This window comes from Gopherus flavomarginatus, chromosome 1, assembly GCF_025201925.1.
Source record: "Gopherus flavomarginatus isolate rGopFla2 chromosome 1, rGopFla2.mat.asm, whole genome shotgun sequence".
Lineage (NCBI taxonomy): Eukaryota > Metazoa > Chordata > Testudines > Testudinidae > Gopherus > Gopherus flavomarginatus.
The window spans coordinates 103,094,836-103,634,297 of NC_066617.1; the positions used below are offsets into that span (position 1 = coordinate 103,094,836).

Genomic DNA, 539,462 nt, shown 5'->3' on the forward strand with positions numbered 1-539,462 from the left:
TGTTGAGTCCGGTGCCTGACAGCTCCCCGGCACGCACCGTGGTTGAGCTTATTGTTCCCTCCACGCCAGAGACATTCTCTATAGCAAGGGAGCTGATTGCCCTGACAGAGCCTGCGCTGCCTCAACCCCCGGCACCGCCGGTGCGGGTTATCCAATCAATAGGCAAGCCTGCCCTGCTGAGACCATACTCGGCTGGCACCACCGAAAGGCACCCGTCGCGATCGAGGTCCCGCCGGCATTCTCGGTCCTGTCACCGATCCCAGTCCTGATGCCGCTCGCAGTCCCGGTACCGCTCTCCATCTCGGTACCAGTTGTACTTGCAGCACCGTTCGAGATCCCGCTCGCCAACCCAATACTCTCGACATCAATTCAGCTCCCGGCACCGTTCACAGCACCGCACCTCTCACAGCCGCTCTCGACGTCAAGTTTTGAGGTCCCAGTCGACCTCCCGGCACCGGTCCAGTTGCAGGTCCAGGTCTCATTCCCGGTACCAGTACGGCGCCTGGTACTGTTCTGCGGTGCCATGTGGAGACGGATCAACCTGACACAGAGACCCTTCCCAAGTGGTTTCAGCTCCTCCGTGGCCATCTCGCCATACATCTGTGTCATCACACGCGGACAGTGCTTCCTATGCACAGGACCGTGATTCGGATACACACAGCCGAGTCTTCCAAGAGACCCATGGCCCAGACCAGGGACCTCATCAGTGGTCCTTCTGGACACCTTGGGCATATCACCAAGCCCAAGGTGGACCCGCAGTGACATCACACTCCGTTCCATCGGAACACCGGGTGCCAGAGGCCACTGTCAGCCGCCCCCCTCCTGCAGATATGGAGGAAGCTTCCATCCACGCACAGAACCCTCAGGTCCCACCGATCCCTGATGTCCCCCATGATCAGGAGACCATACAGGACCCACTCGTCCCGGGCCTTTCGTCTTCTTCTTCCCCGAATGAAGTGGTAGAGGGGACATCCTCATCGGGCCCCCCTCCAATTGACCTCAGGGCACACCAGGACCTCCTGAGGTGCGTCACCCTGAATATAAACCTGCAGGTGGAGGAGGTTCCAGAGGTTGAGGACCCGGTGGTAGATATATTGTTGGCGGATGCACCGACTCGAGTGGCCTTACCGTTCATTCAATCGATTCAAGCTAACGCAGATACCATGTGGCAATCCCCGGCATCTATTCCGCCCACGGCCAGATGAGTTGAACAGAAGTACATGGTGCCCTCTAAGGGGTACGAGTACTTATACGTGCACCCTGCTCACTGGTCGTACAGTCCATAAATGAATGGGAGCACCATGGCCAGCAAGCCCCTGCTCCAAAATCTAAGGAGGCTAGGCGCATGGATTTGTTGGCCCGTAAAATCTACTCCACGGGGAGCCTCCAACTCAGGGTGGTGAACCAGCAAGCCCTACTTAGCAGGTATAATTACAACACCTGGGAGGCGGTAGGGAAATTCACAGAGGTGGTCCTGCAAGACTTCCGCCAAGAATTTAAGGCACTATTGGAGGAAGGAAAGAAGGTGGCGAGAACTTCTCTCCAGGCCTTGCTGGATGCTGCCAATTCGGCAGCCAGAACTGTGGCCTCTGGAATCACCGTGAGGCATATATCATGGCTTCAGGTGTCAGGCCTGCCACCTGAACTTCAGCACACTATCCAAGACTTGATATTCGATGGCCAGGGTCTATTCTCCGAGAAGATGGACCCTAGGCTACAGAGTCTGAAAGATAATCGGGTGATTATGCATTCGCTTGGGATGCATACACCACAGACTCAATGAAGATCCTTCCGCACTCAACCTCAACACCCTTACCCCCCGCCTAGACCAAGACAGGACTTTGGCAGGAGGCGAGGTCGAGGCAACCGCAGACAACAGTCTGGACCTCAAGGGGGTCAGAATAACAGTCCCTCCAAGCCAACGACGGGACACAAACTGAACTTTTGAAGGTGTGGCAGAGCAGTGTACCAGTTGTCTCCCAGGATCCCTTTCAGTTTTACAACCGCCTTTCCCCTTTCCTCCCTGCGTGGACCCAATTAACCTCAGATCGTTGGGTCCTACACACAGTAGAATTCGGATACCACCTCCAGTTTATTTCACTCACTCCCTCCCAACCCCCCTCGTCGTCCCTCTTCAGGGACCCCTCTCACGAGCAATTCATCTTGCAAGAGGTATGGACGCTCCTTGCCATGGGAGCTATAGAGGAGGTACCGAAGGACCTAAGGGGCAAGGGGTTCTATTCCCGATATTTCCTAATCCCCAAGGCGAAAGGAGGCCTCAGGCCTATCCTAGACCTGCGAGGACTGAACAAGTTCATGAAAAAGTTGAAGTTCCGCATGGTATCCCTGGGGACCATCATCCCATCCTTGGATCCCAGAGACTGGTATGCCGTCCTCGACATGAAGGACGCATATTTCCACATTGCCATTTACCCTCCGCACAGACGGTACCTCTGGTTTGTGGTCAACCATCAGCATTTTCAGTTTACGGTCCTTCCGTTTGGCCTCTCTGCAGCCCCTCGGGTATTCACGAAGTGCATGGCTGTAGTCGCTGCCTCCCTCCGTCGTCAAATACATGTCTTTCTGTACCTCGACGATTGGCTCATTCGGGGGACCTCCGAGGCCCAAGTCACCAGTCATGTGGGCATCGTCAAGGACCTCTTCATGCGACTAGGCCTGATGATCAACCTAGAGAAATCTACTCTAGTGCCCACACAAAGAATAGAGTTCATTGGGGCCATCCTGGACTCCAATCTCGCAAGGGCCAGTTTACCACGACTCTGATTTTAGGCAATAGTATCAATTATACAAAGCCTTCAAAACTTTCCGACAACTTCGGCTCGCACTTGTCTCGGCCTCCTCGGTCACATGGCTGCCTGCACATTCGTGACCAAGCACGCCAGACTACATCTGCGTCCCCTTCAAACTTGGCTCGCCTCGGTTTACCGCCCAGACAGGGACACCATAAACATGGTAGTCACCATTCCCCCAAGCATCCTAGGCTCCTTCAACTGGTGGCTGACGCCCTCCCTGGTGTGTGCAGGACTGCCGTTCCATCCACCACAGCCCTCCATGTCTCTGACAACGGATGCATCATCTCTTGGCTGGGGTGCTCACCTCGGACATCTTCGCACTCAAGGCCTTTGGTCGTCTCAGGAGCTGGCTTTACACTTAAATGTCCGAGAACTAAAAGCAGTCCGCCTGATGTGCCAGGCGTTCCAGCAACATCTACAGGGCCATTGTGTTTCAGTGTTTACAGACAACACAACGGCCATGTACTACATAAACAAGCAGAGAAGGACACGATCCTCCCCCCTTTGTCGGGAGGCAATCCAACTATGGGACTTTTGCATAGCCCACTCAATAGACCTGGTAGCGTCCTTTCTCCCAGGAGTTCGGAACACTCTGGCAGATCAACTCAGCAGATCCTTCCTGTCTCACGAGTGGTCAGTTCGTCCAGACATTATACATTCTGTTTTCCGGAAGTAGGGATTTTCCCACATAGACCTCTTCGCTTCCCGCGAGAACAGGAAATGCCAGAGGTACTGCTCCTTCCAAGGTCTCTCCCCGGGTTCGATCTCAGACGCCTTCCTGATTCCATGGAAGAGCCAACTACTTGACGCCTTTCCACCATTCCCGTTGGTTCACAAGGTCCTACTAAAGCTCTGCAGGGACAGAGCTCGCCTGATCATGATCGCCCCTGCATGGCCCAGGCAACACTGGTACACCATGTTGCTTGACCTGTCAATAGCCAACCCAATCATCCTGCCTCTTGGTCCAAACCTCATAACTCAGGACCACGGTAGACTTCACCACCCAGACCTGTAGTCCTTCCACCTCACAGCATGGCTGCTGCGTGGTTAACCCAGTCAGAGTTACGTTGCTCTGCCCCAGTGCAACAAGTACTCCTGCGTAGCAGAAAACCTTCCATTTGGTCTATGTATCTGGCCAAGTGGAAGCGTTTCTCCTGCTGGTGCGAAATGCAAAATGTTACTCCCAGTGAGGTCTCGATCCCCACCATCCTGGACTACCTCTGGTCTCTCAAACAGCAGGGCCTAGCGGCATCATCATTGAGGGTACACTTGGCAGCCATTTCTACCTTCCACCCAGGAGAGAGTGGCCACTCCGTGTTTTCACACCCTATGGTTTCCAGGTTCCTCAAGGGCTTGGAGCTCCTATACCCCCAAGTACGCCGCCCTGCCCCTACCTGGGACCTCAACCTAGACTTAATCAGACTTATGTCTCCACCATTTGAGCCGTTGGCAACTTGCTCACTGCTATACCTGTCCTGGAAGACAGTTTTCCTCGTAGCCATTACATTGGCCAGACGAGTCTCCGAGCTTCGGGCGCTCACGGTGGACCCACCGTTTACTGTGTTTCACAAGGACAAGGTGCAGTTGCGACCATACCCAGCGTTCCTCCCTAAAGTGGTATCGGCCTTCCATACCAATCAGGACGTCTTCCTTCTGGTCTTCTTCCCGAAGCCGCACTCATCACGATGGGAACAATAATTGCACTCCCTAGATGTCTGTAGGGCACTCGCATTTTATATTGAACAGACGAAGCCCTTTCGTAAATTGCCCCAACTCTTCATTGCAGTGGCGGACTGAATGAAGGGCCTACCTGTCTCCTCCCAGAGGATCTCCTCTTGGGTTACGGCGTGCATCCGCACTTGCTATGGCTTGGGCTTATGTTCTCTTGAGCCATCTCACCGCACATTCTACCAGGGCTCAGGCTTCATCGGCTGCCATCCTGGCCCATGTTCCAATCCAGGAAATATGTCGCGCAGCTACCTGGTCCTCGGTCCACACCTTTGCTTCGCATTATGCTCTGGTTCAACAGTCTAGAGATGATGCAGCCTTTGGCTCAGCAATCTTGCATTCTGCCACATCTCACTCAGACCCCACCGCCCAGGTAAGACTTGGGAATCACCTAACTGGAATGGATATGAGCAATCACTCGAAGAAGAAAAGACGGTTACTCACCTTTGTAACTGTTGTTCTTCGAGATGTGTTGCTCATATCCATTCCAAACCTGCCCCCCTTCCCCACTATCAGAGTAGCCAGCAAGAAGAAACTGAGGGGCGGTTGGGTCGGCAGGGGTATATATCCGACGCCATGGCGGCGCCACTCCAGGGGGCGTCCAGCCGACCCACCAAGTGTTGCTAGGGTAAAAATCTTCCGACAAACGTGCACGCGGCGCACGCACACCTAACTGGAATGGATATGAGCAACACATCTTGAAGAACAACCGTTACAAAGGTGAGTAACCGTCTTTTTCAGTGTAAAACTTTTTTTCTTAGTTTCCTGTAACTTCAAGGGGAGAATTTGAGTCCAAAAGGAGAGAAGGAATATACTGGAAAACAGTAAAAACTATATTGTATTTATTACAGCAAATGTAAATAAATACATGGAAACATGAAACTGTCAATCTCAGATAAAGGAAGAAAAGGACCAGGAATGTACACATAGGATTTTCAGAAGCACTCAGTGTTGACCTTGTGATGGGTTGGATCACAGAAACACCCTAGGACCTGCCACCTGATGTGCCAAGACTACTTCTACCTCTGCTTTCCCTGCCAGCTTGGGACCCCAGCACCCTGTCTCACGGAGCCAGACACTCCTGTCTGCTCCAACAAAGACCCAGGGTCTGAATTACTTGCCCCAAAGCTGAAGTTTTACCTGAAAGCAGCTCTCAGAAGTGTTCCTGCCTTTAACACTCAGATGCCCAACTCCCAATGGGGTTTAAACCCAAATAAATCCATTTTACTCTATATAAAGCTTATACAGGATAAACTCATAAATTGTCAGCACTCTATAACACTGATAGAGAGAGATGCACAACTGTTTGCTCCCCCAGGTATTAATTACTTACTCTGGGTTAATTAATAAGCAAAAGTGATTTTATTAAACAACATGCAAGTCTAAGCCTAATACATTTAAGAAACTGAATACAGGTAAATCTCACCCTCAGAGATCAATAAGCTTCTTTCACAGACTAGACTTCTTTCTAGTCTGGGCCCAATCCTTTCCCCTGTTACAGTTCTTGTTAGCTCCAGCTCAGGTGGTGACTAAGGGATTTCTCAAGACTAAACCCTCCTTTGTTCTGTTCCACTCCCTTATATAGCTTTGGCGCAAGGTGGGAATCTTTTGTCTCTGTGTCCCCGCCCCTCTTCTAAATGGAAAAGCACCAGATTTAGGATGGCTTCCAGTACCAGGTGAAATGGTCACATGTTCTGTGAGACCTCAAAGCCTTCATTCTTCCTGGCCTGACTCACAGGAATGCTTGCAAGTCAACAGAGCCATTTACAACCAATTGTCCTAGTTGATGGGCAGCATCAAGATTCCAAACCACCATTAGTGGCCCACACTTTTGCATAATTACAATAGGACCTCAGAGTTATATTTCATATTTCTATTTTCAAATACAAGAATGATACATTTATACAAATAGGATGACCACACTCAGTAGATTATAAGATTTGTAATGAAACCTTACAAGAGACCTTTTGCATGAAGCATATTCAAGGTTACGTTATATTCACACTTATTTGCATATTTTCATAAAATCATATGGAGCGCAACATCACACCTATCTTCTTTCACATGCTTTTAAAGACTTTTTGCTAAGCTTTCACAGACTATGCAATAAACAGGATGGAGATTGTAACCAGTTTCTTATCTTGGTTTGACCACAGCATTTCAAAAGTCAGCACAACTTTAGAGACATCCTGCACCCGCTATAGATTGGTACAGAGGGCATGTTAGCTAAGGGTTAATATGATGTTTGTCTTGTCCTGTGCCTGTGGAATGTCTTTACCTGGCACTGAAATTGCAACATTTCACATCCCCCCTCCATTAGACACCTTAACATAAGTAAAAAGCATTCTAAATATAATGTACTATACTTATTCACTGTTAGCTACTTTCATATTCTAGTTACATAACATCTTAATGACACTTCTAGCTACACAATCAAACAGATTACATTATCTGATTAATACCTTGTGAGAGCTGAATGCATCTATTTTCTGGTAGTTAGCAACAAGCAATTTACCTTCCTGGTAAAGAAGTCTATTTGTGAGAGCTGTTTCCCCCAATATATTCTGTTTTCAAGAGTGAGTTAGTTGCACAAACCTGGATAAAGTGCATTCCTTATCTGAGACTTGTCCCTACAGCATCTAGCAATGTATGTGACTTAAAATGTTGCTTGCTGGGTTTTTCCATTTCACCGTAGGCCTGGCTGTAAAGCACCATGGAGCCTTGGCTTAATTTGGTAAATAGGGGTCAGCCACCTCTTCACCCTCAACAACCCTTCCTCCTGGGCCCTTTAAAGATGCTCTATGGCACACACATAGCAGCATTCAAGCTATTAGCTAACACAGTGTTTCCCAAGCTTGGGACACCGCTTGTTTAGGGAAGCCCCTGGCGGGCCAGGCTGGTTTGTATACCTGCTGCATTCACAGGTCCAGCTGATCATGGCTCCCACTAGGCTCTCTGCAGACATCACTTCTTTGATTACATTGGGTTTTCACTTTTAAGATTACTTTTGCAAACATAAGGGCTAGAGGGTTTCTTTTAAAAGTCTAAATTCTGGGTCAAAATATGGCAGCCACCAGGGAAAAGTACCAGCCTTCTCACCAGTGCAAATTGCTTCAATTCAACCTCTGTTTTAACACATACTAACTCATTTTAGATCTGACTTTTTCTCCTTCCTAGGCCTCACAGGAAGTCATCATGAAGTAACTGCACTGTTGTCATCCTTCCTACAGCAAGTCCTTGGTTTCTTCTTTCAAAGAGGTGCTCACAAATATTTCTTCTTGAGAACTGCCTTATCATGGTACCTTCCACCTACTGCCCACCAGCTGCACCTTCTGTTGTCCTTGGTGGTGGTCTCACAATGCACACTAACTAGAGCAATACAAGCCCTTATTCCCTTCCCACTGGATGAGATACTATTACAAACAAGAATCTTAATGAGATAGGGTGGAGTTGGAGAAAACAAGCAACTTTTGTTCCTCTATTCAGCTCCAAGGATTTGGATGGCAGGAGAGAAATCTCTTGAGCCAACATCATGGTATAGTACTCAAGACGAGAGCTGTTTTCATGCCACAGCTGACTGATTGTAAAATACTTCAGCGAATATATGTAAAAGTTAGAGAGTCTATAGCGGTAGCCTATATAAACCATGGAGAAGGCATAAGAAACTTAGAAATGTCCAGAATATCAGACTGTAAACATTTAAGCCAGCAAGGGCTTCACACATCTGTAAAGTACACAGAACACTGTTGGCATTTTATAGATATATACATATGACAGTGGTAATGCAACAGGTTTAATCTTTGCTAACTACTTCTCTGCTTAAGATAGCATTTCCGAAAGTAAGGCGTGCAGCCCCTGGTGTGAATGGATAAGCTGTGGGGCCAGAGCAAACGTATCAATTCAGATGGTTAGGTTTTCAACAATCCATGACAGGATTGTGTGTGTATACACACACACAGCAGGGTGAGGTGGGAAGTGGGTAATAGGTTTTCATTTTCCTCTGCATGAGCTCAGCTAGTTTGAGACATAAATCCTGCCCCTTCCTCCATGCGTGTGGATGCTACCCACACAGTGGAAAAGGTGTGGTTCTGCTACACAAAAGAATATTGAGGCACTACACAATAATAGGGGAAGGGTGGAGATGGGATGGGTTCAGGACTAGAGGATTCTATAGAGCCTACCTGCAGCAAGAGGGCTGCATTCCGGTGTGTTATGTTCACACACACAGAGAAATTAGATAAAAATATAAACACTCTTGCTGGGAGGTTGTAACAAACCACTACTTTATTTCTTAGAATTGCAAATAAAATTCAATTCACAAGAACCAAACAAAACAAAAACAAAAACAGAGAGGAAACAAGCTACACCCTTAAAACAGCTGCACAACAACCCCCTGCCTTACTTTAGCTGTCTGCAAAACTGACCACATGAATTACTCCTGAGGGCATTCTGCAGCAAAAAATTAAAAATTCTGCATACAATATTTTAAAATTCTGCAAGTTTTATTTGTTAATAAGTACAGAGGCTCCAGCATGTGAGTGGGGAGCACAGGCTACTGGTTGTGCAAAGGTGGAAGATCACCCTGAGGATTCCCCACCCCATGGACCCATTCCTGACACAGCACAAGCCTGGGTCTAACCTAGAGACATCCTGGGGCCTTGCCTCTCTCTGCCAGTGCACCAGGTTTGGGGTAGGCATGCTCAACCAGGCAGAATCCAAGTGTGGAGGGGCTCAGAGTGTGGGGATCCAGGCATAGGTTAGAGGATTCTGTGTGGGACAAACTGAATTCAGGCAGCTTAGTGGGGGGGTCTAGGTGTAGGGGGGTCTGGATGCACAGAGGCCCATTGTGGGGGCTCTGGGTGTAAGGGCAATGGGCCTCTGCAGAGGCATCCAGGTTGAAAGTGGTTTGGGGCTCAGCAGAGGGGACTGGGTGCTGGGAAAGTGGGGCTTGGTGAGGTGGGGGTCCAGGTGCAGCTAGATAGGGGTCAGTGGCATAGGGGCCTGAATGTGGGGGCTCAGGGTGGTGCAGGAGCATGGGGCTTGTCAAGGTCTGGGGTTGAGGACAGGGAGCTCAGTGGAGGGTGGTCTGGATACAGGGGTGGGGATCTGGAGGCATGGAGTCTGGGTGCAGGGACTGAGGTTCAGTGGGGTGGGGTTTGAGTATGGAGGGCTAGGGGCATACTGGGTGTACAGGGTGAGGCTTGGCAGGGATGTCTGGGTATGGGAGGTCCAGATGCACAGAGGTTGGGCAGATGGGGGAGCAGCTCCCCATACAGCTGAGAAACAAGCAGGACAGGAAGCAGGAGAGGATGCTGAGCTTCCTGCAACTTGGGGAGGTTATGACACAGCCCCAGCCACTCCTTGCAGGGGAAGAGGAAATCCTGTCCTCCCCTGCCTGCAGCCTAGCTGGGATTAGCAGCTGATCCTGGCTCAAGGTAGGAGCCACTGGCTGGGGTGTCCCCCCCCCCCCCCCGTGGTGATTTCTGTCTCCACCAGCTGCTCTGAGTGCCTGAAATGTTGTACCTGTGCAGCTAGGGAGTGGTGTATAACTGCTCTTGCAGCTTCCCTTTGCTTCCACAGCAGAAAGTCATTTTTCTGCAGGGAAGCAAAGAAATCTGCAGGGGACATGAATTCTGTGCACACATGGTGGTGCAAAATTCCCCCAGCAGTAATTAATGCACACTTCCTACAGAGCCCCCTAGCCCAGGAACAGGAACCCCCACACTAACACTTAAGGAGAGAACTTGCAATTCACTTCAGCTATTGTGCTGACCTAGCTTCTGCAGTCTTGGGAGAAGGCATCCTTCCCTCCCTTTCCCTTGCACATGCACCTAGCTGCTTGAGCTGGGCAGTGGGTAGAGTATTTGACCCTATATGCAGAGCTTTGGCTGTAACACTGAACCAAAAGTCAAGATAGTTTAGTCAAAAGAAGTCTCACTTTAGGAACCAACTTCAGACCAATTTCATTTCATTTGTCAGACTTAGGGTTTCTCATTGCAGACCATAGGCCCCAGAAGCATTTTCAAAACTCAAAGCCAGCCAAATAGCATATGTCTTTATTAGTTTTCCCTTGTTCCAGCATTAAGGAGATCTCTAGAAACTTCAGTGTTGCGGAATATAGCTCCTAAAGATATCACACATAACTCACGAAGTTTCATTCTTTAGTTCCCATAAAGCTGGCTGCATTCAGTTTTAAACAGACATCTTCAGAAGCTTTCACTAGCAAACTGAATCCTCAGAGGGAGAGCTCTTAACTAAAAGAGAGCAAATGATAGGTACTATCTGCAAATGTTTATCACTCAGCTTGGTTCCCACGTGACTTTAATCAAGGAGTAGCATTTCCACACAGCGGGCCAGTGCCCAGCTGCATCTAACACAGATTGCACTCCAGGGCTAGAAATGCCATTGCAGAATAAACAGCTTCCCCTTTTAAAAATCTCTGTCCATTCTCATGCCCAAAATTAGACCGTCCATTCCTCCGTGAAGATTGAATCTTATTTTAATGTCGCTTTTAGCAGGTGTCTTTATATTTTTCCATTATGAGGTGGCTTTACAAATAGCTGTTGAAGCCAGAAGAATCTGCAAACAACAAACCTCATTATGCACTTTAAATAACTAGGCAGGGAAAAACTCATTGGGGCAAATTCATCCCTGCTGTGATTAATGTGTTTGTCCTCACAGACCTGAATGTAGCACTTTGTACCTGTTGTGTTGTGGTGCAAGCAGGGGGGCACAAAGGCTCATACTGGTTCAGTGAGGGGCAGTGCTTTTTTAACAATAATTCAAAAGGGATCAGCAGAATCAGCAGTGTTACTTGGGTGCAGTGAGACCCCTCCCCCAGCTGTTATCTCATTGAGTGGCTACCTGCACCTTGTTGTCAGCTGCCCACTTTCCAGTGTGGAGAGAGAACTTTCAGGTAAGGGCTGCCCAGTGGTATTTGAAACACAGTTTCTGTTTTATCAGACTCTCTTCAGAGGTAATTCAGCCCTGTGTCAGTACTGAGGCCAGTACAAGGACAGATGGGAGGGAGCTTGCACACTTACATACACTCATCCTGATACTGCTAAGGGCTGGTTTGCAGGCTCCCTGGCTGTATCGACCCTCCACCCCATAGGCCTTGTGGCAGCTGCAGAATAATCATGGAATAAGACCAGACCAGCCACCTCCCTCCCTCCCCAAATCCATACCAGAAACCTATCTCTACTTAGGCTCCTGCATGTAGGAGTATAGGCCCAGCTCTGTGCCCTTCCTCTTCCCCCCACCCCCAGGTATTCTGATGGAGGCATGTGGCTTCTTTGTGATCTGGACCCAATGCAATTGTGGACTAGGGTCCCTTGTGTTGAATTGTCTGCTTAGGGATTGTCTCTCTCTGTATGTTCTACTTAGTCTTGGCTATGTTTAATTTCTGAGCCCTTCAGGAGAAAGATTTATTTTGACAGTAACTCAGACCATCACATATGTTGTTTCAGAAAAATCCACTGCACAGATTATAAATTTTAGGTGTGCCAAAATAATAATAAAGTCATGTCTGTGTTACAGGGTTTTCTGGCACTGCTTTGACTTGTTTGCCAGATCCCACTCCCCTGCCCCAGCTAGGCCCTGAATTGCAGGGATTGTCCTTCATCTGGTGAGACTGAATGGAATTTCCTGTAGAACCAAACCAAACCAAACCAAACCAACCCCTCTGCCCGTAAGCTCCTCTCATTTGGGAGGCTTGCAAGGCAACACCAAGCTCCTGATTCTCCTCTCACACCTCCAGGAATTCAGTGGTGTTACTCCTGAGTTACATCACTAGAAGTGAGTCGAGAATTAGGTGCAAGGAGCTGACTCCTCAAGATCCCAGGAAGGGAGAGAGCATTTCTAGATTGTGTAACAGCCTCTGTTTCCCCAGGAGAGAGCAAATGAGTCCATCCCCAACTGCGTTTGTAAACTAGCCAGTACATATGTGTGCTGTTGCTGCCCTCTGCTGGCTAACGTTTCAGACTTGCTCAAGTGTGCGTGAGCGTGTAGGCAATAGATACTAGGGCAGTGCTTCAATGCCTTTTTTGGCTGGAACCACCCCCCTCCCACACTTCGATAGATTTAGCTGAACTGGGGGTATGCGGGGAAGGCATGGCAGCCTATTCTCCTGTGTCCCTTGGTGGTAGCTGGGCCAAGGGATGAGGAGAGCTCGCCTTTCTCTCTATCACCTATCTCTCTTCTGGAGTTTGAAATTTTGTTTTAAATATATTTTCCCCTCATTTGTGTATTTTAACATTTTTTTTTTGGTGTGTGTGTGTGTATATATATATATATATTTGTATTTTATTAGCAACTCCAGGGTCACCAGGTGCTAGACACTGTACAGATGCAGTCTGTGCAGAGGCGATGCATGTGGGTTCATGTCCCCGTCCCCCCGATTTGCTGCTTTGCTTGTACTGAGCATGGTCACGTGGCCGAGCATTCTCAGTAACGCTGCTGAAGCTGATGGCCCTCACTCTGCCCCTCCCCCACTATTGACAGGCGTGGGTTGTCTCTGAGCCTGTCCACACTAGGGTAAGACATATGTGAACTAACATGTTTTAACCAATGCATTTTAGAACCTGAATGTAGACGGGAAGCTGTATTCCCTGTGAGGATGCAGCATGACTAACTAATGTGTTAACATACAACTTGCCTTGCAAGAGACAGCCTCTGCTGTAAAACGTTTGTAATTTGAATACACAAACCAGATGAATGGAAGAAAGAATTAACCCACCTATAGAGTTGGGAAACTGAGGCAGGGAGGCTAACTGACCTGCCCAGGCTCACACAGGAAATCTGTGGCAGAATCAGGAAATGCACAGACCTGGGCCTCAAGAGATCTAGGTTTTTTAGTGCAGGACTACATGGTTTGTCCTGCGTGTGATTTGTTTGAATTTTTCTTTTGCGATTTTTCCCCCCCTCAGAAGGTGTTGTGCTGTGTCAGCACAAGGTTGCATGTGATCCTCTGACTGAGCTGAAGCCTGAGCAAGAAGAGGGAAGGGAAGTGTACAGCCTGCAGCCCTGTATACATGAGCTACATTATAGGCGGACCTCAACTCCCCCTGCTACTGTTTCCGTTGTCTTAGTTTATTTCCAAGCTGTTACCATTGAAACATTTCAGACATCTGTGGCTGGAGAACTAACTAGCCACCAGAGGGAGATGATAGTAGCTATAAACACAGCTCTCATTAGATCCAACCATTATTTATTTATTCTACTTTAGTCACAGTGCTCATCTCCTAACACAGTATGTGGGACACTGTACAAAAGAACGTAAAAGCAAAATTTAAACCCAAGCTGGCATATCCTCCATCCCCATTTATTTACAATTAGGCAATAAAACTAGATAAAAAAGAGAAAATCCAGAAGGAAGAACTAGGGCTGAAAGGAAGATAAAAATTATCCAAGATTTCTAGTCAAATATCTTCCTCCAAACTCTAAACACAGAGCCAGCAAGGGAATCTGAGGGACACCTAGAGGAGGGAGTTACAATACACAGGGTCCCTGAGCTGAGATCGACACGCACACAATACAAAACAACTCAGGATAGTTAAATCCTGTTCAACATATTCATAAATGATCTGGAAAAAGGGATAAACAGTGATAAAATTTGCAGATGATACAAAATTGCTCAACATAGTTAAGTCCCAGGCAGACCGCCAGAGTTACAAAGGGATCTCACAAAACTGGGTTTCCGGTGGCAAAATGGCAGATGAAATTCAATGTTGATAAATGCAAAGTAATACACATTGGAAAACATCCCAACTACACATACAAAATGGGGTCTAGATTAGCTATTACCACTCAAGAAAGAGATCTTGGAGTCACTCTGGATAGTTCCCTGAAAGCAGCCTCTCAGTGTGCAGCAGCAGTCAAAAAAAGCTAACAACATTAGGAAAGGGATAGATAGAAAATAGAATGCCACTATATAAAGCCATGGTAAGCCCAGACTTGGAATGCTGCATGCAGTTCTGGTCCTCCCATCTCAAAAAATGATCTATTAGAACTGGTAAAGGTGCACACAAGGGGTATGGAATGGCTTCCATATAAGGGGAGGCTAAAAAGACTGTTCATCTTAGAAAGGAGACAACTAAGCGGGGTTGTGGTAGAGATCTATAAAATCATGAAGGGTGTGGAGACAGTGAATAGGGAAGAATACTTTACCCCTTCACAGAACACAAGAACAAGGGATCACCTGATGTAATTAATAATCAGCAGGTTTAAAACAAAAAAGAAGAAATACTTCTTCACACAATGCAGTCAACCTGTGACACTTCTTGCCAGGGGATGTTGTGAAGGCCAAAAGTATAACTGGGTTCAAAACAGAACTAGCTAAGTTCATGGTGGGTAAGTCCATCAATGGCAATTAGCCAAGATGGTTAGGGATACAACTCCATGCTCTCGGTGTCCCTAAACCTCTGACCACCAGAAGCTGGGACTGGAAGACTAATGATGGATCACTTGATAAATTGTCCGATTCTTTCATTCTTTCTAAAGTATCTGGCACTGGCCGCTGTCAGAGACAGGATATTGGGCTAAATGGACCATTGGCATGGCTGAGTGGCCGTTCTTATGTTCTGCATGATAAATTTAGCCAATCCCATTGTATTAAAAGAGAGGCATTGGAATGAGAGCAGTAACGTTTCTTTTTAGGGGTAGGAACAGTGGGACATGTTCTTTGTTGATGTAACTCCACTGAAGAAGATGAAGTTATGCCAACAGAGAATATGGCCCCAGATGTTTAGGGGAAGGATCATTTGATCCTACCCCTGAGGTTTTGTCTCAGGTTGACTGAAGCAGAAAGAAAACCATCTACCAACAATCCTTTATTAAATGACATAGTGTCACAATTGGTACATAGATTATTGGTGTACCCCATATTCCATAGATTGTGTAGGGTTTATTTTATTTTTATTAGTACTGAAGCACCACCTGAATCCTTTAGTTAAGGCATGTGATAGAAAAAATGTACCTCTAGGGCATTTTGTGATCCTACGGCTCATCTTTTGCAATACCACCCCTTGGCACTTCTTTTCCCATAATCTTCAGGCATTGGGTTATTCTTCGGTCACTTACTGATGTCAAGTATTTCTTAACTCTAAGGCCTAATGAGGCTAAGCAAACAACTTGCAGGCCTCAGCCTGTAAGGCTGTGTTTCAGCCCTACTCACTTAGATACCTAATACATACTTGTCCCTTCTATAATCCTACATTTGGTTAGCAGTTAGAAGTGTAACAGCACACAATAAATGAACGATAAAACAAAGTAATTGGCCACAAAGTATTTCCTTTTATTTCTTTTAAACATGCTGACTATTAAATACATCAGGTGATCCCTCATTCTTGTCCTGTGAAGGAGTAAATAACACTTCCCTATTCACTCTCTCCACACAAGTCATGATTTTATAGACCTCTATCATATCCCCCCTTAGTTGTTTCTTTTCTAAACTGAACAGTCCCAGTCTTTTTAATGTCTCCTCATATGGCAGCTGTTCCATACCCCTAATCCTTTTCTTATCTGTACCTTTTTCCAATTCTAATAGATTTTTTTTTGAGATGGGACAACTGGCACTGCACACAGTATTCCAGATGTGAGTGTACCATGGATTTATACAGTGGTATTATGATATTTTCTGTCTTATTATCTACCTCTTTTGTTATGGTTCCTAAGGTCTCCCTTATTAATAATGTTGCACTGGAGCCAGCAGCCTGCTCATTGTGATTTAACAGCCATACAGGACCATTAGCTGCACAGGTCCAGCATACAAAAAAAACCCCGCAAGAAGGTAAATCATGTAGATCTTGAGAGGCTGATGTCCAAATACCATACCCTGAATGGTCACTGACATAGTGATGGTAATATATTTTGAAAACAGATGTTCCCTCAGGATAAGAAAGCACTTCTGCTATGGAAATAATTGCTACAGTGATTTTTATATTTTAAGTCTGAAACTTTGTCTGCCTCCTCTTTGCTGCTGGGTTACTGAGTTCTGGGCAATGGAAAGTACTACCCACTTCAGATTTTTGTCTTCTGTATTGTGTGAGAGAGAAAGATAAAAAACACTTATGATTAATTACAGGGTTTTTGTGCTCTGCCATCAGAAAATGTCAGTCACTCTCCTGGATCCCTGATAGCAGTTGCCAGTGCTTTAAAAATCCAAAACACAGTGAAAGTCTAGGTCAGATGGAGAAAATCTCTGAGGATGCCTCAGAAACTTTGGGAGAGTAAAAGGTCAGACTCTCTGTCATTGTGATATGGTTGACCTAGAGACTTTTGTCACAAGAAGGGCTTGGGTCTTAATGAAGAGGCCAAGGACTGATGGCTTGTGGTGCTCATAAAGTTGTGGGCCTACATTCTCAAATGAACTAGTGATTTTTGGTGCCCAAATTGGAGCATGAAATCCATAGTTTTGGTTTTTTAGGGCCAGAAGGGACCCTGAGATTATACAGCAGGTCAAACTAGATAACACAGGCCATAAAATTTCACCCAGTTATCCCTACATTGAGCCCAAAGGAACATGATTGTCAGAGAGTAGGAGCTCAGCACTTTCTGAAAATCAGGTTCCTTTAAAGATGTCTCAAGTTGGGCCCTCAAAATCACTAGTCACCCTTGAAAATGTATGCCCTAAGCATCTCACATTAGGGAAATAATATGGCAACTATTCACCACAGAGGGAACCAGGTTGTCACAAGACCCATTAACCTCAATGAGAAAGAACAATATGTAGCACTAGATAAGGAACTTTGATACCTTTTTTTATTGAAGTCACCAGGTGCGTTTGTCAAACCAGATTCTATCCTTCAGTCCCATGAACTTTCATCACGTCAGGGAATCAAAAGGAAATTGTTTTAGGACACTATGTTCCTCACTCTATGCTATAGTTGAGTTACAATGTTTCTAAAAGTGACATTCAGCCAAATTAGTGCAAGGGTTCTCAAACTGGGTGTCGGGACCCCTCAGGCGGTCACGAAGTTATTACACAGGGGGTCGCAAGCTGTCAGCCTCCACCCCAAGTCCCACTTTGCCTCCAGCATTTATAATAGTGTTAAATATATTTAAAAGTGTTTTTAATTTATAAGGGGGGTTGCACTCAGAGGCATGGTATGTGAAAGGGGTCACCAGTACAAAAGTGTGAGAACCACTGTGTTAGTGGATTGTATGGGCCCATTTCAGAGAAGCTGATCTGCTAAAATCTATCTTTGTACCCTTAGCCTCCGATCCTAGCATTGCCCTTTCAAAATGTTAGCTGCATCAGTTTGGATTCTTAGTATACTTTGAATTTTGTTATATGAGTCCTGCAAATGTAACTCTTGTCCTTTAATGAAAAACTCTTGCTCAAGCAAACAACTTTAAAATACGAGACAATTCTTATCTCTTTTACAGTGGTGTTACACCATTGAAACTAAAGGAGTTATTCTGGATTTACACCAGCTTTGCTGAAATCACAGTACGCACACATTTATGGGATACTATTGTTAACCCACTCCCCCTGATCATAATGTTATTTTCCCTTCAGTATTTCTCGCTGTGTTTACTAGCTCCTAATACTGTTTGTGTTTCAAATGGTATTTTCTTCCCTGGGAGGCCAGCTGCTGCTGGTTAAGCCTGTGCAGAAATCACAATGGCTGTATTGCAACAGTAGAATCCAGTGGTGAGCTGGAGCCAGTTCCCACAGGTTCCCAAGACCCGGTTGCTAAAATTAGACCTCCATGGAGAACTGGTTGTTAAAGGGCCAGGGGGTGGGCAAAGAACTCCGGTCCGTGGGCCGGACCATCCCATTGCTCCCAGGATTCCCAGCTGGGGAGGCTGAGGCTCCCCTGGCCCTTCCCCCCAGCTGCAGCATGGCCAGCCGCTGGCACCAACTGGGCAGCTCAGCTGAGCTTCAGAGTCGTCCTGCTGCTGCTTTTTGAGCAGCCCTGCAAGGTGTGTGTGGGGGGGTCCTCCTGCAAGCTCCAGGGCTGGCCAGAGGGGAGGGGGCAAGTGGGGCAATTGGCCCAGGTCCTGCAGGGGCCCCTGACCCCATGAGGATGTCTCCCCTGGGCCCTCCCCAGCTACCCCCACCCCAAAGAGCCACAGCATGGCCAGCAGCTGGGCAGCTCAGCTGAGCTCTGGGCTGTCGGTAAGGTAAGTGGGCTGCAAAGCTCCAGGGCTGGGAAGGCGGAAGTGGGGCAATTTGCCCCAGGCCCTTGGCCCACGAGAATGTCTCTCCCAGCCCCCACCCGCCGCAGAGCTGCAGCATGGCCAGCAGCTGGACAGCTCAGCTGAGCTCCTGAGTTGTCCTGCTGCTTTGAGCTGCCGGCTAGGTAAGGGGGGAGGGGGGCTGCAAGCTCTAGGGTTGCTGCGGGGGGGGAATTGGGGCAATGTGCCCCAGGTCCTGCAGGGGCCCCCAGCCCCACGGGTATGTCTCCCCCAGCCCCTCCCCTGCTCCCCCCCTTAAATCAGAACTTTTTATAGGGAACCAGTTGTTAAGATTTGGCAGCTCATCACTGGTAGAATCCCTTCATGGCCACTCACTGTGACATCAGTTTGATTATGATTTCACTGAAAGGTGGAGCAGAAAACATCTGGAAGCAAGTGAGAGACCCCAGAACATGTCTCTTCAGCAACAGCCCTCAAAGTCCCGGTTCCGCCTTTTTCCTCCAAGGAGAAGCAGAAAGTGAGAGAAATGCTGGTCAGCTTAGCTCCTCAAAGCATGAGCAGCTAAGAGCCGTACAGACTTCCTAACTGCACTGATTGAGGAAGGGACCCTAAAGATCACACAGAGGGAGCACCACAGGCTCATGAGAAAGTTGTTGCTCATCGTGCTGGAGTCTGAGAAATTTGAGAAACCCTGTCATGTGTTGTCACTGATGAGCTGCGTGTTGGGTTCTCTCTCTTACTTCCCATTTCTTTTCATCTCCATCTACAGTGAAATCCTAATGAAAGTGATACCAGCCTGTTACAATGGGAGTGATTTATTGCCAGAGAACCTTGCTTTCTCTCAAGGAGGAGGCCAGAACTTGACCTAAGGGGACAGAGCTAGGGAAGGAAAAAGGGGGGTTTGGGGATGGGCAGGAGTGAAGCGGGCTGTTGGGACAGTAGAGTAAGATGTGGGAGATGAGGGGTGGAGATTAAAATGAATGGGGGACACAAGAAGGTGGGAGATTGGGGTGTAGGGGGGACATGGAGGAAAGATCATAAAGCCAAGGGGGAAGAAGAATGAGAGGGGACAGAGGGAGAGAGAACAAAAGAACACAGATGTTGGAAGTCAGTAAGAGAAGCAAGATGTAGAAGAAGAAAAGAGAGGAGGGTGAAAGAATGGAGAGAAGCAGCAGCAGTATAATTTAAAAAAAATGTAATTGAAAGACCAGATGTTACCAATAATTGTACATAATATTGGTGCAGGTGCACAGATGGTGTTTTCCACTTGTGTCTCAGGATTGAGCAGGATGGGTACTGCTAGACCAGGGGTGGGCAGACTATGGCCCAGGGGCCACATCTGGGCCTTCAGATGTTTTAATCCGGCCCTTGAGCTCCCACCAAGGTGTGGGGTCCATGGCTTGCCCCCCTCTGCACAGCTCCCAGAAGTAGTGGCATGTCCCCTCTCCAGCTCCTATGTGTAGGGGCAGCCAAGCGGCTCTGCACACTGCCCCCTGCCCCAAGCTCCCATTAGCCAGGAACCACAACCAATGGGAGCTACAGGGGTGGCGCCTGCGGATGGAGAAGCATGCAGAGCTGTGTAGCCACGCCTCCACATAGGATCCCGGGGGGGCATGCTACTACTTTTGGGAGCCGCTTGAGGTAAGCGCTGCCCGGAGCCTGCACCCTGACCCCCTCCTGTGCCCCAAACCTGATCCCCCTCCCATCCCCTGAACTCAGCCCAGAGCACCCTCCTGTACCCCCAATCCCTCATCCCCATCCCCATCCCAGAGCCATCACCCCCAGCCAGAGCCCTCATGCCCCCCACACTCAAGCCCCCAATTTTGTGAGCATTCATGGCCTAACATACAATTTCCATACCCAGATGTGGCCTTTGGGCCAAAAAGTTTGCCCATCTCTGTGCTAGAGTTTACTTTTATCCGCTGGCATCTCTAAAGAGTAATTTAATTTTTTTTAACAACTTTTGAAATACACCAGTTAGGGGTGGGGTTTTTTACGTTTGTGCCACCTGAACCCTTTAGAAAGGATTTATTCTCCTCTGAAAAGCTTATTCTTGGTATCTAATGAAAAGAGATTGCCCAGATTTCTTTGCAGCTGCCGTGTGCCTGAAATCAAGCCCTGCCAGAATCTGAGCCTTCACATCAGCACCAGCAAAGACAGAAGGGGATCATATTTTGATTAAAATTAATATGTTTGTTTAACAGGAAAGTTTTGCAATTTCCCCCCTCAATATTTTTAAGGAACGTGTGATGGGGCTTAACCCCCATCACCTGCAAGGCAAGGGAAAGAACTCCAGTTAGTCACACTCTGCACCTGGGGGATGATTAACTAATTGCCTCCTGGTCAGAGGAGATGGAGCTAGGCCTTATAAGAAGGCAGCAAGAACTCACTCAGGAGAGGTTAGGTCTGTGTCTAACAGATAGAAAATGATGGTGGAAGATCACTGTAGGGGTAGATTAGATTAGATTCTGCAGAGTAAGTCCTGAGGTAGAGCCAACCAGAGAGTCTGAGAGGGGTGGAAGGGATATTTAGTTTAAAGATTTGTTTGGACTTTTATTTGGACTTGTTCATTCTACTCTGGAATGGGTTTAGACTTTTATGTGAGCCACAGAATACCCTGAGGGGGAAGCTGGGAGAAGATGCATGCTTAGAAAGTCCAAGGGACACCCAAGTGAAAGTGTGGTAGTGTGTGCTAGACATGAGGACCCCTCTGTAAGACTGCAACCAGAGAAGAGGGGGTACCCACAAGGTGAGGATGTGCTTATGGGACCCCTAGTCAAGGAATTTGAGTGCATCCGGCACAAAGAGCACAGTAAAATATTGGTCCTGGCCAAGTCAGTTCTTTATATTATTACATCCAAAAAAAAAACCCTACATTAAAACTCCGCTAAGTTGCAAAGTCAAAGACTAAAAAGTTGGGAGATGCCAGAATTAAAGTTGCTCATGAAACCTTAATTCCATACCCTTAGGTGTATGCATTACGATGCAGTCTTTAATTACATGATCACCTACTGGTTTTTTTTTTCCCAAATGACCTTGGCCTCATTCAATGAATGGGTAACTTTTCAAGATTTCTTTTTATCATCCTCATTCAGTGTATGGTCCCAGGCTTGTTTCCCATACACTATTCAAACCCTGTGTTGAAAACAAAACTATATTAATTTCCTGATGGGTGTTTCTATGGTACTCTCATCACAGCATCTGAGTGCTTCATAAACAATGAATTCACATTCACAACACCCCTGTAAGGAGGTATCCCCATTGTACAGATGGAGAACTGAGGCTGTCATAAACAGATAGTTAAGGGTTAATGCCTCTTTTTCCTGTTAAGGGTTAAGAAGCTCAGTAAACCTAGCTGACACCTGACCAGAGGACCAATAAGGGGACAAGATACTTTCAAATCTTGGCTGGGGGAAGTCTTTGTTTGTGCTCTTTGTTTGGGGGTTGTTCGCTCTTGGGACTAAGAGAAACCAGACATCAATCCAGGCTCTCCAAATCTTTCTGAACCAGTCTCTCATGTTTCAAACTTGTAAGTAACAGCCAGGCAAGGCATGTTAGTCTTATTTTTGTTTTCTCAACTTGTAAATGTCCCTTTTTGCTGAGAGGATTTTACCTCTGTTTGCTGTAACGTTGAACCTAAGGCTAGAGGGGGTTCCTCTGAGCTATATGAATCTGATTACCCTATAAAGTATTTTCCATCCTGATTTTACAGAGATGATTTTTACCTTTCTTCTCTTTAATTAAAAGCCTTTTTTTCTTAATACCTGATTGATTTTTCCTTGTTTTAAAATCCAAGGGGATTGGATCTGGACTCTCTAGGGATTGGTGGGAGGAAAGGATGGGGGATGGTTAATTTCTCCTTGTTTTAAGATCCAAGGGGTTTGGATCTGTGTTCACCAGGGAATTGGTGAAGTCCCTCAAGGCTACCCAGGGAGGGGAAAGTTTTGGGGGACAGGGAGTGCTCCAGACACTGAAAATTCTGGATGGTGGCAATCATATCAGATCTAAGCTAGTAATTAAGCTTAGAAGTGTCCATGCAGGTCCCCACATCTGTACCCTAAAGTTCAGAGTGGGGAAGGAACCTTGACAGAGGTACAGAAAGATAAGCCAAAAATTGCAAAAAAGGTCTATGAATTTTGGACACCAAACTTGAAACATTTAGTCCCTGCTTTTCCAGAGTATTTGAGCATTTTATACCATTTTATAAGTTCATAGCAGAACTCCCATGCACTTTGTTTATGGTAGTGAGTGCTCAGCACTTCTGCAAATCTGGCCCCAGGGGTCTCACGCTGGGTACCCAGAAAATGAGGAACATACAACTAGTGGCCAACTGTGAACATTTTGGTAGAACTGACTTGTCCAGCATCACGTAGGAACTCAGTGGTAGAGGCAGGGATAGAATCCAGTTCTCCAAGGCAGCATTCAGCTGGGACAACACTGAGACAATCTTTTTTTCTTCCTGTAGTTCCCTGCCTCATTCACTACACACCTTTCAGCTTCTGCAACAGATGAAGCAGGGATCCTACAGGCAACAGTCTCATTACTGCATAAGTCTGTTTCATCCAAGACCACTATCCATCCTGTGCATTAAATGAGGCCGGGGTCCTATTGAAAAAATAGTATGTTGTTGTATAATTAAAGACTGTCTCATAATTAGGGCCCTGTGTAAATAACTGTTTGTTTATTTTAGAAAATTCATGACTGTAAATGGCAAAGTATTTTATGGCATTTACATAGAATGAATTTTACAAGTAAAATTAGTCAGTTTCAAGGATTGAATGACGTTTTACAAGTGACCTTCCTTGTAATATTAATTCTGTCCTTGAAATTAACTAGCTACAGTATTTTTTTTTTAAAATTAAAGGCTTGGTGTAGATATTTTACTTTTTTAAAACAAAGTACCAGATCACAGTTTGGGGGCAGTTTCATGATTTCAGTGCCCAATGTGAAATTGTGACTTACACTTTTAAGGCATATGGGACAGGAAACAGGAGCAACCTTAATTCTGGCATTTCCTAACTTTTGAGCACTTGACTTTGCAACATTAACTTTCTTTTTAATGTGGGTGTTTTCCTCTAATTATAAATAATACTTTGCATTTCTGTAATGTCTTGTATCCAAGAACCTGAAAGTGCTTTATAAACATTAAGGAATTAAGACTGTCAACAACCTTGTGAAGTAGATAAGTATTATCCTTCCTTCAATTTTTTAAAAAAGCTGAGATAGTGCATGCTTTATTCTAGGTCACACACGATGTCAGGAGCAGAGCAGGAATCAGAACTCAGAATTCAGGCTAAGAGCATTCTGCCTCCACATTTGCTTCAGGGTGAAAGGGGAAAGTCTCTCTTTAAGGTCCCAATCCTATATGTGTGGCATTCCTGTTGAAGTCAAACTGAGTTCCCAGCATGCATAGTTTGCAGGATCGGGCCCTATTTTCTTCTTTAGTAAATTCTGATCATTGCTTTCATTAAAAAACAGTAGCATGCGATCTGCACAGTATTAAGAGAAAGGCCAATGAAAAAGTGTTCAGAATAATAAAGCTTGAATGGTGCATTTGGGGAAATAGGAGTGAGGAGATAAGGTTGGAAGAAGCTTTTTCAGGGACTTATAGGTGGAGCACCTAAGAATATACAATTAAACATATTTTACCTCAGAGACCCTGACTAAGTTAAATCTTCCGACAATGGGTTCTTACATGTCCAGCATCAAGTATCATCCATGCTCGTCCCCCTCACTGTGCCTCAGTTTCTCTTGTGTTAGAGTCATCCTGGTCTGTCAGTACTGTAATTATTTGTGCTTCAGTTTCGTGTCTTGTGAGTGGGTGCCCACATGTCAGGGGGATAATTCATTTTTCAGTGTCCCTCTGGTAGAGTAGGTTGGCCCTTTAGCCAAACCATAAAGTCCTCCCCTTCCATGACAGCTGAAAGAGAGTCCAGATCAAAACAAAATAGTCCTTCACCCTGCACAGGCTAAACAGTCTCTTACTGTGCCAGTCTAATCTAATTTTTTTTTAATCCTCCTTGGGCTCAATAGTCCTTCCCCAGGGTCCAACCTCATCCTACCCTCACTGGGGTGGGACTTGGAAAGTAGGTTGGTGGGTAGGCATATTTTGGGAGAAAAAGGGACACTCCCCCCCACCCAAACTGCAAGTCTCAGGTAGGTGCAGAATTTGCCCCCACACATGTGGGGCCCCATCGGCCTGACTGGAGTTCCCCTGCCCCAAATATAGAAGTCAAACTACTTCTATGGTTAAGGGGGGCTTCTACCTCCCTGGAAGCTCCAGCCTTGGGCCCCTAAAACAAAGATGTTATTGCCAGGCCTCAAGGGCTCACATTGCTATCGTGACCTCAAGTTTTCACTTCACTTGCTTCCCCCTTCTCCAGGTTCTTGTAGGACTCCTCTTAGTCCCTTTCCCACAGCCCTTCCATGTTACTTCTTCAGCTGTCTTCATGGAGTGATGCCTCCAGGACTTGCCTCACCCCTGGTTTCCCACTTCTCTCAAGAAAAAGCCACAACAATCTGGTCTCTCACCCATCTGGGCTACCAGCCACTTTTTATTTTTTTAACTTGGTCATCACATGATCCTTCTGGCACACAATCTGAGAGAAAATCCAGGGACAGTAGGGTAGGGAGGACTGGGCCTGATCTCCCCTTAGAGGCTCAGCTCACCCATGACACCCCTAAACCCAAGATTTAGCAAAGAAATTTTCCTGTTACCCTAACTTCCCTTTTCTGAATAAATCCCAATGCAGTCTCTCATTCCATCTGGATAAATAGGGTTGTGCTAGGGAGTGTGTTCCTTTCACCCCCATGAGTTTGACGAACTTGAATAATATGAACATATCCCTTCAAGCCTCAGCTGTCAGCAGCCCTGCTGCACTTCTATGAACTGCTGTACGAAAACACTCCTCCTTGGTACCTCTTTGGGATTGGGCATTTCTTTGCTTTCCATCTGTTTGCTCTCACATTTGTCCTGTCATGTGAATCAGACTGACTGACAGCCAAGCAGCTTTTGCTGAAATAGGGGGCAGACTGAGGGGTAAAACTTGGAGTAGAGAGCATATTTCTACTCATGGGCTTTGGAGTTGTGAATTTCCTCCACTGAGTGATGAATGGCAAGAGAGAGAGAAGGCCCTGTCCTTTCCATAAGGGGGAAATAGAGTTTAGTGTGCAGTAAATTTCTCATATTTCCAAGTCATTTTGGAGCACATTTGCCAAAATTTTAAGACTTATGGACTCATAATTCAAATACCTCACAAAATAAGTGCCATTATTTTCCCATTTTTCACATGAGCTTGTAAGTAGGTCTCATATATCTTCAGCTCACTCTGCAGTGCTGCTTTTTTCCATGTTCACTTCTGTTCCTTTCTGTCAATTAGACTCCAGTGGGGTTGTGATTTATGAATTCATTTCATCAAAATAATCATGCCAAGCACTGGAAAATGGCAAGCCAACAACCACCTTGGGATGCACGTCAACAGATGCAAAATGCCAGGAGCAGGATCAAAACTTTTCCTGATCTCATCCAGTGTCAGTTCCTAGCCGGGATAGCTGCATTTCAACTTTATAATCTACTTTAGGTGTTTATACTCCCCCTTTACCATTGCAGCCAAGCTCTTCATTGTTTTTAATGTATTGATCATCCCAACAGCCCATGGAGGTAGGGCAGGACAATTGTCCCTATTACAGATGGGGAAGTGAGGTACAGAGAGGCTAAGTGTCTTGCCCGTGGTCTCACAGGAGAGTCTGTGGCAGAGCAGGGAATGTATCTATCTCCCCAAAATCCTAGACTAGTGCCCTAACAACTGGACCATTGCCATCTAATTGGTCCTTTTTCTTTGATTTTATTTTTGGAGAAAATGGAAATGAGCAGCATTTCCCTGTGATAATGACAGCCATTTGCTTTTCCTTAGGTTAGATTAAATGTCATAGCCCAGCATGTGGTCTCATCTGTGACTCTTCTTCAGATTGCTGGTGGGGTGGTTTGTTTTGTATTTGAACTATTATGACTGACAGGGGAAATTCCTATCTTGACTGGATGATTTATTCTTTCTAATTCCACCTAGTGTTACAGGGTCTAAAAGAGAAGGTTCAGAGATGCACATTTGTGCAGTGAAATATTTGAAATGCACATTGACTTTTTACGAATGTCCACACTGAATATTAACCAAATTCCTGAAATTCTGAGTGCCATTACCCAAAATCAGTGCCACCTTTCGTATTATGTGCAGTGATTTTTTTTAATGTCTTTTGGCTGGGGTTAGGGTTCCTATGGGTAAGAGACTTGTGGCTAGGGTTAGGATCCAGGCCCTAGGGTTAGGGTTCCTATGGGTAGGGTTCCCATGGGTAGGGCTGTTGGGGTTAGGGTTCCCATGGGTAGGGTTCCTGGGGCTAGGGTTAAGGTTCCTATGGGTAGGGCTCCCCACCTTACTGTTATCCTAATCCTAGCCCCAACTCCCCTACCTGTAGGACCCATAAACCTAAGGCAAGGGCCATACCCATAGGAACCTTAGCACTAGGGTGTGGAGCGCTACCCGAAGGAACCATAACTGTAGGCTCAAGTTCCCTATCCATAGGAACTCTAATCCTAGGGTATTTGAGCCCTACCATTAGGAAGAGTAACCCTAGGCCCATCTCTGCTCCCCCTAGGAACTCTAAACATAGGGTGTGGAGCCCTATTTGTAGGAATCCTAACGTAAATCTCAAGTCCCTTTCCCACCGGCATTGTACACATAGCCCCAACTCCTCTACCCCAAGGAACCCTAATGCTTGTCTGAACTGCCCTACCCAGAAGAATCAGAACCTTAGGAAGGGGAGCTCTACCAGTCAGAACCCTAACACTAGCCCCAACTCCCCTATCCCTGGGAATCCTAACCCTAGGGTGAGGATCCCTACCTGTCAGAACCGTGACTCTAGGGAGGGGAGCTCCACCTGTTGGAACCCTAGCCCAGTCTCCGCTACTGTAGGAATAATAGGCCCTGACTCAACCCTTCTATCTGTGGGAAACCTAATTCTAAGGTTTGGTGCCCTAGTCTTAGGAACTGTAACAGTAGGTCAGGGAGCCAAATCTTTGTAACTCTAACCCCAGGGCAGGGATCCCTACCCGTAGGAAATCTAAACTTAGTGCCAACTCTCCTACCCATAGGAATCCTAACCGCAGGGCAATGATCTCTATGCGTAGAAACTCTAACCTTAGGATGGAGAGCTCTACCCATAGGAATCCTATATGCAGCCCCAATTCCCCTAACCCTAGGGTGGGGCTCCATCTCCTTAGGAACTCTAATTCTAGCCTCAACTTTCCTACCGGTAGGAACCCTAAACCTAGCTTAACTTTTCTACCTGTGGGAACTCTATCTCTAGCCCCAATTCCCCCACCCATGGGAATGCTCAGCCTAGCCTCAAATTCCCTACATGTAGAAACCCGAACCCCAGGGTGGGAAGCCTTACCCCTAAGAACTCTAACCCTAGCATGAGTAGCCCTATCCTTAGGAACCCTAACCTTAGGGCGAGGAGCCATACCTGTAGCTACCCTAATTCTAGCCCCAACTCACCTAGCTGTAGGAAACCTAACCCAAGCTCCACCTCCTTTACCTGTAGGAACCCTAATCATAGCATCACCTCCCTAAACCATAGGAACCCTGACCCCAACGCCCTTACCTGCAGTTACCCTAGACCCATCTCCCCTACTCATAAGAACCCTAACCCTATGGCTGGGAGCCCTATCCATTGGAACCCGAACCTTAGCCCCAACTTCCCTATCCTAGGAACCCTAACTTTAGCCCCAGCTCCCTTTTGGAATCCTAACCCTAGGGCAGTGAGTCCTACTTGAGGGAATCCTAATCTTAGCCCCAACTCTCCTACCTACCTAGGAACTTTAACCCTAGGATGAGGAGATCTACCTGTAGGAACTGTAACCCCAGCCCCATCTCTCTGCCCATATGAACCCTAACACTAGTGTGGGGAGTCCTACCCATAGGTATACTAATCTTAGGGTTGGGAGCCCTACACATAGGATCCCTAACTCGTTCCCCAACTTCTGTACATGTAACAACTATAACCATAGCTCCAAGTCCCTTACCTCTTCTAACCCTGACCCTAGTGTGGGGAGCTGTTACCACAGCAACCCTAAACCTTGGGCTGGGAGTCCCTACCCATGGGAACCTTAATTCTAGTCTGGGAGTCCCTATCCATAGCAACCCTAATTCTAGTCTGGGAGCCTCTACTCATCAGAACCCAAACCCTAGCGCAGAGAGCCCTACCCTTACCAACCCTAATTCTAGTCTGCACACCCCTACCCATAGCAATCCTAATTCTAGGGTGGTGAGCATTACCCATGACAAACCTACATCTAGGTCCAACTCCCCTATCCATAAGAAGCCTTACCCTAGTGCAGAGAGCCCTACCCATTGTAACCCTAATTCTCATCTGGATCCCCTACCCAATGCAACCCTAGCCCCAAGTCCCCTACCCATAGGAATCGAAACCCTAGGGATAGGACCCCTACCCATAGAAATGGTAACACATGGGTTGGGGGGTCCAACCAGCACATATACTAACCATAGGGCAGGGAGTCCTACACATAGGGAACTTGTAGCTAGGTTTACAGTTCCTATCTGTAGGAACCCTAACCTTAGCCTAAACTCAATTACCCATAGGAACCTTAACTCTAGGACTGGTAGGCTTAATTATAGGAACCCTAATCCTTGCCCCAGATCCCCAACCCATAGAAACCCTAACCCTAATGCAGGGAGCCCTACTCATAGGAACCCTAACTCTAACCATAGCCCCTGCTGTCCTACCTACTGTAACCCTTACTCTGGGCTGGGGAACCGTTCTCATAGTTACCCTAGTCCTAGGGTAGGAAGCCCTACTTGCAAGGAACTCTAACCCTAGCCCCAACTCCTTTACCTATAGTTACCCTAACCTTAGAGTGGGAAGCCCTCAGGATAGGAACTCGAAACCGAGCTCCAAGTACCGTACCCATAGGTAACCTCATGCTAGCTCCAAGTACCCTACCTAGATGTACCCTGACCTTACAATGGGGAGCCCTACCCATAGAATCCCTAAGCCTAGCTCTAAAAACTGTATGCATAGGAACTCTTACCATAGCTCCAAGTATCCTACCTCCCCTAACCATAGGTCAGGGAGCACTAACAATAGGAATGCTGACCCCAGCTCCAGGTACCCTACCCATAGGAACCCTAGCTCTGGCCCCAGGGAGCCACTACCCTTATTAACCCTATGCCTAGCCCTAAGTCCCCTAACTGTACGTACCCTAATACTACGATGGGGAGCCCTAGCCATAGGTACCCTAACCCTAGGGCAGGACCCCAACTCCTATATCTATAGTATGCCTAACCTTAGGATGAGGAGTCTTCTGCATAGGTATGCTAACCATTTCTCCAAGTACCTTACCCACAGGTACCCTAACCCTTGGATAGGGACCCCTATGCATAGGTACCCTAACCTTACGATAGGGAGCCCTACCTGTAGAATCTCTATGCCTAGCTCCAAGAACCCTAAACATAGGAACCTTTACAGTAGCTCCAAGTACCCTACCTGTAGGAACCCTAACCCTAGTGACAAGTGCTGTACCATAGGAGGCCTAAGTCTAGATCCAAATACACTACCCATAGGAACCCTAACCCTAACTTCATGTACGCTACCCACGGTAATCGTAACCCTAGCTCCAACTGCCATACCATAGGAACCCTAGCCCTAGCTCCAAATACACTACCTACAGGAACCCTAACCCTAAGTCAGGGAGTCCTACCCATAGGAAGCCTAAACCTCGGTCATAGATCCCTATCCACAAGAACCCTTACCTAGCTCCAAATCCCCTTCCCCTGGGTGCCTTAACCCATGGTCAGGGTGAGAGCCCTACCAAGGATCCCTGATCGTAACTCTAAGTACCCTAATCATAGAATCCCTGACCCTAGCTCCAAATGCCCTAGCCATAGCAACTCCAACTCTCGCTTCATGTAACCAACACATAGGAACTGTAACCCTAGGTAGGGCACCCTATTGAGAGGAACCATAACAGTTTCTCCAAGTACTCTACCCATAGCAACCCGAAACCTAGGTCGGGGTGCCATACCCATAAGAACCATAATCTTAGCTCCAAGCACTCTACCCATAGGAACCCTAACCTTAGGTGTGGAGCCCTATCCATAGGAATTCTAACCCTAGCTCCAAGTACCCTACTGATAGAAACCCTAAACCTAGGTCGGAGATCCATACCCATAGGAAAGCTAACTTTAGTTCCAAATACCCTATGCACTGGAACCCTAATCCTAGTCCGGGAAGCCCTATCTTTAGTAACCTCATTCTACCCATGGAATTCCTACTGACACCAAGCATAGCCATAAAGAAAAGATACCTATCCTTAGTAACCCTAAGTCTAGCCCAGGGAGCCAAACTGACCCCAATCCTAAACCTAGAGTAGGGAAACCTACCCTTAGTAATGTTAACCCAAGCCTGGAGAACCCTATGCTTGGTAACCCTATCCTGAGCCTGGGGAGATCTTCTGATCCCAAGTGTTACGCTAGCGGGAGAGCCCTGCCTTTGTAACCCTAACAGTTACCGGGAAGCCCTACACTTTGGAACCCTAATTCTAATGCAGGGAGCCTGACTCTTGGTAACTTTAACCATAGCCTTGGGAGCTCAATCCTTGGTAACTCATCCCTAGCCAAAGGAGCCCAACCCTTGGTAAACTGAGCCCTACCCCTGGTAGCCCTAGCCCCATCCTGGGGAGCCCTACTAACCCCAAGCCTAACCCTAATCCAGGGAGCCCTGCCCTTGGTAACCCTAGCCTGAGGAGCCCTACCCTGGGGAGCTCTAGTACCAGATCACACTAGCCCCAGCCCGGGGAGCCCTACTGACCCAAAATGTAACTCAAGGCCTAGCCAAAGGACCCATATTGGGGCCGCAAGCGTAATTCTAGCCTGGGGAGCTGTATACGTGGTAACTCTAGCCTGGGAAGATCTACTGACCCCAAGCATTGCCCTAGCCCAGGAAGCCCTAACCTTTGGTAAGCCTAACGTTAACCAGAGGAGCCCTACCATTAGTAACTCTCACCCTAGCCTGGGAAGCCTGATCATTTGTAAACCTAACCCTAGGTTGAGAAGCCTTCCTGACCCCCATGAGAACCATAGCCCAGGGATTCCTATACTTTGTAAATCTAACCCTTGCTGGTGAGCCCTACCGACACAAGCACAGCCATAGCCCGGGGACCCCTACCCTTAGTAATCCTCATACTAGCTCAGGGACTCATCCTCTCTGTGACCCTCACCCTTTCTTGGTGAGCTCCACTGACCCCAAGCATATCCCTAGCTCGGGGAGCCCTATCCTTAGTAACCCTAACCCTTGCCATGGCTTCCCTACCAATTCCAAGCCTAACCCTAACTGGGGGATCCAGGCCTGTAGAAACCTTAATCCTAGCATGGGAAATCCTACTGACCCCAAGCAAAACCCTAGCCCATGGTGCCCTGCCTTTAGTAGCCCTAACCCTAGGCTGGGGTGAGCTGCACTTAGTAATCTTAACCCTTGCCGGGGGGTCCCTTGGGTCAAGCTCTGTCTTTCTCCCCAGCTGATTTCTTTGATCAGATGCTAGGTGAGAGCCCTGACTCTTTCTAGTAACCAGCTCTTATCCCCCGACCTCAGATCTTCCCACTTCTTTTTCCTGTAGCTGGGGAATGATGCTTATCCTCCCTGTTGAATGGGAGAGAAATTCCAGTCCCTCTGGTTGGTTGTTATGTGTCAATGTCTGGGCAGTTGAATTTGCCATTTTCTTTCCAAGCCCCAGACAGCTAGGCCACACTCGCACCTATGTCTCCTAACTTGCCCTGAAAGCAAACAGTCCATTTCCACCCACTTGGTAACAATGCAGCACATGGGGGAAACTGGGCCACAACAGAACTCATAAAATATTACAAAAATATTCCCATTTCATAACACAGATGCATTATGAGACAGTCTCTAATCACATGATCACCTGTTTTTCCACAGGACCCCTGTCTCATTTAGTGCCCAGGATAGACTGTGCTCGCTTAAGCATGGTCTATGCTACATGCTTCCTTCGGTGTAACTACGTCTCTCGGGGTGTGAAAAACCCACCCTTCTAAGCAACGCAGTTATACTGACCTTAGCCCCCCGTGTAGACAGTGCTATGTTGGTGGGAGAGCATCTGTCGCCAACATAACTACTGCCTCTCGCAGAGGTGGAGTTATGAAGCCGATGGGTGAGCTCTCTCCCATAGGCTTGAGCATCTTCACCAGATGCGCTACAGCGGCACAACTGCATCAGTGCAGCTGCACCTAAGGAAATTTGTAGCGTAGATTTGACCTTAGTGAGCAGCTATTCAATATTTTGTTTTCTCCTTGTTGTCCAGGGTGTGGCCCGAAGCATTATTTACTGCATGCTGTTCAAACCCAGCTCTGAAACCAGAATTATGAATTTCCTCATAGGCTTTTTCTACGGTGCCCATCACTATAGTATCTACGTGCTTCACAAACATTATTTTCACACCACCCCGGGGGGGTGAGAAAGTCTTATCTTCATTTTATAGATGGGGGACCTGAGGCACAGAGAGTTTAAGGTTAAATGTGTCCACTAATTTTAAATGCCCAATTAGAGACATCCAGAAGCTGATTTTTCAAAATACTTAGCAATACATAGCACTTCATATACAATATATTTTCAGTGTATATGTGTTCAATGCAAAGCTCCTATTGACTTCAATTGCAGCTGTAAGTGATCAGCACTTCTGCAAACCAGGCCCATGGATGTTATGTCAGGCACTCGGAAAATAAGGGAAAACATAGGGAACAGCTGTAAAAGTTTTGGTTTAAGTGACTTGCCCAGAATCATACAGGAACTCTGTGGCAGAGACAGGAATAGACTCCAGTTATTCAGGGCAGTGTTCAATTACCTTAAATATGAGAACAAACTTTCTCTTCCTATAAGCCTCTGCCTCATGCACTACACACCTTCCTACTTCTGCACAAATGAGGCAAAGGTCCTACAGCTTTGTTCCATACACAACCCTGTTTCATCGCCACAACACTGCCCATCCTGTGCACTGAATGAGGCAGAGGTCCTGTGGAAAAAATAATATATGATCACGTAATTTAGGACTGTGTAATAATGCATGTATGCACACAATGGGTCCAAATTAATATTGCAGAGGCCCATCATTCTGGCATTTCTTAACTTTTGAGTGCTTGACTTTGCAGCCTTATCATGTAATTCGTTGTGTGTAATTTCCTATGTTTTTAAAAAGGAACACTGAAAAAAATACAGAAGTTCTATCATGTGGCAACATATTGATACCCACAGGTTGGACACTTTAAATCCACCACACAGAGCTCTGCCACTTGAGCTAATGGAGTAACTGATAGCAGTAGCAGGTTATTACCCTTTGTGTGGACCAACACGAAAGGAGGATTAGACGCTTTGCTAGAGGGGTTCACATATATTTGCTGAAAGGAGAGGAATTGTGAGTCAGAAATCTTTGGTTCCATTCCATCCTTTGGTGGGAGTGTGCTGTAGTGCGCACAGACTCTTCTACCCATTTGACCTTTTCTGCCCCCTTCTCCTCCAACTTGTCCCAGTCCCAGTTTCCTTGCCCAGCCAGTCCTAGTCTTCCTCTACTGAGTCCCCATCCCAGTCTCTCCCCACAATTCTAAATCCTACTCTCTTTGCCCGTCCAGTCCCATTTCTCACATTATCTGGCTCTTTGTCCCCAGCCAGACCCAATCTCATTCTCTTAGCTTCTCATCCAATCTCTCTCCCCACACCCCTACAGTTTACAGTAACCCCCCCCCATGCCCATGTTCCCCATCTCCACTGACTCCCACTCTCCCTCCCAGAGCTCTCATTGGGACCAGCCCCCCTAGCTTCTCTTCCCAGTATCTTTGTTCGGCTATCCCAGTTCTCCTCCCCCATCTTTGCTTCTCATCAGATATGTCTCCCTCACAGTCTCTTTCCCTGCCTTACTGGTTCCTAGGCCCAATGTCCCCCTTTGTGGTCTACATCTGTTCTTGGCCCCCCCACCAATTTCTTTGCCAGTTCCCAGTCTCCCTCACAACACCCAGTCCCAGTTTCCCTCTTGCCCTCCCCCCCCTGCTAGCCTCCAGTCTCAGTCTTTCCCTCATGTTCCTTGCCCAAATCTACTTTCCTCTGTCCCAACTCCTAGTTCCAGCTCTTGTCCCCTCTGCCTTCATGTCAGTCAGCTTCCTCCTCCACATTGCTTGGGTGGCAATGAGGTGGCATTGAGAGATCAGGAGAGGAACAGGGTGCCTGTTGTCAATTCCAGGTATCTAGTCCACAGCAGCTGGGAACTGCAACTGTGAGAAAAGTCCTGCTCAGTGTGGATGGTGTGATGGATTTGGTCACAGAGACCCCCTTGGGACGGTCACCTGATGTACTCAGATTACCTCTGAGCCCGTTTTCCCTGCCAGCCTGGGACTCCAGAACCCTGCCTTGCTGAGCCAGACACACAAGCCTGCTGCAACATAGACTCAGGGTCTGAACTACACCCCTAAAGCTGCAGGTTTTAACTGAAAACCACTTAGCAGGTTACCTATCTCCAGCACTCAGACACCCAGCTCCCTATGGGATCCAAAACCCAAATAAAATCCATTTTACTCTGTATAAAAGCTTATACAGGGTAAACTTATAAATTGTTCGCCCTCTTTAACACTGATAGAGAGAGATGCACAACTGTTTGCTCCACCAGGTATTAATCACTTACTCTGGGTTTACTAATAAACAAAAGTGATTTTATTAAGTATAAAAAGTCAGATTTAAGAGGCGTTAAGGTTCAAAGTAATAACAGACAGAACAAAGTAAATCATCCAGCAAAATAAAGCAAAAACACACAAGTCTAAGCCTAATACATTAAAAAACTTATTACAGGTAAATCTCACCCTTAGAGATGTTCCAATAAGCTTCTTCCACAGACTAGACTCCTTCCTTGTCTGGGTCCAATCCTTTCCCCTGGTACAGTCCTCGTTAGTTCCAGCAGGAATCTTAGGTGAAAGGCAAGGGCTTTCTCATGACTGGGAGCCTCTTTGTTCTCTTCCACCACCTTTTATATCTTTGGCACAAGGCGGGAATATTTTGTCTCTCTGGATTCCCACCCCTCCTTCTAAATGGAAAAGCACTGAGTTTAAGATGGATTCCAGTATCAGGTGACATGTTCGCATGTCCTTTGAGACCCCCTCCACTCTTCCATGGCTGGTCTGCACCTATACTGGAACGCTTGCAGGTAAGTAAACTATTTACAACCAATCATCCTAGTCAATGGGAGCCATCAAGATTCTAAACCACCATTAATGGCCCACACTTTGCATAATTACAATAGAATCTCAGAGGTATACTTCATATTCCTAGTTTCAGATACAAGAATGATACATTCATACAAATAGAATGAACACATTCAGTAGATTATAAGCTCTGTAATTATACCTTACAAGAGACCTTTTGCATAAAGCATATTTCAGTTACATCATATTCACACTTATAAACATATTTTTATAAAGCATATGGAGTGCAACGTCACAGATGGAATCTTTTGGGAATTTAGCTGTGGAGTTCTAGGAAGTGTCTACTGAGCATGTGTGAACTGCAAATTTTCAAAGCCTTATAATGGGCTAAATTTGGGCAGATTTTCAAAGGGATGCCAACAGGAACATGCCTGAAACAAAGGGCATTCGCTTGCCAAATATCAAGACCTTGCTCCAAAGTATGGAGGCATTTGAGATTCTCAAAAAAAAAAAAAAAAAAAAAAGGCACCAGAGTTTTTTTTAACACAGGCAAAATGTATTTTCCCTTCTACTCATTCTCAGAGTCAGCTAAAGTGTTTTGGCTGACATTTTCCAAAAACATTGAGTGAGAGTCAGACACCTGGCATAGAAATTTTCAGCCCAAACTATTAAAGTTTGGGAAAGTTATAAACAACAGAAAACTGCGTCTTATAATGGGAAGTGTAGGGCAACCATAATAGTAGGCAGTGCTACCCTATTATAGCAGCATCTGTTATTATGGTATCAGACCCTGACAAAACCTCCTGCCCACCTCACCCTACCTCACCTGGGTATACTTTCCTCATCTCTTAAATTCTGACACAATGGTGAGGCTAATTGAGAAGTTCTGTAGAAATTTAAATTTCAAATATCAAGTAACCCAAAAAGTAGCTTGTGTGTGTCGCTCCATTACTCTCCTGGTTCACTTCTAACCAGATCTTGTCACCCTTTTCCAGCTTAAGGACTGTACTCCCTGACATATTTTCATAAGAGTTTAGGGTGGTCTGATATGATCCTATCACTGCCTGGCTGTTTTTCATTAGCTGAATGATCGTGGTGCTCCGGTACAACTCCACATTGTAGCCAAAGTAATAAACTCCAGGTATTTGGCAAGTGAAAATTCCTGTGGCCTTATCAAAATGTTGCTGATCATTGTATAAAATTTGATGAAATATAATGGGCTGTTTAGGAGCTGGATAGTTTTTGGCGAGTTTCATGGCAAAGGCAGATTTCTGACGCGGTGAGCATTCTCCCGGGCTTCCTTGTGGGCCAGTGGGACCTGGTGGTCCGCTTTCACCCTTTGGTCCCATTGGACCTAGTTTTCCTGGAGGGCCCTGTGGCCCACGCGTTCCTGTGGAACCTGAAAAGGATTACAAAAGAATGAGCTAGAAGCAGATACTTTTCCATTTGTTCTCATCCTGCTCAAATGTGACTCATTTAAAATCCCCAAAAACTTCTTTATTGACAATGTCTGCAGTGGGTCAGTTAGAGACACTGCCCACCAAGGTGGGATAAACTACAATTTAAAGCATTGCAAACTCCCTAAAGTAAGAGAAATATTCATTCTATACCCATAAACTCTGCTCGAAATAAAACACTTCAGCTTTAACTCCAGAGAAAACACTCTACTCTTAATTATTGTCCTCTAGAGTGAAAATGTTTGACTGACACACACTCCTTGTGGTTTATTCCTAATGCTCTGGTGTGTGCCTAAGTGTTTAGGCTCATGAAGCATTCTTAGGTGGGATGTACGTAAACAGGTGTGTGTATGGATGAAGAGTGAGGAGAGCTCTGTCTTTAACACTTCTGCAGGTAGATGTTGTCCTCTCTCTGCTGTCTCAGAGCAAGGAGGCAATCATTTATCCTAAAACAATGGAATTCATCCAGTGCTGAATATAAGGCAGGATCAAAGGGGAGGTGATTTGCACAGCCCCTATGCTGGAGCTGCTGGGGGCTGGATTGCCCTCCTGAACAGTTTATATTAGCTCAAGAGTTTCCCTAATAGAGCTGGTCAAAAAAATATCATTTTTTTCTCTCCCGATAGAATTTTTTTTTGACAAAATAAACTTTCAACAACAAAACAAATTATTATTTTTTTGGAGGGGGAGGGGGAAAATCGTAAACTTTGAAGAAAAATTTCACAGGGGAAATTTCCCCCCCAATCAGTTCTATTCCCTGTTTTGTGCCCCCTTACAGCTTCTATGGCATTGCAAAAGTGAGGAATCACCGGAGGACAGCAATACCCTGGCTCCATCCTTAATATGACCCCTTATCTCCTCAGAACTGCCTGAAACATGTATGCGTGGGCACCCAACGCCCCCACCACTACCGCCTGAGAATGCTTCATGAGCCTAAACACTAAGACTAACCCAGAGCATTAGGCATAAACAAACCACCAATAGAGTGTGGCAAACATTTTCACTCCCTTGGGAGGCCATTAAGGTGGGTTGAGAAGTGAGTTGGTTTTTTTTACTTGCCAAAAACCCAGTTCAGGATTCTGTATTTCACTGCAAGGCCTCTCCATGATGAAACCATTCCTAGCTGGTGTTATCCAAATGTCTCTTACTGCATTTCTCAGCTGTACATCTGGTGTCTAATATATACACATACCATATTCCTACCTTCAGAAAGGGCAAATCTCTGATGTTAGGATCATAATTCTATCACTAAGTAACTGTTGCTATGAAATGTTTCTGGTTGTTCCAAATATGCAATGTACTGAATTCTGAATAAGAAACTGGTGAAATGGTGCTATCAAAAGTTGGTATAGCGTGAAATGATTCATTTAAATATGACTTACCTGGTTCCCCTCTGAGTCCCTTCTCCCCTTTCTCCCCATTGAGCCCATTGTGCCCATTATGACCAGGAACTCCATTGTTCCCAGGAGGACCTTGGGGTCCTGGGAGACATGGAGCAAGAGGGTTTTTTTCCTGTACTGCCACAGTGACAGAAACAGCTAAAATCCAGACCCCTGGGAGCAGGAGAAAAGGGAAAGCCATTCATTAGAGTTTGCTAACAGTGGTTTTCTACAAGCAAAATACAAAAACAGCCGTATAGATTGGGGTTCCTGGATGTGAACTGCACAGTACTTCTCAGCCTACCACTACTCAAATCATCATTAATCACGTTTATTATGGTAGTACCTAAGGGACACCCAAGATCAGGGCCCTATTGTGCTAGGCATTCTACAAACACAGGGCAATAGGCCCCAGAGATCTTACAAATGTGGGACAAAGTCTTAAAATAAGGGTGCTCTTGTATCTCAGTACAAAGGATCTGGGGAGAGAGAAAGGAGGGGGGAGAGGCAGAGCAGAAGAAAGTTATATAACGGTAGCACTAGCATCTCTAGGCTCCCTAAAAGGTTTGGGTGCCCCCTTTCCACACTGGAGGTGTGAACTCCTGGCCCCACTGAAGTCAGTGGCAGAAATCCAATTGACTGTGTTGCGGCTGGGATTTCACCCCAGATGTCTGACCTAACACAGTTGTACAGCGAGGAACAAACGTTGCACCCTTTCAAAGAATATTGCAGTTGCTACTGAGCTGTTCATGATCTCAGAGCCACTGTTGCTGCCTCAGGACTGAAGCCTGCAGAATGCCTTTGGAGCCTGCTTTGGTGCAGTGCACAGCCTTCCCCACGCAAAGCCACCCTTTCCAGTGCTGGGATGTTAACAGCCACGATTAAGCCCACTGTATTAATTAGGAGTGTAAGGCCTGATTGCCCTCTCTAGTCTAATTATACACTGGGAGAGCTCCGCTGATGCCCAGAGTTACTCCTGATTTTTCCCCAGCATGAGAGGAGAATCAAGCCATGTATCTCCACAAGAACGAAACCCACCTGATAAAAACATGCTGTGAGGTTTCTTTTCTTTCCCGTGACGTCCAGGCAGCTGGGAAACAAACTCCTTCGAGAACCTGTTTCCTGAATCACTGTATTCTGCTCCTCACCCTTCTGCTTTGGACCCTCAAAGACACAGCTATGACTAAACCGCTTCCCTTATCGCTGCTTTGTACACAGATGACCTGCTGTGACCCTGCCTGTTCTAGTACTGACACTCCTCCAACCAACAGGATACATTCCCTGCTTGCTTTCTGTTTTTTCATTGTGATCTCGGGATGTACTGTTGTAAGTCTGCTCTGTTCCACTCTCCTAGTTGCTGTATCTTTTGAAATAACAGTAATGAAAAATAACAGGCTATATCTAACACGAACATTACTGACTACTCTAATTGCTGTATTTGGGTACTGAGCCAAATTCAACCCTGCTATAATTCCACTGCTGTTAAGACAGTTAAACTAAGGGTCAATTTGGCTCATTTCCTTATTTGTTCTGCCAACTATCGCTGTGGGACATACTCTGGCAGGCTGAATGTGGAACAAAGAGACTATAAGGAAAAAAACAGGTTGGTTTAGCCAACTAGAGAATAGACTATTGTTTAGGAATGCAGAGGCCTGGGTTTACATCAGTATACAGGCCTGTTTGACCAGTTGCAGGGGGAATAGTTATGTATAAGAAAAAGTGTTGTTGAGACTTCGGGCAAATCTACATTGCAATCGGAGCTGTGACCGAGGATTGTGTCAAGATACTCAAGCTAGCTTTGATCTAGTTAGCAAGAGCAGAAAAGCTGTGGCAGCATGAGCTGCAGCTTGGGTTAGCTGCTCAAGTACAAGCCTACCAGCGAACGCAAGAATGTGCTTGGGTGGCTAGCCCGCATGTTGCTGTGGCTTTGCTATTATTGTTACTTGAGCTAGTTAGATTAAAACTCTCTATGGTAGGGCCACACCTACTGCAGTTGCACCTCTGATTGCATCCGTTGCCCTGTCACAAAGCACTCCTATGGATTTCCTTAATGGTGCTCAGCTTTTATTAATGCTTCGGAAACACCACATGTAAATATTGGCCAAACCTACAGGAAGCATCCTTTAATACTACGACTACTTAACTCTTATATAGAGGATTGAGCAGTAGATACAAGTATGTGGGAGGTAGCTCAGAGATCAGAAAGGCATCTTCCACTCAGACCTGCATATACACCCACACATTCTGTGTAGTCAGTGAGCTGAAGGCTGCAGCTCAACGAGTTCAATTTTACATAATTGGAGACAGCGGGTACCAGCCTAACTTATGACAGGGGAATTAACCTGTGTAACTGACCCAGAACAAGTGACTGAGGCCAGAAAATGAAGTCCCAGTGTCTTACCAACACACCAGAGTGTCACGCATCTATTATAATGCTGTGGTGTTGTTATTGTTAACCTACTGGGACTGGTCAATTTCTTTGCGCTTGGGGAGGCCACTAAGGGACAGTATTGGATTGAAGAGAGCAGCAATTCCCAAATGGTGTTACTTCCCCCTGCAGAAAACCCCCTTCCTCCTACTGTGCCACATTGACCTTGGGAGACCCCAGTGCCAACCAGCAGAGGACTCCCCATACTGTAACTCCCATCAGGCCTGACACAGTCATTGCCACAACACACTGTTCTCATAATATGTATCTCAAAGGCATCATGTAAAGTATCATAGATAAACTGGTGACACACTGATCCCGCAAATCATTGTATGATGTACATACGGATGGTGTACAAACAGTTATAGATGTGTGCTGGAAATATGTTTTTAAAATGTGTTCAGCCTGTCCTAGACAAAGGAATGTGTATTTACTAGGGCGGTCAAGTGATTAAAAAAATTAATTGTGCTATTAAACAATACCATTTCTTTAAATATTTTGGATGTTTTTTACATTTTCAAATATATTGATTTCAATTAAAATACAGAATACAAAGTGTACAGTGCTCACTTTATATTATTATTTTTATTACACATGTGAGCTGTAAAAATGATAAATAAAAGAAATATTTTTCAATTCACGTCTTACAACAGGTATGCATTTTTAGGGAGCCTACTTGTGTAGGGAGGAGATGGGCTGGCAAAGAAAAGATGCCAGCCTTTTGAGACAGAAGCCTTTTTTAGTTCCCATTGTGGAGTGGGAGGGAGCCTCATTAGCGAGACAGAAGGGAGCAGGAACTGTCAGAGTGGTGAGTTCCTGCTGATGTTACAGCCAAAGGAGAGACACCAGATCTAAGCTGACTCAGCTCTTGCCCCTCAGGTTGAGTATGCTTTTTAACTGACAGGCTTTGGCTGCTTGAGCTTTCTGAAGGAAAAACCAGTGCTACATAGACTTCCTCTCAATAAACCTATCAAGGCATATTCTTGATGTATCATCCGTATTTTGTGCATAAGATACTGTCAAGGGTGTTAAAATAGGTTGCCAATATGATCAGGAAGTCTATCCCACACATCCAGGTGACAAGCATTACTGTGTAAGCTTAAGTAAATGTTCTGACTACCACTGATAATATAATGCAAGAAACTCTGACTTTGGAAACAAATTCCCTGAAATAGGTTCTTGGACCTCTACTGGCTGAACTAAGAATTTGGATTGTGGGTCATCAGCTCAGGGCTTTTTAGGTCTTGGCTTGTTGCATCCTGGATTTCACAATCTGGGACACTGTTTTCTGAACTTGGGACCCAGTTCTCAGAGCCAAGATTTAAAAAATCAGTTGTCAGGATGCAGAACCTAGAGTTCCAAACTTGAGACTTGGAACTTGGTTTTGAGATTTGGAATTTGGCTTTGGAGATTAGAATATGGAGCTCAGATTTCAGAACTATTCCTGAAGAACATGGGTTTTAGTTCTTGGCAGTCGGCTTTGGCAAGCCAGCACCTAGATTTTGGATCATAAGATTTTGTGTTTGGGATTCAACTCAATTTTCACACCTTTTAAAAAAAAATCAGACCATGCAGCGCTATTTTTCAATTTCAGGGTCCATAACCCTAGTTTGAGAATGTTTGCTTTTGAATCTTGCCGTTTGGAATTTGGCCCTCAAATTGGTTTTCACAATTAGTTTTTCTGCAGTCATAACTATGGCTCAGATTCTCAGAGGTATTTAGGTTCCTAACTTCCATTGCTTTCAATGGTAGTCACATATCTAAATACCATTGAAGATCTGGGTAGGTGCTATCAAAACTCAGAAGCCAGGTTTTGGATCTTCTATTTTGGGTTACAGATATCCTGAGTTTCTAATCTCATATTTGATTTTTGAGACTTGTTTTTCAGGATTTTCTTTTGGAACTGGGGACCTAGTTATTACAGCTCATTTTATGAGACTTAACAAATTCAGCCTGCTTTTTAGAACTAGGAAACTAGATTATGATTTACAGAACCTAGTGTTCACAACCATGAGCTCTGCCTTTTACATCTCAAATTTTGTATTTTGGAACTCTGCTTTGAAAACTTGGCATTCAGAATTCTGCATTCAGAATGTGGTTGTGGCAACCTAGATTTTGGAACTGGAAACTCCATTTTTGATTATGGGAACCCAGATTTCCAGACCCATATTATGGTATTTGGAACTCTGATTCTGAAACTGTTTATTGACTAATATCTACTAAATACAGTTGAATCCTTTTGTTCAGTTAGCATTGCTGCTGTTTTTGGAGAATGTCTGAGCTTCACATGACTTTTCCGTTACCTCGGTAGAAATTGCTCTGAGATGTATGCTAGGTTTTACCATCTGCCAGCTGGGCCCTAAGCAGTGTTCATCTACTCCCTTGCAAAGATCAACAGTTATTGGCTTGGATTTTTAGCTAGCATGAACTACTGGAGCTCCATTGCTATCAATGGAGCAATGCGAATTTATGCCAGCTGAGAATCTGGTTCAGGGCCACCTATTTAGTACTTTGTAAAATAGATCTCTTTTTTCAGAGAAGGAATTGACCTTCATGGTTTTTTTTTGGAATGGCTGCCTTTCTGTAAACCATGAAAACTATCACTATTGTAAAGTGTAATCCTCCCTGGCATCACTAGATGGTGTGTGCAGATCATTTATTCTAGGGCAGTGGTTCTCAAACTTTTTCTCCTCAGACCACTTGAAAATTGCTGAGGGTCTCGATTGACCACTTAATGATCGTTCCAAATGTTGTTTGTACCATTAGCTAACTATTGTAATGTGATTTGGATAAAAGCGCCATGTAAAACAAAACTTTAATAATAAACATTTTTTGTTCTACAAAAACACCACACAACTCACATTTTAATATCAGTAGTCTTACCTTTCTAATGAAATGGATGTGCCCTCTCTCCCCTACAACAACCACCCCAAAACTGGGGCTGGGAAGGAGGGGAGAGTCTTTCTCTCTCTGCCCTGCCATGGCAACCCTCAAGCTGGGCTGGGAAGGAAGGCCATCTCTCCCCAGCAGCTGCAGTCCTGGAGCTGGGGAATGTTGCTTTTTTTCTCTGGCTGCTGCAGCCCTGAACGTCCCAAATTCTCCCCACTCACTCTTCTCATCCCCACTGCCCCCTTCAACCTACTCCCTATTCCCCCCAAGGCCACCACCTCACCTTACATGTGTGTCTTCTCCAGGATCCAGGCACCTAATTAGTGGAGCCATACGAGTGGCCCTTCATTCTCTCATGTGCAGTCACCCAGGTGCGCACCTTAGAGGGAACTATCCGTGAACCACTTGAATGGAGCTCGTGGACCACTGGTGGCCCATGGATCACAGTTTGAGAACCACTGTTCTAGGGAGATTAAAACCAAAGAGAAAGGGTAAAGGAACTGTAGTTCCAGAAAACAAATGTACTGTGTCCTTGCACAGTCATGTTTGTTCCAAGGACATGCACATATGAGTTTAGTGCATTCATAGCTCTGAACTCACCCACTCTTTTAACCTCACAATGCTATTCTGTCGACTGTGAAACTTCATTAAAAGTGTACTAAAATGGTTAAGTAGGACAACATTTTCCTACCAAGTAAGGTTTTCAGATTTCTAATTTGTTTTATTTTGATGGATTTAATAGTCACATTTTGAATGCCCTGCTGTGGCAGGATTTAAAAAAATACTGAAAAATGTTATGGCCATTTAAAATATTGAGAGCTGTGCTATGTTAGGATAATCATGAAGTTAATCAAATTTCATGCTTCATGGACCTGAGAGAGAGTGTGTATGCTTAAAGTAGGAACCCTGCAGCATGAACTACAATCTTATATTTAGTTTGAGTTACTTGTGCTAATAAAAGCTAAGTCATGGGAAGCAAGGAGTAACATTTGATCTTCTACAAAATGTGCGTAACTCCTTGTTGGTGCACAATAGGAAATCCATTATCTTATACCTCTGATAAACATAGTTATCTAGGCAGGTTGCAAGTGGAGATGTGCTCCTTGACTATTGAGGGCCTTGAAAATTAGGACCCAGTGATGATCAGGAAGGATCCTGACTTCTTTATCCCCTTATATCACACTGATCTAAAACCATTTACATGCTAAGTGCAGTGTGTGAGGGAAGGAAGGAAATGGGGTTCACCTAATTCTGGAACAGCAATATTGCTAATTCCAAGCATTGAAAAATCAGGACTCCAGGCCCCCAAATCATTCAATTGGCTATAAAACATGGTGGTTTTAGTTTTTTGAAATATATTTTGGATCCTTTGCCTTTTTGGTTTCTGGGCCTTTAGGTTTCACTCAGGTGGCGTTTTCAAGCTTTTCTCCTCAGCCATGACAACTAGACATTTACTTTTCTGTAAAAAGTGAAAGCTGAGTTTCTCAAGTATTCTCATGAATCCAGGAGCTGGGTTTACATCCCATATCATGAGACTCATGATTTGGCAGTACTGCATCATGTACACTACATACTGCCAAAGGCACAATCTCAAAGCAGACAAACTAATAGGTTGAGCCATTGTGGAAAATCCCGTATTTCCCCAGAACAGGCATTCTTCTCAAACACTTAGGGACAGTTTCTGAGCAAATCCTCATAACTTTAAATCAGTGAGTTTATTCTGGAGTTGCACTGGAGGTGCAAATGAAATTGTACTCTTGCCTCCTTGATATTTAGAATATACATACATTAAACACAAAGTATGAAAAGCAGCAAAGAATCCTGTGGCACCTTATAGACTAACAGACGTTTTGGAGCATGAGCTTTCGTGGGTGAATACCCACTTCTTCAGATGCATGTGGCGGAAATAATAACTCTAGCTCAGGAACCAATCCATGCAACAAACCTCGATGCCAACTCTGCCCACATATCTACACCAGCGACACCATTACAGAACCTAACCAGATCAGCCACACCATCACTGGTTCATTCACCTGCACATCCACCAATGTAATATACGCCATCATATGCCAGCAATGCCCCTCTGCTATGTACATCGGCCAAACTGGACAGTCTCTATGGAAAAGGATAAATGGACACAAATCAGACATTAGAAATGGCAATATACAAAAACCTGTAGGAGAGCACTTCAACCTCCCTGGCCACACTATAGCAGACCTTAAGGTAGCCATCCTGCGGCAAAAAAACTTCAGGACCAGACTTCAAAGAGAAACTGCTGAGCTTCAGTTCATCTGCAAATTTGACACCATCAGCTCAGGATTGAACAAAGACTGTGAATGGCTTGCCAACTACAGAACCAGTTTCTCCTCTCTTGGTTTTCACACCTCAACTGCTAGAACAGGGCCTCATCCTCCCTGATTGAACTGACCTCGTTATCTCTAGCTTGCTTGCTAGCATATATATACCTGCCCCTGGATATTTCCACCACATGCATCTGAAGAAGTGGGTATTCACCCATGAAAGCTCATGCTCCAAAACGTCTGTTAGTCTATAAGGTGCCACAGGATTCTTTGCTGCTTTTACAGATCCAGACTAACACGGCTACCCCTCTGATACTATGAAAAGCAGATATTATTTGGAATAGACAACTTTCACCATACTAGGGTACAGCCTCTCTCTCAGCTTGGATTGTCTCCCATTCTTAGCCTCATTTTCATCAGTCCCTTCTATTGTAAGTAGGCTGTGAAGAATAAATGAGCTTTGTGTTCAAGTGGTGAATGCTTTCACTCCCAGCAGTGTAAGGGGATGGCAGAAATCTCCTGTTGGCCCCACACTGTTAGCAGGTGTTAGAACTTTGGAGCTCTGCATAGAGCTGCCAGTTAGTTAGTGCTGACTCCCTGGGGCAGATGTGGCTTGTTAAACTCCACCCTGAATACAGGAGGTGGGAGAGCCCCCTTCTAAGGGAGGAGTTAGTGGTAAGAACTTAATGACATGACCAAAAGTTTGTTTAGTGAGAATTACTTCTGGTATTAAAAGCCATAAGCCAGGAAATGGGTAGCTTTTGATCTTACACAAAGTGAGTGCAGCCTTTAGCAGGAGTAGGATTGGGAATCTGCTAGTTTATGTCCCTGATGAGCATGGTTTTCAAGGTAGGTTGCAGATAGAAAAGTTGTCACTGCGTCAGTGTGGTCTCAGACTGTGAAGGGCCTTTGAAGATTTGGTTTCAGTGATGAGCTGAGAGTGGTGCTGTGCTGTACTCCTGGTGTCTAGGCCTGCTCAAGAGATGAGCTGCTGTATGCTGTGTAAACAGAAGCTTCTCACTAGTCCTGACTCCTGAGACAAACTTCTTGCAATACACCCAATCCAGCCCTCTTACTACTTAAAGGTCCTTCTGGGCTGTAGAAGATTTAGCAAAATTTGGAATAAGCTGGGAAGAAAGTATCAGAGGGGTAGCCGTGTTAGTCTGGATCTGTAAAAGCAGCAAAGAATCCTGTGGCACCTTATAGACTAACAGACGTTTTGGAGCATGAGCTTTCGTGGGTGAATACCCACTTCCTCAGATGCATGAAGAAAGGATGTCCTACGACAAACAGAAGATCTACTAAAAACAACCAACCAACCAACCAAAAAAAACCCTTGTATGGGATGTGAGATTTACAAGCTTTGACTTTAGATGTACTTTTCTCTCCATGTGGATTCTGCCATTTATTTCACTTTATTTCTCCTTCCTCAAAGGCTCTGCATCAAAGTGACTCCTGACCACAGAGAGCTGCTTGAAAATTCTTTCACAAGCCATCAGTGTCTTCTTGAGCACTGGAATATCACTGGACTTACAAAGTAAGGAACTTCTTCCCTACTAAACATTTAATGTGTTACTTTCACAGTATTCTTAGCTTTTGTAAGCTTCATTTGGGCTTGAGACCAAACCTGGCTGCCTTCTGCAGACTCCTGAGACCAATGTATTAAGATATATTTTATAAGTTATGGGTGGAGTTTTGAAGTTGCCTGGCCAGATACCCATAATACTATGCCCCCCCCCACCACCACAACAACAACAAAACAGAAAAAAATCAAGCAGCAGGCTCGAAATATTCCAAAAGCATCTAACTATTAATGAGATTAGAAATAGTTATACCCCCAAAACCATGGCTTCTCTGTAGTACGAGGAGACTGAAATTACTAGTAGATGTAAAGTGGTTTGTAAATATCTATATTAAGGCTGTCAATTAATCCCAGTTAATTCACACGATAAACTAAAAAAATTAATCACAATTAAAAAAATTAATCATGATTACTCGCACTGTTAAAAAATAGAATACCAACTGAAATTTATTAAATATTTTTGAATGTTTTTCTACATTTTGAAATATATTGATTTCTATTACTACAGTGTACAGTGCCCACTTTATTTATTTTGATTACAAATATTTGCACTGTAAAAATGATAAATAGTATTTTTCAATTCACTTCATACAAATACTGTAGTGCAATCTCTTTATTGTGAAAGTGTATCTTACAAATGTAGATTTTTTTTTGCTACATAACTGCACTCAAAAACAAAACAATGTAAAACTTTAGAGCCTAAATGTCCACTCAGTCCTACTTCTTGTTCAGCCAATTGCTAAGACAAACAAGTTTGTTTACATTTACGGGAGACAATGCTACCTGCTTCTTATTTACAATGTCATCTGAAAGTGAGAAGAGGCATTTGCCTGGCACTTTTGTAGCCAGTGTTGCAAGGTATTTACGTGCCAGATATGCTAAACCTTCATGCTTCGGCCACCATTCCAGAGGATATGCTTCCATGGTGGTGATGTTAATTTAAAAAAATAATGTGTTAATTAAATTTATGACTGAACGCTTTGGGGAAGAATTGTATGTCCCATGCTCTGTTTTACTCTCATTCTGCCAAATATTTCATGTTCTAGCAGTCTTGGATGATGACTCAGCACATGTTCGTTTTAAGAACAGTTTGACAGCAGATTGGTACCTTCTTTGTGTTTTGTCAAATGTGAGATTTCTGAAAATAGCTACAGCACTCAACCCAAGGTTTAAGAATCTGAAGTGCTGTCCAAAATCTGAGAGGGACAAGGTGTGGAACATGCTTTCAAAAGTCTTAAAAGAGCAACACTCAGATGTGGAAACTACAGAACTTGAACCACCAAAAAAGAAAATCAACCCTCTGCTGGTGGCATCTGACTCAGTTGATGAAAATGAACGTGAGTCGGTCCACTCTGCTTTGGATCGTTATCAAGCAGAACCCATCATCAGCGTGGATGCATGTTCTGTCCTCTGGAATGGCAGTTGAAGCATGCAGAGATATATGAATCTTTAGCGTATCTGGCAAGTAAATATCTTGCAACGCTGGCTACAACAGTGTCATGTGAATGCTTGTTCTCACTTTCAGGTAACATTGTAAACAAGAAGTGTCAGCATTATCTCCTGCAAATGTAAATGAACGTGTTTGTCTGAGCGATTGGCTGAACAATAAGTAGGACTGAGTGGACTTGTAGGCTCTAAAGTTTTACATTGTTTTGTTGTTAATGCACTGTTTTTGGTACATAATTCTACATTTGTAAGTTCAACTTTCATGATAAAGAGATTGCACTGCAGTGCTTGTGTAAGCAGAGTCAGGATGAGCTCTACCCTAACATTTGGTGGTGAATTATGGGGCGTGTGGAAAGGAATCCCAGATATATGAATTGGCACACCCACCCCAGCTAGCATAAGCCCACGGCAGCCTGGGATGGTTATTTTGACAGCTTTGGGATCCCCAATTTCTTTGTTATTGGGGCAGGAGAAAAAAAAAGTGCTGTCACCTTAATTATGTGAATGAGGAACTATGAGAGTGCTTTATGACAGAAATGACTCAACCTAAATTAAGTAGTACTTGCTAGACAAGGGACATGGGTTCCAAAACCCAGTGAATAGAGAGAGGTTGGGAACTGGTGTGTGTACCTGATGGTATGGGCCCCTTTTGAGGGCCTGGAACACCAATTGCACATTCTCCTCTCTCCACTGTTAAAGAGTAGAGCTAATTTTGATTCCATTAGGAGTCCATCTAGAGGCTGCTGAGCTGAATTCATGTTGAGCCAATGGTGCACCAGCACCAGAGCTCCCCTACTAAGAGCTGAAATCACTAAAAGAACTGAGCTGAGATCACTGAGTGCTGTGTTAACTAGTGGGGGAGCCTGAAGACCTATCACTAAGCAGCTGGCAGAGCGGAGCAGTTTGCAGCATGTTGAAGCAGCCCATGGAACAGTGAGCTGAGTGGAGCGGAGCGGTTTGCAGGGACGGCTGGAGTGGCTCATGGGTCGGCTGGTGGAGTGGCACAACTGGTGTAGTGGAGCTGGTCATGGTGAAGGCTGCAGCAGAACTCCATGGAGAGGTGGAGCAGTTGGCCCTGGCCCATGTAACGTGTCCCTTAACACCCTGTGGGGGCTTCCCCTCCCCCCATTTCCACCCAGGCAGGGGGAGGTAAAACTCTGCAGATAAACTTTTGAACTGTGGGGTGGCACTGACCAGAGACTTCTGGGTTGTTGGAATTTGGGGTGATTGGACTTAAGACCCTAAGGGGGAAAGGACATTGCCAGATGTACTTGGAGGTGGGTTCTTTGCTTATGGTTTGTGTTATAATCCTGTTTGTGGTATTTCTCCAATGTGATGCCACATTGTTTTCCTCCTTTATTAAAAGGATTTTGCTACACTCGGACTCCGTGCTTGCGAGTGGGGAAGTATTGCCTCCTAGAGGCGCCCAGGGGGGGTGGTATGTAAGTGTCCCAGGTCACTGGGTGGGGGCTCCAGCCGGTTATGCATTGTGTTATTGAAACGGAACCCCTGGATACTGAACCCAGCCCTTGTTGCTGCCAACTCAGAGGGGCAGAAGGGTTACACTTGTATTAGGTGAATTGAAAAATACTATTGTTTTTACAATGCAAACATTTGTAATAAATAAACATAAAGTGAGCACTGTACACTTCGTATTCTGTGTTGTAATTGAAATCAATGTATTTAAAAATGTAGAAAAACATCCAAAATATTTAAATAGTATTCTATTATTGTTTAACTGCGTGATTATTCGCACTTTTAAAAATTGCGTGATTATTCGCCATTAATTTTTTTAATCGCTTGACAGCTCTAATCTATATCCATGCCTGTTGACACCCAAAGTGGTTGATGAATTGATGCAAGATGCTCAAGTACCTGGCAATACTTCAAAAAGGATATTGGAAAAGCTGGAAAGGGTTCCGAAAAGAGCTACTAGAATGATCTGAGATCTGGAAAATATGCTTTAAACTAAACAAATTGAACTTCTTAAATCTCTCAATATGTTTAAAAGAAGGTTAGGAAGTGACTTGATCATCACCTAGAAGAACCTACATGAGGAAGAAATTGTTGAAAGTAAGATGGCTCTCTAGTCTAGCAAAAAAAAATCATAATGTGATCCAACAGTTGGATGCTGAAGCTAGACAAATTCAGACTAGAAATAAGCGACTAGACTAGAAATAACTGGGAGTAATCAACCACTGGAATAATTTACTTAGGATTGTTATGGATTCTCTGTCACCTGAAGTCTTGATTTGAAGACTAGGTATCTTTCTAAAAGAGAAACTACAGTTTGGCTTGATTTTAGAAATTACTGTGGGATGGTCTATGGCTTCTTGTTATGCAAGAAGTCAGACTAGATGATTATAATAGTTTCTGGTGGTGTTAATGTCTATGAATTTTTTAAAAAAGCAGTTAGAAATAGCAAAAGACAAGACTTTCAATTTAGTAACAGACCCAGCACTGTAACTCCACTCACTTCCTTGGCTTCTTAATAAAAGCCCATCCCGACTATTATGTGAACTGAAAAAGTTTGACCAAACAACTGAGCCTTACACGTAGATATTGACTATATTGTAGCTCGTGCACGTGGCTATTTGTCATAGATGGGGAGTGTGTGAGAGGCTAGGTAAAATATCTGTTCGATTATATGCTTTAGATTGTATTCTCTTATTAACCATGCTTTTGCCACTAGATGTCCACCTAGGATATGCTACAGGATTTACTTTGATTTTGCAAGCCCCTTTAAGAGTTAACTATACCCAAAGAGTAAAATACTAGGGGGATTCGGCAAAAAATATAGTTTTGAATGTACAGTTTTCTCCTTGTATCTTCCTCTTTGGCTGTAATACATTAGTAAGCCTAGGACTGTGACGTTGCTGGCTCTTTAGCTCCTCTAGAGTAGAGGTTTTCAAACTGTGAGGCGTGCCCCCAAGCGGGGGCACAGAGGAACATTTAGGGGGCCAGCCGCACCTGCTGGGGCTCAGGAAGTGGATGTGGCGCTCCCTTCCTGACTCATCTTGGTGGGCTACCCAGCCTGTGGGTCAGTGTCAACATCTGCCATGGCCACTCCAATTTCCGTTCCCAGCAGTCTCTGCACCTGGCGATGGCTCCACCCCCAGAGACTGTCGCATGTGCCTTCCCCTACCCTGAAAACCTGAGGGGGAAGGGGCTGGTATTGTCTATTTTTGTCTGGGCTATGGGGGGCCATAACCAAAAATTGTAACTCAAAGAGGTGGGGGCGCTCAGCTCAAAAAGTCTGAGAACTGGTACTCCACAGTATTCAACTCATCTGTGGAAGTGGGAGAGGTAAGAGGATTTTATTTTGTTATTCTGTGCAGTCTTGCAAATATTAGTACACTCTATTGTATCTGCTTTTCAATATAAATTCCCCACAATTTAAGGAATGCTCTGTGGCACCTTATTGCATCAATATAGTCAGCAGTGTGTTTGCACTATCACTCAGTAGTAGGAGTGTCATAGTATAATTCCCAGATCTGAACTTTAGCGTCCAAAATATGGGTACTAGCATGAATTTCCCTAAGCTTAATTACCAGCTTAGATCTGATATGCTGCCACCACTCAGGACTTAGGTAGAGCGCCTGATAGACTCTGGTCTCCCCCAAAACCTTCCCTGGGGACCCCAAGACCCAGATTCCCTGAGTCTCACAACAAAGGGGAATAAACCATTTCCCTTTCCCCTCCTTTCTTCCTCCCAGCTCTTCCCGCCCTGGGTTCACTAGGAGAGATAGACAGATTCAAGCTCCGTGAATCTAAACAAAGGGATTCTCCCTTCACCCTTCCTCCTTCCCCTCACCCAGGGGCAATACAGATTCAAGCTCCTTGAATCTAACACAAAGAGGAAATTTATCCTTCCCTTCTCCCCACCAATTCTCTGGTGAGTACAGACTCAATTCCCTTGAGCCTCAACTGGGGAAAAAATCAAACATGTCTTAAAAAGCAAAACTTTTAATAAAAAGAAGGAAAAAAAGTACAAGTTATCTTTGTAATTTAGATGGTAAATATTACAGGGTCTTTCAGCTTATAGACAATAGAAAGAAAGCTTTCTCCAGCAGAAATACAATTTAAAATACTTTCACTCAAATACACATTAAAACTCTACCAGCCAGATACACAGTTGCAAATACAGAAAAACAATTAAAAAGACTAAACTGTCTTTCTACTTTTGTACTTACAAAATTGGAACAGAAGATTAGAGAGCCTGTAGGTATGTGTGGTCACTCTCAGAGCCTAGAGAGAACAAAGCAAAACCCAAAACTACAAACAAAGGCTTCCCTCCACCGAGATTTGAAAGTATCTTGTTTCCTGATTGGTCCTCTGGTCAGGTGTTTTTTTTGGTTCCCTGTTTGTTTACCCTTTACAGGTAAAAGAGACATTAACCCTTAAAAGCAGCAAAGAATCCTGTGGCACCTTATAGACTAACAGACGTGCCACAGGATTCTTTGCTGCTTTTACAGATCCAGACTAACACGGCTACCCTCTGATAATTAACCCTTAACTATCTGTTTATGACAAGGAGTGAGTTCAAAGCCCCTTGGTTATCCCAGTGAAAGGAAGAGTCCTGTTGGAATTACTACCAACTGTTATGCTTTGTCGGAGTACAAAGAATTGTGTCTACCTCTCCCATGAGTGTACACCACATATCCACAGGGCTGAATTGCTATACCTGTGAGTATTCATAGCATATTCATAGTCCAATTCATACCCTTGTGGTTAAAGGATTACATGGCCTGGTGAGGATGCTATGTTTTACAAACACCATATATATTTTAGTGGTAAAGCTGTTTTCTAAAGCTGTGGTGTTATGCAGAGACTTCAAATGTGTGCAGCACATTGTGAGGCTCCTACAGAGCTGTCACTTCCACCTGATAATGTAGCTGGAGTGAAAGGGCACATTACTTCTATGCTACTCCGGGGGATGCCCCTGCCTCTGATGGCCCTACGATAACTGTCAGAGTTTAAGGCCAGAAGGGGCCTTCAGATTATGTAATCTGACCTCCTGTATATCACAGGCCACCAACAGTGATCCACACAGTAAACCCAACAACCTCATTGAGATCAAAATATTACAGCTCATGGGAATCTAGACTATTATGTGCCACAGGCAGAGGATAGGAGGGACCAAGGTGCCCCAGTGCCTGAGGCCCCTGCAGTGCCAGAAAAATGTTTGAGAGAGCCAGAAAATCCCGGAAAATGACCTGCACCCCTATGCTAAAGAGAATAGCAGTGACCTTGGGGATTTTTTTTGCCTATCTGACCTCGGGGGGAATTTTTTCTGACCTCACATATGGCAATCAGTTAGACCCTGAACATGTGAGCAAGAACCAGCCAGCCAAGAACCTGAAAGAGAGAAAATACTTGATGCCACCTTAGAGCCCTGGTCCTTCTCATCCAATGTCCCATGTCCAGTCGTGGCCATACATGATCTTTCAGAGAAAGATTTAAAAAAAAATAATCTCAGAATATGGTGGGGGCAGGAGAAAAATCATTTTTAGCTCAGTTGGCAGCCTTCTTTTTTTCAGGACAGTGCTCCTTTAACCCCTGGTACAGAGTCCCTATTCCATTTCTTCCAAAGAACTTGTGCTAGAGCAGGAGCATTTCCTCCAGTGCACTGGCAGTTGCTAAAAAAGCTAAATGCAATAGCAAAATGCATATCAATGGCTCTGCATTTGCATGCACTTAGGATACTAAATGCAGGAAACCCGTACCGTTCCAAGAACAGGGGGGAAAAGGGGACAGTGGAAGAACTGGCTTAAAAGGAGCAATTCATACCCTTTCACAGAAAATGACCCAACTGTGGCCACTACATAGAATCATAGAATATCAGGGTTGGAAGAGACTTCAGGAGGTCATCTAGTCCAACCCCCTGCTCAAAGCAGGACCAATCCCCAACTGAATCATCCCAGCCAGGGCTTCGTCAAACCTGACCTTAAAAACCTCTAAGGAAGGAAATTCCACCACCTTCCTAGGTAACCAATTCCAGTGCTTCACCACCCTCCTAGTGAACATTTTTTTCCTAATATCCAACCTAGACCTCCCCCACTGCAACTTGAGACCATTACTCCTTGTTCATGCCAGGGCCGCCCAGAGGATTCAGGGGGCCTGGGGCAAAGCAATTTCGGGGGCCGCTTCCATAAAAAAAGTTGCAATACTATAGAATACTATATTCTTCTGGGGGCCTGGGGCAAACTGCCCCACTTGCGCCCCCCCCGGTGGCCCTGGTTCATGCTCATGTCAGTTACGTTCCATGTGAATTCTCACCAGACTCACACTGCTCCTTATTGAAGTTATAAACATGGATCCTAGAAATCCAGTTTCTGACTGAAAAACGTGGAATTTGTGTTGTTTCTATTTTACAGAGAATCTTTAGTTTTTATGTTTCGTGAAAAAATAAACACAGATTAACTAAATTTTATTGAAAGTACTAGAGTCACTTATTCAATGCACACAACTTCTCCCTCTTTTGTGGTTGATTTTTTGAATGCACTTTAAATTTACAGTGGAACCCCATTTAGTCAATCTAATAGGGACCAGGATCAGACTGGATAATCAAAAATTGGGATAATGAGGAGAATTGGCAAAGAGCTTTCTCTCCCACGTTTTAAGATGGCGGTGGGAGCTTGGTCCATCAGCCTCATGTGCCATGGCTCAGGCAGCTGGTGGTTCAGTTAATATGGAGGGCTGGATAACGGAGGCTCGGATTAACAGGGCTCTACTGTATACCAATACAACATTGTGTTCAACTGATACTTATATATAGTGTGACTAGAGAAACTAAAGTTCAGCATTTCATTTTAATCGCAGAAAAATGTGGATTTTTTAAATCAGAGAATTTTGGGGGGGTTATCTTAGAAAACTAGGTTTCCTTGTTATAAACAAGAAACATAACCAGAAAGCCCAGTAGTATCAGTTTATGATATGGTCCCCATTTCCAAAATGGCCTCTAATTTTAGGCACTTCAAAATTTGGATGCATGACTTGAGTCACCTTGAACCTTTTCCAGAGCGCTGAGCAGCCACTGGCTCCCACTGATATCAGGAAGGGTTGGTGGCCAAAATTAGGGACCACTTCTAGAAAATGTGGGTCTAAGAGTTCCAGAGAAGTAGCTTGAGAGATGCAGGCCTCTGAAGAGGAGCTGAGGCTTATTTGGAATCCTTGACTCAGTGACGACTAGGGGAAAGGAAGACCTCTAGGCACCCCAGTTTGAAGAGATGTGGGCAAATAAAAACGTATGTCATCAAGCAGATGCTGCACTGCGTGGATTCTCTCTGAATGAACAAACAAATATTGGCAATAATAATAAACCCTAGTGAACAGGCTCTGAGATGCAACTTTGACTCCTCCCCTGTTCACTTAGACCTGAAAATAAGGTGGGGAAACAAGATGGAGAATATACAAAGCTATTGCACAGGTGTCGGCACTAGCTATAAGAAACACTTCACAATGATTTATTTTTCTTATTTCTTCCCCTCTCTTCATTCAGCTTGTGAACAAGCTTGGCTACAGTGCCATTTGCAGGTTCCATCCATCCACAGAAATGTCTCTTTGCAGAGACTCTACTGGCTCTAGGGTATGAATAATGCAGGAGAAGTGCTCTGTTGAAACTGGCTTCATTGTCACTTTAAGTTGAACATGAATAATTGAGCAACTTTTCTTTTCAGGGACAAGAACAGCTGTCATCTGAGCCACTTAACCCCATTTGGCTTGCTTCTCTCTGCACCTTCTGAAGCTTCTACATGTGGTCTAGCCCTGTATTAACATATCACATTCAATTTTGGAGTGTGCATTTTTTGGCCAGGGTGTCACTGATGTCTGTTACATTTGTTAAATTGGCCCAGCTGAGTGCTGTCTATGGAACATACATGTCATTTAATCTCAGATTTTTAACCCTTTTGTTCCTGTGCCGCTGGGTGACCTGGTGTGACTCAATGGCCTAACATTCCATTGCTTTGAGCAGGGCCGTCTCTAGCAATTTCGCAGCCCCAAGCACGGCGGCACGCCGTAGGGGGTGCTTTGCTGCTTGCCGGTCCCATGGCTCCGGTGGACCTCCCACAGGCGTTTCTGTGGACGGTCAGCTGGTCCCGCGGCTCCGGTGGACCTGCCGCAGGTGTTTCTGCGGAGGGTCCAATGTTCCTGCGGCTCTGGTGGAGCTGCCGCAGGCGTGTCTGCAGGAGGTCCTTGGGAGCAGCGGACTGTCCGCAGCCACGCCTGTAGCAGCTCCACTGGAGCCGCCTGCCGCCCTCCCAGCAACCGGCAGAGCGCCCCCTGCAGCATGCCACCCCAAGCATGCGCTTGGCGCGCTGTGGCCTGGAGCCGGCCCTGGCTTTGAGTGACTTAAAGCTAATCTTCGGTGAATAGTGTGAGAAGAGATAGATGAGTGATATATGTAAATAGGGGCTCTGTAGATTACAGAGTTAATAGTTTGTAGATTTAACTGGTAGCAGAGGTGGCTCCAGGCCCCAGCACGCCAAGCGCGTGCTTGGGGCGGCAAGCTGCGGGGGGCGCTCTGCCGGCGCTGGGAGGGCGGCAGGCAGGCTACCTTCGGCGGCTTGCCTGCGGAGGGTCCGCTGGTCCTGCGGCTTCGGTGGACCTTGGTGGGCCTGCGAGAGGTCCACCAAAGCCGCGGAACCCGCGGACCCTCCGCAGGCAAACCGCCGGAGGCAGCCTGCCTGCCGTGCTTGGGGCGGCAAAATCCCTAGAGCCGCCCCTGACTGGTAGGCTATATATGTGATCTTTCCATGGAGTTTGAGAATTTCATTCCAATCAGGGCAACTTCCCTCTCCAGTTCAGTACTACGTGACCTGTGCCACTGTTGTATCCTGTGAGCTGTTCTGGAAAACAACTTGTTTGTTCAGTGATAGATGCACTGTCTACTGTAATTTCTGTGTGCACTGGCAACAGCTTATGCAGAAAAGTTGTGTTTAGTCAGTGTTCTAGTCATCAGGTTTTTAACCCAAGGATGTTGTGGAAGTGCTGATTCAAATCCAGATAAGGTAGATTCAGCTCTCCATCTTTCTGAGCAGATAAATTGAGGCAGCTTACTGTGGGGGTGTCCTTCAGCTGCAAATGTTAGTGATTCACATCCTGTGCATTCCTCCTGATCACTGTGTCTCATGAGCCTCTAACAGTCCAACTTCGCCACACTATCCTTTGCTAAAACATCCCTTTCTCTCTCTTGTGCAGCTGGCTACTGCCCTCCACCCCTGAGGTGGCTGTGTTTGAGTGCTGCTGTGGCTTGTAAAATGCTTGAGGATCTTCTGTGTGTAAGACGCTACATAAATGTAAAACAGTTACTGCTCCAAAAAAGGTTAGTTTTAAGGAGCTGCAAACCTTGTCATCACACAACACATACTATCCAGTCGATTGGAGGGGGAAGTACTGATTACAGTACCACTGCCCATTTGCAAGGGTGAAATGAAGCCCACCATTATCACTCCTTTTCAGAACTGCCAACGATGGCTGACCCACTGGATTTAAATACCCGTCCCCTGACATAGGCAGAAGGTGAAAATATTCTTGGGGTAAGGGGATTGAGCGATCAAGCTCCCAGGTCTATGGGGAAGAGCTCTCTAGGTGCAGGGCCCACTCTTTACCTGGATGCACAGGTGGGAGGAGCTCGCTTTCTTGAGTGTGTGGGGGGGGGGTGGTTAGGCACCAGTCTCTGGTATGTGTGGGGGGAAGCGGAAGGGAGGATTGCTGTGAAGTTTCCATCCTGGCCTAGTGTGGAGGGAAGTAACTGGAAGGGAGAAGAGCAAGCCTGCCTCCCCCTCCCCCTGGGCAACAGAGGTTCGTGAACCACGGGGCTGCAGCCAGCTTTCCACTATGGCCCATTGGCTTTCCCTGCTAAGATAAGGCAGCCCCCCCGAAGGCAACAGAACTATGTTAGTTTGACAATGTTGCCCGTAGTTTTTGCCTCCAAGAGTTTACAATGGCTTCAGAGGAGTGGGAGAAGGAGATTTAAAATATGGGATGGATTGTTTTAGAGAGAGCTAACATGATGTGTGAGTACTAGAACAACTTCAAAATCCAGAGCTGGTCATTATTCTGGTTGGTATAAGATCCAGATTCAAATCTAGGTCCCAGTCTTTTACCTCCAGGTTGGGAAGCACCAGATGAAAAATGGCTTGATCCAGACATGCTTTTAAACTTGATCAGCAGAAGTAGGTAAGGGCTCCAGCAGCCAACGTGAGAGCACAAAGAAAGGGTTCAAATCTCTAGTAACGAATGGGGATGGAGGAGTTGCTCTGAATGCTGTCCTGTGTTGCTAATTATTTGTCTGGATGGAGACAGGTGCCTGTCGGGTGCATCAGATGATACATCTCACAGCAGTTGGGTTGCTCAAATGAAACACTGGCAAATGATAATGAAAGTGATTTATTTGCAGTTTAAGACAATATTTACCATCTTAACTCCTGGAAGTGCTGTAGAAATGCTATTAATTCTCACAGCACTTCTGCGAGATAAGCTAGAGCTCTTAGCAGAGCTGGTGGGGGAAAATGCCAATTATCTCTTTACAGGAAATGTGGAGGAAAAAACAGCTTTTCTAAATTTCCCACGAGAACAGTTTCCTTTGTCAACAACCAAAAAGGGGGTTGGGGTGGGGGAAGCCTATGAAAAATACCCGAGTATAAAACATTTTGGTGATTTTTGGTAACTGAAGGTATTTCTGTTTTTTTCCCATTGAAAAGCAAGAAAATATTGATCAAAATGAGGATTTTATACAAATGTAATTTTGGTCCAAGAGCATTCTTTGTTGGAAAAATGTTCTGACCAAAAAAGAGGGGAAAAAAAAACAATTAACCCATTTGATAGATGTGGAGAGAGACAGGTGAAGGCTCTTGCCTGAGGCTATGCTGCAAATCAGTGGACAGAAATAAAATCAGAACATGGGGGTTCCAGACCTGTGTTCACTGTTCTAGCTCTCACGGCCTCCCTGATTAACTGACCAGATGGAGACAGACAAAGCAGGAATTCAGTTGAGGATGTGTAATAGATATCAGAAAATGGCTCTGGGTGGTTTAAGAGTTCAACAGAAGCCTAAAAGTGAATTACAGGAATTGAACTGCCTCCTTCACCCATTGCTGAAAGTAAGAATAGGCAAAAATATTTCACTAACAGCCTTTGTGAAGAAACAGCTTGGTTCTGCTTTCTCAATACCAAGTAGGTGGCATGTGGGCAGAACTGCTTTATCATCACAATATGAATACAAAAAAGATTGGGTCACCTGGCATTCGGGGGATGTTCAAAGTGCCACATGGCTGAATACAAAGAGAGTACTTTGTTTGCTTTACCTGAATCTATGCTGTTTCCGTACAATATAGTTAACTAAAGACTTCATCTTGCAGTGGTATTAACAGAGTAAACTCAGCTGTGACAAAACACCTCCTCTGAGAAGTGATGCTTTACTCTTCAGATAGATACTTCCTTGGACTACGGGCAGTACAGCGTGAATGACACTAGACTGTTACCTATGATACATGTCCATTTGCAGACCTGCTACAGTTTAGCATGATCACTGTTTGTGACATGTTCAGCAGGAGCTGCTTTCATGCATGAAAATCCTAATTTGTGTTGGGGAGAAATAGAAATGTGACATGCATTATGACAACTGGAGATGTTGCAATGTGACTGTCACATTTCTTTTATGCCACAGGATACACTTCCAAAGGGGAAATTAATGCAGAGTAGCTAAAATCACCAGAAAACAAAGTGTGGGAGGGAGGTATAACTAATTGTAAGGATATATATTTCTTCACTACCTTGAATAAATTCGGATATGTAGTAGTCTTTTTAGCAAACTGGGTAGGAGAGAATATATAAAATAAGATTCCAGGATTGTCACTCTGATATCCAGAATGTCTGTTGAGGGAATGTCTGTCAGAGGGAAGCAATGGAAACTGCTCCAGGCACTGCTGAAAGCTCTTTGTTAAGAATATCACCAGCCTCACTCATCACTGGGATTCATGAGCTGTTACAGTCCAATTTTTAAGTTCTCATTCATTTTGACTTCACAAATTACAATCATGCAGTGTACAGCTACAGTGAAGCACAGGGGTGCTGGAACAATTTGCCTAGTTGGTGTACTGAGAGCCATTGAATCACACTGTAAACCCTGGATATGATGGAAACCACTTCAAGCGAGGGGGTGCTGCAGCACGCTCTGCACCCCTAGTTCCAGCACCTATGTTGAAGCATGTATCTGTATCCTAGACCATGGTGACATCAGAGTTAACTCAATCAATTACCCCCTTACTCTACTGCTAATTTGCCTGAATCGGTTTCATCAGCTGTATGAGGGAGATTGCACAGATGGTGCATTACATGGTCCAATTGCCACACCCGTGAAATTGCTTGATTTTCAACTACTAGTAGTCTTATAACAGCAAAACTGAAAACTCACAAAATTCCCCTACCACAAAACTCATTTGCTTCTGCAGCCCTGCTCACGTGCTATGCCTGTGACTAGGGGCTTGGCTACACTTGAGAGCTGCAGTGCTGGTAGTGCCTTTACAGTGCTGCAACTCACTCACCGTCCACACTGGCAAGGCACGTACAGTGCTGTATCTCCCTGGCTACAGCGCTGGTTGTACTCCACCTCAACAAGAGGAATAAAGACTATAGCGCTGCTGATACAGCGCTGCCCCACCAGTGTGGCCACCAAAAGCACTGTTATTGGCCTGCAGAAGTATTCGGAGGTATCCCAGAATGCCTATTCTAGCCATTCTGCTCATCAGTTCGAACTCTACTGCCCTGGCCTCAGGTGACCAACCATCAGACTGGCCCTTTAAATTCCTCGGGAATTTTAAAAATCCCCTTCCTGTTTGCTCAGACAGGTGTGGAGTGCAATCAGTGAATCTTTCCAGGTGACCATGCCTCCACGCGGCAAACGAGCCCCAGAATGGAGCAATGGCGAGTTGCTGGACCTCATCAGTGTTTGGGGGGAGGAAGCTGTGCAGTCCAAGCTGCACTCCAGCCATAGGAATTACGATACCTTTGGGCAGGTATCAAGGACCATGATGGAAAGGGGCCATGACTGGGACGCACTGCAGTGCAAGGTTAAAGTGAAGGAGCTGTGGAATGCCTACTGCAAAGCGCCACTCCGGTGCTGCCCTCATGACCTGTCATTTCTACAAAGAGCTGGACACGATACTTGGGAGTGACCCCAGCTCTACTCCGAGGACCACCATGGACACTTCAGAGCGGAAGGAGGAGGAAAGCGAGAGTGAGGGTACTGGGGTGGTGCGAGACACCCCGGAGTCCCTGGAGGCATGCAGCCAGGAGCTCATCTCAGCCAGGAGGAAGGTAGCCAGTCGCAGCAGCTGGTACTTGGTGGAGGACAAACAGAGGAGCAGGTTCCTGATAAGCAGCTTTTATTTTCAGGATGGAAATTTTTCAGGAGAGGAGGGAGGGTTAGGGCTGCATGTATGCATGCCTAGATGCGGAATAGCACATTGATGTGGTCTATCACATCATGGTAATTGGCCTCGGTAATCTCTTCAGAAGTCTCATCCAGAGCGTGGGCAATGCACTTGTGCAGGTTTATTGGGAGAGCCACTGTGGTCCTTGTCCCAGTCAGGCTAACGCGTCCACGCCACTGTGCCGTGAAGGGTGAGAGACCATTGCTGCACACAGGCAAGCTGCATAGGGGCCAGGGTGGAATCCATATTGCAGTAGAAGACCCTCTCGCGCTTCCCAGGTGACCCGCAGCAGTGAGATATCTTCCAGGATAAACTCCTGTGGAAAATGTTGGGATAGTATTCAGTGTAGGTGCCCCCTTGTAGCTGTTTGCTCTCCCCAACGCACAGAAACCCAGAGGACAGTACAGCCCTGAAACAATCGGTCCCCCTTACTCACCATTTCGGGGCTCCTGTGGGTTATGTGCGCTCTCTTTGGGATGGGAAAATTATGCTATTGTGAAGACTGTATGTGCCCTCCTTAAGTGCAGGGAAATTACTCTATCTGGTATAAACAGTGCTGCCTCTGTTAAGTGTTGCATTTTGCCTTTACAGATGCAACCTCGAGATCTCAGCTGTCCATGTTATCACCAGCTAAGAGACTACAAAACCTCTGGAAGAGACCGCGAAAAAGCAAAGATGACATGTTGCACGAAGTGATGCACCAATCTCTCCCACAGAGAATCAAAAAGCACAGGAGTGGAGGGAGAGGGAAAGCAGGATCTGCAAGGAAAACGCAGTGCACAGGAAGCAAAGCATGGAGCGGCTGATAAGCATCCTGGAGCGCCAAGCGGACTCCATCCAGGTGCTTGTAGCCATGCAGGCGGAGCACTACCACCCCCGCTCCGCCCCCCCCCCCACACCTCTTGTCCCAAAGCTCTTTGCCTTGTGCCCCCATGTCAGCTCCAAACCCCCTTCCCCAACATCTGGATTCTTACCACCACCAGCTGCCTCCAACACCTGTATGTTCACCAACCAGCCCTGAGAACTATGACCCTTACCCTCTGCACTCAACCCCCATCACCATGCAGTAAAGCCATCCTGAAGTGCAGCAGTCATTGCACAGCACTCCAGACAGGGCATATGCAAATCTGTGATAGTACAGTTCCTCACCCCACCCCCTTGCCCTTTCAGATTCCAAAAAAGTTGTGTGTCTTTCAATACAGTAATTTTATTTTCAATAAATGAATTTTTGGCTTTGAAAACAGTCTTTATTATTGCATAAAGTTAAAGATACCTTAGCCCATGAAAGAAACAGGCACTGCAAATCAGCTTAGCAAACACAGATTCCTACTAACATTGTAATCACTGCACTTCACTCCCGTGCAAGGCACCAAATGTTTCTGTTGGTTTTCAGCCTCAAATTCCTCCCTCAAGGCATCCCTAATCCTTGCAGCCCTGTGCTGGGCCTCTCTAGTAGGCCTGTTCTCTGGCTATGCAAATTCAGCCTCCAGGAGTTGAACTTTGGCGGTCCACCCCTGACTAAATCTTTCACCCTTCCCTTCACAAATATTATGGAGGGTACAGCACGCGGATATAACCGCAGGGATGCTGCTTTCCACCAAATCCAGCTTCCCATACAGAGATCGCCAGTGGCCCTTTAAACGGCCAAAAGCACACTCCACAGTCATTCGGCACCGGCTCAGCCTGTAGTTGAACCATTCCTTGCTGCTGTCATGGCTCCCTGTGTAGGGTTTCATGAGCCAAGGCATTAACGGGTAAGCGGGGTCTCCAAGGATCACAATGGGTATTTTGACATCCCCTACTGTGATCTTCTGCTCTGGGAAAAAAGTCCCAGCCTGCAGCTTCCTGAACAGGCCAGTGTTCTGAAAGATGTATGCATCATGCACCTTTCCAGGCCAGCCTGCGTTAATGTCAATGAAATGCCCACGATGATCCACAAGCGCCTAGAGAACCATAGAGAAATACCCCTTCCGATCAACATACTTGGATGCTAGGTGGGGTGGTGCCAGAATAGGAATATGCGTCCCATCTATCGCCGCTCCACAGTTAGGGAAACCCATTTGTGCAAAGCCATCCAGAATGTCCTGCACGTTTCCCAGAGTCACGGTTCTTCTTAGCAGGATGCGATTAATGGCCCTGCAAACTTGCATCAAGATGATTCCAACGGTTGACTTTCCCACTCCAAACTGGTTCATGACCAATCGGTAGCTGTCTGGAGTTGCCAGCTTCCAGATTGCAATAGCCACCCGCTTCTCCACCGGCAGGGCAGCTCTCAATCTTGTATCCTTGCGCCACAGGGTAGGGGCAAGCTCAGCACACATTCCCATGAAAATGGCTTTTCTCATCTGAAAGTTCTGCAGCTGCTGCTCGTCATCCCATACTTCCATGACGATGTGATCCCACCACTCAGTGCTTGTTTCCCGAGCCCAAAAGTGGCATTCCATGGTGTTGAGCATGTCTGTGAATGCCACAAGCAATTTCATGTTGTATGCATTACGCGACTCGCTATCATCGTCGGACTCCTCACTGTCACTTTGGATCTTAAGGAATAGCTCAACTGCCAAACGTGATGTGCTGGTGAGACTTGTCAGCATACTCCTCAGCAGTTCGGGCTCCATTTCCAGCAGACTGAAACAGAACACAGAATTGCACTGCACAGAAACCATGGAAAGTTGGCGCCAAATGTGGACGGAAACACAGGGATTGCTGGGATGTGAAGCGATGCATCATGGGGCGTTGGGATAGGAACCAGAATGACCCACACCCTCCGCCCCCTTCCCAGAACCCACGGCGCCAGAATGGGAAGAGGTGCTCTGTGGGATAGCTGCCCATAATGCACCACTCCCAACACAGCTACAAGTGTGGCCACACTACAGCGCTGGTAGCTGTCAGTGTGGCCACACTGCAGTGCTTTCCCTACACAGCTGTATGAAGACAGGTTTAACTCCCAGCGCTATACAGCTGTAAGTGTAGCCAAACACTAGGTCTGGTCTATGCTCCAGTAGAGGGCACGGTTACAAGCTGGTACAATACTTGTGGGTGAAAGCAAAATTCACATTTATTTGATGCAAATCCACTTTATGCAAAAGAATGTCCTACCTGAAATCATGAATGAAACAGAATAAATGAATTCATAAGATCCTTATTTATCTTTCGAGCAAGAAGCTCTGAGAGGTAGCGAAAAAGCAGTAAGGTGAGACTGAAAGAAACCAAAAAGAGTGCTGACTGGAAGACCTCTTCTTGTTCCTAGAACTTCTTTTGAGGTTGTAGGTTTGGGTGTGTTTTGAAGGGGAAGTAAAGTGAGTGTTAGTGAGAGGTTCCAGACCGAGTTTCCTGTACGCTGAGGTACTCTATTTACAGCACAGGAAGAGAAATGTAATATTCTACATGTTGCCCTATTAATAAATCTGCACCCTGACATACAGATCACCTCCAGGGTAGTTCAATCCTTAGTCTCTGCTGAGGCTGCCAGCAAGGAGATGGCTGGTGATAGTACTCATGGTCTATGGTATGTACGATTGTCCAATTGGAATTCCGATTCAAAGAATTCAAGACCTAAAGGAACCATTAGATCTAGTCTGACCTCCTGCATCTTACAGGCCTGAGAATTCCATATGGCTAAACTGAGACTTTAACTGATTTCATATGAACCACCAAGCAGCCATCCGATAACTGATTCAAACGTCTCAGGTAGTTACCTAGAAGTAAAAGGAACTTTATCCCATCCCAGGGCTATCCAGGCCCAGCCTCTCTGCTGTGCTTTTCATGACAGAAGTTGTACCAGCAACTGACAGTGCATGTGCTCTTAGCCTGCAGGAGGTTGCGTGGGTGCTGCTAGGAACAAGCAGTATTCAAGGTCTCACTGCCACCTCATTCAACAACAGCATCAACTGATTGACTCTGACAGCCTGCCAACCATTTTTGTTCAAGCCCACATCCTTGGAGTCCTTTTGCATGTATTTGTTTTCAGTTTGCCTAGGTTTCTTGGCTTGGGGGAAAAAGAAAATATGATGCATGACTGGCTGTATTTCCTTAATGATGAAGCTTCTGACTTCAAAATAGAAAGCTGGGGCATTATATCAGACCAGTGAGAGATTGGAATTAAATCTGGGGTTTAAAGATGTTACTTCAGAGGTTACAAGGTAATGTAACAATATATTGTTTAGAGACCAGAGTTCTCCAGCCATATCCCTAAAGTGCAAAATGCTCCAAGCATGTTTACAAGAGCTATTCTGTGTCAAATTATAGATTTGCTCTCAATCTTCTCACTATCTTTAAGATAAGAAAGGTGGTGGTGGCCAGAAAAGGGACTCTGTGTGTGTTTTCCATCTATAATACAGGGTGAGAGAGAGAAACCTAAATTTGTATCCTGGGGTGGTATCATCAAGTGCCAATAGCAGAGCAGCAGAACTGCAACAATCACAAAAGGCCATGTCACTGTGATGATTCTGATAGTTCTCAGGACTGAGAGTCACCTTGTTAGCCCCTGCCACCAGCGTGAGGGAGTCTTGCTTATGCTTAATTGCATGTCTGCTCCCTGACACCGCCACCCTGTTACCCACCTGAGCATTCTCCTCTGGGCTGTGTCGGTCCTTACTTTGCCTTGCAGGTTCACACAAGGTGTACCCAGTCCCTGAGTCCCTTGGAAGCATTCATTTGTATGGTCCAGACCCTTTTCTTCTGAACACTCATGGAAATACCAAGTCTGCTGTCCCAAAAGGAACAGTCACCACGCCAGCTGGTCAGATTCTGCTCAAGGCTAGCACTTTGCTTAACATCACAGCACTGAGATATGTTCACAGTGAAAACAAGAATAAGTGTATTATCAAAGAATAGAGATTCAGGAGATAGTGAGAGAGTATATTGGAAACAACTGGTTACATATAAAACAAAATCATAACATACTTTCTAGAGACTAAACTTAACTTTGATTGAGATAAAACTTCTGTAGATGGGAGGTTAACCCGATAGTTTGCTTCAGTCTTTTCAAACGAGATTGACTGAGATCCTGTTTTCATAAATGGAAATGCTCTGTCCACTTACTTGCTAGACTCAGGATGAGGGGAGGGGTCTCTTCTATGCCTTCTACATATACCTACAAAGTTCATTGTCTGTACTCAAAGACAGGATAAACACTTATGGCTTATTTTTCCAGTGTGCTGCTTCCCTGTTGGCTTCATATCTCTTCATTAGCATTTGGTTTTGTATGTAAACGGGCATCCACTGTGTTAGCTTACAATGTTTCATTTATATCCTGACAGAGAGAGAGACACATTTCTTACCCTGTCTGGAGGAAAACCTGTTTTTCACTTCTGCTGGTGAGCAATACCTTATACAGATGAAAACCCCATATTTTCAGTATGCATACATAGCTTCTCACATAGTATCTGTACATATTTTTCACAAGTATATTAATGACCATTGTGACCCTGGCTTTCATTTAAGACCTCACATGATATTCTTTGGTTAACCAGAATCTGGATATTCCTTTAACTATCTTGCCAGCTGGCATTAAGGGGTTCTTGGGTCACAGTTGCCCTGTACCTACCATGAGCAGGAATTTGGGTTTGGAGAAAGGCTACCTCCTTGGAGAAGAATGTCCTTCCTTTCCATGGCCCCAGGGCAGCCTCTCAGTGTCTGCTCCAGGAGGCTTGTGTTCTTCAGGGCTGGGGAAACAGCTGTTTTTCCTCCAACCATTGTTCCCTCCTCCTGCTACTTAACAGGGAAGTTAGACCCTGATCCAGCAACGCATTTCAGCATGTGCTTAACTTAAAGCAGGTGAGTAATTTCACTGAGTTCAGCAGGACTACTCACCTGCTTGAAGTTAAACATGTGCATTAGTGCTTTGTTGCTTGTGGGTTTTCAGGCTGACCTTATTTTAATACACTTGCTTGCCCCTCCCATCAGGTTTCAGCAAGTTGAGAGAAATGCAAAAATTATATAAACTGCATCAAAGGCAACACGTAAACTAGGCTGAAACGGGAATATAAATGGACAGCATTTATATTAATAACAGAGGTAAAGAAATTAGTTTTAAAAATTATTTAATGTGACAGCTTTCCATTAATGAGCAAATGACTTGTTGAAGTAAATGCCGATGTTTTCATAATAAATAGTGGCCCCTCCTAAGAGCAGTGACAAGCACTGATTACTGAGCTGGGAGAAAGGGAGCACGTCGTGAGGCAGTGTGGCTCCCCTCCACCCTGGAGGAGGAAGAGCCCAGCCGGAGGCCAGAATGGGCAGAGCTAGGGAGCTCTGAGCCCACCCCTCAAAGGGTCAGGAAGCGACCCGGAACTATAAAGACCGGCCCTCAGAGCTCAGTAGGGCCCCAGCCGCTGAAGAGAACAGACGTCCCTAGGGGAGCTCGAGAGTGGGAAGCTCCCGCGACCCAAGGCAGCCCCCCAGACTGGCCGGAGCTACCCCGCCCCCGCTACCCGGAGGAGTTGCCGGACCTGCCAACCAGCCCCGGTCACGACGAACCCATGCTCCTGGACCCTGCATAGGCTGACGTCAGAACCCAGGTAGGGCCCGAGGGGGAGTACGGAAGTAGCCTGGGGGCAGCCGACCCCAGTCTGGCTGCAGCATTACCGGAGCCTATGTCAGTGTGTTGCGGCCAGGATCCCCAATGACTAAGCAGAGATCGTCAGCCGCTGCTAGGGCCCCGGGCTGGGATGCAGTGGAGTGGGAAGGCCTGCGTCCCTCCTGCTACCTCATTCCTGGATGGCAGACTCCCCTCTCCCTGGCCTGAGGAAGCCGAAGCCTGTTACTGTTGCTCAGCCCTGCCTGAGGGCCTGAGCCTCCTGACTCAGTGGTTGCTGCCCGCCCTGATCTAGGGCCGGGCTTAAACTATCCTTACCGCTCAGCCCTGCCTGAGGGCCTGAGCACTCTGACTCAGTGTTTATTGCCCCACCCGGACCTAGGGCCAGGGCTTATAACTGTTGTTATGGCTCAGCCCTGCCTGAGGGCCTGAGCCTCCTGACCCAGTGGTTGTTGCCCCGCCAGAGCCGGGGCCAGACATAATCACAGTGCAGTCGACTACCGCAAGGGCTACCGAGGGAGACCCCCGGCTGGACTATTTCCCCGGACCCATCAGTGTGTAGTGAGCTGGCGTGGCTCCCCTCCACCCTGGAGAGGGTCGAGCCTCGGTGAACTCTTGTACAGAGCAGCTCTGTGAAATCCACTCAGTGTTCAGTTAATGCAGTGCAGCTCGTCATCGTGGTACAGACCGTCAATCTAAGTCCAGAATCACAGGGAAGGGAAAAGAATTCCCCAAAGACAAACTGAAAGATTTCAGCTCCAACAAGGGCTCACTTCTAGCTGGGAGATAATTGTTCCTAATGGGCTCCATAGAGACACAGGCACCAAAACAATGAATGTACCTGTCAGTTCTCTGACACATCTGTCAGTAACCACATTTCCATTGCAAACACGGGAGACTGAGAAGCTGGAACTCTCACAGTCCTCCCTACCCCTTCTTCTGGTGAAGCATGGCCACAAGGTCTGGTACTGAGCGGAAAATGGAGCTATTTTCTTCTGCTCTGATTGGTTGCAGTGGTGATGAAGAAGACTCCCAGGAGATGAAAGAAAGATGGGAATAGAAAATCTTTAAATTTTTGGTGAATATGGTGTATAAGAAGAAGCCATATTGATTAGCTGTTGGTGGGCAATGTACATGCTTTCATCACATAGCTCTTCCCACCAGTTAACCATCCGACCTGACCTGCAATATCCTCTGTTATATTAATCTCCCCTACTTCAGAAGCTCTTTCCAGGCAATTCAGTCCTGACCTGAAGTACCCCATGCCAAAATGGGCCTTGACTCTTCCCTTTTTGCCAGTGCCTTATAACAGGTGTTAGTTCAGGCCCTAGTCCTGCAAACTCTTATACACATGCTTAAGCACGAGTCCCATTGACTTTCAATGGAGATTTTGTTCCTAACTCACTTAGGACATCTTATCCCCTGGCATTTCTTTGCATTTATTTTGTATCCTGAGAGAGACCAAAGTTGGTCAGTACTTTTTGTAAATAGAAGAAAGAGAAGTATCTCTTCCTTGGTCCCTTAGTATACAACTGCTCCAGAATGTTACTAAAAGACTTCATAACCAATACAAAAAGCAGAGGAGATGCTGGCTACTACTGAAATTCAGTAGCCCCCTTTGAAAGAGAAATCACGAGATAATATTTACCGCTGGAGAGAGCTTCAGTTCGTGGAGCACAGTATAGCATATTAATCTGATTTATAAAGTTAAGACCAAGGAGAAAACCAACCAGAATCTCAAAAAGAAGTTTTCATGGGAGTCAAAAGCTTTATTCCACTTCGAGTGAAAAGACAGGCAGGGACTTTGTATGCATATAACAAACCATATTAAAATTTTATGTATTGGCCACAGCTTCTCCCTTCAACCAAATCAGACTGATCTGAATATGTACTATAATGGGAATCACCACTTCCAGTCTCATCTGAAGCTGTTTTTCAATGGGTACATAGGTTTAATGTTGATATTGTTGAAGGGCCCTCACTCTGCTGTATCTTTGTGTATTTTAAGAGTAAGTTCATAGATCATTTAGGACAGATGATCCATAGGGTAGGATTTTTAAAATGTCTAAGGGAGTTTGAGCCTAGATCCTCAGAAGGTACCTAACTCACAGTGGGAGTTAAGTACCTAAATACTTTTTGAGGATCTGGACCTAGATCCCTAGGTCCTATTTTATTAGGCACTTTGAAAATCCCACCCTATGTGGAGAAAGGAATTTTTTAATTATTCCCAGTACTGGGGTCAAGCAGGGACTACATTTTTGTAAAACTCTGCTGGATACCCATTTATGCGTAGTGACGTCCCAGAGTGCAACAGTTTAGGGCTTTCGTCTACTTCTCTCCTCACTAATAACAGTATTGGTCATATATCTCTGTATGCTTATGTCCTATATCATCTCTCAGGCTGGCGACAGAAGATTATATTTGTCTTTGGGGTTGTTTTATAGTTTATATTTTTTAGCATATTGCTAAAATATTCTCAGTCTCAACTCTGTGGGCATAATTCTGTCTCATCTGCTGAATTGATTTTTCTACTTTGGAAGTTTGAAGTACAGCCAACTTCCCTCAGGCTGTCTGCAATTTATGTTCTGCCCCTTTTGTGCATGTTTTATGGGCTGTGTACTATTTACAAATTGCTGCATAAGATCATGTTGATCTCCATGTTTAACTCTCTTCAGATGTATCAGAGGGGTAGCCATGTTAGTCTGGATCTGTAAAAGCAGCAAAGAGTCCAATGGCACCTTATAGATTAACAGATGTATTGGAGCATGAGCTTTCGTGGTGAATACCCACTTTGTCAGATGCATGATGCATGATGCAGATAGGATGTGAATGAAATGCATTCTGCCCTGTTAGCTGCTTTAAGGGTTTCCTATCTAAGAGACTGTGCATATTCCTTATTGGGATAGAAAGAAAAAGGAGAGAACTGATCCAAGTCTTGAAGTTATTACTACAAGAGAATATGTTCCATACTTTTACCGCTACACAAAGGTATTGTCTACATTTGGGAATATTCCTGACTCAGAAAATGGCATCCTAATTTAATGCACTTCAAAATGGGAAGATACCAATTCTGATTCTGAAGCACAGACAAAGGCAAGCTAAGGGTTTGCACTGATTTAGCTCAGTTGATGCCAATCCTAGGTTGCCTTTGTCTCTACACTGAAGGGTCAAGAGTGGTGCAGCTACATGGACTGCTGGTGACCAGTTGCTGAATTAAGGCTATTATTTCTAAAAGTCAATTAAGCCTAGGGCTTCTTAAATTAGTTGCTGTGCTGTATATGGTTCCCTCTGCAGAGGGAACATAATGTCATCTAAGCAACTTCAATAGTAGAAGGTGGTTGCTTCATCTGAAGAGGATTTGGAGGACTTTTATATCCACATGGAGAGTAACTGGGTGATTTGAGCTGAATTGGAACAGAAAGCTTCCTGGGGGTAAGATTTTCAAAAGAGCCCGAGTCCCATTTTTTAAAAGTGGAAAGTAAAGTTAGATGTTTTGAAACTTTGATTCCCTCTTGTTAGACCTACATTTGATGTCAAATTTCTATAGCTTTTATCTGCAACATCATACAGTCTTCTAATGTACAGGCTTCTAGAAATGCCTAGCTAAGTGACTTTATTAAAAACTATCCAGAATTATCCATTCATGTAAGTAGGGGGCAAGGGCTGCACTGGGATCATCTAATAAATCAGTGTGAGTCTTTTGAGGGGCATGCACATTCACAAGCACTAATTAAGACTTTTATTCATCATGTTCTAAGCAAAGTAAGCATCTTCACTAACTGCATTCCCTGCAATGGATTTATCTGATCTTCAGGCACCATTTTGGAGAATGCATGTGCTGGTTGTGCCAGTGAGAGCCAAATATTCACTCTAGAGTTTAGCCAAGTATTAAGTTATCAATATTTCTTGTCAAGGGACAAAATAAATTACCATGGAATTCGTGACCCTGCTGTTTTCTGACCCTATCTTCCCATTTGCTTAATGAGTATAGCTGTATTATATTATCTTGCTAATTAATAAAAAAGCTTTGTAGTTTGTGAGCGGCTTTCCAGAAAATCAGTTGGACCTGTGGGAAGCACTTGTTACTGCCCTACTTCAAGTTGCAGGCAGATTTGTTACAGTAAAAGTTGTATTGATGTTGCACATTGTGGCATGTTGTGACATACTGCAGGGAGACTTTGGTGTTCATAATTTTTGCCAACTATTGTGTGACTACATTTTGGCCTATGGATAACTCATGAACTGCTTGCTGTGGATATTCCTCTCAGTTTACGATTCAGTATTTGTGCTGTGATATTAATCACCTAAATTATTTTTGGTTTTGTCTTATGACTGCGTGACCTATCTTTTATACACAGGGGGGACTGATTAACTCTTTGAGGCTTTCGATTCTCTTGGCGAGAGAGAGGGGAGTAGTTCAGAGGAAAAGGGACAGCAGGAGACAAGTAGACCCAGGGAATTCTGGAATATTTTAACACATTCCTTACCTGTTTAAGTACCTGGCTTCCTTCTTGATTTTAGCCGAGAGGAAAAGGGAAGTCCAGTTTACTAGTTGTTTAGCAAACGTTATATTCAATTCTCTTTTTGTAGTCTCACAAAGTAAATTTGGCTGCATGTACAAATGAGACCTTTGAGGGGTGCATTATGGCTTGTCTCCTCTAATTGTTTTGGTGCTAGTTATGTGGCCAGGAAGGGGTTGGGAACTGCTGTGTATTGCTAAATGACCCCTCCTAATCTCATATGTAAAATACTTTGTCTCTACTAAGTGCATTGATTGAACTCACTGGCCTTCCTTTTGTGTCATGCTGTTGTCATTCACTGCAGTAATGACTGAGTCAAATGTGTTTTTAGTCCTAGATGCAATGTAGGATTACACATCTCAGTTTCTTGATTGACTACGTTAGTGCAGAGTCTGGGATTTTGGGAACAACGCAGTCCCTTTTGTGCTATGGTGGCTAAGCACTCTTCCTCTCTCATATATAACACACTTATGACATTTTCCAGTCTCCATTTTCTGGCACTTACCACCACAGTCAGTGTCACAGATAATTTAATAGGAATTCATGCTTCATCCCATTTCCTCTCCATACTCACTCCCTGCCATCTTCATTACTACTGGAAAAACTCCTGTAGGTTACAGTGGGGTTAGGATTTGTCCCTAGGTTGCTTACCCCATATTCTCAAGTACACACATCACCCAGCTCAGCTCTTCCCCACATTCTTAGTTTGTCATGTCAAACAACACAAGATACATTGTGTCAGTGAGTTCCACCATTAATCATTGAGGCCAAGAACCTAGCAGCATTCAGAAGAGATAAGACATTTACATTGAAAATGAAATCTTCCACAGGTACACTAGACAGAACAAAACAATTTTGAGTAAGATATATACTAGTTCATACGTTGGGGCATAAACTAACCATTAACTGAGGGACAGTAGGAAGAAACTTCCCCTATGGGGAGTATATTCTATAATTGGCTATGACATCTAATTCTGGCAGGACACAGGGCTTGATTTAGTATGGAAATTGCTAAATTCCTGTGGACGTGTTGTGGCAGATAAATCCACCAATACAGCTAGTGCTGTTTCCATAATGTACGCAAGCTAAAAACCAGGTTTGCAGGGGTCAAAGGGGCCTGAGGAATGCAGATACTGCTGGACTTATTTCATGGATTCATTGAATTTTTAGGGCCAGGAAGGACCCTTAGATCATGTAGTTTGACTTTCTGCATATCATAGGTGATTAAATTTCACTCAGTTTGACTAAAGCATAAGTTCAGAAAGGCATCAGGTCTTGATCTGAAGACATTGAGAGATGGCGAATCCTCCACTTCTGTTAATAGTTTGTTCCAATGGTTAATCCCACTCGCCGTTAAAAATGTGTGTCTAATTTCTAAGCTGAATTTGTCAGCTTTGAGCTATTGGTTCTTGGTGTGGCTTTCAATGCTACATTAAAGAGCCGTTTAATACCCAGTATTTTCTCCCCTATGAATGTACTTGTACATTTTACTCATGCCACCTCTCAAACTTCTTTTTGGTAAACTAAACACAACCTTCTTCATAATCTACTTCCCACAAACTTAATACTTTATGCATCTTGTATGTAGGAAGGTTGTCATTCTCTAAGACCATAGTTTGATGAAATTGAGCACCTTGGACAGTGAAACTACAGTAAGTTGGAAGCTGCAGTATGGAAAGTAACAGGGAGTATGTCTATACTGCAATTAAATTCTTACAGCTGGTCTGTGTCAGCTGAGCTGGGCTCGCAGGGCTCAGGCTAAAGGGCTGTTTAATTGTGGTGTAGATGCTCACACTTGAGCTGGAGCCTGGGCTCTAGGACCCTGCAAGGTGGGAGGTCCCAGAGCTTGGGCTGCAGCCTGAGCCCAAACATCTACACTGCAGTTAAACAGCCCCTTTGCCTGAGAGTCCAAGTCAGCCAACATGGGCCAGCTGTAGGTGTCTAACTGCAGTGCAGATATGCCCTTGAGGATTTAGGGTCCAGAGTGTGACTCCATCTCCCTTTATGATGGCCTGGAATTTTCCTGAAGTACACTGGCATTGATGCCACCTGTGTAAACTGGGATATAACACATCGGAGAGAACATTACCAGAAGAACCCACAAAGAACCTATGCTGAGGTGTACATGAATAGCTCTGGTGTGCTTGGCATAGCAGGCACTGCCAGGAATTTAAGAGCAAGACTCTAAGTAGCAGAATAAGTTGATGTTGCTTCAGCATGCAGCCCATTAAACAAAACCATTGAGAGCTATAGTTAATTTTACTAGTTGCTGCTGCTCAGGGGCCTAATTAGAACTAATGCTGCTCATTTTGTAGTATCTTTTAACTAAAAGCATTTGTGTGCAAGGTGTCCCTCCTCTCACTTATTCTCTTGCCAATTTAAATGGAGTAAGCATGTAACAAAGAGGGGGACAAAGACAAACACCTGTTTCATACAAGCTTTCAGCAAACTATCTCCTGTTCAGGCGTAAGAACAGAATGTGAAAGGTGCCTACTGTGTTTCCATCCTGCAATCTGGAGACCTTACGTTCAAATTTAAGATCTTTGTTATTCACGCAGAACAGAATTTTATGAAGTGAGTTCCTCCATTAATCCTTATAATAGTCAAAGCGGCATTAGTTTAGTATGGAAGTTGTGGTTTTTAAACAATCTTTGAAGTATGGGCTTCCCCCACAATACTAATGTTGCAAGTAATCATTTAACAGGATGGCCAGTCCAGCTTCTAGGCTCAGAGCTGCCAATTGTAGTTAATAGTTTCTTCAAATCTGTTTCCTAAGATATTCCTGTCGATGAGTACTTGTTACCTTGTGAGCTTTCTGATTGCTAGGATGAGCAAAATAAAATGGGATTTTTCTTTAGAAGAACCACATCTTCTAGGCTTCAAAACAGGTTGTGTCTGATGTGTGAAACACACAACACTTTTCTTACAGAGTGATCAGAAAATGAGGTAGGGATTTTGGCAGAAAATTTTAATTAAAATGGAAGAAAATTTTCAGCTGAAAACTGAAGGCTTCCACTGGGAGAATTAAAATGACATAGATCATGTTTGGTGGACCCAAATGAAAACATTTTGGCTTGTTGTTGTTTTTGTTTTATTTATTTATTTTTTGTTTTAGGACAGTTCAGTGTTAAATATGTCCACCTGAGCTGTTGCAGTGCCTTGTGAGACTTGTAAGTTTGATGCCTCATGTCCCCATTCTCTCATATGGGCTGGTCTCCCTGGTCAAACTATATCTCCCATGATGTACCACAGTCTCACCTGTTGCTGACCATTGTGGTGCATCACGGGAGATGTAGTGTGGCTGGGACCTTGGCCCACAGAGAACAGGGCATGAGGCATCCAAACTATGACTCCCATAAACCATCATGGTAATTCAGGTGGACACCATTTAATGTCAAATCAAACCAAGTTGAAAGATTGCAAAATATTTTGTTTTGATCAAAAATTTCAAAACAAAATATTTCAGCACTTCCAAAGGGAAATGTTTCTGGTTTTGGTTGAACATTTTCTGGTTTTAGCCAAAACCACAAAACTTTTTCAGTCTACAACGAAAAGTTGAATTTTTTTGCAGGAAGTGACATTCTTTGCAAAAAACAATTTGTTAAATTCAATTTTCCATTGGAAAACAATTTTTTTGATGGAAAATTTTCAACCAACCTTCCATCCTGGTTTATTTTGTTTTATTGCAGTACATGCTGTGCTGTGTGATAGTACTGCCCATTGATGAAGAGGTGCTACAGGGAACCTCTCTGTGATGATTCACAGAAGATATGAGTTGTTACAGCCCCTGGCTATAGAGCTTTGGCTCTTCAGCTTGTGCTTTTAACTTTGGAGGTCCCTGGTTTTAAACCCTTGTGTCAGCCAAGGTGGTGGCCATCAGAGTAGCACTCCCTGGGAAGGAATATTATGGGGCTAGGGCCAACAAGCAAATGCCACTTTAGAGTGGAATCCTGAAAAACAAATCTATCTTAAACTGGTCAGGATTATTTTTGTCAGGAAATGAGGAAGGAGGTAGAGTCTCTCCATCAACTCACTTGCTTGAGGCTGTCTCTGATCCATGATAAAGTGTGAGATGTCTAATGTTAAAGCTAACAATGCAAACCTTGTCATCTTGCATAATATCGGGCTGCAGAACTATGTACCTGAATAGCATAGATCAAAAAGGAATCATTATCGAACATAGCTATGTGATTTTAATGACAAATGAGGGACAACAGCCAAAATGTGCAGTATACTCATTCTTTTCCTCTCCCCTGCATACTGCAGTGTGGAAGACGGGTGTTGATTCTTTGTTTTCCCAGCCAAACCAGCTTGGACTGTATAATTAGGGCTGCATCACATCTCTCATGCCAACTTTATGCCGCACTAATGTAATTTACCATCCATGTAATGTTAGGGAAGGATGACATAATCTAGAAGAATACCAGCTTCTTTTTAATTCCTGCATCTGAAACACTATTTCTTTCAAAATGAAATTAAAAGCCATTTAGATGTGTTGCTTTGAGCAATAAGAAACTTAATGCAGTGGGAGGTAGTCACCTAGCAGGAATACCCTTCCCTTGTAGTAGATATGATAATGGTGCCTCAAGGTGACAGAGATGCTATGTGGAGCACAATATTGAGGCAGCACAAGATCTATTTTTTTTAATGGGCACATTTGCAGCAGGAGCCAAATAATTCTCTGTGGTTGGCTGGAGTTCTACCATGTAGCATATTGACCACTGGATATGTTCACTGCTCCCCTCTGTAAGAGAGGTAGTGTGTGCCATCCAGCACATAGTAACATAAGAACTCCTACACTGGAATAGATAAATGGTCCATCTTATGCAGTTGCTAGAGCTTGATGCTTCAGAGGAAGGTATAAAACATCCATAATGTATCTAATTGTGCAGTATTCTACTGAGGGGTCATCTACCTAACCTCGCTAATGATCGCTTTCTAACTTAAAGAAGAAGGAACGATAGGCCCTTCATTTTTCTTCTAGCTAATGTAACTGAAGTTGCTGTTCTTATTCATTATGGGGGTGTGATACAAAGCTCATTCGAGTTCATGGAAAGTCCCTTGTCTATTTGTCTACTGGTCTTTGGAACAGGCTTTAAATGTTCATCCTTTTTTTGTAATTTACTAAGTTTTTTGTCTCAATATTGTCTTGCAGCAGTAAGTTCCACAGGTTAATAAAACATATGTTAAATGGAAATAGGAGTTGCTACCGTCTGACCAGTAAGATCTTGTTTCAAGTGCCAGTCTTGGCACATATTCCAGACTTTCTCATATGACACATAAAATTCAAACAGCACACACAGGAGTCTGCTTATTAGCTATGTCTGGCCACCAGCTGGCACCACAGCACCTTCTAGTAGACCATTAGGGACTTTGTGTGTGTGTTGCCATCTCTTTAAAAAGTTTGGTGTATTCAGATGGCCCTGAACTGTGGGAGGCAGCCACATGAAGACTTTGAGCAGAGCAGATTAGGAGGAGTAAGTATATGAACACGAGTCCACATGCCAATAGTGAGCAAGAGCATGAGTGTCAAGAAATAGTTTTTCTGTGGGATATTTCCTATCTAAAGGGAGAGGGGCATTAACTACCAGTGGACCCTATATCTCTCTCTCTGATTTCAGTAGCCAGTAAAGGCACGGGTCCAGGGCAGTGGGTAACTCTACCCCCTTCCACTCTTCCGTCACTTCTGTTCAGTTTAATAATTCAAGCATGGGAGACTGGAAAGCTTGGGAAATAGGATTTAAAGCTTGTTACTTTGAGACAAACTGGGTTCAGTTCCATCACAGGTAGATAGTAACAAAAGCCATTGTCCGTATCATACCAGAACTGTTCACTGACCTGCAATGAGATTCTGTCCAGTTTCTAGGAGATAAGTGTCCACATCGCACAAAGCACCATCACTGTTGGCACTAAAGCACTCCTCAGCAGTCTGAAGAGAGAGGTCTTGGGCTAAATGGGCATGGAGACTAAACTCCTCTCTCCTCGCAGTGGTGTCATCTCCAAGTGAGATTGAGCCAATTATGATGGTCATAAAACAAGCCATTTTCACTGCTGCTCCAGCTGTTCGGGAGAGTGTTCTTCATTTTTATAGTCAATCTGGCCCATTTCCCCACCTCCATGTTTATTTAAAAATGTTAAAAAGGTGATTCAGAAAATGTGTAGAATTTAATCTTTGAGGCTGATTTCAAACTTCCATTATGAGGGGGGTGCATGTATACAATATACACACACTCTTTAAAAAAAACTATTTAAATGAGCAAATATTGTTTGATAGATGCTTTATCCTCTTTAAAGCCTTGTTAGAAAAGGCAAGTGGAAAAATACCAGCATATTAAGCACATGCCAACTGGTAATTCCAGTCTCTCTACAGTGAAGAAGGCATTTGGTCTCCAGTAAAAAAGGGTCCATGAATGCCATGTCAAAATGAAGGCTGCCTGGCAGGCTGCTATAATGTCTGGGAAGATTACCAACTGTTCTGCTCCAGTAACATGAAAAATACATCCTTTCAATTTTAGCAGCAATAAACTAGAGCTGCTGTGATGTCAGGCAGGTTCTGAGTCAAAAGAGCTCATGGTACAGCAGAACTGATAGCTGTGGCAACTGTCAAGTTATCTGTCATTTCTGGTGTAAAATAAACTCTTTGTCTGATGTCAGACAGCTTAATATGATGCAGTATATTGTGTACTCGGGGTTAAGTGACCTAATAATGGAACTGAGTTCATTCCAGTTTCTGTCTCTTTATGAGAATAAGTGGTTTCAGCTCTCTTTCATAGAGTCATAGAAAATTAGGGTTGGAAGTGACCTCAGGAGGTCATCTAATCCAATTCCCTACTCAAAGCAGGATCAACCCCAACTAAATCATCCCAGCCAGGGCTTTGTCAAGCCTGCCCGTAAAAACCTCTAAGATTGGACATTCCACCACCACCCTAGGTAACCCATTCCAGTGCTTCACCACCCTCCTAGTGAAATAGCTTTTCCTAATATCCAACCTAGACCTCCCCCACTGCAACTTGAGACCATTGCTCCTTGTTCTGTCATCTGCCACCACTGAGATCAGCCAAGCTCAATCCTCTTTGGAACCCCAGTTCAGGTAGTTGAAGGCTGCTATCAAATCCCCCCTCACTCTTCTCTTCTGTACACTAAATAAGCCCAGTTCCCTCAGCCTCTCCTCATAAGTCATGTGCCCCAGCCCTCTAATCATTTTCATTGCCCTCTGCTGGACTCTCTCCAATTTGTCCACATCCTTTCTCTAGTGGGGAGCCCAAAACTGGATACAATACTCCAGATGTGGCCTCACCAGTACTGAATAGAGGGGAATAATCACTTCCCTCGATCTGCTGGCAATGCTCCTACTAATGCAGCCCAATATGCCGTTAGCCTTCTTGGCAACAAGGGCACACTGCTGACTCATATCCAGCTTCTTGTCCACTGTAATTCCCCAGGTCCTTTTCTGCAGAACTGCTGCATAGTCAGTTAGTCCCCAGCCTGTAGCAGTGCATGGGATTCTTCCATCCTAAGTGCAGGACTTTGCCCTTGTCCTTGTTGAACCTCATTCGATTTCTTTCAACCCAATCTTCCAATTTGTTTAGGTCACTCTGGACCCTATCCCTACCCTCCAGTGTACCTACCTCTGCCCCCAGCTTAGTGTCATCTGCAAACTTGCTGAGGGTGCAGTCCATCCCATCATCCAGTTCATTAATGAAGATGTTGGACAAAACCGGCCCCAAGACAGACCCCTGGGGCACTCTGCTTGATACCAGCTGCCAACTACATATTGAGCTGTTAATCACTACAAATTGAGCCCAGCGATTTAGCCAGCTTTCTATCCACCTTATAGTCCATTCATCCAATCCATACTGTTTTAACTTGCTGGCAAGAATACCCTGGGAGGCTGTACCAAAAGCTTTGGTAAAGTCAAGATATATCACATCCACCGCTTTTCCCATATCCACAGAACCAGTTATCTCATCATAGAAGGCAATCAGGTTGGTCAGGCATGACTTGCCCTTGGTGAATCCATGTTGACTGTTCCTGATTACCTTCCTCTCCTCCAAGTACTTCAAAATGAATTCTTTGAGGACCTGATCCATGATTTTTCCAGGGACTGAGGTGAGGCTGATCAACTTGTAGTTTCCCAGATTCTCCTTCTTCCCTTTTTTTAAAAATGAACTCTATATTTGCCTTTTTCCAGTCATCTGGGATCTCCCTCGATTGCTGTGAGTTTTCAAAGATAATGGCCAATGGCTCTACAATCACATCAGCCAACTCCCTCAGCATCCTCAGATGCATTAGATCTGTCCCCATGGGCTTGTGCATGTCCAGCTTTTCTAAATAGTCCTTAACCTGTTCTTTCACCACTGAGGGCTGCCCACCTCCTCCCCATACTGTGCTGTCCAGTGCAGCAGTGTGAGAGCTGACCTTGTCTGTGAAGACAGAGGCAAAAAAAAGCATTGAGTATTTCAGCTTTTTCCAAATCATCTGTCACTAAGTTGCCTCCCCTATTCGGTAAGGGTCCCTCACTTTCCCTGACCTTTTTGTTGCTAACATACCTGTAGAAACCCTTCTTGTTACCCTTCACATCCCTTGCTAGCTGCAACTTCAATTGTGCTTTGGCCTTCCTGATTACTCCCCTGCATGCTCGAGCAATATTTTTATACTTCTCCCTAGTCATCTGTCCAAGTTTCCACTTCTTGTAAGCTTCCTTTTTGTGTTTAAGCTCACAGAAGATTTCTTTGTTAAGCCAAGCTGGTCGCCTGCCATATTTGCTATTTTTTCCACACATTGGGATGGTTTGTTCCTTCACCCTCAAGGCTTCGTTAAAATACAGCCCACTCTCCAGGACCCCTTTCCCCCTCATATTAGCCTCCCAGGGGATCCTGCCCATCAGTTCCCTGAGGTAGTCAAAGTCTGCTTTTCTGAAGTCCAGTGTCTGTGTTCTGCTGCTCTCCTTTCTTCCTTTTGTCCTAAACTCGACCATCTCATGGTCACTGCTGCCCAGGTTGCTACCCATTTCTACTTCCCTTACTAATTGCTCCCTATTTGTGAGCAGCAGGTCAAGAGGAGCACAGGTTGGTTCCTCCAGCACTTGCACTAGGAAGTTGTCCCCAACACTCTCCAAAAACTTCCTGGATTGTCTGTGCACTGCTGTATTGATCTCCCAGCTGATGGTCAGGATGATTAAAGTCCCCCATGAGAACCAGGCCCTGTATTCTGGAAGCTTCTGTTAGCTGTCCAAAGAAAGCCTCGTCTACCTCATCCTCCTGGTCTGGTGGTCTATAGTAGATGCCAACCACGACATTACCCTTGTTGTTCTCGCCTCTAAACTTAACCCAAAGACTCTCAACAGGCCTTTCTCCAGTTTCATACTGGAGCGCTGAGCAATCATAGTACTCTCTTATATACAGTGCAGCTCCTCCAACTTTTCTCCCCCTCCTGTCCTTCCTGAACAGTTTATACCCATCCATGACAGTGCTCCAGTCATGTGAGTTACCCCACCAAGTCTCTGTTATTCCAATCACATCATAGTTCCTTGACTGTGCTAGGACTTCCTATTCTTCCTGTTTGTTTCCCAGGCTTCTTGCATTCATGTACAGGCACCTAAGATAACTAGCCAATTGTCCTACTTTCTCAGTATGAACCAGGAGGCCTCCCCTGTTGCACCCTTCTTGTGTTTCCTCCTGGTATCCAGGGCCACCCAGAGGGGGGAGCAAGTGGGCAATTTGCCCCGGGCTCCGCAGAGGTTCCCATGAGAATGGATGAGGCTCCCTCCCCGGCCCCACCCAACCCCGTCTCTGCCCCTCTCCTGGAGCCTCAGCCCATCCAACAGCATTCCGGACAGCTGCAATGTGGCTCCGGCGGGGCCCCTGAGCTCAGCCCCACTCAGAGCTGCATGGTCAGGGGGCGGGGCTGCGAGCTCCAGGCTGAGCTGAGCTGCCTCTGCTCAGCGTGGAGCTCAGAGCCCCGGCCCCTGACCATGTGACACTGAGTGGGGCGGAGCTCAGGAGCCCAGATGAGCCACAGGACGAGCCACGCTGCAGCTGTTGAGCGAAGCTCCTGGATATGCTGAGGCTCCAGGTGAATGGGGAGCCAAGAGTAAGGGGCCGGGAGTCCCAGGGACAGTCAGGGCACAGAGAGGGGGCAGAGGTTGGGGGTGGTGGTCGGGGGACAGGGAATGGGGGGGTTGGATTGTGGGCATTCTGGTGGTCTGTCAGGACTCAGCAGGGGGGTGAACAGGGGTTGGGGCAGTCAGGGGACAGGGAGCAAGGGTCGGGTCCCGGGGTGGTAATTGGGGATGGGGTCTCTAGGGGATGGTGAGGGGACAAGGAGCAGGATGGGTCGGGGATTCTGAGGTGGGGGAGGGCAGTCAGGGGTCAGGAAGTGGGTGGGGGTTGGATAGGGAACAGGGCCAGGCTGTTAGGGAGGCACAGCCTTCCCCTACCCTAAAGCTCATTCAGCAGTTTGAGGCTTGCAGAAAAGTCAAGCTGTTAGCTTTTCCATTAGGGCTACCATTCCTTTCACTTCTAAAATGCCAATTTACAGTCTATATTTAATTTCAGTGCCATAGGGAGATTCATGTCAGGGGAGGGTAGCTTCATTTAAAATTAGCCACTGGGGGAGGAATCACATGAGAAGAGCAATATCCTTCCAAGGATAATTTACCCTACCAAGGAAGACCCCCCCCCTACAATCCCTGAGGCTCCAGAGGGGTTAATACAGTGGTTCTCAAACTTTCATATTGGTGACCCCTTTTACATAGCAAACCTCTGAGTGCGGACCCCTCCTTATAAATTAAACACACTTTTCAATATATTTAACATTATTATAAATGCTGGAGGCAAAGCGGGGTTTGAGGTGGAGGCTGACAGCTCATGACCCCCAGTAATAACCTTGTGACCCCCTGTTGGGTCCTGACCCCCAGTTTGAGAACTCCTGGGTTAATTTAATTTTAGCACTCTGTGTCCATTAACATGCATGTGCTATTTTGAGCATTTAAGTTTTCACAACATAGGCTTACTCCAGATTCTGGAACAAGCTCAAATGCTCGGTTCATGGAGTATGTACATAGTCTATACTAAAGATAAACTCACAGTAACTGTTTCCAGTTTGTGAGGGACCCCATAGAGCCAGTCTCTAGGAAACAGATAAATGCATGGAGGTTAAGTCCATTAATGGCTATTAGCCAGGATGGGTAAGGAATGGTGTCCCTAGCCTCTGTGTGTCAGAGGGTGGAGATGGATGGCAGGAGAGAGATCACTTGATCATTACCTGTTAGGTTTACTCCCTCTGGGGCACTTGGCATTGGCCATTGTCAGTAGACAGGATACTGAGCTGGATGAACCTTTGGTTTGACCCAGTATGGCTGTCCTTATGGTCTAACCTAAATGAACCCAAAGTTATGGAGACAGATATGAGTCAAGGAAGCCAGCAGAGTATCAAACCTGGAAAAATCTCTGACTGGATGGGCTCAGGCGTTTGGTCACAAGCTGAGTTGGTTCAAAAGTTTTGGATTTTTTTAAGCAGTTTTTTTTATTGTTTCTTTAAAAAATCAAACACAGCAAGCAGCAAATATTTGGTCACACACTTCTGAAACCTCAAACCTTATTCAGGTTTTGGCAGACTAATTTCAGCTTTTCAATTAAAATAAACACAACAAATTTTGAAGGAAAGCAGACATTGTCCATGATTTTCTTCTGCATTTTAAAAACCCCTAATTTTCAATCCAGAAAAAGTTTTGACGGAAAATATTTGTCCAACCCTTTTAATGAGCTTTACTGTCTTTTAGCACTAGCTGATGCTGAGAACCAGTGATATCTTGTAAAGAAGTTTTCTCAAAACTGGGTTTGTCCCGAGATGCAGGAGGTTTATTTTTCCCAGGACTGCCCGGGGCGGTGGGAGAGAAGCAAGTGGGGCAATTTGCGCCAATCCCCGCAGGGGCCCCCACAAGAATATAGTATTGTATAGTATTGCAATTTTTTTAATGGAAGGGTTGCCCGAAATTGCTCTGCCCCAGGCCCCCTGAATCCACTGGGCAGCCCTGCTGGTAACCCACTTCCCTCAGGACTTACTTCTCCAACTACCAGCAAACCTAGTTTAAAGCTCTCCTCACTAGGTTAGCAAGCCAGCCTGCCTGCGAAGATGCTCTTCTCTCTCTTCGGTAGGTAGATCCCATCTCTTCATAGCAATCCTTCTTCCTAGAACAACATCCCATGGCCGAAGAATCCAAAGCCCTGTCTCCAACACCACCTGCACAACCATGCATTTACCTCCACAATTCGATGGTCCCTTCCTGTGCTTTTTCCTTCGAGAGGGAGGATGGACAAGAACGTGACTTTTGCCTCAAACTCCTTTATTCTTCTTCCCAGAGCCATGTAGTCTGCAGTGACCCGCTCCAAGCATATGTGCAAGGCGGCATACAGAGTACTCAGGAGTGCCCGTCTGGAAAGAGAATTTTCATCTCCCAAGGAATTTCAACATTATGAATCAGAACAGAAAGTCTGAGGTAGCAAAAAACTTTGCAGGAAGATTTCCAACATGGTTTCTAACAAAAAGTATTGACATTTTTGATTGAATGGGTTCGTTTTTTTATTTAATGTCCAAAAATGACAATTTTCATTTCAAATAGTCAATTTGAAACAATTTTTTCATTTTGAATTTTGTGATTAGAAAATTGAAAAAATGTTCTCAAATTCAAAATTTCCTCAGGAAAATTTTAGTTTTTGGCAACCACATTTTGTGATAGAAATGTTTTTACTCTAAAATGTAGGTCAACTGTATTACTCAGTTATTCCTTGTAATTTGTGGTGAGACAGATCTGTAAACCAAGGCTGAAGTTATAAATGGAAGCAAAGGGGAAGTTTGGTTGGTTGGTAGGTAGGTTCTAGCCCTTGTACTGTCTGTGTAAAACAGAGAACTTCCGTTCCCAATGCTTGAGTGCTAATCATCTTTTTCAGCAGGAGGCTGCAATGGGTTGGCGTGTTTACATTCCAGACCAGAGTTCTAACACACATTAAGTTCTAGAGGAAATGATGTTTCATTTCAACCTGTTCTCTCCACCCTCACTTCTCTATTGTGCCAAACCACCACCCCCTTCAGCACAGCTGGTATTATTCCAGGCTCAGGAAAAGCTGTGGACTGAAATACTGGGGGAAGGGATTTCTGTTCAGGACTGAAGTGAATTGATTAAGTTGTAGGTGTCCCAGAATTGGAACAGCAGCAATAAGCTGCAAATTGACAGTGAAGTTCATTAAAAGAAATTGTACTCATATAAAAATAAATAAGACACAGCTCCCTTTCCAGAATGAGGCAGAAAGTGTTCACTTGGGGGACCAGATTCTGTGCAGTGCATTTCTGAAGGTGCAGCAAAAGAGGATCCCAGCAAGTAAGTGTAGAGCACATTGGTGCTTGCACCTTTCAGATTCTGGGTGGTTCTGGGGGTTCTGGCCCCCCAGCATTAGTAAAAGAGAGAAGCCCTCCACATCTGCCTTTGCCCCTGCATTGGGGGTTCTGTCAGGGAAGAGTGGCATAAGGTTGCCTATGCTAACTCTTTGCTGTTCCTGTGCCATGGTCATTCCTCAGGGGCTGTTACACTGGCTTTGCGACCCCCTTTACCGTGAACCAGACCTTTTGTCTAAAAACTTCTGTACGTAAGGAAGTGAGGTTGTCTTATAGCTTGGTCTGCCCGGCTCAGTCTGTTTCATTCCCACCAACATGTTTCCTTGTTATTGTAATGTTATCAGCAGTGTGACTTTCACAGCTTGACAAGTTTCTGTACAAAGGCTCTGATCCACCAAATAGAAGCAACTCATGACCCACAATAGACCTTTAATTTCACCACATGCCTGCTTGTTCCCATATTATGAGAGAAGGTAAAATAGAAGGCTAATTAATTTTCACTGTGCAGTTCAGTTGCTGAATGGCATCAAGAGATTCCACTGTAGGAATCATGAAAGGGAGAGCTTTTAATAAAACAGAAAAACGAGCATTATGTGCAGTTCTCCCTAACTTAACCCTGACTGTGTCTGAGCTAGAAAGCCTGTTTTCAATGAAAGTTTGAGGGTAGTAAATTTGAAATACTGGTACTGTTGTGTGGAATCTCTGGAGTCAGAGAGAAAAATTTGGATTATTCAGACACATGAGAGACAGGCCTAGGAAGACAGACAGATTTGGAAAGCGGACAGGAACTGCTTGGATAGACAGGACTGAATTGGTGCATGACTGATGACCTCTCCCGTCCATTAGCCAATAATGAGATTTCCAAAGTCTTGATGGAAAGGAGCTATTATTGCTATGATCCATAACAAATGGCCAGAATTGATCACCTTTGGTAACCTGGAAACTATTAATGTTGATTGGAACAATGGCTGGAAATTGATCAGGCTTTTCTGTGTTTACTAAGTTGTCATCTCCTCTGTTCGTTAACTTGATGCCTTTGTTTACTATACATGTAAATGTACTGCATTGTCCTCAGGCAAATCCATGTTCCTTTGGCTAGGCTTTGCCAGGGTTGGTGTATGCATTGCCTCCCAAACACATTTTAAGAACACATTTCCAGCGCACGCGCGCACACACAGCTTTATACACAACCCATACATATCATGTAATGATTTTTGGGACCACCGTGTCACCAGTTTACATATGATACCTTACATTCTGCCTTTTAGATATATATTATGACAACTGTGTGTTGGAGTTAGTGAGTGTGTCGAGCCTGATATGAGTTACAGTATGGTGGGTCCTCTGCCAGTTTTCTTTGAAGGCTTCCCATGGTTACTGCCCACCTTTTAACTTTATCACAGTATTAGTGCATTCAGCCAGGATGTGGGAGTCCCCAGGTTCACTTTCTCCCTCTGACATAGGTGGGGAGAGGATTTGAACAGGGCTGTCCCACCTCTTAGGAGAGTGTCTAACCACTGAGCTATGGGATATTCTGATTAAGGTAGGGGTATTCCCTCAATCTCTCCTGTTGAAGCTGTTGCACTGTGGATAACTATGAGAGTGACTGGAGCAGGGGGAATAGCCCCTAGGTCTCCTACCTCCCAGATGGGTTCCCTCACCACTGGACTACAGTCATTCCCATTCTTCATTGTCCCAATGACTATTTAAGTATTTATCCAGAGTGGAACAGTCAATGGACAAGACAGAGAAAGAGTGAAACAGTGTGGGAATGACTCTGTAGTGGTTAGGGCATCTCCTGGGAGCTGAGTGACTCTGGGTCTGGTCTACCACTCCAATCACTCATTCATTATTTATCTACAGAGGAATAGCTTCAACAGGAGAGACTGAGGGAGTCCCACACCAGAATATCCCAGAGCTCAATAGTTAGGTGGGAGGTAAGCATCTGGACACTTACATTGAGGCAGCAGAATGCCTGCTCAGAGGTAGAACTTTTAGATTCATAGGCTTTAAGGTCAGAAGGGACCATCATGATCATTTAGTCTGACCTGCACATTGCAGGGCACAAAATCTTGCCCACCCACTCCTATAATAGACCCCTAACCTCTGGCTGAGTTACTGAAGTCCTCAAATCATGATTTAAAGACTTCAAGTTACAGAGAATCCACCATTTACACTAATGTAAACCTGCAAGTGACCAAGGCCCCATACTGCAGAGGAAGGACAAACCCCCCGAGGGGTTTACTCTGAAAAGCTTAGGTACCCAGTAAATTTAGGCATCTAGAGGGTTCAGTGGGAGTTTCATGGATCCCTCCCTTCGTCTCTCTATGCCTTAGTCCCCAGTCTGTAAAAGGGAGATAATAGCACTGCCCTGCCTCACAGTGAGGGTGTTGTGAAGATAAATGTATTGAAGATTGAAGTGCTCAAATAATATTATGATGGGATGAGGACCATGAACGCACCTAAGATATCTAGATATGGTGTAACTTCTTAGGAAAATGATGATTCTAAAAGAGAATAAGTTAAGGGCAAAATTCAGAGAGTGTCACTTGCTGAGAGCTATACGCTTGGAGTCAATGGGCCAAATTCATCCTGCTAGTAGAGTTACACTAGGGATAAGTTTGACTCAGTGTGTGTGTGTCTGGCTCATTGTGCTCTGCAACAGACATTGAGACTGGGAAGCTGTGTTGAGACATTTCCCCTCATGCACATCATGGAAGAATCAATATGGCCTTAGCTCAGAAAAATTATAATGACTTGGTGGTGGCGGGGGACCCTGTCACCGAGTCAGCAACATATTAGGGGTGGGAGAGATCAAAGATATAAATAGTAGTGTGAAGAGATGGAGCACCACTCGAGATGGAGTTTTAGAATTTTGGGGGTTGCCTATAGAACTGTCTTCTTTGCAGCCTGCCTCCAGGCAACAAAATATGCCACGTATAGTAGTGGCAGGCCTGGACTTTGTGAAAGGGTGAATGAATTCTTTAAGAAAATGATTCATAAAATGGCACTGTCCAGCACTGCAACTTTGCACAGCATCATTCACATCTCTCACTCACACAAAAGCTGCTCTCTCTGTATGAGGGAAGTATGGGCAAATGGGGATTCTGATGGAAAGATCTTCAGTCTTCTTGTCTTGGGCTGAGAAGTATGCGTGACCTCAAATGATACAGGTCATTGTGAAATCAAATGTGAGTTATTGGAGAATAATCAGTGTTCTATATACACAGCACACAGCCATGGATTGCTTTCAGTGGTATCACTGAACGATCTGCTGATATTGTAAGTCACAAACCCTAATAGAATTGGAGACCTTGACTTGCATACTTGGCGGATGAGCTTGGGCACTGCAGAAATACCATAGATTGATTGAATTTTTACTCACTCCAGGGCCCTGTATTGTCAGAAAATATAAGCGGTTCAAAAAAGCCCATGCTATTGCTCTCTGGAGGCTGTTTATACCGAGTTATATGTCTATGTATTACAGTAAATACCCCTTGCCTTCTGCTGTTCCCTAGTTCCAGAAATAGTTCCTTGCTTATTTCATGATCACTTCATTAAGGCCCCAGTTCATCAAAATACTTAATCTTGTGCTTAAATGCTTTACTGCTTCAGGGCCATGTGGATGGGAGAGTTGCGGGGGTGGGAGGTTAGAGTACAAAGTGGACCCCACCATGCACAAATAGCACTAAGAGATACAGCAATAATGGATCAAAGGCTGACTGAACTGAGTCCAAGTTCCATTGTCATCCCTATGGCAATGATTGGGTTGGCTTTTCTTTCCACTCCCTTTCTAAAGGTTCCATTACTCTCACAAGAAGAGAAGGGGTCAACCCACTTGCAGAAGATTTATTGCACAGCTCAGTGGCAAAAACCCACCTCTTGGTTAAAAATGTCATGAACCCAATCAGGGAGAAGTTTGCTAGCTGGCACATGTCCGTATTACATTTTCACATGCACAACTGATCCAGGAAGAGGGTAAGTGCAACAATATGGGAGAGATGGGAGTTCACAACACAATGAATATAGGAGGGAATTGGGAACTCTCCTTTGTTAATTATAGATTTTTATGCAGACTATCATATCTTTTATTAGGGATGCATTTAATTGAAATCAGTATTACCAACCCCAAGTGTTCAAAAAATCATGAGTTAGGCTCATCAAAAATCATGAGATTATGTAAAAATAATAGATATAGTGTTATTTTTATTTGTCTTCTGCTTTTTGAGCCTTTAGGGTGCACTGGGGTCACATTTTTGAAGTTTTCTTCACAGCCATAAGGGCTAGAAACTTACTTTTTCTTTAGAAATGCAAGCTGAAATCATCTCATATTCACTTGACTCCAGGAGCTGGGACTTTAAGGAAAACAATACTTATGAGATTCATGACAAAAATCATTAGAGTTGCCAACACTGTGAAATTAAAGTTCTTGAGTTTCTTATCTCTTTGGCATCTTCACAGCCCGGCACTAGTGGTAATGAATGGAAACCAACAATTAAATCACCTCTGATGCCCAATGAATAACTTAAAAACCCATTGTGTCATTTTTTTTGTCATTTTTGCTCTCTGAGAAGTAGCCAGAGGAATTTGCCTTGAAAACTTGGACCACTGCTTCATGGGAGTTCATCAGCTCCTGCTGATCATTCCCCAGCTGTAACATTTAAATGGAGCTCATGCTTTAAATGGTCCGAACTTCAGGGACCTGATTCTCTTCTCTTTTCACACCAGCTTTTCCTTACTGCAACTCTACTGACATACAGTGGAGTTACTTCTGATTTGCACTGTGTGAGAGGAGTCCCTGAAACCACATGTTCAGAATCTGTCTGACTCATCCATTCTTCCAAGATAGCCAATTTGAGTGGCATACTGTTTATTCTGTGTGGGCCTTTCAGATGAGGCCTTATTCAACCTTAATAAAATTTCAGAAAACCCTGCCCTCTCAGCCTAGCTATTAAAAACTCTGTTGACTAATATATGCTGGCTAGCATATATACATAGCATATTAATATGTATTATCCATACCATATATACATTAGCATGTAGTAACCAAAACTGCATTAAGCACAAATGTTATAGAAGTTATATAACCTAAATTTGTCTGTGATTTTTATGTAACCCCATGTAATTAAAAGCACCTGGAATTCACACCCTATACACCATTGTAATCTTTGTAAAAATATGCCTTATGAGGTATCATTTGAAAATGAATAACTTGTTGGTTGGTATGGTATATCCACTCCCTGTCCCCCTTTGGGGTGGGGCAGGGTGGTCATATCACCATGGTTGATCTCCCTGGCGGCCCTCGGGGCAACCACAGTACAGGCCAGAGGCCAGGGTTACAGCCTAATGATCAGAGTCAATATGCAGGGAAAGGTGGGGGCTGCCACCGGAGGAGTGACAGCCCGGGTAGGGGGTCCAGGCCCACCCAACTACACTGGGCCCCGACCGAGGCCTTAACAGCGACAGAACAGTCCATCACTGGGTCTGCACGGAATCCCACCGAAACACACTGACCTCACTTGGGTGGGAGATACCACTCGGTCACCCTTCCTGAGTCACTTCCTACCTTAATTCCAGACACTGCTGTGCATGGGGCATCAGGGCCTCCGAGTTTCTCAGCGTGGGTGGTCCTCCAGCGCTCCTTGGGCTCCAGGCTTCCAATCTGGCTCGGAGGGTCTCTGGCTCATGCAGGCAAGGGCTGTGGTAGCTCTTCAGCTGGAGTTTTAGCCAAAGGTCCTTCCCCTCTGGCAATCAGCCCAGAATGAGATTGGTTACTCCCTTTTATACTGAGGCAGCAGTTGGAACATGCCCAGCATGGTCCGGGGAGGTGGGACTTCTGCTGCCCATAGTGTGGGGTTAACTCTTTCTTCTCCAATGCGGGGTATGCGCACCCTGTCACATTGGTCAATGATATTATGGTGAAATGTATGGAGCAACGTTATATGTAAAGTTATGAAATCCCCCTGTATGATATTAGCACGTGTTCAAAACCACACAGCTCTACCTAGGCAAAGGTTGTTAAAACTGGTCTTTCCTAACCAAAGGAGTGGGTGTTTACCTCCATTTACATTTAAACTGAGTCCTCGAAGGGGGAGGAAATGTCAGGAGACCAAAGCAAAATTTGCATGTCAGCAGACACAGTGTGGAAGAAAGAACATGGACACTCCTTCACCACCAGACTCCTTGTTACCGCCTTTACTGTTTGAATAAACTTTGCTTTGAGGGGTAACCCTCAGAAGAATTGACTTCACTTGATTGAAAAAGAAAGGGGCAGAGAACCCCAAACATCTTTTTCTCCCCCTCCCACCCTCTGAAGACAAAGATACCAGCACCTTTGGGCCCCAGGAGAGATCCTGACTGAGGAAAGGATCATTCACCATCTTGCAGAAAGACACTGGGTGAGAGAGGCCATCTTAAACAAAGGCTTGAACCAAAACTTGCTAGATTGAGCTTTAGACTTTTAGATGCATGTTTTCACTTTTGATGGTGCATAACTATTTCTAACTTTATTTACTTTACTTTACTCCTGTATTTGAATTCACTTTCAAATCTGGTCTTCTTATTTTGTTAAACTTGTTTTATTTTTTAATCTAAACCAATTCAGTGCTGTGTTTAAATTGAACTGTTTGGTAGCTCCAGTTAAAGTAAAAAACTGTCCACGAGAGGGCTGAACAGTGCAGGACACATGTTTTGGAAAAAAATTGGGCTGGGGAGTGTGATGAGGGTCACCGTGCAAGTAGTAGCCAAGGCTGGTTGAAGCCAGCATGTGATTGGAGTGCTGCTGTCAGGTTGCTGAGGTCAGAGTTGCTGGACCAGGACTGTAGCTATACACAGTCGCTCAGGGTGTGACGTGCAGGCTGTTGCGCTGTTTGTGAGCCCAAGCTGGGAGTACAACAGCAAAATATTATAAGGCACCCAAGGTTGTAGGGAAGATGGTGACACAACCCCTCAACAAGTCTGGATTGCACCTCAGAATGTGACACCCTGATCGCATATGCTAAGAATCCCAAAACTTCTAGTATTCACAGTTTTGACTTGAGCACAGAGGCGGCTCCAGGCATCAGCACGTCAAGCACGTGCTTGGGGTGGCAAGCTGTGAGGGGCGTTTTGCTGGTCGCCGCTAGGGCAGCAGGCAGGCTGCCTTCAGTGTCATGCCTGCGGAGGGTCTGCTGGTCCCGTGGCTTCGGCGGACCTCCTGCAGGCTGCTGCCGAATTCGCGGGACCGGGGACCTCCCACAGGCGAGCCGCCGAAGGCAGCCTGCCTGCCATGCTTGGGGCAGCAAAATGCCTAGAGCTGTCCCTGCTTGAGCAAATAGGAAAGCTGTCAAAATCAGGATCAATGGCTGATTTTACCATAGCAACAGAAAGGAAGTTACTCTCACAGGCCTGTACTGTAGTGTCCCAAAGGAAGAGGAAAAATATTGGATTGTTTTACCCTTGTACAAATCTAGGAGGTGGCTTCATGCCCTTTAGTACCTTTGTTCAGAACAAAGAGATAAGGGGTACACCATTGTACCAGGAAAAATCAAGTAGAAAGCTGGTTGGTTAAATCTAGTTTCAGATGATGTATATGGTACCTGTTTACTTATGAACAGGTAGGGTATAAAAAGATGTCTTTATGGATGTCACTTTTGGATCATACCTTCTGCATAAGGTGAATGTAACATCACTGCACAAGACTGCTTCCCAGAAACTGGTAGTGTATAGAACCATTTCCCTACCATATTTTTATTGGCTTATAGCAATAAACCTGACTGACATTGATTATTTGGTCTCTTGAATATATTTCATAATGAACCAAAGTGTGGTCAAGCAACTGACTATATAATTTATCAACAACCTCACTGCTCTTTCAATAAGTGTAGGGCTTGCCACAATGTCATTGAACAAACTTTTCCCTCCCTGTGATGCATTTTATGTGCCAGTTGGTTGCCACCATCCTCTAGACTTGCTTCATTTCAGTGATGTTACACAGCCTGTAAGCATCTTTTAGAAAGAAAAATGCTAACTAAGACATCAGTGTTGTTCCTTAATCCTGATGTCACAGCTGGTAACTTCGGCAGCGATTGTGGTGGATATTAATTCCTTAAATGGAGCTCGACACGTGGGAAAATTAACGTGACTATTGTGTCACATTGTTTGGAAAACAGTTGCTCTGGTCATAGTTGTGTCATGTTTGTGTTTGCTCCTCTGTTTGGGTGATCAGATTTCACTAGCATGACTGTTCAGAATGCTAATTTCAAAGTCTCATGCGCAAGTGAATTGGAACTTTAAATGTGCATGTGTGAGCATTCACACTGGGAGTATTTGCACACTCATCCACTCAAGGCGTATGACTGTCTTGTCTCATCACACCTAAGTAAAACATTGTGGCTATTGAATACTTGCAGAGAACTGTTCACATACAAGCTGCGGAGTTGACAATATTCACTCAAACATTTTTGAATCAATGAACGACTATTTCTTGAGCCAAAAAAGCTAAATCCATTTTCTAAATGAGATGCTGTGATTTATTCACTCAGTGTTATTAATATTATAAAACAGGAGGAGATACAGGCATTACATATTATAACTGGCGCAAAGTCACACTGAGAACTGAACAGTGTTGCCCAAAATATGTTCAACTTGAGCAGAAGAACAAAGGATAGGGGAAGCCAGGACTCAATCTCTGGAATATCACTCCTTCTTCTATAGTGAGTATTATGCCCCCTCTTTGTATTTCAAAACTGTGTCTGTGTAAGCTAGCATGCACAGAGTGAGCAAATCCAATCCTCCTGCCGTCTGCTTTCCTGCACAAATAATTAGCAGAGGAAGCAATCTCAGCTCAGAGAGACAAGCTGAAGGAGGGCTCTAGAAGCAAAAACTCCTAACAAAATAAGTGGCAGGGAAGAGTGGGCAAGAATTATCCACCCACCCAGGAAACTACAGCAGATCAGTGAGACTGCTTGACTCACTGGGCTAAGGTGGGGAGGGGTTGTGTGGAGAGCATAAAATGCAGATTCCAATTACAGCTGTCCCAGCAAATGGACGTGGCCAAAAAGTTCCATAAGGACTAGCCTAATTGGTTGAAAAGATATTTTTTTAGGGGATTGTGCCAACCCCTGGGTTTTATGTGACACCTAGAGATGCTCTAAAACCAAAAAGTTCCCTTTTGGTTGTGGCTCTTAGGATTTCCTTTGACATTAAATTTCTCTAGGAGAGCCCTGTTCCTCCACTGTGAGGTGTTACTTCACTCATTCCCAGGCCCCACTCCTAGTCAGTTCATCCTCTACTGCAATTATGAACTATCAAGTTATCTCTCAGAGAGAGGCTTCCACACTCTGGGACATCAGGAACCATATACTCGAGCCAGGCTTGCTAAAACATGCTTCCCCTCTCTAATATCAGCCCATTCATACAGCCGGAAATGTTAGAAGCACTGAAGGAGACTGAGTCACCCCTGCAACTCAGGTTCATGTACTTCTTGGCTAGTGGAAAAGTTTAGAGAGCACCTGGGACTCCTATGAACTGTGACATCATTGTTGTCATCATCTCCTTCAAGAAGAAAAATCTACCTCCCAGCCTAGAGAACACCATTAGCTTCCAAATCCTTAAACCATCACTCAGCATAACTGACCTCTTTATCTAGCACCTGCTATCTAATCTATGACAGAGCCAGCTAAATGATAAGTTGACCAGAGTTAATTTCAAATTCCACCTAGATCCAATATCCTGGATTCTTCCCAGACAGACTTCAAGACAGGACATGGAAGAGAAATGGCACTGATTTGTCTCATGCATCCACACTCATTTCATCTCATCTGCAGCATGGGAGACAGAGTGGGTGAAGTAGTATCCCACCTTGTCTCTCTAGTATCCTGGGACTGGCATGGCTACAACTGCACTGCTTACAACACTGGAGACCACTGACTATGGAATACTGTCCTGTGGCTTCACATGTGGAAGGGGATAGTAGATGCAAGGCAGTGAAAAATCAGGCCTTCTGTCCATAAGGTCAGTGGCAATGGAGGGTTACTTTCTAGCCACCAGACTGCAGGAGGCGGAAGAACAACAAGGAGCTGAATACCCATCCCCACCTGATGCAGTCACCAGCTGCTTTCCCTTGACATGGGGAGTGACAGAGTGGCTGCGCTGCTTCCATCCCAGCTGTGCAGACATGCACGCACAAATTTTATAACTTTTTTTTTTCAAATCAAACTTTTTTTCTATTTTCTTTTCATCCCAGCAGCAAAGATGAAAGGACTCCTTAGCCCTGTCATTCATGGTTTCCACAGCTATTTCCCATTAAACTTTTCCCCTTCAGAGCATGGAAATAGAAATCTTACCCCAGGGAAAACAGCTTCATATTTTTATCCTTTTAGCAAAATCTTCTCCCACCTCTCTAGTTGTACTTCAGTTGTGAGACATGCATGTACTCCAGCACAAGTCCCACTATTCTGAGTATAGACCTCTCCATGAGTGTAAATATAGTCATTGCTTTATTTTGCCCTTCCTTTTTACCTACTATCACTGAGTGAGTGGGATTTGGAGTTATTTATTCTGAGGAAAGGTCTCCATAAATTACTCGTCCTCCCCTGAGATCTATCCCCTTCCATGTATCATAGAACCATAGGGTTTGAAGAGACCCCAAGGGTCCTCTAGTCTATCCCTCTGCCAAGATGCGGGATTTGTTATATCTAAACCATCCAAGACTGACAGTGATCGAGCCTCCTTTTGAAAACCACTTCCCAAGTCAGTCTATTCCATTGTCCTATTGTTCTTACAGTTAGGAAGCTTTTCCTGAGATTTAATGTAAATCTGCTATGCTAAAGTGTGAACCCATTGCTTCTTGTCCTGCCCTCTGCTGCAAAAGAGAGCAATTTTTCTCCATCTTTTTAATGGTAGCCTTTCAAGTAGCTGAAGACTGTTATCATGTCCTCCCTTAATCTCCTCTTTTCCAAACTAAACATACCTAGTTCCCTCAGCCTTTGCTCATGTGGCTTGCATTCCATCCCTTTGATCATCTTTGGTTTCTTGCCTCTGGCTGCTTTCCAGTTTCTCTATATTCTTTCTATACATAGGTGACCAAAATTGGACACAGTACTCCAGCTGAGGCCTGACCAGCACCAGGTAGACCAGTACTATCACCTCCCATGGCTTTCATGTGTTGCCTCAGTTAGTGCAACCTAAATTGCATTTGCTTTTTTTCCTCCCGCAACAGCATTGCATTGCCGACTCATATTGAGGTTGTGATCTACCACATATTTGGTTTTTCTTCCCTAAGTGTAGGACCTTATTTGTCTTTGTTGAATTTCATTTTGTTGTCTGTAGCCCAGTTCTCCAATTTATCAAGATCCCCCTGAATTTTAGTTCTATTCTCCAAAGAATTCCACCCCCCCGCAGCTTTGTCATCTGTAAACTTGATCGGTAGGCTCTCTATGCCTACATCCAGGTCATTAATAAAGATGTTAAACAACACCGACCCAGAACAGATCCCCGTGGTACTCCACTTGAGACCTCCTACCAATCCAACATCATTCCATTAATAGTTACGCTTTGTTTGTTTTTAGTTGTTTAACCAATTATGTATGCACTTAATGGTAGTTCTGTTGAGCCTGCAGTTCTTCAGCTTACTTATCAGATTGTCATGTCAAAAGCCTTGCTGAAGTTCAGACTGTCTGGATATGTGGACTCTCTACTCAGACCCTATGCCACCAGCACTCCCAGCTATCTCTGTGACACCATTGATTTCCTGAGGAAACTACAATGCATTGGTGACCTTCCAGAAAACACCATCCTAGCCACCATGGACTTAGAGGCTCTCCACACGAACATCCCACACACAGATGAAATACAAGCTGTCAGGAACAGTATCCCTGATGATGCCACAGCACAACTGGCTGCTGAGCTCTGTGCCTTTATCCTCACACACAACTATTTCAAATGTGATGACAATATATAACTCCAGATCAGTAGCACCGCTATGGGCACCTGCATGGCCCCACAATATGCCAATATTTTTATGGCCGACCTGGAACAACGCTTCCTCAGCTCTCGTCCACTCACGCCCCTTCTCTACCTATGCTACATTGATGACATCTTCATCATCTGGACCCATGGGAAGGAGACTCTGGAAAAATTCCACCACGATTTCAACAGCTTCCACTCCACCATCAACCTCAGCCTGGACCAATCTACACGGGAGGTCCACTTCCTAGACACCACGGTGCAAATAAGTGATGGTCACATTAACACCACCCTATACCGAAAACCTACCAACCGCTATGCCTACCTTCATGCCTCCAGCTTCCATCCCGGGCACATCACACGATCCATTGTCTACAGCTAAGCACTAAGGTACAACCGCATCTGCTCTAACCCCTCAGACAGAGACCAACACCTACAAAATCTCCACCAAGCATTCTCAAAACTACAATACCCGCATGAGGAAATAAGGAAACAGATCAACAGAGCCAGACGTGTACCCAGAAGCCTCCTACTGCAAGACAAACCCAAGAAAGAAACCAACAGGACTCCACTGGCCATCACATACAGTCCCCAGCTAAAACCTCTCCAACGCATCATCAGGGATCTACAACCCATCCTGGACAATGATCCCACACTTTCACAGGTCTTGGGTGGCAGGCCAGTCCTCGCCCACAGGCAACCTGCCAACCTGAAACATATTCTCACCAGTAACTGCACACCGCACCATAGTAACTCTAGCTCAGGAACCAATCCATGCAACAAACCTCGATGCCAACTCTGCCCACATATCTACACCAGCGACACCATCACAGGACCTAACCAGATCAGCCACACCATCACTGGTTCATTCACCTGCACGTCCACCAATGTAATATACGCCATCATATGCCAGCAATGCCCCTCTGCTATGTACATCGGCCAAACTGGACAGTCGCTACGGAAAAGGATAAAGGAAACACAAATCAGATATTAGGAATGGCAATATACAAAAACCTGTAGGAGAACACTTCAACCTCCCTGGCCACACTATAGCAGACCTTAAGGTGGCCATCCTGCAGCAAACAAACTTCATGACCAGACTTCAAAGAGAAACTGCTGAGCTTCAGTTCATCTGCAAATTTGACACCATCAGCTCAGGATTAAACAAAGACTGTGAATGGCTTGCCAATTACAAAACCAGTTTCTCCTCCCTTGGTTTTCACACCTCAACTGCTAGAACAGGGCCTCATCCTCCCTGATTGAACTACCTCATTATCTCTAGCTTGCCTGCATATATATATACCTGTCCCTGGAAATTTCCACTACATGCATCTGACGAAGTGGGTATTCACCCACGAAAGCTCATGCTCCAAAACGTTTGTTAGTCTATAAGGTGCCACAGGATTCTTTGCTGCTTTGATGTTCAAAGAGGTTCTGCATCTGTCAGATTTCACACATCGCTGTAAGAGGATCTTTAAATACTGTAAACAAACATGAGTCCTCCATCCAAACAAAACAAAAGGTAACACAGCAGAGTGGTATAATTCTGCTCCTGTGCAGCTGTCCCTTCTGGCAGGTGAGTTGGAGAAACTGTGTTCTGGAGATGACATTGCTGACTTCCTGTTCTGTTGCCACGTTCTGATTAAGATGTGCATCTGTAAGCCTAGAGTATCACCTCTGGATAAGTGCTGTCTCCGATGCTCTGCCTACATCCCTTGGGATTTGTTTGTCCACTTCATGTAGACTCCAAACTAAAGACTTATTTTCCTTCATTCCCTGGAGCTGAAAGTTTTTTCCCTTCCACAAGCGAGGGCCCATCTAAGGGACACAGCCTAGGACAGCTTCTCTCTCTCCAGTGACCAGCAATGAACTTCCTTTTACTACAATCACTTGGAAGTTTAGAGGGCTTGCTAGCATGTCTCCAGTCATTAAATGTCGAGGATTTATCCCCCACAGTGCTTCCTGCCGTTCTTTTAGCTTTCACTTCCTATACTTTCAGTAAGGAAACCTTAGGTTTCTTCCTTCCTTCCTTAATTAATACAAAAGGACAGGGTTTCTCAGCAAGGTTCTACGTCAGTTGGATTTCACACACTGCTTAATCTGTGTAAACCGATCCACTAAAAAAATATATGGAGAAGCCCCAGTCCAAATATTTCATTGCAGTTTTTGTAAAAAACTTACTGATTGTCTGTGCTGGGCACAAGGCTGGAAAATGTGGACTCTTTCTAACTTTGTGACCTTAATTAATGAAGGGCCTATATTGTTTCTTATCTTTGAGAGCTACAAGGGGAGAGATTGGTGCAACAATGTTCACAGTAAGAGGAGCAGGTGTTATTGTCTGACCCATAGTCTCAGAATTCTGGTCCTCCTCTATTAGGTGGTGGCCTGTTCCTCTCAGGAGGTTTAGGTTTCCTGTTTAGAAAGTGTGAGGCAATGAACTTCAAAGATCCACGTGGAACCAGAGAAAGGGAAACTGACGTGGGGGGAACTGCATTTAAGAGAAGTGCTTGTGGGCTTCTGAGCAGGCTACAGAAGACCTGAATCCTGTAGTTATGGGCTGGAGAGGAAGAGACATACATAAGAGATGAGGGAACCTAGAGAGAAAAGGAAAGGGAGAGAGAAAGAGTCCATCCCATCAAACAGTATTTTGTCAGTCAGCCTGTAGCTGCTGCCTTCAGAAGAGCTGATTCAAGCAGTGGAACATGTTGGAGCAATAGCAAAGAGACAAAGCACCTGACTTCAGGTAGAAAAATAAATACAGATTCAAATATAACCAAAAAGGGAGCTTTCTCCCTGAAACTTGTGGGTCGGACCAAACTTTCACGTGTTTTTGAGGGGATCATGACATTGCATCATACTATACTGTGATACACATTATCTTAAGATGCAGCATGATGTGATTATTTATTTTTTCCTCAATCATAACAAATAGGTGGAAATCCATCACGTTTGTTTGAATGTCAGGTGCATCTGAAATTCAAAATCTGAAGGAGGGAGTTTGGATGGCTGAGAGAAGTTCTAGTGAAATCTTTGTCACTAGCTGGAATTCAGCCTGCGTCAGTGGTGGCCAACAGTGCTAGTTACAATTGACTGATTGCTCAGTGACCTCTGTGAAATGAATTGGAATAATAGAAATAGATCTGCTAGATCATCTAGCCCATCCTTGTGACCAGTGTTCCCTCTGTTCTATTTTCTGGTGCTTTGTTCAGTCAGTATACTCCTAAAATTCTAAGCGTCCACGCCTTCCTTTCAAAAGCCATTACAAAATTCAGTAGAAATTACCTATATTTTCCTCTCTGAATTTCATCTCATTACTTCTAATGATACATCCCACTCCTGAACCACAATAAATCATTCCTTTTCCTCTTTTGTGTTTATACCATTCAAATATTATCACATCCCCTGTCAGTTACCACCCAGCAAAATGATATGTTTAATTATTTTAATCCTTCCCCAAAGCTAGTTAGCCCTGTACATAATTTTGGTGCTCTTCCATGAACTCCTTTCAATTTAAAAATGTTCTGGTATTGAGGTGCCCAGAACTTACTACAGTATTCCAGGTATGAAATCAGTCCAGGTCCCATCTACATGGCGTAAGCTGCTGCCACAGATGGCACTTATTGGCAGCCTTGGCAAAGGCCAAGGTTTCAATGGGCTATAGATACAGACCTACCCTCTCCTTGCCCAGGGTGTTTCCTTTGGAGATGTGTTGAAGCACATTTGTGGGGCAATGTGAAAGAAATTGTCCCTGCGATTGCCTGAGCCGTGCCTGCTCTCTAGGTATTATAAAGGGACAGTGTAAGTCTTCAAAGCTGTACATCTCATAACTTTTTTGTCTGCACCATTCTCACTAAAAACAGATTTGCAGTGTTATAGGAAGGTAAGAAATGTTAGGAACATGAAAAGGCCATCCAGTCCTATATACTTTTTTGGGGTTGCCTAAATACCAGTGTTTTCTCCAGAAATAAATTAAATGGACCTGTTCCTCCATTGCACTATGCCTTGTGCAGTTGTTTACAACATTACAAAGCAGGTGCTAAACACCATCGAATGGGAATGTTTTAACAGCCACAGTGCACTCACTTTGTACTGGTGACTCCATATGCACATGGTGGCAGAGAATTAGGCCCTTTATCTCTTGAATTCATTTATGCTCTTTGCTTTGAGAAAGGCTTTTAGCCAAAATGTTAGTGAGTGTTTTGGCTCTTACCAGTCAATGAGTATTTCTTAATTAAAACATGACTTTGCTGTTTATACTTTTTGTGGTTTGTTTTACTGTCTTATGAATGGTTTTGATCCCTATACTCTTGGGTATTTGCATACAGTAGTTATTCACTCTCTGCAGACTATTTAGAAAGCTTCTGCAGAGTTAGGATAGATACACTCTTGAAATAATTCCTTTCACCTTTGGAAACCAGAGGTCTAATCCAAGCAAATGAAGTGTATCTGGTGGTCACACACATGGTGCTCTACACATACTGTGGTGGGTGTGTCTGTTTCCTAACACTCCCCCTGTGGAGCCAGGCATAGTAGTTGAAGAGGACTACATTAATGTGACCTTGGGACCTTTAAATTTGCATCCACATGGGAGAGTTACATTGTGCAGCACTTTGGTGTACTGCTATTTATACCCCTGTAAATTGATTTGTGGACCAGTGTAGACATGCCCTAAGTCTTGGTGGCAGACTGGTCTGAGTGGGTTTTCCTTGAGGAGGAGGTGTCAAAGCACTGACACCTCCAGTAGGAGGCAGAAAAGACCTGATAGACCGTGTGTTGCACATGCTTATACCATGGTACTCATTTTGACTTGTGCTATCTCTTACTAATCCAGTACCTTGTTCCTGCTCTGCAGCATCCCTTGCTATTACAGATTCAGACTGCCAATTGTACCAGAGTGTCCTGCAATCTTGCGATGCAATCAAACCTATAGTAGAGGGTGTCTCTGGACAACAGTTGTCTAAAGTTCTGATTGGCTGGTTGGGCCTTTTTGGTGATGTCACAAACTTTGATCAGTTCTTAACTGTACAGTCAGCGCCTCCTCACCACACGGAAAAGTATATCTCTATCTATTGTCTCATTTTGGGAAAAAAAGGAAATAGGCAACACTTTTATATCTTTCTCTCATTTTCTAGTTTTTAAAACAATTTTCTAAAGCTGGAAGAGGGATGTTAACATGTCATTAGCTTTAGCTACCAAAGTCCATAATCCCAATCCTACCCTTCAAAGTCCCACTGCAGTGATGGCACTAACAATAGGATAAAAAAGTATAGCCACTTATCCAGCTCAGACACTGCACATGGCTGCACTGGAGAAGTAGCTGCACTGTTCTGTAATGGCTCCTGACTTTAGGGAACCGATGTAAGAGATATGTCGAGGCTTCTATTTCACTTTATTGATCTCAGATTCCAAGATTAAGAGAAGGCTGAGACAAGGAGATGGCAGCAACAAAAGCAGGGAAAGTCACTACACAAGTCCAGCTGTCCTTTTTCAGCCACTTTCAGCTTCCATTTTCTACGACAAGAAGTATACTGGGATTATTAAGTGACCGTAGTTATGTTTCCCATTTAGATTTTGTAACTGTATATGGAAGATGAATACCCTTATTTGATCTTTGGACCATAAATTTCAGCAAAAACGGCAGCCAGACTGTGATTTGGAAAGACCACAGGGGGGCCAGGGAACTGAGAGGAGACAAAGTTGCTCAACTACATTAAACTGCTGGAGCAGAACAGAACCTAAGCAGAAACTCTCAGCCTATGGCTGATTAAGGTAGGACATTTGAAATTTGGACCCAGAAGTCTGAATGAGGCTGTGGCAAAGAGGACCCGTCCTTTCAGGCCTTCGAAGAGGAACCTCATGGTCATGAAACATTCCATTGCCAACAAGGGGAAAGTATCAGAGGGGTAGCCGTGTTAGTCTGGATCTGCTGCTTTTAACAAGGGGAAAGTTCATTGAACCGAGCAGCGATACAGAAGGAAGCAGAGGAGTGCTTCCTCTCAGCTCAGGGAGGCAACTGGTCCCTTTTGAGGCTGTGTCATAAACAGATAGTTAAGGGTTAATGTCTCTTTTACCTGTAAAGGGTTAAGAAGCTTAGTAAACCTGGCTGACACCTGACCAGAGGACCAATAGGGGGACAAGATACTTTCAAATCTTGGTGGGGGGGAAGTCTTTGTTTGTGCTCTTTGTTTTGCGGGTTGTTCGCTCTTGGGACTGAAGAGACCAGAAGTCAATCCAGGCTCTCCAAATCTTTCTGAATCAGTCTCTCATGTTTCAAACTTGTAAGTAATAGCCAGGCAAGGCATGGTAGTCTTATTTTTGTTTTCTCAACTTTTAAATGTTCCTTTTTTGCTGAGAGGATTTTACCTCTGTTTGCTGTAACTTTGAACGTAAGGCTAAAGGGGGTTCCTCTGGGCTATATGAATCTGATTACCCTGTAAAGTATTTTCCATTCTGATTTTATATAGATGAGTTTTACTTTTCTTTCTTTAATTAAAAGCTCTCTTTTTAAGAACCTGATTGATTTTTCCTTGTTTTAAAATCCAAGGGGATTGTATCTGGTCTCACCAGGGATTGGTGGGGGGAAAGGAGAGGGGCTGGTTAATTTCTCCTTGTTTTAAGATCGAAGGGATTTGGATCTGTGTTCACCAGGGAATTGGTGAAGTTCCTCAAGGCAACCCAGGGAGGGGAAAGTTTTAGGGGGACAGAGAGTGCTCCAGACACTGGAATTCTGGATGGTGGCAGTGTACCAGATCTAAGCTAGTAATTACGCTTAGATGTGTCCATGCAGGTCCCCACATCTGTACCCTAAAGTTCAGAGTGGGGAAGGAACCTTGACAGGCTGGGTTACTTACCTCACTGCAATTTATTTGTAATCAAGGGGGTTTTAAGGAAAGGGCAAACCTTCCCTCAAAGAGGAAAGAACTAGGGAAATAATTGGGCTAGGGGGGAAAATTAGCCCTAAAGTCCTGGGGGACTTGGGGTAGGTAGCTAGACTGCATTTTTGGGAAGTCTCAGTTCTAAACTATATGTTTGTGTTTGTTATTTAGCCTATGGAATCCAGGTTGTCTCAGGGTACAGGACACTAACTGTTTTAACTTTAAGTTGAACCTTAGACCAAAAATAAATAAATAAAATAAGGCAGCTACTTGGCAAGGGTGTGCTGTTCTGCAGATAACTCACTGGCATGATTGTGCAAGACCAAAACCAGGCCTTATCAATGGGAACCAATGCAGCAGTAAGTCAATGGGAAAACATCTGTCTAGAAAGCTGAAAGACCAAGGAGTCCACTATGTGTCTGAGAAAGAGAGAGGGATATTAGTGTGGGAAGATCAAGACATGCAGTTGGCCTGATTTTTTTTTTAAAGGTGCACTGGGATTCTGTTAAATCCAGGCCCATTTAGGCTTAAACATTTAGGCATGATTTGAAAAGAAGTTCATAGGTGTGTACGTTGACCTACAGATATTTGGAGATCTACTTCACTGCCTATGTTTTGTGGATGCCACCAATTTTTAGGCTGTATTGTGTTTTCAAATGAACTTTTCCCCACAAAACTGATGATTCTCTCTTAAAGCCCCATTTTCCTTTTCTTACTTTTACTCTTGGTGCCTATATCACAGTAGAATTCCCTCAAGATGAGAACAGTGGGCAGGACAGACCATTCCCTGAGCTGGCTAGAAGACTCCATAAAGAGCAATGCAAAGCATTCTGTTTTTCACTTCTTTGAAGCTGAGCCTGCTGCCCTGACCCACTAGAGAACCTTTGTGTCTGTCTAAAAGCAAGATCTAAATGGTGGTCCCTGTGCGTATTGCAAACAACGAACTGCTCCTACATGCTAAATTCAGACATAATGCTGGGGCTGACGTGAGAAGTACATCATGCTGATGATCATCAAGGCTGCTAAATTGTCAGGGCTGGTTCTTCCCAGTCCCCTTCAAACCTAGATAGGAGAAGCAACAGTGGAGGGGCAAGTAGAAACCATGTCCATGCAGTCCCTGCCAGGCTACCCCTTCCTTGTGGTGCTGGGTTAGCTTTTGGGGTGGAGTATGCCCCTGTAATAGTGGCACATGCATGCTAGCATTACAATCTATGGGATCAACACAGCTCCAGCCTGATCCTCCCTGCACCTCCCCTTCAGTCAGGGCTGAGAGGCAGTGGCTAAGACTGAGAGACATACTGATGCCCACATCTGGACCCCCAAGGCAGTCCCAGCCCAGCTATCTTTCTCATTCTCCTCATAGTCTCTACAACTTTGGGGTGAGTCAAGCTTGTCTGGCACCAGCCCTGTATAACAGTCCTTAAGCCAACACTGTTTGGTTAGCACCAGGATCATATAGCTGTGATCAGCTGCTGCCTTCTCTGGTGCTATGAATAGGACTACATCATGACAGGCATGAGGGGAGGGGGAGAGGAAGGATAACTCAGTAGTTTGAGCATCAGCGTGCTAAACTCTGGGTTGTAAATTCAGGCCCTGAAGGGGCCATTTGAGGCAAAAATCTGTCTGGGGATTGGTCCTGCTTTGAGCAGGGGGTTGGACTAGGTGACCTCCTGAGGTCCCTTCCAACCCCAATATTCTATACAGAGTGGGTATTCTGCATTATGCTGTGGTAAAGTTTGGGGGATAGTTGGTATTTCACAGTTCTCCCTCTTGAAATTACCGATTTGCTGCTTCCTTAACTGACTCAGGACAGCTGAGCCTCTTGCAAGCCAGGAGCAGGTTCGGTGTCTGTGGGAGACACTGTCTATGTACCATCTTAATTGCTGCCGTTGTAAAACAATGATTCACTGAGAGATGGCCCCTTCCAGCCCAAGGCCACTTTATTCCTGTGTTTTTAAAGGAGGAGAAGAAAACAGAAACCCAAGCAATGTACTACTTGGCTGATTCCTCTCTCATACACTAGGGCTTTTTGTAGTTGCCAGGCAACCAGTTGAGGGAGGAAGTGTCAACGATTGTGTAGAGGGACCTGAAGAACTGATGGAACATGCCAGCAGCAGTGTCTGAGTAGATTCTTTGTAGCAAGTCAGTTGACTTAATCCATATTGTTTTTGCCTCTTTCACAGCATTCAGTCTGGGCAGTACCACTGAGCTGCAGTGTCCTTGTCTAGATGTCAGCCCTGTACTGTTGTTTATTATTTGTGTTACCATGTTGCCTGGGAACTCCAGTCATGGACCAGGACCCCATTGTGTTAGATGCTGTACAAACGAGGTGAGGAGCCTCATTATTTTTTAATGTACGATGTTTTGATGCCAATGCAATTCCACTGACTTCTATGGAGTCATCCCCAAGTCTGACGGGTATCAGTGAGCTACGAATCAGGTCCAGTACGTGCATAGGGCCCTTTTATAGCTTCTGATGTGCTCCATCAAAATTGAGTGATGCCCCTGTGATTCAAACAAGCCAAACCAGAGTTCAGCTCAGCATGTCCATTCTTAAGTCTTGATGTTTGGCAGGCACCAAACGGGTTCCAGCAGGGGTCAGCAAGCACAGTAAATGCACTAACGTACCAAATACACGTTCCAATAAAAAGCAGCATGCTTTTCCCAGGACAGTGCTTGTCTACCTACCAGTGCCTAGAGCATGATACCAGTGCTAAAGTTGCCACTTGTCCTAAAAACCTAACCTTGGATGGATGAACATACTCAATATATCTGATATTCTGGTGAATGGAGATAACTTTATGAGCCTCTTCTCACAAGTCAATTTAAATTGCCTGCAACAAAACCATCACAGAAGCTGCTCCAGCAACTGGCACTAGTTGGCTCAGGACTAATAATTGCTAGTTATTGAGTGCTGATAGTCCGTGTAGTGGTAAGCAAAATAGAAAGATCTGGTTCTGCTAAGTGTTTATAAATTGAAGTGGAGAGACTAGTCAGTCATAATAAAGCTCAGTCACAAAATATGCCAAGTGACCAGATGAAGGAGCAGAAGTAATATATATGTGATTCTATGGTGGATTATCATTGAAAAGCTTCATGGAATTGTGGGGGTGTGGGTTCTTTTTTCCCCAGAAAAGGCTTGAATGAAGACAGTGAGATTGGTCCTTGTGTAAAGGGTGTTGTGTTAAAATCTACTTGCTTTAAGATCCTATATTGCTAAGATAGCTGAGAGATGACAAAAAGCCATTTCAATTTGCAAACTGGTTATGGGAAGATGTTATTGAAATGTACACCCAGTAGCCTCAAAAAAGCGTGAATGGACTCTCCCTAGATTGAAAATGTGATAGTTAGATGGTATCCAAGGACTTTTATGAGGTCACATGTTGCTATGGTAATGGAATGGAAGTTTCTGGAGCACTGTGCAGGAACATAATAGGTGTTAACCCATTTGGGAGACAAGAGGCCATTCCCTTCCTGCTATGCCCTGGATGACACCATGACCTGAACAGGCCAAGTGAGTCAACTCATCCCAAGGCACTTCATGCGTGAAAATGGTGTCTTAGATCCCTGCAAAATATTCTTCCTCACTTCCTTCCTTTCTTTTGAACCCCTCACTCTGTCTTCTATTTCTCAATTTTACTACTTCTGGACTTATCACTTTAGTGTTGTTACTGCTCTCCAGAAGGGGATGTGTGTGTTTGTGTGGCATTGGCAGCTGTGAGAGAGGAATCCACAAAGATCTCAATATGAGAAGAGTCCACTTGTTCCAGTGACCTGATCCCATCCTATCCCATCTTCTGTGTTCCCTCACTTGCACACTCATGCCTTTCTCTTTAACTTCACACTCTCCTCCGGTCCTTCCCCTCCCTATGCTTACATGCATTAGTCTCTCCCATCTTAACTGCCCCGCCCGTCCCCCTCAAAATCACACCCTTAACAGCCACTGCCTCATCTCTCCTTTGTGTCTAAGCTCATTGAACCGTCAACAATCATTGCCTGGAGTTCCTCTCCTCCAATCTGGCTTCTTGGAACTCCACTGAATGACTCTTATCAAAATTTCTAATGACTGGAGCTGGTTGGAAACTGTTTTTCTGTGGATAATTTCAATGAAAAACAAAGAACCCCCAGACACTGCTTTCAATGAAATTGTTCACAGAAATTTTAGTCTTTTTGGCTAAAAACTAGAAAGCCAAAAGATTTCAGCTGAAAACCAAAACATTCCTCTGCTGGAAAGTTTTTCAGCAAAAAACTGAACCTGTTTGCAGAAAGCAGACTATTGTCACAAAAGTTATTTGAAAACCTAGTTTTCCACTGAAAAACAGTTTTGACAGAAAACTTTCCTACTAATGATCTCTTCCTGGCCAAAGCTCAGAAACAGTATTCCATCCTCCTCCTCAACCTGTCAGCTGCTCTTGACTGCACTGACTATGCTTTTCTTGTTCTCCTCTTACCTTAATCACTCCTTCAACATCCTCCTCCTCCACATCTCCTCTCCAATTTTCTGTGGGGGTTCCTTTGCTCCTTTTTCTTCTCCCTCTGTGTCTTGCAATCTCGTTCACAAACACTAATTGAACTGCCATCTCAACGCTGATGACTCACAAATCTACCTCTTCTTCAGGCCGGTCCTCCTGTGCAAACTGGACTCTTGACCTGTCCTTCTGACATCTCCTTGTGGCTGTCCAGCTGGCAGCTTAAGATCAACATGGCTAAATCATAGTTCCTAATCTTCCCTCCTCCTATCATCCCCCTCCCACCATTTTTTGATCACCCTGCACAAACAGCCTCATCCTCCTGGTCACTTAGGACTTTAATCTTCATCTTGACCTTTCCTTAGGTCCTAACATGCAGGCTGAGTCTGAATCTAGTTACCAGTCCTTGTGTGGCATCTCTAAGATGCAGCCTTTCCTGTCCATTCACACAGCCTGTCCACCCACAAAGGCTCTCATCATCTCATGTCTTGATTACTGCATCATCATCCTCTCTAGCCTTAATAAATGCAATGTTGCCCTACTGGTATTCATTCAGAATGCAGCTGCAAAGATCATTCTCCTAGCTTGTCACTTTGCCAGTGTCACCACTGTCTTTGCACCATCAACTGGCTCCTCCTTTCTCTATCACATCAAGCATAAACTACTTGTCTTAACTATCAAGGCCCTTCAAAGCCTGTCTCCACTTTGCCTACCTTCTCTCTCATTCTATCAGGATGTCAGATCCCACCTCCAATCAGCCAATGATGGCAGCCTCCATCACCCCCTTGTAACATTTTCAAACAAGCACCTTGGTGCTTTCTCCCAGGCTGCCACTCATACACAGGAGAGGTTCCCCATAAATATCTGCGAAACTTACTCATTATCCTCCTTCAAATCCCTCCTTACAACTCTCCTTTACAGTGATGCCTACAAAGAACCTGACGGTGGTTAGGCAACTGGTGTGGTGAGGCTGCTCCCTATCTTGCTGACCCCTATTGTCTCACTGTTGGCTTGTGCCTCTTGCTCTGTCTGTCCATCCCCTCCTGTTGTCTCTTGTTTTATACTCCGGTTGTAAACTCTTTGGGGCAGGGACCATCACTTCATCCTATGTTTGTACAGCACCTAGCACAGTGGGGTCCTGGTCCATGACTGGGACTCCTAGGTGCTACCATAATACAAATGATAATGATTGGCAGCTTTTGGAGGTGTGGTGGAGCTACAGAATGATAACATTATTATAGCGTTTTGTGAATCACTTTAGAGAATTTAAGAATTATAGTCCAATATAAAAAAATGGATAGAATGTCATAGATAAGTATATCAAGTCAGCTTTTAGAGTAAGTCTATAGAGCTCTGTTCATGCTGTATAGAACCCTCTTGATTTAATCATTATTCGTTTGTTTAGGACTCTTTTTCATGAGGGAGGAATGCAGTGCCAGTAGGAACTGCAAATTGTGTATTGCTGGAGATATCCCTAGGTGCTGACCTAAGACACAACCTTGAACCACAGCCCACATTTATGGCCTTGATACAGAAATTACTGGGTACAGTTCTAGGGCCTGTGCTGTGCTGGAGATCAAACTAGGTGCTCGTAATGGACTCTTCTAGGCTTAAAACCTATGAACCCTGCAGTGAGCTCTGTGTAGCTAGATCCTTTCATCCCCACAGTGCTCTGAAGAAGAGATTGGGGCTCCACATGGATGCAGATATCGGTGTGAGTGGAGCAGCTTGCAGGATCAACGCCCTAGTTGGGAAAGATTAGGCCATTCTCCAGTTCCAAAATCCTGAGCCTGCTGTGTCTAAAGCCAATCAGAAAGAGTTCTTCTTTTCTGTTTCCTACTTTCCCTGACCCCTTTCTGTCGCCGTCTAATGTCTTTGTATTATTGCTTGTGATGTTGCTGTAAAATCTTCAAAAGAGGGACTACTTTCTCTGGAGGGTTTTTACCACTGTGCTTAGCATAATGGAGCCATGACTGCAGCCTTGGGGCTCCACTGTAGTTGCACATTAAATAACCGTAATGATAGACAGAAAGTTAATCATGACTAGGGGCTCAGTGTCTGTAATGGAGGCTGTGGAAGTAATGGATTCCGTGAATTTCCATGACTTCTGCAGCAGCCAGTGTGACAGAGCCAAGAACCAGCTGCTCAGGCAGCTCCAGGGATAGCCACACCGGCCGCTGCTGGAGCGGCTCTGCAGGTAGCCATTCGGGCTGCCCTGCAGCCAGCCGCACTGGCTGTGGCTAGGGTAGCCCTGCAGGCCACTGGCCCTAGGAACCTCCCCAGCTGTGGCTGGTGCAGCTGGCCCTGAGGACTGCTCGAGCATCAGCGACACCGCTGCGCCCGCCCCCCAATTTAGTCAGAGGTATTTATAGTATGTCATGTACAGCTCATGGGCCATGAAATTTACTAAAAATACCCTTGACTAAATTGTAGCCTGAATCATGTCCCTTTACTCAGAAAGGAAAGAGCTTACAGCAAAACGGTTTCTGGGGTGTTCTCCCTAAAGAGACTTTATCTGATTACAAAAGGGGAATATGGAATCTCTTTAGAATGAATGTTAATTTAATTTCTGATCTTTTAAGTATTTTAGCCTTTTGTTTTTCTTCTCTGGTTGCTCCTCAGGAAGCAGGGCAGAGTCCTTTGGCAAGAAGCCAGGTACCTTAACTGAAATTTATCACATATTTATCACATATTTCATAGAATATCAGAGTTGGAAGGGACCTCAAGAGATCTGTCTAATGTGAAAAGACACATCCATCACCATGATGTTTCAAAGTGTAACTATTCCAGCCAGTCTGAAAAGGGGTTTAAACCTCTTGTCAAAAAACAGGAAAACTATGGCAGGAGGTTGGCTTTCTGATGAAAATCAATTTTATTTTTTTTTGTTTTGTTTTGAGGAAAGTTGAGACTTTCTATGGGACAAAAGGTTTTGTAGAAAATCTAATATTCTGTCAGAAAAAATGTTTTGATGTAAAACTTTTGTCCAGCCCTACTAATCTTTACCTAGGGACAGCATACAGAAGGCACAAAGACCAGAGTTTTGAAAGATTCTTGCATTCACAGGTGAGGCCTGATTTTTCAGAATTGCTCAGCATGCTGGTTATTGAGCTCCTCTATAAATCTACCTCTCCAGCTATGTCTACACTGCAAAGCCCAATAGGTATGTCTTCACTGCAAGCAGGGGTGTTAATTTGCAGCCTTAATCTAGCTAGCTCAGGTACCAGTTATGGTGAGGAAGCAGCAGCGTGGGCTGTTTAAGTCCCCCCCGCCCCCGTCCACCTTCCCACTCCTGCACTCCTTCGGGTTTGTACTGGCATTCCTAGACAATGTTGAAGCCAGCACCGCTCCATCTTCAGCACTATGTTTAGAGAGCTAGCTAGATGAAAGCTAGTGCAGGTAGGCTTATCCAGGCTACAAATTACACCTCCAGTTGCAGTGTGATGTAGCCTTTTTTTTTTTAGGTCCCTAAATGAGAGTTGAACTCTTCTGAAAATTTGACCTCACTTGTCAGTGCTGAGCACTGGAAAATCAAGCCCTGAAGCCTTCTGGAAGCTTGGTCTTGCAATGAGAGCACGACAAGATGTGGGAAAGGGCGTGACTAACAGGGAGGCGTGGATGGAGTGAGGGAGTAGGATGAAATGAGAGTAGATGTAACAGGGTTGTACAATGGCGAGTGGTGAGTGGGCAGGTCATTCTAAAGGCCCCAGTCCTACTCCAGCATAAATCAGTGACAAAACTACCCTTGACTTCAGTGGGGCAGCAACAAGCCCCCCAAAGACGTGATCTCTTCAAGGCAGGGTTAAGACACATGGCAGGGAACAGCAGAAACAGAAATTTTGCACTGCGGCTGCCTGTCGTGTGCTTGTTCAGTGACTAAAGAGAGCCTTTCACCCTTCCTGGCTGCCAGTCCAGCACCTTTCTCCAGGACTAAATTCACATCAGAAGTAGAGGAGCCTGCTTATACTCTTCCTAACCAAAGCCCTACTCCTAATTATTAAACACTTCATCAGGGAGGCTTTGATACTGGGGATTAACTTGAAAGGGATTTAATAACCAAGGGCCATAAGCATCCCTGAGCCCTCAGCAGAGCTCCCCATTGAAGTGCTTCCCCCTATGAGCATCTCCTGAATTTTGAGCAGATTTCTCCAGTAGCCATGGCAACAGCCTAAATCTAACTCCCTTTTTGTGATTTTGGCAAGCATTATTTAAAATCTCTTAAATAAATGATCTAAAATATCCTGAGTTTTGCCAGCAACATTGGGCAGCTCGCCATGTGGGTTAATTTAATCGCTCTACAGCTCCCACTAAGTACATAATTCAAGATCTCCACTTTAGAAAAAAGTCTTTGAAATCTCTGAAGGGGGTAAAGAAGAGAGGAATTTTCTTGGCACAAATCCTCTGAGCGAATCGTTTCTGGGGAGGGAAGAGTGGATTCTCTTTTGTCAAAAAACCCAAAAAGTTAAAAACAAAGCAAACCCTTTAAAATTTGTGTAAGACTTCCAATCTTGCAGCCCTCAGAGCTCATTGATGTTAGTGGCAGCCATTCTGGAGACTTAAGGGCCCTGCTCTGCTGTGTTAAGAATTGTGACTTTCCTTCCTCAGTTGGGTCTCTTATCTTAGGGCAGGGATTGCTGTGTAGGTACTGTGCACAGCGCCTAAGTGGTGGCAAATGCCTTATGTCACTCAGCGGTCCCATCTAGCTTTCCTTCACCAGAAGGGAAGTGGCAGTGATGGGGGTCACTGAGAGAGAGAGAGAGAGAGAGAGACCGCTTTCCGGGAAACATCCTCTGTGGTAGGGATGCTGGAACAATTTTTATAGTGGGGGTGCTGATGATCAAGCCAGCCAGTGGTCCCTCTAGTTCAGTGGGTCTAAAACTTTTTTACTGGCAGCCCCTTTCACATCGCAAGCCTCCATGTGCGGCCCCCTCCCAATAAATTAAACACATGGTTTACTATATTTAACGCCATTAGAAATGCTGGAAGCAAAGCGGGATTTGGGGTGGAGGTTGACAGCTCACAACTCCCCGTGTAATAACCTTGTGGCCCTCTGAGGGGTCCCAACCCCCAGTTGAGAACCCCTGCGTGAGTTCCAGCAGCACTGCTCTGTGGAGTAAATATTAATGCCTATTGGGGGAACAGAGTCAAAAGGGGCATTCCTAGGGCCTGTAGTTAGTGATCTCACAGAACAGGGGAAAAAAAGGGCTTCCTTATTTCACCTGTTTGGTTTTTAAGCAAATCACAGCACAAAGGTGGTATTGTTTATATGCAGGACCTACAGTATAGTGTAGTAGTAATTATTTGTTTTCTCCCCTCCCCCCCCAAATTACCCCTGTGTTGCTGTGATCACTTATGAAAGGAAAAACCTGGATGGCCTAATAGCATGTGGGGGGTGGGGGGCTCCTACTGCTTAACAATTTGCAGGTTCTGCAATGTATAGCTTTTCAAATGAGTGGGGCTTGAGGTTCGAGCAAGTTGGCTGTCACCCTTTAGGGGCCATTGCACTGCTCCATAGCTTTGCAACTGCAGCCTTGTCAATCACAAAGGCAGAGGGGTAATGCTCAGTCATGCCCAAACTGCTTCCTCATGAGGGGGAGTGAGGGGGTGAGGGATGTGGCGGGGAGAGAAATGGTTTTAGTTCTTGCCCTAAATCACTGGCAAAAATGAAATGATTGCTTTTGCAGGGAGACAGCTCATTTCACCAAAGGCAAACTTCCATCTGGGGTTCAGTAATGAGAATTCACAATTTTGCATGTTCATTAATGAGATGTCCAGCCCCACGTATCTCTGTGGAGGGGGGCATTCCCACCTCAATACTGTACTGTCAGGCTGTCACTCATATGAGAGGCAAATCCTGCTGTTCTCTCTCTCTCTGTTTCTAGTAGGGCTGAATTCTGTGCAGACATTTACTTTTCTGAACGATCTTGTCTGCCTTCACAGGTGTAAATAAATATCACAAGACCCCAGCACATCCCTCAAACGTCTGAAATGGCAGGACGTTGGGGTGTGACTGTTTGAATAGAAGAGCTCGCAGTGTAAAGCAATTTCTCTATTGCCGTGTGTTCTGCCCCTTCTGCAGAACAGTTCTATTTTTCATAACATATTTGTATCAAGGGACGACGGGGAGCATTTGATATTTTGCTATATTGATTTATCTGGACAGAAATTGACTTTAGTGCTTCACTTCTCCCCATGCAGTGCGAGGGTATGGCCAGTATGGAGGGGAATATTATGTTTTGGGTTAGGGAGGGTTGCACAAAAAGAATAGTGGAGATCACCAGGGTGTGGGGAAGTGAGGGGGTTTACAAGTGAAGAATCCATGGTTCCCTTTCCTCTGTGTATACTGGAGGCTTTTGACTAAGAGAGTGACAAGTCTGGGGGGTTAGCCCTCCCCTTTCTCAGTGAGAGGCGTAAGGGAAAAGCCTGCCAGTGGAGCCAGAAATCTCTGACATCCGAGCCTGCACATCAGTTGTTTTACTAAATTATTCATCCTGCTCCTGTGATAATATAGTTATAAGGAGGAGCCTAATTAAATTTACTAGCTGGCTTCAGCCAATAGGGTGGTAAGGATCCAGGACTATGAGATGACGATGAATCCTGCCAGTGTGCTGTGAATGCGAAGCAGAAGAAGGGACTTGCAATTTGTGTGCAGGAGGGGAAGAGAACAAGTCAAGGGCCTCTGGATTAGCAGACTGAGGAAAGGTAAGGAAGTGAGTGGAAATGGGATTCACCTGTATAATACAGGGCCTGTCTGTGAGCTTTTTTAAAAAATATAACCTTTGTGGACTATTTTCCTGGGGAGTTTGGGAGAGAGAAGGAATTGTGTGTGTGTGTGTGTGTGTGTGTGTACACATTCACACAAGACATGTAGTGGTTGTCTTTGTCTATATATACACATTGCATATGTGTTCATGTATAATATATACACACGCACACACAATGCCCATGTGCTTGTATTTGGAGGTGTTTGCGTTATATATGAATGCAGCAGTGATCTATAAAGTGTGTATATTATAAATGTAATTAGAAAAGGTAAGATACAGAAACAGCCTGATGAGCTAAAGAAATCTGGGTAAACCTAGTAGTGTACATAGCTGATTTGAGGAAAATGGGACTGCACGGGTTGCCAGTCAGATATTTGAAATTAAACAGAGCAGGGATGAGAAAACTGGTGTGTGTTAATCTACGAAACCTGCAATGAGATGTGGGAATGGGAAAGGAGAAGGCAAATTAGAGCATTTGTCACAGCAGGTGGAGATAAACAGCAAACAGTCTATCACTGGATTCTCTAACATGGGAAAGAAAGTGTGAATGACTAGAAAAGGCAATTATTTCTATCTGCTGCTGATCTACCTGAACCTATGGGGGGTGGGGGGAGTAGAGAAATCAGGAGCGCCTAGATAGCTGATTAGAAAGTATCAACTGATTAGACCTTCTCATAAACCTGTCGCCTAAATAACATTCTACTGAGGTGTATCCACAGACTTTAATTCTCTCTTCTAATTACATGGGATGGGGTGGGCAGCTCTCAGAGGGTGAGACTTTGAACTGGAACCCACAGATTCATGTTGTTTGGAATAGCAAGAGTATGCAAATTAACACAGGAAATTAGGATCGGCACCACCTTTATGTACCATCCCCTTTCCCCTGTTAATGGAAGACTACCTAGGTTGGGTGGTGGTAGTTCTGTCAAGAATGGGTTTCTTTAGGATGACCGTCACTAGGTAATGTAGCGCTGAGACATAGAGGGGTGTTTATGGTGATGATGCTAAGATGCCAATTTTGTAACGTACAACATCCTTTCAACTAGTTAACAGAGGGTTGTCCCATTGTCTAAAGCCTAAATCCATTTCATTTAATGAGTTAGTCCTATATCCCAATATATGGAACCCAAGGCCTTATCCCTCATTCTGTTTTTATTCCCCTCACCTCACCTTCTCTGTTTCTGGGCTCCAAGAGGAAAGCATTTTTCCTCCCCTGCTCTCTGTAAACTTGCAGGCCAGATGGAACAATATATCTCACTGACCATGTTTTACATCAGTTGGAACTTTATAGACCCTTCCAATGAGTTCCAGGGAAAACAGAATCTCTGCTCAGAGACCATCAGATACTGACTCTGGGGGACATCAAGTCTTCCTACAAAGAGAGCAGGCAGACAGACATAAAAGGAGACGTGTATGGAATGACTGCCTCAGAACCTGGATTGATCACACTGGTTCAATTAAAGTAAGAACTGATCTGATTCCTTGGCATTCCCTGATACCAAACCTTTTATAAGTTTAGTTCACTCGCCTCCACTCCGAAATATCTCCCCCTCTCCTGGCTTCCTCTTGGGGCCAGGAGATGGGGGAAGTCTGAACATGGCTGATATTCCATCCATAATATACCAATTCCCTTGCTTATCTTTACATTATTCTTGTAATATGGCCTGGCTGTTCTAGAAGTCTCTGGTGGGATCTGATATTGGGGGGATAATCTAAAGTCTCATTCTCCGCTGCCTTACAGCATTTACACCTGTGCACCCTGAGAACCACAGTGGCTGTAAAACCACTCCCATGCTGATCTGGGAGCACCCACTTTTCATAGGTGTAAATGACTTCACGTTAGATGATACAATGTTGAATTGGGCCCCTTGTGTGATTTGAAGCACCCTGCACTGTGTATAATGTTTGTATTCAGTGACGCAGGACCAGCAAAGAAACTGCCGAAGATAATAAGCTATAGCCCCTATTTAGGACTGAATAGCACTGTCTTCACTTCATCTGAAAAAGCTAGGCTGACTCGAGTGGGTGTTTAATGTAGGGTGTATTTTTGTCACTAGCTGTTCTCTTGCATGTGCATTTTGCTCCTTTTTTGTGACCCCAGGTAGAACAAAGCCACAATTATATCTGAGTTTGAGTCCAACTTTCAAAATATCCACAACAGCTAAGTGAGCTGAGATTGAAGCAAAACAAGTTTGTCCATCCCTAAATAAAACCCTCTTCAACTTGGGGACCAGAGATGCCACTGCTATAGCCTGAGCAGGAATAATTGAGTCTCCTACATATTCACATAATGAAATTGTCAGCCTCCATGCAAAGAGAGCTCACAGTTTAAAAAAGGATGCTCTACCTAGGCAGCTCATCCTTGTGTTTTAAAGGAGGCTCTCTCTGCCTATTGTTGCTGGACTGTTGTGTGCTGCTCCTGGAGAGTGGCACATAGGGAATTCAGTGAGGGGGGGTGAGGGAAGCGTTTCTGGTGACACCACAGCAGTTGTAGGCTGGGATTCAGTTGCAGCATTTATCCCTGGTTGGGTGAATACATTGTTTGCTTCTGCCTCCGTATCAGCAGTGTGGTTCAGAGGTGGGCAAAATGCCAGATTCTTCCCAAGGAAGCTAACGTCATTGTCAGTTCACTGGTGGCAGAGACCATGCTTTGAAATCTGAGGTCACCCTCCCTGTTAATTGTTGAGATGATTAATTAATGCAATGTTATCATTTTCCTGGGCTGAGGTTATGCATTGTAATAATGAGGGGCATGGAGGGATACAAGACTTTTGCTCATTTTAATGTTGTTAGAATTATTACTGTGCTAGCTACTCCTCCTCCAAACAGTGGCCTCCTGTCCCTTTGATGATACTGGCCCGGCCGCCTTGTCAACTCTCCCCCTTGCCAAAATGGGCTCTAGTGTAATGCAGGCCAGATGCGCCCTGGGGGACTGCAGTCTGAATGTGGATTATGAGTGAGGGGCCCTAACCTGGCCACGCTAGTTATGGGAACAATGAGTTCTAATCCATATTTCAGATTATATGTGAAACAGAGTGTCTACTGGGTACATTTCCTTAATCTGGGTGTCCAGGCCAAATTGTGTTCTGCCTCCCTAAAATTCCCCTTTCACTTTCATCTGGATGAAATAATTCTCCTCCTCCTTTTAAAAAAAAAAAAAGGTGAAAACTGGGTGTGTTGCACGACTGCTGCGTTCCACACCAGAGGTGGTTGCATTTCAGAGGCTGATGAATGACCAATATTTACTCTATCTATAATCCCTCAGGAGTAAAGGTGCTGTAAAAAGGTCAGTTGTTGATATAGAAGTATAGTAAGGGTGCGATCTGTGTCTGAGGTAATAACTATACCCTAGGCTGAATATCTCCGTTTCTCTCTCCTGTTGTCCTAGTATCTAAGCAAATAAACTCAGCAGCTGAAAGACAAGGTGATTATAGTAAATAAACTCTTTTTGGTTTTGAGCTTTCGAGTTTGTTAGCCCTGGGCATGATTAGTAGCCAATAAATTAGAGTTGTCCTGAAGATATTGCAATACTGAAATTCTTAATTGAAAATGTAAATAAAAGTGAACAGAAACCATACAGAGGGCTGTCAAACTGCTCCTCCTTGCTCATTCCACATTTTTCCTGCTCCCCTCTGCCATCTCCTTTTTCACTGACATCCCTCCCCGATGGTCCGCAAGCCTCTTGTCTTATGTTTTCAAAACTGAATAGGTGGGGAGGGGGAGAGATCCTTCCAATTTAAAGACAAATGTTGGGGCAAAATGGGTTGCTTTCCATTTAAGCAGTGCCGCAGCTTGGCTTTCTCTTCATCTTAGAGTACCCCACCCCGCCACCTGCTCTTGATGTTAAAGTTGCCATTTTCCTGCTTTGCTTTATGGGAGTGAGAAGCCAAGGTGACGTTTTTGTTGCTGACAAACAATTAGAAAACTCTGATTGCCATGAATCCTCTTTGACAATTGGCTTCTTATTCAATCAGGGTAGAGGTTTGCATATTTACAATACAGTTATCAAGGAATAACCATGTGGTGATTACGCAGATCCCTACACTGTGTCTAATAATACTAGGAGCCAGTTTGCAGAGAATTGCATATTGTATAGTTAGTGAGAAATAACCACACAATGATTGTGCAGCTCAGAGTGCAGTATAACATTGCTACTATTAATAACAGGTTGACAGTGGCCAGGAGGAGGGTGAAATATCCCCAGAAGCTGTACTTATAATTTAAACCCTGCTTAAAGGGAACAAACAAAAGGGAGGCCCTTGTAAATGATGTATTACTGTGAGATGACCTGCAGGCTGGGTATGGCTTGTATCCCAAATAAACTGCTCTGCATACACCTGCTGATAAGGTCTAGATTCTCCATTGTTGAGAGTGAGAAGGCGGGGGTGGTTTGGGAGGCTTTCCACTTACTAGGGTCCTCTCTAGTCTGGCTGTGGGGTACTTCAGGTGGAGATATGCTGAAACAAAAGCAGCAAGGATAGGTGACACTTCTCCAGGTGACACTTCTCCAGGAAAGTGGGAGTGTTGCCTCTAAATGAACTCTGAAGGAAATGGCCTGTTGTTTAACAGGATTGTTTTATTTTCACCAGTAACTCTTATTATTTCTCTATTCCACTGTCAGGTTTCATTGAATAGGCCTTTTCCCTTAGCAGAGTCCTCCTTAGAAGGTGCTCAGATAGTACAGCGATGGGGGACATCTGAGTGCCCAGCTCAATTTAAAATCGATTGACTGACTGTACGTTAAGTGCTGCAGTAAACAGAAGAAGCATTTACTTTATTTTTAAATGTGTCTACCAACGCTCTTGGATTGCACCCCTTCTCTAGGGCTGTTTAAAATACCTGGCTAACGGTACTGCGAGACACTCTTAAAAATGTCACTTCTGAAAGTTATCCAGCTATTTTAAGTACGTATGACCTCACCATCACCACTGCCTCACAATCTTTAATGTGTTTATTCTCACAGCACTCCTGTGAGGTGGGGAAGTGCTATTATCCCCAATGTACAGATGGGAATTGAGGCACACAGAGACTCGTGGATATGCAAACATACCCAAACTAGTTTTAATCTAGGTAGCTGAGGTCCATGGAGCAGTGATGGTGCAGCAGCATGGGCTGGCCCCGCAAGTAAAGTTACCCAGGGTTCCAGGTGCGCTTGCAGCTTTAATGCCCAAGCTAGCTAGAATACAGCTATGTATGTGTCACACCTCATGTATTCTAAGCAATGTGCGCTAGTGAGTCTGACAGAGCAGAGACTAGAACCCATGTCTCTCCAGCCTCAGGCTAACCCTAGCCCCCAGACCGTTCTTCCTCGCTGACTGATTTTTTTTAGGTCAAAAAGTAATTAGAATTAAGTAATTTACTTATTTTGGCAATTTTGTCCTGACTGTGAATGCTAGTGTCATGTTACCTATTGAGACTTACAGACTCCCTGTCCAATTCAGAAGCACTGTGAAGAACTATGGATTAGTTCAGATTATTTTATGATATGAACAGCAGCCTACTCAGTAATATCACTTCTTCGTAGGTTCAGTAACTGGGAAGAGATTGCTGTTTCATTGTAACAGCCTTACACATACATGGCTAAACTGGGAAGGCTGGAGGAGTATCATAGCCCATCCGAATTGCTTTTCATCACTCTGTCCCTGTAATAAATGGCTTCCTTCCTTGCAAAATGAAGTATTTTGCTGCCAATTTGCATACCGCTTTCACGCAATTTTCAGGTAACCATGAAGTTATTCCTGTGGATCTTTATTCCAACTAATTTACTAATATATGGTTTTAAAAAAAAATGAAGGCCAAACTTAGGGGCGATTCAAAGGTGGTATGTAAGTTGGATGCTTGGGAGACCAAGATGGTGCAACTTACACCATTGTACACCTTCTGGCTTCTCCATGGATAAGGTGGAATAGGACATAGGCTACTTTTAATGGATATGTTCTTCCACACTCTTGTTTATTGCTTTTCTTGCTACATTTCTCTTGTCTGGCCCTTCAGCCTGTGAGTTACCACCATTTAAATTAAATTTGATGGGCTTTGGGATAGTTTGGCTAGTTGGGAGTCATGGTGTGGACAGGAAAATTCCAATGGCAAACAGAAGAAATAATTATAAATATGGGTTTGCTGCAACCAAGCAGATTAGAGCATGGGTAAAATGGGCAATTACTAGTATTAAGTATCAGAGGGGTAGCCGTGTTAGTCTGGATCTGTAAAAGCAGCAAAGAATCCTGTGGCACCTTATAGACTAACAGATGTTTTGGAGCATGAGCTTTCGTGGGTGAATACCCACTTCGTCGGATGCACGTAGTGGAAATTTCCAGGGGCAGGTATATATATGCAAGCAAGCTAGAGATAATGAGGTTAGTTCAATCAGGGAGGATGAGGCCCTGTTCTAGCAGTTGAGGTGTGAAAACCAAGGGAGGAGAAACTGGTTTTATAGTTGGCAAGCCATTCACAGTTTTTGTTTAATCCTGAGCTGATGGTGTCAAATTTGCAGATGAACTGAAGCTCAGCAGTTTCTCTTTGAAGTCTGGTCCTGAAGTTTTTTTGCTGCAGGATGGCCACCTTAAGATCTGCTATTGGAATTAGGAATGGCAATATACAAAAACCTGTAGGAGAACACTTCAACCTCCCTGGCAACACAATAGCAGATCTTAAGGTGGCCATCCTGCAGCAAAAAAACTTCAGGACCAGACTTCAAAGAAAAACTGCTGAACTTCAGTTCATCTGCAAATTTGACACCATCAGCTCAGGATTAAACAAAAACTGTGAATGGCTTGCCAACTACAAAACTAGTTTCTCCTCCCTTGGTTTTCACACCTCAACTGCTAGAACAGGGCCTCATCCTCCTTGATTGAACTAACCTCGTTATCTCTAGCTTGCTTGCATATATATACTTGCCCCTGGAAATTTCCACTACATGCATCCGACAAAGTGGGTATTCACCCACGAAAGCTCGTGCTCCAAAACGTCTGTTAATCTGTAAGGTGCCACAGGATTCTTTGCTGCTTTTATATGTAGTATTAGTCCATTCTAATGAACGCCTGTAGGTTTGGGCAATAGTATCTTCCTACAGGGAGGGACAAAGAATTCAGAGATTGCGTGTGAGAAACAGAAACTGGGAGCTCTAAGCAGGTAGATGCAGCAGCCAGAGAACTTTTTTAAGGCGTTAGAAGCTTCACCTTCGAAAAATATGTGCTTTGCAGAGCAAGTGTTTTACTTCTTACTCTGAGCTTTACTAAAATGGAATGGTTGGCAGGCACTTATCCACTGTGTGTTTGACCTGGAAAGCATTCATTGGTTCTCCTGGCTGGAGTGATTTTTCTTCAACAGTTCTTCTTAAACCATTGCAAACCATTGTCTTTTGCCAGGTCTTCATGGTTGAAAATAGCTGTGTTTAGGTTTAGGTCCCTGATGTTTAAAGAGTCTGATTATATTTTAAAAACTAACCTGCTACCTGAATATAATCCCCAAATGCCTTGAAATATCCTTTTTAGTGGTGAGTGAAATAGCATAGAAACTGGACAGAGTTTTTGTGGATTTTTTTTTAAATGACTGATTCTGGGCCTCCAAAAACACCCAGTTTTGAAATAAAATTTCAAATAATGGAGGTAAACAAGCAAAAAGAAACACTCTGATAAGTGTGGAAGGTTAAGCAATCTTCTGAATTTATAGTGGAAATAACAAAACTTGCTACTGACTTCTGTGGTGTCTGGATTTCATCTTGTGAAGAGGGAATTCTCCGAATTTGGCTAAAAGAAAAGCTTATGCTATACCTGCCATTAATCCAGGATCTTTCACCAGTGCTAAATTCATTTTACAAGCAAACAAAAATGTATTTACTCAGAACTATTCATAAAGGGACATACAGACTGTCTATTTGTTCTGTGCTTGTACAGTGCCTAGCACAATGAGGTCCTCCTGGCCCTTGAGAAGGGCTCTGGGCACTGCAGCCATACAGATAATAATAGTACAATTAAGCAAGGCTCATCTCCCAAATGCTTCTGGCCTTTAAAACCTGCTTTTAAAAGCATAGTAACAATCTTATTTTTTCAGATTTCTCAGCACTGGGTTGTTTGCCTTTTCCTATACCAGGTGCGTCCATTCTAATAACACATTTTCCCCTGCGCCCTGTAACTTGCAGGACTTTGCTAGGTAAGGAACAAGGATGAATGACCTGATAGTAAATTCTAGGCCAGCACCGTGTCAAGAAGTGGATTGGTTATAATACAGCTTTACTTTGCTCTGCAAAATGAACTGATAACACAACAGAAGATGTTGGAGGGCAGGGACTGTTCAAACAAAGAAGAGTAAATTAGGGGCTTTTGGATTAAGCTTAATAACAGCTCCAGACTCCATCACTGATTCATGGCCTGACCTTGTGCAAATCACTCTAACTGTGACACCGGACACATCAAGAATAGCTCCAAGAGATTACATGGAAACAAAAGACAGGTGAGAAAACACATCAAGCATCTGCTCGATTCGAAAATGGGCTTGATGAAAGAAAGGAATGTGAGTGGCCAATGAGCCTTCTCCTGAGCAGTGCAGCTCTCCTGCATACGTACCTAGAGCTGAGACTCATTAATAGCATCTTCCTTCTGCTTGCTAAAACAAAGCACAAATGCTCTTTAGCAGGGCCGCCCAGAGGATTCAGGGGGCCTGGGACAAAGCAGGGAAGCTGCTGTGCTTGTACTCATCTGGCAGCAGTCTGGGTCTTCGGCAGCATTTTTGCGGCGGGGTGCCCTTCAGTCGCTCCGCGTCTTTGGCAGCACTGAAGGGCCCGCCGCTGCCGAAATGCCGCCGAAGACCCAGACTGCTGCCAGGCCAGGGCTCGCAGGGCCCCTGTGAGGCCCAGGGCCTGGGGCAAATTGCCCCACTTGTCCCCCTTCCTCCCGGGAGGCCCTGTTCTTCAGCAAGTGGGGTTAGAGAGAAATAACAGACTCGTCCATGGCGGAAGACATGAAGGATTCACCCTTATGCATGTACCTGAAGAATATACATTTTGTTATTAACTTTGCAGGCAAGGCAGTCTTAAGCAGCTGTGTGAAGTTTCTCTGAATGGGAGGCTGGAGGGTAGTTTCTGTTATAAACAAAATGTAAGCGATCCCAAGAGATTAACAGAGTTACTCTGGTTTACCCTCAACAAGCTTAATAACTCAATAGAACCTTTCGAATCATAGCATAGCCCTGCTGCTCCCTGCAGGGTCCGTTTAGTGTATAAAAATTCCTGAGTTGACTAAATAGGATGGCTCTTGAGAGACAAGGGCTGTGGAATCAGACAAGCCTTTGTCTGTCAAGGGCTGCATCTGACTACTCCAGTTAATGGGCACCTGGGCTTTCCCCATGAGGTCCCCTGGATGTCTCCAACTGCCGGTCACATGTTACATGCCACCGGCCTCACATATTGTGCATTTGTAACCACAAAAAGTACCTTCCATTTTGCTCAGCTTTGCAGTCAAACTCCTTGACACAAAAAGCATTTCTCCCCAGGAATTAACCAAAAATATGAGTTGTTTTTAATGACAACAGACATTTTCTGACCTTTCTTGTGGCACTAGCCTGCATCTCATTGAAAAGTGACACTGGCAGTGTGAAAGCCCAACAGCAGACTGCAAAAGCTGTTATCCTTCTTTCATACCTATTTCACAATCGGAAGGAAAACTCTACTATTTCAACCAGACCCGGACAATTGACATATTGACTTGGGGTTTAATGGTGTCTTTAAGGCACAACCCTTCATTGGGAGTGGGGTGGCATCACCCCAACCCAGTGGGAGCACATCTGCTGCTACACCCCTTGCTAGGTTGCAGCATACTACGTAGCCCTTTTGTACTATAGCCCTTCCTTTCAACATCCCTCTGCCTCCTTTGCAGGACACTGTGCTCAGGGGAGCAGTCCTGGGGCTCACCTGGTCCAAGTACTCAGTTTATGGTTGGCAATAATTCACAGTGTGGGTGTGGTTGTGGTGGGAAATTCCATCCATTCTGCCCCCTCCCTACCTGCTGCCTGCCACATAAGGGCCAGCACAGTCTGGCCTCTCAGGATCATAAAAGGAGGCTGGAACTTTTTTTACATCAGATTGTCACACAACCAGAGTCAGAAATGATGCTGCTTTTCAATCAGATGGCTACTGGTGACAAGAAGCTCGGAAATGCCAACTACACCTAAAAACTTTGGGACAAACCTTGAAGTCACTATACTATGCTATCCTTATTTGGGCCAGGACCCCAGCAGGCCAATGGGAGTTTTGACTAGGAAAATAGGACTTAACATTTTGAGTCATTGTCCAGTTTATTCTTAATGAGAAGAGAATTTTTGATTATAAACTTTGATTGCTAGGCTGAGCAAAATGAGTGGAGTTTGGTGGTTGATCCAGTAGTAAATGGGCACTGACAAGAGATGTTTTTTTTCTACTGTTTCTGCTGCATTGGGTTGAACCTTTGGGGCAAAGAAGTCTGTGGACAGTTTTGGTTGCATGGAAGAAATGAAGCCTTCCAAGGGCAGTGGTTTGTGATGTGCAAAGTGAGCTCTACCTGGAGGTCCCTAACATCGCTGTAACAAATGTTAGAGCTGGTTGGACATTTTCTGCTGGAACATTTCTTGGTCAGAAAATGCCAGTTTTTCAAAAGAGAAATGTTGTGCAGAAATATGTCACCTTCAAAAACTGATTTCCTAAGAAAAATGGGGGAAACAGATTTGATAAGATCAAAACATGCTTCAGAATGAAACATTTCAAATTTCTATTTTGCAATGAATTTTTGTTCTTTTTTTTTATTTTATAATCTATAACTTCATGGCAAAATTTGTTTTCATTCAGTTTGAGAAGGAAAGAAATTTCAAAATCTCTAACACTTCCTCTTTCCCCCTGCACCCTGGAAATGAAAAATCCAGTTCCCACACAACTCTACTAAATACAGAGATTTCTAAGAGGGACAACCTCAACAGAACTTCATATGCCTGGCCAACAGGGGGCATCCCTTTCTCTCATCTGGCAGAGCTACTGCTGAAGGGGTCTCCAGAACTGAGCAATGTATGCTTTGGATCCTGGTTATATCAGGCACTGCCTTAGTAGCTGTGTTCAGTTGAAGCACTTGTGCTGACAGCCGTCTGATATGAATAAGAAGAGGCTGGTGGCAAGATGTTTTCCTTGACTCTGAAACTTTCCCTTCCCTCCCCCCCTCCGCACCCTCCCTGGTAACTTAGTCTAACAGAGTCTGCACTTAATCAGCTTCAGAATACACTGTAAAACTAATCTGCTTTTCCAGTGTATGGTCAGGAGGGTGATGGAGTGGGGAGCAGAGAAGTTTAGTTGGATGGGCTTGGAGATCTCTTGATGTTTCTGGTTGTTTTTCTTAATTAGTTGTACTGTACAACTTATAACAGCATCTGGAGCCAAGATCAGGTCTGGTCCTTTTTAAATGTAAAAATAACAGGATTTATTTTAAAGAGGAAAATGAACAGGCAGGCTGCACAAATAACAAGCCCATGGAGTAGCCAGTTGGACATTTATATGAGGGCGTAATCAAAGAGGGACAAAATTGGGAGGGGTCCTCAATCAGGATTGCTGCTCAAACTAAAAACTCCCTTCCCCCTAATGAAGCTTGGGTGCTGCAACCATTCTTAGATAGCAGTTTAATAGCTCTTTGCTAGCAGAGGAAGTGCTAGCCCATTGGGGAACCCTAAGCAGGAATGGTTTCCGCCTCCCCCCAACACATAATAAAAAGTGAAGGGTGGGGGAGTGGAGGGGAGTGGAGCGGAGCTACTCAGGGCCCTAAACAATTGTTTGGTTTGTGTATGCCTCGTGCTGACTCTTTTTGCTAGTAAGTGGCAACCATTATATCACTGAGCAGGAATATAATTTAAAACAGATTTCAGAGGTAGCTGTGTTAGTCTGTATCAGCAAAAAAAATGAGGAGTCCTTGGTGCCACAAGGACTCTTCATTTTTATTTAAAACGAAGTTACTCACTAGGCTTCACAGTATTTTTCCTGCCAGAGTTTCACTGCTGCTTTAGCACTCCGTGTTCTAGATGTTCAGGCAGGTGCCAAGGTGGTTGCAGCAAGATACCAGTTCGGCCTGTCGATTTACCAGAGGTCTGCAGTGTTACAGCTCCTTGTTAGTGAGGAGCTCTCAGGAGGCTATGGCTGCCAGTGACCTCAAGGGATAGAGTCTGAAATGAAGCATTGTAACAAAAGCGAATAGCAAGGACAAGCCAGCTGCCTCTACAGTATGACAGTTATAGTGCAGCATGGCAACATTCAATATTCTGCCTTCAACAGAATTAAAATCAAGTCCTGATTTATATCAGCAAATCTGTTAGGATTCCTTCCAGGTAACCAATTAGCCAATAGACAATGCCTGGCAAGGACTTCTGTGCAGTCATGATCTGAGATCCATTTTTTTTAAGAAACTAGTGTCTTCCATATGTTCTGTAGCAACATCTGATGTCTACTGGGGTGCTTGAAACTTGCTCCCATGTATCCTCCTCTTCCAGCCTGAGTCTAATGAGCTTCACAGCTTGGTAAAAGGCTATTTTCTTCAGTCAGGCTTCTGGGTGACTATTCCTTTGTTTTTGTTTTCTATTCCATTTTTATGTTCTGGTTAGAAGACTGTCTTGGACCAGATAGGGTGGGTGTTGATAAAAGGCCAGACTGCTTGTTTGAGTTAGTTTTGAACCAGAAGTTATGTACTTGCTCCAGGAATCACTGAGTGAGGGTCTATAGATTGTGTTATGCAGGAGGTCCTTTCTGGCCTTATAGAATGAATAGTGTTTAGGTTCTTTATAACTGCTGTCAAGTGCTTTTGTGATAGTTGAAGCTGCCTAGGAACAATCTTCATCTTGTACAATTGCGTTTTTAATGGGGACAGCTGCTTCAGTGGGAATGACAGGCTATCCACAAGGATGCCTCTAGGGATTTTTCTGTATCCAGTACACAGCAATATATATTGAATGCCATACTGTGTATAGGTTCCAGTCCTACAATGGTCTACATGTGGAATGCCGTTTAAGAGACCTCAACCACAGTTGTTCCAATGGCTCTGGGGAGCACATGCTGGTGTGACAGTTCTTTCACCTTCTTATGTGATATAGTGGGTGCACCCACATGGCAGCTCACCTTTGTATGGCTGGTGTGGAGAAGGTTATGCACACACAACTGGGAGTTCATCATCTGCGCTGAGCTTTCACAGTCCATGCACTCCTTGAGCTCCACTTCCAAATGTGGTAGTACTTCCACTGATGCTCAAGGGGGAAGGAGCCCTGCTCCATCCCCAGCCTTGTCACCCACACAGGGTTAACCATAATCTGTCCTAAAGAAATTAATCCTGTACATACAGAAGGGATGATTGCATAGATCAGCTACGAAGCCAGACTCTGTATGCATTGACTAATTTGTCATTTGAGTTGGGCACACAGGTTATTACGTATTCTTTTGTTTTCAGAACAATACCATTTTTTGGTTTCAAATATCTTCTGGTTATTGTATACTAAACTTATCTTCCTCATTGTTTTGAAATACATTACATACTTATTGCATATAGTGGAATAATTCTGGGTTTGTTTGTTTTTTACATTTATTTATCTAGGTTTTTCTATCAAGTTCATCTCCATAATAATTAATAAACCTTAATGAATTTAGCCTCACACAACCCTTTTTAAGGTACAAAAGCATTATTATTCACATTTACAGATGGAGAAAGTGAGGCACAGAGAGGTTAAATGACATACCCAAGGTCACACAGGACGTCTGTAACAAAGCAGGGAATTTTCAGGCTCATGCCTTAACCTCAAGATCATCCTTCCAAAAATATAATTCTGAATTATATATGAATGTATTATACTCTGCAAAATGTTCACTGCCGTACCACAACATGTAATAGGATAAATACTGCTCTCTATAGCACTCGTAGAAACCTATGGAATTTGATGTGACTGCATAAGTGTAACTGAGGGCAGAATTTGGCCCTTTGTTTATAGCGAAAGGTCAGATTCTTTCAACAGATAAAAACAGGAGAGTGCCTATAGCTGGAGTTAATTGCTAAATAGAATTTGATTGGTCTTAGTTAATTCTCCATTGTCCCATGCCACCCTTTTAGAGACTTGAAAAAACAAATTACATTTATGTTGGTATCTCTTCTGTACTTTTCTGCTTGGGAATGAAAGCAAGGGTCTGAGAATATAATGCAGATTGTTAAAAGCTGGCCAGCTCCAGCATGCACAGTGTTAGTGCACTAACCTTTTCAATTCTGGAGGCTTGGGTTTAAATTCTGGAGGAGAGATGAAAACAAAGTCAGTGAAGGAAGATGGAATAGCTAGTTTTAGCTCATCAGCCAGTTTTTTTTAAGGAGCTCTTTCTATTTGCAGTTATACACATCTCTTTCCTCCAAAAGAAACTCTCAAACTGAATACAAGTGGCAGTTAGCAGGTATGCCTTTAGGCCCCTTGAGCTGCTCTGTTCACCTCTGACCAAATGATAATAGTCCCTTATAGTACTAAGAATGCCTAGCACTTATTAGTAATGTAATCATAACCTGTGCAGAATTAACTACTGTGTTAGTTTTCTGATAATATATCAGCCCTGTTGGCCAGCCAGGGAAGTGGAAAGGATTGTCTCTTCATCTCAGTGTCATACGGGTAACCCTATTTCTACATTCCTAAGATCTGTAACATTAGCGTTCTGAATCTCATGCTATTTGTGATTGGCTATGCATACACTATTTGTGCATATACCCAGCAAGAATCAGTTGTAACACATGTGGCTGGAATCCCTCCAACAGTAGCCTGCTCTGACAGACTGATTGCAGAATAGAGTTTTTTCATGCTTTCATTTCCTTTTACCTGCCCCTTTCTCTTCTTCCCAGCCCTGGGAGAAAAGATGTGAATGTGTACTTGGGAGGGTGGATAGTGACATAGCTTTACTTGTGGCTCAAGACTTTGCAGTTAAATTGGTTTCTGGCTCAAATGTCTGAGTTTTTCCTCTCCATCAGAACATAAGAACGGCCATACTGGGTCAGAACAAAGGTCCATCTAGCCCAGTATTCTGTTTCCCGACGGTGGCCAACTCCAGGTGCTTCAGAATGAATGAACAGAACAGATAATCATCAAGTGAACTATCCCATGTCTCCCATTCCCAGCTTCTGGCAAACAGAGACTAGGGACACTATCCCTGCCCATCCTGGTGAATAACCATTGAAGGACCTATCCTCCATGAATTTATCTAGTTCTTTTTTGAACCCTCTTATAGTCTTAGCCTTCACAACATCCTCTGGCAAGGAGTTCCACAGGTTGACTGTGTACTATGTGAAGAAATACTTCATTTTGTTTGTTTTAAACCTGCTGCCTATTAATGTCATTTGGTGACTCCTAGTTCTTGTGTTATCAGAAGGAGTAAATAACACTTCCTTATTTAATTGCTCTGCATCCAGCATGATTTTATAGACCTCTCTATCATATTGCTCCTTAGTTGTCTCTTTTCCAAGCTGAAAAGTCCCAGTCTTTTAAATCTCTTAATATATATTCCCTAAGGTGGCTAGATGTTTACTATTCCCCAAAAGTCTCTGTGGTTGGGCTTTAAAAAGGACTGGGTAATTTTGTGACTCTTAATGAACTAAGCCTAGATTTCATGCTTGAGGGGATCAGATGATTGATGATAATTCTAAGCACTTGTAAGTGCTATATGCTGCAGCACTTTGGATGTTCCAAGTGCTGCAGCTGTACAAACATTAACTAATCCGTATAATACCCCTATCCATTAGGTAGAGTGTTATTTTCCTCATATCTAAATGGAGAAATTGAAACACAGAGGTTAATTGACCTTTTCTAAAGCCATACGTTAGAACTCAGGAGTTCCTGGCTTCCAGCTCTGTGCTTAGTCCACTACCTCTTGTGATTGCCTGTGTGTCAAGTTTTTCCTCCCTTCCTGATGCACGCAGTTGATTAGGTACATTGTATTTTCAATGCTTTTAGTCTATTGGTAGCTTCTAGATGTCAGAGATGATTCCACAGAACACCTCCACTGTCCAAGGTGGATGCAGTAATAGAATACAGAACAGAAGCCATGAAGGAAAAGAATTTGGTACAGAGCATTAACTCTTCACAGTTAGAGGCATAATTTACCTTTATGTTTTCAAAGCATACTGCCAGATTTGCACAGCAAAATCTGGCAATATTACCCCTTTGTGAATACAAGTCTCCTAACAATTGACCAGGGCTCAAGAGTCGCCTGACTTCTTAAATAGCTTTCACGCATAGCTGACTGTCCTGTATATGCTGCTGGTGGCTGATTCTTTTGGTTTGGGCTTCCAACCTGAATTGTGATGTAGCAGCATCTTGCTGGCACTTGCAGAGTTGCATTTGAAAGGCAGCCTAAGGCTTTGTGGCACAAAGACATCTGGCAGTATCTCAGAATTAAAAGTCTGTGTGTGCAACTGATGGGTTGACGTGATTTTAACCCCTTCCGTGTAACAAACAGAAGAGGCTGATATAAGATCTGAGGATACAGCTGCTGGATTTGACTTCTCTCTCTCTCACTGTCCCCTAACAATATCTGTCACATGGAGTTCTTTCCAGATCCAAGAGAGGGGACTGTCAGCTCTAGGGTCTGGAAATGAAACCAAAGCATATTTGTGCATGCATCTGTATGCGTACATCCATTTACATGAAAGGATATAATGGCTAGCAGAGCAGGGCTTTCATGTGCAGGACCACACAAGACTTTATGTATGTACATGCAATTGACAGGAATCTCCCTAAAAAATAAAGTCAGATGCAAAAAACTTTGCACAAAATTTGGGCTGGTTACTGTGAAAGGGTGGTCCACCAACAAGGACAGGAAGTGCCTCATAGTCAGCCCACCCTGCCACCTGGCACAGTCCTTTAAGGCAGTGGTTCTCAACCAGGGGCATGGATATCCCTAGGGGTACACAGAGATCTTCCTGCGGGTACATCAACTCATTTAGCTATTTGCCTAGTTTTACAACAGGCTATATAGAAGGCACTGGCAAAGTCAGTACAAACTAAAATTTCATACAGACAATGACTTGTTTATATTGCTCTATGTACTATATATACACTGAAATGTAAGTACAATATTTATATTCCAATCGATTTATTTTATACTTATACAGTAAACAATTTTTTAGTAATAGTGGCCATTACACTTATGTATTTTTATGTCTGATTTGGTAAGCAAGTAGTTTTTAAGTGAGGTGGAATTTGGGGTATGCAAGACAAATCATACTCCTCAAAGGGGTACAGAAGTCTGGAAAGGTTGAGAGCCACTGACCTACAGGGTTCAGAAGGCTACAGCAGATAAATATAGAAACCTTAAAGCAGAGTTTCTCAAACAAGGGTCGTTGCTTGTGCAGGGAAAGCCCCTGGCGGGCCGGGCTGGTGTGTTTACCTGCCCCGTCCGCAGGTCCAGCCGATCGCAGCTCCCATTGGCCCGGGCAGTGGGAGCTGTGATCGGCCGGACCTGCAGACGCGGCAGGTAAACGCCCGAGTCCAGCCCACCAGGGGCTTTCCCTAAGCAAGCAGCCACTCCTGTTTGAGAAACCCTGCCTTAAAGTCTTGAAAATGAATGGTGCTTAGGGAAGGAAACTGGACACTGCACCTTTAAGGGCCTGAAACCTTGCAGACAAGGCAGAACGAGGTCCCCTCTCACCCAACCAACTGGGAAGGAGCTGGGAGCAGCATAAAGGATGTCTCCTTCCTCAGAGCAGATAGGAACTGGCAGGAGAAGGCTGCCTGCACCAGTTGACCCCTCCAGAGTCGAAGGCTAATTGGGAAGGATGTTCAGCTGAAGGGAATTGGTAAAAGCCTTGCACCTGACTTGAATCACAACCCTAGCCCCAGGAAAAGGGCCAGGGAGGGAACTACTGCTTGAAGGAGGGGAAGAGGCCTGGGTAATAACCTGGCTCCAAACGGAGGGCAGAAGGGGAGCTTCTGATTCATGGAAAGTAAGACCAGTTAACCTGAGCCAGAGAGGCCTGAGGCATAACCCTAGCTCCTGAGACAGGGTTAAATGGGAAAGTCTTTCTCAGAGGGGAGAAAGACTGACTAGTCCCATGCAGGAGATGGAGGAGTTATTTGCACCACCTCGCTGCCGTGAGCAGCTAAGAGGGAGTTCTGCTGTAGCTGCCTAATAAGTGATGAGGAACCATAGATTTCAGGCAGGGCTAGTAAAATACAAGACCTGGGGAAAGATGTTGAGAAGCCAAGTAAAAGGTAGGCGCAACCTTTTGTGTAGTCGCAGCATAGCACTGGGAGAGAGCTCTCCCAGCACTCTAAAAAGCCCACCCCCACGCAGCTCCCAGCGCTGGTGCACTGTCTACACTGGCACGTTACAGTTCTGAAACTTTCGGCGCTCAGGGGTGTGTTTTTTTTGCACCCCTGAGTGAGACTGTTGCAGCGCTGTAAAGTGCCAGTGTATACAAGCCCTAAGTGTGCTCAGATTCCAGAGGCCTGTTCGTCTCTTGATATGTAGCATCAGTTAATGCTAATGGGAGCTATGTCCCCATGTGTATGCTGGAATTAGCAGATGCCTGCATCACAGCACATGGAGGAAAACTTTTTTCCAGACATTTGTCATAGGTTGCATATTAGGTATGTAAAGGGGCAGTCCTCCTTCCCTAGGCTTGACAAGCGTAGAAACCTAGGATAGTCAGGAGTCAGGAATGGTGAAAGAGTGAAGAGGGCAAGATTAGCAGGTGTCAAATGAGTTGTCTGTGATAACAGAATGTGTGGAATGTAAGATCCCAGAAAAGCAAAGGAGGTCTATATCAACTGGAGTTGAGACTTATAGAAGACTATTAAACCCTTCAGATAGTAAAATCCTTGGGAAACTGACTTTATTTTTGTTTTTTGGTCTTGTACATGCCTATTCCTTAAGTGAATTAGGAAAACAAAGACTCAATGCATGAATTATGGGCTGAAATTCTAAGGCCTGTTATCCAGGAGGTCCGATTCAATGATCATAATGATCCCTACTGGTCTTAAAAATGTATCAGAATTAATGGATTTGAGCTCCTAAATCACATAGGTCAGGGGTGGCCAACCTGTGGCTCCTTGCGTAGGTGCTGACTCCCGGGCTGGAGCTACAGGTGCCAACTTTCCACTGCTCAACCCCAGACCCTGCCCCTACCCCACCCCTTACCCCAAGGCCCTCGGCCCTTCCCGCCCCCTCCCCTGAGCCTACTGCACCCTTGCTCCTCCGCCCTCCATCCCAGAGCCTCCTGTACTCTGCGAAACAGCTGATTGCTGCAGGCAGAAGGCATGGGGAGGGCAGGGGAGGTGCTGATTGTCAGGGCTGCTGGTGAACAGAAGGTGCTGGGGGTGAGGAGCGCTGATGGGAGGCTGCTGACATATTACTGTGGCTCTTTGGCAATGTACATTGGTAAATTCTGGCTCATTCTCAGGCTCAGGTTGGCCACCCCTGACATAGGTGCTGATCAAAATCCCACCCAGGGTCCTTGATTCACAGATAATTTAATCTATCGGTACTTGGGGTACTCTTAGTGAATTGTTAGTTAAGTTCAGTGTAATGTCTGAAACTAACCTGAGAGACTGTTTTAGCTCAATAGCAAGAAAATAATCCAGTTTCCCCCGCTTTTAAATAATTGACGTATCGTGACTAATGTAAAATACATGTGAAGTGTGGAAATGGCATGGGGATAGAAAAAAATATTTTATGTATCCATCAGGGAAGAACAGCAATGTGGCTGGAAAGGCCTCTGCTGATTCCTGTGAGAACCAATGAGTTGTCAGTCCCACGGGCATTTTTATCTGGATGAGCCCTAATGCACATTGTCAGGCTCTACATATTAAATACATCCAGCGTTTTGATTTTATTCAGATCAATGCACTTCAAAGCCGTAGCTCTCTCAGGGAAGGAAGTCCCTGCTTTATTAATGCCAAGCCTGGTATCACTTTCATTCCTGTCACCATGAAATCAAGGTTTATACAGTTTCTGCAGGAGACTAAAAGACCAACAGATTGTCTGAGGTGCCATCAAATCCAAGCCTGGATTGAGGGGCGAAAAAAAAAAACAACCTGGGGCTTTTAAACACTGCTGGGTCCCTTTTACAGCTCTGCCTATTAAATTTATGGAATGCTTATTTGCATAAACTTCCCAGTTTGCACTGCTGCCGCCTGCTTTCCTTTGATCTGATGTGGGGGAGTGCCCTCAGCATACATACAAGTATTAGTCTTAATGGGAGCATTAGTGTCAATATTGCAAAGCAAGCCTTGAGTTTGCAAAGGCCCCTTTTACTGTAGGGAGATAAAGAATAGAGACAGTCTGCTAGTTCCACAGACTCTTAATATGGAGATGTCTCTGTACTTTCCAAGGATTAACACTGGATTTCTTTGCCCAGCATTGCTTGCTCTCATCGAGCTGTCTCTGGCTTTGCTGATAAGGAGGTTATGATGTGGAAAACAGCAGTGCCTCAGAAGGCCTTCCTAACTAATGGACTATAGAGCTCCCAGTGATGCCACCTCTCGCAATTTTATTACAAGTCTCATGATCTTCTGTGCATGTTCTTAAAGCCTCAGCTCCTGTAACTGAACGATTACATGACAACCTGATTTCATTTTTAAAAAAAGTTTCTAGTCTTCATGGCTGAGGAGAGAATCTTAAAAATGTGACCCACTGTGACCGCAAAGGGCTCCAAAACCCGAAGGCAATTAAGAAATAACTTTGGATTCTTTGTCTTAACAATTAGGCATTTTAAAAAAAATCTCATGATTGTGATTTTGAGCCCTGACTCATGATTTTTGAAACTCAGGGTTGGTAATACTAGTCACCTGATAGTAATTGCTGGATTCCCAAAAGTGTCTTTCTCTATTCCTTCGGAAAGTGGAAAGGCCACATTCTGTGCTTTTGCAGCAGTGTAATTCCACGGAAATTCACTCCTGGTTTGTACCAGTATTATAGAGAACAGAACTGGGCCCATTTGGCTGTTTAAAATGTGAATCTATGTTCAAAGATCTGGTATCATCAGGGTTGCCAAAGAAAGAGCACCACCCCCTTGTGGCAGACCTATGCAAGTGACTCGCTTGATCCCAGATGCAGAAGGGTGAGATCCATTGTTTGCTGATTTGAACATTGCTCACTTGAAGTCATTAGGAGCAGGGTCCTGGATACAGTCTGACATGGGTCCGTCAGTTCAATGCCTCCTGCTGGCATACATAAAAGGATCAGGGGAAACCTTAACGCACTTAGCAGGATTCAGCCAACCCGCTTCTGTTTCCTCTGGGCTCCAGCTCACCCATAGGGATAGTAAGTGGTTTAAGTGAACATGTGTCTGGGTTGGCTTTTTTTAACACATGTCAAAGATTAAAGATGGCTTGGATTTTTACTGCTAAATTATGGAGAACTAGCCTGAGGCAGTTCAGCGCCCAACCCCCTCTGAAATTCTCTGGGAGTTGGTTGCTTAATTCCCTTAGTATTCTTTGTAAAAACTAGCCAGAACATTTAACTAAATAATAAAGATAATCTGCATCTTTGCATCATGTTCTAATTTCATTAGTCCCTTTCTACTATAATCTTCAATGTAAACACATGCAGTTGTTCCTGTTGCCTCATTTTTTTTGTTTCCTTCTCTGTCTCTGTATGTCAGGGTTCCCTCCCCACTCTAAACTGTGGGGTACAGATGTGGGGACCCACATGAAAGTCCCTCTAAGCTTATTTCTACCAGTTTAGGTTAAAAACTTCCCCAAGACACAAATTCCGTCCTTGCCCTTGGTATTGCTGCCACCACCAAATGATTTAAACAAATATTCAGGGAGGGGCACTTGGAGCCCTACCTCCCCAAAAATATCCCCCCCAAGCCCCTACACCCCCTTTCCTGGGAAGGCTTGAGAATAATATCCTAACCAATTGGTTACAAAGTGAGCATAGATCAACCGCCCCCTAGGTCTTTAGGACACTGGAAAACCATCAGGTTCTTAAAAGAAGTTTATTTTAAAAAGATAAAAGAATCACTTCTGTAAAATCAGGATGGAAGATAATTTTACAGGGTAACCAAAAGATTCAAAACACAGCCAATTCCCCTCTAGGCAAAAATGTAAAGTTTCAGAAGAAAAACCACGGGAATAAACCTCCCTCTTAATCTAGGGAAAATTCACAAGCTAAAACAAAAGATAATCTAACGCATTCCCTTGCTATTACGTACTATTTCTGTAATATTAGATGTATCATTTCAGAGGAGCTGGATTACTTGTTTGGTCTCTTTGTCTCAGAGAGAACAACAACACAGAGCACAAAGCAAAAACCTTCCCTCACAGATTTGAAAGTATCTTCTCCCCTGATTGGTCCTTTTGGAAAGGTGCCAACCAGGTTATTTGAGCTTCTTAACCCCTTACAGGTAAAGGAGGGATTTTATGCTACCCTTAGCTGTATGTTCATGACACTGTATATGTCTGGGTTTTCATGGGTTCTCTTGCTGTCTTTTGGTTTGTCTGATTTCCCCCCCGTCTTCTGATTTCTTACTCTTTCTCTTTGTCCTTCATTTTTCACTTTCTTTCCCAGAGGACAAAATTATTCCTGTGTGGGAGGCAGGGTGGTTTTTGTTTGTTTTTTCAATCTTGTAACTTTCATTCATTTATTTGTAGTGGTTCTCTGCATTTTCCCCTGTAACTTTTGCCCTCAAAGGCCCTGAATTGCAGACGCTCTCTTACCAACTGAGGAAACACAGTTCTTGACACAGTTCTGTTTTGAACACCAGTGAGAGGGGGGGTTGGTCAAGAATGACCTGAAGATCTCCCTAAACCCTTCTTTCTCTGTCAGCTCCAGAGCCCCTTGCATTTCCACTAGGCTCCAGCTGTTCAGCTGCTCCAGTTTTATGAGTTGTTTGGGGCTTGTCTTTGCTAACACGCTACATCAGCGCAGCTGTGCCAATGTAGGACATCTGGGGAAAATGCGCTATGTCGACGGGAGAGCACTCTAATTCATGTCTGTAAAGCATTTTGGGACCTGCAGATGGAAGTCTGTCCAGAACTGAGTTTTGAATCTTTGCCGTTCCAACCTCTGGACTTCGATAGAGCATTCTCTGTGTCAAACTTGTCCTAGCCATAATTGGCAAGCTTTTTGCAGTTCCATACCCTAACCCTGCCACTGTTTGGAGGAATGGGTGTTGACCATAAGCTTAAATTTATGGTTTTATGCAAATTATTTGCAAATACGAAAATAATCTCACTGAATATTTTACATAATATGACCAACACATTACTTGGCAGTTGTGGGGTGGACCCTGACTGTTTAGCTCATAGAATATTTGGACTCTGGATATTGTTTCCCTCCTGCTGAATGCAATCAGTGGAGTTATGCAAAGACCAAATGGGGCTTGTGAGCTCTTCGTGGATGTTGCACGTTGACTTCAGCTGAAGTTGTGGCTAGGAGCTGCAGGATGTGAGGGCCCAGTGAAAATGAAGCCCTGTTCTGATGTACTCGTCTGTAGAGCTAAAGAACAAAGGCAAGTATGTACAGTGTGAGTGTAATGCAGAATAGATTGTTTTTGATGTTTTCCGGTAAGCAGGGTGCTTGTTGGCCTTTTACTTATGTATGCAATTACTGATCTTTCTTTCATCTTAGATAAAACCTTCTCTGTAGCTGGGCTAATGGTAATCAATATATTGATATGGCAGAGCTACAATTACCTTTATTTAAAAAAATGGATTTCAATTACTTCATTAATTATGCTAATCTCAGGCTGATGAAAACATCCCCTCAAGGTACACTCTTTTCCTAATGGTTTTATAAAGAAATGAGCACACCTCTTGTCATTTTCCCACACACACTTTTACAGATGGAGTTGGAGGTCAAATCCTTCCTGAATTTCTAGACCCTTGGTCGGCAACCTTCCTGACACAGTGGAATTGTCTTCCTTTGGAATGTATCAACAATACATTGATTTTGGAGGGTTCAGTTAGTGGCACAGAGACAGCCCCAGAGCACTGTCTCCACAGAACTCCAAGCCCACGCCAGTCCAAGGAGAAGGAGACCAGTAAATGAGGCCAATCTATGTCTTCCATGTGGCAGCGCAGAATAACTAATTTCTTTTTCCTTGTTTCAGGGTGCCAGTAAGCACCACTGCATCTCCATTACTGGATGACAAGCATTCTGTAGTGTAGGATACTTTTATTTATTATTTTAAATTCTTTCACTCTGTTTTGTTATTTCCTGTTGTTGTTGATCCATGCAGATTAGTTAATATTACTTTGTCCTTTGCTTAGAAGATGTCAGGCTTGTAGAGGAGATAAGAGCTATACAAGGACCAAGTAGTTGGTAAAATTTTCAAACATGGAGCTGCAAGTTTCGTGGGACTTTGGTTCCTAAGTCACTTAGGTGCGTTCAAAAATTTTACCCATCATGATTATTATCGATAGCCACAGGCTTCCTCTAATGGCTGATAGCAGTAATGGCAGGAAATGAATGCTTTAGCAGTGGAACAGGGGACAATGCCCCAAAAAGCTGCAAAGATATAAAATGGTATATTACACTGTTGATATTGAAATTAGATTTCTGCTGACCCTCCACTGTCTGCCATCTGATGCCAAATACTCCAAGCAAACGTACCAAATTATGCAGTTTTCCATATGTTGTAATTGGGCTCTGTACATATGTGAACTGCACATTACCATAACCAACACTAAACTTGGACCTTGGTGTTCTGCAGACAGCAACTCTGCTCAAATGTCCTTCATACTAGAATGTGGGTAGACTGTGTCATGTAGAGTAGTTATGTATTCATTCCAGTTCTCTTTCTGTATTATGCAGAGAAATGACACATGCACCTCCGCCCAAGAGAGGCCCATGCAATGTCCTTCTATTAAGCTACCTGTACTCTTCAAGAAAGCCTTCTCTCACCATTCTGCCACTGTGGTTACCACCTGGGATAACATCTTTCCTAACACAGAGATTTGTTGTTACTATTGTGGTAGGATAGTGGCAGTCAGAAGCTTAAGTCTGAACTGTGGGGTGGAATGGTTCCATTTTACTAGATATGAAAGCTGTGGGGATGATCTGTAATAATTTAAGCATAGTGTATGTAACCTGATTGTGGTGTGTGAGTGTGTAGCTATATTAAATGACTGGAATATTTACCATATGCATATGTTGATTTAGTTCTATAGCAGGGCAGTTAGGAAATTAGCAGGAAGGCAAGACAATGTTTCTAGACAAGTAACCTCCTAGTAAAGAAGGCAGGGGTCATTGAGGAGCAATACTTGAACTCTTAGCTGGAAGCTCCTTCCGGTCACCAGTAAAGATACAAGGCTTATTTTGTCAAGGTTGGGAACCAGAATATCAAGAGTAGGGTGACCAGATGTTAAGCGGAAAATATCGGGACCGCCTCAGGATGGGGTTTTTTTTTGTTTTTTTCTTTACACCACCCATCCGGGAGTTTGGTGGCAATTCGGCGGCGAGTCCTTCAGTCGTGGACAATCTTCAGCGGTATTTCGGCGGCAGGTAATAAACCTTGCCACCAAAGACAGAAGCACCTGCTGCCAAAATACTGCCGAAGACCATCCACAACTGAAGGACTCTCCGCCAAATTGCCACTGAAGATCAGGAAACAAAATATCGGGACAAATAGCGTCCCAACCGTACTCTGGCCAGGACGCGGGACAAACACTTCAAAATTTGGACAGTCCCAATTTTATTGGGATGTCTGGTCACCCTCATCAAGAGGCCACTAATTGGCTAAAAAATCACCCTCAAGAGAAAGGGAGAGGCAGTTGTCAGAGGCTGTTTGAGAGGAAGAGGCTTATACAGACACAGGGCCTACAGAAGGGGTCTGAAGCAGCTGGGCCTTTGTAACCTTTCAGGGGACGGTAAACCTTAGTAAGATAGATGTGTACAGACTGTTCTGTTTTGAAATCCTTTCTCGGACGCGATGTTCCTACTATTAAGATTAAACAATACTTACCTTTAAGAATGCTATCTGGCCACTGTATTAACCACTGGTCAAATCTCCCAAAAGGAAGACTTGCAGCTGCCAAGCCCAATTGGACCTGTCGGGAAATCACAGTTGGTACATGAACGGGGGGAGGAGAGTAGCCTGAGGCCTGGTCTAAGAGTTAGAGAATTGCAGGATTCCAGGGAAATAAAGGCTTGAGGCCAAAGACTTGAGGGGTGCACGCAGAAAGACTTGAGAGGAGTCCAAAGTGCTGCTATTCCTGCAACTGTGACACAAGGAATGGCCTCCACTGATTTAAGAGGCAGCCATCACGTTCACTGCTCCAGACATCTGCTATAATAAATTCCCTTGTGTTACTTGTTACTGGTATCCAAGACATAAACATGATTGACTACCATTATGTTGCTGTTGTATCATTTTTGGTTCTCCACTCATTCCCTACTATGCCTAGACAAGACCCAAAGATGTATGCTGTGTTAGCAGAGAAGGGGGCCTTGCAAAGTCCCTGTGGAAATCCTATTCCCTGGCCCCAGTGTCTCCAGTTGTGAAATAGTGAAGTGATGTCACTAACTCATGTGGCATTAGTTTGCTCTGAAATATTGGATGCATTTTCCGTAAATAACAAGATAGTTTAGTGGCTCAGGAAAAAATCCAGGTGTTTAAATTTCTCCTTGTTCATTACCTGATTGGAAAAGATCAGCAGAGTAATACACTTTATTCCTAAAAGAAGCATTTAAAACTAGAGGACCAAGTTTGCAAAACAGCCTCAATCTGGCCTTTTTAAAAATTGTGCTTCCAAATTTGTGTATGCCCCTGAAACCAACTAGCAAATTCGATAACATGATAATATCTCTAGTAACTACCTAATATTAATGATGCTCAAAATCTAGATATGAGGGACACAAAATTGCACATACAGAGCCAAGTACAGAATGAAGCTTCTTTTGAAAACTGGCCCTGGAGTGTCACATGAGCCTTGCTCCAGGATTTTTTTCCCACTAATCGTTGTGTTTAGAACGTTTGCTTCTCAAAATTCAGAGTCCCTTTAACAAGCCAGCAGCAAATTGTTGTTTTTTTTCAGTCAATCCGTTTGCTGAAATTCCAACATATCCAATATTTGTCTCATTTCTCTTGCCTCAGAATAGACTCAGATTGCTAGCTGGAGTGAAAAAAAATTTTCTTCTCCATGGTGAACAGTGTTGTAGAAATAGCCAAATGTATTATGGAACTCTTTTTTTCCCCTCAACTTCCTCTGAAACACTAACTACTGGGACACCAAATCAATAGACACATAGCTATTTTTAGAGCCCTGTACAGATGCAAAATTTGTATCCACATCCGATCCACAGATATAAAGCAGATATCTGCAGATTTGCAGAGCTCTAGCTATTTTAATCTTTCTATTGTGACTGGAGGAGGAGCTGTGTGCAGTTCAGTGACACTTGGGGGCAGGAAAAGGCCACGAAGCCTACCTACTTCTACCCACTTGGCCTATGTGCCTTGCTAGCAAGTTGGTGTAGGATATCCTGCATATAAAGTAATGACCCTTCTCCACTTAAAGGCTCAGTGAGTTGTTCTAATATGAAACAATTTATCTGCATCTCACACAAGTGTCTCTTGTTCTTCCACAGGAAAAAAGGTCTATTCCTACTTCTTCCGCAAACATAATTTCAGGGGTGACAACATCTCTCTCTGGACTAAGCTATAGTGACTCCAAAAGCCCCTCTGGACTGTGGGATATAGTTATTTTGTCTTGCTCGCATTGTGGAGAAATTCTCCATCCTGAGCTTCAGCAATGAATTTCCTCCGAAGGCGCCTCTCGGATAGTAGCTTTGTGGCCAACTTGCCCAACGGCTATATGATGGATCTGCAGCGTCCTGATAACTCCACTAGCTCTCCAGGTTCTCCAGCAACTGAGAGGAAGCAACAGCAGCAGCCATCTCAGCCATCACCCTCTTCTTCTTCTGGAACCAGTATCTTCAGTTCCATCTCCAGTGCCATGAAGCAGACCACACAAGCAGCTGCAGGACTGATGGAGCACTCGGCAAGCCCTGCTCCTGTAGCTCAGAAACCCAAGATCCTTTTGGTGATTGATGATGCTCACACGGATTGGTAAGCACACATATGTCTACTGACTGCTGTAATGACAGCAGTATTACTGGGGTGTAAGGGACTGCATGACTCGGGAGATCAGCAATAGGATATAGATAAATTTGTGTCTAAGTCACCCGTCCATGTCAGTGGTGACCAAGGTCTGGTTGTTTGGTGGTCTGCACAACGTAAATGTGGTGATCTCTTCAGTTCTCAGTGTTGTCAGATGTTCGGCTGCATATGTGTGTGTTCTCTCTGTGTGCTGTCCCAGCTCTGCGCAGACAGCTGGCACAGCAGACCTCGAGCCAAACGCCCAGTAACCACAAGATCCATTAAGGTAAGACGGCATCCAGCCAGGTTTATTGCCAACAAAGCACGGCCCTAACTCTCTGGATCAATGTCTACACTTACACTAGCACATGTATGCCCGTGACAACGGATGCAGCCCTGTTAGTGGTGGGGCTTTACACTGCCCCCTTGGCTGGCCAAAGACACTCCCTCTGAGATACATCTTTATACACCAACACAAACAAGTTACGTATTGCCTTTGACGTCTCAGGGTGCCACCCATTGTCTTGTACATGTTGGTTTGATCAAAACATCTCTATCCATCGTGCTGTCATCCTGACCTTCTCTTTAGGATGGGTCAGTGTGTTCCTGTTATCTTTGGGGAATGTGCTGGTATCAAGGCATTCTGGTACCACCCTATTGGAATGTGTTTGTATATATATTCTTGTACCTAGCACTACTTAGGAATGTATGTTTCTGCAGTATTATCCCTGTTCTTGCCAGTCTATGTGGGTAGGGCCAGCCTCTTGCTCAAAACTTAACTTTGCTTTATATCAGCAAAGGTTGAGGCCTGAGGCCTCATACCAGGCCTCTAATACATGGGTTTATGTTTCAGGCCCTCTTCCTACTATACTTAGCGCAAAATGTCCATTGGCACTAATTAGCAGACTTGTTAACAGTCTCAAAAGAGAGGGCTGTGCTGAACAGACTGAATTCCTCCTTTGCCCCTAGACCTAGTCCCTGAAGGCACATTGTATAAAGGTATAAATGCAAATTGTGGTGTGGTTTGGCGGGCATGCACAACACCATTGTGTTTGCTACACCTGTTCTATGAATAAAGAGAAGACATCTGTCTCTAGGGCTGTCAGTGCAGTGCCTTTCACAACATCTACATTCACCAAAAGGTAATTAAAATAGTAAAAACAGACAGACAACAAGTGATCATCCCCTCCTTGCTAATCGTGATAGCAAACAGCAAAATGTTCAGAGGTTTAGCTAAGCCTCGAAAGGATATGCTTATGCAAACATCATTTGCTGGAAACGTTATTAGAAAGGGCTTTTTCTGTGAGATTTGCCAAGGCAACACTTTTTCAAGAAGTCTTGGAAGACACCTGAATCCTTCTAAATGCAAGGGAGCTGGCCTATTTGATTGGAGGACATTTCCTTGAAAATTGGCTGATCTGAAAAGCCTGCCAGCACCCATTTTCACTGTTCTGTTCTATAAAGACTTTTTACCACATTCATCACCATAATATCTGAGCACCATCCAGTAGTGCATTAAGCTATATGACTACACATTTGTCCCAAGGCTCTGAGAAGCTGAGCTTTTATCCCTCTCTCAGTGCCTGTATGCCTTCGCAAGCTGGCCAGGAGATCCAGAGAGTGGCCTGCTTCTTGGTACTAGCCTTCAGGAAGTTATCAAACATCGGCCACTGCCAGCCAGCTTCGGCAGCTGCCAGGGAGCTCTTCACTGCCCTCTGGTTTTGAAGACCCTCTTACAGGAGTGGAGAATATAACCCTGGGGAACATGAGAGTATTTAGGATATCCAGATTTCGGTTTTATGGGATTGCATTGTACTAGTTCACTTCAGCCCTCATAGGGAAAGTTGTAAATGGCCTTTCCTCCAGGATTTCATCCTCTCCCCCGTAACCTCTGCCCTTTAGTTCCCAGCTGAAACCTGGAAGTGATGGTCAAGGATTAAATTGCTTTTGCCTTCTTGTTCTTTGCCTTTTAAATGCCAGAGATAAAGATTACACAAAGTTCCTTCAAGATCATTTTACTTTCAACTCCAGTTAAAGGAATATCTCATTACCTACATTCCATCTAAATGACTTCTGATAAAGGGCTTATCTCTAAAACAGGAGTGGGCAAAACTTTTGGCCTGAGAGCCACATCTGGGTATGGAAATTGTATGAATGCTCGTGAAACTGGGGGTTGGGGCACAGCAAGGGGTGAGGGCTCCAACTGGGGGTATGGGCTCTGGGATGGGGCTGGGGGTGAGGGATTTGGAGTGGAGGGTGCTCCGGGCTGGACTGAGGGGTTCGGAAGGTGGGAGGTGGATCAGGGCTGGGGCAGGGGATTGGGATTCAGGAGAAGGGCAGGGGTGCAGGCTCCAGGCAGAGCTTACCTCAAGCAGTCCCAGAAGCAGCGGCATATCCTCTCTAAGGCTCCTATGCAGAGGCACGGCCAGAGGGCTCTGCACACTGCCCCATCCACAGGCACAACCCCTGCAGTTCCTGGCCAATGGGAACTGCAGAGCTGGTGCTTGGGGCAGGGGCAGCATGCAGTGTGGAGCCCCCTGGCTGATCCTCTGCGTAGGAGCCAAAGGGAGGACATGCCACTGCTTCCAGGAGCCACAGCATGCGCGGAGTAGGGCAAACCCCCAACCCCGTTCTCCAGCTGGCATGCCGGAGCGGGGTAAGCCCCTGACCCTGCTCCCCGGTGGGAGCTCGAGGAACTGATTAAAAGGTCTGATGGGCCAGACGCAGCCCACAGGCCATAGTTTGCCCACCCATGCTCTTGAACTAGGTTTCTCTAACAGCAACAGTCTCTTTGAGTGAAATGTGTCTTTGCTTCCTAGAACCTGTCAGATTTCAGTTGTCATGTTTCATTGACAGGTGACCGATTCAAGATTTTCCCTTAAAGTCCAGTCAAAATACACATTGTTTGCAGTGTTGTTGTAGACATGTTGGTCCAAGGATGTTAGAGACGCAAGGTGGCTGAGCTAGTATCTTTTATTGGACCAACTTCTATTCATGAGGGAGACAAGCTTTTGAGCTTACACAGATTTGGGGACCTGAAGAAGAGCTTCTGTGTAAGCTCAAAAGCTTCTCTCTTTCACCAGCAAAATATAGATTAGTTGTTATTGAATCATCCTCTGGTCAAAAGTTAGAGAACTACATTCCGTTTACAATTCCCTTTTTTCCCGTTACACAATACATAATGATTTTCATTTAAAATGCCCCCCTTGTGAGAGGAGATCTCCCTTCCTTTAATTGGTATTTCCCCCATCTATACCATCCTTGAAAGCAGAGAGGAAACCTTGCCCAGTGGCTAAAGAACACATCTGGGAGCTGAGGCACATTGACTTACATTCTTGGCTGTGCCACAGACTTGCTGTGTTAACTCACCCAAGGTACATGACTTCACTTCACTGTGCCTCATTTTCCTTAGCTGTAAAATGGGAATAAAAATATTGAGCTGGTTGAAGCAGAGCATGGTGCAGCTGGGCTGATGGAGAGGAGGAGGCATCTGTGGCTAAGTCGCCTTTCAGTTTCTCAGATCCTGGAGCCATCTATCTAAGGACTGTGCTAACCTGTAAGGACACTGTGGTCCAGCCCTGCTTCCCATTGTGCACCTTTGGCACCAAAAGAAGCAGATAGTGAGGAGGTTGCTCTGGCCCCACTTCTGCAACATCCTCTGTGCTGCATTGTTTGGGGAAGCGGGTGCCAAGAAGCCAATCACACTGACTTTCCCCTTGTGTCATGGGAATCCCTAGTTGCCCTTCAAGGGGCAGCTTTTTGGCTGCTTTGTGATGTTCCTAAATAGCATCAACAACCTTTTCTATTTTAGGTACTTCTATGGCTCCTATTACTGTGTGTGGGAGACCCACAACTGCCCTCTGAGATGGAGCAGGACTATTATCCCCATTATGCAGATAGAGGACTGTAGCACAGAGAGGCTGTGACTTGCCCAAAGTCACACAGGAAATCTGTAGCAAAGCCCAGGTCTGCTGAGTCCTAGAGTAGCACCCTATCCACGGGACCATTCCTGAAGGGCTCAAATGCTGGCTTTACCTCTGGTCCCCTTGTTATAAATGTAAACCAAGATCTTAGGTGTAATGGCCTTCATTAGTCTCCACTTGTTTCCCAGCAGACACAAGTGCATTACAGACCCATCATTAACAGCATGGCTTGTTTTTGTCTCAAAGGGGGGGATTCATTACAAAGCAAGGACTGCCCTCCTCTCCCATCCTCTATCCTCCCCTTTCCCCGAGTAATGGGCTTGGATTTTGCATCAAGGTGGAGGTGTAACAGCTGAGACCAGTAACTAATACAGGATTCTTCATCCAACCTGAAAAGAGAGTGAAAATGAGTGGAATTTTCCCCCTGGAAACTGGCCTTTTAACATAGTAGGAAAGTTTCTGGTCGGATGGTAATTGCATCTAGTGTTCCTGCGAATCTAGCAAAAACAGGGCTTTGCTGGCTACCATTTCTATAAGAAGTGATTTCCTTCCCTCCCGCCCCCCCCCAGGTCCACTTGGCACTGCTGCCTTCTGTTGTCACTGGTATTTTCTTACTTATTTGCCACCTCGATGCACCTGCTGCTTTTTCTCAAGTGTAACAATATGCTCAATAGTTGAGTCACTGGCTTGTGCTAAACTTCCCTGCAATATCAAGGAACCACCACCAGGGGGTAGTCCATTACCACAGCATTCATGTAACTCCCTGTTGGACCCGTTAACATGTCTGACACACAGTACTAGCACCTGGGGCCTAGGGGGCAGTCTGCTGTTTAGCCCAAACCATGTAATCAAAGAGGAAGATGTGGCACTAGGCCCCACATTCTTCATAGAAATATTGTTATGATATGAATATGGCATAGCTAAGATAAGTTTTATGCAAGCTGGGTCATGTGAGAGATCATTGGAAAGGTAATGGTTTACTGAATGTGATTGTCCTATTTGTATGCATGTATCATTTCTGCATCTGAAGTTAGGAATATTGATTATGTATCAATTGCAAAAGTGTTTGCACCTGGGAACGCCCACCAGACAAAATGCAATCAGTCTGGCTGGTCAGTCAATAAACCATTAGGGAGAAAAATAGGTCTTTGAAGATGCTAATCTCCCACCTTTCTGAGAAGCTTCCTGGGGTGCTGCTTTGACACTTCAGGGTCACCTGGTACTGGACACCATCTTGGACTGCTGGTATTTTTCCACTAGTAGGGGATGGGAATCAAACTGAGAAACAACGGATTCTCGCCATATGTAAATCCTATTTAAGGCTGGGGAGTGAGTTAATCAGGGTTGGTTCTTCTGTGGATAAACCCACGCCCCAAGATGACTGCTCAAAACACCTAAAACAGAACTGAGGAAGAGTTGGACCCAGGCTAGAAGGTGTCTGGCCTGTGAAGAGAATATCTGGAATTCTAAGCTGCAAGCAAAAGAAGTTTCCACAATATTCCACAAATGTTCGTGGGTTTTTATAAAATATAGTAAGATCTGTGCCTTTCCTGGAAGCATTTACAGTAAGAGGGCTAGTTTCTGATCTTATTCATGTGGGTCACTCAGGATTTACACTAGTATAACTGAGATCAGAATCTGGTCCAATGACCATAACACTGAAAGACAATGTTGATTAGGCTCGATTCTGATCTCAGTTATACTGCTGTCCATTCTGAGTAACCTATTTCTTCTTCCTAGTATCAATATGCATGAAATACCAGCTCAGCCTGCCCCACCTGAGCCCTTTGGCAGCAGTGTTTTCCTTGAGAAAAGATGACTGTCTGGGGATTTTGGCTGACCACTCTGGTTGCCTCACACATGGAACTATTCCCAGAATCTTCAGCGTGAACAATAACCTATTGTTACCACTGTTTTGTTCATTTCATTTTTGAAGAGGTATCAAATTTAAAACCTTTTCAACTCCTTTTTGCCTGCCAAAATATCTGACTCTGTAGCATTTTTGGTTGATAAATGGTCCTTTCCTTCCTCCTCCCTCGTGCTGGAAGAGTTAACTGGACCAGAAAAGAGTCACTAGAAATAAGTAACAACAAGCAAAGAGCTATCAATATTTTGACATGGAACCACCACAAAACTTTCCCCCATAACCTGGACAAACCCCATGTAATGAGGCCTCATCGTTCTCAGATAGGAAGGGTGGGAGACTGGGGAATCTGTCCACTGATTTCCCTTTTTAAAAACAAAAACACTTTCTTGTAACCCAAGAAGGTGGCAACATGGCTGGATAGGCAACTTATTTGTATTGCAGAGCACCTAGGAGCCCCAGTCATGGACCCGGGTCACATTGTGTTAGGCACTATGCAAACACAGAACAAAAACAGTTCCTGCTGCAAATTGCTTATAGTCTAAGTATGTTAAGTGCACTTAATTGGAAAAGAGTATCATTTGTTTCTTTAAAACTCTGCTAAGTCTATTCATACTACAGCACAGCCCTGAACTTCTTTATCTTGTAGTGATGGCCTGGAGGGTGTAAAGACCCGTTATGGGAATCCACAGCTATCTTCATCTGCAAACTTTTGCTAATACCTGACGCTTGGCGTACCCTGGCATGTTTCAAAGGCTAAATATTTGCTCTTGAAATATTTTTGAGTCCTACATAACTCAATCCACTCTAGCAGGGATACGGTAGCTGTAGCAAAAGAAGGGTGGATTCCATCAGAGGCAGGAAAATGACCCAACTCTCCCTTTGATATGGTGGCAAAAATTTGCACAAGAGCTTCTATTTTTCTCCAAGATGCCCTTCCAGCACCTCCCAAAGAAGTGTATCTTTACTCTGCTTAGTGCAGGGATGGGGCATGACACTAGTTGTGTTGCTCTGTTTTTTGACAAACTAGCCATCTGCAACAATGAGTCTGCCAATGGCTCTCCATCCACAGCAGAGAAAATGCCATTCTTTTTTCTCACTGAGGGTCCCTGTCCCAGCCATACACCCCACAGGATTAGAGCTGGGCAAGCAATCTGTTTGGAAGCATCTGCTGCCCTGGAAGAGATGCATTTTTAGAGATCCTGCAAACCTATATTTGCTGCCAGGGAATGGGAATTCGTTCTCTCTCTCTCTCTCTCACACACACACACAGACACGCGCACACACACACACACACACTTGAGGAAATGGAGTGGCAGAACTCCATGTTACTACAAATCAGCCAAATCCAGGACCATGACCTCATCCAGGAGGAAAGTGTCCCACCTCCGGCAACTTCCTTGCCCAGATCAGTGTTAAGTCAAATCACCCTCTTGCTGGAGTGGTTTTTTCCAAAGCTGAAACAAGATTTGACCTGTGAATCGTTAACCCCCATTGTCTGTGAAGTTTTACTCACTTCCCCACCCTCATGCTTTGTTTAAACAGCTTATTTTGGAAATGCATGTGCATACCTCATTGGTGCATTAATAAAGTACCATGAAAACGTTGCTTTTTGTGCCAGCTGTAGTAACAAGGTCCCTGCTCACTTCTATTTGCTAACTATCCCATGTCACTTTTCAGAACAATAGATGTGTTTTGTCCCCATTTCAAGCTAGTCCAATACTATCAAAATTACATTCTTTCTTGCTTAAAATCCTTCCACCTCATCAAGAGTTTGTGCCATATTTCACAGGACAAAGCCAGTAAGGACAGTGTGAGTGTTACAAAATTGAATTGTTGTTTTTCATTTCCCTCCATCTCTAAAGCCAGGCTGTCTTAACGTAATGGCGCCAAACTCCTGGACTCAGAAGAGAAGAGAAATCATGATTTATTCATAACTGAACCCTCTTCCAAACTATCTAAAATAACACATTTTTGCAAAATAAGGCTTGCAGGGCTTGTCAGAGCTTGGAATAAAGTGCTGGATCACATTAGGAAGAGGAAATTACCAGCTGCAGTTTACTGGGCTACAAAAATCCATTTCTAGTCCTGGTCCATGGGATATTGAACCTTAAATATGTTACTAGTCCAGGACTACCAGTGGTCAAATAATGTTAATCAAATATTGAATTTGGTAAATCCAATCACTTTGCAAACTAGTTCCTTTCTTTTTGCAAATACATTTACTATTTGGAAACATTCTGTGAATGTCATATGTAAGGTTGCGTGTCTGTCACAGAGGTCACGGAAGTCACGGATTTGGTGATTTTTCCGTGACACTCTTGATTTCTGCAGCAGCCGGTATGGCTGGCTCTGGGGCTGACCAAGCACATCAGGCAGCCCCTGACCCAGCTGTACCTGCCACTGCTGGGGCAGTTTGGGTGTGGGAGATGGCTCAGGGCAGGGGCAGGGGTTTGGGGAAGTGGCCAACATGTCCCTAGGTGGAGGGACCAGGGGGCTCTTCACACTGCCCCCGCCCACAGATGCCACACCCACAGCTCCCATTGGCTGCGGTTCCCAGCCAATGGGAGCAGTGGAGCCGGAACTCATGGCGGGGGCAGTGCGCGGAGCCTCCCTTGCCTTCCCTCTCCCTAGGAGCTGCAGGGACATGAGGAACCGGGTAGGGAGCCTGCCAGCCCCACCAACCCTTATTTGGAGACAAAATTCCACTTTTGGGGGGAATAGGTATAATATATGTGATAAATTATATGATATCAATAAAGAGTAGCTATTTCAATATTGCATAGAGGCTTTGAATAGTAGTGATCCCAGAGGTAATGGAATAATGGGCAGAGTGCGGGTGAGGCTGTCAAATGTACATGATACATTTCAAAACACCTATTTTTCTGGCAAGTGACATGGGATAGTTAGCAAATACAAGTGAGCAGGGACCTTGTTATCACATCTGACCCAAAAAGCAATGCAGCTTCTTATTTATATCACCATCATGTGTCTGTATTTCTATATTGCATATATAAAGAAATGTGGGATCCAGTGCTTCTGGTTGGAAGGTGATACAGAAATGTAAAGGATAAGTAGTATTACAAAAATAGACACTAGGAATCTGGCAAATATTCCCTACCAGGTTACAAACATGCTAATGCAAGTCAAATTTGGGGCCTTAATGACTTACCAGAGTCCTTTTAAATATATAGTATTTAACCTCAGAGTGTCTTGCCTAGACCTCGGCGAACCTGAGAAATTCAGCCAGGTTTCTCAAGGTTTGTGAGCCTTTTAGTGACCTGCAAATGAACCCAGGCTTTTATATTATTTGTGCCTAAAACACAGCAGCTTTGGCTGAGTTTTGCTTTTGAGTTATTTTGGTTCCCTTGTTCCTAACACTCAAAGGTGCTGTAGATGCACTTCACTTCAAAGCAAAAGTGGAATAGAGTATTGCATGAACCCTTACAAAATGATACCCCTCCAAACAGCTCCAGGCTCTGCCATCTAGATTTAGCAAGAAGGAAACTTGCTAGCAATGTACAATTTTAAATCGTACATAAAATAAACTTGCTGCCTCATGTGTCACAGCAGCACCTAAGCTGATTTAAGCAGCAGCTCGGAAGGAGGCCCATCCAGTTTTCTGTGACTTGAAGGAATATGGCTATGATGCTGGCCCTTGGGGGCAGGACAGGGGGAAAAGACTGGGGAGCATCAGACCTAGAGCAAGGCACCCTTCATATATTTACAACCTTGGAAAAATGCAAAGATCAAGATCAAGTGTAGTATTAGTTAATGACTGACCCAGTTTCTCTTGAAGAATTCTATTGTCTCTAGTTAGCCCTGTTTCATCAGCAATAAGTGATGCAGGAGGCAGACAGAGTTGCAGGAATCTTAATTTATCAGGGTGGGGGAGTGGTTGGAAGTGCTTAGATACTACAGGGATGGGCACTATACAAACTCCTTAATTAGAGAGACTGTTCTGCTATTCCAAAGGGCAGGGATGATCCAGTGTGGATGGAGATCCATTGGCAGACTCATTTTTTTCAGGGGACAATGATGGCTAGTTTGTGGTTATAAGGCTCTAGTGTTTTTGTGTAGCAGCAGCCTGGGCCCATCTTGTGTTGCTGAACTGCTGATGATCACTATGAACCCTGAAGACAAAAATGCCAAAGGGATTATTTTACAATATGCAGGAAAGAATGGTCTTGTGGATAAAATGCAAGCCTGGGACATGGGAAATCTCTTCCCACCTCTCCCACTGACTCCCTGTCTGACCTTGGACAGGTCACTTAATCTTTCTGTGCCTCCATTCCCCATCTGTAAAATGGGGATAATAATTCACCCTTTCTCCCATTCAGTCTTATCTATTTAAATTATCAGCTCCTCTCTTCTTATGTGTTTGTACAGCACCTAGGACAGGTGCACCCTGATCTCAGTAGGGGCCTCTAGGTCTTACTGCACAGTGAATATTAAACAATAACGTATCCCTTCTATGTCTGAGCAATACATAAAGGTCTCTAGATTGCAGCAGGTGTGTAGAATAGACCTGATTGTCCCAAGGCACTCAACTCCTGGGGTAACCATTTCCTCCCTCTTGCACAAGGCTTTGGGTGATCAATAATTGACCAAACTTGGAAATCCGTATCGTTTGTAGATGGAAATTTCTAATCTGGGAGAAGTGGGGAGCTGGGCCAGAGAGGGGAAAGCCATGCTCATTTTTATCCATTAAAAAAGCAAACCGACAGAAATGCTCTACTGACTCCCTTTGTATTGTCATAGGGGCTGGAGGGGTATCTGGGCATTCCGCAGCCTGCTTGCTAGTATCTTGGTAACTGTCTCCTTTTTCCCAGTCCCAGTCCCTTTTACATAGGAGACAATGCAGACATACAGTGAGGGCCTTGTGCATCACCCAGGCCTCCAGGCCCTTTGACACAGGGAATTCTTTGAGTGGCTAACCTCACTCCGTGAGGTCCACCCTCATCCAATCAAGAGGGTTGTTGTAACCTGGCATTTTCCAGGTTTGATCTTGGAGGAAATTACATGCTTTGACTCCCAAAAGACTCAAGAGATATCTTTGTTTGTATTTGGATGTCAAAGAAAGGAATTGGAAGATTCCATAATTTAATCCTTTTTGTCTTCTATTGGATTCACTCGCCTCGTTCCTCCTCCTGCTCCTCTTTCTTCCTCCATTTTTACTTTCCCCCTCTTTCCATTTTTCTCACACCGTGGTTCTTGCATCACAGTTTTTGTTCAGGCCCCCAGTGCAGGCTAGGAGTGTGGGGCAGGAAATGCATCCTGAAGCTAATGTGAGAAGAAACAGGCAGCCAGTAAAGCTAATCTTAGTTTGTTGGTTTGGATGCTGTTCGAGGCTGATCCAAAACTCATTGAAGTTAATGGAAAGACTCCCAGGAATTTGCTTATAAAACATGGCGACACTCCGTCCTCTATCCTTTATGAATTCTTTTGCTTGGAGCTGTTAAACCTCCCACCCTGTTTGACTTGAAACATAGTTCCACTTCCAGGGAAGGAAGATCCTCAAACAACTCTCATAGGCTAAGCATACATCTAAAACAGGTAGGCAACCTATGGCATGTGTGCCGAAGGTGGTGCGCGAGCTGATTTTCAGTGGCACTCACACTGCTTGGGTCCTGGCCACTGGTCTGGGGGGCTCTGCATTTTAATTTAATTTTAAATGAAGCTTCTTAAACATTTTAAAAACCTTATTTACTTTACATACAACAATAGTTTAGTTATATATTATAGACTTATAGAAAGAGACCTTCTAAAAATGTTACAATGTATTACTGGCACATGAAATCTTAAATCAGCGTGAATAAACGATGACTCGGCACAGCACTGCTGAAAGGTTGCCAACCCCTGATCTAACACAATGGTGCCACGCGTGCATGAATTCATGCAGATAGGTATGGGATTCAGACTCTGGACTTAGTGCTCCTCTTCCTCCTCGCTGGCCTCTTATCTGGTCACTTGAAGGAGCAACACCACTAACTCATCCAGGATATGGTAGGAAAATGTAACCAACACGGACTTTATTTCATGATAAAAATCGCACTGGGGCAAGCAAGCAAAGTCAGATCAATAGTTTGGGATTCTCTCTCTGCTTTTTAGTTCAGAGGTAATATTTGTTTTGAATTAAATGAAAAGGCAACACTAGGAATGTCTCAGGCTGTCTTGCAAGGATATCCTGCCAGATAACGAACCTGCTCCACCCACATGGGCTGCTGCCACATCAAATCTTTTAGCCTTCAACCCAAAATGTAGCCAGCAATGATTCTGTTGACTCCAGCTGCCATGGGAGTGTGGCTTCTCCACAGGTGGCATGCTGAGATGATAGGTGCTGAGTGCTGAGTTACTTCCAGAAATTGCAAGAGATCACAGGGACATTTCTTACGGTAACTCCAGTGAGGTCTCTTGCAAGACAACTTGAGGCACATTTCCTTGATCTCTTCTTGTCCTTGTAAATTATTTAATGCAGTAGCCATTCTGTGAAATAAGCTGATGAAGCCCCATAAAATACATTTAACACAAAATACTGTGCTTCTAACAGGCCGCAAAATGGGACATAACCCCACTCATTCAGCCAGCTGACATTTTGAAACAGCTTCAGGTTTTCTAATTGCCGCTCCCCTCTTCCCCCTGCAACACTCTGACTCATGCTATCTCAACCTTCGTAAGTAGAAAATGGGATACTTCCATCCATGTCCAGAACATTTTCAAGACAGGTAACAAACCTGGCATTTGGCCATGTATGTTACGTTCAGGTATCCTGCCCGCTGAGACTGTACGTGAACAAGAGCTCCTTTGGGATTCTCTGCATGATCCTGTATACCCAGGCATGTCAAGTGGATCTCAACCTTTTCGTGGAGTGCTCTACAACCTGTCAAGAAAATGGGAAGTTCTCTGCAGCATCCCTTTCCATCTGCATACACCACAAATCCTATGGCTACCACTGCAGTGCTCACTGAAGTGGTTCTTATAAGCACTTTCTCTCCAGGACATAAAAGCAACAAGGAAGAAAAAACTTAAGGAAGAAACAAGCCTTGGGGGTAAAGGCTCGTCCAGGATTCCAATTTTGAGCATATTGACTGGTTGATGAAGTGAACACCAACTGCTCCTATGGAATTGTTTTAATATAAAAACAAAAGTAATCAGGTAAAGCGAAATGTGTATGGGAGTAAGGAAATACCTAACTATAATTCACTTTCAGAGGGTTAACCATAAAGTCCTATAGATTCCTAGGAAAAAATGACCCCTATGAATTTTGACCTTTTTCTACTGATCTTGGAAGTCTCCACTATACATCTGGTGGCTGAGTTCAAGGTTGCCCCATGGCTCCTCTTGATTCAGATATGGATTCTCCAAGGCCAGCACAAAGGGGCTGCTGGACAAGAATAACCTTCAACCTCCAGGGAATTCCCCAGCACCACCTCCATTGGAGCCCTGGCAAAGGGGGCCTATCCAGATGGTAGGGTGACCAGATGTCCGATTTTTGACCAGACAGTCCAGTCAAAAAGGGGACCTGATGGTGTCCGGTCAGATCTACTCACTGGACACCCGAAGTCCAGTTATTGCGGGCGAGGGAGGTGGGGAGGGGCAGAGTCATCATCTATGCCAGCTCTTATTCAGTCAGGGCCGCCACCTACCTACATCAGACGGATGCAGCTCCCAGCCCCGGCTCTGCAGGTGAGTCCCACCCGACCCACACAGGGAGAGGGGAGAGGGCAAAAGCAGCGAGCAATGGAGGGAGGGGGAAAGAGGAGTGAACAGGGAGTGGGGCCTCAGGGGGAAGAGGTGGGGCAGGGCAGGTTCTGGGACTCTTGCTGGAATGTCCGGTTTTTAAATATTACAAAATTGACAACCGTCCCAGGTGGCCAATAGAACAGGAACACAATTTAAGTCAGCACTGGGGGCCATATGAGCTCCTGAAGCCCCTGAATGAGGCAAGGCGCAAGCTGCCTCCCTTCAGTGTCTGTACTACCACAGGGATGAACTGAGCCCTTGATGTTTAGCAGGCTGAGAGGTGCTTATACCACTGTGTGAGCAGGCTCCTTTGAGGCAACTTTTGTAGCCTTACTCTGATAAAAGCTTCACAAGAACATGGGGACACAAGTACTACATGCCGGCTTCTCACGAAATGCTCTTTACACATATAAACGGACCAGAGAGCTGATGCTTTTCAAAACCAGTCCTTTTCTTCTGGTCCCCATAAAGGATGTGCTGTGTATGTAGCAGACTGGGAATGGAGCACTTGCTTCCGCAAACCACAGTCACGGAGAGGGGAGGATGCTCAGATTCTCTGAAAAGCGAGCTTTTAATCTTTCTAAACAAATTTGTGAGAGGAGGCATCTGAAGTTTCTACCATTACGGGGCTGAAGGTGAGATTTCAGTCTCATTGGGGCTGGAGCAGAAAGCAGAGGGCTTTTTTAATGTATTTCTAATGCCCTTTTATCCAGGAAATGTATTGCGTCCCAAAAGTGTGCAGCTCACTAACCACAGAGAAAGATGCACTAAGGGGAACTTCTTTTAAAAGCAGAGGGCATCTACTGAGCTATTATTATAGCACTTCCTTTCCCCCCCTGCATGAGCTGCAGCATTCAAATGTTTCTTAGCATTGTAAATCCTCCCTAGGGTTTGTTCTGCTAGCATGGACCTACAAGTCTTTCCATCCAAAATATCTGTTTACATGCTAATTTCCTGAGATCAGAAACCAAACCACCCAACCTACACCCTGCATAGCCTAATTATAATGCAGCAATCTGACTCTGTCAGCATCCTGCATACTTTATAATAAAGTGCTGGCCACTTAGACCAGTGGTCAGTAATCCATGCTGACATGGGACGGGGGGGAGGCAGGATGACTTAGGTGATTCCTGTTTTGATCTCTCAAGCCAGTAGGCTGGGAACACTGAGGCAGCCCACGCAGCCTCTAGGGTAACGAAAGATTCCTTGCATTGTTCATAAGTGACTTCATTGGATAGACAAGAGTGGAATTGCTGAGGCACAAAAGGAAGCCCTGTGATGGATCCTATGGTTAGGACATGGTATTGGGGCTCAAGATCTAGGTTCAAATCCAGGTGTGACCCTTAGCAAATCACTTGTATGGCCAGATTTGCAAAGGAGGGGGCAAGACTTAGCAGCTCTCAACAGGACCTGCTTGGTCATGATTGCTTTTGAAAATCTGGCCCTTAATCTCTCACTCTCTAGTTCCCCCTTTGTCAAAGGAGGTATAACCTCCTTTCTCCCACCTTTGTCTGTTGTATGTTCTTTGGGACAGGACCTGTTTCATGCTGTGTGTTGATGCGTTGTCTAGTGCAATGGGGCTGTGACCATGAACGTGGCCTACAGGTACTTCCATAGTGTAAATAATTTCTGCTTGGTTGAAACTTCAGGGGCTCCAGGGTGAGACTAATATCTCTTCCCCACTCAGTGTGGTGGCCTCTACTTCCCAAAGGCTCAGAAACACGAAGTGTAAATTAAAAGCATTATTGAATCTGTATCTGAGCGTATTTTGCAGCAGGTGTTTCAGTCTTCCCCTGTGCGGTGTCAGAATAGAGCACAGAGCAATGCATTTATCTCTGATTTATTTAGCACCTATAGTCTTCAGAGACCCCTACAGCAGCTTAGCACTGAGTTTGCCTTGAAAGAAAATATATCCTTTCATTTAAAAAATGTGAGCTGTGTCATTGGAATGAGCCAGGCCATGTGGAAAATGGGGTCCAGAAACAAAGGTCTTACTGTGTCTTAATCAAGATGCCTTGTACTTATACCCTGGGTCCACATGATGGTGGTGCCCCATACATGACTATTTGGGAACAGAGTCTGTATTGTAGCAGTAGGGAGAGGGTTTTATAATTTTTACTGTGAAGGCTAATTTCCTGGACTAAGCAGTAGAAGTCTCATTGCTTCATCTGTAATGGATGAAAGAGTGTGGATGATCAGCCTTCACTGTGAGTGAGTAGGACCGAAGCGACACCAATGAGTTAGGAACCAGCAGGTCAGCAGAGTGGAGGGGTCATCAGAGGGAGGAAGTTTGTTTCATAAATGTGAGTGATGCATATACACTGTGATGATCTTCTGTTTCAAAGAAAAAATATGCGTGTATCACTGAATGCCATGCCTCAGACTTCAAACCAGTTCCTGTGGGCACACTAAGTTTATCTTGGCTTTTGAGACTGCTGGTTATAGCGATAATTCTCTACATGTAAAAATGGGAAATACCGTTAGACCCAGTTATAGCTCTAGAACCAGGATGAACTTAGGTGCACTCGCTGTAACTCTTGTTGCCAAAGCGGTGGCATTGTGTCTGACTTTTTTTTCATCCAACTCTCATGACTTCAAGGAGGCTTAGGGATAGCTAAAGTCCTGCATTTTCCTTTTTTTGGATTTGTAAGAGCCTGTTGGAGTAGTCACACCTGGCTAATGTACTGTCCCTACCTAACTTCAATTCATAGTTAGGGTAAACTTTGTGCTGATGAATAGCCTTTTTGACAGCGGGACCTTTTGATGGGAATTTTTTAAACAAAATGAAAACTTTCATTTTGTTTAAAATCACGTTTCAAAATAAACTTTTGTTTAGACTTCAAATGTCAGTTTGGTTCTTTAAATTTGGACAACTTTGTGGGTTGTTTTTAAACTTTTTTCCCACACCTCCCATTTCTTCCCCCACCCCACTCCAACAACACGAAAGGGAATGAAATAAAATGTGTGGGAAAGGGCTTTTTTAAAACATTGAAAAGGTATAGGGAAAAACCGGCTCTTCCCCCTCTCCCTAACTTTGCTTCATTATCTTTTTCTGTCCAAAGTTTTGTCACTTGAATAACAAAGTGTTGGAAGTGTTACTTCTTCTCATAAAGAAACAAACTCTTCTTCTTCGAGTGATTGCTCACATCCATTCCAGTTAGGTGTGCGCGCCGCGCGTGCACGTTCGTCAGAAACTTTTTACCCTAGCAACTCCAGTGGGCCGGCAGGTCGCCCCCTAGAGTGGAGCCGCCATGGCACCTGATATATACCCCTGCCGGCCCACCCGCTCCTCAGTTCCTTCTTACCGCCGTGTCGGTCGTTGGAACTGTGGAGCGCGGCATAGCTGTCCTCCACGTCCCTAGCTCTCCTTGTTCTACGGTTGATAGTTGTAATTAGTAGTTAAGTGTAGTTAGTTATATAGTTAATAGTGTAAATAATATTGTAGATATTTGTTAGCCGGTTTGGGCCGTAGCCCTTCCCGGCACCCGGCACCGGGCTCATGCCTGGTTCGCTGGGCTTCAAGCAATGTGCTGCCTGTAAGAAGCCGATGCCGACCAGCGACCCTCACGACGCGTGTCTAAAGTGCCTGGGGGAATCGCACAGATCGGACAAGTGCCGCATTTGTAAGGCTTTTAAGCCTAGAACAAAGAAGGAGAGAGACCAGAGACTTAGGACTCTCCTCATGGAAGCGGCACTCAACCCGGCAGCTTCGCAGACCGTCATCTCGACACCGGCACCGGATCGCGCCGGCACCGGAAAGACTCCCCGGCACCGGGTGCAGAAGCAAGACCCTCGAGGTCTGCAGCTCCATCCAGGCAGACTCGAGTGGAGCGCCCGGCACCGACATCTGCCGCGGCGCTACCGGCACCGTCGACTCCGGGCCCGGAGGGTCAGTCGAGTCCAGTCCCGCCGAGCTCCCCCATAAGATCTGGGGTTGAGCTATTGGTCCCATCGATGCCGGACACCTTCGCCTCGGCACGGGACCTCATTGCCCTGACTGAGTCAACTCAGCCTCCACCCCCGGTACCTCCGGTGCGGGTAGCGTCCAGGGGCAAACCTATGATGACAGCGCCGTCTCGGGACTCACGCTCGCTGTCGAGGTCCCGACACCATGGTCGCTCAAGATCCCGCCACCGCTCGCAGTCCCGGCACCGCTCCCCTCGGCGGTACCGGTCGTACTCGCGGCACCGATCGGCCTCCAGACGGTCACGGTCTGGTTCCAGCCACCGATACCGGCACCGGGACTCTAGGAGCCAGTCCCACCGTCGATCAGTGCACCGGTCGACCTCCCGGCACCGAGCTGGTGGCAGGTCCCGGTCCCGGTCGACCTCCCGACACCGCGTCGGTGGCAGGTCCCGGTCCCGATCCCGGCACCGAGTCAGTGGCCGGTACCGGTCCCGATCCCGGCACCGAGTCCAAGACAGACCCCGGTCCCGATCCCGGCACCGGTATGACTCCCGGTACCGCTCCCCGGCACCGAGAACATCTTCGGCGCCAGGACACGGAGACTCTTACCAGCCGCGGTCGGCCCCTCCATGGCCTTCCAGACAGCCGTCGGTGTCATCGCAGGCGGACAGTGTATATGCGCTGGGCACTGACAGACAAGCGGCCCTTTTTCAAGACCCTCCGCAACAGGACCAGGGTCCGCAGCAGTGGGGGTTCTGGACACCCTGGGCATACCATCAAGCCCAGGGCCCCCAACAGCTTCCTCCTAGGCCTGCAACGGCAGAGCACAGGGCGCCGGAGGCGTCGTTGTCTCGCCCGCCTCCCTCCCCGGACGGGGAGGATGGGTCAAAGCAACAGGACCCTGATCTTCCTCCTGAGCCAGAGGCGAGGGCTGAGGCGGACCCCCCGCTGGACACTCTCTTGCCGGGGGTCTCCTCATCGTCTTCTCCCGATGAGGTGGTGGCTGGCACTTCCTCTAATAGCCCTCCTCCGCTAGATCTCAGGGCACATCAGGACCTCCTCAGGCGCGTAGCACAGAATCAGAGCCTGCAAGCTGAGGAGGTCTCTGAGATCGAGGACCTCGTCGTCAGCATCCTCTCCTCCGATGCTCCCACCAGGGTCGCCCTGCCCTTCATTCGGACGATCCAGGCCAACGCCAATACGATCTGGCAATCGCCGGCCTCCATCCCCCCTACTGCATGGGGCGTCGAAAGGAAGTACATGGCCCCCTCCAAGGGCTATGAGTACCTCCATATCCACCCGACACCATGCTCCCTGGTGGTACAGTCGGTGAACGAGAGGGAGCGTCATGGGCAGGAAGCCCCAGCCCCCAAATCCAAGGAGGCCAGGCGTATGGACCTCCTCGGCCGCAAGGTTTATTCGGCTGGGGCCCTTCAGCTCAGGGTTTCCAATCAGCAAGCCCTTCTTAGCCGCTATGCATTTAACTCTTGGGTGGCAGCGGATAAGTTCAAAGAGCTGCTGCCACAGGAGGCGCGTCAAGAATTTGCGGCGATTCTTGACGAGGGCAAGAAGGTTGCACGAACCTCGTTGCAGGCCTCCTTGGACGCTGCAGACTCGGCTGCCCGTACCCTCGCCTCGGGGGTGACGATGCGCCGCATCTCCTGGCTTCAGGTTTCTGGCCTTCCACCGGAGCTCCAATACACCATCCAGGACCTCCCGTTCGAAGGCCAGGGCCTGTTCTCGGAGAAGAAAGACCCCAGACTGAAAAGTCTTAAGGACAACCGGGTCATTATGCGCTCCCTTGGTATGCACACGCCTGGGACGCAACGCAGACCCGTCCGGCCACAGCAACAGCAGCAGCGTCGGCCGTACCCCCAGTTCCGCCAGCGGCAGGACCTTAATAGGCGCTGCGGCAGAAATGGCAGGCGCAGGCCGTCGGGCAATCAAGGGGGGCAAAACAAAAGCTCCTCTAAAGCCCCACCTGGACCCAAACCTTCATTTTGAAGGTGCACCCGAGGGTGTAATACCAGTATCCCCCATGGATCCTTCCCCCCCGTTTTCCAACCGCCTTTCGTTTTTCCTCCAGGAGTGGTCCCGGATAACATCCGACCGCTGGGTCTTACGCACGGTGCAGACGGGATACCGTCTGCAGTTTGTATCTTTTCCTCCCTCCCGCCCCCCACCCTCGTCCCTCTTCAGGGACCCCTCTCACGAGCAATTCCTCCGCCAGGAGGTACAGACGCTCCTCGACAAAGGAGCTATAGAGGCGGTTCCGGAGAACGAGAGAGGCAAGGGGTTTTATTCCCGCTACTTTCTGATCCCCAAGGCCAAGGGAGGCCTCAGGCCTATCCTCGACCTGCGAGAGCTCAACAAATATCTAGTAAAGTTGAAGTTCCGCATGGTATCCCTGGGGACCATTATCCCATCCCTGGATCCTGGAGACTGGTATGCCGCCCTCGACATGCAGGACGCTTATTTTCATATTGCCATATGGCCACACCACAGACGTTTCCTTCTGTTCGTGGTCGACCGCCATCACTACCAATTTGCGGTCCTCCCATTTGGCCTTTCTACGGCTCCGAGGGTATTCACAAAATGCATGGCTGTCGTTGTGGCACATCTTCGGCACAGTCGCATTCACGTGTTCCCTTACCTCGACGATTGGTTAATTCGGGGCACGTCGGAGCTGCAGGTCCGGAGCCACGTTCGCAGGATCACCGGCCTGTTTGCTACCTTGGGCCTCATGATCAATGTGGACAAGTCCACCCTGCTCCCCTCGCAGAGGGTGGAGTTCATTGGGGCCGTCCTGGACTCCACCGTGGCCAGGGCCCTTCTGCCGTTGCCCAGGTTCCAGTCGTTGTCGGCGATCGTTCAGCGCTTGCGGGCAGCCCCCCTGACATCGATACGGACATGCCTAACCCTGTTAGGCCATATGGCAGCCTGCACGTTTGTGACCGGGTATGCACGGCTCCGCATGAGGCCCCTCCAGTCTTGGCTCATCGCACATTACCGGCCGGCAAGGCAGTCACTAGACATGCTGATCACAATCCCCTAGGGGGTGTTGGATTCTCTCAGTTGGTGGCTAGACCAGTTCGTCATGTGTGCGGGGCTCCCATTCCACCCACCCCAGCCCTCGGTGTCCCTAACGACGGATGCCTCAGATCTCGGCTGGGGGGCCCACCTGGGAACCCTGAGGACACAGGGCCTGTGGTCCCCACAGGAGGTGGAGCTACATATCAACATGCGGGAGTTGAGAGCGGTCCGCCTTGCTTGTCAAACATTCTGTCACCAGCTTCGGGGTTGTTGTGTCGCAGTATTTACTGACAACACGACGACCATGTACTATATCAACAAGCAGGGTGGAACCAGATCCTCTCCCCTATGTCATGAGGCGATGCGACTCTGGGACTTTTGTATAGCCCACTCCATTCACCTCACGGCTTCCTTCCTCCCCGGAGTACAGAACACGCTGGTGGACCGCCTGAGCAGATCCTTCCTCGCGCACGAGTGGTCCCTCCGCCCGGACGTCACCCTCTCGATTTTCCAGAGGTGGGGTTGTCCCCGCGTGGACCTCTTCGCGTCCAGGAGGAACAGGAAATGCCAGGCGTTCTGCTCCTTTCAGGGCCGGGAACCCGGGTCTATAGCGGACGCCTTCCTTATTCCGTGGACGACCCACTTGTTCTATGCGTTCCCCCCGTTCCCGCTGGTCCACAAGGTCCTTCTGAAGGTGCGCAGGGACAGGGCCCGCGTGATCATGGTAGCCCCGGCGTGGCCCAGGCAACATTGGTACCCCATGTTGCTGGACCTGGCCATAGCCGACCCAGTTCCCCTGCCCCTTCACCCGGACCTGATCACCCAGGACCACGGAACTCTCTGTCACCCGGACCTCCAGTCGCTGCACCTAGCAGCATGGCTCCTGCGTGGCTGACCAGTTCCGAGTTGCGCTGCTCCACCCTGGTACGTGAGGTACTCTTGGGCAGCAGGAAGCCTTCCACTAGAGCGACGTACTCGGCCAAGTGGAAGCGTTTCTCCTGTTGGTGTGTGGAGAAGGGTCTCCTCCCGATGGAAGTTTCGGTGGCCAATATTTTGGACTATATTTGGTCCCTTAAGCAACAGGGCCTGGCGATATCGTCCCTGCGGGTCCACTGGCGGCTATCTCCACCTTTCACCCGGGTGGGGATGGCCACTCCGTTTTCTCTCACCCGACGGTGTCTAGATTCCTTAAGGGGCTGGAACGTCTATACCCTAATGTCCGACCCCCTGCCCCTACCTGGGATCTTAACCTGGTGTTGTCTCGGCTCATGGGGCCCCCCTTTGAGCCGTTAGCTACGTGCTCCCTGCTCTATCTTTCTTGGAAGACTGCCTTTTTAGTAGCTATTACCTCAGCTAGACGGGTGTCGGAACTCCGGGCTCTCATGGTAGATCCCCCGTATACAGTCTTCCATAAAGATAAGGTGCAGCTGAGACCGCACCCTGCCTTTCACCCCAAGGTGGTCTCAGCCTTTCACGTCAACCAGGAGATCTTCCTCCCAGTTTTTTTCCCAAAACCTCATTCTTCACGCAGGGAGCAACAACTCCACTCGCTAGATGTCCGTCGGGCTCTCGCGTTTTATGTGGAGAGGACCAAACCGTTCCGCAAATCCCCCCAGCTTTTCGTGGCAGTAGTGGACCGCATTAAGGGGCTTCCCATTTCCTCGCAGAGGTTATCCTCGTGGGTAACGTCCTGTATCAGGACCTGCTATTACTTGGCTCATGTTCCTACGGGCCGTGTGACTGCGCACTCTACCGGGGCGCAGGCGTCATCGCTGGCTTTCCTCGCCCATGTGCCCATCCAGGAAATCTGTCGGGCAGCGACCTGGTCATCGGTCCACACCTTTGCTTCCCACTACGCCCTGGTCCAGCAGTCCAGAGGGGACGCAGCCTTCGGATGTGCAGTGCTCCATGCCGCTACTTCTCACTCCGACCCCACCGCCTAGGTATGGCTTGGGATTCACCTAACTGGAATGGATGTGAGCAATCACTCGAAGAAGAAAAGACGGTTACTCACCTTTGTAACTGTTGTTCTTCGAGATGTGTTGCTCACATCCATTCCACACCCGCCCTCCTTCCCCACTGTCGGAGTAGCCGGCAAGAAGGAACTGAGGAGTGGGTGGGCCGGCAGGGGTATATATCAGGTGCCATGGCGGCGCCACTCTAGGGGGCGACCTGCCGGCCCACTGGAGTTGCTAGGGTAAAAAGTTTCCGACGAACGTGCACGCGCGGCGCGCACACCTAACTGGAATGGATGTGAGCAACACATCTCGAAGAACAACAGTTACAAAGGTGAGTAACCGTCTTTTCCAATATTTAACTGTTTCCTGCACTTTGTTGCTGTTTTCCAACTGGCAAAAATTGGGAAATAGTAATACAATGGCAGGGGGAGCTCCCCCCACTTGTTCTGAAATGAAAACAAATCAATATTTCGGGGTAGTGAGGGTCCTGAAATTTTCTATTTAGGAAATTTTTGAAAATACTAAGAAGTAGTCATCTAAGTCAATAGTTTTTGAGAAAAAATGTTGATGTTGATGAAACCCTATTTTCTGATTGGAAAATAACTTCTGTTAGAAATTTCCTGATCAGCTCTGTATAGAAGAGAATGGCTTAAAAAGCATATACTTGCCCTATAGCTGGTTCTCATTGCACTATCAGTCCCTCCATTTGAGCAGTAACATCCATCTATTTTACCCTGTTGTATATTCAATGGCTGTGGCTTTTAGCAGAGTTGAGAGGAAGTATATGAGAGAGACTTTTTTTTCAGTGACTCTGATGCAAATCTGGTTTCACAATTTTGAAGAAATTTATCCTTATTTACATTTTGAGGATATATATACTGTTTCTTTAAATCAGTTGCATGAAGCTGACCAGATAGGGCTGGGAAATTGTCTAACACAAGCTCTACAGTGAAGCAGAGAGAGAGAAAGACAGGCTTAATATGGCTTTCATTATGCTGATTAAGTTCCTTGTTCAGTGTTGGAAGAAAATTGACTCTGATTCTTTGTCACATGATAGATTTAGCCTCCCTCTGTCATAGCCTCCGTCCCCAGGATAGAGAATACATACAAACTGGTCTTGTCATTGATTATTACTGTTGTTCTGTAAGGTGCAGGGAGATAATTATTTTCTCAGTCTAAAAAAAAACCCTCCCAAGCCTTCAAGGAAATTTCCAGTGTGATTTTTCATCTGGTTTGGCAGATTCCTCTTGGAGAACAGAAAGTCAAGGGAAAATGGGAATTAGTAAAACATGTTGTGAACCATCTGGAAATCCTTCAACAAAAAGGGAAAACAGCAGCAAAACAGTAGCTAACAAATAAATAAGTAATCATGAACTGCAGCCTTTTTAACCAAGTCCCTCTCTCTCTTTCTCCCCCTCCCTCTCTCCCTCCTCAGGGCCAAGTATTTCCAGGGGAAGAAGGTGAATGGGGAATTTGAGATCCGAGTGGAACAGGTCAGTGATCATTGAAATCCTCTGTAGCAAGGGTTCAGGTAGGTGATTGAAACCCCACCTGCACGTGTCTGTGGGCATCAGCCAGGAGGAGAAGGGTGCTAAGGAGGAATTTTAAGGCTTGTCTGTTTCACAGAATTAAAGAAGCCAGAGATGAAAATAACTTTTGGGTCATCCAGTTCTGCCTTTTCAGGTTTGTTCCCTATTGTATCTTTTCTAGTGCTGCTTTGAGTGTCCCTATGGATATGTCTATACTGCAATTAAACCCCACATTGGCCCATGGCAGCTAACTAAGGCTCATGGGACTCAGGCAAAGGGACTGTTTAATTGCAGTGTAGACATTCAGGCTTGGGCTGCAGCCAAAGCTCTGGGACCCTTCCACCTTGCAGGGTCCTAGAGCCCAGGGCCCAGATTACCGCTTATGCCAGGGAAGGCAGAACCAGAGTCAAGGGGGCTAGTGCCCCTGTGTAAACTCTCACATGCCTGTGGGGGAGGGAGCAGCGGTGAGAGGGGGATCCAGAGAGGTTGGAGCAGCCACCACAGCTCTCAGGAGCTTGCAGGGGAGCAGGGAGTGGGACCCAGAGGGTCTGGAACAGACCTGGAAGCAGGTAGGAACCCCCAGAACTCTCTTCCCACTCTGGAGCCAGCTGTCTCTCCTCCCCTGCTAAGTCTCAGTACCTCCCTTCCTGTCCCTCCGCCCCTTCCATTTGCAGGGAGTATCTGCCTCTCCACTGCGGGCCCCCGCAATCATTCCATAATCTCCTTTTTCTCCTCTCCCAAATACCCCAAACCAGGGTAGTCACATATTTTTTGTCAAAGTCCAGAATTTTTGGTCAAGGTATAGTCAAGGTCTAGACTCCAGAGAAGATAATAAAGTTAATAATAAATAATAATAATAATAATTAATAAGTAAATAAAAAGAAGTTGGAGTCCATTCAGAAGCATCTGGTGGTCTGGTTTGGGCCCACAGTCCGCCTACTGACTACCCCTGTAATGGAGCCTCTGCACTGCTGTTTCCCTGATTGGATAGATCAGGAGCAGTGCCTACCATGGGGCTTGTAACAATTCCCAGGAACTCCTGTGAGCCTCATCCAGCCCATCAGCCAAGACTCGTTACTTAGGTGGCATGCTTAGGTTTGGGCATGGGACCCAAGGAGGCTAAAGAGTGCAAGTAATAATCAAGTGTGTATGTGGCGAAAAACATGCCTTCATTGCAATGGCTATCAGGGCTTCCACTGCTAGGAACTGTTGCCTGCTAGTGCTACTGAGAGTTACCTCAGTGAAGCTCCCTTCTAATAATAAATGTAACAACTGCAGCGTTACTCCAGAAAATGAATTATTTAATTCAGAGGAAGGTTGGACAACAGTGAACAGAAAGCAGGCTGCTTCCTCCCCACCCCCCATATATGGAAATTAAGCCTAAGAGTAACAGACCATGAGTTGCGCCCTGCTGCATTGGACCTTGAATGCAGAAGTGATCATCAGTTCTATCATTGTCTAACATGGGAAATACAGAAGTTGTATTCTTGTGGGCAGTCCCTGAATGTGGCCTCAGGCCCATGTGCATATCAATCAGGCCAAGAGAGGGGTGCTTATCTGTATAGACGCCAACTCTTTGGGCTTCAGCTTTTACTCATCCTTTCTGATATTCAATTTTTTTCCCCTACTTCTTTTTTTCATTCTTCATGTCCTTCCCCCCTCCTCTCTGCCTTACTTATGACCCTCTGGCCTAAACCATCATGAAACACTTCACTTTGTCTTTTCTGATACTGAACACAAAAAAGTTCTGGAGCCTAAAAAAGAGAGAACACTCTTCCACAGTCCTGGCCTAGGAAGCACACAGAAAAGAACTCTGTGTGCGTATGACCTTGTCCCAGACCTCAGACAACAGCAGTACTACAAAACCCCCGAGGATTCTGGGTACAGTTGAGCACATCAGGCATCCCATGTTACCATGCTGTAATGATCTTTAACCGGGTGAAGCAAGGGTCCACAGCTGGTCTGAGTAAACTCTACATTGATCAAAAGCTAAGTGTTGTGGCTCTTCTGAAGTTGCTTGGGCTGTGTGGTATGCTTGTTCACGTGTAATTATCCAGAAGGGGTTTTGCTCCCAGCTCACTGTTGGATCACACTGTAAATTTCCACACAGTATGTGCCCTGGGCAATAACTTAGCTTTTCTGAAGAAAAAAATTTCTGTTTTTATAGCGAAACTAGATTTTACCTGTAACAATAAAATAGCCTGTCTTTTTTTAACAGTGGAAAGTGTTGAAGTGAAACATCCAAATGTTTAACACATTTGCAAAACAGTGTCAGGAATGAGACACTTCAATGGTTTTGATGGCAGTGCTCATTTCTGTGGCATGAGACGCAGTTACATTCATTCTTCTGGGATGCCCAGAAATGGGATTTGAATCTGAGGCATTTGCCTTACTGCTTTTTCTCTCTCTGATTGCTGCCTATATTACATCTTCATTCTCTGTTAACAAGCCCCATTGGCTGCTTTTGGGGGAAGCAGAGAGGGAACACTGATTTTTTTATCTTGGTAAGTCATGACCTCATTTATTTATATTGTGGTGGGAGTAATAAAAACAGAACGGTATCTCTCTCAGCTGCTGGTTGTGAGCTATCAAGTCTGGTCATACCCCACTACCGGCTCTGAGAGTTTCCTCTCCTTCTTGGCTGTAGTGCTTGAGCTTACCCTTGCATGGAAACAGGTCAGGTTCTCAGGTTATTTACTATGGAAATGAACTATGTGACCTCCATGCCCTCCCGCCTTCTCTTCCCTCAAGCACTCCCTTCAGCTAATTTTATCCCCACATGCATTAAGAAGACAGATACTCCATTCATTGCCTGGTGCTGATGAATATGAGAAAAGCATGGTAAGCTGTACTGAGCTGGGTGTACACTCTCCAGTCCTGTTCCCTGGCTTCCATCCTCTCAAATCATTAATTAATTCAACCACAAGGATCCTCTTTATTTCCTTCTTAGTTTCCTTTTTGCACGCTCTTCAATTTAAACCCCGACACTGATTTATTGAGTGATCTATTAGGATGTCTAAAGTGTGCTGTATTATCCATATAATGGATAATACATGTATGCTATTTATTTAAGCCTACCCATGAGATTGCTTTGTCTTACCTTATTGCCTTTAGTGACTGAGTAACCTAAGTGCCAAGATCCTGGAAACAGAGAGAGAGAGTGTGGTGGGAGAAAATTGATAAGGTCCTGGAAGCAGAAAGGAGAAAAGAAAGAGAGCTGGAACAGTGAAAGAGCCAGGACCAAAGATCATCAGCGACAGTGAGGATTCCAAACCTGACCCAAAGCAGGGCAGTGATACAGAAGAACTGTTATTATGTGAGGACTGGGGGCATTTATGTTCCAAGTGCATCTGGAAAAGTTCAGCATTGCCAGAAACTTCTCCCCGTGCATGCAGTTCCATTACCCAAATGTAATGCTCTCTTACTAGTAATATTTAGGAATTTTAGCTCTTCCAATGTAACATCTGTTTCTAAAGACTCCTTTCTCTTCTTGGATGTTGGAGCAATCAGTGAGGGAATTAAGCCAGAGCACTGGAAGCCACAGTTTTTATCTCTGTATTTGAATCTCTAAAGCTTCTTTCATCCAAGGGTACATTAAATCTTTTTCTTTAGCATTTTTAGTGAATTTAGTGTTGGCCAAAGGGGCCAGATTGACAGCCATAGAGTCTTAAATTGTCTCTTTAGCCAAAAACCAGGCACAACACAGACAGCAGTTTTGCAAGCTTCCCAACATTGCTCCATCAATGTACCTCAAGCCTAATCCTGAAAGACCTCACCTAACACAGTGAGAGTAATTCAGTCTCCATGTTCATTTAGGCCTCCATTCAGTAAAGCACTTAAGCACGTGCTTATCTGTAAGTACATGAGTATTCCCATCTCTATTCAGCAAAGTAATTAAATTGGCTTCAGTGAGACTTAAGCATGTGCTTAAAGTGTAGCTCGTCCTTAAGTGCTTTGCTGAACTGGGGACTTAATCCTTGTCCTTTCTGCCAACAAGGGAGTCAATTATGGTTGTGCTTTATGTTATGTGGATATTTTTCTCCCAAGAGTCCTTTTGTGACAATGTCATTCAGTCACTATCAAGCTGAATCGCACTTGGAAGCACTTACCAACAGGTGGAAGTCTTGGTTTATCATATTTCCAGGGCCCTAAACCATCTAATCTCTGAGAATTTATCTATCTAAAAATTCAAGACCTCAGATTCAGTATTGCCAATTCCAAGCACTTGAAAATCATGAGTCGGTCTCCAAAACAAATGAGATTTTTTGTTGGGTTCCTTTGATTTGCCTTCTGTTCTTGAGCCCTTAGGGTGTGCATTCTCACGGAGTTCTAGAAAAAAATCTTTTATAAATAACAAAAAGCTGGGTGCTCCTTCCCCCCTGAAGGAAGCTAGGCTAGAACTGCCATGAAGGAGTCCCCAAATGGATTATAATATCTCGCTCTCTTTCATCTCAATCCAGCAGGTGCTTGAACACTGTGGAGCTCAGCCTCATGGGGAAGATGTGGCATATCATATTATTTTGGGTTTCTGTGAATTGTATAGCTACTGATCATCCTAATCCTTGGGACATAGAAATGCAAAGGAGAATCTGTTTTGTTTTTGTTTTTGTTTTGTTTTTTAAGTTTCTATCTGTGATGAGTTCCCCGGGGTGCAATCTGGAACTGGGGTACCACTCAGCCCTCTGTCTTACCAGCCTGAGCTCCCTCTCAGACTGTGATGCTATGACAAGCAAACCCCTCCAGGTCCTGCATTCACACGGCCATCCACAGACAGGGACTCACCCATATGAGTTACAAGAATGCTTTCACCAGCCACTCATGAACCAACAATTCCCTTCCCCCCGCCCCCAGCCTAGGACCCCAGAGCTGTACCGTCTTGACCTGGTCAGAAGCCTGACCAGTGTAAGTTTATGACCCAGTCCGCCCCTCCCTCAATGTGGAGAGGACATGCACCAGCCTTTGTTCCTGAGCAGATTTCTCTTACACTTCAAAACACACTGTTTTAGGTAAAAAAATATACAACAGATTTATTAACTACAGAAAGATAGGTTTTAAATGATTATAAGTAGTAAGCATACAGATAAAAGGTGGTTACCTAACAAGTAATATCACAATCTGAATTCAATGAACTAGACAGGATTTAAATTGAGCAATATCTCACCCTGATGGTATAGCTCCTTAATACACAAGCAGGAATTCTCCTTTTCAGCCTGTAACCACCTCCCAAGTTCAGTCTTTGTTCACTAGACACGTTTCCAGGTGTGGAGTTGTGGGAGGAGTGAGGCCAAATGATGATGTCACTTCCCCTTTTTATAGCTTCTTCCAGCTTGCTGGAAAGATCCTTTGCTATGACATGAGTCAAGCAGCCTCCATTGAGTATGTGCTGTCTGAGAGGTTTCTATTGTATACAGTTCCTTGGGTAATCCTCCTGTGTGTGTGTATATTCCCCTTAATGGGCCATCATCACTTTCTGGCTGTGCCATTGTTGCTCTTGAAAGACTGGTTGTGAGCATTTCTGACTTCACAACGTATTTCAGTAACACACACAGCAAAACCTCATAACTTCACATACAACGATAGCACATACAACTTAAGAGGATATTAATGTTCAAAAGATTAAGACTTTTAAAATGATATCTTACAAGGTATATTTTGTACAAAACATAATATGATTATATGACAGTGGCGAGTATGGGGGTGCCAGGGTGTTGCTTTGGGGTAAAGAGTGTCACACTATCCTTTTTCCTTTCTGAGAGCTTTGAGAATATAACCATTGTAGATGGAGGCAAACTAAACACTATAGTTAAAAGCTAGTACACTTCTATCTTGATATAACACAACCTGATATAACACGAATTCGGACATAACATGGTAAAGCAGCGCTCCAGGGGGGATGGGACTGTGTGCTCCAGCGGATCAAAGCAAGTTTGATATAATACAGTTTCACCAATAATGCAGTAAGATTTTTTCACCCCCAAGGACAGCGTTATATTGGGTAGAAGTGTAGCTGCTTTTTCTTAAAGGTCACAGGTTATTCAGGCTTCTCCACCTTCCTCCATTACACCCATCTAGAGTTAGCCTTTTGGGCCCATGAAATCCAATGGCCACAAGTCCTTTTTAATCTTGTTTTTAGGAAGGATCTCAGACCTGATCTTAGCTGTGGGAGAGGCTCTGCTGCCTGGGCTGGTGCTGATGGCACTAGGGCCCAGTTACAGAAAGCTGCCTCCAGCTGAGCATGCTCCTCTGCTCAAGAACTAGTGTGACCTGTGGCCACAAGGGAATGAAGCTGGATACAGTAGCGGGTACAGCATAGCCTGTGTCTAGACACAGGACTGAGAATAAAGGACTTCTGGATATTTTCAGGGGATGGAGAAAATATTGAAGTGGATAAAACTGGTAAGATGCAGTGGGGCCCCTGTTAGAAGTCCCTGTTATCTAAAGTCACTGAACCTGGCCCAGATAATTCTGTCCTTTTTGATTATTACTTATCACTTTTTCCTGAGGAATGTGTAGGGTGACCAGATGTCCTGATTTTATAGGGACAGTCCTAATTTTTGGTTCTTTTTCTTATATAGGCTCCTATTACCCCCCACCCCCGTCCCAATTTTTCACATTTGCTGTCTGGTCACCCTAGGAATGTGTGATCTGGAAACTTGGTGATTTCTAGAAAAGTCCCCTCCTCTCAATAGCATGGTGCAGCATGTGCACCACACCACTTCAGAGAATAACACAGAGGATTAGCAGCAGAGATAGTGCAGTTTTTCTCTTGCAGAATCTGCTGCCTTTTGGGTAGTTTTTCTTCAGGTTTCCTAGAGCATCCTTCTTCAGCCCTTATGTCAGCTAATGACTCTATGCAGGGACAGAAAGGGTTAAGGAGAGAACTGCTCAGGCCAGAAGGCTCATGTAAATTAATAAAGGTCAGTCCTGTTGCTCTCCCATCTCCTCTCTTTCCCATCATTTCTTTCTTTATCTCTCTCTCTAACACTCATTCTTCTTTTGCAGCTCATTCACTCGTTCCCATGGCATGGTTTATTTTCAGGGTATCATTATTCAATGAACTCCTTTATATATGCTTCTGGAAATCTCTTGTAGAATAGGGTTATGACTGTGCTGGTAATGTTGACAAGAATTGCTCATGAATTATCTAGACAAAAGAGAGTTATAATACAGAAGATCTCTCCAGTTTTATTGTACTTAAATTCCTAAACTGGTATTTTAATTAGCGGCATAGAGCGGGCATTCTGAGAGGAAGAATCTGATAGGCCAAAGAAGTGTAGTCACATGGACAATCCTTTCTAGCCACATGGATTAAGCACTCATTAAACAACCATGTAGTTATTTGTTTTGTTTCTTGTCTGGGTTTTTTTTTAAGGAACTCAAAATGTTTATGAAAGAAAGCATTTCAAGAAGAGCAGTTCTTGAATAAGGATACCTACAGTTAGGTGGCGGTTGTCACAGTATTGCTAAATCTATTATTCAGAAATCATGACAATAGGCCTCCAGAAAACTGAGACTGATCTAAAAATAATGAAGTTTTTAAAACAATGAAACTGTTCTTTATTTGCCTTCTGCTCTTTAGAGCCATTAGGTTTCATGTTTTTGAGCTATTTGCTGTGACAACAGGCCTAGAAATGTTCTTTTTTTTTTTTTAATTGAATCTGAAATTTTAATATAGTGGCATGACTGAGCTGAGGCTTAAAAAAAAACAACAAATATCGCAAGACTGGCAATAAAAGCCCGACAGCTGACAACACTGAATGGCACTTCACCTTTAGCACAGGCACCAAGTGGCATGTGGCTACCTGGTCTCAGCGTTCCCTGTAGGCTGCATGCATTCACACTGACTCAGTGCCATTAAACAGCATGCATAAGACCTCTCATTGGACACACAGTGTCCCACTCCCCATCTGCACCTTCTTCACCTTCCTTCCTTCCCTGAAGGACAACCCATACATCAAACACACATCCCATTCCCACTCTCTGTACTCATGCACACATCCTGTTCGCCCTTCTTCCTGCCCAGGAACTATGGACTGCAGTGTCATTAAAATCCTGTAACTCTGTAAATGTCAGTATTAGCACAGTGCAAATCAATATTTACAAAGTGCTGGCTTTGTCACCTACAAAAATTGGAAATTATCAACCAGAACTGTTGGAAATGTCAGTGCAAAATGATTGAGATCCCATTTACTGGGTTAAAAATTAGGCCTCCACCCCCTAAGAGAGACCATACTACTTTAGCATGATGACAACTGGCTCATTCCGGAAGCAAGGCTGGGAAGGGCAAAGTGTCCTAGCCAGAGGTGGGTCCTTGCAACATAAGGGCTTAAAGAGGAGAAAAAGTGGGGAATTAATGGGTATCCTTAGGAAGATGGAGAGGCATCTCGGGGGAAGTGATAGGCTGTAAAGATGGACAGGCCTCTCAGGGGAAGGGATAGGCAGTAAAGAGAAAAGCAAATAGAAAGGATGAAAATCCTCTTCTACTTCTTCTAAATACTGCCTAAAACTTAATATACCCAGCATCAGCCTCTCAGGGTGTCAAGTGGTTCATATAGAGTATTCGTCGGTTGCGAAGATCAAAACATGTGGAGTGAAAAACCAGCCGAAGAGAAGAGGAATTAGAAAGGTCTGCTACGGAATTTCTGGATTCTGTTCAAAGATCTGTGTGAGTGCATGTATGTTTGTATGCAGATACAGTACAGGGGTGTCCTGTCAACGCCAGAATTAAGATGGCATTGAAATTTGCAGTTATAGCAATATAAAAATGTGTGTGTGTGTACTCATACAAAAATCTAATGTAACCTTGTCTTTTATTTTAAATAGGAACCAACAAAAGGAGCTTTTAGTTAGATTAAAAGCAGATGAGGGCTTAGAAAGTTCAGTAGCTCAAAAACCAAGAACACAGGGAGTGCTGGGAATTGTGTGGACATGCTAAGCCTGCTAGCTTTAAAAAAAAAAATCACAATCCTCTCCACTGCCATGCAGGAGATTAAACTAGAGTCAAATGTATCTGATTAGGGAACAGAATGGAATCTCTTTTCTGGGCTTTCTTTTTTTCGTATTGCCATTGTTTGTTCACTGGCTGGTTCTGCAAGATGGAATAAGTGATGCTGATTTGGGGAAAGAAATCACTTTACTCCTCTCTATCTGGCGGCCAATTTCTTTTGGCAGAGTGTCCTGTGTAGTGCCTGCTTCCCTGTCAGAGACCTGAGAATTTTCTTCTGCCCTTTATCTTCCCCCACCCCACCGCCCCACCCTGCCCCTTTATACCTTTGCATCACCACCATCAACTTTCTGACCAATGGCTGGTGAGCAGGACTCCTTTTGCAGCCAATCACAGCCACAGTATGAGATATACATTCCCCCTCTACTCTTCAGGGGCTGAACATGCTGCTTCCGAAGTGCTCCTTAGCTCCCTTCTAGCTCAAGGAGCGAGAGATTTGGACAGGGATTTTAACACAAGTTGTACTGCTTTAAACCTCCAAGTGTGGACAGTTATATTGGCATAAATATGCTTCTATTACCATAGCTTGTTCTCATACAAAAAGGGGAATAAGCTATATCGGTATAAGCACCTTTGTACTGGACTAGCTGTGCCCACATTAGGGGTTATATAGATGTCACTGTTTTGGTTTTTTAAAAATCATGCCCCTAACCAAAATAGTTGTGCCAGTGCAAAAACTGTGTTTGTTTTCCAGGCCTATGCCCAAGTCTCCAACATCACAGTATCAAGAATTGGTATTGGCAAAAACTAATTAATTTACATTTACAATTCATTTTATGCTTTTAAATTATGAGTAATTTTCTGCTTTGTTCTGTGGCAAATATATAAACAATGCCTCAACCCCTCAAAAATATTTAATCAAAATGTTTCTTTGGCACCTAAAACTTAGTCAAGTTTTTGGCAGCATTCAGAGCAAAGATTGGGATGGAAAGAATCCAGAGAAGTTGGAGGTTTCATAAAAAGTTCTGAAGTTTGAGGAAGGTTTGGGAAGTTTGGTGGGGGGTGGGCCGAGGGAGGAGTTAAAACACTTAAATACTTTTTGTGAAAAATGTCTTTCGTCATTTAACCTCAAAATGTAAATGTGAGTCTGCTAAATTCTGGGACCCCCAGAGTTACAAAGGGTGTGGCTATGCGATCAATGGGAGCCAGCCTTCCAGCATGGGTTGACACACTTGGGGCTAGCAAGGCTCCCTCAAGTATTCTTTAAAAAAGGAGTGTAGGGTACACTTTGAAGTGGGGGCTCAGGCTCTGAAGCCTAGGGAGGGGATAGGCTTCAGAGTCCGAGCTCCAGCCTGAGCTGTAACTTCAAAGCACTGTTCTGCAGCTGTTTTAGACAGAGCACTAGTTCAAGTTCTGCTGTCCCAAGTCTATTGATATGGCTGGGAGCTCACTGGACCTGGACCTGATTCTATGTTAACTAGAAGTGCAAAGTGAGTGTAAAACATCACCAGATTAGAATGGTATCATCTACATCCACTTAGCACAGGTATAAATGACTACATGATGTGTCAAGGAAAGGACCATCAGACCCTTCCCCTCTGATGCACAGTTATCTATCAGTCTCCCTCTCTCTCTCTCTCTGCACTGACTGCTTTCAAAGACTGCTTTTGTCTGCAAGGTGAGCACAGGTTCATAAAGGCATCAAACCATGAGCTTCCAGCCAAGGAAGTTGTCAGGCCTAAAAAAGCCACAGAGCAAAAAAATACAGGGCCTGATGAGAAATCAACAGGGAAACAATTCTTGCTGAAGGTTCAGCCTTCTTCCAAATGTTAGCCTGTCTGATAGCACAAACTACCTAGGTGAAAGAGGCAATGGCTGTTAACTTAGCAGAGTAAGGCAGAAAACTGATGCCAGAAAAAGGTGATAAAGTGAGAATGCATGCTTGGATAGGTCAGTGTTGGGCACTCTAAAAATACCTTATATGGATAGGGCTATTTACACACATCAGGGAGTTTTGGTGACATCATATGGTCCAATTCTACATTTTCTCACTCAGGCAAAATTTCCATGAAAGTTGAAGGTCTGAGTAAAAACTGCATGAGTGAGAGTAGGATAGCCTCCAGAGTGACACATAGTCCATAGGATATGTTCAGACTGTGCAGGATATAAGCACTTTTTAAAAGTAAGTCTCTGGCCCACTAATGGTTGCCAAGTTAACCCTCCAAATGTAAGCTGTGTCTAACTGATGCAGCAATGTCTGACAGAGTCTGCAATAACATGAAACAATGACTCTGGGAGGGGTGAACTCTCTTGCTTTAGTCAACTCAATAGAGATAGACAAACTTAGATCTTATACAGATCAGAACACTGGCTTGGTGATGGGTAGGTAAAACTGTGATATTGGAGAGAACATGACCAATCATCAAACAGCTGTCAGTAGTTCATTTGTGCATTTGTGGTCCCATTTGAACTCCTTGGCACAAAGAGTTCCTTTTGGACTGTGGGGAATTTCTGTTATGGGAGGATTCCAATGAAAAAGTTGTTTAAGGGACTTCCTTACAATGTTTGAAGAGTAGATGTGATGTTACAGGCACTACATGTAGCCGGCCAATTGCTTTATCAGTATGGCTAATCCCAAGCATTCAAAGCTCACAAGTCAGACTCAGGCCTAAAAAATGGTGAGATTATTTTTTTAAGTGTGGGCATGATGAGGTGTATAAACCCCACATTAGAACTGAAGGGGATAAGGAGCAGTGCTGGACCCAGGTGACTCTGCCCCCTACAGCTACAGAGCCTGCTCCAACTGGAGCAGGAACTTAAAAAGGAGCCAGACTGCCCCCAGCTGAGTTGACAGGGTACAGGGACAGACCTGGTCTGACAGCTCCTGAGCAAAGCTGCTATAGATGCCATCGCTGCAAGGAAGGGGCTAGCACTGAGCCCAGCTATTCTGAAAGTTTTGTTATTCTTTTTTGTTGTTGTTACTATGTTATGTTAGACTTTGAGATGTTGGAAGGAGGCCAGGGGCCCAGGGAAGCAGCCTGAAAGCACTCCAGTGTGCTTGATATTGTTGCCTCTCTTCCATCCCTTGTCTCTGCTGTCAGGAAGGGATAGTGAAGTGGAGAGCCTCCGGACAAGGGCGAGCCATCTGCAGGAGAGGGCTGAAGACCTTCCCTTTGTGAAGACATGGGACCCTATATATTCCAATGGACTCTGCTTTCCTGGAAGGGGATGATTATTAATCAGTGACCCGGCCACCAATTCGCAGTGCTATAGTCGCAGGCAAGAAGCACTGCAGCTGGCTGGGAGGAATATTGAGGCCCGGCATCCTAACCACTAGGAAAAATCACCAATAAGCCCAGGGCCTGACTCCATCATAGTGGGGTTATTCTAATTTGCCTTCAGGTTTCTGAACATTTAGGGTGCACTCAACTTCTTATTTTCAAGCTTTTCTGTGCAACTATGAGAGTTTGAAACACTTTTTAAAATGAAATTTGACATATTGATGATTTAGTTGGGGATTGGTCCTGCTTTGAGCAGGGGGTTGGTCTAGATGACCTCCTGAGGTCACTTCCAACCCTGATATTCTATGATTCTCTGATTCTCATACAATCTCTTGATTTCAGTTACTGGGCCTTTAAGAAAAACACTAATTTATTGTATGACTCATGATGAAATGGTGAGAGTTGGCAACACTGCATAGCTATGAAATTAGATAGAAGCCAGTCTGAACTAGTTAGAGAACTAGTTAAAGGACAATATTGCCCAATTGCTTTTTAAAAAATCTGTAATGAAAAGCCACATCTGAAATTAAAAGATGTGGCCCCTTTTTCCCTTGTAATGATTCAAGTGAGAAGATCAATTTTCCACATCCAAATGTAGGCCTTGTTACTGCAGTGAGATACAGAATGAGAGAGACTCCTGCATCCCCATGGCACCCTGTTGATTTAATAGGGCTTTATATGGGTATAGAGGTTTACCTGCATGTATCTTGTTGCAGAATCAGGACTTTGAAAGCTATGGTAACAGGCACTTTAGACAGACATACTATGCCTCACTACAGTTTATTCATCAAACTGTAATTAGGGAAGATCTTTAGAAATTTTGAATATCCTGACTGGCTAATATTGATATCCTACTTCCGCTTATAATGCTAAATACATCTGCAAGTCTAATTTGCACTCCTTTCTTCATTATATTTCACATTGGCAACCAGGCCCTCAATCAAATGCATTTCTAGGGGATTATTACATATATGAGACTGTTGAAGTCCTTGGGATCCACCTGAGACATGCAGCAGGCGTAGTCACCTGGAACTCACCTTTTACCTCTAATTGCTTAATTATTCTTTGCTAACCTTTTCAGGAGTGTGCGTTATGCTTTATAAAGAGAACGCACTGAATTGTTTTAATAATTAAACATTAACTTAGTAACCTACCCAACTCCACTAAACATGTAAATAGTTAAACATTTAATAGCTAAGCCACTTCAGCTAGATTCCCCTGTTTGTCACCTTCCTGCAGCATAATGAGGTTTTTGGCTGTTCAAGGAGGCATAAATCTCTTGCATTAGGTTTATAGCTGGCCAGTGCCATGACAGCGGATTCAGACATAATTCCAAATGAATGTTTCCAAGTGGGAATTTGAGTCATATTCAAATGACTTTACCTCTGTTTTTGTTTTTTGGCCTGATGATTCTTAATTCCTTTAGTATTTATTATTGCAATAAACCTAATCCCGAGTAGTCATGCAGCATTAGTGTTGGAGCAATAAATACTTCTCCAGTGTTTCCATTGCAAATCAGCAGTAATTGGATCTGCAGTTGCCTCATGGAAAACTTTTGAAAGAAACATTCCATGTGAAGACAGTTTTGCATTTCTGTCAATTTATTCTTTGTGTTTTCTGTCATCACATAACGCTCTGTTCTCTCACTTCACTGCAGGCTGAGTTTTCAGAGCTGAACCTGGCTGCTTACGTTACTGGTGGCTGCATGGTGGACATGCAGGTCATGAGGAATGGCACCAAGGTAGTAAGGTGAGAAACGCTGACTTTCCTTTCATTTTTTTTTTTTTCAGAGAGATGTGGGAGTAAGTGGGATGGGTTGGGTACCTGGCCACAGCCCACTGAGGTCAATGGACAGGCCCCCATTGACTTTGATGGGCTTTGGATCAGGCCCCAAATGTACATTATTTCCTAGGTTTGTTTTCTAGCCTCATTTTTCCCCACCCATTTAATTTAGGCAGAAATGTCTCATTCTCATAATATTTTGAACCTCAGGCCTGATGGTACTGCCAATAGGCAATGGTCTTCATTTCACCTTTCATTCTCGTATTCTCCTGTTGACTTACTTTGACTGTAAATACTGCCTTGCATGCACCACCAGCCCCGTATGTGTTCCACTTTGGCTGGGACAGTCTGCTTGAATATCTGCAGGTCTAGTGGCTGCCAAAAACTTCCATATACTTCATCTACCAACCTGCCTGCTCCTCAGCACCACCTTCCTTAGAGAAGATTTTCCTCTTCAACATTGCCTTCTGCATTACCTCAGGGGAGGATGCCATATCTCAGTCTGTTGGATAGTACTGTAGTTGTTAGCATTTCAGCATAACCACCTTGCATCAACCACAGTCTACTGTGGCAAAGGCACATCCAGCAGTGCTGCTCTCTCTTCATCCTTGCCATCTATCCATTTCATTAGTCAGACAGCATTAGTCCACTTCTTTCTGGTACTGAGGTGCCCAGAATATCAATATGGTATGTTAGGTGTAATGTAATCTATGTCATATATAGAGCAATGATCACTTCTCTATTCGATGATGGGAATGATACTGTATATGCAGCCCCCAAATCAATTTTTTTTCCAAGTTCACTTCTTAGTTTATTCTGTCATTACCATTTTTCAAATTTATTTTGTTTTCTTTATCCAGATGTAATAGCTTACATTTGTTCAGGTTGGAAACGTAATCTTCTTCTCTACCTATTTTTCTAACCACTGTAAGTTCACTTTGTATTATTTCTCGATACTCAGTGAGTTATCTTACAGACCTAAATACAGTATCTTAACTAGCATGCTCTCTACATATTCTTCTAGAGCAGAGGTGGGCAAACTACGGCCCGCGAGCCACATCCGGCCTGCGGGACCGTCCTGCCCGGCCCCTGAGCTCCTAGCCGGGGAGGCTAGCCCCCAGCCTCTCCCCCACTATCCACCATCCCCCACAGCCTCAGCGTGCCATGCCACCCGTGCTCTGGCCCGCCACTCCTGCCGGGCAGCACAGGCGGCATGGCTGGCTCTGGCTGGGCAGTGGGACTGTGAGCTTCTGCTACTCTGAGCAGAATGATAAGGGGGCAGGGAGTTGGATAAGGGGCAAGGAATCCCGGGGGGCAGTCAGGGGACAGGGCGCAGGGGGAAGTTGGATGGGGCAGAAGTTCTGGGGGGAGCACTCAGGGGACAGGGATCAGGGGGTGTTGGATAAGCGTGGGCATCCCAGGGGGGCTGGCAGGGGGTAGGGGTGTGGATAGGGGGCAGGGGTGTGGATAAGGGGTGAAGCAGTCAGGGAACAGGGAGCAGGGGAGGTTGGATGGGGAGGATCCCGGGGGGTGGTTGGGGCAGAGGTCCGAGGAAGGGGCAGTCAGGGCACAAGTAGCTGGGGAGAGTTGGATGGGTCGGGGGTTCTGAGAGGGACAGTCGGGGGTGGGAAGTGGGAGGGGGCGAGGGCCAGGCTGTTTGGGGAGGCACGATCTTCCCTACCCAGCCCTCCATACAGTTTCACAATGCCAATGTGGCCCAAGGGCCAAAAAGTTTGCCCACTCCTGTTCTAGAGCATTAATATAGATCGGGGTAGGCAACCTATGGCACATGTGCCGAAGATGGCATGACAGCTGATTTTCAGTGGCACTCACACTGCCTGGGTCCTGGCCACCGGTTCAGGGGACTCTGCATTTTAATTTAATTTTAAATGAAGCTTCTTTAACATTTAAAAAACCTTATTTACTTTACATACAACAATAGTTTAGTTATATATTATAGACTTCTAGAAAGAGACCTTCTAAAAACGTTAAAATGTATTACTGGTATGCGAAACGTTAAATTAGGGTGAATAAATGAAGATTCAGCACACCACCTCTGAAAGGTTGCTGACCCCTGATATAGATGTTAGAATTGATCAGATCTCACATTGATCACTGGGACATCCCACTAGACCAGAGACTGGCAATTTTTGGCATGCAGCCCACCAGGGTAAGGCCCCTGGTTAGCTGGGCTGGTTTGTTTACCTGCCACATCCACAGGTTCGGCTGATCGTGGCTCCCACTGGCTGCTGTTCGCCGCTCCAGGCCAATGGGGGCTGCAGGAAGCATCTTGGGCTGAGAGATATGCTGACCACCACTTCCCGCCACCGCCATTGGCCTGGGACAGTGAACCAAGGCCAGTGGGAGCCGTAACTGGCCAAACCTGCTGCAGGTAAACAAACCAGCCTGGCTCGCCAGGGGACTTACCCTGGTGGGCCATGTGCCAAAGGTTGCCATTCCCTGCACTAAATATATCCCACAAACTTGATGCTGTTGAGCTTTGTTTATAGTTCTCTGGCAATTTTTCCGTGATCGTGGCTGTGCTTGTTTCTATGCAAATTTCCAGTGATTTTTCCATGTAAGATTTCATAAGTCTGTGTTAAATATTTAAAATTCAGATCTATGAAATCTGTTGTGTTCACTTGTCCCACTAATTTTTGCCTCCCAGTGTACAAATTATTTCCATGCTATGTGCATCCATCAGCTGGTGGTCAGTGCCAGTCTACTCCTTTGTTCATTCACACACAAAACTGGAAAGCTATCCAAGAAGATCACCTGTGTTGATCCCATTTTCTTTTCTCTTCCCATGCCCTTAGAGTTATTCATGAGTCTATCAAAATTTCCCTTCATTTATTAAACTGTTACTGATGATAAAGTTTTATGTCTGAAAAAGAGGGTGTTTTCTGTTTATGATGAGTGAGTTGTCTGTATTATAGGGTGTGTGTCTGCATGGGTATTTATATATGAGAAAGAGTATGTGTATCTGGCTGTGGCAGTGGTGTGTATGCATCTTTGTGTTTGTCCGTGTGTGCTTGTAGATGTGAATGTTTGTATGGTGGGGTGACCGGGTGGGTATCTGTTTGGGTGCCTGGCATATGTGGATCTGGTCATGTGTTCTATCAATTTGAAGGTATCTCCGCTTTGACATACTACTGCACTCTAACCCTTGTGCCTACCAAAAGTCAAGCGAAGAGAAGAGGAGAAAACACTGGACAATGTTCTGTCTTATTTTTCTGGATGACACATACATCTGTCATACTGCACTCATTCACTCCACAACTGCCTCTCCTACCTTCCTTCCCATCCTCTTCCCCTCAGTCCTGTCCTCCTCACCCCACTCCCTCCCTTTGTCTTTCCATTTAGCTAATACCTTACTCGTGACAACCCCCCCCCCAAATTAAAATCAATAATATTGTGGCACTAACATGACATTTGCCACCATCATGCTGTTCACTTTGCATGTGTGTTATGCTCTATCCCCTTACCTTTTTGTCTGTCATGATGGTTTAGATTGTAAACTGTTCAGGGCAGGGATTGTCTCCTACTCTGTGCTTATACAGTGCCTAGCACAATGGGGCCCTGTTCTTGCTTGGTCCTTAGGCATTCCCACAATAACCTCATAATTCAGACTGCTCATAAACGTGAAAATATACATACATGCCAGTTGTGCGTATGCGCACACACTGTACAGCCATGGATACAGACACAGGTATGCACACACTTTAGTTTCCTGACACACATGCAACTTGTCTCTCATGCACGTGCAACTCACCTTCTCCTCCCTCATGGACATGTTTCTCCTAGCCACAAGAGCACATACGTTCAATACCCATAAATCCACCCATGCCACAGACAGGCTCACTCAGGCATGCTCCTCATGCACATGTACACACAGATCCCTAATGAAGATAATTTGATACTCATTGTGGTTGAGTTATTCTAGTCACAGCAGGAGAAAACCCCTAAAGAAGATGGGAAGGATTGACAGATCTGTAATATTGTGGGAATAAATTAGAGAGGTTCTAAATTAATGCTCTCTGCAAATACTGAGAATTCCTCAGAAGAAACATGAGTAATTTCTACTTCTAAAATACCCAAACCACAGTACAGCAAGCTTCTGCGTAACCAATTGCTTATACTCACTCAAGGAATGGAAGGTCTGATGTGGCCCAGGGAAACTGGAAACTACAGGAGAACCTGAAGAGAGTTACAAGTTCAAGGGCACAGAATGCAGAAAATGTTGACTGAACAAAAACAAAGCAACAGATTATTTTTTTCTGGGCAAGGGGATCGTTTGGGCCTTAGTTCAGGTGAACTATTTAAGCCTCAGGTAGGGTGACCAGATAGCAAATGTGAATAACCGGGATGCCTGGAAAAATCGTGAATGCCTGGAAATACCCTTAATATGACAGAGGGTGGAATGGTGCCTCATTAATATACACATTTAGGATCCCTCGCCCCCCAAAAAGCAATAGCCTCTGCACACTCTTCAAAGGAATGGTAACTGAGTGGCTGCAGTAAGGGTTTGAATTACTAATTTAATACAGTAAATGCACCATAAAGTATGTACTAGTAGATTATGAATAAATAAAGCTAACCTACACTACGTATTAACATTTTCTGGTATATTATCTTCACATTTTAAATTGCGTTAATTGAATTATTCCCTAGTTAGCAAAATTCAGTTATTTGCAATGGGTCATTCATATGGAATGGACAGGGTCTATTGCATGCTTAATTCAAAGCACTTTTTTGATTGTTCTGGGAGCCTAGGGTTTAGGACATTCTATTAGTCCCTATGCCAGTTGATTAAAACTGCCCAAGTAAATAACTGTGGCTCTCTTTTCTGAAAAAGAAGCCCTGGTTAACGGGAAGGTATGTCGTGGAAATGACCACCACCGTGTTGAGTTGATCAGACAGCCTGAGGCTCTTTTTTATTGATTAATCAGAGATACATGTGTACACACGGAGAGACGACAAATCCCCTAGCAAGGGGTAAGTCGCTCTCCCGTACAGCAGTGATACCTGTGCTTATAAAGCTTAAAACCGCAAATTATTATATGAACTTATACATTCGTCATTACCTTATTTGGCTAATACATGACATCTTCTGAAAACAATTGCTATTAATATTTTTATATATTATAAGTGAGCTAAAAATTGCAAGCCTGTTCTTTTCTACTTCCTCATGGAAAGTTCTTGTAATTGTCAGGACATTGACACCTCGGTTTTCCCTTACTTGCAGTTAAGCTGTTACACGTCGCTAAGCTTTTTGAGGAACTTGTGTCCAAAAATACATATTGTTTGTACCTTTGGCCAAATTATCATGAGTTATATTTTATGCTTACACGAGCAACTTAATGAACTATAATGAACTAGAAGCTGTTAGTATATTCCAGCAGTGATGGATTGTTTATTTAAGGGACTTTATGTCAGTTTTAACCCCTTTTAGCAGCATTATTCATGGTTTGTGTATAATAAAATCAGAGAGTTAGCCTCAGGTGTGTTAGTAATAATTATTCATGATTATTTTCTTACTTTCTATATGTTAGTATGATTGAGGCCTATGGCCTTGATTTAATTATTAGCTTAATGAAGACCTGGCTCCGGGGCCTGGGGTTTATTTTTTTAATCAGGTACAATATTACTTAAAGCTCTCGCCCTATTCCTTCCCTCAGACAAAATTAAATACATAATTTTGTAGGCGGTGTTTGTCAGCTGGGGAGAGCGGGGAGTGGCTGTAAATGGACCTTAATGCCATTTTGGATTCTGCCACTAGCTTGTGACACCTTGGGCAAGTCACTTCAGCCAAAAAATGTTAAACTTGGGCAGCTGGAGTATGGTATTTACTTAGTGGCCTGATTTTTAGAGACCTGGGGCTCCCACAAACAACAGGCAGTTCAATGAGGACTAGGGGCATGTCTGCACTACGTCTGGGAGTGAGCCTCACAGCTCATGTCCACACACTCACTAGTGTGCTCTAGACATAGCTGTGCAGACATTGCTTTGATGTTGCAGGTCAGGCTCTTGAGCCCACATCCCTCACCCTCTCCTCAGGCTTCAGGGCCTGAATTCCAGGCCAAGCCTCCACGTCCACACAGGTATTTATAGAGCACTAGCACGAGCCTTGATAACACAAGTCTGTGGACCTGGGCTGGGTGGCTTGCTCCCAGAAGCAATGGAGACAGGCCCAAAGGATTCTCAGTACCTCTAAAAATCTGGTCACTTAGCAAGTGACCTGAATATGGATTCAGATGCCTAACTATTGAGTTACCGACATTTGAAAATGTTTGCTTTAATTTCTCTATGCCTCTGTTTCTCCATCTAATGTTCACTCTGAGAGCTCTTCCTTGCACGTCTCCAAAAATTTAGAAGGAAAGAAAGTAGCCATATGATGCCTTATGTAGTCTCTAGTGAATACTTTGTTACCAAATTGCCATACTTATTGCAACACTCTGGATGCCTCTGTTCAGTAGGACCAGCAACAGAACAAGTGGATGTGATGTGAGTCATTAGCATAATGCCTTGTCAGAGCAGCATGAGGAGATTCTGCGGTGCACCTGCCCCGCCAGCATAACAGTTGCAGGCTTGTGATGATATGCAGCACCAAAACTTTCCCAGTTACATGTTAAAACAATAATATTGTGCAATTTGATGAGAGGCCCTATAGCTATAGAGGATCTTTCATTCCAAAAGATCTCTAACCACCTTGGAAACAGGAATTGTTTCACCAGTGAAATGCAGCCACCTCTGGGTGGAGTGTGACAGATCAGAGGTGCAATATCCATGCATAGGACCTTGGTTATCAAGGTGATGTCTGAAAGACCCACACACAGCAAATTGTCTAGGACTTAATTTGTCAGTCTCAGAAGGATGAAGGGCTGAGTCAACCCTGTTGGGATTAGACCTAATGGGTCTGATTTTTATTTCCACTGAGGCCCCTGTACACTGCACTCTGGCAGCCTAAAGGGATCATAAATTGGTAGTGTAACACCCACTTTGAGCCCCTTTACACTGCCAGAACAGGGTGAAAGGGCCTCCATGGAAAAGAGAATCAGGCCCAGGGAGCCTACTGTATGTTTCTAACTTGATGCTTAAGACTCCTAAGCCTGCCCTCTCTCTCTACACCAGATAAAATGCAGGGCTGTGTTTGCCACCCAGGCAAGGCAGGCCTTATCATGAGGTGAACTGAGGTGGTTGCCAGACTGGGGGAGGGGCAGGGTGCCACTAGGTCCCAGAGTGTAGAAAATTGTGTCTGCTGCTGGTGCATATGTATTCTCTCTGCTCTAGATGCACAGAGATGGTGGAGTGCTGTGCTGGAGGAGGGAGGGCACAAGAGACATAACAGGCAGACAGGAGAAAAGGTAAGAGGAGATAACAGAAAGCAGCAGGAGCTTCAGGGAGAGAGAGGAGGAGGAGCCTCTTATGTACCTCTCTAGCACCCCCAGGAGCCTGGACTGATTAACCCAGCTTCTCAGGGAGCTTCCTGTTTCCTGCTGCTTCCCTGAACCCACTTGAGGAGAACAGGCAGTCAACTGAAGTAGTAGGAGGCAGTTATGCCCTTAAGACACTGATATCTTCCCTCACTCAGGCCCTGCTACCAGCCTGCTTATTTGTCCCCTTCAACTGAGTGTTGAGAGCTACTATAGCTGGCACAAACCAGCAGTCATGAGTGAAAGAAGAAAACGCCCCTCTGGGGCAGCATTCAGAAAAAGAAAGAAAGCAGAGGAAGCTTTTCTATCTAAGCAGGAAGGAGCTCTCCTGAGATACATAGACACAAATATTCACGGTGAGACTTCCGGCTCCAGTGAGGATGTGAGCAGTGAGGAGATAGTCAGAGAGCAGGTGACCTGGCAGCTAATGCAGCATTCATATCTGCATCTCAAATGGATGTAACCATGCACATTCCTGAAGAAAAGTGTAGATCAGAGAAGAGTGTGGTGGAGGCGCAAGCAACAGCTGCTGCTGAGTTTAGTTCCTTAAGTCTGGATGATCCAGGGCTGTGGTCCCACTTGAGCAGTAGCCTGAGGGACTTCCTTGTACTGCGTGGGCCACAGCAAGTGGAAAAACTTCATGTTCCCCAAAGACAATGAAAATAGAAGTTTCCATCCAACACATTATCGGCATGAAATCCCCAATGGTGACAAACTGGAGAGGTCATGGCTTATGTACTCAAAACCCCAGAATGCTGCATACTGTTTTTGTTGCAAACTTTTCCAGTCTAATATTCCAGCCACATTGGGTTCTACAGGAACAAAGGACTGGAAAAAATCTGGCTAGAAATCTGGCATGCCATGAGAAGGCAGCAAATCACCAGAGAGCATTCCATAGGTCAGTGGTCCCCAACGTGGTGCCCGCCAGGGCATTTATGTGCATCTGCCTAGTGCCGAGCTGGGGACAGAGAACTCCGGGGTTGCAGGCTGTGGGCGCCAGTGTTCTCTGTCCTCCCGGCTTCTCTTTGCACTGCCCAGAACTGGCGTCAAAAAAAACCAAAACACAAAAACAAAACAAGACAAAACAAAAAATACCACTCTGACAGAATGCCGCCCCACAGCATGTGCTGCCCGAGGCACATGCTTGCTCCACTGGTGCCTGGAGCTGGCCCCGTATGTGAGTAATAGTTGGCGCCCGCCACACTCTTCTGAAAACATGAATGTGCTACTGGCCACAAAAAGGTTGGGGACCGCTGCCATAGATGGAAAGAGCTTGAGATGAGACTAAGGTTAAAGGCCACCAAAGAGGATCAGCATCAAGAGAAGATTGCATCAGAGTCTCTTTCCTGGCAAAATGTTCTGTAAAGTTTGCTACCCAAAACCTAGCACTGTGTGGCACTTTAGATCAGCTGTATGTGCAAAACAATGGAAACTTCCTTAAAATTATGGAGCTGATGGCTGAGTTTGCTGTACTCCAGGAACATCTAAGAGGAGTCACCATCCAAGAAGTGTGCACACACCACTACCTTGGAAAAACAATTTGAAATGAAATCGTACAGTTACTGGCAACAAAAGTCAAACGGAAGATTGTGGCAGATCTGAAGTCAGAAAGATATTACTCTGTTATTCTGGACTGCACACCTGACATCGGCCATACGAAACAAATGACTTTAATGGTGTATTTTGTAACTGTAAGCAGAGTCAGGATGAGCTCTACCCTGACATCTGGTGGTGAATTATGGCGAATGTGGAAAAGAATTTCAGGGGCTGATCTTGTTTGCATAGACACACCCACCCTGCCTAGCATAGCCCACGGCAGCCTAAAATGGTCACTTTGACAGCTGTGGGATCCTCAATTTCTCTGTTATTGGGGCAGAAGGAATAAAGTGTTGTTACCCTGAATATGTGAATGAGAGACTATGAACCTGTTTTATGACAGAGAATCTCACCATCAACTAAGTAGCACTCGCTAGACAAGGGACATGGGTTCCAAAACCCAGTAGATTGAGAGAGGTTGGGGACTGGTGTGATAGTATTGGCCCCTTTTGAGGGTCTGGAACACCAATTGCACCTTCTTCTCTCCACTGTTGAAGAGCAGAGCTAATTTTGATTCCATTAGGAATCCATCTAGAGACTGCTGGGCTGAATTCACTTTGGGCCAATGGTGTACCAGCACTGGGGCTCCCCTACTACAAGCTGAAATCACTAAAAGAGCTAAACTTACTGAGCTGAGTGCTGTGTTAACTAGTGGGGGAGCCTGAAGATCTATCGCAAAGCAGCTAGCAGAGCGGAGCAGTTTGCAGCACGGTTGGAGCAGCCCACGGAACAATGATTGGAGTGGAGCTGAGCAGTTTGTGGGATGGTTGGAGTGGCCCACGGAACAGCAAGCAAGCAGAGGGAGCAGTTTGTGGGGATGGCTGGAGAGGCTCACAGGTCGGCCAGAGGAGTGGCGCAGCTGGTGGAGTGGAGCTTGTCATGGTGAAGGCTGCAGCAGAACTCCACGGAGAGGAGGGGCAGGTGGCCCCAGCCCACATTAGGTGCCCCTTAACACCCTGTGTCCCCCCCATTTCCACCCAGGCTGGGGGGGGGAGTAAAACTCTGCAGATAAACTTTTGAACCCAGGGACAGAGACTTTTGGGTTGTTGGACTTTGGGCTGATTGGACTTAAGACCCTAAGGGGAAAAGGACACTGTCAAAACTTACTTGGTGGGTCTTTTGCGCATGGTTTATGTTATGAATCCTGTTTGTGGTGTTTCCCCAGTATGATGCCACATTGCTTCCCTCCTATATTAAAAGGATTTTGCTACCCTCCGACTCTGTGCTTGCGAGAGGGGAAGTATTGCCTCCTAGAGGCACCTGAGGGGGTGGTATGTAATTGTCCCAGGTCACCAGGTGGGAGCTCGAGCAGGTTTTGCATTGTGTTATTGAAAAGGAACCCCTGGATACTGAACCCAGCCCTTTTTGCTGCCAACTTGTAGGGGCAGACATGTTACATAACAACAACAGAACCTAATGAAAATGTCCCTGCAATGGTGACTGTCAAAGAGCATTTTCTAGAATTTATTGACATTGATGATACTACAGGAGCTGGTAAGACAAATGTGCTTCTTAAAAAGCTGGAAGATATGGAAATTGCAATAGCTGACATGAGAGATCAGGGCTACTATAATGGTACCAACATGAGAGGAAAGAACAAAGGACTTCAGACACAGATCCGAGAGTTAAACCCTTGAGCTTTTTTTGTCCCATGCAGTTCTCATTCATTGAACTTGGTGGTCAGTGATGCAGCATCAGCTTCTAGTGAGGCTGCTGAATTTTTTGATGTAATTCAAAACATCTATGTATTTTTCTCTGCAGCAATTCATGGATGGCAAATTTTGAAGCAACATATGGGAAACTATGGGAAAGTCAAGTGGAGGCTCAATATGCTTCTTAAACCACTGAGTGCCACACAGTGGGGAAGTCAAGTGAAGGCGATAAAGCCTATCAAACACCATATTATGAAGATAGATGATGCCATAGTTGCCATTATGGAGGATAATGCTATGACAGGAACTGTCCATGGGAGAACAGTGGCAGAGGGAAATGGAATCACCAAAAACATACATAACTTCAAATTTTGGTGTGGCTTACTGTTGTGGCATGACATACTGTTTGAAATAAATGTTGTAAGAGACTCCAAAGTGTTGACCTTGATATATCTGGAGCAATGGAACAACTGGACAAAGCGAAGACATACCTACAGCCTTACCGGCCAGATGAGGGATTTCAAAATGTTCTGAAGGGTGCACCGAAGTTGGCAGAAGAACTTCACACGGCAGCTATTTTCCCAGCCATTCAAGATTACAAGTCACCAAAGAAGAAGACATTTTGATTACAAGGAATGGGTTAATCCCATAAGAGACCCCAAACAACAATTCAAAGTTGAATTCTTTAACTAGGTTCTAGATTGTGCAATACAATCAGTTGAAGAACATTTCATGCAGCTCAAGGAACCCAGCAGTATATTTGAGATGTTGTATGATATTCCAAAACTCCTCATTATACCTGAATAAGACCTACACCAGCAATGCAGGGCACTAGAGACAGTGTTGACACATGATGATATGCACGATATTGATGCGAATGATTTAGGTGATGAACTGAAAGCCCTTTCAAGATACATTTCAGCAGGATCAACTCCAAAGGCTGTTCTGGAATATATGTGCACAAAAAAGATGACCACCCTCTTTCCAAATGCTTTTGTTGCTCTGCGCATACTGCTAACACTTCCTGTCACAGTTGCCAGTGGAGAACTCAGCTTTTCCATGCTGAAGTTAATAAAAACACATCTACGCTCCACAATGACACAGGAGAGGCTGGTCGGCCTTGCAACCATCTCAGTAGAGCATGAGCTGGCCCAGACTGTGGACCTTCAGGAAGCAGTTCAAATCTTCGCAACCAAGAAGGCACAGAAAGCACCACTTTGATTATTCAAACAGATAAAAATGCCAGTGTTTACTATGCTGACAAGAAAAGTTACATTTGCTGTTCAGGCATTTGAAAGTTAAGTGTTACTTAAAATTTTTGAACAAAACATTTTAAGTTGTTAGTTCTCCTTTATTGGGGTAGGTAGCAGAGCAGTACCATGAGAGGAGTAGAACAGAAAGAAGGCAGAATTGAGACCTTTCAAAGTTTTGGCCCAAGCGAGGGGACATGGGGGAATCATTTGAGCTCCCCGCCTCAGATGTCAAAATGTTGTGGACCGGCCCTGCATCCAGGCTTAGCGTGTCTGTCGTTGTTATCTCTGGTAGATGTGGAGGAGAAAGCAGAGGCACATTGAAATCTAGAAGTGTTTTCTTTGACAGGGAAAAGCAGCTTCTGTGGGAGTGTTTCAGAATTTTAAAGATATGAATTAAATATGTATCAGATTGCTCCCCTCTTGTTGCCTCCCTGGTGGGCTCCTTCAGTTAGAGGCTCCTTGTTTGGCACTCTAGTTCTTCTGCCACCAGTTAGTGATACGAACATCAAGGACAAGGACCATCTCTTTGTGTGTTTGTATGGTGCCCTCCACAATAGCGTCTTGGTCTGTGAGTTGGGCCCCTGAGGCACTACTATAATACAAATAATAAATGACTAACTGTGAGAGGTTTAGGTACTGCACTGAAGAGAGTCATATGTACCTAAATAGATTGATACAAACAGACCATGCTTGAGAAAAGGAGTGGGTTTGTTCCGTTGGATCAAAATGAGACAGAATTGGCCACTGGCAAAGAGAGAGACTGAAAGTGAAGAGAAGTGGAACCCGCCATGCTTAAAAAAACTGGCTGTTGGGAAGGAAATCCTACAGGGTGAGCAAAGGTCTCTTGCAGGGCTAGGGATTAGTACTACAGATTTTGCCTGCAATTCAGCCTGTTTGTGTAACAATGTGCATGCTTCACTCTGCTAGCTGGCTGAAATGCCCCTGTCAGTCACAACTGTGGAGAGGTCAATGAATGTTCTGTGTCCTCAGTACAAGCCCATTTGTCTCTTTAATTAATTATGACTGTTCTGTTGATTCCAGCTGATTTAGCATTTGCATGTGTTCTAATGACATGTCGGGAGCCTGTTGCATCACAATCCTAAATCCATCATGCCCTAAAAATGCGTTTCTCCACTACATGCTTTTGCACTGTGATCCATTATATGATCTCATGGAATGGGAAACTGCCACTTCCACATGCAACTCGCCATGCTGGGGGCAGGTCCTTTCCTGCTGTTCAGTCTCTGCCCACTCCAGGAGGCAAGTATATTCCTGCTCTATATGAGTTGCCAGCTCTGGGATGTGAATGTTTTAATTCCACATATGGATGATCCCGTCTCAAGTGGATGTTTTTCTGTCACATAGGCCCCCTCCTCCCCAAGAAGTGGATATTCTACCACACAGAGGCTGTCCTCTGCAAGAGGTGGTTGGTTTCTTGTCCTATACAGGTATTTTCTTGCCACACATTAGCTGCTCACTGCTAGGCGATCAGTATTTTTTGTCACCCAGGGACTGCTCACTGCTAGGGGGTGGGTTCTTTCCGTCACTGTTCTGCAAAGGATACATGAAAGTAGCTTGAGAGAGCTAGTAGGTATGTGTGGATCCAAGAAGTTCTCTAATGGGAAACTCAGTGTTCACCTCTGACATCTTCCAGAAATCATGTTTCATAGAAGAACCCTAATTGGTGCCTCTTCATCATTTGGGTAAATTCCACGCACATTTTAGGAAAATGTCCTGTCTTATTTAAAGCCGAACTGGGAATCCCTGCAAAGGAAGGAAAGTTTAGGAGGATGAAGAAACTGATCTGTAGAATGTAGTGTCCCAAAAGCCAGATGGAAAAATAATATGATTAGCGTATAGTTTTTCCATGATCTACTGAATGTACTGTATTGTAGCAGTCCAATATGTACCATATATTTAACACAAAGTGTACAGAAGAATAAATGTATTTTAAATGAAAAAAATTTGGCTGATTATTTTAAATAGATGTCATACTGGTATATTTCAAACAGAATGTAACTTTTAAAATATGTATTTAAAGAAAAACCAACTCACCATCTCCCCCAGCAAACTGCTACCCTCACCTAAGCACTCAGCAACCCAGGGAAGTCAGTGGGTTAGACCAAGATGTAAATCAGGGTAGAATTTAGCAGCTTGTATTTCATATGTAACAATCTAGCACATGCAACACCCTTTTTATAAACTCTAGTAACTATTCCCACAAGAGAGATGATTGCCTTATTCTTCCACCATCATCTCCCTCTCCCTCCCCCACTTTTTTTAGCAGAAGCACAATGGGGAGGTTAGGGTTTTCTTTGGTTGCATCCATTCCAGTTGCTGCTGTTAAACAGCTGCTTGAAGGGACTGTTTCTCTCATCGGGGTTTAGTTATATCCCAGATGAATAATGTCCCTCTTCACCTCTCCAGCAGCTGGCGTCCAGCCAACATGTGAGTGGGATGCTGACAGCTATGGGGAAAACATTTGGAGTGGAGGCAGCTGCCAGAAAGCAGAAGTCACTGTTACCAGACAAGGGTGGGGAACAATTTAGAGATTAAAACCCCTCCCTGGCCCGTTCACATTTACGCATATTCCTTCTGCTAAGAAACGTGCAGCCAAGGTCTGAGTTATCATTCATTAGCTAAATAGTGAAGTGAATGCAAAAGCTAGTTAAAGTATTTAAGTTTTGTCACTTTTTTGCTCCTATTCATCTCTTTTCTTCATGGGTTTCTGTTAGTGATGTTTCAGAGGAAAAATGAATGTTGGAAAGGAGGGGGCAAAGTCTGCTTTGTTCTACAGGTATAGTTGTGAAAAGAGTAGATTTTTATCAGTAAATGTTGCTAAACATTGATTTCACTGTGCACACACAAAGCAACAAAAAATATTTCCATCAATAATCAACAAAACCTACAGATAGGTAAAGTAAGAAAAATGCTGCTTAAGAACTCAGAGTTCATTTAAGGATATTTACTGTGTGTATTTGGACATGTGTTGTTGACAATTTGTGCTTGTAATGGTTATAAATAGGGCCCTATCAAATTCACTGTCCATTTTAGTTAATTTCCTGGTCATAGGATTTTAAAAATCATAAATTTCATGATTTCAGGTATTTAAATCTGAAATTTCACCGTGTTGTAACTCTAGGAGCCCTGACCCAAAATGGAGTTCTAGGGGAGGTTGCAAGATTATTGTAGGGAGGTCACAGTATTGCCATCCTCACTTCTGTGCTGCTACTGCTGCTGCTGGCAGTGGTGCTGCTTTCAGAGCTGGGCCCTCGGCCAGCAGCCGACACTCTCTGGCCGTCCAGGTCTGAAGGCAGCAGCACATGAGTAAGAGTGGCTTGGTATGGTATTACTACCCTTACTTCAGCACTGCTATTGATGGAGCGCTGCCTTCAGAGCTGGGCATCTGGACAGCATCCACCGCTCTTTGGCCACCCAGCATAGAAGTAAGTGTGGCAATACTGTGACTCCCCTACAATAGCCTTCTGTCCCTTATGCAGCTCCCTTTTGAGTCGGGATCCTAAGTTTGAGAAACCCTGGTCTCCCCCATGAAATCCTAAAATCTGTATAGCATAGGGTAAAATTGCACAAAAGACCAGATTTCACAGGGGAGCCCAGATTTCATGGTCTGGGACGTATTTTTCACAGCAGTGAATTTGGTAGGGCCCTAGTTATAAAGCTTTAACATTTTGAACTCAATGTCTGCCATTAAATAATTGTCTGACACCCTCTCATAATTTTCCACCGCTGTGAACATTTAAAAGCTTAAAACCCATTATTTTTGTACAACTATGTGAAAATTAAAATGGCTAAACATAAAAAAATGCTTGAAAATGAACTTCACTATTATCAATTGAAATGTTAAAATAATAAAAATTTAACTGTGCCAAACCTACACATGTACAACCCCATTGGCTTCTGCCATTGTTGTAACATGGACTGTTAAAATCTTCAATCTCTTTCCTGATAACTTCTTGATCTCTACCACTTTTCCTAAAGTGTGGTTCTGTTCTGAAATGTGATTGCAAAAAATGGCTATATGAGGTTCCATGTTTATTGTTCATCACTGAGTTTCATGACAAATTTGTTCAGTTTACAAGTAAAAAATATAGGAATGGATTTTGGAGACTGCTCTTGTATGGCTTGAGGAGCATGTAACCCAGCTTTATGAATTCCTGGTCCTTGGGCCAATAAATGTAAGTCCATTCTGAAGAAGCAATTTAGAGCAACCTTGAGGTCGCTCTAAGTTGTGGCTGCAGTGGCTCCCGGTACTCTCCATAATCCCCTTCTCTTGGCCACTGGACCCCACTCTGCCACCTGTGGATTTCTCTGTGCCAGAATCAGAATAGCAGCCGTGTTAGTCTGTATCTGCAAAAAGAGCAGGAGTTCTTGTGGCACCACTAACCAATTTATTTGAGCATAAGCTTTTGTGGGCTACAGCCCACTTCATCGGATGCATGCAGTGGAAAATACAGTAGGAAGATATATATATATATATCTGTATGGTAACACCCATTGTTTCATGTTGTGTGTGCGTATATTATATATATATATATATATATATATATATACACACATATATACACACACACACAGAGAGAGAGAGAGAGAGAGAGAGAGAGAGAGAACATGAAACAATGGGTGTTACCATACACACTCTAATGAGAGTGATCAGTTAAGGTGAGCTATTACCAGCAGGAGAGAAAAAAACTTTTTGTAGTGATAATCAAAATGGTCCATTTGCAGCAGTTGACAAGAAGGTGTGAGGAACAGTGTGTGTGTGTAGGCAATAAACATGGGGAAATAGTTTTACTTTGTGTAATGACGCATCCACTCCCAGTCTTTATTCAAGCCTAATTTAATGGTGTCCATTTTGCAAATTAATTCCAATTCAGCAGTCTCTCTGTTATAACCTTAGTCCCAGATTTGGACCTTAGCGTCCAAAATATGGGGGTTAGCATGAAAACCTCCAAGCTTAGCCACCAGCCTGGACCTGGTACCTGCTGCCACCACCCAAAAAATTAGAGTGTTTTGGGGCACTCTGGTCCCTCTGAAAAACCTTCCCTGGGGACCCCAAGACCCAAATCCCTTGAGTCTCACAACAAAGGGAAATAATCCTTTTTCCCTTCCCCCCTCCAGGTGCTCCTGGAGAGATACACAGACACAAGCTCTGTGAAACTACACAGAGAGACTCCCCCTCTCTGTTCCCAATCCTGAAAACAAAAAGTACTTTCCTATTCCCCCAGAGGGAATGCAAAATCAGGCTAGCAATCCAACCCACAGATCTCCCCTTGACTTCTTCCTCCCACCAATTCCCTGGTGAGTACAGACTCAATTTCCCTGAAGTAAAGAAAAACTCCAACAGGTCTTAAAAGAAAGCTTTATATAAAAAGAAAGAAAAATACATCCAAATGTCTCTCTGTATTAAGATGATACAATACAGGGTCAATTGCTTAAAAGAATATTGAATAAACAGCCTTATTCAAAAAGAATACAAATCAAAGCACTCCAGCACTTATATTCATGCAAATACCAAAGAAAAGAAACCATAGAACTTACTATCTGATCTCTTTGTCCTTACACTTAGAAACAGAAGACTAGAAAGTAGAAAGTACTTCTCCAAAGCTCAGAGAAAGCAGGCAGACTCACAAAAGACTTAGACACTCAATTCCCTCCACCCAAAGTTGAAAAAATCCGGTTTCCTGATTGGTCCTCTGGTCAGGTGCTTCAGGTGAAAGAGACATTAACCCTTAGCTATCTGTTTATGACACTCTCATTGGAGTCTGGTTTTGAAGGTTTTTTTGTTGTAATATTGTGACTTTTAGGTCTGTAATTGAGTGGCCAGGGAGATTGAAGTGTTCTCTGACTGGCTTTTGAATGTTATAATTCTTGACCTCTGATTTGTGTCCATTTATTCTTTTACATAGAGACTGTCCGGTTTGGTCAATGTACATGGCAGAGGGGCATTGCTGGCACATATCACATTGGTAGACGTGCAAGTGAACGAGCCTCTGATAGAGTGGCTGATGTGATTAGGTCCTATGATGGTGTCCCTTGAATAGATATGTGGACAGAGTTAGCAACGGGCTTTGTTGCAAGGATAGGTTCCTGGGTTAGTGTTTTTGATAGAATGATAGAATCAGGGCTGGAAGGGACCTCAGGAGGTCATCTAGTCCAACCCCCTGCTCAAAGCAGGACCAATCCCCAGACAGATTTTTGCCCCAGATCCCTAAATGGCCTCCTCAAGGACTGAACTCACAACCCTGGGTTTAGCAGGCCAATGCTCAAACCACTGAGCTATCCCTCCCTCCCTTTTGTTGTGTGGTCTGTGGTTGCTGGTGAGTATTTGCTTCAGATTGAGGAGTTGTCTGTAAGCAAGGACTGGCCTGTCTCCCAAGATCTGTGAGAGTGATGGATTGTCCTTCAGGATAGGTTGTAGATCCTCGATGATGCGCTGGAGAGGTTTCAGTTGGGGTCTGAAGGTGACGGCTAGTGGCATTCTGTTACTTTCTTTGTTGGGCCCGTCCTGTAGTAGGTGACTTCTGGCTCTGTCAATCTGTTTCTTCACTTCAGCAGGTGAGTATTGTAGTTGTAAGAATACTTGATAAAGAACTTGTAGGTTTTTGTCTCTGTCTGAGGGGTTGGAGCAAATGCAATTGTATCGTAGAGCTTGGCTGTAGACAATGGATCATGTGGTGTGGTCTGGATGAAAGCTGGAGGCATGTAGGTAAGTATAGCAGTCAGTAGGTTTCCAGTATAGGGTGGTGTTTATGTGACCATCGCTTATTAGCACTGTAGTGTCCAGGAAGTGGATCTCTTGTGTGGACTAGTCCAGGCTGAGGTTGATGATCAGAGGCTCATTCACCTGCACATCTACCAATGTAATATATGCCATCATGTGCCAGCAATGCCCCTCTGCCATGTACATTGAATCCCCAACTGTCTGTTTAAAACAGCTACTCCTCTTCTTTACACTGTCAAATAATGCTTTCCAAAGGTCAAATCCCAGTCACATTACTCACATGATTAGTCCCATTGAGTTCAGTGGGATTCTTTGCATGAGTAAGGGAGGAAGGATTTGCCCCTTTCTGTAGAAAATTAAGACGTGAGGGTTTGGTTGAAAGGGAAGATTTTCTATTTTACGATGCTATTTAAATTAATATAATGAGAAATCTGGGAACATACAGTAATTCTAACATTGTGAAATATATAATAATGGATGTAAAACCAAAAGTAGCCAAGCTCTGTAATTGATTGTCAGTGATGTCAGAACTATATCACTAACACCCAGGTAATGCACAGACAGGATTTGTTCATATTTCATAAATGCCATTTCATATTAGCTCAGACATACCTGAGGTAGTGCATACTTGGGCGATTATTGCACTGTTTAGGTAGTTGAAATCACTCAAGTTTTGGCCTTGTGCCTCAGAACATTGCCTGTAGACTCCATTAATCCCCTGGCAACACATAGCCTTTTGTATCTTATTGCTTAATTATACACTTTCCTTCCCTTTCTTTGAGTACTGAAAAGATAAGAGAGGTTCTGTAAGAGAATTTAGGTAAAACAGGTTGATCACTCAGAAAACTTAAAATACTTTAGTTCAGTCTTTGGTATCCAAGATGCCTTCTTGTGTGAACATGAGAAACAGAGTGCCCTGTGAGACTGAAAGAGATACAACCCTCCTCCTATGGAATGGTCAAAGAGCTCCATAAGCTTATCATAGTGCAAAGGGAAAAAGATGTCACAGTAGTGCAACCTTCTGTTCTTGGAGTGACCTAGATGGTTAGTGCTGAAATGAATAGAAGAGATGGCCAGCTGCCCTCCTGTGTGATTCCTTCACAGTCACAAAAGAAATCTAATGACGCAGAAGTAAAGTGCTAGGTCAAAAAGACCTTATTTGTGGAAGTAGACGTAATTTTTGACTGTCTGTGGGTGACTTGTTGATGGGAGGGAGAAGGGATTTTAAAAGGTGTTTTGACAGCATAACATAGTCCTGAATTTTATTTTTCTAATAATGCTCATGAAGGTCTTTGGAGTTCTCTATGAACAACTGAAGGACCAAGGAAACAAGCCAGAGTTAAGTCTATAATCAGAACTAGGAAATGACACCTTCCAGCAGGATTTTCTGGTGTCATTTGCTGTGTTCCAGTCCACAATGGCTGGAGAACCTAACCACTGCAGTGAAATGTTACTGATGATCTTTTCAGATCTGATTCTCGTCTGCTTCTTAGAGCATTTTCCGCTGTCAGAGCCCTTGCTACTGCTCCTGGAGTGTTTAACTATGGCCACGTCCAGACTAGGAATTAAAATCGATTTTAGATACGCAACTTCAGCTACGGGAATAACGTAGCTGAAGTCGAATTTCTAAAATCGAGATACTCACCAGTCTGGACGGGGCGCCATCGATGTCCGCGGCTCTCCGCGTCGATTCCGGAACTCCGTTCGGATTGATGGAGTTCCGGAATCGATGTAAGCGCGCTCGGGGATCGATACACCGCGTCCAGACTAGACGCGATATATCGATCCCCGAGCAATCGATTTTAACCCGCCGATGCCGCGGGTTAGTCTGGACGAGGGCTATGAGAACAACAGGAAAAGAATTCCCTTGAATTGTCCTTCAAATGCTTATTTACTAATTTCCATCACACCTGTTGCCAAGACAGCTAAATGGTGCAATAGCAAACACTGAAGCACAAATTTAGGTATAGTTGAGCATGAGCCAAGAAGTTAGGATCTGGATTCAGATCTTAATTTTCCCTAAAGCCATGGGTCTTTGGATCCATGTCTCTGAGTTGGGTCCATTGCTAAAATTAGGTTTACCCAGGGCCAGCTCCAGGCCACAGCTCGCCAAGCGCATGCTTGGGGCGGCACGCCGCGGGGGACGCTCTGCCGGTTGTTGGGAGGGCGGCAGGTGGCTCCGGTGGAGCTGCCACAGGCGTGGCTGGGGACGGTCCACTGCTCCCGCGGCTCCGATGGACCTCCCACAGCACGCCTGCAGCAGGTCCACTGTAGCCACGGGACCAGCTGACCGTCCGCAGAAACGCCTGCAGGAGGTCCACTGGAGCCGCGGGACCGACGAGCGGCAGAGCACCCCCGCGGCATGCCGCCGTGCTTGGGGTGGTGAAATTGCTAGAGCCAGCCCTGGTTTTACCATTTAGAAAACTGAACTAAAACACATTGGAGCAAAACAAAAAGCAGTCACTCAAATACAAACCAAAATAAATGCCTTGCATGGTGGCCTCATAGTCAAGATGCTTCCAGCTTCCAAAGGCAGAAGACTTTCAACTGTGATCCACTGCTGCCACTTTTGGGGTGCTTAACTTTGGAAACGGACAACAATAGCCTTCCAATCTGAACGGTCATGATGAGCTCTAGGGTGAGAGGCAGCCACTCACTTTGAATAGCATCTGGGACAAGTGGAAAGTTACATCAGACGAGGAGAGAACTGCAAGTTCTTGTGCTTGTGGTGAATTGCGCCTCTCAGGAGGTGGCCAGCTATACTGTGCACTGTTTGGAGCTTCTGGAGGTTCTAGGTAACCCTAAGTAGAGAATATTACCACAGTCCAAGCCTAGAGATGACAAAGCCATGCATGCGCATTCCAAGGTCGGCATTAGAGAAGAATAAACCTAAAATATGTTTTAAAATATAATATTGCAAATCAGTTTAATCTGAAAATGAAATTTTTGTGAGAGTGTTTAAATGGCAAAGGGTCTGATTCTCATTTACACGACAGTCCTGCGTGCCATTCTAGTTTACAGCTACCCCTATTTGAAAGCTCTTTTACAGGGCCAAAGTGGTATGTAGTGTAAATGACAATTGAACTTGCATCTTTAGATTCTGCTGAGTATGGGAAAGGGCTTTTGGGGAGGCTGGGACGAGGAAGGGCTCTCCCTTCTGCCTAAAGCTGAAGCCATCTGGTCATAGTAGGGAAGAGAGAGTGTGCATTCAGGAAGCCTACTTCTGCCTGGAAAGGTAGGGCACCTGCGTGAAGCATACAAGGCACAGCTGCAAGTTATTGCTGGTATGTTCTGAGCTGCTGTTCTGGATTTTCACATTTCACATTTATCCATAACATTTTACTTTCCACTATATTTCTGAGGTAGCTTCTTCCTCTGCCTGTCTGCTTTCGAGCAACCTTTGTTTTGGCTAAGGAGGTCTAGAGATGGTTCTACGCAAACAAGGCCCATCAGTGCTATTCCAAAACCTGGGTTGAAGGGTTCGGTCAAGAGCTGAGCCTGCATACCATTTCCACACTCCTAGCCCCATCAGATGAGGGTACTTGGGACTTCAATGCATAGATGCTACAGACCCTGCCAGGCCCAATTATTTTAATGTCATTTGAAAAGGAAGTCTTCTCTCAAGCCTTTCTCTTTTACATGACTTGTCAACTTTCTGTTTAGGCTGTCATTCTTGTTGTGTGGATAAGTGGAGCTGGGAAAGGAAACTGTAATACTGTTAGCCATTCTAAAATTCAAGGGCTCATTGTATTAGAACATAATTTACCTCTCTGAATGAATAATTGTTTCAAAAATGACCTACTCTCCTAAGAAAACTAAATGTACATCATTGAGAGAAATCCCCTTCTGTGTGGGAACCAAGCCTCTTTCTTCCCAGGTACAAGGCCACACAGCTAGCTGTTTGCTATTCATATCATTGCCCTTATGAGTTGCTGGCTCGCCAGCTTCCCCGAAGGATGATGCCCTTTGTTTTCCTTTTGATCTCTCTTCTTGCAATTTCTATCGTTCAGCCTCTCATTTTCCCACTAGGTTCAGTTTCTCTTTTATAGATGCCTAGAAGACTCCTCTTCGTCACACTTGCTGCTTTTACCTTAGTGGTTGCAGAACCTGCACTCATTCCTCTTGTTTCTTATTGTTCAAGATACTTTGGGACCTGGCTATTCCCCACATCTCCAAAGAGAGATCCACTTCTCAGCTGTGGCTTGTGAGAGATCCGTAGCCCGGAGCAGTGGTAGGACAGAATCATACTATTGTATATGGTTATTGGCACCCTCTTTCCTCTCCCACTGTTTGTTTTCAGTGGAGGGGTTCAGACCAATGAAACTGATCCTATTCTCATACAAGATATAGAGTTTAGATAGCAGGGCTCCATCATTTACTCTGCATTATCATTGCCATCTGTTATAGTGGGATCTCCTGCTTCCTTGGTATCTAAAAGTCCATAGTTTTCTCTAAACTTCAAGCAGGCTGAAGTCTTTCAACCCAGAGTTTCAGCTGGTAACAGCTTTTTTTAGAGTGTGATTCTTGATCTTACCCTTGAATGTTCGCTATCGGCTGGTGGGGGGGAAAGGTGTGCATGTCAATATAGCAGGTTCATGTGCGGGCACAAAAGCTAGTACCAGGACTGCATGAATAAAATACATTCCAGTGCGGTAAGGACCAGTTCCAAAACCGGTTGCAAGGAAGGGTTTGGGTGGTTTTTAATAGTTTTGTACTGCTGTGCCAACCTCTCTTCTTGAACCTGAGGGAAATTAAGATGCACCTAGAGCATCTGGTTGCTTAGACCCTAGAATGTTTAACAGCCCACTGGGGGGCACTGAATCCTGAACGTTTGGCATCCAGAGAGTTAATTTATTTTCTGGGGATGTTTGGCTGCCCAGTGGGTGCTTTCTACATGGAATGTCAGCAGAAGTCAAGCAGTTAAACTGCCAAGATTTGTATTCTCTCGCTGTTTCCGAGCATGGGGTCGCCACTTGCCTCACCTTAGGAAGATCCATACATCAGCTGCACATGCAATAAACAACAAGAGGGCTGTACTATTGAACCTTGCACTGATTGAGAAACATGCCACCTTTGGTACTCACTGCATTAAAGAGTCTGTGTGGGTTAGAAATACTACAGGGGAGGGTGTCTGATGTTTCAAAACCTCTGCCTCTTGCCTCATAACAAGGGCAAAGCATGCTTCTTGCCATGTCTAGATTAATAACAAAAGTCCAAGGCCAACAAATAAAACAAAATTTAAAACCACAAGTAGTTCTGAGTTTTATTATCAATACTCTTTGCCACAATCTGGCCCAGTTGCCATCTCAGATTTCCCAGCCAGAGTGACAGAAATATAAGTTGGGGCTATAAAACCAAAATAGTTCCAGTTCATACATCCTAAAGATTGAAATTATAGTCTCATAGCAAGGAAAATGTTCAAAGTCAGTGAGGTAATGGGTCCTGGGGACAGAACTAATTTCTTTTAAGAACTTTAATGCAATATGGAAGTTTTTTCTATGCCCTTGATGCAAACCTTGTTTAAATGTAAAATAGTCCCCATAGTCAGTGGAAAAGTCCCTCCAGTGCATTCAAGGTACAAGCTGCTGAACTCTGTTTTGGCCAACCTTTCCAATTGCTGTTTCCAAATGCTTTGAATTGGCCCTAAGATACAGTATGCAAAGGGATTATTTCCATCTGGTTGATACCTAAGCTATCTCCTACTGCCTCACCCTGGAGGGCCTCCAGTTTGGTTAGAGAGTTGCTGCATTTGGAATCCTAAGGATCCCATGGTGAGTCTTGGCTAGGATAATGAGCTGATTGCTCACGCAGTAAGTCCCATCACTGGATGGGCAATCTGAAGATGTGCTAATTATGTTGCAGTGTATGATCCCTAGGTGTAGATGTTCTAGCCGTCTGCATCCAATATGCACTGCGATCTGTGAGTAAAAGGAAATGTGTGTGGATGCCTGGATGTGTGAGATATCTTTGGAAATCTGTGCATGATCTTCCCACCCAGTGGGCTTCATTTCAATATCCAGTCCCATCATTAGAAAACAATCTTTTCCTCCATCATCTGTGCAGCACATTGCAACAAGTGTCACCAAATATGGCCAAGATTTTCAAAAAAAGAATTATTGGGATTACTAGGGAGAATTTCCCCCACCGCACCAGAGAAATTATGATCTTTGGCTTCTGTTATAGGTTGTTCCTGTGTGAGCCTGTCTGAAATGGAAACTCTGGCAAATCTATCTGGAGAGTTTCTAAGCCCTTGTGCTCGTAGTTATGTAGGATTTTTTTTTTTTATAACTAGGTTTTTCTTTGTAGTATAATTGATACAATACTGTAGCCTGAGAAGGTTCCGTCTATTTGAAGGAGAGCAAAAGGGGGAAGGATGGAGGCAAAAGAGAGAAAGGAGCCTTGCTGATTATTTTTTTTTTAAAATCACTCTAATTGTGTCTTCTAGGTCCTTTAAGCCTGACTTTGTTCTGATTCGACAACATGCCTACAGCATGGCACTGGGAGAGGACTTTCGCAGCCTCATCATCGGCCTGCAGTATGGCGGAGTCCATAGTGTCAACTCCCTTTACTCCATCTATAACTTCTGCAGCAAGCCCTGGGTGGTAGGTGACAATCCAGGTTTATTACATTAGCACTGAGCCAGAAAAATGATGGCGCGCCAAAGTCAGACTCCAGTTTTTCTAATGAGAGCCCTTCCCTTCCCATTGCAGCCACCGCTCCACTAGCCTTAGCAAGCTGCTTTGGGACTCCTTTGGGAGCCTGCCAACATTGCTTCTTTATCAGCCTATCCAACTTGCTTCTGACTAACAACATTGCCCTAACTATAAGGCATCTTCAGCAGTCCCAGATTCTGTCACTTGGCTGCATGGGAGGCAAGAGCTGCAGTTAAATCTAGATCTCTTTTGTGGCAGTACAGATCAATACTGCTTGGTCACTGGGCTGGCTCACGCATTTTTTCTTAACTTGTTAAACCACCAGCATACCCTGTTCTAGCGGATATGTAGACAGTGATTCATAAAAGGGATTACATGATTCTATTATTATCATTTATATTATGGTAACGCCTAGAGACCCTAGCTAAAATCAGTGCCCCATTGTGCCAGGCATTGTACAGACATTGAACAAGGCACCAAAAAGCCTACAATTTAAATAGACAAGGGGGCAGGATAGCTCAGTGGTTTGAGCATTGGCCTGCTAAACCCAGGGTTGAGTTCAATCCTTGAGGGGGCCACTCAGGGATCTGGGGCAAAAATTGGTCCTGCTAGTGAAGGCAGGGGCTGGACTAGATGACCTTTCAAGGTCCCTTCCAGTTCTAGGAGATTGGTATATCTCCAATTTATTTTTTTTATTAAGATCAAGGATTGTGGGTAAGGGATATTACATATGAGCAGAGTGAACAACACAGTGATTTGCAAACATCATGTTGGTGCCAGGGGGTGTTATTTTTGTTGTTGTTCTTGTGTTTCGTTTCTAATTTTGGGGGTGAGGTTTTGTTGGAAGGGGATTAACCGAGAAAAGAGAGAGAAAAGGTAGGGGGCCCATGAAAGGGAGGAGATTAGAGTAATGGGAAGAAGGGGAGTGTGGAAGACAGGTGGAGTGAGGCTGAGGTAAATATGTGAGATAACAAACAGCCAGTCAGCACAGGGGAAAGACTATCCTGAGTAAAAGCTGTAAAAAGCCAGCTTATGGCCTCTTTAGAGTCTGTAGGTTCATAGAATATCAGGGTTGGAAGGAACTTCAGGAGGTTATCTAGTCCAATCGCCTGCTCAAAGCAGGGCCAAACCCCAGACAGATTTTTGCCCCAGATCCCTAAATGGCCACCTTAAGGATTGAACTCACAATCCTGGGTTTAGCAGGCCAATGCTCAAACCACTGAGCTATCCCACCTCATACAGGTTCCTGCTGCAGCTGCTTATCTCTGATTCTCTGTGTTAGCTTCTCTTCCCCTAGCTTATATAGCTGTGGGGAAGGGGTCGGGCCTCATGGATGGAATTCTCCCCTGCACAGTTCTGGATCTGAGGGCCATTGAAACTGTGGACTTCAGTTTCCACCATTTGTGTATGGAACTGTGGAAAGAGGGACTTTCCAATGTCCGCTCTAGAGCAGTGGCTCTCAAACTTTCCAGACTACTTGTACCCCTTTCAGGAGGCTGATTTGTCTTACATACCCCCAAGTTTCACCTCATTTAAAAACTGCTTGCTTACAAAATCAGACATAAAAATACAAAAGTGTCATAGCACGCTAGTATTGAAAAATGGCTCAGTCTAATTTTTACCGAATAATTATTAAATAAATCAATTGGAATATAAATATTGTACTTACATTTCAGTGTATAGTATACAGAGCAGTATAAACAAATCATTGTATGAAATTTTAGTTTGTACTGACTTCACTAGTGCTTTTTATGTAGCCTATTGTAAAACTATGCAAATAGCTAAATGAGTGGATGTACCCCCTGAAAGACCTCTGCATACCCCCATGGGTATGTGTACCCCTGGTTGAGAACCACTCTTCTAGAGGATCGCTGCTGATGCAACTCTAGGAAATCTCCTATATAATTGCACAGGTATCACAAAATATGGACAGAGAAGACGGTAACAAGGAACCAACCATCCTCATTATTTAACCATAGATTTTGCAAATTCAGCTGAGGTCAGTAATGATTGAAAAGACTTATCCTGTGACTACCCTGTTTGGCATTGGTGCTTTCAGTTCATTTCCTATTAAAAAGGTGTCTGTGTTACAAAACCAATCTTCACAATTTGCACCCTTTTTGACAGTCAGTGTCAGTGGCCAGGACCTGGATGGTCATGTCTAGGATTGGAGCAGGTATCAGGCCTAGGGGTTGGAGCAGGCCTCAGAGGCCATACCCAAGGGTCAGAACTAGAGTCAGAAGTCAAGAATTGCAGACGAGGGTCAGAACCGGGTTCCTGAGAGTGAGACAAGGCAAGAACAGAACTGGAACTATGAAGGAACAAGGCTGGGAACAAGTGAGAGCTGTAGGCAAATGCTTTGAGTGGCCACTGAACTGCTGCTGGGCTTAAGAGCCAGTTTGCTTACTCTTCCACCCAATCAGATGGTGTAGCTAAGTAGGCAGCCTATTACAGGCCCACTGCGCTCATGAGGTTGCATGGAGATCTGGCTCTTTTGCAGTCCCTGTTTCCTGACAGTCAGGGTATGTCTATACTACCCGCCGGATTGGCAGATAGTGTTCGATGTATCAGGGATCGATGTATCACATCTCATCTGGACATGATAAATCCATCTGCTAATCAATGCCCGTACTCCACCTCGGTAGGAGGAGTAAGCAGAGTCAAACGGGGGCACCGCGGCAGTTGACTCGCTGCCATGAAGACGGCCAGGTAAGTCAAACTCAGATACTTCAACTTCACCTACATGGATAACATAGCTGAAGTTGCGTATCTTAGTTCGAATCCCCCTGCTAGCGTAGCCCAGACCTGAGTCTCATCACTAAGACCAAGGATAAAATAATGCATGAAGGCCAAAGGTTTACAAAAATAGGAGCCTAAACTTAGGCTCCTAAATCCATATTTAGGCATTTAAGTAAGTGCCTGCAGGAGGTCCACCGGAGCCGTGGGACCAGTGAACTCTCCGCAGGCATGCCGCCGAAGGCAGCCTGCCTGCTGCCTCCCGGCGACCAGCAAAGCGCCTCCCACAGCATGCTTCCCCAAGCGCGCACTTGGCGTGCTGGGGCCTGGAGCCGCCCCTGCTTGCGGGGCATTTCGGCAGCAGGGGGCCTTTCAGTCTCTCTGCGTCTTTGGCAGCACTGAAGGGCCCCCACCACCGAAATGCTGCCGAAGACCTGGACCACCTCCGGGCCAGGGCCCCTGCAGGGCCTGGGGCAGATTGCCCCATTTGCCCCCTCTATGGTCGGCCCAGGGGGAGGGGGGAGGGAAATGACATGATAGGGCTCTAGACGGACAGAGGGAGCTTCCTGGGAGCAGCCAACTTGCTGATCTACTTAAGAAGGCAGTGTACTTAGAGTCAGGTCGGCGTACTTAAAGGGGCAGTGCGCATCTCTCTCACACAGGGTGAGAGTCTGTTTCTGTCTGCATGCTGTCTCCCCTCCCTCCATTCGTGCTGACTTGTAGAGTGTGAGGCTACATTAACAACAATGTGTTAACCCTTGAGGGCTCAGCCAAAAGCTAGTTCATCATTTAGCAGCAAGGCATTCCCTGGGAAATATCTCACCCTCTTCCATCCTCTGACTTCACCACCTCAACCAAGTTACACAATCATCATCGCTGTATATCAGTATTAAATTGTTTGTTTAAAACTTACAGTGTGTGCAGGGGGAGGTTTGAAAAAAAATGTCCCTGGAACCTAACTCCCCCTATTTACATTAATTCTTATGGGGAAATTGGATTTGCTTAACATCGTTTTGCTTAAAATCGCATTTATCAGGAACATAAATACAACATTAAGCGAGGAGTTACTGTACTCTTAAAGCCTGTTTAGCTGGGTCTACACTGCAAAGGTAGGCCGACCTAAGTTGCCTTGTTTCAACTTTTTTTTGCATACATCTACACCTAAGCTTGTCTGCTGTCGATGCAGGCACCCTGTTACATCAACACAATAACCACCCCCCCCAACGATGCAGAGCCAAAATCAACCTACTTCCATCAACGTAGTGCTAGCGTAGACACTGAATTCCTTGCTCAACCCTAATAGTCCTCCAGCAGCTGTCCTATCATGTCCCTTTCCCCTGCAATAGTGGCCACTGATCACAGCTTTAACTCTACTGGCAGGGGTCACAGAGACTGGAAGTCTACTCCCTCTTTAAAAACCTCTGTGTGTCTTTGAAATGCCTGGTTGCCGTCCTTGGTGATCACATCAACTAGTCGGCCTTTGTGAGTGTCTGGCCATCCTGGCTCAGCACAAAGAGCTACACCTAGATGTGTTCCTGCCTGGACCAGGGCAGACATCCTGGATCTCCCCAGACTATGGGGAGAAGAGGTTGTGCAAATCCAGTTAAGGACCAACCAAAGCAATATAGACATCTGTGTGCTGATCGCACAGAGCATCAGAAACCCAAGGCATGACAGGGATGAGCATCAATTTTGGGTGAAAGCAAAGGAACTTCAAGGCATATCAGAAGGTGAGAGAGAGCAACAGCACTGGGGCCATCCTGCAAACCTGTCATTTCTACAACAAATTGCTTGCCATACTTGGTGGGAGCCTCATCAGCACCCTGAATGTGACTGTGGACACATCATGAGAACAGGGAGTGGAAACCCCTGAAGAGGAGGAAGTGGGGGTCACACACCATGTGGTGAGCCAGGAGCTCTTCAAAACTCTACTGGAATTGAGCCAGTCCTGCCAGGTGAGCACGGATGAGCCCAGTAATGAAGGCGAAAGGAGCTCAGGTTAGTGTATAGATGCATTATTCTATATAAGCATGTTTGTTTCTCTTTTCAGTGACCAAAGCCTTCCCTCCCTCTTCCCTTCTGCCTTGCTTACAAATGGCATTCATTCCATCTGCACATTTAGATAACAAAGGCATTAACTTTTGATTCCTTGCATGGGGTATCCAATTAAAGTTCATGCTTTGGAATGCATACATAGTTGCCACTTCAATCAACTACTACATTAGGAAATGAATTCCAACAGATGAGCATAGCAGTCAGAATTACACAGTCCACAATAAACTACTGTCTTGTGCTCAGATAGAGGTAGAGGCAGTGTTTAATCTGAACAGGGATGTCCCTTTTTCCCTCTGTAACAGATTCAAATTAAATTTCATGGAGATAGTCTGCAACCCTCTCAGCTACTGGCCAGGGTGTCTTTGGGACGCCAGTTGCAGCAGCATTCTCTGTGCCTCTGTCACCCTCAGTAGTGAAATATCAGCCAAAATCACCACTGCCTGTGAAAATATTGGCAACATTCGCTGCACTTTTCCTATATTCATACCCTGGCGCACCCAGCATCTAAACCTTTCATGCCACAGTTTCCCCTCTCTCACCTGCTGGTTCAAACTCACCATGTCTTGAGCTGCAGAGTGGTGCCAAAACAAGGCACTTTGAAGCTAATGTTCACATTATTTATGAACGGTCTTTATGGGAATAAAGTAAGGGAGTTTTGAGACTTATCATTCCCTTTCTCTTACAAGTGTAAATCTAATCATATATCTGTTTCTAACAGCAGCCTCTGCTATGGTGGCCTTGAGAGATGTCCCCTCCCTGCTGAACATCTGACTCAGATCTGGTGAAGAAAGAAGTGGACCAGCTAGGATATGTTTAGTGAGATCCTCCAATCTTCTACAGTTGCAGCCTATGAAAACAGGGATTGGAGGGGCCGAACGGCCAAGAGCCAGGTGAAGGACCAGGCAGAGAGAGATCAGATGCTGGAGGAGAGGCAAAGGGATAGAGATGTGCATCGGGAAGTGCATCAGGACATTATGGCTTTGTTCAGGCAACACACACCGATGTTGCAGAACATTATTGAGGTAAATGCCCAAAGACCCTGCATGCAGCAGGCTTTCCATTCCATAGAAAAACCCTGGTTGCTGCTTTCTGTACCCCCCAGCAAAACAGGTGGAAGACTGGTATGAACCCTTGCCCTACTCCTGCATGCCAGGGGAGAATGAGGAGAACCACATACTTACACTGACCAGTGATAACTACAGGATCAGCCAGCAAGCACAGTGCATTACTTGTTTTTACCATCAATGAAACATTGTAATATGTAAACATGTATGTTCATTGTTTTACTTGTTTGTCATAAATATGGGTCACCTCACAGTGATGCTAAAATGTTTTTAACTTGTTTATTTACACTTTAACTTTGTTTCCTGTGTATATGTGCACAATAAAGATTTACTTTTTGAAAATCAGAGTATATTTATTAGTTTGCACCAAGCAGTCATTACACAATTCGTAACAGGAATCATTAAACACTCACACTTCAGGTCTGTGCACGTGAAGGAACACAAGTTCCCAAAAGCATGACACAATGCTACTGTGACTGACGGTTAAAATGATCCTTTAAGGCCTCTCTACCGCATAGCTCCATGATTGGCAATTCTAATTGTGCCTGGCTGTTCAAATTGAGCAGACAGCTGGTCCATCTCACCCCTCCACCTTGCCAGTAGCCTTTCCCCTTCACTTCACAACATATTGTGTAATACACAACATGCAGCAATACCATTTGGAATGTTTGCCTTGCTAAGGGGCAGTCTAGTCATTAAACATCAGTGAGTTTTGAGTTGACCAAATACTCATTCAGTCATCCTGCACCTGCTTAGCCGGCAGTTGAATCTTGCCTCAGTGCTATCAAGGTGGCCAGTTTACGGCTTCATGAACCAGGTGAGCATGGGGTAGGCCTGGTCCCCCAGCATCACTGTTGGCATTTCAACCTCACTAATGTGAATGCACCAGTCAGGGAAGAATGTCCCAGCTTGCAGCTTTTGGAAGAGTCCTGCTGCACCTTCCCTGACCAGCTAACACTGATATCAGTGAAGTGCCCCCATTGATCTACTGGTGCTTGCATAACCATGGAAGAGTACCCCTTTTGGTTTATGTACTCATTGGCACAATGGGGTGATGCAGAACAAGGATATGCCTGCTATCTATTGTCCCAGAGCAGTTCAGGAGCACTATTGCTTCAAATCCATCTACTATTCCCTACACCAGTGGTTCTCAAACTAGGCCCGCCACTTGTTCAGGGAAAGCCCCTGGAGGGCTGAGACGGTTTGTTTACCTGCTGTGTCCACAGGTTCGGCCGACTGCAGCTCCCAGTGGCTGCGGTTTGCCGCTCCAGGCCAGTGGGGGCAGCAGGAAGCAGCAGCCAGTATGTCCCTTGGCCCGTGCCGCTTCTTGCGGCTCCCACTGGCCTGGAGCAGTGAACGCAGCCACTGGGAGCTGTGATTGGCCGAACCTGCGGATGTGGCAGGTAAACAAACTGACCCAGCCCTCCAGGGGCTTTCCCTGAGCAAGCAGCTGCCCTAGTTTGAGAACCACTGCCCTACACATTACTAAGAGAGACAGTTCTGTGAGGCATGAGATGCTTAATGGCCTTGCATACTTGGATGACCATGGCCCCTCCTTTGGGTTTTCCAGCTCTGAACTGATTCCCCACCAACCAATAGCAATTTGGTGTTGCAGGCTTCCAGAGCACCACAGCCACTCACTTTTGCACTGTCAGCACTGCTATTCTAGTGTCCCTGCGCTGGAAGGCTCGGGCGAGAGTTCGGCACGCAGATCCAGCAATGTGGTTTTTTATATCGGAAAGTTCGGCAACCTCTGGTTGTCATCCCATATCTGCTTTACAATGCAATCACTGCTCATTTCTCAGGCCCAGAAGTACCTACTCACCATGTGGAGCTGCTTCGTAAATCCCAGCAACAACCTGACGTTTTTATTTGCTGTGTCCATCATCCATTCATCGTCCTTGAACAGCTCATCTTCATCACCACAATGCTGGTTGTTGTAGTAGTTCCTGAAGTTTGGCAAATACAGAACGACTGTGCATCCTGTATTAGCAGTGGTCATGAGAATTGTGCTGAGCTGTGCAGGATACAGGTTTCTGTCACAGAGAAGGTGGAGACTGAAAATCAGTATGTGCACCTCTGGGAATTTTTAAAAAGGTGTCAAAATTATGGGTTGGAATAAGCAGTATGGGATGGAGAAAGTGAAATTGTGGGAATTTAACTCCTAGTTCCCACAAATCCCTGGGTGAATTGCTGGTATCCCCCCAAGCACTGTGAAAGTGTCCCACAAGGCATTGCATCAGACTGTGGTGCAAGGCACACAGGGACACCTACCGTGGTGCACTGCATTTTCTATTGACACAACTGCATGCGGTGAGGATGTGCAGCACTGATGCAAACAGCCAAGTGTGCATGCGCCACCCAAATGACTTACAAAAGTCATCAGCTGAAAGCCAGCGTAACTTAAATTAACCAAACTTTGTAATATAGACGCTCCTTAGACATGCCTGGTGCAGAGTGTACAGTAATGGCCTTCTTGCTTAGCAGTGTCAACCCCAGTAAATTGATACAAATGATCAGTAAATAACACTAGCTTCCTGTTCTCTTCAAGCTGCAATTCAAGGGGCTGATACTGATCTATGAAGCTCTATATAATCTATGTCCTCCCTCCCAGAGAAATCACCTCCCTAGTCTTGAATACTTAGGGCTCCTGAGAAGGCATTTTCAATACAAAGCCCTTGACTTTGAAGCTGGCTTCCACTATTGGTCTGACAGAGTCTGAGATTGTTGACTTTTGGAGCCTGGTGAAAAGCCCATTTGTTGACATTGGCTTTTGCTGGGGAAAGTGATGGTGTGACATATTTGTGCCTTCAGTTTGAGTCGAGGATTGAGACTGGGTAAGTTTAGTTGACATATGTCAACTCATTTTCGTAATTTTGTGTGTGCTAGTATGCAAGAGCCTAGAGATATGCGATGCACATATTTTTAGAAATCTAAAAGAAAAGAAACAAGTCAGTGCCTGTAACGTTGTGCGGCCGGGGCTCGACCCTCCCTGAGGGTGGAGGGGAGCCACACCGGCCTGCTACACGTAGTCAGGTCCTGCCCTATTCTTCAGGGCTGAGCGACACTGCACAGTCGCTTGGGGGCTCTGGCCTTCTGCTGCAAGGCGGAGCACCGACACACTGAGTTAGTAAGGGGCTCAGACCCTCCGCTGCAAGGCGGAGCAATAATACAAGTCAGTTAGGGGCTCAGGCCCTTTGTCTCAGGGCTGAGCAAACACAAAGTTCAGGGGAGCTCAGGCCCTCTGCTGCAGGGCTGAGCAATAATACAAGTCAGTTAGGAGCTCAGCCCTCCGTTGGGGCAGGGCACCAAACACAGACTAATCTGGGCAGCCTCTTCAGGCCTGGGGGAGGAGGAGTCTACCACCCTTGGAAGGGTGGCAGGGGGAATGCAGGCCCTCCCACTCCACTGTGTTCCAGCCCGGGGCCCTAGTGGCAGCTATCACCGCTGATGGTCAGTGGGGTTCCTGACCACAACACACTGACATTGGTTCAGGTACATCTGCAGCCTGACTGGGGTCGGCTGCCCCCAGGCTACTTCCAATTTCCCCCTCCAGGCCTACCTGGTCTGTGGTGCCAGCTCCCGGGAGGTCCAGTAACATGGGCTCCTCCCGGCCGGGGCTGGGCAGTAGGTCCAGCAGCATATCCAGGAAGCCTGGCCAGGCTTGCTCCAGGGGTTCCTCGGGGTAACAGCAGGGACGGGGTGGCTCCAGCAGCTCCTCCTCATAGCAGGCGCCGGGAAGCTCCAGGGCTTCCTCCCAGTAACAGGTGTGGGGAAGCTCCAGCCAGTCAAGGCAACTGCCCTGGGCCCCAGCAGCTTCCCAGTCACAAGCTCCCTCTAGCATGTCTGCTCCCAACGGCAGCTAGGCTCCAACTGAGCTCTGATGGCCGGCTTTTATACTTCCGGGTCGCCGCCAGACTCTTTGAGGGGCGGGCTCATGGCTCTGTAGCCCCTCCCCCTTAGGTGTCCGACAGGGCTCGACCCTCCCTGAAGGGGAGGGGAGCCACACCGCCTCACTACAGTGCCTTACAAAATGAAGCTGGCTGCCAGAAGTATGTAGGAGAATTGGCTCTGCCATTGCCTCTGCTGTAGCTAATCTGGGCATGATTCTGCCTTGCTTTACCCCTGGTAAATATTGTCTCCTACAACCCTAGCAGTCCCAGGAAAATCAAGGAAACCACTTAAACACTTTTTTGAAATACCTTGCTTTCCCCACCACCTACTATGATAGGGTGGACTAGGCCCCCGAGGCCCCTGACTGGAGGCCACATGGCCCTGCCACATCCCACCCCAGAAAAGGACAGTAGAGAGGTCCTCCAAGCTGCCTAGAGTGGCTGTGTGGGAAGCAGCCAATCAGGGCCCAGCGGGCTAGTATAAGAAGAGCTGCAGGAACTGAAGTCAGTTCTTTGCTGGACTTGGAGAAGAGTGGAGGATGTCTTTGGTTGGCTGAGGAAGCTACAGTACCTTAGACATAGCAGTGCTGGCAGAGGCTGAAGGGAACACAAATTAGCTCTGAGTTGGCTGCTGGGAATCCACTAGGCCCAGGCCTTGATGTAAGGGTGAAGAATGTGCTGGAGCCATGGAGAGGTGGCCCAGGGAATTCTAGCAGCAATGCAGTTTATTTAAAGAGATGTGGTGGATGGCTGCTATTTATAGGGTCCCTGTGTTGGGACCCAGAGTATAGGGCGGGCCAGGTTCCCTCCACCAGCCACTGGGAAAGTGGCATGGACTTTGAGGCACTTCAGAAGGGGCACTGACCTGTAGTAGCCCAGCTGAAGAAAGGCCCTGAGAGGGTGGAGACATTGCCTCCAGGGTAGGAGCTCTGGGGCACTGTTCTATTCCAGACAACTTGAGAGAGATGTTACAGAGGGCACTGAGAGAGGCCCCTGTTGGACTTGTACTGCAGAAGCGGCTTGCTTTGCTTTTGTCGCATAGACTGTGTGTGACTTGGCTGGAGGGCTGAGTCAGTGAAGACCCACCACAAACACAGTGTGTGTGTGCAGGCACATGCACTCAGCCAAGGGGTGCTTGCAAGCAGGGATGGATTAACTTTCCTGTGGGCCCAGGGCTATTAGATTTTGTGGGGTCCCTTGGAGTTTGGAGTATGGGAATGGGCTGGAGTGTGTGGGGGGATGCAGCTCCAGCTGAGGGGGTTGTGGTGTGGCAGGAGGTTTGGGGTGTGGGCTCTGGGAGGGAGTTTGGGTGCAGGAGGGGGCTCTGGGCAGGGTGAGGGTGCAGGCTCTGGCTGGGAGGCACTTACCTCAGGCAGCTCCTGGTCAGTGGCACTGCAGGGCTAAGGCAGGATCCCTGGCTCTGTGCTGTTCTGCTCCCTGAGGTGGTCGTCATGTCCAGCCCCTAGGCAGAGGGGCCAGGTCGCTCTGTGTGGTGCACACTGCCCGTGCCCGCAGACACTGTCCCTGTAGCTCCCATTGGCAACAGTTCCTGGCCAATGGAAGCTGCGGAGCTGGTGCTGGGGGTGGGGGCAGCACGCAAAGATTGCCTGAACGCTCCTTGCCTAGGGGTGGCAGGGGCATGCCGGTGGGCCAGATGAAAAGAAGTAGCAGGCCATATGTGATCTGTGGGCCTGCAGGGCCCCCCGAGGCCCTGGGCTGCATCCTCTAAAGCCCCTGCATTAATTCAGCCCTGCTTGGGAGAGGCGAGTACACCCTGTTACACACAAAAAAAACAACCCTAAATCCACAAAGCAATTTACTTAATCTAAGATCTCAAACTGGCATTTGGCACAGCTAGTGGCTTTATCTGGTTGGAGCTGGCTCAGGTATGCGTTTCTGTCATTCCTTTGCTTATTGAGAGCTTCTCTGGCAGTAAGATCAAAAGATTTTATGATAGCTAGAAACAAGAGACAGAGACACAAACAGCTTTTCTTGGGGACAGATGATATTTTTTCCTTTTTGCATTTTGATTGCAAAATAGGCATCCTGAAAGGAGGAATCTGTTTGACAAAGTTTATTGGAAACTTACTGGACAGACATAACTGTAGGGGGGTGTGAAAAATGAAATTAGGTAAAGTTAGGGAATGAGGGGTTTTTCACATTTGGTTTTGTATTTTCAAACATGATCCAATTTCATGAGGAACTTTCACAATTTTGTGGGGGGTTTTCCTTCAACGGTCTGTAATGATTCCTCCACAACTGTTGAGTGAATTGAGGCTCAAAAGTACGGTCATATTTTTGAATGATAAGTGTGAATTTTTCAGTATTTCAAAACAATTTTTTTGGAGGGATGGAAAATTAATTTGCGTTGACAACATGCACAATTTGAACTGTTTGGGGTGTTTTTAAGTGAAAATAGCTATTTCACAGAAGCTAAACAAAAAAATAAATTTTCAGGATCTCAGAATTATGTAAAAGTTTTGCTATAACCACACCAGTCCAGATGCATTGGCCAATTGTAACAATCACTGTGTTATAAAAGCTACAGTACAAAACACTGCAGGATTTCATACAGGGTAATGATGTGCAATAATACCCACAATTTTATAAGAAGAGAGCTTACACCTCTTCACGGGGTGGGGGAGATTGGAAGACTCGGAGTAAAAGATTCCGAATCACTTAGCAGCCTAAGTGCAATTGACTTTCAGTGGGATTTAGGCTCCTGGGTAACTCAGGGAATGTCTACACAGCAAAGAAAAAACCCAACAGCCGGCTCAAGCTCAAGCTCAAGCTCAGGCTGTGGGGCTGTTTGACTGCTGTGTAGGCTTCAGGGATTGGGTTGAAGCCTAATCTCTGGAACCCCCTCCCACCTCGTAGACTCCTAGAGCCCAGGCTCTAGTCTGAGCCCAGAAGCCTACACAGCAATGAAACAGCCCTGCAGCCCAAGCTCAAATCAGCTAGCAGGAGCTAGCCGCAGGTGTCTAGTTGCTGTGTAGACGTACTCTTAGCCATGTTAGAATATTTTACCCTCAGCCTTAAGATGCACTTGTCCTTTTTCTTTTAAACTCTTCCTACTGCAGTAACTTTTGACATAGAAGAGCCCAGCAAGCCTAGGCATGCCACACTACTGCACATGCATGATTGTGTAGGGATAGTAAGGGCCCAGATTGTGCCACCCATGTTTACACTGAGTAGTCCTAAGCTCTGTATGTGGTCTCATTGAAATCCATGGGGATACTTATGGACTGAGATACTACTGACCATGAGTATGGGTGGGCCCTTAGATGAAAGGAATAAGCTAGCTGAACAGCTGACAATAACATTCCTCTCAATTTAGGACACACATACAAGGAGGATACTTGACATATACTCCTTGTCAAGGTGTCAGGTATCTGGTGTGAAGAAAGTAAATAGTAAGTGTTGTTTACTCTTCTCATAACACAAGAACTAGGAGTCACCAAATGAAATTAATAGGCAGCAGGTTTAAAACAAAAAGGGGTATTTCTTCATGCAGCAGTCAACCCGTGGAATTCCTTGCCAGAGGACGTTGTGAAGGCCAAGACTATAACAAGGTAAAAAAAGAACTAGATAAGTTCATGGAGGATAGGTCCATCAATGGCTATTAGCCAGGATGGGGAGGGATGGTGTCCCTAGTCTCTGTTTGCCAGAAGCTGGGAATGAGTGACGGGATAGATCATTTGATGATTACCTGTTCTGTTCATTCCCTCTGAAATGCCTGGCTTTGGCCACTGTCAGAGACAGGATACTGGGCTAGATGCACCATTGGTCTGACCCAGTGCAGCCATTCTTATGTTCTTATCTAAACAAGAAGATAAGAGTTGCTGTACTGCATTAATCTATCGGTGTCTCTTGTACAGTATTGTGCCTATCTCACACAACATTCGTTACTGAGGTCAATATGGAAGATATAATTTTTTTCCAATTCTGCCTCATCTTATAATGGTGAGGGTGGGCAAAAAATAGTTCAGTCCTTTACCAGCACACGTTTATCACACCCATTACTACAGCAGTGCCCGAAACCTAATGCTTCAAAAAGAAGGCAAACTAACAAGCAAATACGCCATATGTCAGCAGGGCTACCCAAAGGATTCAGGGGGCCTGGGGGCCTCGGTGGCGGGGGACCCCCACTTCGGTGGTAATTCGGCGGTGGGGGGTCCTTGTGCTCCGGGACCTGCCGCTGGATTGCCCTGAAGACCCAGCTCTTTGACAGCAGGTCTCAGGGTGGAAGGCCCCCCCCGCTGCCGAATTGCCACCTAAGACCCAGAGCAGAAGAAGTGAGTGAAGGACCCCACTCCAGGGACCCCCAAAAACTCTCATGAGGGCCCCTGCGGGGCCCTGGGCAAATTACCCCACTTGCCCCTCCCCCCCCCCCCCCCGGGCGGCCCTATATGTCAGCCCAACAATTATTCAGTAGTTTTAGTTATTTTCCTAGAGTAACATATATACAGCATCTATGTGTCTGTCTGTAGATCTGCATGTGCTGTGTGTGCATGCATTGTGACATGTCTCTCTTGCCGGTGTGTTGATCTTTCTCTCTGTCTCCATCTCACTCTGTGTAACTTTTAAGTTCTGTTTTCTCACTCTGCTAGTCAAAACAGTGTTTTGTTTTGTTTCTATGGGATGTGCAGGGGTAGTCCAAGTAGTTAAGAGATGCAATCTGTCCTCTTTCCTCTAGTCCAGATCAACACCCTTGTTGCCAACAAAAATTATTCTAGCCGTGAAATTTTTCCTCTTATCTGCTGATGTGTGCAAGGGGGTGGTGGTACTAGTGATGTGATTATGCCACCAATGGAAGATTTCTGGATTTTCTCAAACACTGAATTTCATCCCACGCAATTTAGAAAAGGAAATCTTTGTGTTTGTCTGCAAATCTAAGGGCAGCTGCCATTTCAGTATGTGGCCTGTGTCTGGCACATGCCCTTCAGACTGTTTTTTACAAACTGGCATCATTTTTCATACAGGAATTATCATTTAATTTCCAAAATGCTCTCTCTTCACCAGGAAGTGCAAGACTAAATTTAGTAAACAGAAATGTGTTTGCTAAGGTGGCCCAGTGATTGCAATGTTGCGAAGGGGACCCAAATGAAAGTACTTAATAGGCTTGCACAAAATACTTTCATCAAACCTCACATTATCTTGAACAGAGCCTTGGAATTGCAACTTGAGGCATTTATGAACCTCAGACAATTCTCCTGAAAATTCAGCAAACATAGGCTGAGGTGGCTCACACTGCTGGGAAGCTAAAGGACTTTCCTCTTCCAAGGCTCTGGGTCCATTATTCCTTGAACAGCTATCCTCTTCCCCAAAACTAGTCCTGGAACTCCCTTGAAAATAGCTCCTTCAAGATGAGGGAGTCTCAAGGTTTGTTGGGAAATTGTTGGGGTGCAGTTGCAATGAGAACCTTACACAACTGAACTTTCCCATACGAGAGGGTTAAGCTAACTGAACTTTCTCTAAAAGAACCTATGGGAGTTAACTTACTTTCAAGCCCTGTGCATTGAACTTTGGGGTTCAGTTTGTGAATCTTTGCAAATAGAACTCTGCACATTCTCATGAGCCTTAGCTCTGTTTGATTACATATTATTTGTCTTGGATTAGATTTTTATTGGTAAACGTTCATAAACATCGATTTGGCCTACATGAACAAACTGAAGAAAAAATATTTTAATGGATAATAATAGAAATGTACAGGTAGGCAAAGTAAGAAAAATTCTGCTTGAGGACTTATTAAAGTTTGATTTAAGGGCATTTCCTTTGTATACTTTGACACGTGATGTTGACAGTTTTGTGTTTAATGGTTATAAACTTTAACTTTTAGAATCTGTGTGTGCTGTCATTAAAAAATTGTCTGACCTCCCCATAGCCTGCCCCCATAATTTCCTGTAACTGTGAAAATTTAAATCGATAAAAATTGAAAAGGTGCTTGAAAAGAAACACTGATATTCTCCATCAAAACTATTAAAAAAATTGAATTCTGCCAAGCCCACGTTACATGTGTCAGCAGTAGCTAGAATTATTGAGATGTTTGCTCCCAGCTGCAGCAGGCCCCAACAAGTAAATTCTCTAAATACCCATGAAAATTGATATCTGAGAGATTCATCTCAACTCAGAAATCACTGAATAAAGAGAAGTAAGCAGTCCTATTTCTGCAACATCCCTCGTCCTGATTGTCAATAACAGCACTGCTGCCAAGCTGAAAAGGAGCTTGCCTATTATAATGGTACGCTTAGCACCTAGTGAGATGCTTTAGGCATACCGCAAGGTGGCTACATACATGAATCTCAGTCACAAGGAATATTGATCATCCAGAAGATCCTTCCATAAGCAATTTCAATGATGTTTCGCCTGTTACTGTCTCCTTTCATCTCCAAGTCATACTGACATATTGTCCTCCATAAAATCTGTCTTTCATGCCTCAAGAACTTACACATATTAACTCTTTGAGTGCCACAGCCTTGCATACCCACCTTTCAAATATTAGATTTTTTGTTTTACCAATGAAAGATAAAGGAGTGTGGCATACATGCAACTTACACCAGGCAATAGACTGTACGTGTAATAGAGTGTAGATATTTGCAGTTTGTCAAATAGAAGTTGAAATTCCTTGTGATACAAACAAATTATTATAAGGTGGTATAAGGTGGATAGAAATCAAGACTCTGCTCTCTTGGAATAGCTCTGTTATCCCACTGTCAGATTATCACATTATGGGAAACTTTGTCTAGCTGTGTGTGACCCTTGATGATAAACAGTTAATTATATTGTGTTATCCTGGCTTACCATGTTAGCTCTTGTGCATGAAGTACTTGCTGAGGACTCTGCTTTCCAGCAAAGATTTTGCACACTGCTTTCCTCAAATAACTCGCTTAGGATGATGTCCCCTTTGACCCCCAAGATAAATGGGGAAGTAAGAGGTGAACCGTTCTCTATTTCATTCTGTGTGCATCATGCTACATGCATGTGAGACTGGTGACAGACTCTTTCAGGTGAACCTAGTCACAAGAGATGTTTATATGATAGACATCAGGTTCATGCTTTCTTTGCCCAGCACTTAAATTGGATGGTGTAGAACAGTGGTTTTCAACCAGGGTATGTGTACCCCTGGAAGTATGCAGAGTTCTTCCAGGGGGTACATCAGCTCATCTAGGTATTTGCCTAGTTTTATGTGAAAAGCACTAGCAAAGTCAGTACAAACTAAAATTTCATACAGACAATGACTTGTTTATACTGCTGTATATACTATGCACTGAAATGAATGTACAATATTTATATTCCAATTGATTTATTTTATAATTATATGGGTAAAAATGAGAAAGTGAGCCATTTTTCAGTAATAGTGTCCTGTGACACCTTTTTTTGTTGTTGTATTTTTATGTCTGATTTTGTAAGCAAGTAGATTTTAAGTTGGGTGAAACTTGGGGTTACTTAAGACAAATCAGCTTCCTGAAATGGGTACAGTAGACTGGAAAGGTTGAGAGCCACTACTGTAGAAGACTCTCTCTTTCTAGTGAGCGTCTCTTTTGATTATTCAGACCTTTTAAGAAACATCACCAATCCTTTATTTGGCTGCATAGGGGAGAGAGCGCTATTTTGTTTTGTTGCTATACATGAGTGGTACTACTTATTTCTGTCCCAAGCACACGTGTGTGTGTCTTAAGCCCTTTCCTCCAGACTGTCAAGATGAGCTGCTCTCTCTTTACTCTCAGCCCTTCTATACTGTGAAAGCTAAGCCTGTTTATAGTGGACCTGTAATTGAACGCAAGCTGGTCCACTTCCAGCCTCTTCACTTAACTCCTTCCCTTCTCTCAAGATGCCTGGGTGTTATGCACCCAGTGAGAGAGAGTGATAGCTTAGCATGCTATACCCATATTTTTCACCTTTGTCAATTGCAGAAAGGTGGGTGGGAGAAGATAATGTGATTCCCTTGCCCCCCGCCACCCTTCATAGCAGCACTTTTTAAAAGCACTGGTTTATTGTCTAATAAACAGCAGATTCTCTCTTGCTCTCTCTCTCTTTAGTTCTCTCAGCTAATTAAAATCTTCAGCTCGCTGGGTCCTGAGAAGTTCCCCCTTGTGGAGCAAACATTCTTCCCAAGCCATAAGCAGATGGTAAGTATCCTTTGTTTATTTTAATGATGATCTAGTTGGGGAAGATGCAGCGAATCTGTGGTTGGAAGTGGAAGGAGTCACTCACGCTGGGAGCCTTAAAACAATAGCTGTGTCTTTACAGACAATAAATTCCTAGCAGAAAAATAGCAGGCATAGAACACTGCCCTGGGTGCCTCTTTGTTTTTCCCTCAGTTCTTGGAAGTACACAGATGATGAAAGAGTGAGAAATAAATTGCTGACCCTGGTTGTCATAGGTGGGGAAAAGGTCTGTTTGGATGTGACTGAGCTGGTCTTTGCACTCTTCCTAATGAATAGAAGAGCAGGAAGATCAGAGGTGTGGGATGCCGAAGGAGTTTCTTTTAAGAGAATGCTGTGCTGCTCTTGATTTGTCTCATCTGTGACATCTATTAGACATACTTACCAGCTTTTGGATTGTTAAATGAAGTGGTTTTGAGTTTTTGAAGATTAGCTTTTATTCTATTTGGTTTGTGAAATTTGCTGTAGCATAATTGCTCTTGGTGTTTATTCATCCTATCTGTGAACTAGAACATACTGTACCTTAGACCTGCACAATAATTAAGCAATCCATGGGCTCCTTAAAGGCAGCAACTTGCTAAAAGTGCTGGGTAGTTGTCTCCTTTTGAACCTGGGGAAGGAGCAGAAGTGGGAGTATTTAAACAACTCAGCTGTATTTCTTTTATTTTTCCCTTATAAGTGACCCTAGGCAGAGGCATGACTACTCTTAGCCTGGCCCTTTGAGAAACTCGATGGTCAACATGCATCCATGAACCTATGACTCCTTCTGCCTCCCTCAAAAATCTCAAGAGTCTTTTTTGTCTATGAGCCCTGACCCCATGTCTGAATTATCACCTGCCTTTTAGTTTATATAGCTGGGTTCTTTTTTAATTCAGATGCAAGGCTGGTGGGATTCGCACATAGACAATTTAAGGGCAATTTAAGGGCAGCCCTACTTTTGAGATGAAAATTGGTGTCCTCCCTCAATTACTCATATGACACTCCTAATACAATATCTCCTGACTTAAATCCCTCTTATAGGCCAGTACACAGCCCTGCAATTGAGAGGTCATAAGGCTAGAAGGCCTGCTCCAGCTAAGTATCAGAGGGGTAACCATGTTAGTCTGGATCTGTAAAAGCAGCAAAGAATCCTGTGGCACCTTATAGACTAACAGACGTTTTGGAGCATGAGCTTTCGTGGGTGAATACCCACTTCGTCAGATGCCTCTGACATGCATCTGACGAAGTGGGTATTCACCCACGAAAGCTCATGCTCCAAAACATCTGTTAGTCTATAAGGTGCCACAGGATTCTTTGCTGCTTACTCCAGCTAAGTAGATCAGGGCTGTACATGCATAAGACAAGTGGAACAGTATTCAGATAGGGCCCTCCACCATTTTTTGTCTGTTTAATTTTTGTTAATAAGACCAGTGCTACCAACTTCCCTAGTCCAACCTGTTGGGTTCTTCCTTAATCTTCATTGGTAGGATTAGTGGTGATATAAGGGTTGGGTACTGTAGATAATCTTTTAAATGAATGGACATCCAATAACGGCAGTTATCAAACTTCTATTTTGGGATTTTTTTATATGTTTTTGTTAAATGCAAATGATCAGAAAATGCATCTTTGCATGTCAAAACTTTTCCCAATGCTAATAGGCTCATATTTAGAAAAGGGTATGGATGAGGACTAGTCAGAAAGCAGGTCAGAAAATGGTGTGTGTGGAAGGAGGGTGCTGTGATGGAAACTTTTGACACCCACCACCTCCCCCTCAAAAAATGTTGTCAAAATTTTCCATGGAAAAATTCTACTTTTTGCCAGAAAACCAAATATTTCTGATAAAAACTCAAAATTGTGAGGGAAAATTGGCACTCCTCTGTGAAAATATTAACGTAGTTGAACATCCAACTTTCTGTCCAAAAAAAAAAAGCTTTGATCGAAAATTTTCGACTATCTGTAACTACTCACGTTAAAGAGAGATTACAAGGGTTGAGATTTTCACAATGGAAAGGATTTGATTGAGTAACCTCCACCTTCTCTCATTATGGGCAGTAAGTCAATGAAAACAGTGGTATATTGGATAAAATGTGCTTCAAACTAGCCTCTGTGGAGCAGCCTGTTTTAATAGCAACTGTACCCTGTGCTGCGCACACAACCAGTGCAAATATTCCTCCTCAGGAGCAGTCAGTGTTTGTTAAACGTTCAGCCATAGTGGCTGCTTTGCTCTGTAGTGATCCCATCTGGCCAGCTAAAAAGAGGAGCTCACAGGCTCCAAAAGGGGTTTTCTTCCATCTTGGGCCTGGTGACCCCAACAGCAGAACCTCAGGAGAGTGTTTGCTTTAAAAAGAGAGAGGGATTGTTGAGGGAGTCCTTAGGAGTAGAACAATTGACAGGGGCTTAATTTTCACATCAGATCCAATGAAAAAGCAATATTTGTGTATGTTAAAGTATATGGTACCAGTTGTATATGGTTAAAGTAACAGAGACTGACTAACATAAGCGAGGCAGAGACAGAATACCTGTGATAGAAATAAAACCACTTTACTGCTCAGAAGAAAAAGACACTATAAAAATTGAACATTATGCAGTATTACCTTAAAGACAATATACATTCATTGAGTATAAAATTTATAAATAACATGGAGGGAAAACCATAAACAGTGTTACAGAATTTAGCAACAAATATATTTCTTTGGGAGAAAATTTTCTCCCAGGCTTCGTTTCCTTTCCCAAATTTCTCTGACTACCAGGAACAGCAGAGGGGCTCAGTGAAGAAAAGGGAGTGACCAAGATACTGATAAAGCCGCTACAACAAAAGCAGCGACATAGGCTTAGTGGATTTTTATTTTTGTAAGGATTTTGTCAAGATTTGGTGGACAGAAAACTTTGACTTGCATTAAAAAAAAAAAGTTTGCACCATCCTTTGAAATTTGTCCCTCCCTCCCAAAATACAAAGGATTCATAGACTTAAAATTTATTTTGAAAAATGTTGAAGAAATATACCTGGAAAGTCCTGTGAAACAATGGGAACTCTTTCTTCCTTGTGCCTTCACTTTAGAGTTCCTATAAAGTGGTGTGTTCGTGGGCACCCTGAAGTAGCATTTTGCCCCACTGGTGAGTGTGGAAGATCTGCGTTGATGAGTCAGACATTAAGGGTGTGTCTACACTTTGACCTGAGGTTGCAAGTACTAATATGCTAATAACAGAGTGTAGCCGGAGTAGCAGGAGGGGCTAGCTGACAAGTAGCATCCCTTTATGACGCTAGACATGTACTAGGAGTGACTAATCTGTCCCTCCACTGGCGCTGCTGATCGGAGCTAGAGTGGGTTTGTCTACTAGAGTGGGGAATTACACCCCAGCTCAAAGTGTAGATGGGGGTTATGTTTGGCACACCAAAATTAGGCCCTGATCCTGCACTTTACACTGTGTTGGTGGACTGCTCTGTCTGCACAGAGCCCTATTAATTTCAGTGGGACTCTGCACAGGAAATTCCACATACATATAATCCCTCTCCACCCTTTCCCTAAAGAGAAAAGGGAAAAAAACACCCTACTCCAAATTGTAAAAGGAAACCATTTTTCAAGAAACAAAGAGTCCCCAGGCAGAGTTGACAGTCCAAACATTCCGGTACTGTGCTTGTGATGAGAACTGGAAAGTGAAATTGGATTTGAAAGTGAAACTGACATATCTGTTGTACAAGCTCAGAGAAGAGGCAACAAAACTAAATGGACATAAGGAAACTGCAAAAATAGTCTAGAAAAGTGAGCTGGGTTTGTAAAAATGTAGTTTTAATAATATTGATTTATTTAAAACCTAGCAAAAGTGTATTTGTTTAAAAACTAAGGCCCTGATCATGCAGACACTGATGTAAGTAGTCCCATTGACAGCATCTCTTTCAGCACAGAGCATGGTTGATGGGGATGTTAGAGGCCACATTTCAACCTTCGCAACAAAGAGGAAGCAGCAAGATATTGGTGCAACGGCAATGGCAACCCCCGCTCATCTGGGAAAACACCACCCTGACGGAGTTTTCACTGCTGTCCTCCAGACAGAATGCCTACATCCTGCAGGGCCTGTTGTAATCCAGAAGGAGGGTGTTGTACCTTGGCAGGTTGGAGTGATCTTCAGTGAAGGAAAGGAAGAGTAGATAGAGAGGCAGAAATTTAGGCACTTGACCCCAAAGCCCATTTAAGTCCATGGAAAGACATCCATTGATTCCAAGGCAAGCTTAGTCCATAAAATATCTGTTCCTGATAGTATTCTTTTTAAAAAACCTGGAAGCCTCACAAAAGAAATGTATTTTGTGCTGGTTTCTTCCCCCACTCTTTCCCTCTATTCGATTCCACATTTTAAAAAGCCTCTACGGCTGCATCTTTATTTGGCAAAGGAGAGGGTTGCTTTCCAAGCCCCTGCCTTTACCAGTCTAGCTGTCTGCATGTCAAATATATTTTTACCCTCTGTAAATATAAAATGGAAATATGAGTAGGAAAATAACACTGCTGGTAGCAGGGTTGGGGGAGTTGTTTGTTTGTTTACAAAGCACATAGATATATTACAGCCTACTTAGGAACACACATCTTCGTAGCAACAAAAAGATTTTCACAATAATGTGATTGCAATACTAAAATGTTTCAGCTATTTATATGATTTTAAATTATACAGTCAGTGAGCAGGTAAAATACAGAGCCACAGTTTAATGGAAATCCAAATCAACATCTGACAACTCATTGCATGACAAGCTTCATCTCGCCTTCCAAAACTCGGAGAAATGGCTGTGCTCAATTATTTGATGATCACTAAAGCACCTTTGATCAAATGGTAGTTGGGTCAGGCCTTGATTAGCTCTAGTGATGATCACTCCACAAGTTGTGAAGTGCACTGGTGGAATTATCATTGCCAGAGATGCAGGGGTAAGTTCTGCTTTCAGTGACAACTGTGACTGCACTGCAGTTGCATAGAGGAAACAGAGCAGAAATTGGTCCCCTGTGCTCATGGCCCAACTTGATGATGCCCAGCTCAAAAGGGAAGCAGCCTGATGTAGCACTTGACCCTAAAAAGCAACCTAATCTCCCTCTTTGATGATTAGGTCCATGACTTAGGGGTAGGGACAAGGGGTGGCATTTTTAAGTGTGCCTTGGCACAAGTCCCATTGACTTTCAGTGTGCTGTATGCTTCTAAACCACTTAGGCATTGTTGAATATTCCACCCAAGGTCCCTTCTAATCAAACAATTCTATGAAAATGCCAATCACATGCATTCTGCTGTAAGAGTCTTCTATTAAATGGGCCAGATCCTCAACTGGTGTAAATCAGCATAGCTCCACTGAAGTCAAAGCCCCAAAACGATTGATGCATCAATCCCAACACTAGAATACACTCTTCCCCCTCTCATAATGGCGAAGAAGCCCCAAACAAATTGAAAAGATCACTGCATAGAGAATGCTATATTGTCCCTGTCTAGCATGACTGCAATGCCTTTTCTTGCTGACAGCAGCTCTGCTTCCTAAGTGGAATGAACTGAAGATACATGGCTATGTAAGATAAATAATTATAATAATAAAAAACAAAAACAAATAATGTTGTTACGTGTTGTCCTCCTCCCCCATACACTCAGTAAAATATACAGTCACCCATTTTGTCAGTAACCCCTCCTCCTCAACATTAAATCTTAAAATATTTTTATTTAATAAGAAAATTTATATTATAGTTTTCTTAATAAAAACAAAACAGAACGAAAAAATCCTCCAGTCAACAGTGAAGCCAGGACCATCCCTTCCCCCATGTCACCTCAGGAATAAGAATGTGCCCACAGCTACGTTAACAACAGCTTGGGGGAAACAGAGCACTTGATCCACTTGGAATCCCCTGGACAACTGAAATGTAAAGTTCTAGGAAGTGCCTGTCAGGATGTTGCTTTTCCTTGCCTCCCTCCACCAGCTTTTGCTTTCATTACATATCCAACCGCAGCCAGTGTAGCTGTAGGAGGTAAGTCATGGTAGTTGAAGGCGGGGCACAAAACAGTGATTCTAACCTCTACTGCAGGTACACTGGAGTTTCAATATCTTTTACCAAAAATAAATCACTGACTCGGAATGTCAAGATTTCTGTTTTAAAACACAATCAAAGCATTCATTGTTTATAACACCAAATAATTCCACGTCCTGTCAAAAATAGCTTATGTCATTACGTGTATATACATCTTACTTCAGCTAAACACTATTTTGGCAATAGATTTCTTATAGCAATAAACCCTAGTGAGTATCCCTTTCCCCCTCGCCGTGGGATTGACTGATTTATTTTTAGTGTTGATAATTTTCATTTGTTTGGTTTAAGATGGTCACAACGGAATTTTCTGTGGGAGCCAAACTGCAAAAATTTCAAGAGCAACCCTGTTTAAAAGAGAGAGACTCAGCATTTCACCTGCTTCGTTGTACTTACTTAAGTGAATTACCTCCCTGAATGCAGGTTTTATTTCAAAAACCTCACGATAATAATAAACCTCTCTTTGTGTTCTGTGGAACCCCCAGACTTCCAGTGTGCTCTATCCTTCATACTGTGACTGAATGAGCCAGGAAGACATTCAGTCCCTGGTGCTTTAACCAGACAATGCAGTGTCTTAACACCGAGTTCTCCCACTTCTGAAGTCAATCACACTTCCAACTCCCCATCTGAAGAAGGGTTTGTTTGTTTTTTTGCTTTATTTACTGATCTAGTTAATTGAACCAGTTTCCCCTTCAAATAGTTTCAATCTGCATAATTTGTGCAGTGTGTACACGAAGAGGGCTTGGGGAAGCCAAGGCAAGGAAGAAGGATATAGTGCCCAACTGGGATAGTTTTTATATTTTTGTTTTCCTAAAAAAATATAGATTATATTGCTATAGATAATGATACATAGAGAGAGCAAGGGCTCCATAATTTTTTTACGGTGTGCAAACGAAAGTTCCCAGACAAATATAATCTGACTGAAATGGGTGATCTCAGAATCAAAAAAGGTGATTAAAAACAAATTCAGTATGACAGTATAGACTCTCTTTTTTAAGCGTTCGAAGTGCTAAAATTTGCAAGAAAAACAGGCACTAATTTCATTGTCATCATCATGATCTGGTAGGAGTTATTGTCCAAGAGAAGCTCAGCCACAAGGGAGGGAGGAAAGGAAATGGGGAAGGAACTGTGCTCAGGGATCTGTGGCATTGATGATAGTTTTATCAGGAGGCGCCCATCCTCTGTACCAGCTGCAGTATCCTTCCTTCTGTCGGATGCAGGCATAGTGCTTTGATTGGGACCCTGAATGACCGATGCTGGAGAGCATGTCTGTCCAAAGACACTCGTTCTTGGAGGTCACGAAGCAGGGCAGGTAGTAGCAGGGCTTAATCTGCAATTATAATCAGCAAGTGGAATGGGGTAAATTGAAGGCACATTTTATAGGACTTTGGTTTTAAATCAGAAACTGGTGTTTTTGAAATTCTTTTTAAGCACTAACGTGCTAACTAAAAAATTAAGCCCCGATCTTGCAAACACCTAAACATGTTCTTAACTTGCCCACACAAGCAGTGCCATTAATGTCAATGGCACTGTTCATGTGCTTAGAACACTGGTGCGCAAATGTTTCCAGTAATGCCCACCTTACCATTCCTGGGATTTGTCGCTCTCCCTCCCCCACCAGGACTTGTAATCCACAGATTCCCAAACTTTTGTTTGCTGAGCCCCACTTCAGAGATTCATGTCCCATGCCCATACCCCTCTTTTTAGCAGGTTTAGGGGAAGGAGTACCCTGTACCCATGGGGGCCAGGGGTGGGGGGCACTAGCTATGTGGCAGTTCAGGAAACCTTCTGCTCCCTGCAGCAGTCAGGTAGTTTTGCCAGCTGGGACCCTGCTCATCTTGCTCCCTGCCTGTGCAGGGCAGCACTGAAGGGCCAGGGTCAGGACCGAAGTGGAAAGATGCACCCATGGGTACTGGACCCCTGTTGGACAGGGTCCCCTACTGACTCCAGCCTTTGAGTGGGGCCCTGTCTGCGGTTTCCTTGCGCAGGCTCTGTCTGCCCAGGCAAGTGAATGGGACTGTGCCCTGGAGCTGTGCTGAAGGGCCAGGGTCAGGAAGGGGCTCTCTCTGGCAGGTAGGTCAGTACTCCCAGGGTATAGCCTTTCATTCTCCACTCGCAGAGTCTCTGCTAACTTCCCCAGCAGAGGAGCATAACTGCTGGGTTGTGACTGCTGCAGTGGTGAGGAAGCAAGGCAGGCAGGGAGCCTGATCCTGGCAATCAAGACCACCTGCACAGTGCCCTGTCCACTTCCCCTGCCGGACAGAGTCCCCTCTTAACTCCAGCCTTTCAGAGTGGCTCCATCAGGTCTTTCTGCTCCCCTGATAACCTTATCGCTGTGTTCCAGTTTGGGAGCCTCTGGCTTAGAAACAAGCATGTGCCTGAGTATTTGCAGGATGAGAGCTGAGTGCAAAGGGATAAGTTCTGAACTTTTAACCACTCAAAATGTTTTGAGGGGAAAAGAAGCTTAACATATTTTCCCAGCAGCTCTGCACACAATTTCACTAATTTGCAAAATAGTGTTTGAATTTTTCAGAGATTTTCTCCCACCCCGCCAAATTATACCAAAAAGTTCATAGGAAAGGCGCAGGCAGAAAACTTTAACTTGTTCATTATGTTGTGAAACCAGGGAGGAGGCAAAATTTATCTTGTTTTGCCTTCTGTAAAAAACCTCTAGCGCTGTGATTCCTTCCCTGATAGTTCACCTACATTATTGCTATCAGCTGCAATGAGCACAGTTCTAGGATTAGGCTTTAATGACATCTCACTGGAGGCAATACACACCTTGCAGCCACAACCAAGGTGGTAACGATGATTTAGTCCTTTGCGCTGGGACAGAGTCAGTCGGTCCCATTTCTCATACAAGTTACACAGGCCAGTATAAACCTTTCCTTCATACACACGGCCTGGAAAACACAGAAAGGGACACAAATTAGTTGTTCTCAGTTCAGTCCATCAGTTTCCTGAGCCGGCTAATGTTCTCAATCCCAGGTATATGCATTTAGTCACAGTTCAGCAAATCAATTTATTTTCTTCTATTAGCTATGAGGTTAGTGAGTGAGACTACGGCACTTCCACAAGTTGGAATCTTTGTACCAGCTGTCAGAATCCCCAGCACAACCATCACATTCCCCTCTGCAACAGGGCAAGGTGTAAGTGTGCTGGCACCTTAACAGAGAAACAGGACTTGGCATGTGCTCTGTCCCAATTCTCCTTGCATCCTCATCTTAACAACTCACTTGGTCCAAACAGGCTTTTCTATTTCTAGCTCAGCAGAGCGGTGCCTTGCTGTTTCTAATCTCACTGGCCTGTACTGCAGTTATGCATTAATAACCACTTATTGTCACAAAAAATGTTCAACACTGGCTATGTGGTTTGTAAACTGGAGAGATTTAAGGGGTGGGGGGAAGAGTAGAGGAATGTTACTGATGGAGAGACAATCCATGGAGATTGGAATGCTACTGACTGATTGTCACTGCATTCTACGTTTTATGTGATATTTCAGCACAGGGAAGCAGACATGCACTGTCTTTAAGAGCCTGCTTATAGAGCTGACCTACCTGCCCCCATTCCGTGTGAGTGTTTGGCAAGTACAGATACAGACAGAAAAGAGGTTCTGATCACAGAAAACCCCAGTAGTCCCTTACCTGTAATCAGATACTGGTACTTGTTGACCTCTAGCTTGACCCCACAAAGACTCTCTGAGGCTTCTGTGTAGATATACTGAACTTGTGGCATCTTGTCAAAGCCCCTGTACATCTGAAGGAATAAATAAAGACATGTTAGACTCTAAGGAGGACAGTTTTTCAGCATGCTGCTGGAATTTCCTTTGGATCTCTTAATGGTATCAGCAGGCTGTGATTCTGGGCAGTGAACTGTAGTACTCTTGAAAGTGAGAAACAGATGCTACTAACTGGCCTCTGGCATACTGTAGGTAATGCGATTTGCAAGCCTCCCCACACAAGTCGGCCAATACATTAGCATCTTCACCTACAACAACCCATTACTATCCAGCACTAGCACACCACCTTTCCCATTTCACCTCACTTCTGATTAGAAGCGGCCACATCTCCTGGGCCTCCAAGGTTCACAAATGTCCCAAGCTATTTCTGGGGGAAGCTTCACAATTACTTTGAGTTTATGAATCTGGTTTCCTGTAATTTAAACAATTTCTTTCTAAATAAGGCCCAAATTTTCCAGTCTCCATTATTTTGGATGTTTCTGTTTGGGTGCCCAGTTTGAAGCACCTGCCACAAGGCCTGATTTTTGGATATGTTAAGCACTCACAGCTCCCCATGACTTCAGCTGGGGCTTAATATTTCTCTAGCTAAAGAAACGCTTATGCTATGTATTAAGAAAACAGCCCTCTCCCCAAACTAGTACAAATGGGTTCCATATTGGTGATATTAGCATCTAGATTCTTTACTGTTCCTGTAGAATTTCTCTATCATCTGCTCTGCTCCCTGCCCCCACATCCTCTCGTAAGTGGAAGCCCCGTTATGTTTAAGTTTGATAGAACTTTTGAACCTACAAGTGTTCAAGTGGATTTGAAATTAGGTAGAAATTAGTTTGACCTTCCCCAGTTTGGATCAGCAGCACTCTTGAAAGAAAACTACCTATCGTGCTGAAGTGTGTGGGGTCATGTGGATAAAATAACCGCAACAATGAAGATTAAGATTGGTCAATATTTTTTATTTATTTATTTTTATTTTGAGGGGGAAATTTCAATGACTGTTTTCCTGAACATGTCCACAACAAAAAGTATTAGACTAAATTTTCATGACACTTTTCTGCTGGGGTTTTTGTTTTTTGTTTTTGACTAGCTATACAGGTGGCCAAAATTGAGACAGAAACACTGGAGGATGAGGGGAATCACAATTTCATGAAGTTTCTCCCCCTAACTGCCCAAGCCCACAAAACTCACTTGAGATCAAATCCTCACTGGAACTTAGGTTCATAAGAAGTAGATGCTCAATGCATTGAACCTCACTGTCTCCTACAGATCTGCCACTATCCTTTTCCCACTATCTTTCTACTGCATCATCATTAAGACCAGTTTTGCTAGCTTGAAGTTTCTCTCCCCCTTTTATAACTGGACATATCTAAGCAAATCAAACCCCAAAAGCTATGAATTCTTGTCATTGTGTCAACTGGGAAGTGTCCTGCACACCTTTTCCCATGCTGCACCCTATTACTGGAACCCCCTATGATCCCAATATCCATGTCTACATTCATAGTTCATTCACATACCTCCTTAACTAAGTTCTTTCTTAAAACTCACCAAATGCCACCTTTTCTTCATTGAGGGCCTAAACCAAAGCCCATTGACTTCAGCAGACTTTGGCCCAGGCCCGACCACTGCTTCCACACTCCCATTTAAAAACACATTTTAAAAAAAGTCTTGCTATGCTGAGATAAAACCATTTGTCTTACCTCTCCATATTTATATTGCACCTATCACTGCGGTGATCTAGCAGTACTGTCACTGTGTAACAGCAATATTATATAAAGCAAAATTCATTCCAAAGAGCTTGTATTCTCCAGTCTTACTTCTAATTATGCCTGACAACTATGTGAGGAAAGGATTTTTTAAAGTTAATCATTCCATACCAGTAGAAGTGCAAGCATCATGCTTGGAATATGCAAGCGTATACTTAACTGAGCATAAGCCTCACATTAAATAGTTGATCCTTGCATGGTTTGCCTCATCCGTGTGGTGTTGTCCTTGCAATTTTGTTGGTCTCCAGGGGATATACACTTAGATTTCCTGATTTATGCTGTATGTCTGTAAATGGCGCAGTAGTTAGGACACTAACCTAGGACTTGGGAGAGCTGGATTTAATTGCATGCTCCTCCATAGACTTCCTGTGACTTTGCACAAGTCACTTTGTCTCCCTGTGCCTCGCTTTCTCATCTGTAAAATGGGGATAACATCTCTACCTCACAGGGGTACTATAAAAATAAATTAAAGACTGTGAGGCACTCAGATACTACAGTAATGGGGGCCACACTTTAGATGGTATAAACTATAACAACAGAGACTGTCCTTTTGGATAACATCAAGCACATCATAGGTGTTTAACAGGTAACAAGTGATACTGCACTACCAAATGAGGCTCAGGTTCAATTCCTGCGTTCTCTTGTTCAATAAATCAACAGGGGCGGGAAGCGCTGCAAAAGGCAGCATGCTCAGTCTCTGGAGAAGTACTTCGCCTCACACTGCAGTGACTCCTCCAGCTGATTCTAGGAGCTGTACTGATGGGCTCTAGAGAGAGTCCCATCCAATCCCCTTCAAATGAAGGACAGTCACTGTGACATGGAGACTTTGGGGAGGGAGTGCAAACTTGTGGGAAAATATGGGAGAGGGAAGTTTTCTACAGAGGACTCTTTCCCTAATAATAAATCAATAAATCCCAAGCATTGTTTCTGGATACATAAAATACCCTGCAAGTGCCATTAGATTAGTAGAAGAAAGTCAGCCATAAGCCAGCCTCTCTCTTAACTGCTACCCTCAGAGTCATCCTGTCATCACAGCTGTGTATTTTAGGAAATCTAATGACAGGGAGCAAAGTATTAACGAGCACTGCATGGCAGTGCCTGCTACTGCGGCACAAGTTCTGGTTGTGTCAGCATTCCCATTAACAAACCCCATTCTTGGGGATTAGGTGGACCTCTACCACAGAAAAGCACATGCAAATCATCTGGTTCCTCTTATTTCATGATGAATTTAGTACTGTGATGTCCTGTGAGAGGATTATTTTCCTCTGTGAACTTTAACTGAGGGCAAATTAGACACTAACTCTTTCTTCTTGTGACTACCACTGTTTCACCTCCTCACCTCACATTAAAGGTGAGCTGCAAGCTAAAGAAACAAGCCATTTTCTTTAAGCAACACTTTAGGTCAATGCTCCTGCTTAGCCAGCCTACAATGGGATTGAGCAAACATGCAGCGTACTAAAATCTGATCCATATTTCCTTTTCAGGTCCTTGAAGTCATTCTGGATAGTTCCTAGAATGCACTGTGATATCACAGCTTACAATACCAAGAAGTTACACTGGTGAATAGAGCCAAGTCCCATCAGCTCAGTGAAGATTTTTAGCATGCAGTTTTGAAAGATGCTTGAAGTATTTTAGATTCCAATAGGGAATGAAATAATTACAAGATTTTCAAAACTACAAACCTCTGTGCTAAAAAATCTTTCACCGTCCTGCATCTATGGGCTGCTTCTATGCTCTCCATCCAGGTCCCTTGGGAGTCTACCTTTAATGTCACATGATGAATTGTGGGGCATCACAGAAGTGTGGCCCAAATGAATTCAGGGGACCAAAGAAGAAAAACAAAAATAGATTGTTATTACTTTTCGTGCTCAATGCCACTCTCAGCCTGGTTAGCCAGACAATTCAGCACATGCTGCTGAAGTAAATGGCTTGTTTGTTTTTCATTTGCAGGTGCAGGAGGGCTTAAAGGTGGCCAGCAAACACTGACATGGTAGCTTTATCATCAGTGCTGTTAACAGGCAGCTGTGCAGTCAGATGCCTAGTTAGCTTTTCTTTCCAGCAGTACAGTAGGACTTCACTGGGGTGAGAGCAGGAAAGATGTGCTACATCAGTTTCTGCTCCCCCACAGCATCAGCTGAATTCCTGTCTACTGAGCACTCTAAGTGCAGACAGACAGACAGAAGGGTTTAAAAGAAGATGCTCAGATTGTGTTTTGAAAGTTATGTCTACAGGATGTTCCAGTTAAGCTGAATAGTTTGATTGCTACGGGTTCCTTTCTGTCCAAGGTCAAGTTAAAACATGTGAGACAATGTATCACCCCCACAGTACAGCACAGCGTGCCAACAGACCCATACTGGCCAACACATGCAATCACTTAATGAAAATAAAACCTCACAGGCTTTTCTCGGGGATGCGGTTTCCTAACAAAATATTTTGGATCAACTTCTGCAAAGACAATTGTCCTCTTGCAGTCTTGGCATAGATACACGTGAATTAGTGCGATATCTGCTGTAAAGACCTCCCGCCTCCATATAGCAGCACAATCTAATGCAAACAGAACAGGAAAACTTCCTACAATTTGGTTTCCCTAACTGAAAGGCTTTGGAGTACAGCTGGGTGACTTTTCACAATAGAGCGCAAATGTGGGAAATGCAAAGCCAGACAAGGTGCAAGAATTGAGCAGGGATCTTTTCCTACTCAACTCTCTCACCTTGTCTAGGTTTGCATTTCCCATGTCTGCAGGCAGATTTATGACCAATATCAGGGAGCTTGCTAGAGTCTACTTCAAGATGACTGCCCTAAATCCCAGTCAGAATCACATATCACTGTCACAGAGGACACTGTCATAAGGAGCCCTTTGCTGACAGTGTGGTAGAACGTGTGTTATTCTAGACACAGGGAGTTCTCTCCTCTCTCTGAGAGTGGCCCAGACTCATGGAAACCTCTGCTTGTCTTGAACTAGCATCGGCTACATTATTCCCAGATTGGAATGCCTTCCCCCTCTGACAGCAGGACAGACACTGCTGTTGCCAAATTGAGGGACTCCTCAGATTCCCTTGTTGCTAAACCAAGGGAGTCCTAAGCACTTGACGGCTGTCATGAAACTGCCAAGCCATATTTGATTCCCCTCTCCCTCTGGCAATATTTTTGAATCACTGTTGTGGATCTCAGCGAGAACCATCTGACCCTCTTCATATCAGACATGGGACAAACGGTGCTGTGGTGACCTTGCTATCAGTAGTTAGTAGAGAAGGCAGAAGTTAACTGCCCTTACCATGTCTGGTGGGGAAGTTATTGTTCACTTACTCTATGATTCCAAGATCAGGCACTTGATACCTGAAATCTGTCTGTGCGCCTGAAGACGGAGAGCGCAGTGAAGGACTAGAATAGCAGGAGATGCTGTTCGGGAGGAGAATGAGGGTTATGGGCTACAGCACGCAGATGCTGAATAGCGCTGGCAGTGAGGTACACAGGTAGAGCTGAGGGATGGCAAAGCAGGGCTGGCACAGCACAGAGGGCTGCTGGTGAGGACTGAGGTGCTTGCCAAAGGGAGGGGTGTGGCTGCACTGTCTCGCGCTAGCCAATGTTGTCAGTCATTTCTTTTCATGCGCACAAAATTCACAGACATTTTTCAAAGCAAAGCTTAAGCAAATACATAAGCCCAGCACTTCACACCCTCTTACGTGAAGTGCAAAAATTCCACTCCAGGGAAAAAGCCCTGCTAAGGCTGACTTTGGCAACTTGTGAGGCTTTGTGATAGCTTATGAAACAGGCTTTATGTCTCCTCCTTGCAGCTTTGTTGCTTAGCTATAAACTGCCTTATAAAGAGAGTTACTGTTACAAGGCAGGCACATTTTCCTGAACCTTTACTTTGTCTAATATGTTTCAGATTTCTGCAACAGCTGCCAAGGCCTTTTCGTTCCTTTTCTTTTATAAAAAAGACATAAACCAGTCTTATGACTGGAATGCTGCAGCCAAGAAAAACAAACTAGGGCTGATTTTTTAACATTACATAACAAGGGGTCAGCTGGCCAAAAAAAAAAAAAAAAAGTCAAAAGCAACAGGTTAAGTTAAATCTGTCTGGGCTATAAGTAGGACTGCAGGTTCATCATGGTGCAGAAAAGGTTATGGGTACCATTTCTGTTTGTTTGTGACTTCCTGCAGTGAGGCTCTAGGTGGGTCACCTTCTTGGTGCAGAGGGAAGGCTCTAGGGGGTGAGTCTGCCTTTGACTTGCCCCACAGTGTTGGCTCCTGTGTCCCACAGGGCTAAGCCCAGCTCCCTGCTTTGGGTGTTACAACATGGCATCTGGAGTCACAGCACCACTTACTCAAATGTGATCCAATCACCCAAGCCTCCCCAAATTGTGGCAGCGGGGCAGCATGGCCCAATCTGAGGGAGTGGTGCTTTGGCCCCATGCACTAGGTCACAGCACCTGCACTGGGGAACTGGTGGTCCTGCCTTGGGGTACACAGAAGCTGCCCGTGGCAAGTGCGTGGTGGGCTTACTCTTCAGGACCCTGCTCTCCTCCTGAGGCCTTATGCTCTGGGTGTCGGGGCAGAGGCTGTTGCTGTAAGAAGTCAGTGCCCCCTCCTTTGTCAAGGCATTTTTAATTAAAAAAAAAATCAATCCATCCCAGAGCAGTCACTAAACCTATAAGTTTGACTAAAATTTCCTATTAGGCTTGATAAACAATGCCGTGATAAATCTGCAGTTATAGTTATATAGCTTGGCACAGGGGGAAGTGTGCATGGATGGGCTACAATTGGAAGCCTCGGGACTGGTAATGAAATGTACCTCTCGTCACCCATTTAAATCTAGCCCAGGCTGAAAGTGTCTGAAAGCTACTCTCCCTAAGGTGCTGAGTGGTCTTTGTGAAGCATGTTTGCTTTCTCAGTCTGGCTCATACTGGACAAGTATCCATATGATAACTGCCACCATTCTAACTGACATGTTTGTTGGCGGTCTCAGCAGAGAAGCCAAGACAAGAAGAGGCTGAATGACCTATCCCCAGACAAGTAGTCCCTCTAGAACAGAGCTGAAGCTTATTGGTAGGGCCACACAGAGAAGCCTGCACTTCCACTGCCTACATTGTATCTCTGGGGATAAACAGGACTTCAGTATCCAGAGCTGTCACTCCGGCATCTTTACCACCATAAGTGTTAAGAATAAAGGAAAACCCTATATACTCAGCATTCTGTGGTAGGCATGGCCTTCAGACAGACAGACAGTCAGTCTCTCATATTGTGTAAATTGTTGACCACACTCCACTCCCATTAATCACGATGGATGTTGAAGGTGCTCAGTAACTAGCAGGACTGGACCCTAAAAGCAGCCAGTGTTAGTGATCAGCAGTTAACTAGAATTGCCTTGGAAGCTAAACCTAGCATGAGGTGCCCACACACACACACCCCTACCTTCATCTGCTTGACGGTGTAGCGCATCGTTCCAAAAGGTCCATCTTTCATGAGCTTCTTCCCCACCACTTTGGCTCGGATGACTGTAATGAGAGAAGAAAACAACATGGATATTGGGACAATAACATTTCATGGACTCTAATCCAGATTTTAGATTAGACACTTCAATTCAGCAAAGGCACATGGGTGGATGATACTATAAAATAAAAATATGATAAATCCCAGGACAAATAAACTCCAGATTTATTTTGTATCCGATACACAAATACTTGCTTTTACCCTGCACATATGCACATTAAGAAATGTCTTTTTGATTCACAAGGGTTCAGCTGAGTTACCAAAGGCCATGGGTGCCTTCTGACTATTAATGAAATACTTTCCCTCCAAAGAAAGGATCCAGACCCCTGTTAGGAGACATAGAACCACTGAGCTAAACTGAGCCTGGTGCCTATGCCACTGGCAAGAACCTGGTGCAGAAGTTCTACCATGAGAGGTTTCAGCAGCACAAAGTGGCCTTAACTACTCCTCTGCCACTGTACAGGGACCAGCACAGCCTAGAAAGTCAGTGCATGGGCCAGGGAGGGGGCCATGCACCAGGGAATGTCTTGATTTGGCACATCCCCTCAGCAGCCTTCACTGGTGGGGTTTATATTGAGGCCTGGCTGCAAACAAAAGAGAACAGTCCTCCTTTGGGATCAATACCCACTCAAGGTGTAGTTTAGAACTGCTAGCACTCATAAATCTGGCCCAGTAATTATATCATGTCCAATTCAAATCATTTGCTGATGGGGGCTTCTCACAAAATAAACTTGGATATGAAAGTGCTTTGGCTACTTGCAAGAAATCCTAGCTATAGATACTCAGGCCCTACAGTCAGTCATTCAGGGGACCATATTTTGTGATGTCAACAACGGTGGTGTCATTTAATGAGGGAAAATCATCCTCATGCAGAGGGGAAAAACAAAGCCTACATACACTATAAAGTCCACTTAAATCCTTAAAATAGGAATAAAGTCAGACCTAAGGGCTGCACAATCTTTGCACAGAGCCCACCGGAGTGAATTTCACTCTGAATGTCTCAAGGAGGAAGGGGCAGAAAGGCATTCAACAAATAACTGTCCGTTTTTTCAAATTAATTTATTTCTGGTCCTTAATACTGCTCTTGGAGCTCCCAGTCGCTGTGAAGCCACAGCACACAGGTTTGTGATGTTAAATATACCAGGGACTCCACTGGAGCTGCAAGAAACTGGGCACTCCCAAGTCACCCTGTTTTTAATGTGTATTAAAAATAACATTAATCTGCACCCCCAGCGGTATCTCCATCACTCCAGTGAAGTTCCTTTTGTTTGGAATATCTCAGAACAATGCATACTGGGTATCTATAGTGATTGAGAGCAACCTCAGAACCTTGAAATCAGTTTTGTAAGTTTTCAAATTAGTTTACAGTCAATTATTAGCAGAATGTCCTCCTGCGCTTTGATATTTGGGGCATTCAGCAAATAACTGCCATTATCTTTTTTAGAAAAAAGTTTGCAGGTCACCTTCAAGTTTCGGCAAGACACCAAAGATTAGAGAGCAAGAGAAAGGCCAGAAGGTATTATTCATCTAATGCTCACTGCCCTAGAACAATTGTATCATGTCATCCAAGCCGCAGAAGTGGTTTAATTTTTACCATGGCAGAAAAAATGAGCTCAGAGATGCCCAGTCCTGGGAAGGCTAAAGATTATCACTTGTCTTCTCCACTCCCCAAAGAGACCATTGAGTTTTTTAAAAACTGACCACAATCAATAATATTTTCAGTACTAAAATGAGATCTGAAAAAAACCTACGAAAAAATCTTATTTTTAGTATATTAAGCCTTTCATTATGAAGAACCATTCAAACTACTTCAGCAATCCCTAAATAATCCAAAAGACAATACATTCTCATCAAGGCAGTAGTATAGTGAAGTATTTTCTGAAATAAAGTTTTGGATTTTTGTTATTCTATAGCGTTTGGGAAAAAGACATTGGGGCCAGATCTGCAGCTACTGTGTACCAGCATAAGTCCATTGAAGACAAGCTGAAGAGCTGGCCCAACAACGTTGTCAACTTCTGATATTCCAGCAACCAAAAAGCACTGTATATATATTCCATTTCCTTTGACCTTGGTAAAGTTCTGATAGTGACTCCTTGGACTGGGAGGAGGGTCTACTTCTTTCAGAGAAATTCAGTACAACCTTTATGTACTGGTAAATGAATGCACGCCATGGGAAATGCTTCATTTAAACAGGGAAACTGTTACTTTGCTAAAAGGAAAAATCCTGCTGACCAACCTGGTGATTTAAAGGCCTGATAAGTTTTGAGTGATGGAGGATTTCAATGGAATTTTGAAATGCAAGCTGTTTTTTAACACATCCTAACAGCTTCTAGATCTGTTAAGTTTTTAAGTAACATGTTTTAAAGAAGAACAGGCTCACAGTTGTAAGCAATTTTTCCTCATTTTTAAAAAAAAATTTTGTATTACAGTAACACATAGAAACAGCAATCAGAATCAAGGCCCCATTGTGCTAGATGCTTCATGAACATAGAGCAAAAGATGGCCCTGCCTGGAAGAGCGTACAGTCTAATTCAGATAAGTAGTAACAAGTTGGTGTAATAACCAACTAGAAGGAATGGGGAAGTGATGCAATAAAAGCAAGTGTTTACTGTATTGCCAATGACCAGAGCAAACAGAAGTCTCTACTAGCCATCTACCTAGCTATTATCAGTTGGCAGCTCCCTTAGGTTTCAGGACAGAAGTATTTTGAAGAGGAACATGAAGGAAGAGAAAGTAGTGGCTTTATGGACTAGTTCACAGAGGGCGTTCTGTGCAGAAGATATGGAATGGAAGAAAGCTTGTGGATTTTATTTCTATTATGGCAGTACCTAAGAACCCCCAGTCAAGTATCAGGCCCTCATTATGCCAGGGATTCTACATACAAATGACAAAGAAGAGAGAACCCCTCTGAGGAAAAGACAACAGATGGATGAGAAAAACAGAGACGAGGGTTAGGACTATAAAAGAAACAAGGTATATCATAGGAGAAATGGGAACACAAGTGATGGAGACCAGCAGAAGCATAGTGGTGCGGGGGACAAAACTTACAACTCCCTTTTCTGCAGGGAGAACCACGTTTTCAAGGCTTTAAAGGTAAGCACTAGAAACTTGTAATGGAATGCACTGGACAAAGAGAAGCCTGTGGATGGAGTCAGAAAATGGGGTGATAGGATTAGAATAACAAGCCAGGCAAATGGATGATTTAGGAAGCAACATTCTGAATGGGCCTGAGAGGAGTGTCAAGAAGACCAGAACTCTGGTGAGAGCTATTTCACAGAAAGCATGAGACAGAGTAGAGGGGACCAAAGATGGAGTTGGAGGCAATGGCTGTAGATTGCACATATAATGAGTTTAAAGGGAGAAGGAAGATGGGACAGTAGTTGCAGAGGGTCAAAGGTATGGGCTTTGTTTTATTTTTAGGATTGGGGAATCCACAGAGTTTTTTAGGTTTATGACTAAGTTTCCCTTCAAAAGTCCAGGAGACAGAGTGGTGAAAACTGGTCCAAAAAAAGTTCACCTGTTCAATGTCTGACTTTTGATTCTAAGTCTTTCCCCATCAGTAAGAGCAGGATCTGGCTTGGTCTTTGCCAGTTACGAACTGCCCCCACCCAAAAGAGTTAAGCAAAATAGCATCATCCTAACAAACCAAATGAAAAATGCAATAATTTCCAGTACAGACACTAAACCCCTGGGGGCCCAATTCTGCACTGGTTTTGAGCCCCAGGCAATCACATTGATTTCAATGAGGTTGTCTGGGGCATTAGTCAGTGCAAAATTTGGCCATGGTCTTCAAAGAGTTTCTCTTTGAGATCGTGCATGTGTGCATGCAGACAGTGTAAATCTAAAGGCATGGCCTAGTATTTACAAGTGTTGTGCTCTTTGTCTCTTGTGTGATGTCAGGGCTGCGCTCCAATATTGGAAACAGGATGAAAGTCAAAGAGAAAGAGGTCAATTTATCTGACAGATGAACACAAATAGTCTTTTCTTGTATCAGAGGGGTAGCCGTGTTAATCTGGATCTGTACAAAGCAACAAAGAGTCCTGTGGCACCTTATAGACTAACAGACGTATTGGAGCATAAGCTTTCGTGGGTGAATACTCACTTCATAAGATGCATGACATTTGGGGCTTCTCTCTCTCTCCTCTACTTCAAAGAACTTTTTGTTGATATCAGGGCTACTACAGCCAGTCTTTTCAAATACATTCTATAGAAGATAAGAAGGTTCCAGTAGTACCAATTCAAAATACCAGTGACTTATTTGTGAACTTATTTGTGAACTCTTTTGCAAATGTGTTTTTATTTTCTTGTATTGCCAGAAATAGATGAACTCATAGCAAAAAAAAGAAAAAAAAATCAGCAAAACAGTAGTTCATACTTAGATCTGACTCTCTTGAAAGTGATACAGATTTAGTGATGAATGCCCTTGAGAATTTTAAATATCTTTAAGAAGTTGGGTGGTTTTCCAACTTCCACCATTTTTTCTGTGAACCCTTAAAAATCAGAATGAGAACTTCTTGGGCATCAGAAGTTAACAAGAATGAGCACAAATTCCTGCAGGGTTGTGTGAATTCCATCAGGTATCATTGACAGAGCTAGCATACAATGAAGGAAGTAAACGAGAGGGCCACGTTGAATTCTGCTGCATATTAAGATATTGTGAATAGGGAGAAGAAATGAGTGTTTGCTAATAAAGGATAAAAATAGTAGTGAAACCTCATATTACTGAAGGGACTTGAGCACAATGAAAAGGCAGGGGGAGGGAAGTTAAACACTATTTAAGATTCCAAATCAAGAACATGTTTATACTTAGGTGACAGACAAATCCAGGTTTTGACGAAACAGAAGAAAATCAGTTCATTCTTCCCGAACCTCAGTTTCCTTAGCAACAGTTTAACCGGAAGCACTTAACGTAGTGCAAAGACTTCATAAAAAAGGCTGGCTTTGATTTAGGCACCAGTCAACAAATTTACCAAAGAATTAGAGAATCCAGAACTATGGTCTTTCTAAGTACAAGTATGTCTCCCCTTACAGTTGGTATGTGTAATTCCCACCTTGGGTAGATGTACACACACACACACTGCTTCTACTCAAGCTAGCATGTAAAAACAGCAGTGTGGTTGCAGTGGTGTGGGCTAGATGCCAGAGTCCATGCCCACCTGATCCCTGGGAATGTACTTGGTCAGCTAACTCAAACTACTGCCCATCCTGCCATGGCCACATTGTTATTTTTAGGTGACAGCTCAAGCACAGCTACTGTGTGTATGTCTATTCTAGTTGGGGATGATCCCTCCTAGCTGCTGTGTAGATGTAGCCTAAGTGAAAGAGGGTCCCACTTTCAATTAATGCAATCGTGATGAACAATCAGAGTGATTCACTAGCTCGATTAATGGTCCTTTGTGCCTTCCCTCCCTGCTCTTAAGGCTTTTATTCCACAGTGGGGTCAGACAGCAGTAATTCCAACTAACTCATCTTGATCAAAACCATGACAAACAAAATACACTAGTCTGGGCTCCAGTGAATGGGTAGAGTCCTCCTTACTCCAAGGCAGCCAGCCTCGTGTCTCCCAAGCAGCAACCCTTATATAGTTTCCTTGTTTCTCTGCCAGAGAACCTAATTGGCCTGCAGCCTCAGACTCCATCTCATTATCTTCCACTGAGCACCTGTGCAGGCCAAAGGAAAAGTCATGCTCTTTGCCAAGGACCAGATAATGTTCTGAGTCTACCCCTATCTTCTCTGGTACTAAAATCCTGCTCTCAGAGACCAGACTGCTGTATCTGCTGAGTAACTGCATGAGGGCTGGTATGGGAGGGAATCCTCCTATCCAGGCTGCTGAATGGGAGTGGAACTGCTCTGCAGTTGTGGCTCCAGCTGAATGGTCTCATCTGTGTGGATCCTCCAGACCTAGCCTGTCCCGATACCCTCCTTCTGAGAGCATGTTGTGAGTCTCCCCAGAGTTGGGCTCTGTGCTATGGATTTGTAGCCCTTTCCAGCTTCACCAAATCCTGCCCTTTCCCCACACTCTGAGAATCTCCACTAGCTTTATTGGCAGAAAACCCCTTCCCACCTGGGCAGAGGGTACAGAATGTGTCCCTTACTGATTCAGGACCTTAAAAATAAGCTAAACATTGTCTGTTTTCCCTACTAATTTTTAAAGTATTATGCTCTATAAAGCACCTGAAGTCGACAGTATTTCTGTAGTAAATTAAATCCAAGATATCTAAAGAAGCATATTTACTTGTGGAGACTCCTCTTTTAATCAACAAAATGCATGCTAACCAGCAAAAGGTGCAGTGAGCACTCCCCCTGAACTCTCCCTTTCTCCCTGGAGTCCTATTACAATCCTTCTATTGCCGATGGGAAACTTTATCCCACACAAGTGGTCACCAAAATAGCTGCATATTTTTAAACCACAGACCCTTTGAAATGGGGCCTATAAAAATACTCCAATCCAAGATGAATGTTTCTCAGTACTTTGGGGTTTCAGGTTGGGTCACTTTGTGGGATTTGGGCGGTTGGCAAAGTCTCATGAGTGTTTCATAATTATTTATGTGAAGCTAAATTAGATGGGGATATAAATCTTTGTTAAGATAAGCATGGCAGCCACACTGATTCAAAAAGAACCCAATGGACTGACTCTCAAATCTGATGTTCATTTCCTTTAAAATGTATTTGAGGGTGGGGGGAGAGAAGTATTTAGTTGTGGGTCTGAACAAATAATTTTTACAAATCCTACTCTTCACGTGGGCTCGGGAGATTTATATAGTATGCATGCCAAAGAAGGACAAGAGTATATTTATATCTTTTTTGCTTTGGTGTGTGTGTTTTAAAAAATGGGTAAATTTAGTGCTTAGGAAAGCACAGAACTGATAGCAGCATAACACTATGCAGGCATCCCCCTCCTTTCTATTCCCAAAGCATCCACAATGTGGTAGGCACTGCCTGCCCAAACATACCCTGCTATATGGGACTGATCCAAACCTTTCCCTTGACTTCAGTAGACACCAGGGCCGCCGAGAGCGGGTTCGGGCCCTGGTGAAAAAAAATTTTCAGGCCCCCTCCAGCAAGGGTGGACCGGCTAAACAGGGCCGACGAAGCTGAGCCCCGGGCCCCCTTCTGGACCGCTGGGCCCTGGTAATTTGTACCGGCTCCCCCCACCCTCGTCGGCCCTGGTAGATACTGGATTAGGCCCTAAGAAAGTAAGCACATAGGAAGGGCATAAGGGAAGTGAGAGAATCCAGACAGGTTTGGTTTATTTGGTCATGTAAATATGCATCAGTTCTAGCCAACCACTCCTTGACCTATCCATTATTAGTTAACCAGTTCCTTGAAGGAGTCACAGAAGCACTGGGTCTTCAGGTGAGATTTGAGGTAGGAGAGGACAGTGGCCTCACAAGTCAGATCATGAAGGGCAGCATGGAAGACCAGGCACAGACAGTTGTGAGAGAACTGGACAATTGGTAGATGAAAGCTGGCATCATTTGCAGAGCTGAGGCGGTGATGTGACACAAGAGGACTTGTAATTATTCTATGGTGACATGCATACACACACCAGCTAAACCACACACATATGGCATGGGTAAGAGAACTCTTACTCCTATCTGAAAAACAAAGGCCTCTACTGCTTTTGCTAAAGTGGAGTTTCCATTAGCTGTCAATAATATTATGGTCTGTATCCTTTCTTGTAGGCCAGCAACTAGATGGTAACATCATAAGTGTAACATTACATTAATCAGTGGACAGTGGTGCTTACTATCCAGTGCATTGGAAGCTCTATCAATGTTAATCTGCAGAACTCACTGCCATCTGAGTCCCAGAGTCTTCTCACCAGAGAGTACTAGTTGTCACAAAGGTGTAGGGTTTTTTCTTTTACATGGGGGCAGACCCTTTTAGGGACAGGGATTAATCCCAAACCCATTTCACTTGTGACCCAGTAATCAAAGACTGATCAAGATAGAAACTCCGAGGCTTTTCATTTCGGTTCCAAGGATTTCATTTATCAGTGTGTCATTTTGGCAACTTTTAAGTGGATCTGGTTCAGATACAAAATCCGCAGTGCATTTAAATAATTGAGGGCATAAGAAGATTTATGTATGCAGTAATGGGAACAGAGGTGACAAGATGTTTTCCAAGTTGCCATGATGTACAGATTGCACAATGCCCTGTAGTCAGCTGAGTGAGTAGAATGGATTAGAAGCAGAATCTGGCTAACAATGGAACAGCCTCTAGGAAATGCCATGGGACAACAGAGACTGAGCCACAGGCTGGGGATAATGAACCAAGATCTGAGAGGAAACGCACACAATTCTGGACGCATTCATGTGGGATAACAAGGGATGCATGGGGAAGAGAGTGTCTAATTGTTAATCCACAGGCAAAAGCAGTCAAAGCAAAAGATGTGGGATCAGCAATGGGGCAAAGAAATTATACCCCAACAAGATCACCGACTGGATCAGAGCCTAGCCAAGCAAAAATGTATTTGCCTTCAAGAGCAGGATAGACTTGAAGGGGCAGCTTTTACTCATTCTGTATTTACCTTTTACTGAAACAGAGGCTTTCTACCAAGGGTATTTGTACCTTCCTTTTCTGCCACCCATTCTTGCTCAGATGTGCGTGAGAGGGTTTGTGGGGAACTGACCAAAGGCTGCATCCTGCAAGGCCTAAGGAGCTGAAGAGTCTACAGCTCATGGCACATGTCACATGCTACCAAGAATCTGAGAAGTTTAATGTACAATAGCAGTCACAAGGACCTCCTTGGGTGGGAGTCACTCACGCTGCTTTCTAGGGCTGAGTAAACGCTGATGATCATCCTGCAACAGACTTGCTCTGTCTCATGGGCTGCATTCTTTTCCACACCCCTCAGGCTGATCTGTTAGTAACTACACCAGCGGGGCTGACTTCCTGCATCACTGAGGAGCACAACTATGGGCCAACCATGACTCTTTCACAAGATGCTCTTGCCCAGTTTTATTTAGGCTCTTGGGAGGCTTCACTAAACTGCATGAGGGCTATGTGAGACATAAGTGGGTGGGGTGGGGTGGAGGATTCCTTTGCAGGAGAGAAAAGTCGTAGTAACCTACTACTTCCCCAGTAAAGCCAAAGGTGGGGTTAAATATAGTGAGGACTCCAGCAAGAGATGGGAAAATAATGTTTACTCTCCCCTTGGTTTTTTTGCCTTAATTTGCATGTACCAGAGTAAGAGCCACCTCCTCGTATCATCACTTCAATAAGTGAATTAAAATGAGAGGGTTCTTCACAAATTTGTATGGGGGGGGAGGGTGAAGTGGCGGGCATGAGAGAATATTGAAGAAGGAAACTCCTTTTTTATCTATCCCCTCCAACCAAAGCCACTACAGTTCACCAACCGAGCCTTCCCGTTCCCCTGGAACTAGCCATTGCCAGAAGAGCTGCTACACAGCACCATGAAGAGGGGAAGTGGGGAGACAAGGAGTATAAGCACACTTCCTCCACGCTGCTGCCAGGGAATGGGAGACCTACATGTTGCTCTCTTGCCCCTTCAACCACCCATATCTGAGCACCTGCCATCTAAAAAAGCTGGCATCTCATGTGAGGCACCCAAAACCACCAGTCACTTTTGAAAATATAAGACTTTCTTGTAATGATTAGAATGGACGTTGTACCTTCATTCACTGAGCATAGAGAAGAGATTATATTTTGTAACTAGCTATCATGACTCCATCTCTGTTAATGCCATGTCTCCCATATACCTGTTCAGGTGTTACAGAAGAATAATAGTAAGGACAGAGGTGTGGCATTTGTGTGAGCACTTTATGCCTTGCTGTAACCTAAGGTGTGCTCCTGCTGTAGATTTAAGTCAGACGGATGTAGTGCAAGCATTGCAGTTTACGATTTACAGTAGTTCAGCAAACTGGCTGCATACTAAGGAACTCCACAGATTAGACCAGGGGTTCTCAAACTGGGAGTCGTAACCTTTTTATGTGAGGGTTTGCGGGCTGCAGCCTCCATCCCAAACCCCACTTCACCTTCAGCTTTTAGAATAATGTTAAATATTTTAAGTGTTTTAATTTATAAGGGGGGGTTGCCCTCAGAGGCTTACTGTGTGAAAGGAGTCATCAGTACAGAAGTTTGAGAATCACTGGATTAGACACGTTGACTGTATTAAAGGAGGCACTGGACCAGATATTGCTGCCAAACCTACAGACAGAAGAGGGTGCCTGGCTCACTGGGATTCCATCCTCCAGGTTGGAACGAGTGAGATATTTGCCACTCATGTCCTAATATCACCAGGTGTGGGGCAAAAGTTGCTTCATGCTGACAGAGATCTCTGAGGAGAACTTGAGTCTGCCTGGGGACAAATGCAGACACCACTCCTGGACACATTCCTCTAGAGCTGGATGGAAAATTTTGACAAAACTATGCAAGTTTGAGGGGGAAAAGAAAAATAATTAAAAAAAAGTCCATCCCGTCCAACAACCCATCCCAGTCTTCCAGCCAGATCTAACACATTCTCTAATGGTCGTCACCCTGTGGTTTTAAATCCTAGCCCCATCTGGTATGTGTCAAGGCTATTTGAGGTAGCTTGAAAGAGAGACAGTCATGCACTGTATCTCTGGGGGAAGGGGGCGCCCAATTAAACAGCTTCATATGGGGGCCCTCATCTGTTTGCTATCGACTGCAGTTGGCCAGGTCTGGTTCAGATCTCTTACTGCTAAATATTAACCAGGTTTGTCATGTCTTTTTATTCTGCAAATTTCCCCTCTGCTAGAATTCATTTGTTCCAATGGGCTATAATGTCCTGGCTTCCTACAATGAGGAAGAGAATAGGGCAATGCACTTCTTTCCGGAGAGACTATAATAGCTCCAGGCACCATGTGGCTTCAACTAGTTATAAAGCACAACCAGGGGACACATTGCAGGACCAAGAATTTAAGAAACAAAATTGCAGACAGCAACTGGAGTAAACATGGTTGTGTTGGGGTCCCCCATCTAGGTTAATGAATGGAAGAGTATATTATTTGTATTGTGTGGTAGCACATGGGAGGCCCAATTGTCCCTCATCACAGAGGCCACATGACATCTGATGGTCTCACATATATCATTAGCTGTCTGTATTGGAAATATGAGTGGAGAAAATGTTTTATTAAATTAGTAGGAAACCATTTTTAAGGTTCCTGCACTAGTAACAGTTTTACATCCCTCGTGTTGTTTCTCACCCTAGATCCCACATGGGCCTCTACACTTTGAAACATTAGCAGTGGAAATGGAGAAAGAGGCAAGAACTTTGCTGGAAAATATTGAGCAGCCTCTGATCTAGACGTACTGTTCAGGTCCCCATAAACAATTTTAAAAACTCCTAAATTCCCCATAATAGTCCTCTCTGCCTAATTCCTAACATCCATCTTCACTCCTGTGTTTCCCATCACCCAGAGCTACTTTAAATAAATAAATATTTGTAATTATTTGTAACTTGAATCTTTAAAGCACTTTACGTAGATGGTTTGCTTTGTGTCAAAAGACTGGTCAGGGACATTTGCAGGAAACACCTTGCAGAATGCACACAGCAAAGCAAAAGGAAGAAAAAAAAGCCCTGGAAAAACATGCAAGGTCCATTGTTACCCACTCTTACATCAGCCAAAGCGTTCTTAGCTAAAGAGAGGGCAGGCAGGATGGAGACAATCATTGGCAATGGCACATGAAGCAGTTGTTTGAATCCTAAGAATTCTACACATCATTAGTGATTCCCAGCTTGTGTCAGCAAAGCATTCTGGGCTGACCATAGATTTAATTAGATTGGCATGTGGGCTGCAGGGTAAGTGTGCCTACAGCTTGGAGAGGCCCTTAGCAGAGGGAAGCACTGAAGGCACCTCTTCCATCTAGCTTTTGGGGGCAGGGGAGAGTACATAACGGGAGGGGGGTGGCAGGAAGCACATTTTCACCTAAAATAATTTGCGGACTAGGCTGCTTTGCAGTAAAGCTCAGTGGGGTGGGACAAGCCACAGAGTTAAAAGCAAGGAATGAAAAGGGGGTGTATGGAGGGGAGCGCCTTGGGAACAGAATGGGAAGGTGCCCTCACTTCTCCAAAGGATGAACTCAGCAGAGTGCCTATTGACTCATCTTGTCTGGCTAGCAATTGCCAAAGAGGGAAGATTTGCCTTCAGTGGAGGCTAGTGATATTGGAAGATGGGTTGGCAAAACCAACACAAAAAAGCATTTCCAGGGTCAATTTACAGTCATGCCTAAAAATAACTAGTGTGTGACTCAAAATTGGTCCAGCAGGGCATCCTCTTGAGGCACTTCCACAGCTTGCTTTTGGGCCACATGGGTTCTGAGTTTAAGGGTTATTAACCCCTCCCCCAATTCTGGAAGCAGTGGCAGGATGTAGGGCAGCACATGCCGAATTTGAGAAGTTAAGTCTTTGACAGACAAGCTGTCCTTTCTTACAGCTCCTCTGAATGGTTAGGAGGGAGCCAGGGCTCTAAGTGTTCAATTTGCGGAGTATGGCAGAGCCGTGCAGAGACCCATTAGGGGCAAACTGAAACCATGTGTGGTTTTAATGAAATGAGGAGCTGGTGCGCAGGGCTGATTGCAGCAGGAACATTTATTGCCTGGCTGGAATGTGCATCTGGCATTGATCGTCTCCCCAGCCATGAAGTGAGCAGTAATGTGGAAAGCAAATTGGAGCTTATAAAGAAAGATGAATTTTCTTATAAAGTGCAATTTGGGCAACAGCCTTTGTAAGGAGAAAACCATGTTTTTGTTCATTATTTTAGTAAAAAGTTATGGGCGACACTGATTTTGTATCTCTGGCGACCACAGCCTGGAGGCTGAATTTCATGAAAGACTGGCATGGCAGCTAAAAGAGACAGGGCAATAATCTGGAGGGCCTGCAACCACGATGGGCCCCATTCCACCATCCTAACTCACCCTTAGTAACTTAGTCCCTGTGATTTCAAGGGAGTATTTGCAGTATTATTGAACCTGAGTAAGTGGAGCAGAATTAGTCCCCAAGATATAAGAATGCACACCAGCTCACACTGCACATTTGAAGCACAGCCTCTTGGATAATACTGAGCCAAACAGAGGATCAGCTGTTCTGCTGGCAGCTGGCCCCCTTGCTATTTACCATAGAGGATGTGAATGAGTAAGCCATTATCTTGCAATTGGTGTCTGGCTTTCAGCAGAAGCGTGGTAGAGAAGCCCCTATTACCTATTTTCTGGGGCATGTGTAGGTAGGTATGTAGAGGCTGCTCACAGATATCTGTGTAAGAGCCATGACAATTTTACCTCCTGCTCTGCCACAGTGCCACATTCACACAGATCCTGGAATCTTAGGCCTCTAATATGGAGGATGCTGGTTCATGTCTTGCTCTTAACACTGAGAAATTAAAACTGTGATTGGGAAAGGCAAATCTAGATGAGGTGAACAGACTGGCAGGAACTTGTTCATGAGTTACTGCATCTCCTTTCTGGCATATGTGGTGTTAGTAAATACAACTACACACCTTTAATTATATTTTTCGAACAGCTAATAAAAAAACTCCTGAGCAAAATCTGCCCTTTTCCTATTTCCCCTTAATTTACAGTGCAATCTCCAAACATACTGGGTGCTGAAATCTAAATGGCCCAACAACACGCACAGGAAGGAGGAGAGAGTCTGGCTTGGAAATGTCTGGGGAAATGTTTCTACTGGACAGAAGAATTACAGGTTTCAGAGTAGCAGCCGTGTTAGTCTGTATCCGCAAAAAGAACAGGAGTACTTGTGGAACCTTAGAGACTAACACATTTATTTCAGCATAAGCTTTCGTGAGCTACAGCTCACTTCTTCGGATGCATAGAATGGAACACACAGATAGGAGATATTTATACATACAGAGAACATGAAAACTGGAAGAGTCTAATCAATTGAGATGAGCTATCATCAGCAGGAGAAAAAAAACTTTTGAAGTGATAATTAAGATGACCCATAGAAGGTGTGAGGAGAACTTAACATAGGGAAATAGATTCAATTAGTGTAATGACCCAACCATTCCCAGTCTCTGTTTAAGCCTGAGTTAATTGTATCTAATTCGAGTTCAGCAGTCTCTCTTTGGAGTCTGTTTTGAAGTTTTTTTGTTGCAAAATTGCTACCTTCAGGTCTGTCACTGAGTGGCTAGAGAGGCTGAAGTGTTCCCCCACTGGTTTTTGAATGTTATGATTCCTGATGTCAGATTTGTGTCCATTTACTTAGAAGAATTACAGCAGCCCTAATGATCTATAAGACTTTACAAAAAGGGAGAGTCGAAAGCTCCATGCTTTGGACGCTGCTTATTCACTGACATGTAAGAGGACTCTCCTTTCTCAAGCACCTCGCCCAACTGGGACAGGTGCCAGCATTTTATGACAAGATGGGCCTCTACTGATCACATGTTTTACACACATTTTTGCACGTAGGAGCTAGAGCGTAAGAGCTGTTTGGAAACATGTATAGATTTCAAGGGTACTGGGTGGGCCTACAAATTCCTTCCTGCATTAGAAAACCTGCTTAAGCTGATAGACTAAGCAGCTGTCCAAGCCAAAAGGGACATACATATTTAACCAGGTCCCAAACTACATGTGCTGTTCTGCTTTTTATATTTGCACTGGACCTGAGAATAACCTACTATCAGGCCTGCTTTTTAGGGAAGCTGAAATTGTATGCAGACATGCCTTCTTGGGAGAAGCCTGTGTCTTTTCTTTTACCTATCATATTTTGCTGTGAGCTATTCAAGTGCTGGCAATTATGTGTTGGAGGAAGCAGCGTATCTATAAACATAATCGTGTCCATGACACATTTTACACTGATGGCGAGCTTCGAGAAATGTATTAATTTGGCATATTATTTATGAATGTGTCAATACTCAAATTTCAGTTAGCCAGTCCATGTTTGTCCTCGAAAAGGTATGAAATGGAGAGTGGGACTGGGATGTCCATGACAGAGTTAATCAAAACACATCAAGTGTCTAAGAAGATATGCCCACCCCTGGTTATTTGTTTATGTAGTAGAGAGAAATATTGTCCAATCTAGCTTTGGACACAGGACTTTCAGACTAGAAAACTACTGAAGCAAAGGGGATGAAGATAGGCAGGGATACAGCAGCTTTGTTTTGTGAACAGGTTCTGGTGGGAGATGCAATACTGAAAGTCCTGAGGAAGGACTGGCCAAAGAGGCCTTAACAATATTTTCAACCCTTTAGAAATACATCCTGGATAGAGAAACTGAAGCTCTTTCGCTTGTGATGTTTCATGCAAATATTTAATCAAAATTTCAAATCTGTGAAAATTTCAACTAGCTTTAATAAGAATGTATTTCTGTAAGTTATTTGTCACTATTGTGGTATGCTCATACACATGCACATCCAAATATTACTAATACAGTATTGTTGAGAGGGTTCTTTGCTACACTTGTATTACATCAGTGAGCACAGCAAACCCACCTTCCGCAGACTGTATTGACTTGCTCTATACAATAACAGTTTAGAAATCCAAGTCTAAACCACAGGATTTTCTTCCCACTCCATGTGGTCAATCTATCTCTTCATACAAAGCCTCCCTCCTCAGGCCAAACAGATCCAGCTGAGATTTGCTCAGTGACCTACCTACCAGTCAAAAAGGACCCCTATGCTAAAGAAATTGACAAGCTCTTTGAGTAACTCTTGACATAAACTTCCACTGGGCTCTGACTTTGTCGAGAAGAGTCTACCTTCTAGTACCAGCTGCCTATGTCCCTTATTCATCCCCTTAACACACATGGTAAGTCAGCGCAGCAGTAGCTATTACTGAAACTCAGTGGCTGAGGTTACATGTTGTGAGGTCCATTAATTTTCTGGGCACTGTGTTTCTGAATGTTTACAGGCCAGGGTAATAATTTGTAGGGAGCAGATCAAGCCTGACTGTTTCCTTCTTGTCCAAGTCTCCCGAAGCGTGACACAAGACCACTTGGGCAAAATAATGAACACAAACCTCCTCCCAGAGCCAGGGTTTCATGGCCTCAGTACATATTGCACCTGGTTCACAGGTGACTAGAAGCTTAAACATTGAAAGAGAGAGCTAATGGAAACATATGAGGAAATACCTCGTCTCAGTCGACTGGTGTCAGCACAGAGACAGTTGTTTGTTCACTAATGGAGCAAAACCAAGGTGAAGTGCCCATTGCCAAGGACTAGAAACAAATGAGGATGTTTGGGGAAGGATATTTGTATTATACAAGATTCTCAGCCTTCAGAGAGACTAAGCTATATATCTCAGGGGGATGATATTCTAGAATTTCTCATGACATATGAGACAGCAGGTAACCTGTTCAGAGTTAGCTGGCTTCCAGAACAGGAGGCTATTCTTGTTAGACCCTAAAAAGTAAAATCAGTAGAAGCGTTTCCTAACAAAACTTATCCTCTTAGAAAATCTGGACAAAAATCACATTTTCTAAGGAAAAGAATCTATTTCTGAAAAAAAAATTAATTGATTGTCCATTGAGAAAATTGAAACAAGAATTTTCATTTTGCATCTGCATTTCCACATAAAATGTCATTTGAAGTGTAAATGGTGGTTTGAAACTAAATGTTTGTTTCAAATTAACTCTTCACTTCAAATCCACATTTTGAAATGTTTCATTTCAACATTTCTGATTGACTTTTTCAGAACGTTTTGTTCTTCAAACAACATCAATAAAGAGAATCAGGCCCACTTTTCCCCCTGATTTTTTACTGGTGATGAGAACCCACAAGTCATATTTAAATCAATGGGATCCGCAGGTGCCCAGCATCTTTGAATATCAGACAGCTAGTGGCTTCTATAGGTAATAACTACCCTGAGTTTGCCAAACTCATTGCCCCTTGTGATCCAAGTAGGATTTGAACTAAAGTGTCTCAGAATGAAACCACTAATCCTTTAATTTAGTGCATCACTGAGGTTGTAAGCAAGTCACCTCTGTGACAAATTTCTTCCCACTCTCTTTTTGCGGCGTAACCAATCCCAAGATCTTGAAAGACAGAGAGTTCTGCTTTATTGCAGGTGGTAAAGGGCCTATTCAAACTCTAATGAAGTCAACGGAGCTCTTTCCATTAACTTTAATTGGGGTGGGATCAGCCCCAAGTAAGTAGTGGTCGAATCTCAAGACATGAGGCCACAGCAGCTGCCTCCAACCTTCCAGAAGAAAATAGGGAAGGTTACTCTGCAGTTGTGTCCCCTAAGTGGCCTCTCTCCAAAGACTTATTACAAGTAGGGGGCAGGGAGAGGCGGAATTTTAATGAACCAGTTTTTTTTAAAAAGGCATGTGGGCCACTGCGCAGCAGTTCTTTCAGTCCTGCTCAGCCAGGGGTCATGGCTGTGATGCTTGGACACCCTGAGGGCACGGGAAAAGTCTTCTGGTTGTTTTCACATCTCGTTCACAGCATGAGAGAAAACAGCTTTTGGGTTAATTAACACTGCGAACAGACAGTGAGACAGACACTATTGTCATCACCAGTTCAAGAAGTCATCTGGGTCATCAGTGAGCTGTGACATTAAGGCGCATGCACACGAGGCACACTTCCAACCTAGGATTCTCTACAGTCCAGTGCTGAGCACTTTCCATTGCCTCAGGGGAAGTTTCTCAAGGTCATGACTGCTGAACCACTGAGGGGCTGCAAGTAGGACAAGGAGCTAAGGGTATTCACTCTAACTAGTGTTTGTACACCCGCTTTGGAACTAGTTAATTTTACACTTCATGCATTTCCTCAGATAAGCAGCATGGTCTATTTCCCTAAAGTATGCCACAATCTGGTGGGTCAAGTTCTAATCCTGGCTCTGCTACTGATGAACTACATGACTTTAGGCCTTGTCTACACTATGGGGGACAGGGGGAGATCGATCTAAGTTACCAACTTCAGCTATGTGAATAACATAGCTGAAGTCGACATACTTGGATCTACTTACCACGGGGTCAACACTATGCGATGTCAACTGGAGACATTTTCCTGTCAACTCCCCTTGCGCTTCTCGTTCAGGTGGAGTACAGGAGTCGACGGGCGAGCAATCAATGGTTGATTTAGCAGTCTAAGACCCGCTAAATCAGCCACTGATGCATTGATCACCACACATCAAACCCCCGGTTAGTGTAGACAAGGCCTAAAGTCATGCAATGCATCAGTAGCAGAGAAACTGTACCTCAGTTTCTAAAATGGGGTTAATGCTGCACACTATTACCCCCTACAATTACACCTGGAAGGAAATGCAAAACACATTGACGAAAAGAAAGAAAAGAAAAGAAAAGAAAAGTAAAGAAAAGAAAGGATATTCACATAATTTAAAAATCCACCTTTTCCACGTGACCCTCTGAAGCCCACGATATTGCAGTCATAAGGGACATGAGTCTAGGACAAACATCAGTCTAGAATATGGGCCAACCCCACTACCCCCCACCACGCACACACACACAAAGTAGTTCACAAAAAGAGTCTCCAATACAGATTATGGTTTCCTAAATGCTGCAGTGCTCAGTAACTCTCTTATTGGAGTTCTGTGAAGATGCACCAAAAGGAAGTAAGAAGCGTGGTGAGAATTGGTTAATGTTTACAAAGCCCTTTGAAAATGTAAAGCACTATGGAAGAATTACTGTTTCTACAATAAGGAGACTGATATCGTCCTTTTCCTGCCAAATGCAGTGACTGTTTTTAAGTTTTAAAGCCAAAATGGGAATGAGGGCTGCCTTATAGGGGGATCACATCAAAATACAGTTCTTCTTTACTGAAGTAGAAATACACACACACACCCACTCACTCTTGCTGTGCCAGAGGCAGGTGCAGTGCATGCAGCTCATGAATGCAGGTTTTCGTTTAAGCGTCTGTTCTTTGCCAGGAGAAATAACCCCAGGAATGCAGAGATCTGATTTGATTTTCATACTGTGAAAGCACTGCAGATCCCTGCATTCAGTGTCTGGAGACACCACTGAATTTGACTGTGTTCACGCCAATACAGCAGTTGATTAGGACGGTACTCATTTTAAAAAATAATGCTACGGCCCAGCCTGGTGATTCAGAAATGACACAGTGTATATTAGAGTTTGGATCCTGCGCTGAATCCAAACCTACTTGGTCATAGTAAGAATGGTCACTTTGAGCTAGGCCTGAGGTTGGTGGTGGAGAAAAGCAAACAGAGGGAGCAAGGAAATAGGCAGATAATGGAGGTTTAGTTCCATACAGGAGCCTGCATTGAGTTATCTGTAATAAATGTATTGCCCAAGGAAAGCCTAAATGGGCTGAGTGTAACCCTGTAGGAAACTTTGCTGACCTGTCATTCTCCCACCTGAGAGCTAGGCAATAGTTTTTGGGGGCAGGGACTATCATTGTGTATATGTTTGTACATTGTCTAGCACACTGGGATTCTGGCCTGGTTGTCCTCTAAGCACTGCAGCAATATAAACATTTGCTAATAACTGTAGTCAAACTCTTATTGCTAGGCAGTGTATATAGGTGAGGAGGTGGTTCCCTGGGAGGAATCCTGTTAGGTATTGACTTTATTCAGGGTTGAAGAATGGATTTTTAACCTGTGCAAGGATATAGTCCTATCAGGTATCCCCAGCCCCACCGCCCCTCATGTGATCCCTTCCTGTTTACTATCCTGTACGTCCATGACATAGCCAGCCTAGGTCAAGATGTATGTAATTGCTGTTGCCAAGATTAGAGAAGAAGAGCTCAGAAGGGAACAAAGCTTGCGTCAGTAGCCCCAAACTGCCAGACTTCACAGAGGACAAACAGGAAAATGTCCCTGTGCGGTTATGGAGGGATGAAGGAAGGGGAGAGCCAACGCTTCCCCAAGCAGTACCACTCTGAACAAACATCACTGCTGGAGGAAATCAATGTCAGTGGAGAGAGCAAACATAGGAAGGAACTTATTGATCTGAACACTTTCCGACAACAGCAAGATAAGCACACAGGCTTTGGCTGATACCTGCTGTACTACTGCATTTCAAATGAGTCATGAAATAGGATGGATTGAAAGGGTGGGAACTGGCCAATAAGGGCCGCTACACAGTTTGTTATGCCATTTGCCGTCCAACGTGCAGAAAAGAGCAGTCTGTTGGTATGGGCAAGGTCTGTAACCTACTAGAACCTAGGCTCAGACCCTCCAAAGAATTTAAGCTCTGAATGTCCACTGATTTCAATGGAAGTTAGGAGCCGAAATACCTCTGAGGAGCTGGGCCCTAGTCCATAAAGACAGATACAGCTCTGTCTGGAATACAACGCTTCCCTTCTTGCATATAGGTTGAGATTAGGTGGTTTGATTTTTCATCCCAGCCATATCAAGCCATGTGTCCTAGAAAGGCATCCGCAAGTTTTCATAACACTGGGAGCGATAATCTAATGACCTTACAGCTGGGGGGAGGAAGGAGAACATCGGAGAACTTATAACATCACAATGAGCCATTCATCTGCCATGGTGCAGTCAGGTACATCCCAGGAGGCACAGAAGCTTGTGTCTCAGTGGTTGTTAATCATGCAATTGAAATACTCAGTATGCAATGCCACTTCGGAAGACTCTTGCTCAACCTAATTCAGCATGTTCTATGAATACTATCCCTCACCCAAAAGCCTTACAATCTAAAAGAAAGAGCAGACCACAGTGCTCTGGGTAAATTCAGATGACAAAAGTGTGTGTGTGTGCGCGCGTGTGTGCGCACCCAGTGATAAAACAGTCAGTGTGGGGAAGGAGAAATATTGAAAGGAACGTAGAAACTCATGCTCCAATGCTTAAACCAATCTCTGTTTGTGATTAGGATGAGAATTTTAAGGGGGATAGGGCAGATTATTCCACCTCTAACCTTTTGTGGGGGTACTGTTGCTGGCCACTGTCAGATAGGACTTGATGAGATGGACCATTTATCTGATCCTATCTGGTATTTCCTATCGTCTGTGTATGTTAAGCTGAAGTTGTAAGTGGTAGTATACTGATATGAGTTATCATTTGTTAGTCTCTTAGCTAATCTAGCTTCTATCCCAGTTTATAATATTCCATTAAAAAAAAACACCCTACATTAAAAGAATACTGTCAAGATTTCCAATTCAAGCACTCGGAATTAGGAAACGCCTGCATTTAAAGTTGCCCATATTAACTAAGTTCTGCCCCTTGTTCATATAGATTGATATCTTTAGTTACTTGATCAGATACTATTTTTTCCCACATGACCCTTTCTAGAGTGCCTTCTAGTTGAAGATGTCAACGTGCTTTACAAGCATTAATGAATTTGCCTTGTAAGGGAAGCAAATATTATTCCCATTTTACGGATAACAAAACTGAGGCATAGAAGTTATTCCAGAGCCTTGTTCTCCAGCAAATCACAGGTCTGCCCATAAAATGTAACATCATGGTCTCACCCACCTCTCCAAACTGCTACAGAACTTAGAGAAGGAAAAAGCCTTATTATTAATAAGTTATTAGGTTGTCTTACCCATTCCCCTCTTTCTGATCAAGATAACCACCTACTTGGTTAAAAACCTGGAAATAAGAGAGGTAAAGAGATCAAATAAAATCTCCTTTTTATCTTAATCCACCAAGAAAATACCCTAGGAAGACCTTAATCCCCTATCTCCTCAAAAAAACAAAAACTGGTGCTGTACTTTAAGTTTACGAAAGTAAAATATGGAGCTTAAAAAACTAGTCCTTTCCTTAAATTCAGCAGCCTTCTGCAAGGCAACGGCTCTAGCACAGGTACAGCTGCCTCTGACTTTCCTCACTGCTGTTGGTTTGTGATTTGGCCTTTGGGATTTTAAATTAACACGCTGTCTTTGGTGGTTATTAGAGTTCTGTGTCTTTCCCTCCCTACCCTATGGATTCCCCAGCTATTCAGAGATGCAAGAGTCCAGACCCTAGCAGAAGGCCCAAGCAGAGCACCTGCTTATCAGATCAGACCTTATACTAGCTGCAGCTCTGTTCCCATCTCACTTACCAGGACTCCCTCTGTTCTTGATCCCCTCACACAAGGTCAATATTACAAGCACAGCTCTGGAGACCTTTTGCCCATACTGCAGCCCTAAGGAACCACCTACTTATTTCCTCTTCCTTTGGGCTGCTTTTCTTCACTACCCCGATTAAAAGTTATCATTACCACAGCTCTTGTACTTTTCCAGGCAGCGTGACCCTTGACTATCCTTTCTCCTTTCTTCCTGAGCCCCCTGCCTTCCCCCACCCCCATGTGGTTTAACCAGCTTTCAGCCAAAGCCACAAGGCATGCTCTTTGTTATTACTCATTTATTCAAGAGAGTTGTTTACCCAGGAACAGGTCCAAAGGCACGTACAATGAATAAAGAGGCCACGTCAGTCTCATAGAATTCTCTCCATTCTGTCACCTTCTGCATGGAAATTTAAAGCAGGGGACCCAATGACCTCACGGTTCACAAGACCTGGCCTAGATGCTGTTTTATCCTGTCGACTTAGTCCCCTTTAATCTGAAATGTGCATATCTCCAGGCCTCTGGCACAGAGAGAGGGTATTTATAGCAGTGTCAGAAGAGGAGGCAGGAAGTAGGAAATTGGGATGGGAGCTTGGAAAGGGTATAAAGGGCTAAGCCACGCCACCTGCCTGGAATTCATTCCTTGAGGGGAAGGTAAAGTTAAGGAGAAATGTCACAGGAAACGGGTGGTTTAACCCAGATATCCGCTGGCTCTCTAGCCCTCTACCTCCTGTCTTTCAAAACCCCAGTCACTTCCTCTCTTCCAAAGTCAGGTGTAAGTTTTTTTTCCCCCATCCCATGGTTTTCCTGTCCTGCCACAGGCCAGTCTGCTTCTCCCTGCTGTTTTAACCGTTTATACGCTATCACTGAAATCTGCTAAGTAAAGGGAAAACTATGCTAGTTACACCAGACCCAGCAAGTTAGACAGGCCCAAAGATTAAATCTACATCAATGGAGTGGGATTCTTGTTAGTTTCCAAAGCTCATGTCATTCATTGTGCATGGGGGATTGTATCTGATTTCAGAACAGCTGCTCCAGTGCTCATTTATTCAGAATTAACATAGATAATGCCAACAGCCTCTCCCCAGCAGGCAACACTACAACTACATCCAATAGCAGGGAATGAACTGGTAAAGAGAAACAGATGTGGCTGTCCCAGCAGTCAAACCATAGGGCAATGTGTGGGAGTCAAAGTTCAGGTCCTTCACTCCGAGCCAGCAGGACCCTGAGGCACTTGGGGAAAGGAGACACCCTTCTGTCCTATACAATACTGTAGGAGTTTTGGCATAGCCAGAGAAAGGGATGTAACAACATGGCACCTTTGTGCAGCTGCACCTTGTTGTGGTAATTTACACCTGCGCAAAGAGAGTGTAAAATGCTACTTGCAACTGTACAAGGCATTAGAAAATTGGGCTTTTCGGTGGTGGGGAGGAAAGAATAAAAAAGGGAAAATTTGATAGGAGGAGGTGGGGCACCCTGCTCTTTTTTCCCCCAAAATAATCTGGTTTCAAACTCCTTACTATCTCACTCAAGACAGTTAAGTCCAAATCAGACTGCGAAGAGTTGCAAAGGGATCTCGCAAAACTGGTTAACAAAATGGCAGATGAAATTCAGTGTTGATAAATGCAAAGTAATGCACATCAGAAAACATAATTCTAGCTATATATATCAAATGAGAGGATCTAAATTAGCTGTTACCACTCAAGAAAGAGATCTTGGAGTCACTGTGGATAGTTCTCTGAAAACATCTGCGCAATGTGCAGCAGCAGTCAAAAAAGCTACCAAATGTTAGGATCCATTAGAAAAGGGATAGATAGTAAAACAGTAAATATCATAATGCCACTATATAAATCTGTGTTATGCCACATCTGGAATAACAGGTGCAGATCTGGTTCCCTCACATCTCAAAAAAGATATATTCAAATCGGAAAAGGTGCCAAGAAGGGCAACAAACATGATTAAGTATCAGAGGTGTAGCCGTGTTAGTCTGGATCTGTAAAAGCAGCAATCTGATGAAGTGGGTATTCACCCATGAAAGCTCATGCTCCAAAACGTCTGTTAGTCTATAAGGTGAAACATGATTAAGGGTATGGAACAGCTTCTGTATGAGCAGAGATTAAAAAGACTGGAACTTTTCACCTTGGAAAAGAGATGATGGGGCGATATGATAGAGGTCTATAAAATCATGAATGGTGTGGAAAAAGTGAATAGGGAAGTGTTATTTATTCTTCCACATAACACAAGAACCAGAGGTCACCCAATAAAATTAATAGGTAGCAGATTTAAAACAAACAAAAGGAAGTTCTTCACACAAAACTCCAACGTTGCAGGAGATGTTGTGAAGGCCAAAAGTACAAGTGGATTCAAAAAAGAATTAGAGAAGTTCATGGAGGTTAGGTCCATATGGTTATTAACCAAGATGGTCAGGGATGCAACCTCATGTTCTGGGTGTTCCTAGCCTCTGACTGCTAGAAGCTGGTTGTGGAAGACAGGGGGTGGATAACTCAATAATTGCCCTATTCTATTCATTCCCTCTGAAGCATCTGGCATTAGCCACTGTTAGAAGACAGGATACTGGGCTAGATGAACCTTTGGTGTGACCCAGTATGGCCATTCTTATGTTCTTAAGGACTAATAAGAATTAAAGGAGTAATGGGAGACCCCTTCACAGATTGCTTTACAGTGAACTGATTATTAAAGAAAAGCAATTAACATTATCTAGAATTAACATTTTTGACCAGATCCACATCCAGGAGCCTGCTGGGCAAGGAGATTTCTACTTGTTGCACTCATTCCAGTATTTCCTGGCTGCAATTTTTTATCCCTTGAATACTTCTAAACAGCATGTTAGTTCTTTCAGTCCAGTGCACCTATGATTCAGTCAGTACTATTTTCAAACGGGACGATCCAGCTGGAAAAACAAAATTAAGTTCTTTCCCTCCCCCAGCATTTCTTAAAGGATTATTCAGAAGAACTTAATGCTCAAAGAGATGGAAGAATAGCACTGGCTAGAATCCAAATATGATAATAGAGGTAGGCACTGTGCAATCTTGGGCCACACAGAGCCCTGCTACTCCAAGTCCTAAACTGAGAGAGACTGCCAATTATGAAGAGATATGAGGCAGATACATAGGATCTAGATAGAGATCCAGCCCTCTCTCTCACCCCCAGTGGGCATAGCAGGGGCAAAGGGATCAAAATGTGCCTCTGTACAGGCAAGCCTGTCAGTTTGCCACTTAGTCCTTGTCTGCACTAGAGAGATCAATCTGTGGTATAGCAATGAATTGTTTTGCACTGGTCAGCCCACCACCTATTGAGTTCATCCATATTACCCACCCTGAATCAGTGAAAGATTTGACCCTGCATCCACACTAGGGCTGCCTAGTGGGGTACCAGTTCTGGTGGGGTGGCTGTCTTCTCTCACAGCTGATGAGCCTTCTTATGTAGTCCCAACAGGCCTTCTTCAGCAATGTATCTATCCCCAGAAATCCCTCCTGCCACAGTATCCCTCCCCAGAAATCCACTCACAGCCATGGTCCCCTCTGAAATGCTCCCTACTGCTCCCATTTTGCAGCTCCTAAACCAGCAAGCCAGCTGTGGACTGCCTGCTGAGAATATAATCTTTTCACCCTGTTGTGTTCCCCCCGACAATGCCAAAGATGATCGGTGTTAGAGTTGAATGCATGGACTGTGGAAGTATGTTGCATCCACACTGGCATGCAGGCAATAGAGGCTTTTCCCCTTCAACTTACCAGGGTGATTTCAATTGATTATAGCTTCTCTATCACTCAACTGCACTTCTCCCCTCACCTGTTTATCTACGCACTCCCCATCCATGGCCCCACAAAATCACGGGATCTCCTTATCAACCTCCTCTTGGCCCTGGCCAAACTGACCATCTACAAAACTAGGGAGAGGAGGTTGGCCAACGGGATTTCCTGTGACTGTGGAGCCTATTTCCGTTCCTCCATCTGTTCACGCATCCGGGCAGAGTTCCTCTGGGCGGCGTCCGCTGGCTCCCTTGAAGCCTTCGAGGAGCAGTGGGCGCTGTCCGGGATTCTCTGCTTGGTGTCCCTATCAGGTTCCCTTCGTTTAACCCTACGACCTCACCCCCGATCCTGTTTTTTTCATTGGTTGTCCCACGCAATTATTTGGTATCACAGATCTGTGGATCCTCCCCTTAGGCTGGGGGAGGTCCTTTAGCAGTGGGCGGGCTTTGCCTGTCCACTTCCTGGATACCAACAGGATCACTCAACTGAAGCACTTGTGTCCATGGATGCAAGGTGCATTACAATTGCTTGAGCTCTCTCATGCAGACAAGGCCTTGAAAAAGCAAGATCAAGTCCAATATGCAGTGTGTATTAATCCAGATCTTTGCTGGGTTTAGTTGATAATTTTTGCATCAGCTTCTCAGTGCTATTTAATTTGTATTTAACTCTCTGCACACTTTTTCCAGGGGCTGAAGTTGCCCTTTGAAAAAGGTCCTGTGTAAACACCACCAGGAATTTGGATTATTCGTGATCAACATTTATTTTACCAGCACAGAACTCAAGAGACTTCTCTCTCATTTCCAAGAGTGTCCAGGAATCTCTTCTGGCTGGCAGAAATACTGAATAAATAAAATCATCAGGGCTGTGTAAAACTACTTGCATTTTTATGTTATTAGACACTGTCAGTGCACTAAATCTTCACTCTGGGAGCTCAAGGGAGCCACTTCACTTTACAGGGAAAGTTAATGGCTTTTAATAACAATTTTAAACACTCTCCAGTGTATGTGACATTCCTCTTAGAAACCTCAAAACATAAGTAAAATCCATCTCTGATACAAGCTGGCACAACATCACTGACGTGAATGGCACTGCAGCTGCTTACAGCAGTCATTAAGTTGGCCCAACCCTGTTTTTATTGCTTTCATCTCTCCTTCAGAGGACAAACATGTCAACCCCACCTTCTGGACCAAATTCAGACCTGGCATAAGAGGGTGAAACTCCACTTCAGTCAATTTTGTTGCACCTGATTACATGAGATCTGAATTTGTCCCAAGAGTTCCAAGGAGCAGAAAGTCATTGTGGCTGCCTTTTGCATACTCCTTTTTTTCTGTGCACCAGCAAAATGGATGAAGTCAGCACAGGTCTCAGTAAAGTGGGCCAAATTCTGCTCTCACTTAAACCGGTGTGAATCCAGTTTAACTCTGGGCTATGAATAGAATCTGGCCCACTTTTCTGTTGGCAAGTTAACAACTGCAGCTGAGTCAGCAGGGGCCACTCTGATGTTTTTTGTGTGCTCCTTAAGTCAGACGTTTAAGAACAGCGCTTACCTACAGTGCATGAGTCTGGGTCTGTATGTGGCCACAGGTATTGCCAACTTCACCTCCCCCAAATTTGAGACTGATCATATTAGTCTACACGTTGAACTATAGGCCCACTCTTCGTGGCTATTGCTCTGCACCTCAAAATTATGTGGCTATTTCAGTTTTAGAAATACCTCCCAGGTGTGCTAAGCTGCTAACGGTGGCATTATGCCAACATAAAGTGGTCATAAAATAGCTGGATCTGTCCGCTGGGGAATTCTCCTGGTTATAAGAGGAGAGCCTGGCAGGAGCGTAGCAGGTGTTGTCAGTCCTACACTGCCCCTTGAGGGAGCTCTGCTGCAGAGGGCATTTGTGGGACGGTGAGTGGGTATGGGTAAGCACTCCTACACCTTAGATATTCCTAAACTGTCCCTCTGGGAACCCCAGCGTAAGGAAGACACAAAGCTACCTTCTTTCTCCATCCAGGCCCCAATCCTGAGTTCAGCATCACCACAGCAATAAATCCAGCCCCAGTGTTTAAGATATAACTCGTATTTTTGACCTAGATATTTTACTGGTAGCCACTCATTTCCAGAGTAGAATATGTTTCTAAACCAGAGCTGGCAAAAGCCAATGAGTCTGCACTGATTTTTTGCATGTGCAAACTATTTGATAAAATGCTCCGTCTACAGATTGGTTGTTTTTGTTCATTAATTGTTTCACCCGCCTTGAATGGGAACTGCAAGCACTTTGATTAATAGATGGAAAAATGGACTAGCTCCATTGAAGGTTTTGGAAGTGCCTTTGAATCCCTCATTGAAATGTATGCTCTTTAGTAACTGCCTAGAGCAATACATCTCTGTGACTCAGCACTGCTACTTCCTACCACCACAGTACACGTTTTTTAAGCTCTCTCAAATGGAAGAGTGCACCAATGTCAGACATAGCCAAGCTATATCTAGACTTTATTTCTCTCACTGTTACTAATAAGCCCTGCACTTAAAGTGCAAATCTAAAAATGACCAGTGTCGCTCACTCTAACTATACCAGCAAAGCCTAATAAGTAAACAACAGGGGTGACCAACCTGTGGCTCTGGAGCCACATGCAGCTCCTCAGAAGTTAATATGTTGTTCCTTGTATAGACACCAACTCCGGGGCTGGAGCTACAGATGCCAACTTTCTAATGTGCCGGCGGTGCTCACTGCTCAATCCCTGGCTCTGCCACAAACCCCACCCCCTCCTCTGCACCTCCTGTGCCCTCGCTCCTCCCCCTCCCCCCCCCGCCCTGTGCCTCCTGCATGCCCTGAAACAGCTGATCCAGAGGTGCAGAGAGAGAGGGGGGATGTGTTGATCAGTGGGTGGGAAGTGCTGGGAGCTGACGTGGGGGCTGCTGATGTATTACTGTGGCTCTTTGGCAATGTACATTGGTAAATTCTGGCTTCTTCTCAGGCTCAGGTTGGCCACTCCTTGAATAGAGAATAAGGAGACCTGCAGCAGGTCCAAGTTTATGCTGCTGCTTTGATCAACTCTGCTGCCAATGCACAGGGAGAGAAAATAGCTCATGTTTTTATTTTTAATATTGTGGCATATGTACTACAGTGACATATACAGCGACGGTGGTACATGTACCACTGTTGGCACACAGGCCATAATCAGCCAGTAGGTGGATTGGTTTAGTGTCATACGAAGAATCCATTGTAGCTGAACTGGTTAGTTACAAGGTAGCATACAGAGCTTTAGATGAGCTACAATAGGTCTTAAGTTTGAGAACAAGGGTTTCTACTTCACTGATTTCAGCATGAAGGCCTGATTCTCCTGTGACTTACCCCAGGATAAAATTGATCCACTCCACTGACATCAGCAGAGGTACTCCTCATTTACAATTTGGCATGGAAGAAGAGAATTGGACCCTGGAGCGATATGCAGCACACACGAGAAAGATGCCTCTTCAGTCTAAGCAGGAACTCTTGTCATTAAAAGTAAACTTCAACATACTCTCCAGCCGTTAGAGGACTGACATCACACCTCAGAGCTCAGTTGGGTTGCAAGCTGGAAGGCATCATGTGCACATCCCTGCTTGCTATCTAAAACCAACCTGTGGTAAGGTCTCCTCTCAGATTTACTGGCCTTTAAGAATTTTTGGAAAGCATACTGTTTCATTTAATGATGACACCTTCTCCACAGACTAACAAGGCTTCTTTCCCAAAAGAAACACGCTGGATCAATCTACATCAAAGTACCGTATGGAGGTGGAAAGGGGAGGGGAAAAAGTACAGTGTCAGCCAAACAGACAAACAACATTTAGGTTTTCATTTCAAGTGTGTGTGTGTGTAATCTCCACAAGCATCCCAGGCCAATTTCATAGGAGAGAAAATGGCAAACATTTTTATGTGGTGCAAAAATAAAGATTTGCTTAAGAATTTTGCTCTCAAGATCATTCCATGATGCCAACAAGAAAGGAGTTAACCTCCCCACCAGCTTATTCCCTCCACTGTGCATCTTCATGCATCCCATCTTCTGATCCTGCATCAGGATCTGCTAGAACGGACTCTTGTACTCATGTGGAGTCTTGTTGACTTCAGGAAGATTCTTTACTCCTGCATGACTACACATTATTGGATTTAGGAGCATTACGTAGGAGACTCTTCAAGTCAGGGACTGTCTTTGTGTCTTGCAAAGTATCAAGCACACTAATGGAGTTTTTCTTATTAAACAACAATTCCCTTATTTTTTTTGTGCTGCAGAAAACTGCTGATGGAAATAGCCAGATTTGCTGAACTTAAAGTACACATACACTCCTCTGTTGGTAGATGAAAAAGTTTGCAAAGCGAAAGGCAAGTGTTTTCTCCTAGCACAGCACATTGCTGTACATAATTACACTCTTGCCTCCCTATTTTGTTCCCAGAAACAACTGCCAGGTGGAAGGTTCTCAAGAGCAGGTGGGAAATACTGAAAGGAAGAAATTTCTGCTTAAAGTAAGGAACACTGGGACTGTGGGTTAGAACATCTGGCTCTCTGGTGGTGCAGAGGTCTTTGTGGGGTTACTTCCTGCAGGAAATCTGGAGTAAGCATGTGCACTAGTTACTAGATACTAAGGAAACCCTTCAGAATTGCATTATTGAATGTTCTGCATCACTTCCTGGGGACAATAATTTCCATCACATTTTTGGAACAAAGCCATTTGGAGGAGTGACATATTCCAGGCCAGATTCTACAAAATGCTAAATGCGCTCAACTCCTGCATTATTGGGCTCTAAATAACCAACACCACAAATACACAAAAAATTAGTTCTTTTTTGGTTCTTTCCAAATCTGAAGGAATGCAACATTCAGCAACCAATCTGAAAAGTTCCTGCTGCTCCTGCAGAAAGAAGAGTACAAACAAGCCCCTTTCATGTCAGCCACATCCAGCTGGAATTGTCACAGCTTTGACAAAAAGAGGACAAAGCGCCTGTGGTCTTTGTTCCCTCCAAAGGCCTAGCAACAAAAATAACTAATAAAAAATTCACATTCTTGGAAAGCAAGGGAGGCAAAGTTTCTTTATCAAACCTTAACAGTTTGCCCTGAGTTTGCCACTTGGCCAACCCTAGAGCTATCCATGCTGGCTCTTATATAGGAAGTCACAAATCAGTTAAAAAGAAAGAAAAACCAAGAGTTAGAGCACCAGTTTGGCTGTGGATCAACCTCGGAGATTCTGCCTTGTCCCTCCCCTAATTTGAGCAACAAGACGCAAGCACCACTCCACTTACTGTGACTGCATTTGTCACTCTGGCACATCCAGGGTGAGTGAAGAGGCCCCAAGTGACAGCTAGGTCTCCTGGTTAGCAATACTGTTTTTCAAAAGTATGACTGCGTATAGAGTCTAGGCTTCCTCCCGAAGCCACAACCTCTGCTTTGGTATTGAAAGAATCTGTCTGTTTAAAAAACTGACCTCTCACTGGGTTTGCTTGAGCATCTGTTTCTGAAAAGTTGCTTAAAGGGCTGCATAAGATTCCAGGGTTGGAACCCTGCCACAGAGCTGAGCCCAAGGCATTCAAAATGAAACTCTAGTGCCATATCCCCCATTAGGGCAGGACAGACTAAATAAAAGATGGTCCCGTAAGCCCTACTGTAACAGGGTTCACAACCCACCCGTCTTCCTGGGGCCTGCTTGCTGCCCCAATAAGGCTCGGAGAGGCTTCAGGATTGTGCAATACCTGTGTCTTTATTTACCTACAGTTATCCCACCACCAGTGTCTGTCTATTTACAAGCTTTACAGGATTATTGAACCTCTTCTACAGGCAGAGTCAGCCTTCAGCTAAGAGGCCACCAGTTCCCTCCCTGACTGACTTCTCTCTGGCTACTCCTCACCTTCTGGCTCCCTCCTAGCCTTTATAGCCCTTGGCTTGTCCAACGAGCAGGTGTTGCCAATCCTCAGGCCAGCATCAGGCCTTTTCCATCAGCCCCAATCTGCTTCCTCTGACTGGGCAGGGACTAATTAGATGTTTTTGCACCAGCACCCTGCTACACCTACCCACTGAATTCCAACAACAGGCACTTGCATTACATTTTCAAAGCAGAAGCTTTCAGTGCCTTCAAAAGCCACACTGTGCTGGCATGTTTTTGGAAGGTAACAAACACTTGCCAGGTTGTCACCTAGCATGTTAATATCTTGCATTCTTGTCAGAGCTGTTTTAGCAGCTCTGTTCTTCCAGCCCTGTCTTGATTCCCAGCCCTTACTGCACTGATTCCTTCCTTTGGAACCGGTATTTTGTCAGGAGTCTCAAGAACCGATAAAAACGTGCTGCCAAGTCTCTTTCTTCCCCACAATGTGTATTATAACCCGGCATGTAGTTTAGTCTGTCTAAACACTGCACTAGTACACTGCCATCAGTTTCCATGGAGACAGTTAACTCCTCAGTGGCCAGAAGTCTGGATATAACTCTTGTTCTTTTGGCTCATGAAAAGAATGGCAATGCTGGCGGAAGACAGCCAGGCAGGGATACTGCTTTAAAGAAGAGTTTGGAGCTTCATAGACCTAGCTCCAGTTTTTCAGTCCGATCACCGAAATGACATGTTTCATTAAGATCAGTCCATAGTAACTTCACAATATGGGGGAACTCTCTTTCCCTTTTGCTTCCTCCCCCTTTGTATTATGCACCCCCTTACAGCCCAAGAGCAAAACCCCAGTTATACCCACACTTGATATCTCAGACCAAGGCAAGGCAAAAATTATGAGCCATAACAAATAACAGCAGGTCACTCAAGAATAAAATGAGATCAGCACCTTGACATTGAACTCAGTCAGAAATCCACCAATCAGAGAAATCTTGCAAACAATGTGAGCTGTACAGGGCTGTTCTGGAAGGGATGCTACACAGGGCTTCACTGCTTGTCCTACTTTTAATGTTTTGTGTTTCTAGAGAAGATGTAAGTTATCAGAAAGTGTAATTAACAAGGTGTATTTAACTCCTTAGTCAAAGCATTAAAAGGGAGTAGCAGATGACTGAATTCTCACAGATTTCAGCATATGAAAGGCACATGTGGCAGCTCCAGCAATTGATGCAGGCACATCGGCTTCTCAAACACCATTGTTTTCAGAAAAGGCAAAAATCGCCTTGGCAGCTGCCTCTCAGCTGACACACTTACCGCTAGTGCAAAGTAAAGAAAGTGTCAACAATAAAAATCTTCAAGTGAACTTTCAATAGTATGGCTTCCTAGAAGGATCCTCGGCTATAAAATTCTTCATAATGTTTTCCAGGCTATCAGGTCTAAAGCAAATGTTACCTTTCCTAGGCCTTTGAACATGTATGTAATGTTTTTCTTGGCTTTCAGAGGCAAATGCCTTACAGAAACTACACACAAATAACTAGGCATCTCAACAGGTTTTTATAGAGGAGGGTTATTAAGACAAGAGAGGAAAAGTTTTGTCATCAGGTTCAGCTAATTTAAAATGCTACTGATGAGATTCCATGTTAGTGAATCAAGTCAACATTGCACTGAAAAGTTAGTATATTTTTGCCCCTATTTAATTTATTTTTCATAGAAGCTGCCAAGTGGACTGCTTTGCAGTCTGCTTTCTCAGTTTGTCTACAGAGTAGTCACAGTACTGGTATCGGCAATGCAAGCTTCCCCAAACCACTTGCGTATCTCTCAACCCTGAGCTACAGAGACAATCTCTAGGGGCAAGAGTAGGACTTCAGTCACCATGTCTATTCAACCATTCCCCTCTCTGCAAAGACTGACACCTAGGCTGACAGCTGGAGCCCATTGTTATGCAAACATCTGTATACTAGGAACTAGACAGAGACCACTCACTCGTTTATTATACAGTAGGCCATGGAACAGCATCAAACAGCAACCATATTTCGTCATTTAATGCCAACCTGGGCCATATGCAAACCAGGTAACTAGAGTGAGTCTCCATTATCCCATTCCCTTGAGCCACCCAGTTATTCCTCCCACCCCTCATTTATGAATATTGCTCACATGCCAAAGATTGGAGCAGGAGAACATTAAGAAGGTCCTAGTGAAAATGTGGTTTTGCTTTCAAAGTTTTTGTTTTTTTTAAATCCTATATATTGTAGTTTTCCTGGCCCCAGTGTCACACTATTTCAACTTATTTTATGTCAGAAAACACACACACACACAAAAACCCTGCAAGGATCAGAGCATATTGTGGAAAATCCTTGGGAAACTTGTTACATACCTCCCTAACTTCTGTGAAGGGTTATGACTCTACAGAGCCCATTCCTTCTGTTGCCACTAATTGGTGTGAATTACATCATTCCAAGTTGCCAAGGGCAGTTCCCTAGCTTGTGAGAATTTGTCCTGACTTTGATTGTTGTTAAGTATTATTATTTGCTTGGCAGCAGGTCATGAAGGAAATTTTGGCTGCCCACACCTTCAATTTTGTTTTTGTCTGTGTCAGGAAACCTGTCACTTTTACAATTACTGATTTCTAGAAAGTCTGCAAAGCTTGTTTTTCTTGGAGAGGTGGTAGTCTTGGAAAAGCTGCTGCGCAGAGTTTAAATTTTTAAAACAACTCCCATTCTCCATTTTTCCTTAAGGGGAAAAAAATCACTTAAAAAATAGAGATACATAAGGCAACTCCAAAAAGCTATATAGGGTCAGGTCATCTTTCACAACTTTTATCCTGCCCCCATTTTAACTTCATTACTTAAAATTGTAATGATAAAGCCTTAATTGTTTTTTTGGAAGTGGGGGAGAAAGACAAGGAGGGAGCTGTAATTTGGAAGTAGTTCTCTAGCCCTTCAACTTCTCATAAATGGGTCTGATTAAGCCTAAATACGGTTTTCCATATTTCGTATGCTGGTTACTTTTCAAAGTTTTAGCAAAAGAGTCCCTCCTCCTTCCCAGCCCCCCACAGCGAACTTTCTAGATGTAAGGGAACATAATATCAGTGTGGAAGAAAAGTGCCACTTTTCTCTGCGTGCAATGCGGCGCGGCGAGGGGGTGGGAACATTTAAACTTCTCTCCTTTGCAAAGCACTCTGACATCGCTGCAAGCGGGAAACGTTGCTCGCAAACCGCAAGCTCGCCAAACCGTAGCGCTATCTCCCCCCCCCCCCCCCCCCCCGCAACACGACCATGCATCTGTGGAACCACAAGGTGCATCTCCCTCCAGGGGAGGGCGGGGCATTCGTTCCTCCCCGAGGCTGGGACCGTGGAGGAGGTTAGCAGCGAGCAGAAGTGCCAGGCGCGGGCTAGGGAAGGAAGGGGACACTCACCAATGTCAGAGTTGCAGAAAGCATCCTGGGGGTGGATGGGGAGGCAGGTACAAGCCTCCGCCACCAAGTCGCTCAGGCTCCAGCTGCAGAGGAGCACGAGGAGGAAGCTAAGCCACACAGACATGATGCTGGTGCAGCTGCTGGCCCAAAGTTGCTCTCCACTTAGGAGGGGAGGGCTGGCTTGTGCGGGGGGGAAGGTTCTTTTTTAGGCTTCTTTTTAAAGGGTCTTTGAGCCTCTTCTCCTTGCGCTGCCCCCCTCTCAGTGCAGTCGCTGCTGGGAAGCGCGGCTGTGTGGCAGCTTTGCCTGGGCTCCCCCTGCACGCGGACTTCGAAGCTCTCGGCGCCTTTGCTGCTCTCTAGGCTGGCGGCTGCAGTTATAGCCGGGATAGCGCCCTCTCGGGCTCTTGGGGTGCGCCCCCGCCCCGACCAATCGGAGCCCCGCATTACCTCATCTCCCAGGCAAAGGGGGAGAGGCTAGGGGCGGGGTTGGAGCGAGGGATTCAGTGCCTTATAGGGAATAATGTGGCTGTGGGAGTGTGGTGGGGCTGGGAGAGGGATCACAGCAAAGCTGCTTGTTGCCTGCAGCATGGGCCCCTCTGGAGCAGAGAGAGGGACAGCTGGAGGAAAGGGGTTAATAAGGGTTGCTACCTGTTTCAAAGCCCAACCAAAAGTTCCTTGTTCAGGGCCGCCGCTCTGCTTTCCCATCCCACAGCATGATGCTGGAGGCAGATGCTGTTGCAAACAGGTTGCATTATTCTCGGATCACAGGGCGTGCAAGTGGGAACGCAGCGCAGAGCAGATCACCAGCTGCTGCAAACTGCCATAGCTTCGTCATTACTTCAGTGATGGAGCTATGATCATTTACACAAGTTTTGACAATGTGCCTCACACTCGAGCACATATTTTGGTGGCAGAATCCAATATGGGAATGGGATTGAAAGAAAAAAAAGGAGGGCAAGTCCTATTTGGGCTCTAAACCAGGATTTGATGTTTGTGTTTTTTAATCCTATCCAAAGCCTTCCCCCCACAAGATCCCCAAGCAGCAAGGGGTGATAAAGCAAATTGTTAAAACTGAGCTGGAAAAAAAAGACCTGTCATATCTACCCAGGCACTCCCAACCCTTAGTCTTGCTGTATATTTTAGCAGTGATGCTTTAGTGCAATGTATAGTGAAGTCCTGTTTGGTTTGGTTTCCCTTATCCTTGTTTGGAACTATACATTTCTCTCAGATGCAGACATGTAACTGTTACAGTAGAGCTGGACTTTGAGGAAGAAAGATTGCCAGATGCACAATACAGAGGTCTTAGTATCCTGCAAAGGGGCTGAGAAGTGATTAATGAAAGTATCAAACCACTGCACTTAATATCAGAGTATTTTCCATGGGATTTATAAACCTTAAGCATTTCTAGTTGTACATTATGCCAGTGTTAAAGTCCAGAGACCAGCTGTCATAAATTTCTAAACAGTAGGCTAAATCTTCAAATGTACAGTTCAGTTACATCTGGGTAAAAGATTGCCTACTGTACCTTGTTTTTAATTGTACAGCCTATAGAAAACAAATTAAGAACTCCAGTCCCTTGGAAGGATAGACTTCGTTTTGGGTATTACTATTAGACCACTACAGTATGGATGGTTATATTAGAGAGGAAGGATTGTCTAGAGGTTAAGGTAGTACTAGTTTGGGACTTGGGAGACCTGGGTTCAAGCTGTGCCACCCGTGACTGGTGTGACCACTTAGGGTACATCTACACTGCAAAAAGAAAAAAGCCACAGCATCGAGTCTCAGAGTCTGGGTCTACAAACTCAGGCTTGTGCTGTGGTGCTAAAAATAGCCGTGTAGATGTTCCAATTCCGTCTGGAACTCTGACTCTGAGACTCACCCCACTCCCCCTCCCCCCGGGTTTCACAGCCCGAGCTCCAGCCCGTGTAGGAACATGTACATGGCTATATTTACCACTGTGGTGTGAGCCCCACAAGCCTGAATCTGTAGATCCAGGCTCTGAGCTTCAGAGCTGGGGGGTTGGAGGGTTGTTGTTTTGTTTTTTTTCCAATGTAAACATACTCTTTCTCTCTGTGTGCCTCAGGTCCTCGTCTGTAAAATGAGGATGATAGCAGTTCTACCTCATAGGGAAGTTGTGTGGTTAAATACATTAAAAACTGTGTGGTGCTCACACAATGTACATATATAACTATAAGTACATGAGAGTGAGAGACAATTCTCTGAAGCTGATTACTTTAATGTCTAACTGTGCATAGTTTTGTGGCCCATCTTTGCAACCTGAGAAAACCCAGGCAAAAATATGTTGGGTATTTGGAATCTGTAGTTGAGTGCATATGAGAAAATCTAAATCCCTGGGACTAGATTCTGATTTCAGTTTTACTGGTGTAAATCAGGAGTAGCTCCACTGAAATCAGCAGAGATACGCTGGTTGAAACCCATATTAATAAGATCAGAATCTTGCCCTGCACTTTTTTCACTATCTAAAAGTATGGGTCTGAAATCGACATCATCAGCATCATGATAGAACTAACGAATCAGCAAACAGTACCACAACACAATATTTGAGAGAGGAAGGATATTCTAAAAATGAAAGCGTTTGGCCCACAAACTCCAAATTTTGATCCCACTGACTCCCTCTGTCACTTTGACCAGGTCACTCTCTGAGTCAGTTTTCTCATTTCTAAAATGGAAATAGTAATGCTTCCCTACCTCACTAAGGTGTTATGAGAGTTAATGAGTTGAAGTTTGTAAAATGCTGTGAAGATGTTACATGCTAAGAATTGGTCTTATACTCAGACAAAAGACATAATCAGAAGAAACTGAAAGGGGCAGAGGAACAAACTCCTGAGTTCCTTTCCCCTCTGGTTCTGAAATGGGGTTCAGGCCAGGAGTTCCTGACATTATAAGAGTCTCCTAAATGCTTGGGGCTCCAAACAGTCGCTTATGTTTTAGATGGGTCCTGACCAGGATTGTTAAAGTTACCAATACAGCTGCTAGTTCATTTTTTCCAGTGTAACCTGGAGATGTAACCTGCAATTACTTTTCAGGATGAAAAGGGACACAGATTGCTTTCAGTTGCCCTGGCTGGTCATCCTCTCCTGACTGTGAGTGAGTGTTCTCGCTGTGCTACCCTTCTTCAGTCTGAACCTTCTGGACTCGTGTATAAGCAGTTGTTGGACTAACGATAGCTGTATTTGGTCATTTAGGGTACAGCTGAGCTTTTGACACTGTTTGCCACCAATGCATTCTTTGTCAAAGAGGTGGATTTTCTATTGTGCTATATTGGTTTTTCTATATTTCTCCCTGTACTGAATGCTGAACAATAGTAACAATAATACATAGCTTGCATAGGATGTTTTTCAATTGCAGACCTCAAAGGGCTCGGGAGACCTACGTTCTAGTTCCAGCTCTGTCACGGATCTGCTGGGTGACTTTGGGCAAGTCACGGCCCATCTCTGTGCCTCAGTTTCCCTACCTGTAATATTGGAATAATGATACTGATGAGAAGAGCTTTTTATTGTTGTTATTATGGGGAAAGTGTGACACAGAGAGGTGAAGTGATTTGCTGAAGGTCATGCAGCAGGGCAGAGCTGGTATTACAACCTAGATCTGGCTCCCCATCTAATGCCCTAGCCTCTGGGCCACAATGTCTTTTGGAGGGAAAACTAAAGGAGGAAAAACCAGTATTCAACTCTTCTTCTTGAAGAAAACTTTAAGCCTTTTGTGACCATTTTCAAAAAAATACTTTGATCTACTAGGATCCCACAAGCTAAGTATGACTGTGCTAGGTCAATACTTGGTGTGAAAATTCCAAGGATAACCCATGTAACATCTATAGGTGTTGGTAACTCAGTACGTGGCATCCTTTCCTGCGAGTCAGTCCTGAGTTAATGTCTCAACATTGTGCTAGGGGGCACTGCGCTGCAAGATATAGGTTGGGTTTTGTTTCAGTGTGGAGTGAAGCAGGGGTTCAGACCACTTGTGATAACCAAAGAATCCATGGTGCTTTTTGCCAGAGTAGGGTGGTTAACCCTTATGTCCTGGTTGAATTCCAGCAACAGTAACTACTTTCTGCTTCCATGAGTTTCCACTATGATTTAAATTGGATATGTCACTCTTCTCTTCCCCCTCTTCAAATCCTGTTGCATACTGACAACAGGCAGGGAATGTCTGAGGTGTTCCATCTGTGGTTGAAGTAGCCCCCGTACACAAGGTGTAAATCACTCTGGGATCCTTCTTCAGGACAAAGAGTTCTATGTAAATGTAAGCTACTACTGTAAAGTAATGGAAATGGTATTCTCCTCCTTTTTGGCTATCTCTGAAAGTGAAATTTTATGGGGCCTAGGTACTGCAAGAAAACTGCTTCTGAACTGACAAGAACTTCTGAATGTAATTAGTACAAAAAGACGTTTCATGAAACTAGGAGAACTGTGCTGATTAAAAGTACCAAAATTAAGTGCAAAGCAGTGCCAGAACTGCTCCCGCTAACCAAGGAGCACCCAGGGTCACACCCACAACTGGCATAAAGGCGAAGAGACCCACTGCAGTCAATAGACTCCTGTCTGCAAGTTAGTCAGCCCGGTCACTTCCATGAACAATAGGTTAACTTAAAGCACTGTACATCTTTTTTACAAATTCTAACTTCTCCACAGAAAGTCGACTCAGTCCGTTAACATGGAGTCATGGGCCATTACATAAAGTAAAACTATTTCCCCACGGTTATTTCCCCCTCCCCCCCAGTTCCTTACATTTCCTTGTCAATTGCTGGAAATGGGCCATTTTCATTACCACTACAAACCGTTCTTTTTCTCTCCTGCTGATAATAGCTCACCTTAACTGATCACTCTCCTTATAGTGTGTATGGTAACACCCATTGTTTCATGTTCTCTGTGTGTGTGTGTGTGTGTGTGTGTGTGTGTGTGTGTGTGTGTGTGTGTGTATATATATATCTCCTACTGTATTTTCCACTACATGCATCCGATGAAGTGGGCTGTAGCCCAAGAAAGCTTATGCTCAAATAAATTTGTTAGTCTCTAAGGTGCCACAAGTACTCCTGTTCAAATCAGACTGACTGTTATTTTCCTCAGTCAGAGGTGGACATTAAAGAATAAAATGTTTTATTACCAGCCTATAAAGCTGAAACAGAGGGCTAGATCATGTATGGGTGCTAATCATTCTGGCCCTGATACAGCAAAGCACTTAGGCACGTACTTAAGTCCCACTGAAGACAAAGAGACTGCTTGTATGCATAGAGTTAAGCAAGTGCTCAAGTGCATGGCTGGATCAGTCAGAGCCAAAGGGCTCAGCCTCTTGAAGGATCGTTGAGCCCTCTAAGTTGGGGATGGAGTTTGTGGTTAGGTGCTCCAACAAAGCTGTGTGTGTGTGTGTATGTGTGTTTGTGTTTCTAGTCAAGGTTATTGGAACCTTACTTTTGCAAGCAATGACTTTACTTCATTTTTGTTTAAAATAAGGATTTCCACATCTCTTTGCTTTGCTTTCATACTAGTGGGACCATTTCCAAATGGAAGTACTTCGAAAACTGAACTCTAAACTGCATCAATTGTTTTAAATGACTGAACAAAGAGATTTCAAATAGATGAAGTGCTTCAAATGCTAAAAAGAACTGGAGTTCCCAGAGCTTTGGAGCCTGGCACTGAGCAGGGGAGAGAATGAGAGCGACTGAAAAACACTTTTCTGTTATTTCTTTATATGAACTGGTTTCGGGCTTATGCAATGCACAGTAATTAAAATAACTAGAATGCTTCACATTTTTCAGGGAGCTTTAAAGCAGCTTGGTGGTATTAATGCCACACACTGGTTGAATTTGGGCTCATGACTGCAATTGAGGCTGGAAGTGTCTTTCAGCATATCCTGAAGGAGATACTGGCTGTCTGTGATGGTGGGGAGAAAGGAGTATGTATGCTGTCTGGTGAGCAGCAATAGCAGCTGCTCTCTGGGGATCAGCTGTGTCAGGGTTCCTTCCCCACTCTGAACTCTGGGGTACAGATGTGGGGACCTGCATGAAAGACCCCCTAAGCTTATTTTTACCAGCTTAGGTTAAAAACTTTTCCAAGGCACAAATTCCACCTCGTCCTTAAACAGTATGCTGCCACCACCAAGTAATTTAGACAAAGCCCACGTCCAGACTAACCCGCGGCATCAGCGGGTTAAAATCGATTGCTCGGGGATCGATATATCGCGTCTAGTCTGGACGCAACGTATCGATCCCCGAGCGCGCTTACATCGATTCCGGAACTCCATCAACCCGAACGGAGTTCCGGAATCGACACGGAGAGCCGCGGACATCGATGCCGCACCGTCTGGACAGGTGAGTACCTCGATTTTAGAAATTCGACTTCAGCTACGTTATTCACGTAGCTGAAGTTGCGTATCTAAAATCGATTTTAATACCCTAGTCTGGACGTGGCCAAAGAATCAGGGAAAGGACCATTTGGAGGCATATTCCCCCAAGCCCTACATCCCCTTTCCTGGGGAAGGCTTGAGAATAATGTCCACACCAATTGGTACAGGTGAACACAGACCCAAACCCTTGGATCTTAAGAACAATGAAAAATCAATCAGGGTCTTAAAAGAAGAATGTATTTAAAGATAAAAGAATCACCTCTGTAAAATCAAGATGGAAGATAACTTTACAGAGTAACAAAAGATTCAAAACACAGAGGTTTTCCCTCTAGCAAAACTTTAAAGTTACTAAAAAAAAACCCCAAACAGGAATAAACCTTCCTCTTAGCACAGGGAAAATTCACAAGCTAAAACAAAAGATACTCTAATGTATTTCTTTGCTATTACTTACTATTTCTGTAATATTAGATGTATCATTTCAGTGGGAGCTGGATTACTTGCTTGGTCTCTCCCTTTGTCTCTGGAGAGAACACCCACAGCACAAAACAAAGCCGCCTCCCCCCCCCCCCCCGCCCCTCACCCTGATTTGAAAGTATCTTCTTTCCCCACTGGTCCTTCTGGTCAGGTGCCAACCAGGTTATCTGAGTTTTTTAACCCTTTACAGGTAAGGACGGATTTTATGCTACCCTTCGCTGTATGTTTATGACAAGCTGTATGGGGCATCTCGTAGGTGAGAGGTTTTGTGACTAGCTATCACTTGGGAGAGACGTAAACTGAAAGTCCTGATACTGTGTGCTCGTTAAAGAGCTCATTGCTTGATTTCACAAAAGCAGGGGTATTAGCCTGGGTGTCCTGCCCAAATTCAAGTTTGGGTAATTACAGTCATACTCCCTGACTCCCTGCTGAAATATGTTACCCTCCTTTACTTGTGCCTTGTTCAGCCATTGCACCGTCCCATCCCAGAAGTGCTGCATTTCAGTGGTGTTTGCAGTGGTAGCTGGATTTATTTACTTAGGTCCCAATACAGCATTTGGAGTTCATTGGGCAGAGAGCCTGGCCACAATTCTGTAGCCTGGCCAGGCATCTGACTCACCACATGCTAGTCGCACCCTGAGGGGGCTCGGTCCCCTTGGCAGTGGCAGCAGAGATGTTCTGCAGCTACTCAGTCCAGCCCCCTTGGCAGGCTCTAGGATTGCACTCTCTTCACTGACTCTGTTTACCAACAAGAGTCAGGGGAGTGTTATGGCAGGGAGAGGTGCTGCCTCACTCAACCTCCTTGCATGGGAAGACTAACAGTCAGGATGCTCAGCCTGAGAAACAGGAAGAGAGGGCTGAGTCAGAACTGTCATCTGGGAACAGTAGCTGATTGGCCTGAAGACTTCTCCCCTTCTGTGAGCAATGGAACAGGAGGGTAGCACAGGTCTTCTCCTGTCTTGCCCCGCTACCTAGTATTTTGAGGGCTCTGACTGAGCGTGGCCCACCATCACCAGTCCCCTCACTCCCTTCCCCATAGGTCACTCTGCATGGCCCCACGGCCTCCACAATCTTTGTATGAGAGTTGAGGAGGGAGAAGCGCATCAGAAGGAAGAACCAGTGCAGGGGACAATCACTTTGTTTCCTCTCCTGCACTGGCCTGACCATCTTGAAGATCAGGCAGGCCAGCATATACCTCTGCTAGAGTAATAAACCTGTCAGCCCCTGGAACTTGGCCCATTGTAAAGACCTTTGGGATCGTTGGAGATGAAAAGCAGTTTCAAAATGTTCAAATTATTACAATTATCAAAGGCAGAAAGTGAAGGAACATCAAGAGATGTAGACAGCTGAAGGTGCTGCTTGTTTCTTTCAAGTGACATGGGAGCTGGTGAAAGCTGTCAGACTGAAGACACTAGAGACAAACATCCTCTCTTTAGCCATTGAACAGGTGCAGTATGGACAGCAGCAGGATGAGCTTCCCCACACTGTCCCACCAATGAACCTCTTCCGTGCTTTGCAGAAACCTGTAGGAGTGAGAAAGTGTCTTAGCCTGTGTGGCCCACCTGATTTGCTGAAACTGCTAACTAGAGTACTGTTGTGATCGTGTTACTTTATGATGTGGCCACTTGTCCGCTAATGAGCTGACTGACTGATTTTGCACAGGCCACCAAACAGATGTCAAAGAAACGTGGGGTTTAAAAATCTAAAGACAGTTCTGGTGTGTGCAAACCACAGTTGTGGTTTTTGATGTTGTTTTTAAAATCCAAACTGGGTTTTCACTCAAAAGACAGCCATAAGCCTCAGCAACAGAAGAACACTCTCCCCCTGCAACGATCCAGAGTCCCATCTGTTGGGATTCCCTCTGAGACCTCTTTCCACTCAGCTTCCCAAGAACTCACTTTGACTCCAGGTTTCATCACTTTAGTATCTTTATATTGCATACAGCAAAGCTACATTGAGTTCATAGACTCGTAGTAGACTTTAAGGTCAGAAGGGATCATAGTGATCATCTAGTCTGACCTCCTGCAGGCTACAGAACCTCGCCCACTACTGAAATAAACCCCTAACCTCTGGCTGAGTTACTGAAGTCATCAAATCATGGTTTAAAGACTTCAATCCACCATTTACACTAGATTAAACCTGCAAGTGACCTGTGCCCCACGCTGCAGAGGAGGGCGAAACCCCCCCAAGGTCTCTGCCAATCTGACCCGGGGAAAATTCCTTCCCGACTCTAAATATGGTGATCGGTTAGACCCTGAGTATGTGGGCAAGACCCTCCAGACAGATACCTGGGAAAGAATTCTCTGTAGTAACTCAGAGTCCTATCCCTCTAATGCCCCGTTGAGTTGATCAGATTCAAGCGTAGGGAGTTTACATAGGGCATATTACACATCCAAAGTTACATAGAAAACCTCTTCCTTTATATACCTTTACATATTACATTGTATTTACTACACTTTGTATCATACATTTTGGAACTGGCTTGGTTACTTTGTAGGAACCAATCCCTGTACAGAATGCTCTGTCCATGCACTGTTTGTGCATAATCTGACCTCTATTTTATCTTACATTTTGGCTTGTTTACTAGTATGTTTCCATTGATCTTAGCTAGCCATTCTGATTCCAACATACTGCTTGTTATGACAACATAACCTTCCACTCACTTTCCCAATCATACCCACTAAAAATAAAGCAAGTTTCTTATGTCAAGCCAGGCCTACGCTGCCCAGCAGAGTTTGGGGGATTTTCGGCATTGCTCTTATGAAGATTTCAAGGCAAAAGGTCTTATCTGGAGCAAAAGACAGAACTTCCGTTTCCTCACTGTTCTGGAATTTTGGTCCATAAATCTTTGAATGCCGTATGAGACAGAAGATGAGGGAATGGTAGATATACAGCCTAGAATAAGGATTGTGTTACTTGTTTATTTCCTTGCTCTTCATGTATTAAGAATAATAAATTCATGAAAAGAAAATGGAAAATCTTTCCCAGGTCTGCATGTTAAGTTCCACACCTACTGTCGTAATGTCAGAAGTGAAAAAATTGGTGCTAGATTTAGCACAGATGTGTGAAAATGGTGTTCTTTTACAGCTGAAAAAAGAGCAAAAAAAGACCTTTAATCAGAGGTACAGAGATATCTGTTAGCTGTGATTCCCTATGTATTGTTGAAGGAAGTTTCATCAGAGGATGCAAAGGCATTGAAAGAATTCACAGTAAAATTACAGTTAATTTATCAAATGGCTGTGGTTTCCGTTTCATGGCAGGTGATAATAACTACTGTGCCAAGAGAGTTAATATGTAACTAGAGTATTGTAATAAATACAACATTTCTCCAGGTGGAACCATGGAAGAGAAATGTGGCAAAGCTGTTTTCCTTTACATTGAATGAAAGTATCTTTAACAGATGCTGCAGGAATAGGTCTGTGAGTCCATACTTTACAATCAGGACCCTAAAAACACAGCCTCCTCTATTAACAGAGTTCAGGTCCCTTGTTTTACTCTTAACATCTATGCTACCAAATCTCTTCCAAGGCTGTTCCTTGAAATTAGATTTTAATTTAAATTTAAGCATAAATTTTTCCGTGCCGGATAGTGTCTTTCTGTGTGATTGCACAGCACCGAGCACAGTGGGGCCCACATCCTGACTAGTCTTTAGGTGCTACCCCAATATAAATAATAATTATAATTATTAATAATAGTAGTTATTGGCATGTCCCTTGATCCCCAGGCTCACAGCAGCCAACAGTTCTGTGAGCTCAAGCTCAGGGCACATCAGTTTGTGGAGCACTGTTTTGGAGAGACATGCGAGAGGGCAATGACAGAGCCACAGCAGTGAAGGAAGCCAGTTATGCAGAGAGACCCTAAGGCACAGATGACCGACAAGCACATATTTAGCAACTGCAGCTGTTCCAGCCAGGCTATGGGAAGACCTGCAGCTGCATGTTGGCCATGCACAGAGGAGAAGCAGTTTGCTGGCCAGGAGGAGGGAGAGAGGGGAAGATGAAGACATTTGCATAGGGTGAGGAAGCAGGAAAGAGGAGAGTGAGCTGAAGAGGAAGAGCTACAGATCTGGTCAAAAAGAGCCACCTCTGTGAAAAGAAAGTTTTGTTCTGCAGTAGGAGTCTTGGAGCTGGTCCATTTGAGCAGCACATCAAAACGAAAAAGGGTTCTGAAGACAGAATTGTGCAGAACATGTTAGGTTCTAATAATTCTTGTTGAATGATTGCAGCCCCAGCCTCAGAACTCTGGCACAGTACTAAAAACACAAATCTGACTCTCAAGTGCTTCCGTTCCCAAACCTGGGTAATTTTGTCACTGACTTGTAGCTGTTATATGGGATAACATCCACATTCCACTCTTCCCATCTTCCTGGCTGTGATTTTGTGTAGTGGTTAACACAGATTGAAACAGGAGAGGGAACTCTTGCTGCACCAGCCCAGGAAAAAGGGTGGCTCTCCCTAGACTTTTAACGGGATGGGTGGAGAAAGAGAGCTATGAGCCACCTTGCTTTAATCTGTGATTTTTATGGCAAAAGTTAGGAGCAAGGCCCTGAAAGCTTCTGTCATATTGGGGAGGAATCAATAGCATAACCCATATGCTGACTCAGAGAAAGGTGGGGAGACTTTAAACAACTCCAAGTCACCAAAAAAGAAGGGTCCAAACAATATCTGTAGCTTCCATTAGAGAAGTAGCTTTCCAGCAGCCTTTTCCCCGTCTTCTGATGGTACAAAAATCATCTGTACAAACTGAAGTCAAGTGGTTCTAGGATAGAGGCAGGCAAACTTTTTGGCCTGAGGGTCACATCGGGTTTCTGAAATTGTATGGAGGGCTGGTTAGGGGAGGCTGTGGCTTCCCAAACAGCCAGGTGTGGCCCAGCCCCTGCCCCATATCTGACCCCCCTGCCTCTCACCCCCTGACAGTCCCCCGGAACCCCTGCCCCATCCACCCCTGCCTGTCCCTGACCACCCCCAGACCTCCCCACCCCTGACTGCCCCCTGCTACCACATCCAACCCCTCCTCTCATTCCTGACTGCCCCCCTGGAACTCCTGCCCTCATTCAACCTCCCTGTTCCCTGCCCTCTGACCACCCCGACCCCTATCCACACCTCTACCACCTGACCACCACCCCGAACTCCCCTGCCCTCTATCCAACCCCCCCGACCACACTGCCTGGAGCAGTGGTGGCTGGCAGCGCTACAGCCGTGCTGCCCAGAGCACTAGGATAGGCAACCATGCTGCCCGGCTGGAGTCAGCCATGCCACAGCACAGGACAGAGCACCGGGTCAGGCCGTGGCTCTGCAGCTGCGCTGCCTGGCAAGAGCTTGCAGCCCTGCTGCCCAGAACATTGTGCTGGCAGCTGCAGGAGAGGGGAAACAGCGGGGGAGGGGCCAGGGGCTAGCCTCCCGGGCCAGGAGTTCAGGGGCTGAGCAGGAGGGTCCCATGGGCCAGATATGGTCTGCAGGCCTTAGTTTGCCTACCTCTGTTCTAGGACAATGCTGCAAATAAGGAGCCTTCTAATGCAACTAGAACCCCCTCGGGGGCAGCATATAAACCCTTATAAAAATCATCCTTTGTTTTTCTTGATTTCAACTGAAAATTAGTTTTTAAAAACATCCAAATCCTGCTCCTTCTCCTTCCTGTCAAGTGCAATGGTACACCCTACAGAATGCACCTACTGCAGGCCCACCCCAAGCACTGTTGGAATGGAATGACCCTGTTTTGCCCCCAACCCTGCAGTGTAGTTACAACTGAACAGTGCATAGCTACACACTATTCCCCCTCCCTAACTAGTTCAAGTGGAACAGTCCATTGCTCGGGAAGTTCTTCTTCTTCCTGTAGTTTCAACGCAGAATCATCCTGTGTTTCAGGAATCCACTCTGCTGCAGGTCGTAGACTCACCCAACTGATGCACACACACCACGGCTCCACTTGAAGTAAGGAAGGGTGGGGTAGGAAGGGAGATTGTTTCACTTGACCTTGGTCTCCAACTTGTGATCAAATTCAGCATAAACAATCATCATATATCACATACCATGACAGCTTTGCCCAAGGGGGGCTAATGTAACCTTAGTTATATAGTGCTATAAAGAGATGCACCACAAATGGTTGGCTTGAGGAGTCATGCAAGGAAGTCCTTATTGCCACATGAATGCCATCCCTTCCATCTACAGACCACTGTAGAACCAAAGCAACTTCCCAGCTAAAACTCTTTGCCTTACTCACATTGGTTGTTGCCACATAAATCAATGGGACTACTCTAAGCAAGCAGGATTTGGCTCTGAAACGAATGTCTCCAGCAGGGACCCCCTGCCTCCAGTCTTAGCCTGGAAAGAGACAGTGGTCGGAGGGGAGGTGCTATAAAAGTATTTATTCCATCAGATACTTCCAGAAAACGACAGGTCAGCCTTTAAAACCTTGCCAATAGCTGTACGTTAGGAATAGTTCTCAGTGGATTCCCTTAATTAGATTTTAGTGGAAATTGGCTGTTTGCCTTCACTCCATGTCTTTTGATTCTAAGGCCATGTACTCAGATTACACAGGGGTTTACAATCCCAAATTTACTGGTCTCTGAGAATCTATAAGAATTATTCAAGAAAATTTGATCTGTGATAACTGAGGCTCCACCCAGATCTGCTTTCAAAAGATTGCCTCTGATATGATATAGGAACCCTTTAAGGCCTTGTAAATCCTTTTGGGGGGGGGCTGCAGATTGTTACCATATGTCAGATGCATCCTAGCCATGCTTGGATGTAATGTGCAGGTTATCATAGAGGCTGAGCTCTGAATTATGTCCTGTCTTTCCTGTTTTCAATTAGAAATCTGCCACAGTATCAGGAATTCCAGGCCACATTGTTCTGCAGTTCCAAAAGAGGAAAATGACACGTAAAGGGAAATTCCTTTTGACTAGCTTTGTGTATCTTAAGATATACTAGGAGGGGGCGAGGTCCGCAGAGACCTCAGTGGGAGCAGAATGAGTGGGAGTTTACCAAAAAATGTTTTGTTCTCTTTCGTTAGATGGCATTCCTCAGAGACTTCAGCATTCCTATTCTCAGGGCTAATGGTCTGTTCTTAGTGTCACTCTCTTTCCCTCTTACCTCTCATGTACACTGAACCAAATGAGCACAGGGATATACTCTCTGGGGACTGGTAGGTAATGTGGTAACCCTTCTCTGTACTTTCACAATCACGAGACCAGATATCAGAAATGAAATGGGATCAGGAAGCTGGAGGCATGACTTGCTTCTTCCAAGTAAGGGAAATCTGTTTATATTACAAGTCCTTAACTTCCCAAGATGCAATCAGAATGCATCTTTTTAAAATACATGATGGGGAATGATTTGTTCATTAAAATTCACTGTCAAGGGGGCACAAGTTCAAATCTGGCCCAGGATGGTAACCACCAAAGATCACCACTGTATGGTGGTTGTTGGGTATCCTGTGCAAAATGCAGAAAAGATACTGTTGTTATTTATTTGCATTGCAGTAGTGCGTAGAAGGCACTGCCCCATTGTCCTGGGTACTGTACAACACATAACAGAGACATGGTCGCCAATCCAAAAAACTTACAGTACAAGTTGGGAAAAGGTCAAAACAAACAGTTGAAAATAAAGCTCTGATGCCTTGAGTAGATTTCTTCACAGCAGATTGGGTTCAGGTTCTAGCACAAAATTCATTGGCATCTGAACTCAACCTTCCTTGTATTCATGCACTGAGGTGCTACCAGTGTGGCCATGACTGATGATGGGGCCCATTGAGCATCAGAGCAAGTGAAGAGGTACAGGGTCTCTGTGTGGATGGCCCTGGCCTCCCACAGCTTCCTTAGGATCAGCATGGATCCCTGAGAATCTTTGAGGTTTGCGGGCAGGCTGTGCAGGGGTTGGGGTGTTAAATCCTGTCCCACCCAATGAATGATTGATGAGACATTTCCCCCCTACATGTGCTTTTACAATGACACCCACATATGGATGTGATCATGTGAATCCTTAGAATTCTATCCTCCATGGAGCAAAGGGCTTGGTATAGTGGACTTGGCTGGTTGGATACATAAGTGACCTTCACAGAGGAATTCGTACAGTTCAGAAATCTGAATATCAACAAAATCCTTTTGGTTATGGGGACTTCCAACCCTGCCTGAGCCAGCTGTAAATTCCTGAGAGATCGAGCTAAGAAAACTGGAATTTTGGGAGGACTCTGGAACAGTCCCAAACCCAGTTCCACTGCGATTGTCCAAGAATGTTGTTTTTCTCTGCCCCAAAAGTGAGCCCCCTAGCTGTAAGGGACCAGGACATAGGTGGTCTGGCTTAGCAGTGACAGCTGGGCTGAGGTCTGCCCACCCAGGAACTGTAGTTGCCAAGCAGGATTTGGAGGAATCACAAGAGCCAGGCCCCATAAGCAAGAGTCAGGATCAGAGTCAGGCTGGAATCAGAGACAAGAGATCAGAGGCAGTATCAGGCATAGGTGCTGACTCCATTGGTGCTCTGGGGCTGGAGCACCCCCAGGGAAAAAATAATGTGTGCTGACCACCCACCGGCAGCCCCCTCATCAGCACCTCCCCCTTTCCCCCAGTGCCTCCTGCCCACAGGTAAGCTCTGCCAATCAGTGCCTCCTCTTCCCTCCCTGCACCTTCCACCCACTACGAACAGCTGAGACCAGGCTAACTTAGTAAGGAGGGCTTTAAACTAGGTTCGACGGGGACAGGTGAGCAAACCCCACAGGTAAGTGGGGAACAAGACTGGGAGATGGGTTGGAAACAGGAGGGAGCACGGGCTATAATGGCAGAGAGAAAGGAGGGTCAGGGCAAAGCTGGGAGGCAAGATCAAACCAGTATCTTAGATGCCTATATACAAATGCAAGAAGTATGAGTAATAAGCAGGAAGAACTGGAAGTGCTAATAAATAAATACAACTATGACATTGTTGGCATTACTGAAACTTGGTGGGATAATACACACGACTGGAATGTTGGTGTGGATGGGTATAATTTGCTCAGGAAGGATAGACGGGGGAAAAGGGAGGAGGTGTTGCCTTATATATTAAAAATGTACACACTTGGACTGAGGTGGAGATGGACATAGGAGATGGAAGTGTTGAGAGTCTCTGGGTTAGGCTAAAAGGGGTAAAAAACACGGGTGATGTCGTGCTGGGAGTCTACTACAGGCTACCTAATCAGGTGGAAGAGGTGGACGAGGCTTTTTTCAAACAACTAACAAAATCATCCAAAGCCCAGGATTTGGTGGTGATGGGGGACTTCAACTATCCAGATATATGTTGGGAAAATAACACCGCGGGGCACAGACTATCCAATAAGTTCCTGGACTGCACTGCAGACAACTTTTTATTTCAGAAAGTTGAAAAAGCTACTAGGGGGGAAGCTGTTCTAGACTTGATTTTAACAAATAGGGAGAAACTTGTTGAGAATTTGAAAGTAGAAGGAAGCTTGGGTGAAAGTGATCATGAAATCGTAGAGTTTGCAATTCTAAGGAAGGGTAGAAGGGAGTACAGCAAAATAGAGACAATGGATTTCAGGAAGGCTGATTTTGGTAAGCTCAGAGAGCTGATAGGTAAGGTCCCATGGGAATCAAGACTGAGGGGAAAAACAACTGAGGAGAGTTGGCAGTTTTCAAAGGGACACTATTAAGGGCCCAAAAGCAAGCTATTCCGATGGTTAGGAAAGATAGAAAATGTGGCAAAAGACTACCTTGGCTTAACCACGAGATCTTGCGTGACCTACAAAATAAAAAGGCATCATATAAAAAATGAAAACTAGGTCCGATCACAAAGGACGAATATAGGCAAATAACACAGGAATGCAGAGGCAAGATTAGAAAGGCAAAGGCACAAAATGAGCTCAAACTAGCTATGGGAATAAAGGGAAACAAGAAGATTTTTATCAATACATTAGAAGCAAGAGGAAGACCAAGGACAGGATAGCCCCACTGCTCAGTGAGGAGGGGGAAACAGTAACGGGAGACTTGGAAATGGCAGAGATGCTTAATGACTTCTTTGTTTCGGTCTTCACAGAGAAGTCTGAAGGAATGTCTAATATAGTGAATGCTTACGGGAAGAGGGTAGGTTTAGAAGATAAAATAAAAAAAAGAGCAAGTAAAAAAACACTTAGAAAAGTTAGATGCCTGCAAGTCACCAGGGCCTGATGAAATGCATCCTAGAATACTCAAGGAGTTAATAGAGGAGGTATCTGAGCCTCTAGCTATTATGTTTGGGAAATCATGGGAGACGGGGGAGATTCCAGAAGACTGGAAGGGGGCAAAAATAGTGCCCATCTATAAAAAGGGAAATAAAAACAACCCAGGAAACTACAGATCAGTTAGTTTAACTTCTGTGCCAGGGAAGATAATGGAGCAGGTAATTAAAGAAATCATCTGCAAACACTTGGAAGGTGGTAAGGAGATAGGAATAGCCAGCATGGATTTGTAAAGAACTAATCGTGTCAAACTAATCTAATAGCATTCTTTGATAGGATAACGAGCCTTGTGGATAAGGGAGAAGCGGTGGATGTGATATACCTAGACTTTAGTAAGGCATTTGATACAGTCTCACATGATATTCTTATAAATAAACTAGGAAAGTACAATTTAGATGGGGCTACTATAAGGTGGGTGCATAACTGGCTGGATAACCGTACTCAGAGAGTAGTTATTAATGGCTCCCAATCCTGCTGGAAAGGTATAACAAGTGGGGTTCCGCAGGGGTCTGTTTTGGGACTGGCTCTGTTCAATATCTTCATCAACGATTTAGATGTTGGCATAGAAAGTACGCTTATTAAGTTTGCGGACGATACCAAACTGGGAGGGATTGCAACTGCTTTGGAGGACAGGGTCAAAATTCAAAATGATCTGGACAAATTGGAGAAATGGTCTGAGGTAAACAGGATGAAGTTCAATAAAGATTAATGCAAAGTGCTCCACTTAGGAAGGAACAATCAGTTTCACACATACAGAATGGGAAGAGACTGTCTAGGAAGGAGTATGGCAGAAAGAGATCTAGGGATCATAGTAGACCACAAGCTTAATATGAGTCAACAGTGTGATACTGTTGCAAAAAAAGCAAACGTGATTCTGGGATGCATTAACAGGTGTGTTGTAAACAAGACACGAGAAGTCATTCTTCCGCTTTACTCTGCACTGGTTAGGCCTCAACTGGAGTATTGTGTCCAGTTCTGGGCACCGCATTTCAAGAAAGATGTGGAGAAATTGGAGAGGGTCCAGAGAAGAGCAACAAGAATGATTAAAGGTCTTGAGAACATGACCTATGAAGGAAGGCTGAAGGAATTGGGTTTGTTTAGTATGGAAAAGAGAAGACTGAGAGGGGACATGATAGCAGTTTTCAGGTATCTAAAAGGGTGTCATCAGGAGGAGGGAGAAAACTTGTTCACCTTAGTCTCCAATGATAGAACAAGAAGCAATGGGCTTAAACTGCAGCAAGGGAGATTTAGGTTGGACATTAGGAAAAAGTTCCTAACTGTCAGGGTAGTTAAACACTGGAACAGATTGCCTAGGGAAGTTGTGGAATCTCCATCTCTGGAGATATTTAAGAGTAGGTTAGATAAATGTCTATTAGGGATGGTCTAGACAGTATTTGGTCCTGCCATGAGGGCAGAGGACTGGACTCGATGACCTTTCGAGGTCCCTTCCAGTCCTAGAGTCTATGAGTCTATGAGTCTATCATGCAAAGTCTGGTGTTGCAAAAGGCCAAAATTTGTGTGGTTACCCAGATAACTTCTTGGGGCAACCCCTGAGGTTAAACAGGACTTTGGCCAATCAGAGGGCTGCAGATACTATCACTCTGGCTCTCCTGGGCAGTATTTCCTGTGGTGCCTACTCTCCTCTGTGTTCCCTGGCTGTACTCTGCATGGCCTCTTGGTGGCACTGTGGGAATATCAGTTGCCCCAGGTTCTGCAAACCCTGGTTTCAGTTCCCAGATCCTTACATCACCCCCTTCTTCAGGGACACCACAGTGGCCAGGCCAGGTTTATCTGAGTGGTCTTGATGAAAACTTTCTACCAGATCAGGGGCATGGACATGGGCAGCAGGTTTCCAGGAGCATTCTTCAGGATCATAGCCCTCCCTGTTAATTATTTAGTACAGTCTCCCTCTTTGCTGTTTAGAGTTGAGGATGGTATGGACTATATATTCCTGGGACACGGATTGGTGGGGGCAACTGTTGGGACCAATCGGGAAAGGGGTCTTCTAGGTAAGGCTTCAGGAGGGATACATGGAAAACAGGATGTACCTTAAGAGATTGAGGGAGCTGTAATTTGAAGGTGATGGGGTTGATTTGCTGACAGATCCAAAAGGGTCCAAGGAACTGGTGGTCTATCTTGTGGAATGGGCTGTTCATACGGAGGTGCTTTGGGAAAAGCCAGACCTTTTGACCTACCATGAGAGCTGGACCTTCCTGTATCAATGGTCTGTGTACTGCTTATAGTTCTTTATCACATTTTTGAGGTGGTTCTTAGGCTTCTTCTGGATATGGTTAATTCCAAGGCTGCTGGCTAGGCCAGGGGTGCTGGAAACGAGGATGGGAACCATACTTGGCAAAAAAAGGGACTCTGCCCCATGGAGAAGAATTGTTGTATGAGAACTCAGCATACAGGAGGGAGAACCAGATGTCTTGAAGGCAGCTGACAAAGCACCTCATCTATAGTACTTGGTTCACCCTCTCCGACTGCCCATCTGTCTGGGGATGGTACGCGAATGAGGTAAAAGCACAAACGTCCATTAGTGGAGCACTTCATGCCAAAAGCATGAGACAAATTATGGGCTTCGGTCCGAGATGATACAGTTCAGAAGCCCATGAAGGTGGACTACATGAATTACCAGGGGTCAAGCCGTTGTTTCAGCAGAGGACAGGCTGTTACAGGGAATGAAATAACCCATTTGGTCAGTTGGTTTACAACAGTCAAGGCCACTGTGTGGCCATCAGCCAGGGAGTTCCATTATGAAGTCTGGGGTGATCAAGGGCCAGAGTCTTGACAGGGTCTTCAGGGGCACTAGGGTGCTGAGGGGCCTAGCACATGGAATCTTGGTGCATGCATGCAGGTCACATGAGTTAACATAATCCTAGACTTCAGCTCAGATACAGGGACACCAGAAGAAATGGGAAGCCATTCAGAAAATCTGAAGGTACCCAAAGTGGCCTGCCAATGGAGTGTCATAGCAGAGATGGAGCACTTCTAGCCAGGGGCTCCCTGGTGGAATGTATATGCGCCCGGTGAGATAGGCAATCCCATCCCGTGTGTAGCATTGCATCTTGGTTCTGGCTTTTGTTTGCTCAGGCTGTTCCATCACCTCCTGAGCTAAAGGATAGCCCCGTGAAGGAGAGTGGATTAGATCAAGTAGGTCTTGGTGTATTGTGGCACTGGGGAACTTGCAAGGTTTTAAGAGACAGGGTAATTCTTGGCTAAGCTCCTCACTCTCTTGGTAGTACACCTCAACCCCGATATAACACAACGCGATATAACGAATTCAGATATAATCCGGTAAAGCAGCGCTCCGGGGGGGGTGGGGGGGCGAGGCTGCGCACTCCGGCGGATCAAACCAAGTTCAATATAACATGGTTTCACTTATAACGCAGTAAGAATTTTTAGCTCCCGGGGACTGCATTATATCGAGGTAGAGGTGTATTCCTCCATTCAGAATAAGGCATCAGCTTTCCCAGTCCTGGTTCCTGGGTGATAGGTGATGATGATATCATCAAACCGAGAGAAGAATAACTTCCACCTGAGCTGTCTTTGGTTCAAGGCTCAAGTCCTCTGCAGATATTCAAAGTTCTTGTGGTCCAAAAAGTCTTGTACTGGCTGTCAGGCTCCCTCAAGGTGATGGCACCGTTCTTCAAGGGCCAATTTAATTTCAAATAGTTCTTTATCCAGTATTTCATAATTCTGTTCAGCAAGGGTAAGTTTTTTGGAATAGTGGGCATAGGGGTGCAAGACTTGCTATGAGCAATGGCTCTAGGAAAGTGTTGTCCTTATGGCTACATTGGAGGTATCAGCTTCCACTATGACTGCCTATGCCAAATCCAGTTCTGTTAGAATGGGAACAGTGGTGAAAGCAATTTTGAGTTGTTCGAAAGCATGGTGAGCTTTGGGAGACCAAACTTGGCATCCTTGCAGAGGAGGTTGGTCATGGAGGTTATTTGCCCTGAAAAGCCTGGAATGAATTGTCTATAAAAGTTTGCAAAGCCCATGAAGCACAGTAACTCCTAGTGGGACTTGGGCACAGTCCAGCTACAGATGGCCTCCACATTCTGGGGAGGTCCATCTTAACACTCTCTGGGAAGAGGCTGTAACCCAAGAATTCTGCAGAGGACTAGTGAAAGGTACATTTTTCCAACTTTGTGAACAGGCCCGGCTTTTGTAGACTTTCTCGGATGGAATGAACATGGTAACAATGCTGCTCAAGATTGTCTGAAAACACAAGTATGTCATCAAGATAGATGACTTCATATTGTTCAAGGATGTCTCTAAATATGACAGTCACAAAGTGTTGAAAAATAGCAGGAGCATGGGGCAGCCCAAATGACATTACTAAATATGCAACGTGCCCATAGCGGGTTCAAAAAGTGGTCTTGCATTCATCCCATGACCTGATGCAAACTAGGTTGTAAGTATTCCGGAGATCCAGTTTGGTGAAGTGTCTGGCAGACCACACATGATCTAGTAACTCTGAGATCAGGGGAAGAGGATACCAGTTTGAGGCCATTACCAGGTTTAGGGCCCAATAGTCTCACAGAGGCATAGCATTCAGTCCTTTTACTTGGCTAAAAGGACTACAGCCCCTGTTGGAGAAGTGAAGCACTGGATAAAGCCCTTGGCCAGCTTTTCCTGGATGTATTCACAAAGGGCTGCCTGTTCAAGCTTGGACATCACATAGATTTGTCCATAAAGGACCTTCGTCCTGGGTTGCAGATCTATAGGGCAGTCATAGACTCGGTGCAGAGGTAGCATGTCCACATTCTTCTTTTCAAAAACATCCATGTATTTCCAATATTTTTATGGGGATGGGGTCATAGGCTTGAGAGTGATTCCTTCTGGTTAGCCACTGCCACCTGGAGTTCCCCTGCTGTTGCTTCTGTTCAGCTGCAGGATGCCAGGACCAGAAGATTGGGGCTGACTGCACACAGGCAGACCTTTCAGAAGTTTTCAGAGGGAAAGCTGATCCTCTTTTCTCTCCAGGAGATGCAAAGGTCATGCTGCTCCAGCCAGGTGATGCCAATAATTAGGGGGAAATCTGGGGAATGCATCACATTGAACAGTAGCACTTCCCAATGGCCATGGATTAAGGCCTCTAGGGGTACTGTTTCCTGAGTCACTGACCCCGAGGACAGGAGAGACATATCTATTGTTTCTACAAGAACTGATGTAGACTTTAAACAGAAGGGGATTCATTCATAGATCTTGAGCAGCTTTAGCATCTATGAAGTTATCGATAGTCCCAGAATCGATCAAGACCCACTGGGAGGCAGTCAGCTTGGCCCCGTCCATGGTATTTAACTATCCATACTTGGAAGTGTGGGGAGGACCCATGTGTCCTCGATCGGGTTTCTCTCAAGGGCTGGGGAGTAGTTCTGGAGCACAGCACCCGGATGGTGCCCAGGCCAGCTCCCCCTATATGGGCTGGGCTCACTCATTTCCTGACTCCTTGCAGGATGAGATTCGCAATGGGCACAAGGCAAGGTTGCATCCTGGTGGTCCGCATGGGGTCAGGACCTCTGCAGACTTGGGTTCTAGTGCCCAATCTTTACACTAACACTGACAAAGCTGGTGTGTCTTGTATCTTGTGTTAGATTGTAAGCACTTTTGGGGCTTTTTGTTCTCTGTTTGTACAGCACCTAGCACAATGGGGTTTGGGACTGGGGCTCCTAGACACTACTGCAATATAAACAAATAATAATTTAATAAATAAATAATGTCCTTCCTTACACTCTGCCCACCACTTTCTTACTGAATTGCCCTTGCTAACATGTAGTAGATTATGATGAAGCATCCCAGATAATACACCAGAGCTGATAGCATGTTAGCTGGTCTGTTGCAATAAGGGAGTGACCATCACAGAAAGGGGAGGGGAGGAAATGGGTAGTGCAGTTGGGCCTACACTGCCATAGTTGAGCCCAACAGAAGAAGAGAGTGGGTGTGGGGAGGCTGGGCAAGGGCCAGGGAAATGATAACTAGATAGATAAGCAACCACTTGGCCCGTTCCAGTGAAACTGGGAATAAACTTCATTGCCTAAAACCAAGACATCTGAACATCCTAACTATGGGATCTGTCAGCTGCTGCCCCAGTTGTCAGAGCTCATGTTGTTGTGGCCCTTTCACCACCATCTGTCACTCCTTTTATGGGTGTGGTGCACACCAATCGTCACCTTCTACTGCTTGCTATAGTCAGGTCAGTAAGATGAATTCTGCCTGCTCTCCATTGTGGGGACGTTTCTCAGCAATTGTATTTATTTATTTATTGGTGCCGTCTTGCTCTGCAGAGTTTCTCTTCTGAATACTTCCAGACTTCCACTCCTTAAAGCAAAGACCCTGGAAGGACAAACATACCTTTGCACTGATTGCATCACAGGGGTTCTTCCTCAGAGCAGTGTATGACTTTACTCAGGAGGTTACAGCCTTTTCCTTTTGTGGCCCCCTTTTGTCACCTCTCCTGTCTGAGGAAGATGAATTAATCCAGCCTCATCTCCCCTGCTGAAGATGCCCCTGTAATGGGAGTGTGTCCAGCGGGCATACCGTCAGAATAGCCAACTCCTACATCACCCTTCAGCAACCCTTGCTGAAGAGGGGGCGTGTCAGAGGTGGGAAGAGTGGCTAAATCACATTGTGCTCTGCCATGTTCAGCTGGCAGAGAGTCCGTTAAGGGCTGTTGCCAGTTGGTACAAGTTAGAACAGCTCCCAGGCTGCTGGGGTCCATGCTAAGACAGAGTCAGGGACATGTAACTGCATGCTCCATGCTGTGGTCAGCAAAAAGTGAGCACAGCAGAGAATCTGGCCCCAAATTACCAGGTTTATGTGTTAACTCCTTTCCCTCCTTCTCTCCTGTTACAGTAACTTCCTTTGTATTTCAGTGGAATCTTCCCTTCATGGCTAGAAGAGAGGCAAGTAAAATTCTATGTAGTGTGATGTGTCCCTTTCCTTTCTCCCTTCCTAGGCAAGCTTCACAGACTGACATTACCTTATTCCAGTTGCCCTTACACATATACGAGGGAGGCAGTTAGGAAAGGTGTGGTATCAGGACAGATGCCTGTTCCAAAAGTAACAATCCCCTTAATAGGACATGAAAGATTTATTTTTTTAATTGAGCGAGTGATGGACAACACCCCCCAATCCCTCCGCCCGCAAACATCTGTTTTGCTAAGGGGTGCGTAAGCAGTTTCTCAGACATGCTGACTGAGGGTGGAGCAGCTTTAAGGGGAGAAAAGCAGTGATTTCATTTTACATTAAGTAACAGCAGAGCAGGGTGTGTGGCACTATGTAAAACAAGACAGTGGGAGTAGGGGAAGAGAGTTTTTTCAGGATCTTTCACACAGAGCCTTTCCCAGAATAGGCCACGCCACTAAGGAATTCTGGAAGACAGAAGATGTGGCATCTGTTTCCTTCTGCTCTCCCTTGGGAAAGGGAAAACAGTTTCATGGATTTCTCCTCCCCATCCCCAATTAGAGAGTGGATCCAAAGAGAATGCTAGAGCCCAACCACCCCCAAACTTGGAGGATGTTCAGCCCCTGCTGAAAACTGGCTATCTCAGGTTTAGAGATATAATGGTCCTAGGAACAATAAACCCAAACACCTCTGAATTTTAGGGATGTTCTCATTCAGATCTGAATTCAAATCCAAATATCACAATTTGGGCTCAGCTCAAAATAGCCTCAGGTTCTTCCCCTTTCCTTAGTTCCTGGGCTGGGCTGGGCAGACTTCTGCTTACCATTGTGTGTACGTTTATCAGCACATTTTTTGTGCTGTCTTGCTCTGCAGAGTTTCTCTTCTGAATATTTCCAGACATCCACTCCTAAAAGCAAAGACCCTGGAGGGACACCATACCCTTGCAGTGAGTGTACCACAGTGATCCGAGGGGAATTTTGATAGAATGGAGTTGAAAGGAAGGTCAGGTGAAATGGCTTAGCTAATCAGCCTGCAAGTGTGATGTCTGTTAGGAAAGCTCTGAAGTCTAGCAAAGGATTCATGATATCCCCTCCTCCATTTCCAGCTCCCTCCTGCCCTGAAAATCATCTCCCTCAGAAATGGTATTAGTGTGCAATAAATTTAAGTGTGAAATATAAAGAAAGAAGGATATGAGAGAGGAGCCTGCAAGATAGATAAACTAAAGTTAAACTGTGTTGTGACGCTTTGGGGGTTTACCCAGAACAGTCAGGGGTTCTGTCACTATGTACCCTATAATCCTGGGTGCCTCTGTGCTGTGCACATCTGGCTCAGAGCCCTGACCCCAGCAGTGTGCCCACTGCATAAAGTTCTCACCCTGGCTTTCATCAGCCAAGTTACTCGTGCAGGGTGACACCAACAACCCTTTCAATCCAGAGTCTCTCCAAAACCATCTCCCCTGCAGTGCTGGACACTTGCAGAGGCAACATCGAGTTCACTGCCTCCAAACAGCCAGTACATACAACAGCTTGTTAGCTCAGCAGGGTTTATACCCGCCACCTTAATACACAGCTCTGAGACGGTCTGTAGTAAAACTAAGGTTATTAACAAAGAACATAGGTTTAAGTGATTTCCAGGAAGAGTGAAAGAGGTATGAAAGGACTACGAACAAAACAAAATAACATGCCTTCTAGTGTCTAAAACTTAATTCTAGCAACACGTAGCTTTGCCTAACACTTCTTCTTACTCACGCCAAATTGTCAGCATTCTCCAGCCTCTTTTAGCCGGAGGACCCATCTTTCATAGATACAAAGTGGTGGCTTCTTTGTTCTCGCAGGTGAGAAATCCCAAAATGGCTTTTTGCTTCTACTCATATTCCCCAAAACTCATTGTTCTGTCCTCCAAGTCAGGATGACTGGCTGTTCTTCCCTTCCTGTTGACTTCCCATCCCCCTGCTGATTTGTATGTATATGGCATCTCCATTGTTTTGATTCCATAATGCTTAAATTACATTGGAGATGGGTAGATAGCTACCTTCCCTCCTGTCTGAGAGAAAACCTGATTCTTTCTTTCTTTGGGCACAGGCTTTAAATCATATCAGTAAGTATCCATAATTCCTTATGTAGTGTTAATATACATATTTCCCAAAGATGTCAATCATCAGTGTGTACCAGCTTTCATAAAATACCTTACTTAGTACACTTATATACAGCAACATTTTATGTAGTGGATTCAGTTGCTTATTCTTTGGGATTCAGACCTATGGGTCTACCGCTAGGATATCTGGACCCTGATTGTCATATATGTATATATCTACACTTCAGGCTTGCCGCACGTCCCGAACCATTTTTTAGCCCAAGACCACACACACACAAACCGTGACTGCTAAGCACTTGCCAATGACTTCCTGCTCATAGAGTTAACTTTGCTGTGGCCTCTTCACTATGGGCTCTTATTCATCACACGAACAAATTCCCTCAAAAAGTATTCACTCTGAACCAAGAGTCCAAAGTGGAAATCACTTCGTACTTGCCAAATGAATGCACCAACTCCATCTGAATAAAAGAGGGTGAAACAGTGGGCTAGATTCTCTTCTGTTCCCAACCTCCATCCAGTGCAAGGCAGGAGAGCCTTAAGGAGCAGATTACAGTTCTCTTATCCTGGAAGCCAGTTGGCACTGGTTCCAGGACCAGCTTAACTTTGAACAGCCATGGGGCTTGTCTGCCTTATGCCACTGGCTTAGGATTTCTAAGGGACTGCATGCTAGTGGAGGGTCAGTGTAGGGGAGCTCCACTGTGTCCCCTCTCTGCTGCCAGCATACTACCTACCCCATGGATGGGGCAGCTCCCCTGGCTTCTATGCCAGTGGACAGTTCCTTTCTGCCAGGAGAATTCTCTGCTTGCCAATTGTTTCCAGAATCTGTCCCCTTTGCACTAACTGCTTGAGCCGCACAAAGAGGCCAGCTCGTAAGGGAAAATCTGGCACAGTGATTCCACTGTAAAAAAATACCAACTAGAATAATCATACACTAGTAGAAGGCATCTTTCGTAGCAAAGGCCTGAGGTTTAAGGTGTTCCCACTCTACTGTAGGTATTCCAATAAATGTCTGACAACTCCAGAATTGTACAGTGAGGGCCTGATTCTCTGGGCTGCTATGGTCCCTTTCATCTGCTCTGCTGATGCACTGGGGCCATAAAGAGAGTGGAACTGGCCACCTAGGAATTTCTCCTGGAGGTCAGGGGGAGGGATAGCTCAGTGGCTTGAGCATTGGCTTGCTAAACCTAGGGTTGAAAGTTCAGTCCTTGAGGGGGCCATTTAGGGGTCTGGGGCAAAAATCTGTCTGGGGATTGGTCCTGCTTTGAGCAGGGGGTTGGACTAGATGACCTCCTGAGGTCCCTTCCAACCCTTATAGTCTATGATTCAGCATAGGAGCAATGGCTGACTGGCATAGCTGTGTTAGATTACCAACCCCTGGGCAGGGGGGCCATGGTTAGAGTGCACCTGCATTTCTGGCTGCTAGAACAGTCCCTTAGGCTTGTGGCAGTCAGGCATAAGTTACAGAAGTCTTCATGCTGCTTTAACTTACCTCAGGGACCAAACCAGTCCCCAGCTAGCCCTAGAATCTAGAGAGCACAAAGGTACCACACAGGTACTTTTCTCACCCCACCAACCTGCACAAAGGGAAACTCAGATGCAGCTCAGATTGTGGGCCACTTAGCACAGGTGTAAATGAATACAAGGCAGTGGCAAGGCAGTTCTTTGTGCCTTTTCCATGCTGTCCCCATGCCTGGAATGACCACCCAGTCTCAGTGCACCAAGCCTACAATCCACTCTCACTCAAATTCTCCCTAAAGACTCCCCTATTCTTCAAAGAAGACAAACTCAAACTAACTTCCTCACTCCTGCTTAATACATGAGAAAAGAGAGAGGATAGGAAGAGAGGGAAAGGTGGGAAAGAAGGAAGAGAAATGTAGCTGTCGAAGTTAACTCTATGTGTCTTGTGTTTCCCTTAGCATATGACTGGGCTTTAACAAATAATAATAGTAACCATTCATTACTTAAGCCTTGGACCACTCCCCTGATGCAAGTAACCACTAGCATACCGGATGGATGAACTAATGGACAGAAAGTTTAAGTGACTTTAGTGAGTCAGTGACAGATCCTGAAATGTAGCCCCAGCCCCTTGTCACCCTTTGCCCTTTGCCTTGTCACCCTTTAGGTGACACTCCCTGCACCAACTCATGGACTGGGAATTAGTGACACTCAGTGGCTAGATGCATCACTCCTACCTGCTGAGTATGATTCATAAAGACAACATGGATCCAGCTGCTGAGAAAAACAGTATCCTGTGCTCTTTTAGTTACTTTTTTTGGCAATCTGTCATTCTGGTCTTGAACATGGGCAGTAATGTCATGGTCACGGGCTGGATGTGCAAGTCACGTACATAACATAAAAGTGATCTACAAGCCACCAATAATGTATTACTCTCTGTGTGTGTGTGTGTGTGTGTGTGTGTTTACTCACAGTACTCATTTAGCATTTAGCAAGAATACCTCTTATTTCCTTCAGGCCAGCTCTGGACAGGTTGTGCTTGACTCAGTGCCTAGCACTACAATTTAGTTGAGACCACAGTTTTAAAGACAAAAGTTTGGAATGTGGAATTGGGCAGTCAGGAATGCTACTGAAAAATGGCTTACATTTTTCACACAATTATCCATTGATTTAAGGTGGAGTTTTTTTAGGAGGGATAGGCGACATGGAAAAGCTTCAACACTATAAATTCAGTTGTTCCCAGACATTTGTAAGAGAAAATAGCTTTGAAACTTTGCACTGGTGTTTGAGCAAAGACCTTTCTGTGCTCAGCATATGAGTAGAGAGAGGGGTATTTTCCTTTTTTAAAATGTATTATGTGAAACACAGTGGCTTGTGCAAGGTCTTGGCCCAACAGCCCTGGAGACTGAAGTCATCTCTTAACCACAGAAGAGATGGTGGCGGTACAGATTTACCCATTCTGTCATAGAATCAGAATCATAGAAGATTACAGTTGGAAGAGACCTCAGGAGGTCATCTAGTCCAACGCCCTGCTCAAAGTAGGATCAACCCCAACTAAATCATCCTGTCCTATCAACATGTCTTGGTTCTGCCCTAAAAGTACCACCCAGATGAACCATGTTGGGTAGCTCAGTCTCCAGGGCCCATTCAATACTTGGTGCCTCTGCAGAGGCTACTTACCAGGGTGCCTTTGACCACTCTCTGGCCACTACCAGTCAGGGATGGATTCGAACTGTTGACTCAGAGATGGGGAAAGGCTCTGAGTCACTTTGGCCTGGTCTACACTACACGTTTATACCGATTTTCGCAGCATTAAACCGATTTAACATTGCACCCATCCACACAACGAGGCCCTTTATATCGATATAAAGGGCTCTTTAAACCGGTTTCTGTACTCCTCCCTGACAAGAGGAGTAGTGCTGAAATCGGTATTACCATATCTGATTAAGGTTAGTGTGGCTGCAAATCGACGGTATTGGCCTCCGGGCGGTATCCCACAGTGCACCATTGTGACTGCTCTGGACAGCAATCTGAACTCGGAGGCACTGGCCAGGTAGACAGGAAAAGCCCCTCGAACTTTTGAATTTCATTTCCTGTTTGCCCAGCATGGAGCTCTGATCAGCACGAGTGGCCATGCACTCCCAAATCCAAAAAGAGCTCCAGCGTGGGCCGTACGGGAGATCCTGGATCTGATCGCTGTATGGGGAGGCAAATCTGTTCTATCAGAGCTCCGTTCCAGAAGACAAAATGCCAAAGCATTTGAAAAAAATCTCCAGACAGAGGCCTCAGTAGGGACTCAGCATAGTGCTGCATGACAAGCGTAACGGAAAGCCAAAGAATCAAATGGACACTCATGGAGGGAGGGCGGGGGTACTGAGGACTCCAGCTATCCCACAGTCCCCACAGTCTCCGAAAAGCATTTGCATTATTGGCTGAGCTGCAAATGCCTGCAGGGTCAAACACATTGTCCGGGGTGGTTCAGGGTATAGCTCGTCAATTTACCCCCCCTCTTCCCTCCGTGAAAGAAAAGGGAAAAAAATTGTTTCTTGACTTTTTTATATGTCACCCTATGTCTACTGCATGCTGCTAGTAGACGCGATGCTGCAGCACTGAACAGCAGCACCCCCTCCCCTCCCCTCCCCTCCAGCAGACGGTACAATATGACTGCTATCCATCAGCAGCAGCAGCCCATGAGTGCTCCTGGCTGGCCTCAGGTGAGGTCAGCTGGGGGCACCTGGGTAAAAATAGGAATAACTCCCGGTCATTCCCAGTAGATGGTACAGAACGGCTGGTAACCGTCTTCATCATAGCTACTGGGGGCTGAGCTCCATCAGCCCCCTCCTTTCATGTCTAAAGAAAAGATTCTGTACTGCCTGGACTATCATAGCAGCGGGATGCTGGGCTCCTCTCCCCCGCACAGTTTAATGTCCTGCCTGGACTATCATAGCAGTTGGAGGCTGCCTCCTCCTCATTTTATCTCACTAACAAGTCACTGTTTCTTATTCCTGCATTCTTTATTACTTCATCACACAAATGTGGGGGACACTGCAACGGTAGCCCAGGAGGGTTGGGGGAGCAGGGAAGCAATGGGTGGGGTTGTTGCAGGGGCACCCCCTAGAATGGCATGCAGCTCATCATTTCTGCAGGATCTGACACGGAGTGGCTGTGCTCTCTAGTACACTGGTTCTCTAGTATACTTGCCCCATATTCTAGGCAGGACTGACTCTATTTTTAGACACAACATAAAGGAGGGAATGACCTGGGGGGTCATTCCCATTTTTGTGTTTGCACCCCCAGCTGACCTCAGCCAGGGACACTCATGACAGCAACAGATGGTACAGAATGACTGATAACCGTCATCTCATTGCCAATTTACAATAGCATGGCAGACGGTACAGAACAACTAATAACCAGCTCTGCTATCTTGCAAAGGCAAATGATGCTGCTGTGTAGCGCTGCAGTACCACCTCTGTCAGCGGCATCCAGTACACATACGGTGACAGTGACAAAAGGCAAAACGGGCTCCATGGTTGCCATGCTATGGCGTCTGCCAGACCAATCCAGGGGAAAAGGGCGCGAAATGATTTTCTGCCGTTGTTTTCACGGAGGAAGGAATGAGTGATGACATTTACCCAGAATCACCCACGACACTATTTTTGCACCATCATGCATTGGGATCTCAACCCAGAATTCCAATGGGCGGGGAGACTGCGGGAACTATGGGATAGCTACGGGATAGCTACCCACAGTGCAACGCTCCAGAAATCGATGCTAGCCTCGGTACATGGACACACACCACCGAATTATTGTGCTTAGTGTGGCCGCGTGCACTCGACTTTATACAATCTGTTTACAAAACCGGTTTATGTAAAATCGGAATAATCCCGTAGTGTAGACATACCCTTTATCTCCAATATCAGTTAACACTTTCATTTTGCTTATGTGCAGCGGATGACTTGCATGCTGTCCATCAATTTGCCAAGAACTGATTTCTTTTGATGCTAGCCTGCCTCTAAGGTGCCGGCTGGTGATATCTAAGATAAGGCTGAATGCCAATGAATTTGAGAACACACCCACAACTAGGGGCATGGCCACAATTTGGAAGCTGGAGGTGACGACAGTTTCTATCCTTGCAATAATTGCCTTGAAGGGCTATGAAAATACTTTCTAAAGTCTTGGGAATTTAGGGAGGAGAGCAACCAATGGGAAAATCCTCAGCTGGCATAAATCAGCTAAATTACATTGAATGCAGTGGAGTTGTTCTGGTTTATACTGGCTGAAGATCTAACCCACAATCTTTCAGGAGGTCTTAGTCTTCCAACTATTACCAGCACACTCTATTATACCCTGGTATTAAAGAAGTGCGTCAGTGAGCCCTAATACTATTATGACATGAAATTTATGCCTAAAAATAAGGGAAACAGCCAGGCTAGGGACATTTATAACCTTGGAAATGGCACCACAGATGGCCACACTGAGAGGAATGGTTGTACCCTGTATTTGCTGTCTCTTACTGTGTTGCGAGGCTGCCTGCAGCTACCTGTGATGACTAGGTCAGCATGGCCCCTTTTGTCATTTGCTTAGTAAAATCAAGACTCCTTAGTCTAGGGAAAGAAATGAAGCCCTCAGAATTTATACCATTACATCTTAGCACGGGGGAGAAAGTGAGCATGTGTGGAGGCTTGTTACTGAGCTGAGAACCTACGCATTCTTGTAATAGTTTCCCAATGTGGAGCACCAATGGGACAGTCGCACATTTTGCTTTGTGTTTTCCAAAAGGGTCAGAGCGTTTATCTCCTGGACAGACTCAGCTTGGATCTTTGCCCAGTTGCCTTGGTTACCATTTTTTGCCCTTCAGAGTCCTATGGCTATGGAGTGGGTAGTGGATCGGTGGAAGCCAGTGCAAAGCTGCCTGTCCGATTAAATTTGTTGTTTTGCAAAAGGGGTTAGTTCCATTCCTACGTCTTTATCCTGTGCTCAACCGTTTTGGGGATGAAAGAACCTGATTCCTTGCCTGCTGAGCTATAAACAAGGAGCACAGACTTGGAACAATGTGTGGAAAACAAGAAAAGACTTTTTTTTAATTCCATTCTCTATCCCCTCTAATCATATCTATAAAAATTTTCCTTGTGCTCCAAGGCTGCCTGCCATCCTGCAACCATCTCGAAACCGTCAGTTGCATTAACCTTTGAAAAAGGCTGATAATGATGTTCTATGGACTGTCAGCTAGCCTCCCCAAACATATTCTTTCTAACTCTCCCAAAATGCCCATTACAGTCTGGCATGAGAGGAGCTATAGAGCCCATCCTCGAGGTGTTGCTGTATACAAAATGTTACCTGGGGAGAAGTGTCTGAGACTCAATCTGTATTGCTCATTCCTTAATCCTGTAAAAAAAACAGATTAAGCCAAACCAAAATAAATCACTCTTAAACCAAAATAGGAGTGTCTACACATAAACTCACACAGGTTTAATTAGATCAGTGTAAACACAGTAGGCTAAACCAGTACAAGATTATGGCCTGGTCTACACTACGGTGTTAGCTCAAATTTAGCCATGGTAGGTCGATTTAAAAATGAATGTGTCCACACAACCAACCTCATTCCATCGACCTTAAAATTGACTTCTGTACTCCTCCCTGGCAAGGGGAGTAGCGCAAAAATCGACTTTGCTGGGTCAAATTTGGGGCAGTGCGGACACAAATCGACCGTATTGGCCTCCGGGAGCTATCCCAGAGTGCTCCATTGTGACTGCTCTGGACAGCACTTTGAACTCTGGAGCACTAGCCAGGTACATAGGAAAAGCCCCAGGAACTTTTGAATTTCATTTCCTGTTTGTTCAGTGTGGAGAACTCAGCAGCACAGGTGACCATGCAATGCCCCCAGAATCATAGAGCGTAGAATGTTTCTTCACTCCCCCTATCATCTCCGTCCCTGAGGTTATCGCAGATTAGAAGGCACTTGCGATGACATGTTTTCCAAGCTCATGCAGTCCTCCCACACTGATAGGGCACAGCTTAATGCATGGAGGCATTCAGTGGCAGAGGCCAGGAAAGAATTAAGTGAGTGAGAAGAGCAGAGGCAGGACGTGATGCTGAGGCTAATGGGGAGCAAATGGACATGATGAAGCATCTGTTGGGGAGGCAAATGGATATGAGGAAGCATCTGTTGGAGCTGCAGGAAAGCCAACAAGAGCACAGACCCCTGCTGCATCCACTATATAACCGCCTATCCTCCTCCCCATGTTCCATAGCCTCCTCACCAACACACCCAAGAACGAGGGTGGGGGAGGCTCTGGGCACCCAGCCACTCCACTGCAGAAAATGGCCCAAGCAACGTAAGGTTGTCATTCAAACAGTTTGATTTTTAGTGTGGCTACAATAAGCAATGTGGCCTTGTCCTTCCCTCCTCCCTAACTCCACTCAGGCTACCATATCCATTAGCTCTTTTTTTTTAATTAATAACAAGAGAATGCATGGTTTCAAAACAATAGTTACTTTATTTCGAAGGGGGGAGGGTGGTTGGCTTACAGAGAACTAAAATAAAAAAAGGGGGCGGGTTTACATCAAGGAGAAACACACACAACTGTCACACTGAAGCCTGGCCAGTCATGAAACTGGTTTTCAAAGCCTCTCTGATGCTCAGCGTGCCTTGCTGTGCTCTTCTAATTACCCTGGTGTCTGGCATAAAATGATTGTCTGCCATTGCTTTCAAGGAGGGAGAGGTGACTGACGACATGTACCCAAAACCACCACAACAATGTTTTTGCCCCATCCAGGCATTGGGAGCTTAACCCAGAATTCCAATGGGCAGCAGAGACTGAGGGAACTGTGGGATAGCTACCCACAGTGCACTGCTCAATAAGTCGATGCTAGCCATGGTAGTGAGGACGCACTCCGCTGTCTTAATGCGCTTAGCGTGGACATACGCAATCGACTGTATAAAATTGATTTCTAAAAGTCGAATTCTATAAAATCAACCTAATTTCATAGTGTAGACATACCCTATGTGTAGGCAAGGTCTTAGGCTGGAAGGGACTGGGAACACTACAGGGGAAGATATCTTCCATGTATATGTGTGTTACACACAAAAAACTATGTTAAAGAACATTATTACTTAAGTTACACAGTCAAGCACTCAAAAGTTAAGCAGTGGTAGAATTAAGGTCGCCTGTGTGTTTGCATTATGATTCAGGCTTTAACTGCATTATCATGTCCTTTTTCCCCAGGACCCCTGCCTTATTCAGTTCACAGGATGGATAGTATTCACTGAAGGAGCAGCTATTCAATATTTTTTTCTCTTCATTGGTCAGTGTGTGGCCCCAGACTTTATTTACTGCACACTGTTCAAACCCTACACTGAGGACAGAATTGTTAATTTCTGCATGGGCTTATCGATGGTGCTCATCACTATAGTATCTGATTGCTTCACAAACATTGATTAATTTATATTCACAACACCCCTCGGAGCTGAGGGAATGGTATTATACCCATTTTACAGATGGGGAAGTGAGGCAAAGAGATGAAGGTCAAAAGTTTCAATTAATTTTGGAGGCCCACTTTAAGAAATCAAGACCCTGATCTTTCAAAGTATTTAGGATTATACAGCACTTTATATTACTCCTGGGGGAATTCTGTGCCAAAAAATTATAAATTCCGCACACAATATTTTAAAATTCTGCAAAATTCTACATATTTTATTTTCAAAATAACACTGTATCATCATGCCAATTTCAATTATTTTGGTAATTTTTTCAAAATACCTGTCAGCAACTATGTCTGTAACAATACAGACAACAACAAAATTCCCCAAGGAATAGACAGTTAAAGAAACCCCTATGACAAAATTCCCCCAGGAGTAGACAGTTAAAGAAACTGCTCCAAAGCATGTGAGCACTAGAGCTATTGGAAAAAAAAATCACCAGAACCTTTTAAAATAGGCAAAACAGTGTATTTTTCCCTAGTGTCATGTGCAGAAATGGCTGAACTGCTTTGATAGAATTTTCCAAAATATATGCAGCCTGAAACAGGCACCAAGCATGGAAACCTTTCAGCCTAAACGGTTAAAGTTTGGCAAATTGAAAATAGGGTCTTATGAAGGCAAGTTTCAGGCACCTTAATAATAGGTGGTCTTACCAGCCCCACCTACAATACAAAAAAACCCTCTCTCTACTCATTGGTACAATCGTCCAAAATAATCAAGTGTCACTGATATAAAAAACAGTATAAAAATGTATCAGAAATGTTTTGGACCATTACTACTCTTATATGTTTTGTAAAGTCTGAGAGATAGGTAGTGGGAGAAGTCAACTTATGGGACTATGTATGACACTCAGGAATGGTGTTGTCTGATTCTGGAGAGATCCATGTCCGGTCTTAGCTGAAAGGAAAGTTAATCGTAGGCAAGTTTCAAAGTGGTGTGAAGTCAATGGAAAAAGGATCAAGAGAAATGTTAAGCCTTTCATATCAGGAACTGGATTCTCTTGGTGTGAGATCCATTGTGTCTTGACACCGTTAGCATCAAGGAGTTATAGGATTCAACAGCAGAGGAGAGCAGAAGTCCTAAATGGCTCAGGGCTGTGATGCATGTCAAGGGGTTCAAATGCAATTTAAATTGGCAGTAAGTGAAATGTATTATCTGGCGATCATTTGATGGCATGTGTGAAGTTACTTTGGCATTCTCAGCCCAAAGCAGCATCCAGTGATAGATATCTACACTACAGCTGCCAACTAGAGCTGGCCAGGAATTTTTCAACCAAACATATTTTCATCAGAAAATGTCTATTTATCAAAACTGACACTTTCTGTGGGAACTTATCGGTTTCGATTAAACTTTTGTCCGGAAGGCTTCTCAGATCCAGGAGGAATTTCTGGTCAAAACAAAACAGAAAGAGAGATCCACTGCAGAATAGCCAATAGCCTGATGGTCACCTGACTCAGGCAGGGCTGGAACTTAAATCTGAGTCTCTCACATCCCAGGTGAATGCCTGCACCACCAGGCTGTTGGCTGTTCTGGGGTGGGTTGCTTTCAGTCTCTCTCCCTTTCTGTCGTTTTTTGTTAAAAAATTTCAGAGGATCTCAGTTTTGTTCCAGCATGGAACATTTTGAAAATCTCAAAAATGTTCATGCTCTCCTGCCACCTTTGTTAGACTCAGTAGAGAGAACAAGGATAACGTGGGAAGCTGATGAGGGAAGATAGCTGTTGTAGGTTTGTGATCCACTGTGTTTGATCTTGTTCCACTAACAGACTCTCCTGAAAAGGAGGAGGTGTGGAGAGAAAAAGACGCAGCAGAAATGCTTGCCTGGCTGGGTGATGCCAAGGCTTGGAGCAAATGTTGTGATTTCTTTTAATGTTTATTCTGGATTAAAAAACACTGGAGCTAGTGCCAGGAAAAATTCCCAGGCCTCAGAGTCCTTGCTCTTGTTTTTTGCAGAGTTGAGCCTGCTACAAATTACTTAAATAAAATACTTATCCCTGCAAAAGGAGATTTTGTATTGAAATCCAGATGACTCAAAGTGTGACCCATCCCAAAGCTCAGCTCGGCTGTGGTCTGTGTTGGGTCGGGGAGAGGGCATGTCTATGCATTTTGTTCTACTTCATGTGAGTGAAAACATTCCCTCCTCCCCCACCCCCAATTATTATTTGTTGATTTTTCTGGGCAGAAAATTCCATCCACATCTCTTTCCTTACCTAGAGAAGAAGATGACAGTCCTGTAGGGGACAAAAGTTACTGAGCCTATGTAAGTGTTTCTAGCTCTAAGGCCCTGATCCTAGGCTGTATCCAAGTTTCACTCTCTACAGCACTTAGTGGTGAGTGAGTGGACATAAGCCATCTTTCTCAGCTCTTTAACTCAGAAACCTGTCCCAGGCATAAGCTAGAGCAGCCTCACAGCTATTCTGGAGGCTGTGGATGAATGAGGCAAAGGTGCCATTCTGGACATGTCACTTTCCCCAGCCATGCCATTGCACCAGGGGCTAGGAGACCCATGATGTAGGAGCCACTGTGCTGCCAACTACTACCCAGATATTCCTCCATGCAGAGGAATTCTTCATCAGCTGATTATGCTGTCATTACCACAGCTTTGTGCCATCAGAGTGGCACATAGGAACCAAATCAAGAGCCAGTATGGCCCTTAAATAAAATACAAGAAATGAAGAGGTCCCAGTGGAACTCAGGCAGGGTCACCCCTAATAAAATCCCTTTTTCTGTCTTGCGCTCCTTTTCTGCGTGGGATTCAAGCTCCTTGTTTTCATCTTTTAGGTTCTGAATAGCTCTGCACCCTTCTTCCTCACGATCTCTCCTATTCTCATAAACTCTCTCTGTGCTTTGTATTCCTCTCCCATTGATGTGCCCTTTTCCCCTCTCCCACTCTGGATTCCATGGTCCAGATTCAGCTCTAGTCTACAGCGATTGCTAAGGTGAAGGATCCTCAGTGGTAGAAAGTTACTCAGGGAGAGGTTACGGTGGTGAACGGTAGGAGCAGCTGCTGCTCTAGAAAGAACCTGTAACTAGCCCCAAAAGTGCCAGCCAGGAGATGAAAGACAAGGCCAGCTTGGGAACGTACTACTCCTGTCTGTGCTGATCCTATCCAGCTTCCTGTTGAGCACTAAACACCTTGCTATCTGACTGAGCATAAGTGACTTCCCTGAGAAGAATGCCCATTGAGATGCAGCTGCATTGTCAAGGATGTATCAAGCCCTGTGATTTTTTTTCACACTACTCCCTCCATGCTACCGGGAACAGCATCTCAATTGCTTTGCACTAAGCAACTTCCTCCTTCTCCTTCAAGTTGCTTTTTAAATCCCACCCCGGCTAACACCTACCTTCGCATCAGTGATGGGCTCAACTGTGCCTGCTCCCACACTTCATTTTTTTGCATTGTACCCATCCATACAGTCTGCAAGCTACTGTAAGGTAGGGGCTATGATTAGGTTCCTTGTAATGTGCTGTGCACACGTATAGTTCTCCGTCAATAATAATAATGAACAGCAATAATGTGAGTGATAAGTATACTTCTCACATCAGCCAGAAATCTGAAAGGGATCCAGCATCATCCTGTCTGCAGCCCTGGTGAACTCGGCAGCACTCTGCCTTGCAGGATGAAAGGAGCTGAGGAATGTGCTGGCTGGAACTGAGTCCCTGTCCTGTCAGTTTGTTAATGGGTTTCCTGCTCCTGTAGGATCAAAGAGCAATTACAGTCTCCAGCAAAAGTACAGCAAATGGAAAACAGATTCCCTGGCTCTCACTGAAATGCCAAGAGAGCAAGTAACAAAAAAGACCTAGGATATTAATTCACCTCATTATTGCCATTTATTCCTTCCCTTCACCTCTGAGACTGCAGGAAGCTCTCAAAGCAGGGGGAATTGAGTGACAAAACTCTTTTCACATTCTTCTCTCCTAGGTTTTATGGGTGAAAACAAACTGACCCTTGGGTCCGATTTCTTTACTCTCCTGCAGGCTGGCAGGATTCAGGCTAAGGGGCTGTTTAATTGCAGGTAGACACTTGGGCTCAAGCTGGAGCCTGGGCTCTGGGACACAAGGTGGGAGATCTTCTTTACACAGGCCAGCTGTGGGTGTTTAATTGCAGTATAAACATACTCTCACTGGCCAGTCTTCGAGCACTGACTGCATACACCATGCCTTAGATGGAGGAAGAATGCCACAATCACAGCTGTCTGAAGAGCATCTATGGGATATGAAGGAAGTAAAATGGATTAATACACTCCAAACACTGTCTGGACTAGATCTGGTTAGACCCAGCTGGAAAAAAATTAAAAGAAGGTGCTGGATTTGAGTAACACAGTGGGTTAGTGCTCAGATATTTCTCTTATAGAGACCTGTGGTCATGAATGACACAAGCATGATGCATCTCACACTAATCCTTTGGGAAAATCTGTCCATGCACCACAAAGTGGACACACAATTCAGCAAAATAGATCATAGTGCTTGCTCCGGGAAGTCCCAGGACTGTACTAGCTTGTGGTGCTGCTGCAGGTCAGTGCTGAGACGCACTGGTAGAGCTGTGCTGGATTCAAGATGAGAATAACAGGGGTTTTGCAGTTTGGGGCAGAGGTGTGGGACTGAGTCTGTGTGGCTTGGGATTAGAATAACAGGCTGTGGTGCAGCTCAGCCATGGTTTGTCCCTCGGCCCGGGGCCCTAGCAACAGCAGAAACTCGCTGCTGTCAGTGGGGATCCTGGCCACAACACACTGACATTGGTTCTGGCAGTGCTGCAGCCGGACTGGGGTCGGCTGCCCCTGGGCTACTTCCACTCTCCCCCTCGTCAGGTACCTGAGTCGTTGAGGCGTCACCAGTGGTCTCAAACACCATCGGCTCCTCTGGGTAAGTGTGCGAGGGTGGGTTCAGCGGCTCCTCGGGGTAGCTGGCCAGAGGCAGGCTAGGCTCTTCCTCGGGGTAGCGGGCAAGAGGCAGGCTCGGCCCTTCCTCGGGGTAGCTGGTGCGGGGCAGGCTCGGCCAGTCCTTCTCAGGGTAGCAGGCGCTAGGCAGGCTTGGCCAGTTGTCCTTGGGGTAGCGGGCGCGAGGCAGGCTCGGCCAGTCATCCTCGGGGTAGCAAGCCTGAGGCAGGCTCGGCTGGCCGGGTGTGAGCTCCAGCCAGCAGCAGCGGCAGACATCTGGTCCCGGTGGTGGCTGGGCCCCTACTGAGCTCTGCAGGTCAGCTTTTATACTTCCGGGTCTGCGCCGTGACCTCTGAAAGACGGGTGCAGGACCCGGCGGCTCCACCCACAGCGGGGTTGGGGGAGGTTTGTCCCTCAGGGTGGGGTATCCCACTGCCTTACTACACACCGCCCCCCTCAAGACTGGCTCCCGTCCATCGGGGTCAGACCCATCCACTTCCCCCAGGTGGGACAAGAAGTCCGCGTTAGCATGGTCCTTACCGGCCCTGTGGCGGACAGTAAAAGCATACGGCTGTAGCGCCAGATACCACCGCATGAGCTGCATATTATTATTTTTCACTGAGCTAACCAGCGAAGCGCGGCGTGGTTGTGACGAGTATGAAGGAGGCCCCCAGGAGGTAATACCGCAGGACATCACAGGCCCACTTTACCGCGAAGGCCTCCTTCTCGATCACGGCGTAGTGTCGTTCTCGCGGAAACAATTTCCAGCTAAGATATATGACGGGATGTTCCTCACCATCCACTTCCTGGGACAGGACCGTTCCTAATCCCACTTCCGAGGCTCATCTACCCGTGGCATCGGGTATGCATTGAACTTCAAGATGGAATTGATCCGGCGGAAATCGATGCAGAAGCACTGGGTGCCATCTGGTTTGGGCACCAGGACTACGGGACTGCTCCATTCGCTCTGCGACAGTTCGATAATGCCCAGCTCTAGCATTGCCCGAACTTCCTCCTCGATGACCTGCTGCATCTGATATGGTGAGAGTCTAGTTGACTGTCGGATCACTACCCCAGCTCAGTATGGATGGTATGGTACTCAAGGGTCGTGTAGCCTGGCTGGGCGGTGAACATCCAATGGAAGGCCTGCAGGAGGCATCCGGTCTGCTTTCATTACTCCTCGGTTAGTGATTCCCTGAGCTGCTATGTTGCTGGGTCCTCGGAGGGGTAACCCGGGGTCCTAACTCAGGTTCTGGTGGACAAGGATTGATCAGGAGGCCTTCTCGTTCTCGCCAGGGCTTCAAGAGGTTGATATGGTACCTCTGGGTTTTCCTCCGGCAGTTGGGCTGGTTAATCTCATAGGTGACCGACCCTCCGAACCACCAGGCCAGTAGCTTGGATTCGTTGGAGGGCAAAAGGAGCAGCACCCGGTCTCCGGGTTGGAACTCGTGAGCCCGGGCCTCTTGGTTATAGACCTGAACCTGAGCTTCCTGCGCCGCCTTCAAATTCTCTCAAGCGAGCGTTCTGGCTCGGGTGAGATGGCCCTGAAGCTGGAGGACATAGTGTAGAAGGCCTTGAGCGGGTGATGGGGTCTGTTCCCAGGTCTCCCTCATGAGATCCAGAAGCCCCCTCGGACGCCGGCCGTACAACATCTCAAAGGGGAAGAATTTGGTGGAGGCTTGGGGTACCTCCCAGATGGCCAGGAGCAACGGTGGGATCAATTCGTCCCATTGGCGCAGGTCCTCGGGAGAGAACTTGCGCAGCATGTCCTTCAGGGTGCGGTTGAACAGCTCCACCAGGCCGTCGGTTTGCGGGTGGTACACTGAGGTGTGCAGCTGCTTAATCCCGAGGAGTTCACAGATCTGCCGCAACAATCGAGAGGTAAAGTTGGTACCCTGGTCAATAAGGATTTCCCAGGGTAGGCCCTCGCGAGCAAAGACCTTGACCAGTTCATCAGCAATGGTCCTCGCTGTGATGCTTCGGAGCGGGACAGCCTCGGGGAACCAGGTGGCATAGTCCACAATGACCAGGATGTAGAGAAACCCGGCCCGGCTTCTCCGGAGGTGTCGCACCAAGTCCATCGCCACCTGCTCAAACGGCATCTCTACGATGGGCATGGATATTAGGGGGGCCGGGGCCATCCGTGAGGGAGCGGCCAGCTGGCACTCCAGACAGGATTACAATAGTTCCGCACCTCCTGGTGCACCCCGGGCCAGAAAAACCGGGCCAGAATCCGGACGAGGGTCTTTTCCTGGCCTGTGTCCGGCTGCTGGGACATTGTGGGCAAGCCTCATTACCGCTCGTCGGTGGCACCGAGGCACCAACAGTTGGATCTGGACCTCTCCGGTGCGGGAATCTCGATCTACCCGATAGAGGCGGTCGCGACGTAGCTCGAAATGGGGCCAGCTCTTCGCCCGGTCTGGATCAATCAGGGCGCAGTCAACTGCCACGAGCTGGTCATACGCCTGGCCCAGGGTGGGGTCCTCCCTCTGGTCCTGGCAGAAATCTGTGTCGATCGTGGGATCGTCAGTGGGCGTCAGCAGGAGGTCCTCCGATGCACTGTCCTGGCTCTCAGGCCCCGCCTCTTCAGCCTCCTCTGTCGGATCCTCAGAGCAGTCCCCTTCCAAGGCGGGGGTGACCTCCGGGCTTTCCTACGTGTGGGCCCTCAAAACGCCCGGAAACTCAGGCCAGTCCCGCCCCAAGACCACAGGATAGGCGAGTCGTGGGGCCAGGCCAACCACGATGGTTCGCGTGACCCCATCCACGGTAAGAGGGACTCGGGCGCTGGCGTAAGGTCGAACGTCACCATGAATACACTGTAACCGGATAGTTCCCAGACGGGGATCTTCGCGGAAGCCAAGGCTTTGGCAGACTAGTGTCCGCCCACAGCCAGAGTCAACTAGAGCCCGTGTCTGGCAGTCCCTGACAACTACGGGCACGGTGACTTTGGCAGCCTGCGGCAGTTGGGCACAGCTTTCACCGGCGCAGACGTGTCCAAAGCTGCAATCCATCTCCATGCAGTCCCGTTGGAGGTGCCTATGCTTCCCACAGGCGAAACAGGGCCCAATTTCAGATAATCCGGGTCGGGTCGAACCGCCCTTCTGGCTCGTAGCAGGACTCCGCGGGACGCGGCCAGTCCCGGTCTCAGGGCCTGTAGGAGTTTGTCAAGGGGGACCCTCGGGACGCCTAGACCTGGGTTCCTGACTCCGCGGGGGAGTCCGTGGTTCGACCCAGGTGCTCACTCGTCTTTCGGGGTTGGGGCGCTTGAGCCCTGGAGGGTGACCCCGCATACCCGGCCCGACTGGGGTTTCCGCCGCAAGGAAGTTCTCCATGAGGGTGACGGCGGCCGCTACCAACGGGGGCCGGTGCCGGAGGACCCAAGCCCTTCCCTGCGACCGGAGGATGTGGAGGAACTGCTCCAAAACAATTTGTTCCATGAGCTCTTCGGGGTTCCAGCTGTCAGGCTGTAGCCACCGCCTACATAGGTCTCTCAGCTCCTGAGCCACCAACCGGGGGCGGGCGCCTGTGTTGTAGGCTAGACTCTGGAACCGCTGCCGGAAGGTTTCCAGGCTGACGTCTAAGGCGTCTGTAGGGGACTGCGGAAGACTGTGTCACGGCCTAGCTAGGGTATCTCCGCTTTCTCAGCGGCCTTGTGGAAAGCCCCTGCTTGCTAAGTGGCCGGTCATTGTAGGACACGGCATGCCAGTTATAACTTGCTTTTAACTGGTTGAAACCAGTTTGTATGGCCTTAGGCCAAAGGGCGGGCATAGCTTGTGGGAATTCCCTTTTTGCATATGTATGAGTTGCTTTTGCATTGTGTATATATAGCTGTATGCTCCCGGTCCCGCTTTTGGACTTCGACCCAGGCCAAGCTGAGCTTCGGTGCTGGGTTCCCCGCCAAAGTGACAGCAACGCCCAGGGTCCCTGTTGCAAATGTGTCACTTTACCTTCATTAAAGCCAAATAACTCACAGTGTGTGTGGGCCTCGTTCTTGCAGAGCATCCAAGCACGTTACAGCATCCAAAATCTCTGCCTTTACTCCAGTATAGTCCCTGGCATCCTCCGTGGATAAACCCCGGTACGCTGTTTGCGCCATCCCTGTCAAATATGGGGCCAGAAGGCTGGTCCACTGGTCAGGGGCCCACCCGGTAACCTGAGCCACCCTTTCGAAAGTCACCAAAAAGGCCTCGGGGTCATCCAGTGGGCCCATCTTTGTCAGTCTTACAGGTGGGGTTGGCCGAGGGGTCCCGTCCGTGCCTCCCGGCTGGAGGTCCTGAGGCCAGGGCATGCCGTCGCAAGCTGCTGCAGACATTGTCGCTGGAACTCTTGGTTCTGGACTGTCAGGTCCTGGATCAGCTGCTGTTGCTGTGCTCCCAGCTGCTCAACAAACTGTTGTTGCTGCTGGAGCTGGGCGGCCTGTTGCTGCTGCTGCTGCTGCTGCAGCTGGGCCACCTGCTGTCACTCCCGGCTCTCCATCAGGAAGGTGAAGAGCTTGGCCAAATCCATATCCCCTGTGGGGGATCGCTCTCCCCCAGACCCTTTCTCACAGGGATCAAGGGCTCGTGCCTGCATTCTGGGCAGAGTCCCCACTTCTGGTACCACGTGTGGTGCGGCTCAGCCGCGGTTTGTCCCTCAGCGGGGCTGTGGGGGATCCCACCACCTCGCTACCAATAGTCTTAAGCCCGGCTCTAGGTCAGGACAGGGCAACAAACACTGAGTCTGTAGGCTCAGGCCCTCAGGCAGGGCTGAGCGGCAATAGTCTTAAGCCCAGCCCTAAGTCAGGGCAGCGCAACAAACACAGAGTTAGTACGCTCAGGCACTCAGGCAGAGCTGAGCAACAATAGTCTTATCCCCAGCCCTAGGGCAGGGCGGGGCAGCAAACATGGAATTAGTATGCTCAGGTCCTCAAGCAGGACTGAGCAGCTATAGCAGGTTTCGGCCTCCTCAGGCCAGGGAAAGGGGGAGTCTGCCACCCTTGGAAGGGTGGCAGGGGGGATGCAGGCCCTCCCACTCCACTGCGTCCCAGCCCGGGGCCCTAGCAGCAGCAGAAACTCGCTGCTATCAGTGGGGATCCTGGCCGCAATACATTGACCTTGGATCTGGCAGTGCTGCAGCCAGACTGGGGTCGGCTGCCCCCGGGCTACTTCCACTCTCCCCCTCTTCAGGTACCTGAGTCGTCGAGGCTTCACCAGTGGTCTCAAACACATCGGCTCCTCTGGGTAAGTGTGTGAGGGTGGGTTCAGCGGCTCCTTGGGGTAGCTGGCCAGAGGCAGGCTAGGCTCTTCCTCGGGGTAGCGGGCGCGGGGCAGGCTTGGTTGGCCAGATGTGAGCTCCAGCCGGCAGCGGCCGCAGACATATGGTCCCAGTGGTGGCTGGGCCCCTACTGAGCTCTGCAGGTCAGCTTTTATACTTCTGGGTCTGCGCCGTGACCTCTGAGGGGCGGGTGCAAGACCCGGCGGCTCCGCCCACAGGGAGGTTGGGGGAGGTTTGACCCTCAGCGGGGATGTAGGGTGTCCCACCGCCTTGCTACACTGGCCCATTGACAGTTTGGTAAGGGACGCTTCTACCAGGTGTATCCACCCTATATCAGGTGCTAGCAAGTGCTAACAGCCCCTCATATTCCTGTGCTCCAGTAACATCCACATTAATAAAAACGAAAGCGCCGTGTTGTGGCACTGAGGGAGGATTCACATCTGTCTGCAAGCAGAAGAGTTAGTTTGCAAATAGATTTCCAATTTGGTATCCTAGGCTTTAGATCTTTCAGGGAAATGGAACAAGCCTGTCAGAAAAGTAAAAAGCCCTTTCAGTTGCAAAGGCTTTCCATCATGTTGCATTCTAACCTTGGGTTACATGGGATTAGATGCCACCTGATGCCAGAGTAGAAATAACTAAGCATAATACAATACACCAGTAATAGTACGAAGTCTGTACTCAGCCAGGGACACCCAATATTCATAAAATTAGTTTCCCTCTTGCTCTATTGCTGGTTAGCAATAAGAGGAACATATCTGTTAGAACTCTCAACAGGTTGAGGTACTGTTAAATCATAAGACAAAGATTTTCATCAGGATGGGAGGCAGTTTGTTACCACAGTTTCTCAGGTGTAGCAAGTGAACTATACAGTACATTCATAATTCCACCACTGTAATGTATAAATGCTAAGGATTTCCTTGGTCAGAAGGAGACAGAATAGCATTATAAATTGGCACGTCCCCTAGTTGCTGTCATCATATCTCCAAGAAAAAGGGGTCCATTCTCTTCTCCCTTTATGAATGTGTAATTCCCCTGAAACTAACAGGAACCAAGAGGAAATTGGACCCCAAAGAGGAGAAGAGAGGAAGTTGAGAGTGAATAAAAGTTCCCTTTATAAAAGCTCTGATCTGGGGGGTGTGGGAAGCAATATCATCCTGTTTTTTATCTGGGAGCTCTCACTGGTAGAAATGGACTGGAGCAATGAAGTTTGGATCCACCATGTCCAGATCCAGAGCTAGACCTGACTAAACTTGGGGGGCATTTTGGTTCAGTCCCATCTCTGCTCACCAGCGAAAAGCAAAACCAGGGAAAATCTGCTTTGTTTGTCTTGTTCACCTTTTCAAAAGCCTCCAAACCCCAGGAGGGCCCATTGTAATTAGGTGGGATGGAGGTAGGTAGGAGGATGCCAGACATTTTTCTAGAAAAGGACTTTTTCCATTTTCTTAGCTTAAGACAAGTCTGGGCAGCACATGATCAGAGAGTGTCTTTTCCTGCTTCAGGTTAGTGGGTGCTCCAGCCACTGGCTGTTAACAGCATCTGTACTTCAGAGAAATAATTGCCAATCTCTTCCCCTCAGGTCCCTTCTTCTTAAACTGCACACACGCACACACACACACGCACACACACACACGGAAATTCCTCATCTAGTGGAGGAGAAGGAAAAACAATAGCTCCTGATGCACTCCAGTAGAACTATCTTCCTCTATTGCACATCTACCTCATTCCTGTTTGAAAATTCTTCCACCCTTCTCCTCAGCCCTGCCTCATCCCAGTCCTGTCTTACCTTCACAGCAGCCTTTGGCCATATCCACCTTGAAGAATGTTAAGAAATGATTCAGCCAAACCAGTGTGAGCAATGGTGGGAGTTCTAGTGCAAACTCATGTCCCGTGGCTTCTGGTATTTTTACCACTATGACAGCTAAACCTGCTGAGCCCCATGTACTTAAATGATCAGTAATTATCTTACCTGATAAAAGAATTTTTCAGAGATTCACTCTATATGACTTCTTGGAGAATAGTGCCATTTAACGGCCCAGCGAGTTCCTCTTTGCCCAAAGATAGAGCAATCTGCTTGATCCCCTTAACTCTTATTCCCAGCTCTCCGAAGCCAAAAGCTACTTCTAGAGACACTCATAGAGGAAGAGCAGGGCTTGGCTCCCTTCAAGAGTATGACAACCAAATTGCCCAAGGGCAAAATGCTTTCAATTCATATTTTTTATTTAAAATATGTTTCATGCACTCACCTTGTATCCCAGAGCTCTGTGCCCCACCCACTAGAATCAAGGTGCATCCATTCACGTGATCTGCATTCTAGAATCATTCTCCTTTCTAGGGAAGACAAAGATCTTAAATCTATGCCCTCTTCTACCAATCTATTTCTTTCATTAACATCACGTCAAGATTCTGACCAGGTTCCTGGCTCCATACCTACCAAAAATACGCAGCAGTCTCCTATCTCCATATCAGAGGTGCTTCATTAGTGACCAAGTCTGTCAGTGGTGTTAGCAGAGTCAATTATATAATGACAGAGATGGCTGATTGATAACAAAAGATTTCAGAATATTTTCACAAGAAGTGGCAAATGTACGCCTACTGTTGGTCATGGAGTCATATTACTTATTGCTTGCAAGTATTCACACAACCACCTCTTCATTTGTGACAATATTAGTGATTTAGAAAAGATGGATGGTGTTGTGATTAAAACACTTGACTCAGACTCAGGATGTCAAGTCCTGGCTGTGCCACAGAACTTCTGGGTGAACAATGGCTGGTCACTTAGGCCAAAGGTATTTCAGCTCCATTGTGATCCACAAAACCACCGCTTGTCTGCTTCCTAACCCTGTAGGTGCCTACATTTTCAGGGTAAAAGTTCCCTAAGTGCTTAGTTTTCATCCTTTGAAAGCAAACACAGGCTGCCTCACTCATGCCTGGATGCCTGTCTCCCATCTAAGCCCCAGTGTGATCCACAAATGGGGAATGGTAGGCACAGGAGCACCTGTCTTGCCTGTGAGGCCTGATCTGGTAAGTGTACTCTGAGCATACTTACCAGATCAGAACCCATTCAAAATCCAGCAGGAGGAGGAAGAGGATGTGGTGGTGCTGTGCCCATCTTTTAACTCTTAGTCCAGTGGTTAGAGCACTCACCCAGGATGTGGGAGACCCATATTCAGTTCTCCCCTCTGCGTGAGGGGAAGAAAGGATTTGGACAAAGGTTTCCTCAATGTTTCAGGAGTGTGCTCTAATGAGTGGGCTGGAGGATATTCTGATAGGATCTCGCTCACTCTGTCCTGTTGAATCTCTTCCACAGTGTATAAATACTTAAAGAGTTATTGGGCCAGAGAGAGAAAGTGAGAATGAATCTAACTGGGAGATGGGAGACCACAGGTCCTGTCCCCCTGCTCCAATGACTCTTTACTTATTTATACAACAGCTTCAAAAGGAGAGATTGAGGGTGATAATATCAGAATATCCCATAGCCCAGTAGTTAGAGTGCTCTTCTGAGCAATGTGTGAGTCCCCTTGTTCAAATCCTGTCACCCCTTCAGGTGGAGAAGGAAATTGAACCTGAGTTTCTCACAACCCTGCAATAGCTCTAACCACTGAGCTAAAAGTTATAAGGTAGGTACCACCACCATCACTTCTTCCTTCAGCCATTTTGTGGGGAAGGAGGCAGGTGCCCAAATCATTTTTGCAAGAAACAACTTAAGCACCTAAACCATCTGACTGCAGGAGACAGGTTCCCAGCAGAGATCGGCACCTCCCTGCAGCCTGGACTTAGGACAGGTCTACGCTACAGCCAGAATTGACACTCTGAGATTGATCCACTGGTGGTCGATTTAGCAGGTCTAGTGAAGACCCACCAAATCAACAGCAGATCTTTCTCCAGTCGACCCTTGTACTCTACCCCCGACAAGAAGTGTAAGGTAAGACAATGGGAGAGTGTCTCCTGTCGACCCCCTGTGGTGTAGACCCCACGGTAACTCGACCTAAGGTACGTTGACTCCAGCTACGTTGTTCACGTAGCTGGAGTTGCATAGCATAGGTTGACTTACCGTGGTAGTGTAGGCATACCCCCAGGAATCTGAGGGGAGGCTTAGGACACACCTCTCTCATCAGAATCTTCCATTGTCTAGTTTAGACATCTCCCCACCTAGCATGCTGGTTTTTGTGGATCCCTATCTAAAGCATCTATCTCTCCCCATTCATAGGGAGCCTAAGCACCTAATTCAGGTTCTGTGGATCCCATTGTTTCAGTGATTTTCTAGACACTTAAAAGGTAGGCATGGCAACGCTGTGTTACAGTGCTGAGTCCCTTTGTGGATCCAGGTCTTAACCCCTCTGAGCCTCATTTGGGACCTCGAAGCAATGTAGATTCTGCTACTAATAATAATAATAATCCTGACAGTTTTTCAGATTTTAGCTTGAGAGATTATTTACTAAAAAAAGGTTTATCAGAAGTTTATTATTTGCTATTTGCCTTTCATCATTTGTTGGCCTCCCATCTAAAAAGTTTCTGTCATTTATTTATGGAGCAGAGACAATACCGCATGAGTTGTGTGACCAATCACACCCTGAATTGTGAACTGAGTGAACAGTTTGTAAACAACCTATGAAATTTGTTTGCCTAAACTAACCAGTGAATAATGAACACATTTGTAGGAATTAGGTTCAGTATGCAAACAGAAAAAAAAAAGCTAAATTAATTGGAAATCATTGATAAATAATAATTCTACCAATTGCCAACAGGGAATAATATGAACACCTTTTCACCTTCATAGACACAACTAATTATTTTGGGTGATTCTACATTAAGAAAATAAGTATTTGTTTTTCAGTAAAAATGCACCTTCACCATCGCTACCAAATAGTGTGAAATCATGTAGATACAGCACAGGTCTTTTTACCATCATTTCATGCAAACTAGTTATGAACAATGGTAAGAATATCTATACTACCACTTACACCTTTGGCAGCAATGAAGCAGCTACATTGTTGCTGAAAAAATGAGTACTGTACAGTACTAGCCTTCCTGGACTTTGAAAGAATGAGCTTGGACTTTATGTATGAAATTTTAACTTGTTTTTACATTGGATGCAGCCAAATGACCAGCACGTAGGCTTCAGAGGGGAGGAATCTCCAGGCTAGACCTTTGAAAATAGCTTTAAAATCTGTCTTACCACCAGTAATTTGGCTCCTACCTTGGCTGCAATTTACAAAGAATCTTTTGAAATATCAAGAAAGAAAAAAAAACAAATGTGCACCTCATCTCTCTTTTGTGCCAAGACTTCAAAGGAGATTCCTTGGCACCTATATGTCTGTACAGAATGTTAAACCAAATTGGATAATATCCAAGAAATGTTATATCTGGGTGGTGCATTAGTCCCTAAATGTGAAAAGATTGCGTCACTAATTTGGGACCTAGAGGCTTTTCTAGCAACAGGCCTCCACACCCCTGTGGACAAGATCCATGTGGAAAACTCTCAAAGAAAATAATGTATTAGTATGCAATGGGAACTTAATTAAGTAAATAATACAATACTCAGGGACATGAATAAGGAACTAGAAAGAAAAGGTGCAGCTGGGTGTCTAGAAAACAGGATACAAAGATTGTGAAACTAAACTTGGAAGAAGATCTGGTATGAGACAAAAAGGCTTTTCAGATTCTCTTTAGAAGTCCAGTAAGTGAATGGGCCTTGATACCATTAGTCCAAGCGTCAGTAATGACAGAGACAGTATGAGAAGGCATCATAGGAGTCATTAGCTCTTGGGAGGCACACATGAAGGGCATAGGATTTCTTTTCTCCCCTTATGTTAAACCCAGCAGTCCAATTTGATGGCCAGACTTTCCCGCACTGAAAAAATCTTTTGTACAAGATGGAGCAGAGGCCTTCATTCTAAAACAAGCAAAACGATAGGTTGTAGCTAATGGGGAAATAGTGTCTGTTAAGGGAAACTGAATCAGTTGAAAATCTTTTGGCCAAAGTACAACAGTACAGCAAGACCAAAGAACCTAGTGGAGCTTTGCTGAAGATGATAATGACTGAATAGAGAATTGTTGCATATGCACTAGCCTGGACTGAAACACTGGGAAAAATACTGTGGTCTGCATTTGTAATAATACCAGGCATAGGCCTGGTCTACACTACACGTTTATACTGATTTTAGCAGAGTTAAACTGATTTAACGCTGCACCCAGCCACACAACGAGACCCTTTATATCGATATAAAGGGCTTTTAAAACCAGTTTCTGTACTCTTCCCCGACAAGAGGAGTAGCGCTGAAATCAGTATTACCATATCGGATTAGGGTTAGCGTGGCTGCAAATCGACGGTATTGGCCTCCAGGCGGTATCCCACAGTGCAGCAATGTGACCGCTCTGGACAGCAATCTGAACTCGGATGCACTGGCTAGGTAGACAGGAAAAGCCCCTCGAACTTTTGAATTTCATTTCCTGTTTGGCCAGCGTGGAGAGCTCACCAGCACAGGTGACCACGCAGAGCTCATCAGCACAGGTAACAATGCAGTCTTCTGAGAATCGAAAAAGAGCTCCAGCATGGACTGCATGGGAGATACTGGATCTGTTCGCTATATGCGGAGAGGATTCTGTGCTAACAGAACTCCTTTCCAAAAGACGAAATGAAAAAACATTTGAAAAAATTTCCAAGGCCATGATGGAGAAAGGCCACACCAGGGACTCAGTGCAGTGCAGAGTGAAAGTTAAGGAGCTCAGACAAGCCTACCAGAAAACCAAAGAAGCAAACGGAAGGTCCAGGACAGGGCCGAAAACATGCCGCTTCTATGCTGAGCTGCATGCAATTCTAGGGGGGTCCGCCACCACTACCCCCCCCCCGTCCCTGGATTCCGAGGTGGGGGTGGTAATCTCAGCCATGGCTGAAGATTCTGCAGATGGGAAAGATGAGGAGGAGGAAGAGGAGGACGAGCTTGCACAGAGCACACAGCACTCCATTCTCCCCAACAGCCAGGAGCTTTTTCTCACCCAGACGGAATTACCCTCCCAGCCCTCCCAAACCAGTAGCCCAAACAATGAAGCCATGGAAGCGACCTCTGGTGAGTGTACCTTTGTAAATATAAAACATGGTTTAAAAGCAAGTGTTTTTTAATGATTGATTTGCCCTGAGGACTTGGGATGCATTCGCGGCCAGTACAGTTATTGGAAAAGTTTGTTAACATGTCTGGGGATGGAGCGGAAATCCTCCAGGGACATCTCCATGAAGCTCTCCTGGAGGTACTCCAAAAGCCTTTGCAGAAGGTTTCTGGGCAAGGCAGCCTTATTCCATCCACCATGGTAGGACACTTGACTACGCCATGCATGTAGCAAGTAATCTGGTATCATTGCATGACAAAGCCTAGCTGCGTATGGTCCCGGTGATTGCTGGCATTCAAGCAACATCCATTTTTTATCTTGCTGTGTTATCCTCAGGAGAGTGATATCGTTCATGGTAACCTGGCTGAAATTCAGTAATTTAATTAAGGGGACAGAGATGGCCATTCCTACTGGGCTGTTTCCCTGTTGCTTAAAAGAAATCCTTCCTTGCAAGTAGCCAAGCAGGGGAAGGGGATGGGGGGGTAATGGCACTGAGCTTTTTCGCGTTTGGCTATCAGGGATCTTCCCTGCTACCAGCCACGCGGTGGGGGGAGGGGTAAAGCGATCATCCCAGAGAATTGGATGGAGGGATGGTTTCTGCTGCTGCACGTTAACAGGAAAAAAGCAGCACTGAACAGGCTTTGCTTGGTATTTGGGAAAGGAGGGCACTGTGTATATGAAGGCTGCAGAAACCAAAAGACAATGGCTTACCATGGCCGCATGCAAGTTGAATTCTGATGCCCGAACCTGCGTCTGTGAGATCTGTAACACCAGAGCCGCAGGTTCTCAATATTAAGATGCAAAATGCGACCTTGTAGTGAAATCACATGTGCTATTTAAGGTGAATAGTGTTGTTCACTGTGAAAGAGTATAACCATTGTTCTATAAAATGTATCTTTTTAAATACTTCTCTCCCTTTTTTACCTCCCTCATGCAGCTGCAAATTTTTCAAGCCTCCCTACTCCATCCCGAAGGCTATCTCAGATAAGGCGGAGGAAAAAAAAGACGCGAGACGAAACGTTCTCGGAAATCATGGAAGTTACCCGCAATGAAAGAGCTCATCTGAATGAGTGGAAGGACATGGTATCAAATTACAGGAAAGATGCCAGTGAACGTGAGGACAGGAGGGACCAACGTGAGGAGAGGAGAGACGCTTGAGATGAGAGGTGGCGGCAGGAAGATCACAGGTGTAGGCAGGAAGATCAGCAGTGGCGGGATGCAATGCTGGGGCTGCTGCATGATCAAACTGACATCCTCCGACATCCGGTGGAGCTTCAGGAAGAGCAGTGGGGTCACAGAGTGCTGCTGCAGCCCCTGTGTAACCACCCTCACCACTCACCATGTTCCATATCTTCCTCACCCAGACATGTAAGAATGTGTGGGGAAAGGCTTCATGCACCCGCCCACTCCACCCCCGTGGACAGCCCAACCAAAAGGCTGTCATTACTTTGAAATATTTTTAGTGGCCTTTTCCTTCCCTCCTATCCTTCTCCCAAACCACACCCGGGATACCTTGTCAGATCTCTCCCTCTTTTTATAATGACTTTTTAATAAAGAATACATGATTTTTAAACGATAGTGACTTTATTTCCTTAAGCAAGCTGTAATCGAAGCGGGAGGGTGGGTTGCTTACAGGGAATGAGTCAATCAAGGTGGGGGTTCATCAAGGGGAAACAAACACAACAGTCACACCGTACCCTGGCCCGTGATGAAACTCATTTTCAAAGCTTCTCTGATGCACACCGCTTCGTGGTGTGCTCTTCTAATTGCCCTGGTGTCTGGTTGCGCGTAATCAGCGGCGAGGTGATTTGCTTCAACCTTCCACCCCACCATAAAGATCTCCCCCTTACTCTCACAGAGATTGTGGAGCACACAGCAAGCAGCAATAACAATGGGGACATTGGTTTGGCTGAGGTCTGAGCGAGTCAGTAATGTGCACCAGTGCGCCTTTAAACGGCCAAATGCACATTCTACCACCATTCTGCACTTGCTCAGCCTGTAGTTGAACAGCTCCTGACTACTGTCCAGGTTGCCTGTGTATAGCTTCATGGTCCCCCAGGATAACTAAAGGCATTTCAACATCCTCAACTGTTATTTTCTGGTCTAGGAAGTAGTTCACTTGCTGCAGCCGTTTAAACAGAGTAGTGTTCCTGAAGACGAGAGCGTCATGAACCCTTCCTGGCCATCCCACGTGGATGTTGTGATCGTCCCTTGTGATCCACCAGAGCTTACAGCACCATTGAAAAGTACCCCTTGCGGTTTACATACTGGGTGCCCTGGTGCTCCAGTGCCAAGATAGGAATATGGGTTCCATCTATCACCCCCCCACAGTTAGGGAATCCCATTGCAGCAAAGCCATCCACTATGACCTGCACGTTTCCCAGAGTCACAACCTTTTGTAGCAGCAGTTTAATGATTGCTTTGGCTACTTGCATCACAGCAGCCCCCACAGTAGATTTTCCCACTCCAAATTGATTCCCGACTGACCGGTAGCTGTCTGGCATTGCAAGCTTCCAGAGGGCTATTGCCACTCACTTCTCAACTGTGAGGGCTGCTCTCATCTTGGTATTATGGCATTTCAGGGCAGGGGAAAGCAAGTCACAAAGTTCCATGAAAGTGCCCTTACGCATGCAAAAGTTTCGCAGCCACTAGGAATCGTCCCAAACCTGCAACACTATGCGGTCCCACTAGTCTGTGCTTGTTTCCCAGGCCCAAAATCAGCGTTCAATGGCTAGAACCTGCTCCATTACCAGCAGGATCTCCAAAGTGCAGGGGCCCGCGGTTTGAGAGAATTCTGTGTCCATGTCCTCATCACTCTCGTCGCCGCTCTGCCGTAGCAGCCTCCTCCTCGCCTTGCTTTTCAGGTCCCGGTTCAGCATAGACAGCACAAGAATGCGCGAGGTGTTTACAACGTCCACAGTTGCGGTCTTGATCTGAGCAGGGTCCATGCTTGCTGTGCTATGGTGTTTGCACAGTTCACTCAGGAAAAAAGGCGTGAAACGGTTGTCTGCTGCTTTCACGGAGGGAGAGGTGAGGCCGTACCCAGAACCACCCGCGACAATGCTTTTTGCCCCATCAGGCACTGGGATCTCAACCCAGAATTCCAAGGGGCAGAGGAGACTGTGGGAACTATGGGATAGCTACAGAATAGCTACCCACAGTGCAACGCTCTGGAAATCGACGCTAGCCTCGGTACATGGACGCACACCACCGAATTAATGTGCTTTGTGTGGCCGCGTGCACTCGACTTTATACAATCTGTTTTACAAAACCGGTTTATGTAAAATCAGAATAATCCCGTAGTGTAGACATACCCATAGTGTTGGAAAAACTGTAGTTCTTGGTTATGTTTGATTCTGCACCTAGAACTAGTGACTTTGATGAGAGTTCAGAACCAAGTTTCGTGTTTAGCTACCTCTTTGTCAAAAGTAAGATAGACAAAAGCTACCTAAGACATCAAGGAGGGTTGAGGACTCTCCTCAGTGAATCTCCTAAAACTTGCGGCCGGAGGGCAGGCCCATAATTAGCTGCCTAAGACTTGCTGCAGGGGGTGCAGAGGCACTAATCTCTTAAGTTAACGGAGTGGTTGGGAGGGCACCTTAAGGCTTGCCAAAGCTGGGAGTTCTAGGGGCCCACACAATAAGCCTCATAAGAGATTGGATGCACTTATTCAGGGCCCTCTATAAGTCCATTGCAGTAAGGCTCCCTTCCTGCACATCTTAGGAGATGCATAGGAGTGGGATTCCCTTCCTCCAGGCATCAGGAAGTCAGTTGGAAGAGGGTGAATGTTCCTTGAAAGCCCTCTTTTCTCCCCAGCCTCATGGAAAGACTATTAAGAAACAAAGGAGTTTCCCAGACCAAATATCTCAGGTGAGGCTGAAAGTCCATCAGTCACTAAAGGCTGGCATGGTTTTTGTCATAATTCTGTACAACTTCTAAAATTAATGCAAAGTTTTCCTTAAAACGCCAACAAGGAAAATAATGACCAAGGTTTTCATGAGGTGACAGTTTCCTTTGGGAACTATACAGAGGACCTCAACTCATTTTACAAAGGTCACTGTGCAACCATTGCCTACTAACAACTTTCAGTCACGACTGATCAGAGCTGGATTCAAACTAGTGATCTTGCACTGCGTTTCACTCCTAAACCTCTGGCCATTTAGTCCCAAAAAAGATTTTTTTTTCTCCTCATGGTTTTAAATCTAAGTCCTCAGATTTCAAATCATTGTCTTAAATGGATCAAAGAGAGTAAGGGACCATGTACAAATCGCCTTGCCCGGATAAAGACTGGCTACAAACTATTGCCTGACTCTGTCAAAAAAATATTGTTTCAAGCTAGACTCCAAAGTACACAGGGTGGTAGCCTGGTCAGGGGGAGGTCATCATCTTGCCCTGAATGTAAATATGCAGCAGACTCCTTTTACTGCATGTTTTGGGAAGTATCAAAAGTGCCTGGAAAGGACTAGGCACAGAGACAACTAAGACTGCTTGCAGATTCCATGAGCTGATGTCATCTCTCAGCCTAAATAGAAATCTGGGCACACACATTCAACTGCCAGGTACCAAACTTTTGTTTTGATTGAGAAAATCAAATTAGCTATTTTTGGCTGGAGATCTCTCGCTTTCCTTCGCTCCTGCTACAATTCCGTTCTTGCTCCAACTGACTAAACAAACTCTCCCTTTGGGATACCTGACATTCAAATTCCAAGATAAATCATAAGTTCCATATAGTCTACAATCATTTTGTATTTACTTATCGTCACCTTCCAGATGCAGGGTTGTTATCCACAGAGTAATTGACATCTCCCCATCAGCCTAGTCTGTTTGTCATCTAATCACTCCTCCCTCACACTTCCCTGGGATAAATTCTCTCGGATGTGTGCAGGGAGCTCCCATTGACTTCACTCTCCACCATTCAGAGGTGGTGTAGGTCTTTTTCTGGGACACATATTAGACTTTTATACGCTCAGAAGTAAGCCGCTGGTTTGTGTTACTGAAACAAGTTTATCCCAGGTGTAGGTCTGTTGCAATCAAAGTTACAACAGGGATGAATTTTATCCATCATATTGTTATTCACTGTATTATAACTTGTGTTGTATGACTAATTCTGCATATATCAATATTACATACACAAAAAGAACATTGTTAAAGTTGCAAAGTCAAATGCTCAAAAGTTAGGAAATGCCAGAATGAAGGTTACTTGTGCAGCATTAGTACAGGCCTCTTGTGCATATGCATTATGATAAGTCTTTAATTACATACTATTTTTTCCACAGAAGCCCTGCCTCATTCAGTGCACAGGATGGACTGTGCTTACTTATGGATCAGGGTTCAATATTTTGTTCTTGCCTTGTGACAGAGTGTGAGTAGCCTAAGGGTTGGTCTACACTTGAAAATTTGATCAGCCCTGCTACATCACTCAGGGATGTGAAAAATCCACAGCTCTGAGAGATGTAGTTAAGCCAACCTAACTCTCAACATAGACAGTGCTCGGTCAGCGGAAGAATTCTTCCATCAACCTGCTGGGAGGTAGATTAACTACAGCGATGGAAGAAACTCTCCTGTTGCTGTAGTGAGTGTCTACACTGAAGTGCTACAGCTGTGCAGCTAGTGTACATATAGCCTTAGGCCTGGTCTACACCAGAAAATTAGGTCGGTTGAACTACATCAGTCAGGGATATGAAAAATCCATATTCCTGAGTGATGGTGTTAAGCCAAGCTAGGTCCCCATGCAGGCAGCACTAGGTAATTTTTTCTGTCGACCTAGCTACTGCATCTTAGGGAGATAAATTACCTATGCTGAAAACCTCTCCTGTCAGCGTAGGTAGTTTCTTCACTGAAGCCCTACAGCAGTGCAGCTGTGCCACTGTAGCATCTTAAGTGTAGATAAGAACTTCGGCCAGGAGTGGTCAAATCCAGACCACCAGATGCTTTGGAACGGACAGCAAAATCTTTTTATTTATTATTATCATTATTGTTATTGGAGTGTGAAAAATGTTTCTCTGGAGTCTGGACCTGGACTATACCTTGACCAAGAAATCTGGATCTTGACAAAAAATCATTGATTACCCCTAACTGACCCAGCACTCTGCGCAGCTGGCAAGCTTCCCCAAGTAGGCCAAACTGAGGAGATAATTGGCTAAGGACTGAATGATTAACCCATTAACAAGGTGATTCAGCTCATCAGCTGAGGACAGTTAAAAGAGAGATGGGAAGAGGAAGAGGAAGGAGAGGAATAGCAAAAGCAAGAAGGAAGGGCCAGAGAAGCCTAGGATCTCAGGGAGGTGAGTTCTCTTGCCCCTCTCTCCCTGTGTCTGGGGAGAAGGTAAAAGCCTTAATGTATGGTCCACTATAAATCCCAGAACCTTTTCAACAGTATTTTCGCCTAGACAATGATTCCCCATTTTGTAGTTGTATGTTTGATTTTTCCATTCTAAGTGTAGTACTTAGAGGGGAGGGATAGCTCAGTGGTTTGAGCATTGGCCTGTTAAACGTAGGGTTATGAGTTCAATCCTTGAGGGGCTATTTAAGGATCAGGGCAAAAATCTGTCTGGGGATTAGGCCCTCTTTGAGGAGGGGGTTGGACTAGCTGAGGTCCCTTCCAACCCAGTATTCTGATACTTCTCTTTATTGAATTTCATCTTGCTGACTTCAGAACAATCCTCTAATTTGTCAAAGTCATTTTGAATTCTAATCCTGCCCTCCACTTGTAGATTTAACAGTCAGCAAGGACCAGGCCAGACCTGGTCTGCCCACCCCACCCAGTCTGCCCCTCCCATCTGCCAGTGGCAGAGGAACAAAAAGATGGACCCCGGTGCAGGTTTCTGTTGTGAGCCCCCTATGTGCCATCACATGTCCCACACTCAAATAAACTCTCACTTCCCTCACCCCCTCCACTCATCCCATCCTCTGCACCCCCACACACCCAGCTACATGCTGTGCCATCTGCTCCCTCTGGCCCAAGCCCTGCACCAGTGCTGCTGCTGCTAGAACCATCACCACTGCTCCTGCCAAAGCTAGAACTGCAGTCACGGGAGCCAGAGCAGTGCATCTCTGCTGCTGCTGCTGCTGCTGCCGCCACAACTGGAATCAGAGCCTCTAGGAAGAACAGGGCACCAGTTCCTGCTGTCTGCATTTGAATTTGCCCAAGCAGTCGGAGGAGAGGAGGGGGCCTCCAACCAAAATGGAAGCTCTGCCATTGGCAGTCCCACTGATCAGAATTCAAGGCAGAGCCACCATTTTGGATGCCTCCTCCCTGGGCAAATTCCAATGTGGGCAGTGGAGAGCAGTGAATTGCTCTCCCTAGAGGTTTCAGCAGGCCACAGATAATGTCAGCAGTCTGCACTGGGCATATGTGGAGTGCCTGAGCAGCTCTGAGCCTGCTGGGTCCCTCCAAGTGAATGACCCCCTCAGCAGCACCAGCTATTCCTCTGCCATGTGTGCCCCCCTTCCGCTCTATTCTGAGGCTGCACCCTCACAAGTGACTGAGTGAGTCACCATGGCAAGGAGTCCCCTCACTGATGCAATTAGATGGGTTGCTGAATGCAGGAGAAATGAGGACATACATCAAGCAAAAAGCAACTTGTTTTGGATAGATTGAATGTTCTAGGTCAATCTGTTCTGGTGCCATAGGATCTTATCATGGCTGCAGCCTCTGGAATCCTTCAGTCAAAGAAAATTGACCTGTTCCAAGTCCTCCGTACATTTGGGAGCACAAGTCAATGAGTTCAGCAAACTCAGATCTGGAGAAAAAAGTTATAAAAGAATCTCAGAACAGGTGGGAAGCAATGGGTTTTGAAAATGCAAACTATTCAAGCCACAGGAAGAGACTATATGATCTGGGAACTAAAATCTCGATGGAAGGGGTTTCAAGAGGTAGCTACTCTATTTGGTTTCCTCAATCCCAGGTGACTTCAAAATATAATTTTAGAAGAGTCAAAGGAGGAAGTTCTTAAACTCAGGGGAAAATACTCATATTTTTCTTTAGACTTGGTTCACGGGATTGTCTTTTATGATATATTATTTTACAAAGGATACAGAGGCTTTCAGCTTGTCACCTGGAGTCCAAGATTACTTGAATTTCTTAGCGCCATGTTCTCTTGATGGTGTTTTACCAGAAATTGAAATGTTGTGTCGATTCTTTCTCACCATACCAATTAGAGTGGCTAGGGCTGAATGCGCAATGAACACATTAAGACATGTCAAAAACTACATGCGTTCAACACTGTCACAGACATGGCTGCGTGACATTGCTCTCCTTGCAACTGAGAAAGACAAGACAGCCAGGTTGGATCTGGGCAGCATCGTAGAACAATTTGCCAAGGAAAAGTGTTGCCGTGGCGCAAGGTTCCAGTAATTGGAAATATGCAAGCCAGCACAATTTGGACGAGATTCCACTTTTGTTCAGGCCTACAGTTTTTGTTTTATGGTTTGTTTGTTTAACTTTTTATGTTTTAAAAAAACCTGAGATGACGTGACCACTGGGCCCCATGTTGCATGTTTGCTGACCGGGCTCTGACCCTTAAATCTTGCAACCCATTCCAGCGTGGTAGCATACACAAATTTTATAAGCTTATTCTCCACGTCATTAATGACAATATTGAATCATACCAAACCCAGGACAGACCCCGTGGGAACCGACTAGATACTTTGTCCCAGTTTGACAGCAAACCATTGATAACTATACTTTGAGTACAGTCTTTCAGCCAGTTGTGCACCCACCTCATTGTACCCCTGCTGATGACCCTTGTGGGTGTTAATATGGTGTGCCACAGGATGGAATTTCTGTTCTTTTAAATTACACACAAAAATACTATGTTAAAAGAACGCTATTAGGGTTGAAAATATCAAGCTGTGGAGGGGAATGTGCTCTAGTGGGCACAGACTCTTCTAGTCTCCCCATCCAGTCTCCCAGTCCCAGTCTCCTTGTCCAGCCAATCCCAGTTCGCCCCAGCTCTTCATCCAGTCTGACTCTTCCCCACACATTTTCCTTTTCAGTTGGCATCCAGTCCCAATCTCCCTGCCAAGGGTCCTTGTCCAATTTCAGTGCCTTCCTTTGCCCCAGTCTCTTTGCCCAGCCAGTTCCAGTTCTTGCCCCACACCCTAGATCCTCAACAGACCTGTCTCCTCCCACCCCACTGGTTCTCCATGCCGTTCTCCTATCCCAACCATTCTCAGTCTTCCCGCAAGGCTCCTCATCTGATCTCAGATTCACCCCCACTCACATTTACCACCACAGCTCCCTATCATAGATGCCCAAACTGTCCCAGTCTCCTCCTCAGGTATCAATCCCAGTCTCCTTGCACAGTTCCAGTCAGTTCCCAGTTTCTCACCCACCCTCAGTCTCCAGTCCCAGTCTCTCTGCCCAGTTCTCCCCAGGCTCCATATCCAAGTCTAATCCCTCACCCCTTGTCTGGCTTCCCTCCAGCAAGCAGGCATTGAGAGCACAGGAGAAACAGTTTCCTTATTTTCTAATCCAGTCCTGGCCATGGCCCACATCAGCCCAGTGCTGAAATTTCAGGGAAAGTCCGAGTCAGCCCCCTGCAGCCCTGGGCTGGAATATGCTCAGTGAGGATGGAATTGTTGGAGTTTTTAAGTGTGAAGCTCTAGCAAGTCTGCACTGAGCAAGTGCAAACTGCAATTTTTCAAAAGCTTTTCACAGGGAAGCCAAAGGCACATCACTAACACAATGGCTACCCACTGCCAAATGTCAAGCCCCTCTTCCACAGCATGAGGGTGCAAGAGCTTCTTAAAGAAAAGATTGCCAGAATCTTTCAACATGGACAAAACACCATATTTTTCCATAGCCTTGTTCTTGGAAGTGGCTGAACTGTTTTGGTTGAATTTTTCGAAAAATGTTCAGTCTGAGGCAAACCCCAAGCATGAAAAATTTCTCCCAGAACAGTTAAAATCCTGGCAAAGTTTAAGCAACTGAAAACATTGTCTTATAATGGGGGGTGTCAGCATGGGCAGTGTGTGAACTGCCCATTCGAGGAGGCTAAGCCCTGGTCCCACCCCTTTGACCCAAGGCCCCATCTCTTCTGCCTGAGGCTCCCCTGCCAGAGACCCCCACCATGGTCAGATGAGCCCTGCCCCAGCCACTCTCCGTCCTGGCTCAGCAGTCGGCCCCAGCAGCTGACCCCCCACACTCCAGCCCTCCCTTGCCTATCCACCTGAGCGCTTCCAGCCCTGGAGCATTGGGTGGACAGCCCCAGCACTCCCACTCCTGGAGCACTGGACAGTCCCAGCACCAGCACCAGCCACCCTGAGTTCCGGGCCCCCAGCTGGCCTGCTCTAGCCCCAGTTCCTGCCTACTTTGGGGGAAAGGAGCAGCCTTGGCTGGGACCATGGGGGAAGAGTGGGAAGCAGGAGGGGGCCTCGGGGCACAGCATGGGCGGGGCCATGCCTGGCTGTTTGGGGAGGCTTATCTTCCCCTGGCCTGCGATACACACTGCCCATGAGTGTCGGGCAATCTTTCTAATAGGCAGTGCTACCAGCCTCACCTATAATGAGGCGCACCATCATACAACACTGAAGTGTTACCGATCCATACTATCAGTCCTATAATTAAGACAGTTTGTCTGTATGAAACATATCCTTGAAAGATATTATCTCATATAGGTAGATCTCAAAATACGCATAGCTGCATATAAACCTGCATCAATTCATTCAGTTCCAGTCTGGCATAACAGAAATGCAGGCATACCCAAACCCATACAATCTCCACCATACTAAACAAAACCATGCCTGTGTTAATGAATATGCAACAGCTGTCCTGTTTCCACACATGCACATGGGCACACAAACCTGCACTCTCCCTCCTAGTCCTGACATGCTGATTTGAGGCTCTGATGGGAAGCACGTTTCTTGGCAGTCTGCTATTGCACAATTCTTAGAAAAAGAGTCCTGACATTCTATAGGTCTCCAGACAATTCCCCTATTGATGTCTTGTGAGTCATTGCAAACAGTCCAGGGTATGTTTCTGAATCACTTCCTGATCTTGAGGGGTTCCTCCACTTATGTCAGGGACTTTATGCTAAGGAGGAATGCAGTGGGCTGAAACCCTGGGGACTGGCTGCAAACACTTTCCACTTTCCCTCTGCTTTTTTTACTTTTACTGAGTGACTCAGAGAGGTGATGATACCTTGGACCAGTGTCACCATTCTCATGCCAAGATAGCAGAATCATAGGGAACCCAACCAGGGAGGCCAGAAGAAAAGTTTCTTTTTTATATTTTATTTTAAGGAGACTCTGTTTTTTAAAAAAAATAAGCCCTACTTCGGCACCAAGAGGTGGAATCAGGGAAGCTATTTCAGCTGTCTTCAGTACTGCCATGTATTGCTTTGAATTTTCTCCTTGCCACTCAAGCATTTTAACACACTTTCCACCTGCTTAGCCCCATAAGAGCCTGCCTGCAGGTCCCTGGGAGAATCAGATGTTCTTCTATGAAGTAAATTTAGTGCTGGTGAAAGGTGCTACTTGGCAGCCCTAGAGACTGAAATCCTAGCAAGGATATCAACTAGAGCTGTGCCATATTCACAATTTCAAACCCTCAGATTTTACTTCATTTGTATTTTTGACCAAATGTTTATTTTCCCATCAAAAAGTAGTGACATCATGTGTATTTTCATGTGTGTTCAATGTAAACACCATCTCCATTTAAAGAAAATAAAAGCCCCATTTACTCTTGGAAAGGGACCTGATTTTGCTTGGCAAATGGCCCATTTTCATTTGAAAATATTGTATTTTGATGAAATTTTCTACAAAAATAAGCCCATTTTTGAGTTCATAATGAAATGCAGAAATCTTGAATTTCAAGTCGATTTGCATTTTGTTTTTCCAAAGTTGGACTGAGCTGGTACATGGTATTATGCCAAATCAGGATTGCAATGAAAGTATCATTAGTTTCTGAATAGTTGCAAAATTATTCTGTTTGCAGAGATAACCATCCTGAATGTGACTTATTACAGAGCTGTCAGACTAAATCTTTGGATAGCCTTAAACAATAGTACTAAGAGAATTGAAAACAGCCCGAATGCATCCAAATGGCCTGTTAACACTAAAGCCTGATTATGTTAATTTAAACATTAATATTAAGTACCATGTAATTTCTCTACTGCAATCTGTGAGCCTTTCATCTTTTAGGCTATCTCTATACTATAGACTTTACAGTGGCACAGCTGTACTACTGTAAGGGCTCCAGTGTAGCTGCTTTATGCCGACGGGAGAGAGCTCTCCCGCCGGCATAATAAATCCATCCCATCAGAGCAGTCAGAGCAATGTACACCAGAGAGCATCTCCCACCAACATAGCACTGTTCACACCAGCCCTTTTGTCAGTGGCAATTCACACCCCTGGCCGACAAAAGTTTTACCAACAAAAATGCTAGTGTAGACAAAGCCTAAGTGAAAGCTTCTGTTTGTATGATGGTTGTCTACCCAATATTCAATCCTTTAATCAGAGAAGCAAGAGGGATGGGACAGGAATAGTTTTTCAGGGGAGATCTCAGCTAGAATGTGGCTAAATATCTAGATTTTATTTTACCAACTGTTTGTGTAAAAACTGAATCTTATTCAGAACCTTTTGGTGTGGCAGATTTGATTGTCACATTCCTGACATTTTTTGCATACAGGAAAAATTTATAAAACCACACCAATGAAAAGAGCAGTGTGTGTATGAGAAAGAGAGAGAATGAAAGCCAGAGATCTGCCAAGTTTGCCAGTTTCATTTACTTGTGAAAAAGAACCTTACAACAGTGGAGGAAAGAGTTATGGAAGGAAGCGTCCTGTATATAGTCAGAGCTGGTCTGCCTACAAAATGTGAACCAGTTTAGCTGAAATCAGTTTTGAAATTGATTTAGATAAGCAGAGCAAGCCTCTATGTGGACGTACACAGATCAATCTACAACTGGCTTATACTGATTTAATTTAATTTGGTGCAAGACAAGACTTCATTATGTCTAAATCAGTTCCTCTCTTTCTAAATCATATTTCCTTTCATGAGTGGACTTCCTAGGATCAGTGTATATCCATTCCATTGCCATTGGCTTAATTTTAGGCAGAAATGTTCGACACACAGTCTGGGAATGGAATTTGGGGCTTGGCTCTGTTAGCATTAAAGACCAGCTGGATTTGTGGTTTACCTTAAAAGACAAATTCTCCTTGTCCAGGATTTGCTATTGTCTATCAGTTACTTATCTTCCCCTTCTTCAAATAGGAAATCTCAGATGCTTTCCAGAGAGTCTCCTTCTTTGGGAGATTTCAGATGTGTAAATTAGTTGCTAGCAAGAAAAAGGTTTGTCTTTTGCCAGCTAAGAGTCCCTATGCAGACTCTGACCAAGATGGTATTTGCCGGGGTATCTGCTTAGAGAAACTGTCATTTTGTTTCTTGGTTTATACAAAGACTTTGGCACTCAGATAGTACAGAAGATTGTTTTTTGCTTGTGGTAGACCAGTAGACATAGGAGAGAGTTTTGTGCTTTCTCCATTCACTTTGCATCAACTTCAGTCCTCTTCATCATAAAGGAGAACTTTTACACCAATGGAAAAAGCACCAAACATTTTCTGTGTGCCACTTATTTTTCTGACCAACATACGTGTTTGTTCATTTTTACATTATAAAATGTGGTTAAAAATAAAAGTGTAGCCGCGTCTGCATGAGCAGCAGGACAGACTAGCTGCTCCAAGTACTTCCTAAGGTTTCAGACAGATTGTACTCAGGAAGGACAGCTAGTCCATCCTGCCACCCAGGCAGCCACAACTACATTGCTATTTTTAGTGTGCGTGCTTGATCCATGCTAACCACGACTATCAGTCTACCTGAGCTGGAAATTACACCTCCAGCTCCAGTGTAGCTGCCCCCACAGAGTGTCAGCTTTTGAGACTGTGTGACTCTTTCATTGCATTCTGAAGCTTTGTCTATGCCAAGGTGCCCAACCTACACCCTGCGGGCAGTTCCTGGCCCACCAGAGCATTTCATAAGGCCCGCCGTGCCTGCTTTAATGCAAAACACAAAGGACTGATTCATTAGGGTTTTGTGTTCTTGACTGGTTTTTTTCCTCTGTTCTATAATTCTGATGCACATTTTATGCACAGATTTCTTTGTTTTTAAATAAACAATACTGTACCTAGAAACATCTAAATATGTATGAAACACGCTGAACTTAAAATTTAAATCAATACAGGTGCCTTTAAATCTTATGAAAATATATAGAATCTGTTTGGCCCACACAAGGTTGTGCTTAGGTTCACGTGACCCTCCAGTGTAATAAGGTTGGACACCACTGGCCTATGCTGAGGAGTTTGTGAAATTTTCCCATTGTTGCTTTACCACTGGAGCAGCTCTCCCAGCTCTAGAAATGATGGGTGCACTAGTACAGACTAGGGCATAGCATTTGGGCTTGGAGAGAAAGAAGCTCTAACTTACACCCAGTCAGATAGAGTGACGGGGAAAAGCCTGAGAACTATGTGGATGGCTGATGGTTTAAATATGATTATTTCCCCTATTCTCCGCAGAGTGGAGTTCTTCTTTAAAGTCTGTCTCCATTAGTCATTATCCAAATGGACCTCATCTGGAAAATAGTGTCTAGTCCTGGTTGGGCTAGTGACCACTTGGCAATATGGAGACCACTGGTATGACTATTTAATGCATACACATTTGCATCAGTTATAACCTTCTCCCCACACCTGCACATCCCTTCACTTCTGTTTATCTTTTTATTTGCCTAAATCTTAGGTTGTGGTCTCTCCAGGACAGGGAGTATCTTCATGTTACTTATTTGCACAGGGCCTATTACAATGCAGCCCTGATCCCTAACTGGGGCCTTCAGATGCTACTGCAATCAAAATAATGGGAGAAAATGTTTTCATTGTAAACATACCACGCTTTGGATGATTTGCTTTCTCCTACCTTCCAGTTCCTACCCCCACAAAAACTAATCATCACATCCCCCAATCTGGGAACTCAGGGATATCTCTGGGAGTACTTTCCCTTTAGAGTAGCCATAATGAGATCTTTCTGATCTTCACTCACCAGCCCCTAAGGGAGAGAGAAGGAGACTGAGCTGGAGGCAATGTATGATGGGATGCCCCCTTCTCCCAATTTACTACTTCTACAACAGAAGATGAGAGACAGAGCAGGAGGCCAGGTGGATATTAGGCTTGTCTCTCTCCCCCTCATATCTGTAGCAGAGCAGTATTAGAACAAGGTCAGGACAATACTCAGAACATTTGCCACAATTGTAATGTCTATTAGGGGTGTGATTTTTAATGGAATTTTTATACCCAGCAAAAGCCCTAGTATAGACGCAGTCATATAGCATAAAAGTGCTTTAGCTGTGTAACAGTACGGGACTCAGCCGTGCAGTGCCTCCTGCTGGCGTCCTGGGAATTAGCTCTTTTTCCAGCCTTGGAGCCCCCTCTGCAGGCCAACATCTCACTGCCACTGGGCCCCCGTGTTCCTCCCGGACCTTGGTGCCCTGTTATCTGGGGTGCTGCCCCCTGGCAGTAACCCCTCACTCTCGGGTCTCCCCTCCCCAGGGACCTCAATCCCACCTTGCCTCAGCCAATGGCTACTGCCAGTCAGCAATGAGCCCCCACTCCCTGGGGCAGACTGCAGTATAAGAGCCAGTCACCACAGACAAGTGGGTAGGACCTGCTGTCTTCATCTACCACCCAGTACCTCAGGGGTGGGCCTAGGACCAGGACCTGCAGCCTGGGGGGTCACCAGGCTGGAGCTCCCCTGCCCTTTTCCCAGCCCTGCTTCACTCCCAGTACCCTTTCTCTAGGCAGCCAGGCCCTGCTCCCTCCAAGACTGGAAAGGGAGACTGTCTAGTGCCTTTTATACGGACCTGCTGTGCTCTATTTGGGGTGTGGCCCCAGCTGTGCCTGCTTTCCTAATCAGCCTGGGCTTTTCCTTACAGCCCCAGCCCTCTCCCAGGGCTGGCCTTAACCCTGTCAAGAACGGAGCGGGTAACCACCCCACTACAAGCTGGTAGAGCTTATATCATTGGGAAAGCTAATATAAGCCGTGTCTATACTAAGAGGGATTGCTGGTATAGCTACAAGAACAATCCTTTCCTAGTGTAGACTAGGCCCAATATGGACCCTCTTCACAGCATCATTTTAAACATTTAATACACATATTCAATCTACCTTGCTAGCACGGCCTGCTCCAGGCATCAGTGAAGGAAGCAGGTGCTTGGGGTGGCCAATACAAAGGGGCAGCACCTCAGGGTCTCCAGCGGGAATTCGGCATCAGGTCTTTCAGTCCCTCTCTTCCTCTTTGAGCTGCCGCCAATCGGCTTTTTGTTTTGTTTTGGTTTTTTGCCACTTGGGGCAGCAGAAAAGCTGGAGCTGGCCCTGCTTGCTAGTCACAGCATAGATTTGTCCTAGGGTGGTGTAAATTACATAATATGGTTCATTCTGCACACTAAGATGTGTAATAATATCATCATTCAAAATACATCTCTTTTGCCCACTATCCCTTAGAGGAAAGCTTCTGCCACCAGCTGAAACTCCCTGGACAGATCAGGATAATGAGCATGAAATGGAGGTCACTGCAGTTCAGCACTGCACCTGGGCATTTAATTCTTCAAGTCTCTGATTCCCATCAATAAACTGCAAGTAGAGGAGAGTAGATCAGGAAATGGTAATAGTGATAGCCAAGGAGCAGGGGGGTTGTGTTCATCTACCTTCTGCAGCATTCGTGCTGCAATAAAGCAAATGCTCCACTCACCCCATGTAGTCACCTTGGCTGAAATCTGCTCTCATACCATAGACGATATTGACATTTTCTCTTTAATTACCTCTCCCAGATTCACGAAAAAATTCTCTCTCACACACTTTGCATAAACTCAGAAACCTGTCTGCTGTGAATATTGTGACAGACGCAAGTTGGTTGTTAGCTCTGTCAGTGAAATGTCAGCTTTGAAATCCCACTGTCAAGTTAGCCCACCCTGGAATACCACTCCCTATATGTTTTCGCTTCGCTTCTCCCTGTAATTTGTTTGCTGTTCATAATACTTAGGACTTGTATGTTTGCAGTGTTGTTGTAGCCATGTTGGTTTCCGGATATTAGAGAGACACTGTGGGTGAGGTAAATATCTTTTACTGGATCAAATTCTGTTGGTGAAAGACAAGCTTTCAAGCTTACACAGAGCTCTTCTTCAGATCTGGGAAAGGTACTGGGAAAGGTGTCACAGCTAAATACAAGGTGAAAGAGATTGTATTTAATACATATTTTAAGAAACCATTCAAAGTGAAATAGCCAGTTAACACCTCTGTAGTGGGGGAGGAGGGGGAGAATAAAGGAGGAGGGGGTAGTAGATTACAGATTGTTATATTAAGCCGTAAATGCAGTGTCTTTATTAAGTCCATGATTTTTAGTTATGCATCTATTATGTGCCCATTCACCAAAGAAGAAACCAGCTGCTGAATAAACGAGCAAATAGTATTACTTAGGTAGGGAACATTATAGAACATTTCAGTATCAAACTGATCCCATGTCCTGTCCCAAGAAGAGATGGTGCTGGAGTTTGGAGACTTTGACCATAAGGGTTTTCATTTTCTCATTCCTTTCAGAATAAAGCAGGGAATATGGGAACTAGTTCTAAATTACCCATGCATGAGAGTGACAGGAGAAAGATAGAAACTGATAAAGACAAACAGCTGGAAATACTGTGAGGCAATGAAGCAATTACATTGTGGCACAGAAGAATGAAATCACTTGTATAAATAATGATCGGGGGAGCTCTCTTTCCTAGTGTTACCTTAGTAATGCAGAAACATATGGCCAAGTGATGCTATTGGGGCCTGGCGTAGCATGGAGCTGTATCACCCTAGAAGGAGCTCTGGGAAGGATTGCACTCCTTTAATGGCCCACTGTGCACACATAATGCAACCTGCACCACATCAATGCATCAGCCCCACCCCACTGACCAGTGCAGAGAAAAAGCAAGGCTGGATGCATTGATAGGGTGCATGAGCAGCAGATATGACAGGCCAGGGAAGGCTGAGACTCCCCAGACAGCCAGATGTGGCCCTGCCCATGCTCCGCCCCCAGTCCCCCCTCCCCCAAATCAGCCACACTGGCGTTCCGAGGCTGGGGGCACTGGGGCCGGGGGTGCTGGGGCCTCCTGCCCAGTGTTCTGGGACTTGGGGCACTCGGAGGGGGGGGTCTGGATCAGGGCGAGGAGGCTGGCGACCATGGGGGGGGGGGCTCTGGGCTCCTGCGAGGTAAGGGGAGGTGGAGGAGGGGGCTCAGGAAGAAGGGGCAGGGCTGGGCCTAGTCTCCTCGAACAGCCAGTTCACGCACCACCCATGAGCTTTGCATAAGGCTATGGGGGAAGCTCCTTGTACACCAAACATGCACCTGCACATAGGCTGGCTCAGCTACCTGTTTGAAAGACAACGACCCTTCCAAGGTCCATGCCAGTATATAACTATAAAAGCTGGCCAATAACTCCTGAGGTTGAAAAGTCTGCTTAATGAAATGGATTCCGAAATCTCTCTGATTAAATGATCATTCTCTCAATTTGTTAATAGTCTTCCCTGGAATTGGAGCCACCTGAGTGATGGCCCACAGCAGCTACATTCCACAAGGGTGGAACTGTTGGCCACAGGGCTGGGTTAGCTCAGGGCACAGAGCTGGCCTCCGATGGTGCAACTCACTCCCAGAACACATTGGCTTTTGGCACAAAGTCCAAAACTCACTTAATCAGTTTAGCTTTTGCACTGTAAAGCAATGAGCCTGCAAAACACCCTGTGTGGGAGAGAAACTTCCAATATGCAATACTTGTAAACCCCCCGAGGTGAAATCCTGGTGCCACTGAAATGAATGACAGAACTCCCATTAACTCCCAATGGGGTCAGGGTTTCACCCTGTATGTATAAGGTTCTCAGCTGCCACAGTGAGGAGCACAGGATAAAAACTAGATAGGTGGATGTAACCAGGTTCCCTGGCTCAGTTATAGTTTTACTCTACATGGGGCCTTAGTTTAATCAGAATATTGCACACACAATATTAAAATGCCTTCACTGGATTTTTAAATAAGAAGTAGGATTTCTCACAGATGGGACCCAGGCCATCGCTCCTAACAACTGCTGAGCTGATTAATCCTTTGGTGGGGATCACACGCAGTCCATCACAAACTCACTACCTGAGGGCTTAGAAATGCAGGGTGATGTTTTCAAAAGCCCGCAGTGTCAGCCTTACTCTGCTCCCATTGAAGCTAATGGGAACTTTACTGTTGACTTCAATGGAAGCAGTGTTAGGGCAATGCTGAATGCTTTTGAACCACTCCCCACAAAGGGTTACATGGGAAGCAGCACCAGCTTAAAGATTTAGGGGTGTCTTCAGTTGCAGCCATTTGTGGAAACCCCCTGCCACTGTCCCCATGTACATTCTCTCATTCTGAGAATCTACAGGCATCATCATTAAAGAACAGCCTCCGAGGAGCCCACATCCATATGGGGTATAGAGTTTACTTCCATGCACATTTCTAAAACAGTGTCCCTGAGGTACAAGCCATAGGTTTCCTGAGAACCAAGGATTTTCCCTCCTTGCACTCTGTTTTTCTGTGTATGCTGTAAAACCTCATGAGTCAAAGTCAGGGGACGGTCAGGAGACGGGAGGTTTGGAGGCTGTGGTTTCTCCCAGATGGCTAAAGCCCAGCACTAATGAGAAAGTTAAAAACAAAATCATGTCTGCAACACTGTTATGGTTAGAGACCCAAACGCAGTGTGTCACTGCTTTGTTTTTCTGAGGCAGATGAGCTAAGTTAGCCAGTTGGGACTGGGACGTCACTGTCTAGAGTGGCTATGAAATTGTACCCTGGCCTCAAGGTGCCGTGTCAGGGAGGTTTGCTAAGCAAAGCCGCTTGCTGAATGTGGGAGTCTTTCAGTTTCAGCCTCTGCATGGGAAGTTTGTAGGAGCTGCTTCAGCATCCAATGAAAAACCAGATGATATCAATTGAGAAGAGGTCTGAGGGGGTAAACTCTGTGGCAGATGTTTACAAGAAACGTTCTTTATATTCACGAATGAAAAAAAATTAGAACTTGAGAGGGGAGTAGACAGAGCAGTGGAATTCTTTTGGAAATGAGGGTTAATGGACTCCCCCCCTCAGAGGCCCTAACCGGCTGTTTTGGGTTATAACCAGGCAGAGGTTCTGTGCAGCTCCTCTCAAAGCATGGGGATTTTTCATGTTTAAAGGGAGATTTTTCCCCACACCCCCGCAGCGGTGTTTGTGAGTTTGGAGAGTGATCAGACCAGCGTCCATTCTTTGTGTAGTGAAGAAGCTGAGTGCACAAAGGACGCACCTCATGCATGGAATTTCTAAGGTCCTGTCAACCTCCTGGTAGAGAGTAAGAATGAGAACCACAAGCTGTTGTTGCGGCTGGATCAGGCACTGGTGGGGAGGTCAGGTGAATATTTTAACCACAGAAAGATAGACCAGGAGAAAAGGGGTAGCAGTCTAACCAGCCTCTGAAATGATTCTGGTTTTTGTTTGTGAGTGAATGCAAGGCTCATACAATGAGAGCACATCCAAGGACAAAATATGGCACAAGTAACTGCTGTGCTCGCTCCCATCATACAGGTCTGCCAATGCACTTCACTTCTGACCTGCAGCACCTCCCCACGCCACTGTTTCAGTCCTGAGCCCCTACAGCCAGTCAATACACCTCAGTCCTGGCTCCCTGATACTCCAGTCCTGAGCCCCTACTGCAGTACCAATGCACCTCCGTTCTGAACTGCAGCACTTCCTGCTATTCCAGCACAGGGGCAGCCCCAGGATTACCATATTTCAAATTCCCAAATAGAGGACACTGCCAGGAGGACAGGAGCTGGAGAGGGGTTACCGCTGGGGGGTGCTGGAGGAGGTATTTGGGAGGAGTGGGGGTGAAGGGTGTGTGTGTACTGGGAGGGGTATTTGGGAGCTGCTGGAAGGGTGTGTGTACTGGCAGGGGGTATTTGGGGCTGCTGGAGGGGATATTTGGGAGGTACTGGAGGGGTGTGTGTACTGGCAGGAGGTACATGGAAGTGCTACAGGGGTGTGTGTGTACTGGGAGGAGCATTGGGAGGGTGCTGGAGGAGCTATTTGGGAGTTCTGTGTGGGGGAGGGGGTATCTGTGACCTCACTCTTGAGGTGGGGGGCAATTTTGTGCTCCCTGTCACAGTGGCCGAGTGGCTAGCCTCCCTGTGGGCCTCTCCTCCTCCCAGAGACAGCCCAGCCAAGAGACGCTTGGCAGCTCCACTTACCTGGAGGGCTAGGCCTGGCCAGGGTGGTTGGATCCCGTAGCTGTGGATGCAGGGGAGGGACCGATTGGGGCATGGAGGTGGCTCTTTCTGAGCTGCAATGTCTGCTCTGCAAAAATCCCAGACACTTCCTCTTATTTGAAAAATCCTCCCAGACGGGGGGGACGAAGGATCAAAAAAGAGGTTATGTCTGATGAAAACTAGGACCTATGGTAACCCTGGCCATTCCTCTGCTGTCATTTTATGCCCCTGATGGTTGCTGCGCTTGTTACACATTCTTACATCTGTCTGATGAAAACCTAAGCAATAAGCCTAGCTGAGAAACAAATACCCAGTGTTGGGTCTGCAGTGGCTCACTCACATTTGTCTCGTTTAACCAAGTGAGGTGGGGATATTGCCTCACAGATAAAATCAACCCACGTCCCCACCTCCTTTTCCCGTAAAGGGCGAACCCTTTTCTCTGTAAACAGAGAAGAGCTGACTGAATGGGCTTTACCAGACCACAGCCTCCACGCAGCCTCAGGCATGCCCAGTGAAAAGAAGAGGGTCTATGTGTTATTCCCAGTGGAATTTGTCTACTTCCTGCTGCTTGCAATTCCTAGCCACTGTAGTCTCTGCTACACAAATGTATGTGTTTAGGAGGGAAAAGAATGCCCCTGGTTGAGATGGTGGTTACAAGATGAAAAAAGATTGATCCCCACAGTGGTTTCCTCTGTTTCCATGTGCTTGAAGAGCCCCTTTCTCCTTAGGGCTGGAAAGGGTTAGGATGGAAACAGGATGTAAATTGAAGCCAGTTCCAGTTGAAAATGACTGAGCATATGTCCTCTGTGAATTGTATTTAACTCACCTGGTAGAACTGCCACCACTTCCAGCCCACGAGGGCAAGCCTGGTTCGCAGGTCAAGGCTAAAGCACACATATATAACAACCATCTGCTTGGGTCATTGGCAGGAGCTTGACTGCTGACAGCCTGAGCCATTCCCACTTCAGCAGAAGCACAAACTGCTGTAGTAGGCTTGTGGCACCTTATAGACTAACAGACATTTTGGAGCATGAGCTTTCATGGGTGAATACGCACTTCGTCGGATGCATCTGACGAAGTGGGTATTCACCCACAAAAGTTCATGCTCCAAAATGTCTGTTAGTCTATAAAGTGCCACAGGACTCTGCTGCTTTTGCAGATCCAGACTAACACGGCTACCCCTCTGATACTTGTAGTAGGCTTGTAGCTACCACATGAACCAACCACAAGAGGGCGACAAAGACCCACTCTGTGCTTTTGTGGGCTACATACGCACTAGAGCTGGGGGGGAAACAGTTTTCCCATTCCATGAGAGTCTCCAGGTTTAAAAAAAAAAAGTTCCCATCCCAAATGGAGATGAAAATTTGAAATAACAAAAATTTACACACACAGAGAATCTGAAAAAAAAATCGGATCAGATCTATCAAAACATTTTATTCAATTTTGACCTGTTAAATTTTCAACTGTAATTTGACTAAAATTTCAAAACAAAAGATCATTTCAAACTGAAAAAGAAGCTTTTCTGTCTTGCAAAGGTTAAAATGGGACACTGACCATTTCAAACAAAGTTTTCAAAACATTTCTGAATTAGGAAATTTGTTGTAACCAGCCCTTCCCCACAAACAGTTCTGGTTTCAATGAATCCATCAAAAAAGCATTTTTCCCTAAAATTCCTGACCAGCTGTAATATGCACACAGCGAGGCCAGTCCCATGGAAGAAGACTGCCATTACATCCCCTAAATTCCACTGAACCAAAGGCAAAATCTAGCCTAGATAAACCTAGATTTTCCACTGCCTGGCAAGAGGTATCAGACTCTGCAACATAGCAATGGGGAAAAAAGGACAAAGAGCTTAAAATTAGAGCTGATGGAAAAGCAGGATATATTAGGACACCAGAGGAGAGGTGAGAATGTGATATGAGTCCCGACTTTCTGAGTAAGTGGATGAGCATGAGGGTGAAGAAAATATATGTGAAAGTTTGTGAACAATGTAGCCAACATGACTTGTGTCGTGTTGACATGACAAAATCTAGCAGTCTTAATCCATTGCATATGTGTTAGCCTGTGAGTGTGCGGACAAAAATCCCATGTGTCAATATGCATAAATGTGAAACTGTATTGTATGGCATCATATGATATGACAGAAAGACACGAGGACATACACTTACTTCTACACCTTATGACATAGACAGAGACTATCTGCAGTGTGGCAACTCCTGGCTGTTTCCCTAATTCTTGTAAAAGCCCTCTGAACACTGAAAAATTAATTCTCATTGCTGGTTTTACTAGTCCTGTGCCTTTAAAAAATTTAAAGTCAAGCTTTTCCAAAAGTCAAGTGGTGAGTGCCCTGATGTTTTGGTTTCTATCTCTGCCAGTAATTCCACTGCTCTGAGCGCTTCTGGCACAACAGAAGAACGCAAAGCAAAAAAAGAAAGGGTGACCCACTGCTGAGCAGCTGCTGGAAACCCAAAGGGTATGTCAAACCTACCAGTGACCTGTAGTATCCTGTACCCTTTGCCAAGCAGTGAACCGTGAAGATACTGCCTTGTTCCACTGCCCACCTCGTCCTGCCAAGCATCTGACAGCTGGCATCTTGGCCAAGGGTGAACTAGAACACTAGCACTATGCCTGTATTTACAACTACCTTGGGATATTTGGGGATGTTACGGATTACTGTTAGTGCCATACTTTGCTTTGCCTTGCTTTCCTAATATACACAAGGCCTGAATCTGACCTCGTTGCCTTTAAATGAGTTCCATTGGTGTGAGATTAGAACCAAGCCCTGTAGTAAGGTTTGAGTATCCATTGCCCAGTGTGTAGCTGTGCCTGTGTAAAGTTGGCAAGAAGTGGGCAGAAGCCTTCCAGCTAGTGAACTGCCCTCACTGTATACTTCTGAGGTGATCCTCGTCTTGTGAAAAGTATGTGTAGCTGTAGCTCCATTGGCTGGCTCTATGCACTAAAGTGCAAGCACCAAAAGGGGCATGGCTGAGCTCCTGAAGGGCATGGTTACCAAAAATCTGCACTGCAGTTTTCACACTGGCTCAAGGAAGTTTGGTTCCCATCAAGAAGCCGTGCCTGGCACCCAGTGAACTTGATGAGCACAGGATCTGGCCCAAAGACAGTGGGAGAAGCACTCAAAGACTTCTGGGTGCATTATGGCCATTGCTGACAGACAAGGAAAATAAACAGTTTTGGAAGCTCTGGGGCCACAAATAGGAGATCCAGATTCAGAGGGAATTGAAGATAGGAGGCAAACCCGTTGGAAGGAGGACAGTGTGGAGGAGAGAGGGTAAACTTTTTTGCCCTCAGATGTGTTGCAGGAGCAGGATTCTGGGGTTCCTGGAAGATGGTTTGGGGTGCTATAGTTAATTCAGCCTCATGTATAGTTTTCTTCCTTCTGATGTTGCCTTCCTGAATCCCTTCCCACAGCTTTAGAATTTATTTCCCAAATGCTCCAATTCCTAGATGGTTCCCTTCCTTCCTTGAGAGTAACTTCCTCCCTCCCTTGTGTAACATGTTTATTTTGAGAGGGTAGTATGTGACATTGCGCTTCATATGTTTCTGGAAATATGCTTATAGGTGTAAATATAATGTAACTGGAATATGCTTCGTGCAAAAGGTCTCTTGTAAGGTCTCATTACAAAGCTTATAATCTACTGAGGGTGTTCATCCTATTTGTATGAGTGTATAATTTGTGTATCTGAAACTAGAAATATGAAGTGTTACTCTGAGCTCCTATTGGAACTATGCAAAGTGTGGGCCATTAATGGTGGCTTGGAATCTTGATGGCTCCCATCAACCAGGACAATTAGTGAATGTTTACTTGCAAGCCTCCACTGCATACCTGCGGGCCAGTCCTAGAGGAATGGACGGGGGGGCTCACAGAACATGTGACCATGTCACCTGGTACTGGAATCCATCTTTAACCAGCTGCTTTTCCATTTAGAAGAAGGAGTGGGATCCCAGAGAGAGACAAAGGATTCCTGCCTTGTGCCAAAGCTATAAAAGAGGGTGGAACAGAACAAAGGGGGCTGCAGTCATGAGAAATCCCCTAGCTACCACCTGAACTGGAACAAGGACTGTACCAGGGAAAAGGATTGGGCCCAGACTAGAAAGGATTGTAGTCTATGAAAGAAGCTTATTGGAGGGTGAGGGTGAGATTTTTATCTGTAATCAGTTTCTTAATATATCAGGCTTAGACTTGCGTGTTTTGTTTTATTTTGCTTGGTGACTGACTTTGTTCTGTCTGTTATTACTTGGAACCACTTAAATCCTACTTTTTATGCTTAATAAAATCACTTTTGCTTATTAATTGACCCAGAGTAAGTAATTAATATCTGGGGGAGCAAACAGCTGTGCATATCTCTCTATCAGTGTTATAGAAGGTGGACAATTTAGGAGTTTACTATGTATAAGCTTTGTACAGAGTAAAATGGATTTATTTGGGGTTTGGATCCCATTGGGAGCTGGGTGTCTGGGGCTAGAGACAGGAGCACTTCTTAAGCTGTTTTCAGTTAAGTCTGCAGCTTTGGGGCACATGGTTCAGACTCTGGGTCGGTGTTGGAGCAGACTGGCCGTGTCTGGCTTGACAAGGAAGGGTTCTGGAGGCCCAAACTGGCAGAGAAAATGGGCTCAGAAGTAGTCTCAGCACATCAGGTGACAGTCCGAAGGGAGTCTCTGAGACTGAACCCGTCACAGAGTGCTCTAATTTGTGAATGAAAATAGGGCAGAAAGAAACCCAAACAATGTCAGAGAGAGAGGAAAAATCCAGCTTCTCTTTGTCTCACTACTGCACCCAGCAAAAAAATAAATAAATAAAATAAAATTAAACACACTCTGGAGGGCTCACTGTCCTCAGAAAGAGGGGAAATACCTGAAGGCTTCCTTAAAGGCAAACACACTTGGAGAACACAAGCCCTACAAAGTGAACTCCGTACGTTAAGAAATGAAACATTTCTATGCACTCAATGTGCCCTTTAAAAGTCTTTCCCATACTTGGACAGGTGGTGCTAGGGATTTATTGGCCAAAACTATCCGTCGCATATGGATAGCCCCCACTGAATCCATTTCTTTGCTGTGCATCCGCTTGCCTGGATTTGTTTTTACAATTCTCTCACGCTTGAAACCCCAGCAAAATGAAGAGAACTTAAAATTCTTGCACTCCTGTGTTCCCAAATGCTCAGCACACCAGAGTGATCCTGAACGGCAGCCTCCTGGAGCACCGAGACAGGAAATTAAAGTCACATTAAATGTGGGATTAATGACAAAAGTTAGGCAGGTCTGAGTCAATACAAAAAGCTGTGCTCTGGCCTTAACCCTTTCAACCCACTTGGATGGGATGTTCTAACCACAGCACATGTTACAACCATAGCACATTGGTCTGTGGTTAGTTTCATAACAGGATGTGGGACTTAACTTATATGGCCATTTGGGTTTTTTTAAATGTAATGGAGGAATAACCGATTGCACAGAGCAGATATTTACCTATCCTGAACTCTGTATTGCCTTAAGCCGGGGTAGTCAATAGGTGGGCCACGGACCAAATCTTGACCACCAGATGCTTTTGAATGGCTGGGTCAAACCAGTGGTCCATCTAGACCAGTATCCTGTCTTCTGACAGTAGTCAGTGCCAGATGCCTCAGAGGGAAAGAACAAAACAGGGCAATGTCAAGTGATCCATCGCTAATTATCCAGTCCCAGCTTCTGGCAGTTGGAGACTTAGGGACACTCAAAGCATGGGGTTGCATATATTATGATTATAATATTCTTTCTCTCACACACACACACACACACACACACACACACACACACACACACACACACACACACACACACACACACACATTTTAAAAGACTCCATAACAATATGGGTTTGTCTGTAACAAAGCATATATTCAGCTGTTACCACCCTCCTCCTTCCCATATCCTCTCCTTTTTGCTTGTCATCTTTCTCTGCTACATCTAGACTGTCATCTTCAGAGGGGGCAGGGACTTCTCTCTGTATTCATCTGTAAATCACCAGGCACATCTGTGGAGCCGTAGAAATAATAAAGAGGAACATGGTATTGTCCACTGAGTCAACAATTCTGCACAGAGTTGCTGTCAGCTCATGAGCTAATAAGTTAAAGTCAGGCACACACCCACCACCCATTCCACATTCCGCTGGAGATTCCTGACTTTCACATGTCTACCCCGCATTTGGCAAAGTCAGCTTGCAGGGTGCAGTAAATCCTGAACTTAGTTCAGACAGAAAAAAGATTGCACTGTATATGTCATGGCACTGCATCACAAAATGATTTCTTTCATGTCTGGATTGAATCAGCTCGTTGTATTCTATGGGAAATCCAAAGCTCTTCTCTACTCCCTTGCTCCTCCTGTTGGTTCCCCTCTGAATCTGCACAGGAAAAATGCTGCACCCTTCACATTCCACAATATCAGGAGCTTTTGACTTTTAAGCATATGATTAACATCCATTATTCTCCCACACGGAGAAGACATCCACATCACCCAGGCAAATACAACTAAATAAACAGAGATCTTGTCCTTTGAAATAAAGCATTAGAACTTAATCTTCCTTCAAAGAGTGAACAGATATTGTACAGCTCCAAGCACAATGGGGCCTCAATCCTGAATGAGGATTTCAGACACAACTGTAATACACATTATTATAAAATAACAACGTCAAATAGCAACAGAACTGGTAATGACACATGGGATGGATTCGAACTGGCATCTTGGAGGTGAGAGGCATGGAAAGTTAATGTAACATGTGCTCCTAAGTCACTTAGTTGCTTTTGAAAATCCCAACTATGGAGCCTTTCACTTCTGAGTTACCAGTTCAAATCCATTCTCTGGTGGTAGTTACTGAAATCCAGCCCCTGCCAATGACTGGTGGCCTACATAGCCTGAGAAGTGAATGGGTAACACCAGACCAGTTCCTGCTAAGCAGAGATGAGACTCTGTGCTGCACGTCTAAGAAGCATTTTTGTTTACCCCCATGTGGTATAACATTTCTGTTTACCATCCCTGTTCCCCAGAGCCTTCTTCAGATCATCCATCATGTTGCTACAAAGTTCACTGTGCAATATAGCAGTGGAATGTAATTGTGTATGTTGTGTGGTAGTTTGTAAGCAGTCCTAACGCCCTTCGTTTGTTTCCTCCACCAAGCTGCCCCTGTCCATGGGGTACTCTTCCAACTCTCAGTCTGTCATCCTTTCCTCCATCCCTCCCATGGACCAGCTTCTTCCTTGAAGCCCACTGCTGAGTAAAACAAGGCAAATGTTACAGTAAGGAGGCACTCAGGCATCATCTAAGGGCTTGTCGGCATGGGATGTTACTGCATGGCAAGCCAGAGTCTGACTATACAGTGAACTAGCTTGCTGTGCAGTAATGTCCCATGCGGACACGGCTACATTGCATCAAAATTCCTAGCATGCACTTTGACTTACTACACTGTACAAGCAGTAAAGTGCACTCCGGGACCTTTGGTGTGCTGTAATAATGTCCACACAGGGTGTTATGGCATGGCAAGCTAGTGCCCTGTAGATTCATACCATGACTGGCCACACAGTAACATCCCATGTAGACAAGCCCTAAGGTAATTCCCTCCCTTGGTGCTCCTGGTTTACATTGTTCTGTTTTATTCAAGGCAAGGCCTCCAAGGGAAGATCTCTGATAATGGTGTCCATCTCAGGGCTGAGAACACTGTTAGAGTCTAATTAATAATCAATGTTAAGAATATTTCTGTATTTAATGAATACGTCCAAAATCCCAGTGGTAGTTAGTGGATGGAGGGTGGGGAGAGTGTCATAGTTTACAGCCATGTATTTTCAAAGGGGGCTTTATCCAGCCTCTGATTTTGCATGCACATAATTTTACATGCACAGTCATTTACACACAAGTACCACAACATCCATTATGTCCCAAAATGCTGTTAGTAGGTGCAAAGTCCTTGTAACAGGGTAGCTTGCCTGGGGCCAGCCAAGCCTAGTTACTAAGAAGACACAACTGAGCAGGGATCAGCTGATTCCCCTCTAACGAGCAAAAGGAGGCAGAGAGAGGGATGTTCAGGGCAGGGCCCCCCAGATGTGGCGAGGGGAGAGAGGCAGTTTACTGGTGTCGTGGCCAAATTTGAGTGAGTGGTATTGCAAGTGGGCACATCAGTTCGCAGCACCACTCAGGTTTGGCTTGGCTGCCCCTCCATCATGCTGCATCAGGCCTAAGGCGCCCCACAGGTCTGAGAGCCTGGAGGTAAGTGCTGGGCCAGGAGTCTAGGATACCACTCCATGGGCGGTGAGGCTACAGCACAGGGAGAGCCGGGACTGGAAGTGGCCCCCTGGCCCACATAAGGCAGAGCCCTCCATCCCCTTGAGGAGGGCTATAACCCCACAGGCCGTGGCCCTTCTGGCCCTCCATCCCCTCCCCTCTTTTTAAACTCTTTCATCTCCATGGTAATTTTTTTGGAAGGGTGGGGGCCTCCGTTTCAGATTTTGCCCTAGGCTCCCAAAAGCCTCTGTGTGGCCCTGGCTCAGGAAGACCAGAGTAACATACATTGGCTGCTGGTAGTGAGCTGGCCCTAGCAGAGGTACCTGGAACTGAGAAGTGAGGCTACAGTCAGGAAAGGCCCGGGAGTGACCTGATAAGAGGGTAAGTGGATGGGCTTGAAACTTTATTTTGCATGCTGTTAATTTAATAAACTAGAACCTGAAAGATTTGTGCATTATTGAAGAAGTCCCTTGAAAGGGGAAACTGAGACAGGGGCTGCTTGCAGGACTGCCCTGAGGCCACAAGAGGGCATGCGGGAATCAGCCACCCTATGACATTGGCATAGCTGGCAGGATCCAAGACCTTCCTTCCAAGAAGGAGGGCATTTTGGTGGTCAAAAAGGAGAGAAAATAGAGGATGTGGTGTGTCTTCTGGCTGAGCAGCAACGGTGGGATTCAAGCATTCCTTCTGCAAGCTCCTGTAGAGTCAGAAGGCAACCTAGGTGGTGCAGCTCATGGCACAGCAGCCACAGCAGGGAGATCACTGTTACCAGCCGATGAGGAAGATCCTGCTGTGTTTGAGATGTGAGAAGCCAGGACACAAAAGAGTAGAGTGTCCCAGGTGGCAGTGGGAGCGCTCGGACTGTGCTCAAGGAAGAGACACTCCAAGTGTGGTCTAGAAGTGGAAGGTCCCGTCCAAATGTTTCGTGTTGAGAGGTAGGGCACATCAGGAGGGTCTGCCCCTTTAAGAATTGTAAAATGTGAAAGGAAAAGAAGAGAAGCAACAGACCAAGTTGGGAGCACCCCCTAAGACATGTCCAACTAAGGCAAGGGAGAAGACACTCCCCCACCCCCACCAGGTGTTTCAGGTGTGGAGCAGGAGAGCATATGGTAAAAGGGGAAAAGAAAGATGGGTTCTATGAGACGGGGAAAACCGGGCAGTCCTAGTGAAACAGTCCCCAGACCTGTGGATTACCACAGGGAGTACTGTACTGGTTGTTAGCAGAACCAGATCAGCTCCAGGGGCCCAAACTGGAAAAGGAGGAAAGACGGGCCCTTTCCTAGCGTAAGAACGTGAAGGAAGGGTCAGAAGGGATGACCAGTAAACTGAAGAGATGGTGAGGGGGACAGAAATACCTTGGGGGCCCCATCTGTCCCTACCTCTATCATACAGGACGGTGCAGCATGTCAGTAAGGGATTTCCCCCACCCACCAATGTATTTGGAGGCAATTTTTAATCTTCTTCTTCTGAAGCATCAGGGATGAGAGGTTGGATGGTGCGGGTCAGGGCTCTGCTGTGGCACCAAGTATCCTATCTCTCAGGTCTTGGCTGACTAGTTCTTGCTCATGTGTTTAGGGTCTAAGTGATTGTTCTATGTGCGGTCAAGAAGGAACTTACCCCCAAGTCAGATTGGCAGTGAGTGACCTTTCGGAAGAGAGGTGTTCCCTTCATCTGCAGAGTGTGGGTGAGACCCTAATAGCATCCCAATGCAATAGGGCAAGAGCTCACTGATATCTGGTAGTGAATTCCAGCTGGCCTGACCAGTTCAGTGTGCCCCAACTCACTAATGTCAAAACCTGTATCTAAAAGGGGTCATGTCAGATATCCATAGAAAGCTAATAACATACTGATCATTAATTTTCTTTCTTGGTATACGTAGGGGGCACAAATTCAAAATTACAAACATATTGGAAATTAAGTTATCAAAGTGTGTCTGCCAGGCAGGGCTAAAGTTACTTCACCCTAGACAAAGGAATGTGGTTCTGGCACGTGGAAGGTACATTAAGAGACAATAGGAATGCAAATTACATAGAAGGTAAACAGGACCATCAAAACAACAGGGGGAGGAAATCGCAGGAAACAGATCAATTTGCATATTAGCGAACACCCATGGGAAAAGAAACCAGCACAGAATTTCTTTCACCAAACTCCATGTCGCCTTCCACACAGCTTAAATTATCTTTACTATGGTGGGGGGCAGGGAGTGGGGCAAACTGTCAGAACAATCCATTTCAAAGGTTCACTGGACTGTATAGAAAGGGGCAGAGAACTCCAAGTTATCTTTCACCTAAGAAGACAATGGATTTTAGGATCCTGACTAGAGGGTGGGTAGCCCATCTTGCTGGAAGCTAGATTGGTACGGAAATGACCTGGAACAAAGGCTGTTGCTTGTTTTATTACGTTTTAGCCTCTAGAGAATGTCATTTTCTTGTAACCATTTCTAACTATCTTTTATGCTGGAACTCACTTAAAATCCTATCTCCTTTGTTAATAAACTTGTCTTACTTTTAATCTAAACCAACCCCATGCTGTGTTGGATTTAAAGTGAATGTTAACTCCAGTTAATGTGGCAAGCTGTTGGGTATTGGATCTATAAAGGAACAAACAAACCTTAATATCTCTCTGAATGGTCTGGGACAGGGCTGAACATTGCAGAGCCACGGCTTGGGGAAAATTGGGACAGGGAATTTGGGATCATCTTGCCAGGTGTAACCAGAGTGTGGCTGGAGTGTCACAAGCAGGCTGCTGGAATCAGAATTGCTGAGTCCGAGCTGTGTAACACACAGACATTCAGTGCAGAATTGTGTGCAGGCTGGGAGCATCCGAACAAAGGGTGCTACAGCAGCAGAGCATTTTGAGGAAGTTATGAGTACAGGGCAGGCAGTGACACAGCCCCTCACTGGTCTGGATTGCACCCCATAGCATGTGTGAGGGGGGTAAATCACTTGCCAGGATTATCTATATCTCACTTAATCAGTTCTCTCCCATTGCACCATGGTTCCGCTGGTGCACATATTAATCTAGTCTCCTGTGGGCTGTAATACTTTGGGCTTATTTTGGTTGCTGGGTTTGGTGTGCAGCTGCTGGGTGGCGTTGGTGGCCTGTGATTTACAGGGGGTCAAACTGGATGATCTGATGGTCCATTCTGGCCTTAAACTATGATTCCATGAAAATAGAGCTGTTGTAGGCTCAAATAAAGGATATTAAGTCAGAGAGAGGATCAGTTCTGGAGATGCATGACCAGGGTGTGGAAATGCCTGAGGGGTGGCAAGATAAGGCTTCTGGGTGTGAACAGGGCATGACTGTGATGCTTCCGGAGAGTCCATTAACAGTTTGCTTTCCTCCAAGGAGAGGTATGGAAAGGAATTGGCAACTTTGGAAGAAGCCAGACAGCTGGCCTGATAGAAAGGGACAAGCTAACCACAGATAAGCGGGGCTTGGAGTGACAAATTAAAATACTGGTGGACAAAAGAGATGGGATTCCTCTCCAGATAGCGAAGATGGAGACAGTTTGGGAGAGAGAGCAATTTCTCTCTGAAAGTCATCAGATGAAAGGAGAGCTGGGTAGAACTTGTGTTGTGGTGGGCAAGGGTCTAAGTGGGGTAGGAAGATGTAACAAAATGACCTGTCCCTTCAGGGCTTGAGGCCTGGGGCCAGCCATCTCTAGTTACTGAGGAGGCACACATGGGCAGGGATCAGTTGATTCTCCTGTAAAGAGCAGGATACTGCAGAGACCAGAGTGGAGTGTAGGGGCTGGTGGGAGCATGTAGGCTCCAGCAGAGAAATCTGGAACCTAGAAGTGAGACTACAGACAAGTGAGACTACAGGCAGGAAAGGCCTGGGAGTGGCCTGATAAGAGAGTAAATGGGTGGACTTGAAGGGGGAACTTGAGAACTTTATTTTGAATGTTAATTTAATAAATTGGAACCCGAGAAGGGGTGTAAATGGGCAAACCGGTTGTGCATTATTGAAGAAGCCCCTTGAACAGGGGAACTGAAGCAGAGGCTGCTTGCAAGGCTCCCTAAGGTCACAAGAGGGCATGCTGGAGGTGGCCACACTATGACAGTCACCAATCACATGTGCAAATGATAATACACACAGAGCTATACAACTTTGCAAATTTGGCCCATGTTGCCATCAATGCATTGTTGCATCAGAATGTGGCTTTGTTGAGACCCAGTTCAGCAAGGTACTTAAACATATGCCTAATTTTAAACCAGGGGTCCCTAAACTGTGGTGCATGCCCCCTGGGGGGGGTGCAGAGGAATGTTTGGGGGGTACACAGCAAGGCCCAAGCCAACCACCCCAGGGAGTAGGGAGGGAGTGTCACCAAACCCCACTCTGCTCTCATACCAGCTCTGACCCAAGCCCCAGTTCCACTACACCTCCTGCTCTGCCCTCAGCCCAGCTCCAGCCCCAGCCCTCATTCCCTCTCCACCCCTAGCCCAGCTCCACTTCTAGTCCCAACTCCTCTCCTAGTTCCAGTTCTGCCCCCAGCTCCACCTTCAGCCCAAGCTCTGCTGCTGAACCATTTGTGCCGGAATGGAGGGGGACCATGGACAGGTTCCATTACTGATAAGGAGGGGAGCCAACAGGAAAAATTTGGGTACCACTGCTTTAAACACACAGTATTCTCCTGGAAGTCAGCAGGACCACTCACATGGTTAAAGTTAGGCTTACCTTTAAATCTTACTCTGTCAAAGGCTGAGTGTAAGAAAACCCTACAATATATTTTATAGCATTTTAATGAAAAACATTGTTATGCAAATGAATTAACATCAGTTGTATGATGACTGGCCAAGTTATGTCTGATGTCACAATCCCATCCCATAACCCACAGACATTCTGTACCCAATGTTCCTTCTAATGAATTTTGTTATGTGCACCAACATGGAGGTGCTGTGTGGTGGGCGTGGATCCAAGGGGTTTGGAGTACTGGAGGGGGCTCAGGGTTGGGGCAGAGGGTTGGGGTGTGGGGGAGTGAGAGCTCCAGCTTGGGGTGTGGGATCTGGGGTGGGGCTGGGATGAGGGGTTTGGGGTGCGGCCTCTGGAGCGGGGCCTGGGATGAGGGGTTCAGAGTGCAGGAGAGGGCTCAGGGCTAGGGCAGAGGGTTGGGCTGCGAGGGAGGGTGAGGGCTCCGTCTAGGGGTATGGGCTCTGGGGTGGGGCTGAGGATGAGGAGTTTGGGGGTGGGATCTGGGGCAGGGCCAGGGATGAGGGGTTCAGGATGAGGGAGGGGGCTGAGGACTGGGGCAGAGGGTTTGGGTGTGGGGGGTGAGGGCTCCAGCTGGGGGTGCAGGCTCTGGAGTGGGACTGGGGATGAGGAATTTGGGGTGCAGGCTGACCTGGGGCTGCAGTGGGAAGAGAGGACTCCCCCTAGCCCTCTCTTGCTGCAGCAGCCTGGGGCCAGGGGCACGGCGCCTCTCCAGTCCAGGCCCCTGTGGCTGCACGTCTGCACAGCCCTTGATAGCCTGCAGTGTGGCTGCGCAGCTTAGAGGGAACTTAGTCTGTACCGCAAGCTTTTCAACAACTATGCAAATTTTAAACACCATCCAAAGTTATTTTTCCTGTCTGTGCGCAAAAGAGACTGTAAAAATTAAACACATTGAAGGGCATTGGTTTATTTTGTGCATGATTTCAGTACAAATATGCTTTTGTTGTAAAACTCTTGTGTTGTCATTTGATTGTGTAACACACCACCCTGGAGAACAGTGACTAAGGCTGTGTAATATACAGCTCAGGGTTCTCATTATTCCAGTTCTGCTCTTGTGATGTCATCTGAACTTCTTGGGCTCTGTGTGTGTATAGCCTTATAACTACCGGTGTTATACTTTCTCTACCCCTCTAATCAATCCATCTACCTATGGTGGCCAGTTTGCTAGCCTTCTATCTAGATCAGAGGTGGGCAAACTACGGCCCCCAGGCCACATCCGCCCCCGGCCCTTCCCCTGCTGTCCCCTGCCCCGGAGCCTCAGCTCGCTCATTCCACCACCGGTACAATGCTCTGGGCGGCAGGGCTGTGAGCTCCTGGGGCAGTGCAGCTGCAGAGCCCAGCCTGACCCGGTGCTCTGTGCTGCACGGTGGCAGCGGCATGGCCCGGCTGCAGCCGGGTGGCCCAGCTGTAGTGCCGCCAGCCACTGGTGCTCCAGGCAGCACGGTAAGGGATCAGGGAGTGTGGGGGGTTGGATAGAGGGCAGGGGAGTTCAGGGTGGTAGTCAGGGGATAGGGATGTGGAGAGGGGTCGGGGTGGGGGTTGAATGGGGGTAGGGGTTCCGGGGGGGCAGTCAGAAAGGAGAGGGGGTTGGATGAGGCGGCAGGGGGCAGTCAGGGGCAGGGGATCCAGGGGAAGTCAGGGGACAGGGAGAGGGGTGGTTGGATGGGGCAGTGGTCCCGGGGGGGGCCATCAGGAATGAGAGGAGGGGTTGGATGGGGCAGCGGAGGTCTGGGGGCGGTCAGGGGACAGGGAGTGGGGGTGTGTGGATGGGGCAGGGGTCCCAGAGGAGCCGTCAGGGAACAAGGGGGGTTGGATGGGGCAGGAATCCCAGGGGGCAGATAGGAGGTGGGGGCTGGGTCACGACCCCCTCCCCTAACCGCCCTCCATACAATTTACGAAACCCAATGCAGCCCTCAGGCCAAAAAGTTTGCCCGTCCCTGATCTAGATAGATATGTAGAGGAGATTTTGGGGTCAGGACCAGATCCTTATCTCATGTAAATTGGCATAACTCCATTGACTTCAGCAGAGCCTGGCCAGTTTACACCACTTGATGATCTGGCCCATATATACAATACAGAGTGATTACAGGCTCTTGTTGCTTTAACAGGCTTGGTCCTTACAACTCCAAGTGACTTCAGCGGTACTCCATCGTCACCAGGAACTCTTAATAAAAATACAGTTTCATAATGCAAAAAAAAGTAAAATTGTCTCTCTCTTTCATTGATCCTTCCTTGACACGGAAACTACCCTCAACCACTCATCACACAATGTCACAGATGAAGACAATACTCAATTCTATATTTAGGGCCTAGCAGGTTCCTGTCCATACAGACAATTGGTAACTAGCACAAGAACAATTTATTTATCTATTTTCCAACTTAAGCAAATAGGAAAGCCATTTATCTGTTCAACTTCAACTCACTGCCACCATCAAATCTTCAGGGTAACTGTTTAATGAATCCAAATCATGCTTCATGCATTTAAATAAAGACAAAATTCTCTAAATCCTATTAAATTGGGCAAATGTACAATAAATACACAGTGTAGTGTACGGCAATGGTGGAGCATTCAGCCAACTTAAATGCACTAGTACATGATAAGGTGCAGGATGGTAGTATCACAGCGAGATGCAAGAGTGCACCCTATGGTATGGAGTTTAAGTGTGATGTCCACAAACTTCAGGAAGAGCAACATGAAACAGGGTTTGGTGTTATAGTGTCATACATGGTACATATCTTAGGCCCTTCACAATCATGTGAAAAAACAGATCCAAAACACTACACGTTTTAAGGCCCCAATCTTGTCAGCTAATCTGTGTAGGTGCACACCTCCACCTGCATGGAGCCCTACTGAGGGATGCTTATGCCTTGACGGCAGCCCTGATGAAGTCAGTGTAGCCCCATAGTGGTATGGCTGCCTGGATCAGCTTGCAGGCTCAACACACAGACAAGAGGCAGTGAGACAGAAGGGACACAATGTGAGTGTTTGTATAATATTATTTAATCCCTGCCCTCACTCATTCTTTTATTCCCCCTCCCTCCCCCCCATATGATATTGTGAATTCGGAGGAGAGAAAGTGAGACAAGACACCATGGGCGGCATGTAAACCTCCAGCTCGGGAACGCTAGCCACCAGCCCTGCCCCTTCTGCCTGAGGCCCCACCCCTTCCACTCCCTCCACCCCCTGCTGGAGCCCAGAGGCCCCCCACCCCAGGCTGCCCCAGCCCCGGAGTGCCGGACGGGCAGGCAGTGTGGCACCAGTGCCCCCAACCCCAGAGTGCTGAGCCACGGCATGGGGAACAACAAGAGTCACAGAGAGGGAAGCAGGAGGGGACCTGGGGGCAGAGGCCAGGCAGGGCCACACCTGACTGTTTGGGAAGGCTCAGCCTCTTCCAGCCTATGATACCTGCCCATGAAAGACACCGCAAGAAAGTTGTACTAGCGTATTGTCTTTGTGAGTTTGACCCAAAAGTTGGCATCTATTCCCTTCCGCTTTCCCCCTACACACACATCACCACCACTGCCAGGGGAAAGGGGATGCAGATGGGGAATGAGAACTGTTGGGAGTTGGGAAGGGGTTTGTGAAAATAACTCAGATTCTCATTTCACCCTTGAAACGCTGTGTTACCCCCAGTGAAAACTGCAGGTGCAGGTTGAATATATAGGGAGAGAGTGGGGACAGTGACAGAAAAAGTAAGGGACCAAAATAAAGGCGAAAGACTGGGAAAGACCCAAAGCAGAAGAAGTGCAGGTGGAGTGTTTGAAGTTGCTGCTTTTGAGGCGGGTTGACTCTGAGGAACTCTTCTTAGCCTCCATATCAGAATCATTTGGAGACCTGTGAAAAAAATATCGTTCACTGTTTTCCCACAGGACCATCCTTCTTTGACCATGACATGGTGATTCAGCTTCCCAGCAAGAATGTAGCTGGGTGATAAGAACTGCCACAGAGATACTAATGGGGTTCTTTCTTCTGTCTTTCAGCTCACAACCCCAAATTTCCCTGTCGTGGTCAAGCTGGGACATGCTCATGCTGGAATGGGGAAGGTAAGGAAAAGCCTGCCACAACTCACCCATTTTATATGTATATATAGACATGTAAACTTACAGATATTTATTGTGTATCCTCACTGTGACAGGGGTATGTACCCTGCAACCAGCTGGGTAGGGAAGAGGTTAAGTTAGAGAGCTTCTGCCATAGCTAGTCCAAGCTGCATTAACTGTCAGTGTGGGAGGAAAGCACGGGAGGAAGCACGAGCAGGAGAGTGCAAGAGGGGAGGACTCCTGTCTCAGACCGAGAAAGCTGGACAATCAGCAAGTTATCTTAAGTGCCTATACACAAATGCAAGAAGCATGGGAAACAAGTAGGGAGAACTGGAAGTCCTGGCACAGTCAAGGAACTATGATGTGATTGGAATAACAGAGACTTGGTGGGATAACTCACATGACTGGAGTTCTGTCATGGATGGATATAAACTGTTCAGGAAAGACAGGCAGGGCAGAAAAGGTGGGGGAGTTGCACTGTATGTAAGAGAGCAGTATGACTGCTCAGAGCTCCAGTATGAAACTGCAGAAAAACCTGAGAGTCTCTGGATTAAATTTAGAAGTGCGAGCAACAAGGATGATGTCATGGTGGGAATCTGCTATAGACCGCTAGACCAGGGGAATGAGGTGGACGAGGCTTTCTTCTGGCAACTAGCAGAAGTTACTAGATCGCAGGGCCTGGTTCTCATGGGAGAGTTTAATCATCCTGATATCTGCTGGGAGAGCAATACAGCGGTGCACAGACAATCCAGGAAGTTTTTGAAAAGTGTGGGAGACAATTTCCTGGTCTAAGTGCTGGAGGAACCAACTAGGGGCAGAGCTCTTCTTGACCTGCTGCTCACAAACAGAGAAGAGTAGTAGGGGAAGCAAAAGTGGATGGGAACCTGGGAGGCAGTGACCACAAGATGGTCGAGTTCAGGATCCTGACACAAGGAAGAAAGGAGAACAGCAGAATACAGACCCTGGACTTCAGAAAAGCAGACTTTGACTCTCTCAGGGAGCTGATGGGCAGGATCCCCTGGGAAAATAACATGAGGAGGAAAGGAGTCCAGGAGAGCTGGCTGTATTTTAAAGAATCCTTATTGAGGTTGCAGGAAAAAAACACCCCAATGTGTAGGAAGAATAGTAAATATGGCAGGCGACCATCTTGGCTTAACAGTGTAATCCTTACCCATCTTAAACACAGAAAAGAAGCTTACAAGAAGTGGAAGCTTGGACAAATGACCAGGGAGGAGTATAAAAATATTGCTCAGGCATGCAGGACTGAAATCAGGAAGGTCAAATCACACTTGGAGTTGCAGATAGCAAGAGATGTTAAGAGTAACAAGAAGGGTTTCTTCAGGTATGTTAGCAACAAGAAAGTGTGGGCCCATTACTGAATGAGGGTGGCAACCTAGTGACAGATGATATGGAAAAAGCTAATGTACTCAATGCTTTTTTTGCCTCTGTCTTCACAAATAAGGTCAGCTCCCAGACTGCTGCACTGGGCAGCACAGTATGGGGAGAAGGTGACCAGCCCTCTGTGGAGAAAGAAGTGGTTCGGGACTATTTAGAAAAACTAGACGAGCACAAGTCCATGGGGCTGGATGCTCTGCATCCGAGGGTGCTAAAGGAGTTGGCGGATGTGATTGCAGAGCCATTGGCCATTATCTTTGAAAACTCATGGTGAACAGGGGAGGTCCCGGATGACTGGAAAAAGGCTAATGTAGTGCCCCTCTTTAAAAAAGGGAAAAAGGAGGATCCGGGGAACTACAGGCCAGTCAGCCTCACCTCAGTCCCTGGAAAAAATCATGGAGCAGGTCCTCAAGGAATCAATTCTGAAACACTTAGAGGAGAGGAAAGTGATCAGGAACAGTCAGCATGGATTCACCAAGTGCAAGTCATGCCTGACTAACCTAATTGCCTTCTATGATATGAGAACTGGCTCTGTGGACGAGGGGAAAGCAGTGGATGTGTTATTCCTTGACTTTAGCAAAGCTTTTGACATGGTATCCCACAGTATTCTTGCCAGCAAGTTAAAGAAGTATGGGCTCGATGATTGGACTATAAGGTGGATAGAAAGCTGGCTAGATCCTCAGGCTTGACGGGCAGTGATCAATGGCTCCACGTCTAGCTGGCAGCCGGTTTCAAGTGGAGTGCCCAAGGGTCGGTCCTGGGGCCAGTTTGTTCAATATCATCATTAATGATCTGGAGGATGGCGTGGACTACACTCTCAGCAAGTTTGCAGATGACACTAAATTGGAGGAGGAGTAGATACGCTGAAGGGTAGGGATAGGATACAGAGGGACCTAGACAAATTAGAGGACTGGGCCAAGAGAAATCTGATGAGGTTCAACAAGGACAAGTGCAGAGTCCTGCACTTAGGAAGGAAGAATCCCATGCACTGTTACAAACTAGGGACCGAATGGCTAGGAAACAGTTCTGCAGAAAAGGATCTGGGGATTACAGTGGACGAGAAGCTGGATATGAGTCAACAGTGTGCCCTTGTTGCCAAGAAGGCTAATGGCATTTTGGACTGTATAAGTAGGGGCATTGCCAGCAGATCGAGGGATGTGATCATTCCCCTCTATTCAACATTGGTGAGGCCTCATCTGGAGTACTGTGTCCAGTTTTGGGCCCCACACTACAAGAAGGATGTGGAAAAATTGGAAAGAGTCCAGCAGAGAGCAACAAAAATGATTGGGGGCTGGAGCACATGACATATGAGGAGAGGCTGAAGGAACTGGGATTGTTTAGTTTGCAGAAGAGAAGGATGAGGGGGGATTTGATAGCTGCTTTCAACTACCTGAAAGGGGGTTCCAAAGAGGATGGATCTAGACTGTTCTCAGTGGTAGCAGATGACAGAATAAAGAGTAATGGTCTCAAGTTGCAGTGGGGGAGGTTTAGGTTGGATATTAGGAAAAAACTTTTTCACTCAGAGAGTGTTGAAGCACTGGAATGGGTTACCTAGGGAGGTGGTGGAATCTCCTTCCTTAGAGGGTTTTAAGGTCAGGCTTAACAAAGCCCTGGCTGGGATGATTTATATGGGAATTGGTCCTGCTTTGAGCAGGGGGTTGGACTAGATGACCTCCTGAGGTCCCTTCCAACCCTGATATTCTATGATTCTATGAAAGGACCTTCAGCTGTGGCTCATTAAGAGGCAGGCCTATATAGAGTGTGTGCCCAGGTGCTTTTGGGTTGGAGACTGTTATGGGTGGAGGTGGTGTGTATGTGCTGGTTAGAGAGGTGTCTGAGTTAGTTGGCCTGTAGCCATCAGATTGGTCAGTTTTGTGCTTTCTGAAAGGAGAAATATTCTTTACTGAGCACCTGCAAAGTGCCCTTAGCCTGGGAGCTCACAATCTCCCATTGTTTCCTTGTAAAAGTGGGAGAAGCAGCACTGATCTTCTTGACCCTGTTATTATTATTTGACTCTATCAAATGGAAGCCCTTCAGTTATTTTCTTTCCCCACTAGAAGGAACCGGGACAGTTTGGCTGGCCCTTACAAAGGAGGAAGGCAGACTGCCTAGTTGCCTGCCAAGAGAGGAATCCTGAAAAACTCTTCCCTGCACAAAAGAACCTGTTTGTTTTTCCCAGGCTCCCTGGGGTCCTTTAGTGAATTAGCAACCTCTGTTCTTTGAGAGGGGGAGGGTGGCAGCAACCCTTTTAGTCAAACACACTTACACTGCATGTTGTATCTTCCATAGTCACCTCCATCATATATACCCTTATATCAAGGCATCTTATTTGTGTCCAGAATGTGGTTTATTCTGATTTGGAGGAGTTATCATCTCTCCTGGTTTTTCTTTGAATCCCAATAAAAGCTGAAGAAGAATCACTAGAAATACCCTAGCTTAAGTTTTTCACTAGAAAAAGAATTGCTTTTTCCCCCTAAGTTTCACCTTTTTTTTTGCCTAAACAGAAAACTATGCAAGACTCAGGTTTAGTACAGCCTGTAGGCCTGGGCCCTGGAAACAAAATTATTCTCCAGGTTCCTGTCTTTCATATAGAAGCTCCTTATAATTTTCCAGTGGTTTGTGTGCTCCATACGTGGTTGCCAAAGAGGAAGCTGACTACAGTCCCAAGCAACTGCTAGAGTGGTCTTGGGCATCAAAGAACAAGTATTTAAATAAACAGGAAAACTAAATGAAATTAGTTTGTCTGTATTTTAAACCAACACAGCTGTTAGGTTGTACCATACTGTAATGCAATAACCATAGCACTAGCTGTAGGTGGAACCACTGAATGTGCACTTGTGAGCTATTTGGCCAGGGAAATCCAATCAGAACAACCCAGAAGATAGATGTACATACTACTTTTCACCTAAGCAAAGGTTTCCAGCTCCCTTGGGCAGAGTGGGTATCTCAGGTGAACCGCACCCTCATTGCTGTTCTATCACATATGTAATGTGGGTCATAAATGTGTCGCACTTATGCTGAAAGAAACCCAAATTGGCAGTTGAGATGGCTGAAGAATCATTTGGAAGCTGCCCTGTGAGTTCATATGGATGGCGTGTCTCAAATTACTACTGTATTCTCAGCAGGAAGTTGAGCATGTCTCACCTGTACCAGACTTCAGATCTTTGTTTACTCCTTATTCTTTACTGAGATTTTTGTGCCATGGCTGGTTATAATAGAAGAGGTTGACCAAATAACACATCAGGGCAAAAGCATATGCAATAGCACAGGGGGTTACATAAAAATTAGTTACAACTGGAGATAGTCTCAGTAGAGGTGAGGTGATATGAAACATCCCAAAGCTAGGGGGCTGTTCAGAGCCCAAGATTTAGCTTAGCCCATTATGAAGTTAGGGACCACTTGCAACTGATTTTGAGTACCACCCAAGTTCTGGGGTATTTGAACCTTGGGTTCTGTTTGGGGCCCTTCTCCAGCTAGAAGCATCCTGAAGGGAAATTCAAATTCATTTAATCAGCTTTATTCAAGTCACAGAATTTCCAGGAAAAAAAAAAGGAAGAGAGAAAGTGAAGAGAAAATAGAAACCTAGCATGTTTAAATGGCAAAGGTTTTGACGAAAAAGTTGTCCTTTAAAGTTATGGTAATATAGCCCAGGTGAGGCTGCCAGAAAGGAACTACAGAAATGGAGATTAACAGAGCTAAGGAGATAGTTGAAGAACATGTTATAATAATCAAACATTCTTACAAGTAACGCAGAAGCAGGACGCTTGCAGGATAGTCAATGGATCATTTTGACAACCATAGTGTAAATTTAAAGAAGCAATCAGAGAGGATAAGGAGATTACAGGGAGCTAAATTATTTCTGCCCATTGGTCTTCACCACAGAAGACAATACAGCAAGATAACAGCCCTGAGGATGCTCCTTAGCAGTGAAATGTAGGCACTGTCAGAGTCAGAGCTTTGGTTTTGTTTTGAAAAAGGTTTTTGAACAGCTCAAGAAATTAATGTTCACCTGGTGGCTGGTATTTGTGCAAAAGTGCTGGAGAAACTAAAGGCCCAAGTAATTAAACTACTGACAAACGTACATATTTCCATAGTCCCTGGGAGTCCCATCATGTATAAGACCTCATTATGCTTGCATCAAAAACACTAACTAAAGTAGAGGGCTTCAGTATACCCATATTTTTAACAAGTGCTAACAGTGATCCTTCTCGCTAAGAGAGAGAGTTGAGAAAATCATTACGTTTGAAAAGCATTAAAATATCATCGGTAATGGAAGACACTGTGATGTAAAGAAATGAGCAAAGGGGTGAGGGTCAGTCCAGAGTTTTTGCTTTTGTTGCTTTTTTGTATTGCAGTAGGGGGGTAGGAGCCTTAGTTATGCACCAGGGCCCGTTGTGCTAGCTGCTGTACAAACACAGAACAAAAAGCTGGTCCCTGCTCGAGAGAGCTCAGCCACTGATTCACAATGTGGCCTTAAGCAAGTCATTTTGCTTCTCTTGTCCAATTTCTCCATCTGTTGAAAAAAAAAAGGAATAACAATACTTCCTGGACATTGATGTAGTGAGGGTTAATTGGCTTGTATTTGTAAATTCTCTGAACATATAAAGGGCTGTATACATTCTAAATGTTTATTATTTTATTATAAAACAGTGGAATGAGCATTATATAATAACCAGCCCTTCACATTCATGTGTCCTTCATTTTCATGAGCCTTAAATTCCCTCACAACATTTTTAAGCAAAGGGGGAGGGAGCTATCTCCAAAATTTAAATAAAAAATAACTAAACTAGGACTTATGAGGAATGAGCTCTGTTGGCAACTCTGACTCTGAAGGAGCAGCCGTCAAGCATTCATGATGAAAAGGGAAGACTTCATAATTTCAGTGATAGTGAGGCTCTCCAAGAAGTGACGCGCTGCGTGTAAGGTCAGAGTGGAGAGGAAGGATTGTAATAAAACATTGTTTGAAATTTCCATTAACAAATCCGAGAACAAGAGACTCCCAAATGGCTCAGGCAGAGAAGGGGAGCGTTCTGCCCGAAGAGAAACACCATGACCCCAGTCAAACCCACCACCTACGATACAGACATGTGCATGCACCCATCACCATCAATGCCTCACAAGCCTCTTCCAAAAATCAGATCGCCACCTTAACCTCATGAGCAGCTGCCTGCCCCTCGCGCCCAGCTGGTGCACTAAGCTTGCACCCAGTGGTTCTATGTGCTGCTTGTGCAACTGCTGTGTCAAAAATATTAATTAGGCAATATCTAAGGTTTTCAATTGAATTATTGTAGAGGAACTTCCTTCGTGCTCCATTTAGATGGACAAGGGATCAACAATAACAGAGGACTCTACCAACAGCCATGGATGGACTCTCCCTAACAGGAGGGCTCTTCCCAAGAACAGAACTGAGCCAGTGAGCACTCAGTTAAAAATGGAGACATCTGCCAAATCAGGGTATGATGCCATCTGAGACAATTGCAGCCCCACCCTGATATGGACAGGGATCACTCCTGAGAAGTGAGGGAAGGTGAGAAGAGGCATCCCTTCTTTCTTTCTCCAGCTGACTCTGTCCCTGAGCCTGTTGGGAAGAGGAAAGCACTGAGTGTGTGAATATCTCCCCAGGTGTGTGATACCAGCACCCTGAAATGCCCTCTGAATAGAGCCCAGTACTGCAAATTCACTCAGAAAGCTTCTACACCTCTCCCTGAACAGACCATGGGAAGGAAACAACTGTCAAATCTATCTGTACACAGGAGAAACAGCAAATATTTGTGGGACATTCATTCATATATATAAAATAAGAGCAACTTTCTATATAGCTACTCTGATTTTATTTTTAGACCTCTCTAATTAGGCCAGTTTAAGAGCCACTTCAGATCCACACCAACCTGTAATTATGAAAACATCTTCCCAATACTGATCCCAGCTCAGATGAATTTATTGCATCACAGAAGAAAAACTTGTTGTTCATAATAATGTGGTCAGAGTTATTTTTCTCTCACGGAACAGAAGGATTTCTTTTTTTATTTAAATATAGCACTAACTAAACAGAGCCACTATGTCGTGTAAAAATACCAGGAGGCTTTTATCAGGAAGGTTGACTCGTCACCTTGTCTCTCCTAGGACTGGAAATAGAATGTTCTAAAAATGAGAGCTTTGAAAATCCAGTGTATTAAGAGGAAGCAAAAAGAGCAAAAGTCACCTTGGTTTGTCAAGGGACAAATATTTTCCTAAATGGGGGACAAACAATGATTTAACATGTAACAGCATAGTCCAGTCATCGCAGTCTCTCTGACTCATGAGTCAGGAGATACCACCCACCTTGAAAATAGCAGGAGTATCCCACTTTTTGAACGTGGGTCTGGTACCTTTTGCTGGACACGGAGTGCTGTGTCCGATCCAGGACACACAGCCTGCATTTGGGACTGCTGAAACCTGCAGCTAAGGCTGGCCTTTAACTAGAGGTGCTGTGAGGAAAGCTGTGAAGGGAAAATTCAGAATAATTTTATCAATTATTATTATTATTATTTATTATGAGGTGACCCCCGCAATGTGCAAGACAGTTCCAAATTTAATGTGAGGGTTAAATCCACTGGTGTCTGAAGAGTGGAGGGGATTTGTGGAGAGAGGAGTCTGAGCAAATTTTATGAGAACAGCCATTCTTGTGAGTCAGTTGCAATATGGCACTAACCTTTTAAGAACAAGTAAGCTTGTGAGATGTTTGCCATTTGAGATGGAGGAAAGATCACAAACTCTGTTGATGCTATGTGACTTCCACCATTTGGGGTGGAAATCTCATGAGAACAGCTCATAAGATTTTTATCATATCTGTTTGTCTGTTTATTACAAGCCCACTGCTGCACATCTGAGTGCTATCAAACTCAAATCCTACCCAGTTCAACCTTGAACTGATACCTTGTATCTCAACCCTTGTCGGAACCCAATATAGTCACAGATAACTGCCTCATCAACCCATCTATAATAGAAAGTGGGTTTAAGGTGTGGAACAGAGTAATGTGTGGGTCACATACAGAGAGAAAGCTAATGCACTCTTCTCTCTGTAAAGGTCTATTATAATAATATGTACCTGACTGACAGATTCTTTGCTTGTGTGGCCCCATGACTAGTGAAAGTGAAAGAGGAATACGACTGGGTGTCTGAAGTGATCAGATTGGAGACAAAAGAGGATGTGATGACCCTGAGACTCTGGAGTCCATGAACACTTAGGAAATATAAGCATGGAAATGGGAGTAATGGAACACAACACCTAGAAATCGGAGCTGGGGAGACCAGAATTTCCTGTCAATGCCCCCTCGTTGCAAGGACCATGTGTTCTGACTCTTTGATGCCATAAAGTGGTTGGGTGTCCAAACTGTGACTGAAATACACAGTGCTGATTTTTTAGGCTCCCAAGATAATTTGAAATCCAGCCTTGCAGGAAGGTTATATTCACATTTCTCTGTTGACAGATGGGACGTAGCATTGCAGGGTATGTCTACACTGCAATTAAAAACCCGTGACTGGCCCATGCCTGCTGACTTGGGCTAAGGGGTGTTTAATTGTGGTGTAGACATTTGGGCTCAGGCTGGACCTCAGGCTCTGGGACCCTGCAAGGATACATTACAATTAAACTGCTTCTTAGCCCAAGCCCCTCAAGCTCCAATCAAATGGCACAGGCCAGTTGTGGGTGTCTCATTGCAGTGTAGATATACCCTTAGAAGAGAGGTCTGGGTTTCAGGATGGCACAGGATCTTTTTCTCCAGTTCACTGTGGAAGAGAATTAACTGAATTAAGGCCCCTTTAATTTTGAATGAGAGTATCCACCCAGGGGTTTAATGAAGTTTAACTAAGCTACTTCAAATGTTCTGCTTTCAGGGCTGGTCTTACCATGAGGCGAACTGAGGTGGCCGCCTCAGGTGCCAGACTGTGAAGGGGGCACCACTAGGACCCAGAGTGTAGAAAATTGTGTCTGATGCTGGTGCATATGTATTCTCTCTGCTCCAGATGCACAGAGATGGTGGAGTGCCGTGCTGGAGGAAGGAGGGCACAAGAGACATAACAGGCAGGCAGGAGAAAAGGTGAGAGGGAATAACAGAAAGCAGCAGGAGCTGCAGGGAGAGAGATGAGGAGGAGCCTCTTATGTACCTCTCTGGCACCCCCATTAGCCCAGGCTGATTAACACCAGCTTCTCAGGGAGCTTCCTGTTTCCTGCTGCTTCCCTGAACCCACTTGAGGAGAACAGGCAGTCAACTGAAGTAGTAGGAGCCTGTTAGGCCCTTAAGACACTGATATCTTCCCTCACTCAGGCCCTGCTACCAGCCTGCTTATTTGTCCCCTTCAGTTGAGTGTTGAGAGCTACTATTGCTGGCACAGAGCAGAAGTCATGAGTGAAAGAAGAAAACAACCCTCTGGGGCAGCATTCAGAAAAAGAAAGAAAACAAAGGAAGCTTTTTCTATCTAAGCAGGAAGGAGCTCTCCTGAGATACATAGACACAAATGTTCACGGTGAGCCTTCCGGCCCCAGTGAGGATGTGAGTGGTGAGGAGATGCTTGATCTTCCAGTTAGAGTGCAGGTGACCTGGCAGCTACTGCAGCATCCATATCTCCATCTCAAATGGATGTAACTATGCACATTCCTGAAGAAAAGTGTAGATCAGAGAAGAGTGTGGTGAAGGCGCAAGAAACAGCTGCTGCTGAGTTTAGTTCCTTAAATCTAGATAATCCAGGACTGTGGACCCACTTGAGCAGCCTCCTGAGGGACTTCCTTGTACTTCATGGGCCACAGCAAGAGAAAAACTTCATGTTCCCCAAAGACAATGAAAACAGAAGTTTCCATCCAACACATTACTGGTGTGAAATCCGCAATGGTGACAAAGTGGAGAGGCCGTGGCTTATGCACCCAAAAACCCAGAATGCTGCATACTGTTTTTGTTACAAACTCTTCTAGTCTAATGTTCCAGATACATTGGGTTCTACAGGAACAAAGGACTGGAAAAATCTGGCTAGAAATCTGGCATGCCATGAGAAGGCAGCAAATCACCAGAGAGCATTCCATAGGTGGAAAGAGCTTGAGATGAGACTAAGGCCTCGTCTACACTGGGGGAGAGGGGATGTCATTGTAAGATACGCAATTTCAGCTACAAGAATACCGTAGCTGAAGTCAAAATATCTGATTTCGACTTACCTTCTGTCCTCATGGAGTGGGATTGACAGCCGTGGCTCCCCCGTAGATTCCGCTACCACAGCTCACCCTGGTGGAGTTCTGGAGTCGACGAGGAGTGCATTCGGGGATCGATATATCACGTCTAGATGAGACGTGGTATATTGATCCCCAATAAATCAATCGTTACCCGCTGATCCAGTGGATAGTCTGGACATACCCTAAGGTTAAAGGCCACCATAGATGATCAGCATCAAGCGAAGATTGCATCAGAGTCTCTTTACTGGCAAAATGTTCTGAAAAGGCTTATTGCCATTGTGAGAATGCTTGCTACCCAAAACCTAGCACTGCGTGGCATTTCAGATCAGCTGTATGTGCCAAACAATGGAAACATCCTTAAAATTGTGGAGCTGATGGCTGAGTTTGATGCTGTACTCCAGCAGCATCTAAGAAGAGCCACCACCAAAAGATATGTACACACACCACTACCTTGGAAAAACAATTTAAAATGAGATCATACAGTTACTGGCAACAAAAGTCAAACAGAAGATTGTGGCAGATCTGAAGTCAGAAAGATATTACTCTGTTATTCTGGACTGCACACCTGACATCAGCAATACGGAACAAATGACTTTAATGGTGAGTTTTGTAACAACAACAGAACCTAATGAAAATGTCCCTGCAATGGTGATAATCAGAGAACATTTTCTAGAATTTATTGACATTGATGATACTACAGGAGCTGGTACGACAAATGTGCTTCTTAAAAAGCTGGAAGGTACAGAAATTGCGATAGCTGACATGAGAGGTCAGGGCTACAATAATGGGGCCAACATGAGAGGAAAGAACAGAGGAATGCAGACATGGATCCGAGAGTTAGACCCGCAAGCTTTTTTTGTCCCGTGCAGTTCTCATTCCTTGAACTTGGTGGTCAGTGATGCAGCATTAGTTTCTAGTGAGACTGCTGAATTTTTTAATGTAATTCAGAGCATCTATGTATTTTTCTCTGCATCAACATGATGGCATGCGCGATATTGATGCGCATGGTTTAGGTGATGAACTGAAAGCCCTTTCAAGATACATTTCAGCAGGATCAACTCCAAAGGCTGTTCTGGAATATATATGCACAAAAAAGACGATCACCCTCTTTCCAAATGCTTTTGTTGCTCTGTGCATACTTTTAACACTTCCTGTTACAGTTGGCAGTGGAGAACGCAGTTTCTCCAAGCTGAAGTTAATAAAAACACATCTACGCTCCACAATGACGCAGGAGAGGCTGGTCGGCCTTGCAACCATCTCAGTAGAGCATAAGCTGGCCCAGACTATGGACCTTCAGGAAGCAGTTCAAATCTTTGCAACCAGGAAGGCACGGAAAGCACCACTTTGATTATTCAAACAGATAAAAATGCCAGTGTTTACTATGCAGACAAGAAAAGTTACATTTGCTGTTCAGGCATTTGAAAGTTAAGCGTTAAGTTAAAATTTTTGATCAAGGCATTTTAAGTTGTTAGTTCTCCTTTATTGGGGTAGGTAGCAGAGCAGTAGCATGAGAGGAGTAGAACAGGAAGAAGCAGAATTGAGACAGGGGGCATGGGGCATCATTTGAGCTCCCCGCCTCAGGTGCCAAAGTGTTGTGGGCCGGCCCTGACTCCTTTAGTTAATTCGGATTAATTTTACTGAGTGTCCGCATGTAGACAAGCCCTCAGTATCTATCAGGGAGGGAATACTAGCCTTAGGTCAGGTTGCAGTAGCCAGTAAAAGAGTTTCATTAATGGGCTATGAAGATGTAGTCCCTGACCAAAGGAATTGTGGCTGCTATGGGTGTATATCTTCAAATCTCCCTCTGAGCTCCCCAGTTCACTATAGGAATAATAACAGCATCACTACTAAGATATACAAGTGCCAAAGAAGGATCTGATTCAGGGAATCCTCAGACCTCAGCAGGGAGCCTTCTCACTCAGAAAAGACATTTGTCAACACCCTGGCCAGATCTCTTCACAACAGGCCAGCAAAACTCTATAGCAAACAGCAGTTGATGGCTTTAGAATGAATCTATTACTGATCAAACAGCCAGGACAGCTTAGCAAATAGATTAATATTGGGAGATTGTGTCTGCACACTTTTACACAACTAATGGGACACTGGGTTTATCCATACTAGGATGCAGAAGAGAATAAATGGTTCCTGTTAATTTTTTCTAGCTTCCTTTGCCTCTTTTTCACATTTTTTTCAACTCATAACATTTTAAAAGCTACAATTACCCACCAGCTAAGTGGAATGTCAAATATTCCTCCTGAGTGTGTTTGGCTCATTAGTGAGACATTCCTACACCATCACCCCTGTGTCACAATGCATCCAGACTGGCTGAACTAGGATCCGAACTTTCTCTCTTTGAAACAATGGATATTTGATTGAGATTTAATAGTGACATGTAAAAAAAAGTTACAAGAGGAGAAGAAACAAATATAAAATATGTAAAAGAAGGAACTTAATAAAGTAGCAGGACTGATAAATAAGACAGGAAAATCAGTCTAATTAGACTGTAACTGTTTACCTGTTTTCAAGGTAATAATTGTACCTGTACTAAACAAACTTTATCCTGAGCCATGGTACCCTACTGAGATTACCTTGGCTGGATCAGACAATAGACAGAATAAGTTTTTTCCTTGTTTGGGGATGATTTTGGTTTTGTGCCTGTTGGGAAAGAAGGCACAGAGCCTCTGAATAGGGGAATCCTGGGAGTTCTCTTATCTATAAAAGCCCTGAGAATTCCACAGGAAGGTTAATTGAATCCAAGGGTTGGCTCAGGAAGTACAGACATCTAGGGAGATGTCACCCTAAGTCACTCATGTGCTGGGAGGATAGCAAACCTGTCCTTGTGTAGCATTGTTAGAGAATTCTTCTTTGGCTTTTGTTGCTTTCATTTATTAATTTGGGTTCCTGTTAAAAACCCCACATATTTTTTTGTTAAACCAACAAGCTGAATGAATAGCCTCTGGTCCTTTGGAATATCACCTTCTGGAGTCATGTGCTTCTGTCTTCCACAACGTGGAAGATATTCCAGACCCTTTCTGCTGCATCCCAGATTTTTGAGCAAGAGTCCAGGTGGTTGGGAGAAGTGACAGGCACATGGCCTGAATCTAGCTGTCAAAGGAAGCAATGCCCTCTTTTCCACCTCTGTGGCAAACATTACTTTGTTGTAAATGCAGTCATTTCTGCTTGGGCACAGAGAGACCCTGTACCGTCAAGCACACTTTGTTTCAGAGCCCACAAGAGTCCCTGCTCCAAATAGGTCATTATATAATGGCCTTTTTCTATTGCCTATTTCCTATTGGTATTTTCCTATTGCCAACGGGTCCAGGAGAATACTGTATGTTGTAATTTAGTGCATTGTTTGCCCAATGTAGTCGCTCTCAGACGCATCTCATCAGAGTGGGACTAACTCATCTCACTCAATTTGTCCAGGTTCTAGTATTATCTGTGTAAAAATACTGAACACTAACAAACTGGCCTCTAGTTTCCCTGAGGGGCTGTGACCATTTCTCAAAACGGAGTTCTACTGCTGTATAATCAGAGTACTCTCCTCTCCAGACCATACACCTCTCTAAGCATCTGCATCACAACCTCACCCGTTTTCCAGAGCTGCCGGGAGCAGCTGAGAAATTTGCTCAGCACAGCTCAAATTTAAAGTTGAACTGCAAGACACAAAGCAAGCCTATCCCTTCTCTATGATGGAGAAAGAGTATTGGGTGCATTTTTATTTTTAATTCTGCCTGATTATTGTGTCCTCCCTTCACTCTCTTTCTCTGGAGGACATAAATAATGATGTCACAAAATTGCATTTCTCCTCCACCCAGCAGAGAACAAAGAAGCTTATCAGCATTCAGCAAAGCAATGGAAGTTAGGAGCTAGCATCCTTGGGACAGTTTTTAAAATAATTTATATAGAAACAGTCAAGGGCAAAACCAGTTTTGCACTCCACCTTCACCTCGGCTCTTCTAGTACTCGAAAATTCACTAGATCTGTATCTCACCTAGGTAAGAGAGATTTCAGAGTAGCAGCCGTGTTAGTCTGTATCTACAAAAAGAACAGGAGTATTTGTGGCACCCTAGAGACTAAAAAATTTATTTGAGCATAAGCTTTCATGGGCTACAGCCCACTTCATCAGATCATAGAATGGAACATATAGTGAGGAGATATATATACACATACAGCGAACATAAAAAGGTGGTAGGACAAATCCCACTGTTTCATGTTCTTTGTTTGTGTGTATATATATATATATATATCTCCTCACTATATGTTCCATTCTACGCATCTGATGAAGTGGGCTGTAGCCCACAAAAGCTTATGCTCAAATAAATTTGTTAGTCTCTAGGTAAGAGAGAATTTCTAAGCCAGAATGTGATTGCATTTTTGTTTTCTGTTTGGAACTTACAAACTCTAATATAAATGAAAAAACACACCCATTGCAGGTTAGCAACAAATTTATCATTATTATTCTACTTACATGCTCAGGGTGGCAGCTGCCTTCCCATGATTTTAGGTAGACATTTAGAATAGCTCATTCATTCTTTACAAAGAGACACCAACCACCAATGCATATATTTCCTTCAGACTGGTTTACATAGACCCGTGGCTCTTTCCAGCCCCTTTCCACGCATATATGGATTTAGTTTGTAAACTCTGGAGGTTAGGGACCACCTTTTAATTCAATGTTTGTAGAGTGCCTAGCACAATGGGGTCCCAATCCTTGAGTGAGGCCTCTGGATGCTGCCACAATACAGATAATAAATAATAATGCATGATGAAAATTACATAATTCCCGGATCTTATACTATAGACCTGCTTAAATTAACCCACCCAACTTCACACACTATCATTTGGGGGCATTGTAGTTGGCCAGGCTTCGCTGATACACCAGAGTAGATTATTGCTAGTGCACATTCCTAAAGGCTGTGTTTGGTGACATGAAGATAGTAACATTGTCTGGGGTGTGTTGGTTGATTGGTTTTTTGCAGTATTGGGAGAGGAGACATAACTTTTTTTTCTTTACCCTTTTTAGTAGCTCTTGGCAGAGAGCTGATTATCCTCTATACTTTGTGATTCCTTTTTCCAGCATTTCTTTTTTGAAAGTTCCAATGTATTTCCAATAAATAAATATAACACTGTGAAAAGCTTAGTTTCCCAGAAAATTTGCAGCCCTTTGGGTATAGACCTCAAACCCCTGAGCATTGCGCCATCCCGTTCCTTCTACACCTCTAGCCAACCTCCCCCGCACACACTCCCATGACCTCCAGCTTGCACTGCCTGCAGTACGTGGTGTCCCCTAGGAAAATCATCCTCATGGGGCTCGTGTTGTGTATGCTTCCAGCCTGGAGTCCTGTGCCAGGCCTTCGCGTGAAACTAGATAAGGGCAATATGAAGTGCTAGGGATCTGGAGACCAGGAGCGGCAAAAAAAAAAAAAAATCTCCCTTCTTTGTGTCTGGTATAAATAACTATTTCCTGATCACTCCTGATTTTCTTTTCTCGTCAGACGTTTAGTGGTAAATAATAGGGTAAGAGTAATTTACATGCTTGGAGTTAAGTTATGCCACAAATCTATAACGAATGCTTTTTCGGAGCATTTCAGCTGTGTAACTCCCATTAAGTCTTATGAGGAAAGCCCCATGGGACCCTTTAATCATAGGTATGTGTTCTCATTACTGATCCCCCAGGGCTTGTACATCAAGGAGGGAGACATGCCAGTTAGCTAGGTATGTGTAAGGTTTGCCTGGATGAAGCATCCTTCTACTTACTGTTGTTCCCGCTTCAATCGCTCTCTCTTTATTCTTTAACTGTCATTTTGCTCTGCTATTCATCCACTGAGATGACCCCTCCTCACAGATATTCCTGTCCCCTTTGTGCTCACCGCTCTTTGGCTGGATTTTGGCAATTGCAGGTAAAAGTCGAGAACCAGTATGACTTCCAGGACATGGCCAGCATGGTTGCCATGGCAAAAACCTACGCCACCACCGAGGCGTTCATCGACTCCAAGTACGACATCCGAATCCAGAAAATCGGCAGCAATTACAAAGCTTACATGTGAGTGTGTGCTCTCATGGCTGGGCTGGGGCCGGGGTGGTGGGGCGAAGGCTGTAATTGGAAAGAGACTTTTTTATGAATGTGGTTTAATTAGTGTCTGCTTTGGTCAGGAATAGGTGGGTTATTTAAGTTCTTTGAAGAATAGCCCTGGTGTGCTTTCACCTCTTCCCCATGCTGATCCCTCTGCCCACAGATAGCTGCTCGCCATCAGTGCCTTGTTCCCAGGCTGTAAATCTATCTGTACCTGTCTTCAAGCTCAGCCTTGGACAGGTACCAGGAGATAAGCTTTATTCCCCTATCATTGCAGTAACTTGCTTTCTAAAAGGTCCCATCTCTTCTGACCATATATAGACAAATCCTCAATCTCTCAGCACCCTCTAGTGGGAACAGTCACCACAATCTTTCCATTTCAAGTGAAATATTAAAAATAAAGGGGTGGCCTACGTTACCTCATTGCATGCCCCACTTTGGCATGAGTCAGAGCCAATCCATGGAGTTTTACAGTGTGACTGACCCACAGCTACCCTCCTTCAGCCCCCTGACCCAGGAAATTACTTATGCTGCTGCCATGAGGTAACACCATCACAGTAAGAAACTGCCACTGAAAGGGTGTGGTGCTAGATTATTAGTATTTTGTCATTTCTTATTAGTTATTATTATTTGTATTGCGGTAACGCCCAGGAACCCTAGTCATATGGACCCCGTCGTACTAGGCACTGTATAAACACAGAACAAAAAGAGAATCTCTGCCCCTGAGAACTTACTATCTAAGTATAAGACAAGAGACGCAAGTGGGACAGACAGACTGATGGAGGAGTAGACTGGATGCAGTGAGCAACACTGGTCAGTCAGCATGGTAGGCAGTGATCTCAGCGCACCAGCTGCCTAACCAGGCTCAAGTTTTTGTAGAGATTCTGGCAAAGGAGAGTTTGGAGGAGGAATTTAGAGGTGGATAATGTATTAGTTTTGCAGGTGTTTACGGGGAGCACCTCCCATGTGTGTGGGACAGCATGGGAAAAAGCACAAAGGTGCTTGTTTGAACAGTTAGCAAGTGGGCAAAGAAGGCTGGCATCCTGGAGCAATCAGAGGTGGGAGCTGACGTCTCTAATTAGAGGGGTTAATATGGGCATACAGCATAAAGGGTAGGTGAGGACTGCGGGGGCTGCATAGATCAACACAGAACATTACATGCTGGAAGTATAGTCTCCCCAGCGGCAACTCCAGAATGAAGAGAGGCACCACTGAGTTCCATTCCATTTCTGGCCCCCTTCCCAACTAAGACCGTGTACATACCTCACAATTGCTAATTTGTTTGTCACTATGACTGTAGGAATAGTGATAAGGGTCAGAAAAGTGGCAGCTAGTAAATTCACTGTATGCTCCTGGCAGAAATTAAAAAAGCACCTATCCCAAGCTCTAGTAAAGTTTGACGTCAATTAAAAATAAAGTCATATAAGTAAATAAAACAGTTCATTTCTCCTCACCCCAAACCAACTGACCAAGAAAAGGCAAATAATCTGGCTAATCCAGAAGTACCAGCCCTTCTCAAACTGCAGAATTCTAGATAAGTATTTGGGTCTGGCAGCATGCGCTTAAGGGCATCAGATAGATGAAACATTGTCATACACTACTTAGCACCAGAATTATTGTTAATCTAGGATTTGTGTTCCCAAAACCCCAGGCTGGAGCCCCAGTGCTAACACAGTTACATGAGACAGACAATTGTATGTGCCAATTTACTTTGCAACTAGAACTGCTCAATATCCCTGACCAGAATCCTAGCAGAGAGGCAATTAAATAAATCAGAGAGAGATCTGGCCACTCTTTTCATGTCTGGGACTTCATGGAACACACAATTACTTAGTGGGAAGACAATGAGAAAAAATTAGTTTTAAATCTGACCCAGTCTATAATATTGCAATCACCTAATTTTTCTAGCAGTGATGTCTCAGGAAAAGCCTGAGTCAAATGACTCAGAAAAGAGGTTTAAAATGTTCTTTAAAATTCCCTACCACACTGACCTACCTTATGTAATCAGGGAGCAGAAACAATACCGTGACAAATGTGAACAATCACATTAATAGCCCATCCCACACGGGAGCAAATTTGCAAGCAATTGTTTGCTAAATAAAATTGTTTCCCATGAAACATTTGTCGAACAGTTACAAATAGGGAAGAAATCAGTGAAAATCAAAGCCAGTTCATGAAGAGAGAAAAAGGCCAAATTCATTGAATGGATTGTTTGCTACAAAAGTTCCTTTGTCCTATTCATGGAGCCACTACTGGAAACGAGTTTGGGATATCTGCACAGCCAGTCTCTGTTACTGATTGTTCCCTATGAAAGGTATCTGGTAATGGAGTTTATCCCAGTGCCAGACTGAAAATAGACTTTTTCTATGGGATAAACAAGCCCATTGTATGTCATATGAGAGAGGTGAAGGCATCCAGCCACTGACAATCGTGGCCCTTGAAAGTATTTCAAGTTGGGCTCTCAAAAATGAAGGCATCCAAAATCACTGGGCTCTCTGGAACATCTTGGCCTTTAAGTTTGAGAATACCAGTGTCTGCTGTAATGTCAGTCAGAAAGAGGACTCTCTTGGTCTGAGTGCAATGGAATCAGTCCCCGTGTTTTCATACTGCCTCCCACACATGCAAAAACTCAAAAGCTCACTTCCTCCTGACTGAGGATTGTGTACACAGTTCTCTCTGGAATTTGTCTACTCTTCTCCCTCTGTCAAACCCTGGATGCATACCACAGGGTGACTAGCTCATCCCTCCACAGCTCAGATGCAAGTATACTTCCAATCCATGACTGAGAGACTGAGTTCAGATTCCCATTGACTTCGGTGGGGTTACTCCAGATTTACACGGACGGTGAACACCTGTTTAGCCTATAACTAAAGCCATGCTGAAAACAAGAGATAAATAGCCAAGTGGCACATGTCTATAATTCCACTGAATGGGTTTGGGTGACCCCATAATGGTGGTGAACCAGATAAAACTCAAATGATAATTGTGCATCAGGGAAAACAACTGAAAGAAGTGGCAAAGTGGGGTGGGATGTTTACCGTGTTTTTTAAGGCTTGCAACCTGAGGTTCGCATTGGACTGCGAGCTGCTTCTGAGTATCCCAGGTTGGTAGGAGCAGTTGCCAAGAATACACCTTGCCCTCTGCACTTAACAAGAGGGTTGTACCCTTTTCTGTTAGACCTCACGCCTGATGTTCATGCTCTTGTCCTCTTGCAGTTGAATGGCTGCCATGGAGCCAGAAGCTGAGCTACAGTAGAATGGAATGGCCCAGTTATGAAGTGGTGGTTCACACAGTGAGCATATTACACCAGTGCTTCATGATTCACATTGTCTAGTAGTTCATTTGCAGGTTAAATTTAAGGTGTTGCCCTTGACCTATAAAGCCCTACATGCTCTGGGTCCCTTTTATTCGAGAGGCCACTTTTATTTGTTTGACCGCCATGGCAGTTAGGGCCATTGGAGGCATTCAAGCCAAGAGCCTCTGGTATAAACAGTAGAGGTCTGGTGGCAGGGCCTTCTCAACGAGGAGCCCTTGGTTCTCAAATTCACTTTCTACCTTGGTTTGCCAAAGCCTTAATTTGGTGCCATGCTGCAAGACTGACCTGCTCTCCCATGCTGGGAAGGGAGTGGATTTCATGAAGGTGTGGTGGAGCTTATGTTAATGGTCAGGACGGCTTTTGAGAAAATCTCTTTTTAAGATGGTTTGGATATATTTTATATTTAACTGAAACTTTTACTATGTTCTACATGAAGCATCTGGACTAGAACATCAGATTGGGTCAAACAAACAAATAGATCAACCAACCACTGCAGCAAAGCTGCACTCTCTGGAGCTCCCCCACATGGAATTTCCATGTATTACACCATAGTATAGCTGCTTTTTTGATGGGGTATCTGTTTACATATTCCAATTACTTCTTTTCAATGCTGATATTCCATCGTGTTACTAATCTGAATCTGGGAGTTCTCATCACTGATGAGATTTTGGATGTCATCAATCACTACAGGGCAATTTTCTGAACCCACGTATTACAAATAAAGAGCCATTCCTACTGAAAAGCTGGGAAACACAACCCCAGAAAGGAGCATAACTTAGGGAGACAGAAGGAAAGAGAGGCTGAGAGTTGAACACTGTCCTTTGGTAATGGAAAAGGCTCAGAAACCTCAAAGAGGGAGGATTCTGTTGCTTAAAGAAAAGGTCAGGAAGGTGAATGGTTTTGATAATAGGACAGGAGGGTTTGTGTTTGTGATTACCAGTAGTACAGCATGTGATAATATCTTACAAATAATACAGCACTTTCCTCCCCAGATACTAGTCTAAACCATACTCAGGAATCACTTCACCCCTTTCTGAGATGGATCCGAGGAGCCATTTAACAGTTTGCAGCACCAGTACATATTAGGTTAGAGCAGAAAAGGAAGAAGGAGGCCACATCTATTTGAAACGTTTCTCAGGAAATTTTAGGTGGGCAAAATGTAATGACCCAACTTTGAATTTAGCCTGGACACCAGATTTAACACCTCTGCTCTTGTGAAAAGTGACCTGTGATCTTTAATGACCAAAAATGATCAGGACTTTTCTACATTTCATTGAAAAGATTATGTCAGCAGCGATCAGCATCTCCCAGCACCGTGCTGCTACATTGGCTCATGACTGGTGCAGAAAAAAGAGTGCCACTCACTGAATCACCAAGCATGCTTTCTACAGCATAGGAGTGTTTCATAGGTGTATCAAACACACTGATGGGATAATATCTTACAGCTAATACAGCATTTCCTCCCCAGATACTAGTCGAACCCATACTCAGGAATCCTGTTAGATCTGGCAGAACTACAGCACTAGGCGGTCATTGCAGGCTGTGTAAAGTCTGCCTTCTTCCTAAGTGCAAAGAAATGAACTAGCCCGGCACTTGACAGACGAGTACAGAGCTCAGAATTTGCCAGCAGCAGCATCTTCTGTTGAAATTCACAGCCAGTTACAAGGAAGGAGATTTGGAGCATTTTACAACTCTAAAAAACCTTTGGGAGAAGTTGGCGGGTGGATCCTAGAGCAGGTGGGCCCTTGAGATTAAAAAAGAGGGCACAGACAGTCAGACTTTCCAGGCCACCACTACAATAGAAGCCAACCTCAGAGATAAGTTCATATCTGACTTCTATGGATCTTTTCAGTCACATCTTTGCCAGGAGAATTACATATGCTTAGACTCTACAACGCAGAGCATAAGGTTAATTATCCCAGAGGTGTTTTACAGTCATCTCGGCTTTTCAGGACTGATGTCTAAAAGGAGAAAAGTGTTCACAAGGCCACTACACATCACCCACCCAGCTGCAGACAAAAGATGCATTGAGGTTCTTAGTTCCTTGCTCCTAGTTTGAGTCTTTCATTTACTGGATGATCAGAATTTGTTGGGAGCACTGGGGACTGTGGGACTGGAAAGGACACCCTGCTGAATCACCCATGTTCCCCACACACACTGAGTAGGGTGTGAAAACTGCCTCTTTGGAGGGGTTAGTTTGTCATCCTGTGATTGGTTTGTTTTCCCAGGAGGACATCCATCTCTGGGAACTGGAAGGCAAATACAGGTTCTGCCATGCTGGAGCAGATCGCAATGACAGAGAGGTAAGAAAGAGAAGGGGCTTTCAAAAAAGAAAGAACAACGCTGATACTGAAGCTGCAGCATGACTTAAGCACATGCTTAAAGTTAAGTGTGCTTAAGTGTTTTGCTGAATAGGGGTGAACGTAAGCACATGCTTAAATACTTTGCTGAATTGGGGCAAAAATAAGGGGTTGACAGTGCTGGCTAAATCCAGGTATTATGGTGACAAATCGAATGCAAATTTAACTCCCCTACAAACACATGCATAAGTATATACAGGTTGGCCACTGTGCTTATTTCTAACCTACAGCACCTCTGCTATTCCTATCCCGATTGTTCCTGTGCATCTGAGTGCTCACCAGGAACAGCCTCTGCTATTCCACCTCTGGGCATCTGAAAATTCTGCCGCTCAGAAGAAAAGGTGGTTGATATGGACAAATGTCCATTAATAAACTTGGTGAGACCACCAGCCCCATTTCATTTGTGTCTTAGCCTGGATTTTGAACTCAGACACCCTCAAGCCTCCCTCCAGAATATACATGGCTCCCAAGAAGCTGCCCTGTGGTACACGACCAGCATCCAGTTGCTGCTGCACATGAGTGGGCCTTGCAGCGCTTAGTGCATTAGCATGGGCATCCTGCTTGATTCACAGAGTTAATCCCCAGTGTAAACAGTACATTCCTGCTGCCTTCCTCCTCCATACCAACCCAGGGTGGGAAAGAGCCTGCAGACTGGAGTGAATTTATTGTGCCTTTACAAGTTTCATAACTGTACAGATGATGGGGGCTGAAATAGCCTCCTATTCCAGAGAAGAGCAACAAAACTTATTAGAAGGTCTAGATAATATGACCTACGAGAGAAGACTGAAAAAACTGGGTTTGTTTAGTGTGGGGAAGAGAAGTCTGAGAGGGGACATGATAACAGGTTTCAAGTAAAAGTAATAAGTTGTTACAAGGAGAAGAGAGAAAAATTGTTCTTCTTAACCTCTGAGGATAGGACAAGAAGCAATGGGCTTAAATTGCAGCAAGGGAGATTTAGGTTGGACATTAGGAAAATCTTTCTAACTGTCAGAGTGGTTAAGCATTAAAATAAATTGCCTAGGGAGGTTGTAGAATCTCCATTATTGGAGATTTTTAAGAGCAGGTTAGACAAACATGTCAGGGATGGTCTGGATAATACTTAGTGTTGCCATGAATGCAGGGGACTGGACTAGATAACCTCTTGAGGTCCCTTCCAGTTCTATGATTCTATGATTACCTCCTCAGATGGGGGGGGGTGTCTGCGCTTTGTCGCCTCATTGTGGCAAGGAGTGACAAGGAAGGATTTATTAGTTGTATATACCATTTTCTTGCCCCACTCTTATATGGCCTTGTGTTCTTGTAAGTTCATCATTAGATCATGAAGATCAAACTATAGGTGCTCTGGTTGCCTTCAAGATCATAGGCTCTTTTCCCCTTCTCCATTAGGTCTGCATAGGTAGCTCTGAGATCCTCAGTGTTCTCCTGTTTCAATTTCCACCCAGTGTGAGAGTCCTGCTTGCAGATCTTCTGCTTTGAGATTTTTTGTATTGAAATGGTCAGGACCACCGCACAGCTGCACAGAAAGAAAACAAGCAAAACTCATTCCCTCTCCTGTTCCAATGTAGGGACAGCTGAGGGAGCATAGTCGCATCATAATACATCTCTTGTCATTCCCTCTCCTCTTCCAGTGCAGAGACAGCTGAGGGGGCACCCCATCGTACATGGCCTCTTGCTCCTGCCAGCTCATGTTCCCATGCTAGGACAGCTGGAAGCAGGGGCTCCCATTATATAGCTCCTCCTACTCTCACTTGGACACAGCAGCATATATTCAACAGAAGGGAAATACTTGGAAAGCAGTAATATTAAATGGATATTGGAGTGATTGGGAACAGCTTGCAGGGTGGTGATGTAGAGGAAACAAATGAAAAAACCTGTGCAGTTTGGGGCTATATATTCAGAGACATCATGTCACAGAACAGAGAAGTAATAGCCACTCACTATAGAGCTCCACTCTGGCTCTCCACACCTACAACATGCCAACTGCCAGGCATCTCAGCGTCAGAAAGTTGTCAATGAGGTGGGGGGTGGGGGAATTCAGGGAAGAGCAATAAAAAATTCAGGGACTTTCTTCTGAGGAAAGATAAAATGAACTAAACATTTACAGCTTGGCTAAGTGATACATAAGTGGGGGAGATTTGAGTTGTGTGAATACCAGTGAGAGAGAGAAATGATTTCAGGTGGTTCGAGGGGATAAGTAGGAGTAGGGAGTTGATATGCAATGAAGGAAAATGTAGGCGTTCATCATGCAAGTTCTCCTATTTCCTCCATCGCCTGTAGAATAGAGGGAAGGGAAGTCTCATCATCGTAATTCTGAGTTTCTGTGAAGAGCGTTCTATGCAATTCCAGAGGCAGAGGGTCATCATCATCATCATCATGTTCCCATTATGCCTCTGGCATGTAGGGCAGTGACAAAGTTCCTCGGCTTCTGTCTGTTTCTGGCAAGTCTTTCAATGGTTCCCCAGCTGTGCCTCAGGTTTTTCAGCTCATCTTCTGCAGCTCTTCACCATGTTATTTTCAGGTGGCCTCATTTTTGCTTGCCTTCAGGTGTCCATCTTATTGCTACTCTGGTGATGGAATCTGTTTCCATGTGAAGCACATGGCCAATCCGTCTCCAACACCTCCTGGCAATGATGGTGCTCAGATCCTCTTGGCTACAGTGGGTCAATAGATCTTGGTTTGAGATTGTTCTGCGCCACAGGATACAAAGGATTTTTCTGAGGCAGGTTGTATGGAATGAAGACAGTTTGGACATGTCGTACGTTGTCATTCCCCTGCATTCTGCACTATAAAGTAGCGTTGAAAGTACGCAGCTCTGATAAATCCTGAGTTTGGTTTTGGTGTTGTATTTTGATGATTTCCAGACTGTATTTAAGCTCCTGAAGGTGTTCCTGGCTTTACTGATTTTGTTCGGGATGTCCTTGCTTGTTCCACCATCCTGGATGATGGTGCTGCCCAAGTGTATGAATGTTTCTACATTGGTGAGAAGATAATCCTCTATCCGTACTGGTGATGGTGAGGCAATATTAAAGGTCACGATATCTGTCTTAATGCGATTGAATAAGGCAGAGGGTGGGGAGGTCTATATTTGGTGGGAGGCTGAGAAAGTTGGCACCCTACTAGCATGGAGACCTTCTTTTAATCCTTGAGCAGCCAGATAATTCCCAGCCATGTGTCTGTATGGATTCTGCAGGTACAGACTCTGGGCAGACTCCTGCGCCGAGATGTTTGGAGGCCTCGATATTTGTGCTGTCAAAGCTGTCCACAGCAAAGACGGGAAGGACTATATCATTGAGGTGAGAGCTTGACTGACTGAGTTCTCGTCTCCTTCATCCGAGTACGTCCACAAACACAAACCCTCCCTTGCATGCTGACATGCTCAGACAGTCAGACATACTCTAAGTACACGCTTTGCCCCTTGACCCAGTGATTTTCTCCTCATGGTGACCAGCATCATTTCTACTAATGTGCCCAAGCAAGAACTAACTGTGACTTGCAACCAAATTGCCAGATTCCTGCGAATGGGCTCCTGGGTCGATATTAAGATTAGGAGTCAGACTCAGGAGTCAGTCACAAGCAGGGTGCATGTCACATAGGAACCGATGATGAACTGGATGGAACTAGAGCTGTAGGGAAGAGGACTATAAGTAGCATAAATGAGCCTCATTGTCTTCATCAGACCCTGGATGCACCCCTTAAAATGGTTTGCCTAGGCCTGAGTTTATTTAGCTAACAGATAAGCAAGACAAGCCCCCAAGAGAGTTTGTGGGTTCCAGTCACATTAGCTGCACAAGCTGTGGTTGAGAAGACAAGCATTCAAAGTGATACCTCCCATGCCAAGGAGTTGAACAGGGGACTGGGACGGGTAACATGATCTGGGTCATTGGAACGGGACGGGTCATGAAAAGCTGGTGGGAAAATCAAATTGGAAACTCAAGAGCCACTCCGGGTGTGACCAAATCTGGCAGTGAGCTAGTGTCCTCTGCTCCATGTGATGCTATTGGAAGTGAGGCTCAGCATCTGACCTGCTGTGAACTCCATCAACACAGCTCAGGCAGAGGAAGATGAGCAAAGCTGGCCTGCAGTTTCGTTCAAGGGTGCTGACACATTTGAAAGCTATGTGTGGGAGAGCACTCCCACCCACTGAGGCTTGGGACGCTGATGAGAACCACATGAGCCTTACGGTGACTGCACATTCCAGTTTTGTGCATCTCCTCCTCAGGGACCAGGGACCTGTCAGAGGTCATGTAATACAAGTGCTCTGCCATCAATGAAAACATTAGCCTGCTTTTTCCAAATGGCAAGAGGGATGCTGCTGTCATTCTGACTCCTCTATGTAAGTTGTCAGCAGCTTTTGGTAGAGCTGCTCCTCTTCAAACTCCACCCCAGAATAGAGCCTTTTAAACTCAACATACTTCAGCCTCTGTGTGTGTGTGTGTGTGTGTGTGTGTGTGTGTGTGTGTGTGTGTGTGTGTGTGTGAGGGAAGGTAAGAAGGTACACACACCTGCCTGTTTGAATACATGGATGCCTGTGTGTACACACACACCTTCCTGTGTGGTTTTGTATGTGGGGTGGGGAGTTTGACCCATCTGCCTTTCTGTGAGTATGTATGACCATGTGCATGTGTACATGTCTGCCTCAGTGTGTGGGGGAGGAGGGGAGGATTGCACACCTGCTTCTGTGTATGACCTCGGGATGGGAAGAGGTTGCATACCTACTTCCATATTTGTGTCACTGAGTCGAGGGCACGCCCATAGACTTACACCCATTACCACATTGCACACACACACAGAAACGCACACCTGCACACGCATTACACCATGATTCTACACTGAACAAAACACATGGGGTGAGGTCAGCTGTTACCAATCAGAGGAGCCACGCTGATTTCAACTGAGCTAAGCCAAATTACACCAGCTGAGGCTCTGGCCCAGAGATTCTGCTATGCCAGGGGTTCAGCAGGAGTTCAGATACCAGACCGATGGGCACTGTATGGGAACATGAATGGAATAGAATAGAACAAAGCAAAGCAGGCACATTTTCTACTTTATGCCAGTTCTGAGAGAGAAGCTGAGAAGTACTGTAATTACTTTCCCCTAGTCCAGTTCCTTGAGTGAGCTTTTTTTTGGCCAGAAGCTGGTGGGTTGCTTGTTTTGTGTTTTGTTTTGTTGGGCATGGAAGGGAGGGGTGACAGCTCAATCAGCTGCATTTCACTTTGTAAGAAGGAAAATTTGCAGTGAAATTTTGCAAGAAATGACTCCAAAATTCACTGAATAAATAAAAGATAAAGATTGCACCATGGTATGGAACCAAGGAATGAATTTTCACAAAGTGAAAACTGTTCCCTGAGAAACACTCACAAAATGAAAGACAGCCAGATCTGTGTCTTGTGAGACTTGTCGCCATTGCTTATGGCCAACAGGGGCTCAGATTAGGAGAGAGGAGGTTGAGCGCAGGAAAGGAGGATTATGTCATCCAGAAATCAGAAGTAATTAATATAAATTTATCTTCAACCTGTTTCCATACCTTTATTATTAGCTGAGCTCTCTATCTTTATTTGCCACATGGCTTTGGGGTAATTTCGTGGTACTTTAAGGCATCAAGTCACCTCCCTTGATTTCAGCACTCTTCACTCACGTAGAGCAGTGCTGACTTTGATTCAGCATACTTGTATTTCTTTCTCTGCACTAAAGGGCTTTGTCCCTGAGTCTGGCATTTTCAGAAAGGCTCAGCACCCCCAACTGAGGCCATGTTTTCAGAAGAGTTCACTCCTCTTTAGGCACCTGGAGGAGTGGTCAGATTTTCAGTGTTGCTCAGTGCACTGGGCAGGGGTGGCTCCAGGCACCAGCGCAGCAAGCGCATGCCTGGGGCGGCAAGCCGCAGGGGGCAGCCTGCCAGTTGCTGTGAGGGCAGCAGGCAGGTGGCTTTTGGCAGCGCGCCTGCGGGAGGTCTGCCAGTCCCGCAGCTTCGGCGGTGGGGACGCCGATGGCGCAGCACCAGCAGACCTCCCGCAGGCATGCCGCCAAAGCCACCTGACCAGCGGACCACCCGCAGGTGCACCGCCGAAAGCCACCTGACTGCCGTGCTGGGGGTGACAGAAAACATAGAGCCACCCCTGGCACTGGGTGCCTGTTGGGGGTTGTGCACTTGAAAATCTGGCCCGTTTGTAATCTAAAATAACTCGACAATGATGAGTCATTTTACAGATGGCGGGGGTGGGGGTGAGTAAAATGATCCACGAAACTAAAGAGTAATCAAAATTGGATTGACTTCATGTTTTTTATTCTTTTCTCATGGCCAGCAGTGCCACATCTATTGTTATCATAGAGCTCTGTGGATCTAGCCACACACACTACAAGGACTCTACTGCTCTGTGTGATGGCCTGTCCAGCCTTTCACTATTGTCATATCGCTCCCTTTGATCTGTCGAATCATCTGTTTCCTTCCTTCCCTCCAATCACCCAACACCTCGACACTCGCACATGAGAACATGGAATAACAAACCCAACCTCCAGCTCTTGGCGTAAGATAGAAGGCGGGGAAGGGGTTTTCCTGGATCTCTTCTCTGCCTTGCCGCCTTCCGTTCCCTCGGAGATAGCTTATCAAGCAACAGCAGCTGTGTCAGGAGACAGCCACTGACCTTGGGCAACTACAAAGGCAGGGTTTGTGTGTGCTGACATCTTCCCCTCTCCCTCAGCTGTTCTTTGGTCTCATTCTCGGGAAGAGATGAGAGGGAAATGTTTGTATTTCATATATTTCATCTGGGTGGTTTATCTCAGCATTCTGGGGCCAGATTCTGATCTTGGCACCTGTATAACTCTGGAGTAGCTGCACTGACACAACTGAGAGCATCATTTGGCCCAGAAAAACTGTGTCCTTTCTTATCAGCTTCATCCTCCCCATGCCTTAGTCAGTGATAACCCAGTGTTTGGGCTCCTTCAATCAATACCACAGAAGTGAGGTGAGTCAGAAATTACAAAATAAGACATAGAGACAACTTAATGCCTGATGTTGCTCCATGACTTTGATGGGCCTAAAACAGGATTAATTTAGCCCTGGATGTCTCTGTAAATGATACCCTGTCCTTTCACTTCAGCCAGCATATCACATACTGCTGCAGTAATGATGGGAAATAATTCCCAAACTGAAGAGATGAGAGGGTTGGGTTTTTTTTTCAATATAGACCTGTCACACTACACAGTTACTTACATCCAGAGTTGGTGAGTGAGCAGATTACTTCACTGGAGAAGGGCTTGTTAAAGAGAACAGTGGCACCATCTAGTGGTCATAAACCATCCCTTTCACAGTAAATTAACAAGGTAAATGAAGTTGACATGGCTCTGTTCTTTCCTACATACGAGCTGGTGCCAGAATTGCCAAATGAAAAAGGGATGCCTCGTGGAGCTACATGCTCGCAAGACCCCCCTAACAGAAGTCAGGTTAGATTTCAAGTCCAATGTTTTATAATTCTCCCAGCCAGTCTGCTGCCACACCTTTGTGGCAGCCAAACCCAGCTATGGAGCCTAAGAAGCCTGTTCTACAAAGAAGCAGAGGAGATGATAGCAGATTTGAACATTTAACATATTTATCTGAGCCCCCTTCCATTTAACCTGCTCCACACATATCCTAGACCAGGGGTGGCCAGCCTGAGCCTGAAAAGGAGCCAGAATTTACCAATGTACATTGCCAAAGAGCCACAGTAATCCGTCAGCAGCCCCCCCATCCATTCTCCAGCCCTCAGTGCCTCCTGCCTGCCAGCAGCCCCCATCAAGCAGTGCCTACTCCCCCCTTTATCAGCTGTTTCACATTGGCAGGAAGCTATGGGAGGGGTGGGGGAGGAGCGAGGGTTTGGTAGGGAAAGGGGTAGGGGCCTTGGGGCAAGCGGTGGAGTGGGGGCAGGGCTTGGGGTTGAGCAGTGAGCACCCCTCACAACACTGGAAAGTCAGCATCTGTAGCTCCTGCCCTGGAATTAGTGCCTAGGTAAGGAGCCGCATATTAACCTCTGAAGAGCTGCATGCGGCTCAGGAGATACAGGTTAACCACCCCCGTCCTAGACCATAAATCAAGAAATCAGTCCTCTTCTCATCTGATTTTCAAAATTAAAGCTGTCCACAAGCATAGCGTCTGGTTTTTATATAAGCTCATATGTAACAAAACTAAGGCGAGTTGAACAGTTACTCCATTAATAAGTCACCTCTGCGTCACATGGACAGACTGGAACCATCTGTTGATGAAATGATTTCACAAACGGACTTCCTTAAATCTAACTATAGAAATGTGTGTAAAACGTTCTGGTTAATAATAATAATACTTAGCTCTTACAGAGTGCTTTTCATCAGATTTCAAAGCACTTTACAAAGAAGGTCACTAGCCCCACTTTATAGCTAGGGAAACTGAGGCACGGGGGTGTGACTTGCCCAAGGTCACCCAGCCAGCCAGTGGCAGAGCTAGGAATAGAGTCCCAGTCCAGACTGTATGCTTGGAGCTCTAGTGGGGCAGACTTGAGGTTGCAATTGTTACCTGTGTGTGTCAGTGCCTTATCTGACAAATGCAAACTTTAATGCTGCATTTCCTGGATTTCTAAAAAGACACTAAAATTCTGGTAGGTTAATAAGCACCCCCAACTGAACCTTAGTTTCACCATAATGAGCTGCCTTGTATGGGACTTGGTTAATGTTTGTAAAGCTGTTGGGATATGACAAACAACTTTGATAATTCTGGTGGTGTTTCAGGGGTGGTGTACAGCTGTGGGTCTCAACCGTTTTAAGACTGTGGATCCCTTCAAACCTTTGCTTCCTCACCTTCCCTGTGGTAATTATAGTGCGTGTTTACATGGCAAAGTAATGTTGGCACTGCGTAAAGGAGACCAGCTGAGAGGAAGTTTACTTTCATGGCATGGGTGCTGCTGTTTGGAGACATCCCGTCTATTTTGTGCCTGTGTTGTTTATTTCCTTATTTCCTGTAGAGCTTTGCATTGCTTAATACCAGCTTTTCCCTGGTTGCCTCTAGTCCCCCCTTGCTCTAATCTGCACAGGTCTCTTTGAGGTTTGTTTCCTTTCTCCTTTATACCTGGAACCCTTCCTGTCGGAGCGTCATCCACAAATATCACCACAGTTGAACACCAGAGAAACACCCATCAATGAAAGACACTCAATCAGCCTCTCTGGCTGTAGGAAGAATCTAGTTTGTGTGTGTGTTTGATCAAAAAAAAAGTCTCCAGAATCCTTTATCAAGCCTAGGCCTGGGCTCCAACTGGCAGGAGGCATCATTTCTCAAAAACTGAGATATGTGCCAGCCATTGTGATAGGCAGCTCTCTCCACTTCAGGATGTGTGCGAATGATGGAAATAATTGCCTGGGGATGTAGTAACACAGCTTGGCATCAGATTGAGTGTCTAGACCTGCCTCTGCCACTAGAAAGCCACCTTACTAGCTGTCCTTTTCTCTCTTTGTGCAGGTGATGGATAGCTCAATGCCCCTGATAGGGGAGCACGTGGAGGAGGACACACAACTCGTAGCTGATCTGGTTGTCTCCAAAATGACTCAGCTTCTTGTGACTGCAGGATCTATCCCCTCACCTCCAAGGCCTTGGGTAAGAGTGGACGGAGTCATTCAGAAAAGCGCTGCTTTCTCAATGTCCCCAGGAGTGTTCGGCCAATCATGTACCTCAGTGGATTGAACGTTCCCACGCTGTTGGACAGAGATGTCACCCCATGCAAAGTATTGGATTGTTCTGCTATTACTGTTGCAGGGGTAGCTCTTCCATAAACCCTTCATGGGTTGTCCCTGAGCAATGTCTCGCTTCATAGTACCATGGCATCACATTCTCATTCAGCTTATCCACCACATATATATACCCTGGGCCCTTTTGGCTGGGTACAGACTGTGTGACCAAGACTACAAACTATAAAGAGAAGCATCATCAGAGACAAACATTGGAGAACAGTTTGGCGAGAGGTGGACTCAGGGATGGAGAGTGGGCAAGGGGATGGCAGCAGAAAGGGCAAGTGTAGGAGCATCTTCTGCTCACAAATGTCCAAGCAGTATGGGGCAGCTGTTGCTATGGTGACTCAGGTTGGGTGGCATGATGGCAGGCAGTAACATGCTGAGCTAGGCTCTCTTCTAGGTGATAGCAGTGTGCTGATGTACTGTGGACTGGGGAGGAGGGTGATAGAATCAGTTTAAAGACACAGCATCAAATAACTTCAGTAAAGAGCAGTCCAACCAACCGATGCTAGGGAGAGTCTGGCAAGATTGTAACTCTGTCCCTTCTGGGGGAATTAAGCCTGAGAGCTTCTGCAGGGTTTATAAAAAAAAACCTATCTCCCATCTCTGCCCACAAAGAACGGGCAGATTGTTAGCTGGACCCCAACAATACATGCCTCAGTAACCTATAAAGCCAAACAATGTGGCTTGTTCACTGCTGATGGAGCCCCTGCTGCTCTTAGCGTCTCTGCGCCCATGAGTGAATACTAACACAAGTTCTGTGTGCCCGTTGAGGAGATTCTAGAACTCTTTATAGTTTGGCTGCAACTTTCCATCCCAGCTTGACAGATTAGCAATCCCCACAACTGAGTTTATTCCCACCTTTGCCTCTCTGGTAAAATCCGGTGCATCCCAACAGGAGCCAGTGAGGCTTTCTGCCACTCTTAGGCCCTTCTCTAATGGCATCCCTGCTTCTTCAGAGAGACCGTAGGTCTCAGCCACCAGTCCCCCAAAAGAAGACCCGGCTAATGTTACTGTTCATCAGAACCCATCATTTTGGCTTTTAAACTGACCAGTAGGCCTCATGTTTAGTGAGCCCGCCTCACCGCACACTCACCCGAGGCTGAGTACTGAACCCATCTTATTTTAGAGCAACATTTGCCAATGGCAGTTTCAAATGACCAAACTGCACCAGGGCACAGCATGCCAGGGTTGAGATAAAAATATCTGTGAATGCGAGTACTGTTTTTAAGACTATAGCAGGAACCCAAGGAGGAGAGATTGGAGAAGAGTCAAGGCAGTAAAGTATTAAGTAAGACTTTCATTTTAATAATACCCCTTCCTCATTTTCCCAGAAGCTGTCAGTTGGTTCTTTATGTAGGGAGGAACCCCTGTTGGACGGACTGTTAGATGGAATTAAAGATGCATTATTAACTGTCTCTTGGGGGAAAGAGAAAAAGTTAGTTAAGATGGTCTGGAGCTGTTGCTGCTAAAGACCATTCCTCCTTTGTTTAAGACAAAACAAGACAATCACACAACAGAGGAGAAAAAAGAACAGTAAAGATAGAAAATGCAGCTTCTGTGCCTGGTGTTGCCTTTTCCTTGCACCCTTGCCGCTGGAGAAACACAGGCACAGCACATGGTCTGATCAGTCACGCTGAGATCTGGCAAACTATAGCAGTCTTGGTCTCTTTAAAGTATTGCTTGTGGCTGCCTCTCCGGTCCCAGGCTCCTAACAGTGTTGTGAAAGGAGGACATGTCTTGGCTGGCTAAGCCAGATGCTTATTAGACAGAAAACAGAAAGGAAAGAGCAGAAATAAGGTGAGGAAAGAAAAAGAAACACAGTGGAGGGGCGACAGCAGGAACCCAAGTCTCACATCCCAGGTATTGTTCGGGATTTGGCTGAAGCTGGTGGCAATGTCACTTGGTTCCCTCTCTTTGGCCCGGTGTAGTCAGGCTGCCTTTCAGGAACAGGATAACAAAGGCCCAACGGCATCATGGTGGATCCCAGGAGACAGTGGGAGTGGCAGCCACAGTGACAAAGCTCAATCCTTCCAGCCCACGCATCCGGCCCCTGTCCATTTAATAACTCCGAGATGAACAATGTCCAAGATGAGTTGGCAACCACCTCCCAATAACATTAACCAATTAAAACACACTTCAGTGATTTCAACTATAAACATTTCTTCTCATTTCTAGATTTGTTTAGCTCCTTGTCTTGCCAACCCATGACTTTGCCAGGAGCCTTGAAGGCCCCTTAACAGTTCTTTTAACCTAAACAATCCAGTTTGGACCTCTGGCTCCAACTTTGCTGACTTTCGTAAACAATTTCATGTAACAGGCCAAGTTGGACTCTTATTACCTTGGACAGCTTAGAGTACAGGCCTCTGCACAACAGTCCCATGTTGTTTAAACTGTTTATTAATTATCAAAAAAGGAGAGTGAGCCAATAGATAGCTAAATTAGAGAAGACTGGGAGGAACTTCAGCAAGACCTAATCAAGCTAGGTGAATGAGAAACACAATGGCAAACGAAATGCAATGTTGATAAATGCAAATTAATGCACATTCGAGGAGAAAATTTAAACTACTTGTTTTAAATTAAACTGTATCAACTCAGCTGGTCTCACGGTAGGCAGCTCAATGAAAACCTCTGCTGAGTGCACAGCTGCAGGCAAAAAAATCAAACAAGTTGTTAGGAAATGGGATGGTGAACAACATGGAGACTATTCTAATGCCTTTGTACAAATCAGTGGTGCGCCCTTATCTGGATAGTTCGCAGTATTAATCACCCCATCTGAACAATGGATAGTGCACAACTACAGGGGGCTCAGAAAAGGGTGGTGAGAAAGATCCAAGGCCTGGAAACACTCTACTGGGAAGAGAGACTGAAATGATGAGCTTGTTCACTTTAGAAAGGAGACAAATAAGAGGTGACATAGTAAAACTATATACAATAATAGTCTAGAGAAGGTAGATTAGGAACATCTTTTCTCCCTATCTCTTAGGAATTCAATGAAATTAAAAGGTGGGAAACCAATAAAAGGAAATAACTAGACTGTGGTATTCACTGCCACAGAAAGTCATTGAGACCAAGAACTTAACAAGATTGAAAAATAGATTGGACATTATAGGATGTCAGGAATTTCCAGAGTTATAATTGACAATCCATGTGGAAGGGATATTAAACCTCATGGCTTAAGGCAATTTCTAACGATTAGAAATCAGGATGAGACCTGATAACTCCACACCTGTTAGGTTTAGTGTGAGGTTCTTACATACATCTACCTCTGAAGAATCTGGTGCTGGCCACTGGGCTAGATGGGCCTTAGGTTTGATCAAGTCTGGTAATTCTTCTGTTGGTAAATTCACTTTTAAAAAATGTAACTCTACAGTCATTCGCTTCTAGCTAACAGTTGCCATGCTCTTTCCTACTCAGTTCTCCATCATAATACCATGGAACCTTACAGACCTTATGCTGCAGTGGCAGAGTGTGTGTTGAAAACACAACATTCAAAGTTCTTTCTGTCGTCCCTAGTTCTCCTTTTAACATGTTCTGACGACTGTAATGATTTTTTTCCAGCCACAACAAGTCCAGCCTCAGCCAATGAAATCACAGATGCAGCCTCAGCCTGGACCCCAGCTTGGACAACCGTCCCAACCACGGCCACCTCCTCAAGGTACTGTACTCTAGGACCTCTGGCAAAGGAAACCTAGAGAGTTCATTTTGGAATCTGATTCAAACTGTACAGAGGAATCTCTTCACCCATCACTGAAATTGCAGCCAGCTCTGTGATGAAATACAGTGACTGTTCAACAGTGCACAGTAACATTACACAACAGTTCAGAAAAGGCAGTCAAGAAGAATAGCATCTCCAGTGGAAAATGCAGGTAGAATTGAGCTCAGCTCAGCAGACTGTAATTGCCCAAGTTGGAATTTGGCCAAGACATTGGGGTAACACTTTTACTCATGCACAAGAATACATGAGCTCTTTAAAGGCTATTAGCTTTACTCTTTGAAACTGTGTATAAAACATTAAGGGACACATGTCTGTCTATTTTCACTTGCTAGGAGCATCGTTTTATGTGGCTTTAGGGTGGCAGAAAAGTCAGGCTTTGCTCTGAGGGTATCTCATCCAAAAATGCTGACGCATCCACCCACTGATCATGTTATAAAATAGAAGCATGGATGGTGATGTGGCATACAAGCACCTCATCGTAACTATCCAGGGAAGGTACTGTTGACTCAAACTTCCATTTTCTGTGGGCAGAGCTAGTTCTCCCATTGATTCCAACCTTCCACCCCAACAATTCAGGCTCCCACACAAGACGCATCAAGGACAAGAAATGGTGACAATCACATGGAGAACTAAGGCACGCTGAGACAGCTCTACATGGGAGAAGGGTGGCAGGGTTTCCTTGGTGTTAAGAAGGCAAAGAACTGTACAGCAGCAACTCCACAGATGTGGGCATGTTGCCACTGACCAACAGGTTAATGGCATCCAGTGTCCATAACAAATATTTTTCCTTAGGTCTCTGCATGGAGCGAGTCTGAAATGTTTCCCCTTTCACTAGAGGCCATTCCCCCATGCAGCTGCTTGTTTAATGTGTCTTGTGCACCTCTGTGTCCATGTTCCCTGCAGGGGGTCCACGCCAACCTCAGGGATCTCAGCCTCCGCGGACTGGAGCACCTCCACAACAACGGCTCTCTCCTCAGGGCCAGCAGCCCCCGAGTCCCCAGTCTAGCTCACCTCAGCAGCAGAGGTCTCCTGGATCCCCCCAGCTAACACGATCTTCCACTGGGACCTCCCCAGTCCAGGCCTCCAAGCCGGGCATCTTCCCGCCACAGCAGCCTAGACCCCCTGCCCAAGGACGGGCTCCTGCTCAACAAGGCCTTGGTGAAACACCCAAGCAGCAGGCCTCCCCACATCCACACCTGAAGTAGGTGCCCTTTAAGTTAACAGATTTGTAGATTTGAAAAAGATGTCTTTAAAAGTGTCTTGGCTTAGTAGACAGGCCAAGGCCGCTCTGATCCCTTGTTGCCAGGCAACAGCATTCTTCAAGACTCAGGGCTGGGTAACAGTGACTTAATTGGTACAAGTGCCCCTGTGCTGATGCTCTCCATGGAATTGGCCTTGGCAGATCCTTGGGCCATACGTATTTTTTTCAAAAAGAGTGAGAGGTCCTTTGCATCTTTGAGATTTCACATTCTCTCTCTCACACACACACATTCTTTCTCCTTGCCCGCCCCTGCAAGGCACAGCTGCTATCCTCCCAGTCAAGGAAACACCATGACTGTCCTGTCATTGGCCAGATGGCTTAATGTGAATCACACCTTCACTCTCCCCTAGGGTTAGGCTCTGCACAAACCTTTGTTGCGCCAAATTTCCAAGCATTTGTAGCGAGGCTGGGAGCACTACTATAAAGAGGGATCCAGATGGCCACTGCTGTGCTAAGCACCATGTCAGAACAAAGCATGTGGTGCTCAAAATCCAGATTGGCACTAGAGCTCCCTGTGTTGGGACTACTAGTGGAGCTGACCTGGCAGTAGCAATGGTGGGAGCCACCCTAGTGTAGACAAGGCCTGAAGGGCTGGGTGAACTGCTAATTCTGCCATCCTGCAGATCGGGAGACAAGCTTGGGTTTCCTGCATAATGAACCATTGGACTATTAACCTGGCCTCAATAGCACTCTTAGCCTCTGGCAGTGGAAAACTGAGACCTTGGGAATTAAGACGGGTCTCTGATACAGCTGTGCAGAGCACTAGGCTGGCATCCTTAATCATCTCTTCTCCTGCCATGGGTGCAGCTGGGACATTTGCTTTTCTTCACATACTGGATTTGCATGTTTGTTGTGGTTTGTAAACAATAGACGTTCCTCAGCTTGGGCCTTAGCTGTAATGTATGAATTAAGTACCACTGGTGAGGAAGTCACAGAACATACAGGCAAGGATCCTAGCTGGGACGTGCATGGTATCATAGACATTACTGGAGATGACCTGGTGCTCAATCCAGCTTCCATTGTATTCAATGGAAGTCTTTCCATTCATTTTAATGAGAGTTGGATTGTCCATTGTGATAGCAGATATCCACAGGGAGATTTGCAAAAATGCTAGTATTGAAAACCCTGCCTCAATCTCCGCACACCCCAAACACAGCCTGAACTGTGAATATCAGAGCCAGCAACCTCCAAACAGGGCTCAGGTGCCTTCGCAACCTATGGAGACTCCCCACATCTGCCCTTGAACTTGTCTGCTGCAACTGCAGTACAGTATCAATGACCAGCTTTGAATTACCAACTTCCCCTGCCCAAATGAATCCAACATCAGTCTTTCTGAGCATGAATGTCTCTTTTTGTTTCAGCAAATCCCAGTCCCTGACGAACACCTTCAGCATATCTGAATCATCACAACGGGGAAATGCCAACGAAGATGAGGCAAAAGCTGAAACCATTCGCAACCTGAGGAAGTCTTTTGCTAGCCTGTTTTCTGATTAACATCCCTGCAATTGGAGCAGTGCTTTTGTTAGTGCACTCTTCATATCAACCTACCCGATGTTATCATGGAATTTACTCACTGGTACCTACTCATGCAAAATCTGGGACCATAATCCTTCAAGCAATCTTTTCTAAATGGGTTTTGGCCAGGAATAATTTGGCCCTAGAAGTTTTAATTTTAAGGGTTATTCCAACATGGGCCAGAAAAGTGATTATGTAAAAATGGCAGTTGGTAAATCTGCTGTGTGTGCATAGTCAGTCAGATCTGCTGACTTGAGTGACTTGAAATAATTTCAAAGTACTTTTCACTCCTATTACCCCTTTCTGAGACAACACAGCTTTTGGAGAGCAAATTAGATTCTATTTTGGCTTGCATATTATCAATGGAATGAATAACTACGGTCCCATTACAGACTCTTTATTCTCATTGCGGCTGACCCAAAAGGAACAGAGTTTGATTTCTGATGCAAATGAACAGAGACAGAAATTAGAATAAACATCTGTTTACTTGTAAAGTGAGCATGTTTGATCTGGAAATCATGGAGACACAATGAATTTGGAACCTCATAATGCTGGCTTTACAGAGTCACTTTTCTGAGCAGAAACACATTTCAAGTAAAACTTGGTATCAGCTGTTAGTAAGTCCCAGAGATCATTGGAGCAGGGTATATATTGGATTTCTGCTCTGCTCAGGGCCATCTTACCAGTAGCAATGTAAATGTCGCTGTTTCACACCTTGAGGCTATGTTTCCTATGTGTTACTTGATTTCTGGGAGAAAGGTGTCATGTTATAACCCTACAGCCATAGCTCAAAAATAAACCAGAAAATAGGACTGCTGCACATCTTGAAAAAATGGGTAATTTATGTTCAAATATAGTTCATACCAACTTCAGATAAAATCCATCCAAGCTGTGAAATCTATGTAATCTGACTTGGTTGCTTCTGACTAAATGATCCCCGTGGGACAAGATTAATTAGTAGCAGAGTTTATGAGGTGTTCGTACCCTATTATGAATCTTCCATGCTACAAACTGGCAAGAGCCATGGAGTAAAATCCTGGCCCCACTTAAGTCAGAGGGAGTTTTTCATGGACTGTAGTGGGGCCAGGACTTCACCCATGGAGTCAATGCAAGGTGAGAGACCTGTGACTGGATGGCTTCCCCCTGGAGAACTATCACTTGGGGGAGAGAACAACCAGTAGAGCCTGGTGACTCCCGAAGTGGGAAGACGATGCAGAACAAGTTTACAGCTGGAGCCATGATGGATCTCATTGCCTACGCTTTTTAGTGACTGCCCCAAGGAATCTCCCCTAGGGCAGGTTATCAGTATTACAGGTACCCCAAAGAATTATTTTTCTAGAGAACTCGTAAGGGTGGCAGAAGGGACCCATAGTTGAACCATTGCCTGCTCTGCTTTCCCTTATGGCATGTGACAGTGTAAATCAGGGGTGTGCACGCAACTAGCTTTGGACTGAGCCATGACAAAAAAAATGAGTGACAGAAGCTATATGAATAGCTGGACATTAGTGGAGCTAGGACAATTTACCCCAGCTGAGGCTTTGCTCCTTGGAACAGGAGTTCAATTTACAACACACCAGCTGTGGGTGTGGTATTTCCATCCCACCAATCTTATGCACAGGAAGCAAGGCCCTGTGAACCCCAGTGAGGAGGCAGATGACACAGAAGACATTTCTGCTAGACTTTCCTTTTGGGTCTATCTAGTAGTGTTGTACCAATCCTCACATGTATTTTTAGGGCTGGACCCTTGAGACCATGTCCCCTTTGCAGCACACCAGGAAGTTCCTGTTTGGAGCTGAGCGAGGACATTTTATGGATCTCAAACACATTTCAGTGTGCAGCTCTGCCTGTGGTTTAGTGCTTTCCTGTAACCTGAAATGGGAACAGAAACCCAAAGTAGCAAGAAAAACAGCAGGCTGGCCATCTTGGATTTTACACCAACATGGGAATAAAGCCAGACAATTAATTCCTGCACAACACCAGTAACAATTGTCATCACAGTACAGCCATAGGGACCCAAGGCAATCAGCTCCCAGGGACGCTCCTGACTGGGTCGTTGTAGATGAAATGTCTTTGGTGAGCTGTGTGCTTTCCAGCATGCCACTTTTTTCTGCATGGGAAGGCTCTTTCGACCAATGAATTATGTCTGTCAGTTAATACTGAAGGAAAATAACCACCTGATTTATATTTTCTTTCTGTGCTTCTAGATCTTCCTTTTGGGTTTGCTAAGTGGTGAAACATGTAGCACTGTAACTACAAGCTACTACTCCTGTGCAGGAGCAAGAAAGTGGCGCATGCTGCTTTGCAGTCTCCAGGCACAATAAGAGGGTGACAAATGGCCTTGAATTGCCATGAGCACACACTGTACACTGTTAAAAACAATAGCTGATTTAACAGGCTCCATTTTGTGGACAGGAGGTACTGCAACTCTGGTGTGGGTGGGGGTGTTTCTTCTTTACATACACGCAGCAATTCTTAGGCTCTTTCCTTTCTATCTAGGCTTTTCTAGAGAGTAAATGTTTCCAGGACACAGCAAAGAAAAGGGCTCACTGCCAGAAATCTCAGCTGTTCACCTCCACTTATAAACTAAGTAACTTGTTTTGCTTCCTCTTTCCAGCACTGTCTATGCAAAACTGAAATAACTAGGAGACTAGTCTGGCATTGCACTTCACATCAACCCACAGTGGTCACTGCACCACTACGAGAAGATTTTTTATTTTAAACAAAGAATCAAAAAGTTAAAAATTCACATCTTTGTCTGAACTGCTCAGCTGGTGCTGCTGTAATAGCAAAGGTGTCAGTGTTACTGGCACACAGCTTATGAGATAATAGAACTGGTTTATAGGAATTGTTAGGCTTGCAGAATTGCCATGACCAATGTGAGGTAACAAATCCATTGAGAGTATAAGAGACAGACCTGAGGCATTTAGATTTATGCTCCCAAATGTCATCTTACAAGCTGCAAGCAAACAAATTGGAACACCTAACTATCCCTCACAAAAATCAAGGGCTGCAGAGTCAGCAGCCACAATCTTACTTGGTAATTCATGTTCAGTCAGTGCTCTAGCTCCCGAACAACATTTCAATTTCATGCCACACAAGAGGTCTGACAAATCAGAAGTGCTGTAAATCGCAGGCAGACAAGTTTACAGATTAGAGGTAAGAGGGGTATGTTCTAAGTTGATAAATATTAATATTCCAGTTGCACATAGGAGCCTCAACCCACCATCAGGGCCACCCTTGTGCTTGGGCAGATTTGCAAAAGCACCTATTGCTTTTAAAACTGCAAATTCCACTGAAGTCAATGCCACTTGTGCACCTAAATTTGAGGCGCTATTGAAAGTCTCCAATCAATAGCAAGAGAGAGTCCTCATCACAAAGAGCTGATAGTCTAAATAGACAGGAGAGTGAGATGGTGGGAGAAGGGGAGTATTATCCCCATTTTACAGATAGGAAACAGGCACGCAGAAATTAAGTAACTTGTTCAAAGTCACACAAGAGTGGTGTTTAGTGGGTGTAACTTACATGTCAAGGGGCTAAAAGAGAGGTGTGTAGCAGATCAATTTACTTTCTATTAATTGCTTTAAGTAGGATGCAGATGTACTTTATCTTATACATTCTTTTAGGCCTTTGGCTTGGTCAACCAACATAGTCTCTGTAACAAAGTTACTGCAGTTTGCTGCTCATTCAGCTAGAGTCAATAATGCTATATGCAGCACAAGAACTCGGTGCTGTGGAAGTAACAGCATCAGACAGGATATCGAGGGGAAAACAATATACTGTCCACGGGTGTGGTGTTTGCTACTAGATTCTGTTACAATAAACAGCAGAGAGGAAGGCAGGTGGCTCACTCCAGAGTCTGAAGATGAGTGACACATATGGAAGCTTTTGGGAAAAAAGGGACTTGCAGAGCTTATAAGAACAGTAACGATGAATTACAAATACACAGCAATTCTGTTTTCATGCACCTTGCCTACAGATAAAGAGTGAATATATTCTTGTGTATGACAGCAGCAGAAATGTTTGTAAATATACAGTTTCTCAGCCTAACCAGTGCACTAGACGTAAAAGATAAATAATATGGTTTACATTCCAATGCAATGCCAGGGATTAGAGAACCGTAAGCCTGCCCTGGGAACCACTGCTCTCCTTTCTTCCATTTATCCAACACAGTAAAGCCAGGAACGATCTCCACTAAATTAAGTTATCAGCATAACACACACACACACAAATCTCTTTTCCTGGTATCAGCTTTTTAAGAGCTAGTTAGTGAAGGGGTAAAGGGAAGAGAATAAATAATTTTAAAACAAACACTGCATTAAACTCACATGTAGTTGCTTGCAATGTTATGGGTGCATTTCTAAAGTGCTCATCATGTCCCAACACTGACAGAGCCTGAATTCCCTTTTTTCTGTTTATAACCTATGGAATGTCAATCATCATTTGTTAGCTCTGAGACCTAAACATAAGCCTATTTCTGTTTAGAGGAAAACTAAAACAGAATGAGGTATTCTACCCACTGCAAGTAAACAATAAGGATTAAGGGCAGCCTTGCTTTCTAAATGGAAAATTGTGTTCCTACATTCTGCTACTACATCCTTAGTCAGGTGTTCAGCTATCTAAATGCAGATTTGAACTAGCAATTGACTGTAGGAACACAAAGAATGCAGGGGCCATTTGTTGTGCAAGCAAAATGGATTAAATCCTGGCTCATTAAAATAAATGGCAAATCTCCCATTGTCTTCAGTAGCATCAGGATTTCAAACTAGATGGGCAGATATGTCACTGAAAATCTGACCTTAAATCACACAGGTAATAACAATTAATGGGAAGCTGCTGCTTTGATAGTGAAAGACAGAAAAAGCCATTCAATTTCCTTCGTTCATCTATAACATGAGACAGGGAAAGATCAGTAAAACAGCGGCTGTCATGGAGAGTTATCAGCACCATTCAGACTTGTAGAGATACTGAAAACTATTCCCAAAAAAGTTTGGAAAATTCATTAAATATATTCTTTAGTAAAGATCCCCTTTATAACTAATCACTGCCATTTGCTTTTAACTAGGCCAGAGGTAGTCCCTGGCTCAACAACACTGTATGGTCATGGAATGATCTGTTAGGATGCTTTGGCTACGGTCCCATTAGCTGCTTTCTTAATTAAAATGGGAATATATTAACGGCACTGATAACACATGCTGAGATTTGTTACTTGCCTGAAAGATACCTCATACTGCAGTAACGGGATCACATACCAGTCACATGGGAAGTCACTCAGGGTCTCCTGCTGCAATCTTGTCTTCACTGCACAACACCAGGTCACCCTATTTTACAGTACTAGGTAGCTTAGCCAGTTGGGAAAGTTTATTTTTGCTCTGTTTTTAAACATACAAAAATGCCTTTACCCACTATACGCAAAACCAAACAGTCTAAAGTAGGAGGGAGACAGATGCACTTCATAAGCTTTGCTGCAGATCGTTGCATTTTGCTTGTGCTTTTGTTCAGACTTTTGGATTGAACTGTAGCATGTTTTTATTCAGCTGTTGTAAGATGAACTGTTTTGTGATATTATTTCTGCAGTAAAGAAATAGCCCTGTATTCTTTGTGCACTGAGTCCTACACCAAAATTGCTCTTTAAGAAATTAAAAAAAAAAAAAAAAAAAACAGTGAAGATAAAGTAATTGATCAACTTCAGGAACACTTCAGACACTCAAATGTATCCTGTAAACACCAGTTCTACCATCTTATATAGTGTTGGAAGAGAAGGGTTCCCTTATTGAGAAAGGCTGTAAACCAGGTGGACTATAGAAGCCATCATACATCCCATGCACTTAATTCAAATCACTCAGATAACAAGAAGTCAGACCAGCCTAGCATTTGTGCTTAAAGTGCTCTTTATCTGATGCAGCAAATATCAGGCCAACAACCTTCTGCTCTCTAAGTAGCACTTCACAGATGATTAGAGAGGGGAAAAAACAGTAGCACAAACTTTCAAGTTAGAGCTCCTTTGGAAATAGCACTGAATTCTAGGTGGTGCAGCGTTATCATGTCCACAGAGCTTAAGTGAATCTATACCTTGTGGTCAAGATACCCTTGTGCCCATGAATTCTCACCATAATCAGAAGGGAAGGCTGATGTTAGTGCCCTGATGGGATCTCCTGCAGTTACAAAGCAAGCTCAGGAATTGAAATTTAGAAACCCATTAAAGGAAGAGTGGCAGTCAGATGAATGAACGGCGGATGTCAATTGGGCGGCCTCGGCTGGGTCTGGCAGGAAATCTGTCATTAGGACCAGCTCGTCCTGGCAGCGTTGGATTTGGCCCTGGCAGAGAGCCAATCGGATCATAATGTGGTCTGAATGGAGGAAACTGGCCTGGTGCCTCCCCTGGGCCAGGAATGAGCGAGTTAATTGGGTCTCCAACATATGGAAGAGTTGGTCTCTCATCATATTCTCCACCAATGATCATTGGGGGATAGATGGAGTTAGGAGAGAATGGGTTGGGAGGGAAAGGGTTTGGATAGAATGGGTTGGGATGAAATGGAATTGGATGAGGAGGTGGGGGCAGGAACATCATGTGCCTCCATCTCAGGTTTTCCTTCTTCTGCTTTAGTTTCTTCTTGTACAGCTGCAGAAAAGAAAGAAACAAAATTGAGTTTAAAATTCGAGTAGTGCTCATTGTACTAGCTTCACCCACATTGGATTTCCTTCACACTTGTTATGGGCGTAGAGGGCAAGGGAGGACTTCCCTCCATGTTCTATCAGTTATTTACAATATGCACATTAATGATGCAGCTGTCCATATTCAAATCACAGCAGGAATGTCCTGATTCAGCAAACTCAGACCATCCTTCTGAGCATTAGACTTTTCTGTGGAAAAGACTCTGACTTGGTCTCTCTCTCTCTCTTTTTGGATTTCCATCAAATTAGAACCCAAACAATACTGATTTCTTGGATTTACTTTAAACCTCTATGGCCAAATTTATCCCTGGTTTAATTCCACTGAAATTGTCAAAGTTACACCAAGGACAAATTTGGCACTTAATTTTGTGTGGTTTATGGCTGCTTTGGGATCTAAATATTTGCCTAAAATCATCAAAAAGCCACCTTAGAAATGAAATACAATAGAGACAGGGCTAATTTCCCTTATCCTCATAAAGGGCTACTTACAATTACATGAATCATATTTTAAGATCCTTGGGTGAAAAGTAAAGTTTGTGCCATTATACACATTTTAGACAGGAAAACTGAGATAGTGAGCAGTTAAGTGACTTGTCTAATGTGCCACAGCAAGTCAGTGACTCCTAGTCTCTTGCGCTAATCACTAGAGGTTACTACTTCTCTAGCTGAAGAGGTCACTTCAGAATCAACAGTAATGTCTCCAAACAGGCCCTGGTATCTGAGACTCAGTCAAACTGTTCTAGAACACTGCTGAGATTCTCTCTTGCTAGTCTCAAGGTCTAAAACAGCAACCCTCCTTCCTCCAAGGACTGCATACAGCTCCCTGCAGAGATCCTCAAATCTATTCCAGGATGTGGCCAAGGAGGGCAGTAGTAGTGATGCAATGCATTTTCTCCTGAGTGGGCTGAACATGATGTGCATATGAAGATCTCAGTTCCCTGCATTTTAGAACCTGATCTCTGCTCCCATTTAATCTCCAAGCCTGCAGCTCATTCTTAAACAAGCCATGGAGATCTATCTCAAAGAGAACATATATAATACCCACATACCTCTTTCCAGTCTGTGTCACGAGGCCTAGAAATTTGATCTGTGAAGGGGCAAAAATTAAATAAGCATTTTAAAAACAAAAATCACATTCATACCGAAGTGCATGAGTAGATATTTGTAAACCCCTGCAAAAACTAAGGTAGGTAATCAGACCTTAAGCATCTTTGTATATATAAAGTCAGTATCCTTAAACTGAGACATTAGGACTCCTAGAAGATGTACGGCGAGGAGCCATTAAATCTATTAATTCTCTCTGCTTCATACCAAATTTCAAGCTCCTGTATCTATATATCAACTACAGAAACCCTAGAAATATTGTCACTGCCAGCGTCTGTGTATGACAGCCCTTTGCCTCTCAACCCATGACTGCTTAGTTTCCTAAAAAACTTCTCTTGAGGGACACTGGCAAAGGTTTTTTCCCTCTTCCCAGATTTGCAATAAAGAGCCTGAATGTTTCTATAAACAGCTGAAAAGTAGGCGACTCAGCATCAGGTGATGGGCCAGCTCTCTGCAGACCGCCAGCAAGTGTTTGTCAGATTATCAGTTGCCCACAATCTAAGAATCACTGAAGGAAGTATCTGCCAGTATTATGCTTTCAACTAGCCAACACAATTAGTCAGTATAATGATTGATTAATAAATTTACTCTCCATTTTTAGGAAACAGATGTAGCTAAGGAAGCCTCTTGTCAAATTCATCCGAAGAGGGACCTTAGGTGGCAGACCTATTAGGGAGAAAGGGTGCATGTAGGAATCACCTCGGAAGTCTCGCAGGTACATAAATCTCCATAAAAGCTGGTCATTGGAAGCTGTGTAGAGGTCCCGGCAGACGGCAGACAGAGAGAGGAGTGAGCGGATGTCCAGAAGTCGGAAAATCCGTAGCTTCAGTTCTAGAGGAAGGACTACCAAGCCAAACACATCTGGCAGGTTCAGAGCTAGAATGGGAGGTGAGGAGAAAGCAGTATTATTTGCAATAATTGATTCTCATTCCCAACATGAAGGGGCCGTTTCTTGGTTTGGAAACATTTTCCCTTAAGTAATTTCCCATGGAGCTTTCAGTTGCATCACTTAACTCTGGAAGTGCTATGATGAGACTTACTATGACAGATTGAAGAGAGACACTTTCTGCACGTATGTGAAGTAGACAAAATATGACTATAGTACTGGCTATGCTCCACACTATTGTCCCTCAAGCTAAAGATGCCGTAAGGAACTAATCATGTTTCACAGACTTCAAAACCGAGCAAGAGGCTGAAAAGGTAAAGGCAGTATTTGCCTAATTCCAGTAACACACATAAACCACATTCAACAAAGAATCTCTAATCCCATGAAAACGCAACAAAATCCATAAAATACTCCAAGAGAAAGAATTTATCATTGAGTTTGTCTTCAGATTTTGAGGCTGACATTTAGTCTGGCAATTCCTGTATAAACAAACTATGCTTTACTATTGCCATGCAAATCACCAAGCTGGGTTGCTTCACACCATTCCTTCCAACATCTCAGTAACCAACCAGTAAGCATGTCATCCCACACAAGATGTAATACTGCATAGCTTTTCCCCAGCCTGACAAAAGAACAAATAGACAGCACAGAACTTAAGCCAAGGAATTCAGCACTTTAAGCCTGGTTGCTACTTTGTAATCATCATCAGGGGGAAATAGTCTTTCCAGCTGTATCAGCAGCGGCATAAATCTTCAGCCCATTAAGTGAAACCCAAATGTTCTATTTAATTTGAACTACACAAACAAATTTCAGATTTTTAACAGTTTTATTAACATTCCTAAAATTAGAAGATGACTAATTTAATATCTTTAGAACTAGGAATATTTATTTTTACTCTCTATGTAGCCAGCACTTAGGTTATTCATGACTCTTTCTATGTAGGCCTCTGGATAGATCCCAACTGATCACATACCAATTCCTTTTACTGATGTTACCTTGTCGGGCAGCAGCCAGAAGAGGGTACACCATCTGGTCTTTAAAGAGGCGGGATAGTTTCTGAAGATCTTTGTATACCTCTCCAACATTTTCTTCTATTGAAATAAGACGACAGAGTTTAACTTTAACAAGTTGTTATACAACATACAAGGCGGAGAGGTTTATGGGTTACATTTTGTGTACAAACAGAACTCTATAGTTCATGAAAGTTTTCATTTTTCATATGAAGGAAACAACAAAGTAAAATACTTTATTTGGGATGGACCAGCATGAGAGAACAGGCACTGGAACCTGGCCAAATCTAGTCGGGTGAAAGAAACAAAGCTAAGAATCCTGGCTGATGTATTATTGTTTCCATTACAGTAATGCGATGGAACCTCAATCAAGGATCAGATACCCTCTGTGTTAGGTATGCTACAAAGCCCTTTGTCATCCTGCTGTGACTACACTGCGCAGCAAATATGACATTAAGAGACCTGTGATAAGCCAGTAGAATAGTTTGAGGAAAGGATGGAGTTTTAGCCTTCAGTTGGGAGTTCCTTGCATTTCTGAGATTGAATACAGTCTCTTTTGTTACTATGTATTTTTCTCCTTTAAATCATCTCCAACGATCCAAAAATCAGACATTTAAATATATAATCAGTTTTAAAAACAAAAAAACCCCACTACGCAGTCCTATGAAGACTTAGAAGTTTCTTAGCAGATCACAAGCCAATGGACCAGGTTAGCAATTAAGAAGTGTTGCCGCCACAGTAATAATGTAATGGACCAAGTCCATATCATATATTCATAAGTAGCCAAGTATTATCCTTTTGCATTTAGAGACACCAAGAGTTTTTCAAATGATATTTGCTTACAGACTCTCAACACTTTTGCCAGATTTTAGCCACAGAGCAGGCATATATGCTTGAATTGTTAACCTGACTAGTGAGGGGCTGACATGAATGGCTGCCCATTCTCTCATTGCAGCAACAAAAGAAAAAGGTGCTCCTATGATCTTGGCTACACTTCACTGTTTAGCTATCCTTCTGTACCCTTTTCAATAAAGTCTTATTATACCAGGATCTTGGACTACCCAGGATGCAATGCAGTGAAGTGCAGCTACTGGCAACAAAGCAGTCATGTATACTTTAGAGTACAAAACATAGTCAGACCTGTGCTAATATAAAATCCAGATCTTTTGCAATGGATGTTTCCCTATTTTTGGCATTCTGGACTCATCTAAGTGGTCAGCACACACTTCCTAACAGGAACAACATTTACAATAATTGCAACATTTTCAGTAATTGCAATGCCATAAAGACAGAGCTGACGTTAGCCACATTGAACCCCCAATTCCCACAAAAAGAGAAAACAAAAACAATGAGTCCAGGATGGTTCACCATTGCTGCCTTAGAAATACCTATATACATCCATATATTTAGTTAGAAGCCCCATGAAAAAGGGATATAATCCAGAAGAGGCCTCATGGCCTCTCAAGGTTCTTCACTTACATAGCTAATCTAGGAAATTCAAGTAATCTTAACAGCAAAATTCGACTTAGTGGCCACCCATTTGTACTCCTTTTTCCTCACAGCTAGCTGCTCCACGAACTGGTGGTCACCCACCTTCTCTTATCACCATCTTTTGTATCTTGGGCCTCTCTGTCAAACGTTTGCTATGTTAGTCCCCTCCCTCACTTTTCAGGCTGGCTGTTTTCTAAAGTGCCGCATTCTAAATACCTGATTCCTGAAAGAAAATGAAGGATGTTGGCAACAGCTGCAGTCGCTTCACACTTTTAATCTCGTTGTTGATTTTTAATGTTGCTAAAATGCGAAAGAAAGAAACGAACATGTTGAGAGGCTACAGAGACCATCTCATTTCTACCTTATCCTTGGAAACAGTTTAGTTTTCCTTCTCTCATTCTCCTTCCTGGGAAGTGGGGAGAGGAACTAGACACATACAATTCTGACAAGCAGATAGCTAAACCCATTTTACCTCCCCAAAAAATAAGTATATGTAAAATAGCAAAGAAGAGAGAAAGATCAGTTACCTACAGCAGTTTATCAGTTGAAATAGTCATAACACAGGTAAGAGATGGCAGTGATACCCCATGAGAAATCAAACTGTAGCAAGGAGTCATTGCTCCTGTTCACTAGATGAACACTGTACACGAGGCAGTCAATGCACTGCCCCTCTCCATCACAAATTCAAGTGAGCAAGTCCCCTGACTTGGTCAAAGGATTACATTTAAATCCTGGACAGCGAGACATGCTTCATCACATATCCTGAGAGAGCCTAAGTGCTTATGCATGCTGTCTTGGATTTTTTTTTTTTAAATATATATGTACTTTCCATTGAAGTGCACATTTCTGTATCTGAGGTTAGAATCAAGCCCAGAAGTAACACTGCCTCTGCAAAATGTGGAAGTGTCCAAAATGATGAGTAAATTAGGACAAAAAATACTCCAAATAACCTGGGAATCATTTTAAGAGAAAGAAATGGCACTAATTTTCTGGAATTAATAGTTCTGATGAACTGAAAATGTGGAATGAAGTTTAGGGATATTGCTAAAGTGACTTCTTGCTGAATCAGCAAAATAAATAAGTCTGGAACTTGTCTGTGACATTTACAAATAGCATGTGATACAAACAAGACATACCAGTAATACTGCTAATCCCATTACATCTGTGTTAACACCTTGTATCGTACTTCATGAATCAAAAGAAGGAACAGACAGGTTTGCCAACGTGCTAATCAAAAGTGAACACTTGAACTGGCTCAGTAGCCATAGGATATTGCTCTGCATTGATAGGTGGGAGACCTGGGATCGCCACCTAGGCAAGAAGGAGCCAAGCTCATTTGGAACCAGGAGGGAGCACCTTTTCTTGCTCAATTGATTAAGAAGCTAAAGATTCAAAGGAAGTCTAGTCCCATCTTCCCTTGCTGGAAAATGGTAGCTGTGATGTAGCACCACAAAGAGAAAGGGGGCAGGCAGGGAGGGAGAGAGAGGGTGATTCCAGCGGGGAAAAGGATGAAGTAGCTTCATATAACAACTATATATATGGGGTAAAAAAGAAAAAAAGAGCTAGATCCCAGAGACATTTCTAATGCCTGGCACAGTTACCATTAATGACAATAAGATCTCCCAAAGGCACACAGGTCAGAGCAGCAGAGCCATCTTCACAGAGGGGATGAGTGTACTGCAGTTTATAAACGCCTCCACTTCTCCATTTCTCAGGCATAGATACTGCCTTTGCTTCAGTCCCCTGACAGTAAATGAAAAGATAAAGAACACTGTATTCCTGAGCAATCTGACCAAGGCTGAGAAGAACTAAATTAAAACATTAACAGTTACTCAAATCCCAACAAATGTGTGTGTAAGAGAATAATTAATATGTCTGCTCTACAGAGACAGACTACTTCGTGGTGTAATGTGGCATAAAGGTTTTATCAGCATAAGCCTGGGTTGGCCACATTAACATACTTCTAGCTTCACTGCTTGTGAATATACAAGTCATCTTAAACTTGTATCAATAAAACTTTTATACCACAATTCACTATATATTCAGTACATGCCACAGGCTACAGAAAATTAATATTAAGAATGTTTTAAGAAAGGCTGTTGGAACAATTTTCACCTCTCTCCAAGTGAAGCCAGGTGCCTTTGTCTTCATGAATCCATGTTTATTATATACACATTACTGGTTTGACTATGACTATATATTTAACACACATACACAAAAACACTGTTAAAAGAACATTAAGGTTACAAAGTCAAGCACTCAAAAGTTAGGGAATGCTAGAATTAAGAGGCCTGTGCAACCTTAATTGGGCCCCTCCGTGCATATGAATGACGATACAATCTTTAATTGCATGATCATATACTATATTTTCAACAGGAGCCCTGCCTCATTCACTGCATAGGATGGACAGTACTCACTGAACAAACAGCTATTCAGTACTGTTTTCCTCTCACTGAACAATACATGGCATCAAGCCTTATTTACTGTACATTATTCAAACTCTGCTCTGATGACAGAATTATTAATTTCCTCATGGGCTTTTCCATATGGCTCTCATTACTTTAGTATCTGTGTGCTTCACTCCATTTGTTTCCTCACAATTTTGTGCTGCAGCCTCAATTGCTACTTCCAAGACTGCTGGCTGAACTGAAGAGACATAGCTCACAGTGGCTATGACTAGTGCATGCTAAAACTAATAGCCAAAGGGGAAGGAGAAATGCTCATCACGTGCAGAGATATGAACAACTTAGCCACAGTAACTATCATCTGAGGTGAACACCAATGAAACTGTCAAATTGTGGGGGGAAAGGATTGTAACAATCCATGGTTATAAATCCTGTTCCCATATATATAAAAAAGGAACTCATTATTCCAATTAGAAAGCAGGCAGTCAATATACAATGACAGTATGAAAGACCAATGCCAAGAGGGGGAAGGGAGGAGTACACAAAGTTATTGATAACTGAATACAGAATGATATAAATGCATACATTCTCCACTTCTAGGAACTGAATTTAAACATTATCTCCCCATAGCCAAAAATAAGTAGCTAACACCCTTCCCCTTTCCAGTCAAGCAGGGAGGCCAAGGATTGAATAGACATACAGACTGGACTACTATCTCACTCTTAGAGGTTGTACCACTATTTCATCATTGAGGAATGTTGCCAAGATAAACTAGGGAAGCTGGTACTTCAGCTAACCATGCTGCTGAGAAGGATGTAACAGTAGATCTTTAAGCACAGACACATGAAGAACAATATTCCAGATATTCTTATTTTTCTCCTACTAAGTGGGAGGTTTCTCTTCCAGTTTTGCACTTACCTGTGGTACATAACCTGTCTCCATCATGAGAAGATGTACCAGAACTATCAAGGCATCATTGGCATTGGTACATTCAGCAGAATGGTAGAGGGTCTCCAAGGAGTGTGGCACTTCCCCATCCACAGCTTCACTGCACAGCATTGGCTCAGAAGGATAAGAACCTGTACCCTCCTCCAGATCAATGTCATCTGGGACTAGCCCAGAAGCAAACTTTAGGCTGCATCCTGCCTTAAAGGGAAAGTAATACAAACGAGGTGGCATTCAGAAACTTATGCCTACATGGATTGATTTTTTAATCCTGCTAGCCCTTCCAGTCTTCTTTCAGCTGTGAAGCTCTGATTTGGGAGTACATACCGGTCAGTCACTTAGAATTGCTGTGCAGAGCTCAGAAGGATATTACTTTTGAGTGATAACTTTTCTCAAATATAAGAGGGGCTTTCTTGAACTACAACACAAAGCAACCTCCAAGAGATAGAAAATCTTGGGGTTAGGGCACTGGACTTGATTCAATTCTTGGCTCTCTCATACACTTCCTGTGTGATCTTCACTAAGTCACTTAATCTCTGTGCTCAGTTTCCCACCTGTAAAATGGGAATACTACTTTTGTCTGTTTTGTTTAATTTGTAATACAGGCTCTTCAGAGCAGTATCTTTCTATTATGTGTGATAAATGTTCTACATACAATGGGCTTACATGCACTACTGTATTACAAAGAAATAATGTATTAAAGCACCATGAAGATTCTAACAGCAGGCTACAGGGGCACAACTCTACACAGTATGGCATCATCATTTCTCAAAATTCAAGGCAGCTGACCAAAAGCGGCAAGACTAAGACTGGTCCAGAATGCCCAAGATTCTTTGTAAATGAAATTATTCCCAGTCCCTTAGATCTAATTCTCAAAAGGATGCCATCCCCTTCCCCCTTAAAAAAAACCCATAAAGGTCGGTGGCCTCACCATAATTTCCCTTCTACTAAGATGGCCCTAAAGTCAGACATTCAGATTTTATAACATATAGTATGATTAAATGCCCCCTCAAAACTGCCTGAGAAAATTCAAAAGAAGCAATTTAAACTGTTTTTCAAATTTTTATACTTTAGTTTTGTGGCACATAAAGGAGTACATGGAAACTTGCTCTCCATCTTTTCCTAAATTTTGGGAGGAAAGCCTACTGGAAGGAAGGAAGAAATTTTATCTCAAACACATAAAATAAGTATGACTACACGATTTCCTCCCTCACCCCTTAATTTATATTAAGATTTATTTTAAAAGTTTTTACATTAGTGGCCACAAAGATTGTAACAAGATGCTCTACATTTATGTGTTTTAAAATATAGTTTTATGTGTTGGAACCAACCCTAAAGTGACACATTTCTTAAAAAGAAACTGTTCCTGCAGAATATTCCACTTCATAACAAACTCTTTAAACCATGGACACTATTTCAACTGATTACAAAATTGCTCTCTCCTCCAGTGGACATTATTTCAGAATGGCTCAGTTGAGGGCTTAGGGGAGAAGAAAAGTACTTGTGGAAAGTATCAGAAGTCTCTTTTTAAAAGGAGACTGTGGAGGTGGGAGAAGAACTCACTCTTAGCTCCCTTGAAAAGGGTGTGTTCTGCAGAAATCTGATTAGCAAAATCTAGAGATATGTAAAGGACTCAAATGGAATTTGAAACACCCTGGAACCACTTAACGTTTCTGACGTGCACAAGGCTTAAGAGATTATATACAGAGACAGTAATAGACAGATAAGTGATTGACTATACACCAGGCAAGCACCTAGAACTATAATACTTCAAGGATGCTCCCTATTATAAAGTCTAGCAACCAGCACTCAATGTGCTGTGTCCTCTTGTTTCCCGATCGGTGTATCTCAATCCTTAAGTACTTACCATATCATCACTCTTCTGAGCATCAGTCTGAGCTTTATGGTCTTCACATGGCCCATTCTGCCTTTCTTTTTCTGGACTGTTGGCCTGACCGTGGATGGTGGTCAAGGTGGACAGTTCGTGATTATTCTGGAGTGGGGGAGGAGGAGGTGAAGATAAGGATGGGGGTAATATGGGTGCTGCATTGGTCTCGTCCAGTAACAAACATATCATATCTCCAGAAACTATCCCATATGAAGCCAAGGTCTCATGGTCTCCAGTGAGGGCATCTTTGTTGTTCAATGTTATTGAAAACTGGGTATCAGAACTGCAAAGAGATAGAAAAAACTGCAAGGCCACGTCTGGTAGGATCAGTTTAAGTCATACATTCAGATTACACAAATGTATGGTATGATTATTAATGGTTTTGTTAAACCTAAGTACTGGTCTGATTAGTCACATGCTCAAAGAAGCACTAGGAAAATAAACAATGGGCACAGTATAAAACCAAGGTACAGGTTAATGTAATTTTTTTTTTTACCTCTCTCTCTTTGTGTTATGTTTGTTTTAACTAACTAAATCACAGAACCTAGAAATCTTGGGTAGGTTTAAACCTCCATCTCTGAAAAACAGGTAACTGCCTCAGTCTGCAATGTACCTTATAAACACATTCTAGGAAGCAGCCAATTGCCCCGAAAACTAAAACTAGCTTCAGCAACTTTAGGTCAAAGATTTTAAATGAATCACTGAGGCAGAGTATATTTAAAATAGTTAATTCTTGAAAATATTTCTATGCAAATATCCTTTAGCCTGCTCAACATGAGGGTCTTTGGGCAAGACCTTGAAAAATAAGGTCTTCCCAGAGACAAAGATTCCATGACATTTTAATAAGATTAATTGTTTGTCCTGATGTCTTAGGACTGGGGTTCTCAAACTGAGGGTCAGGATCCCTCAGGAGGGTCTCGAGGATATTACATGGGGGTTAACAAGCTGTGTCCCTCCACCCCAAACCCTGCTTTGCCTCCAGCATTTATAATGGCATTAAATATCTTTAAAAGTGTTTTTAATTTATAAGGGGGGGGTCACACTCAGAGACTTGCTATGGGAAAGGGGTCACCAGTACAAAAGTTTGAGAACCACTGCTAGCACATGTATATACTGCTTGTGAAGCACTCTGGGATCCTTCAGAATATGAAATATATACATACATGAAAACATGAATGCAAATATTTTATTGCTATTAGCCTGTTGAAGAAGCTATTTTTTGTTTTTAAGACTCATTTAATAGCTTTTATTCTCCTGTAAACAAAATCAAGAGCCTTTCACACACAAATCTTTTCATGATTGCTGACACACAGAGCCCCCGATAGGAGAAAGCTTTACAGCCACACTAAACAGACATACTCTAATTTGTGTCACACAGAGGAAAGGTTCAGTTTTGGTCCATAAATGTACAATCAGAACTGAGTTGAGCATTTCAGAGGAGTGTTTGAGAATAACTTTCACTTTTAGCCAACTCCCTACTGCCTCTTTCATTTCCATTTTGGTGCTGTGAGATAAATGAAACCGAACACGATGAGTAAACACCGGGCATTTTATCCTCTTTTACTTCTGACACGTGATTTTTTGGCGACCGGTTGGGCAGTGACAGCTCTGGATCACGCACAATCCTACTGCCCACAGCTCGGGCGCAGCAGCGGGGTAAATCTCCCAGCCCGCGCCTCAGCCGAGGGGTGGCGGAACCCCCAGACAGGGCAGCAGCGGCCCGAGCCTGGCCACAGCGTTGCCAACCCCAAGTGCCCAGAACTCATGAGCCAGGCCCCACGAAACCACGCGAGTGTCCGAACAGTTCGGGCGGGGTGAGCTGCGGCCCAGCGCCCCACGCCCCCGGGGCTCCACGGGAGCCAGGAGACTCGCGATAAAACCCCGAGGCCAGGAAACGCTGCAGCCAGGCCTGGGGCGCGCTGCGCTGACAGTCACCCTCGGCCCTTCCCCCGGGCGGCCTCGGGACGCTGCCCAGCCGCACCACACTCCGGGCACCTCCGGAGAAGCCCCGCCCCCGCGGGCAGCAAGTGCCCCCGCAGCCTTGGGCGGGACGGCTGGGGCACGGCCCTGCATGGTACTGGCCGGGTGCTACCCGCCGGCCTCGGAATGGCCGCGTCCCCCTCCCCCTTTCCTCGCGCTACCTGTAGCCCCAAGTGGGCAGCAGCGCCTGGCACAGGTGCGCGCGCAGCTCCCCCAGCGTTGGCTCCGCCCCCTGCATCTCGAGCGGGGCCGTCCGCTTATGCATCCGGACCCGGAGCTTCATGGCGGCGGCTCCTCGCTCCCCTGTCAGGCTCCGCTCGGTGGTGGCGACGGCGGGGGCTGCTGGGGATTGTTGTTGTTTTGGTTGGTGACGCCCCACCTCGCTCCATGGGAGCCCGGCCCCGCCCCTAGGTGTTCACGCGGGCTGCCCCCGCCCAGCTCTCCCCACCAACGGTAACGCTGAGGGGCGATGAGTCGGCGCTCTTCGCAGCAGCTGCGCACTTCCGAGCATGCAGGCTGCGGGGAAGGCCGGGGTCCGCCCAGCTCGAGCGATGATTCGGTGCTCGCCCTGCTGCCCCGCACGCGTTCTGAATGCGAGCCCAGGGCTGGAGGGCGAGGCTGCTGTCTGTGACGATGGGAAATCACGTGGCCAACCTGTGGTGCGGTTCAGGGGCGATGGCCCCTGGCTGCTTTGGGGCATTGGCCGTCAGCTCCTCTCCCAGTGATGGCCACCCATTGCTCCCTGACTCAGGGGATGCTGAGTGGGTGAGGGCCCAGCATCCATGACCTCACGCTGGGCCCTGCCAGACCTAGGGTATCACCTCCCAGGCCTCAGCCCTCTCTGCTGTGTTACCACCAGTATTGCTAAAGCTGAGCATTAATAAGCGGGTCCGTCCTAACCTGCCAGCCACTCCCCCCCCCCCAAAAATAATTGGCAGGAAGGCACTTGGCAAGTTCTCTCCAGGCCAGGTACAATCCAGTGGTTACAATCCAGCCATAAGCAGCATTAGCTAATAAAGAACAGCAAAATTGCTAAGCAAAATTGACTAATTTTAAAAAAAATCTAATTATAAAATTAGTGGATGAAACAGAAGTAGTGGGTAGAACACGTCTTGACTCATCTTCAGCAATGCGTCTGATAGTATCTCTTGAATTCTTCCTCTAGAATGTAAGGGCTTGCCACAGCAAAACACCTGTTGACTTCCTTGCGGAAAAGACTGCACTGAATATTAGCAGTGTCAGATCAATTGTAAACTCTGAAGTATCATCAAATGGAAGAGATTCTCAGCTTGGACAGTGGCTGAAGGGATTGCTCCAGAATTCTTGCCTATGGAGCCATCCTTTGAGCTTCCTGTGGATTGCTCTTTGGATTACCTGTCTCACACAACCTTCTTTGTAGTTATCATTGCTGCTAGGAGCATCAGTGAGTTGCAAGCTCTGGTGGTGGTGTTACCCTAAGAGCCAAGTGGTCTTACAACCAATCCAGAATGTATTCTTAAAGTGTGATGGACTTTAATATTAACCCATCTATCTCCCTCCTGGTCTTCTTCCCAAACCTGCACTCACACCCGGGGGAGACCTATCTCCGCATCTTAGATATGAAGAATGTATTTGTTTTTATCTAGAGAGAGATAAGCCCTCCCAAATGTCCAGTAGGTTGTTCATGGTGTATGGGGAGAAATGTAAAAGGTGGGATCTCCACTCACATATTAGCCAAATAGATTATTTTATGCATTTGATTATGTTATTACGTGTCTAGAATCCCTTACCAACAAGAATTGAGGCCTACACCACTAGAGATATGGATGCTTCTGTGGCTTATCTTTAGGCTAGTGCCCACTGATGAGACTTGCAGAACAGAAACTTAAAGTTTAATTCCCACTTTCACTAAGCACTACCCCTTAGACTTAATCTCCAGTTCAAATGGTGAGGTTTGGGAATTTGGTGCTTCAGCCTCTGTTCATCTCACAACTCTTCAGCCCACCTTCCATCTTGGATGGTACTGCTTCCCAGACACCCACTGATAGTGGTTCAGTGAGCTTATCACGAGAGGTACCAATCCCTTAAATATGAATGCACAGAATCAACTCTTAAACAACATTACCAGTAATAAGCTTTCTCTCTTTTTCTCCAAAAAAATTCTCTTGCAGGAAGTTATCTGTAACCTGGGACTGTTGAAAGCAGGAGCAGCATGTTTTTCTTAGGAGACTGGCCAGGCTGACTTTCTATTTATAAAGAAAGGCAGCCCTTATTGGTCTTGCAGCAAGCAAAAGAGTCAGGGGTAAGGTGAATGTCGGTACCAGGCAAGTTAGTCTAAACAATAGTTAAGAATAAAACTGTCAGACACATAGAAAAACATAAACCGTTGAGCAATAGTCAACATGGTTTCTGTAAAGGGAAATCGTGTCTTACTAATATATTAGAGTTCTTTGAAGGGGTCAACAAACATGTGGACAAGGGGGATCCAGTGGACATAGTGTGCTTAGATTTCCAGAAAGCCTTTGACAAGGTCCCTCACCAAAGGCTCTTATGTAAATTAAGCTGTCATGGGATAAAAGGGAAGGTCCTTCCATGGATTGAGAACTGGTTAAAAGACAGGGAACAAAGGGTAGGAATTAATGGTAAATTCTCAGAATGGAGAGGGGTAACTAGTGGTGTTCCCCAGGGGTCAGTCCTAGGACCAATCCTATTCAATTTAGTCATAAATGATCTGGAGAAAGGGATAAATAGTGAGGTGACAAAGTTTGCAGATGATACTAAACTACTCAAGATAGTTAAGACCAAAGCAGATTGTGAAGAACTTCAAAAAGATCTGGCAAAACTAAGTGATTGGGCAACAAAATGGCAAATGAAATTTAATGTGGATAAATGTAAAGTAATGCACATTGGAAAAATAACCCCAACTATACATACAATATGATGGGGGCTGATTTAGCTACAAGAAGTCAGGAAAAAGATCTTGGAGTCATCGTGGATAGTTCTCTGAAGATGTCCACGCAGTGTGCAGAGGCGGTCAAAAAAGCAAACAGGATGTTAGGAATCATTAAAAAGGGGATAGAGAATAAGACTGAGAATATCTTATTGCCCTTATATAAATCCATGGTACGCCCACATCTCGAATACTGTGTACAGATGTGGTCTCCTCACCTCAAAAAAGATATTCTAGCACTAGAAAAGGTTCAGAAAAGGGCAACTAAAATGATTAGGGGTTTGGAGAGGGTCCTATATGAGGAGAGATTAAAGAGGCTAGGCCTCTTCAGCTTGGAAAAGAGGAGACTAAGGGGGGATATGATAGAGGTATATAAAATCATGAGTGATGTTGAGAATGTGGATAAGGAAAAGTTATTTACTTATTCCCATAATACAAGAACTAGGGGTCACCAAATGAAATTAATAGGCAGCAGGTTTAAAACAAATAAAAGGAAGTTCTTCTTCATGCAGGGCACAGTCAACTTGTGGAACTCCTTACCTGAGGAGGTTGTGAAGGCTAGGACTATAACAATGTTTAAAAAGAAAACTGGATAAATTCCTGGTGGTTAAGTCCATAAATGGCTATTAGCCAGGATGGGTAAAGAATGGTGTCCCTAGCCTCTGTTCGTCAGAGGATGGAGATGGATGGCAGGAGAGAGATCACTTGATCATTGCCTGTTAGGTTCACTCCCTCTGGGGCACCTGGCATTGGCCACTGTCAGTACACAGATATTGAGCTAGATGGACCTTTGGTCTGACCCGGTACGGCCGTTCTTACGTTCTTATGAAGCAAGCTTGGGATACTTTACAAAGGTAGAAGAAGTACAGCAGTGGTGGGTAAACCTCAGAAGATTCAGTATGTATATCCACCTCAAAATACAGCTTATTCAAATGTTACATATCTTTGGTCTGCAAAGCTCATGGGAACAGGCTTATCTTTGCTGTTTCAGCACTTCTTGTTCTCAGCCAGCTGTAAATAGGGAGTACAGAGGGGTGAAAAAAATATGTGCCTAAAATTGAGGCACAAAAGTCCTATACTGTGTCCCATTTTACCGAATTTCTCTGCAGAAAAAGGAGACTGAAATAAAGTGGAAAGAAAAAGGGGAATTCAAAGGAATGTTTTGTTTTGGTGATTGAATATCCTTTTTTGATCAGTGACAGACCTGGTACTTATTATGGCCTCCTTTATGCCATGGATGATAGTATCATCACATTTGGAGCAATGTTTTAAGCATCTCTCCTCACAATCCAGGGTACTGAATAGAAAGTAATGTGGCACTATTTCTGCAGGGTTGGAAGAATGGTAGGCCAACCTGGTCATAATCAGAAAGCCAGATATGGCAAACATGAGTGAAAACTTCTGCAGGTGTGTTAATTAATCTCACCATAAACCAGGTGAGGTGAGCAACACAATACAAGGTGCAAGCATACACTCCACACAACATTAGATATTAATTTAGCAGGAAAAACTCCTACAAAGAAACGATTAATCACAATGGAAAAGTTAAAATGCTTTGTGCAGCTTCAAAGTTTTATCCACACTAAAATTAAAATGACTCATAACCACCAATCCCTTAGGCACATCCTCTGAATTGTGTTTATACATTTCAGGCTCCTGCTTCATGAGCCTTTGTAAGTAATGCGGAATTTAAGCCTTGTGTACATCAGACAGTAGTACCAGTTTAGCTTAAGGCCTGGGCTACACTAGTCGGGGGGTTCAAACTAAGATACGCAACTTCAGCTATGCTATTCGTGTAGCTGAAGTCAAAGTATCTTAGTTCGACTTACCTGGCTCCCCCATCGACTCCACTTACATCTCCTGTCGAGGTGGAATACAGGTGTCAATTCACGGATCGATTTATCGTGTCCAGACAAGACACATTAAATTGATCCCCGATACGTCGAACACTACCCAGCAATCCAGTGGGTAGTATAGACATACCCTAAGTGGTGATTTTAAACAGATGCAGTTAAACTTGTCCAAAAAGCTGTGTTGACACTCTTATTTTAACTTAAACCAGATGTATTTCTGTTTAGCTTGTTGACTAAAAGTCAGCTGAAGGTAAACCAAAATGAGCCACTCTTAAACCTAAGTAAGAGGGTCCACAGAGGGGTTTTCACCAGTTTAACTAAATCTATTTGAAACCCAATTGAAGTTAAATAAGTGCAATTTTCTCATGTATATAAGGCCTTAATTTTAGTCCACACTCCCTCATAAATCTTAAAATGAAGATGGAATTTCACAACCATCAGCACCTCCCTTGGTCTTTAGATAAAGGATAAACTATCAAAAAGGAAAGGAGTCATAAGTATACTACTTCCTCTTTCCCTTCCACATTTTTGTAAAGAGGCTGGCATTTGACTAAAACTACACATCGGTAAGCATTAGACCCTCCTGAGCAAATATAAAGTTTACTCAGGGAAGAAAGGCAGGCATTGAACCAAACCAAGAATTAACCAGTTTTAAGAAACCTTCAAAATCTCCACTCTCCCCAGCCAAAAGAAATGGATGTAAATGGGATTTCAAGCCCTTCAGTATGATGCTAAGCCCCAGTGACACAAAGGGTTATTCTCTGAGATAGGTTCCTGTCTGGGGAACCTCTGTCATGAGCAGGATTGAGATGACAAAAGAAGGTGTTCCTTGATTGGGAGTCACTAACAGGCACCGTGGCTCGTAGACTCATTTTTCTAATTACTACTTTTTTGAACAGAGTTAAAGTTTGAAACTTGCTATGGCCATTCTTGTAGAGGGTGTGCTCTCTTAAATCTGTGGTCGCTAATGGAGAATTTTAAAAATAAAAGGTTATAAGCAACTGAAACGTCATTTCTGGGCAGGCTCAGTGGGCATCTCATAAGATTTTTGTACAAAACAAGGAAGAGTTGAAAATTGTGGGCATGCATAAAATCAGTAGTTCTCACAATTAGGCTTGATTTTTGCAATATTCTGAAACTGAGTTTTAATTTAAAATAAAAATCTAAATTTCATATATAGCCATCTATATTAGGTTCCTCCTGTGCCTGGCGATGTGGAGTCATGGACTCCGCTTCTGGAGATGGTCAAGAATTGGGCAAATGCCTGTGGGGGGCATTCCCCTTCAGGAGTCACTCAAGCTACAATCCTCCATCTAGGGTCTGCACTGCAGACACTCCAAGGCCATGATTTAGCCCCTAGCTCTCTTACTCTTAGAGTCTTCCCTCATAGACCTGACCTGCAAATCCTTGCTTTTCTGTGTGTTTCTTCTTTCTGCAACTCAGAACTGAATTCACAGTAGTATTCTAAAAGTAGTGTCATTAGAGACATTTAAAAAGAGATTTTTACCTTCCTGTTTTGGGACTTGATGCCTTTGTGTAAGCAGCCCAAAATATATTGGCCCAGATAGTCACAGGCTGATCCCTAGATACAGAGAGATTTCCACATGAAGATCTTCCCTGCCATGCAGAGAACAATCTCCTCTGTAAAACCATCCCTAGGAACTTATGCAGATCTTTGCATATGGTCAGAATCTACACAGGGAAAGGGCTGGAGACTATGCAGAATAGGTAAAATTTATTATAATGGTTTATTATTTGTATTGCAGTGATGCCCAGAGGCCTCAGTGAGAGTCAGGACCCGACTACGCTAGAGGCACAACACACAAGAAGGCATGACTCCTGCTCCAACGAGATTTCAGTCTAATTTAAGACACGTTGCAACCAATGAGTGTGATAAATAATGGGAGCAATGGAGGAGAGAAGAAAAGGCTAACAGTCGTAAGCTAAGGCTGGTACATAGGCTTATTGTATACTCAACTTGAAGGTTTCAAATCATGTGTGGTGGTGGTAGTTTTTAAATAAATACGTAAAATCAACTGTCCACAACTGCTGCTCAACTTAGTCATCATTAGCTGTCTGATTTTCTTTAAGCAGCTCTTTGCTGCACGATAGTTTTTCTGGAGCTTGCTTCTCAGCATCAAAAGCCCCTATTAATAGTGTCCCCAGAACTGCAGCAGGCAGGGAAAGCCCTGGTAATGTGGCTCCTTTGGGAGCCCTGCTAAGGAGCACCAGAGGCCCCAGAGCTAGTGCAAAGGCACAAGTACTCCATACAGATAGAGTCCACAGGAGGTCATTGCTTTCTGCAAATCTCACTCATTCTGCTAGGCTCGGGGCAGAACAACTGCTTATCTTGGAGATGGGTTGGGGGTAGCGTTGCTTCCCTTGTGGAATGGAGGAAACTCCACCAGGAGAGCCTCATGGAGTTGTCTTCTCAGGCCCTCTCCCATGGGTATTTCCACTAGTGGTATGGATGGGGATACAAGCCTTTTTACACATATAGCAATTTCATATCTATTTTGCTGTTGACTGTTCCCCATAGGCCTCTGAGCATTCCTGCTAGTGTCCCTCTCCCATTGTCTAGCTAGATTTTAGATTCATTTCCCCCAAATATATTAGTTGGCATTTTTCCAGGTTTATTTCAAGTGTACATGAAACATTAAATCTTCTAGCTATTGAATCCTTTCTGATGGGTTCTTATTGTTTCCCTTTTGACCGAACAGCAGAGAATGTACATACATGCTCCTCTGTGTGCCACAGTTGGAAAGATTGGAGTAAAAGAAGAACTGAATAAAACAGCTGGGTTGTGTGCTAAAGGCAGGCATTGGGGTAGTGTGAAGCTAAAGTGCTCTGCTGGAGCACAGGCCAGGTAAATGCTTTGTTTATTTACATATTTGGGTCAGTTGTGCTTTTCTTTGTGTACAGTTGGGATTTCTTGTCTGAACTGAGGAGCAGCACTATGGAGAAGAAGAGAAAACTCTTCAGTGCAAAGCCTCCTGTCCCAGCATGGACTGCAGGTGAAGAATTTTGAAAACAAGGTGGTAGAATTTTTTTGTAGAAGTAGCTTTATAGAATATTGGAATTGTGGTCATTTTAAGATCTGATTTGGCTTTATGTGACTGTCGTATCAGTACATGACTTGCTGTATCAGAAGCTGTTTTGGAGCCTTTGGTCTGTCTTTGTTAACACATAGGTTGGTTTAAGTGGTAACCTTTACTGAAAGTTATCTACACTTTTAGGGATATCATTCACAAAGAAGCCATAAAACATCAAACAGGAGAACCCACACTGTTTTATCTGCACACTGGTAAATACCGTAACTCATTAGGATGAGACTTATAAATGTACGTAGATAGAAACAAATTAGTTTTTCTTTTTCTTCTTACACTTATGGTGAAAAGAAGAGAAAAAATTAAAGGAATGTTTCGTTTAAATGAGGTAGTTGTTTTAGTCCTATTCCGTTACTGGAAACAAATATCAGAGCAATTTTGTGTTCCACTTTCTGAGGTCAACATTTACCTTGCATATTATATGATTATTCTAGGTAAAGTTTGTTGGTTGGGGGAAGCAACTGGAAGAAATGGTGGAGATATCAGCCCCTGGACTGATGAAGTGCAACCACTGCTTGTTATTTAGGTTCACAATTTGGGGTTCATGTTAGATCATAAGCAATATTTGGATGTGCAGATCAGTGACTAAAATTGCTGGTTTCTATCCCCTTTTATCAACAAAGGTGGGATCTTTTCTTTCAGATACAGATCTTGTTGGAGTTATCCAGGCCTTTGTCATTGTGAGATTAGACTAATGAAATGTGTGCTACATCTTAAAATCACTTGGAAATGTAAATTAATGCAGAATGTGACTTCACGCTAAGTGGTGCTTCAAGTGGACATCACTTTACGCATACTATATTCTGTTCTATTTTGGTTCCTGTTCTGTGCCCATCACTATGCTGCTTACCTGCATGCACTCATAATCTGTGCTGCTTCTGATTAGTTTCCAAGCGGAATGTAAGGTGTCAGCTTTGCCGATAAAGTCCTGAATGGTTTGGGACTTGCTCCTGGGATAGATTGATATCTACTTATGATACCACAGCAACTGCAATCAGCGGAGGTCCTCAAACAAACAGTCCCCTGCTTTCAAAGACAAGATAATGCTGGCAGAGAATTCTTGTGTGGATTCCTCAACTCTGGAATTCACTACTCCATTTTACCTGCCATATTCTGAATTTGCTGATTTCTAGGGCATGCTGCAAGGCTGGTCTGTTTGGTTTTTGGGGAAGGGCTAAGTTGAGGAATGTTTTGGCTCGGTATGGGTTGTGATTTGTAATTTATAGAATGACTCTAGGGTACGTCTACACTACGGGATAATTCCGATTTTACATAAACCGGTTTTATAAAACAAATTGTATAAAGTCGAGTGCATGTGGCCACACTAAGCACATTAATTCGGCGGTGTGCATCCATGGTCCGAGGCTAGCGTTGATTTCCGGAGCACTGCGCTGTGGGTAGCTATTCCGTAGCTATCCCATAGTTCCCACAGTCTCCCCCGCCCCTTGGAATTCTGGGTTGAGAGCCCAGTGGCTGACGGGGCAAAAATCATTGTCACGGGTGGTTCTGGGTGAATGTTGTCAGTCATTCCTTCCTCCGGGAAAGCAACGTCAGACAATCATTTTGCGCCCTTTTTCCCTGGATTGTCCTGGCAGACGCCATAGCATGGCAACCATGGAGCCCGTTAAGCTTTTTTTTTTTTTACAGTCACCGTATGTGTACTGGATGCCGCGGACAGAGGCGATACTCCAGCGCTACACAGCAGCATTCATTTGCTTTTGCATGATAGTAGAGACGGTTACCAGTCGTTCTGTATTGTCTGCTGCCAGTGTAATTTGGCCATGAGATGACAGTTATCTGTCCTTCTGTGCTGTCTGCTGCTATCATGGGTGCCCCTGGCTGAGGTCGGCCGGGGGCACAAAAGGAAAACTGGGAATGACTCCCTGAGTCAATCCCTCCTTTATGGTTTCTAAAAATAGAGTCAGTCCTGCCTAGAATTTGGGGCAAGTGTACTAGAGAAGCAGTGTATCAGTGAGCACAGCTGCTCCGTGTCAGATCCCGCAGAAATGATGAGCTACATGCCATTCACGGGGGGTGCCCCTGCAACAACCCCACCCGTTGCTTCCCTCCTCCCCCAACCTTCCTGGGCTACCATGGCAGTGTCCCCCCCATTTGTGTCATGACGTTATAAAGAATGCAGGAATAAGAAACAGTGACTTGTTAGTGAGATAAAATGAGGGGGAGGCAGCCTCCCCGTGCTATGACAGTCCAGGCAGGACGTTAAGCGGTGCGGGGGAGAGGAGCCCAGCATCCCGCTGCTATGATAGTCCAGGCAGTACAGAATCTTTTCTTTACACCGGAAAGGGAGGGGGCTGATGGAGCTCAGCCCCCAGTGGCTGTGATGAAGACGGTTACCAGCCATTCTGTCCCATCTACTGGGAATGACCAGGAATCATTCCTATTTTTACCCAGGCACTCCTGAGGCCAGCCAGGGGTATTCAGCAGTTATCAAGCATGTACCATCTGCCACCATGGAGGGGAGAGGAGCGGATACTGCTCTTCACTGCTGCAGCATCGCGTCTACCAGCAGCATTCAGTAGACATAGGGTAACATTGAAAGAAGTCAGGAAACAATTTCTTCCCCTTTTCTTTCACGTGGGGCGGGGAGAGTAAATTGACGAGCTATTCCCTGAACCACGCCGGACAATGTGTTTGAACCTACAGGCATTGGGAGCTCAGCCAAGAATGCAAATACTTTTCGGAGACTGCTGGGGACTGTGGGATAGCTGGAATCCTCAGTACCCCCTCCCTCCCTCCATGAGCGTCCATCTGAGTCTCTGGCTTCCCGTTACGCTTGTCACTCAGCACTGTGTAGCCTGTAGATTTTCTTTTCAAACGCTTTGGCATTTCGTCTTTTGTAACAGAGCTCTGATAGAACAGATTTGTGTCCCCATACAGCGATCAGATCCAGTATCTCCCGTATGGTCCATGCTGGAGCTCTTTTTGGATTTGGGACTGCATTGCCACCTGTGCTGATCAGAGCTCCTCACTGGGCAAATAGGAAATGAAATTCAGAAGTTCACGGGTTTTCCTGTTTACCTGGCCACTGCATCCAAGTTGAGATTGCTGTCCAGAGCGGTCACAGTGGTGCACTGTGGGATACCACCCGGAGGCCAATATCATCGATTTGCGGCCACACTAACCCCAATCCGATATGGTAATACCGATTTTAGTGCTACTCCTCTTGTCGGGGAGGAGTACAGAAACCGATTTAAAGAGCCCTTTATATCGATATAAGGGCCTCGTAGTGTGGACAGGTACAGCGTTAAATCGGTTTAACGCTGCTAAAATCAGTTTAAACGCATAGTGTAGACCAGGCCTCTGTTAGGAGAGCTTGATACAGTGAAAATATCGTTGTGTTTGGGATTTTCATCACTGGGTTGGTGTATTTAAAATGATTATAAAAGCACCTTAAGCTTTATGAATCAGTGCTTTTTAAAAGAGAAAGAAAGAATGCTGTCTTTTTCCCTTCTGTAATTAAGGATCTTTTGGGGCCAGATTTTCAAAGGCTTTTAGACACCTAAAAATATAGATAAATGTCCACTGAGATTTTCAAAAGTGCCTAAGCAGAATAATCCCCTAGGTCCCATTGAAATCGGCCCCCTAATGCACTCAAGTGCTTTTGAAAATTAAGCAAGGTGTCTAGCTATATCTTCAGATGCCTAAATATTTTTGAAAATCTAGTCCTTTGTCATTACATGGAATAATATTCCTTTTAATTCATTCATGCTAATTAAACTAAAGACAGTTGTACAGTAGAACCTCAGAGTTACGAACACCTTGGGAATGGAAATTATTCATAACTCTGAAATGTTCATAATTCTGAACAAAAGTTATGGTTGCTTTTTCAACAATTTACAACTGAACATAGACTTAATACAGCTTTGAAACTTTACTATGCAGAGGAAAAATGTTGCTTTTAGCCATCTTAATTTAAATGAAACAAGCACAGTTTCCTTACCTTGTCAGATCTTTTTTTTTTAGACTTTCCCTTTATTTTTTAGTAGTTTACATTTAACACAGTACTGCACAATATTTGCTTTTACATATATATATATATATAGTCTCTGCTGACTGATTGTATACTTCCCGTTTCAAATGGGGTCTGTGGTTGACTGATCAGTTCTCAACACTGGTGTTTGTAACTCTGAGGTTCTACTGTAAGTGCTTTACAAAAAGGGCCAATGTATTATTGGGAGTAAATTGAATATTCCTACTCTAACCAGCCTATTCCGCACAATTTAAAATTATATTACCTAATAACTTTATATTTTGGACTGCTTAAAAATTGTCAGTGGAAGGATTCCAGAAACCCAGAGGATCATAAATATTGGAGATGAAAAGACTTATAATATGGATCATATTTTAACATAAAGTATTTGTTGCGCTGACCACCTCCTCTCCTGTTCACAACTGTGCAATATCACTCTGACAGCTACAGTCTCTGCTTACATAAGAACATGGGAAAGTTATGTTTAATGTATATTTTTAGCTGTCTTATAATGCAGCATAGCAGCTGGAAACAGTTGCCATCATGTGACCAATCAGCTGTCCATGGACCATCAGTGGTCCACAGACCATAGTTTTGGATTCGCTCATCCAATCCATTACCTTATAAGATTCTTCCCTATTGTAAACTTTCTAGTGTTTTGCCCAGAAAAATTTTAAAAGTCCCCAGAGATGTGGAAGGCTACTGCACGCCTGTTGGATCTCACTTCCAGCAAGATTTTGCTGACATTAGCCTAAATCAGTGGTTCTCAACCTATTTACCATTGTGGGCCACATATGCAGCAATCTGTGTATTATGTGGGCCACATCCACGCAATATATATACTACTTGTATGGTGCTGAGGATGTCACATAGGCCACACGTGTGCTGATTGGACCACAAGTAGCCTACGGGCTGCAGGTTGAGAACCACTGGCCTATATACACTAAAAGGTTCATACAATGTACCAGTGCTGCCCAGAGAGGGGGGCAAGTGGGGCAATTTGCCCCAGGCCTTGGGCCCCAGGGGCCCCCACAAGAATATAGTATTCTACAGTATTGCAACGTTTTTTTAATGGAAGGGGCCCCTAAAATTACTTTGCCCCAGGCCCCCTGAATCCTCTGGGTAGCCCTGCAATGTACCTCTTTCCCAATTTAAGACAAACCACTCAAGTCCAAAAACTGGAATTAGCTTCAGTCATTACTCATGATAGTGGGCTGTGCATAGCTATCATAGAGTTCTATGATATGACACAGTGGGGTTGCAAAGTCACCCTGCAAATTCTCCACTGCCTAGCCCATCAGTTTCAGTGGAAACATGATGTTACTGCAGCATTTTTGTGCTTTCCACACATGTGGAGGTTAGGTCAGTGGGTAGGGTGGCAAGACTTATCTCAAGTATTTTGTAAGAAGCCTAAATTACCATTGTTCACTGATTTGAAATTAAAATATTATTGATTACAATTATTGAAAAGGTATTAGTCTTTGATGTTCCTATATGACTATGCTTCTGAAATTGTTTTAATGTGAAGAATGCCATTTTTTCCCGCACTAAGGGAAAACAGACTTCAGTAAGAGATTTTTTACATATTGGTTGAAATCCTGTAGCTATGCATAGTTGCACCATTTGAGGTTGTAACCTGATTATTACTTTTGATTTTATTTCCAGCACAGATATAAGTATATTGAATACCTTTAGCTAGGAATTTTGTTTGCTCTAAGTGTAAGGCCACTCTCTTCTGAATGATGGTTTTGTAAGATGAATATGTCATTCATATTTTTCTGGATGATTAGAGTAAATTATCATAAGTCACCAAGACCAGATGGCATTCTTTGGAAAACTCTGAAAGATCTAAAAATTATAACAGCTTAACTAGCAAAATTATGACATGTATTATTAAAACAGCTGCTATACCACTATTGTTTATATAGTGCTTTGATGATAGAAAGTGCGACATAAGTCTTGAGAAATATTTTCATTATTACCAGGGGATTGGACAGTAGCCATCTTTTGAAAAGTTGCTAAGGATGACCTCAGGAATTAGGAACTGAGGAACCTTACTTTATTATCTGGGACAGTAGCACTGCTGCTCAGGACATTAGTAAGTTGTGATGGTTTGTGCATGAATCTGCATTGTTTAATCAAAAATACTGTTAGCAGGTCATTGTAAAAGAAGATGCTGAAGTTTTGGTGCATTTTCCTCTTAAACTTTCTCACCCTGCAGCTTGGTGCTAACCCTGGGCTCAAAGTGAGGATTATACAAAAAGGGCTGAACTATGGTAAATCAGAGGCTTCCAACAGTTACATTGCAATAGATTTTATTGGCACACTGTATAGCATCCTTAATACATGCACAATGTGAAAACAAACTCCCGAAAGATTATGAGTCAATAGTAGTCTTAAAGGAAGGAAGGTTTAAAGATGAAATTAGAACAGAGGAAGTAGTATGGAGTGAGGAAGTAGAGGGTTCCAGATAGACAAGGGAGGGATAGTGAAAGAACAGTTTTGTAAATATGGAGAGTCAAATGGCAAAGTGGAGAGCGTTGCTGGAGTAGAGCAAGTGCATGAGGCAACTGTTGGATGGGATGTGAGGAAGGTAAAATGGAAGGTAAAAAACAAAGGAATCCAGGAATAGTGCAGACAGGAAGCCAGTGAAGGTATTGCAGGATAGCATTAATTTGGTCCTGCCTCATACAGCCAGCAAGTAACTTGGTCAGTGTACTGGATCCTTGAAGTTAGGTAGTAGACCATAAAAGAGGGAACTCCATAGTCAAAATGGGATATCATGGCCACCAGCCTCTGAATCAGTCAGGGAGCAGGGGTTAAGTGCAGGGCCTGCCAGCCTCTCCTCACCAGTCTCAGGAAGCAGCCACTCCCACATGAGGCTCAGTAGCTCCCACACCGTATGGTTATGTGGCTAAAATTCTATAGGGCAGCTTATAAAGGCCCTTGACTCCACTCCAAGACTCCATTTACTGCCAGTGCCAAGAACCAACCAGGTATCTGGCCTTTATAGCCTTAGCCCACTGATGTCACTTACAAAGCATCAGCCTAGCATCAGGAGAGGAAGCAAACACTTGTGTGAAAGAAATTGGCACTTCAGCCCCCTTCTTTGGTTTCCACCACATCCTAAGCTGTTGTTCCAGCAGCTTCATCTACCTCCTTTATGGGTCCTCTTCAGGCAGGCTGTGGCCTCTTCCAGGAGGAGCTCCTGGCCTCCTCAAACCTCGCAGAGCAAGAGCAGCCACAGCACAGCAGCTCTGTCTGAACTCTGATCGCTGTCCTTTCAGCACTGACAGGTATCACTTGTTCTTCCTTGAGTGACTGCAAATATGTATTCCACTCATGTGTGTGCTCACCCAAGCCAGAAAGCCTTTTGCAGCAGTTCCCATTGGGGCAGTGCACCTGATATGCAGCCTATCCTGAGGCTATCTAAGAGCAGCAGCACCCTGACACACAAATACCCCACCAGTTCTTCTTACTGCCCATGGCCCATTTGCCATACCATTCTCCTCATGGTTTTTTTCTTAGTCATAGTCAGCTTCCAGTGTCTGTAAATAGTTAGCAGTTAATATCCTGTAGTTATGGTTTTCTTTAATTTTATCAGTTTTTCTTTATTATTTTATTGTTCGTTAGCTACCTGGTGGCTAGGCACCGAGGGCATTGAGTTCTCTCTGGGTTTCAAGCACTGCCCATCATGTGCACTATCTATACTTAATACTGACCCCCACAAACTCTGTTTATTGCCTCTTGGCAAGAGGCACAATGAGTGTGTTGCATCTGCTGCACCTTCTAAAAGTGTACACAGATTTCTAGAAAGCTGTGCCTCAAGCAGCACCTCATGGAACAGGCCATAAGGCCTGCCTCAACACCGAGACCAATGCCTGGTCATCCTATTTGTCCAACCATTAATCCGGGGAAGCTTCAGACAAGCCTTTGGACTCTCCAAGGAGAAGGAGAGTTTGATCTTCTTACTCTGGAGTTCCACGCAAAAGGACCCATAAAACTGACTGAAGCCATATGGGCTATGTGAGGTTTGTCCTCCTTCTCAAAGAGAGGCTCTGAACGGCATAGTGGCTCACCAGGTATCCAGGGTAGAACTGGGCTGGCATCTCAGGTCTCCCTTGTAATGAGGCGAGAGGATCCCACTGTCATACCGTTGACTCCAGAATCATCCATGTAACAGCCCTAAAGTCTAGCACCGATGGACATCAAGCCACCATCGATCTTGGTACGTACCACACTGCAGGTATATCAGTCAGTGAAAGAACTGCTTTGCTGTCTTCCCCCAATTCACCATTAATGCAAGACCCTAATAGATGGCTGCTATCCTTGGCCTCTTTACTTCGGCACTGGGGCAGAGATTGCCAGTAGTTGATACTGATGATGGTCCCAAGACAAACCAAGCTCTCTACCTTGGCACTGCTGTAGAGTCACACTCCACATTAGTACTGGGACACCCTTAGAATCTGGAATCTGTTGCTCCCCCAACTTCAGCACCTATGGCTCTGATACTAGGACCATCATCATAGAGAGGTCTGACTTCAGTTTATTCCTCTGCTCTATCTGTGTTACCAGACCTATATGGGAGACCATCTATGTGCCAGGAAGCCTTTGCAATATTGATCACCATACCGTTGTCAGTACCAACATTGCTTTCCTCACACTGGGCTTCAGACAAATTCCAGCCTCTAGTAGCCCCATCGGGTTGGGCACCTCCTTTGAATACTGAGTATTTGGAGGGTCTTTCCAGGTCTGGATGGGAATCCTCCAGCAGAGACAAATGGTCATTGCCTGATGCTTACAGGCCACCTATGCTCTGTAGTCTCCCTCATAGGCCCTTGTGGAATCTCTGGGAGGTGCCCACATTCTCCCCATCACATTTTCCTCCTCACTCGAGGAGAAGGTCTCCAGATCCTGCTTTGAGACAGCCTCCAGAGCCTGATATGTTAGAGATGTGAGCATATGTTATCTCTTCTGACCAACCTCTCCCACAGGACTAGCGTTTATTGGAAAAACCAGTGTTGCCCCCAGGAAGTTACTTTGGTTTCCATTAATTTGTCCTCATGTATGTGCAGGTGTTCCATTCTCTTGTCCTCTCCCAAATAATTCAGTTGTAGCTGATGTCTCTTCCATTGGGTGAGATGCCAATCTAGAGGGCTTGTGAACCCAAGCATTATGGACAGAACAGGAAACTGATCTTCATATCAGTGTCCTCAGGCTCCAGGCAATTCACAAAGCATGTGGTGCTTTTCTCCCTCTCATCAGGGGCTTATCAGTCCAAATCATGACCTGCAATACAACTGCCATGTACTGTCTGAACAGACTGGAAAAGCTTGATCCACACAGCTCTGCAAGGAGGTGATGAGCCTCTGGGACTTCTGCATGAAGGTAAACATCACTCCAGTAGCTGCTCACTTACCTGGTTCCCAGAACTACTTGGTTACTTTTCTCAGCAGGAAATTTTCTTGTGATCATGGGTTGTCCCTTAGAAATAGTGTACTGAGGGCTTCCTCCATCAGTCAAGTGCCATTGCTTTTGCTCTCAAGTGGGTCACAGTCCTGGCTCACTAAGTGATGCCTTTCTGTTGACTCAGTGTTCTTGTAACAGGATGGCTCACCTCTTAAGGTCTGGAGGGCTGGGGCTAGTCCATTCTGATTGCAGAATGAGCCACACCTTGGAAAGATCAGGGTGACTGCCCTATAAAGAGCAGGAGGAGACTGAAAAAAAGTGGGGAGAGCTCAGCAAATGGTAGAGAGACTGCAAAGGGTGTTAAAGGCTCCTGCAGGGAAGATACTGAGACCAAGGGAGCTGTGACAAAGAGGACCTGCAGTGAGCAGAAGGCTCCTGCTAGGGAGCCCCTGACTAAAAGAAGGGTTTGGGCCTGGAGGCCAGAACCAGAGGACTAGGGAGGCTGAGCTTCAGCCAGATAATGTCTGGAATACTGGGCCCAGCTCCTGCCAAGAGAACCTGACCGGGAGAAGGGCTGGGGAGCCTGGAAACCTGATGGATGAGCTCCAGCCTGGTAAAACATGAGACACTTTAAATTGGAACCCAACTGTGGGAAAAGGGCTGGGGGCTCCCTACCTAAAGGGAGAGGATGAATGAATTGGTGGTGGGGCCTGGAGGGCAGCATGTAAGGACTCAAATGGAACTACAGGAGGAAATATTTTAATTACCTATGGGCTGTGAGTTATTAAGGGGCCCTGAAGAGGGGAGAAATTGGTAGCAGGGCACTACAGAGTCACCTCTGGCCATATGGAGGCACTAAAGAGTTTGGCTGATCTCATTACAGTATGCGTTCCCCAACCTCTGTGATCCTGCAGGTCATTCACAAACTGAAATGGGATCGTACCACAGTAGTTCTTATTGCCCCAGCTTGGTTAAGACTAGGCTGGTTTTCCACTTTCTGCAGCCTCCCAGTACAACCTGTACAGCTTCTGCCTCCTCTTCTGGATCTGCTTTTGCCACAACGCTGAGTGTTATACCCAGGCCCGAACAGCCAGCATGGCTTCTGGATGGTTAAATTATGAAGAGAGGGCCATTCTGTATCAGTTCAAGAGATATTGCTTAACAGTAGGAAGCAATTCACTAGGTTGATTTGACTAAGTGGAAACATTTTTTGGTTTGGGCTGATCAGTGGATTCAGTCTGCAGTGGCAAGCATTCAGGACACCTGAAGAGTATTTGCATCTAATCTCTTCAGGCCTTTCCCTGAGCGTTCACCAACAGCAATTTGAGCCATTTGCCCTCCTATTCAGGTTCAGTTAGTTGTTCTCCAACCTTGTGGTGGCGAGGATTCTTAAAGAGATTACCCAACTTTTTCCACCTGTTAAAGCATTGGTACCACTTTGGGACCTTAGCACTGTGTTAATGGCTCTTATGGAACCTCTCTCTGAGTCTTTGGCAATTTGTTCCTAGTCTTACTTGTCTCAAAAGATAGTCTTCCTTATCACCATCACATCAGCTAGGAGGATGGGCAAGCTGCACGCATTGATGTTGGTCCAACATACACACAATTTATCAAGGATAAGGTGGCTTTGAGACAGCAACTTACATTTTTAACTAAAGTAGTGTTGGCTTTTCATCATAATCAGACTATGTACCTTCAATTTTTCTTCCCAAAACTACATTCTATTTGGGAAGAGGCACATCTGCATGCCTTGGATGTCAAGAGAGCATTGTCCTTCTGTGTGGACAGAACCAAGCAATTCAAACAGTCTCCTCAACTTGTTGTTTCCTATGCAGATAGGATGAAGGGCCAAGTAGTGTCAGCATAGACAACCTCCAGATGGATTACTTCCTGTCTTACCAGATATGCGGTGAAAAACATTCCTCCTCCACAGAGACTCTTCACTCATTCAACAAGAGCTCAAGCTACATCAGTAGCTTTCCTGAGTGATGCTCCAATTCTGGATGCTAGTAAGGTTGCCACTTGGTCCTCAATACATATATTTACTTCTCATTACACCATCACAACTACATCAGAATCAGGGCTGCCCAGAGGATTCAGGAGGTCTGGGACAAAGCAATTTCAGGGGCCCCTTCCATAAAAAAAAAAGTTGCAATATTATAGAATAATATATTCTTGTGGGGGCCCCTTCAGGGCCCAGGGAAAATTGCCCCACTTGCCCCCCCACCCCCGGGTGGCCCTGATCAGAGTTGGATGTGAACTTTGGGAAGGTGACACTCTCTGCAGCCTGACCTCCCTCACACCTGCCAACTGCATCTCACCCCTCTTATTTCTCCCTCTGTCCACTATTTCATCCTCCATCTCTCGTATGGCCTTTCCCATCACCTTCCTCTCACACTTTCCATATCCGGTGCCCATTCCAGTTCCTTTTCTACCACAATCACCACATCTCCCGTCTTTTCCTCCTCACTGTGCACTCTCCTCAAAAAAACTGGTTGTCATTAATTATTCTAACTATTAACACAAAAACAACAAGCTTGTATGTGTGATTATACCTCTTTAACCTTACCTTATGTTTATTCCCCTTGTTCTCACTGGCCCATTCTTGGCTGCTCTCACTATCTTTTTTAAACATTAGATCATGTCTTTGGGCCAGAGAAGGAATTATTAATATGGCATAAATTCAGCAAGGGCTGGATCAAGAAAACTGGGATTATTTAGTCTGCGGATGAGAAGAATGAGGGGGGATTTGATAGCTGCTTTCAACTACCTGAAAGGGCGTTCCAAAGAGGATGGATCTAGACTGTTCTCAATGGTACCCAATGACAGAACAAGGAGTAATGGTCTCAAGTTGCAGTAAGGGAGGTTTAGGTTGGCTATTAGGAAAAGCTTTTTCACTAGGAGGGTGGTGAAGCACTGGAATGGGTTACCTAGGGAGGTGGTGGAATCTCCTTCCTTAGAGGTTTTTAATGTCAGGCTTGCCAAAGCCCAGGCTGCGATAATTTAGTTGGGGACTGGTCCTGCTTTGAGCAGAGAGTTGGACTAGATGACCTCCTGAGGTCCCTTCCAACCCTGATATTCTATAATTCTAAGGTAAGGATTCATCCTCGGTAATATTCTGAAGGCCATGACTGGTAAAAAATGGAGATGGGAAAGGAAAAGTAAAAACTTGGGATTTATTACTCTAACATCTTACTGTAACTGTGAACTTCACTTTGCTAAAAGTGAGGGCCAGGTCCACTCATTTCTCACATCTATCTCGGAGTGAAGCTGGATCGCATGCTAACCTAGCACAGTATGGTATTGCCACCCTTACTTCTGTGCTGCTGCTGCTGCTGCTGCTGCTGCCTTCAGAGCTGAGCACCCAGCTATCAGCCACAGCTCTCCGGACATCCAGCTCTGAAGGCAGCGCAGAAGTGAAGTAAATACTGCGACCGCCCCCCCTACAATAACCTTGAAACCCACTTACCCCCCTCAACCCTCTTTTGAGTCAGATCCCCAGTTTGAGAAATGCTGGTCTACGCCGTGAAATCTGTATAATATAGGGTAAAAGTACACAAAAGACCAGATTTCACAGGGAGACCAGAATTAACGGTCCGTGACGCGTTTTTCACAGGCATGAATATGGTAGTGGCCTACTCCTGGGCAACCCTAAACTATATCTAAATAAAACATGGCTGATGCGGATACTTGTTGCACAAATAGAAAATTAAAGACTTTCCAGTATGTGACTGTGGTCACCTAGAACAGACCATGAAACATATAATAACTCAGTGCCAGATTCACAGATACAAAGGAGGCACCACAGCAGTACCCTCTGTTCCAGCAACAATTATCTGGCTTAACTATCTAAATGTAAAATTTTAATTGTTCTACATTTATATCAGCCATACAAAGAAGATGATGATCTAGGCACATGGGAATCTTTAATAATAAATTGGTGACAAAAAGAGTCTGATAGCTACAGCTCTGATCATGCAAACACTAAAGCATATGAGTTAATTCACACGTAAGTAGTGCCACTAAATTCATTGTGACTGCTTACATGCGTAACGTTACTTATGTGCATAAGGGTTTTCAGGATCAGAGACTGACATTGTATAAAGCAACAGAGATTCTTCAGTTATTATGGAGCAGTGGTAGCTTCAGCATAGCTGAGGTTGCCCCCAGACTTTCATTTAAATAAGAGTTCTGTCTCTCAAAACGTTATGTGACCTAAGCAATGTGAAAAGCAGAATAATTTTCCAAATGAATGGGCTATGTGATCATCAGATTTGCTGATCCGTTGGTACAAAAGATTGTGAGGTAGGCCATCATCAAGATTTTGCATGGTAGAGTAAGTCGGGTGAAGTTGGGATGCTTATTGCATTTCAGTATCTGTTGGAGTTGGAAGTGAATGCTGTATGGAGTGTGTTAATGACAACAAGGTGATGTGAAGGTGGCAAGGAATGCCGAAGACTGTTCCCTTTATTTGTTGTTTCCATATTTTCAAGGTTTGGGTGGGTGTGATGCATCCGGATGTAACCTTAATAATCACTACGCATAGTTTTTGTTTATGTTAATGTTAGGTGACAATTGAGTTCTTTTCATATGATGCCATGAAGACTTGCTGAAGATTTAAGGAATGGCCGTGAGCACAGCTTTACAAATGGAGAAGTATTGCTTTAAAACTTAGAAGTCCAGAAAGCCAGTTATTTAACTTTATAATTTGATGCTATACTTTGGAAATTGAGTATCAGAGGGTAGCCGTGTTAGTCTGGATCTGTAAAAGCAGCAAAGAATCCTGTGGCACCTTATAGACTAACAGACGTTTTGGAGCATGAGCTTTCGTGGTGAATACCCACTTCCTCAGATGCATGCAATGGAAATATCCAGGGGCAGTTGTATATATGTGTGCTAGCAAGCAAGCTAGAGATAACGAGATCAGTTCAATCAGGGAGGATGAGGCCCTGTTCTAGCAGTTGAGGTGTGAAAACCAAGAGAGGAGAAACTGGTTCTGTAATTGGCAAGCCATTCACAGTCTTTGTCCACTGATTTTACAGATCCAGACTAACACGGCTACCCTCTGATACTTGACACCATGCAAGGCACTGCATTTAGCCGTATGGAATGGAAATCCATCAACCTCATGAAGAAACTTGCACAAATACAGACAGATATCATCTTCCTTTCCAAATGCAAACGGATGGACATCATACCAAATCGACTAAAGGTAAAAAATCCACTGCTATCTGCATACTACACAGACCACAGTGAGAGATTATGTCATACTCTATCAAAAAAACTGAGGAACCACCTGATCAGCATCCTATACAGCAAACAGGAAAACATCAAAAAAGAGCTCTCCAACCTGGAGACTCTCATTAATAACCAAACTTCTATACAAACGGACTTCACTAGAATAAGACAGGAGATCTACATTACTCACTTCACCTCTCTTCAAAGGAAAAAGGACTGTAAGCTGTCTAAACTCCTACCTGCCACATGGGGCCACAACAGTGGTACCCCTAACCCACCCAGCAATATCGTCAATCTATCCAACTACACACTCAGCCCAGAAGAAAAGTCTGTCCTATCTCGGGGACTCTCTTTCTGCCCTGCCACCCCCACCAACATGATACAGTTCTGTGGCGATCTGGAAGCCTACTTTCGCCGTCTCCGACTCAAAGAATACTTCCAGGACAACACTGAACAGTGCACTGATACACGGGTGCCCTCCCACCAACAGCACAAGAAAAAGAACTCCACATGGACTCCTCCTGAGGGTCGAAATGACAGCCTGGACCTATACATTGAATGCTTCCGCCGGCGTGCACAGGCAGAAATCGTGGAACAACAACATCGCTTGCCTCACAACCTAAGTCGTGCAGAACGCAATGCCATCCACAGCCTCAGAAACCACCCTGACATTATCATCAAAGAGGCTGATAAAGGAGGTGCCGTTGTCATCATGAACAGGTCTGACTATCAAAAGGAGGCAGCCAGACAACTCTCCAATACCAAATTCTACAGGCCACTTCCCTCAGATCCCACTGAGGAATACACTAAGAAACTACAGCATCTACTCAGGACACTCCCTACACTTACACCAGAAGAAATCAACATACCCCCAGAGCCCCGACCAGGGTTATTCTATCTACTGCCCAAGATCCACAAACCCGGAAATCCTGGACGCCCCATCATCTCGGGCATTGGCACTCTCACTGAAGGACTGTCTGGATATATGGACTCTCTACTCAGACCCTATGCCACCAGCACTCCCAGCTATCTCCGCGACACCACTGATTTCCTGAGGAAACTACAATGCATTGGTGACCTCCCAGAAAACACCATCCTAGCCACCATGGATGTAGAGGCTCTCTACACAAACATCCCACACACAGATGGAATACAAGCTGTCAGGAACACTATCCCTGATGATGCCACAGCACAACTGGCTGCTGAGCTCTGTGCCTTTATACTTACACACAACTATTTCAAATTTGATGACAATATATATCTCCAGATCAGTGGCACTGCTATGGGCACCCGCATGGCCCCACAATATGCCAATATCTTCATGGCCGACCTGGAACAACGCTTCCTCAGCTCTCGTACACTCACACCCCTTCTCTATCTACGCTACATTGATGACATCTTCATCATCTGGACCCATGGGAAGGAGACTCTGGAAAAATTCCACCATGATTTCAACAGCTTCCACCCCACCATCAACCTCAGCCTGGACCAATCTACACGGGAGGTCCACTTTCTTGACACCACGGTGCAAATAAGTGATGGTCACATTAACACCACCCTATATCGAAAACCCACCGACCGCTATGCCTACCTTCATGCCTCCAGCTTCCATCCCGGGCACATCACACGATCCATTGTCTACAGCCAAGCACTGAGGTACAACCGCATCTGCTCTGACCCCTCAGACAGAGACCAACACCTACAAAATCTCCACCAAGCATTCTCAAAACTACAATACCCGCACGAGGAAATAAGGAAACAGATCAACAGAGCCAGACGTGTACCCAGAAGCCTCCTACTGCAAGACAAACCCAAGAGAGAAACCAACAGGACTCCACTGGCCATCACATACAGCCCCCAGCTAAAACCCCTCCAACGCATCATCAAGGATCTACAACCCATCCTGGACAATGATCCCACACTTTCACAGGCCTTGGGTGGCAGGCCAATCCTTGCCCACAGACAACCTGCCAACCTGAAACATATTCTCACCAGTAACTGCACACCACACCATAATAACTCTAGCTCAGGAACCAATCCATGCAACAAACCTCGATGCCAACTCTGCCCACATATCTACACCAGCGACACCATCACAGGACCTAACCAGATCAGCCACACCATCACTGGTTCATTCACCTGCACATCCACCAATGTAATATACGCCATCATATGCCAACAATGCCCCTCTGCTATGTACATCGGCCAAACTGGACAGTCTCTACGGAAAAGGATAAATGGACACAAATCAGACATTAGGAATGGCAATATACAAAAACCTGTAGGAGAGCACTTCAACCTCCCTGGCCACACTATAGCAGACCTTAAGGTGGCCATCCTGCAGCAAAAAAACTTCAGGACCAGACTTCAAAGAGAAACTGCTGAGCTTCAGTTCATCTGCAAATTTGACACCATCAGCTCAGGATTGAACAAAGACTGTGAATGGCTTGCCAATTACAGAACCAGTTTCTCCTCTCTTGGTTTTCACACCTCAACTGCTAGAACAGGGCCTCATCCTCCCTGATTGAACTGATCTCGTTATCTCTAGCTTGCTTGCTAGCACACATATATACAACTGCCCCTGGATATTTCCATTGCATGCATCTGAGGAAGTGGGTATTCACCCACGAAAGCTCATGCTCCAAAACATCTGTTAGTCTATAAGGTGCCACAGGATTCTTTGCTGCTTTTGGAAATTGAAAATCCCCTAAACCTGATTTACATAGTACAAATTTTCCAGCCATATCAAAGGAAATGGAAGTGGTGTCTGTTCTATAAAGGAGGTTGGGATAGAGAGCCTGAAGCAAAGAATAAAAAAAGAAATCTTCCCAAACTGGAGTGGCCATGAGAAAGTCAGATTTGGTAACCTTGTCTACACTGTTTCAGGGTGAGTAAACTTTCAGGAAGTGTGTTTCAAAACAATAAAATAAACTAGTTTACAATGTTGTAGTGATGAGGGTGGGTGTCTCAGGCCCAGTGGGTTAAGATGCTTAAAAAGCCCTTTTGTTTACTGTTATGGTATTAAGTGCAGGACTTTGAAAAGTGCTCTGCTCCATTTGCCCAGCCATTTTCCAGTATTTTGTATGTATCCTGCCAGAGGTGAGTTTTAAGGCAAGATCTGAAGGACAACTATGTAGTGGCTTTGCAGACTTTTACAGGGAGTTCCTCCTATGATAGAGGGCAGCAGGGGAGTAAGCACAGATGTGTTTGAGGGTAACATGGAAATGATAGCCTGTAAAGGCTGTCATCTTTAATAACTTAATACCACGAAGGGCCTAAATAGCAGAAATAAGATTTTATTGGATGAGAAAAAGTGGGGCAAGTGATTGGATGAAAAAGGTGATGGGGAGTGACATGATTGGAGTGATCAAGACAGAAAAAATGACTTTTGCAATAGCTTTTAAATGGATTTAAGGAGGACAAGATGCCATTCTCATTTGGTGGTGCTATACACACACTTTGTACAGGTGTAAATGACTACATGAGGGTCAAGGCTGTGGAGAATCAGGCTTGTTGTCTTTTGGAGTTCCTAATTTTCCCCAAAATGAAGCAAGCTGTTAGAACAGCACAGTTTAATGGAGTCCTTCTCTTCAGTTGAAAGTTTTCCTGTTAGGATGTAATTAAACATCAAAACACAAACTTGCAGTCTGTTAGTATTTGCATACCCAGTGACTTAAAAACTTAAAAACCCAGCCTGGCCGCACAAGATTGCTTCCTTACTCACAATAGTCCCTGATTTCCCTTCTAAATTCTCCAGAGCAGTACTGTAACCTTCATGGAAAGGGCAGGTACCTTCCCCAGTGGGCGGGGCCTAGCCTCACCAGCAGACTGAACTCCAATGCTCAGTCTGTGCTTTTTATGAACAAAGACCAGGGGATTCCCCTATCCTTGCACTATGTGGGATATACCTGTAATAATGGACATCCTCTTTCTACGCAATCCGTAAAAATGACCTGCGGATGCAGATACCCGCGGGTATCCGCGGATTTACAGGACTCTTCCTGTGATGTCCCCCATCCCTATCAGCAGACTCACCCCAGTATTGCCAACACCAAGCATTAAATCATAAATCAGCCCCTCTCACTGTGCCAAAGATTGGCTCAAGGGCTGGAAGGAATTTTCTTTGCAAGCCCTTTCCTCTAAAGCATCAGTGCAAGGCCAGGCACAAATTAGTCATAGAAAAGAAATTTTAAATTAATATTTGCAAGGATTCACACCATAAATCTCAATCATATATTTATCCAGTCAGGGAATAGAAATATTCCCTGCTGTATATATGCTGTTAAAACAATTAATGTTTTCAGTTGTGACTATTAAATACTTGAAATAATACTTGCAGCAAGCAGTTTGCAAACAAACCATGGACTGAAATGTGTCCATATTCAATATTAAATAATTTCAAACAATGAATTGAAATCACTACCTCTTTGAATGTACTTCAAAAACAGGAAAAGGGGGCTAAATTTGTTCAAGAAATTGTACTGCCCAGGGCCGTCCTTACCCATACGTAAAGTACGCAGCTGCGCAGGGCACCAAGAAATTTAGGGCACCAAATTTCCTGGTGCCTTGCACAGCTGTGTGCTGCTCCACCCCTGCTCCGGCTGTTCCCCAGGGCACCTGTCCTGCTACACCCCCACCTCACCCCATCCCCGCCTCTGCTCCACCTCTGCCCCGCCCCCACTCCCCTGAGGACTGCAGCATGGCTGGGCCTGCTCTCACCGACGGCAGGAAGTACAGACCTGGCCCCAGCTGTGCCGCCGGTGAGTGCTGGGGGTGGTTCCCCCCTGCCCTCCAAGCCAGCCCCCTCCCACGGAGGCCTGGGGACAGCCCCTGCGCTCCCACCCCCCACAGAGGCCTGGGGCCCCACATACACCCTCCCCCCGCGGAGGGCTGCGGAGGGCCCGAGAATAGCTAGGGAAGGCCCTGGTACTGCAATCAGCATACCTTCTACACTCACTTTCCTCTGTGTCTCCCTCCTTTTCCGTAATCTCCTGCTTGCCCCGTCAGCCCCTTCCCGCTCCCACTCTTCAGTTTCCTAACCACATATTATGTGGGTGGACATCTTCCCTGAGAGATCCTGGCTTTAATACCACTGGACAGCATAAAGTGTAGCATTCATTTTTATTAGGGGCAGCTTCACTGCCACCTGAATGCTGTAGGAAAAGTGTAGTCATCTTGACAAAAGGCAGCTTGTGGTGTGGGATCTGAGTTACTACAGAGAATTCTTTCCTGGATGCTGGCTGGTGAGTCTTGCCCACATGCTCAGGGTTTAACTGATTGCCATATTTGGGGTCAGGAAGGAATTTTCCTCCAGGGCAGATTGGCAGAGGCCCTGGAGTTTTTTCGCCTTCCTCTGCAGCGTGGGGCATGGGTCACTTGCTGGTGGATTCTCTGCAGCTTTAAGTCTTCAAACCACAATTTGAGGACTTCAATAACTCAGACGTAGGTTAGGAGTTTGTTACAGGAGTGAGTGGGTGAGATTCTGTGGGCTGCATTGTGCAAGAGGTCAGACTAGATGATCATAATAGTCTCTTCAGACCTTAAAGTCTGTGAGTCTATGAGTCTATTGGAAGTAATGGGAAATGGCAGTCTTGTAGAATAAGGGCAAAAGTTTCTGACAGAAATCGGGAGATAATGAGTAACTGTAAGAAACCCAACAAATAAAAAAAGGTTCATGATAACACTTCAAGAGTTTAGCTGAATTCCACACGTTTGCAAGAAGGCAAATCTCTAGAATTCCTTGACATTTATTTTGGCAGGAAAGAGCTCAGGTAAGATTCTCTTTAACATTCATAACCTCATAAGAATCCTTTATTGAAGCAGGGAAGGGAGAGATACAGAATGGGGGAGATGACCTGCAGTGCTCACGCTTCAGCCAATACTGCCACTTAGACATGCTGAATTAAGACCTATGTGTGGCATTCAGTTTCAGCAAAGAGAGCGTTCTTTTCTCCCTTCCCCCGCCCCTAAGTTTCAGCTTTATAGTGGGTCACTTTCCTCCAAGAGGGTGATCAACTTCAAGCAGTTTTTCCCCCCTGAGGGACAGGTCTCTGCCACAGCTCTGGACCTCTTTTCTCAGGGATTGGTTCAGTCTAATGTTGCAGAGGTGTCACTTCTGCATGGCTAGGGTTCAACCTTGCATCTGAGGATTTCTTTTTGCCTAAGAGCATAGCTCAGCATTGAGTCAAGAGGACCCACTCCCTCAGGGGGTAGCATGTATCCTCATGTGAGGGTTCCTTTCCCTCAGGTGATAGGATAGTTCTACCACAGAATGCTACACCAGTGTTTTACATCATAACTCATGGGTCTTTTTACTTTAATCGGATTCAGAAAGATTCAGTTTGGAATGCAAATTAATATCCCTATTTCTGTTTTCACACACTCAGAATTAACACCATTGAGTTCCCAGGTACTTCTGTATCCTTCATACCTGGGACTGGAATTAAACTATCAGTTGGACATGCTTCGGCAACCATCAGTGCAAACCAGTGAATAGAAACCTGGCTGTTGTAAGTATAGTACTGTATACCCCTGAAACATTCTTTTGGAAAGAGAATGAAAATGGAAAATATACAATGTAGTTACTAATTGAACTCTTTTGATGCATAAGGAGGGCATATGTTTTTTATGAGTTTACACCAATTGTTCATATAACCCTCCCAAGATGAGACAGTCCCTTCCTGTGCAACCTTAATTCAATCCTGTGGTGCATATGCTTATACTGTCTTTAGCTACATGATTGCATATTATTCTTTCCATATTATTTTTGCATCCATAACTGTTTTAATATAGATTTTTATGTAATTTTCTAACTTTAAAACAAAATGGAATTTCTATTGTTTTTGTTTATCCTACAGAACCGTATTGGCCCCAACTTAGGTCATCAGCAGGGTCTGGACCTTTAGATACACAGCACAGACCTCTACCACTAACTGGTGCAGTAGTAGGCTATTATCCTTGCTATCCACAGGCACTAAAGATGGATGAGACCCACACTTTGCCAGTGGGTTCCACAGCTATTTCCTGGCAGCAGAACAAAACAGGGACTCATTCCTCCTGGGTTCATTTCCAGATTCTGCCCCACATCCCCAGACTTTCTCTGTACCCTCTTCTCCTATCTGCCCCTTGGCTATGAAGAAGAATTTACTGGATTCAGTAGGATAGATAATTATCTTCTCTCAGGTACTGAAAATGGTTCCTTCAATTGCAGTCCCACAGCTCTTGTGGCAGTGTTATCACAGATCTGAGAGTTGTGAAAAACTTGTAATTGGAATTAATTAGAAAATGGATCAGAAAGTCATTGTGAAATTGTGGCATTTAGTAACCTTGCTAAATCCAGCATAATTCTAAAACTCATGCCTAGGGAACAAGTGTGTGAAATCAGCTTCTTTACAGAAGCCAACACTATAATCTACTTTAATCATTACATAATGGGGTGGAGAGGGAGTTTTCTTCATCTTGATGAAAGAATCAGAGTCTCTTTGAACTTGGCAAATCAGTAGTTTCTTGGGTGTTCTCTAAAAGTAGATCTTTCAACTGACTTTGTTCTTATCTGTGCAGCACAGACTTTGGAGGAGCGACAGTGTCCATTTCAGGAATTTTATCACAGTAATCGTCAGAATCTCATGGGATAACACAAGCTGCCTGTCAATGTTGCTTCACAGCTGCTAGATGAGCATTAGTGGTATTAAACTCAGCTTGAATGGAGGAAATAGGTATGTGCAAGAGATTTTCTACAGTCACTAGCTCTGGTGAAAAGTTAGCAGAATCAATGGTGCAAGGCTCTCTTGTCAATATTAGGCACCCAAATAACTGTTTTAGGAGTCCAAATGCAGGATATAAATTCTTAACCTAGGCAGCAGAGTTTGGAATTAGGTTTTTCAGGGAAATATTTTAAAACACAATCTCCTTTTCAGGGTATGCAACATGTGTGGTTTGTTCGTGCTATCACTTGTAAACTCTATCTATTGTGTACATGTGCAAAAAACCCTGAATTAGGCATACAAACTATGCAAATATGGGTTTTGTGAATGTAACTCCTATGATTTTATGTGTGTTAATGTGAAAATGATTTGTTGATGCAAAGTTGCATGCACATAGCTGGAGTCCAAATTGAGGCTCCTTTGAAAATACAACCCACAACATCTGACAAGATCAATCAGCTTATTTTTTCATGGAACAAACAAAGTTTGAATGAAGTTCAGACCTAAGGAATTTAAAAATGGATAATTCTAAAGAAAACATAAATTAGTGGTCACAGCTTCAATGATTTGATATGTGTTGGAGCTCTTTTTTAGACAGTGAGACAGAGAATGTTGATGAGCTACTTGCCAAATAGCCTACTAATTCTCCACCCCTAGGTAAAACTAGTCCTTTAATATGTCTGAGATTCACGAGCAGAAGGAATCAACTGCCTAGTCATCCTATTGCTTGATATTGTGTTTCACTTCTGCATCCTTTTAGCCTACACAGCATTGAAATGATCTTCATTCAAAAGGTGGCTTTCCAGTTTTCAGATTTCAAGCAAGTCCATTACACACTGGGATACTATCCTACTACAGGTTATTAGGGACGCCTCAAGCCTAGATATTAGATTTCATGTAGATCTAATTTAGCCAGGAATATATTGCAATAAAATGTTTTAATAACTAAAACAATGATAAAGTCCTTTCTGTTCTTTTCCTTTTCTCCAGCTGGTTGTATAGTCTCTTTGCTACTTACCTGGAGAAGCCTATCAGTGCCGTCTTAGAAAGAAATGTAACTCTTTAAAGATCGTTTCAGAGGAGGGGCTTAAAGAATACCTGAAATTGCATTACCTCCGAGGCCACAGCCTTGAACTTGGTTAAGGAGGAACCTGATAAAATATAACTTTACTCTAGTCTGATTAACCCCTGTGTCACTTTTATTGCCTGGCATAAGCTCCTATGGCTCTTCTTTGACATGATGGAGAAGTTCAGTACTCATGTCAGTTGTAATGACACTTACCAATATGGTCTGTGTGTCATGCTCAGTTATTTTTTGAGCAAATGGCATTTATTTATATTATTTGTAAATCTATTGTTTATATTATTGCAGCGCCTAAGAGACTTAGTCAGGACCCCTTTGTGCTGAGTGCTGTACAAAGAACAAAAAGACGGTCCCTGCCCCAAAGAGCTTACAATCTTAGTACCTAGAGACTTCACAGTTGACTCCTAAACTGCATACATGGAGCCTGAAGGAAAGAACATAGATTTGTACATTCCAGAAAGAAAGGTCTCTACAACGTGGAGTACAGGAAAATCACCCTTTGTGATTGTTTTCGGCAGTATTGAACTTTACATTATGCTGTTTGGGAGCCTGACATTAGAGAGAGAATCACAACTGCTGGAGCAGGCATGACTCAGCAAGAGAGAGAAGGGTTCAGATACACACTAGCCAGTACATTACAGTGTCCTCTGCATGTTCTCATACTTCTGTGCCTGAATATCAAACATAAAATCCAGACGATGGATGCAGAGCTTAGAACCCTTAAGGGTGAGTCTCCGACGCTTCTTTTCTTTCCATTTCTATTTTTGTGCTCTTCAGTTTGTAGCCTTTTTGTCAGATGCTGCCCAAGATGCTGTTTAATTGAATGTGTTCAAAAATTACCCCAGCACAAACAAATGTCAGTTGTGGGAGTGTGAGAGGTGAAAAAATATCTGAGTGATTCTAGGACTAATCCACTCCCCCACAGCCTCCAAATTAGAATGTTCATATTTCATCTGTGATAACTGCAGGACAGTTTTAATCCATCAGCATACCACAACTGGTGCTGTGTTATTTCTTCAGATTATGCAGTTTACAAGAATTTTCATACATGTCACCTTTGGCCACTGTAGTGTGGATTCCGTGCTACAAAAAAATCCATTTAGTAGTAATTCATTAAATAGTCTGCAATCATAATATCCTGCCTTGACTGTGATCTTATCAGATCTCACAAATTTAGCTGGTCAGTTCTTGGATGTGAGTCGTCCAAGGAACCAGATTGCCACTGGAAAGATGTTAAAAGGCACACTTCTCTTCCAGACACTGAGAACATCTAGCTTCTGCCTTTTTGAAGGCATGTAAAAATGAGATCCTTACTGCTATGATTAGTAAAGATCTCACACCAGTTTTTGCAAGAATAGGGATATTACTTATGGTATCCTAATCAATTTCAGTGTCAAAATGTGTAATTACATTCTGTATACCCAAAATTCCTCCTGTAGTTAAAAATGGGTATGACATTTTTCATTTTCTTTCCTAAATTGGTTAATATGGCTGAGTCCTGTCAAACAGTTGCCCCTTTACACATGAGAGGCAGCAGTATTTCAATGTTAGAGGTAAACTGACTCTGTGCACTTGTATTGGTTAGTTTAGAAGTCATAGCTTCTATTAAATGTAACTGCTTTCTTCTATATTTGTATTTAAATAAAGGGTAGCTTTGGAAAGAGTTTCTATTAAATATAGTGATGGAAATCCAGATTTGAAAATTTTCAATCATTCCTGTGGAGAATAGTAAAAACCACCATAGCTTATCATGACTGCCATAGTGGAACAAAAAAACAAGAGCCAAAACAGAGAAGCCAGAAGGATTCTCCTGGCACATCTGCATCTTTTCCACAAAGCCACATGCATACATAGCCTGACCAACAGCCGAGCTGACTGGCTCAGCCATCAGTAACTGATGTAGGAGAAAGGAAGCTTAACCTATTAATTTACAATCAAATGTGAGTATAGTGATTCTTTCCACAAGTGGACCAGTCTGCAGCTTGGTCCAAGAGAAAGATAACAAAATTATGTTCGCAACACTGGCACTTGCAGCCTGGAAAGTGGACGTCCTGTCCTGCAAATCCTTGTTCAGCATGAAGCAGGGACCACAAGATTATTGTGCTCCATCACAGCTATGAATGAAGAGTATATATGGGCACAAGTTAGATTAAGCATGGGCAATAGTCCTCCATGCAGAGTGGTAATAGATCTCAAGTCCCCCATTTGCCTGCTTTCTTACTCACAAGAAAGCAGGGTAAATGAAGCAATGTTTAGATAGAAAGTCGGCATATCTAAGCAGACACAGACTTAAGTACAATTCTTAGCATGCAGCCAAGGCATTTAGCTATATACTCCCTTCTTTGGCTATGCTATGACTACTAGGCAAGAATAACTTGGCGGTCACACAGCAGTGGTTTCATTACTGCAAGATCGGGTTCTCCCACACTCCCCATTCTGCTCATCACTCTTTAGCTTGTGCTTGTATGACTGACACCACACACTTGCACTGAGCAGGATGCATCCCTTTATCTTAGCCCTTCTGAAAATTTGTCCCTCACTCTCTACTTACTGGAACTGCAAAATGCAAAACTGAAATGCTCACTGAAAACCAGCCCAATAGAGTAACTTCTTCATCTATAAAGGCCTGAATTGGCAAGGTGCTGAGCACTGACAACTATCCATTGAGGTCTCTGGGAGTCCAAGACAGTATCTTTTGGGATGTGCCCTGCATCTTGAAGGATTAATCCCTAAAATGCACCCCCGGGTGTAGTCACCACATATAGGAATCAATGCAGTCTGAACACACAGTGTCGATGGGAATTGTGACAAATATGGAAAAGAACAGAATCTGAGTCCGGTAGTTAACTATCTAATATACTGATGATAGATCTAAACCACTTTTCATAATTTAGTTGGGGGAAATCCCCAAATTCCCACTGTCTGATAATATGCTATCTGTAATTGTGAACGACATCCCCGTGTCTTCAGCACTGATTGACAGCTTCATAAATGCTAATGTTGTCTTTTTAAAATGTGAAGTAGCAGTGGTAATATTGAAGGAGCATTTAGGGTCCTCAAGCATGGATCAGGGCCCCATTGTGCTAGGGGTTGTACGAACCCACATGCCAGAGACAGTCCCTATTCTTAGTTCTGATGTTTTGATGCAGTAATTCTTTTTTTAGATCAAATGTTAGTGTCCCATAATAACAGGATTGTGGGGACAGTGGTCAACTAAGAGCTGATGGGATAAGTGGAGTGTTAGGTCTGAATCAGTATTGAATAATGGAGTTTGCAAAAGAAGCATCTTGGGTTCTTAACTACAAACTTTTTTTCTGATTTTTTTCCTCCCTACTTGCTTTGAACATCTTTGCATTTTTCTTCTCTGAGAACTAGCCTTTGCTTTTAATTAAACATAAATGGCTGTGTTACACTTTTTTGATAATGGATGTTTTATTTTGCCCACCACCCTTACAGTTCTAATCCATATTGATGCCTTTGCCCACATGGTCTACTCCCTAGTTAACTCTCCAGCATTCTTCAGATCATACGTCGATTTGGACTTAAAGGTAATTAATTGCCTTTAATGCTAGTTGTCTGGAAGCATACTCTTTAATTGGCACAGTTGCTTTTGTTTTGCCTTTAGCCAAGTAAGCCACTCTAAAGCAATGTTTCATTTGGGTATTTTGGTCACCAATTCAGTTTCAGAAACCAGATCATTCAGTAAACTGACGGTTGGTCAATTATGCATAACAAGAGAAAACGGTAAAAGAAGGGTGAAGAAATTGGAAGCAAAGAAAGAGAAAAGAAAAGGTTAAAATCAGAGAGTAGCTGACCAACCCTGGCAAAAAAGAGAGAGGTAGCCTTCTAGGGCCCAGTCATTGTTTCAGTTGGGCACATCAAACTCCCTGATGGAAATACCAGGTTCCCGTAATGAAACGAGAGGGAGAGGCCCTTGAAAGAGAGGAAGCCAAATCAAAAGTGCACTACTAAGACTTATCACCATGTGACATCCCTTAAGCTAAGGGAAATGTGATGGGAAATGCATCCAACCACCTGGGCTGTGATAAATAGTAAGATTTTGTTTTCAGGCTATATATAGTATTAGAGAGAGAGAGAGTTTGGGAAAACATGGTTTGTTTTTTTAGTATGCTAAATAATGTCTCATGGTCATTTTATTTATTTTTAAACTCTTTTTGTAAATACCTAACTACTATACTATTGTAGATTACTTCAAAGTCTAGACCCTTCAGAGTTTCTTTATATTTAGTGCTATAGTTAATCCTGACATATAAGGTTTTTCTGTATTACTGTTTCTTTATACATGACCAGTTTTGCATAGTCAACATTGGCTACCATTGTTCTGTGGGTGCAATTCAAGCTGTTGACTTTGAGCTATAAAACACCACATGGTTCAGGTCCTGGCTACCAATGGATCATACCAAGGGAGGATTCTCCTTATGTAGGGGTCCCTCGATAATATAGGGCCTCTGTAGTAGCTACTCCATTGCCGCTCCTTCAACTTCTTTGGTAAAGAGGATAGGGCTAGGGCATCCTGGCAAATCCCAATTGCCAGAACAGTTCCTGAGGGCTGTTGACAGCCAACATAGTTTAGAGCATCTCTAAGATTGCTGTAGTCTATGCCAGGCAAGCACAGAACTGGGACCAACATCTGAGGGTACGTGGGGTTCCTTGGTGGTCCCCCTCCTAAACTGTGCCCAGTTCTCCTGGGATACAACTGAAAATCTGGTCCGCCTTCTCTTCTTGTGCATCTGGCAATTGATTCACCCACATAGTCTTTGCAATGAACATGAATACTGTGGACCAGAGGATTGCCTTCAGTCCAAGGGATAGAAATGAAAACACTAGTAACAGTTCCCAGATTTGAACTCTAGGAGGATGGAAGCAGAGTGTTCTCTATGAAGGGTCTTCTGCTCTGGAAGAGCTTGACTTTGGTGACTTTCAAGGTTATGCTATCAGCCTATTTGCAGGGGTGGCCAACCTGTGGCTCTGGAGCAGCATGCAGCTCATCAGAGGTTAATATGCGGCTCCTTACCTAGGCACTAATTCCGGGGCTGGAGCTATAGATGCTAACTTTCCAGTGTACTGGGGGGTTCTCACTGCTCAAGCCCTTCCCCCCTCCACCCCTTCCCCCAAGGCCCTTGCCCCTTCCCCTGAGCCTTGCATGCCCTCACTTCTCCCCCATCCCTCCCATAGCCTCCTGCACAGGTGAAACAGCTGATTGCAGTAGGTGGGGGAGGAGTGGTAAGCGCTGATTGGTGGGAGCTGCTGGCAGGTGGGAGGTGCTGAGGAGCGGATGGGGGGCTGCTGACATATTACTGTAGCTCTTTGACAATGTACATTGGTAAATTCTGGCTCCTTCTCAGGCTGGCCACCCCTGCTATTTGCTTCCTCAGGTTTTTCCTTAGTAGCTTGAGTTTCTCTCTTGGTTTGGGGAAGAGGAATAAGATATTTTATTGGCAACTATAGTTAACGTGTCCAGAGGTTCTGACAGGCACTGATTTTATAAATCAGAATAAATCACAATAATATTTTACAAGGCACAATCTATCCTGTTAGAAATCATATTGACACACGCACCCCCCTCGTGCCACCCCCATTCACTCTTCCGAACAAGAGTGACCACATGCTCTACCTTGGAGTCTCTGAGTATTTCTTTAAGTCTGCCTTATTCACTTGCTACACAGCAGGGGCTGTCAACATCACCATCTCAAAAGTGGTGAGTAGAACTTATTGGTGATATAATTACAAATGTTTCAGGTGTATAGGCAGTCAGAGAAAGGGTTTGTACAGATCAGTTTGCAGAGTAATTTTCAAATTCAGAGATCTCCATGACATTTTTCTACCAGTCATAAATGTGGTCCATGGCATGACATTAACTCTGTTTCCCCATTTTACAGAATCTGAATTTCTCAGGCCAGTTTAGGCACTGTGCAAGGTACAAAGGGATAGATGTCACAGATCTGATCCACATGCTTCTTCACCTGAGTGTATGGCGGATCGAGCAGAAAGTGCCATGGAAAGCTATCTCTGTATGCATTCTATTGCTCTGAACAAATAGTAGAGAAATGGCACAAGTCAAGAAGAAAATGTGTGTGTTTAACCTACTGCTGCATTCTGGCATGCTAAGCCCCGCTATAGACATACTTTCTGTGCTTAGAGCTGGAATAAGTCCTTAGAAAGCCGCAAAGGGAAACCAGTGTGAAGAGATGGATCAGTCACTAAATAGCAGAAGAATACAGAGGTTACTCTGGGAACCCTATTGCTTTGCTAGCAGTGTTGGAAAGGTTTTCCAAGTGGGTTTTGCTGACTGAAACAGTAATAGAAGGGACCTGTGTAACTGACTGTGCCTGTGGGCTGAGTAGATGGTGGTGCAAAGCACAGCAACTGAGCACAAGCAAAGTTTTCAGTCCTGCCTTTAGTGGGTTCAGTATCTCCTAGCTAATGGAGCCTTTGGGCCAGAATACTGAACCTGTACTTTTCCAGAGGTACTGCCCTTTGTTTCTTCAATATGTGTTTTGATGCATATTAATGAGAATTTTATCCCTCACCTCTGCCTTGATGCACTGTAACTACCCCTGGAAATATCCCCAGGAGCAAAGGACACTAGATCAAGGATGGGGATTAACTAAAATGCCAGTAAACAGAATGATTTTCTGGATGTGAATCAGATGGAGGACGGCTGATTTTTCATTTGTTTGCAGCATTCCATTAACTTTTAATCTAACTACAGCAACATTTGGCAGTATCATTCCTTAGGTTATTGTCTAAATACTGGCTAATTTCCAAGGCTTTGGAGGAGCCAGTGAGATTGCTCTTGAGGAGGAGGGATGATTTATAACTGCTGGTGGGAGGGTCCGGGTCCAGACTCTCGCCTTAGTGAACATTCCTCTGTCCCACTCCTGCATGCCCTTCTGCTCACTGTTAAGAGTTACTGGATCAGAAATCCATTTGCAGTATAATAACTGTATTGAAGCTACACATTTATGGACACTGCTACATGCATACCCTATCTTTACATGGTAGTAGATGCCACTCTTTATATTAACTATGTACAAACACACACACAGAGACTGCTTTTATACACAATTCTTGTAACGCTCCACATATTGTTCTGCACTTGCCACCTCCTTCTGCCTTGTCCTTTCATTCTCCTCTGCTGTCCTTCATGCCATTTCACCTCCCCTCAGCTGTCCTCCGGCATCCCATACTCTCTTATCCCCTCACTTTCCTGACTGGTTTTCTAACCAGAGAGCCCATGTGGTAGCCATTTTCCCTGAGAGCAGTCTGCCTTCAGTCTTACTAGACATAATCAGAGCCGGCTCCAGGGTTATTGCTGCCCCAAGCAGAAGAAAAAAAAAAGCCGCGATCGCCATCTGCAGGAGCTCTACCACTGCCACTTCAATCTTCGGCAGCAATTCAGCGGCTGGTCCTTCCCTCCGAGAGGGACCGAGGGAACCGCTGCCAAAGAGCCGGAGGTGCCGCCCCTTCCCCTTGGCCGCCCCATGCACCTGCTTGCTGGGCTGGTGCCTGGAGCCGGCCCTGGACATAATGTCATCTTTCTTATGCGCAGCTTCCCTTCCATATACAAAGGCAGTAGGGAAATGGTGGCAACCCTGATCTTGGAGTAGCCTGTGGCTTTAGTTCCACTGACTGCAATGGGGAATGGCAGCCTTAAAGGAAAATGTAAGTTAGATGCAGGCAATCAACAGACCATGTGAAACATTTAATAAACATAATATTGCAGAGCTCATGATAAAATTGTGAAGTTCTGGCAATATGTGGTACAGTTTGGCAGTATGTGACATGTTCACATACTAAAGCTTGCTTCTCTGGGAATTTCTCAGCTCTTGAAAGGAATGGGTCTTTTGGGACCCAAGGGTTCTTTCCTCCAGATTCCTTATATTGTCAAAATCATTAATTCCTTCTCTCCATTTTCGCAGGGTGCTCCACCATCATATTCACTCCCTCTGGCTAAGGGTATGTCCACACTGGAGCTGGAAGGTGTGATTCCCAGCTCCAGTGTAGGCATACCTGCACTAGCTCTGATTGAGCGAGCATGCTAAAATTAGAAGCGCAGCCACAGCAGCACAAGTGCCAGGACAGAGCTAACTACCCAAGTATGTATCTAGGGTCTCAGACAGGATTGCACTCGGAGCAGCTAGTCCCTCCCATGGCTCATGCTGCAGTGGCTACACTTCTGTTTTTACTGCTCTGGTTCAGTCAGAACTAGTGGAAGTATGTCTTTAAACTGGGAATCACACCTTCCAGCTCCAGCATAGACATACACTGGAACTCAATCTTCAGCAGCTACCCTAGAATTGTAACTTCAGATTTGTTAAATATCAGCAGTTCCAAACTGAGTTTTAGCTGTGGTATGCTAGGTCTTAAAGTATTTGGCATACCATTTTCCAAATCTCATCCAGTGTCATTATAATCTAGGGGTCGGCAATCTTTCAGAAGTGGTGTGCCGAGTCTTCCTTTATTCACTCTAATTTAAGGTTTTGCGTGCCAGTAATACATTTTGATGTTTTTAGAAGGTCTCTTTCTATAAGTCTATAATATATAACTAAACTATTGTATGTAAAGTAAATACGTTTTTTAAAATGTTTAAGAAGCTTCATTTAAAATAAAATGCAGAGACCCTCAAACCCGGGCCAGGACCCGGGCAGTGTGAGTGCCACTGAAAATTAGCTCGCTTGCCACCTTTGGCACATGTGCCACCATAGGTTGCCTACCCCTGTTATAAAGGATTTCTTATTCTGAAACTATACTTGTATTTTTTTAAAAAACAACCTACTTTGCACCTTATTGTGGCTTATGCACCATGTGCCATAATTTGATGGCAGCAGTTCTTTATAAATCCAACGTTCAAGCTCTTTTGTGCTCTGAAACCCTACAGGTTGCTCAACATAGCATAGAGACACACCCAGTGATGCTGCAGCTAGTGGCTACTGCAGCACCTATGGCCAGTTTACAAACAGGCAATTTTATGGTAGAAATCACTGGCTGCATGGTGGTATTTGCTGTCCTGCCAGACTCAACCATTCAATCCATCTGTGCAGTGAGCCTAGTAAGTATCATGGACCAGAAGATCAGATTCTATGCAGGGGATAATCTTGTTCTTCCACGCTATCTGCCAAACCTGCTGAATATCCTAGATGTCAGTACCTAGAACACAGAAGATCGTATTCTGCCTTCAGATACATCCGCACTACTTCCACTGAATTTGGGGATTGAACATGCATGTCTGTGGCAGAATTTGCAGGGTATTAGGAGTTTACTATTAAAGCCCTGTGTTTTTGCTTGTTTTTGTTTTTGCAAGGGAATGGGTTCTTTAAAAGAATGAAATCAAAATATATTACCACGTCATTTATCTGATGCTCAATTTTTCTAACATGCTGGTTATAAAATAGTGGGTTGTGCCCCCAGCCATCTCTCCGTTACATTGAAAATGGCCTTGATTTCTGGTGACCTTAGGGACTCAAGCTTTTAAAATGTCACCCATAATATTCAGATAATCAAGCCATGGTTGTATATTATTTTACACAAACCCCAGATGAAGCAGAAAGCAGCCAGCTCGCCAAATGGCTTCAGTACGTACCTAATAAAAAGGTCCAGTGCTTGCATTTCAGATCATAAAAAGAAGTTGTATAAGAGCTTATGTCTAACATAGAATCCCATTCTGTGTATATGGTAACAAAAGACTTTTCTCCCCAGCAGATAGCGAATACCAGTGTCAGTCTGACATATTTGAACAGAAGCTGATTAGCTCATTACATCTGAAGAGGTAACACAGAACAGCTTGATATGAGACCACAAAAGAAGGCTCAGGAAGCAACATCAATGATCCCAGCAGTGAGAGATAACAGGACTTTATTGCATCTGCCTAGCTATGCAGTTAGTTCAGCCTATTGGACTTCTTGCTAAGATGTTAGGATCCTGGGCTCTGTAGTGATAACTGGGGTCTGGTCAGCCTTCCCCAGTTGTGAGCCTAACACTGGGAAAGGGGGTGAACGTTTATCAAAGTCACAATAACTTATAACAATGAATGTTAATGAGGAAAAGGCACAAAAGGGAGACAGACACATCTTTTTGTTTACATTATTGATACGATTCAAGAATTGTTAAGATCATGGCTGGTAAACAAGAGAGGTTTGGGACTGGAAATCAATGGACCAAAATGAGTGCGTCAGAAATTAGATCTAATTGGTGAATGTAAGAATGGGATGGGCTATTCAACTCATCTCTCCCTTTTTGAGGTCCTTAAAAAAAGACACTGAGGAGAAAAACTTGCTACCATGACTATGGCTGACTGAAACACAAGAGAACAGGAAGGAGAGAGCTTCACCATCATGGCTACCACTGTCTCCTGGGACCCAGGGATCCACCATAACACCATTGGACCACCTTCATCCTAATCCTAAAATATGTCAACCAGAGTGGACTAGAAAGAGGGAACCAGACGCCATCGCCACCTCTACTGTACTTAAGTTCTGAACATCATCTAGGATGTGAGATTTTGTTTCCCCCACACACACACACCTCCTGTATACTTTTCCTTCCCCACCTTATTTTCTTCTCTTTCCTGTCTCTCTCCTTCTGCCTTCACTTTAGTAAGAGTCTGGGTTAGTGAGCCAAGATTGTATATTTTGCAGCACTGCTGTAAGCCTGGGGCTAAAAAGGAAGTTAAAACTAATGCTCTAAACAGCCTGACGCTGGTAGGAGTTTGCCAGGTCTCTGAGTAGCTGATGACACTATGTGCTGTGTCTGGTGTTTTTCCAACAGTGGGGTCGCAAGTGAGAGTCAACTTCAGACATAAGCATAGGCGCTGACTTCCTCTCTCCCCCGGAGGGTGCTCGAACCCCCCCATCCCCGTCCCACCCCTACTCCATCCCTTCCTCCAAGCCCTCACCCCACTTCTTCCCGGCCCCACCCCCACTCCACCCCTTTCCCCAAGCTCCCACCCCACCTCTTCCAGCTCTGCCCCCACCCGCCTCTTCCCACCTCCTCCCCCAAACATGCCATCCCTGCTGCCATAGGTTTCTTTGCAGTGTAGACATCCATGAGGAAGAAGCTCATAAGCAGAATTGTGGGACACTAAGAGCATGTCTACACTGCAATTAGACGCTCGTGGCTGGCCCGTGCCAACTGGCTCAGGCTCAGGTTGCAAGGCTGTTTAATTGCAGTGTAGATTTGCAGACCCTTTGTGGTGGGAGGGTACCCAGAGCCCAGGCTGCAGCCTGAGCCCAGAAGTCTACACTGTAATTCAACAGCCCCACATCCCAAGCCCAAGTCAGCTGGCATGGACCAGCCATGGGTATCTAATTGCAATGTAGACATACCCTGAGTCTTACAGTGAGAGTGTCTTGGGCAGTTGTGAGCACTTCAGCATGTTTTTATCAGGCATTGAGGGTACCATGCTCTGAGAACCTATTGGCTAAACTGGGAGGTAAAATGTTTGGGTTTGAATGGGAGCTTATCCAAATTGAACTGAACCCCTGAAGAATTTGCAGATCAGCCATCACGAGAAGCAGCAATACCAGAATGGAATTTTTCTTCCCAGCTCTTGTAGGAATTAAAATACTCAAGGTAAAACACATTTATTTTAGTAAGATCTCAAGGATTATAGAATTGGCTTCCTCCTGTATGAATTTGGATACAGAGCCGTTGAGAGTCAAGGGTTCTCTGGTGAAGTGTATGAATCAGAGACACTTACGCAATGAAATTTAGAGGAAAAAGTGCACTTACATTCCTGGATGAACTTCTCCTGAGCCCATAGGCACTGGCTTCCTCTGGGCCCAGGGCATGCTCAACCCCCTACTCTGCCCCAGGTCCCGCCCCTGCTCTGCTCCAGGCCTCGCCCCATCCCTTCTCCCAAGTCCCCACCCCGCCTTTTCCCATTCCCACTCAGTTCCACCCCCTCCCTCAAGTGTGCCCCATCTCCACTCCTCCCCCTCTCTCCCAGAACCTCCTGCACACTGCAAAACAGCTGATTGTGGTGGGCAGGAGGTGCTGAGAGGGAGGGAGAGGAGTTGATTGATGGGACCTCCGGTAGGCAGGAGGCGCTGAGGGGGGAGGGGAGCTAGCTGCCAGTGGGTGCTAAGCACCTGCTAATTTTTTTCCATGGGTGCGCCAGCCCTGGAATGCCCACAGAGGCGGCACGTATACCTGAGCCACTCTTCAGGGCATGTACTAGGCAATGCCCTAGGAAAACCACTCCTGCGCATATTCTACATAGGACACATTGTCATAGAAGTTTGTCTTTGTAGGCATATCATGTGGCCTGAAGTACTGAAAGGATGACTGCACATTATTTTAGTAACATGCCTTCATCCTTTATAATGACAGCTCTCCTCTCACTTCTTTCCCTTCAGATTCCACTTCTCCCTGGCCCCTCCAACGTTGGCTTTTTTGAGATAAGTTGATGGTTTCAATATCCAGGAAACAAGAACCAAGAATCTCAGGAACGGAATCAATCCAGAATACAGGAAGCTGAAATTTCCCACATTAATTTTTAGCTCATTAGACTTTACCCCGGATGACTCTTTTCTCTCTTTCTCTCATTTTGGGGACTCTCTCTGCCGATATCTTTTCTGCTTTAAAACTGTGTATTCTTTACTATTCCTTTTCTTTTCAATAATCTCTCCAATAAAAGAGATGTTTTCCAGTTCAATCTTTCCTTACAGATCACAAAATGTTATAAAATCGTTACTGTAACATAACACTAGAATTCAAAACAGAGGAGAAAAAGAAGCATCAATTGCAGGTTAGAATATTAACTGTAGGATAAGAGACAGGCAGTGCTGGGATTCAGGACAGATGGCTAATCATTAAGCTATGGGGAAGGAGTAAAGGATGCTACTCACAAAAGCCTTGAAACAGTCATGCAGTAGCATACTGTGGTATACCTAGACATTAGTAAGGCATTTGATATGGTCTCGCATGATATCCTTATCGATAAACTAGGCAAATACAATTTAGATGGGGCTACTATAAGGTGGGTGCATAACTGGCTGGATAACAGTACTCAGAGAGTAGTTATTAATGGCTCCCAATCCTGCTGGAAAGGTATAACAAGTGAGGTTCCGCAGGGGTCTCTTTTGGGACCGGCTCTGTTCAATATCTTCATCAACGACTTAGATGTTGGCATAGAAAGTACGCTTATTAAGTTTGCAGACGATACCAAACTGGGAGGGATTGCAACTGCTTTGGAGGACAGGGTCAAAATTCAAAATGATCTGAACAAATTGGAGAAATGGTCTGAGGTAAAACTTCAATAAAGACAAATGCAAAGTGCTCCACTTAGGAAGGAACAATCAGTTTCACACATACAGAATGGGAAGAGACTGTCTAGGAAGGAGTATGGCAGAAAGAGATCTAGGGGTCATAGTGGACCACAAGCTAAATATGAGTCAACAGTGTGATACTATTGCAAAAAAAGCAAACATGATTCTGGGATGCATTAACAGGTGTGTTGTAAACAAGACACGAGAAGTCATTCTTCCGCTCTACTCTGCGCTGGTTAGGCCTCAACTGGAGTATTGTGTCCAGTTCTGGGCACTGCATTTCAAGAAAGATGTGGAGAAATTGGGATGGTCCAGAGAAGAGCAACAAGAATGATTAAAGGTCTTGAGAACATGACCTATGAAGGAAGGCTGAAAGAACTGGGTTTACTGCGTTTGGAAAAGAGAAGACTGAGAGGGGACATGATAGCAGTTTTCAGGTATCTAAAAGGGTGTCATCAGGAGGAGGGAGAAAACTTGTTCACCTTAGCCTCTAGTGATAGAACAAGAAGCAATGGGCTTAAACTGCAGCAAGGGAGATTTAGGTTGGACATTAGGAAAAAGTTCCTAACTGTCAGGGTAGTTAAACACTGGAATAAATTGCCTAGGGAGGTTGTGGAATCTCCATCTCTGGAGATATTTAAGAGTAGGTTAGATAAATGTCTATCAGGGATGGTCTAGGCAGTATTTGGTCCTGCCATGAGGGCAGGGGACTGGACTTGATGACCTCTCAAGGTCCCTTCCAGTGCTAGAGTCTATGAATCTATACAATGGATAAGGCCTGTCACCTTTAAATGACGATTGGTTCTGAGTAGCTGAATAGAGGGGAATTAAAATCTCTCAGGTGGTACAGTGAAGTAACAGGCAAAATATTCTAAGTAAATCATTTTGAATTCAACTATTGTAACTGTGTGAAAATAGATCATTATCCTAGGGCTTTGTATCTTGTCTCAAAATCTTCACTTGCCGTTTTCTCTGCCCACATGTGGTTTGATCAGCTGAACAAGGGTACGTCTACACTACGGGATAATTCTGATTTTACATAAACCGGTTTTATAAAACAGATTGTATAAAGTCGAGTGCACCTGGCCACACTAAGCACATTAATTCGGCCGTGTGCGTCCATGGTCCGAGGCTAGCGTCGATTTCTGGAGCGTTGCACTGTGGGTAGCTATTCTGTAGCTATCCCATAGCTCCCGCAGTCTCCCCCACCCCTTAGAATTCTGGGTTGAGAGCCCAGTGGCTGATGGGGCAAAAATCATTGTCGCGGGTGGTTCTGGGTAAATGTCGTCAGTCATTCCTTCCTCCAGCAAAGCAACGGCAGACAATCATTTCGCGCCCTTTTTCCCTGGATTGCCCTGGCAGATGCCATAGCATGGCAACCATGGAGCCCGCTCAGATTTATTTTTTTTACAGTCACCGTATGTGTACTGGATGCCGCGGACAGGCAATACTCCAGCGCTACACAGCAGCATTCATTTGCTTTTGCATGATAGCAGAGACAGTTACCAGTTGTTCTGTACTGTCTGCTGCCAGTGTAATTTGGCAGTGAGATGACGGTTATCTGTCCTTCTCTGCTGTCTGCTGCTATCATGGGTGCCCCTGGCTGAGATCGGCCGGGGGTGCAAAAGCAAAACTGGGAATGACTCCCCGAGTCAATCTCTTCTTTATGGTTTCTAAAAATAGAGTCAGTCCTGCCTAGAACATGGGGCAAGTGTACTAGAGAAGCAGTGTATCAGAGAGCACAGCTGTTCCTTGTCAGATCCCGCAGAAATGATGAGCTACATGCCATTCAGGGGGGGTGCCCCTGCAACAACCCCACTCATTGCTTCACTCCTCCCCCAACCTTCCTGGGCTACCATGGCAGTGTCCACCCCATTTGTGTCATGAAGTTATAAAGAATGCAGGAATAAGAAACAGTGACTTGTTAGTGAGATAAAATGAGGGGGAGGCAGCCTCCCCGTGCTATGACAGTCCAGGCAGAACATTAAGCAGTGCGAGGGAGAGGAGCCCAGCATGCCACTGCTATGATAGTCCAGGCAGTACAGAATCTTTTCTTTACACAGGAAAGGGAGGGGGCTGATGAAGCTCAGCCCCCAGTTGCTATGATGAGGACCGTTACCACCCGTTCTGTCCCATCTACTGGGAATGACCAGGAATCATTCCTATTTTTACCCAGGCGCCCCTGAGGCCAGCCAGGGGTATTCAGCAGTTATCAAGTATGGGCTGATGGTGATGACGGATAGCAGTCATATTGCACCGTCTGCCACCGAGGGGGGAGAAGAGTGGATACTGCTTTTCACTGCTGCAGCATCGCGTCTACCACCAGCATTCAGTAGACATACGGTGACATTGAAAAAAGTCAAGAAACTATTTCTTTCCCTTTTCTTTCACGTGGTGGGGGGAGGGAGTAAATTGACGAGCTATACCCTGAACCACGCTGGACAATGTGTTTGAACCTACAGGCATTGGGAGCTCAGTCAAGAATGCAAATACTTTTCGGAGACTGCTGTGGACTGTGGGATAGCTGGAGTCCTCAGTACCCCCTCCCTCCCTCCATGAGCGTCCATTTGAGTCTCTGGCTTCCCGTTACACTTGTCACGCAGCACTGTGTAGCCTGTAGATTTTTTTTTTCAAATGCTTTGGCATTTCGTCTTCTGTAATGGAGATCTGATAGAACAGATTTGTTTCCCCATACAGCGATCAGATCCAGTATCTCCCGTACGATCCATGCTGGAGCTCTTTTTGGATTTGGGACTGCATTGCCACCCGTGCTGATCAGAGCTCCATGCAGGGCAAACAGGAAATGAAATTCAAAATTTCGCCGGGCTTTTCCTGTTTACCTGGCCACTGCATCCGAGTTGAGATTGCTGTCCAGAGCGGTCACAGTGATGCACTGTGGGATACCGCCCAGAGGCCAATACCATCGATTTGCGGCCACACTAACCCTAATCCGATATGGAAATACCGATTTTAGCGCTACTCCTCTTGTCGGGGAGGAGTACAGAAACCGATTTAAAGAGCCCTTTATATAGATATAAAGGGCCTCGTAGTGTGGATGGGTACAGCGTTAAATCGGTTTAATGCTGCTAAAATGGGTTTAAACGCGTAGTGTAGACCAGGCCCAAGACGCCTATTCTAAAAACTCCACCCCAGGCCTGAGCATGGAGGAGTTTCATGGATATCAGGAAGCGGTCACTAAATTCATTTTCTCCCCCACAGCAGGTCTCACTTCTGGAGAATTTCCTGTCTCATGTTTTACAGAATGAAGCAATCCCAGCAGCCAATGGTAAAAGTAGTGGCCAGTTCCTTTATCTCTAACTAAATGCTCCAGGGACTGCATGGCTCCAGGGATTGGTAATGTGATATGGGGCTTTACATTGCTAGATCACCATTTCACATCAGCTCTCTTCTGTGCACCCACTACACCCACTGCTGACATCTAGACAGTGTGAAGGAGGCGGAGGAACATCCTGAAGGGATTGCAGAAGTGTGGGGGCACGACTAAGGGAGAGGGGTATGCAGGAGCTAGGGGTTAGGGTTGAAAAGGGAGGGGAAGGAGTCCTGACTGATGGGATTGAAGAGGTGGATAGGAAGAGAGATGGCAGATAAGATCAGAGACAGAAGGGTGTAGGAGCCAGGATGGGTGGGTGGATGAGAGGAAGATGGGAAGGGAGGAGGAGGGATATGGATAGATGAGAGGGAGAGTAGGGTAGGAATAAGAAGATGCAGGGGCAGGAGAGAAGCAGAGGGGGTCTGGGACAGGAGCTGGGATAGGGCAGCCAGGAGCAATGGGGGAGAGAGGTTTGACAGGTGGACAGAGGCAGAAGAGTGTAACCAGTAGACTCACTTCCCTTCAGCACTTGGAATTCTACCGAGAAGTCCTGATCTCTGGCTTTCTTTGATTATCAGCAGATAGCTGTGCAACCACTGGCAAATTGTAGCTCCTCACTCTCTAGTGCCTGGTCCTGAGAGGGTAACAGTCTAAACCCTTCCTTTACTCTAATACAGGGGTTCTCAAACTAGGGGTTATAACCCCTCAGGGGGTCACAAGGTTACTAAGTGGGGGGTTGCGAGCTGTCAGCCTCCACCCCAAACCCTGCTTCACCTTCAGCATTTATAACAGTGTGTAATATACGATAAGTGTTTTTAATTTATATGGGGGAGTCGCACTCAGAGGCTTGCTGTGTGAAAGAGGTCACCAGTACAAAAGTTTGAGAACCATTGTTCTTACAGCTAAAGTGTCAGGGGACTGTGCTGTGGACCTAAAGCTCTGAAACTGCTGATGACCCACGTTGGAACCTATCATGTTTCCACATGATAGAATTTCTCTTTTCAAATTGTTTTTTTAAATAATTAGATAATTACATCCAAAATAATTACTTTAAAAGAACATTATGGTTACAAAGTCAAGCACTCAAAAATTAGGAAATGCTAGAATGAAAGTGCCTGTGCAACCTTAATTCAGCCCCCTCCTGCATATGCACTGTGACACAGTCCTTAATTATGTGATCATATACTAGTTTTTCCACAGGCTTTTTCCTACCCTCCAGTTGTGGTGATTGAATGAGTAATGCTTGAGTTCCTCAGATAAAAGATGCAATAGAAGTGCAAGTATTTATTATTATGTAGATATGTGTTTATATTTGCCTTTTTTAAAACTAAACTGAAGAAAGGATTCCCTCTACCTAACCTGGCCCAAATTACCCTCCTCAGACCTGTTTTTAAAGTTAGCCAGGTGAGAATCTGTCTCTCTTATTAAATAGCTAGTCCTCTTTCAAGATTGGATAATCTGCTTCTATTGCAAAATTTGTTGGCAGGATGCTGGATCTTTAATTTATTCAACAGTAAAGAACACTTAGGCATAAGAAGAGAAATTTCATACCAACAAAACTTATCTTTAGGAACAAACTTATTTTTCTTTGAGGAAAAAAAATACAACTGAGCAAATTTACTGCCACCAAAAGGCCAAATGTGCTCAGTGGACCAATTCAAATCGGGGGCGGGGGGAGGGAGTGCAACCACATGGAAGTCAATAAAGAAACACACTCGGTACAGCAGATATGAATTTGCCCATCAAGTTAAATTCTAGGCTTGTTAAGCTCATGCAGCACCAGAAAGCTAGTACAGTTGCATGTACGTAACTTAGAGCAGCCCTTGGCCTTCTGCATATAAATAACTGGTCCATGAATAACCAGTGACCTGAGCTGTGTTCTGGTAGAATAACTTTCTAAATGCGTAGATTTGCTGACCTGCTGATATAAAAACGTTATGAGGTCACTATTAAGGTTTTGTGTTAGAGTGCAAGTTTGAAGTTGGGGTACATATCACTTGTTGGCATCTGTTGATGGAAATAAGGCTTGTGGAGTGTTGGAGTAGGTTATCAACAGCACTATAGACAATATGAACGTGTGGAAAGGCATGCACAAGTCTTTCCCCTTGACTTATTTCCATTTTTTTTTTAACTTTTGGGTGGATGGAGCGTGTCCTGCCACCACTTCAACTGCCACTAAATGTAGCGTTTGTTTGCTATATAGTAGTAGTAATAAAGATGACACAGGGCCTCTGTCACGGAGTCACCGGGCGATGCTCTGGAACTGCTCCCCACCAAGCCAGTCAGGACTTTGGGGAGCCTCCTCTCCCTTGGAGCAGACTTGTTCAGGGCAAGAAGCTCACACGTCTTCACCTCCTGGGTCTCTCCTTGGAGCATTCAGCATCCTCTGCCCCTCCGTGCGCTTCCCACAGCGAGCCTGCCCCAGCGGGGTCCTGGGGAAGCCACAGGGTCCTGCACCCCCACTTTGCAGTCAGACGTGACTCAGCCAGCCAGTAAAACAGAGGTTTATTCGATGACAGGAATAGAGTCTAAAACAGAGCTTGTAGATACTGCGAACCGGACCCCTCGGCCGGGTCCATTCTGGGGGGCAGTGAACCAGACCCCCTACATCTACACTTCACTCCTCAACCCCAGCCAGCTCCAGACTAACCACCCCTTCCAGCCCCTCCTTTCTGCTCAGCTCCTTTCCCGGGCCAGGAGGTCACCTGATCCCTTTGTCTCCAACACCTTCAGCTGGCACCTTTGCAGAGGAGGGGCCCAGGCCATCAGTTGCTAGGAGACAGAGTGCCAGGCATTTAGGTGCACTGGCCCTTTGCTCTGCCAGATACTTAAGAACTGCCATGGGGACACTGAGGCACCAACACAGTATTCAGAGCAAACATTAACAACATTCCTAGTTCGTCACAGCCTCTTCTGAAGATTAATGATCTGCTGGGGATATTTGTCCCAGCTGGCCATCAACCTTCCTGAAATACCTTCGGTTTCAACAGCTACCATTTTTCATTTTTACACTGCAATAACATAGGGCCAGATTCTGCTACTGCCCCTTGTTGAGGTCTCATGTTGACATCCATGGGACTATTTGCAAGGTGTGTAACAGCTGCAGAAATCTAGCCCTTAATTTTTATGTACAGGGCTGCATATGAAAATTAACAATTAAATAGAAATAATTAAGAGAAAATTAAATAAGCCAATCAGATTGCTCCTGTCATCTCTCTTTGTTACAGATGTATTATGCTTTCCGTACACTGTGGCCCACGGCAGAGAGCACAGCACAACTCACAAGGAGGGAGCACAAAGGCATCTTTTTAAAGCTACCTTTAATCCCTAAGTGCCAGTCCCCTGGAGTAAACTAGTGCCGCCTGAAGGCTGCTCTAAACTTGTGTTAAATGCCAAGAGTCGTAAAAGGGGTTAGTAAAGCTGCTGGGGCACAGGAAAGCCTCCTCCCTACCCATTTCCCCAACTTAGACCTTCAGAACTGACCAGCAGTAGCGGGAGTGGTGTAGGAACTCTTATGCCAGCTCCATCCCATTATATTGGAATGTTCCTGCCCTACCAAGCTATGCTAGCTTTAGTTCCAGTGTACATAGGTCTTTGAATACACACAGACCTATATCTGCACCTTGGTTGTGTAGTTTTAGAGGCTGCTGAAATTAAGTCTCCATTATAGAAGATTTTATATAGTACAAGCCCTGGGCCAGAATTTAGTCCCCCCTCCCCCCCGCAACAACTTTATGATGCTTTAGTGGCAATAAGAAAGGGTAAAAAGAATTCCCCCAATACAGGAGTGGCACAAGCTCTATATCATCTCCCTAGTTCCCCATAATTTACGGGCAGTCTCAGCCAGAGACAGGAGGAAGAGTGGCCTGAACACTCTGAGCTGTGGAGCAGCCCAAAGGCAGCCTTGGGTGAGGCTGCCCTAAGATATAGAGCAGCCACAGGGCTGTTTTAATTTATTCCAGAGCCTATCCAGCCCCTAAAGCAGCCTAGAATCCAGGAGGCACAAAGGCGACATAAAGCAACCCTGGCTCCAAGGCTATACCCTTTGAGAGGCACAGTACAGAATCTGGCCTCCCGGTCCCTATCCCCCATACAGAGGAAAAGTTGCATTTTATAATCTGTAATTTAAGGTGATATTTGTGACTGATGTTCTCTCCTCAGGGTTATCTGCTGATTTCCACTGAGGTTAGCTACAGACACTAAGTAAAGAGCAATCATTTGGTGGGCCAGGAAGTTTACAGCCAACAGTACCAGTCTGAATGCTGAACCAAAATACCTTTTCTTTTCAAGCTTAAAATTCAGGACTAGAAAGGAGTGAAGTCTTCCTGCTGCTGCTCTGATCTTGGGGAAGACAGCAAAATGTATGCCACAAAATTACAAATGCAGCTATTGAGTCGTTGTTACTAATGGTCTAGAGCAGCATTTCTCAAACTGGGGTCCGCCAGAGTACTCCAGGGGGGTCTGTGGGCCCCGCTGAGAAACTCCTCCCCCTCCCACCCTCAATTTCTCCCATCCCTCCCAGCGCTGCAGGAGGCACTGGGAGGGAGGGAGAGGAGCAGGGATGGGGCGCACTCAGGAGAGGGAGCGGAAAGAGGCGGGGCAGTGGTGGGGCAGGAAGAGGTAGCATGGAGCCTTGGAGAAAGGGGTGGAATGGGAGTGGGGGCAGGACATGGGGCTGAGTGGAGGGTTTGAGGGGGGTCCACAAAAAAAATTAAATCAAAATGGGAGTCCTCAGGTTGCTAAAGTTTGAGAACCTCTGGCCTAGAGGACTAGTATAAACTTCTTATTCTGCTTCCTGCTGAATTCATCTGTTCTGTTGAGTGTGAAATGGGGCCTATCAAAGTGCTTAAAATTGGAAACTCTCCTGCTCGCTGTGAGGGCTGAAATCTTCAAGATTCTTTGTAATGAAAAAGGGATCCTTGGAGTTTGATTAGAGAATGGGACAGAATCCTCTCATGGCTCTTCTTAGTGGCGTTTCGGGACAGTGGAGTACTCCTGATGTATTTTTGTACTATGCTCATTTTTGTAGCTTTTCTTCCTAGCAATGAGTTGCCCAGAAAAGAAGTATTATAGAGCCCAGACCCATATCAATTATCCACTTGCTAAATAATGTGACGTCTCTGTGTATCTAGCCCAAAATTACACTGACCATTTTTACTACCATATTGCATGTCTTGTCCAGTATTTGATTGTCACCTCTGTCAGCACTTTTGTTCTCCAGGTATTTCACTCTCATGGAAGGTCAGTCATCTCATGGAAGGTCAGTGTTTTGAATTTTTATCTCCGAGAAACAGTAGCTTACATTTCTCCAAGTTGAATCTACCTAGGTGCTTATAGGGGCCTGTAGAAGGTGCACAACTGCCAACAGTGCTACCTAGTGATCAGACAGGAAGGTGGCAGGACGTCTCCCTGTTGAAGCACAGTCTTGTCCTTCAGCACCCCTGTCCCAGGGATTTCCAGTCCTCCCTTTCAGCACAGGGCTTGAACAGACAGTCTTTTCCTGCCGGCCTCTCACCGGTGGTGAAGGCTAGTGTTGTTTTATTGAGTTATAGGAGTGGGTAGGGGAGCCCAGGCACACCTTCCCCCCCCCCGGCTCCAATCGAGGGCCTAGTGGTAGACAGCTATGCCCAACACCTTGGGGTGCTAAGCTGCTGCCCCCTGGACCACTTCCTACTCCAGTCTCTTCAGCTTCTCTGAGTAAATCACTCTGATCAAGTTTATGACCCACACACTCTATCCCCTGCTTCTCCTTTGTGAGTTTGTACAGGTCTGTGTTGTCAGGCCCTAGGCCAATGGTGGGCAACCTGCGGCCCACGGGCCACACAAGTCCTGCATTCTTGCCCATCGCTATCCTAGGCAGTGACCTCCTGGGCAGTACTTTCCCTTCAGAGCAGCTGTCTACTCCCTTCCACTGCCTGCCTCTGAGCTACTGCTCTGCTTCACCTTTTAGAGCCCTGCCTGGCTTGTGCAGGTGTGCCTGGGTGAGGCTGCCTGGGCCCAGTTTGTTCCTTAACCCCTTGTCCTCCGGTGTGAGATTTGTGTACCATCACAGGGCTCCATCACCATAACGTGTGAGCACTTCCCAGATTGCAACAGTCGTCTGAGTACTATCATCCTTGTTGTGTAGATGGGAAAATAAGGCACAGAGAGAATAAGGAAAGCTATGGCCAAGCCAGGAATAGATCCATGAGTTCCTGCCTTTAACCTCACTACTTGGATCACAAGCCCATCTCTCTCCTACCGTCAGGAAGAGTTGTTAGCTCCACATGTTTCTAATCTTTCTCTGGGTCAGTGAATAATTTCTCTGTGTTCACTGCTGTTTACCACTCTTCCCAATTTAGTATCAATTGAGAATTTCATTAATGCTTAACCCTGTACTTTTATAGGACCTGATCCCAAGATTATAGAAACCAGTGGCTTTCAATTAAATTCAATGGGCTTTGGATGAGGTCTTTAGCTAGTTAATTCAGAGATTAAATAAAATATGAATCTAAACCCACTTCCTCCGTAGACTCCTTCCAGACACTGTTGTCTTCTTCCCAACTGGGGAGGCCATTTGTCATTGGCTAAGGGTATGTTGCCATTTACCACTACCCTTTAGTACAGACATTGAGCTGGTTTTCGGTTTCTGACAGGGCTCCAGCCCAAACTGATTTGCATTTATCTCGAGAATAAGATTAAAGCCAGGCAAGTGGAGAGACTGTTTTCCTTTGACCCCAAACTGGGCACAGGAAGAAAGAGCAAACAGAGAGTGGTCATAGAAACTGGTGGTTTCATCCCAGTAATTGAATGTTTATTTTACTGAGGGAGAAGAAAGAGCCCTAAGCCTTTCCAGGGTCATATCTGGGCTCTTACAGGATTATTACAGCCATGGGTCCACCTTAATTCTTTCATAAATAACTCAAGCATCCTTGAGAAGAGAAGTTTGCATAGGTGGGGAACATGGGCTCCTTCTCCTCACCACATCACCAGCAGCAAATCAAGGATAGATGTGGGCACCCTGGTGAACAACACTTTGGTTTTAGTTGTATTGGCAATTTCACCTGAGTGGGCAAGGTAGACTGTAGTGTGCTCTGGAACAAGGGCTCCTCAAGGATGGGAGCAGCCTCTTAGGGTCGAGCCTTGAAAGCTAATTAAAGAGTATGCAGTGTGTCTTTTAACTACACTTTCTAAATCAATTAAAATTGCCCAGGGCACTTACAGGACCTTAATCACTATATCGTATGGATGTCCCAAACAAAACTTCATTTTTTACTCTGAGTAAAATGCCTACCTTCCTGAATTATCTGAGCTCAAACCCTAACATTATCAGAACTACTTCCCTTCTCAGGATAGGGCAGCAATCAGTGAGCTGGATTAGTAGGGTTCTAATACAGACCCTGAGAGCTGAGAAATTGAGTATTTGCTTTCCAGTCTTTCTTCTAAAGATTTAAAAGTTTTAAAAATAAACCTCCCCCCACGTACTCAACTGTAAATTGTTAGTTTATTTGTGTGACAGTAGCACCCAAAGACCCTCATCCGGGCTCCATTGTGCTAGGGGCTGTACAAATACAGAGAGACACAGTCCCTGCACCAAAGAACTTACAGTGTAAGCTGCCAATCGTGCAAACACTAACACACATTTAACTTGACTCACATGAGTATTCCCTTTCAAATCTGTGAGACAAATCAAATGCTTAAAGTACATGCATAAGTGTTTGCAAAATCAGAGACAACTGTAGTGCACAATTAGAATACAAATACCAGCATCAGTCTGGATGGTGGGGCAAAACAAGGGGATTTCTGGTGAGGATTAGGGCCTGTCAGAGTTGGTTTTGCTTTAAGCCAACACTATAAAGTTAGGATGACCTAGGTACGTTGCTCAGGGGTGTGAGGTAGTTAAGCTGATCTAACCCCCAGTGCAGATAGCGCTAGGTCAGTAGGAGAATTTTCCATTGACCTATCCACCACCTTTTGGGGGGGCAGATTAACTACAGCAACGGGAGGACCCCTCCCATCGCTGTAGTGAGCATCTACCCAGAAGTTCTATAACGGCCCAGCTGTAGCTATTTAAGTGTAGACATAGCCTCATACAGGCTGTAAGGAAGACCAGCAAAGAGGAAGGAATTCACTGCTGAAGAACTTGATGTTTGTCATAATCCTTTGTTTGTGATCTATTTGATAATGTTCTTATTCACCCCAGGCTGAATCACAGCCCAGTTCTGCTCCCACTGAAGTCAATGGGATGGATGTTCGTAAATGTTCAATAGAATAAAATTCTCTTCTAAAAAAACCCCTTGATTTACTTCTCTTTGAACAATTTCACCTGCAGGAAGCTGTCTGCTGCCTGGGGCTAACAGCAGGTATGGGATATTTTCCCTAGGAGGCTGGTCAAGCTGACTTTCTGTTTATAAAAAGAAAGAACAGCCTTTATAGTGTTGCAGTAAGGGAAAGAGCATGAGTGAGCTGCAGCAAACCTGGGCCACTCACAAGGGTATGAAAAGTATAGCAATGGTGGGTAAATGTCAAAATATTTTAGATCCTGATTCTGTAATGAGCTCCATATGAGTGGAACCCCCGTTGAAGTCAATGGGTCTTTGTGTGGATGCACCTCAATGAGGGATCAGGGTCTTAGTTTGTATATCTGTCCCAAAGTACTTCAGCAAAATTGGGCTGGAAAGCTCATGGGAGCAAGTTTACCTCTGCTACTTCAGCATTTTCAAGTGAGATGCCACCAAGATGAAACTAAAAAATAATCATTACATATCCATAATGGATAATTTTCAAACCTCAACAAGTTGTTTGAATTTTGGACAAAAGTTCAGTTTCTATTTTATTTTATCTCAATCGGTTCATCCCTGTGTCTGGTTGTTACACTTCACTTTAGTCCAGAGTGGCAGCTTAAAAGTTCCTGACACTGAGAGGCACCTTTTTTGGTGTCTACATTTTATTGTATTTTTCTACCAAAAAAGGGATGGCTGGAAAAGAAGAGGCAGGAAAAGAGGAGTTCAGAAGAAAGGGAGGTGTTGTTTGTTTTAGTTGAATGTCCCTCTCTGGCTAATAGCCCAGATGCTTATTTGGGTCCAGTTTGTGCTTTGTTTGACAATATCACGACATTGTGGGAAGTGTTTTTAAGCAGCCCGGGTAGTGGCACTAAGGAATATAGCACTGATTCTGCAGTACTGGAAGAGTGTTTGGTCAAACTAGAGCCAAACAGAGTGAAACTTGTGCAGCCATGTATATTAATCTCACTAAAAGCCAGGGGAGGGGATCAGCACAATACAAGGTGCAAGCATACATTCAACATTAGGTATAATTTAACAGGTAAACCTCCAAACAAAGAAACAGTCAATCACGATGGAAAAGTTTTATTGCTTTGCACAGCTGCAAAGCCTTATCCACACTAAAATAACTTAGAGCCATCAATCCCTCAGGCACACCTTTTCCTGCCAACCTCTGTTCCTGATCTCTGAGAGAAGGAGCAGAATTGTGTGTATAGGGCTTTATAGGCCTTCCCCCTGAGCCTTTGTAAACAGGAGCAAACTTTAATCTCAGGCCATCCTCCCACATAAATATTAGGCTATAATTCCACTACTATCGTTACACTTGCATCAAAACCTTCACTCTCCCCCAGCCAGAATAAATGGATGTAAATAGAGGATTTCAAGTCCTTTAACATGGTGCTGAACCCAAACGTCACAAGAGGTCATCCTTTGTAACTGGTTCATTGGTAGGGAATAATTACTGTCTAGTGTATTGGCAAATCCTGTCTATTGGCCTCTCTCCTAAGTCGGTTTGAAGTGACAAAAGAAGGTGCTGGTAGCTCAGATGGTCACAAAAGACAATGTGACTCATTGAGTCTCATTTTTTCTATTGTAAAAATAAAATTATAATCATCTCTCTTTTGACCAGGGTTAATGCAAAAGTGCAAGTAGTGAAATCCTGCTCCCATAGAAGTTAATGGCAAACTCCATTGATTTCAATGAGGTCAGGATTTCACTCAGGAAGTTGGAAACTTGGCATGGATATAGTTGTCCTTGCAGTTTGTGCTCCTTTAAGTTTGGCATGGCAAGGGAGGAGCTTTACAAATAAAGAATGTTTAAGCAACTGAAATGTCATTTCTGGGCATGGGCATGTTCTTCGAGTGCTTGCTCATGTCCATTCCATATTAGGTGTGTGTGCTTGCCACATGCACCAGTGCTGGAAGTTTTTCCCTCAGCAGTATCTGTAGGGGACCGACTCTGGTGCCCTCTGGAGTGGCGCCAGTATGGCACAGTATAAGGGGTGCTGCCAGCTCTCCTCTCTCCCCTCCCACCATTCCTTCTTGCCACCAGTGACCGTGCTGAAACGTCTGCTGCTTCAGCTAGCATTGTTTTGGTCTCCCTGGCCTCTATCATCCCCTCCCTGGATCTGGAAGACTAGTATGCCACCCTCAACCTAAAGGACACATACTTCCACATAACAATCTTCCAAGGACACAGACGTTTTCCTATTCATGGTCGGACCCAGTCATTACCAATTTGCAGTCCTCCCGTTTGGCCTGGCGACAGCACCAAGGGTGTTTACCAAGTGTATGTCAGTGGTGGCAGTTTGCAGCTAGGGTTTGCCTGCATCTGCTGGGCCACATGGCACTTGCACATACGTTGTCCACCATGCCAGGCTCTGGATGCGGCCCCTGCAGCAATGGCTGATGATGGCCTTTTCCCAGTCCAGGGATCACCTAGAAAAGATTGTTACTGTCTCCCCGAGGATACTTACCTTGCTGCAATGGTGGACTGATTGTGAGAAGGTCCTAGAAGGAGTTCTGTTGGACAACCTCTCTCACTCCATCAAGTTGGTTTCGGACACTTCGGACCTCAGTTGGAGTGTGCACCTCGGAGATCTCCAGACCCAGGGTATGTGGTCCCCGCAGGAGATGACGCTACACATAAACATTAAAGAACTCAGGGCGGTCCGCTTGGCATGCGGGATCTTCCTACACCACCTGTCGGGCAAGGTGGTGAGAGTCCTGACAGACAACACAGCCTCTATGTTCTACATCAACAGGCACAGGGGAGCGCACCCGTTGGTTCTCTGCCGTGAGGCATTTTGTCTCTGGAACTTCTGAACCAACCATGAGATCCATCTGGAGGCTTGTCACCTCCCTGGTGTCAAGAACGCCCTAGCGGATCACCTCAGCAGGACCTTCTCTTCTTACCATAAGTGTTCGATCCACTTGGAGATAATCTACATGATCTTCCAGAGGTTGGGAACTCCCCTCGTGGACCTGTTCACCACAAGGCAAAACAGAAAATGTCATCAGTTTTGTTCCCAGCAAGGTCTGGGCAAGGGCTCCCCCTCCAATGCCTTCCTCCTGTTGTGGTGAGGGAGCCTGATGTACGCGTTCCCTCCAATTCAACTCATCAGCAGGATCCTGACAAAGATCAGGAGAGACAGTGCGCAGGTTATCATAATTGCCCCAGCGTGGCCTTGCCAGCATTGGTTCAGCATGCTCATGAACCTGTCAGTGGCCCCTTCCTGGCCCCCGCCCAACTGACAGGACCTGCTGTCACAGGACCACGGTTGGCTCTTACACCCTCCACCTCCTGGTGTGGATGCTGCGTGGCTGAACCCAGAGGAATGGACCTCTTCAGAGGAAGTCCAACAGGTCCTCCTGGGAAGTAGGAAGCCCTCAGCCAGACTGACTTACCTGGCCAAGTTGACAAGGTTTTCCCTCTGGGCATCCAAGTGGGACATCACTCCCTCCATTCTTCCATACAGTCTGTCTTAGACTGCCTGCTGCATTTGAGGAACCAGGGCCTGGCACATTCTTTCATTAGAGTGTATCTCATGACCATTTCTGCTTTTCACCTGCCGATCCAAGAACAGACGATGTTTTCTCATGACATGATGGTCAGATTCTTTAGAGGTCTCGAGAGACTCTTCCCACAGATACGGACCCCTGACCCACAGTGGAATCTTAACTTGATCCTCTCTAGGCTCATGTGCCTGCCCTTGGAGCCTCTGGGCTCCCGCCCCTTTTCCCACTTCCCACTGAGATCGCTTTCATGGTGGCAGTGACATTGGCAAGATGAGTCTCTGAGATTATGGCCTTGACATCAGAACTGCCATACACGGTCTTCTGCAAAGACAAGGTTCAGCTGTGGCCCCACCCAGCCTTCCTACTGAAGGTGGTGTCTACCTTCCATATGAACCGGGACATCTTCCTCCCCATGTTCTGTCCCATACCGCACAAGACCAGTGAAGCTGGATATGAGTCAACAGTGTGCACTTGTTTCCAAGAAGGCCAACAGTATTTTGGGCTGTATTAGTAGAAGCATTGCTAGCAGATTGAGGGAAGGGATTATTCCCCTCTATTCAGCACTAGTGAGGCCACGCCTGGAGTACTGTGTCCAGTTTTGGTCTCCCCAGTACAGAAGGGATGTGGACAAATTGGAGAGAGTCCAGCAGAGGGCAACGAAAATTATTAGGGGCCTGAGGCACATGACTTACAAGGAGAGGCTGAGGGAACTGGGGTTGTTTAGTCCGCACAAGAGAAGAGTAAGGGGGGATTTGATAGCAGCCTTCTACTACCTGAAAGAGGGTTCCAAAGAGGATGAAGCTAGGCTGTTTTCAGTGGTGGCAGATGACAGAACAAGAAGCAATGGTCTCAAATTGCAGTGGGGGAGGTCTAATTGGATATTAGGAAACACTATTTCACTAGGAGGGTGGTGAAGCACTGGAATGGGTTACCTAGGGAGGTGGTGGAATTTTTAAGGCTCCGCTTGACAAAGCCCTGGCTGGGATGATTTAGTAGGTGTTGGTCCTGCTTTGAGTAGGGGGTTGGACTAGATGACCTCCTGGGGTCTCTTTCAACCCTAATATTCTATGATTCTTTGGAGAGAGGCATCCTCATGCACTGGATGTCCAAAGGGACTTGACTTTTACTTAGAATAGGTGTTCTCAGACTTTTGTACTGGTGACTCCTTTCACATAGCAGACCTCTGAGTGCGACTCCCGCCCCTTATACATTAAAAACACTTCTTAATGTTTAACACTATTATAAATGCTGGAGGCAAAGCAGGGTTTGGGGTGGAGGCTGACAGCTCACGACTCCCCATGTAATAACCTCCCAGCCCCCTGAGGGGTCCCAACCCCGTCTGAGAACCCCTGACTTAGAATGTACCAAGCCTTTCTTTAAATCAACTCAGCTCTTCATCCCTACAGCGGATAGGATGAAGGGTCATTCAGTGTTCTCACAGAAGATTTCCAATTGGATCATCTCATGCATTAGGACCTGTTACTACCTGGTAGGGGTCTTGCTGCCGCCAATTGTCAGAGCCCACTCGACTAGAGCTCAAGCGTCCTTGGCAGCCTTCCTGGGGCACATCTCTATCCAGGACATCTGTAGAGCCACATTGTGGGTCCTCTGTTCACATGTTTACTGCTCATTATGCCATTACTCAGCAGGCCAGGGATGACGTTGGGTTCAGCAGAGCTGTATTGCAATCTACATGTCTGTGAACTCCTGCCCACCTCCATGGGTACTGCTTTGGAGTCACCTAATATGGGATGGACATGAGCAAGCACTCAAAGAAGAAAAGACAGTTACCTTTTCCGTAACTGGTGTTTTTCGAGATGTGTTGCTCATGTCCATTCCATGACCCTCCCTCCTTCACCTCTGTTGGAGTTTCTGGCAAGAAGAAACTGAGGGTGGGGGGAGATGAGGTTGCCCCTTATACCATGCCATGCGGGTGCCACTCCAGAAGGCACAGAGCCGGTCCCCTACAGACACTGCTGAGGGAAAACCTTCCAGCACTGGTGCATGTGGCAAGCACACACACCTAATATGGAATGGACATGAGCAACACATCTTGAAGAACACCAGTTACGGAAAAGTAGCTGTCTTTTCAGTGGGCATCTGCTAAGATTTTAGTAGAACACGTTGGCACCCTGTTTCTTTTGGAACATCACAACATGCATTCTCTGTGCCCAGCCTGACAGGCCCAGGAGTTACAGCTGGGACAATTTGCATAAGTGTGATTGTAAAGTTCTCATTAAAACACACAGACGCGCGCACACAGCACAATTCGCCCATATAACTGCTTCCACATTGGGAACAGCAGCAAATCATAGGGCTGAAAAGAAACAGTAGCGCTCAGGATTTTAGTGAGACTCCACCATTTGGGCTGCACTTTGCCATCATCTGAAATTCTGCACTTTAATTAAAACAATCCCTGAGGTTCTATCTTTTTCCATTGTGAATATAGAGTCATAACACTGTAAACTGATGTGTAAACCCTGGAATGATAGTAACCTCCACAGAGCTGCCTCTGGTGGAGAAAGAGGACTGTGTCCTCTGTAGAATAAGAAAAAGTGGGGGGCACCTTTCAGTGAGGGGTGTGTTAGGAATGCAGCAGATGTATTCTCCCACCCTGGACTCTGTGTTGCCCTGGGTAGGGACAATGGCCTGACTCTATCAGCATGCAGCTCCATGTCAGAGCAGTCAGCCAGGACTCCACACTTCGGGAATACGGATACTTTAAGTTTTAGTACCCTGACTATAACCCAGAATGGAAAGAAGACACTCCACTTCTCCCAGCACTCAAGGGGATGCTGTATATACACACTTCTTCCTCATTATCATCCTCCTGTGCTCGTGTGTACACACTGTCTTTAAGGAAAAGCATCATGCAGCATGAGAGTTAGCAATATTGATTACTGGAAGGATGCCCCAGGGCAGCTGCAATCCACTGGGGAGTCTGGCCAGCATGTGGAGGGTAGTGTGTGTAAATGTAAGCACAGGAGGAAGATATTCAGGAAGATGACCCTTATCTTTAGTAGATCCTCTGGGATTTTGGGACTCCACATGTTTCCTTGGGCAGAACTGCTGCTCATAAAATGGGGTGATCAAACACAGGCCCCACATGAAATGATTTTGGGGGAACTCTACCAGAAGCTCATCTCCTCATGGAGTTTTTCTCCCCTCAGGCCCTCTCCGTGGGTATTTCTTCTAAGCTGGGGGTAGGAATAATGATGCCTTTTTTATGTCTTGAATTGCAAACTCATCTATTCCGCAGTTGACTATCATCCATAGATCTCTTGGACTATTCCTGCTAGTGTCTCTTGCACATTGTAAATATAGGTTTGGAGTTATTTTTCCCTAGCAGTATTAATAGACATTTCTTCAGGTTGAATTTGAGTGTACACAAAGGGTTAATTCTTCTACCTGTTGCATCTATATTAATCGAGCATTGTGATTTTCCTATTGACTGAGCAGCAAAGAACCTACATGCTGACGCTCCCTAATAAAGACCAATTGGAGAAAGAGGAGAACTAGAAAAAACTTAGCCAGGCTGTGTACTGCAGGCAGTCATTGTAGTGGTGTAAAGCTAAGGTGCTGTTCTGGGTGACGAGCCAGGTAAATGTTTTGTGTCTTATTTTTATGTGCAGTGATTCCTTGTCTGAATTTGGGGTATAGGCAGGAGCAGCTGTCTTTGGTGGTTCATAATAGAAGAAGAAAGTTGTTCAGTCTGGAGTCTTCTGATTACACCCTAGACTGCAAATGAAGACTTTGGCTGATAGATTTCAAGGAGTTTTCTGTAGAGGCAGCTCTCAAGGCTAATAGCATTGTAATACATTAACAAGTATTTGGCTACTTCTGAGTCTTTGTGTTTTACTGTAATACTTGTAGAAGACAATGGTAAAGCTGTGTTATATACTCATAGACTTTAAGGTCAGAAGGGACCATTATGATCATCTAGTCTGACCTCCTGCACAATGCAGGTCACAGAATCTCACTCATCCACTTCTATAACAAACCCCTAACCTATTTCTGAGTTATTGAAGTCCTCAAATTGTGGTTTGAAGACCTCGAGCTGCAGAGAATCCTACAGCAAGTGACCCGTGCCCCATGCTGCAGAGGAAGACGAAAAACCTCCAGGGCCTCTGCCAATCTGCCCTGGAGGAAAATTCCTTCCTGACCCCAAATATGGCAATTAGTTAAACCCTGAGCATGTGGGCAAGACTCACCAGCCAGCACCCAGGAAATAATTCTCTGTAGTAACTCAGATCCCACCCCATCTAACATCCCATCACAGACCACTGGGCATACTTACCTGCTGATAACCAATGATCAAATTGCTAAACTGGAGTATGGTCTGTCTTTGTCAGTGCACAAGCTTGTTTAAATGGAAACCTTTACTGGAAGGTTTATCTAAACTTTTTAGGGAATTAATCCACAAAGGATCCATAAAACATCAAACAGGAGAGCCTAGGCTGAGATATCTGCAGGCTGGTCCATACAATAACTTGTAAAGCTTGGAAATCTACATAGATGGAAACAAAGAAGCCTTTTCTCTTCCTTTTAAGGAACTGAGGGTGTTTGAAAACTACTTCAGAGAAAGGAAAAATAATTACAGGAGTGGTTTATGTAAATGAGGGAGCTGTTTTGTTCATCATACTCAGTTACTGGAGATACAAGTATCAGAGTAATTATGTGTGAGACTCACTGGAGTCAGCATGTAACTTGCATATTATATAGCTACTCTAAGTTAAAGTATATGTCAGTCAGGAAAAAACACCCAGCTCTTAAAATTCTCTTTTTATCTGCTAACCCAGCTGGTGCAGTGAAGCAATTTGCCCCATATCCAATAGAGATTGGGGGTTAGAGGAGCGCTAGCTGGCTGAGTTTCAGTGCTGATAGGACAGGTAATGTTGGTTAGTTGAGGGAAGCAACTAGAAGCAATTATCCAAGCCCCCTTGATAATGAAAGACTATATAGCCTGGAGATCAAGACACTCCCCTAGGATAAGAGAGAGACAGCTTCAGATCCCTGCTAATTGACATTTATACAAAGTGGAACAGCTCCTAGAGCAGGGATTGAGAGAGCTCCCACGCAGGCAGCATATGAACCCAAGTCTCCTATATCTCACGTGAGTACCCAAATCACCAAGCTATTGGCTATTTTGGGATGGGTTGCTTTCAGTATCTTTTTTTAATATAAAAGGTTAAAAGGCCTTGGTTTTTTTCCCCACAATGTAGAACAGAATTTTTTTTTTTAAATCTTGGGATTTTTACCCAGCTCTATTTCAGAGTAGAGATTAAGGTATTAGTTTTGACCTATAAACTCCTAAATGGTTTGGGATCTGGTTACATGAGAGACCATCACTGCTGCTGCAATCAGTGGAGGTCTTTGGACTAAGCACCAGACTCCCTGCTTTAAAAGAGACGGGCCTGGCTGCAGGGGATTTTCTGTATGAAGTCCTCAACTCTGGAATTCACTATCCCATATGCTCTGTCACATCCTGATCTTGCTGATCTCCAGAGCACACTGCAAGGCTCCTCTCTTTGGCTTCTGAGGATGAGGTGAGCCGAGGAATGGTTTGTTCAGTCGAGTGTGATGGGTCTTACTCTGCAGCCTTATTTTGTTGGCAGAGTTTAGCAATGGTAAGGCATGTCTTTTAAGTTTTGGATTTTAAATTACTATAAAAGTCCCTAGGCCTATCGGGGTAGGTACATTTTAAAATGGAAAGAAATGACAAGTGTTTTCTTCTCTATATTCTTAAGAATCTTGGGGGGGGGAAGGTTGTTTATTTGGTTTTTTGTTCCTTTATGTGGAATGATACTACTTTGTTTTACTCACCCATGTATGCTCAGCTAAAGAAAATGTGACAAATTTTCCTCAAAGGACAAAATTGTTCTGTGGAGCAGGTTAAAGACTGAACACTCCCTTTTCCACACAATTTAGACTAATTCTACCTAGTAATTTTACATTTTGGACTGTTTAAACCCTGATTATGAGTTAAATGAGTTCAGGAATAAAAGGATCCCTAGGAATTAGCAGGGGTTCTCAAACTGGGGGGGCACAGGGTTATTACGTGGGGGTCACGAGTACCTGCCTCCCAGCTAGCTAGTAAGTCTGCTGTGAAAAGTGATATTAACAAAATACAAATACCACTTTAAAATTGTGTTAAATATAAAAAATGTGTTTTTAATTTATAAGGGGAGTCACACTCAGAGGTTTGCTGTGTGAAAGGAGTCGCCAGCACAAAAAGTTTGAGAACCATTGAGTTAGAAATAGGAAAGACCCATTATATCAGGGATTCACAAACTTTTTTTCCAGTGTGGACTCCCATCATCACACAAAGATTGTCCTGCAGCCAGCCTCCCCTACTATTCACAACTACTTCTGCATACCATCCCTGTGGTCACTACAGGAATTGCTTACATGGAAAAGTAAAACTAGGCAAGCACTTAATGTATATGGTTAGCTCACGGGTGGGCAAACTGTGGCCCACCGGCCGGATGCGGCCTGTGAGCCGTTTTAAGCCAGCCCACAAGCCGCACCAGCGACTCAGCCCTGCTCCAGCACTCCAGCCGGGGTACAGGGTCAGGGCCCACACGGCTCCCAGAAGCTGCAGCATGGCCCTGCTCCAGCTCCTACATGCTCTAGTGGCCCCCTCTGGCATTCCAATGGGAGCTGCAGGGCCGGTGCCTGTGGATGGGACAGTGTGCAGAGCTACTGGCTGCGCCTCCAGAGAAGGGACATGCCACTGCTTCCGGGATCCGCTTGAGGTAAATGCTGCTCAGAGCCTGCACCCCCGAACCTCTCCCCAAGCCCGAACCCCCTCCCGCTCACCAAACGCCTCAGTCCCAGCCTGGAGCACCCTCCTGCATCCCAAACCTCTCATCCCCAGCCCCACCCCAGAGCCCACACTCCGTTCTGCACCCCAACCCCAATTTTGTGAGCATTCATGGCCCGCGATACAATTTCTATTTCCAGAAGTGGCTCTTGGGCCAAAAATTTTGCCCAGCCCTGGCTGCTAGTAATGCAATATAGCCACTGGGAGAAAGGAGAATCAGCATGATGTGACCAGCCAACCCTCCATGCAGTGGACCACAGACCACAGTTAGAAAATCTCTGCATTAGCTCATACGGTCCACTTCCTTGTGGGATTGTTCACTTCCATACACTTTCTAGTACTAATTTTAAAAGCCCACAGTAACAGGGCTTCCACTACTCCATTCCAGAGTTTACTAGATCTTGCTGTCAGCAAAGCTTTCCTGACATTTAGCCTTGCCCTAAATGTATTCCACTTCCAATATTCCAGTCACAGAAGCCCAAAGAACATAGTTGGCTGCACTCATTCACCGCAACAGTGGTGAGCTGTGCAGAGCCGCTATAGACCAGACTCTTCGCTGCCTAGACCACCCCATGCACTGGATACAGACCCAATGGCACTTTAAGAATAAGAGTTTGCCCAGGTGTGCTCATCCAAAACATCTTCTCCACTCTACAGTTCAGTGAGCTGTGTGTCGCTGCCACCCGCCACTGCATTTCAGTGATGATCTATATACAGGCTGTGGCTCCACATACTCCACTGTTGACGTTGCAAGGTGCCCAAGGGGAGGACAGATCTGCATCTCGTTGGTAATTCCTGCTCTGCCACATCATCGCTTTTGGGGGTGGGGCTGGTGGCAGAATAGACCAGATGGGGGACAGAGTAGCTGAGCCACCATTTCTCACTGAAGGTTAATATCTGCAGGAATACCGAGCCCTCGGTTTACGCGCCTTTGTAGGCTCAGCAGAACAGCGTCAGCAAAGTTCTTCTGCATGCTGAAAAGTCACCGGCTGAGACCCCAGATCCTCACTGCCCACTCATATCCAATCCACAGTAGGGGAGCAATTGCTCCTCAGACCATGAGGCTTTTTTGCATGAATCTGCATTGTTTAATTATAAATATTGTCAACAGGTTGCTGTGAAAACAGGAAAAGATGCTGAAGTTTTGGTATTTTTTCCTCTTGTTACATTTGCTCATCCAGCAGCTTGATGCTAACCCTGGGCTCAAAGTGAGGATCACCCAGAAAGGGCTGGACTATGGTAATATTTCCAATAGTTACCTTGCAATAGATTTTATTATTATATTGAGCCCTTAATGCAAAGTATAAGAACACCCTGAGAATGAGTTGTTCACTGCTATAGAGAAAAGGAAGGTTTAAAGATTAAATGTAAGGAGGGAATGGCTTGGTGGGAGGGAGAACAAGGTTCCATGGATATGGCGGCGCCAGTGAAAGAGCAACTCCCAAATATGGCGGGAAGGGGGCAGCATTAGAAATCTCCTAAACTTGAACTACATTGTGTAAACTTTCCAACTATATTAGGGCAGCTGAAGAGGTCTCTGTACCTTTGCAGGCAAGGAGATCGGGCTGGAGATCCTGAAGCAAAGAATAAAAGAAGAAAGCTTCCTAGATTGGAGTGGCCGGGAGAAATCTGGAGTTGGCGATGTGGACTACACAATTTCAGGGTGAGTGAACTAGGAAAGGGTATTTAAAAACAATTGCACGAAATAGCTCTTTGCAATGTAATGTCAGCACACTGCATGCTATCTAAGGTACTGTGCTTATGTGTTGTCATGGCAATACCACCATGTCATACATTGATTATAATTTAAAGGGCAATGCACACATATATGATTTGAGGCTGGAGGCAAATCCTACTGAAGTCAAAGAACGACTACCAGTGACCACAATGCACTTTGGATTACTCTGGGGTACTTGCTACTGATTCAGAATATAGCTGTGAGAGTAAATTAAAAGTTTTGTGCTACCAGCATGACTTGGGTAAATGTCCATAGCTGATTGACACCTAAGATATAGATACTGCAAATCAGTCTAACACAGTTATAAGAGAGAAAGAAAAGGGTAAACATTGTATCCTACTTATTGGTAAGAATCTTTGCAGGAAATGCCCATATTTTCAGATGAGTAGGTCACGCTGTACCTGATGTATGAGTCTTAAGAGCCAGCAGGTATGTCACTGACCAGGTTCAGAGATCTCAAATGCAGAAGGTAAACTGAGTTTCAAACACTGAACACAAGCGATACAGAAATTACAGATTCTTTGGAGTAATGAAAATCACAAAATTAAAAATGTACATGACCAAACTTTCAAAGGGGAGGGCAGAGGGTCTCAAGCAAATATATGTATGTACCTGTTAGTCTGCCTTTGATTGCTCGATTAACTTTGAATGCATGCACAAATCACAGACATGGATGCACAAAGGTTAGACAGACCTCCAGCTGATTGTTCACATAAACATTTACCTAATTTGCATGCACACTTGAGCTAATTGTATATGAAAACACACTGGCAAATGCAAATGGGACATCACCCTTTGAAAATTTGGCCCATACAATCTTCAGAAAAACTACAAGCAGGGACTCTATGTCTCTACAGATTAGTAATAGCTGGAGCTGGGTGAATATTGCAAATGTTCTTAGTGAACATTCATTCAGACATTTTAAATGAATAAACTTCAGCAATGATCTTTTGTGTTTGCTTCCCAGGACTAGTCAAGTGAATAAGCTGACTGGTAGGGATGTTCTCCAACACAGCAATTTGTGAATAGATGTTGCAAGAATAGTCACATAAAGTGAATTTGATATTAATAATTTCAAATATTCACACCAGAATTTTGATTCTAAGAGATGAGACACGTTCATAGAATCATAGAAATGTAGGGCTGGAAGAAACCTCAAGAGGTCATCCAGTCCAGCCCTCCATGGTGAGGCAGAACCAAGTAAACCTAGACAGATGTTTGTTTGGCCTGTTATTAAAAACCTCCAATGACTGGGACATCCCTGGCATTCATCTTATTTGGAATATAAAGAGGGGTAGAGTTCAGTCCAGTGCTGGAGCTGGACATTTCTGCCATGGGGTAAGACTCTGTCTTACTTCTGAGAATTTCTCTTGGAAGCAGAGTTTGGCCCTGAATCAAGCTTAAACTCTGATTCAGATTCTCGTTTGCTTTTGGAATGCAAACTAATATCCTTATTTCTGATTTTATAGGGTAAGAATTAACACCATTGAATTCCCAGATGCTTCCGTATCCCTCATACCCGGGATTGGGATTAAACTATCAACTCAACGTGCTTACGCAACCATCAGTATGAACTGGAGCATCAGGACCTGGTTGTTGTAAGTATAGAACTGTGTATCCCAAGTATTTTCTTGTGGAAGAAAAATTAAAATGGAAAATGGAAAAATACAAAATACCAATCTCATTTTTTCCAAATTCAGGTACTTTTTATCAGTTAACAACATCAATTTGTTACCATACGCCATTCAGTCTAACAGAGATCTCCAGTGTGAGACATTCCCTTTCAAGCAACACACTGATGTTAATAGAGATCCCACTACTAATGATGCGCCAGTGGCAAGTAAAAGATCAAAGATCTATTAGTGTGCTAGCATTGTCCAGACCGCTAGCTAACTCAATGTTTAGGAAGTTTATTGTACAGTGGTTCGCACTCTATAATAATAAGGGCACTGTAATTAAAGTACAGTTACAGTGAGTGAGCTTCTGTGCTATACCTCCAACAGTACAACTACACTGGAGCTGGAGGTGTAATTTCCAGTTTGAGTAGACATACCGCACTAACCCTGATCAAAGTAATGTGCAAAAAATAGCTGTATAGCGGCAGCTGAATGGAAGGTGGGATGGGATTGCAGCCACCTGAGTACAATCCCATCTGAGACCCTAGGTATGTACTGAGGATGGCTAGCCTGTCCTGCAGCACATGCAGCCACGACTACACAGCTATCTTAGCGGACGTCTGCCCAAATTACACCTGCAGCTCCAGTGTAGACATACCCTGAGAGGCACAGGATGGAATTCACAGCCTAGGGGAAGTGCAGACTATGGTGGCTTTAAGCCATCTTTACACCCTCCCACTCCTGGGCTTCTCTGGAGAGGTCCCCAGGACTGTGTAAATTATTGTTGACTAACTAACACGGTGGGTGAACACTTTTCACAATGCAATCACTCTATATCTGACCTATCAGTCCTTGCACAACACTTATCTTATTCAAAAGATAAGCCTGGGAACTTAAACTCACGACTTTGCTAGACAGTGAAAATCATGGTGGGAACAGAGACACTGGATTTATAGCTTATTACAATCTGTAACCCGTTGATCAACCTCCCTCCCCCCAGCTTCATTTCCTCCCTGTATCTGGAGGGGTATTAATGTTCCATGTTGTATTTAACTGTGACATGCTGAGTAAGTTTCCCAGACCCGAAGAGGAGCTCTGTGTAAGCTCGAAAGCTTGTCTGTCTCATCAACAGAAGTTGGTCCAATAAAATATATTACCTCACCCACATTGTCTCTCTAAGTTACATTGTGTACATTACTAAATTGTTGCAACCCCTGGGTAGGTTGCCATAACTTATATTACATTTTCAGATGGCTATATCACAGTGCTGACTGGAATCTCCAAAGTGCTACATGCAGCAGTCCTGTCCTCAACAAACCCCTCCCAGCCAAAGCATGCCCCCTGCACCATGGCTTGCAGGGTGGTGTTAAAAGGACAGCTTCATGGCTGTCTTCCACAGTGGCTGCAGCAGCTAGCTATGGGGCTTTTAGGGCCTCTTTACTGCTCTGGCCCTTTTACCCAGCGAAAAGAGCTGGAGCTAAGATGAGGATCTCACTCACTGTATTTACATTGTAACTGGAAGGTTAGCTACCTAATTTACACAGTATTACACCTTTAGTTTTCTTCTTAAAAGATACACACATACATACACTTATTAGAATCGAAGTATATTAATTACATGGAACCATGTAACTTTACAATCCAGCCCCACTAAGAAGCACCACATCACCGTGTTGCCCTAGGAACAGACTCTAAACCAGTTTGTGAGACCTGAGAATCACCATTTGGTGCTTCCCCCTTGTTCCATAAGGGAGGGAATCGCATCAGCCTTTTTTGCTGGTGTAGTTTATTTCCCTCTGGGCTCTGTGAATGGCACTAGGGCTTAGCCTTTGCAGGGAAGGGCAGGTAGCAGCTTGCTGGATGATGTTATCATCCTGGCATGGGCTCCAGAGATATGGGTAGCCCTACAGGAAAGTAAAGCTCCTCCTATACTCCCGTCCCTTACTATCTTGCACGGGCACACAGAAGTGCTTATGACTGAGACGATGGTATTTACACTGTTATTATCCTCTGTCATGTAGTGAACTCCTTCTAGTTACATGAATTAGTGGCAATTAAAATCATCAAAAAGCGTAGCTACTCTGGAATTGCTCTGTCATTGCAGTCTAGCTGCACTGTAAAACGGTGCCTTGTTAGAAAATGTTACAGGGCATGTCAAAATCAGAGTATATCCACAGTCTCCAAAGGGTTAGTTGTGGAATCATCACAATTAAACAGGGAAAACACTTGTTAGGTCACATCTCGTCCCTTCCTCCAGCCAATGAAGAACTGTTCCCTGCAGTGTATTCATCAATTTGAAATCACTCATGTAACAGGGCATCCACTGATCCAATTGTGAGAATATTCCATGGCTTAGTAGACCTTACAGTTAAGGTATTTTTCCTAATATTCAGCCTAAATTTCCTTTGCTAAATTTCATCTCTTTATTCCTATTCATACCACTGTGGGCCACCATGTACAATTCTTCTACCTCCATGCTCTTTACATTCTTGAAATATTTAGATTGGAAGAGCAAGGATTGTCATTTCATTTTTACTTGTCTGTAAAGTGCCATGCATACATATTGCATTTCATAAATAATAATAAATACTTAATATAGACATTTATCATATCCTTCTTGGTCATCATTTTTCTGATCTCTGTATTTTCAGATCCTGTACTTGTTCCGTCTAGGCTAGTCCTTCTAGTCCATTTTTGTTGCTCAGCTTTCAGTTCTCTTCAGTTAATGGTCCTAGTGTGTAGAATGACACTAGTTTGGACTCCAGGCTAAGGAAAATTTACTGCATTCTATGGGGAAATGATAATCACATTCACTTTAGAACCTAAGCAACTCTTTCTATTGTAGTTCCATGGCTCTTGTGACAGTGTTATTACAGATCACGAAGATCATGGGAGATTCACAATTTGGCATGGATCAGACAGTCTCTGTGAAGTTATGACATTAGGCAACCTTGACAAATCATAAGAACATAAGAACGGCCGTACCAAGTCAAACCAAAGGTCCATCTAGCCCAGTATCCTGTCTATCGACAGTGGCCAATGCCAGATGCCCCAGAGGGAGTGGACCTAACAGGCAATGATCAAGTGATCTCTCTCCTGCCATCCATCTCCACCCTCTGACAAACAGAGGCTAGGGACACCATTCCTTAGCCATCCTGGCTAAAAGCCATTCATGGACGTAACCACCATGAATTTATCCAGTTCTCTTTTAAATCCAACATCATTCCAGCATTCACACTTTCAAGATTAGTGTGTGGAACCTGATTCTTTGCAGGAACTACCTCTACAATCTACTTTAATCATTAGAGATAGGTAAAACAATCTCATTTCCTCCTCAGTGAAAGAAACAGACACTTTGTTCCATTAGATTCTTGGATGTTCCCTGTAAGTAGATTTTTCAACGGCGTTTGTTTTTGTCTGTGCAGCAAAGACAGCGGAAGTGGTACAGTGTCCATTTCAGGAGTATTTATTACATCAGTCTTTACCATGTCACAAGATAGCACAGGTCACCCATCAATGTCACTGGACAGCTGCCAGATGAGTATTAAGGGTGTGGAAGTCAAGCTGAATGGAACAATCAGGTATGTTGCAAGAGATTTTATATACTCTAGTGCAGGGGTTCTCAAACTGGGGGTCGAGAGGTTATTACATGGGGGGTCATGAACTGTCAGCCTCCACCCAAACCCCGCTTTGCCTCCAGCATTTATAATGGTGTTAAATATATAAAAAAGTGTTTTTAATTTATAAGGGGGGTTGCACTCAGAGGCTTGCTGTGGGGGGTCACCAGTACAAAAGTTTGAGAACCACTCCTCTAGTGGAAAGTAACAGAATCAATGGTGCAAGGCCCATTTGTCAAAATTAGTCACCCAGATACATTTTTAGGAGTCTGTGTGGTAATGTGAATACCAAAATCCAGGATGCAGGCCCTAATCCAGGTCCCCACGTTTGAAAATTAGTCTTCTCAGGCCAGATTTTCAGAACATGATCTATTTTGCGAATTCAAAATGTGTACACAAAAAACATAGGATTTGAGTACACAAACTGTAATTTGCACAAACAAATTGGGTGGAAATGAATTTAGTGCCTGCGAAGTTTATCACTAGTGTCTGTTGGTGATAGCACAGCAAAAATTGTATGCATGGGTTTCTTGTACAATTGGAGGCCAACTTGAGGCCCCTTTGAAAATGTAGCCCAAATTTTGAATGAAGTTCACCCTGAGAATTAAAATAAATGTCATTCAGACGAGAGCATACACTGGTGGTACAGCTTCAGCCATCTGGTTTGTGCTGGAGCCCTTTTTAGACAGTGAGAGAGAAAGCATGGATGAGTGAGCTGTTCTACCTGCTATTTCAACGCTAATATTCATTGCTTTCTAGATAATATTCTAATCCTCAACCATAGGTGAGAATGAGAAGGCCTGTCCTATAGCTGAGCCCAGAGGTGGTACAGGCCTGAGGGGGAGGAGGATTTTGGGGACTATAGCCACCCCAAAATTTGTCTTAGCCTCCCCCACCACCCACCCCTCCCAGCTCTAATATCATACATTACCCAGATACTCCTCCACTGCTGCTGATGGTCCCACTGCATTCAGAGCTGAGCTCTCGGCCAGCAGCCACTGCTCTCCGGCTACCCAGCTCTGAAGGCAGCACCTGCTGCCAGCAGCAGTGCAGAAATAAGCCCAGGCTGGAGACTAAGGTGCCCGAAAGTAGCCCCAGTCCATGACCCTTCCCACGAGGGTGTGCCACCCTGGGCTGGTGGGGGTCCAGGGCTCCCTGCGATAGCCCAGATTGACCAGCTCCAGCCCAGGCTCCTGGGCTCTGCCACATATGGTCACTGCTCTCTGATGGCTCTGTCAGCCCCAGAGCAGGTTCCTCTGCCCAGGCAGCTCTTACCAGCTGTGAGCAGTCGAAGGGCAGTGGGGAGCTGAGGAACAGCCGCAGCCCCAGGGCTCCGAGCAGGAAGAGGAGACGGGAGTGCCACAGCTGCACACACTATGGCACCAACCAGAGCAGCAGCTGCTCCTCACAGCCAATCTTTAGCTTCCGGCCTTCGACCAGGCAAAGGGCGTGGCCTAGTGGAGGAGGTGGGGCCGGCACTTAACTGAAGAGCAGGGGGCAGGGCTGGTGCTGCCCCTAGCTGAGACTGATGAGCAAGCCTTCATGCAGCTGCCCAGTCTAATTACTCCTAATCTTGATGGTGCTTTTCATTTCCATAGATCTTAGTGTTCATAGCACTGAAATGATCTCCATTCAAAAGGTGGCCTTTTGGCAGTTTTCAGATTAGACAGGTCCAATATAGACTGGGCTTTTATCCTCGTACAGGTTATGTTGTGATACTGGGGTCTACAAATAAATTAATACAACACTTACTAGATTAGTTGTCTGCTAGGATATTAGATTCACACAGGTCCAGTTTGCACCTATAAGTACATTAGGATGTATGACACACGGTGACTTTAGTGTTCAACTAACTGAAGCAATGGCCTTTCTCTTTTTTTTTTTTTCTCTAGCTGGCTCTATAAATTCTTTACTAGATACCTGGAGAAGCCCATTCAAAGGAGCTTGCATACACATGTAAGTCTTTATAAATTGTTTAAAGGGAGAAACTTAAGGAATACATGGAACTGCATCATCTCAGAGGCGACAGTCTTGAACTTGACTAATGAATTACCTGATAACTAGAAAAAATACAACCTGATTCTGTGCTGACCGGCACGTTCATCAGCATCTGTTTGCAGGCACCAACTTCCAAATAAGCTCTGCAATTCCTGGTCATGGCAATAATCATAAACACCATAGAGTCAGATTCTCCCTCTGACTGACTTGCACAAAAGGGCTGTAGCAGGGCCAACAACTTAGCTCATGGAGTTTCTATGACAATCAGTTATTTTTTACATTCATGCTCCTCATACTCAACACATCTGTGACTATGTACATCATGGTTGTCAGTTAAACTGCATACATACATCATGAGAGATAAAATAGGAATTTGTGGACCTGTCACTAGAGAGTGACATAATCACAGTTGCTTGAGCAGATCTGACTTTCATCCACTAGAGACGGAAGGATACAATATATACTAGCCAGTATGTAATTTCTCTGTATTTTTATACAGTCATGTCCAAACATCAGACAAGGGATCCAGCAGATGGATGCACAGCTCAGAACACTTCAGGGTGAGTCTCTGACACTGCCTTTTCTTTACAATTCTCATGCTGTTCAGATTTTGTTGTTTTCTTGTCAGCTACTGTCATAGATCTCAGTTGAGCTCCCACTGCTGGGTGCCCGTCAGATGGCTGTGATGGGTCCCTGGTTGGTTTAAACTTCCCTGGGTCTCAGCAATCTGAAGCACTGTTTTCTCCCGGGGCTTCTCTGGCACATTTCTTGGGCACTGGCTCTCAGCCTGCTACTGGCAATGGAGTCTCTTAAACACCCAGAACCAGCCCTGATGCTCCAAGATACCTCAATAGTTTAAACGCATCCTCTCCCAGAACTCCATCAAAAGGTGTGAGCCTGCTGGGTTATTGTTTATCCTCTCAGGAGGCACATGGCAGTTGTGAAGCATAAAACACACAGAGAGACACTCTACACATTGCTCTTTTATGTAACAGATAAAGCCCAAGAGAGTACAGATCATTTATAAAACAACAAACATCCTAAATGCTTTCCACTCGCTAGCTCTCCCTTCCCTTGGGAATCCTTGGAGGCCCATCTGTGTTCAGGAAGGCAGGTTTCCACTTTTCTCATCAGCCTGCTACATGCAGCTCCTTTCAGCTTGAGCTCATGAAAAATGGCCAGGGAAGACTCTGAATAGAGTAGCTACTGTATTTTATAACCTTCCAGTCCCTTTGGAAGGAGTCTCCTGGATCAACCTCCGCAGCCAATCAGAAATCCCTGGCAGGTGACTGTATTGCCAAGCGACCTCTCTCCCGATAAACCAGTTCTCCTGTTTGGGTGCCAGTCTATTGTTTAAAACTATTCAATTTCAATGAGAGTACTCCAGATTTAACTATCTTCTATCAGCCTTGTACCACTACTCTGTTGGAATTTCAATCCAATATGGAGCTAAACACACCATAGTGAAGGCCAAAGGGGCTATACACTGAAATCAATGGGAGTTAGGCAACTTACCTGTTGCTTAGGTGCTTTAGAAAATCCCATTAGCCCCTGATGCCTTCATACAGTTGCAAATCTGGTCTTCATCTACAATGGCCTAAACCTGCAAGGTGCTGATTGCTTCCTGGAAGGTGCTGTAGGTCATCAATTATCCCTGAAGACTGTGGGAGTTAAGGGCACTCTGTATCTTGAAGGAGGTACTCAGCACTTTGCAGGGTTGAGCCCAAAAGGTGTAGTACTTACCCGTTTCTTGCCACAATATTTTAAGGGTCCATTCTTCCCTTTCTGTAAGCACAGAACTTCAATTGAAATCAATTGGAAGTTACAGACTCATAGGATGTGCTCAGAAGTGGTCGACAGTGTCAAGAAATGCCAATGCCTCCTTCAGTTCTGAAGAGTTTCCCGCAAAAGCAGAACTTGGGGAAAGTGGTCAACTAACTGTTGGGTGGGACAAGAGGAGAGTTAGGTCTGAATCACTGTTGGTCAGTGGGGTTTCCTAGGGAATACCTTGGGTTCTTAACCAAAAACATTTGTTTTGATTTTTTCCTCCCTCCTTGTTTGAGCATTTTCTCCTCCAAGAACTGCATTCACTCTTAATTAAACATTACTGGCTGTGTTATAATTAATAGCTGTTTTGTTTTATCTACCACCTTTACAGTCCCTACCCAGATTGATGCCTTTGCCCAAATAGACTACTCCCTAGTTAACTCTCCAGGAGTCTTCCAATCATACATTGATCTGGACTTAAAGGTAATTGCCTTTAATACTAGTTGTCTGGAACTGTGGTCTTTTGATAGACTTCTTATCCTTTGTTAGATTGGCATGGTTATTATTTATTTATTATTAATTATTATTATCATTATTGTTTATATGTATGACCATAGCACCTAGGAGCCCCAGTCATGGCCCAATACCCCATTGCGCTTGGTGCTGTACAAGCACAGAACAAAAAAACAGTCCCTGCCCCAAAGAGATTACAATCCAAGACAAGAGACAACAGATGGTTGGTTTTGCTTCAACATTATGATCTGAATCCAATGAGAGACTCCAAAGCAATGTCTCATTTAGTTTGTTTTTTCCAACAATTCTGTTGTAGAAACATGACATGATTGTTAAATAAATTAATGGAACAGGTCATTTTGATTCTGTTGTTCAGTTTCCCATAGCAAATAGAGAGCAGTAAAAGAAGACTGAGCAGGTTAAAAGGAAAAAAAGAGAAAGGAAAAGAGGGAAAACACAGTATGTAACCCACCCTAGGAGAAAAGAGGGAAGTAGATTTCTGGGGCTTGATTATCCTGTCTATTGATTTCAATAGGAGTTGTATGAGTTAGAAGATCAGGACCCTGGAACGAGAGAGGAAGAGAGAGTGTACATTTTAGGAGCAATGATTAAGCAACAAATCCAGGAAGTAGATAGAGAGAGCTCTTGAACAAGAGCAAGCCAAGTCTGAAGAGCACTGCTGAGGCTATGGCGACACTACGAGGCTTTTAGTGACACAGCTGTGCCGCTACAGCCATACCGCTAAAAGGCACACAGTGTAGCTGCTGTTTGTCGGCAGGAGAGAGCTCTCCTGGTGACAAAAAACTTCCACCCCCCACCACCCAGCAAAGCGCTGTTCACACCAGCGCTTTTCGTCGGTAAAACTTTTGTCAATCAGGGGGGTGTTTTATTTAACACCTCTGAATGACAAAGTGCCAGTGTAGACAAAGCCTAAGACTCAAGACCCTGAGAGATTCCTTCAACTAAGGGAAACATGAAGGATGATGCACCCTGCTTAGGTGTGATGCTGAGTAGTAAGATTTTCTTGTCATGCTATGTGAAGTGTAAAAACAGTTTAGTTTTACTACGTGGATACATAGTTTGGATTTTTAATATCCTGAGCATTTTCACTATTTAAAAAATCATTTTAAATTTTGTTTTGTTTTGTAAAAACATACAGAGGGGATTTTTTTCCTTAAAATATTCTAGTTTCAGAAATATTCAGCACTTCAAAGTTTAAAACCTTTATTGTTTATCCCCTGGCTAATGTTATAGTTCATGCGATAGTTACTCCAAGTATATTTGGCTTTTCCTATATTTCTTTTTCTTTCTACATGACCTGTGCTCCTTGGCCTGCACTGGCTACCAGTTTGTTTCTCAGTGCATTTCAAGGTGTTGATTTTGATCTGTATGGTTTAAGCCCTGGCAGCTTTGACCTAGTAGGTCAGTGAATAGTAGAGAACTTTTTAGTGCATGATAGTAGGGCTCACGCAGCCAGTTAGTGCATGATAGGCTAGCATGCTTGTAGATCTAGACTCCAGCTTGCCACTCACTAAGTATCCTTGTGGACAAACCCTTAGAGCAGGGATGGGGAACTTGCGGGCTGGATCTGGCCCGCTGCTTCATTTCATCCAGCCCGCAGCAAGTCTACACACCGCGGGCTGGAAGCCCTGAGCCTCAGCACTCCCACACAGGGCTGGAGCCACAAGCACTGGCTTGCCCCACTACAGGGGGAAGCTGGGGATGGCCGCAGCTCCTGGAAGCGACTGGCATGTCCCTAAGACCCCTAGGAGCAGGAGTAATCAGGGAAGCTCTGTGCACTGCCCCCCACTGCCGATGGGAGTTGTGGGCATGGGCAGAGAGCACCATGCAGAGCCTTCTGGCCCCTCCACCTAGGAGCCGGACATGGTAGTCACTTCCAAGAGCAGCACAGAGCCGGGGCAGGCAAGGAGCCTGCTTTAGCCCCACTGCACTGCCAACCAGGAGCCATCTGCCTGAGGTAAGCACTGCCCAGATGGAGCCTGCACCCCGAACCCCCACCCCAGGTTGGAAACCCCTCCCACACCCCAACTCCCTCCCAGATCCCACACCCCCATCCACATCCAACCCCCTGCCCCAGCCGAGTCTCCTCCCACACCCCAACTCCACCCAGATCCTGCACCCTGAACCTCCTCCCACACCCCAACCTTCTGCCACAGCTTTGAGCCTGCTCCCACACTCTAAACTGCTTGGCCCCAGCCCAGAGCCCCATCCTGCTCCCCAAACCCCTCATACCCAACCCTACGCCAGAGCCCACACCCCCAGGGGAGGCTTCACCCCCCCTCCTGCACCCCAACTTTCTGCCCCAGCCTGGAGCCCCCTCCCACATCCTGAAGCCCTCATTTCTGGTCCCACCCCTGAGCCTAGGGGAAGCCCTGAGCCTCTACCCTCAACCCCCTTGTGAGGCTGTGTGTTGCCCACCACTGATTCTTTTTGTGGGTCAATGGCCCCTGATAGAAAAAAGTTTCCCCACTCCTGCCTTAGAGATCACCTCTCTCCTTATGCACCATCCTAGCAGATGACATCACTGGATAGCTCTTAATGACAGTTCTCAGATTTGAATTTTTAGGGATGGAGGCAAGGGGCAAGATTTTTAAAAAAATAGCAGCCTAAAGCCAGGCTCCTCAATCAATATTTGGGCACAGAAATAAGTTGCCTCATTTTCTAGAGTGCTGACCCCTGAGTAGCCTCTGGTGTCTTCAGTGGATGCTTGGCATCTTTGAAAAACGGGCCAAGAGCGTTCTCCGTGGAGGGCCCTGTAAGATCCTCCATTGTAAATGCATTCAGAGTTTTTGACAGGCTTTGTTTTTATACATGACAATAATATTTTGCAGGGGGCAATCTATCCAATTGGAAATTGGACTGACCTTGCCTTTGTACCAGCTCCTTTCATTCTCCCAGACAAAAGTGATTCCATGCTTTACTTCGGCATCTCTGAGTATTTCTTTAAGTCTGCCTCGCTGGCTTATTACACAGCAGGGGCCTTCAACATCACCATCATAGAAGAGGTGAGTGGCACTTGCAGATGGAGGGATTAAAAATGTTCCGGGTATGGTCCTTTAGAGAAGGGGGTTTTACAAACTCATTTGCAGTGCAGTTACAGGCTCAGTGTTAACCAAGCCATGCAGTTATCAGAGTGTGATCATGGTCTCTAATACTAATTCTTTATTTTGCCATTATATAGTATCTAGATTTGTCAGGCCAAATTCAGAAGTGCCATTAAACAAGGTACAAAATAGGCACACTTTATCTTCAAAAGTGACATGTCACAGATCTGAACCATATTCTCCTCTGAAAAGGACAAGGAAATTCATGCTGGGGACTCTGCTGCCTTACTGGCAGCTTTCTGAGGAGCCTTTTCTGACTCAAAGTACAAGGAGGGATGCCTGGAACTGAACTGGCTCTACCTGTGGGCTGAGCAGATGTCACAAAGCATAGCAGTTTTGCCTGTAGCTGGGAGGCCGAGCAGAGCTTTGAGACCTGTCTCCAGTGGGTTCTATATTTTCCAGCAACAACCGACTACAGGCCCAAATGTGAGCAGAATATTGCACCTGTATTTCTGCGGAAGGTTTTAATCTTTGTTTCTCCAATATGCAGGTTTTTTTCTTTTGGGCAGGTTAGTGAGAATTTGACTCAGTGCTCTAGGACTCCCCCTAGCAATTTTCCAAGGTTCAAAGGCGCTAGGTCAATAAAATGACAATAAACAGCAGATTTAAAGAAAACCTAGACATGAAGCTCACACAGGATGGAATAATTTCTTTCATTTGTTTTGCAGCTTTCCAGTTATTTTAATGTAACAACAGAGACATTTGGCAGCATCATTCCTGAGGTGAGTATCTTTAGTTCTGTGAACCCTTAAGAAACCACCATAGCTAGTCCCAGTGTGGGTGTCATCTGAGTAATGGTTAATCTCCAACGGTTTGGTGGAGCCACTGTGTTTCACTGTGTTGGAGAAGGGGAAGATGCACAGTGGCTGAGAGGCAGGTCTAGGTCACAATTCTTGCTTCAAGTGAGTCCTAACTGGCCCCAAGACATCTCTCCTAAGAACTCCTTTCTCCTGCCCAAACTGTCATGACTTGGGTCACCTGGCTGCTGGCTTCTGACAGACCAGCAGGTGGGAGAGAGTGTGCATCAGCAGCTGAGGAGGATGATGATGGTGAAGAGCTATTAATGAATAGCAAAGTGGCTGCATGTTGGGAAACAAAGCTGGCAGGTAGGCAGGAAGGAATCACTGGGCTTTCTGCCTGTGTGAGGAAGATGCCAACTTCTAACATTTGCATGTGGTCTACGGAAGGACAAGGGAGATGGTGGGGTTTCATTTAGTTTATGTGAGGAAGATGGATAGAGCAGGAGTGGAGAGGGCAGTGAAGAGGCAGCTTGGGCTCCTGCTGGGCTGGAGAGACAAACTGAGGGAATGAAAATGGATATAAGAACTACTACCAAATGCTGAGCATGAGTCTAAACAGTCTCAGCACTCTAGGGATTAAATATTCCCGTCTATTTCCAGGGTGAAAATAGATTTTTTTCCCATCATAAATGCAGTAGCCAAGCTCCTATGCCAAGTTCCTCATAATCATATCTATCTGCAAAGTACCATGCACTCTAATGGTGATACATTGGTGCCTCAGCCTCTTTGTTAGCTTGCTTGAGTGCCATATTCATGTTTCCTTTTTCTCAGACATGTTCACAAACTAGAATTTATTCCTCTGGAAATTGCTTCCCTTCATCTATTGAAGGGAATGGGGCTTCTGGTAATGGAGGGGACTTTCCCCAACGTTCTTGATATAGCCAAGATGATCAGGTCATTATCACAGAAGACATTCCTATTCCTCTTGCCGTTAGGACTCTACTATCTTGTTAACACCTTGTCTAAAGTTTGATCTTCAGGAACCCTTTCAAAATAACAATTTTAATTTTAATTATAACTTCACTATTCAGATTTGTTCTATATAAAGGCTACTTTCAGACTCTCCTTCTTTGCCTTGAAACCCTACAGATTGCCAAGTATTATGTAGAAGCACGTCCTGCAGTGATGAACCTGAGGGCTGCTGCTCCACCTGTGGTCAGTTTACAGACAGACACCTTTACTCTAGAGATCTGTGCCTCCATGGAGGTGCTTGCTGTCCTGCCAGACTCAACCACCCAATCCATCTTTACAGTTAACATAGTAAGTACCATGGACCAGAGGATTACATTCCATCTAGGAGTTAAAATAAGTTTGTTCTTCCACATTGCCAGAAACCAAGGCATTTGAAGGTCCTAGAGGTCAGTACCTGCAACACATAGGGGAAAATTCTACCCTTAAATAAGCAAATTCCATTAACTTCAGCCAGGGGTTGAACACGAATGTTTGGGGGCACAATCTGGCCTGTAGGATATTGCTGTTGGGAGGTGAGTTTTCTTAAAGAGGAATAAAACCCCACTTATATTACTACCTCAGTTATCTGAAGCTTACTTCTCTAGAATTCCCTGTTATACAGCCATGGGTCATGTCCCCTGACATCTCTTCCTGACATAGAAAATGCCCTTAATTAATGAAAATCTCAGTTGTCCATACTTTAAATATTGCCAGTGACAATAAGATAATCAAGGCTGAACTGTACACAAACCCCAAATCAGACAGAAAGTAGCACTGTATGAGACAGCTTCAGTATTTATCAAGGAAGGTGGAACTGTTGCATTTTAATTGATATAAGGAGACTATATTTGTGTCTGAATCTAAGAGAGGACCCCATTCTATATGGATACAGTAACTCAAGACTCTTCTCTCCTGCAGATAGCGAACACCAGTGCCAGTCTGACTATATTTGAACAGAAGCTGATTGGCTCATTATGTCTGAACAGGTAAACACAGGACAGCTTGGCCTGAGGCCATTCAAGAAGCAACATTAGTGATCCCAGTATTAAGACGCAACAGGACTTCATTGTGTCAGCCTAGCTGTACATTTAGTCCAGCATGAGGAAAAGGCAGCCAATGCAATTTAACTTCTTTCTCACAAGGGTAGGGACCCTGAGATGCTTTTGGCTACATTGCCCAAATCCTGTGGATGAAAGACAACCATATTTTAGGATCACTGAATCTTCTTTTGCTTCATTCTGTACTTTTCTATAGAGGGCTTAGTAAAGGAAACTGTACTGGATTTGTTACTCTAAAAATCTTTCACCCAGATTCTCTCCTGTGCTTAGATCAGCTCATCACCAGAGGAAGGCAGGGCCCATCAGGGAAGATAATTATGATTCCCTGATTTGCGTGGTCATTCTGCACCAGTCCCAGCATAGATTAGACCAGCCATGGCATTGCTCTAACTTATGCTGGCTGTCAACAGCCTCCCAGGCACTGTCTGCCAGCTGGGGATAGCTGACGCACATTGTGTCCCAGTCACACATCTTCCCCACTCCTGGCATACCCCATCTGTCAGGCTGGATAGGAGGGTGGAATAGGAGCCTATTATGATGATTCTGCATCATTGAGAGCTCCCCCACATGGTGGAGTGGATTCTCAGCTGGACTGATCCAGCTGCTTTCCATCCCTTTTGTGGGACTAGTGCAGGGCAAAGGGGTCAGAACACAGGAAATAATTTGGGCTGGTCTATGTATATGCTACAGTAGTGATTCCAAGCATTGGCATTGTGACTCCCAGCTGGTCAGAAAGCTATCATCTGAGGTCATGACATTTCCTACAGAATTTAAGTTTTCGTTAAAAAAAATAGAACACAGCATGTGTCTAAAAGCGTGGATGATGGTCGGCCCCTCCCACCTGACAAGATTAGACTCTGAGTGCCAAGCACCCACTGGATTATGTAGTAGGGTGCTGGGAACCTGAGCTCACATGAACCTTGTCTAGAAAGACGGTAACAGGCAAGAAGAATTAGAGGTGTCCAAACTCCAGAGAATCGCAAGAGGGAGTTCCTAAGGAGAGTAGTGGAGTGTCCGGAACCTAATGAGGAGGGTGTGGTTAGGAAGTCCTCAGAATGGTCTACAGGAAGGAAGGTTGCAGTAGGTGAACCTCAGAAAGCTTGCAAACTGAACTGAACTTCTGAACGTTTTTCAGCTAAGCCATCGCTATCACTAACATTCTCCAAGTGAAATTTCACCTCCTAGCTCCTGTAGCACATTTCTCTCAGTAGGATCTGAGAGCCAGGGGATCTTTGGTGCTTGACCTGGTGCAGTTAAATGTATGTATTGGTGAGACATACGCAACAAAACATAGAGAAAGAAGTGCGCCCACAATCCTGGATAAACTTATCCCAGGCCACACTTCTGTGCACATTCCAGGCAATGCCCTGCAGAAACACTCCTGCTCTTTTCTGTGGAAGGCAGCATGTAGGACGTATCGCCATAGAGAAGTGTCTTGTCATGGGAATATCATAGGACCTGAAGTCACTGAGGGTGACTGTACATGACTAAAACAATGTGCCTTCATCCTTTATAATAACTCCTCTTTTACTGCTTTCCTTTCAGATTCCAGCTCTTCCTGGCCGACTCCACTGTTGGGTTCTTTGAGGTAAGTTGATGGTTTCCGTGTCTAGGAAACAAGACCCAAGAATCCCAGGGAAAATGTCAGTCTGAAGAGTAAGGAGCAGAATTTCCCTACATGCATTTCTAAATCTTTAGACTTCATCCTTGGGTGGTTCTTTTCTCTCTTTCTGGAACTCACTCTGTCAATATCCTTTCTGCTGTATATATATGTATTGCAGTACTTCTTCTCAGCAACTTTTCAGTGCTCCTAAAAATGAGATGTTTTCCAATCTCTCTTCTTTGTGTATCATGTTTCATCAGAGAGGCACTAAAATTATGACCACGAAGCATACAACAGTAATCTGAAATGCTGCAGTAGAAGGAGCAGCATGTTGTAGGTTAGAACATGCACCCTATAATGGTAGACAGGCAGTGGTGGTGTGCAGGGACTCAGCACAGATTCTCACCATTAAGGTAGGGAGTGGGAGCCAATACTAGTCACAAATGCCTGAAACACATAACAGGGAAAAACCCTGCCTCCCATAGAGAGCAGTTTCCTCCTGAGGACAACTGATGAACTCTAGGAAGCTGAGCAGAGGAGAATTAAAATCTCCCAGATACTGCTGTACAGTTAAAGATAAATTCTCCTGCAAGTAAATGAAACTGATTATTTTAAATTAAATTATTGCAAGCATGGTAATGAGATCCAGATCCTCATGTTCTGTATCTTTTACATCATCTCCAAGCCTCAAGAACCAAAGGTCATTGTCACTTGTGGTTTTGTCTACCCAAATGAGGTCGGCTCATGTGAGCGGGACTCTTCTTCTTACAACTCCATCCAAGATTTAGTAGAGCAGCTTTGTAGATATCAGGAAGTGGTCCCTAAATCCATTTTCTCTCCCATGGCAGGTCTCACTTTTGGAGAATTTCCTGTCTTACGTTTTACGGAATGGAGTAATCCCAGAAGCCAATGGTAAGGATAGTGGCCAGTTCCTTTAATAGCTCTGATCTCTGTTAACAAAATAACTGTTACATGGCTCCAGGAATTGGTAATGTGATATGGGGCTTTTCACCATTGGGGACCATTTCACATCAACGCAGATGAGAAATGACAAGATATCATTATGATCTTCCGGTAGCCTATGTGAAATGAGTTGTGGGTATCAGCCAATTTCTAAAGGACAAGTAAATATATTCTCAAACCACTACTACAACTGGCACTAACTTGAAGTTTCATCGGAGAAACCAAGGACTCACTGGGCATAGAAATTGAATTATAGGGCACTGGACTGGCACTCAAGAAACCTGAATTCTATTCCTAGCTCTGCCACTGCCCTGCGGGTGACCTTGGGTAAATCACTTCCCCTCTCCATTCCTCAGTTTCCCCATCTGTAAAATGAGGGTAATAATATTGACTTCATTGGTAAAGTGCTTTGAGTGCTATGGATGAAAAATGCTATACAAGAGTGTTGTTGTTGTTATGCTGAAAGGTACAGGTGACTGCTTGGATCACAACCTCTTTTAGACTGAGTATGAAGGCACCCTTCAATTAATGTAACTCAGGATGAATTAATCACAATCTCCTCATCTAGAACAAAAGGGGGTTGTGAACCCGGCCAGGAATTTTTGAGTGGGTGAAAGAGTTCTGCCCTCCCTCATAAACACAAAATACTCAGCAAAACACAGAGGACAGACAGACAGAAGGAGCAGCTGAAAACACAGTGCTTGACCCTGGAAGAAACTTGGGAGGTTGGGAGGTGTCATGATCCTGTCTACAGTTGTATCCATTACAAGAGGTTTTTGGGTCAAAGGTGCAGGCTTAAAAGAATGCACTTGGTGCTCTGAGAAAAAGAAGCTGTTTCCTGCTGTGTCCTTCTGCATTCAGAGACACAGCACTTTGTACATTCTTTGTAAATGAACAAAGAAATACCTACCATGAATTTCTGCTCTCTACTGGAACATCCCGAGGGTCCCAAACGTTGACTAGCTGCATGGATTGAAAAGGGGCAGCATTATTATTATCTCTAGAGCTGGTCTCTACAAGTAACAGAGGAGGCACACTGGAGGAGCTCTGTGGGGAAATTTGTATCACTGCTATGTGTGCTAACCTAGCCAGTCATTCTGAGTGAAAATAACCCCTATCCAGAGGACCAGCACGAAGTCTATGCATCACTTAAGTCCCATTTAAGTCCTCAAAATAGGTGTGCATGGACCTCTTCACCAGGATGTATTTTTCACCCTTCTTGGACAGTGCAGACAAAGGAAAGGGGGTGTTTGCTAGTGGTTGGAGCACAAGACTTGTGTTCACAATTCCTCTGCAAACTCTAGGTGACTTTGGATAGGACACTTAGGAGAGCTAATGTGCTGAGCACTTCCTGCAAAATGCTGAGGCAATGAGAGCGCATTCAAAAAAGAACTAGCTCAAGTTTATGGAGGATAGGACCATCAATGGCTATTAGCCAAGATGGGCAGGGATTGTGTCCCTAGCCTGTTTGCCAGAAGCTGGGAATGGGCAACAGGGGATGGATCACTTGATTGATTACCTGTTCTGTTTCTTTCGTCTGAAGCACCTGACATTGGCCACTGTCAGAAGACAGGATACTAGGGTAGATAGACCTTTGGTCGGACCCAAAATGACTGTTCTTATGTTCTTGACCTCTCTTTGCCCTTTGTAAATGGAGATCATACCTACTATCCAGGGGTGTTGTAAGGATTTATTCATTCATGTTTGTAAACACCTTGAGATCCTTGGAAAGGTGCTATAGAAGTGCAAGTTATAATTATTAAGTATTATATACATTTTGTCTGTCTTTTTTTAAGCTAAACTGAAGAAGGGATTCCCTCTTCCTAATCTGGACCAAATTACCCTCCTCAGACCTGTTGTTAAAGTTAACGAGGTGAGAAACTGGGGTTACTCTTCTTTTGCTGGATTATCAGCATATTAAAACAGTAAAAGTCCTTGGTATAAGATGAGAAATTTCATACCACAGAAGTTTCTCTTAAGGAACAAATTTCTCTTTCTTTGAGGGGAAAAAATAAAACTGAGTTAAATGTGCGGATATTCAGTGGCCAAATGCACTCAATGGGTCAAATTCAAATGTGGTGAAAATGAGACCAACCCCTTGGAAGTCAAAGGAGTTACACTCCTTTTCACATCTTGTCTAAATTTGCCCCACCAAGTTAAATTCAAGTCTCCATCTTCTCAGTGCAACCCCATTGAGTTCAATAGGGTTACTCAAACATAAATGAAACAGAATTTGGCCTTCCTCATGTATTGTGAATAACTGGAGCTTTATATATATAATAATAGTAATAATGATAAAGATGCAGGGCATTTCCTGAGGATTAATGAGCTCCTATGGGTTATGTGTTCCAGCCGGTCATAAATCTCTCAAATATACCCTATGCCTCAATGGTTCTTGCTGATATAATAATCAAATGGAAAAACAGAGGGCAATATTCTGCTACCATCACTTACTGCAGTCATATGTTGATGCAGCACAAGAAGTTAGCCCTTAATTTGGGTGCACAGGGCATTGCTAGAAACAGGAATCAATACTAAATTAATTTGTAGAAAATTAATGAGCCAGTCAGATTGTTCCAATCATCTCCCAACTTTGCAGTCATTTTATAGTCCAAACACTGTGCCCAGTTCTTTGTTTGGGGCTGAAGCACAACTCTGCAGAGAGAGTGCGAAGATAGTTTTAAGCCACTGTTGTGTTCCATAAACCTCAGACAGCTTTGTGGCAGGCCAATCCCGATAGAAGTTGCAACTACCTGAAGGCTGCTCTAACTTGCGCTGGCTGCCAATAGCCCTAAGAGGGCCAATGTAGTAGCTAATGATAAGGTACTTGGAAACCTCATTCACACCCCTTCCTCTCTAGTCACACTACACTGGTACCAGGAGTGGGGAGGTGGCACTGAAGCATCACACACACCATCTGTGTGTCAATGGAGGTTCTCTGTTACCTGGAGTGATACTCCCATGGCTGGCTACATGAGCTTTAGGTGCAGCTTCTGTTGGCAGTGTGGTGCAAAGCAGCAGAGCCCCAAGGAGTTTATGGGTCTGTGTGTAGAAGACTCCATGCCTTTGTGAACTTCTTGAGGTTGCTACTAGTAAGTCTCAGTTCTCTTCAGTAAAGAGTCTCACCTTTAATCCCCAGGACGGAATTAAAACAGAAAATTCAGATGCTTAACTATCAGCAATTTCAGGCACTTTTGTGATTGTCCTTCTCTCCTCAGGGTTATCTGCTGATTTCCACTGACATTGACTACAAACTCTAAGGAAGGAGAGCTCATTTGGGTGATCAGGAAGTTCCCAACCAACAACATGACCCTGAAGGCTGAACACTGTCCCTTTGTTTTTAAATTTCAAAAGTCTGGAAATGAGCAAAGTCTTGCACTTCTGCTCTGATTTGGGCAAAAAGCCAAAAAGAAAGAGAGAATTGACTTGTGGAATATTTATAGCATGTATCCGGCAGAGAACCATGTAAAAACATATTATAGTGTGTGTTTTTGTGCTTACATAGGGGAAGCATTTTTTACTTAGGAGTTTGTAGGTGCCTCAGAAGTTACTGTTTTTAAAGGTTAAAGTCTTTCTGTTTAAGTAGAGCCTTTTCTGTATACTTCATGGGAAGCTTAGTATTCTTTAGAAAAAAGGAAGGATGTATGCCACCAAACTGCAAACCCAGCTATCATCGGCAGCTGCTTTCTTAATGGTCTTGTTGTAGCATAAACTTCTTATTCTGCTTCCAACTGAATGCATCTGTTGTGTTTAATATGAGGTGGGAGCTATCAAAAAGTGCTTCAAGCTGAAAACTCTCTTGGTGCCTATGAGGACTAAAATCTTCTGAGTTCTTTGTGAAAGGATTTCCTCAGAGTTTGATCAGGGGGGTGGACCAAGTGCCATTGCTGTCGTATTTCAGGACAAGGACTACCCTGGTGTCTGTTATAATAAGTGGGTACCCAAGAGGCTCCAGAACTATAGAACTTAGAGCTGAAAAAGACACGTTCGTCTAGTTCATGCTCCGACAGTACAGAATTATTCTTTACACTTTCGTTAGTATTGCATCCTTAAGTTTTAGATGTGCCAAGAAATGCAGCTACAACCACGTTTCTTGAGAAACTATTCCACAATCCCACTTTCAAAAAATCTTCAGGCAGAATTTTGTAATGATTCATTCAATTACTCCTAGTGCTATCTACCTCTTCATTCCACCTGGAAGAGTTCCTAGCTCCCTTTGGCTCTTTAGTTAGCAGTGACAAAAAGGGGCTGTTGAAAGGGAAGGGGGAATAAAAACTTGAAATTAAAAAAAAAGTTTTTGAAAAATTAAACAAATGTTTTTATTTGATTTTTAAAGTTCTGATTTCCAAAAAAATCAAACTTGCCCTGCACATCCTATTTTCCAGCAGAAAAACCCAACAATCACTGACCTGTATTTGACAAACCCCCATTTTTCAGCAGGAAATGTTTTGCAGGTGAAAACTTTCAGCCAGTTGTGATTCATTGGGATGCCCTAGCCAGTAGATGATGTACTGGTTGCATTATCAGTGTCTGCTGAGCAGCAAGGCAGACTGCAGGGTACTGGGGAAGGAAAGGGTGGCCCAGGGAGGGCAGCAACCTCCAGGACTCTCACTCTTGATCACACTGCAGAGCTCGTGTGCGGGTCTGGGCAAGCTCTAGGGGGCACTAGGGCTCAGTCTTTACAGACCTGCAAGGGGTGGCCCACACAAGCAAACTGCCCCCACTCTGGGGCTGAATCCCGGAGAGCCCACCCCAGTGCCCACCGGTAGGGTGATCGGACAGCAAATTTGAAAAATCAGGACAGAGGGTGGGGGGTAATAGGAGCCTATAAAAAAAGACCCAAAAATCGGGACTGTCCCTATCAAATCAGGACATGATCTGGTCACCATAGCCCCCAGCGTCCCCTTCCCTGCAGGGACCTAGTGGCTGCAGAACCCCCTGCCACTGCGCTCTGCACAGCACTGGCCTTGTGAGGGGGCCACGCGCGCTGGCTCCCCGCAGTGGGGCTCTGCCGGGATGGTCTCCTGCCACGCGCCGCCCTCACACCACACGGGGCGGGGCGACCCTCCCGACGGCTCAGCGCCGCGCTCGGCCGCTAGAGGGCGCTGCAGAGCACCGCAGGGCTGGCGTAATGTAACGTTCCAGACTGAACGGATGAAGTGTGAGCCTCGGCGGGTCCCGTCCAACCTCTACTACTGCCCTCCCATTCGCTATATTTTCGCCTTCTGAAAGAGCCTGAGCCTCGGCGGCCCCCGTTGCACCGTGCGGAAGTTGGAGCGGGGGGTGTGACACGGAGTCTACAGGCCGCCGCCATGAGCCGCAGCTACAACGATGAGCTGCAATACCTGGACAAGCTGAACAGGACCAGCTGGAGGATCAGGAAGGGCTTCGTGCCCAACATGAACGTGAGCTCCGGGGGGGGGCGGTCCTGGGCTCACGCTCCGCAGTGACCGACCGTTCAGCGCGCGCGGAGCCCGAGCGGGGGGTTGGGCTGCCCCGAGACTCCCTTCGCCCTGGGGCCGCTGGCGCCCCCGCGCCGTGAGGAGGGAGGCGGAGCCCGTGGCGGTGCGTAGCCTGTTGCTGTCCGTGAGGCCTGAGCCTGGGACCAGACCCAGTGGCTGAGCGGGGCGCCCTGGGCTGGTGCTGCGTCGGCTCAGGCCAAAGGGGCACCTCGGCGATGCCTTTGCCCAGCAGCTCTCGCGGAAGCCTCTTCCCCAGCTGAGCGGCAGCCGAGGAGAAAGCCCCAAGGTGCTTGTTGAAAATAAAGCAAGTGGCTGCTGGGATCTGGCGGTGGGGGCCTCCTGGAGGCAGGCACAATTCTTCCCCCGACCCCAGAGAGCTCAGGTGCCACTGGAATTTTTTTTCTTCATCCTTACTTAACGATTCCCATAGAGTGTGAATCTGGCAATATTAAAATAAACTTAAGAGAGAGCATCCTGGTGTGCCGGGCATAATGCTCCAAGGTGTAATTGTGTCTAATTCCAGAAGTACAAGTTAGGAGCCTCGCCTAGGCACCATCTGGGCCACGTATACACCACCTCTGTTCTCCCTCACATCTGTCTGCCTTTAGGGCCTAATACTACAGGTACTAATGCATATCAGCAGTTTTGTGCCTAAAGCTATATCTATGCTACAACCTATGTTGGCATAATTTATGTTGCTCAGGGTGTGAAAAAACTAACCTCTGAGCATCATAAGTTACTCTGACATAAGCGCTCCTGTGCAGAGTGCTATGTCAACAGAACTTCTCCTGCTGACATAGCTTCTGCCACTCGCAGAGGTGTTTTATTATGCCGCTGGGAGAGCTCTCTCCCATTGCCATAGAGCATCTTCACCAGACTCACTGTAGTGGCACAGTTGTATCAGTAGAGCTATGCTGCTGCAGCACTGTACGTATAGACGTGGCCTAAGTGTTTGCAGGCTTGAAAGTTTAGATTGTAAACTTCTTGGAGCAAGGATTGTGTCTTTAGGAAGTGCCTAGCATGTCTTAAGCACTACCAAAAACCTAATAAAATACTATGCTTCTAAATAAACAATGGCAAGAAAATGACAAAAAAATACACTTAAATACCATTCATCTTGGCAGTTTTTGTTCTATAGTGTAGTCCTGCTAGTGGCAGTGAGTTTTTCTAAGACTAACAATTCATTATTTTGTCTCTTCCCCTTCTTGTGGTGTTTGCCTCTAGGTGGAAGGAGTGTTTTATGTAAATGAGCCGCTAGAGAAATTAATGTTTGAGGAGTTACGAAATGCCTGCAGAGGTGGAGGTAAGTACAGGAAGATCCCGTTCTCATTTGTTTTCATTAAATTTCAAACACTTGCTTCCCTTATTTCACTTCTTTCACCCTCACTTCCTAAAAAAGCCTTGACCCTGAATTAATGTGGCTTGCATGCATCAAAGAAAACAGTGAAATTATGTAGTGAAGGCTACTCTTATGTCCAGCCATGACATTATGCACTGCCTGTGTGCCTGACAACACTGCTATCCTGAAAATATTGCTGCTGAAACATGTTGGCTTGCCAGTCCTGGTGACTGCAAGGTACTTAAGCAAGTTTAAAAAATAATTAATAAATTCTTGTGTTAAGAACTTTAGAAAATTGAAAATTAAAGGGATTTTAAAACATACTGCACTTTTCATAATTATATCCTTTTAGTTATTTCCTGTATGTCACTCAGAGGTGCCTATGAAAATAGACTTGTCAGTTAATTTCTGGTTCTCATGTGACAGCACAATGCAGGAAGGAAATCTTCAATATATAATAGAGAGGAAGCTAAAACAACAAACATGGGGATGTTTCTGTTGATCTTAGGTTTTGTAACCTCTTTATATATAAATATAAACATAGGCCTAAATTGACTTGGCACTGTCCTCTGAAGGTTTCTACCTTCATGATATTGGTACAGCATGGACATCAAGAGTGCAAGCTTCCTGACAGTGCCTCCGCATTGACCTGGAATGCGGCAAGGATCACAGAGAGGGAAGAAAAGGGAGTTCATTCTCCATACCCCAGTCAGTCCTTGGCTTATCTTTTGATATTTACCAACAAGAGTGCCAATTGTGGAGGTGGTTTGTGTTATGGCGACACCTGTGTACTGGTGCCACTAGACTTATTTCATTGAGGTATGGTCTAATGAGGATTTTCAGTAATTATCCCACCTTTTTTTAATCTAGCACTTGTGGGAGCTCTGTTGTACACTGAACCAGCATTTTGAATTCCTTTATACAGGCCTAGATTATATGGCGGTAAAAATGTAGACAGGTGGCCTATACCAGCAGTTTGATGCTAGCAACAGTGGAAGCTGCATTGATACTGGAGCCACAGTGGGAGAATTTCAGAAACTCTTCAGTGTAATGGAGCTGTAGCTCCCCAAGGTGCCAGGCATTTTCCACCAGATTGAAATGACTTCTGGTCACTACTGATCTGCCTAGATTTGAGTCAGCGACTTGACTGACATGGTAGCACTGTTCGTTAGCAAGTCCCTTGGATAAACTTTCAGTTTTCTTCTTTCAGGTGCCGGTGGATTCTTGCCGGCCATGAAACAGATTGGGAATGTGGCTGCACTACCTGGCATTATTCATGTGAGTGACTGATCTGAAGAATTGTTCTCTCCCCTCCCCAATTGGTTGATGTTTTCGAAATGGTGGCCATGTTGGGAGCTAGAGTGCAGAATTTCGTTTCAAGAGAGCTGTGCATTTGGGACCCACCCCTGAAATCATGGCTTTCCTTTTGTATATGTATGGATTAAAGGTCAGCAGCTGTTATCTTGCTGGTACTCTCCCAAGGAAACAGTTACAGTGGAGATAATTGAAAAAGTAGATATGATAATCCAGCCCCCCTACCCCACCGAGTCAGGACCTAGTAAACCTAGACCAGACCTGACAGGTGTTTGTGTAATTGCTCTTAAAAACCTCCAGTTAGGACAATTACATGTCCTCCTTTGGAAACTTGTTACAGTGTTTAACTATCCTTATGGTTAGAAAGTTGTTTTTTTTTTTTTTTTTCTAAAATCTCCCAAGCTGCAGATTAAGTCAGTTATTTCTAGTCTTGCCTTCATGGGACGTGGAGAACAATTTACCACTATTTGCTTTATAACTGCCCTTCACGTATTTGAAGACTGTTATTAGCAACCCCTCCCCCCAGTCATCTTTTCTCAAAACTAAACATGCCTAGTTTTGGTGGGGAGGTTAGGTAAACCTTTCCTGAGAAGTCAGACTTTGGAAATGTTTGATCATTTATGTTGCTCTCCTCTGAGAGACTCGTGTCTATATCTTTCCTAAAAGGTAACACCCAAAACTGAACACAGTACTTCAGCTGAGGCCTATTCAGGACAATTACCTTCCATGTCTTACATTCAACATTCCACTTAATACACCCCAGAATGCTATTATCCTTTTTGCAGCTGCATTATGTTGGCTCATCAATTTGTGATCCATGATAATTCCCAAATCCTTTTCTGCAGTACTACTGGTCATTTATTCCCCATTTTATATTTGCACACTTGATTTTTTTTTTTCCTGTCCTAAGTGTACTACTTTACGGAATTTCATCTTCTTTTTTATTTCAGACCAATTCTTCAATTTGTCACGGCCATTTAGAATTCTAATATTGTCCTCCAAAGTGCTTGCAACCCCTCCCAGTTTGCTGTAATCTGCAACTTTTATAAGCATTCTCTCCACTCATTATCCAATTCTTTAATGAAAATCTTGAAAAGTACTAGACCCATGACAGACCCTTGCAGTGCCCCACTAGATACATCTTCCCAGTTTAACAATGAAACTTCGATAACTACCCAGTGAGTACAATCTTTCAACCAATTGTGCAACCACTTTATAGTAACTTCATCTAGACCATATTTTCCTAATTTGCTTATGAGAATTCGACTGTGTCAAAAACCTTTTAAAATCGAGATATATCAGGTCTACTGCTCTCCCTTATCCACTATGCCAGTAATCCTATCAAAGAAGGAAATTAGGTTCCTTTGGCGTGATTTTGTTTGTGTCCATGCTGGCCATGATTTATTACTCTGTTGTTCTTTAGGTTCTTATAAATTGATTATTTTAATAATTTGTTCAAATATCTTCCCAGGTATTGAAGTTAGGTCAACTGATCTATAATTCCCTGGATCCTTATTGTTCCCCTTTGTAAAAATAGATACTGTGTTTGCCAATCTCCAGTCCTCACCTCACCCATTCTCCATGAATTCTTGAAAATAATCACCAGTGGTTCCAAGACTGCTTCTGCTAGTTCCTTTACTACCCTAGGGGGAATTTTGTCAGGCCTGACCAACTTGAATACATCTAAATTATCTAAATATCTTGAACGTGTTCTTTCCTTGTTCTGGCTTGTGTCCCTTCCCCTTGTTGTTGATATTGTGTTAACCATCTGGTCACCATTTTAATTTTTTTTTTTCTTTGTAAAGACAAAAGCATTAAAACACCTCAGCCTTCTTGGTGTCATGTGTTGTTAGTTCTCCTTCCCCACTTAATAGTGGACCTACATTTTCTTTGTCTGTCTTTTTTGCTTCTAATAAATTTAAGAAACTTCTATACATGATAGGGTGTCACTTTTCAGGAAGCTGAGAGTAAAGTGTGTTTGTAGGGGCTGAATTACTTTTTGTTTTTATTAACTGTCAATAAGCAACATGGTGGTTTCATTTTTAATTGTTTTACATGGTAACTCAGCAAAAGCTCTAACTTGTTTTTTGCAATAAATTGCTGCCCTTGGGGTTATAAAAGTTCTTACAGATGACATGTAAAGGAGAAGAATTGGGGATGCAGATTTTGTTTGTTTTGTGGCCTGTTCTTTAAAGTTGCTTTTCAGCTTATGTCTTACCACAGAAATGTCCATTCCAGACTTTTGTCTGTGTTAGAGGACTTCCTGGTTGTAAACCGAGCTTTCTTAGGACAGGGGAAAAGGTTGAATTCTTAATAAACAGCTTTTCTTCCCAATGCTTGTGTTTTAAATAAGTGTTTAAAACTGTTTGAACAATCTGACTAAAAATCACAACCCTTATCAATTAGGTTCATTTTCATGAAAGCTGTGAAGTCATTCCTGGGAGACTCTATGGCGAAGTAGTACAGACACAATCTGAATTTCTAGTGTTGTTGGGGAGAGGAAGGGCAGGGCAGGCCTCTTTTAGACATTATAAAATAAAGTATCTGCAAAAGGGCCTCTACCTCTTGGGTGGTTGTTGTTTTTTGTTTCACCCATTGGGATGAAGCACTTCCTTGGTTTGTGTGCAGTTATACAATTCAATATTGGAAAATGCTGTCTGTTTCCTGCTTGCCTCTTACTTCATGGCTTTTTTTTTCTTTCCTTTGTTTGCAGTTTGCTGGCATTTTGAGTGACTTTCTGCATGCTTAAACTTCTGTGCCTTTGAGTGTGGGCTTGTCATAAAATCCAGTTTAATTGAATGAGGCAGATGATTGCTTATCAGTTTAGATACCACAATTCAATTCAAAAGTTTTTTCCTGTGTCCGTGCGGAATGTGGGAACTCTGAATCCAAGTAGATGACTGGTGTGTGGATCTGTGAACTGCCCCTGATGCTGTTACTGGTGACTAGTCTCATATAAGCTTTACGTTGTGCCTGTCCATATGTGGAACAGAGTTGGATATAATTTAAAAGAAGTCTTTCCATTGCCCTTTTGAAATCTGATAAACTTTCTTTCAGAGATCTATTGGGCTTCCTGATGTACATTCTGGCTATGGGTTTGCCATTGGTAACATGGCAGCATTTGACATGAGTGACCTAGACGCAGTGGTGTCACCAGGTAAGAGTAATTTGAGTCTGACCTAATATACTTAGAGAAATGTCTTTGGTGATCTGAAATTCTTTCTTGAAATAGCTGTTTGAGATCCCCACATTTTTACAGTACAGAAGTAAAGTGAAATGTTTTCAATAGTGACCTGAAAAGTTTCTCTGTTAAGATACCAGTTCATGCATCCTAAGTTCTGTTTTTTCTGCAGGAGTTAATTACAACCAAAGCACCTAAATAATGCAGGGAGCCTTGCTCTCTTCACGATGTTTTGGGTGTCTGTTCCCAACTTCTGAAGAGAGAGCCCAGAACCCCTGAACTTGGTTTTGGGCAGGTAAAAGAAGACTGATTTTTAACTCTAGTTTTAAAATGTTTGCCTGTTTATGTTAAGGATTTAGGATTTAAATAGTTTTGCCTCATTTTTTTTAAATAACTTTTCAGTTCACCTTATTAACCATTTGGAAACACCTCTGTGCTGTCAGATGCCAGTAGTTATTCTAAACTGTGTATGGGAACACAGATATTGCCATAATGAACCAGACCCCAAGTCCATCTAGTCCAGTATCTTGCTCTGGCACTGGTCAGCACCAGATGTTTCAGAGGAAGGCTTTAGAACCCTGTCATAGACAGATTTAGAATAATCTGCCCTCTAAATAGGTCTCATCCTGATCTCTAATAGTTAGATACTGGCTCTAAAGCAAGATTAGTATGCTTTCCAAAAATTTTGTCATTAATTATCTCTGGATATTCTTGACATCTATATAAACAACCAATCCATTTTTGAATCTTAAGTTCTTGGCCTCAGCTGTTCCTGTGGTACCAAGTTCCAGAGTTATTTTCTCACACAATGTGTGAATTTCCTTTTATCAGTGTTGAATTTCCCAGCTTTTAATTCCATTTCCCTTGCTCTTGTGCTTTGAGACAAGGAGAAGAGAAGTTCCCAATCTATCTTGTTTTAGGCCAGTCATTATTTAATGTCCTCTTATTTGTCTCCTTTCTAGATAAATAATCCCATCGCTCTTGTGAGTTTCTCCACGTCCTTGAAAATTCTCATCACTCTTCTCTAATCCCACTGTAATAGTGAAATAAAGTATCACTTAACACAAACACTCTTGGGTCACATTTTACTGCCAAAATGTGACAGCAGGGAGAGCTTGCTCTTTATCTTCCAGAGAATACTTTTTGCACTATTTTAAAAGCCTGCTACCCTTAAATACAAAGATCTTTTTTTTTTTTTTTTTCCAAATAACTTAAATTAGAAATGGAAAAGGCAGTGTTGAGTAGGGTAGAAAATCAGTGTATTTTAATTGTAATGTGCTTGTTGGGTAGTTTGGATAGGCATTTCTATATTAATTACAGGAGCAACTTTACAAGTTAAGAATTTTGTGGGAGACTGTGTTTTTCTTTCCATGATTTAGCACAGTATCCAGAGATGGGGAGTACTCCTGTAGCACTGAGTGAAGGTGTTGTGGATATGGAATACTTTTCATTAACAGTAATGAACTGTTCATTAACAGTGTCAGATTTGACCTATTTGGGGATTGCATTGTCAACTTGCCAGGGTCCTACAGACTGCATGGAAATTCACTAAAATGAAGCAGATTGCAGCTGTCCTCCCATTTAATATGATGGTAGGACTGATGAAGACTTCAGGTCCTAGTATGCAAAACTTTCTCTATCAGGAAGCACATCAGGGTTAAAGATGAACGTAGCCAAATGCTGCAGTGTAGCACTCTGTGGCCCACAACTGAGCAGCCCCATCTATTAACTTTGTGTGTGTTTTTGTTTTTATACCTTCAGGTGGTGTCGGGTTTGACATCAACTGTGGTGTCCGATTGCTGCGTACAAATCTGGATGAAAGTGATGTCCAACCCGTGAAGGAACAGCTCGCCCAAGCCATGTTTGACCATATTCCAGTTGGCGTGGGCTCCAAGGGTGTTATCCCCATGAATGCCAAGTAAGTAAATGACTTTGTGTGCACTTCTGGGGGATGGGCAGTGTCTGGCCTTTGTTTTGATAAGGGATTTGCAGGTGGGAGGCTGGAAGGAGGTGGAAAGAAACTTCCTGGCTCATTCCTTTCCCCCTACACAAACAGCTAGAAATAATAGTACAAAGCCATCTAGGCATCCGAGGATTAATTAAGGGTGGTTTAAAGGTTCAGTTCTCCTAATGGAGGGTTTCTTTAATTGTATAGGTCAGGGGTCAGCAGCTTATGGCACGTGTGCCAAAGGTGGCACACAAGCTGATTTTCAGTGGCACTCTGCTGCTGGCCTGGAGTTCTGTCCACAGGCCCTGCTCAGCCTGGCCTGCCTCCCTGGATGGATGGATGGCTGCTGGCCCCGCTCAGGTTGCTGCCAGTCTGGGGTTCCATCTGCTGACCTCTGTAAATGTAAAATATATGACTGGCACACAAAACCTTAAATTACAGTGAATAAATGAAGACTTGGCACACCAATTCTGAAAGGTTGCCAACCCCGGTATAGATAGATGTTGCCCTGATATGGGGCAGGGGAAGCAATGAAGTTGCAAGTGGCTTTATTCACAAATTTTGTCTCTGTGGAACTGGCTTTTGGATTGTCAGCAAAGAGTTGAGTGAACTCATGGGCTTTTCACTGTTTCAGACATGGATGTGAACCCTTGGATCACATGTAAGGTTAACTTTGCTATTACTTATTTAAGAGTTTGAGGAAAGTGTCTTGATGATTGCAGGGACTTGGAGGAGGCCCTGGAGATGGGTGTGGACTGGTCTCTCCGGGAAGGCTATGCCTGGGCAGAGGACAAGGAGCACTGTGAGGAGTATGGAAGGATGCTGCAGGCTGATCCCAATAAGGTCTCGTCAAGAGCTAAGAAAAGAGGTTTGCCTCAGGTAATGTTACCTGTAAGGTGGTTGTACACACTTTGAGGTTTAAAACAACAGGAAGAAAAACTTAGCTTATTCATTTCTGTAACTCATGCCCTGTGTTTATATAGGCTTTGACTAGCCTTGCTTTGGGAGGGGTTATGATTTTGAATCTGTTTTCTGACAGAGCTAGAATAGGGAGAAACAAACTACAGTGAGAACTGTAACTTAATTCTTACCTATATATAAAATTGCCCTCCCATCTGTCGTGAAACAGCTGGCCCTAACTGTTTGAATTCATCACTACTAGCACTTGTCAACCTTTTAGGATTGGTAGCTTGTCTAGATTTTTTTTTTTTTTTCTGGTTACATTGACTTAAATTGTCTGAGCCAACAATGTATTTAAAAAAAAAAACAAAACAAAAAACAAACCTTGAACGTGTCGTGTGACTTAGTTCTAAAATTCTGGCCTGCCGTGCAAGAGAACTGTATTTAACTTCCATTGCCTGGGTTGGTAATGCTGGCTAGAGTAGAGATCATACCATTGCTATAATTTAAGAGCTGCTTCCTCCAACTCTCTTGGGCATTATTAATGAGAATATATTGCAATTCCAAAGCATTTTAATCTTTAAAGAATTTTGCAAGCATTTAACCTTCATGTAATTACCTGTGGAGCAGGTAGTAATCTGTTTCACATAGTTCAGTGAATTTCCCAAATGTACAGAGTTGGTGTCAAAACCAGGATTAGAAGTTGGGAGATTCTGGCTCACAGTCCTATACTCAGACCACATCTCCATCATTGACTGACTTCTCCAGGAATGTAGCTTTAAAAAATTCCACCTGTTTGTTGTATTTATGAACTTTTTGGTCATGTCTACGCTACCACTTATGTTAGCAAAACTTATGTTGCTCTCGGGTGTGAAAAAAAACACACCCCATACTGGCATAAGTTGTAGTGTACGCAGCACTATGTTGGCATTAGAGGTTTAGCTGCCGATATAGCTACTGCCAGTTGTTGAGGTTGGTTTAATTATGTCAATGGGAGAACTCTCTCCTATTTGCATAGAGCAGTTACATGCTGTCATAGTATAATTCCCAAATCTGAACCTTAGCATCCAAAATATGGGTACTAGAATGAATTCCCTTAAGCTTAATTACCAGTTTAGATCCTGTAGTGCTGCCACCAATCAGGACTTAGAGTAGAGCGCCTGATAGACTCTGGTCTCCCCCAAAACCTTCCCTGGGGACCCCAAGACCCAAATTCCTTCAGTCTCACAACAAAGGGGAATAAACCATTTCCCTTCCCCCTCCTTTCTTCCTCCCAGCTCTTTCCCGCCCTGGGTACACTAAGAGATCACCGTGATTCAACTCCTTGAATCACCACACAGAGAGGAATGATACCTTCCCCCAGAGGCAATCCAGATTCAAGTTCCGTGAATCTAAAACAAAAGGATTCCCCCTTCTCCCCTCCCTCCCTGTTAGGTACAGACTCAATTCCCTTGAGCCTCAACAAGGAGAAAAAATCATACAGGTCTTAAAAAGCAAAACTTTTTAATAAAAAGAAAGGAAAAAAAAAAGTAAAAGGTCTATCTCTGCAATCTAGATGGTAAAAAGTTACAGGGTCTGTCAGCTTATAGAAACTAAAAAGAAGCCTCTCCCCAGCAAATACAATTTAAAATACTTCCAGCAAACTACACAATTGCAAATAAAGGAAAAGAAATAAAAAGACTATACCGCCTTTCTACCTTTTTACTCACAAAATGGGAATAGAAGATTAGAGAGCCTGTAGGTACGTATGGTCACTCTGAGTCCAGAGAGAACAAAGCCAAACCCAAAAACGCATACAAAGGCTTCCCTCCACCGAGATTTGAAAGTATCTTGTCTCCTGATTGGTCCTCTGGTCAGGTGTTGCAGGTCACTGTTTGTTAACCCTTTACAGGTGAAAGAGGCATTAACCCTTAGCTATCTGTTTGACACACGCGAGATCTTACAGTGGCACAGCTGCATTGCTACAGCTGTGCCGCTGTAAACTCTAGCGTAGACATTGCCGCAGCCCTATTACTAAGGCTATGTAAAGGCAGCTTCTTTTTACTATCTGTGTTTTAGAATCTTTTCTTTCCTTTTTAAGTATTCCTCAGTGTGTTTGCTGAAAGTGGCAGCACTACTGCCACTCTCTAACCACATTCTATTACAATTCACCATATTGCACATAAACCCATGACTCTTCATTCATAATCCCCTCCAAAGGAGACAGCCATAGCTCTGTTTCCAAAGGCTCACTTTTTGTCCAGCGTCTAATCAGTAGATGGCTAAGATATGTTGTTGTACTTGGCAGCTGGGGACCCTGGGAGCCGGAAACCATTATGCTGAGATCCAAGTGGTGGATGACATTTATAACGAGTATGCTGCCAGGAAGATGGGCATTGATCACAAAGGTCAAGTATGTGTAATGATCCACAGCGGCAGCAGAGGCCTGGGCCATCAAGTAGCTACAGGTATATTCTGTGATAAGATTACTTTTGTAAGAGCTGAAGTAAGATAAAATCTCTTCAGAATAGTCTGCTGCTCACAATAAACCCTATTAATCAGTCAAGTTTGTTAGAATATATGCAGTACTTATATTGTGCTTTAAAAACAATGAGTTAATCCTTAAACAGCCTTATGAGGTAGGTAATTATCTCCATTTGAGATTGGGGGGGAATGGGACAGATATCTAGATTGTGAGCTCTCTATGGCAGAAGCTGTCTTTCTTTATTTGTCTGTATTTGCTTAGTACAGTGAGACTCTAATCCTTGGTTGGGATCCCTAGGCACTATTGCAATAGAAATAAGAGGAAAAGGAAAGAGGTGGTAACTTTCCAGAGATCACAGAAAAAGTCAGTGTTAGAGCTGTGTTTAGAATATCAGAGTTCTGCACTGAGTGCTGTGCTCAGACCTCTAAACCATACTCCTAGAACTCTAACTGTACCTCTTAAGTAGTTAAAACACGTGCTCCTTTGAGCATGTCTTTTCTCCCAGGCACCTAGTTCCATCACTTTCACTCTGAAGGTGGTACTGTGGGGCCCTGTGTACCAACAACTGAAGTCGTCATTCCACACATTCGCTTCTAATTTTAAAAGGAAGTTGAAGGTTCAACCACCTTCTGGTACCTCTGAGGGGGGAGCTGTGTTTTGTGCCTGTGAATCGAGATCTAAAGTCTTTCAAGGTAGAGGTGACAGGCTGGTTGTATTGTTTGTTTTTCCCCAGATGCTTTAGTGGCTATGGAGAAAGCCATGAAACGGGACAAGATCATAGTTAATGATCGTCAGTTGGCATGTGCCAGAATTGCCTCCCCAGAGGGACAGGACTACCTAAAGGGAATGGCAGCAGCTGGGAACTATGCATGGGTCAACCGCTCTTCCATGACTTTCCTAACCAGACAGGTAGGAGCCGAGCTTCTGTTCTGCTGCAAGTATTCGGGTTCTTCTAAAGGTCCCAGGAACAAGGTGGTAAACATTTTTGAGCCATGATGATCTGCTGGGTGAAGCTTGTACTTTTCTGCTGCCTGTGCTGTATCAACCTCTTGGTTTAAGAGAACTCTTCAGTCTCAAGAGCAATCAGTCCAATACCTTTTTACCAGCAGAAAAGTCTCACTGGGTTACATCTGGGCTACATCTAAAAGATGTAGAATAACACGTCTTAACATTTCTTCTTCTGCCTGTTTTGAGAGGGGTAAAATTTTCAGAAGTGCCAATGCTCGATTTTCAAAAGCTAAGTTCTGAAGTCTCTATTGTTACCTTCAAACTGGCAGAAGAGGAAATTAAAGCATGGTGTTTCACAGCTTTTTTTTATTGATCTCTGGTGTTTTTAAGTCTTCCTGATTTGATTTCTAATACTTCTAGAAGGATCCATCCTGCCAGTGAACAGATAATCGGTCCAATTCGGTTGTAGAGTAAATTTTGCACAGCTCAATTGACTTCAGTGCAGTTGCATTCACTTATGCCAGGGCTACATTTGGCCCAGTGTTTCTAGAACCAGGGAGGCTGAACTGAAAGTGTTGCCTTACCTGTCACTTCATCTAGTTGCAGTAGTCTGTTTTCTGACACACAGTTTCCCATGACAGGCCATTTTCAAATGAGTCTGCTGCCTTTAACCCTTAAAAATCAGAGAGAGAGCTTCAAGGCTTCTATAGCTGTGAGAGATTGCTCCTGTGTGTTACATCCAAACTTTCTCTCTCAGGCCTTCGCTAAAGTCTTCAACACAACCCCTGATGATCTAGATCTTCATGTCATCTATGATGTGTCTCATAACATTGCCAAAGTGGAGCAGCATGTGGTGGATGGAAAAGAGCGGACCCTGCTGGTGCACAGAAAGGGATCGACCAGGGCTTTTCCTCCTCATCATCCTCTCATTGCTGTTGATTACCAAGTATGGTTAACTTTAGAGGGAGGTGGAGGCAGAGGAGGGGGTTTCAGATGAATAGGAAGGGTTTCTGTATTACTAACAGGAAGATTTGAAATGTTTCAGTTCAAACAGGATAGCAAATTAATTAATTATATTGGAACACTTGTCAGTGTCAGCCATCCTCCTCAAGCTTGTATTGAAATTTTTGGACACTTCCTGATTCACCTTTCTTCCCCAGGCTACAATTACCTGCATGATCTTCCCACATCCTAACCCCCAATTTAATGAGCATTCATGGCCCACCATAAAATTTCCATAACCAGCTGTGGCCCTCAGGCCAAAAAGTTCACCCACCCCTGCCTTAGGGCAAACTGTGTCTGTTTACCTGGCCTCCTCATGATAATGAGCATTGTTATACACTACCTGCATTTTCCAGTCCATCTAGTGACTCGGGAGTCCTGGGTACACAGCCAGAATCTTGCCAGCACCCCTTCATGGATATGTGATCCTGAATTCATTTGATGGCGCCCTAGTCCCTTTATATTGTTTATGGAACAAAACTGTCTTAAATCTTGAATGATTTTGATCTTAAATTGGGATTTTTTTTTGTTTTGTTTTGTTTTGTGCCCCTAGCTGACTGGTCAGCCAGTACTGATTGGTGGGACAATGGGAACCTGTAGCTATGTTCTTACTGGTACTGAACAAGGCATGACCGAGACCTTTGGAACCACATGTCATGGAGCTGTAAGTACAAAAAATAGTTAAAGAAGGAATTGTGATGGGATATCCAAAAAACAGCTGCTCAGAGGACAGCCAGTGTGCTGTTACACTTGTGGGTAGGGGAGATAAGATTCCCAGATTTCTAGCCTATGGAGTGCTGCAAATGGTGTGCCTTGTGCACTATCGATGCCTCTTTCTCTGGCTAACACTAAGTTTCCTTGCCTACAAAAAGGGTTGGTGTGGTGGACAGAGCCCCACCACCAAACACTAACAGCCCAGAACTAAGAACTGGAATGGAAGCCTTGAGGATGCCCATGCAAAGCACTTCCCTTGGTGCAAGGAGGTGGGGCGAGGGCTTCTTTAACAGTGGAAAGAAATGGTTGCAGCTTCCTCACCCAGTTAAAGACCAGATTGTGGATACTGACTACCTAGCAGTTTGGTTGAAGAGAGACCCAGTGGTGAGCCGGAGCCGGTTTGCACCGATTCACAAGAACTGGTTGTTAAATTTAGAAACCAGTGTAGAACCAGTTGCTAAAGGGGTGGCCCAGCTTCCCCAGGGGGGGCAATTTAAAGGGCATTGGGCTCCCAGCAGGGGCTGGAGACCCAGGCCCTTTAAATTGCCACCAGAGCCCCACTGCTGGAGTCCTGGGGTAAGGCTGTGGGGTTCCGGGGGCTGTTTTAAAAAGTCTGGGGCTCCTGCTGCTCCTACCGCCTCAGCCCTTTAAATAACAGCCAGAGCTCGGCTACTACTCCAGGGCTCTGGCGGCTATTTAAAGGACCAGGGTGGTAGAAGCAGGGGAGCCCTGGCCCTTTAAATAGCCCCCCGAGCCCTGGGATAAGTGGGGGGGGTCTCCAGGGGCTCTTCAAAGGGCCGGAGCTCTAGCTGCCTCTGCCGCCCCAGTCCTTTAAATAGCTGCCGGAGCCCCATTGCTTCCCCAGGGTTCCGGCAGCTATTTAAAGGACCGGGGTGGTAAGAACAGGGGAGCCCCGGCCCTTTAAATAGCCCCTGAAGCTGCTGCTGCTGCTACCCTGGTTTGGGAGGAGAAACTTGTGGGTTCTGAGGGGAGCAGTCAGGGGCAGGATGTGGGTTGGGGTCAGATGAGTGGGTGTGGGGAGGTGGGGGAGAGACAGGCATGTGGGGCTTGTACGGTACTCACTCTGCGGTTCCCTACCGGGTCTTCGGCAGCAGGTCCTTCACTCGCTCCGAGTGAAGGACCTGCCGCTGAAAACCCACAATGAGTGAAGACACACACTCCTGCCGCAAAAGTGCCGCCGAGAACCCAATAGGGAACCGGTTCTTAAGATTTGGGGAGCTCATCACTGGAGAGACCTACAGGAATCCTAGATACCTGCACGCTGTGGATTGTTGTGCATGTAGTGATCCCTAACAACGGTTCAGGGTGTGCTATTAATTATGCAGGGACCCCAGAAAACCTATGCATTTTACTGCTGTCTCCTGTTTCTCAGCTCTCTTGAGGCATGTAATCTTTGCATCAAACTGAATATTTTGCTACTTGGGGTTTGTTTACATAGCACCAGAAATCCCCCAAAAGTAAACCTCAAGTAAGACATTCTGGATGTTCTATCCCATCGAGTCTCTGGTTAGTTTAAGTATAAAATTTGTTCATGATTACTTCTGCAAATGCTGTCTTGCCTGGAATGAAACACCTAGGTGTGTGATTTTTATTTCTACTGTCTGTTGGTCTTAGTAATGCAACTCTCACTCCTCGTGGTAACTACAAAACAAAGTGAAATAATCTAATTCTATTGTTTAGGGTCGTGCATTGTCCCGAGCGAAATCTCGACGAAACTTGGACTTCCAGGATGTATTGGACAAGCTGGCTGACATGGGGATTGCAATCCGTGTTGCTTCCCCCAAGCTGGTCATGGAAGAAGTAAGTTTTTAACTTCTGATTGGATGTGTACTCTGATAGACAGCAAATTGTCCACTGGGGCATTAGAGGAGCCACTCTTGCATTCCTGATGGAAGCTGTCAAATTCTCCAGGTGTCACGTGAAGAGCCTGCATTCGAAACCAGCCCAATCTAGTCCTTTGCCCAAATGATGGCATCAGGGGAAAACTCCATGGAGGTTTTCCCTGATGATTCCAGACACTAATAGGACTGTGAAAGTTAATCTTTATAGGCTGCCACTTTCTGGAAGGAAGTTGGAGTGGCTTGTTCCATGGCGCAGGCACCTGGTGTCCTCTCTCCTGCTGCTGAGTCCAGTATGGTGGCTAGTTCAGTTCCTGAATATCTTCAGAATAGCTTGATTCCTCTTCCCAGAATAAGACAAACTTGCTATGTCCTTCAAGTGGTTCACTAATCTTTTAGCTGTGTAAAAATAACTAGGGGGAACTTACTCATTGAGGAACTATTTTAACAGAGTAGAAAGGTAAAGCAAGAGACATATCTAACTTTGTCTCTCTCTCTTTTTAGGCACCAGAATCCTATAAGAATGTGACAGATGTGGTTAACACCTGCCATGCTGCTGGCATCAGCAAGAAAGCTATTAAATTGAGACCTATTGCTGTTATTAAAGGCTAGGATCTGACTGAGGCCATCAGAAATCACTGGCATAGCAATGCCTTCCACGGAACAGACTAAAATTGTCATCATCATCTTTCATACCTCTTGACTGCAGAGTGCTCAGATAGTACACTCCCTATTCTGGAAATACGACTGGGCTAGGCGTCTCAAAAGTAACTTTTTTTTTTTTTTTTTTTTTTTTTTTTTTTGTTACGGTGCTCTTTAGCATGCAGAAGGGGTAACCAAACCAATGCTGTTGCCTTATGTATAATGATCCCACAAAAATGCATGGAATTCCATTAGTGGAACTGCAGACCTGGCTCAACCAGACTGTCACTAATAAGCCTGCAGATGGCAGTACACCCTTCATCAGCCAATTTAATATATAACTCTTACCCAACTCACTGTGCACCCAAGTGACCAGAGCTCCTGATGCCAACTGAAGTCCTCTAGCAGGTCACATACAGAACTGGCAGTGGGAAGATGCTCTGTTTGCAAACACTAGTCTATACCGTGTAGACCTACGGTAGTGGTAGTTATGTAACACATGATGAGTAGGGAGTGGTCTTAATGCTAACAAAAAGCATGAGAGAGACTAACCAGGGTTCAGTCACAGCCCCCATAATTAAAACATGACCCTGGGGTGTACTGACTCCTTTGATATTCATAGTTGTTCCACAAGGGCTCATGGGAATTCTAGTGCTATTGGGTATGTTATTGAAAAGGTCAAATGTTACCTTGCACATGGTGTGACTTAACAACTGACAGATGTGCTTAGCATAAGACTTGAAAGGTCTGCAACTGTAATTGGATCTGCTGGCGCAGCTCCCTCCAATGGGTTTCTGTGTGGATGACTTAGTGGATTGAGATGCAGGATCATGACTGAAGATAAGTATGATCTGAGACTGACAGATTAGCCCTTTATTTTTGTTTTCCGTTTAGTAGTAATTGAGACTTGGGAGGCAAATCACCAAAACTGGTGAATTTCTGGGAACTCGAAACTTCTAAATAAAATGGGAAAACACAAAATCACTGCAGTGTGCGTGGTGTCCTCAGTGTGTTGCTGAAACTGCTGATTATTAAAAAGAAAGTGTTTATACTGTGGTCTAGAAGTTACCAAAACTTCAGATTATAGCCAAGATGTTGTGTCCACATGTGGACTATGAATTGTACAAATGTTTTCATTTAGTAGCACTGTTTGTTCCAAGAAATGCTAATATAGCTAATGAGTGCTTAACTTTAATGGAATTGTTTAACATTACATTTTTCTCAGAACTAGTTCTTCTCCCTCCCCCTTGCTTTTGTCCTGGGTGAAACTTGCTTGTAAATGCAGACACTAGGTGGCACTCATATTAAAATAAAACCCTGAAGCTAGTGCAGAAGTGCAACCCTGGCAAAAATGCCCATAATAGGGGTTCAGAAACTAACTGCTGGTAGAGACTCCAACCTGGGCTTGTCTGATTATGTACTTATGGAAAACATTAATTCAAAGCAAGTGCCTCGCATGAAGCCTGTTGATGTTGGAATATGGAATGGAATGTGATTCGAATTAATAACCGAACATTAAGTTTTATTAGAATTTTAAGAATTAGAATTTTATTTTTATAGGTACAGAATCAGTCTATGCTAGGAGACACTGGTATGACTCTTGTCAGGCTTTACTCTGATGTCACTTCCTCCATTGTCTCCAGTGGAATCACTCCCAGTTCTCACCTGCATAAGATCAGAATCAAGCTCACTGAATTTCAGTGCATGTTTTGCAGGCAGAATCAGACCCACAGGGTCAGCATCCACAACTTAAGTTGTGCTGCTCCCCATCCCCTGTTGTGGTGTGAGCTCCATCCAGCATACTTTGCACATGGCTGATGTAAATGTAATTCCTTTCCATTGCCATATTTCAAGGGACCTCTGAAAATATTTTTGCATGTTTCATTATTTATAAAACCATCATGGTTTGAATATTTTTTTCTTTCGCAACTTCCACTTTCCTGTGTTGTAAATGAAATTTCAATTAATGGTAGCTTTTGTTCAACCATCACCGTACGTTAAAACAGGCAGAACTTTTACATACAAAATATACATCCTGGTTTTTGTGTGACTATACTTGACCTTTTCCTTAATTTTTGTGCATGAGATTTAATGGAGCCTAGGTCTGACAATTTTGTTAGTAGAAGGTGCTGCTATACTAATACCAATGTCTTGGAATTTTTGGTAAGCTGTACAGAACTGTCTTTGTTAGTTTCTTGGGTAGGGAGGAGAAGAGTGTAAAAGAACTCACATTTCTCTAGATGCAACTATTGGCTTTAATGTTTTAGAGTAGGACAAATTTAGGGTTTAATACTTTTGACTCTGCCCTGGTCTACACCGTGAACTAATATGGTATAATTACATCCCTTGAGGTGTGGAAAATCCATACCTCTAAATGATGCATTTATATCAACCAAACTCCCAATGTAGACAGTGCTATGTTGACAGGAGGGATTCTCCCCCTGACATAGCTACCAGCTCTTGGGGAAATGGAGTACCTATGCCAATGAGAGAAGCTCTTCCATCAGCACAAATAGTGTCTTCACTTAAGCATAACAGCTTCTGCAGCACTATAGGTGTATACAAGCTCTCTGTTGTCTTCAACTTTGGAAGTAAACATATTTTATTAAATGCTGTAAAAGTCCCTTTCTCCCCCCCTCCCCCGCCCCCCCACGGAATAGAACATACATTAGAAAACAAAATAGTTGGGTTAAATCAAAAAAGAGGGTAGGTGACGAAGGCAAGTAGCGCACACATTGTGTCCCCATAGGAGCTGCTGGAATACAAAGAGTTAGAGAGTTCTGTGATGAGCATAAAAGATATTTCTCACACCTCACCCAGAAAAGACAGAGAGCCTTGGTACATTTACAGTCAAAGTGAATAACTGACAGTATTTTCTTTAGGCTTTATTTTTTTGCAGAAACCACTGGTGGGCGGGTGATTACACCCCATATGTGGAGCTATTGGAATCTCAATCTGTCCAGTGGCAGGCACTACTACATTCCCTGCCCAACTGTATTCACTTTATCTTCTCATGATGTCTTGTGAAGTCCTCTGGCAGAGCTGGCCTATGGAGAACTTACATAGCATGTATCTGCATTATGTCTAGCTGGAGCCAGTGCACCAAAACTGGTGCTTAGATACAAACACTTCCACCTTTAGTGAGAGTGAAACCCCCCAGGAGTGAAGCTATACAAGAATAATTTAAGGTATGAATATTTAAATTCTTTAAGAGGTAGAATGGAGGGATACACCTGATTTTAATGATATTTGAAGAATCATCTGTTACTCATTCCTCGTGATATAAAACTCTGCCTGTACTGTACTAACACTGCTGTTCTTGCCAGGAAGTATCTGATCATAGTGCACTCAATAGGCAGGTGCTGTTTCTAACAACATTAACCATTGTAGAATCAAATCACTTAAAGAAAAAACCCACTGCAGTTTGTTACTCCCTTAGCTGACTCCTGAAAAATAATCACCTTCAAAGAGTAGGCGTAATAAACACATGGGATGCAGGGCTAAAGGGAACTGAAGAGATCAACTAGTGCAACCCCCACCATGCTCAGGCAGGACTAAGTAAACCTAGACCAGTGGGTCTCAAATTTTTTTACTGGCGACCCCTTTCACATCACAAACCTCTGAGTGAGACACCCCCCCCCCCCAATAAATTAAACACACTTTTTAATATATTTAACACCATTATAAATGCTGGAGACAAGCAGGGTTTGGGGTGGAGGCTGACAGCTCACCCCCCCCCATGTAATGACCTTGGGCCCCCCTGAGGGGTCCCAACCCCCAGTTTGAGAACCCCTGACCTAGACCATCCCTGACAGGTGTTTGTCCAACCTGCTCTTAAAAACCTTGAAGGATGGGGATTCCACAACCACCCTTGGTAACCTATTCCACTACTTAATTACCCTTATTCATAGACTCATAGGTCAGAAGGGACCAATATGATCATCTAGTCTGACCTCCTGCACAAGGCAGGCCACAGAACCCTACCCATCCACTTTTATACAACGCCTAATCCAGGACTGAGTTATTGAAATCCTCAAAACTGGTTTGAAGACCTCAAACTGCAGAGAATCCACCAGCAAGCGACCCATGCCCCACGCTACAGAGGAAGGCGAAAAACCTTATTGTTAGCAAGCTTTTCCCAAAATCTAACCTAAGCCTCCCTTGCTGCAGATTAAGCTGATTACTTCCTGTCCTACTGTCAATGGACATGAAGAACAATTAATCCCCAGGCTCTTTATAATAACCCTCAACACATCTGAAGACAGTTATCAGGTCTGTTCCCCCCCCCCCCCCCCCCGCATCCCCCTGTTGTCGTTTCTCAAGACTAAGCATGCCCAGTTTTCCAAACTTTTTGTTTTTGTTGCTGCCTCTGTTCAGCTGAGATCTTACCAGTGCCAACTAGAGCAGGACAATTATCTCACATGCAACATTCCTGTTACACCCTTGAATATTAGCGTTTTTGCAGTTGTCACATTCTTGACTCATTCCAGTTGTGATCCACTGTATCCCCCAACTCCTTTTCTGCAGTTCTACCACCTAGTCTGTTGTTCTCTATTTTGTTTTGTGCAAATGATTTTTTTTCCTTCCTAAGTGTAGTACTTTGCACTTGTCTTCAATTTCATCTGGCTGATTTCAAACCAGTTATCCAATTTGTCAAGGTGGTTTTGAATTTTCCTTCTGCCCTCTGAAAAGTTTACAACTACTCCTAGCTTGGTGTCCTCTGCAAATTTTATAAGCATACTCCACTCCATTAATAAAAATATTGAACAGTACTGGACCCAGGCCATACCCCTGTGGCACCGCATTAGATATGTCCTTCCAGTTTGACAGTGTACTACTCTTTGAGTATGGCTTTTCAAGTAGTTGTGCACCCACTTGACAATTTCATTTAGACCACATTTCCCTACTTTGCTAGGGAATTTAATTTGCCTCCAAATCTTATTAAATATGATTGCTGCCTGAACATTTAGATTTCAAGGCGTGGATATCTGGGAGGGAGGGTGTTTGTCCTCACTGTGACAAAATCCAAAGAGAAATATTATCCACTTTCATAGTGCCAAAAAAAAAAAGCATGTGCTGTGGATCTGCCATAAATGGCTGATCATTAACACTGCTGCAGTGCACTAATAAGTGCACTATTCTTTAGCCCTCGTCAACACTACACATTTATGTCGGTATAACTCACTAATCCACACCCCTGAGCGATGCAGTCATAGCAACCTAACTGTCAGTGTAGACAGCACTCATGTCAATGGGAGGGCCACTCCCATCAATACAGTACTGCCTCTTGGGGAGGTGGATTACCCATGCTGCTGGGAGAAACTCTCCCACTGGCATAAGTAGTGTCATCAATCAGTACTACAGTGGCACAGCTGTACTGCTGG

General features: G+C 44.8%; 6 protein-coding genes and 1 long non-coding RNA gene across 9 annotated transcripts; 4 read left to right on the forward strand and 3 right to left on the reverse strand.

Annotated features, from left to right (window-relative positions):
* Positions 1-35,442: 35,442 nt before the first annotated feature.
* On the reverse strand, positions 35,443-40,285 carry LOC127036414 (collagen alpha-1(X) chain-like). Its single transcript, XM_050927321.1, has 3 exons — positions 39,825-40,285; positions 38,790-38,960; positions 35,443-37,349 (listed from the first exon to the last, which is right to left on the reverse strand). Exons 1-3 carry the CDS (start codon positions 39,835-39,837, stop codon positions 36,847-36,849), a joined length of 687 nt encoding a protein of 228 aa, XP_050783278.1. The 5' UTR covers positions 39,838-40,285; the 3' UTR covers positions 35,443-36,846.
* Positions 40,286-117,220: 76,935 nt separating this feature from the next.
* SYN3 (synapsin III) lies at positions 117,221-408,414 on the forward strand. Of its 2 annotated transcripts, XM_050926612.1 has the most exons (15): positions 117,221-117,306; positions 144,913-145,393; positions 169,286-169,343; positions 183,262-183,353; positions 208,508-208,664; positions 226,503-226,592; positions 281,625-281,681; positions 369,017-369,079; positions 385,574-385,716; positions 391,291-391,365; positions 394,613-394,715; positions 400,877-401,011; positions 404,707-404,803; positions 405,767-406,064; positions 407,486-408,414. In XM_050926612.1, the coding sequence occupies exons 2-15, from the start codon at positions 145,077-145,079 to the stop codon at positions 407,616-407,618; spliced, it is 1,818 nt and encodes a 605-aa protein (XP_050782569.1). In that variant the 5' UTR covers positions 117,221-117,306; positions 144,913-145,076; the 3' UTR covers positions 407,619-408,414. The 2 variants fall into 2 exon arrangements, with proteins under 2 accessions (XP_050782569.1, XP_050782579.1); XM_050926622.1 differs by lacking the exon at positions 281,625-281,681.
* Positions 229,128-278,747, reverse strand: TIMP3 (TIMP metallopeptidase inhibitor 3). The gene is made up of 5 exons (XM_050927333.1): positions 278,578-278,747; positions 243,560-243,642; positions 236,293-236,404; positions 235,430-235,551; positions 229,128-233,978 (listed from the first exon to the last, which is right to left on the reverse strand). The coding sequence occupies exons 1-5, from the start codon at positions 278,699-278,701 to the stop codon at positions 233,781-233,783; spliced, it is 639 nt and encodes a 212-aa protein (XP_050783290.1). The 5' UTR covers positions 278,702-278,747; the 3' UTR covers positions 229,128-233,780.
* A 5,095-nt stretch (positions 408,415-413,509) lies between the features above and the next one.
* On the reverse strand, positions 413,510-426,550 carry FBXO7 (F-box protein 7). Of its 2 annotated transcripts, none has more exons than XM_050926681.1 (9): positions 426,182-426,550; positions 424,020-424,323; positions 422,126-422,353; positions 420,404-420,545; positions 419,019-419,102; positions 417,297-417,392; positions 416,115-416,291; positions 415,361-415,398; positions 413,510-414,258 (listed from the first exon to the last, which is right to left on the reverse strand). In XM_050926681.1, the coding sequence occupies exons 1-9, from the start codon at positions 426,301-426,303 to the stop codon at positions 413,854-413,856; spliced, it is 1,596 nt and encodes a 531-aa protein (XP_050782638.1). In that variant the 5' UTR covers positions 426,304-426,550; the 3' UTR covers positions 413,510-413,853. The 2 variants fall into 2 exon arrangements, with proteins under 2 accessions (XP_050782638.1, XP_050782648.1); XM_050926691.1 differs by lacking the exon at positions 426,182-426,550 and adding an exon at positions 425,400-425,473.
* A 1,625-nt stretch (positions 426,551-428,175) lies between these two features.
* Positions 428,176-432,848, forward strand: LOC127036575 (uncharacterized). The gene is made up of 2 exons (XR_007770182.1): positions 428,176-428,301; positions 432,569-432,848. It is a non-coding gene; the product is annotated as an uncharacterized LOC127036575 (long non-coding RNA).
* Positions 432,849-493,675: 60,827 nt separating this feature from the next.
* On the forward strand, positions 493,676-515,959 carry BPIFC (BPI fold containing family C). The gene is made up of 15 exons (XM_050926978.1): positions 493,676-493,795; positions 494,108-494,219; positions 495,764-495,892; positions 499,336-499,491; positions 501,420-501,483; positions 502,025-502,085; positions 503,684-503,775; positions 506,658-506,831; positions 507,599-507,652; positions 508,820-508,990; positions 509,600-509,667; positions 511,285-511,327; positions 512,191-512,254; positions 514,102-514,178; positions 515,524-515,959. The coding sequence occupies exons 1-15, from the start codon at positions 493,690-493,692 to the stop codon at positions 515,563-515,565; spliced, it is 1,413 nt and encodes a 470-aa protein (XP_050782935.1). The 5' UTR covers positions 493,676-493,689; the 3' UTR covers positions 515,566-515,959.
* A 1,514-nt stretch (positions 515,960-517,473) lies between these two features.
* Positions 517,474-535,062, forward strand: RTCB (RNA 2',3'-cyclic phosphate and 5'-OH ligase). Its single transcript, XM_050926748.1, has 12 exons — positions 517,474-517,710; positions 518,992-519,070; positions 520,317-520,384; positions 523,478-523,577; positions 525,363-525,519; positions 526,272-526,428; positions 528,737-528,896; positions 529,647-529,822; positions 530,619-530,807; positions 531,417-531,527; positions 533,279-533,398; positions 533,941-535,062. The coding sequence occupies exons 1-12, from the start codon at positions 517,618-517,620 to the stop codon at positions 534,046-534,048; spliced, it is 1,518 nt and encodes a 505-aa protein (XP_050782705.1). The 5' UTR covers positions 517,474-517,617; the 3' UTR covers positions 534,049-535,062.
* Positions 535,063-539,462: the final 4,400 nt, after the last annotated feature.

Coding starts and splice junctions, on each gene's coding strand:
- RTCB (XM_050926748.1), top strand. CDS start 517,618: ATGAGCCGCAGCTACAACGATGAGCTGCAATACCTGGACAAGCTGAAC. Junction 517,711..518,991: donor GCTTCGTGCCCAACATGAAC/GTGAGCTCCGGG, acceptor GTTTGCCTCTAG/GTGGAAGGAGTGTTTTATGT. Junction 525,520..526,271: donor GTTATCCCCATGAATGCCAA/GTAAGTAAATGA, acceptor TGATGATTGCAG/GGACTTGGAGGAGGCCCTGG.
- LOC127036414 (XM_050927321.1), bottom strand. Junction 37,350..38,789: donor GGGACTCAGAGGGGAACCAG/GTAAGTCATATT, acceptor AATCCTTTTCAG/GTTCCACAGGAACGCGTGGG.
- FBXO7 (XM_050926681.1), bottom strand. CDS start 426,303: ATGAAGCTCCGGGTCCGGATGCATAAGCGGACGGCCCCGCTCGAGATG. Junction 417,393..419,018: donor CATTTTCTTTCAGGAATCAG/GTATTTAGAATG, acceptor TTATTTCAATAG/AAGAAAATGTTGGAGAGGTA. Junction 416,292..417,296: donor TCTGGCTGCTGCCCGACAAG/GTAACATCAGTA, acceptor CTCCCATTCTAG/CTCTGAACCTGCCAGATGTG.
- BPIFC (XM_050926978.1), top strand. CDS start 493,690: ATGCTGAAGTTTTGGTATTTTTTCCTCTTGTTACATTTGCTCATCCAG. Junction 509,668..511,284: donor GGCTCATTATGTCTGAACAG/GTAAACACAGGA, acceptor CTTTCCTTTCAG/ATTCCAGCTCTTCCTGGCCG. Junction 514,179..515,523: donor CTGTTGTTAAAGTTAACGAG/GTGAGAAACTGG, acceptor TTCTCTCCTCAG/GGTTATCTGCTGATTTCCAC.
- TIMP3 (XM_050927333.1), bottom strand. CDS start 278,701: ATGTCTGTGTGGCTTAGCTTCCTCCTCGTGCTCCTCTGCAGCTGGAGC. Junction 243,643..278,577: donor TTTCTGCAACTCTGACATTG/GTGAGTGTCCCC, acceptor CTCTCATTACAG/TCATCCGAGCCAAAGTGGTG. Junction 236,405..243,559: donor ACACCGTCAAGCAGATGAAG/GTAGGGGTGTGT, acceptor TTATTCCTTCAG/ATGTACAGGGGCTTTGACAA.
- SYN3 (XM_050926612.1), top strand. CDS start 145,077: ATGAATTTCCTCCGAAGGCGCCTCTCGGATAGTAGCTTTGTGGCCAAC. Junction 369,080..385,573: donor CTCATGCTGGAATGGGGAAG/GTAAGGAAAAGC, acceptor TGGCAATTGCAG/GTAAAAGTCGAGAACCAGTA. Junction 401,012..404,706: donor CCTCACCTCCAAGGCCTTGG/GTAAGAGTGGAC, acceptor ATTTTTTTCCAG/CCACAACAAGTCCAGCCTCA.